Source organism: Callionymus lyra, chromosome 13, assembly GCF_982586985.1.
Source record: "Callionymus lyra chromosome 13, fCalLyr1.hap1.1, whole genome shotgun sequence".
Lineage (NCBI taxonomy): Eukaryota > Metazoa > Chordata > Actinopteri > Syngnathiformes > Callionymidae > Callionymus > Callionymus lyra.
The window spans coordinates 17329933-17884953 of record NC_141830.1 but is presented as its reverse complement, the minus strand read 5'-3'; the positions used below and the strand labels follow the sequence as shown (position 1 = coordinate 17884953).

General features: G+C 37.0%; 20 protein-coding genes and 1 long non-coding RNA gene across 32 annotated transcripts; 12 read left to right on the top strand and 9 right to left on the bottom strand.

Annotated features, from left to right (window-relative positions):
* The first annotated feature begins 5360 nt into the window (after window positions 1-5360).
* Window positions 5361-13291, top strand: LOC148067600 (cytochrome P450 4B1-like). Its single transcript, XM_087805580.1, has 12 exons — window positions 5361-5505; window positions 5972-6116; window positions 6277-6321; window positions 6380-6507; window positions 9732-9856; window positions 9975-10129; window positions 10194-10300; window positions 10771-10961; window positions 11154-11287; window positions 11435-11499; window positions 12050-12132; window positions 12289-13291. Exons 1-12 carry the CDS (start codon window positions 5443-5445, stop codon window positions 12467-12469), a joined length of 1422 nt encoding a protein of 473 aa, XP_087661706.1. The 5' UTR covers window positions 5361-5442; the 3' UTR covers window positions 12470-13291.
* A 137-nt stretch (window positions 13292-13428) lies between these two features.
* ppp1r8b (protein phosphatase 1, regulatory subunit 8b) lies at window positions 13429-17492 on the bottom strand. The gene is made up of 7 exons (XM_087805581.1): window positions 17429-17492; window positions 16757-16817; window positions 16374-16527; window positions 16040-16257; window positions 15675-15819; window positions 14306-14370; window positions 13429-14230 (listed from the first exon to the last, which is right to left on the bottom strand). The coding sequence occupies exons 1-7, from the start codon at window positions 17479-17481 to the stop codon at window positions 13877-13879; spliced, it is 1050 nt and encodes a 349-aa protein (XP_087661707.1). The 5' UTR covers window positions 17482-17492; the 3' UTR covers window positions 13429-13876.
* A 975-nt stretch (window positions 17493-18467) lies between these two features.
* themis2 (thymocyte selection associated family member 2) lies at window positions 18468-27572 on the top strand. The gene is made up of 7 exons (XM_087806102.1): window positions 18468-18577; window positions 20166-20306; window positions 20371-20796; window positions 22206-23371; window positions 24324-24432; window positions 24797-24894; window positions 27444-27572. The coding sequence occupies exons 1-6, from the start codon at window positions 18475-18477 to the stop codon at window positions 24859-24861; spliced, it is 2010 nt and encodes a 669-aa protein (XP_087662228.1). The 5' UTR covers window positions 18468-18474; the 3' UTR covers window positions 24862-24894; window positions 27444-27572.
* On the bottom strand, window positions 24958-30908 carry rpa2 (replication protein A2). The gene is made up of 9 exons (XM_087806103.1): window positions 30803-30908; window positions 30568-30653; window positions 30363-30467; window positions 29037-29150; window positions 28895-28969; window positions 27519-27635; window positions 26755-26868; window positions 26518-26612; window positions 24958-25262 (listed from the first exon to the last, which is right to left on the bottom strand). Exons 1-9 carry the CDS (start codon window positions 30813-30815, stop codon window positions 25175-25177), a joined length of 807 nt encoding a protein of 268 aa, XP_087662229.1. The 5' UTR covers window positions 30816-30908; the 3' UTR covers window positions 24958-25174.
* Window positions 30909-31840: 932 nt separating this feature from the next.
* On the top strand, window positions 31841-34498 carry smpdl3b (sphingomyelin phosphodiesterase acid like 3B). Its single transcript, XM_087806402.1, has 8 exons — window positions 31841-31901; window positions 31976-32189; window positions 32273-32370; window positions 32433-32576; window positions 32646-32815; window positions 33623-33803; window positions 33915-34048; window positions 34124-34498. The coding sequence occupies exons 1-8, from the start codon at window positions 31841-31843 to the stop codon at window positions 34496-34498; spliced, it is 1377 nt and encodes a 458-aa protein (XP_087662528.1).
* An 801-nt stretch (window positions 34499-35299) lies between these two features.
* Window positions 35300-38912, bottom strand: mecr (mitochondrial trans-2-enoyl-CoA reductase). Its single transcript, XM_087805618.1, has 10 exons — window positions 38608-38912; window positions 38365-38462; window positions 38152-38283; window positions 37708-37851; window positions 37362-37464; window positions 36308-36410; window positions 36108-36181; window positions 35990-36050; window positions 35853-35925; window positions 35300-35700 (listed from the first exon to the last, which is right to left on the bottom strand). Exons 1-10 carry the CDS (start codon window positions 38799-38801, stop codon window positions 35534-35536), a joined length of 1149 nt encoding a protein of 382 aa, XP_087661744.1. The 5' UTR covers window positions 38802-38912; the 3' UTR covers window positions 35300-35533.
* A 3180-nt stretch (window positions 38913-42092) lies between these two features.
* On the bottom strand, window positions 42093-49440 carry lin28aa (lin-28 homolog Aa). The gene is made up of 5 exons (XM_087806401.1): window positions 49423-49440; window positions 49309-49370; window positions 48561-48852; window positions 45011-45195; window positions 42093-42383 (listed from the first exon to the last, which is right to left on the bottom strand). Exons 1-5 carry the CDS (start codon window positions 49438-49440, stop codon window positions 42158-42160), a joined length of 783 nt encoding a protein of 260 aa, XP_087662527.1. The 3' UTR covers window positions 42093-42157.
* Window positions 49441-52952: 3512 nt separating this feature from the next.
* LOC148067593 (glycoprotein endo-alpha-1,2-mannosidase-like protein) lies at window positions 52953-67065 on the top strand. Its single transcript, XM_087806470.1, has 4 exons — window positions 52953-53516; window positions 55052-55161; window positions 63461-63537; window positions 65567-67065. The coding sequence occupies exons 1-4, from the start codon at window positions 53015-53017 to the stop codon at window positions 66201-66203; spliced, it is 1326 nt and encodes a 441-aa protein (XP_087662596.1). The 5' UTR covers window positions 52953-53014; the 3' UTR covers window positions 66204-67065.
* A 38-nt stretch (window positions 67066-67103) lies between these two features.
* yrdc (yrdC N(6)-threonylcarbamoyltransferase domain containing) lies at window positions 67104-71420 on the bottom strand. The gene is made up of 6 exons (XM_087805551.1): window positions 71193-71420; window positions 69192-69387; window positions 69018-69132; window positions 68838-68957; window positions 68000-68130; window positions 67104-67649 (listed from the first exon to the last, which is right to left on the bottom strand). Exons 1-6 carry the CDS (start codon window positions 71362-71364, stop codon window positions 67580-67582), a joined length of 804 nt encoding a protein of 267 aa, XP_087661677.1. The 5' UTR covers window positions 71365-71420; the 3' UTR covers window positions 67104-67579.
* Window positions 71421-72787: 1367 nt separating this feature from the next.
* Window positions 72788-86370, bottom strand: mtf1 (metal-regulatory transcription factor 1). Of its 6 annotated transcripts, XR_015713251.1 has the most exons (13): window positions 86177-86369; window positions 82833-83356; window positions 80163-80401; window positions 79664-79795; window positions 79476-79549; window positions 79066-79199; window positions 78727-78804; window positions 78563-78665; window positions 77108-77640; window positions 76716-76785; window positions 75563-76090; window positions 75402-75460; window positions 72788-72995 (listed from the first exon to the last, which is right to left on the bottom strand). XR_015713251.1 is itself a non-coding variant. In XM_087806589.1 (11 exons), the coding sequence occupies exons 1-11, from the start codon at window positions 86247-86249 to the stop codon at window positions 75633-75635; spliced, it is 2415 nt and encodes an 804-aa protein (XP_087662715.1). In that variant the 5' UTR covers window positions 86250-86370; the 3' UTR covers window positions 72788-75632. The 6 variants fall into 6 exon arrangements, 3 of the variants coding, with proteins under 3 accessions (XP_087662715.1, XP_087662714.1, XP_087662717.1); XR_015713250.1 differs by having other exon boundaries at window positions 75402-76090; XR_015713249.1 differs by having other exon boundaries at window positions 72788-75460.
* A 42-nt stretch (window positions 86371-86412) lies between these two features.
* On the bottom strand, window positions 86413-98530 carry inpp5b (inositol polyphosphate-5-phosphatase B). Of its 3 annotated transcripts, XM_087806585.1 has the most exons (22): window positions 98457-98530; window positions 98242-98339; window positions 98144-98173; window positions 97973-98083; window positions 96773-96916; window positions 93755-93818; window positions 92175-92345; window positions 91079-91180; window positions 90885-90999; window positions 90337-90453; window positions 89896-90083; window positions 89645-89756; window positions 89452-89561; window positions 88903-89038; window positions 88715-88825; window positions 88475-88640; window positions 87841-88076; window positions 87644-87748; window positions 87468-87552; window positions 87088-87215; window positions 86902-87013; window positions 86413-86804 (listed from the first exon to the last, which is right to left on the bottom strand). In XM_087806585.1, the coding sequence occupies exons 1-22, from the start codon at window positions 98519-98521 to the stop codon at window positions 86680-86682; spliced, it is 2631 nt and encodes an 876-aa protein (XP_087662711.1). In that variant the 5' UTR covers window positions 98522-98530; the 3' UTR covers window positions 86413-86679. The 3 variants fall into 3 exon arrangements, with proteins under 3 accessions (XP_087662711.1, XP_087662712.1, XP_087662713.1); XM_087806586.1 differs by lacking the exons at window positions 97973-98083; window positions 98144-98173; window positions 98242-98339; window positions 98457-98530 and adding an exon at window positions 97017-97276; XM_087806587.1 differs by lacking the exons at window positions 96773-96916; window positions 97973-98083; window positions 98144-98173; window positions 98242-98339; window positions 98457-98530 and adding an exon at window positions 95705-95824 and having other exon boundaries at window positions 86414-86804.
* Window positions 98531-101033: 2503 nt separating this feature from the next.
* Window positions 101034-107165, bottom strand: LOC148067589 (uncharacterized). Its single transcript, XM_087805829.1, has 10 exons — window positions 107080-107165; window positions 105758-105806; window positions 104765-104956; window positions 104551-104691; window positions 104381-104409; window positions 104194-104286; window positions 102817-102970; window positions 102567-102646; window positions 102383-102478; window positions 101034-101820 (listed from the first exon to the last, which is right to left on the bottom strand). The coding sequence occupies exons 2-10, from the start codon at window positions 105780-105782 to the stop codon at window positions 101572-101574; spliced, it is 1059 nt and encodes a 352-aa protein (XP_087661955.1). The 5' UTR covers window positions 105783-105806; window positions 107080-107165; the 3' UTR covers window positions 101034-101571.
* A 3296-nt stretch (window positions 107166-110461) lies between these two features.
* LOC148067588 (uncharacterized) lies at window positions 110462-114227 on the top strand. The gene is made up of 7 exons (XM_087805944.1): window positions 110462-110542; window positions 110877-110942; window positions 111433-111630; window positions 111686-111749; window positions 111821-111959; window positions 112441-112683; window positions 114061-114227. The coding sequence occupies exons 1-7, from the start codon at window positions 110471-110473 to the stop codon at window positions 114116-114118; spliced, it is 840 nt and encodes a 279-aa protein (XP_087662070.1). The 5' UTR covers window positions 110462-110470; the 3' UTR covers window positions 114119-114227.
* Window positions 114228-116215: 1988 nt separating this feature from the next.
* zc3h12aa (zinc finger CCCH-type containing 12Aa) lies at window positions 116216-122892 on the bottom strand. Of its 3 annotated transcripts, none has more exons than XM_087806030.1 (6): window positions 122762-122892; window positions 121130-121513; window positions 120764-120903; window positions 118485-118719; window positions 118300-118406; window positions 116216-117930 (listed from the first exon to the last, which is right to left on the bottom strand). In XM_087806030.1, exons 2-6 carry the CDS (start codon window positions 121465-121467, stop codon window positions 117158-117160), a joined length of 1593 nt encoding a protein of 530 aa, XP_087662156.1. In that variant the 5' UTR covers window positions 121468-121513; window positions 122762-122892; the 3' UTR covers window positions 116216-117157. The 3 variants fall into 3 exon arrangements, with proteins under 3 accessions (XP_087662156.1, XP_087662157.1, XP_087662159.1); XM_087806031.1 differs by having other exon boundaries at window positions 122832-122864; XM_087806033.1 differs by having other exon boundaries at window positions 121130-121507; window positions 122832-122848.
* Window positions 122893-186031: 63139 nt separating this feature from the next.
* On the top strand, window positions 186032-460471 carry LOC148067585 (uncharacterized). Its single transcript, XR_015713241.1, has 2 exons — window positions 186032-186160; window positions 460442-460471. It is a non-coding gene; the product is annotated as an uncharacterized LOC148067585 (long non-coding RNA).
* On the top strand, window positions 243086-329527 carry grik3 (glutamate ionotropic receptor kainate type subunit 3). Its single transcript, XM_087806469.1, has 16 exons — window positions 243086-243802; window positions 290078-290251; window positions 291521-291778; window positions 293094-293275; window positions 295055-295108; window positions 298499-298669; window positions 298755-298898; window positions 302270-302377; window positions 305100-305213; window positions 308326-308529; window positions 314726-314949; window positions 316433-316551; window positions 324578-324795; window positions 327499-327724; window positions 327895-328145; window positions 329192-329527. The coding sequence occupies exons 1-16, from the start codon at window positions 243688-243690 to the stop codon at window positions 329381-329383; spliced, it is 2754 nt and encodes a 917-aa protein (XP_087662595.1). The 5' UTR covers window positions 243086-243687; the 3' UTR covers window positions 329384-329527.
* A 44374-nt stretch (window positions 460472-504845) lies between the features above and the next one.
* csf3r (colony stimulating factor 3 receptor) lies at window positions 504846-518545 on the top strand. The gene is made up of 16 exons (XM_087805802.1): window positions 504846-505038; window positions 508377-508439; window positions 508507-508815; window positions 509411-509540; window positions 509600-509766; window positions 510515-510684; window positions 510765-510915; window positions 511176-511258; window positions 511371-511575; window positions 512470-512658; window positions 512733-512834; window positions 514130-514276; window positions 514343-514483; window positions 514562-514658; window positions 515282-515360; window positions 515749-518545. The coding sequence occupies exons 2-16, from the start codon at window positions 508382-508384 to the stop codon at window positions 516211-516213; spliced, it is 2493 nt and encodes an 830-aa protein (XP_087661928.1). The 5' UTR covers window positions 504846-505038; window positions 508377-508381; the 3' UTR covers window positions 516214-518545.
* Window positions 518546-518878: 333 nt separating this feature from the next.
* On the top strand, window positions 518879-523072 carry mrps15 (mitochondrial ribosomal protein S15). Its single transcript, XM_087805627.1, has 8 exons — window positions 518879-519108; window positions 520558-520623; window positions 520700-520775; window positions 520848-520896; window positions 522111-522195; window positions 522267-522325; window positions 522585-522776; window positions 522870-523072. Exons 1-8 carry the CDS (start codon window positions 518985-518987, stop codon window positions 522972-522974), a joined length of 756 nt encoding a protein of 251 aa, XP_087661753.1. The 5' UTR covers window positions 518879-518984; the 3' UTR covers window positions 522975-523072.
* A 1312-nt stretch (window positions 523073-524384) lies between these two features.
* Window positions 524385-525491, top strand: LOC148067582 (cornifelin-like). Of its 2 annotated transcripts, none has more exons than XM_087806472.1 (4): window positions 524385-524427; window positions 524763-524895; window positions 524980-525116; window positions 525233-525491. In XM_087806472.1, exons 2-4 carry the CDS (start codon window positions 524784-524786, stop codon window positions 525329-525331), a joined length of 348 nt encoding a protein of 115 aa, XP_087662598.1. In that variant the 5' UTR covers window positions 524385-524427; window positions 524763-524783; the 3' UTR covers window positions 525332-525491. The 2 variants fall into 2 exon arrangements, with proteins under 2 accessions (XP_087662598.1, XP_087662597.1); XM_087806471.1 differs by having other exon boundaries at window positions 524389-524427; window positions 524766-524895.
* Window positions 525492-526542: 1051 nt separating this feature from the next.
* Window positions 526543-530985, top strand: oscp1b (organic solute carrier partner 1b). 2 transcript variants are annotated; one of them, XM_087805477.1, is made up of 11 exons: window positions 526543-526750; window positions 526998-527039; window positions 528097-528251; window positions 528312-528479; window positions 529169-529249; window positions 529350-529453; window positions 529733-529861; window positions 529986-530055; window positions 530141-530280; window positions 530351-530414; window positions 530478-530985. In XM_087805477.1, the coding sequence occupies exons 1-11, from the start codon at window positions 526639-526641 to the stop codon at window positions 530595-530597; spliced, it is 1185 nt and encodes a 394-aa protein (XP_087661603.1). In that variant the 5' UTR covers window positions 526543-526638; the 3' UTR covers window positions 530598-530985. The 2 variants fall into 2 exon arrangements, with proteins under 2 accessions (XP_087661603.1, XP_087661602.1); XM_087805476.1 differs by lacking the exon at window positions 526998-527039 and having other exon boundaries at window positions 530478-530981.
* A 1200-nt stretch (window positions 530986-532185) lies between these two features.
* stk40 (serine/threonine kinase 40) lies at window positions 532186-546057 on the top strand. Its single transcript, XM_087805936.1, has 11 exons — window positions 532186-532389; window positions 536003-536127; window positions 536848-536933; window positions 537443-537586; window positions 537705-537929; window positions 538353-538405; window positions 540904-541019; window positions 542157-542301; window positions 542415-542534; window positions 542637-542721; window positions 543631-546057. Exons 2-11 carry the CDS (start codon window positions 536010-536012, stop codon window positions 543847-543849), a joined length of 1311 nt encoding a protein of 436 aa, XP_087662062.1. The 5' UTR covers window positions 532186-532389; window positions 536003-536009; the 3' UTR covers window positions 543850-546057.
* The last annotated feature ends 8964 nt before the right edge of the window (window positions 546058-555021 follow it).

Below are 555021 nucleotides of genomic sequence, written 5' to 3'. Positions count from 1 at the left end.
TCAAACAGGACGTCACTTCCGTCCCGGGTCTTATACTTCGCTTTGTGGAGAAAGATGAACAATCCAGAGTGTGTAACGGGTCGTTTATTCGCCGCTTCAAGTCAAAGAAAATACAAGCTTTCAATTACGATCGACAGGACCTACGATCTCACAGCAAACTGGTCCCGATCTGTAGAAACATTGCTATATTTAAGGCAAATTTCCCGCTTTCCGGGGGGTCATCCTTTCCGGCCAAATTGTTCTTTCAAGTTCCCTGTGTCACCGACCCGCATTGAGAGACGTCTTAATTTGTCTTCCTGTAATCAAATTATTCAAATGTTTTCGGGCAGGGGTCACTTTCTCTTCCGTCTTTCGCTCCCCCTTCTTGCTTCGTTCTTTGTTCTTACAATTTAAGGTGTGATTTGCAGATAAACAGATGTCTTAAATTACTGGTGTCGTATCTCTAACTCTGATCCAAGCTTGCCTCGAACCAGTGTGAATCAATCTGAATGGAATGTTGATTTTGAATGTGTAGTCAAACGTTCCCGCTCTTAGATCAAGCGAGTAATTTATACTTTAGATTTTGATTATCTTTTAGGATTCATTTAAGTATGGCGTGTACATATAAAATAATTTTAATCTAAAATTTGCTAATTAGGTATGCTAAGCAAAGCTAAGCTAACAAGTATAATCAAGGTTAGGCACCTAAACTCGAAAAAAGTCTCATTTTAAATTTAGACAATATTAATTAATTATTAAACGATTAACAAACTGTCCTTTGCACCAGACATCAGAGATATTTTCTACACACTCATAACAATCAGACACAAAGAAACTGCAAAAAAACTTTTTATTTTTAAATTGTAAATTTAACTTAAGATGTAATTCAGTATGTGTTATGACACTTAAAGAATCAGTGTCTTTGTAATAGATAGATAGATAGAAGTTACAAGATAACAAAGTTATCTCAAGACACTACAGTTTGAGTAAGACTGTATCGGAGAAAAATAAAAACAAATCCATGCAGCTCATGTTAGGATTAGATCTGTGATGTATATTGGCGCTAGACCATGTAAAGCTTTGTAGGTTAAAAGAAGATTTTAAATTGTATTCTAAATTCTAGAAGTCAAGCCAATGTAAAGAGGACAGCACAGGAGGAATGTGATCGCGCCACTTCGTCTTAGTCAGGATAAGAGCTCCAGAGTTCTGAATGAGCTGAAGAGTAACTTTTTTGAGCATGAGATGCGCAGCAGCGATCGCTCAAACGATGTTTGATCAGCATTCCTCTCTGCAAGTCTTCTGAATGCTCGCTCCATTACAAATAAATCCTTTTCTCTGAATGATCTCTTCCCAAGAGAAAAGTTGGATTTATTGTGTCTGTCTGAGATTTGGCAGAGAGAACAAAGAGTTTATTCATCTAAATGAACTCTGTCCAGTAGGGAGCGCTGTCCTAGGGAAGCCTTGCCTCTCTGGTCGTGGGGGTGGTCTTGCTACAGTTTATAGAGAGAGTTGTTTTTGCAAAGTGATTCAGACACAGGAATTCACTTCTTTTGTGTCTCAGATGATCTTGGCTGGTTCTACAACACCTTTATATTGTGTGTCAATCAACCGTCCGCCCGGTCCTGCGGCGGTGTTCTTGAAAGACTTTAGTGAGTTCTTATCTTCCGTTATTCAAATGGAATCTGTTCTTATTCTTGGAGACTTTAATCTCCATTTTGAGTTTTTGAGTTAAGTGTTACAATGTTATGTCATTTGACTAATAAAATGTTAAACATGTTGTTCTGTTACTACCCGTTATTGTATGAAACACATTTGTGAGAACTTTTTCTGCAATTCAGTGAAGACCACTTATGGTGGGACATCACAGGATAAACTGATTAAGACCATGTTTGTGATGTGACACATAATATGAAAAGTTTCAAATGGACAGGTACGTTTGTTATGTGGGATTGTGCTTGTGCTACAGTGTCAAAATAAAGTTAATATGTGCATAAGAAAACTGTGTGTATTGTGTTAATGTTAATGCTTGTGCAACACCAAATTTTTATTTAAAAATAAAATCTGCTCAATTGTGCTTGGCTTTAATCGGCATCTTCATTGGCGGACGACCTCACCAGCCTTCAAAAAGATCCTCTGGCAGGGGACTGAGGTTGCGGGTGTGCAAAGATATTGCATTGACTTATTAGGACCCAACGGGCCCTCGCCTGGGCAGCATTTTGTCCTTCAGATATCTCTAAAGAAATAATATGCAAGCTGATTATTAATTCAGTAAGATATTAATACAAAATAGAAAAGTACATTTTTAGTTTTACCTGCGGACTTCTGCAATTGCATTTGCAGTACAATTTGATGGACGCTATGCTTCTACATGGCTGTCCAGTAGGTCCCAGAGGCTGCTGCTCTGGGAAGGGGATGGACCCTGTGCAGGTGGCAGTGGCACAGCTGGTTCAGGCATTATATTGGCACATTCTCTTGTTAGTCTTTCCACAGCTGCCTGACAGACTTGGTGTGCTGCAGAAGCCCATTTCTTTAAATCTGGGATCTAATAATGTTGTCAGCGTTAATAATGTTGTCCAGAATGGCAAGTTTTTCCTGCGGGTTAATATTTTTGAAGCAGATCTGTACCATGGGTATCACCTTTGATCCCGACACCCTCCTTTCTGTTGACATCTCCTCAGTGGCCTGGTGGAAGGTAGAGAGGACTAAGATGCAGTGATTTATGGTTTCATATTCCTCAGCAGAAAATGGCAGGAGGGTAGTGTTAAGACTGCTGAGGGCTGCTCCCAGGGGTTCCCTCTGCTTGTATCGCCGCCGGAGCATTGAGAAGGTGCTATTCCAGCGGGTGTCCACGTCTTGCACAAATTTGTGCCAATGACTTTTGTACAGTTTTGCTCTGGACCTCTTCGGTGATGAAGTGCCCAGTGCCTGCCAAGTAGGCAGCCATGTTAATGGAGGTCCAGATGTCCGCTGTTAAGCAGATAGAAGAAGCCTTTGCAACTTCCCTTGCAGCCTGTTCTTTGGTGGTCTTGTATTTCTACTCCAACATCTTTTTCGGGGCCTTCTTTCCTGGGATCATGTATGTTGGATCCAGGAGGTGAACAAAGGCCCTAAAGCCATCATTCTCCACCACAGACAATGGCTGTGTATTCATCAAAACAAGGTTCAGCAAGGCCTTATCCAGCTGTTGCTTCCTGGACACTGGTAAAACAAAGTTATAAGGTAACATGTGTGCAAAAATAAAACTTTATTTGGATTCAACTAAAGAAGAGGTTGTATTGAATAGATATAATACCAGAAGGGTCCGCAGGGTACGCTGCCGCTGAGGTGCTCAGCAGGTGCTGTATTCTCATGCTCTCGTGAGCATATAAGGCACTGAACCTAAATGAGAAAAAATACATTAAAAAATGTATTTAAATACAATAGTGATAATATAATATATATAGAATCTGCTGATAGTTCCTCGCACACAGTTCAGGACCAGAGGAGAGAAATCCTTCGAGGCTGTTGCTCCTAAGCTTTGGAACGATCTTCTTCTCTCTGTGTTTGATGATCTACTGACTCCTTTAAGAAACATCTCAAGACATTTTTATTTGTGCAGGGTTTTCCTTGATCTTCTGAGAATCCTGTGTTGGTCTCTGTGTTATCTTGATCTGTTTGAGTATATATTTTATTGGGTTTTGTTTTGATTGTTTAAGCGCTTTGTGACCCTGGTTTGGAAAAGTGCTCAACAAATATAATTTACTTACTTACTTACTTAAACTGGGAATGAATGATGAAGAAGTACAGAAAGTAATTGTTAGTTCGCTGCCAGAAACATCTCAAAATGATCAGGTTTATAGTTTCACTATTTAAAATGGGCCGTATAAATATAAGTGCTGCACAGGTGTAATCAAAAGTGATGATGCAGCTCTTAAAAATTGATTAGCGTCGTTACCTCAGAGAAAGTCGTAATACTGCTATCATAGGCAGAGGTCAGCAGAAGGAACATTGTCATGTGAAACCAGACGGTTCAGTTGTAACCTTGTCAGTGTTACATGACTCCGGCTGAACACAGTCCTCAATAGAACACACTGTTGGTTCAGTTACTTCTTTTTGAGCACTGCAAGAGAATCCGTCTTTATAACTTTAGTTTAGTTTTAGTTCATTATAAATATCACTGCCGCCACAGGGTTGTGTTGTGCTACTAGTGTATTTCAAAGTGAGGTCCAGGCATGGAAGTATATCAGTGCCATTAGAATATTGATTAAACATTTTAAATGTTAAAACTTTAATTTTTTTAAGAATATGTTTTATTGAACAATCTCTTTTAAATCATTATTAAAATGTTGGTATCATAGTATCAACATTTATATTGAATTTAAAAGGCTCCAGACTAAAAATGTATATAATTTAGAATTCACTTTTGAATTATTGGAATCGTAATATTAAACCTTTGAATAAAACGTTTCCTTTTGCGGTCTCTGGGTCAAGGTAAATAACATTTGAATTAGAATAGTTTCAACATTTTTAATGTTTATTATGGCACTGATGTGCTTCTCAGGGACCAAAACATACTTTGTAAAAATATTGAGGAATTGTACAACAATTGTATTTTGTTACCTTTTTTGATATCCATAAGTACTAAGACATTTTCAGAGTGTTTTTTTTGAAGAATTGGAAATTACTTTTTTATTTTTTTCAAATATTTCCTCCACAGGTCTGTTGTATGGTCATGTATTTGTGATTAACAGAAAAATCAACAAAATGAATGACTGGATGATGTTACACCTGCAGCATTCAACCTTGGTTTCTACAACTAGAATGTTTGGACAGCAGGTGGCAGCAAAGGACTGCTTTTACACTTGTCCTAAATTTGGTTTATTTTTTTAATCATTGACGACAATTCTACGCTGTACAGATCTGATGCATTCACCCCCTTAAACGTGTAAAAATAAAATGATTAGACAAGTGATCGTTTTGGTGAATAATTGTTTTATTATCTAAAATAAAAAATACAAAAACTGGTCATGTCAAAAGTTTCAAATCTCTAACCACCAATTATTTTCTTGTTTTTCAATATCTATTATTCTTTAAATTCTCAATATAGCATTCTCGTCAAGACTAAATGTTTAATCTTATCCAAATAATAAATCATTATTCTTTTTTCCATCTTTATTGTTTTTAAATATTATTATTGTTGGCCCCTATAAATAACTTCCAAAGCAAACCAAATGCACTGCAAAATAAACTTACCTGAAATACTCACTCCGGTAACACACCAGCTGGCCCCGCCCCCAATACCCTCGTCTCTTCTCGCTATTTCATTCACAAAGTTTTTTGTACACAGATCCGAAAGACACGGACACTTCAATGGCAGCAATGGAATTTCTAGACAATATCCATGTGTATCAGGTCGCGGCTCTCGTTTGTCTGACAGCGATTCTTTATAAGCTGGTCGTGGTCGTTCAGCAGAGGAGAGAAACCATGAGGTATGTGGAGCAGTTCCCAGCTCCAGCGACTCACTGGCTCTTCGGGCATATTCGTGAGGTCAGTACTTCAAATTATATTTATCTTCTCTAGCGGAAGAGAAAACAGATTATACAGGAAATGTAGATATTTGCACCTTAAATTAATGCAATATTTCTGATTCAAAATGTGTAATGACAATAATAAATACAATAATAAAACGACAATAATATAATAATATTATGTTGGGGGGTTGCTCCTTTTTTCTTAAACTTTGCATTTTAATGGCCATTGTTGAATTGATTATTTTTCTTCACATATTATTGAGACTGTATCTCATAGATCTCCCTGCTAAACACATACATCTGGTACATATATAGGAAAAATATCAGCTACACATGTGACACAATAAACTTCCATCCATCCACCAATGCTTATTCATAATATTTTGTCATCAAATAGATTAAGAATTTAATTATTAAAAAAAAGAATAAATGGTATTAAAGTGCATTGGTCTAACCCTTTTAATTGCGTTTCTCCTTTAAAGTTGTACAAAGATGGAGATGAGTTGTCCAAATATTTACAATGGCAAGAGCAGTATCCATATGCCATACCACTTTGGGTCGGTCCTGGTATGGTTTTCCTCAACTTGCACCATCCAGATTATGTGAAGACACTACTGGCTACAACGGGTGAGAATGAACATGATTCTTACATTTATTTCTATAATTCAATGTCTAAAGATGTTTTACATGAACCTTAAAAACACATTTGCATTTTCCCCACATACTACAATGAGCAGACAAACATGGGATGTTTAAGATTGTTTTCTGGGCCTCATTTGTTCCACAGAGCCAAAAGATAATGCAGTGTACCCTTTTTTTAAACCATGGATTGGTAAGTTGTGATTGTTTTTCACAGTAAATATAAACATCCTTAACATTCTTGTCTTCAGGAGAAGGTTTGTTGTTGCTCCGCGGTCAGAAATGGTTCCGTCACAGGAGGCTGTTGACACGTGGCTTTCACTATGACGTGTTAAAACCGTACATGAAACTGATGTCCGATTCAGTCAAAACAATGTTGGTAAGTCCAATGATTAGGTCCATCATAGACCCAAACTGTAGGGTTTAAACTAAGGCTTCTGGCTCCCATTAGTGTCAGAATAAGTTAACTGCAATGTAGTGTCTTGATATTGTGTACTTAAGAAACCAGAATTTTAAAGTTGATCCTGAAAGAAACTGGAAGCCAGTGAAGAGATTTAAGGACTGGGGAAATGTGAGTTCTTCTACTAGAGCGGGTCAGAATTCTCGCTGCAGAGTTCTGAATCAACTGCAGGCGAGACAGATCCTTCTTGTTTGGACACGAAAACAAACTTTTGCAATAGTCCAGGCGAGAAGATACAAACGCATGGATTATAAGATCCACATCATGTTGTGACAACATTTTCCTAAATTTAGAGATTTTTCTCATTTTAAGGAAACAGTTTCTGGTCAGTTTTCTGCAGTGTTGAACTAGAGACAGGTCTTTGTCAAATACAACACCCAGGTTTCTCAGGCTCAGTTTGACAGACTGACTTAAGTCACCCAAGTACTGACTCAACCCTGGAATCTTATCATCAGGAGCAATAACCAGAGTTTCAGTTTTGTCCACATTTAGCTGCAAAGTGTTTTCACTCATTGTTTGATTTCTAGCAAACAATTGACTAAGCTGTTCAGTCTCTGGGGCTCAGTTTGATCAAAAGAGCAGTAGAGCTGGATGTCATCAGCAAAAATGCGATAAGAAACATCAGGAAATCTCTGAAAGATTTTACCCAGGGGAATCAAGTACCGCAAAAACAATAAAGGACCCAGAACAGAACCTTGAGGGACTCCACACAACAGAGCCGCTGTTTTAGACCTCATTTGATACACTGGAACTGCGCCCAGAAAGGTATGATGAGAACCGTTGTAACACAGACCCAGACATTCCCACTTCATCCCTCAGTCTTCTCAGCAGGATCTGGAGATCAACTTTGTCAAAGGCTGACAACAGATCCAAGAGAACCAGAACAGTGTCTTGACCCGTTTCAGCCGATATAATGATGTCACTGGACACTTTCAGTAAGGCTGTCTCCATAGAGTGATGTTTACGGAAGCCAGACTGAAACTTCTTATGGATGTCGCCCTGATCCAGGAACAACGACAGCTGCTCAGACTCCAACTTCTCTAAGATCTTGGACAAGACAGGGAGCTTAAAAATAGGCCGGAAATTACTGAGGTCAGTTGAGGCAAGGACACCTTAAGAGTCAATATTAATCATCATTTTAATGTTATCATTACTAAGTAGGTAACAGTTATTTGTAAAGCACCTTTCTAGACCAGGTCAACAGTCCCAGAATATTAGGAAAAAGACTGCAAAAATAAAAAGGTTTTTTGAACAAGTCAGTAGACTCCATCAAACTCAGAGGAAGATTGTTCCAAAGCTGGAAGGTTCTCCCACTAGAGCAGGTCAGAATTCTTGCTGCAGTATTAATGCAGGCGAGACAGCTCCTTCTTGATTAGACAGGAAAATAAACAATTGTGTATGACTATTGTAATTTATGTTACAATAGTCTAAACGAGAAGACACTTACGCATGGATTGTAAGCTCCAGATCGTGTTGTGACACCATTTTCCTAAGTTTAGAGATTTTTCCAAAGTTTAGAGATCTTGCAATCATAATATATTATGGTGCATTTATGAAATATAAATTACTTACTTACTTTGTAGAGGAAGTTGAATGTGATTATTATCATATACAGTCCTGTAAATTGTGGAATTGCATTATAAAACGACGTTCATATAGTTTTAATTAATGCTTTTAAAATAGCTAAACTTAATTTAAGACTATTATATTATTACAAATAACACTGTTTTCGGTTAATTCAGGTTTGTTTGGACATCAATGTATTTTTTATTTTACTATTATTATTTAATTTTTCAGCTGTTAAGATATAAAATGGAAAAAACATTTTCAGCCACAAACGTTAATCCTGCTTCATGGTTAAGTTTATAATTTGTCTTTGATCTAATTGGGTCAAGCAAATAAATGTGGTGACTGGGCTGAACTTTGACTAGACCAGGCCTGTCATTTATTTACAAAGTATCACTAGTTACTGCACTCCAGTCATACCTTACTACTGCAGGAGTTGGCAAATGATTTTCCAAAGTGGGTCACTTTAAAAAGTGTGTCAAGAGGGACATCAAGCGTGAAGTTAATACACCCTGAAGTCATGAAAAAAGACAATTGTCAGTTGATTAGCTTTTGGTTATTTTTATGTACTTGGGCTGAACATGTGCATTGTTTGAACAAAGAACCCTTACAAGTTATTTTCAGAATTAAAATAGTAATAAATAAGGTGTTTACAAAAAAAACATAATACAGTAAATACTAAAACGATCATAACACGTCCGTTCCGTCGCTCCAACACGACGTCACTTCCCGTCCCGGTCCTTATGCTTCGCTTCGTGGAGAAAGATGGACAATCAAGAGTGTGTCACGGGTCGTTTATTCGCCGCTCCAAGTCAAACAAAACACAAGCTTTACGATCGCGATGGACACACTTTGTCCTGGCGACTGTACAGGTCAATAGTCTCGGGAGAAAAGGCCCGATCTGTAGAAACATCGCTATATTTAAGGCAAATTTCCGGTCCGGGAGGTCGTCTCTTTCCGGCCAAATGGTTCTTTCAAGTTCCCTGTGTCCCGATCCCCCGTAGAGAGACATCCTGATTTGTTTTCTTGTAATCTAATCATTCAAATGTTCTCGGGTGGGGGTTTCCGTCTTTTAGCCCCCCTTTCCCGGGTGTGTCTTGCTTCGTTCTTTGATCTACGATTTAAGGTGTGATTTGCAGATAAACAGATGTTTTAAATTACCGATGTCGTATCTATAATTCTGATCCAAGCTTGCTTCAAAACAGTGTGAATCAGTCTGGAGTGGAATGTTGATTGTGAATGTGTAGTCAAGCGTTTAAGCTCTTAAATCAAGCCAGTAAGTTATAATTTATATTTTGATTATCTTTTAGCATTAATTAAAGTATGGCGTATATGTATAGTGTATAATAATTTTAATCCAACAATACAGTCAATCGGCCAATTGTAACCCACGGGCTGATGTGTATGATATATATAACAAATTTGTTTATAATAAAGTCTAATGTCCCTCACCAGTTACAACATTTAAACCCATGACGCCCCCAGTCACTTACAGTACATACTGATAGCATGCAACCTAATGCATTTGAACAGACTTTCTGTTTTTTAGCTAATGTTGCTCTTCTTGTCCATTTCAGGACAAATGGGAAAGTTATGCACACAGTGGAAAATGCTTTGAACTGTTTGAACATGTGAGTCTGATGACTTTGGACAGTCTTTTGAAATGTGCCTTCAGCTACTACAGCAACTGTCAAACTGAGAGGTTAGTTGACACAAACCAGAATGTAACAAATGGTGTCAAAAGTAGTATGTTTAGCGTTATAAGTTCTGTCACCACATGTTGACTATCCCCATGACTGATGAAATGTTTGTGTTCCCAGTGGGACCAATGCGTACGTGAAAGCAGTGTTCGACCTCACCGATCTGATCAACAGGCGATTTCAGACGTTTCCCTACTACAGCGATCTGATCTTCCAACTCAGTCCGCATGGATTTCGATTCAGGGAAGCGTGCAAGATCGCTCACACTCACACAGGTACTGTAGCTGTGTTGTGTCTTAGTGTGAACACATGTGTAACATTGTGTGTTTCGCTCTGAAGAGAAACTCATACGGGCGAGAAAAGAGGAGCTGGAACGAGAGCAGGAGATGGACAGAGTGCAGAACAAGAGATATCTGGACTTTCTGGACATCCTGCTGCTGGCAAGAGTAGGTCATCTGATGAGTGGTTTGACACTACTAACTGTCCCATTATTATATGAGATGATTGAGGGCTAAAAGATGGCCACGACTTTTAAAAGGCTGGAACTTTCTTAATCATTTACTTCAAACCCTTCCTTAGAATGAGACTAAGAAAATGAGACTATTTACACTATGTAGCAATAAATAAAATGGAGTAGTTAGCGCCTGACTGTTTTTGACCTTTTGTCCTTTGTGGACGAATAAGTTCAGAAACTAAAATAATCTATAGTGCAGTCAAAGAGTAGGTCATTTTGGTCATTTTGAGGCCAAGTAGAGCTTCATTGGACCCGTGTAGCACTTGTAAGAGGGTTACCAGGCTGACTCAAGTGCAATTTATAGTTATAAATATGTAGGAAATGATCACATAATATAGATCAAATGGATAAAGGACAATCAAAAATGAGGTCTGAGTTCTGTATTTGTTGCCGTGTCTGCAGGACGAAGACCAGCAGGGACTAACCGAAGAAGAAATCAGGGCAGAGGCGGACACCTTCTTGTTCGAGGGACACGACACCACGGCCAGTGGCATCTCCTTCATCCTCTACAGTTTGGCATGTAACCCCGAACATCAGAAGCTTTGCAGAGAGGAGGTGATGGAAGCTCTGCAAGGAAAAGAAACTTTTGAAATGTAAGTAGCAGGTTTAAAAAAAAGATTCGACCTCACTGAGCAGACACGCGTCTTTTCTTTAAATCTTAGATAGATACAACTTTATTAATCCCTCTGGATATCTCCTTCGGGAAATTGTTTAAATCCTAAAACATAAAAATGTAGAAAATAGATATAAAATAAATGCCTTAATTAAACATGTTCTGGTTTTAGGGAGGATCTTGGTAAAATCCCTTTCACCACCATGTGCATCAAAGAATCACTCCGTCTCTACCCTCCTGTACCGGGAATTTCCAGAGTTCTGACCAAACCTATGACCTTTGTCGACGGAAGGAGTTTGCCTGCAGGTCAGCTGCCGTGTAACTCTGGAGATTATTATTTGCTTTTCCTCGTTGTGTTCTGTTGGCAGTCGATCCCTGATGAAGTAAATTGGCATAACCGCTGCTTTTCAAATATCTGTTGAATACTGACTGACAATATTCCACATTAAACAGGTTTCCGGGTTGGAGTAGGAATTTTTGCAATGCAGAGGAACGCTTCTGTCTGGGAGAACCCGTCTGTAAGTTACCTGAGAGATAATGGCAAGGTTTAGATTAAAACTTTAACAAATAAAATATAATACAGCGTATGTAAATACTACACTTTCTTTTGTATTTTGAAAGTTTTTCCTCAAAATGTTGTCATAAACACAGAAAAATCAGCTTCCCGCATCAACAAATGTATTATTTTAATATTTATTAGTTTCAAACAAAAAAAAGAAATAAAAAAAAGTAATACAAAATAATAATAAATATATATCCTATAGCCATGTTCAATTTTTGGAAAGGTTTTTTTAAATCCTTTTTGGGGGTATTTTTTTCACCATCTGATCCACACATTTTTTTGAAGGTTTAATTAATCTGATGCACAGTCCAGGAAAAAGGAAAATAGTCCAGAGACGGCCATCTAGTCCGAAACGAATGACACTGCTTCATGAAATTTTGTTAAACTATCACTACTTTAAACTAGTGATGGTCTGATGAAGCTTCATGAAGCTTCATTTAACTATCTGTCAATACTCCATCAATGAGTGAAAAGAAGATTCGATTTAAATCCATTTTTCCTTCAAGGTCTTTGATCCTCTTCGCTTCCTGCCTGAGAATGTTGCCAAGAGATCGCCACATGCGTTTGTTCCCTTCGCTGCTGGTCCCAGGTTTGTCAACAACTCTGTAGGATCCCAAATCTAACTTCCCGTTGCCTTGTGGTTTTTGAGTTAAAAACAGTTGTATAATATGTAGCCATTTTTGTACCGTGTAAGACTTAAGCTTATTTCAATTGTCAACGATTTATCTCAAACCCCTTTTTCCAGGAACTGCATTGGTCAGAACTTTGCCATGAACGAGCTGAAAGTGGTCGTCGCGGAGACACTGAGGAGATACCAGCTGATGGAGGAGCCTAACTTTAAACCCCAGGTCGTTCCTCGCGTGGTTCTTCGCTCTCTCAACGGCCTCTACATTAAAATCCAGCCTGTGGATCATAACAATTCATAAGAACAATGTACGAAAACATTGAGCTCTTCAACAAAATGTGTCAAAAATATTAATTTAAATATTAATTTAAAAGTTAATGTTAAAATGCTATGAATGAAATAATGTCATTATTCATGTAGATTGACACTTTTTATTCATTATTACAAAATAGACCATTTCTTTAAGCCTTGAAAGGCCTACACAGGATTCACATTTCACTCAAAAATGTTTATCTTTCCAAATTTTCATTCATTTCATATTTTGTACAATTTTGTAATTAAATTAAAAAAATGTTTTAATAACGTTTCATTTTTTTGTGGGAAAAAAAGGAATAAATCATGATTTATACATTAAAATATGACCTTGAATCGCTATTACAAAGACACGGTTTCTTAAAGTGACATAGACATGTCACCGAAAAGATAAAAGTGAAAAACAGGCAAGTTTTTGTGTTTTTCTAATAATTAAAAAGCGTCTGTTAGCTTAACCTCAATTTTAAATGCTAACATTACGACTGGCGTTTTGTGTCGAGCTGAACCACCAATGCCATGCTAAGAGAACAGAACAACCATCAGTACTAAACTTTTTTTTTTTTTTTTTTAAATCGCTGTTCATTTCGACTGCGCATTTGCATAAGAACTGACGTTTGTGTCATTGATTGCTTATCACGCCCTCTGGTGACTATTTAGTGAACGTCATCACTTCAAGAAATACGATTTAAAAAAAACAGCCTTTTTTTTTTAAGTCACAATTTTTTATTTTTTTCTCCTAAAAAAACAAACTCTGTATAAACACGATGTTAACTCAATTTAATATGTGATGATTTTAGGTTTCATATTTTTGTGTACAAATATGAAATATTTATAGCTGATGATGAAATAAACCATGTATTTTTATAGTTAACGTTTGTAAGTAAAAAAAAAAAATACAACAAATATATCCGGACAGCTTTCGTTTGTAGGAGCATTACCACATTTAGGTTGAACAAGAAGAATATGTTTTTATTTTTCAATATATGGAGTCACTTTCTTATTTACGTTTAAACAGCACCAGGCTTCCATTTACAAAGAAGTCGGAATGAAGTAGAAACGTCATCGAATCAGGTTATTAAAATATCAGCAACTGACGTCTCACAATTTATTTTAAACAGATTTACTTGTATTTAATAGAAAAGGAAGTTGTGGAAAATGTTTAATAATAAAAGAAGCCACCTTCTGATTTGTGCCGAAGTAACATTTGATGCCCCTTTTTAAGAGTAATTTGCGAAATGGACGTGTTCGTTAATAAAAAGGACAGAAGATCGGGGGTGAACAATACAAGTAACAAACAAGCAAAAAACAAATGTAAAAAAAACAAAACACAGTGTCTCCACCTCTGCCAGGCCACAGTCCCTGATGGAAACCCGAGTCAGAAGTTTCGACGACCTTGTTAGAGGAGTAGTGAAGGGGTGGGCTTCTTTCCTGGCCACGCCTCTTTGGCGTATTTCTTTTTGCGGGGCTCGTTGTGGTTCTCCGGTAAATACGGGGCGGTGACGGGAGTCGGGTTGAGGGTGACGGGAGGTTGCGGCGCCTCCGGTGCCAAGTCCACTTCCGGGGCAGGGTTGGGGAAAGGAAGCGGGAGGCCGCCCTGCATGGAGGCCCCTCCTGGAGCCCCGGTGGGCTGATTCTCGTGGCTGGTGGGGGGCAGGTCTCCGTATAGACCACCGCTGTAACCGTAGCCGTGCACGCGCTTGGACATCACGTCGTCCAGGCCGAGGGTGTTGTGACCGTCAGACCTTCGTTTCTGAAACACGAGAAAGCTTTTATCTTCAGATCCTTTTACAAATGATGAGTTAGGGTTAGTTTTATGAAGAATTACCTTCATTGGAACGACAGCTGTCTGCACCATGTTTCTGAATCGGCCCACAGACGGGTCGATGTCCTCTGAGGACAACAGGAGCGACAAAATGATGAGTCAAAACATACCTGAACATCAAGTTGGTTCACATTGAAGTTAGATTATATTTGCCTTCAATTCCTACATGAAACTTTCATCTATGACCAAAAATACTTCTGACTTTTTGAATGGATTTGATTTAGTTAAATCTTGCAACCTTGGTTAGCAAAAGCAAATTCAATTCCATACTAGTTTAAATAGCTTCAAAAAGAGTTTTGTGTCGACATCTACTTTGATCCATCAAAGTAGATCAAAAGGACATATTTAATAATAAGATCATATTAGAAACAGTTGAAATGACATGTTAAATAGTTAGAGAGAGCATCTATAGTTCTTTGTTTCCATTGGTTTCTAGGATGAGGCCAAATAATGTAGTTTTATGCTGGGAAGCATTCACACAATTGAATTCCTGTTTCTCTTTATTCTACTTTTCCTCTTACTTCTTTTGACCTAAACTTTGTTCCGCTTCTACTTCCACAAATCCGATTTGAACTGTTCAAACTTTTATCAATTCAGCTCGTTCCCATCTTTCAGGCTATGTTCTAGCTCTCTTTTATCTCTTCCATTCTTTATTTTATTCCTCTTTTTCTATCCTTTTCCCCCCGTTCATTTCAATGGGGAAACTCTTCAACTCAACTTTCAACTCCTTCCACTGTAACCTACTACTACTTCCACTACTACTACTTCCACTACTACTTCGACTACTACTAGTTCCACTACTACTAATTTCCACTACTACTTCCACTACTACTACTTCCACTACTACTACCACTACTACTTCCACTACTACTACATTCACTACTACATTCACTACTACTCCCACAACTACTAATTCCACTACTACTTCCACAACTACCAATTTTATTCTACTACTTCCACTATTACTACTAATTCCACAACTACTTCCACTAATACTTCCAATACTACTAATTCCACTACTACTACTTCCACTTCTACCAATTCCACTACTACTTCCACTTCTACCAATTCCACTACTACTTCCACTTCTACCAATTCCACTACTAATTCACCTACTACTACTTCTGGTACTACCAATTGTACACTGCATTTTCGTCCGGAAATGCACTCTTTTATAGTTAAAAAGGTAATATTTAGATTAGGAATCCCATTTTTCTTAAGATAATGTAAATGATTTTATGATCGTATTAGACAGAGCATGAAATGTTTTAACCCAAGTGGACTTCAACTTGATAAAGCTTATAAATTAAATCTCTACTTATCTCTGTATTTTTTTATATTGTGTGTCGTTCAGTGCCTCTTTGGGTGTTACCTGGGTTTATAATACAGTCGTCCTCATTAAAAGTGACTCTGGAGCTTCTTCGTTTCCTCTTCGGCCTCTGGATCTCCAGGTTACCCTCCTCAATGGTGAGCAGGGAGATGCGTTTGTTGTGAGCGGTGTTGAATTCTGTAAGGTTCTGCAAGACATCAAAACAACACCATTCTGAAACCACAACTTTAAATAAAACAAAATTAAATGTACAATTCATTACATTACAATAAAATAAAATACTAAATCTAATCTACTTTTTATATAAAAAGTGACAAATCATCCGAAATATTATGATCCCCGTTTTAAAATTAGATCCATTAATATTTGTGCATTATCTTGACATTAAAGGGAAGGCATTCATTTACCTCCAGCTCCGTCTCCTCCTCTGGAAGTCCCAGCAGTCCTTTCATGTCCTCATCATCTCCAGCCTTGTTCTCGCCAGTGCCAGCGGCTCCTTGTGCTTGAGGTTTTTCTCTGATGGTGTAGGTCCGCGTAGAAGCACCGAATGATATTGTGGAGTCTATAGGGACCTGCTGAGGTTTGTGAGCTTCCAGGCGGATGTGGCCGAGAAAAGTCCCATGTGCTGAATTAAGACACAGATGCATCAGTTCCAATTAGACCTATTCTAATTCGGACTTAATTTTAACGACACAAATGCAAAATGGATTCAATATATCGATGAAGGTCAAAACTACTTACTGCTGTTGAGATCTATGAGAAAGACTCTTTTTAGGTGTTTATGATAAACCAAAGCAGAGTGGACACGGGAACACGACTGATGGTCGATGGTGAAGTCGCACCAATCTGGATTCCTCCCGAACAGATAATACTTCTTTTCATCTATGATCAGTTTCTGCACAACAAGAAGAAGAAAAAAACGACGATGGATCATTATTTGACGTTACAGGAGCCGATCTTTGTGCCTCTGAGCCATAACTCGCCGGTGCCGCTCTTCACGGACGAGCTTAAATTTCAGGGCTGAAGTTGATGTCGCACCATTTAAAAGCCACAAAGTCACAGAGACAGTCAGGCTTGTATCTGGTGCAGTTTTGCAAGTTATGGTGATACAGTGAATCCCATACCTCGACAAGTTTGTCTCCCTTCATCACGTCTAGATGGAGCCCCGCCGGTGGCTTCCCTGCCCTGGCGGGAGAATCACACGTAAACACAAGATAAGCAGATTCATTTGGCATCTCTATTTTTGCAGCATCCTAGATATCTGCAGTAACCTGCAAGTGTGTTTCAGATTTAATCGTGCAATAAATCTAAATAACAACACTATATTCTGATAAAAGATAGACACCAGTGTAATTTAAATCTATTTATCTTGAAAATTGTACACAAATATCTACATTAATGGATCTGTAACCATTACAAACCCTCCAATATGTAGCTCAGGTTCTTATAGAAACACGTCATTCAAAGTTATTCAGGTCAAACCACAATGCAATGCACATTAAAACTGCAACAATTGGTCCCGGGTGGTATAAAAAAAATATTCACTTTACACTTTAAGTGTCTCGCAAAAGTGAATGTGAATAAAAATGTATCTATGAATATAGTGACAACATGAGCGGTTAGCCTGCCTGCTGACGAGCATGATGCTAAGAGAAGCAGCACAACGTTACATACACACAACATTAGCATCTTCTTCGATTGTTCTGCACAAACCAAACCCCTTCGCACTTCCAGAGGTTGCAAATAAAGGAGCGATGAGAGCTTGTGGAAGTACTTTGAATGAAGTTTTCACCCACCACGATGGACAATCAAAAGGAGGAGCGCTCTCTTTGCTTGTTTTAGTCGCCATTTTTCCATCGTCGGTCCTGCGCCGCGGTGCTTGCTGGGAAAAGTGGGTTATCTTTCCTGGGAATTGTAGTTTTTTCACTGAGAGCTCTGAGAGTGAAATAAATGAAATTGTTGTCATTACTATGCTATAAACCTGCATTAGTTGTTTAAGTACATGTGTCATTTACTGGATTAAAAAATATATATATATATTATTATTAAAATGTATTTAAAATGAACTCAAAACCCACATGTTGCACTTTGTTTTATTATGTTATTTTAATCCTCCACCTCCTGGTTTTATTGTATTGTGTGATTTTATTGTATTATGTGATTTTGCTGTGAAGCGACTTTGAGTCTCTTGAAAGGTGCTTTTAAATAACATTTATTATTATAACAATTAAATGGAAGTGCAGCGGTTACTTTTTAAAAGCAGGTGATCCCAATGTTTTTATTTTACCCTTGAGTTATCTCAGTGTCAAGGTGACCCTGAGGCCATAAAAAAAATGTGTTTGTGGTATCACTTGTGTTGTCTCTGGGTGAAAAATGTATATATTTAAAAAAAATAACTAAAATTTAAATCAAAAAGCTTGTGTATCGAACAACTAGCAAATAACTGTCAAAAATACACCACAGGGTTAAAGACAAGGCAGTAAGTTTTATTATGTTTTTTCTTCTATGGCCAGAAGGTTGGTGTTTGTTTCAATGATTTCCCTGCTCTCTGTTCATATTTCATCTATATGAAAATTAAAATATGCTCACTTGACAAATTTCAATATGTTACCATTTATTATATGTTACTCAAGCATAGACATTTAGACATAGACATTTCTATATGAAAATTAAAATATGCTCACTTGACAAATTTCAATATGTTACCATTTATTATATGTTACTCAAGCATAGACATTTTGACACTTTTTCTTACTTCCTCTTTCTGTTGATGTGGTTTCTCGCTCGGCTCCTTCATGCATCATCGACTTCAGTTTAGTTTGAGAGCATTCTCACAGTAGCGATGGCGTCTCTGACATCTCTGCCGCTGCAACAATTTGTAGCTTTTTTAGACAAAAGCAGTTTGCCAAAAATTCTCAAAGTTTGCTCTGGAGTCTATTTCCAAGGTAGGACAAATCCTTTTAAAATCAAAACATCACATTAAGTAATTAAATCTATGGGCAAATATGTTAATAATTAGACGGTATAAAAGTGGAATTAATAGAAGTAAACAAAAAAGCTATTTACAGTTAAACAAATGTCAAAGAAAAAAAAGGTAAGATGAACGCTTCAACGTAAAAAAAATGAAGTTATAAAAATAAAACGTTTTCTTTGGATAAACAGGCACTAAGTACAAAAGATTACTCGCTTCTAAAGGGAATAGATGTTAAACGTACAAAAATGTACCTGTCTACTCCACTAAAGGCAAAGTTGTTGGGGGAAAAATTTAAAATATAGTAAATTAATTAAAATCAAATTTTGAGGAGCCATGTAGTATAGTGCAAAAAAGGGACAAAATCTCAATGTAGATGCTTTTTTTTCCAATATAACAAAATAAAACATTTTAAGATTTGAATCGGGTTGATGGACTTGTAAAAATAAAAGGTAGTTCAGATTAAATATATTTAAACTTTATTGGTTATTAGGGTAATTGAAGAATTGTTTTGTTTCATCAAACAACAGAATTTCTATCCATTTAAAAAAATATATATATTTAATTTAGAAAGTCATAGATGGTCAATTTATTTATACATTGAAAGAATCGGGTTCTTAAAAGTGAATTGAGAATGAAATAAATGAATTATTTTAATTTTTTAGAAGTAAAGAAAATGATTGTAAACCATTTGTGTGGCATACACAAGTAAGTAAGTAAGTAAGTAATTTTTATTTGTATAGCGCTTTTCCAGACCAGGGTCTCAAAGCGCTTAAACAATCAAAACAATATTCAATAAAGTATATACTTTAAAATGCAAGATAAAGCTGATAACATAACAGGAGTTTGTGATACATTGAAAAGAAAAGGAGAGCAATAAATTAAAACATAAACATAAAAACAGAGATAGTAGTCATAAGAAGCATTACTAAATAACATTGCAGTAAAAATAAAATAAAATGAGAAAAAAAAAAACTATATTAAATCCCCTTCCGTTTAAACAGAACCTTCAAAATACTTTTGTTTATATAAATCCATGAATAAATAGTGACACCAAAACACACTAACACTGGGCTGAAGCTGGACTCATTCAGGCATTGCTGGACTCATACATGACTTATAGACATGAAATTAAAGACAGAATAATATAAAACGTTGCTTTAGATCAGATAGTGAGGAAAATAATATGGATTTATATTAGCTTGAGCTTCTCAAAGTAAGTAAGTAAGTAAATAATTAGTATTTTTTTTAGCACATTTCCAGACCAGGGTCACAAAGCACTTAAACAATCAAAACAATACCCAATAAAATATATACTTAAAAGGTCAAGATAACACAGAGAACAACACAGGATTCCCAAAGAATCAAGGAAAAGCCTGAACAAATAAAAATGTCTTGAGATGTTTCTTGACAGTATATGTGTCTCCAGATCTTTGTACATTTTACTAGAGAGCCACAAACTGACCAAGGCTCAAGCAAAAATATCCATCTTTTCAGTATATGTAAATACAACACGAGAAATCACGTTAAAATAAGAGCTTTCCCATCGCTCTTGTCTGCAGGGTCGGTCTATGAGCTATCTGGGAGTGAAGTCTGCTTCTCCACCGGCGATTTGTTCAAGATCACTAACTTAGAGCTGTTGTCAGTTTGCTGTGAGGACATCAGCAGCCATGAGAAGTTCGAGCTGCAGATCAACCACAAAGGTTTGTGTCACATGATTTGGGTCAGAGAAGTTCATATTGTAGATGTATAATTCTTCGTCGTCAGGTTTGTTTAAAGTCATACCAGAAGACATGGCTTACAGCAGCATCGAGGAGATGGTTAGGATGAGGCCCGTGTGCCTGGACTCCTCCCTCCCCTTCACTTTCACCCTCCAAGCCAAGTTGACCCTTGGTACCCTCACGCTGGGAGCCGGCAGAGCCTTGACCATGATCTGCGTGGAGTCGCGGGAGGGCGAGGAGGACCACCTCCGCTGCCACATTCAAGGTACCCTGGAGGCCTCGGCTGAAGTCTGCCTCCCCCTGTCCACCCGCGGGGAGTTCCACGTGCAGGAGGGCCAGGAGTGTTTCACGCTGATGGAGATCGTGTCGTCTCCGCATCTGTGCTGTCAGAGGTTTCGCTTCATCAACACCAGCATGTGCGACCGCTGCGTGATTCTCAGTCCCATATACGAGATCCACGCCATCATGGACAGTAAGCGATCGCTGTCTTATAATATTTAACTTAAAAAGCCACGGTGTGTTTTTTTCAAGTACAGCAATACTTCCTTTTTTTGTTTCTCATCACACTAACCACAGTTTTAGAATGAATTCAGACATTTTGGTTTTCAATGTAACTTGAGGGGAAACTGACTAACATTTGATGAATAAAACGTCCATACACTCCCCCGCCGCCACTGAATAATAAATCTTCCAGAACTTTCTTAATAATTTTAAAAACTGTATAGAAACTTGCACACTTAAGTTTTGATTGATGTCATCCTGTATCTTTGTTAAGCCAGAACAGGAAGGATGTTCATCGATGATGAATCTTTTATAAGAAATGAAACGTAACCTTCAAAAAAACAGATAGTATAGTGATGTGCTGTGTCTCAAATTGCATACTTGCGTACTCAAAGTTAGTATTTTTAGTGCGTAAGTGCGTCTCAATTCTTAGTATGCGGAATTTAGTGCGCCATGCACACTAAATTGGTGTACTGAAAGGCCCACAAAACTGAGTATGGTTCGATGGACACTAACCACCCTAAACAGCTCCAGCTTAGTGACGTTGTAAACGGAAGTTACGTCATATATATACATATATATATATATATGCATATACTTACAGGTGCATTTTTAGCAGCAGTAGAAGGATGAGACGTCTTCAGTGCTGATACCGGCATAAATATCTTGCGAATATTTAGATTATCATATTTTTTTCTTTATTTCTTTTTCCAAACTTACCAAACGTGCTGCCAGCAGGTGTCGCTACTGTTCCAACAGCTGGTTGCAACCATCGTTAAATAGAAGTAGAAGAAGAAGCTTTCGCGTCATTTCCTGTTAGTGTGTAGCAGCAGAGTTTGATTTGAGACATACTATCTGTGGAGAATTTGCGTACTAGTTAGTATGTACACTATCCTGATGCATAATAACTTCTAGTATACTAAGAGAAGTAAGTAAGTAAGTAAGTAATTTTTATTTGTATAGCGCTTTTCCAGACCAGGGTCACAAAGTGCTTAAACAATCAAAACAATATTCAATAAAGTATATACTTTAAAGGGCAAGATAAAACTGATTACACAACAGGAGTTCCAGTAAATCAAGTATGCGATTTGAGACACAGCAATGGTCTAATGAAGCTTCATGAATTAGTGTAATGTTGTTTAGAGGTCAGTAGGTGGCGCCATCACTATAAAAAAAATGACGGGTTTCACTAACAGTTCAAAACAAAGGAAAACAGTGCAGGGACCGCCATCTAGTGGGCTCTGAAAATAATGACACTGCTTCATGAAGGTTCATCACCCCATACAAGAGTATCTAATAATAATAAAATGAATTAGGATTTTGGGACGTTTGAAACATTTAAAACTATGTTCATAACACTTGTCCGTCTTCCCTATTCAGTGAGAAAAGACATCATGAAGTTTTGTTCCAACCTCGATGTGGATGTGATTGACGTCACCAACGTCTCCAAAGATTTGAAGTTCGAAGTTCCGCTCAGTCTCACCGACATGTGGTCTCAACCGGGCGAGTGCTTCCCTGCAGTGGTGATGATCCTGGACAAGATCTGTCTCTGCCCTTTGCTCAAGAGCACCTGGCTGCCTCTGCTGAAGAAGCCTCAGCAGCTGGTTTTCCACGAGAAAGGAATCTCACAGATGGTTCTGATGTCCACCGTGAAGAGCCGGAGGACGAAGTACTTCCTCGTCTCTCAGCACTATGGTGGAAAGTTCCGAAGAAGGCCGAGGGAGTTTAGGTCGGTGTTCGAGGTATACGCTGCCTCCTACCAAGTGGCAGGCCTGAGAGTCAGTGTGACGGGTAACCAGGAGGAGGAGCAGGATGAAGGTCTACCTGCTCTGACTGTCGGTGAGGAGTTGGAGGTCGTTGGTCGCAGAACTGTAGAGCTTCCTTCCGGTCATGATCCAGCAGCGAAACAACTAGTTTCGGTTCTGGCCTGTCGTCGCCTTCAAGGGGATGGAGATGATGATGATGATGATGAAGATGAACCCGGAGGTCTGAGCCAGGAAGTTCTTCTGCCGTTGTCGATGCAGGGACATTTTGTGGAGCTGCTGAGAGACAATAAGAAGTACAGCCTCAAAGATTTGGGCATGCAATTTTCTGCACCTATAGACCTGAAAGTGGTGACTCGTGATGCTAAACAGAAAGAAGATCCGCTAACTGTGGGCTCGCTTATTAGAGTAGAAGGTGCACTCCTGGAGCCCACGATCAAGGCCAGTTTTCTACACACACCAGAGAATAGATTTGAAATCCCAGTCCAGAGGCTCTCGCTGTCCTGTTCCCTCACGAATCTCCCGCTGCCGTCGCCGCGTGAAGGCCTGCAACAGCACCAGGTGGACACGGTCACCGAGGTCACTGAGGCCTTCGTCTCCGAGTTCAACAAACAGAAAGGCGTGGAGAACCCTCCTCCACCTCGACCGCCGAAGAGATCAACTCGCAAAACACTTCCGACGAATAAGAGCTTGACGAAGGTGGATGGAAGCAAAGACAAATCAGAGAGCCTCCCCACCCCGGAGATCCAGTTTCTGAACATAAACTCTGATGAATCACCCCTGGTAAGCAAACAGAATTCTCGCAAAAAAATGTATCACAGACCTGCCATTTTCTTCAGCAGGCATGTTCAAATTCTGACCCAGGGGCCATTGTTGGACCAAGGCCCTGGTCATAGAGCCATCATTTGAAAAATGTCACCCATTTTCTACTCACCCTTATGTCGATTTAGGATTATTATTATTTTCAGAATAATCTGTTCATAGACATTAATGTATTTCCATCTTAATGAAGCGACTGGAGCTAAATTGTCTTCATCTTCGTCCAAAATTATATCCTAAGAACTCCATGGTCTTTTGGTATTAAAGCCTCGACATGAGGAATTTCCAGAAAAAAACTTAAATACGTTTTTTTTTTTAGCGCAAGCTCAGAGTCTCTCAGCTCTATCTTAAAGCGATTCCTTATTTAAAGTGGATGCCCAAGATTTACAATGACGGCGTCCGCTTAATAAAAACTCGCACTTCCTCGCACTTCCTGCTAGAGCGTGCACTTGAAAAAGATCTGAAGAAGAGCCCCATCATTGTATTAAACAAATAGTCCAGAAATCATTTTTATACATTTGAACTGTGAGTCAAAAATTAATATATGTCAGGAATTGCTGATAACAACATGAACATGTGATTTATTTTGGTGTTTCTTGTTGATCCATCTGGATTTAGAAAAGTACTCATTTACACACCCATTCCAAAGTCATTTGGACAATAATGTATAGAAACACATTTTGGAGAGATTTTAAATTTCTTTGCTAGTTAACACTGACAAGACAACATCTGTTCACCTAATGCAGGAACATTTGATTTTTTAAACTTTTTTTAAACTAGCATAAAAAGCTAACAAAACTAGAGCCTACTATGATAACAGGATCTTTTATAATCAAGCCCATAGATGTAAACCACCAGTGTAACAGCTCGTATTATACACTTCGCCAGCAGTTAACCAGTGAAGTCTGCTTTTCAGGATGTGGAGAAAAGACAACCTCCGGTCCCTCGTAGGAAATCGAGACCACAGATCGACAAAGCTCAGCCAAACATGGATGTGCAAAAGATCAATTTCAGTTCAAAACCAGGTGAGACTTTCCCCCTTGAAATATTATTACGTGTGCTCAATATTACTAGTATTTATTATTATACTTATCGTTTTCAGGGTTTAATCTATTATTTTTTATATGTATTCTCTCATTAAATATAGTATATTTTAGACCCGGTGTGTATTTAACTCAAGCTGAACAAAAGGAATGTCACTTTTAAAGTCCACTTGGCAAATATAAAGTTTTAATTGTGACCAAAAGTGTTGAAAGCTTTTGGCCTCATGTTTGGTTGAAGTCGACACAATTTGTCTGAACACGAACACACTATCGAACACGTGCCAATTTAAAGAACCTGGTTTTAACTAGTCAGTGTATAGTCACGTCAGTGTCGTCTTCTGTGCAGCGCCACCGCCACCTTCTGATGAGGACAACGACCATGATTATGAAACGGTGGATGAAGTCGTGTGATGATGAGACGTCGATGCACCATCCAGCATGAATGTATGATAAACTTTAACCTTGTCCTTTCAATAAAGGTTAAAAAAATACAATTTGAGACAAATGTTAGATGTATTTTTCGGTTTATTTCCAAAGACAGACAAACAATTAAGTTGAATAGTTATGCTGAATAATAAGAGCGGATGTAAGAAGAAAAAAAAACAGAAGTCACTGATGAATATTTTGGGCACCTTTATGGGAACTAAATGTGTCACAATTCAACAAAGATTTTAGTGCCTTTTATAGTCAGAATTTTAGTCGATACCAGAAAGACAGTCGACATTTAATCGTCACCATCTGTAGACTTGAAGTGGTCTTCGTCGATGGTGGAAAAGATGTGGCCTTCGTTGCTCAGAAACTCCACTGCTTGTCTGGGAGAGAAAAAGATTAGATTAGTCATCGGTAATAAAAGTAAACAAGTGGCGTTTTATTACTTCTACTGTTAAATTTAAAAATTAGAATAACTGTTTTTTTTGGTCAGGTTTCCTCCTACAGTCCAAATACATACAGATGTTGGCTGAGAACGACAGACTAGCGACCTACTCAGGCTGTCCCCGCCTCTCACTGGAGGACGCTCAAACTCCCCCCCTCACCCATAGGGGTGTCATTGGCAGAAAATTAAACAATTAATTAGAATAAACAATCTTTTTTTTAGTAAAGTAAAACAATATCAACAATTCACTACTTTCTATCTTTTCACTTCCGATTCTTTCTCACTTAAAACCATTATTCAAAAGTTATGTATCATAAGTTGTTTGGGGGGAAAAGTCCCTAAAAATTATAAAGAAATAAATTCACCCGATTTTTGTGAAACGAGTTTCATGAAAAAGTGGAAGTTAGCGTCTAGACAATTCCTAGAAAAAAAGACATACATTTGTCGATGACGTGGAAGTGCTAACAGATGCAGAAGATTGTGAAGGTAAAAAAGGGGAACTTAAGTTGCTTAATAGTCACAGATTTAGACGTTTCAAAAAGCCTTTCTTGAAATATTTAATTAATGAAGGGCTTAATAAAAAAGCAGTAAATAAACATTTCACTTATGACACAGTTTGTTAAATATTCAAATTATTATTTTTGAGGAGAAAATATTTTTTAATAACAGACATGCAGTAGTGCCATGTCAGGGTTTAAAAAAAAAAAAAAAAAATCAAAAAGTCAAGTGGAATTATAACTGTGATCTGATGTGTCCCGTAACAACTGCAATAGAGACAAAACTGTCACTTTGTCACAAGAAACTAAAGGGACAGGGGAGTGTATTGCCATTTAAGCCGCTAAATTAAAAAAAATTGTCAAATTGTACATGAATTTGTGTTCATGATTCATAAAACCAATTTAAATACATTTGTAAATCTAAGAAGAAATTACTCAATAGTATAAGTACATAAATATTAGCTGAGTTACTCTCTTCTCTGAAGAGAAAGGAATTTATGGAACTCATCCTCATTCAATAAATATTACATATAGTTTAATTGAAATTGGACCCAATTTATCCCCTAAAACCTTTGAGGTCAATAGACTATACATGTACATTTTCAAGGCATTTCGTTGTGTGGTTTAAGAGTCTTTAAGACAATAAGTCGGTGAAACATCAGCTCAAGCTATTATGAGCGAAAGTGAAAGACTCACTTGATCACAGGCATGCTCATCGCACCGAGCCGCTGCTTCAGCTCCTGGATGCTGATGCCTCGAGCATCCGGACACGCCCGTATCAAGCTCAACACCTTCAGCAGAAGATAATAAATGGTAACACATGATCAACAAGTGTCTAGATGTCCTGAAGGACCAGAATCCATCCATTTTGACAAAAACGTAGATGAGTAAATTAGACCGTTTCCTCCTGAGAATTTAAGATTAGAACCATACCTGGTTCTGATTTGCGCTCAAGCCATTGTTCGTCATGTCACTCGCGCCCGAGTAGCCTTTGTCCACCCCAGGCCGCGTCATGATGCTGCTGTTCATTCCTCCTCCTGCTGAAGTCTGAAAGAAACAACATGAACCCTCATGATCCTCGTTCATCTTAGTTTCATCGTGAATGAAAAGCTAGCCAGACACCAATATATCTGCAAATATCCATTTTCATTAACTTATAAGAAATCATCAGTTGTATGAGGCCCGTCATCCCAACTAAACTCATTCAAATTTGGGTCATAAATATATTAATGGTAGTTGGAGAAAGAAAAATTAAATGCGACACTAATTGATTTCATGATGCATTCATATCCGAGGGTTTATTCAAGAAGATCTAGATCTACAGTATATTCTAACACATGATTGGTGCTTGTGGCACCGTTTCCTTAAGTCCTGATCACTTCTATGATGATAAATTATGAAACTAACAAGGTGTTCAAATATAAAATATACAAGTCTTTGTTGAGCACCCGTTTCGACAGAAGCTCAGCTTCGTTTAATTCACTCTATGACTCATTTCTGTCCTTGAATAGTGTGAATACAAATTTCTAGTCTGGAAAAAAATAAACCTCCTCTGCAAACGGAACAAACTATGAAAACCTATTAGGGACTGAAAAGATTCATTTGCAATTTCTTCTGCACAGGAAGTGCTGAATCTTCCCCACTTCCTGCCATTGAGATCAGCACCTGTCAGTACCCGAGAAGAAACTCTTGCTTACCATGGTTTGTGTTTTGCCGAGTGCCATGTGGGCCTGGACCACCTCCAACATGTGCGAGGTGATTTCATTCATGTCTTCGAGAGGACGAATGCTGAACGCCACCACAGACCTGTGATTCTGCAGGAGCGGAAAAATAAAAAACAATTCTCATCTCGGTTTTTCAAATGGAACTTTAGACTAAAATATAGACACTGGAGTTTTCTGTTTAATTACAGTGATACAAGTTTTAAGCACGACATTTTGGTGAGCAATTCATTTCTCTCAGGGGCAAACATGATATAATTTGACGCGTGAAGGGCCGTCGCTAAAAATAAAAGAGCCTGAATATGGGAAACAAGAAAAAGGTTTTTTTCCAATGACAAAAGCTTGTCTTGAAGAAAGCTGTCTTCATTTTTGTTTTTTAATTTATTTTTCTTAATTTTAAATACATTCGTTTATAAGATTTCATAAATGATGGTCACATATGTGCTTTGTTTTTGTTTTATTAAACTTTGGACTTTATTTAGGTACAAGTACGTTTATTTTGCTGGGTTTATCCTGTGCAGTGTTGGGCAAGTGTTGTTACTTAAGTTAGTTAACAGTTACTTCTTTCAAAAGTGAATAAATTACGGGTACTTTAAGTTACTCGTAACATACAGGGTCTAAAGTGTTTATTAATTACAAAACATATATTTATAGTTATAGTTTACCAACATTTTGACAGATGTACAAGAATACAGACTTAATTTTAAATGCACACTGTCAAGTTTTGAGAAAATGTAAGGATTTCAAGTTTGCTGTATTGTCCCAAAAACATTAAATTAAGTTTTGTCATAAATGCTGGCTATAATTAATTAACTATTTGATATAGGCCTACAAGAATACTTTTGGAGGAGCTGGAAGGAATAAGGGTCAGAGGTATTTGAAATGAGACAGCGCCCTCTAGCGGTTAGATGACGCAACTGCGATAGAAAGAAGGCACATGGGAGAAAATAAATATCCTTTTTTTATCCGGTTAACCGCCTTTTTTGAAGCTTCGGATACACGTGTAGCATCAATTGTAACGTTTGACACATGGTTTTAAAAGGAGATATAACATTCAGTCATATCAATTGATCATCATGTAAGAATATGAATAGCACATAATTAAAATATATAAACCAGAGGATTTGTGTTTCGAAGCATGTTGCTTTGCCAAGTGAGCTAATTGAATTTAATCACAGCAATGATAAACACGTTAAGGTTTTTGAAAAAGTAATTAGTTACAGCACTTGTTACCACATGAATTAATACGTTTCTGTAACTCCAAACCTACTGTGCAGAACTCAATTATATAGTTTTCACTAAATATAAATGCAGTTTTGGCTTTTATTGTCCAAATAAATCATCTCTCTTACCTGAAATGATCGCAGGTTGCCAGCGACTTTCACATAAGTGCCTGGAGGCAAGACGATATTGTCGAAGTTGGGTTCCTGTGCAAACCAGGGTCAAAGTCAGAACCAAAACTTTCTGTCACAAAAACGACTACAAAGAACTGACCTCCGAATCCACCCACAACTTAACATCCATGGGTGCACACGTCATGTCATCCACTTTGTACTGGATGTTGGTCATGGATTTATCTGTACTCCTGATTATTCCAACAAGCGTTACCTGAAAGTCAAGTTCATATTTTATTACAGATGTATTAGAAAATGACGCAAGCTAGAAAATCTGAAGGAACAAATTGTAATTCTGGGTCGAGACAAGATGACACATGTCGTGAATGTTTACAAACCGAAGCACTGTTTGAAACACGAAGGAGGATTTGATCTAAAACATAAACGCCCATCAGTTGAAATTGAAGTGCAGGTAAGTAAGGAGTAAAGAGAATCTACTTGGCAAAGTTTCCAATGGAATATCCGTCTTGGCTGAAGATAAATGTTTTGCTGGACAACTAGACAAGTAAGTAAGTAAGTAATTTTTATTTATATAGCGCTTTTCCAGACCATGGTCACAAAGCGCTTAAACAATCAAAACAATATACAATAAAGTTTATACTTTAAAGGTAAAGATAAAACTGATAACACAACAGGAGTTCCAGAAAATCAAGGAAAAGCCTGAACAAATAAAAACGTCTTAAGATGTTTCTTGAAGGAGTCAGTAGACTCCATCAAGCGCAAAGAGAGAGGAAGATCGTTCCAAAGCTTAGGAGCAACAGCCTGAAAAGATTTATCTCCTCTGGTCCTGAGCCGTGTGCGAGGAACCATCAGTAGATTCTGATCCACAGACCGAGCTGGGGTGTAAGTCTGGATCAGATCACTGATGGAAGGTCTGAAAATGAATAGATCTGAAAGTAAGAACCAGAATTTTAGAGTTGATCCTGAAAGAAACTGGAAGCCAGTGAAGAGTTTTAAGGATTGGAGAAATGTGAGTTCTTCTACTGGAGCGGGTCAGAATTCTCGCTGCAGAGTTCTGAATCAACTGCAGGCGAGACAGATCCTTCTTGTTAAGACATGAAAACAAACTGTTGCAATAGTCCAGACGAGAAGACACAAACGCATGGATTACAAGCTCCAGATCATGTTCCGACAACATTTTCCTAAGTTTAGAGATTTTTCTCAGTTGAAGGAAACAGTTTCTGGTCATCAGATAAACGCCCATCAGTTGAAAAAATGCAGGCAAGTAAGGAGTAAAGACAATCTACTTGAGAAAAATGGAAAAGTTTCAAATGGAATATCCGTCTTGGTTGAAGATGAATGTCTTGCTGGACAACTAGACAAAGGAAACACGATGGATCTGGGCAGCTACACATGTACTATTGTTGTGTTTTCTCCTAAAGGTTTTCTCTTGTACCTGCATCTCCATTTACTTTCACTTACTCACCTGAGAAACTTCCACATCTGCCACTTTGAAAGTTTCATCAGCATGTACTGCAGTCATCAACTGTGAAACCGTGCACGGGATGATCTGCGTCGCTCTGGTCCTTTGCTACAAAAAGAAAAGTGAGCACAAATACGGATATGAGATTTAAGATATAATCCAAAAAACAAAACGTGACACAAACGAGTGTGTTACTTTTCATACAGACCCCTTTCTTTTCCGTTTGAGACATGGCAGGTGACGCGAAGCCTCCTCCAGGGGACTGAGTGTAACCTCCTGCCATACTGTTTTCACCTATTCAATTTAAAATAGTAAAACACGTTTAGAAAGAGATATAAATACGTTTTCATCAGCGACTGTACGAGATAAATCAAAGCTATGTCTAAACACGTGCTCACGTTAGACACTCTTAAACCGTGTCGATAAACTGTTCATATTCTCACCCTGATTCCACATTTTGTTGCAGAAAGTGTTTAAAATGCTTTAAACAACGAGCTGAAGTTTTGTTGACAGCAACTCAAACAACGCTTCCTTGTGTACAACTCCCGCGCTCTGTACCAAGCAAGTGCGCATGCGTTACCGAGAAGTCCCGCGAAAGCTGATGTAAATGTGCCTATTTTTACCTCTCGTTTGCCTTGCAGGGTTGCTGTCTTTCGATTGGAGCCTGGAAGTCAAAAGTATAATGACTGTTTCGTTGAATATATTGTTTGTGATTAAGACTGAGCTCGAATGGTGCCGAGTAATTAAATATTTGTGTATTTCAATAGTACCTGAAAGTCAAAACGGGGGGGAAATAATATAGCATGTGCGTCACAGGAAACACGTAATTTGTATATTTGCGGAAACGTTAAAATCCAAATAACGATAATAATAAAACAAAAACATTTATTATAATAATAATAATAATAAGGTTATAATAATAATAAATATTTCTTAAATTGAAGCTGTAATTTAAAAAATAATAATATTGATTAAAGCCGCTATAACCCATGATAATAACAATATTGATAATAACAAAAGTAATAATCATAATTATAATAGTACATTTTATATTTCTTAAATTGAAGCTATCGTTATAAAAGGAAATTCGTTTTTTACCAAAATAATTTATTACACTGACCGGTTACGTTCGTTATATACACATTATTGCATTCCTGTTTTTACATTGATGCTTAAAAAAATTGTATGTAAAAATTCAATTACTATGACAATCACTTATTTTGTATTTAAAATTAGAAGTTTGTATTTCAAAGATGGTTTTCAAATTTGAAGCATGTCTTCTTTTTTTAAATTATTTTATTTACAAAATAAAAATGTACCTTAATCCAACCATCACTCCTAAAGCTAACTATGTCATAATAGTAGAATGTCTTAAACCTCAGAACTAAAAGTCTGTTTTGACAACAACGACTCGTCTTATCTTATGAAGCCATCTTAACCTTTAGACTTCTTAGTTTGACATCAGCAAACTCTTCTTCAACATGTCGGCAGTGAAGCTCGCTCTCTTTTACCTGCTTTTCAAGAGCGTTTCTGGCCTTTCGGGTAAGTCGAGCATTGATGTCACCATTCCCTCAGTTCTTACGTTTTAAAAGACCAAACACTTTTCTTTTCTTCAGGAAATTTCTGGCATGTCACGGATCTGCATTGGGATCCAAGCTACAGACTGACTGATGACCCTGAACAGGTGTGTGCATCCAGCGGATCTATACCTGCTAACGGTGCTGGAAACTATGGAGACTATGTGTGCGACTCGCCGTTGCACCTTATCAACTCATCAATACTCGCCATGAAGAAAATTCTCCCAGATCCAGATTTTATTGTGTGGACAGGGTATGAAATTATTGCTAAATATCCATTATGAGTCGTTTGTGAGAGAGTAAAATAAATACAAAAAATCTTGGTATTTGCATCAGTGATGACACCCCACATGTGCCTGATGAAGATCTGGGGGAAGATGCTGTGCTCGATATTATCAGGAAACTCACTCAAATCATCAAAACTGTCTTTCCAAGTGAGTTCAAGATACTTTCTTTTTTTTTTCTTCATGGTGTAACCAATCCTTCTCCTTCTCAGCGACCAAAGTGTATACAGCGCTGGGAAATCACGACTACCATCCCAAAAATCAGCTTCCAGAAAATGCGAATAACCTCTACTCTAAAATAAGTGAGATGTGGGAAGATTGGTTGGAGCCAGAGTCACGGAAAACCTTCAGACTAAGTAAACATTCTTATTTTTTCTTTAACCATTTCATGATCTAATATCCAATGTTTTTTTCCTCTGCTACAGGTGGTTATTACAGTGAGAAGCTGCTAAACCAAACCGGCTTCAGGATCATGGTTCTGAACACAAACCTCTACTATGACCAGAATAAGACGCCGATGAATACTGATGACCCTGGCGGCCAGTTCCAGTGGGCGGACAACATCCTCACGGAGGCTTCTAAGAACCAAGAGAAGGCAAGTGCATGTGTTTAATTTAAAAAATATTAAAAACCTGGAACATCCTGGTGGAACTCGGCCTTGGAGCTCCAAACCTTAATGTTTTACGTCTCAAGCTCTTGATGAAGATGTAACAATTGTAATAACCTTTTGGGACAAATATCTTTAGGGTTAACATAGTAGTCATAATGATGAAATACTGGAGGAAACATGATATTTGTGTATAAGGATAAAAATGTATAAATAAAAAAATGTAAAGTAAAAAAATTAAACGTTTTTTTTCAGTTTAATTGTTCTTTTATGTTTGTATTTTTTTCCATTTTGAATGTTTTAATAAATTTAAATTATTGTTTTGGTTGGTAATGGTTTTTGAATTTTGAATATGTTTTGTGAAAGAATTGACATGACAAAAGAAGAATAAGAATAAGAATTTCTTACTTACATTGGCTGATCAAAAAGATATATTCTGTATTTACCAATCCATTATGCATATTAAATATGTATATTTTTGCAGGAAATTGTGGAAGAAAATCATGAAAAAAAGTAAAAATGTGAATAAAAATAAACAATGATGTAAAGTAAGTTGATCATTTACTTCAGAAAGTAACCCACAGATTATAGATAATAAGCAGAAAAATAAAAATGTTTTACATTTAAACCTCAAATTCTCATTTAATATTGAATTATTTTGTTAAACAGAATTGTTCGAAGGTTTTACCTACATTTTTCTATCGTCTCAATGTAGTCTATGAAACGTATTCTAAAAACATGCTGCATTTTCACTTTTAGTTGATCAATCTGTCTTCTTTCTAAACCATCTTTCAGGTGTACATCATCGGACATGTTCCCCCCGGTTTCTTCGAGAAGAAGAGAAGTAAAGCCTGGTTCCGGTCACATTTCAACGAACGGTATCTACAGCTGATCCAGAAGCACCATCCTGTGATCCTCGGACAGTTCTTTGGTCACCATCACACAGACTCCTTCCGCATGTTCTACGACACTCAAGGTACATATTGACCTTGAAAGTGCCAGGTTACTGGAATTTTACCCAGTGCTCATGAAGCCAAAGGGCCATGTTTGCACATTAACTTTAAATAATGTTTTATTTTAATCACAGGAAAGCCCATCAGCACCATGTTCCTCAGTCCAGGCGTCACACCTTGGATGACGACCCTCCCAGGAGTGGTGGACGGAGCAAACAACCCCGGCATTCGCATCTTTGAATACAACACAGAAACTCTTCTTGTTAAAGTATAACCTCAATTATAGCTTGTCGCATTGAAACTTCCATTAATGTTTGGGGTTTTTGTTTTCACTCAAATCCAGGATGTGGTGACCTACTACCTCAACCTGACTCATGCAAATAGGGCAACGGAACGTTGGGAGAAGGAGTACAGGCTGACGGAGAGCTTCAACGTAAATCTTGCTTCGCCTTCCTCCATGCACAGGGTTCTGGAGAGAATAGCCAGCGAGCCCTTATACCTGCAGAAGTACTACGAGTTTAATTCGGTCAACTACGACCGGAGGGTGTGCGACGAAGACTGTAGGGTGGACCACGTGTGTGCGGCCAGAGAGGTGGACTTTGAGAGGTACGAACGCTGTCTGGTAGAAGAAGGAGCTGCATCTTTACAAGCAAGTCTGCTGCAAATCCTCTTTGTGGCCACCGCCCTTACTCTTACTGGAAATTATGGGCTGTTGTGACCACGCTGTTGACGCACAAATGAATCACTCAAACTAATTTGTAAAGACATTATCTTCTTTTAGTAATTGATTTTTGAAGTAAAAAACGAAAGAGTATTACTGATCAGTTTACCCAGCTGTCCAAAACCTTATTGATGTGCTCTGCTATATATCTATCAAGGGTGGACCTGCCCCTCGCCCTATGTAGCTGGGATAAGCTTCTGTTAAAAGCAATAAGAGGAACATAATGCGCAAGCTCTTCCAATGCATTGTGGGTATAAAGCAAGTTCAATTGTAGATTATTTTTTAGACGTTTTACTTAAAGGCCCAGTCTGTAATATTTAAAATAGTGTTTCTGGCTCCCCCTAGTGTAACTGCAATGTTGTAAATTCTCTTTTTCACTTTTGCCAATTTTCAGTGTGAAACATTTATTATATACAAAACAAGATGAGTATTTAGTTGTGACATATTTGAACCTTCAAAGTTACATAATGAAGAACATTGTTAAAAATCAGGTGATTTTCTACTAAATGAGTGATTTAACCAATCATTATATAGTGTATGAAAAATGAAAATGTTGCTCACAGTAATTAAAATATTACCTGCATAAATAATTATTGTTCCAGTTTTTTGTGGTTACCAGTTTGCTTCCAGCTTGTTGGGAGTATTACTCCGAGTAAGTGGTTGATAGAGAACTATAAATAGGTGTTTGTGCATGAATGGTTGTGCATCTCTGTTACAAAATGACACTTTTATCCTTCTTTGGAAGTCATTACCTTTCTCCAGTTATGACAGCAAAATGATGGAAATAAGTTGATTGCATTGTGTGGTTTTATGTATTTATTGAACATACTTTGGACTTTACAATCAGTTGTAATTAGAGTTAAACGCAATTACAAGATTGATACGAGAAATGATTAAGCGTGTGATCCGTTACTGGAAGGTCTGATCAGGTCTGACAATCTTGACTGTGATGATGCTGATAACCAGGGCGGATGATAAAACTTGACTTTCACGTGGAAACTCATTGTCAGAATTAGCGCTGGAGTCAAGAGCTCATGACATGATCAGTACTTGTTTAGAGGAAATAAAAGGCTTCATGGCAGCATCAAGAGCTTTACGGTAACTGTGGAGTGAAACCTCAGTGCAGGCAGGAGCTGTGAGCTTCCCCTGACGCAAGAGAGAGCAAAGTTCGTCCAGCATGGCCCTGAATGCTCCTTCATCTGCAGAGAAAACACCTTTTATTCACCTTCACATTTGAATTAAAGAGGGCAAAATATACTTTTATTTGAAATGTAACTTGAATGTCACTGAATGACAAGGATTTATTTAATTTTTTCTCAAAATAAAAATATGGAAGAATGAACCAACCCACCGTGAGCATGATCCCTTTTCCATCCTGTGACCCAGAAGCCTCGAACCTTCACATCCTTGAAGATGAGAGCACTCTGGAAGAAGAAAAAAAAGGTATTAAAAAAAAAGCATAATTGAAAGCCATCTGATGGATCTCACCACAGGGACAGTGACGGGTTGTTTGGACATCCCTCCATAAGTCACCATGGTTCCTCCAACCCTGAGAGAAAGATCTTATTCCTGTTTCTTAACTCATTAAACATCAAGAGATTCTCACTTTAAATGACGCAGCAGTTCTGTTGCACTTTTGCCTCCAACTCCGTTCAAGGCCAACGTCGGCTTTGGACAGATCTTAGAATATATAAAAAAGATGGTGAGATATATATATATATATATATATATATATATATATATATATATATATATATATATATATATATAAAGTGTGCTGGCAATAAGTAAACAAACTCTGCAGACCTTGAAGAGTTCCTTCATTTCAGGTCGTCTGAGTTCTTCTTCTCTGATCACATGACTGGCTCCCATGGCTTTCAGCCTATCCCACAGCTGCGAGAAATCTGGTCTGTGGTAACAAGAAGCAGAACATTACACAACAACGGAAATTGTTTTGCATTTTATTTCATTAAACATAACTCAATGAGGATTCTTAAGCAAGTTTTCTTTATTTTTTTATCATAAGAATCCTTCTTTTAACCCCCAATATCTTAGAACCGGTCTGGAATTGTATTCATGACATTAACATCCACAACCTTTACACCATTATTTTCTAGTCAGAATGCTTAAAGAACCTTTTAAAAAAAGGTTCTTTAATGAAAAGCTGGTGGCAGGAAAAAACTAAAAAACAGGCGTTAATTTGTCAGTAACTATGTAACCAGATTTTCTTGTGGGTATTGATTTCTTTTTTAAATTAAATTAATTAAATGTACAGATTTTAAAATACACGTATTTATTTTTAACATCTCTGATTATTTGTAAGATATTTTAAGGATATATTTTAACCCTTTTGTTGTCTTAGGGTCAAGGTGACCCGAAGGCCCCAAAACAAATCTTTTATGGTATCCCTTATGTTGTCTCACGGTGAAGATGAACGACCTCCCTGGCTTCCAGACATAAATATTCAGTAGTGACCGTCGTTAACCTTGACCTAAGAACAACACAAGATAAAGACACTTGTTTTCGGGCCTTTCTGTCACCTTGACCCTGAGATAACACAGGGGTTAACATCTGTATATTTTAACACCTTTGAATTTTTTAACATGTTTTTAATATATATTTTAATATCTGTATATATAATTTAAATATTTTTAAATATATATTTATTTTAACGGCTGTGTACATTTCAAAAATGTACATTTCAACATGTGTATTTTATAACATATTTTTATGGGTATGTTTTAACAACGTTGAATATATTGATTTCAATAAAATATATTTACATAATTTAACACATATGTTCAAGACCGTAGACGGAGGACTTGGATAAGCCACCATTCGTCTGCTCACGTGGATCTACCTGTCTCGGACGATGTTAATTGTGTTTATTCCTCTGGCTGCTGCAATCTGAATGACAGCCTGACCCACTCCACTGTTGGCCGAGTTTTGGATGATAGTGTCTCCTGGAGCACAGACAAGAAAGGGCGTTTAAATTAACATAATTGTTATCATTTTGCAAATCAACATCACATTTATTCAATTAACGAACATTTATGTTTGATTTGCACAAATGCACTGTGCCCATCATGTTGATCAAAATCCGATTTTAATTAAGTAAAAAAATAAAATTCTATATATATACGTATATACTGTAGGCGCTCTGCGGGAGCATAACTGGCAAACATAAATTCACACAACCAACTAACCAGGCTTCAAGTTTTCGAAGTCGGAAAGCATCCTAAAGGCCGTGCAAGGGTTCACCCCAAGTGTTGCTGCTGCTAACAAAGGAATGTCATTGGGCAGCGAGATGAGGTCGTCCTCCGCAAGCACAGCGTGTGTCCTCCATGTTCCTGCGTTAAGACAATGATCAATCAAATGCAGTTGTGTAGATAGAGAAGCTCACTGTGGAGCCGCTTTAAGACTAAAGTAAGGGAGGCCAGATGGTGGGCACACGTGGAAAAGAGACACACAATTGTGACCAAAGAAGAAAAAGAGGAAGACAACCAGTGATATGTAAATATAGATGATGCACAAGATAGGTTAAGATGGTGGTGCAGACTTGCTGTGGTAATCCTTTATGGAAAATGCAGAAAGATAGGGAGAAGGAAATGCGTGTATAAACATTAATTTGAAAAAAAGCTCTCACTTACCAAGACCAGCATCTCTAGGAATGACCCAGTCTCCTGTTTTGAGTGTCTTCACCTGACTGCCAACCTCCATCACCTCAGCAACGCCTTCGTTGCCGCCGACCGCAGGAAGCTCAGGTAGAATAGCATAAGTCCCTTTTACACAAACCCATGATGTTTAATGTGTCATATATACATGGATTACAATGATGAATGAACAAAGGCTCCAGGAAATACCTTGTATCATGTTCATGTCAGACGGGTTGATGGGAGCTGCAAGGATTTTAACTAAAACATCATTTTTCTTGACTCCTGGCAGAACAACATCTTCCATCCTGTGCATAGAAAACGCCTTAAAAATCCACACCAGTCAACCATGAATGCAAGAATATCAATTTCATAAAATGCAAGGTGTTTTTGTTTAATCTCCAAAGCTCCAGCTCTTCCAAAATATTTAAAATCATATTGGTTGAGTGTTACCTGACTACTTGAGTTGGGTCTCCGTGGTTTGTGTACTGGAGGGACTGACATGTTTGTGCTGAGAGTCCAGCAGACTGACTGAAGTGACACACGTTAACATCACGAAGCCCGAATAGTTTCACGAACACAGCGGCGCTACTTTGTCTAAAGGCTCTCTGACTTCTCCAACACAGCTTATGTAGTGGCAACAACATAGCGACGCGCGCAGCAACGTTGACACTGGAAAGGAAACGCTGCGTTAGACAGAAACGTTGTATTTTGTGTTTAGCATTGCTAACATGCTATGAGGTGGGCGGCCATGTTGGATCGTCGTACGAGGTCATAAGGATGTAAACAAACAGCGCCCCCAGTGGCTACACGTGTTAGTGATCGTAATGCATTCGTTTAACGTATGTATTTATTCAGAGTTAAATACATCAAACAAAGGAATATATTTTTCATTAAAATTAAAAGACTAGATCCACATTGGTCGTAATTCTATTTAAAACATTTTACTGGATACAATGTATGTGTAAAAACATTTTTGTCATATGCCTTAACTTCTCTAATGATTTAAAATATTTGAAATGTTTTTAGATGAATATTTACATCTTTATATATATATATTATTTGCCAAATAACATAGTACAAATACTCATGAAAATAAGAATACAATTAATATATGGGGCAGCATTAAGATGATTTTCTAAAGATAGATTCACCAAATAGGTAAACATGGTTTAAAAGGGGGTTAGCGTAAATATTAAGAATTATTTAATTAGTTTTGAAAAATATATATATATATATGGGGACCATTTATTTGCCATTTATTTATTTATGTTAAGGGATTAAGACAGCTTTAACCTTCATTTTGATATGTTCATTTATCTAATTGTTTAATTAATTTGTCAAAATCTGAATAAAAAAAAACAACCAATATTAACATCAGAAGTGAACACGAGAAGTGAATTCTGACCCATATCATTTTGCCAAAACATAACTACTTAAAAAAAGAGTTGAACAGAAACGTGTTGATTGGATGCTGTAAAAAGACGACACCAGGACACGCGTGATATTGACAGATTTATTAGGAAATGGAGCAGAGCTTTTACACATAGTAGCATAACCACAGTCAATACTTAAAGTTCACATGCTGCTCATTTTTGACAAACTAGCCAATAATCACCTGAGAAAGCCATTATGGTTCTGCGATAGGATACATTCATCAGTTATAAATGCACATATTTTGGGAGGGAGCCATTTACTGGAATACATACATCACAACAAAATGTAAATGGCTGATGGTCAAAAAGATGCACCATGAAAAAGACATGGCAAGGGAATTATTCATAAACAGCATATGCTATAATCACTACCCTGAGAACATCATCCTCTCCAGACTTTTCAAGGGGAAGCTAAGCCATCTAACACCTGACAAATCACAATAAACAGAGTTTTAATTCAATCCTTTTCAGGCCGATACATGACCAACTTGAGGCATTTGAAGGGAGAAACATAAATCGAGCGTTTAAATGAAAAGAAAAGAATCCTGTGAAGACATTTTTGTCACAAGCATTGATAGTCTGACACACCGAGCATGTATTGAGACGAGACAACTTCACAGAATATTCTACGAAACTCCTTTTACGATATCCTACTACATCCCAATCTACAACGATTAAACATGGGGAAAAAACAAAACAATAATAGAAGATTTCTTCATTTCATGGCATGTTGCAACTTAAGCAAATGATAGTGGAGTCATATGAGAGAATTTCTAATCCTTTTTTTTAACCTTCTCCTACAGATTATTGATTTATAAAAAAAACTAATTTAAATAATTTACCTACTGAAAAAGAAAAAATCCCTGAGTTTTCAGATTTGGTATTTTCCTTAGCTGAGCCAGATCTATTTCTTGTAATGAAGCAGCTGCGTATTAAAGTTAAAAAAACAAAAACATTTTAAAGACATGCCTTTAAAGAAAGACGCTTTAAAAAAAAAAGATTTCAATCAATACAGAAAAAATAATGCATCTCACACATGATTAGTGCAGAGTAACATTGCATTGGTCTTGGCATAGATTAAAAAAAAGTTCACACAAAAAAAAAAACTAAATCACAGTTTCAGTCGTCATGACACAATGTACCTTCACACTGTGTTATGGTTGCGTTTGTGTTGCAATATATTATTTTAAGACTGTATTTCTACTGCATCGACTTGCTTTGTTGTGAGGCTTCAACCGGCGCACGAGGAGAAGCTGCAGCACTCTTGGATGAAAATAAATAAAGTAGCATGATTCCTTTTCTCTTTTAAAAAAAGAAAAAAAAAGATAACTTTTACATATATTAAATGGAAGTCTCATCAGCCTCTCCTGTAAAACGGGAGTAAAAGAAAACAAAAAAGCTGATTAAGCTAGCTACTTCTACAGGCTCCTCAGTGCACGCTCGGTGTTTCTGAGCTAAAACCCCACACGAAAAGGGTTAAAAAGAAGGAGGTGATGTCCTAAATATCTACCGACATGACGTTCATTTCAGATAGACGAAGAGAAAAACCATCTCATTTTCTGTATTCAAGTAAGAGGAGAGCTTGTCGGACGTCCTCAGTAACCCAGTCAAGTATTCTCAACTACATTCACATTACAAGGCTTAGAATGAATATTTCCTCTGAGATTGACCAGAACATTAGAACCACTTGCCTCACAGCGTTTGTTTGCATGTACCAAATTAAAAAAGCTATTCATTTTCATGATATGTCTAAACGGCACGATAAGGCTTGTAACGTAAATGCAGCCGTGGCAGCAGTGACGACGGACACATCCAGCAATTGCAGTCCATTCCAAGTCGAGGTATTTCAAAAGTAGTAGTATTCACACACAGCAGTTACGGTATTGACATTTTTTTTTAAGCATTAATACTGTAGCACACAAGCTATCTAATCCATATCCCTAAACTGGTTCCTGAGAAGAATATATAGCATACAATCAGTGGCTTCCATCAGAGACCAAAAAACCATCTCTAAAAATTAATGTTTTTTTATGAAAGAAAAGTACCCAAAAGCTGAAAAATACTTCTGGTCTGACATTCATCTGGCCCCAGGAAAACTGGATGGTCAATTGCAATATTGGCATGAGCCAATACATGGCCTAAAACTACCCCTCCCCCCCAACGATATCCCTGATATTTTGCTTAAAGAGAGGTGTAACAGTCAGGAAGAAGACAAGCAGGTAAGGCAGCGTATGTAGAAACACAACGATTATTACCGTAAATGGAAGAAAGGAGTGGGAAAAACCAAAGCAGACGGAACTTAAATCACTTGCTACTCGTCAGCAGTGTGTCTAACATTAAAAATGAGTGCAATAAATCAGCAGTATTCCTGAGTGTTTCACCAACAAAAAACTAAACTTTAGAAACATTCTTTGTGTGTATTTTTTTTTTTTTTTTTTAAACCTGAGGTAGATCCGAGAAAAGGAAGGGGTGGGGGGGGGGGGGGGGGGGGGGATCCTTCATCCCACTGCTCCATCGATGCCACTTTGATTGGCCTCTGTGCTTCCACCTCCAATGTTTTCCCTGGTTTAATCGGAGCTTTCTGGAGGCGGTGCCAAGTAGCTGTGCTCCTCCTCGTCGTCGTCTCCTTTGACGGGCGACGGATTTCCCTGAGAACCCGGTGAGGACTGCTGTGCTTTGATTGGGCAGTGGGCGACCATGTGCTCGATGCTCTGGCAGAAATGGCACTTCTTGGGCTGGGGTGGCAACTTGCACTCTTTGGCGTGGTGGTCCAGCCCTCCACAGTTGTAGCACCTGAGAGCAGAGATCATCACAGACCTATTAGATTAGAAACAGGAGGACTTTTTGGTTCTACAGCATGTGTAATGTGTTTAAAGGATCACAACTGTTCACTAAAAAGGGTTGGAGGTATGCAATTTTTGTAAATATCTATTTTTTTTAAAGGACAAAGTCATTTCAGAACCTTTTATTTATTTAATAACTTTGATTAAGCCCTTAAAAAAACAAATCCCAATAATTTGTGCAGTTTTACACAACACCCTATTAGATAGAACTTTATTGATCCCTCAGGAGGTCTCCTTGTTTAATCATGTTCTGGCTTTTATAATGAAATGTTTTTTCAAATGAAAAAAAATCCCCGTTTTACCTCTACTTAATGTAAAATGATACTTCTAATAAGGCGTTTTTCTCTACAAAATAGTATTAGTAGCAAACTACTAAAATTGTAGTTACACATTTTAGCCAATAGGGGGTAGCATTTGCTCTAGAGTTTCGTTTTTGTCGTTGACCGCGTAAAAGGGCATTTCAGGTCACACAGTCAGAAGTGCACGACCAAAAACGCACTGCGATATGTAGTACAATGGTTGGACAATAAACACGTCATAAGCAACAGTATATAAGCCGACCAACTTACATAGTTTTACCTAAAATATTGATATAGAAATACATTTCTTTCATGAATATTCAGGAGAAAAGTCGGATTGTGAAGAAAGCAACATTATCGTTAAATAAATAAATAAAAAATGACCCGCTAATCAATTAATATTAAAACAACTATTGATTTCCATATGTAGATTAAAAGGAAAACCAAAAATGGACATTCATTGGGAGGACCGGTGAATAGTCCGTTTTTGGCCCTCAAGCTGTTCATGAAAGAAAAACTCGCCGTCTGCGCCGAACAGCTGCACAGATGCAAGACTGTCGCTTTTGTCACCATTGAACTAGACTAGTGATGGACACGCGTGGTCATATAAGGAGCCACCTTTAGAACGGCCACGCGCTCCGTGGTTGAAGACAGATGTGTGGTGGGCGTAGGGCGGTCAACGGGCTTTGTGGCACTAATGTCAAAGTCTATACCATCACATGGCCGAGCCTCCCTTATATGAGCATCCATCAGGAGGCAAGTGGAGGGACTGGGAAGTGGTCCTTTGTCTTGGAAAAGCTGCAGTAATGACCTCTGAACCCTGACCCCCCTCCCTTCCTCCCGCCTTCTCCTCAGTTCTTTAACCCTAGAGTCCAATCCCCAGCCCACCCCCCCTTCCTCTTACATTTACTCATACACTGTTGCTATGACAACAGTGACCTTTCACCCGCTTGCCTGGGCTCTTGCATCTGTTATCAATTAAATGGACAGAAGTTGCCTTTTTTTTTTTTTACACTTCATTCAGAAATATTCACCCAACGTAAGAAAATGTTGCCACTTGTGGACCCCCCCGCAGTTAGAACCGGCCCTCCTCTCACACGCCGCCACACTCTCCCCGTTCCAGGGTCCGTACGATCCCCAAAGCAAGTGTGAGCGGCGGAACAACATGATGAAATATGCCAGAGGGGAGTGATATCTTATCCGTGGATCAGTGTGGTCTGTGAGATTTATTGAGCCACTGCAGGCCTCTCAGGACTCTTTGAAGCGGTAATGATCCCTGTTCTCACACCGACTACTCCCTGGCTCTAATCACAACTGACAGTATGGTGAAGTTGACTCCCCCAACCCTGAAGACCATTCAAAGATTGACCCCCAAAAAAGAATAAGAGTAATTTTTTTTCAAGAAAAATTCTATTTTCAATCACATATTGAGGAAACATCCTTTACGTCACCAACATCCTCACATCAGTTAAGTTCCTCCTGTTTCAGATTAAGAGTTATTATAATAAGTGGACTTTATTATGGTTTCAGAGTTGACTCTGATTGGTAGATGAGATTTAGAGAGGGCAGTTGGGTGTGAATTCACCAGGGGCCAGCAGATTTAAACAGTTATTGATCCAGGTCACACGTCAACCCTGCTGGTGTGACCCTTGCCAGAAATGGAGTTGGGGGTTGGTAGAGTAGGAAGAGGAAGGAGAATTAAAAAGGGAAGCTGTTTTGGATATTGGACTCAAACGGGTCACAACAATGGGGTGTTTAGCAAATTAGACTCTAGAACTAATAAAGTAATATGAAATATTGTTTTTATAGCATAATTTAAAATATAATCAACTTGGTATGACAGTTAAAAGCAAAAGAAACTGATTGTATCACGAAACTTCAACCACGGTTTCATCAATGTTCTTTGTTTTCAAAGATGCCATCTTTGGCTCTTAACCACCATTTTGAAACAGTGCCCTAAATGATTACAATGAATCCTAAAACCTTATCAGCGATTTCATGCACCAAACACTAGTGTATTGGTGAAAAACCCATTCGGGGCTACCCTTGGAATCAAAGAAGGATTTTTGATTGATTATTTTGTACTTATTCGATCCAATTTGGTCATTGGTGGATGCAGGCATTTTCTCATCGCGTTTCTTAATGTTTCTTCTCTGACTTGAGAATTTTTTTGTTCACCTCTGAACCATAAGCAGGTTCAGGACAACCTGCCTCTTTGATGGCGGAGGGAAAAGTTACTACATTTATTTGTGGACATTTTTCCCCCACAACTCCTTACCTATCGCCTTTGGATCGTCGTTTCTGGACTTTCTTGCCTTTCGGTCGCCGCTCGCTCCCCAGACAGTGGATGCCCCCGGGTCCCGTCACTTTCTGCGACTCCAGACCCTTCGACGACTTCTTGAAGGTGAACTCGACGGCCTCGCCCTCCTTCAGGCTGCGGAAGCCATCCATGTGCAACTTGCTCTGAAAAAAACCCAAAACATCAAAACTTTTATTAAGCGTTTCGGAGAAAACTTTGGCAAATCTGGAAGTGGTCGGTAATCTCTCGGCATCACTTAATGCTTCTTTGTCCCTCCATGTTTGCGTGGCAAACCTGTCGAGGATAACCTTCAACCCCTCCCCCGCTGGAGGAACAGCATTCCACACTCCTGCCCCCAACCACATCACAAAGCTCCACTAACACACTGACCACCAGCACTAGCCCTCAACCGCAGGATGCAAGGGTTAGCGGCAGGGGTAGGGGGGTGGGGTGAGAAATCAGCATGGGGAGGTTCGGGGATCAGGATGACATTCCTCGGATGGTTGTTTGGCAGAGAAGACACACGATGATAACGTTTTTTTACGAGGATGACTGGCACCTTGAGATGATCTCGTTCGGGGGGCCGATGGAAAGCAGAAGCTTAATGATTATGAGAAACGTCAACAGCGGTCGACTCACCTTATCGATGGAATAACAATGGATCCACAGGATTGTAAACAAAAGCTCATGCTCACCCACGGCTTTTTTTCATCAAGTTATTCAAAGAAAATCATCTTAAAAATGTCTGATGATTGGGTTTAATTGTCCTCACCAGAGATAAGGAAACTTTAGTGAGTAGATTCGATCACAATCATGAATCAATCAGAGTCTCGTCTTAGTCAATCTATGGGTTAAGAAAGGAGAGACTTCCTCAGGATTTGACAAATCCTAAATGTTAAAATAAATGAGGAGCTAATTCTTTAGTTGAGCTCGCCATAGTTCAAAAGTATTTTATACAATATAAATTATAGTCGAGCATTTTCACGATGAGATCTGGACAGGGAGGATGGTTGGCTAGCAGACTGTTACAACAATACTTTCAAACAACTTTCCAAGTACTCTGTTTATCATCCGACATGTATGACGATGAGCCCTGTCGCCCAACATGCATGTCCAGAGCGTCTCCGCCCAATCAGGCCCCTTCAGCCGTTAACCCACTTCCTCTTCCATGTGTGACCCAGGGCCCCCTCTAAACCCCCCACAATGGTCCCCACTCCCCAAAACATAAAGTTCAGTTATTTCCACAGACAGGTAGGTCAGCCCGGCGAGGCCCCCGACATGAAGGGGGCCTGATGTTAAGGCATGTTTTTTTGGAGGGCCAGTGCGAGGAGGAGGGGTCCACTGTAAATTATGGTCAAAATGTGTCTGCAAACTCTGCCACATAAAAGAAGACATCAGAGCTGCGAGGGACAAAAGCCGGGATGGCCGCAGAGACAAAGAGGGACTCTGTCACGGTTGAGGAGGGCTCTTTTCAGATGCGGGGTCCATTGTCCACCTGCACAAAGGGCCTTAGGATCCTGGGAGTTTATTTCCCTTGACACGCGGCCGCTAATTTTAGGGTTGAGGCCGGCTATATTTCCATAACTCCTTACAATCCATCAGCGACACGCGCTGTCCTTTTTTTGTCACAAACGGTAGAAGAATAAGTTGTTATACCTGACAGTTATTAAGTTTGGAACGATATATATATATATATACACACACATCTTTGATCAAACATTTTTAGAGTAAAAACTCAACGCTAGATTTAAAAATTAAACCAGACAGATTATTTAACAAAATAAAGAAGCACACCATCTGCTTCTCATCACTTTTTTTTAGTTACCTGAATTGTTTTAATATGAAAAGTGTGTGAGTATTAACCTTGTATTTTCATTAAATTAATTCATGCATTTTATTGTTGTCGAAGGTTGTCTGAAAGGATTTAGTTATTGTTTAATCAAACATATGACACAACTTTAACATTTATCAATGTTGAAATGTATATACATGCATATATATATATATATATACATACACACACATATATATATATATATATATATATATATATAACCTTTGTAGAGGCCACATTTTGTTTGTGGTTCAGAAGCATCCATCTTTTAGGATGCCAGAGGAAAAGAAAATATCAAAAATCTACACAGAAATATCATAAGAGATGAAAACCCTGGTTAATGGTTTAACAACAGATTGTCTTTATGTTATTAGCGGCTTCATTAATGCAAGATGCTAGTTGCTAACATTACCAGAACGTTGGCATCATAAAAAATATTTTATATTTGCACTATAATTCAACCAACTTGCTCAGTTTGTGTGGCAAAAAAAGTTACGTCTATTTTTAAGAAAAGTTTTCTCATGCAAATATGTGATTTGATTTCAAAAGCATTAAAAACAAATAGTTAAGCTTCTTTATAGTGTGATTTTAATAATTTAATCAAAGCGCTAAAGTTGATTAGAACTGTAGTTGCATTTTAACAATAACACAGAAACACAAAGAGAATCACACTTTGGTAAGCTAATGCCCCCCACCAGGGGGTCTTGCATTGAAATAAACCTTGTAATTTCCCTTCCAATAAGATGCCGTAGACCATTACCACACAGGCAGACCGGAGGGGGGCCACAAGCCCGGCTGGGCAAATCTTTAATCATTTATGACAGCAACCTTGAGGTGAAGTGGAGGCTCACGCCGAGGTTTTTTTTTCTTTTCTTATCAGACAGCAGCGTGGAGAGGGAAAAGTTTAACCCCTTCATGTTAACTTTAAACTTGTAGACCCATTAAAAAACTTCCACCAATAATCTATACATGGATTTATATTATTCTTGAAATAACACTTAACAATAACAAAGCTTTTTCGTTAGTTTTAATCAAGCCCTTTCGATTGTAATGTTCCCAATGTTGAGTGACTTATCAAATATGCCCTGACACAGTTTTTCTTAAAATTTATTGTATTATTTAAAGATAAATAATAGAAATAATCAATTAACTCTGGTGTATGTTATGTTTTGCTCTTAACATGTGATATTGTTGAGAATTTTTAATATAAAATTAATTCCACCTTAATAAAAAATGTCATTAGAAAATGTTTGAGCCAAATATCCACTTTATTCACCCATTCAAGTGTACCTGTGATCCTGAATATCTAAAATAAGGATTGATAAAATAAGCTTTAGACACACCCGATAATCATCCTTAGATTAGATCAATATAACAGAAATAGTGATTTAGATAGATAGATTTGGGGGCACATAAGCTCAGCATGTAGGTGAGCATCTCAACCACGAGGAGGCCTCGTCCACTCAAACACATGTCCCCCCCACACTCATGATCAAACACCCACCTACAGAAAAACGTGGATCGATCGATTCGATTTCAACACAAAAGAAAAACAATATAAGGCCAAAAAACAAAAACTTTTGGAACACCTGAGTTGGCTTTTACCCGAGACAATGAACCGGGACCAGGTGAGAGGACTTTGGATTAATTGGCCACGATTAATTAATCGCGATGAACCTCGTGTTTTTTTCCTACCTGATGAACGAATACATCCACCGGTTCGTCCAGGGGGACCCCCTCTCTGTTGGTCATGGACAGGAAACCGAAGCCCATGCGGACGTTGAACCATTTACACAAGCCGAGTCCGTGGAACGACTGCGAGTCCTCCTCGGTGCTCGGACCCTCGTCCTCGTCGGTCCTACAAACCCCTAAAAAAAAAAAAAAAAAAATCACAAATTCAAGACAGAATCCATTTGTGAAAATTGCATGATTAAAATGATACGTATGTTTCCAATTAAAATCGAAGGGAGGTTTAGGCCAAACACATTGTTAAGTTGGGTTTAATAAAAAAAAACCTATCACGGTTCAATTCATTGATCAACTATTTTCGTTTACTCCACCTGGGAATTCCTGGTTGGACACAGATCCCATGTCTTCGGCTTTGCCTTGAGTCAAAATAAGCACCCAAGATTCTCCAAAAATGTCAGCCCACACGCCGGGTTAAATCCACGCAGATTGCCACTTTCATGCAAAATGCAGTGAGAGGGAAAGGACGTAAACAAATGGGGGCTGGCGAACCCTATTCCCCCCTAAACAATGTGGGGTGTGTGTGAGAGAAGGAGGGGGTGGGTGGTCATCAGGCCAGAATCTGTTGAAGAATCCCCCTCTCCTCCCCAAAAAATGTAAAGACAATGCAAAGGAAACCCAGCCACCCCCCACCACACACCCCCTTTTCTTGGATAATTCCCTCCCCTTGAAAAAAATAAAACTTAACCCAACTTACCTTCTGCCATGTTCCCGAGTTTCTTCCTCTTTTCCCGTGGAGGCTCCACCACTCTCCTCTTGCTGTGGTCACTTACAAATGACCATTTCTCGTCAATAAACCCCCTCGACTCACACTCTCTCCCTCGGTCATGTCCACGTGATTCCCAATTAAAATTCCCAAAGGAGAGGGTCGAGATGTGATGGGAAAAGTAGGATCAATGAACACATGATTTTGATATCAAGTCAGTTGATCAGGGAAACTTATCACACACACACACATATATATATATATATATATATATATATATATATATATATACTGATGTAAATGTTTGAAACTAGATTTCAAAAAATAAAATAAAAGTATATGAACACATTCAAATCGATCATCATATAATGCGAAATTTGGATCGATCAAAAGTAAGAGAGAGGGTTTATTGCAAAGAAGAAAAAAAAAGGTAGGCAAAGGTGTTGCACAAACTAAACAAAAATGATCCAAACATCAGGCCAGTTGATGAAAAGAAAAGAGGAAAACAAGCCGAGCTGGTCAAACAGATCAATGAAAGATCGATATTGATTGATCACGTTAAGATGTTGACTTTTGTCCTTGTTGGATGATGGATGGATCAAAAACAGGAGGAAGGATCTGTGAACACACGCGTCGTTTGCTAGGAATTTAACTAAAATGATAAAAACGTTGTATATATATATCTATATATATCTGTCTCTCTCTCTATATAAGTACGTTAAATTCACCAACATACAGTAGAATGCTTTACACAGTTTACCGAATATGAAAACGATATATATGTTATGATTAAATACTTTATGGTTCATGGTTCGATTTTATTATAATTAGTATTAGTATTCAATCTGCTGTTGGATGTTTTTCTTCTGTCCCACTAACTACCACAACGACCCCTTGTGGACGTCACCAAGACTAGTTACGGTTCAAAGGAGATATAAAAACGTAAAGTGCAATATAAATAAAATCTGTCAATGTTATTATTATTAAATAATCGATTTTAAATAATATATAATAAATATCATAGTTAAAAAATAAATAGATATCCATTATTCAAAATATTCCTTATATATAAAAGTTTGGCTTGAACACGATAATATTTTATATATATATATAGTTCAACCTTATATATATATATATATATATATATATATATATATATATATATACGATAATATTATATAATATTATATATATAACTTTTTTTAAGTTGCAACTATTTTAGGTACTTAAAGCATTTATTTCTGATTAAGTTAAAAAAAAGTTTAGAAATAAACAAATACAAAATATATAAACAATAATTGAAAGTCGAAATTCAGGCGGAAAATTATTTTTTATTTATAACTATTCTGTGATGTTTTGCACATAAAAATGTTCCGTTTTTGTATATTGGTATATCTATATATTTTATATTGTAGTTTCACATTACACATTTACTGCGGTCCCTGAACGCCGCTTGGTTTGTTTTCTGTGGAAATTATCAAACAATAGAAGCCTGGTCAGATTAATTCACGTATCAAATTATGTTCGCCGTCAGGGTCATAATAATGGTGACAACTATCCAACGGGTGTGAAGGAGTCTCCTGCAGAGGGGTCAGAACCTCTCTCTTGGACGCCTGCTCGTGTTGGCCGGAAGCCAATCTTTCTGGATATCAGCCAAAAAAAACAACTACAGTATTGCAAGAAGCCGAAGACCCCCCCCCCCCCCCCCCACATCATATTCGTTCACGTAACATTAGATAGTATTGTATTGAATAATAAATCGTTTTTTTTACCAAGAGATTCTGCATCACCACAACATTTTCTTTGATAAAAATGAAAAGAAAAGAATTCCTATTTTGTTTTATGACAGCCTGCAATGACTTGTACTATTAAGAAAACAATTTATTATGTATTTTACCTTTTTTAGAATCACAATATTTTTTAAGTAGCCTAATGTGTAAAAACAAAAACAGGAATTGTATGTTGTGGTGAAGTGAAAAAACAAAACAACACATGACTTAGGCATCCATGTGCGGGGCCAGTGTGAAGATGTTACAGTAATTCTGCAGAACTCAAGAGCCAGATGATCTATTTTCATTGATGTTTCAAGCTTTTATTTGTTCTTTTTTAAACAAATTTAATTGATAAAGCAACAGTTAGATTACACAACAGTCATATCAATGTGGCTATATTTTTCTTTTTCCTTCGAATAACGAGCAAAAATAAAACCCCTTCCCATAACCATTTCTTCTCATCTTTTTCTCTACAAATAAACACTTAATGTTGAAACACTTTTGTCAGTGTTACACATATTTCAAGAAAAACATTCCAAGAACCAGCCGAGGTTGAGAATCAAGAGTCAATATGACTCTTTATCAAATGAGGGCTAAGGTGGCAGACAGGCTTTTTATTTGTTCTTTAAAAAAAAAAGATTCGGGGGCCACATGCCTGAATGTATGCTGCTCTCATGAGTTTAGATAGATTAAGACCATGAAAAAAAATGTAATTTTTAAAACAGTATTACTAGTTCAACCTTAAATATGGTTTATTAAAGTTATTTTTAAGGACTTAATTTACTTTTTTTCCATTTGTTATTTTTGAGAGAATTACGTGCCCGTACAAGTAAAGTCCTTTTTTTTAAAATATTTATTTTGTCAACCGTTATTCAAAGATGTATTGATCGGCATAAAACGAAATAATACCCAATGAAATTTATGAATATTTCTGGATTACATTTTAAACAATTTTTACATTTTTATAGAATTTACTTATTTTAATATTTAATATTACCACAAACCTTACATGTGTTGTTTTCACACTGGCAATATAAAGTTTCTAATTCTGATATTTTAAGTATATATTTTATCGGGTATTGTTTTGATTGTTTAAGCGCTTTGTGACCCTGGTCTAGAAAAGCTCTCTACAAATATGACTAACTTATTTACTTACTTATTTACTTATATACTCTTCTTTCATGCTATGAAGAAATCCAATTGATTTCCCTTTTTAATTCCCGATTCAATACATATTAATAATAAATATGTCCGTCGTCACAAGGGCATTATAAAAACGAGCAACTGGTTTTAAAAGTCTCTGTGATAAAACAAAACAAGTAATTGTAAGGATGAACTGACAACCTCAGCAGTATTTTCTATTGCAACAAAATAACACGAGAGGTCAGTATTGCTTCTAAGTTTCTTTACACGCTCTTTAAAGTATATACTTTATTGAATATTGTTTTGATTGTTTAAGCGCTTTGTGACCCTGGTCTGGAAAAGCGCTATACAAATAAAAAACACTTACTTACTTACTTACTTACAACCTCAGCAGTATTTTATATTACACCAAAATAACACTAGAGGTCAGTATTGCTTCGAATTTTTCTCTACACGCCAACTTTGTAAGAAATATCTCTCTTGACAAATCGATATTTCGGAACCAACTGCCCTAAATATATACATCAATGGGTTAGAGGAGCGAAATTGTGAAATTAAAACACTTTCATCGGTGTATTTCCATGTGTCCCGCCTCTGTGGTTCTGACCCAGCCAACCACAGAGATGAGAAAAGTCGCTGCCCCGTCCAAGCGTCAAGGAAACATCTGAGGAGCGACTGTGTCAGGATCCTGTCCACATGTAGACGCATCCAAAACTTTGGAGGACATCATCGTAGCCAGGGGGGGTTCGGATCCAGAGAAGGTTCCTTTAACGTCTGGGAACATGGCCCGGCTCAGGAGGAGAGCTTGCGTCGCTCTCGTTCTCTTCGCCCTCTTCATCCTCGGAACCATGATGGGACTTCGGACCTTGAAACACAAGGATGGATTCTCTAGTCTGGGGTCAGGTTTGCAGGTTCTTCCGCTCAACGCGGGGCAAATGGACCGGCGCTCCGTGTCCCGAGAATCCTCCACGCCCCCGAACCAAGCCGGTACCAACACCCAGCAACTCAACTCAAACTCCGGACCCCAGGGGACCATATTCTACGACGTCCATATCTTCTACTACGCGTGGTACGGAACCCCGCACATGGACGGGAAATACATCCACTGGGACCACATCCTGGTTCCGCACTGGGACCCTAAAATCGCCTCCAGTTACCCGAGAGGGCGACACATGCCGCCCGAGGATATCGGATCTAGTTTCTACCCAGAGCTGAACCCGTACAGCTCCAGAGATCCGGACGTGTTGGAGTCCCACATGGAGCAGATTGGAGCGTCTGCTGCAGGTCCAACAACGAACCTTCTGGGTTTTGTTTTTACAGTAACGACGGAAAGTTTCATGCGTGAAGATCAGCACCACGAGTTGGTGGACAGCTCCGCGTGACAACCCAAAACAAAGATATCATTTAATTTTTTAAATCTTTATTTAGAAAAAGCATCAGCACATATATACATATATATATATCGGGACTTTTGTTTCACAGATTAGTCCAGGATGATGTCTAAACTTTTCGATGGGACTCTCACCTGAAACATCTTAAGATTGTTTTTATTTGTTCAGGCATTTCCTTGATTTTCTGGAACTCCTGTTGTGTTATCAGTTTTATCTTGACCTTTAAAGTATATACTTTATTGAGTATTGTTTTGATTGTTTAAGCGCCTTGTGACCCTGGTCTGGAAAAGCGCTATACAAATAAAAATTACTTACTTACTGTCTGCATTAAAGCAGGCAACAACCCTGAATTAACGTGTTGGTCCTCCTAACTTAAACCAACCATCCGATGTATCAGAGGAGTCTGTTTGCACTCTGGTGTCAAGTGTCAGTCAGGACGTCATCTTAAACCGCATGGAAATGACCGAGAGGATCAGCCATGCCTCTAGAGTGGAGCCACCATGACAGATGGATCACAGGGGAGCGAGCGCACAACGTGTACTTAAAAGCAATCCATTTAATTAGGCTGTGCTCACTGCCAGGCACTTGACTGATTCCCTTTCACGTAAATTCACCGGCTGCTATTCATCTTGCTCCGGGTTGCGGTCAGTTTCATATTGTTTGGTTACGAGAGCTCCCTTTAGAAGAAGTGACCGCAAAGAAGATGAATTACGCTGCTGTTTTGAAGCCAAACAGAATCAGAATAATGACACAAACAAGCCTTTTTTAAGGGATTTACTGTACCATTAAAATGACAAATTAATTTTGGCTTCTTTTATTTATAGAAAATGACGGGTGGGGGGGTTGTTGTTGAGTTTACCCAGGTGGTCACAGTAGTTTAAAGTTTGATTGATTGATTCGTAATAGTAGTGTAAGCGGAGTCTGAGGGCCACGTGAAGAAGAGGCTGAACTATGGAAGGGGAACTCCACGGAATAAAAAAAAACAAACAATCGTAAATTAAAGGGAATAAAAAAACGCCCGCAGATTAACAATGTTCACTATTCGTCGTTTCCAGAGATCTTAAATGTCCACAATAAATATTGAAACTAAAAAGTCTATTCAATAATGTTTATTTTTATTTGCTCCTAAAAAAGTAAGCATTTAGACTTCATGCTAATCTGCCACTTGTGTGCTTGAGTTGAATGACACCCCAGTTGTTGATCAAAATCCAACACCAATATAGACCACAAAATGTTCACAAGGTTGTCATTTTTAATATTGCACTTTAAAGAAAAAACCCGTAACATTCAGAGTTTCGTTTTTGGCGCCCCCATATGTCAGAAAAATGTAATGGCAGCGCCAAAACATCACCCGTGTTCGATTGCCATATACAACATGTGCTTTTAGTGTCCTGATCAACTTACTCACTTGTTTTATTTTAATTCCAGGGGTCCTGGTGCTTTCCTGGTATCCACCGGGTCTGGCTGATGATAACGGGGAACCCACGGAGGATTTGGTGCCAGCTGTGCTGGATGCTGCGTACAGACACAACCTCAAGGTAACGTTGGAAAACAAAACAAAAGGCATTTTTCTGAACCAGCTATTTTTATCATTGTTTTTTCGACAACAGCTACGAGAAGATAAATGCTTTAAATTGAATTTATTTAATGATGAGAAAGGTTTTTCAAATCATTACTGCCAAATACAAGTGAAGATGGAACAGACATTAATAATCAATGAGAACATGCAGAGAATATACATTTTCATCAATTCTGAATGCTTATGCACATTTCAAGTCACTTCATTTATTCATGCTTCACAATGTTGTTGAAACATCTTAGCAGGTAAAAGGCAAAGGACCGCCCCTCCCCCCAATCACTTCATATTTCAACATTTGTAGGAATTTCAATTTAAATATGAACATAAATATGATTTTTCCATGTTGTTGTGGTTTATGACGGTTTGTACTGTACATGCACCTGTGTTTTTCTCTGCTGTTGTGGTGTATTAGTGTATGTACATGTGTGTATTTGTGTTGTTGTGGTGTATGAGTATATGAGCGTGTACATGTGTGGTTTTATTTTTATTTTTTGGTGTTGTGGTGTATGAGAGTGTGTACATAGACATGTGTGTATCTGTGTTGTTTTAGTGTGCGTCTACTTATTTATTTTGTGATGTTGAGGTTTATGAGTTTGTGTACCTGTACATGTGTCTTTTTCTGTGTAAGTGGGGTGTATCAGTGTTTAAATGTACATGTATGCTTGTGTTGTTGTGGTTTAGGAGTTTGCATAACTGTAAATGTGTAAACGTCGTTGTGGTGTATTAGTCTGTGTTTCTGAGTTGAGGTGTATTAGTGTGTACGTGTATGTTTCTGTGTTGTTGTGATTTATAGGCTTGTGTACCTGTACATGTGTGTTTTTGTAGTTTATGAGTGTGTGTATGTGTATGTGTATGTGTGTGTTTCCGAGTTGTAGCGTTATATTTTGTGTGTTACCATACCATTTTACTGTGAAGTAAGTAAGTAAGTCATTTGTATTTATAGAGCGCTTTTCCAGACCAGGGTCACAAATCGCTTAAACAATCAAAACAATACTCAATAAAAGATATACTTAAAAGGTCAAGATAACACTGAGAACAACACAGGAGTCTCAGAAAATCACGGAAAAGCCTACACAAATAAAAATGTCTTAAGATGTTTCTTGAAGGAGTCAGTAGATCCATCAAGCTCAAAGAGAGAGGAAGATCGTTCCATTAACATGCAAATATTCACAGCGTTTGTTCATTCTTCTGTTGAGATTGAACTGCCGGCCAATTGATGGCAGCAGTCATTATGTCCTCTGCAGCTAAATGAACATTGAAATCCTGGCGAAGACTGATGATAAGAGGATACAGTCAACTTCAGCAGCTTTTAAAGCTGATGTTTAGACGTACATTTTGTTTTAAATCAGTAATTACAACTTTATCTAGAGTCATGCAGTCTGTAGATTCTGGCAATACTACAAACATATCCTTGTTTGTACGGCATTACAATATATTGCAATATATTATTTTGTTGTCCCTGTTTCTGGATACGTATCGTATCTCCAGATTCTTGCCAATACACAGGACTGCGTTAAGGACTACTAGAATTGTTGACTGAGACCCTCAAGACTACTTGGCTAGGAGTTCTCTCAGTCTCACCCAGTCTTAGGTGGACATAGCGGCCCCCAAGAAAACAAACGGTTTGATGAAGCTTCATGAAGCATCTTTTTTATATTCAGAGCTCACTAGATGGCACTCTTTCCTGTATAATCTATTCCATTTATAAGCTATTCTACTGAGATCATTTTTAAACTAAGGAAGCCCCGGACTCTTTAAAAAAAATTACACTGTTTCATGAAGCTTCATCAACCCATCACTAGTATCTAAGTACCCTGTTAGCTCATAGTATTTATAAAAGAGACCGTTGCAAAAAATCATGGATATTTTTTTTTTGTCCTTGATAAATCTGCAAAAACATTCAGTAATGCAACTAAAAGTTCAACTTCCTTCTGGTCCCGAGGGTCTTGTGCCGGTCTCAACAATCCGGGGTCTTGAAGTCGACAATCCATTACTTAACACCTTTGCTGTGGTCTGACTTGTTGGTGGAGTAGGTCAGGTAAGCAAAATAACTTTAATGTTCTTGAAATCAGTGGACGCTGAACTCACTCCTCAGAATACATAAATGCTGCGGTTGCTACTCAGGGACCGAGTTGCTGCTCTGACAATTTCACCATTAGAGAAAAAAAAAACGGGTCAAAAGAGCCGGCGCTGCTGAATCGGTGGTTCAGGTGGGACTGAGTGAGTTCAGCAGCACATCAGCATATAGCGGAGCAGACGAGGGGGGGAGGAAAAGAAACACACGATTGCCAATTAGGTCGGAAAATGGCGCTTTGGAGGGAATAAGTGCGCGACATGCTGGTGTGTCCGCTGGCCGTGGATGGATGGAGGGATGATGAATGTTTCACAAGGAGAGGTGATGGTTAAACTCTCAGCAGGGGCGTAAACGAGTCGAGACCCTCTCTGAAGGTTGAAGCTCCACAAGAGCAGAAATAAATACATTTTTTTTATAGTAGAGGGAATCAAAATAGGTATTGGTATCAATATAAGCAGCTCTTAATCGATGTATAGTTACACTGAGATCAAAGCAAGTGTGTGTTAGTGGATTTAATATTTGATTGTTTGTGTGCGTTTGCCTGTATTTGTGTTAGATCATGTGTTTTTGTGTTTATGTGTTTGTGTGTATGTGTGTGTCTGTATTGCTGTAGTGTACTAGCATTTGTACATGTGTGTTTCTGTGTAGTTTTGGTGCATCAGTGTGTGTACATGCATGTGTGTATCTCTGTGTGGTTTATGAGAGTGTGTTCATGTATATGTCTGTTTATATGTGTTTTGGTGTATGAGTGTGTCGACATGTACATGTGTGTTTCTGTTTTGTTGTTGTGTATTTATGTGTGTACATGTATGCATGTTTATCTGTGTTGCTTTGGTGTGTTTGTACATGTTATTTCCATGTTTTTGTGGTTTATGACGGTTTGTACTGTACATGTACATGTGTTTTTCTATGCTGTTGTGGTGTATTAGTGTATGTACATGTGTGTTTTTGTGTTGTTGTGGTGAATGAGTATATGAACATGTGTACTGGTACATGTGTGTTTTTTTGTTTTGCTGTTGTGGTGTATGTGTGTACATAGACATGTGTGTATCTGTGTTGTTTTGGTGTGTGTTCTTGTTTATGTTATGATGTTGAGAATTATGAGTTTGTGTACCTGTACATGTGTTTTTTTTTCTGTGTAAGTGGGGTGCATTAGTGTTTAAATGTACACGTATGCTTGTGTTGTTGTTGTTTAGGAGTTTGACTTTAAATGAGCGTTTTTGTGTCGTTGTGGTGTATTAGTGTGTGTAAATGTGTGTTTCTGAGTTGAAGGTTTATTAGTGTGTACATGTGTGTTTCTGTGTTGTTGTGGTTTATGGGCTTGTGTACCTGTACATGTGTGTTTCTGTGGTGTGTGAGTGTGGATTTTGTGGTTCAATATGTATAATCTAATGTTTGTGTCTCAATAAGTGTTTTGGTGTGTATCATGTAGTGTTTGGGAAACATTTGATCAGATTAGTCTCACATTTTAATCTCATATGAAATTAAAAATCCATTACGTTTTTAAAGGTGAAAATAGTTTTTTCACTCCAAGAGTGATTGAAGAGCGATATTTACAAGGAGACTAATGTACTGAAGTAGTTTCATCATGATCTTCCTAGTAGTCGAGGAACAGTTGCTCGAACAGTCTGGCGGACGTTTTGCTGCAGGCGCAGAGAAAATGAGTCTGTGGTGAGCTCGCCAGCGTGAGACATGCACGGCTGGCTTAACAAGGTTGTTAAACTTAACGCTGTCAAGAAACGGCAATATCGAGTCGAACGCCAGAACATCTGCGACGCCCTGAGCGTGACACTATTACATTAATTAAAGCCGACCTAGGACTCCTTCTGTGTCGAATAGAATTGTGAGTATAACATAAATAATGTTGTCCATATCACTCATGTATAAGGGCCAGTAGGCTATAACTGTACATTATTGATCGGCTGGTGAAGCTTCATAAGGCAGTGTCATGTTGTTAAGAGGTCAGTAGCTGGCGCCATCACATGTTTCATTAGAACGTTTCGTTAGCTGAAGCCATTTACACTATTGAGACCCACTTTTGCTCTTCTGACCTAAACTTTGCACCACATCTCCTCCTACAAATTTTATCCAATTTGAACCATTCAAACTTTTATCAATTCGGCTCATTCCCAAAATGCGGGCTTTGTTCTACCTTTCTTTTATGTCATCTACTCTTTCTTCTATTTCTCTTTTACTACCCTTTTTTCCCCCATTCACGATGAATGGAAAAATTCTACAACTCATGTTTCAACTCCTTCCACTTTGACCTTCAGGTACATCATCTACTCACACCTAGAAACTTGAATGAATGAATAAATATTGTTTATTTCGGGCATTGAACTTCATTCAACTTTTGTCTACACCTTTGTCTACTTACTACTACTACTACTACACTACTACTTCTTCTCCTACTTCTACTAGTTCTACTCCTACTACTTCTTCTACTTACTACTACTACGTCTACTACACATTTTACTACTTCTTCTACTTCTACTACAAATTCTACTATAAAATTCTACTCTTACCACACATTCTACTACTTCTATAACTAATTATAGTACTTGGACTACTTATTTTACTTATACTACAAATGCTACTACTTCTTCTACTTCTACTACACATTCTACTACTTCTTCTATCTCACCACACATTCTACTGCTTCTAAAACTAATTCTACTACTTCTTCTACTACTTTTTTCTCTTTCTTCTTTTTCTTCTTCTCCTTCTTTGTCTTCTTCCTTTTCTTCATTTTATTGTTCTTCCAAACCCTTGTCAGTTTATTTCATCGTTTTAACATCTTTCGTGTTCATGCCATCAGTTCAACTAATTCATTTTACTTTGAACACTAATAAAATATTGTCTAGCATCTCAGTGGACAAATTCATCAGCATTCACACAGCATTTTCTTATGGAAATGCAATTCTTCTAGTTTATATCTGTGCATATGGAGTTGATATAAAAAGTCAAACCTCCATCCACAGTTGAAACACACACTCTTCTTTAGTAAAGGCTAAAAAAGAAACCTAAGTCCCTTTTCTTTTATTATATAAGTTGAGTATCGTTTCTCCCACTCGCTCGCGTATCACAGCAGAAGAGGTTGAGAGCCGAGCTGAAGCCAAAATAACCCTTTAGCTCTCAGGAGGGCGGGGACTTGAAGCAGAGGGGAGACGTACATCCTGGGTCTGATGGAGCTCCTCTGAACGCCCCGGAGGAGATGTCCGCCTCCTGCAGTCAGAGGAGCCCATCGTGGGGATGTGACCGTCGGAGCCCACTAATAGCATCAGCTCTACTTGTTCTTGCGACTGCTTACACACACACACACAAAAAAATCCCTTTTATTTTTCTTATAGGCTCGTCGTCAATGCCTTTGGCTAAGAAGCACAGACAGATGGTCTATAAGTTGATGGAAAAATGGTGACAGAAGGAGAAGAAAAACAGATGATTGATGATGCTCATTTTCTGAAATGATTGACCCTTAAAAAGAAGAAGTAGTAAGCTCATATTTTGGAGTGCATTATGGGATTTGTAGAAGATGTGATGATGCTTCTGCAGGCTTTCATTAATTAACCCTTGTGTTATCCCAGGGTCAAGGTGACCCAAAGGTAAAAAAAAATGTGGTTGTGGTATCCATTGTGTTGTCTCTGGGTCAAGGTGACTTGTATACCTGAAAACAAATGTGTTTGGGGTATCTCTTGTATTAGCTCTGGGTCAAAGGATACCAAAACACATTTGTTTTTGGACCTTAGGGCCACCTTGACCCTAAGATAACACCAGGGATAATATTTAAGTACCAATATATCAAATGATAACAAAACAAATTCATAGCCAATTTAGGACTTGCTCAGTATGAACTTTTCTCCGAGAAAAAACACAAGAACTGCTTTTCAAATTCCAAATGACCCAGAACTAAAGGGGCAGTTAGCAGAGGAATGTACTGAAGGTCTTCTTTCAGTCATCGATAATAAATCATCATTTATTTATTTTTAAAATTTGTTTTAACATAGACACACATGCAGGTGAATGTTTATGTTAGACATGTATTTAAATAGTTTAAGTCGACACCGTTCTGTATTTGGGTTGGAGAAGAATACTAATTCAAAATATTACATTTAGAAAATGTAGATTGGATTATGACATTTATAATTGTGATCAGTTTATTTTGGTTCAATATATTTATCATAATGAAAAAATACAATTACATATATCATTATTATATAAAAATACATAAAAGAAAAAACATTTAAAATGCGTTCAATTATTTAGAAGAATAAAAAAAACCACTATAACAAGTATGTACTATATACTATTAATTAATACAACTGCTTAACAATTTGTGGCAAAGACAATCATGTGACAAATAGTTGCTCTCTAATTGGCCTCTTGACAACCAATTAAATTAAGATATGTAGAGATAAGTAACATCGTCATTTATATTAATATAATTAATAGTCAAGTTCAATTGAGGTCGATCGGACAAAGGGTACCAGTAGTGTTCCAGAACTCACCTGCACAACACACACTTGACAAAGAGGCAGTGGAGCCTGAGCTACAGCTGTGCCACTTCAGAGAGAAGCACATCCTTCAAAAGATCAGAGGATCCAGATGGTAATCTTTCATTAGTTTTCTCTTCACTTTGACAAACATGGAAATACAGACAATCACGCAACGCCTCCTGCACGAGTTTGATCCTGAGAACTAAAAGCTTCAGCAGCATTCAGACTAGAAAGAAGAGTAAAACAAGTGACATCCAACATGTATTTTCTTTAAAGTCCACTTGCTTTTTCTTGTGAAAGCCATTTCCATCACATTGTCTCGTCGCCTCGCTGTGCTCCAGCACTACTCCTGTATTATTCACAGTCGCTCAACTATGGCTGTCCCTTGAAAAACATTCAACCGAGGAAACTTTTTGGAGCGTGTGTCACTTTGGATTTCATGTAACTCTGTCGCTTTTGTTATTCCCTGCAAAAAATTATACAGCGCCATCAAGCATGTCTCCAAAGTGGCACCACTTAGAATCTCCAGCAGCGCCTGTGTGACGGGATTTGTCACAACAGAAAAAAAAACACAGCGAGTGGCTTTTCTGTCACTTTCTGTCTGGAATAATCTGATTGATTCTCCCTTTGAGGAAGTTCATCTTTTTGAGTTTGATGTATTCAAACTAGAAAATAGATTACATTTGTTTCCTTTTTATTTCATTAGACCAGATATTGGTGGTCCATAAAAATCCTTTAGTCAAATTGTTTTTTTCTATTGATCCTACTTGAAAAAAAGATTCCATTATGTTTGTCATGTAAAAATAAATCTTAAGTGCTTTATTTATTCCCCCAATTTAGTTTTGTAATTTACAAAATAAAATTTCAATTTTGTTTGATTTAAAATAAATTTCCAATTATGCAAATCAGCTCCTCTAAATCTGAGACCATGGTGCTCAGCCGGGAAAAGGGTAGACTGTAGTGATGGTCTGATGAGGCTTCATGAAGCAGTGTCATTATTTTCAGAGACCACTAGATGGCGGTGTCTGCACTATTTTCCTTTGTTTTGAACAACTGTTCTAATGAAACATCACATCATTTTTACAAATGGCGCCACCTACTGACCTCTAAACAGCATGACACTGCTTCATGAAGCTTCATCAGACCATCCCTAGTGGAATGTCCTATCCAAGTTAAAGGAAAGATGACAACAGACAGAGGTCTCTATATCGGTCTGTTGTGGAAAGAGCTGAGCCAAAAGACAAAACTCTTGATCTACCCGTCCACCTATGCTCCTTGTGTCATCTATCGTCACCAGAGTCGAAGAACAAGTTTGTGGACACAAGCAAATGAGTTTTCTCTGCAGGTTATTTCTGTAGCTCAGTCATTCTGAAGAGACTCGGAGTAGAGCAGCTGTTCCTCCACATGGAGAGATCAAACTGGGCACCTTTTTTAGGATGACTTCTTTTGGATGAAAGTTCATCGATTAATAAATGTGTTCACGATGCGTCTCCATGGTATATAGAAAGTTATTACTGAGTTTTATTGACTATAAACCACCTGCGTGTCTTGAATCCTGATAATTCTGCATCATATTTCATAACAACTCAACGTGCACGCTCGCGCACGGAGCTTCGCACAGCAGTGACAGTAATGATGAATGACAGCCATTAAACTTGTGCTCCTTCTTCTCTCTCCGCTTGTGTGTCAAGGTTTCGTTTCATATCCAGTCGTATCGAGGGAGAAACGACCAGAGCATGCACGACAACGTTAAGTACATCATCGACAGGTAAGAGCTCCTGACAGCCGGACTGGATGACCGAGTCAAGCGAGTAGTGTTAAGATGTTTACTTCAGCAGTGAGAGACTATGAGCAGGTCTGACTTGAGGCGTAACCTCAGCTTTCCATCACTTACTGTTTGTATCTTTTTTAATCACGCGAGCTCCACATTAATAGATAAATAGCTGTACTACTCCCCTCACTTAATTTAATATTAGTTTTTCCTATTTATTGATGTAAATGTAAATCATGTTAATTTTTCAAGGGTATTTATTTTATATCACGAAATAAATGCATTGAATTGTTTTTTCCAAGGCAGTCTTTTACTTAGTTTTAACTCGTTTAATTTAATTTTATCAAGCCATGAATTATCTAAACTTTTAAAAAGGAAAATTATTCATTTAGCTTTGAATACTTTTTAACAATAGAATCGAATTGTGTTTTTATACCTCTAAATGAACATTTAGTGTTTATTTAATTATTGTGTATTGTTTTTCGTTTGTTAGTTTTTTTTACTTACATTTTTAAACTCTATTAAACATATACAATGCGTTCAGAATTATAAAGCAAGTCAGTATTTTGACGGCTCTGCCTTTGTATATATATTTTCCAGCTCTGATCTGTATAAACTTGAATGCCAATAGGATTGAAGCAAACCAGGTAAAGTGCATTTGTATAATAAAAGCAGGTGTGGCCTAAGAAGACCAACATCAGGTGTGGACAATTTCCGCTTCTTCCCTTGGGCAAAATACACCTGAAGAAACCTCTCACAGACTCTTGAAATCTCCAAGATATTGAGCCGTAATCACAGAACCATCAAACGCTTCGTTGCAAATTCTCAACAAGGACGAAAGAAACGTGTTGAGAAAAAAAAAAGACGCAAAGTTACTGCAAAAGATGTGAATGAGAATCAGGCGAGATGAAGCTTCAAGACTGGGCCAAGAAATATCTGAAGACAGATTTTCAAAGTTTTTATGGACTGATGGACCGGATGGATGGGCCCGTGGTTGGATATTGGTCACTGATGTTCTGTTGTTATGCTCAGAAATTTATTTATACATTTTGAGTTTTTTTTTTATTAACACTTAAGCAGATGACAATGAATAAGTGAGTTAAGATAAGTTTGATTTTTATTGAGCTTAAAAAAAAATTCTGCACAATAATAATAATTGTGCACACACACCTCATTTTTACTTCTTTAAATATCTAAGTTTGAGATTTATTAACATTTTGGATTGATCAGCAGCACCGTTGTTGTGCAATAATGAAATGAATCCCCCAAAATACAACTTGCCCAATAATTCTGCACACAGTATACAGTGGGGTGCAAAAGTGCGGACCACCAAAACATAAACTGTTGTTTTCATCCAAGTTTCCCATTTTTACTGAATTTTCTAAAGCTCATTCACGTAAGCAACATATTTAAAGGTTAAATTTAAGTATCTTTTCGGTCAGTAATGTAACCTGGCAACATCAAAACAGATCACCTAAAATGTGACATATTACAGAAGCATCCAAGGATGGATCTCACAGGTTTCATTTACTGTGAAAAGCATCGCCAGCAAGAAAATATGTGACGGACCAAGAACATATGAGCAACATTAGATCTAACAGTATCCACACACCATCAGCATAATAACTCCGGGAAGATCTTGCATGGCTCAGCTGTCGGAGCGAGACTGAATAAGAAGACCTTTCTTCGTCCTCGTCACAAACACGCTGATCTGACGTGTGACAAAACACATGTGGATGAACCAGAGTCAGCCTGGAATGAAGTGTTCCGGACAGTCGGCACCGCCACAGGAGCTGACATGGCACGAGAAGAACACAGCATGTCACGAGAGGAACGGCTCTTCTGTGAGGTCTGGAGGAGAGTCTGTTATGTGCCGAGCAATTTTCTCTCTCGTGTAGTAATTATGGTCTTTATCCGTTCACATCCACGACACTTCCATTCGGATTGAAGAAAATATCTTGAATTCTGTTGGTTGTAAGATGCCATACAAACAATAATAATCAATGTTTCTGTCGTTCCTCCAAAGATATGCAGACCACGGGGCCTTCTACAAGTTCACCACCAGCAACGGGAAGAGTCTTCCATTATTCTACGTCTACGACTCGTACCTGATCCCCCCGGAGTCCTGGTCCGAGTTCCTGACCCCCTCGGGCTCCCACAGCGTGCGCGACTCGGCCTACGACTCGGTGTTCATCGGCCTGATCGTGGAGGAGCGGCACAAGCACGACATCCTGGCCGGCGGCTTCGACGGCATGTACACCTACTTCGCCTCTAACGGCTTCTCCTACGGCGCCTCCCACCAGAACTGGAAGGGCCTGAAGGCCTTCTGCGACGGCAACAACCTGCTCTTCATCCCCAGCGTCGGGCCGGGATACGCCGACACCAGCATCCGCCCGTGGAACAACCACAACACCCGGAACCGGGTCAACGGGCGATATTTCGAGACGGCCCTGCAGGCGGCGCAGAACATGAGGCCGGAGATGGTCAGCATCACGTCCTTCAACGAGTGGCACGAGGGGACGCAGATCGAGAGGGCGATGCCTAAAAAGACCCTCAGCAGAGTTTACATGGACTATCAACCGCACGGGCCGGAGCACTACCTGGAGCTGACCCGAAACTGGGCCGAGCAGTTCAACAAGGAGAAGCAGCAGTGGCTCGTGTGAGCTTCAAAGACTCAGCCATGAAAGACACTGGACAAAAAAAATCTCAATTTCAGGAGACGCCGGCATAGAAATTAAGTTTTCATCTTTATCCGAATAATCGAAGGGTCTTTTTTTTTTTTAACTCTAACAAGACCCTGTTAACTAGTGATGGTCTGATGAAGCTTCATGAAGCAGTGTCATTATTTTCAGAGTCCACTAGATGGCGGTCTCTGCACTACTTTCCTTTGTTTTGAACAACTGTTCTAATGAAACGTCACATTATTTAAACTGGTGGCACCACCTACTGACCTCTAGACAACATGACACTGTTTCATGAAGCTTCATCAGACCATCACTGTTAATGTTCCACTTCCTATAGCAAGTTTTGGCAAACAATAAGTCCAGATGACACAAAATGCTAACAAGAACAGAGACGTATTTAAAAAAAACATGACAGTAGCACTTCTGATAATAATCGATCAAAAGACTAAAAAAGAAGAATCTGAATACAGATAACATGGTTTATCATAGCAGATTTTTTGTTTAACACAAAATCTCAGGGCCAAAATATTTTATAGTACAAGTACAAAGAACAGTCAAAAATCTGAACTATTGGAGACTAATTTGAGTCAAGTTTGGACCTCTATGCTGCCACCACAGCCCAACCCGGGGTGAATGGTGGATATTAATGCCATTAATTGCTTTCAATAAAACAGCTGCACAGTGGAAACTTAAATCTTGTCATTTTCATCAAGTTCATTTTGAACAACATGCAATTAAAAGGTGATTTTTTTCTAGGTGCACCAAGTAATACATTTGAGTTTGACGTTGATTGGTGGACCATGAATGGGAACTGGACCACAAGTTTGATGTAAAATTTAGAAAAAATCCATTTGTGAGACATGTGAAGGAAACAGAGAATGAGAATTAAAAATATCAAGTTTATTGAATGAACATGGTAAAAATATTCTCATCAATGTTTTATTCCCTCGCTTATTGCAAAAAATATAACTTATACACCAGTGAAAACTATACACAAACACCTTTTTGTAAAACGGACTTTAATTTAAAAAGGTCATGAAAAACAAGTCAAACTTTGTTTGATAATCAAAGTTAATTGTTAAATGTCACCATTTAAAGCAAACATGATGTTGCTCAGTAAGTTAAGTGATACTTAAAATGCAAACCAGCCGACCCGTGTTCGCTCGCATGAAAAGAAAGAATGAAAAAGGAAACTGCACTTGATCCAGAGACAGTCTCATTTAAATAAAGAAGAAGAAGCCAGTTCACACGAGGTCATTGATGCGGGACATCAGCGGGAGTTTCATCCCTCCAGATTTCTGCCAACTCAACCATCCAGGACTCTCTGGCTGCAGAGTTTGTGAACTGGTCAGAGGTCAGTTTCCTCCAGAATCCTCTGACAGTCCGTATTTGTGTTCCAGCACATCAACCGTGGAGGAGAAGGCACTGGAAGGAGTCGCTTGTCAGTACACAGAGTCCAATTAAATGTGAGCCAGAGATTAAAGCGACACAAACAAATATCTGCTCAAGAGTTAGAATCCCTGACAGAGAAGATGGATTCACACATCAATGAGGAGAGATCTTTGTGCACAAACTGTGGACAATAATGATACATTTACATAAAGGGACTTAAGATAAGTCAACATGGAGGTTAAAAATTAAAATGTAAAGATCGGAAAGTCTCTCTATTGTGTATGAATTTCCAGTAGCCCAAACTCATTTTACAATGAGGAGAGTATGAACCCATTTGCGCGATAATATTTCAATGCACCCTCTAGTGGTTGGTAGTGACTCACCATCCTGGCCTGATGATGCGGTACTTGCTGGGAACTGATAAGTCCACAACTGTCGACCCCAGGCGGCTCAGATCTCCTATAGGTCCACCATCCACCACCACTGCTAGTTTAGGCCACAGGTCCTGAAACTCCTGCATTTAAAACATACTTTATTAACATCCGGAACACCTGTGAGGACTTTAATTTTCGGTCTTTTAGCAGCAGACTCACAAAAATTTCAGCGAAAATACGATGTTAGGATGTCAGCAAAAGACTACTAAAGCAACTCGTTGATGGAGAAAGTCAATTGAAAATGTCTCTCATTTTATACGATTTAACAATTTGAGAGGTTATAAGAATACAGAAGTTATTATGCGGACATTTGTCCTAACTGTCGGCTAAAAATATTTTTTTCCATTTCTGTTAAAAGAAATAATTGAAAACCAACTAAATAAACTTTAATATGATAAAAATAGAATAAAAAACCCCGATAATTATAAAATATATAAAATAGAAATGTGAAATAAAATATAATTTTAATTTGATTGTATCGTTTTAAACTGAACAATAAAACAACTTTGTTCAAACCTCCATGACAGACATATTTCAAAGTGTTTTAACCTTCAGTGACAAAACATACATAAAGAATATTTAAATATCCATTTGTTAGTTAGCCGTTATAAACATTTTTACATGATCAGTTCTATGGTTAAATTCTGAGCTCATACCTAAAGTTTAAAGAAACCATTGGTTCAAATGATAATTGAAAAGATAAGAAAAAAAGATTTAGGCTGAACAGCTCAAACGCTCAAGACTCTGCAATTAAAAGTATCAAAGTCTAGCAGCTCCTCGCACTTACGTTCACCTCCACCGTGCTGGTCTGCGAGCTGACGTTGGCGCTGGTGAGGGCGAGCGGCTCCTCGCACATCTGGCAGAGACGCCTCATGAAAGGGTGATCTGGGATTCGCACGCCTACGAGCTGAAGACAAACTTGTCATAAAAACAAAACATCTGACGCGACACCTTTTGAAAGACTCACTTTAGTGAACGGGTTGAGATCTTTGTTCAGAACTTCGGCTCGTTCGAAAACCAGCGTGACCGGTCCCGGCAGCAGCTCTTCCAGCAGCCCCTTCTCCACCCTCACCTCGCAGTATCTGCTCACAATCCATATTTAACCCGACATTGCTTGAGCACTTGACGTTCCGTCACTCACTTGTAGATGTCCTGAATCTCTCCCACGCAAATGGCGAGGGGCTTCTGCTGGTTTCTGGCTTTGATGTTGTAGACCTTTTCGACGGCGTCACGGTTTTGAGCCAGACACGCCAGACCGTAGATGGTGTCCGTCGGCACGCCGACGACGTGGCCTTCCTTCAGTGCCTTCGCCGTGTAGCTCAGGACATCTGAGGAATCTGCGATTGTGGGAAGACATCAAGTCTCGTTTTTTTTTTGAGAGCGTTTCACTTCTTCACACTCGCCAGGTGGAACGTGGGTAACATCAGTACTTGCAGCGGAGCCAGAATCTTAAATGCATGTTTCCCAGGAAACACCAAATCACATTCACTCCGCTTGTGTCGTCCTTGTGTGTTAAGCTTTTTCTTAAGAAAGAAAGTTGTGCGTCGCTACAGATGCTTCTCACATTAAAGGACTAACATTGCTCATCCATCTTCTACCACTAAGGTCGTTGGGGCAGCAGCCAGGGCAAAGAGCTCCAGACTTTTCTTTCCCCACAAACCTCTTCCAGCTTTTGTAGAACAATACTGAAGTATTCCGCCGACAATGTAGGAGTAATTGATTCTCAATGTGTCCTGGGTCTGCCCGAGTTCTCCTCCTAGTTCAACACTGCAGAAAACTGACCAAAAGCTGTTTCCTTCAACTGAGAAAAATCTCTAAATTTAGGAAAATGTTGTCGCAACATGATCTGGAGTTTGTAATCCATGCGTTTGTGTCTTCTCGCCTGGACTATTGTAACAGTTTGTTTTCATGTCTTAACAACAGAGATCTGTCTCGCCTGCAGTTGATACAAAACTCTGCAGCGAGAATTCTGACCCGCTCAAGTAGAAGAACTCACATTCGATCCTTAAAACTCTTCACTGGCTTCCAGTTTCTTTCACGGTCAACTTTAAAATTCTGGTTCTTACTTTCAGATCTATTCATGGACAGACTCCTCCTTACATCACTGGTCTGATCCAGCCTTACACACCAGCTCGGGCTCTGAGGTCTGTGGATCAGAATCTACCGATGGTTCCTCGCACACAGTTCAGGACCGGAGGAGAGAAATCCTTCCAGACTGTTGCTCCTAAGCTTTGGAACGAGCTTCCTCTCTCTTTGCGCTTGATGGATCTACTGACTCCTTCAAGAAACATCTTAAGACGTTTTTATATGTTCAGGCTTTTCCTTGATTTTCTGGAACTCCTGTTTTGTTATCAGTTTTATCTTGACCTTTAAAGTATGTACTTTATTGAGTATTGTTTTGATTGTTTAAGCGCTTTGTGACCCTGGTCTGGAAAAACGCTAAAAATTACTTACTTACTTACTAGTTGGACATGATCAGAACACCTCCCTGGGGAAGCGACCAGGAGGCCTTTTAAAAAGGGGTCCGTCTCTTTCTTTGATTACAAAACTGTTGATCTCGAAATCAAAATAATATCTCAGTCACTTGCATCTGTGACCGTGGACTAGAAATGGAAAAGATACATCGATCTGTGAGCTGAGAGCTTTTGCCTCCTGGCTCAGCTCTTTCTTCACAATGGAAAAAAAAGAAGCCACATTTGACTCCGTTTTGAACCCCCATCCTAAGAAATTATAAACTATATTCACACAGTCAATGACCATTTAAACAAGAGTTAAATACGTCATTATTTCCATGTACTAAAACGAATAACAAATTATCGAATAAGAAGATAAAGGTTTCTGACAAGGCTACCCAGTATGTTACGACCGAGCTCAACTTAAAAGCCTTAATAATCGCAGACATATTGCACAAGTCAGGCAGCAAATACTGTTGAATCAACAAAGTTAATATGAATTAAAAACATTAATTTCACCAACACGTGGGCACTAGGGCGGATTCAAGGAACGCAGGAAATCTGACGTAACACACTGTCATGTTTGCGTGATCTAGCGAACCACGTCCATATTTAGCTTCCTAAAGTAGATTGATCCACAAAATAAGAGTTTTAGCAAACGTAAGAGAGGGTTACATGAAACGTCTCACCTGTTTGGGTCTCCTTTGGGGCGACGAGTCCATTACAGCCAGCCGGCAGTAAACGCAACACTTTGGTTTTCAGCTCTTTGCACATTTCGCCACCGGGTCGTTGGAACTGAACAGAACCGCGACCCAGGCTGGATTTGACTAACGTGAGCCCGACGTTAAAAACAAACTTCATAAAACACTAGGCTGGGTTACATTTTTTTTTTTGAAAACATACAGCCGACTCAAGAACACACGACTTCCGGGTTACGCCCACAAACAATGACGTAGGCCTTCTTAAAGAGACAGTACTGATTGATTCAAACCACAAGTAAGTAAGTATTTTTTATTTATAGAGCGCTTTTCCAGACCAGGGTCACAAAGTGCTTAAACAATCAAAACAATACTCAATAAAATATATACTTTAAAGATCAAGATAAAACTGATAACACAACAGGAGTTCCAGAAAATCAAGGAAAAGCCTGAACAAATAAAAATGTCTTAAGATGTTTCTTGAAGGAGTCAGTAGATCCATCAAACACAGAGATCGTTCCAAAAGCTTAGGAGCAACAGCCTGGAAGGATTTCTCTCCTCTGGTCCTGAACCGTGCGCCAGGAACCATCAGTAGATTCTGATTCACAGACCTCAGAGCCCGAGCTGGGGTGTAAGTCTGGATCAGATCAGTGATGTAAGGAGGAGCCTGACCATGAATTGATCTGAAAGTAAGAACCAGAATTTTAAAGTTGATCCTGAAAGAAACTGGAAGCCAGTGAAGAGTTTCAAGGATCGGAGAAATGTGAGTTCTTCTACTTGAGCGGGTCAGAATTCTCACTGCAGAGTTCTTCTTGTTAAGACATGAAAATTAACTTTTGCAGTATCGACTCGAACGCAAGAGATATTTGTCTTTTAAGTGAAAGGTTATAACGGTACGTGGGAAACCACAATGAAAGAACAGTTTAGGATCACTGGGCCGGTTTTAGATCTGTGATGGGAAATATTTAGCCCACCCACATCACGACAGGTGACACAACCCACTCGTTAGAAGCTTTAAAATCACCTGTTTGCACTTCAAGTAAAAAAAGAAAAAACTTTTTTCAGGATCAGTTTGCGTTTGGAAATGTCATCTGATGCAGGTAAGGTTTTCTTTTACTCGCATATGTGCTTTAACTTCCACGGTGATCTTTCAAACCAGGCTCAGATTGTGAAGAAGACCAAAAGCTTCTGCAAGACGATGAAGGTTTTCAGGAAGGACAGGTGCTTTAACCGCCATTTTTGTTTGACCCTTTAGACCAGACGCTCAAATAATACATTTGAGTTTAATGTGTTGCAGTCACTGGGTGAACTTGATGAGAAACTGTCCCTGCTGTCGGACAAATTATTGCTGAGCAAAAAAATCCTGGATGACCTGAACAGCCTGGAGGTTATAATGGTGAGTAACCTCTTTAATTGATCCGTTTAAAAAAAAATCTCTTTAACCCTTTTTAAAATCTCGTTTCAGAAAAGAGCTCTGCAGAATATGACCTCTTCAAAGAAATAATTCTGTTTCAAATCCATTAATAAAATGCATTCATGCACATTCTTGATTGAGCTCCAGAGACGTTTCATTGAAGTATTACGTTTTTATTAGTATTATATTGCTCTCAGTTCAGAAAGTATTTCTTATATTACTTGATACAAATAATAACAGGCAAACGTATACATTCTTAAAAAAATACTAAACAATTCCTCGCTCTTTGGGTGACTTGACATCTCTTTTAGAAGCACTCTGTTAAATAATTTCATTTTGCTTCCAAATTGACATCGCCTTCATCTCACCAGTTTCAGATCCTGAAGTAAAAACAAAATCATACCGACAATTACAACACATTTCTGCAGCGACGAAATCCGAACAGAAAGGCTTTAACCACAAGATTGCGTATGGAGTGAGCTCAGTTCTGAAAGAACGCTTGAAAAAGCTGCGTACAGTTGACCAAAAGTAATTCTTAAAACAGAATTGAAAACGCGTTCATCAAATGAAAGTCCAGTTGGTTTAAAACCAGTAACCTCGGAGGCAAAGACGGCGTGTACAAAAGGAACGGACACGTGCACCACTTCAAACGTGAAACAGAGCTGAGGTGAATATTAAAAAGCATGCACAACAACGATGCATTGGAAAAGGCAAGGGCTGCCAGGGAACCTCCGCATGTAAAGCATAATCGTTTGAATATTTTAATTTCTTTTGGACCCACTTCTGAATGCAAGTTGCATAGTTATGGTGTGAATGAAGTTGTATCGGTGACGCAAACTTCAAGGTGTACAATTGGAATGATCAAATGGAACAACATTCTGAATTTGGCGATTGGTATTTAACTTTGAGGACGGATTTTTTTTTCCTATAATTGTAATTATAAGCCGATACAGAGCTGGACATTGATTTAACTTAAGCAGGTGCAATGATGTTTTGATATGGAATCAACTTGACAGAATTTTTCTTTTGACCAGCTCTTTTTATATCTTGCTGATTTGTTGGATTAACTTGGATACATTTACCTAGCTTGCCGGGAATACCCTTATCCCATGTTTAGCCTTTTTAATTTTTTTGCTCAACTATAAACAATTTGTATCATGAAAAAGGTTCGAAGGCCAAGTAACCAACATGTGTTCCTGTCCTGTCATTGCATTGTGTCCCATGTGAAGGAATACTGTTTATTAAATATATATATATTTATAGATGGATATATTCTGGGGTCGGTGAAGAAATCTAGCTGCTGGTCAAAACAAACTGCATAAAGGTGAATGCAACGATAGGGAGTACACATCAACTCCAAACTCTCTGCAAGTTCCAAAAAATTCTATACAAAAATACAAATTCTAGAATACTCTACACTCAAATGTACTGTATTTACACTGTCGCCAGGACACCGTCTAGGTAAATGCTACTTTACAGCAGGTTTTGTACAAAACAAGTAGTGGTGCTGCACCTCAGCTGACGAGCTCGAGTTCTTGCGTGTGCAATAAAGAGGGAAGAGCGCAGCAAAACGAAGGGCTACTGCAAGTGCGGGGTGGTCAGGAAGCCATACCAGTAACAAATTCAAACATCTGGGGTCAGTCGTGACTTGATGCATCCCTGAGAGGGTCACAACCCTGAAAACATGGGATGACAGAAATGTACTGTTTGGAAGGTTTTGTTCTCATTACAAGATCAGCCACAACTTGTCACTGTCCAATTAAGATTTTGATGCCATCAAGATGCCATTTGTTTTGCTTAAATACAATTAGGTTGCATTTGGTCATTTGCTGACGAGTTATTTATTTCACCTCAACTAAAATTCTGGTAATGGGAACAAAACCATTGCGGACCTTTGCAAACTGGATTCTTCCAGCAGAATGACTTTTTTTTTTTAAACATGAATAAACCCCATGAAAAAGGAAAAATTCAGTAACAAGATAGGTAAATAAAAAAATCAGAATAAATTAATAAACTATTGTTCTGTCATAGCACAATTACCAAGATATTCAAAGGAATCGACTATATAAATAAATTAAAATGTACAGACATTAAATTAGCTTAAGTTAAACGATTATTTGAAGATGAAAGGCAAATGTCATCAGACGTTCTCCATCAATATTTGCCAACAAGTTCCTCAGACATTTTGAAAAATCACACAACTAGACAAGAAAGCTGAGCGAGAGAGTAGTGGGAAGCAAAACTCCCTTAAATTTCCGCTGCAAGTACAGTGCATTCTGGTCGTCACTTGTCAGCATTTTGTTGCTTGGTTCGGGAATACAGTACAATGATACCATTAATCTAGTTTAACCCCTCACGAGTGCCATTTTAATCCAACATATTTGAACCAAAAGCAAGGTCTGACCAATGGGTTCTTTTGTTGGTCTCAAACTCCTATTAGAGTGTATGTATTAAAGGGGACACATTTTTTAGAAAGGGTCCAATATCTTGTTGCTTGTTTATTCAGTACATGATAGTAGCAAATGAGCTATAAAACCATTTTTGTTGTGCATTTTAGGAAAGGGAATTTGTGAAATAAAAGTCATAAAATACGTTAACACAGGAAAGACAGCAATTAAAAATACTTAAAACTACCTCAAGTGTGATGCCTTGAAAAAACAAGCAATAAAACATTGGACCTAACTAAAGTAAATGGGTCTCTAGACACCTAAATCTCCGTCTTATTTCCTCCTTCAGAGTCTTAGATCATTAGGTTAAAAACTTTGTAAGTTGTGAACGTGAGATACCTCCTTAACGTCTTTGATTAACCTTCATGGCCTTCTTGCTTATCATGCTTCTGCAACTACTGTGAAGAGAAGAACCAGCAAACAGATTTGCTAAGTGCATATACTTTTCCACTAGAAACAGAAGTACACAACTTTCAAAGTGTGGACGAGGAGTTACTGACTGGAGAGGTGGGTGGACTTGATGCTTCAACAGACGATCACGAGACTCCATGTGCGGCTCGGAAGGCAGCTCTAAGAATGACCGTCCGTGGACATGCTGAAGTCCTCAGAGACGAGCAGCAGGGCTTCGATGTTGGCGGCTGTTTCGGGACTCTGCAGGGAGAGAAAGTCAGAGACGTCCATGTTGGCGAGGGAGGGGGGGTTGGTGGAGGTGTTGCTGTCTATTCGGGAGAACGTCTGAGCCGAGGAGGCAGGCCCGGCCTCCAGGCTCGCTTTATCTCCTTCCGAGGAAGATTCTGGGAGACAGCACGAGGACGATGAGGCATTGGGAGGATAGTGAGGCTCCGTGGGTAGAGACGGGGGCGGCGGTGGTGGAGGAGCTTCTGGTGGTGGGGGCTGATTCGAGGAGCTGACAGAGGAGGCACTCTTGTCTTTAGCGGAGTCCTTGCAGGCACACTGGCACTGGCAGGACTCCTCCTGTTTGATTATGATGACTGGCAGACTGAGCCCGATCTGCTGCACAGAATTTCCTAGAACACGCAAATTTTATTAGACTTGTGGCAGTGACACGTGTGTACACACTCAGGGCTATTGATGAAAGAACCACAGTGGTATTATAATTAAAAACATGAACAATGTATAGTCATCAGCTCTTGAAAGCCATGTTTTTTTTATTGTACATATCAGTCCAGACTCATCATTACGGATTATTCTTACTCTGGAGTTGATGACTTTTACCACCAACACTTGCAATGTCTCAAATCGCATACTTCTCTAAGTATACTAGAAGTTAGTATGCATCAGGATAGTGTACGTACTAACTAGTACGCAAATTCTCCACAGATAGTATCTTAGTGACGTTTTAAACGGAAGTTACGTCATATATATATATATATATATATATGACGTAACTTCCGTTTAAAACGTCACTAAGATGGAGCCGTTTAGGGTGGTTAGTGTCCATAGAACCATACTCAGTTTTGTGGGCATTTTAGTACACCAATTTAGTGTGCATGGCGCACTAAATTTCGCATACTAAGAATTGAGACGCACTAATGCACTAAAAATACTAACTTTGAGTACGCTAGTATGCGAACTAAAACATTTTTGGTTACCTCTTGTATCTATTTCACTTTAATCCGAAGCATATCTTACCAGGATTTGCTCCCACTGGAATGGCTGTCGTGAAGAAAACCTTTTCCACTTTTGGAGCACTTTGATGAGTCTGTCATGAAAACATCAAAAGTGAGTTCAGTATTCTGACATCCTGTAATTAGGTGGGCTTAATCAAGGGCTGTGACAAGTTTTCAGATGACTTCACCGTTCCCATTTAAAAATATATATTTTTAAATACCACAATATGTACGGTCATTTTTTTGTTGCAGCTGCAACTGAAGCAGAAATATTCAGATTATTAAATAAAAATTAAACAAAATATTGCTGAATAAATCAAAAGACCCACATTAGCATTAAAATGTTAATACTTTTATAGTCGATTCTACGTTTCAATAATCACAACATTATGATAAACAAAAAAAACAACCTACTCCTTGATCTGGATTTTGCTGGCTGTTGGCAGCGCTGCTGAGGATCCATTGAAGGTTCTGGTCCGACATGACGAGACTGGGCTGTAGCAGATTCTGGGTTTGTGCTATGGTGATAGTAGCAGGAGCCGGTGTCAGCCCAGACGCAGAAATGGCAACTGGATTGTTGACCACCGCTTGTGCCAAAGCATCGGTTGTTGCAGCCACAGCAGCAGCAGTGGTGGTTCCTGTTGGCGTGGGGGTCAGTGTGGCTGCAGCTAAGGAAGGGGGAGCAGCAGCGATGGAGGCAGGTAGAGGATTGGACTGTGGGGTGCTTTCAGGCTGAATAAAAGTGGAAGGCATTGTTATGAAATGTGGAGGATGGTTAGCAGTTTTGACAAGCGCTTGAGCAGGCTCATCCGAGCTTTGATGAGGCCCTGTCGGAGGCATGAAAGCTGGAGTTTTCTCAGAAGAGGTTGCAACAGTAACTGGAGCAGGACCGGAGGCGTCAGGAGAGCAGCAGTTCCGGGGGTGAGACGACGTGTCAATCACTACTGCTGCGAAGGAATAGAAGAGAAAATAAAATTGTGCAGTTTTGGTGGATTTTTTTTTTTGTAAAGCCAAACTGTCATTGCTCTCTTACACTTATCATAAGATAACACTGTAAAAATGTTTTCATTGATGGTTCATTATCGAACGTTTACTTAATGAAAAATGTCAATTCCAAACTAAGAAGGCAACATTAAAAAATAATCATTAGAGGGGATATATACAAATCATTATTTATAATACTAAGATTCTAATATATAATGTAAGGAAATGACAACTTTACTGTAATCAATCATCTAGATTTAACACACATTTCAAATAGTCACTTGATTTACTGATAATCTTCCATATTTAATTCATATTAAATAATCCTATTCTTGCATTGGATTCACTGACTGCAACACAAGGCCGAGGTCACAAAGCCTTGCACACACAGAAAGATTAAACAATCCCAGATTCCAGGAAGTCTGGACACCTGTTTGAGAATTCACACTGAAGGACACAAGTAGCTGGGAACAAACTCTCTCTAGAAGTCAACAACTTTCGGTAAGTTTCCACTACGATCACGTGCGACGGCCATCTTAGAATCAAGTGTTTACAGTTACTGACCAATCCTACGTTCACATTTGACTAGAGGTGTTAACCTGAATATTCTACTATAAAGATCCACCATTTTGTCTGATCTTTGCGTTCTGGCATTCGAAGACATCTGCGATAGATCTCTCTGCTTGCTAGCGCCCGTGTTCACGTAAGTTTGTCTCTGACTTTTGCATAATTCAATAAACGAGCATTTTTCTTAAACTCATCCATGGGTCTGTCCTTCATTCCATCACCATGTACGAGGCTGGGGAGGGGTCGGTTCATCGGAACACAAAATCCCCACAATAAAATTGATTTAACAACAGCAAATTTGGTTTGAAATTTGAATACCGTGGTGATGAGCCTCGTCCTGGCTGATGCTGTTGTCAGGACTCTGGAACATGAGCTCAAAAATCCTGATAGGCGTCACATTGTTGAGGTCCAAATTCTGTGCCTGTGGTATATGAAAAAGAACTTACTATAGAAAAACATAACAAAGATTAGCATTGACTTACATTATTTATGTTTTCCCGGATTTCAGAGTCTGTGGAGATTAGGCTCAGGTCACTGAGGCAAAAAGAATGATTTGCGTCCTGTAGCAGAGAAACAAAAAATGTGTTTCATTTAACAACTTAACCTGGAAAACCGAAAGTTTTTTCTTAAAATGCATAATGGGTTTGTTTAAAAACAAGCAAGTACAAGCAGATCTCATGCAGAGAGAAGCACTAAATCAGGTTCTAAAAGTGAAATTCCAGCTGACATGGCAAAGAACAAGTTGTGACACTCTGAAAAAAAAAAAAACCTTTTCCCAGAGATGCAGAGAAATGTGTTGAGAGTGCTGAACCGTGACTCACTTCAGACAGCGGGTGGCTGAGAGTGACGCTGAAGGGCTGCCCTTTGTCGTGGCCTCTGATGTGACTCTTTAGACTGTATTGGCTGCTGAAAGTCTTCTCACAGCCATTACTCGGACAGTTGAAAGGCTTTTCGCCTAGAATACAAAAAAGTGTTCGACACCATAACATGAAAGTAATAAACAAATGGAATTTAAAAGCGCCTTTCAAAGCACTCGAGGTCACTTTACAAATACAAAATCTGATAATACAATAAAATCCCCAAATACAATAAAACTGCACAACAAACGTCAGCAGCATAAAGTAAAATGAAAAGAGCTAATGAGGGGTTATGAGTTACGTTTAGGTTTTGACAAAATGTTAGCTAGTCTTTTGGTAATCTAATTCAAAAGAAATCACTTTGTGATACACACCTGTGTGGGTCCGTACATGTGTCTTCAGGTGATGACTCGCAGCGAAAGCTTTACCACACCCATCATGGTCACACCTGAAGTAAACGCAAAACAGCTAGTTAGCATGTCAAATCAGAGGGAATATTCAACCTCAAACAGCTCGGGTAAAAAAAAAAAGACAAATCAAAGACGGCAGGAGAGATTCTCACCGGAATGGTTTCTCTCCGGTGTGAGTGCGAATGTGCTTCCTCAGATCGCTCAGTGTGGTGAAGTACTTTGTACAACCCTCGGTCTCACAATTGAATGTTTTGCCTGTGTGGATTCTCTGGTGTGCTTTTAGCCTGGAAAAAACAATGAAATGCATATTGATGAAACAATATTGGGCCTTTGAGGATAAACCCAGTTTCATAAACATCCTAATTAGTTTCTCCACATTTTAAAGTTCCAGTGATATGCAACTACAATTTGAGCCACTCATAACAATGTTTTTATGCTAAATGGAATGTCAAATATGTAGTTGAAAAGTTAACATAAGAGTCACCGAGAAGCAGTATTGCAACATTGCAGGTTAAGCAATAGGTTAAAATGCATGCACGCAGAACCCTATAGTAAATAAGAGAAACAAAACAGTAAAAAGTGCAGTTTCTCACGTAACCAAACCAGGCATCATCTGATCACAACTACACAACAAATGAGTGAGCTGCTCACCGGTACAGTGTGTTGAAGGCCTTCTCACAGCCCTGCACGTCGCATTCAAATGGCTTCTCCTTAGTGTGGACGCGCACGTGGATCTTGAGGCTGTACGAGGTCAGAAAAGCCTTTCCACAGCCTTGCTGATTACACACAAACGTGTACTCGCCCCGGTGGGTCTTCTGGTGTGTTCGCAGGTTTCCTGCCGTGCTGTAAGTCCTTGTGCAGCCTTCAAACATACACTGGTAACGCTTCACCTGATCGGAGGACATCACGCACAGATGGTGAAGGGTTTAATACAGGGAACACAACAGAACACAATCATAATTCTGAAACCTGACAAACACTTTCACTTTTCAGCCAAGCAAGAGACTCAGCTCGAAACAGAAAGACTGTTTTAGCATAACCTTTCAGAGTTGACTTCATCTTTGTGCCTCAGCCCCTCCAATCAGCACAAAGATGAACAACATTTAGAGCACCAGGGACCACACAGTATAAGGCAAGTGCACCACATCCTTTTAATGTTATGTTCGACCAATGTTTACCAGAAAGCAGAGAGCCCTGGAGGGATGTGCGTAAAAGCAAGTCATTTATCTCCGCAGGAGTCCATTCTTTCTGAACAAATAGCTAAGATGAAGGTTGCCCTGGGTTGATTCCCAACTTAAGACTGCTTTTACTTTATCTGTAAGTTCACTGAAGCAAGAAGAGTTAAAAAAAAAAGAGTTACTCTCATTATTGGAAGGAGAATGTTAGGTAGTATTGCAAATACTACCAGTACATAAACATATATTTCATTTACAATTTGGTGTACTAACACTTAAATTATTTGATTGCATTTTGCCATTTGTTTCACTACTATCAACACTTAAAAGAATGTACCAACCACCAATGTGCACGTTATAGTGTTTCGCATGATACTTGCCTTTGCAACACAGAAGCAAGAATGACATAAGAATTGTAGTCATACAAAGTTATCTTGAAGAAACAAACTTTCTAAAGACTATTCCTCATACGATACTTTTAATCAAAGAAACAAGTTGAAAAAGATTTCAGCCGGTTTCAAACTGAGTCATGAACAATAACAATCACAGTATGACTAAGGCAAACAAACTGCACTCAATCATCAACAACACAACCTACACGCGCACATCAGGGACAAGGTTTACACAGGTATGCTTGGGCCTGACAGCTCGATATTGAATGCCTCAAGGTGCAATGCTTCACCCACTAGACCTTCTGTCAACCAGCGATTAATGAAAAGAGGATATTACCATCCCCTGTTTATGATGACTCACACACCAAGAACATTTTTTCTAACACTTCTTCCTCTCACTAGTTCTACCCATGGTGAACACTTTAATAACACCTTTTCACAGTATAAATTATGTTTGTGTTATTTGCTTAAGTCTATAAGGAGATGTCCAGAGGGATTCATAAAGTCCATTTAATCTAATATTTATTTATTATTAGTATTTGCAAAAATAATTTAACATTTGATTAATTTAATATTTTGAAAATTATGTATACCAGCAATAGAAATAAAAATGTTTTACCATTTTTTGGAAATACTACTAAATCTATCTACCATCGTTCATAATTAATATTCATTTGCATTTACAATACTCATACTTGTGTAGCTCTTTGCACACTGGCAAAAAGGGTGTCTAAATTGAATATGTGTGTATTTTACAAGTAGATCTTAACATCCAATATAAAAGGAAATGATTGAAGATCAAAATTAAGTTAAAGATTTAGTTACATCTTCATGAAGCCATAAATAAGGTTATTTGAACAGCAACCGAGACTGATAGAATACCAATAGAATTTAATAACGTGTTCAAAGAACAGATTTTAAGACCTTTTCTTGACTTTTGAATTAGGAATACTTCCAGTATTCTTAAGATTGACTATAAAAACCGTAATATTAAAAACTCATAAGATGCCAACAGAATGTTCTTCCAATAGCCTAATCAACCTAATGGGGTCCAATGCCAAAATCATTTGCAAAGCACCGTCTAAAAGGCTTGAAAAATATCTTCCTCGATTGGTTAACAATGATCAACATGGTTTTATTCAGCAGAGTTATCACAATATAAGAGAATATGTAAACCTTTTATATGAGAAGAAGCATGTTTTAAAGCTCAAACAGCATCAGAGCAAGAAGTGATTGATGAGAACCCTCATCACTCCTATAACACATGTCTAACAATAGTCCTGATACCTGTTCAAAATGTCTTGGGGAAAGGGTATTATGGGAATACCAAAAGATTGAATCACTTTGGAAAAAGGTGATGAAAGCTTTATCCAATCCGTTTAACATAAATGTTTGTCTACTTGGTGTTAACACAAACAAGTTTGCAACCGCAATTCCCCAATAATGGCTAATCGGACGACATAATCACTAAAATGTAATGCTTTGGAGAAAGTAACTAATACATTGAAGGGCAAGGAAATGGAATTACAAAATCTTTGGAACTCATATATAGACATTTTTGGAGGAGCGTTTCTGACATTGCAGGTGTGCGTATGAGTGAGTGGATCTATGCCCATTTTCTTTTGTAATGTATGATCATTATTTTGTTATTAATATTTTATGACTTTGTCTAGTTTTATCAGTAATGTGTATCGTTTTTTTTTTTATTTTGCAGTAAAACAATCATATATAAAAAAAATGTGGTATATTCTTACCTCTCTCTGTTTGGTCTCTGGACACTCAGAATGCAGGGTCAGTGTTGCACCCTCTATGTTGCGTGGCATAGGTGTAGAACCTGGATTGATGGTGAACTGAATCTGGTCTGGAGAAATGGTATGGTGCACATAACCCTGAGACATTGCGTCAGGATCTGACATGAATGCCAAGGAGCCATCCTCTTCATCTCCCTCCACTTCCGTTAAAAAGTGGACCCCATCATCATCTCCTCCACAGTGACCTTCTTCTTCACCCTCCTCATCCAAGCGGATGGGGTCTCGCTCGATGAGAACCGTGGTGCGGTCATAAACACGACCGGACGAGGATGACGGCTCATTGATATGGTCATCTTTGTCATAGTGGAGTTTATCGTCGTCTTCTTCGTCGTCCTCCCGCTCCAGTTGTTCCACCTCCACCTCAAAGTACATAGTCGTCTCCGTATGAGGGCCATTTACACTCATGGTCCCTGGAGCCACGCCTTTCCCAGTGAGCTGGACTGCACACTCACTGGTATTGGTGGAAACTAAGTAATTAAATGAGAACAATGTTAATCACTTTTGGCAACAACAGTTGGCACTCTTTAATGTTAAGTTCACAAAAAAATCCAAATTTACTAATCGACTAAGGGTTGGGATTTATTTTCAGAGTTAAAAATGTATGTTCATTTGATGAAGCGCCTGGGGCTTGGTTGTCTTCGTCTTGGTCAAAAAGACACACTTAAAAACATCAAAATACCTCCGTGGTGCTCGTCTATAATGTCCATCTTGTATCTAGTGAGGGGCTGATGAAGCTTCATGTAGCAGTGTCATGTTGTTTAGAGGTTAGTAGTTGGCGCCATCACTTAACAAAAATGATGTGATTTTTCCATTAAAAAAAGTTGTTCAAAACAAAGAAAAATGGGATTAGACACGACCATCTAGTGGACTTCATGAAGCTTCATCAGACTATTTTACTTGTATCGAATCTCAACATTACAAATTGTTTCAAAAAAAATGTTACAATTCTACATTTAAGCTTTTTGTAAGCGGAAGCTGTTAGGGCCAAATCTTGTGCACCGACACAATGTGTTTCAATGAGAAAAGACTTCAGGCAGCAACTAAAAGACTGTGATCCTCTTCTACAAAACAAACTTAAAACAACAGGCTTATTGTTTCCAGAACGATTCCTCACGTTGAGGCTTCAATACAAGATGGACATTACAGTCAAGCAGTATGGAGGTATTTGGATGTTTTCAAGTGCATCCTTCGGACGAAGATGAAGACAACTCAGCTTCAGCCGCTACATTTAAATGGACTTACAATTTGTCTATAACTCCAAAAAGAACAGATTACTTTGGAAATTAAATCAACCCTTAGTCAACATAAAAGTGAGTAGAAAATAAGCGAACTTTGAATTTGGGGCGGAATATCACTTTAACAAATACATAGTACTTTACACCAGTTCAGAAAACTACTTCCCTAACTCCATGAAAATAAAGTCTGGGTCTCAAATAATTAACTTGACTCTGTTAACTTAAGACTCGAATGAGATGCTATAGGGAGACTATTTCTCCTTCAACAATATCCACGTGGATATTAAAAGGATGCAAACATTGTTAAACTTAAACGCCATTGTATAGTGACTAAAACATACAAAGCAGACTAAAATAGAAGCATAAACAATGATAACAACTGGCCAGATCTGTTTATAGTAAAGTATTAACCACATACATGCACAAAGGGGTTACATATATCTATTATGACAACCATAAACTATAATAAAAAACATTGCGATAGCTTTTTATTTTCTGGTCACACATTTTATCATCGCCGTTATCTTTCGATTCGGAATTCAATAGAATGTGTGCACAAGAGACTGAATGATAACATTGTGTTCTGGAACTTTCTGACAATGACATGACAATATCTTCAATTGAATAAACTACTAGACTTCACTCGTAACGTTAGTTAGTAGTAGTAGTTAGTGTAGATTTTTTCCGGAACGATTCCTCACGTTGAGGCTTTAATACAAGATGGACATTACAGTCAAGCAGTATGGAGGTATTGGGATGTTTTCAAGTGCATCGTTGTGACGAAGATGAAGACGAAGACAACTGAAGTTCAGTCGCTACATTTAAATGTACTCACATTTTTGTCTATAACTCCAAAAAGAACAGAATACTCTGGAAATAAAATCAACATAAAGGTGAGTAGAAAATAAGTGAACTTGGAATTTGGGGCTGAACATCACTTTAACAAATACATAGTACTATACACCAGTTCAGAAAACTACTCCTTTACTCCATGAAAATAAAGTCTGGGTCTCAAATAATTAACTTCACTCTGTTAACTTAAGACTCGAATGAGATGCTATAGAGAGACTATTTCTCCTTTAACAATATCCACGTGGATATTAAAAGGATGCAAACATTGTTAAACTTAAACGCCATTGTATAGTGACTAAAACATACAAAGCGGACTAAAATAGAAGCATAAATAAATGATAACAACTGGCCAGATCTGTTTATAGTAAAGTAATAAACCACATACATGCACAAAGGGGTTCCATATATATATATTATGACAACCATAAACTATAATAAAAAACATTGCGATAGCTTTTTATTTACTGGTCACACATTTTATCATCGCCGTTATCTTTCGATTCGGAATTTAATAGAACGTGTGCACAGGAGACTGAATGATAACATTGCGTTCTGGAACTTTCTGACAATGACATGGCAATATCGTCAATTAAATAAACTACTAGACTTTTAACTCGTAAGGTTAGTTAGTCAGTAGTATTATTTAGTGTATATGATACACGTCATGTGACAATCACGATCGTGACACGATATTTATCGCAAAAACGACACCAGCATTGATACGAACAGCACGACTTGGAAAAACGTGTGTGAAGGCTTCGTAGAAATAGAAAAACGTTTGTTTTTCATTAAACCACAGAAGGTTAGTCGTTAGCTGACAACTGCTAACCAACATGTTTTAAGCTAACATCACATCGATTCCGTACCGAAAATCAAACATTATGTTACAGCAATAATATCCTTCCGCACTTCGATCTTTTAAGACTCGTCGTCATGTTAACACTTTGCCCCGCAAAGACTAAAAGTCTCAATTGTCTTCATGACTTGATGTGAAAAATATTGATATTAATTGCTAAAATTGAGATTTAGCTGGTTAGCTGTTAGCCATGTCAACTTATTTTGAAAAAAGCTTCGCGACCCAAAACGTTTAAGCACGTAGCTTTAGGCAAATGCATGACAAGGTAAAGATAGTCTATATTTAAAAATGAACAAAAATATGAGAATTATGTGTTAAAAAAAATAGGAGAAATGATTAATTACCAGATTGTGTCTGATTCTTGTGGATGTTTAGCACTCTCCAAACTAGCCCCTCCCCAGCTGGCGAGAATGTCATACGTCACAGCCGCCCCGTTGAATTATGGGTAAATGTTTGTAACCTTCCCCGCGGAATAAAAAAAAAAAGATCCAGACTTTATATTATTTCTATATAAATCTGGATCGAAACGAACATAAAGAATAAAACATTTAAAAACCACCACGCAGACCTGATGTTCGCAATAACTTTATATACAAAACGACATGCTTTTCAGTTCGAAACATCAAAATACATTTATTTTAAATAAAATATAGAAAAAATATATATATATGTACACATTGAAATTCCTATTGATTCCGTGTGAAATATCAACTGTGCATTGACCAGTCACAAACATTGTATGGATATAGTTTAGATAACAATATACAGTGAAAAACTAATCACATTTCTTTTTTTACTCAACGTGTCTAAAAACAATTATTTTTTAATTCTCCACTATATATCTCACTTAGGGTTCCTCTGATAGGGATGAGCTGGTGATCAAGAAGTGATGGAAGAACTCCCGTGCTTTTCTTTTTTCAGCCAGGTCTTGCTTAGTGGGTGATCTCAGTACCAAGGAGGCGAAGATTGTGGCTGCATGGATGACATTTTTTGAATTGAATTTGAATATCATTTTAAAAACACATTTTCAATTTCTACGGAAAAACCTCCTGGCGTATTCCTGCCTTACCCAGGATGTTGACGTCTAATCTGTTAGTTGCGGAATTCTTCAACAGCTCACGAAGAAAGGCAGCTACATAGTTGAAGACATTTCTATGGCTCTGAGGTAGCATGGAGACGACCTTTAAAAAAAGAGATCGCAACATCATCATAACAGATTTTTACTACATATTAATTGGGGCCAGTTTTGAATTACCTTCTCACACAGGCTAGGGCTGGAGGAGCCGTCTAGAGACTGCTGGTAAAGGGAGAAAGGAATCACAGGTTCCGGGAGGGCGTCCAAGAATAGGAGCAAGGCCTCGGCAACGGAGTGGTTGCTGCCAGCTTCAGCGTGGGTCAAGGAGAATTCTGAATTGTGCCTCTTCTACATAAGTTGTACACAGCTTGAAATCCCTTTAAATAGGCCAACATCTTACTCATAAACATTTTAAAAACAAATCTCAAGAAATTAACAATTTCAAAATAATTAATTTGAGTTGGCTTCTGAATGACCATAACAAATTGACAATAGCTGAAATAGAAAGAAAAAAAAATCTAAAAATAACGAATAATATCTTCATTAAATTCAAAGAATACGAAGAGAATCTGGCATGCCGGTGTCAAGGCAATCCCTTATCTCTGAAAATTCACAACGGAGTCCAGGTTGCTGAAATATGTCTTCCTGTAAACAGAAGAATATTAATATGATTAGGTTAAAATAAAAATGGAATGGGGACATATAAAATATTAATAAACACAATATATTTGCCAACCTGTTTAAGTGCATTTCTAAACAAATGGTCCACCATCATCCACAGCTCCTTTGGAATATCGAGAGCTTTTTCAGTGCTAGAAATCTCACTTCCACCCTTTTCAATCTGTTGTGAGGAAAATACATTTTTTTAAAAATCTTAATTTAAATTGATAAAAGCAGTCTGATGATGCATGACTCAAAAAAAAGGCTCCACACCAGCTCACGAAGAGTCTCTCGTGGCATGTCTCGAACGGGCTCCCGGAGCCGACACAACGACTGGATGGAGGTTCCGTAGCAGCTGGGCAGGTAGTTTCCTGTCACCGAGATGAAGTAGTCCTTGCCACGCTCCAGGTGAAGCACTAGAATGTCTTCAATCTGCTGTTGGCCTGAATTCAGCTCAGGTGCAGTTGAGCGATTCACAAAGAGTTCCAGCTCAATGACCATAGAAACGCCTGTATAGATGTGCATGAAATACAGAAATGTTACGACTTCTGTGCGTTTTTAACAATTTGTTTCAAATTCATCTTGTCCTTAACATCAGTTTCAGTTACCTTGTGCGTTTTTAAACAACCTCCAGTCGCAAACATCTTTTCTTTGTATAGACAATTTAAGAATTTTCAAGTACAATCAGACGTAAGTCAAGTTTTGTATACATCACTTAAAAGTTGTGTATGATTAGAAGTTTTACTATGACAGAAATGCACTCACACAGTAATTAGTAAAACATTTTGACCTTCCAAAATACCAAAAATACCACTCTAAAAGATTTTTATACATTGCCGTATCCAATAAGTCGTTCCAATTTCATGGAAATTGCAATTCTGGTAATAAGACCCTACTTTTCACTAACCCTGAGCAATGAATCCCTTTTGTGGATTTGCAGTGAGCCAGGCTTTGCAGTATGTGGACTCATTTGGCTTCTGAATGAACTCAAACTGGCATGGAACCTGCCCGTCGTTGAAGAGGCTTAATCTCTGTGCTTGGTGCTCCATGAACTTCACATCGTTAAAGTGGAACTGAAGCACGGGAAACATAAATCAGAAAAGGCAATACAAATGTAAAAGTATATAGAAAAAAGATAAAAAGTCACCTCTCGCTGAGACAAAGTAACGGACGGAATACACTCGTTCTCCATTTTGTCAATATTTCGGACAATGTCTTCCAGTGTCTTTTTGTAGGCTTCAGAGTTGACTCTCTTTATCTTCAAGGTCACACACACACAATAGTTAGACTGAATGGCTGCTTCAAAAGTTCAGATTTTCTTTTTGCATCTCTTACCCCAATATCCAGCAGAGAGCTAACTGGCTTGTGGTCGCTCGTCTTCAGATCCATGTGACTCAGGTAGTGCTGTTGCGTGATATTCTTTCCCCTCCAAAGAATACGATCACACCACGCAGGCACACGGCATTTCTCACTGAATGCAGAGGACACGGATATGCAAGTTAATCACAACATTACGATTAACTTAATATCTGACCTGGAGTTTATCAACTTGGTAAGTAAAAAAGGTCACAACAAAAGTTGGCAAACTTTTATGATGAAACTTACCTAGCTTAAATGTTATTTAGATAGTATTTAACAAAATAAGTAAAACAATTTGCAAAATCTTAAGTAAAGTCCCTCTCCATATCCAAATTCACCTTCTCCTGTCTTGCTGTTTTTGATCAGTACTGCATATCTAAACATATCGTAGTGTTCCTGACTAACTAGACTACGTTACAGTCACTGTTCACGTCTCAAGCTGTTCAACAAAAACTCGTCTTCCAGAACCAATGTCTTTTTTTTCCAGAACAGAACAGAAATGTGTTTAAAAGCTTCTAAAGTTACCTTGTATCCCACATGTCAGAGCCGGTGTCATACTTGTAGGTAGGCTGAAAATCAATGACACCCTCTACAAAGCCCACAAACACAGCCTCCTCGTCGATCTGCCTCTTGAGCTGTGGAGAAGATGCAGCTGGTGAGACTCAAAAGGACAGCTTTACTTCCAGTTTCAGGAAGCGAGAGACTTCATGTGTGCTACCTGATCATAACTGTGCAGGTTTTCAAATTCCTTCTTGCTGATTAGCTCCTTCACATTGTCCACGTGCAGGTCACATATTCTGTAGTTTAGGTCACCAATCCATAAAACTACACTGTGGAAGGAGGCAGAGTCATGTTCAGCTACAACTTACTTACAATATTTTGAAGCAGGACATTTGTTTTGGAGAAGCTTCGAAGATACAAAAATAGACAATGAGCTGCAGATTATCTATATTTATAAAGGTTTCATACTCATGCTTAAGAATAGTCATTGGGGGCTGGGACGGGTCGTGCTGGCGAAACTGCATTCGACTACAAATATCTTTGTAGTCTTGATTGCGTCGCTCGTATTCTTCAATGTGGGCAGCAAGATGAGAGTTGACTACACAGATCTCAGAGTTGTGGAAGCGGAAACGGATGGCCACAGCTCCTTTATTCCCCTGTCAATCAAGAGCAGTTAGAGTTATATCAGAATCAAAAACTTTTATTTGTTGTGCTGGCATATTCTTATCGACATGTGCAAAAATACTGGGACTTGATATTTAAAAAAATATGAATCACGGTTAAAGACCATATTAAAGTAATGCATATTTTTCACAGACTAAAACCCTAAAAAAAAAATGTCAATGAAATAATCAAAACGTACAAATGTTTTGTAGGTCAAGTGAAAAAAGCATTTCCACACAAACTTACCATCCTTCCCATGATGCCAGTGCCCACATGCTCAGCCTCCACATCTGAGATGAACTCTGCGTGTTCCTTCTTCACATAAAAGACAAGCATAATGCCCACCAGACGGACCAGTTTCACCTGAAACAAAGTACATTAATTCACTACACTAGCATGACACTTACTCATATAAATACTTTTTAGTAAGAAAAGGAAACCATAAAAGAGGGCACATTTTTCAATAAGTGACACTTAACTGATCCTTAAGTTCAAAGGTAACTTTAAACAAATCAATAAATCGGACCACTTTTCCTTTGACTGTAAATAGTGCACTTTAAAATTACAAAAAAATCTTTATTTGTTCATAATAAGAGCCAACGCTAAAAACTAATTTTACATTTTTAAATGTTCATTGTAGTTGAAAGCCTGTGTTGCAATCCCTAAAGGGGGGAAGTATAATGCTAATCAGCTTTGTCATGAGTATATTCATGTTGAAAGAAACGAGGGAAAAAGGAAGCAGAGTCTGCAGAAGCCGAGGAAACAAGCAAGTTAATAAACATGTTAACACTTACTAGGGCATAGTTGGCTTCAGGATGTAATGCTTCAGTCACAGCCTTCAACCACTCCACCTCTTTAGGTGTGTCATTGAAGAAAAAGGCCTCTTTACTTAGATCAAGCTCCTGGAATCTGCAGATAGACAAAAAGACTTATTTAAACTAAATTACAAAGATGAGAAGATTGACATCTGCGTCCGTGTGTAACGTACCCAACACAATACAAGTCTGGAGGTTTCGATGTGAAGCTCAGCCAAGGACAGAGGCTTTCTTTTGGTGTCTGACCATTCACGTTGTAAGTGCCAAGAAAGAAGCTGTGAGAGGATCAGAGAGGAAAAGCAATTAGGCACTGAAGCAGAAAAAGCATAGATGGACCAAGACTGCTCAATTATCATTTTAATTGTTAAATTGTAATTTGAACAGTTGCAACTCATGTATAATTGATAATTTAAAGGCATTGAACAACAACATAAAATCAAAGTCTACCCTTAGTCTTGGTGTCTTGGCTTTAAGAAGTATCACTTCCCACATTAGCCTCACTCAAGCTGTTAAAAACTTGGGAAGGCTCTACTGCTACTTACTTACATGTGAAATAGTTCACTTCATTAACACCCTCCTTCTGGGACTGGAGAGCAAATGTGACTTACTTTCTTCTGGCCTAACTCCATCACAAGCAACCCAATTTAATCAATGTCGTAAATGACGGTTGCTGTCTCATGTTAAATTATTTGTTTGACAATAAAATAAAATTAAGTTACTCTTTATAACATTTTACGAATACATTTATTAAAGAGGGTCAATACATCCTGAATTAATTAAAAAAAAAAAAAAATTTCAAGATGCATCGCAAAGTTAAAGTACCAAGACCAGTCAGCAGGTGGCAGTGTGGTCTAATAATCAAGTAGGACTAAAATCAACTTAGACAATCATAGTTTTTGGCATAAAATACAAATTCCCTACAATTGCAAATGCAAGAAAATGACAAAAACACAATAACTTACATGTTCATCATCCCTGACCCAAGTAAACTAAACAAATATAATACATTAAAAAGTAATCAAAATAAACGACAGATGGTTTGATACATATGAACTAGTGTGATTTAACAAATGGGTATGTGCAAGAGTTGGTAGTGTTTCCGTTTCCTTATGATGAAGCCCCTTAAATGTTTCAACAATCCTAATGGCTTTTTAAAAAAGAATGAATTTTGAAACTGGTAAATAAATTAAGAATAGTTCTAATAAAAAATAATATAAACCTGAAAGTGAAACATTTAAATGAATTGATTGAATGATTAAACGATCCTACCTGAAGTCTTCTCTGTAGGTGTAAAGGTCTTCAGTCTTGAGCAGCTCACACCTGATAAGGTTATCTCGTAAGCCGAACTGAGGCATGGCCAGTATCTGAGCTTTGTTAGATGTTGAATGAATGGAGGAGCGCACCAGGTCATCCCGGCCCTCCCGACTCAAGTCGTTCTGGCTGCACACAGGAGGAACAATTTGACAGTTAGGCGAGTAAATGAGTGTAAGCATCCCAGATTATACTGTAAACTAACACAGACGTGTGAAATGAGAGGGTAGGTGTGTGCAAAATGCTGACGGCAGACCATAGAAATATTTATTAATATTGGAAGGATGAGAGTTACAGGTCAAACTAAGTCATTCATTCTTTATTTTGTCAAAGACACAATTTCGTAGGTGCAGACAAAATATATTAGTTTATTTTCTTTAGAGAAAACCCCAGAATTTTGAAGAAGATGTTAACTTGAAAAAAGACAAAGGTTTTATACATTTTATCTGTGTTATTTAAAATAAAATGATACGTAAAAATGTAAAACAAAGTGGACGTCTTTTATCGCACAATTCATCAAAACACTGAGCTGTATTTCGGAACCAATAATATTTTCCTGCATTCAAAATAATAATGATAAAATAACCAACAGCTCCTTTACAGTCTGTCTATGGAAAATAAAGAATGAAATTAAAACAGACAATAATGTAACATTACTATTTCACTTGCAAACAAATACATATACATAAATTGAACACATAAACTAAACAAATTTACAGTAGAAACTGTCATTAAACATATTACATTTAAGAAAATGTAATACTGAAAATGACATCATCAATATTGATTTTACATTACCTGATGCCAATAATGATATCGTATGATGATGTAAAATAAACAATGAATTGGTCACAGTAAAAAAGTGCAAATAGTCCATGTAGACAGTTTAAACAATTAAATATATGCTAAATGCTGATTGGCCCTTTAAAATTCAGGCGGTACACTTGTGAGTAATGCTTGGAGTAAACAAAGAGTTTGCTGACAACTAAACACATCCATGGTGTTCGACTAAAACCAGTTTCCATGCCGAGGATCAACATAAGAGTGTATGTCTTCTTAAGGGCAAACATGAAGAAGCCTCGTTTTGTTTGTGCTTTAAAATTGAGCAAAGTAAGTTATTGGTTGTGTACATTAGCTGTTGCTAACAACAGTCCTTCATGTTTACATGGACACATTCACATCTGTCTGGATTGCTCCTGTAAAAGGAGTTCCACAATTTGCTGAATGAAAAGGACTGAAACTAAAGCCACAAAAAATAATTGAGTAAAATAAATAAATAATTGGATCGTAATAGCTTGAACAACAAATGTGTTAGAATCATAAACATCTATGCAAAAGCTAAACCCCTGCAAGGATGGACAGAAAACGCATTTTAAATAAAAGGTTATATGAATTTGCATCCATCAAAAGAAAACATAGGCATCCTTCCATAAGGCAACGCGCAAGCTTTTATAATAATATTTGCAGGATTAGAATGTAAATGGTAAGTATATTATTTAGTTAATCTAAAGCGGACGTTGCTAAAGACAGTGTCTCACCCATCTGGGCTTGATTTGGACGTTTTCTCTTCAACTGAACTTGTCCTTTTGTCGGACGATTTATCTGTTGGGAGAAAAAAAAAGGCAGATAAATAACAAAACAAGGCAAAACCTCACATCTAAATGTTAAGAATTTTGTAAAATACAAACTGCTTTATAAACAAGTAGAGAAAAGTGAAACAAGCATTGAAATGTTGTTGCAATTAGAGTTGAACCTCCTCTGCTGTGTTCTGAATTCAGAAGAGCTGGACTTAATGAGTGAAGTCAGTACGAGCTTTTCTCTGCGGCAGTTTGGCAGTGAATACAGAATGGCCTTCTGGAAGTTGGAGCCAGCTGCTTTAGGCAGGAAATTAATTCAAAGATGGGAAGCCAAGTTAGCCATGGAAACAGAAAAGCCAAACTTCAGAATGGTAGCTATAAAATGAGTGAGATTCCCCTTAAAGAACATACACAAATCTCACGGCTCATCAAAACATTTATCATTAAAATTAAACATCAAATCGTTCAAAATTGATGCATTCAAGGTTTAAATTCATGCACTATAAATTAATAACATGCATTTCAGGTTCATGCAAAGATTATAACAATGATAAAGAAAGCTATTAACGTCTTTTACATTTTATTGTGCAAAAACTTTAAAACAAAGCTAATTTCTAGAGAATAAGGCGATTTAAAATGATACAATCGGGCAAAGAGGAAATAAGGTTTAAATGTGACAACAGCAAGCTTCCGTTTGTCAGTGAAAGTTTAGGTTTAGGTGTGAAAATAACTAAAGAAGTTAATAAAGATAGTTCAGTCTAACTGGATTTATACACTTGCTTAATCATTTCAAAGTGCCCGATATGCACACAGCAGGGTATTTATTATCCATCCTTTAAAAGACTGTGGTTACATAAGAAAATTATAAATCATGAGACTGATAATCTGTTTGTTCAGTTGGTATCTGTTAATTCAATATTTTCGGATTCTTTTCTACTTTTAGCTCCAGGTTTTAAAACCTCCAATATTCTCACTGAAACTTGTGAAACAGAACCCACGGTCAACTTTAAACGGACTGAGCAGCGACTTGCATGAGTACTTTTTTTAGATTTAAGCAGAAACTAAAATTATTATTTTTCTAGTCTGAAGCATCCACATGTTCATCATGTGCGACATGTTCACACGATCTGTGGTACACCTCACTATCTTCTGCTGAGACACTTCCTTATTACTGGAGCTTTATCTGCAAACTGACAAAGTTCAACAGCTCCCACAATGAGTATTTCAAAAATGCTAAGCTCAGAAGTCATGGCAAGAAAACTAGTCAAGATCATACAAGTGGTCCCAGAACACACCAATCCATGTCCCATCGTACCAACTTGCCAAACACAATACTTTTTTTTTTGTATATATTTTTTTTAAATATTTGCTTACAAAAGAGGGTGTATAATAAGATTTTTAACTAACAATAGAATCAATGATTCACTGGAATAGACATTTTAAAAACATAAGCTGTAGTTGTGTCAGATTGGCAGTAAAAGCAGTTCAATTCATGATAAGACAAGAATAAAAGTTACAACCTTGTGTTCCAGTTACGACAACAGCCATTAAAGAACAAAATGGCAGTGAATTACAGTGTTTAAACACGTTATTACATCACAACAATAGCAACAGGTGTGTGATTTTTTCCCCCTGCATTTCGATCTCAACATCACTGGATGCTAAGCTAATCGAAACTGCATCTTATTCATTAAATCACGACATGTACACGCCAAACAAAGACACTCATATTACGGATATTTGTCATAGATTAAACAACATTCCACTGACATGAACTGAGTGGGCATTTTAAGCTAAGGCTAGCTTCCTGGTTAGCTTTAGCCATGAAGGAGCTAGCTGTCAAACGCGCGCCGGTGAGCTTGAATAATGAAACAAAAATGAAAGATATGTGGGGAAAAAACCTGACATTACCAGAGTCTCTCATCACCCTGGACATCTCTGAGCACGGCTGCCAAGCATTCTGTAGAATGTGGGCAACGACCAGAGAGTAGTAGGACAGACAGACCTGCCCAATGCTAGCCAGGCAGAGGGAGGAGTTTCCTTCCTGCGGCAGTTACTTTGTTTTCTGTCATTCACAAGTTGGATTTTTATTTATTTTCATTTTTTTTACATCTGTTTATGATATAAAATGATTTTCAATAGTTCTTAATGAATATATTATGTTATGTATTTATACATTTTTTTTGTATTATTTATAATTATTTCATGATCATCTTTCATAAGAACAGCTTGCTTTATTGTCGGAAATAAAAATAATGACACAACGTAGAATTAATGGATTCAAAATAAGTAACACGAATATTATTGTAGTGCAAGTGCTACAATGAAATTGTATTAGGCAACATCTTGTTGCAGCAGCTGCAATGTCCTGGTTATAAAATACAACGTTACGCAATATAAATAGTAAAAACAAGTTAGATAAATAGTTAATATTTTCAACAGTCGAAAGTGCAATGGACGATTAAATGTTGCTTTATTTTTTATGCATTTCTTACACATGGTTAAAATAATTATTGTCAGAAAAGAAATGGATAGAAAGTAACTTATTTATATTGTATATCTATCTATCTATCTATCTATCTATCTATCTATCTATCTATCTATCTATCTATCTATCTATCTAAATATATATCAAAATTTTTAGATATAAAATAGTAACGAAAGAAAAGAAAAATAGACAGTTAAATTCAAAACAACTTTTACAAATTGTACTTAAAACTAGCAATGATAAATAAGAAAAAAAAACAATATATATTTGTGGTTGCATAAACGCACATAGAGGCCGCCTTTGGCCCCTGGTTCTGCTCAAAATGATAATCTGGAACACAAGCTCCCATTTATAGCAATAAATGATGATTAAGTTGAAATAAGTTATTTTGCTGACAGACAGGTAAAAACTTCTGTCGTGCCATAACCCCCATTATAGTCACAGGTTCAAGGCACACAGGACTAAACATACAAACGAAAAGAACAACACACCTGTTTTACGCTGCTGGTTGAGCTTAGTGAGAGTCGACCCGAGGGGGGCGAGGGCCTGTTTGACGACTCCGTGTCCTTTGGATCCCTTTTGGTACTTGTTGATCCACTCCAACTTGGGTTCTTCTGCCGGAGACTTGCACACATCTAGGAGTAAGATTGCGTCGCATCACATCAAGACTCACACTGACCATGTGTTAGCATTCAGACTTCATAGCCGATTACCTTTTCTTTTTTTTTTACTTACCTTTGTTTTTCAAAGTCTTCCTCGTAACCACTGGTGCAACCCCGTTAAAACTTTCCATTACTGCGATTACTGATTAAAAGCCTGCGTGGCTCATCTTAAAAAATACAATCCATCTTGGACGTCAGCTTAATGTAAATCATAGTAGCAAGCTGGCCAAACAAGAAGCTCCTCACCACTGTTTGTTGAAACTCTTTTTGGTAGACAAGATACTAAAAGTCAAAGGCAGACGAGTTTTGAAGAGGAAGTGGCAGAACCTTCAAACAATATGTTCATACCATCAGTCCTTAAATGCTGACAGCCAAAGACAAGACACGGAAATTAAAGCTCCACCCCTAACCGGCTCGTCTTGAGTTCAACACCCACTGACTCATGAAACTACTAAGTGTTTGCATATGTAAATATATCTCCCTGGAAACAAACATCCCACAAGAACTGTACATTTGATTAGTGAAATAGCTTATAAGATCAACTTGAAAGTTAAAAAGGACTCATTTCCAAGTCGGAGTTGGTGTTTAGTTTTAGTGAAACTGGCTAGACAGGATTCCACGGCATGCAATTGTCAGTCGGTGAAAAACTCTTCTCGACAAAACTAATTGATGTAATGTATTTACACAACCACTTGTAATAATAAAATAAATGATGTCATAAGTAAATGTTTTGGCAATTTTTTTAATATAATTTCATGTTAGGATTTTGGTAATGTAAAAAAAAGTTTAGATTAGATTAGATGGATTAATAACTTCATTAACTCTTATTCAAAGAGTTGCATTAGTTTGCAAATGTCAAGATAAATTTACTACTGCAGAAGCACCATGTTTACAGTTAAATGGTAGTAAATTCCTCTAGATGATGATTTCCATGAACTTTTTAGGACGTCCAGTAATTAGAAAAAGTCAAGTCAAATCCCGATGAAAACGCCAGGAGAGTCAATATATGGTTAAAGGCAACTCACGCACCACTCCAGGCTCTGTTCACCTCCGTGAGGAAAAGTCTCGAGTGCGATCCGAATGGAAGTTTGAGGTCCAAACTTTCTTCTTGGTAGATGATTCTGACCCTGGTGTCAGCACCTGGTTATGATAAAGAGAAAGTATTATCGGATCATTTAAGGCCTTTTGATGCAAACTTACCGACGACCGCAAGTTCTTCAGGTGAGGAAACTACAATAGAAAACATTGTTATTGTTCATCACAAGCGATCTTAAGCAAGTTCAATGACTGATGCTCACCCTCCACAATGATGAACTCAAGAGAGATGGGAATGATGCCTTCGAGGGAAACATCCTCAGCCGTGATTGCCATTCTTCGATGAGCATAGATAAAAATTCTACAAAATAAATTGAAAACATCTCATTTCATCCTGAGCACATTATAAATTATCAATTATAGTCATTTCTTCTTCAAATTAACTATGGATTACATGTATATGTGCTACAATACTCACGCATATTCCTTTGATGATTCCACCAGTCCAAGCAGTCTGCTTTCTGTGACGTCATCAAAAACCATATCACTCTGAACAGCATGTTTACAGATTCGTTGAGGAAACTTCTCATCAGGGATGTTGCGCAACACTAATCTCACGATATCATTCCATACGCTTTTATACATTTCGTGACAGCCGGTGATTGGTTCAACTCTATTTTGCTTGAATTAATAGAACTGAAAACCAAAATATGGATGTGGTGGGGATGTCACTTTTCTTTTATCTAAGAAGGAAATGACTAGTGCCATCTAGCTGCCGGAAGTTTAATTGCAACTCCTAAATAAACAAACCGAGTATTAGCATATTCATTCTAAAAATAAAATCGAATTCTTTTATTTTACTGACACTTTATATTATATAAATAAACCAAGAAAATACCTATGATAAAAATAATATATGATATGAAAGCATAAAACAGATCAATAAGAAATTAACATTTCTATCAATGCAATTAGCTATTTTGAATTGTGAATAAAATATAAATCTAAAACAGATTATCAATTTGTTAGGGATTACATCCGGGGGCTGATTCTTCATACTGAAAAAGGGGCGAGACTTGCACCTTGCTTAGAAAAATCACAATAATCTTGTTTTATTGTGATGTAATATTGGTATTTTAATAGTTATTATTGAAAATATTTGCCATCGAGAACTATTCATATTATCTGTCATTGTTTTAGTATTTAAAATTACATATTATAATCCAAAAAACAGTTGAATTGCGAATTTTATGCAGACAACGTCATCATTTGAATCGAATAAAATGGCTAGACTGTCCTTCACAGCTTGCAATGTCGCCATCTAGTGGCCAGCAGGTGGAGTTGTACATTTTTGAGGTCACGCCCGAGCGTTCAAGTTACGAACTTCTTGTTCAGCGATCGAATGAGTTTGGTTTGGACGCACAGATTTAAGTTAAAACAGTACACGCTCACCCAAGTGGTCGATCCAGAGGAAATTCCTCTTCATCTCCTAGTTCTAAAGTTATAAACGTGTCAACCAAATCCTCCTGGTGCGACACACCGTGTTTGTGAAGACAAACGCGTGAAAAAGGATACTATGATGCAGGTTTCTTCTCCCTCCAGAGAGTCTTGAATCGCGATGGATTGATCCATAACTTCTCTGTCAGTCACTTCACAAAAAATACCCTGCGTCCGACGTCACCACGCAAAGAAACGCTTCGAGTTAGTTCCACTTATTCCAAACTGTCACCTCGAAACCTCCTCAAAGGAAAGAAAGAAACGGATTTTTCTAATGAAACATGTTTTAAAAAATAAATAAAGAAAATGCTTTCTTCTCTGTGGGCTTACACTGCCACGCACTGATTCAGACGTATAACGCCCCCTGTGACGTCACCGCGTGGGTGACAGCTCCAGTTGGTGTGAGTTATGAAGCTTGTAGGCATTTTCTTGAGAGATGCTTGTGAAGGAAAAATAAAAAAAGAGAAAACTTGGACAAAAGTAGTTTAGTCTGGTTTACCATAAATCTTATTTTATAATAAAATGAACGCAATATAATTGGCTTCTTTGTTTTTGTTGTTGTTTTAGATGATTTCCATTCTAATATAATGAATAACACTTGGTTTATACAGGAATTTATCAAGAAAAGCCTGAGAAACCTGGGTGTTGTATTTGACAAAGACATGTCTCTAGTTCAACACTGCAGAAAACTGACCAGAAACTGTTTCCTTCAACTGAGAAAAATCTCTAAACTTAGGAAAATGTTGTCACAACATGATCTGGAGCTTGTAATCCATGCGTTTGTGTCTTCTCGCCTGGACTATTGTAACAGTTTATTTTCATGTCTTAACAAAAAGGATCTGTTTCGCCTGTTGATCCAGAACTCTGCAGCGAGAATTCTGACCCGCTCAAGTAGAAGAACTCACATTTCTCCGATACTTAAAACTCTTCAATGCCTTCCAGTTTCGTTCAGGATCAACTTTAAAATTCTGGTTCTTACTTTCAGATCTATTCATGGTCAGGCTCCTCCTTACATCACTGATCTGATCCAGCCTTACACCCCAGCTCGGGCTCTGAGGTCTGTGGATCAGAATCTACTGATGGTTCCTCGCACACAGTTCAGGACCAGAGGAGAGAAATCCTTCCAGGCTGTTGCTCCTAAGCTTTGGAACGATCTTCCTCTCTCTTTGCGCTTGATGGATCTACTGACTCCTTCAAGAAACATCTTAAGATGTTTTTATTTGTTCAGGCTTCTCCTTGATTTTCTGGAACTCCTGTTTTGTTCTGAGTTTTATCTTGACCTTTAAAGTATATACTTTATTGAATATTGTTTTGATTGTTTAAGCGCTTTGTGACCCTGGTCTGGAGAAGCGCTATATAAATAAAAATTACTTACTTACTTACTTACAATAAGATTTAGACATATAAATTCTAATAAAAACACTTGTTTATACTGTATATATATATATATCAGACATTAAGAGCAGGCGTATGGACACACATGCAGACAGACAAACTATTTATGTATATTTCTACAAAGTATAGTAACAAATGGTTACATAAATGAATGTGACACATATTTTAAATTGTATTTATTATTTTATTTATTATTTTAAAAACCTATGATAGAGAAGACAATCTTTTGTAAATCAGTTTAATTCGCTGTGTTGAACATGTTATTTTTTTCTTACCCAACCCCATTGACAGCATGAACCGACACGTTAAAATAAAAGTCCTGCATATTCAATGATACACATCTAATAAAAAGTCTTCCTCGCAGCATCGCCTCCATTAGCTCATCTGTGTCGCGTAAAGTGCATGTGATCAAAGCTGCTTATGATGGCTTTAAGTGTTGTTGGAATGAAGATACACATGAAATTACAATTAAAGATTTAAAGCTAAAACATGTAAAGTCAGTGCAAGTCAGCGATAAAGAAAACGTTAATATTTACATTATGGATCAACAAAAAAAAGAACATATTGAGGTGGATTTTTTAAGTCCGCTCACAATGAAATTAATGAAATCCACGTTAAATAATTGCATGATATGAAAGTATGAGAAAATTGTTTGAAAACCTGGTTCCATAAAACGTCATTTAGCCCGAAAACCTGTGGTCTTACAGCAGGAGACTAATGGCGAACAGGAGTGAGGAGGCGATGAGTTCCACACGGACATAAAGCCCACGTGGTGCGAATGACGGGACGTTCAATGTGCCATTGAGGAACAAACAGGAACTCATGGTGGCTGTGCAGCACTCCAGCTGACATGGAGGTACCGTGGATGATTCACATGCTGTTTGAGTCGAGCAGTTGGTGGTGCAGCCCGCAGTCCACTGCAGACCATCGGTTGTAGTTTGCTTTTTCAGCTGTGAAACCCCAAGAAACACTTTAAATTTCAGAAGCAAAAAGTCTATTTACTAAGTCATGTCTACTACTTTTGAGCAAAAACACTGCACCTTTATAGAAACACAACTCCAGTACATTAAGCAATGTCACAAATATGACAATGGTTTGTATTTCTTTTTCAAAACTAAGAAAACAAGAAAACAACAAACAATTTTTTTTCAATTTTAAAACCCAAGGAATGTTGATTTTAAAATCAAAGGTGACTCAAAACCTCTTCAATTTAGGTGCACCCATATTGACGTCTATCAAAAAGTCATTGTTTTTTTTTGTCTCCTTCTTTTCTTTTTTTAAATGCAGAAACCCAAATCAATATAATACACATTTTTAAGATTTTTCTGAATCAGAGAAAAAAGAACGGACCATACATGATTTGTGAATGTGAGTTATAGTACATAAATGTGATATTATATCTCATATATATATATATATATATATATATATATATATATATACATATATATATTAAACAAAAATTAACAAATATTAAACAAAAATTGTGTGAAAGTTAACGGCGATTCTCACCTGACAATGGGTCTGTGTGGAGGAGCATTTCTGCACCGTTTGAAAGGTGGTGTAGCAAGTACTGCCTACACATGTTGCCCCGTGACATTTGTTTTGCTGAAAACAACAAGTTTCAAAGTTTACTATAAAGTCTTAATTAGTCCAGAGTATCCAGCGGATGTTAACAACAACATGCTGCTCTTACTTTATCAGCAGCCGTTTGAGGCCTAATTGTTACCATGGAGGTTGTCGCAGCTTGGGTCTCTGGTGCTGCCATTGTTGCAGCTGAAAGAATACAAAAGATTAATTTCTGTTTTTTATTATAATACTTTTGCTGATTTAGATGAGTGGCCATTTAAAATGTATTTATTATAAATCTGTTATTCAACGCAAATATATAATTACAAATGTTTAATATTCACTCAAGTGACACAGTCGAAAGAAGAGGTTTTTACTTGTCATCATGATCATGGATGCGAAGGTTTCATTCAGGCAGTTGGTTGTATTGCAGCAGCTCATGGAACAGTTGGTTTGAGAAGAGTTGGTGCAGGTTTCTGCGCAGGAGGCGCTGCAGCTGACTGTGTAGCACATGTTCATCAGTCTGAGGAGCTGAGATATAAAAAAAAAAAATCACAAGTTACTGCCATACATTTCAAATAAAATGTATGGATTTTCATCACCGCTACATTTAGTTCTGCATCCCAAAAACCAAAATAGATTCTCAAGATAATATATTTCTGGTTGTCTGTTGTGCAATGGGGGAAGCACAACATTGCATTTTTACTGTTCTGACACTAGGGGAGCCAGAACAATATTTAGAATCATACATATTGCTACTTTGAGCGCAAACTAGCAATATAAGGACTCCTTAATGCACCAAAGCAGGAATAACTTATTTGCACTGAATCAGCAAAGATCCTGGTATGGTTTTCCACAACAAGATGTTCCCATTAGAGTTGGTGTTTTACTCATATTTGCTGGTTTACTAGCTTAATTTCTTATTAAATGATTTTAAAAGTGGGTTACCTTTCAGGAGTATTAAGCTAATGTTACATCTGAGAAATTTTGGTCCGTTTTCAAAATAAAATTATAACTCTCAGGCAATAATAAAAAAATAAATATTCACAATAATACATTAATAATATTACTTAATTACATATTATTGTTTTTCTGAGTGGCCCAGTAAATGCCTCACGAAACAGTACTGTCTTGTTCCAGTGATTGGGGAACACTGGAGTAGAGGCAACTGTCACTGGTAGTGATGGTCTGATGAAGCTTCATTGTCCACTAGATGGCGGTCATTGCACTATTTTTCTTTTGTTTTTTGTACAGCTGTTCTAAAGAAACATCACATCATTTTTAAAGTGATAGCGCCACCTACTGACCTCTAAACAACATGACACTGCTTCATGAAGCGTCATCAGACCATCACTTGTCACTGGTTCCTCAATTTCAGCTAAATTTTCACCATCAGTGGACACAACTCCTGAATATTCTATAAAGTCTGGTAGTATTGCTGGTTGGTATGCTTTCAATTTATTACTATTTAAATGTGGTCTTCTCCTGCTTTACTGCATGTTTTAATGAACGACTCCGACATTCCACTTAAAGCAAAAATAGTAGTGTTTTCATTGGGTTGTTTCTTGCCTGTATTGTGAAAAAAAGTGTAATTCCAATGCTGTAAAATAAAGCTTTAATAAAGGAATATCTTATCTTGTCTTTTAAGGCAGGTAAAATAGAGATTGCATAGATTTGTGTCTGCACTAATGTAATTTCACTTTTTTAAAATTTCATCAATTAAACTCAAACATCTCATTGACTTTACCTCTTACCTGACAATATCCATCAGAACAGGTCGTCTGATTTTGACTTGTGTACATCATGTTGCAGTCTGAGTAATTACAGGTAAATGATGGACAGCTTATCTATATTTAGAAGAAAAAAAACATGGTTATTGTTGAAATATATAGTGAAAGAAAAAAAAAGGAACCAAACAGACGATTCATATATTGAACTTGCCATGGTGCCATTGGAGGAGTTGGTGGTGTCTGTAAGATAAATCAACATAAGAAGCTTTTCCATTAAGTAACTAGTTAAAGATTTCCTTCTTAAAATCCGCACTTAAAAGAAAAGAAACTTAAAAATGAAATGAAAAAAAAAAAAAAATTGATTTCCTTCAAAAGACTCACTTTGATATAAAGCCTGAGTTGTCATCATTTGAGTTTGGGAGCTCATGGAGGCTGAAGCTCCGGAGCTCATGGAGGCTGAAGCTCCGGAGCTCATGGAGGCTGAGCTCATGTAGGCTGAAGCTCCAGAGCTCATGGACGTGGCTGAGGAGCAGAGCAAGCTTGAGGATTCATTTGTTCTTCTTATATAATTGTTGAAGTGCTCAAGCATCTTTACCTGAAGCAGCAGTGGATCCTCCAGTCTGAGTGCCACCGACCGTGCTGCCAGGCGAGCTCGACCCCCCAGTCGTTCCGGCCATGGTTGCAGTCATGCTTTTTGCAGTTGTAGGGTTTGCTGTTGTACCTGCAGCAGTAGTCGTTTGACCTGACACTAATACTGTTGGTAAAAGTACCAGGAAAAGCATGATGTCTGCGGGAACACATTTTTGAGAATTTTTTTTAATGGTCAGATATTCATTCATTTTATTTGCACATTAAATGTTCTTACTTGTCAAAATATGTGATTAATTATGATTTATTAATTAGTGCTTTACTTAGTTAAAAATCACATTATTCCTCATCATTTTATTGTGGACTTTTTCTAAAACTTTATCTTCCGGGTAAAAACAAGGGTCATTTGTTGTGGTGTCTGGTATAATACTTATTTTTCAGCTATATAGTTTGTTAAAATATAGATGTTTACTTGAGAAGTAAAGTATATATATTATGTTGAGCATGGTGTTATTATTATGTTCTGCTCTTATAATTGCAAGAGGACTTAAAGGCCACAGACGCTCGCGGATTCATTTTCTGATTCTTATTTTGATTCTGACATATAGTAAGAAATGTATTTACTGTATTAACAATTACCTTTCACTGAATTAATCATTTTCGCACAATTGGGTCGGTGCAGTGATTTCATTAGTTTAATCAAGCCATCTTTAAAAAAAAAAGCAGATAAGCTATTTAATGAATGGATAATAGGCTTTTTCTTTTTTGAATCATGTGATCGTTGTGATCGTCTGATCTATGTTATCCATCTTTTTCGCTCACCATTCTTTGCTTGTCGTATCATTTAATAATTGGTTCAAGATTAACAACTGATAACAAGGATTATTTGTTGATGATATCAAGTCAGAATCAGCCTTTAAATTAGGGAAGAAGCTTTTATTTGAGGGCTTTAAGTTTGTTCACCTCCCCTGAGTTATACACCTTGTATGGACACACATACCTGTTTTCAAAGCACTGGAAGCCATTTCCACTCAATATATTTGTCCAGCCTGTAAAGACATTATTATTTTTAAAACCCCAACTGCAAAAGGATCAATAGAAACTGTTGATAAAACAATTGTCCTCAATACTGAGTATTGAATAACGCCGTCTTTGACATATCGCTGTATCGTGTACTCAGGACAGATAGATCTGAACATGCTGTGTTTGTTCGTTGTGTTTCACCTGCGTATTCCTTTTTAATCCATCAGTGCCAAGTCATCTGTGCGTTTCTCTCTTCACAATTGTCTGATTGTGTCGATGAAACTGATATCTTAATTGTTTGTTTCGTCTCTATAGACGCTGGGAAAACTAGCAACTGACATTATGTCCAGATTTATTTTTTCAACCGTCAGTCAAGTGGCAAACATTTGGATTTTAAATACATTTTTTGTTTTGCGAGTGCAATTAAAATCTGTTTGTTCCACAATGATCCCCCGTGGGAGAAAAGCTAAGCAGCAGGACTTGTTTTGTTCCTCTTTTCCCCCAGAGACCCAAGCATGGAGTCCTACATTCTGCACGCTCTGGCAACTGCAATATTGCTAAATGTCGTCACTTCTTTCTCATAAGAAAAACAAAAAGTTTCCAAGAGAGTCAGCATGACAATCCCATCCATCTCACAATAATAACACAAACAAATAATAATTGAGATTATTTTATCTCTTTTTAGCTACTCTTCACTTTAGTTTTGTAGCTTAATGGGGGGAAGTTAGGTATTTAATAAAATAAAAGTCTTTATTTCTTAACATGTAATTCCTATTCATTTACATTGAATACACACTTGACTATTTAGAATATATTATAACAAAACCATTAACCTACTAATACAAAAAGAAGCATATATATTCCGTAAAGATTCAACATAATTGCTTATTTATTTTCTATAAATTTTACTCTATTCGTGTCTCTCCACAATCATAACTACCTTGTTATTACATTATATGTCTAATAATCATTATTAATATCGCTGTTTGAAAAAAAACAAACAATTTTTTACAGTCTGTGTAAAAATAAAAAAGAATAAATCTCTTGAAAAAATTATATTTTTCGACAATTATCAATAGAAAAAAAACATTTTCTTGTTGCATATTTCGTTAGCAAAAAGAAAAAATAAATCACTTCTAAATTACGCATGTGGATCATTATACTGTATGTTCTTTCTTTTAATAAAACAACATTTAAATTCTCTCTCAGGAGTCCCCATATAGGTCCACTTAAAAACAAAATTATCTCAAAACATTCCCTACAGTCGACAGCTATTTTGAGGTTTGGAGAAGTACTCACCAGTGCAGGTTAGATGTGTTCACCGCTGGTTCAAACGAATATCTTTCCTTTTCTAGTCTCTGTCGTTTCCTTTACCGCCGTCACTTTCCACACAATAAGAGGAAACTCTCCCCTGTTGTTCTGGAGGAGGAGGAGGAGACAAAAAAACCTGCTGTTGCTGGGTGGGTCTCCTGATGCACGACTCTATGTGACACAAACGTTCAGACCGAAAATACGATACATTATAACAAAGTGTGCTCATGGTTCTGACTATCCAGATACATTTTGTAACGTAGATCGTGTCAATGTGATTGGAGTTACCCCAAAATATTTTCATCTCTCTATCAATGTTTTTCAATAAACATGTAATAAGTAAACAAACCTCCCCGTTCGATTATTGAGGATGGCACCTCGATGACTGGCCGGGAGGAGATGAATAGAAGTTGTTGGTTTCATGACACCGGGGTGAGTGAAATCAGAGCCTCTCTCTCCTCGGGGCTACAAAGCCCCCATAGACTACAATTACTTCATTGTGGCAGCGAGCAACATAGAATTCTTTGGACGCGACATAAAAGACAAATCAGGTGACAATGGTTGTTCTATTTCCATGGAAACCTGCAATGTATACTGATGTGTTCTGGTTTTGAATCATAAAGAACGAAAAATGAATATCAAGATCCATATCACAAAATAAGACCAAAGAGTTGTGTTCTTCTTTTAAAGTGATACTGCATTTCAAAGCAACGTACATTGATTTCTTGTGAACTTTAAATAGCGAATAAATGAATGAATGCTTCTCTGGTCGCTGGATTTGATTTTGGGATTTTGAACCGTTTTCTGGATTGACTCAAACAAGTAAGTAAGTAAGTAAGTAATTTGTATTTATATAACGCTTTTCCAGACCAGGGTCACAAAGCGCTTAAAGAAACAAAACAATATTCAATAAAGTATATACTTTAAAGGGCAAGATAACACTGAGAACAACACAGGAGTTCCAGAAAATCAAGGAAAAGCCTGAACAAATAAAAACGTCTTAAGATACAAGACCAACGTTTATTCAATAACACGATCATTACTTTACTTCTAGTTTACTTCCTTTAATTTCTTATGCTTTGTCATTCATTTTTTTGGTACACAAGTAGAATAAATTAGCATCAAACTTCATTAAAAGGGAGAAGAAAGATTCTGCCAATTATACACCAAACATAATCTTTGTTTATTATATTTATATGTAATTCAAAATTTCTAATTATACATTCCTCGTGACAGTTGGCCACATCGCTATTTTACTCCCTGTTTGCGAATAAAAGTTACATTCTTCCTAATCACACGGTGATTAAACATTTGTGTGTGGTTTATTTCTTCGCCTACAATATTCAACAAAAACATTTATGAAACACCTATGTCCTCATAAGGCGATGCCCTGCACTTCTAACAAAACTTTGCATCAATGGCTTCTTTTAGGAAATACTGTATATGAGGAAATTGACGATAAAAAATACTGAAAAATTGGTATATTTATATTCACATTGAAATGTTTATTATGTAACACACAACTCTTGTATTAGCATGTTTTGTCCTTTTGAATACAACTTGACAAAGCCCATGAAATGTGCCGAACAATAGAGGAACCAGTTTTGTAAAACTACCCTCATGACATTTACTCTGATCATTTATAGGAAATCTTTGCTCTAAAGTAAAGTATCCAGGCAAGATAAATTTTTTAAATTGCCTCAGGGTCAGTCAGTTGTTACATGTCTGTTGATAGCGAAGTTCCACTTTTTAGCTGGAACTGGAACTTAAAATGGAAATATATTGAATATAAATGTAGTTTATTCTAATGCCTCTTCTTTTATGTTCCTCTTCTATTTTAAGTTTTATGTCACATTTAATTTGTTATATTCTCTTACCCGATCAGATCTCCCATAATTCAATACAAATTATCCATTTAAACTCAGTGGTTACAGCTCATGCTTTGCGTACTGACAAGAGAGTGCAGTGCAGTGATTTATTTCTAAGGTTTGCATTCAGTGTCTCCCAGTTACCACAACTAATGACGATATTTAAAACCAACACAGCCAACGATCTAGTGTATTTGCTTGTTGGCTTATGTTTCACTAAGGGTTGATAAAGGATGTACAGGAAGTACTGTTTGCTCAGGTGATGGTGATGATAAACAATTTTATTGTTTATCAGTGATGCTTATATTTGTATGACATTTTTTTGTTTTTGCAACAGTTCCAAACTTTCTATATGTCACATGAGTGAAGACTCGAAACTGTCCGCGGTGAACGATTGTGAGTTTCTGTTTTGAGCCAAGAGTGTCATAAGGTGTACTAGAAACTCACATAATAAAGAAATTCTACATGAATAATGGATGTTCAAAATTAAAGCAACCATTTTATAGACAAAATATTACATTTTGTTGTTGTTTCATCAACTTTACGTTTTTTCCAAGATTGTGCGGTTTATTGCCAGTTATACACTTATGATGTGTCAAATAAAAAGGTTTTCAGGTCCAGAAAAGAAGGAGATAATTGTTTGTGTTGACTGGTAGGATATTATTTCCAATGATTTCTGAGAAAACTTAAATAAAACCAAAGACTGTTATCGTTGTACTATTTGATATTATTCGCATTTATACTAATATTAAAAAATGTTGCTTTATAGAAATAAATGATGAATCAATAGTTGCACCTTTCAATAACCATAGGTTCAAATTGATTATAATAAATACAATACATTAGACATAATAAAATTAAGGACTATTGAAATAAACAAATACATGTATAAGGTATTATTATAGTCTGCTCCAACAGTAAGTTGTTAGTCATTAAAATCACACTTCATTTAATCGCACCACTTCGCTTGGTTTTGGGGAATATTTTTCACCATTTTCTTTGTAATTGTCTTATTTTTTTCAAGAGACCACTTCTGGTTGGCTAATGGGCAACATGTGGAGACTCGAATGAGCTCCATCTACGAAGATTCAAGCCGCTGGTCGTGCTGTGAGCTCAAAAAGCTTCGCGGATCCATTCAGGTGCTGCAAATGTAAATAAATCATCTACTTCAATAGCTGTCAACATGTATAGACAACGGAAATGATTATACCTACTGGGCTCAGTCCGCTAAATCCAGCTACCTGGATGCAACTAGACCATGTCCCTCGGTGAGTAAGAAGATTAGAGCAGATTTACTCACACAGCAGTTGCCATTAGCACCGATCACACCGGCCTCAGAGCAGCGGGTCAGCTTTTCGTGCACCATTTCAGATGGACCGAGACCTCATTGGTAAGCATTTCTCACTGATCTTTGATTGGTTGTTGGCAATATTTCCATATCTTATGTTGCTATGTTTACAAGTGACTTCTTGTGTTCAGATTAAAGATACCGTGAGACATGAGTCTGTATCATGCCAAACACCCTGTGGACCGTCTTTACGTGGACTTTACAGGGGATTTTGTGCACGTGCAGATTCCTTTGGGTAAGAATTTGACTAGTCTATGACCCTTCAAGAGGTTTAGATCATTTTCTCTATATCATTGATCGGTTTAATCTCCTTGTATTTTAAACAGATGACTTGAGGAGATCAAATGATAACCAGTTTATATAGTGACAATTTTTTAAAAAAAACTTTTATCTTTCTTAAGGGATTTCATTAATTCCCAAACCTCTTTTAAAAACACCATACAAATATTTCCCTGGCAACTATGCATATATATAAAAAAAAGTATTTTTCTAGAGTGAATATGAAACACTATTATCTTGCAATATAATTTTCCTTACTGTACATTTATCTACTTTCTCTATGATTTTAGGTGTGTCCATACAACGCGGTCAGATTCTTGCCGAGGAAAAAGGTTTACAGAAGCAGACAGAAGAAACCGATAAGTAAATCATCTCTGTTTCTACAAGATATTGATTTCTAATAAAAGTTGTGGTAAAAATAGTAGATAATAGACTCAACATTCTACATGATCAGTTTGCATCACCATTTGAACCCTCATCTGGAGGTGAAGAAGAGAGTGCAGGCAGGGTGGAGAGGTGGAAACGACTGATCTGTGATTGCAGCAGGACGGAAAGAGAACATTTATAAGACAGTTGTAAGATCTGTGCTCTGGCTCAGGAGCACCCATGACCCTTTGACTGTATTTATGAAGCCCCTATAAGAGAACAGATCAAAACTATATAAATTATCACATAGAAATGTTTTCAAAAAACACTATCTGTGTTGCTCAATGTGTTTAAAACCTTTAAATATACATATAAAAATATATATATATTTTACATTTCAATTGTTAAGCTTTGTTTAATTTTGTTTCTTTTATTCTTTTTAAGTTTAACCTTCTTTATTGTCCCCTCTCTTTTTTTGGTCGTTACCCATCAGGCCCGGAGAGCAAACCGATCGCAGCGATCCCGGGGAGCCCTGACCGTTCAGCCGACCTTCACAAAAGACTCACCAAAACCGAGAGAGACATCCTGTCGCTCAGGGCCAAGATCGCGTGCGAGAAAGCGTCATGGGACAGACGTTTTGAGGAACTAAAGAAAAGACAGGAAGAGATTTTCCATCAGGTGTGTTTGTGCTGCAAGTTTTTGCAAGAGAGACATATTAACATCCTCTTCACAGCTTCATGTTGATGTAAGAGGTGAAGAAGACTCAGAAGTTGAAAATGGATATCAAGCGCTCTCAGGTACAGAATATGTTTGACACATTTCATGAGTACTCAGGCTTAACAAACCCCCCAAAAAACGTGTTTTTTAGGGTGTAGTTTGTCACAAGAAATGCAGCGTTGTCGACCGTCCGAGTCGCCCCGCAGAAGATTCTCATGTGGCCAGGTTTCCACATCATCGGGTCAAAGCTCGAGGAACACCTCATCGTCAGCTTCAGCCAGCACCAGCAGGTAAAAATGATGAAATTAATTTTAAAAATGATTTAAATATTTACATGTAAATATACGTCAGAATTAGAACACTTTTATTGCCAGTGTTGTAATCACAAAAATTGGAATGTGTTGTCGTGGCATTACAGAATATTACAATGAAATAATATGAATGAAATAAAAAGGGGTTTATAAAATAAAAGACAATAAATAAAAGAAACATAAAATGAGAATTAATTATAATTTAAAAAAAAATCAGATATATAATATATAGACAGAAGGAAATTGTACAAAAATAAAGATGGTTTCAAACTGTCAAAGTGTTCAAAAGTTTAAAGGTTTTAAATCCTTAAAATTGTATTAATTTTGCGCCAGCATGAGATGAAAAAGATGCACAAGGACAACATTTAAGGATAATAAATATATATCAATAACATTAATTTAGACTCTGAAATGTTATCCTTTTTTTTTTAAATTCATGTAGATAACTTCTTCCTCTCAGTGTGCGCTCATGGAAGACAACGTCTCAGGGGCCTCACCGAGTGTTCGTGCCACACTCCCCCATGGACCTGCAGCTGGGTCACCGGGTCAGAGTCCTGCTGCCCTCGGGTCGCATCAGCACAGGAACTGTCCGTTTCATGGGTCGCCTGCAGGGGGAGCCAGACGTTCACCTCGGGGTGGAGCTGCAGAAACCGGATTCTGGTTTGAATGACGGCTGTCACGGGGGACACAACTACTTTGAATGGTAATTCAGGAAGATATATTTATTTTTGTTTATTAATATATGTCATTAAAAAAAACACTATAAATTAATTCTACTTTCACTTGAATTCTCCAAATGATGGTAGAACTTTATTTTTAGAAATTGTTTTTTGTAGTGTAGTGTAATGTAATGTAATGTAGTGACTGTTAGATGAAAATGTTGCTTTTGTATGGCTAGTTTTTAAGTCACAAATGTTTTGATAGGTGCATATTACTTTGAAGTAATTACGTCATAACGTCTTTGTATATATGTTCTGTAAAGTTTGGACTGAATTATCTTTTTGTTGATCGACTGATGTTTCTTAATGAATATATATATTTTTAAACAGAGTGCAAGAGCATAATCCATCTCGTAGTTGCTCTGAAAATACCTAAATTCTCCTCCTTTACCAGCTAGTTAAACTCATAAAACAAGACACTCGTCATTTCTAGGAGCTTGTTAATAGAAATTCATAAGTCAGTTTAAGGAAATAAATCTGTGGTGGACGCCCAGTGGTCATTTACTTTTTAGGGACCCTTTAAAATCTTGAAATGCATATGTGAATTACTAGTTTACTAGGTTTCTAATACTTTTTATTATGTTTAAAGCAAGTTTTTTACATTTAATATATAGATTTTAAGTTAAAATCTTGTTCCCTGCTCAGCATGTTGACCCCTCATTTTATGGATTATCAAACTTTTCAAACATTCTTTAACTACTCTCCTTATTTTAACCTCAGCTCTGTAAACCTCAAACAATCAAACTAGATCACAAGCTGCTACATGTAGTGATGGGCTGATGAAGCTTCATGAAGCAGTGTCATGTTGTTTAGAGGTCAGTAGGTGGCGTTGTCAGTTTGTAAATGATATAATGTTTTATCAGAACAGTTCATAATACGGAAAATAGTGCAGAGACCGCCATCTAGTGGGCTCTGAAAATAATGATATTATTCTAGAAGCCATCACTAGCTACATGTTGTCAGTAGTGATGGGTTGATAAAGCAGTGTTAGAATCAGAGCCCACTAGATGGCACAGTCTCCCGTATAATGTATTGCTTTTGAGCAACTTAAAATAAACAATAAAACTGCATCTGGGCCTGCAGTCCATTTTAACAATTAATGAATAGAACCTTTTTTTTTTACTGAGACGATGCAACCTGGTTAACATGCACAATAATAAACATTCAAATAACCAAGATATTTAAAATATAATTAGCCCAATAAAAGCCACTTTAAAATATTATAAAACATGTTGAGGAAGTGAAATATATGACTTGCAAATTGTAAACTGTATTAAGACTCAAACAACATGAAGAAAAAGTTTACCTTAATTTATTAACATAAATTATTAATTTTGCTTTTGTTTTGTGTCTCTTCACAGCAAGCATGGCTATGGTGCCTTTGTGCCGTTTCACAAACTACTGATGGCATGGGAATGACAGGAGATTGACTGCTTTTAAATCATCAACAGAACACACTTCTGTGACTCACCTGTTGTAAAACTTGCAAATTGTTATGATTGCATTCACTAAAATTTTATTGCAAAGCTCCAACTTCCTGTTAAGTTCATTTATTCCATTTTATTGCTCGGGTCAATGTAAAGTGTACACAACTGCTGTTCAAACAACTTCAGTCACATGTAAAACGTGTTTGGACTGGAAACATTCCTCTTTTATTGCCAAGCAAAATGAAAGGATGATTAAATATTAGAATTTGAACTTGCATAGATACAATACACAAAACTGATTTTTATTTTATTTTAAGTGACAAATCAAACATTCAATCATAATTCCAATCATAAATTCACTTTGTTATTATTTTTAATTGAAGGTTTACTGATATTAGATGTTCAAATACCTCTATTTCTAATCATTAAAGGGCAACTAATGTGAAAACCAAACGCTCCTGACTCACTCACATTCAGTTTTCCTCTCCAAGATTCAGTAAGTCCCTCATCATGACCATGTTACTTTATAAAGTTCTCCTCCCGTCTGAAATCTCAGCGAACGAGAGGTTATGAGAGTGAAGCCCATATGGAAATAAATGTGTGCCATCAGACTTTGAACATGAATTGCATACACTGAACTATTTATTTATATCATTTTTTTTATTTAATTTTACACAGAATATATTTATACATTGAAACAAGTACTACTATTTTTTCACCGTCTGTTTTATTTTCAAAGCATAAATAAATTGTGTAAAATATCCAGGGTAAAACATCGTCAAAATAAGATATAATACAATATTCAATGTAAAAAATGAAGTGTACGGATTTTAGGTGTGAATAATTCAGTGTTAACATTCGAGCAACCAAGAGGAAGTATGGAAGTAAATGTGTGCCATCAGACTTTGAATTTCTAGTACACATTTTTGCAACATAAAAATTTGACTTTAAATTTGAAAAACATAATTTGGACCACTAATTATATATTTCAGCTTTCTATTTTTTTCAAATGTATGAATAAATTCAGTGTACATTTTGAATGGTAAAATATTTAATGTAATAAAGGTCTTCTCTTCTCCACGAGCCAGCTGTAATCACGCCCTACTTTGTTTATAAAATGAGTCCCTTGAAAGATGGAGACTTCCGGGATTGATGACGTGCAGTGACAAACCCTGCTTCTTGACCAATCACAGCAGAGTGGATGTGGTTAAACAAGATCTTATCTCCAAGAAAACTATGTTCTTTCAGTGGGCGGGGCTTAAGTACATTTTCTATTGTAAATATTTTAATTAAAAAATAGTTTTGTACAAACAGACACATACTGATGAGTACAATAGAGTCCAACATCTATTTAAGACACACTTAAATCATCATATTAGCTGGCCTTTAGGTATGGTTGTCGGAAGAGTTAGCAGATCGTGAATAAAGCAGAATCTCATTTTTAGGCTCATTGCCACCTCCTAATCCTGCAGATTAGTTATGACATGGGAATGGATCTGTTCAAGCCTGTGGGGATAGTTGTTCCAACTTATGGCGTCAATGATTCACTGGTAATATGACACATCCTTATTTTACCTCTGTCAAACATAAAGAGGAATAAAGGTCAAATTATAATGGGATCAATGTTGCCCTTCCTTTAAAATATGGTGGTTTCACATGCTACTCAGACGTGCAGGGATTAAAATTGACGAGGAAGTTTATCTCAATCATAAAGCTGGACTAATGCCAGTAATAACATGAAAAAAAAAAATCCAAGATTTGTTTTCTGGCTGCGGCTTCACAAGTGTGGAGCAGATGTGTTCAAACTTGTCAAGAGCTGGGATGTGAGATTACAATTGTTGTATAATTTGGTGGCGGTAAAAGATGAGAAAATTCAAGCTTGAGTAATGATGTCAGAGACCAAACCCTTCTTATGTGTCTTGTGATTAAAAAGAAGGTCACATCATGAATTTAAAAATTCACAGTAGAGCCCCGGTGACACATCACCAGATAATAAAGTGAGTGTTGAAATAAAAAGTGTGTCAAACACTCTTACTCAATCCAGCTTGGAAAACCCAATTAAATCCGACACCTTTTAAAGTAAAGCAGCTGAGTTTAAGACTTTATTCTACAACAGGTTAGTAGAAAAGATTGACACAATGTGTATCAATGATCAAAGCTTTAGAGGCACTTTTTCTCTGGTCAACTTTTCTTGTGTTAAAGAATGTACAGAACTGAATAAATTCTCAGAATTCTATCTAAATAGTTTGAGAAAGAACATTTTACAATCCAAGATAATCATTACATGTCATAAGTACATCTTTATCTATCTGGACCAGTCACATTGTAACCTATGTAAATGGTTTATTGAAGAGAGTTGGCAGCATATACATCATGTACAATAAACAAGTAAAAAAAGTGCTGACATTTATAATGATCGTAAAATAATACTTTGAAGCTTATGTTGGATGTGAAATTTGTGGATTTTAAGAAATATGTAGAAACTTTAGCAACTAATCATAATGAAACCACAGAAGATGACACAGCTGCATCTTAGACTCTTCAAATGTGTTATACTTAAGGCACTTGTTAATGATAATAATAATAATAATAATAAACCCTCTGAAATTGACTGAATACAACATTTTTATTTTTTTTAATGAGATTGCTTTTAACGTTTGCACTTTGTTTTCCATTAATGTGTTGCTTACTGCATTTCACTTTCTTTTTAATGTTTAATTTCTATAGTTTATAGACATATACTGTATTTTCGACTTGTAAAATTATTTAAATAACTATTGGGAAAATTTATTTAAACTTTTATTGCTGGTATGTGCGGCAGAGTTTCTTATTGCCTATAATAATCAGTGAAAATCTCTTCATGAACACTATTACAAAAGCAGTTTTAACTAGTGAATTCATGAATTTATTTCTTATTTTTGACTCATCTGTTACCTATATAATGCTCTATTTATGCAACAAAAAAAAACATTTCCTGCTGAATAACCTTTCCACACAAGCTCTGTCATCGTCAGATCTGATCCAGAGATGATCAGTAAAAGCTTCCCTGAGCTTTCATGTTGAGAATCTCTGCAGCCAGTGTCTCCGCATCCGTCAAGTGAGGGAATATTTTCATGACGGCATCCACCTGACGAGGGTTGAAGATCGCGTAGAGTTTCTGGGAAAGCTCCGTCCTCTGCGGGTCCCGTGGCTGCTGAGTCCAGGACGGGAACGGTTGGTCGTCAGAGGAGCAGCAGAAGTCATAGAGCTCTGAAGCTTGAAGAGACGATCGGGAACTACGTGACGTTCCCTCGGGCCGTCCTTGCGAAGGGTTCGACCGATAATTCTGTTGATGTCCAGGTGTTTTGCTATGCTGGCTGGAAAGGCTCTGGCGATTCCATGACATGGTTGGGAATGTTCTGTTAGGTTGTGACTCAGGAAAGTAATTGAAAGCCATCGAAGCACTTAGACTTTCATAGGAACCGAGGCCAGAATCCAAATACTCGTGCGGAACCCACGCCTGGTTTACTGCCACAGAGCAACGTTTGGGATTTTCTCCAGGATCATCCCACCTGAGGAGGTTACTTTCACCGTCTTGAACGGGTAGTGAGGACCAAGTGTGCTTATTTGATTGTTGAGAAAAGGCTTGAGGGACAGTTTCGTTGAGAGAATGAGATTGTTTGTGTGTCAAATGTGGCTTTTTCGCTTCTCCCACTGTTGAAATGTGAGCCTTCTCTCTCAGCTCGTCAGCCAAAGAAACATAGGAGAGGTTGACCCGCTCTGGGTGGAAGAACTTACATTTGAGTCCGTAAGTACACTTCTTACCTGAGAGAGCAGACACAGAATTACAACAAGATCTCTAAAGCAGTCAGTCCACAGAATAGGCAATATAAATGATGAGTCATCGTTTTGAGATTTGCAAACGGGTTTTGAAAGACACAGTGAATACTCCCACTTCTCAACCGCTTCCTCTGGGTCTTTACATTTTCATTGAGGCTTTGCCAACATTACAAACACTATCTCTATAGTGCATAATTTCTATTCTATTCTATTTAGATTTTTTTCATTTTATTATTTTATTTCTGGGTGTTTTATTTGTGGTATATTGCTCTTACTGTTGTTTAAACTGAATTTCCCCTCGCGGGTCAAATAAAGGATTTCTGATTCTGATTTTGATTCTGATTCTGATCTCACCATATGGACAGAGCTGTTTCTTCTGCTCCATAGGCAGAGGCTTTTTCCTGAGAAAGTTGTCCAGACTGGGACCGTGGCGTCCAAGAGGATCATCTGGGGGCATGAACCTGGTGATTTCAATGACATTTAAATGAATACATTGAAGTATTACATACTTAAATGTTTTTCAGAGATTTTTTTTTTACTTATCGTTGACGAATGTGAACATAAGGAGCCTCTCCTCGATGCATTTCTTCCATTCAGGTCGTTCTCCTTGCAGGTCCCGGTACGTGTCATTGGACACGATCACACCGTCTGACTCATGCGCCAGTTTGACGATGAAGCGATCATCGTAGCAAACCACTCGCTTCCCGCCAACGTGTCGTGACGGAGTAAAAAACAACATCTTTTGTTTTTCCAGCTCCATTAGAATGTGTTGATCTGAAAGAGATACACGCTATGGTTAAAAGATACTTGAGTCTTAAGTTCCCAATCCCACCTTCTGCCCTGACAAGATTCAAGATTCAAAGTGTTTATTGTCATAGGTACTATGCACCAAGATACTATCTTTAGTGAACCATAATTCATATGGGACGTCTTGCTGAGGCAGCTAATTGTGGTAACAAGACGTATCTCTACTATGCTATTAAACAGGGTTCAACAACATATTTTGTCCAAGGACCCAAAAACTGTTGGGAACAGGGACAAATTGTTCTTGGATTTATCTTCCTGATTTTACAACTTAAGTTAATAGTGCGTTAATATATCAGCTCAATTTTAAAACTGTAGAAAAGAAGTGCTTAGGTTTAGGTTTAGGGCTGGGGTGTCAAAACGAGGAGGGCCGCATGGGGAAATAAAAAAGGGCAGAGGTCGGTTATCAACCAAGACATCTAACCAAGACTTATCTCACTCAGAGGTTCAAAATAAAAGCCTCTGTATCATCAACCCATTCAACACAAAACTTTTTCATGGAAATAAATAAGAATTTAGGAATAAACGTTGACACTAAGTATTGCTTTACTTTGTTTTTTTCCCATTTGACTTGTGTGGCATTTAATTTTTACAATTTTTGGAATGTCTCTGGTAGAATAATACAAAAAAATGTCAGCATAGAGCCAATTAACATGACATTTTATGACGTCTTAATAACAGCACAGGGTTCTCCTCCATTATTTTTATTGTTTGGCAGAGGATTTACTTTAAATGAAAAAAATCGATTTCATGTCAGGCATGAATTGCAACAGTGCTTTTGATGATTTTTCAACCGTAGTTTTAAGTCTCAAAGTTGTAAAAATGCTTATATGACAGTCAAATAACATTTAATTTTGATTTTATGTTTTGCTCTATAAGTTGTTATGAAGCTGATAAAGTTACTTTCAGCAGAAAATTCCTTGGTGGTTATCAGATATATGCATGACATGGCATCCATGTACGGTCCTGCTACTCTCCAAAGATCCTCACAATTGCAAAATATTAGATTAGATAAAACATTTCTTTGTACCACTTTTGGGAAATGTGTGTAGTCACCGCAGCAAGACTTAACACGACTGATATTTAGCAATGTTCTGTTTTGAGAATAAATAAATACAACTGCACTTCCTGATTGGGCTTTCACACCCTTGAGTGCTGGCTGGCATTTAACTTCCTTGTTTGTGTATTTAAAAGTGAACTATGAAATTACTCCAACCCCTCAAAACAAAATAACAAACAACTATTTGGTGACAGGTGACAATGTTTAAGCTCATTTTATTAAATATCTGCGATTGAAATAGCATGAACTACTGTCTTCAACACGCTTAAAGCAAGATGGAAGAGATATTTTTTATTGCTAAACTAGTTTTAGGCTGAGATGTTTTTAATCGCAACCAGGACTATAATAGTAACAGCTTCTTTTTATGGCCCTTTAACACTGATTTTTCAATGTTACAACATTACATGTTTGAGCTCAACCGCTTGTTTTGCATGTTATACTAAAATGATCAAAGTAGTAGTTATCTAATCAGCTATCAGTTATTGGTGCAATAATGTGTATTGAAAAAGTCATTAAAGGAATGTGTTTGGATTTCCTCCTGGCTTGTTATGATATTTCTAAAAGACGGAAGAGACTGACTCTGGCAAATAAGTACCATAGTTCCACATAAATAAAGGTGGAACTTTTTTCTCACCTTTGGACTCAACCCAATGTAAGGAATCAATGGCGGTGTTGTTAATGATTCTTCATGGACATCCAAAGACCAAAATCATCCTGAGATTTGAATATATGTGGACAAGTCTTGGTTTATATTCCACAAAATTCTCTGCACTATTTTCATTTGTTTTGAACAACTGTTCTAATGAAACATCACACCTTTTTTTAAACTGATGGCGCCACCTACTGACCTCTAAACAACATGACACTGCTTCATGAAGCTTCATCAACGCATCACTAGTTTACAAACCATATTATTGAATACACAGATATTCCATAATATGTACAATTTCATACCACATATTGGGGCGTCTGGTCTGGGCTGCTCCTTTCGCCATGTGGGGACAAAGACACTTATCCTTCTGTGACCTCTCTCAAGAAAGAAGTTGACTGCAAGCCGGATGCCTCGGCAGGAAAATATTTCCTTGTTTCCATGGCTGTAAAAAGGAAGGGTGATAAATATAAGTACAGCAAAATAAATAAGGAACTAAAGTCATATTTATTGAAACTGTCACCAAGTTTATGAATTAATGGGAGCAATTAGCCGGTCATTTCCTCATGCGACAGAGAGGAAAATACAAAATTTTCTACTGTTCAGTTCATTTATTCATTCATTTTTCAAATGTATTTTCATGTGTGATTCACAAATTTAAATAAACCTACCTCATAGCAACGTTGCTCCCATCTATAACAACTGGCCTCAAACCCGACTCCGCAGTCTTGCTATCTTGAGTTGAAGGTCTAAGTGGGTTTTGCGGAGGAGCTTCTTCGTACCGAACCAAGCTCTTCTTAGCAACGTTCCCACTGGACTCATGAGGCATGCTGGTCTGGACCAGTTCTCCAAGGACTGAGTTGGTGTCAGAGTTGAGGCCCAGTTTAGTCAGAGCAGCTTTCACCTGCGGTGTGGAGTATCCCAGTTTTCTGAAGAAGCCCACATGTTGCTGGAGTTCTTCGTGGTCCGGTTCGGAACCAGTGCTTTGATTCGACACCAACGAATCCATCTCGGAGGATCAGGGCAACTTCTGGAGATGTGCTTTACATCTGGTGCTTGAAGAAGAAATATATTATTTTTATTTCTATGTCATAGTATTTCTTTTTTTTCCAAATTATAGTTTATTCATTCATTTAATCAATTCTTTAAAGATTTATTTTTCCCAAACTCGTATTTAATATTTGATCTTAACATTCACCACTTGAGAAATAAATAATATTTCAACACAAGTTAAGGAAATTTTAGAATTAGTTTGTACTGACAAACACACGTTAAAATTAAATCAAATTCTGAGACTGTCTTTGACACACATGCTAGTTTTTTATTCAATTATTTTATTTGAATGTTTCAATTAGATGATCATATGGTGTCAGGATCATTTTAATTTTCTTGCTTCTCCTTTTTGCTTGTATTTTTCTTTTCACCCAATCAATCAGACTACACGTCAAAGTTAACACCTGTAAACTGTTTAAAAAACGTATATTTTTTTTATTGTTACTATTGATTATAACATTGTAAGGCACATATAGAAATATAATGTATATATTTGTGAAAAATAAATTTGAATTGGCAAATCAGAATCAGAAACTTTTATGCAGTGTTTTATTGGTTCTGTTCTTTTTTTATTACTTATTTTGTGTGTTATATTATTTAATTCATTTTTTTTGTACTGACACCACAAAAGAAAAATCCTATGTTGTGTTTACAACACTGAAAATAAAAGTTTCTGACTCTGGAACTCAACATAGGATTTTGGTGGCAGTATAGAATAAAAGAATGAAATAAGATAACACACAAAATAATAGAAAACAGAACCAAGCACCAATGATGTCAAACATAAACAAATAATCATATTTAAGGTGGGAAAAAAGTCTATCAGTGCCTTGAATGTAGCTTAACTATTGCTCCAGTTTCTCTGATCAAATTCACATCCTTTTTTTTTTTTTTTGTTTCTAAATCAAAATATATAAAAATACAAATATTAAACAACGAATAAAAGCTTTAAGAGAATTTTAAGAGTTTAAACTGCGGCTAAAATTAAACATTGACAGTTGAAATCCGAACAAGTACATCCACAAATATCACCTTTAAAGATGTACAGTTTACTTTCTCCTCACATATTACAGTGATATTCTCTTTATATATAAATATATATATATATAAACATATATATATATATATATATATATATATATATATATATATATATATATATATATATATATATATATATATATATATATATATAAAAAACATTACTAATACTCGTCTCAGCTAGAAGTTACTTTATAAACGGAACTCACCAGAATTAAAAACACTTGTAAACACTGCGGACGCGGCAAATATTGTTCATTCATTTAAAAGCGAGATCACCTCGTATTCGAGTTTTTGTCTCCTCTGGTTCCATTTGTGACGTGAAATCTGTTTTCCGAGGTAGTGTTCTTGTGTACCTGTGACCACGCCCCTCCCGGGCTTCCTCCTGCGTCACTGACGTGCGTGTGGGGCGTTTTCTATTGGGTGCTCGCCCACCAGGTGACGCCCGGATGACGACATTTCTTTCTTCAAATACTATAGAATCACCTCATGAATACACATCAAGACAACAATTAAATACAGGTAGTGTTTAAATTTTTATGGACATAAGATGAGTCAAATCTTTCAAGGAGCCGAGATCTCAAGCTGGCAATCATTTTTTTTAAAACTAATTTAGTGTAAATAACATTAGAACTTGGTCTACTAAATAATAAAACAACTTGCATAATTGTATAATTTGTAGATTGAATTCTATATGAGAATGTGTTAAAATATATGTACACTGTTAATAAACTATTTTTTGCTGATCGATATTTAATGAAATACATATTCAAATAAGGAGAGAAGAACTGTTATTTCTGCTTCTTAGTAATGCTTTACGTTATATTTGAATTAATGTAATTTAGTGAAATTCAATGTAACAACATGCTGACAAATACATTTCTTTCGATCATTAACACGTGTCATGTGTGCAGTTTACAGTATGTAATATAAATGTCATGTTATCATTCATGTGATCGTATAAGAAGGTCATGTGAACAGTAAGTACGTCATGGATTCCTCTTTTGTTTTATCTGTGTATATTTTATTCACATTACTTACTAGATTGAGATTTTCTCCCCTTTGTCTTGAACATTTTTTTGGTAGAATGACCCTGCTATGATGCGATTATGATGATTTTGACAATGCAACTGCTTTTATTGTGACAAGGTATGTTAGCTGCATGACTTTATACATTAAAGCAGGGGTCCCCAACATTTTTCGAACATCTGATCGGATAACTGTTAGGATTATATTCACGGCCCGATGTTCAGATAGAAAATGGTAAAAATACAATGCATGACCTGCAAAAAAACACAATTAAGAAAAAAAACATCTCACCAGAAAGCTGAATCAGCAAGAGCTCTTGACAGGTAACAAGATGTTTGTGTGTTTGCATCATTGTATATTTGATTGTATGTTGACAATGTTGTTCTGTATGTGTGTGTCTTCTAGCTTTTAAAGACTGTGTGCCAAAGTGTGAGCATGTTTGTGTTAAAGCATTAGTTATATGGAATGAGAATTTTTAAAGATACGTCTGTTTCTAAAAAGTGTGTGAGTTTGACTTGTTAGTCAAGAGTCAGTTAGTCAATATAATTTCTGAGAAATTACATTTTTATATTTATAAATGAAACACATTTTAGGCAGTTATAATAAAGCCTTTTTTTTATTTTATTTGTGTGCGGCTCGGGTACAGGGGGTTGAGAAACACTATATTAGAGGTTGTACATGTAGCGAGAATACTTTGGATTGGATCCTGTAAATATTGAACTTGAGTTATCATTACAGATACAGACACAGAGACATGGCTTTATTGAAATGCTCTCATTACAGCAACAATGATGATTGAGATAAATATAGGTCAAATTCTTGGCAAATTTTATACAAATAGCTATTCTATCACACACACATGCTTAGTTAATGTCCTTTCAATTGTCTACTTTTTGTTTTGCATCAAGGGTCTGAGAGGACTACAATTTAATCTATGCTGTATGTATTGCATACATTTACATTTGACAATAAAATAAGTTGAACTTGAACATGTATTTATTATTTTTTCTCCAAAATTAACAAAGTAAAACGATCACTTACAGGATATTAATTTAAACTAGAATAATATCATTTCCAGAAGACAATGCTGTGTGAATGCTGAATCTGCGGAATCTGTCCACTGAAATGCTACAAAGTATTGTATTAGTATTCAAAGTAAAATGAAAAATAGTTGATAATAACATCTGATGGCATGAAGGAGAAAGACTGATGTCAAAACGTTGAAATAAACTAAAAAGGGTTGCAAAGAAGAAAAAAAATAAGAAAAGGAAGAAGAAGACAAAGAAGGAGAAGAAGAAAAAGAAGAAAGAGAAAAAGTAGTAGAAGTTGTATTTTTAGTAGAAGTAGAAGAAGTAGTAGAATGAGTTGAAGAAGTAGTAGAAGTAGTAGAATTTGTAGTAGAAGTAAGTAAGTAAGTAAGTAATTAATTTATATTTATAGAGCGCTTTTCCAGACCAGGGTCACAAAGCGCTTAAACAATCAAAACAATACTCAATAAAATATATACTTCAAAGGTCAAGATAACACTGAGACAAACACAGGAGTCTCACAGAATCAAGTAAAACTTGCACAAATAAAAGTGTCTTGAGATGTTTCTTGAAAGAGTCAGTAGATCCATCAAGAGCAGAGAGAGAGGAAGATCGTTCCAAAGCTTAGGAGCAACAGCCTGGAAGGATTTCTCTCCTCTGGTCCTGAACTGTGTTCAGGAACCATCAGTAGATTCTGATCCACAGACCTCAGAGCCCGAAGTAGTAGTTGGAGTAAAATAAGTAATACAATGAGTTGTACAAGTAGTAGTAGAAGTAGTAGAAGTAGAAGTAGTAGAAGTGGAAGTAGAATACACAGTAAGAGTAGAAGACAGAGTTAGTAGTATTATTAGTAGTTAGTAGACAAAAGTGTTTTTAAAGTTAAATGAAGTTTCTAGGTGTGAGTAGATGAATGTACCTGAAGGTCAAAGTGGAAAGAGTTGAAACATAAGTTGAAGAGTTTCCCATTCAGCATTCACACAATAAAAAGGTAAGTTTGTAAGTAAGTAATGATAATTTCTAAAGTAATTAACTAATGTTGCATTTATATGCTTCTAGAAATAATAACATTTTTCAATTTTAAGTTTTTTCCAAAGTAATTTTCTCGCAATTAAACAAACTGAATTACGTGTGTGAATAGATTAATCTGGTTTAAAGTCCCTTATTTCTGTCCCTAATGGTAAATGTAAATATATATTTTTTTCAATTATTACAATTTTTATTTGTAATTCTGCTTTCCACTAGTATTATAATATATATAGTAACCTTGAGAATACTTTTAATCAAATTGAACTGGTGGAAAAGTCAGAACGAGCTGTTTCCAAAAGACGCCACTAGATGCCGCCAGATATCCATCTTAATCAGGCCAGCGACAGCTTTCTTGACTATTTCTTTAGTTTGGTAAACATTGTATTGTGTGGAGGTTTAAAATGCACGTGAGCGGTGTTCACGGTGCGTGATGCTGCCTGATGGTAAATACAGGGTTGAGTTCCGGCGAGTGGAGAAAGCAATCAGGGCCAGCCGGGTGACTCCTCCAAAGGGCCACACCTTTTGGTCCCAGGTGTCGTCGAGGCCTGATATTATTGCAGGGCAATGAGCTGCAGCCACACACACACACACACACACACACACACACACACACACACACACACACACACACACACACACACACACACACACACACACACACACACACACACACACACACAGGCTTCTCTTTTAGTACAGGCTGGAGGACAGACAATAACACATGCTCACAGAGTCACCTGGCTGGAGTGGATTATCCTCATCTTCATATTTAAAAAGGTTTTTTTGAGTGCATCAGCGCTCATCACACTCAGGACGACACAAGTTGTGATTCCAACCTGGCTGTGATGGACACATTTTTTGCAGTGGTTTGAGTGTTATTTGAATTGGGCGGTGTTGCTCGGTTTAAGCTCAGGATGTGGGGGATGAATTAAAAATGAATCAGATGGGACAGAGGGATGGAGGGTCAAAAGATATTTAAATTCAATTTTTTTTTTAGGGATTATCAGAATGCATCTCAGGCTTGTGAGGAGTTGATGAAAGAAGGACTTTAATTGATGTCTCTTTCTAACGAGATTTCTCAGGCTTGTTATTGTCACGTTTCAATATAAACAAATTATTCTCTTTGATTTCCCTCACCAACATTAAATATTTAGTCAAAATATATTGGTATTTGAACCTTTTGAGTTTTAATATAAATACAAAATGTTCACTTACACATCTGTTATTAAACATTATTAATAATGTCTCCTTTTTCATAAAAATCAAAGCAGTTGTTGCTCAATTAATTTCGATTAAAGCAACAATACACAAATAAATAAAGTGTTTTTTACGAGCCTGTCGTGTCCGAAAAGTGTAACTGCAAAGTAAATAAATAAATAATTACTTTCTGGTTTCCTGCTCAGTTGACAAAGTCTCTCAGTACTTCTTATGAAAACACAGTTTCTGACTCCCTGCTGTACAGACATTTTTTGACCACATGACACTCACAGAGGCAAGAAAGAAATGTGTTTGAAGTCAGGATGAACAACCAGAGAAGTTGTTCATCTTGACACAGAAACAACACAAGGGATACCAAAAAAAAAAAGTTTTCGGGCCCTAAGTGTTGATATAATCGACAGTTGTATTGTCAATAATTTACTTACATTTGCTAATATCCGTATGCATTTATACATCTTTAAATGCACTATTTTCAAAACAGAATGCCCTGAAATGGTTCAAGAAATGTAAACACAGAGTACAACAACTGTACAACAGTCCTTCACAAGTATTTCCGTATGATTTCCTGCAGCAATACCCACGTAGAAAGAAGGCGCTTATAACTAAAGCAATCCATCTTGTGTCATTGGTGTCAACGTGATTCACGATGTCCAATTTAACCCTCGTTTGAAACTTAAGTAAATTGGGCAGGACAGCTCCACCCTTTGTGTAGCCACACGACAAACGCTCGCTGACAAGCGCTTTCAAATGAACACTTTCACCGCATTCATCTTGCTCAGGTCTCACTTCAGACACACGGCTGCCTGTCTTACAGATCAGCAAGCAAAGAACTCCTGGCATTTTGAGCAAAGGAGGCGAGTGCTGGACCCGGAGAGGTGTGTGGCAGTGATGGACAATATGCTGGGAGGTTGGAGGGGAAACCTTCTAAAGCCAGGTTTAATTGAAGTCGCTCGACTAAAAAGATTCTTTTAACACTAAAATAGGCTGTTATCAGCTGTTGAAACTGGAACCTATTGGATGTTGGAATGGAGATCTGAATCACTGAAGGTGACAGAGATTAATGGACGTCCTTGTATGGTATATATATATAGTTCCTTTTTTATCCCAGTCAATTTTCATTGAGCTACAGTGATCTTAAAGGGATATATAAAAATGAAATAAAGTAAAATCTACATGTTTGCACCAGAACCTTTTACATTGACATGCAAATGTTTATTTACTTTTCTTTCCTATAAGTCCTTATATGTGGTTCGCAGTTATATGGGGGCCACATTAATACAGTGTTTTTAGGGGCCTTCATGCAAAAATAAAGGAGCGAACATTGTAAAATTGAGTATTAAGCTAAAAATGCTAAAATGTGTATTGTATTGTAGTTCATATGACTTAAAAAAGTAAATCTCACATGAAATATTTAGTTTTCACAAATATTATTATATTCACATAAATCTATTTTAGGGGCAATACATAGTGATGGTCTGATGAAGCTTCATGAAGCAGTGTCATTATTTTTTAGAGTCCACTAGATGGCGGTCTCTGCACTATTTTCCTCTGTTTTGAACAACTGTTACTAATGAAACATCACATCATTTTAAAAGGAATGGCGCCACCTACTGACCTCTAAATAAAATGACACTGCTTCATGAAGCCTCATCACTAGCAATTAATACTCACAACAATGCCAAAAAGGACACAAGTCCTAACACAAAAAAACCCTAATATTATATTTTGAGACTAGTAATGAATGTATTTACTAAATAAATGTATAGGTTCTACATGATCTCTTTACCTCATGAGGGCCTCATAAATACAGTCAAAGGGCCGCATGTACCACACTTTCCCCAGGTCTGTTTAAGGTAGAAATGGCAGTGTCATTATTTTCAGATCCCACTAGATGGCGGTCTCTGCACTATGTTCCTTTGTTTTGAACAACTGAAACGTAACGTCTCTTTTAAAGTGATGGCGCCACCTACTGAACTCTTTACGACATGACACTGCTTCATGAAGCTTCATCAGTAGTATTAGGGGTTCGTTAGTTTTATTATTTTTTCTTCAAATGGCATTTCTTTTTTTGCAATTTTTCTAAGGTTTTAGTCTTAAAATAGAGAAAGGAAAATCACTTTTTACCGCACAGTTAATTGCAAGTAAATTCTGCAAAATATATATATATGTATTTTCCTTGAAACAAATGTAGACCACAGATGATTAAAAGATCATCAGGGATAGTGCAGCTGTGGCCCCTGCGCAGGTGTAACCTCCGCTCGAGTCCTTGGACAAGACCAAAAGCAGCAAACCATGTTCTGATTAATTACCCCCGTCAGAGCAGGTCATTTACGCTTACCTGCTATTCTGCATGTGACTCATGCGTACCCCTCCGAGCATCACATGTGTTGGAGGATGTTGCTGCGAACACAGAGGACCACGCAGACAAAAAAAAAAAAAAACCCTGGTGTGTGAAAGCGATTCATGCTCAGGCAGGCAGGAAGGCAGGCAACGCTCCAAGCTATTCATTACTATTGATGTCAGAATCCACAACAAGAAGTGATGGCTGAACCTCCCGCAGCCTGTACTGGTTTAAGCCAAAGCTCTTCTCCCCCAGCTGTTGCTCTCTGTCTCCACGTTGGAGGAGAGACTTGTCATGATTAATGCACACTCTGCTGGGAATCTCCGGGAAGGGGAGAACCTGAAGTTTCTGCCGAGGAGCTTCGTTCAAATTGTAGTGAATCAGTCTCCGAGTAGAGGAAAAAAAAAAAAAAACTGCATCAGAATTGAAAATCAAGCATTCAGCCATGTGTGATGGCTCTGCTGCTGGAGATGAATCCGACGCCAACGTGCTGCTGCTGCTCCTGCGCCTCTCTGACAGTTTTTCAACTCTTATTAATCAACTCAGCCTTAAGCCTTGAAAGGGTTGGTTCATCCGAGAGACAAATAATAATTTAAGTCACATTCAATCCAGATTGAAAGGAAGTTAATGGAGGGGATTTTTTTTCTTTTGTTCTGAGTACACAGGTAACAGTGATTAATGACGTGACGGCTCGTCTCGTTCCATGTCGTCCCCCCGTCAGAGGCTTTTTGTTCTTTGCCGACGGTGTTCTGTGTTTAACTTGTATACTGATAACACCAAGTTGATTCGGCTTAGCGGCAGGGCTGGAGTGCGGGAGATATTGTTCATCTCGGAGAGCAGCTGTTTGCTCATTTCAAGGCTGCTCCCGAGGGTTTCGGATATAAGCCTTTGCAGCTTTGCAGTAAAATGTTAAATAACACTTTAATAGATTGTAATTACTTCTAATAGCCTACTTGGTGATTCGGGTGACATAGTAGTTGGCGGGGTTTGTCTTACTAGCTTATTTTAAAAAAACATTCTAAAAGGTTTATATTCAAGTAAGTAAGTAAGTAAGTAAGTAATTTTTATTTGTATAGCCTTTTCCAGACCAGGGTCACAAAGCGCTTAAACAATCAAAACAATATTCAATAAAGTATATACTTTAAAGATCAAGATAAAACTGATAACACAACAGGAGTTCCAGAAAATCAAGGAAAAGCCTGAACAAATAAAAACGTCTTAAACAGCAACATTTTTTGACTCATATTGTTGCTATTATTTTCTTTTTCTCCATCGTTATTATAACCTTTTTCTTCTTTGGGACTTTTTTGTTTTCGGCTTGAAGGCCCCTAAAAAAAAAAAATCGCTGCACAATGTGGCCCCCTTAGCAAATGACCTTCCTACTCTTGCTGTAAATGGTCCACAAGTGGTTGTCTGTTTACAAGCGCCCCGACCCTTTGTAGCTGGGACAAGCCTCGGCCCTCTAAGGAGGAGAAAAATTAATGACACAGTGGGAATTAAAAATGTAGTAACCATCGTTCGTCTTGTGTTTTTCATCCTGACAATGGAGTGAATTGAAAGCTGCCGGCTGTCTCTGGAGGTATGAAGGACAGTTGGAGAGTGGACGTCAGTTAAAAGGGACCATGATGAGTCAGACTTCCCAACGATCTATAAAAGTGTCTGAAATATTGGGTTCATACTTAATCTGCAACCCAAAGAATGTGGAAGTTCTTCCTCTTAAAGGAAGAAATATTGCACGTGCAGTGATGATTAATGAAGTTCTGTGGAATTGACAACCGACTCTGTAATAGCTCCATTAGGAACGCCCCCTAAAGATTGATACATCGCCCACCCCGCGCTGCAGCTTTTCAGTAAACGTGCTTTGGGGCTATATCACTTGGTTTTGATGAGCTCTAAATCACTCATATCTTCCACTGTGGGGAAGGCTTTGGCCACAAAGGAAGAGTGATGTCTTCCTTGTTTCATTTTATTCTCCCTCAACAGTTTATGGAGTTCTTAACCTCACAGCAGCCAGTGTTTTCCTCTTTGCAGCGACGTATAAAAGTGCAATTCTTCCTTATCATGACCCAAACGTGGAGCCATTCGTCCATGTTGCCAGTTTTTATTTGCTCGTGGCTCAGTTGTCAGAACTAATCTCGTTTTTCATATCTGTATCTTTTGTTCAATTTAAATTGTTTCAGGACTGTTTCTCATTATTAACATTATATATATATTTTATTATATATATTATTAATTAAACCTAGTAAATAATAATAAGACATATTCATCAGTAACTTTAATTAATGAATGTAAAACATATTTTAAATCTCACTCAAAGCTTATAAGAGCCCTCAACTTCAGTGCTTTTTATTTTCATTATTTATTGTTTCAGATCAAAAGATTTATATGTAATAAAAAAAAGGGTCACAAACTCACTCATGGATTTGAACAGACTTGAACAAATGCAATTCTTGAGACTTTAGCTGTTTCTGCAACCTTTAGTTTCTCCAGCAGGAGTGAATGTTGTTTTTTTTGTCTCATCAATGAACGTAAAAATAAAACATCAGGTCTGCATAAAGTGATGTAATTTAACACGTATTATCCCATTCATCGTCCACTTCAGGCTGTGAAATAAGCATCGTTACAAGTTAAGCACCAACATTTTAATGGCTAAAAAGACAACTTCCAAATATAAAAAGTTAAATGAGAGAAAACATGATTTACTTGATAAAGACACCCATATTGACTGTACTAAATGAATCACCCAATTGCATAATATAATAATAATCATGATAATAATTTAATTCAAGTATGATTTTTTGAGGATCTTCTGGTGATATTTTAATTAAATGACAAATATAATGTCGTCTTTTATCACCTAAACAATTGCAAATAATGGTTTGTGTATAAACTGTAGTGTTTTTTTTGTCTAAATTATAAGAAATTGAAAATCAGACTAAACCACAGGTTTTCACACCAAATGAACACAAAAAACGATTTTATTAAAAAACGAACTTGCAAAAGGTATCGTTGTTAACTGTTATAAATCAATCACAATTAATCTCATAATTAAACCTGTTGCTTTCATTTATTAAGGATGTTTCTTTTTAGAATGCAAAAAACTGCTGAGATAAACAAACACCAGCAGGGCGGTTGGATGAGCAACAGCAGTGCATGCAGGATACGATCCTGAATAATACATCATCAGGATTTTATCTGCAAATACATGAATGATGAAAATGAGAACAGTAACAATAAGCAGTCAAGGAGACATGAAGGGATTGTCAGTGTCCAGGAAAGCAAGGGGAGGAGGGGAGGGGACAGTCATTGTTTCAATTACACAATACATGGAAAGGGCATCTCCGCAGCAAGATTGATATGTCATTGTAACAATGTCCAATTAAAAATTGAGAATACCTCGATTACGCTTTTATTAGAATACCCACGCCTGAGACTGCATCGCAAGACATGCACCTACCAGTTAAAGGTGAGACCCAATCAGGTGTGAAATGACTACGGCAGACATGTCATCATTTATATTTCCCCATAGTCGCAGTATAATTTAGCTCCGCAGTAATTGCCTCTGTGTATCAGCGGGTGCTTGCCACGGAAACACACAACTGTATTTTAAATATTCTTTCTTTTCTGTATGATTGAGGTCATGAAGGTCGGATTTATGAGCCTTAATGGACATAGACTGTAAACGCTGACACACTTGGTGAGAGTTTATATTTGAGGTATTTGTTTAAGTGACTAATAAGAAAATTGGATGGATAAATGAACGATACTAGAAGTAGAACATTTGGAGCTCAAGATCTTTGCCTGGATTTATTTGGACATTCAGTCATGCGTTCATTTTTGAGTTGCAAAAAAAGAAGATTCCAGGGTCATTGGGCACGGAGATATAGAGAATATATAGAGAGAATTTTTTTTCGTGTCTTTAATCTGAGAAAAAGCATGTGTGTGTGCATGTGTGTGTTTCTGGGAAGGTTCAGTTGTAGGCATTTTCCCCGTTAACTTGTTCATTTTTGTCATTCTTGTGGTATTATACAAGCATTTAAATATTATTTTGTAAGATGGTTCTGTGAATGTCATTTGCTATGGAAGTAAATGTGTGCTTTCTAACACAAAATTCGAACAGCATCAAAATCATACTTTAAAGGGAAAAAAAAACAAGAACTTTATGTATTTCTATTCAATGAAAACAACAAATAAATGTAAGATTTTTTCAAAATGCAGTGTGATTTATTTGGTGTAAAAAATAGTAGCTCTAAATAGTGCTTAGGTGAGTCTGTTTATTTGTGTTAGAAGCATCACTTGTGTTGGTTGCCATGGTTCTCTCCTACTTCCTGTTGACCTTTGCATGAGGTCGTAGCGTAGCCTGGTGTCAGGGATTGGTTTCTTTTAAATGATTGCTCGGGTGTTAACGATGTTCTTCTTACACTGAATTTATTTACTTCAAACATTTTTTGGCTTGAATGTTTACATACAATTTTAACATACAATTTTTTTATCCAATGAATTTTATACTGAATGTATTCTTGCATTTGAAAAATGAAATTTGATGTTTTTTTTTTTCAAAGTTCAAGTTCATGCTGTAAAAATGGCAAAATAGTGTTGAGATTCAAAGTCTGAGAGCACAAATCTACTTCCATTATTTGTTTTCTTTTTGTTGTGTGAGATCACAAATTTGCACAATTTTTAGAAATGTATTGTAAATACACTTATTGTGTCATGTGTTAACACAATAATATAACACACTGCAAACACAGTGTAGCCTCTGGAATGATGAGGCTCTGCAGAGGGGCATCAGGTCACAGGCAAAAAACCCACTGTTCCAGTATCTGGTCTGAAACTGGCACGAGCACAGAGAAAAACTAATGCAGATAAGGCCCCTGAGGGCCAGTACAGTAGCATATCTGGAGGACTTCTTTTCTGTTTTTTTACTGCAGTTTACAGTGGAACCGGAAGAATATCATCCTGCCCTGACTCTTGAATCAATAGCAATGAATATTTGCCAGACAAAACTGAAAGAAACGGGTAGAGCACTTTGTTAGTTCCCCTGTGACTGCACCGGAGAGTAGCTCGAGTGCTTAACAGTATGTTGAAAAAAAGAGAGAAAAAGCCAGATGATTGAATCCATGCACTCACTTCCCTCCTTCCACATACCACACGGAGCTAATTATCCAGTGTAAGCAGCGGCCTGGGGATGAGCGGCATCTGAACACCACAAACTGTCATTTCCAGCTCACTATTTAAACCTGTGTAACACTGGTTATCATCATCTTCTGCAGCTCCAAGCCCCCAATTTCCATTTCCCGTAATTGTCTTGATACGCTCGTCACGTACCGCCGCAAATGTTGAATCCCTCTTAATTATCTTCCCCAGGGGTCATCGTGGCGACTTCTGCAAATGTAAATAATGCAACTAGTAGGGCCTTGAAGCGCTAGTTACCTGCTGTGCAATTTCAAGTCCCTCACAAATGATTCTCTCTCTATAGCAGTAATGATACACTCCAACTTGTCATATTGCAACGGTCTAGGTGAGAAACATGTTTTCACCTTCATCTCCTAGACAAGCCTGCACTATTCTTACCACAATCCTGTGAGCTTGACACTTATTGTATCCCTGTGGTAAGTCAGTGACAAAAATAAAATATATCTCTTATGCTAAATATCCAGGATCTTATGTTATTGGTCGATACCCTTAATGATGGTGGTACTTTAGCCTCAACTACGTAGGAAAGGACAAGTTCTGTGAATGTGCTATTATTATGATTCCATCGACAACAAATCATTTCAAGGTTTATGTTTTGTGGTAGAGAGCAATTATTTTTATGGCGATGTTACTGAATTGTTATTGTACTCTGTAGGTTTAGGAATAATGCAATTCTCTTCAATATTAGTTTTGCTTCAATATTTTTCAATTCTTTGTTTAATCCATTATCATTGTAACAATATACATTGAAAACATGTTAAGCAATTTTAATATAATGTATTGAAAATAGTTAAATTACTTTTTTCACAATCTGTTTTCTCCCAACTAATTCAGAACGGAATTAAAGCGATGTTGTGGAAACCCTGTTGCGCAGTTGCCACATGTGCATTCTTTCTTTCGAGTAGAATAAGACTTACTTTATTGTCCTTCAAGTATCCACACAGTGCATACAGAATGACATTTCATCGCATATTGCAAAGTGCAACGATTTAAAGATATACGTGCATATATACATGTGCACTGGAAACAATAAAGTGCAGAAAGCAGGTTAAAAATAAAAGAAGTGATGCTAACAATTAAAATTGTACTAGAAATAATAAATACATAATAAACACATAACATATATTTTTAATTAAATTAAAAGTGTATATATGACCAATATAGTCATGACTTTTCAAAATTAAAACAATAGGAAATATAAGAGAAAATGTTATGTGGTGCTTCTTTAATAATTGTGAAAAACCTTGTTTTCACCACAAGAATAAAAAGAGCAGTTATGGGTAAAGTATCCCTGATTGATACTGAAAGGCAGAACTCTCTGCTTTCTGACTCCCTCCAGATTGAGCACATCTGCATGACTTGTATTGCCGAGACAAGGTCACAGGAAGCACTAGAGGCACAAGAAGCGAAGGAGACAATGTAACAGACCCCACCTGCTGTCTGCCGCTACTTCCAAGTGAGGAGGGAAAAAGAACATGGATGGCCCTGAGACTGAGGGTCCGCCTCTGTGAAGCCAGGCTGATTTCACGCTTGATGGCCCTCATAGAAGACGGAGAGAGACGTGGCCTGTCTGCCTGCTGTTTTATCCAACACCATCAGGGGTCACTCTGTGCTTGACAAAAACACATCGGGGAAAAAAAAGGAGAAAACAAGATCCAGTAGCAGGATGCGGGGAGAGACGCTCACCGGCTGGTCAGGAGGGAAATGACAGAAGATGGGAAGAGTGCTCTTTTTGGCAGGTTGATTGACACAAATTATCCAAACAACAGTCACATCGTCATGGTGCAGAAAGACAGACGGATGGATGGACAGCGAGGGCAACCTCGAGGAGTCCAGAGATGGAAAAACAAACGAGATTTTCAAAACGAATGAGAGTTCGATTTGGCATCCTCAACCCCGCGTCTTACAATCTCTTCCAGTGAAAAGTTCCAGAATTTCCGGCATCACATCAGCGTCCGGGATGATCTGATCCGGAGGGACGAAGCAGGATGGATTAGTCCATTTTTATTGCTTGGCAAACACGGCCAACAGCTCCGACTTCTCATCAATCATTCACTGTTCACTCTTATTCCCCAGTAAGTTGCCCCAGCGTCCTCCATTTTCTCCTTCCAAATCCTCTCTTCAACCTTCCCTCATTCCGTCCTTCTTTTATTCTCTCTGTTCTTCCCTGTCAGTCCTCGTAGCCTCAGAGCACGAGTTGAGATATATTAAAGATGAATGGGCCCGATGATTGATGTTTTAACTTTGACTGTTTAATATTCCCATTCTTGGACTCCGGTTGATGACTAAGTGTAGAATAGAATTCAAAACATTACAATATAATGACATAATGTAATTAACCAGACTGTAAGATTAAGGAAAGGCGCTAACATTCATTGGTCCTGCTGAAATAGATTTAGCAATATAGCTTTTTTTTGTAGTTATTTCTTTCTTTCTTCCTCATGCTTTCCTTTGAATGAAGTAAAATGTAATATTATAAAGCTTTCCCTGCCTGCCTCACAAATTGTGCGCTGCAGCTGTAAAGCTTCCTGCCTGCAAACAAAACATCACCATTTATGATCTTATGAGATTTGAAGTTCAAATATTTGATATTTTTATGAACCACTTGAGTGCACTCAGGCAGCAATAAGCCCCCCATTCGATGTTCCTCAGCCATGAGATACATATATCCCGCTGATGAAATGGCTTTATTTGCGGTAGTTTTATTCGGAGTCCCTTTTTCATTTTATCATCTTCTTCTTTCAGTTAGAATGTAACACAATATAAAAGTTTAGTTTTGGAAGTTATTTGTTTCTTTACGTTCTGGATTTAGTGATGACGGAAGCATGTATAAAGGCTTTATCCTTCTATGAGCGTCAGGGTTTATTGAACAGCTATTCTATTGAAATCTCACGTTAGTTTTTAATTTAGGGCGCCACTTAGTGACCCAGATTTTTCTGCATCATGAAGCTTCATTAACCAATCACAACGAACCAGCAAATGTATAAATAAGCACTAAGAGTTTAAGGTATTCTCTGGAGGAATTCATTGATTTTGTTGAGTTTAAAATTTTCATTGTCTTACATAAATATAAATAAGGAAAGTCTACTTTTTGCACCAATCTACAGTATGTTTGTGTGAATTTAAATAACATATACAAGCTTTTTTAACTGTTTTTGGGGCAAGTGACTTCATATTTAAAAGGTCAGTTCACCCAAAATTCAAACTTCACTCAGGTTTGGGATTATTTTCAGAGTAATCCAGTCTTTTTAAAAGTTAAAGGAAAAAATGTATGTTCAATTTAATGTACCGACTGGAGCTCAGGTTCATCTTCGGCCAAAATGACGCCCTTAAAAACATCCAAATATCTCAGTGCTGCTGATCTGTGCCTCAACATTTGGAGTTGTTCCCGAAAAACTTAAACATGTTTGTATTTTATATATATTTTTTTAGGCTAACATTCTACACAAACAGGAAATAGTCTGGGCAAATATCACGAGCACTTTGTGTGAGAAAGAGGATTGGAGATGTCTTTGTCTCAGGAACTACCTGCTCTGTGCTTCGGAAAGAATTCAGAAAGACATGTAAACTGTTCTACTTTCTTACTTGTGTACAAGTAAAATGTGTCTTTTTAAACCCCACTTATTTCTATTCTTTGTTTAATTTAACTGTAATTCAGATTCCTAACCTCGCACAAGTCCTACTCAAATACTATTTATTTGGCTGATTCCTCCCGTGAGCACAATTTAGCCACGAGAGGGCTCAGTGTCAATATTAGTGTTTACATTCAAACTGGACTGTTACTCTGTTTGGAACCCAAGTGCATAGATGCCTAATCTCTCTTCATGTCCCTCTTAATGTCTCCGGCAAATGGCTGGATTTACTGACTAATAACTCCCCAGACTAGTTAAGCTACAATTAATTATCCGGCATGTTTGTGAAGCAAGTCTGTTCCTTGGAAGTATTTTGTGCCGTGATGAGTGTTTGTTTCAGTTTGCGTTTACAGCTTCATTAGCTTCTTGTTTTGTGTTCTGACCTATTAAGTGTTTCTGTTACGGTAATCTAGCTAATGAGCGTTTGCTCTTTTGTGAACCGAAGAGAACATATGATGGTTGTAAAATACAGTTGACCATGAAATATTCTCGAATCTATTTAAAATGCTAACTGGGCAGACAATAGGATTTTCCGGTTTTGAATAGCTTTCTATAAGATTTCCACCTCGCTTGAATGATTCACCTCAACCTTTTTTACACTTCATACTTCATTTAGGCTGTCAAACAACTTTGCTTTTTCTTCAAGAGAAAATGTACACATGCAGAAAAGCAAGTTATTTTAAACTGTGCTTGAAGTGAAAAAATATTTATATTAATTTGATATTATAAAGGCCATGGGTGTCAAAATCAAGTCAACAGTCATTCTAAATTTTCAGAAGTCACAGTCAGAAAAATAAATAAATATATCAACCAAACTGGCCGTGACAGGAAGTGTGAGTCTGATTGTTATATTGTCTATTTGGGGCTTGATAAAGTTCTTTCCATCTATCTATATAGCAGTGATCTCTTTGTTTGTTCTCTAATCAAATTCTTGTTATTTTACATTCATTTCCTTTATTGTCTGTGTATTATTGCTGACCTTTGGTCAAAATATCAACATGAAAATTGATTTCCTTTGATTTGAAATTATCCTCCGGTGGTCCTTCTAAAAATTACTTTGTGTGTCAAATTTGGCAACAGAAGATGTTTTGTCTGTGCACTAAATAAGTTGTAAAGTACGACAGCGTTTAAGGGCCATGCAAAATCAAATCAAATCACATACAATTGTCACCAGGCAACCAGATATTGTCAATAATACAATATGTACAACAACATGGCTGTATTTCACATTAGAACAGCATCCTGGAGATTCATATCAACATTCTTGCTCTTGTTTCTTTTCCTCTCTATAAACTAACAAACAAAAATAATAATATATATATTAAGATGCACATATGTATTCACCATCTTACGTCTTTCGAACTACATTTATTTTATATGACTTTAACCTTGTAATAAAATGTAAAAAATAACAAGTAGGAAATAGTATTTTAAGTAACTAGAGTATTAGGAGTATGTGTATCCTTTTCTGCTTATATTCATCACCTGTGCAGTTTAAACCCACACTTTTCTTCTCTCCCGGAGCTCGAGGGCTTCACCTCCTCCACCATGTTAACAGATCCAGATTCCTCTCCTGCACCCTCCATGGACTCGTCTGCCCTACTCTATACTCTCCTCTTTTTTCTCACTGTATTCTCCCTCAGTCTTTTTTCCATCCATCTGTCTACCCCCCCATCCACCCTCCCAGCCAGTCGCAGCAGGAGGCCGTCAACAATGAGTCTGGTACCGCTCAAGGTTTCTGCCTTCTAAAAGGAAGTTTTTCCCTCACCACTGCCGTGTAGTGATTCACTCATTGTTGAGTTGCTGGTATCTGTTTTTCTTTTCTCCAAAATAGTCTTTCTTAAAGTGTCTTGAGATAACTTTATGATACAATTGAATTATATGTATAGATATAATAGACATTTTAGCTTTATTCTTCTAACATGATTTCATTATTTATTCACACAAAATAGACAAAGTTAAGTTAAATAAACCCTTATTATGCCAAGGGATTTATTTACTTGTTTGTTTTACAACTTCTACTCTTGAATACAAATGAATAAATCAATATCTAATATTTACTCCTCCCTAAATGATGGTAAATTTCACCTTCAAATCTACAAAATGCAAATGGAAAATGTGATCAGTTAAATAAGGCAGTTCTACGTCCAAAGTTGTGCTGATTACAAAAGAGAAATATTTATGATATATGTATAGTAAAGTTGACCTTATACTATTAATTGTAAAGAATTGTTACCACGTTTGTAGTACATTTTTCTTTCTTAGCTTTTTGTTTCAGCGGATGCCATAGTAACCAATGATGATGGTGACCAGTACCAAAAGTATGTTTAAATACTGCAGGTGATTCTATTTTCCCAGGCCCTTAAGCAAGGCACACAGATGTTACAGTTAAACGCCAGCAAAAAAGTTTCGGGTGATTACCATTTCAAGGACCGCCTTAAATGTTTGTTCAATCTGTGTTGGGTAAATTGAGATAAAATATCCAGGATTGTGCTGTGTTTGCTGTACTGACACATGGTGAGTGTGTGTGGCTGAGTGTCTCTTCTTCAGGATTTAATTGTGTTGCTTGCTAATCTCAGTTTTGAGTTGGCTTTGGAGATAAATGGAGATTGGGCTTGTGCTACATCAAAGCATGAAAGCAGACTGAGATGCAGATGGACTTTGAGTCCCTTCATTACACATGCACCGAGCCTCTTGGCTGTGATTTCACTTACCACTGCTGGAGGGATCTGTGGACACTTAACCAGCTGTAGCCGCAGCCTGTTGTGGTCAAACGTGTTATTTTCTCTCGATCGATATCGCTGACGTTACCTCCGCATCAGTAAACAGTCTTTATAGAACCTCATTTCCTGTGTCAGATTTTTCTTCCCCCTTTTTCTTTCCGTCTGTCTCCTTGCTTCCCCTCTGACACACACGTGCACGCACACACACACGTACATCTGTAAGGACGGATGAGAACCGGGTGCCATGACAACAGGGAACATCAAAATCCAATTAAATCCAACTTCCTCTCACTTCAGCAGACCGACAAATAACTTCCTCCTTCCATTTTCGCATTAATATTACTTTAGGATGTTAAAGTTACCACGAGCCAACATGGGGATCGGATCAGTGTGTCGATTAAAAAAGAATAATGACAAGCGAGATAAATAACTAGTAGTTATTTGATTTAGTTTCTTCTTAATGGAGGACGGTTTAGATCGGGTCAAACTCAATCGAAGACAAAGACGCATGTTTTTTTTAATAGTAAAAACAAGTCTGATTATTATTATTCTTTAAGTTTCTTAATAATTGCTGAGATTTATATTCCTTTATCTTTACCTGAAACACTGGCAAGGGCCAATTGAAATGACTTGACTGCTCCATCTGGCCCTCGGGCTTTAAGATTTGCACATTTAGTTTAGATGTTTTTTGTCCTTCAAATACTGTCACTTCTCAGCCTCTTTAAGAAGAAATAAAAAATAAAAAATGAGTTACGAAATATTGCATACAATGGAATGAAATAAGGTGATTCCAAAAACTTAAGTTTAACCAATTTTCTCCTCACCCTCAATGTCTATTTAGGGTTCAAGTCTACTCCATACACACTCAAAATGTTCACCAGTCTATGTTGCATGTTAGCCATTTAGCTTTGGCTGCAAACAAACATATATACAGTATATAGACTTGTTAACGTTTTTTTTACAGAAGAGTTTCTAATATTGAGACTTCAATTCATAGAGGGACTCCACAGACGTACTGCTGGACGAAGATGAAGAGGAAGTCACTATGTTAAAATGGACAATTTGGCATATAAGTAAGTAAGTAAGTAATTTTTATTTGTATAGCGCTTTTCCAGACCAGGGTCACAAAGCGCTGAAACAATCAAAACAATATTCAATAAAGTATATACTTTAAAGGTCAAGATAAAACTGATAACACAACAGGAGTTCCAGAAAATCAAGTAAAAGCCTGAACAAATAAAAAAGTCTTAAGATGTTTCTTAAAGGAGTCAGTAGATCATCACCTTTAGTCGACATGAGGGTAGGTAAAAAATGAGTGAAATTTTGGTGAACTATCATTTTTAATGAAATCACTTTTTCACATCAAAAATTATACTTATTTAGATTCTACACTGGTTCCCGTCATTGTGTTCTGTTGTAAAAATGATATAACGATGAACAACTTTATGACTCACATAACGTTGTGTGTCATTAAACTGATTTTTCCCCGAAGAAAAGTGTGTTTCTAATCCGAATGATATCAGATGTAACAAGATTTCCGTGTTGAAGTAGACGTGGAAAGACATCAACAGTATGTGGTGAACTTGTTAGCTAAAACAGTGTGAAAAAATTGACTTCCACAGAACCTGACTGTGTTGCTTCGGCGCCGAGGCGTACATCTGTAGATTCCCATCTGCCGCTGGGTTACGACAGTGTGTTAAACGAGGTGGGCACCATCAATCACTGACACCCCCACACGGGCACTGCCAAGCCTGAGAGGAAGATGCAAGAGTCAGGCACAGACACAGCACCCTGCCTCCGGAGAAAAGACGCTTCCAGATCACACCTCCAAGAGGGCTGGTCCGGTAATGTCCCTCAAGAGCCTGCCTTCACGCTGCGATCCGTGGCTGCTGGGAGGCGGACGGCTGCTGCGGGGCTTAACGCATGAGACCGAACATCACATTAACACAGCTGCGCTTTGTGAGGCCTGCCATCGCTGATGGAGAGGACGAGCCCACCACCGCAATTAAAAAAAGAAAATGATCAACAATTAGCCGGCGAGTGACAAATAAAAAAGAACTTTCCCGCCGTCGTTGACCCATTTTTTTGTTACCGAGGAACACATGTATTCTGTTGAAGATAGTGAAGAGCACTTCATGTGCGGATGAGTGTTTGTAGCCCACAGGGCCCGGCTGGGTTTGTGCCTCCTACACCATTCAGCCCAAACCCACACACTCCACTCGTCTGAACATAGCAAACGGTCATGTGATTAGTTTGCCTCTTACTGTTGGCCTCACCACCAAACAATTTCTGCATTCACCAGATACATTGAATTTTTTTTGCCTTATTATAGATAATTATTCGTAACACTTGGAGATGGTGGAGACACTTGTTCTGTTACATTGTTTTTAAAACCAATTGAAACAATTGACAGGCCAACATATACTATATAGAAATACTTTTTTGTTTTTTGTTTAAGATTATATATTTGAAACCAAAGGACCAGATATTAACGTACCAAACTTGTCCTTTGGACATTTTAAATATTCAAAAGAACAATATCTTCCTCCAGACAAACACTGTACCTCGGTGATCTATTATGCCGCTAAACTAAAATAGCACTCAATAGTTTCTAATCAGAAAAGAAAAGCAAGGTTATCTTTTCATAAACAACATATTCCACACACTGCTGATGCTATTGGTTATTTTCCATATCTTAGAAAGATTTAACTGCTGACACAAAGAATAGCAAGAGGAGACAATGTTGCTGCTAAATTGTCGGTTACACTTAATTGTTTGTTTAGCACTATAGGCGCCTGTGACAAAAAAAAAAGTTCAATAGTTCAATTTACAAACATGGCTGTGATATATTCAGTTGAATTTCACATTTATTTCAAGTTAAAAAAAGAAAAACCTAGATTAGTCACTGCAATCATTTTGATTAATCATGACATTCATTTTAAGGAATAAATTTATTTTTTATTAAACACAAATTACAAAGCTTCTCTAAACAAAAAAAGCTAAGATTTTCTTGTAGCTGTTCCTCCTTTTCTAAAACTCTAATTAAGAGAAACTTACTTGTTGACACCATCCAAAAGCAGTGCAGATCAACTTCTATTAAGAATAAGGAAACACCATCTTTTCATTATTTATGGGAAAAAAACAGTTACATTAGAATATAATAAAATATGTTAAATGTTCAAACGTTGTATTAGTTTTTGACTTCAATAGTTTCTATATTTAAAGGTAAATATACAGTTATATTTGTTTAATAATTGTATTCAATTATTTGTATATTGAAAGGTTGATTTTTATTAATTTGAAAAATGAAATTTGTTGTTTTTTAAAAAAAAAAAAGTTTTAGACTTAGAGATTGATTCCAATAATTTATAAATATTGTTTTTCAGTCTTTTTTTAATTTCCTAAATTCTATATTAAATATCGGTACAAAAGCGCCACCAGAGTTCCGAGCTAGTTAACCTTTCACCCAATCATACGACTCATAGACGATCAGGTGACATGAGTCATCTCTCTCTTGACTTCGAAGCCTTCCAATTGACAAACATTGAATTCAATAAAAAAATACTGTTATTATATTTGGAATTACAATATCCAACATTATGTGTAAAATAAAAAAAAAAAAGCATTTGCAATGCAATTCATTTGAAAAACAATGTTTATTTATTTTTCAATTATCCAATAAATACAAATATGACCTCTCAATATTTGAATTATTGAATTGAATTATTACAATGATTGTAAAGTTCACAAAAGTTAACACCCTGCTTTTAAATAAATGTTTGTTCAGCGCTTCATCAGCTTACATCTTTTCAAACTGGTCATAAACCACATTTCATACTGTAACAATTTAATTTGCACAGAGCATATCCTTCGACATAAAAAACAGGATTTTTAGTAAAGCAGTCACTTTGAAAAGAAGCAAGGAAAGCTGTATAAATAAATAAAGAGAATTGTTATTAGAATTGTAATTAAATCTCATCACAATGAGACAAGTAACAATATTAGGCTGCAAGTGAACAACCAGGAGTACTTAGCTACAACTGAAGGTTGGAAATGTAGATGTAAATAAAAGGTAGCGATGTGGTATTCTTGTCTGGTCTTGGTCTCAAGGATAATCTCAAGAACGCCTTTTTTTCAAATTATAAAATGAAAGAAGGTTTGTTTTTTTTTCCATTACGTTCAAGAGTTGAGGAGCAAGGGCTGGAATTTAAATGAGAGAAAGAATGTTTTTCAGCAACAATGATGAACTGCTTTTTAAAAAAAATACACTACTTTCTATATCATTCTGCCAATAGTTGCAAAACACAGGCAAGACACAGACATGAATTATTATGAAAGTGATGCAATAATGCTGAGGATATTCATCCTCATTATGTAACTTAAGCAAATAAACATCCGTTTACAAACATCTTGACATCCTCCTCAGGCTTAAGTCCACAAGTTTTAAGCACACACCATTAGCAGCGTCTACTGTTTCCAATTACCTCCACCAGCAGATTCATTATGAATGTAGTATAAATGAGTGAAACTTGTGTTTGTATATGAAAAGTCCCTGTATATGAATAACTTATAACATTTTGCCGCGCCTGAGAAACAGGCCATGAATATTCACGGCGTTAAAATCCAGGAGTCTACCTCACTGTTTGGGAATTTTTATCCAAGTGTTAAGAAGCGCACTGTGAGCTCACCAGGGAACCTTCTGGAGCGACGAGTTTTATTTTCTGAAGATAAAGAGACCAGCAGTAAAAATTTGGCATCGGTCTCACATCTGCCGCCGCAGGGGGTCGCACGACGAGGAGGAGGGGAAATAGTCACTGTTACGAAACTGATTAAAAACCTTTTACATATGTTGATGTTGATGTGAGCCTTTTGAATGTGCAGTACTTGTTTTTTTGTTTCTATTCTGTCGTGCAAACTTTAGAACTATATACATGAAGAGAAGTTAGAATTTTTTTTTTAGTGATTTAATCTTTTTTGTTTTGTTTGTATTGATGATCATGTGCAACAATCAAAACAACTATCATCCACTAGATACTATTTTCCTTTGTTTTGAACAACTAATGATAAACTATTGAAACATCATTTTTAAACTGATGGCGCCACCTACTGACCTCTAAACAACATGGCACTGCTTCATGAAGCTTCATCAACCAATCTCGCCTACTAGTAGTTGGTCTATCTGTCTGTTTTCGGGATCGTCTACCAGATCTAAGACCCTGTTCAAAAAAAACGTTGATTTCCGTACTAGGCTTATTTCAACCGGTTAAGCAGCTCTAGTCTATTCAACCGGTCACGATAGGCTTAGTATGAACGGGTTATAGACTCTCAAACTGCTCAACAAAATGGCTTTAAAATGAGAATGTAGACTACTGTCCAACTGACATTGAAGAAAACCCCCCACGGAAATTCCAATTTTAATGACATTTAAACCTTATGAATCATATTCTTAGTAATGGAATTCCACTTGGTTCCCTAACATTTTTACAGTCCTGTAAGAGCGCTCTACATTTTTATAGAATTAGGTTGTGTTTCCTGAAGTAGAGTTGAAGCCTCCTCAGTGGGAGAGTTTTCTGATCTCATGAAAATGCCCTGCATTATTTGTAGTTGAAGACTTTAGTTTATTGAGTTTTCTATCAATATGAAAAATAAAGGCAGAAGATATTCAGATGTCTTGCTCACCGAGATTGCATCTTAGCTTTAGAAAAAGTGATCAATTCACACAGGTTTTACTGATGTTTCAACCTTTTGAAAGGCTGTTTGTAAGTCTTGAAAAGGTCAGTGGAAAAGTAAGGTGAAGTGAGAGAGTGAAATGTTTAAAAATACAAAGAGAAAAACCAAAAGCAACAATAACAAACAATAAATATATCTTTAATAAGGACATAAATACCATGACAAACAACGCCATTTAAAAATGGTCGAAACCCTGCAAAATGCCTCAGTTTTCTTCCTCTATTTAAAGTGTGTTTTCTCTTTGAGCTGCTGCGATTTCTCTTCCTTCATCCATCTGTCAAGACGGAGTTGCAGCATGTCGACGGTGCACTCACCGCCTTTGTCTTGTAAATTCCTCTTCTGACATCAACGTAACTGCAGAGGGTTGTCGCTTGACAGAAATAGACTGGTGTTTTGTATTTTTCCCTTTTTTCTACTTTTCAACAACAAAGAAGCTCTGATTTAAAAATGGGTGTAGCTTGAAGTCAAAGCTGTATACAGAAAATCAAGTAAGTCAGCCGTGATTTAACATCGTGCAGCCTGTTGCTTGGAACTTTGAATGGACATGGAAGAATATTTAAGCCAGTGTTGTCTAGTAAAGAGACTAAAATATATGTTTTGCCTTCAAACAAAATTCAGAATTCTCGTACATTATAACTGTCATAAAAAATAATAATAAAAATTGTTATTATTGTATATTAGACTTTCTTTTATTGTCAGTGCACAGAAAACGAAGGCAACCGTTAAAAACACAGCAGAGAGATGTATGTATAAAAAGTATAAATATAAATATTAATAAGTTAAAAAAAGTGCAATATATAAACAGAATAAACAGAATAAATAAATAACATTATAAATATTGCATATAATAATTAATGTATATAAAGTATAAATACAAATAAGTTAACAATAGTCCTGTTATAAATATAATAAATATATTATATTATATATATAATACATATAATATAATATATATATCACAGCTTAACCGATTAAGGCCATGAAAGTAACCTTAAAACAAACAAACAACAAAAGTGAATTTTAGTTTGTGAAGCCAACACTTTAACAAGATTTCACTAAAATAGAAGTTATGGTCTGATGAAGCTTCATGAAGCAGCGTCATGTTGTTTAGAGGTCGCTAGATGACGTTATCACTTTAAAAGTGATCTGAGGATTTACTAGTACAGTTGACACTGCTTAATGAAAATTCTTCAGACCATCACTACAAAAAAGCTGTTCAGTACAGTATATTATACAGGAGAGACTGCCATCTAGTGGCTCGGAAAACAAGGACACTGCTTCATAAACCCAATAAAACTGATATGCATCTAACGAAAAACGTCTTCTCTCGATTATGGGAGAATAATACTGCCTTTATCTCTCCAGTATGTCCTCGGTCAGCCCCAGGGTCTCCGTCCAGTTTCTTATTTACCCAGGAAACACTGCTTGTTCCTCGGATCTTGTTCTTTGGGTCGCAGCATAAGGCTTGTGTTCATCGACGAGTGTTAATGGAGTGGTGATTTTAAGAGATTTTTCTTACGAGATTGATTCTCTTCTTAAAAGCCCTCCTGTGTGTGAACGACCAAGCTGTAGTAGTGGAGGGATTTAATGATCCCAATATTACATACAGGGTGGATCAATGTTCTCCAGTGTCCAGATATAGAGCTCCACCTATGAAAATGATCATGGCAGATCACCAAGGTTCAACCTTGAGCAACATTTGAAGGAGACACTGTTAATAATAATCTGCCGTCTTGAGCGACAGATAATCGTGTCCTAGGTCTGCCTCTAAAATGGAAGTACACAATTGAATTTCAAGTCAAAAGAAAGAAAATAAATCCTTAAAATGAAAAAAATAAATAAAATAAGCTCAAGGACACCATTTAATTCTTTTTTTTTACGTTTTAAGGTTTATACAAGCCATAAAATCATAAACATAAGGTTTGTTTAAAGGAAAATAGAAACCCTATAATAACTCATTTAAAGTGAAGGTCTGATGAAGCTTCATTAAGCAGCGTCATTATTTTCAGAGTTCACTAGATAGCGGTCTCGGCACTATTTAGTTTGTTTTGAACCGGTCTAATGAAACATGTCATCATTTTTAAACTTGATGGCGCCACCTACTGACCTCTGAACAGCATCACACAGCTTCATGAGGCTTCATCAGACCATCACTACTTTACATCACGACCCCTAACACACCCTCCTTTGTTATGGACAAATCTTCTGGGGTCCGATAATCGTCCTCTTCTTCACACTTCCCAAGAATATAATGGTTGCAATTACATAAAAAAAGAAAGAAAAGTGCCAGTCAAGCAATTGAGGTGTCTATGATTTTGAAATCATTTTCAGGCTGAAAATGGCTTTCCAACTTCTTTTGTGTGTTTTGAATGAAATGAAAAGTTTTTTAAAATCAATACATAATAGCCTGAGATTTGAAAATACTGTGCTGGTACGCTGCACAGCGTGATGCACGATCAATAGAGAAATGCATCTGGTTCACAGCAAGAGAGACGGAACGCAGATCAATAATAAGCAAATTTCCAGGAATGGCAAGAGTTATCGACTATTTAATTAGCCATTTCTCTCAAAAGGTGCGAGCAAGACTCATGGCGGAGAAACGGTAATAGACCTCGGAGAAACTTACAACACTAAGATGACTGAATGCTGGATAAAAGCCTAGCAAAGTAGCAGTTACGCGTGAAAAAACAAATCATCTTCAGTTTGGAGGAGAAGAGAAAACTTTTAAAGTGCCTGGAGAAGCAGCAGAGTTTTGGTTCAATAGAGGTTTCACAAAAACAGGTTGAGGAGATTTTTTTTTACGACCTACATTTTGGTCCTTTTTTTGGTTCAAAATAATACTTTATATAGTGTTGGGTTGTTTTCATGGAGCTTTACATTATATCTGAATATTGGTGTATTTTTGTATTTTTTAGCCGCCCCCACTAGGCTGAAATTTGGGCGTGGTTATGGGTAGAGATAGGCTGATGACACTTCATGAAGCAGTGTCATGATGTTTAGAGGTCAGTAGGTGGCGCCAGTATTTTTAAAAGTATGTGATGTGCTATTAGTACAGTATTATGAGAGTTGTTTAAAACAATTAAAAATAGTGAAGAGACCCCCATCTAGTTGCCTGTGAAAATAATGACAATGCTTCATGAAGCTTCATTAGACCATCACTAGTAATGGGTGACAGGTGAAGTTGCTAGCGCCATCTCATTGACTTTCTCTGAATGTACAGTCAAATAAATATATGCCTAGATATGTAAGTAAGTAAGTAAGTAATTTTTATTTGCATAACGCTTTTCCAGACTAGGGTCACAAAGCGCTTAAACAATCAAAACAATATTCAATAAAGTATATACTTTAAAGGTCAAGATAAAACTGATAACACAACAGGAGTTCCAGAAAATCAAGGAAAAGCCTGAACAAATAAAAACATCTTAAGATGTTTCTTAAAGTTTGTATGTATAGATATGTATAAAATGATTGTTGCAATGAACAGAAAAAATGCTTTAATCAACTTCAGGGTAATATCAAAATGGAGGTCGTAGCTGCGATTTTCTATAAGTACAGCGGAGATGATAGCGGAAGTAACAGATCTGTCACGTGGAAAAACAGCATGGATCTGCTGATGAAACATAAACAAACGATACAGAATGAAACTTACTTCGGCTCCGGCTTCTAATATCATGACTGCACTCACATCAGTGAGCGAAATTAGAATTTTCGGTTAACTTTAATGAGGATGACTCTATTTTACTCTAGGCTTTGGGATTAAAAGGAAGTTATTTCTGTTGAAAGAATCTGAGCTTTAAATAAAGATTAAAGACACTGTTGTTGCCATCAATATTTATATTTCTTGTATACAGTTATAGATTCTGTACATATAAAAATACAATTAAATCAAATAAATAAATGTTATAAAAATAAATAAATAAAAAGTTTCAAGTTTTTTGTTTCAGGCTTGTTTCCACAAATATTGGAATAGTTTATTTTATATGTGTAGTTTTTCATTTTCAATGTGTACAATTGTGTACAATTGGCTGGCGACCTGTTTAGGTTGTCCCTTTTGCCTCTCAGCCCATCAAGGAATTAGTGGAAGTAAATGAACAAACCAACGCAGAATGTCACCAGCAGGAGACTTTTAACTGTGCAATATGCTTTAAACATATGTCATCATTCTCATCAGCAATCTGCAAAAAAGATGTGAATCTGGCCTGAGGCGGAGAAATTTAAACAGATAAGATTACACTTTCAGCACGGAGATGAATAGAGACGACGTCCTGATGATAGCAATAAACATTAACAACTTAAACATATTAAAATAATGGATGAGAAGCTGTTAGAACGCATCGCGGAGCAGATTTAATTCCAGCTTCTTCCTAAAGCATCTGCAGTAACGCTTTTTTTTTTTTCTTCTCCCCCTCACATTTTTCCAAGACAGACATTCTGTTTTTTGATGGAGCCTGCTGGCGGTTGGTTTGTGAATATTCATTATCCACACTTTTTTTTCAATACAGTACAAACACTGGAGATGATTTTGTTGAGAACCTACAGTAGATCGCCTGCAACAAACATCAAGTGAAAAAAAAACAGATGAATCATCACAAACCGAAAGAGAGCTGTGAGGAAAAAACCCCCCGATAGATGCTTTTGTGAGGAAACCAGAAAACTGCTGAGGCCGAGTGACGCTTATGGGCATTGGAGTTTTTCTTGTGATGACTTGTCTCATGATTTATGTAGGTAGAGACGTCTCCTCTGACCTTGGGAGCGGCTTCGCTTTGTGCTGATGTGCGGGTTAACTGGGGATTGTGGGAATAGAAGGTCCCTCCATGGGATTGTCAGTGTATTTTTTTTTCATTTTCCTGGACCGCACACAGATTTCAGTGTGTGCTTTCATGATCAATATATATGCTGCGCACTTCATGTGGGTTTCTCTCATGGATACAAGCAGCCGATGATGGATTGAGGGACTGGGATGGCTTCAAATCTAGTATTCCGGGATAGTGTAGGTGTTGTACCATCTTTTTGTGTTACATAAACTTTCTAGTCTTCTTTTTCTTTTCAAACAATACCAGAACAAATCCAGCATTTTTTTGTATCTACATTTAAGTCATCCTTTCGGGGATCATTTATAGAAGACATGGAAATATGAACCTTCCTTTTTTTTTTAGATATCTATTGTCATTTAATTTATTATATATGTTTTTGTGTGTTTTGTTTTGTTTTGCTTTCCTTTTTGAATTCCACTTCTACCCTCCTACCTATTACCCTAGTTTAAAATATATTTAACCAGATAGGAGTCGTTTAGAATTACGATTCGAGTTTTTGTCCGATTCAAACCAAGGTAGGTAGGTAGGTAGAACTTTATGATCCCTCAGGAGGTCTCCTTCGGGAAATTGTTTTTTCCCAAATTATCCACAGCAAATACAGCAATTTCTCATAACAAATAATCAAAATAAAATAAGAACAAAATATAATAAGTCGAGCTTTCATGTATATAATTATTTACAGGTATATGGATGAGCATACATATTTTAGGTAATAATCAGTCATTAAACCTTGTGTTATCTCTGAGTCAAAGTGACCTGGTTTCCTGAAAACAAATGTGTTTTTGATATCTCTTGGGTTTTCTCTGGGTCAAGGTGAACAACCTTCCTGGCTTCCAGAAATACAGATGCGGTGGTAGAGGTTGTTCACCCATTGAGGTCTTTTAAACAGAGGAGTTAAAGCCCAGAACTCAAGGAGGTCTTTCGGGACAGCTGTCTATTAGGAGAAGAAATAAAATCTAATCTATATATGTTTTATTTATCAAGTCAAGTCTTTCAGATCTTAGACGGCTGGAAGAAAAACATGGAGGACAGTGATACATAAAGTAATGTACACAGTGGGTATTTAAGAGCTGTGAAAGAACATTATTTAAATAAAACATTGCGATTTTTTTACTAGTCTTTTGCCAAAAAATTAAATACTTTGGTTTGCTCCTAATTAACCGGCACATTTGGAAGTATTTTGGCGCACAGTTAGCATTTCTTGGCACTGAATGATGACTAGGTTTTGCATATAAGATATTACTGTCAAGTTAAGATTGTTATTTTGAGTATGTTATATGTTAAAGGAGGAAAATAATCAGTTTAATGAGAAAGACTTGATGCACATTGTGTTTTCAACTTAAGTCCATGTACATAACAATTACCTGCTTATTACTTTGGGTTTTGATTTAAATTGTCCATTTATTATGAGTTAAAGTATTTATTGTAAGTAAGTAAGTAAGTAAGTATTTTTTATTTGTATAGCGCTTTTCCAGACCAGGGTCACAAAGCGCTTAAACAATCAAAACAATATTCAATAAAGTATATACTTTAAAGGTCAAGATAAAACTGATAACACAACAGGAGTTCCAGAAAATCAAGGAAAAGCCTGAACAAATACGCAGGTGTCGTGATGTGCATCATATTTCGAGGTTCTTGCTAAGACCAAACCCTGGCAAATTACCTGAGTTTGTACCATGGTCATGCAGAGGGAAAAAAGAGTTTTCAAAATAATAAATGATACAGGTGAGACTGACATCTAGTGGGCTCAGAAAAGAAGTACACTGCTTTATGGAGCTTCATCAACCAATCACTAGTAAGTGGTAAAAAATACAATAAAAAAAGCAATATGAAATAGACAAAATCATGGGTTTTGAATTCTTCCAAATTTAATTTATTCTTTTAAGAGCACAAATTGAACAATTCAAAACTTAAAAAAATAAATGAGTTCAAACTCTACATCACTTGTAAATCATATCCTTAACCATAAATTGATCTCCAAAAGATTTTGTGCAATTTCATGCTTTCAGCTCAACACAACATCCATTCTTATCTATCCCATCGTGTTTCTTATTTTCATTCAAGACAAATTTTCTGCAATTTCCCAGATTACCGTCCATCATCTGCGAGTGACTTTCAGAAACTCCTGATTACCCCTTGGGGGGATGTTCAAAGCCCCTAAATCAGTGCATTCGTCCAAAGATTTAAAATATTCAGATGAGTCCTGGGGGCTCGGATGCAATAAAAGCTTATTTACCGGGACACGTCGAACGTTTCTTGCATCCTAATGCGACGACAGAGAGAGGAGATGAATTGCCACGTTACGTCTGTATCATGTTCACTGTTCACGGTAGATCAATCTGTCACTCGGCTGTGGTCGCTTATTCAATATTGTCCTTGGCCTTAAACTCCACCGAGGAGATAAGTAACACCAGGGTGACCTTGAGGAACAACAGACTGAGTCAAGAGCTGTGAAGGTTTCCCATCTGAATTCATTGAGGACACTTGCGTCCTATTTCCTGTAGTTGCGTCGGTGAGTAGTGAGATTAAATTTCTTAAAGGTGTTCAATATAATTATTGTGATGAATGTGAATTTAAGATAGTAGATAATAAACATGGCAACAGTATATCTACGAAAAATGATTGAAGTGATCACAAAGTGTTGAATAAAACATGTTTTAAGAATGTGTTGTATAAAGAAAAAGATGACTTAGACTGTGTGTGAAGAATCATCAACAAACCAAATTTTCAATTTAAATACTCTAAATTAAATTAAACCAATAGCTTTTACATTTTTTTTATTAAAAAAACGCTACATTTCATGTCAATAAGTTATCATTTTTAATCTATTAGTAATAACAAGTGCGTCTAATAAATAAATCTAGTCCTGTGCTGACCTGAGGGTGAGTAGAAAATGAGTGGAATTTTAATTTTGGGTTAACTAACCCTTAATCTGGGGAGTGAAACAAAGACAGGAAGTTTCTAAACAACCACAAAACATTAACCAATCACTAAACAAGTCGTTACATTTTCTGCTTAAAAAAGGGCAGATGGAAACAAATGGATGCAACGTCTGAAACGTTTGTAAACCAAAATAATTAAAAAGCTAGAATTAATATCTAGATTATGTACATCAATATTTTGAAGTACTCAAAAGTTACGTTATTATTTTTATATATTAATAACAATTGTGATGTATAAAGAAGCAAAGCAAAACCCTCTGATTTTTTCTGTTTAACTACATATTTCTTTGGCTAGTAAAGGTACAAATTGAGTTGATAGTTCAACAGATGAACATATTTTCCAGCTCCTCTCACAGGACTTCTCTGTTTACTTCTTCTGTTTACCACGCAAACTTTCAGCTGCCAGATCGATCATTAACAAAAGAATTCATTGATGGAATTAAAAGTTAGGCGAGTTCAACTCGACCTGCGGCCCTTTTACCGACGCTGGTGAAAGTTCTTGTTTAAGAGGCGTTTAAGGTTAAACTCTGTGTGACCATCACTATTCCCTCAAACATCTCCACTTACAAACCCACACGTTTTTCTCCTCATGCTCCTGATAGATGGTGTCGGTGGAGGTGACGCTGCGGGTCGAGTCCGGGGATGGAAAGGTGACGACAATATGAGCCGATCTCCGGGGTCAACTTTAAATTAATTTGGCTTTTTTTTATAAGCTGCTGTTTGCAGAGATTCAAATGTTTTCTCCCACAGCTGTGTGGCTAGTGAATTCTGCTCATCATGTGGCCGACGCCGACAAGCACTGATGTCTCTATGCACATTCATATTTTCATCACATTAAACAATTCCCTCTGTGAAAGCTATGACTATTACAACATCATCAAGCTTGAGCAGACCGGTAAAAAAGAAGCCGTTGACCAAGTCTAGCCTCGGGCTTCTGTCATTTCCTTGCCAGACAAAGAGCAGAAGTAATATAGTTTAGCTGTAATTACTGCTTGTGCATTATAGTTTGAACTCCCAAATCCCAGCACGGTTATTGAATTAAATGAAAAGAGTCTCAATTGACCGACATATTCACCTCAAGCTTGAAGGAAGAGAATCTCTTGTGGTTTTCTCTTTTTTTCCTGTGTGATCGCCGTTTAATGTTGAGCGACTGAGAATTTCAGATCCACAGTGAGCTGTAATGTGACATAATGAAGTTGTATTTTATCAATTAGAATAATTAGGAGGCAGATACAATTTAATTAAAGTGTTGAAAATGCACAGTGTAGCAGATACACATGACTGTGCTTGTTTGAGTTCAGCCTTTTTTTTTCTATTACTGCAGACTTGCTTTGACTCATGCGTTAAGCTGCTGGAAATCAAGTTTTAAGTAGTTTATTCTTTAACTTTCTATAATATAATATATAATAACTTTGTTTAAAGGGAAAATGATGTGAAACACTCCTGACTTTGTCACATGTTTCAAATGTAGAAGTCTTCATCTCCAAGATGCAGTAAGTCCCTCATCCTGATGATGTTTTGAAGCTATTACTTTATAAAGTTCTCCTCTGTCTGAAACCTCCGAGTTCTGTTGTTCTATTTCTTATTTTGTGTGTTATCTTATTTCATTCTTATACTTTATACTGCCAGCACCCAAAAATTCGATGTTTTCTTTACAACAAATGCTATAAAAGTTTCTAATTCTGAGAGGTTACGAGAGCGGAGAATATTATGACATAATAATGGGTTTCATTCCTCCTACAGCAGCGAGTAATCCCCTGCTTCTTTATTGATAGAAGTCCATTGGAGGTGGAGACTTCAGACATTGATGACGTTGTGTGACAAACCTTGATGCTTGAACAATCGATGCTTATCGTATCCTTGTCTTTGTCTTTTTCTATATCTTTGTCTATTTCTATGTCTTTTTCTTTGTCATTGTCATTGTCATTGTCATTGTCATTGTCATTGTCATTGTCTATGTCTATGTCTATTTCTTTGTCTTTGTCTTTGTCTATGTCTATGTCTATGTCTATGTCTATGTCTATGTCTATGTCTATGTCTATGTCTATGTCTATGTCTTTGTCTTTGTCTTTATCTTTGTCTTTGTCTTTGTCTTTGTCTATGTCTATGTCTATGTCTATGTCTATGTCTATGTCTATTTCTTTGTCTTTGTCTTTGTCTTTTTCTTTGTCTATGTTTATGTTTATGTTTATGTTTATGTTTATGTTTATGTCTATGTCTATGTCTATGTCTATGTCTATGTCTATTTATTTGTCTTTGTCTTTGTCTTTGTCTCTGTCTCTGTCTCTGTCTATGTCTATGTCTATGTCTATGTCTATGTCTATGTCTATGTCTCTGTCTATGTCTATTTATTTGTCTTTGTGTTTGTTTATGTTTATGTTTATGTCTATATCTATATCTATATCTATGTCTATGTCTATGTCTATATCTATGTCTATGTCTATGTCTATGTCTATGTCTTTGTATTTGTTTTTGTCTTTGTCTTTGTCTTTGTCTATGTCTATGTCTATGTCTATGTCTATGTCTTTGTATTTGTTTTTGTCTTTGTCTTTGTCTTTGTCTTTGTCTTTGTCTTTGTCTTTGTCTATGTCTATGTCTATGTCTTTGTATTTGTTTTTGTCTTTGTCTTTGTCTTTGTCTTTGTCTTTGTCTATGTCTATGTCTATGTCTATGTCTATGTCTAGCTCTATGTCTATGTCTATGTCTGTCTATGTCTTTGTCTATATATATATCTGTACTTTTATACTTCATAGGTTTTAAGATACAGGGATTGTGGAGTGGAACAAAAGTCAAAATGGGTAAAACTGATGATCATTACAACGGGTTAGAACTACCATGCTGGGGCTTTTAACCTCAATACTTACTAAAGAACCATCTGTCTCTGAGATCAGTATGATCCCATCAGCGATGCATCTTTAAAAGTCAAATAGTTTGAATAAACGCTGGTTACCGAGGAGAAGAAATGGTGTCAGCAGCAGATCGAAGGAGTGGCGTGAAGAGAGGAACACAACGTCTGTTCTGGCCTCTCTGGCTGCCTGCGATAACATCATGAGTCTCAAGGATCCCTCTTCACCTGCACGCCTTATCTCTGTGTCGCACACTCATACTGCAGATTAACTTTCATAATTTGGTGTTACATCTGGTGCCAAAAATGCTTTCACACAGACGTTCCTGAGCAAAGGAGGAAGATTGCATTTCCCCCCCTCTTTCATCGCTTCATCTCCTACTCCTGTTTTCAACCTTATTTTTCTCTGCTCTGTCCTGCTTTTCTCTCCTACACGGCCGGTCTCTTGCCCACCCCAGTAAGTTGAAGCCTCCTACAATGACAAACGGTCATTTAAAAAGGCCAATCTGTCAGACAGCCAGCACGGCTGAAGGCGCTGCTGAGACAGATGAAGGGAAAATATACTCAAGGTAAAGGAGACAAATGATTCGGGAGAGCTGAACGGGAAAGGATCAAGATGAAGCGAGAGCAGATGAAGATTCCTTGGAGGAAAGAGACTGAAGGTTTTTGAGTCATCTCTCCGATGTGCTGCGTCTTTGTGTTTAGAGGATGCTCATTTCTGCCGGAACAATTGTTCAATTTGATTTCCGAGAGCTTTTCTCCATGAATTATTGACAGGAAAATGGTGCAGAATATTGTCCTTAAATATTCAACTGAATAATTCACTCTGTCATCATTTCTTACATTGAAGTGACACACACACACACACACACACACACACACACACACACACACACACACACACGCACACACACACACACACACACACACACACACACACACACACACACACACACACACGCACACACACACACACACACACACACACACACACACACACACACACACACACACACGCACACACACACACACACACACACACACACACACACACACACACACACACACACACACACACACACACACACACACACACGTCCTTTTTTAGTCGATTGTATTTTTGGACATCCAGGAGAGGAGCTGTCTTCATTAAACGTTTCTCCAACACGTCAATGAATGGATTTTCCTTTTCGTGGATCTGTTGGGATAGGCAAGAGACAAAGGTATTCACGTCCCAAGAACGACTTGCTATATTTATACGTTTCCTGTGAAACTATTTAACTGACCATGTAAAAAAAAATTATTCACTTGTGTTCTGACATAGTCTACCTTTTAAAATGTTTTAAAATATATTCAAAACTGATAGTTTTGTGTCCTGTGTTTGTTTTTTTATTTGAATAATAATTAATAAATAATAATTGATTTTTTGTTAAAATAACAAAGCGTGTGTGTTTTTTACAGAACAGTGAAATACTTAATATATTAAACCTTCATATTCAACTATTTGTACAAACACTAATTTGAATTCATCCCTTTCTTCTGTCCTTAAAAACATATTTTTGACTTTGTTTATTCTGTATATAATGTTATCTAAAATCCATTTTTTCCTCTTGTTGATATATATATAATTGAAAGTATTCACTGTGTCTTGTTGAGCATCATTTTTCTCTTCTCTGCGTTCGTGAGGTTAATGGTGGAAAAAACTGGTGATCTGTTTGTTACAGCCCAGTTCAAGAGGTCAGCGGGCAGGAAGCAATTACACTGATGAGGGAAAATCAGCAGAAAAGGAGTGGATTACGTGTTGCTCCAGCATTTCTCAGGATGGAATTTAAATGACTATATGAGATTGAAAAGAAAAAGTAAATGTCCAAAGATCAAACCCTTGTTTTGAGTGACTGTTCTAATGAAACATCACATCATTTTTAAAGTAATGGCGCCACCTACTGACCTCTAAACTACAAGACACTGATTCATGAAGCGTCATCAGCACATCACTTCCCCCTCCAAATAAATAAACTCTATAATCTGTTATTAACGGACTTGTAAAAGCCACCACACGAAGAAAGAAGTATCAAATTTGTCCAGGGATTCATTCAATCCACCGCCGTCTAAGGCGCAGAGAATATGACGTTTAATCATTGGTTTCCCAAAATCTTCACTTTAGTTTGAGTTTTCCAAGAGCTCCGTTTTTTTAATCACGTAATCGTGCAAGAAGCCCCCCAGAGAGCTATCACGGTTCGTCTGGAAGAAGCCTCTTTGAATCCCTAAAGGAAGCTGAAAGAAGCTACTTTGAAAAGATACAGGAATGATTAAACGATGATCTTTTTGAATGTACTACGAAATAACTTTATTCCCTTTCATCTGATTAAAACATGAATTTCTACCCCTTCATCTGAACTGCATTTAAATGAAACTAAAAGCACTTTTCATAAATTCTCTTTCTAACTTTAAATTGACACCGTGTTTCTCATTTAAAAGTTTCAAGGTCCTTTTTCCCCCCCTCCCGGCCGTGAAGTCATGGCTAAACTTTCCCCACATTTCTGAAATGCATTTACATCCACCTGTAATGCAAGACCTTCACATTACATCCTAGTCACACAATGCAAGCGGGGCTTCACCATATGAATTCAATTTTCATTACCCCTTGTAATAAATACAGCGTGAATCCAGGGAGGCCGTGGCAGCAAAAAATAAATCTGATACATGAATAAGCGATGTCCCCTGGGACGCCAGTCTCCTCCTTTGTGCAGGAGATTGACTTTCCCCAGACGGGACACATCAGCCACAAGTAACAGAAATAGAAAATTGCCGACAGACTTTCCGTACAATCTCCAAACCAATTCGAGAGTTGTGTGTGATTATTATATTAAACATTCTATGCACCGCGGACCATTAAATCCGGACATGAATCTTCTCTTTAGTCATTTAAATACAGATCGAATGTATTCAAACTTTTGGTATCTAAACTTCTTTTTTCTTCAGTTTTTGTCGATTCCTCGAGAAGTTTGCAGGATGTTTTGTGAGGTCTTCTCACTTTCTAAAACGTACACCAGGGAATAAAAATGTTTTTTTTTTGGCGCAGAAGCACTTTGTAGAATTGTTTCGGAATTATGGTTTTCTCAAGTGGCCGAGTTATATAACGTCGCACCAAGAGTTTCTGAAAGATTCATAGTCCGCAAAAAAATGGGAAAATAACTTGAACTTACTTACAGGAATATCCTTTTATATACTATAATAAACCAAGATATATGTTATCAGAAAACGACGACAACCACCACAGTTTCAACAGCCCTAGACTAAACCAAGAAAAGGTGCAGCACAGGGGCCACAAGCGGCCTTTTGACTGTGTCACGGTCCTCACGATGAAGAGTAAATTTACCTGATAGGTAACTAACCTTTTTTTTATTTATTTCAACATATAACAATACTATTACTTATTTCTTTGTTATGGGCCTTTTCCTCTCTTTTCAAATGAGTCCTTTTTGTGAGTAAATTGACAAAAAGTTTTGAGAAAACATCCTATTATATATTTTATTTTATTAAAAAAAAAAGCTTATTAACCTCATTTATAAAATGTGATTGGATAATGACATTGTTTTTGTTTTTGTTTTGTTCCTTCTTTCTTTTGGCTTGACGGCCCCTTTACAAAAGTCACAGTATATAATATAATATTTATATTTATTTATATTATACATATATATTTATATGTTAATATATATATATTTTTAGGCTGTTCTGGGAAGTAGAGAGCGCAACCTACAACACTTACTTCCCAGGAATATCCTCTTTGTGTCCTATCTCCCCCAAAAAACATATTTTCAATTTGTAGATCTCCAAGAGATCAAATGCTTAATTTACAAATCGGTTGATGTCACTGTGGCGAATCTCACTGAGGCCCATTAGTGCGGCCGGTGAATTCAACCTTCCACCAGCCCCAGTCTGGCGTCACAACAGATGGATGGAGGTCTGTGATCTGTTGAGGCAATTTTGTGCATGGCTGCCGTAGCCTGTCCTGGTGTGACATCTCCTGCTGTTAGTCCAGTTCTACATTGACCTTCACACCGGGCTGGGGTACAGCTGTCTGGCTAAGAAACCCACTTTCACCCCAACTTGTACACACACACACTCATGCGAGTTATCCCAGAGGTGAAGACAGAGAGCGAGAGAGAGAAGAAAAAACAAATGTTGCGAGTGGTTGTGGTGTTATGTGTTGTACGGCTGCTCGTAGGCGACGACCTGGCAGGCAAAAGAACAAATTGTCAAATGTAGCTCAAGAAAATTGGTGCTCATTCCAATTTCGTTGCCGGGAGTATTAGTTTTCTCGCCCTGGTTTGGATTTAGATTTTAGATACCGCAACATTTTTTTATCTGTCATGATGGATACAATAATTGGAGCATAGAGTCAAAAATACTACAGACGACTATTACTACTACAATAATAAATTCCCCTTAAAAAATATTGTTAATGATTTCATAATATTTATTGTTTTTATATACTTTATTCTTATGCACTGTAAGTTTGATCTCATATGTGTTTAAGTTTCTCTCTGTTTCCACTGTGAACTTGCTGCTGTGTCTATCTTTTTTTAATTTTTTTATCTTTTGACTATTCTTATTTTATTTTATCTTTTTCGACTGATGGTGGCATTGTCGAACTGCAGACTGGCTCTCTGACTACCCGGTCTACTCATTTTTGACACTCAAGAAGAAATCATTTTTACATCCTAATAATGATTAAAAATGCTTAACCTTAAATATATTCTTATTTTAGTACATTCTCAAAAATGACTTTCCAATTTATAATCGAGTACTTAGTACTTGAGTAATAAAATAAACTTAAATAACAGAATACAACGCAAAATACAAAGGCATACAACAATAGCAACAGACCCTTTTATTATTCTTTTTTAAAATCATAAGAAATATACAGATAGGGCCTGATGAGATTTACGTATTGTTTGGCTAAGGTTAATACCTCAAGGTAGATACAAAAAATAATATGAAAACATAATCTACTAAAAACAGGTGATCAAGATAGTGATGAAACTTCATGAAGTATTTTCATTATTTTCGGAGTCCACTAGATGGCGGTCTCTGCACGATTTTCCTTTGCTTTAAACAACTGTTCTAATGAAATATCCCATCATTTTTAAACTGATGTCGCCCCCTACTGACCTCTAGTAAACATGACACTGTTTCATGAAGCTTCGTCACTAGATTAAGATTATTTTATTGTTAAATGCACAACAGCTTCTGACCTCTGTCATCGGCATCTAACACACACAAGCTCACACATACAGCAAACACATGCTTCGGCCCTTGCACTCGCTGTTTGTCGGGTCAGGGCGTGAGTACACAACGTAAACCCGAAGAGACACTTCCACCATGGGGAGAGATCTCCTCTCATTACTAGGAGGATTGACACTGGGCCTGGCCTGTCCAGAGGGAGGTCTAAACCAATAAGAGAGTAATTGAAAGAGGCGCTTGACTTCCCGTCTGTAACAGCTTACAGAACCGGTCTGATGTGCCTGAAGGAGCGAGGCATTTAGACACCAGATGTGCAAAGACACCCGGCATTGAAATTGCTGCTTTGTTAAACACGGGAAAAAAAGTAGGAGAGGAAACTTGTGCATTTTCACAGCTGGAGATCTGAGATGTTTCTCTCCGACAGTCGTTTTTTTTTTTACAATCTTCATTTTCTTTTTCGTTTATAAACAAGTTGCCAATTTTGAACAACTCTTTTTAGTCTTACTTAAATACAATATTATGTATCTACTCATGAAATACATGCAATATAACCTTTTTTCCATTTGATTTTACCTAAAAGATACAATTTTGAAATCCTGATGCATTGTAGTTTTAAATTCATAAATGAAATTTAGTTAAAAGCGGTTTATGAATAAAAGTTAACTTTCACACTCAAATTTTACAACTTTTATGATTAACTCATTCAAGGATTCCTTCAATATAAAAGTAGCAACATGTAAATCTGAGGCCTGGAAATTATAACAATTCACAAGTCCTCTGTTTACATAAAAATCAAAATATTATGTCAACTTCTCAGAGACAATGCATAGATACGCAAAGAAAGTTAAATAAAAAAAAAAGTTTTCAAAGCTTTAATCTTATTACTAAAAGAAACATTATGAAACACGTATTCATTTTTAATTTGTAATTTGATCATTTGCAGTGTTTTATAAAGTCAAGTTTGTTTTTCTGGGGTTAATATTGTAATATAATGTATAAAATATTCTTACGGATATGGAACACTACCAAAATCGGAGGTTATTTATTTCATTTTGTTGGTTATTTATTTTTATTTATTTTCTTTAATGTCTTAAATAAAGTCCTTTCAACCGTCTTCATGTTTTGCATCGTAGGTCTGAGAGGACCACAAGTTCATTCATGCTGTAAGTCTTGATACATGCTTATGACAATAAAAGAACTTGAACTTGAAAATCTTCATGTGTTGTTAGTGTTTTTTTATTCATGCAGTTTGCAAACAAACAAAGATATATTCCAGGTATTAAAGTAGGTATGTATCATAAAAATCAAGGCTTTTAATTAAACGTTAAGTTTCATATTTTTCGTTCACCTCATATCATTTTTATTTCTTGCTTCAGGTTGATTACGCGTAATAACACTTTGTAAGTAAAAAAGAAAAAAAAGATTAAAGCTTTCAATTTTCCCCTTGAGGCTTTAGCCTAAGTGTCAACTTCTGGAATGTTGAGTTACTCACTACAGCATCTCTTCTCGCTGGGCCGTGTGTGTGTGTCGAGTCCCGGCGGCTAGACTTGTTACAGAGATGACAGCATGTTTTGTTTCACTACACAGCTCTCGCACTGACAGTCTGAAAGCCTGCAGCCAAATAAACAGAGGCAGCACTGATGCCAGGTATCTCCAGATCTCCCTCTCTCTCCCTTGCACTCTTGCACTCTCGCTCACAAGCAGTGTTGAAGTTTCACACACACGCTACTGCGTTGTAACACACGCGGTGTTCACATTTCAACAGGAACAACGATGACCGACACGAAACCTTCCGCTGAAATTAAACCTGTACTTGATTAACTTCTCACTACTTCTTACACGTAAATAACAATTGAACCGCTGATCTGTGTCTCCATCAATAATTCACGCGGGGACTCGTACCCTCAGGTGTAAGGAACAAGCCGCGAAACATTGCAAGAGAAAGTGCTGTTCTCTGCAGATTGATGCAACATTCAACATGATCAAGAGCGCGAGCTGACAGAGTGAACTAGTTTCTTCTAAACAACAACAAAATATTAATGTACGACTTGTAACCCAGAAGCTGCTTACACAGTGTTCTGCAGTTGTTGCCGCAGCCGAGTTGAAAATGAAAAAAAATTGTGGATCACGATCGACGGTAAATAGATTGAGGTAAATTAAAACTCTCACATCAGCACTGGAGTGAACATATTGGAAAAATTAAGCAATAAAATAATGCCAGCATATGAATAACCGTAATAAAGAGAAGGAAAATAAATGACATATCGATATAAAAAAACTTCATGGTTAGATGGCTAACAGGGTCATTATTTTATTTTAAGTTTAGTGAAATGATGAAAATAATGTGACGTTTCATTAGAACAGTTGTTCAAAACAAAGGAAAATAGTGCAGAGGCTGCCATCTAGTGGACTCTGAAAATAATGACACTGCTTCATGAAGCTTCATCAGACCATCACTTAAACGTTATATTTGAGAGAGTGCCATCTAGTGGGAAAATAAAGACACATAAAGCTTCATCACTACTTACAATCATTTAAAACTAATAATAAAACACAGAAATGCAAATAACTGACAACAATTCCCCATGAGTTTTGAAAAAAGAAATTGAATCAAACAACTTATTGATCTTATTTGAAATAAATTCAATTTGATTTGATATTATCAATTATTTATCTTGGGTTCACAATGAAGACAATGAGGGAATTATCTACTAAAAGCAACTACTTCCAGAGTCAATTTTCCATTAGTTCTGTTTTCAACACTTCTTTTTCATAGTTTACAGACCATGAATACAAAACAGAGACTGACTTCAAATTTCTATAATTGAGTATTAATGATGATCTTAGTCTTCCAAGACTAAAATCGTGAAGTAGAGACTTGTTTTTAATTTGTCAAGACAAGGCTTTAATGTGTTGATATATGATTTTTTTGTCAAGTTTCCATTTAAAAAGATGCATTTTTACAAATGCTACAGTCTATTATAACATTTAAACAATAGTGTCCATTCTTGCCAATAATGTTTGAATCTGGCATTTAAGAATTTAGCAAAACTGATGCAAATTCACATCCGTCTTTAAACTTGGAATTTCCAAAGTACTCCAGCGGGGATTGGTGCAGCCCTTGAGTCGACATAGTGAGGCCTGTAGCCTCCGCTGTATTATTCAAACAGAGAACCTAAAATACATGAGCATTTTCAAATTGTATCAATAAATATTTTTAAATATCAAACAAGCTTTTTGTTTTAAAACTGTCTGTGTTAATGTAATTGATTTTGTGTTAAACTGGTTGAAGATACAGCAAAATATTTATATTTTGAATGAATTATATGCCACTGTACTGATTTTGCCCCAGTTGAAGATAAATCCCTCTCCCTGAAAAAAGCTTGGACACGCCTCAAACCAACTCACATGCACGGGGAAATTTGACGCCAACTTTAAGTATGTGAAAAGTAAAAGTTTTGAGAGTGGAGGTTCAGAGTTATACTTAATGATCTGGTTAAAAGAATCTTCCAAAGTGAAAGAGAAAGAAAGATGAGGTGCACAACGCTGCTGGGAAATGGGAGGGGCCTTATTTAGCAACTTCTATTTCCACATTTGCACTGAAAACAAAGGCAAGAACAAAAGAAAAGAACCTCTTGAATTACTGGGGGAGCTGGCACACTTGTTTTCTGTGCTGTGTGTTGGAATAAAAGATTTGTCGGAGAATAATTTATTCCAGTACTCCCTTTGCCGTTTCCCTTTTCCTTCCCCATGCGATCCACAGAGGCTTTAGTGGTTGAATTGAGAATGATAAATACTGCGCATTTAAAAAAAAAAGTTGAGAGAGGAGATTTTAGAACACAAGAATATTAAACTGCATCAGCCTTATGCTTTATTCACGTCCCAGTGGGAGCCAAAGTATCCTGGGAAATGTTATGTAAAACTGGTCAGAGCCATGCTAATGTGAATTTGAATGTGCAACTTCATCATTGGTGCCACATGTATAACCGCTCCTGTTGCACTCGTGTATGTCACAATGAGCCAAAGCACTTCGAATAATAAATACATATTAAACAATTTATCCCATTAAAGAGCAATAATAGTTTAAGGAAAACAACTAAAAAGAACTCCCTTGGACTGGCCTTTGAAAGATGGTTATCTTAAATTTGACTGATATACTATGTCGACTGGTGCCCTTTCACTCTACCCCCTCGACTTTGCATGCATATATTGGGCGTAAATTCATAGACTCATGCCCCTTTGACTGACCTTTTTTGTACTTACTTTTTGTAAGTATTTATTTTTGTATCTCCGTACTGCTCCCTGTTAAGACAGAACAGAGATACCACTTTTTCTTCCACCACCTGGGTTACCTCATGTGATCTTTTCTCATCCGTGAAAGGCAGCAACAAACATGGCTCCTGCCTCAGTCGGCCGGCTCCTGTTATGACAATAAAGTGGTTTAGAGATCTAAAAAATATGACACTGCTTCATGAAGCTTCAACAACACATCCCTCAATATACAAAAACTGTTGGGTCTCCAGCTTCAACGTCTACTTATTCACGTCCTTTTGTAAGTACTGAAAGCCGGTTTCCTGTTTTTTCATCCTGCGAGCTCCAGAACACACTCTCTGTATTAAAAGTCACTGGACGCAGCCATTTGCAATAATGATGCCCATATATTTTTATTCCTCTCGTATCTTTTAACAGCCTGGATCTTTTTTTCAACTCAAGTATATGTTGGATGATGCTTTTGGGAATGCTCTTGTCACTGAAGGCGATGCTGCTGAAGTGATGCATGTGGGTGTGCATGTGTTGTACTGCTGTTATCGCCTGAAGAGATGGGACTATAAAAGGAAAGACTCTCAATATTCTGTTTTGTGTGCAAGCGGCATCAGAAGAAAGAAATTAGGGGTGACTCTTTTAGCTGCTGAACTTTATGATTCTTGTTTTTAACGACACAAAATGAAGAAAGAAACACCATATAGATCAGTTCTATCACAGAAAACAGTCTCAATACAGTTATGATCCACCTCATGATGCCGCCGAAGCTCACATTTGCAAAGAATGTAAGTTTATGAAGCGTCCCTTCCCGCCTTGACGAAACAGTGGTAAAATACAAGGCTGCTCACAAGCGCTGAGAGCATAATAGTCTGTTAAACAAGCAGTGACATCAAGTGAAGCATTGGGTAAGATAGATGTCAGACAATCGAGATTTAGGTGACAGGCCTCAATATGACTCTATTGTCCTCCAGAGAAATTTGCTACAGAGACGTCCCTCGCCATCTTTCTGTCAATTTTCCCGTCTGCTACCTCTGCCTTTGTGTGGGTGATAAAATCACCTTGTGTCACAGTTATAGCTCTCCGTGAGGATTGCTGTAATTTAATATCAAATAACAACAATTAATGGAGAAAGAAAAAAAAGGCTATATATAGTGTATTTTTCTCTTCATTTTATTCTCTTACACACACTTTTTTGTGTAGGCTGGACACCAATTTTTCTTACAGTGCGACTGAAGGAATTGATGGCAAGAACAACGATTTAGTTCTGAAAGGATAAGCATGAATGACTAAATTAAATAAATTACATCATGTTTTCGCTCCTGATATGCTCAGAAGATGGAGTCTGTTCATGCTTTAACATTTACTCTAGCCGAAAACATGAATCTGGTTCCAAGCAATTACAAATAAAGAAAAAAAATGATATTATAAAACAGTTATTTTGGATGAAACATAAATATATACTTAAAGTTGGTCTTGTCAGTAGGATATCATTTTGATGAAACAGGTAATTTTCATGGGATTGTTACTGTTGTAAACAGAAATCTTTATTTACTAAGAATATTTATATTTTACCTAGTTTTTGTTTTTTTAATACGCAACAAAAACTACTATAAAACCAAAACAGGTCAGGTTTGACGCTGTCCATGGTGCTGAATTGAAAAAAAAAACACTTCTTCGGAAATCATCATAATTTCATTTTACTTTGATTTCATTATGTTTTACTACTGCCTGATTCTACACCACAATTCAGTCAAGTTGCTTTGATCTACAAATAAAATAGATTAACTAGTTGCCAAGGATGGCTGTGAAGCTGAATACAACACAATGAACACGAATGGTCATAGCCTCACTTTGTTCTCTTGAGTTGATGTTTTCTCTCTTCGTGGTTTGTTAAAATAAAAAATGTCATTAACCTTTTTTTTTCTTTCCGTTTTTGTGCTTCCTCTGGTGTTTGTGAATACCTGGACAAAATTGAACTAATCATTCACTTTTATTGTTATTATTTGTACTATAATTAATAAACCTTTGTTGAACTTTACATTCTAAACTGAATTTTGGTTTCACCGCTGACTAATTTGTTAAGATAGCAAACAAAGGTGATTCATCATCATCTCATAAAAGTTGTTGTAACGAAAGTACTTGAGTTAATGTTGGACAAAGAATTTAGAATTAGAAACAAACAGGAAGAGAAAAAATGGGATTCATGGTTGGACTAAATCAGGTAGTGAGAAGAATTGCGATTGAGTTTTAGGGAGGAAATACCACATAGTTAATGTTGTTCTACTTTCTACTTTTTGTTTCTACTTCCTTGGTGTAAGATTTATTATCATACTTGGGGTATAATAGTAACTAATGAAAAGAGGAGACACATCAGAAGTAAACAGGGTGAGTGAGGTTGATTCTTCTATACCTAACAAACAAAATATCATGTTATAATGTAGTGGAAACCCTGACAGTGCATAGTTAAAGGTGAATAAATGATGAATAAATTCAATCCGAAGAGCATTCAGCTGAAAGTTCTTACAACAGGGATGCATTTCGCTAAATAGGCCAATTGAGAAGAAACTGAATTTTGGGTGGATAAAGTAGAGCATTGATGGAAAAGTTTAGTTGGTGTAACTTTGATGTCACCTGCCACACCTTTCAACTCCTCATCTCTCGGCTCAATGTTAATTATTCATAACTCAAGCCCTTTGTCGCAAAACATCAGGAAATCCCGGGTGAATGCGACGTCTTTTTGTTCTCTGTGCTGTGCAGATACATCACGTCCCTTGGTATTTATGAATATGTTTGTTTCTCTGTCAAACTTTTCACTCCTGATTCTATCATTGTCGTTGAACCAAGAATCAGGACTCTGTTTGATGACTTGTATGTTCATTTACTTCATTATTTTATGTTTTGACGACCCGGTTACTAGAGGAAACCAGCTACTGGATGATCTATGGCTATAGTTATTATAATTATTATTATTATTATTATTATTTTTGTATATCTTTATTATATAAGGTTGCTGGTTCCAGGCCGAGCCAATTTGTTACCTTTCTGTGTGGAGCTTGTGCATTCTCCACATGTTGTGTGGGTTTAATCCGGGCACTCCGGTTTCCTCCCACAGTCCAAAAACATACAGAGGTTGATTGAGAACTTGTGGAAATTGTCCATAGGTATGAGTTTGTAAATGGTTGTCTGTACTTGTGTGGCAACCTGTCCAGGGTGTCCACTGCCTATCACCCAATGGAACTGGAATAGACTCCAGTCTCCCTGTGACCCCAATAAGGGATAAAGCGGTAGAAAATAAATGAATAAATCTTTATTATATTTAAGTTAAGAGCATTTTCAATAAACAGCAGGATATAGTAATGGTCTGATGAAGCTTCATTAAACAGTGTGAGGTCAGTAGATAGCGCAATCAGTTATTATTGTTATTATTTATAGCAGTGTGCTATAGACATTCTGCTTTGAAAGGACTTCAAAACTCTTATTAAGAGACAGTGGTGGGCATTTACATTACCTCAGAGATCACATTGTATACCCTATTGTTGTGATGGGCTGTCAAGCCACAAAAATGCAGCAAAGAGCCTAAATATCATAGGAAAACTTTATATTTTAAAATAGTTTGTATACTATTGTATCCTTCAAACCTTTTTTATTGAAAATGTTTATTATTAATAATTATTTTAGCTTCACCTTTAAGTAATTTAAAGGGGGAAGACTCAGAAAACGGACAAAAATAATCATTCTTATTTGAAAAGCATATTAAAACAAACAAAAAAAATAGATGCGGACTGCCAATATGCATAATTCCTGCTCACTGTCTGTGTTTTAAACAAAGCAATACTTTTCATGAGGGCACTGAAGGTAATATCGGCGAGGCTGTTTGCTGGGATTCAATCAGCCTCTCCATTCTTCTCTACAATTTTCAGTTTGAGCTTTTAAAAAGATAATTGCCACCTGGTTTAAAACACTATTTTTCTATTCCTGGCTATTGTTATGTTGTCAGTTAAGCAAGTGTGCGGTAATTATACTGAGGTGACAGTGTCAGGTGACAACAACGAAAAAATCATTTAGGTGATGCTACGAATATTTTCCCAATTCATGGTTTACAGATACAAAACAGAATCAGCTATCAACATCGCTCTTTTCTCCGTCTCTCCGGGATCTAGGTTTTGATTCTAGCCTAAAACTTGTAATGTGGATTTATAAGAGACTTTTTTTTTCTTCTTTGTTATTTTACCATTCTCCACTGGACTCCTCAAGCAGCTTTTCTTGCTGCAGTGAGGAGAGACTGATGAGAATGCAGCTGCCGTCTTCACCACCCGGCCACATTTACTCATCTTGATGGAATCCGTTGTGCGCTCTCGGCTTTCCCAGTTCCTTTCACCCCGTCTCTGTTTTCATTTCACAGGTGGGCTCCCATACAGCGGGGGCTGTGTTTGTTTTATATGAACTCACTGCTGACCCTGCAGGCCACCAATCGTGTTGGGAGAGAAGTGAGTAAGTTGAACAAACCTTTATTCCGAAGGAGAGGTGAAGCACCTTTTAAGATCCATCGGAGCCGTCGCTAATCTGGGTGATCCATCCAGGGCTTTCAAAATGTCACGCCGAAGCCTCGTTCATTTACATAAACGGAGAGAGAGTGTTCTGCATTGATTTAGTCAATGACTTGGGAGATGCCTTCGCATGTTGACACAGTCATCTCAGTGAGCGTAGCACTCCTTAATCCACTCAACTGTGTGTCAGCAAAGTACTCAGCCGCAGTTCCGGAGCCAAAACATGAGTCACTCCCGTACTGGCCCCGATCTGCTGACTGCTCCTGGGTAAATATCATTGATATTTGAAAAACGATGAATATGACTGGTGATCGCGCCACGAAAGGGAATAGAGTTCAAGTTTAAGTGATGCTGGGAGTGTCGTTCAGCATAAGAAGAAGAGTAAAATTAAACTATAACAGAGCTTCACAGCCCGGGGTGACTAAGTGTCAGGAATGAAAATATGCACCTCCAATTCTGAGTCCATGGTTCTCAGTTGGAATGAGTTTGTGAGATCCTAAAGTGAAGAAGTTTAAGTAAATATGTCATTCTACTACTTTAAGGGCAACTAATGTGTTGAATTAAGTGTGTCTTAAATAGATCATGTACTCTATTGTACTCATCAGTATTTGTCTGTTTGTACAAAACTCTATTTTCATTGCAATATTTACGTTAGAAAATGTGCTTAAACCCCGCCCACTGAAAATAATTTTCTGGAGATTAAATAGTGTTTACTATAACCACACCCACTCTACTGTGATTGGTCAAGCATCAAGGTTTGTCACCGTGTGTCATCAATCCTAGAAGTGCCCACCTCCAAGGGACTCGCTGTATAAACAAAGCAGGGTGTGATTACAAGTGGCTGGAGGAGGAGTGAAGCCAATTATTACATCATAAAATTGAATATTGTTTTGATTGTTTAAGCGCTTTGTGAACCTGGTCTGGAAAAGCGCTATACAAATGGAAATTACTTACTTACTTAGTAAGTGAGTTTTTGGACAGGGGGAAACCTGTACGCATTAATAACTTTTTTCACAATTTTAAAGAAGAATACTTCATATTTTAAACATGTGAGTAAGTCAGGAGAATTGTTTTATAATTAGTGTAGGCAAAAGGCACTGACAAAAAAAAGGCAAAAAACATTGGCTAACTAACATGAACAAATCCTATTCTTGAACAAAACATTTACAACAGAAGTTTGACGTCACGACAGAGACTGACAGACAAAGCAGGGTTTTAAACAATCAACAATCGAGGGGTACAGGGAGCAGGTTAGTCGAAGGCACCAGTGACATGTATCAGGGCAATCAGATCAGGAGCACAAGAGGAAGTAAACAAGACAACAACAAAATATATATAACTTATGAAAAAAGGGAATATAAATGACAGGACATGACAGTATATACTGTGTGAATGTGTACTAATATTTATCGTTGATATATTTATCATTATTTTATTTACTATTGTGTTTGTTCTGTTTACTTATAATTTCTCATTTGTTTAGTATATACTGTAGATTTTCTGTACCTTCTGTGTACGTATGTATGCAATCGTTTTTGTAAAGGTGAATCTGATCTTATCTTATCCCAGGGTCTTGTTCATAAGTGAGGTTAGAATGTAGCTGGAGATTAGGGCGGCATCAGCAGGCTGATCTGTGCCGGTAGAAAGAGAATCAAGCCAAAAGACAAAACTCTCCACCCTCCCCTATGGTCATGATCTTAGATTAGTTTTCTATTTAAGGTGGCCGGAATCTGCCTAAGATAGAGGGCCCCCTTCTCCCTCAGCCGTGCTGGGAATGCCTCATGGTCTCCTTGAAAGATTTGAACAATGTGGCTGGGGAGAGGACATTTTTTTGAATAATGAAATGATTCTCACTCAAACTTCGTCAACAGAACACAGATCTGTCACAAAATCAACGACAGATGATTGATTGACAGGTGCTGAACGCAGGGAAATGCACCAGTCGAGAGTTTTTGTTTAAATCAAAGTCACGATTCTTTAAAAATCAGAAAGTCGACCGACCGAGACGAATCATCGTCTCTGGTTTGTTTCGAATGTGCAGTAGATTGATCAAAGCCGATGCAGGGGAAAGACAAATGGTTGAATCAAAGATGTTGAAATGACAAACTGAAAAATCACTCGCTGACTCAGGATTTGTTTTGTTGAATAAATAAAACGTTCACAAACAAACAGCATTTCAAAAGCTTGCATATATTGGATTACTATTAGAGGAAATTAATGGTAAACATTCAACATTTAAATGTAATTTGAACTATTGATGGTCTGATGAAGCCTCATGAAGCAGTGTCATTTTTTTCAGAGTCCACTAGATGGCGCTCTCTGCACTATTTTCCTTTCTATTACTGTTGGAATGAAACACCTCATTATGTTTAAACTGATGATGCCCCCTACTGACCTCTAAACAACATGACACTGTTTCATGAAGCTTTATCACTCCCTACAGTTTTCTCCTGTGTTATATTACTTGTCCTTCTCTCACTATATTTCTAGTGTCAATCACCTTCTTCTTCATATCATCTGGCAGATGTCCCATCAGGGGTTGAAACAGCTACTCCGCTTCCCCAACCTTCACCTATTATATCTACCAATCTTACCTGCATCCATGAAGCTTCATGAAGCAGTGACATGTCCTGTAGAGATCAGTAGGTGGCGCTGTTAGTTTAAAACTTATGTGAGTGTCACATCCCCCTTCCGGGGATGTGTACTTTATATTGGTGTTTCCAGTCCCTGTCCTTCTCTCCCTCTCTCCTTTCACATTTCCCTGGGCTGCGCTCTGCATGATCCACAGCTGCTGACAATCAGACAATCAACCACCAGGGATAAAGGACAGAAAGACCCGACAGTCAGCGTCAACAGGTTGATTCCGATACCCTGGTAAATCTTGCTCCTGCCTCGATTGTTTTCCTGATTACTTTTTGAGTCAGCGTTTTTTGTTCTCCTCGGTGAGTCGCCTTCTAATTTTTGTTTCTCCTCTCCCAGAGTGGATCCTCGTGCTATGCAGCCACGCAAGCCCTGAACTGTCTTTCATTCTTTTGGACGAGAAGGAGTCAGTAGACTCAGTAGCAGAGAGAGAGAGAGGGGAAGATCGTTCCAAAGCTTAGGATCAACAGCCTGGAAGGGTTTCTCTCCTCTGGTCCTGAACCGTGCGCACGGAACCATAAGTAGATTCTGATCCACAGACCTAAGAGCCCGAGCTGGGGTGTAAGGCTGGATCAGATCAGTGATGGAAGGAGGAGCCTGACCATGAATAGATCTGAAAGTAAGAACCAGAATTTTAAAGTTGATCCTGAAAGAAACTGGAAGCCAGTGAAGAGATTTAAGGATCGGCGAAATGTGAGTTCTTCTACTAGAGCAGTTTAGAATTCTTGCTGCAGAGTTCTGAATCAACTGCAGGCGAGACAGATCCTTCTTGTTAAGACATGTAAACAAACTGTTGCAATAGTCCAGAATAGAAGACACAAACGCATGGATTACAAGCTCCAGATCATGTTGTGACAACATTTTCTTAAATTTACAGTATACAGTTTCCGGTCGGATTTCTTCAGTGTTGAACAAGAGACATGTCTTTGTCAAATACAACAGCCAGGTTTCTGAGGCTCAGTTTGACAGACTTAGTCACTCAAGTACTGACTCAACCTTGTAATCTTATCAGGCGCAATAACTCAAGTTTCAGTTTTGTCCACATTTAGCTGCAAAGTGTTTTCACTCAGCCATTGTTTGCATCAAGGACGCATCGTGAGCATATAATTAATGGGTATACATCATTATTCAGTCTGATATACTGGTATTATTGCAATTATACCTGCTGTGAACTTTGAACTCAGGATGCTCAATATCTCATAATAAACTGTGACAACATTTTATCACAACACTACAAAAGTATTCACTTACTCAACTATGAAAACAAATAAATACCTATAGGTTCTACCTCGTACACACCATTAGCATGCGTGATGCATTATACATAAACTAAAACAATACTGTATTTCATGCTCCGGGCACTGAATCAATTGGGAGTTGCAACATCAGCCAGAGTGTGTGTGTGTGTGTGTTTGTGTGAAGAGAATGATTCATTGGGGAAAGGGCTTGAGGGCAGAGGTTTACGAACGATGATGAAAATCGATAAAGAATAATAAATGAGAAACAACTGGGTAGATTACGGAGGTTATTAGGACATGGAAAAAGAGCGGCTTCATTCTTTCTATTCACATGGGAGACGGCTGCATAGGAAAATGGAAAACACCTTCATGTGCTAATGCTGGAGCTTCATTCGCGGTACATACAGCTGCTCTCTGCCCTGTCTTGTAAAAAAGAAGTGGCAGAGCAGCCTCAAGGTTAGCTCGGTAAGACTGTGAACCGAAGGTCAGCGGATTGAGCAGAGAGCAAATCATCTTCAACCCTCAGTAATAACTAATTAGCTGCCCTTGAGCAAAGCTTAAAACCCCCCACACCGCTCCAAATTAATGTGTTTCTCCCCCAATCTTAAATAAAGATTAAACTTACACGAAACATTAGTTGAAGTTTTCAGACAGACAAAATAAAACAAATTCACAGGAAGATCATGATGAATTGAAGAGTGACATTTTTATGGCTTTCTTTTTAAGGGAGTTGGGTACATTAGTAACACCAATGATTGTATTGTGATAGGTGGCACCATTTTTTTTAACAATGATTTGGTGTTTCATTAGAACAGTTGTTGAAAACAAAGGAAAATAGTGCAGAGACCGCCATCTAGTGGGCTCTGAAAATAATGACACTGCTTCGTGAAGCTTCATCAACACATCACTACCATCTAGTGGACTCTGAAAATAATGAAACTGCTTCATGAAGCTTCATCAGACCATCTCTATTTGTGGTCATGGATTTTTTTGGGGGGTATTTTTGTGTGTAGATTACTCATGGACTATTGAGACCCAATTGTAGAATCATACAATAGTACAAAACATATATCCAATACAAAAAAATGATTGTTTTACAAGAAGAATAGCAAAAATAACAGATTTGTTCAAGACTAAAAAAGTTGTATTTGCTCTCGAACCAATACAACTGATTGCTCGAATAATCTTTGTCCCTTTTCATTAATCCACTCCGAAAGAACACCCTCCTTCACTCCACTTGCTTTTGATAGAATTACCATTTGCTTTGATGAAATTGCAGAAGTTGGGCACAGCTGCCTGTATCCCAGGTGATATGGCTGGCGAGGATAAAGGAGGTGAGGGTGGGATGGTTGAAGCAAGGGACACACTTCAGAGAGGTCCATCTGTTCCCTCCGTCCAGTGCTGATGGGTGGCTTTCCCTGTGCCAGGATCCTGCTGGCTGCCTCTCATGTTGAAGAGCATAGCCACTCTTGCACGCACATGCATAGAGATGTGCGCCACGGACTCACACACGAGCTGCAAAACAAAATTGCTCCCAGGATGCCATTTATTTACATTATGTATATACACATTTCAGTAACCCTTTAGAATAGGAAACACATTGACTATCAATAAGATACTTTTTGATATATGTATTAACAACAGTATAAAGTACTAACTCACACCTTTTTCATTGTGACTATCTACCCTTAATAGTATAATATTAAACAGTGTTTACGCTGTACTACACCTTAATTAATGTTTATTACCAGGAAATGCAAAATTTTCTTTTTTAATTTCAAAGATTAACTTTGGTTATAACAAACTTCTCTCTATTTACCAAAGTATCCAATTATAATGAGAGAAGTTATTCACTATTAATAATAATTAAACATATACTAGTATTAATATCATCCTAATCATGCAAATAGAGTATTTGAACAATTGTTAGGATGCTGGTAATACTTAGTGTTTCAAGTGTTATTTCCAAGTAGAACATGAAGTGTGAAACATTTTTGACATAACTGCCAAACATTTTTAAATAATAGAGTTTCAAAAGTATTAATATTCTACTACTTAAACTAAGGGAACATATTCTAAATTACAAATATTTTTTGAGTAATTAGATGCTATTAATACTAGAATATATATATATACAGTATATATATATATATATATATATATATATATATATATATATATATATTTTACTTAAAAAGAGACAGTATCTCATGGTAGCAGTTTTCAGCTGTAATCATATTTAACAATTTGTTTATTTCCTGTTAATAATCAGTCATTGTGATGTTGTTCAGAGTAAACACCTTGATATCATACTATTAAGTAGAGTGGAGTAGAATATAGTCACAATGAACAAGGTGTGAGTCAGTACTTTATAATGGTTAATAAGAGGATCATTTGCTGTCAATACACATACGAATAAGTATCTTATTATCGTAAATATACTGTTTCCCATTCTAAAGTGTAACCAACATTTAATTTCTGCTTCAACAGACCGATGAGGTACCCCTATAAAAAGTATAGGTTGTGAGACCTCAACATGCCTCTAAGGATCAACGTGTTAATGCAGATAAACTTATTCTGCATTTCAAAATAAACAAAGAACTTACTCTAGAAATCTGGATTCAAGCCAGGGCCGCCTAGGAGTCATGGTTGTGTCTGCTGCTTTAAATGCTAATCGATGTGTGAGCAAGTTTGAACCGATTCACAGGCGACACGTGGAACGGTGTTTGTCATCTCTCGTGCGGGGAGCAGTGTTTCAATCTCATCTTTAGTTGGTAAGAGGATTTGTCTCAGTGAGGTGCCTCTGCTGTCAGGTTTAAATAACTGTCGACAACAGAGTTTCCGCTCAGATTAGATCTCCAGTTTCATTACGGCGGGACTCGATAGCATCTTACACGGAAATGATTGAGGATGGCTTATTATTAAATATCAAAAATGTTCTCCGCGGCCAGGCTGAACTTTTACTTCAATGTAGGACAGAGCTTAAGATTCCTATTCAAGATTTAAGGACTCATACAAGGAAAGAAGCGAAAACAATTTCAGCAAACAATGAAAAACAAAAGCAAAAACCCGGAATTGAAAGGTTATAGCCCAGAAAGTAGGCTTCAGTCTGCACAGAAGAGCCGTCGGCTTTTCATATGGAGGACTTAATCCAGCATGTTGTTATTCAACCACTTTTAGCTGCATTTAGCTTCCTTTGCAAGATGGTATTCTTGCTAGTGTTGTGTCTGTGTGTTGTGTCTCTGTTGCCTTTCCGGTTTCTTTGACATTTGTCTTTAAACTTAAAAAATATGTAAGTCACTTTAACGAGTGTTGAGAAAGTTAAAAATGGTAATGCATGATTACTTACATATTACTCCTATTTCAAAGTAAAAAGCTACATTAAAATAATAATTTATTCATATCATATGGTGTTAGGATTGCATTACTTTTACAAAAATATTGTCTTGGTGTTTTCAATACAGCAATATAATGGCTCAGGACACCATGATTGTGTCATAGATACTGTAACTTTCATTTTTTTATTCATTTAAAAACATGTACAAATACATTGCACCACAAACTAGTTATTTTTGACTTGAATTGGAGGAGAGGTGTGAATGTGGTAGCTAAAATTTATACCTAAGAAAATACACAACCCTTTTTACATTTCTACTTTTTTCTTCACAGAAAGAGTTCGACACAAAATATCGGTGCTTCATCAAAAATTAAAGATGAATTCTTAGTTTCAGAGACAAAGTGAAACTACAGACCAAACAAAGACTTTTTGCCATATTTTAATAAGACAAACATGGATATGCAGTGCTTTGAATTATCATAATGCATTTCTTAACAACAAGTTACTTTTCCAACACTGATGGTGCACAACCTAACGAAAAACGTGTAATTTACACTTAAAAAACATAATTCTAATTTTTTTTTCACTATTTCTAAAAGGCGCAGGATGCATGAAAAATCTGCAAGCAAAAGTCAAACAAATCAAAGTCTCCAAAATATTCCATCCTTAATACACATTTTCCATTTTTGTTTGCAAATTGAATGATTCAAAAACATCCTTCAGCTGTCTCTTGCCAGAGTTACAAAGATTATTGGTCTGGATGGTACTACAGAAGATCCAATGACCAATTAATTTATTCATCTACCACTTTTTCCCTTATTGGGTTTGTTGGCATCTGGAGCCTATAGTAGCTGCTTTGGGCGAGATGCAACCAAGCTGGTACAGGAGCCGCAGAGACAAACACACAAACTCACCGATAATTTACTCAAACAACCTCTGTATGATTTTGTACTTTGGCAGGAAATGGGGGAGTCCTTGAGTCTCTTACTTTAACTCCTAATTTGAGGGTGTCCTCCTGGCTGTGAGGTCCACACAGCAACTTTCTCAGGAAATCAGGACGTGTATGTTTAATAAAGCTTTAACCATTTTGTCATTACGAACCATTTGTCATTAGGAATCTCGGTTGTGGGCAGAAACAGCAGGGCGATCATGTGTGACAGGGAGCTGACTATAATTAGAAGACATCCCTGGTTAACGTTTCATTAGGAGCGTTGCAGGGGTGTCCAGGATTACCTAGTGTTACGTTCCATCCCCTCTCCACACAGATCACACTGACTCATGGCACGGCTAGAAGGGAGGAGGTATAATGATGCAAGTTGTTCCAGAAAGAAAGAGATAATCTGAGTAAGCATCCCAACTCCTCACTGGATATTACAGAAAAGTGTTTAAATGCCCAAGCAGAAGACAATCAAAACAGTGCTGTGGGTAAATACACACCTGCATTCTGTTAGTGAATGATATAGACTTGATGGAGATTCTTTATTTTCAAATCCTTCCCAATAGCTTAATGGATGAGTCAAAATGAGTTGAGCTTTCTCAATAATTGAATGGAAAGTACAATAATATGTGTTGGTCGAATGAATCTTTTAAAAATGGTTATATGAATAGTTTTTGGATAGAATACTTTTTGGGGTTTGAAGCAACAAAAAAAAAAGCAAATTAATCGTTTCTATTTCATGGTTATTATTTAGGGAAGATATTTAAAGATAAAACAATTATGATATAGAGCTTATATAATATTTATGTTACTTAAAAATCCAATATTCTGTAAGAACAAATGTTTTTTTTTATCTTCATAGTCAAATGAAAACGAAAAAAAAAACTGGCAAAACAATCTCCTAATCTTCCGAATACATTGGATATAGTTTTCTAATTACAAAATGTTAATCCCTGAAAAAGCCTTTTATCTATCCAATTAATATCGGCAATGGTCCATTGTTGCCAAGCATTGTTTCCATTATCTACAAAATAACTTTTTAAAATCAAATATACTTTTTAAAATGCAAACAGGAACACAGGATGTAATCATTTTCCGGCACTTATATTTTACTTCCAACATCTGCTTGAAAATTCATAAGGAAAACGGTTTGATAAAAAACTTTGCTAAACCTCATCTTGTCAAAAGTGCTTCCATTATTCTTGACATTCTGTAGAATCTGTCTTCAGAGATGGCCCATTTAAACCGTGACATGTTTGAAATATCAAAGCAGAGCTATATAGAAACTTTCTAAATGTCATTGTGGGGGATCTTCCAATGGTTTGATGTTTTATTTCACGTGGAAGACTAATGGCAGGTCGGAAGGTGTTTTCATGAGGCACATCACTGCACGGGCGCTGCTCTTGAGTCAGTGTTCCCTCTGATTGAATACTCACTTTGAGGATGGGAACATGAATTGAACGGTGTATCATTTCTATCAGCCTGCACATCTTTTATCTTTTGAATAATGTAATATCGTGGTTTGCAGGGTAATTGCGGTTGTCATTTACCTGAATTTTCCAAGGCTCCTTTTTTCAGGCGTCGTCAGATCGGAGCATTGTGAAGAAATTCATGTATTTCAATCATTCCTAAAGGAAATGGTCCTTTTAAACACAATCACGTCGGTCGTCTTGCAATCTCATACGTTCTTTTAAAGCAACACATCGTAACTGCTACCAAAACTTGTTATTCGAGCTGGGTTAGGAAAGTTTGCTTCTCTTAATCGGCTATACCATTCATTCCTATTCTGAACTTATCCATTGCACAGCCCAGAATGTCTAATGAGCGTTAATTAAGTTGATCAAACCTCGCGGCTCTTCTCTTCCCCCCGAGGCGACAGACAAAGGCACACAGATGAAAATAAGAGGCTGATTGTTATTCTCACATTGTGTGCAATGATTTGGCAACTAGATAATTACTCCATCTTTGCTGGAAATGAGTGGTGTCAAAGTAAAAAAAAAAACTTTTGGGGTAAGAAATCTATGGAACAATTTCACTTCTTCTAACTAGTATGTTTTAAAAATGATTGCCTTTAAATGGAAATCTTGAAGGAACTTTCCTGACTCACTCACATGTTTGAAATGTTGAAGTCTTCCTCTCCAAGATGTAGTAAGTCACTCAATATCATGATGTTTTTGAAGTTATTACTTTATAATATGAATTCTCAGCAAACAAGAGGTTACAAGAGCATAGTCCATTATGACGAAATAATGGTCTTCATGCCTCCTCCAGCTGACTGTAATCACGCCCCGCTTTGTTTATACAATGTGTCCCTTGTAAGGACTTATGTCCTCACCTCAATACCACCTATGATGTCGAAGTAAATTTGGTTCTTTAGGGTTCAAAATAACTGGTATATAACTTTAGTTATTAAAATTTTGTATGCCAACTTTGATGTAAGGGTCAGTTATTTCATAGTGTTTTTTTCATCTCATTTTACTTATACTTATTTTGTTTGTATAGTTTCTGATATGATGATGAAATCTGATGAATCTACTTTTAATGTTAGAACAGATATAATAATTTAGCTATATATATATATATAAATATATATATATATATACACCAAGTCTTGGTCTCAACCTCACAATAAGTCAGGGAAATTCCCTCTGCTATGAGCATTAACATCATCATTGGTGTGCACCAACGTGTCCACCACTAGTATTCATCATCATAAGCAAATCTGTCAAAAACACTGGTTCATATAATCCAATATGGCTGGGGGGGAGATTCTTGAGGTAAATTCTAGTCAGGGTTGGAGGATCTGTTAACTTAGATACTTAGATAGTATAGTTGTGTATAGGTTACTGTATATTTTTTTATTAAGAACAATTCCACATGAATGTTTCTATTATTATTATTATTATTATTATTATTATTATTATTATCTATTATTATTTGGTTTCCTGTTGTATGGAGAAGTTCCACTTAAATTTAATCAAAGTATATATTTAATAGAGGTAATACATTTCACCTTAGAATGACCGTTAGCGCTGTTAATGACTAGCTAAGCTAGCTGGTTTTTCAATTTGTATAAAATGCATTTTAATTCATTACAAATACAAACAACAACAACAAAAAAAAAAAAACTGAGTGAATCCAATCAAAAAGAACAAATGCATCATATACATTTTTGGTTTTCTCTTTCAAGGGTTGGGTGACCAAAAGAAGCAGTGTCTTTGTAATAGCCAATACTGTTACTAGATGTTATCATTCAAGACAGTAGTAAATCAACACCAAGATTGAAATAATAATAACAATATAAAAAGTACATGCTAGAAGTTAATTCAATTTGGAGAAAAAGTTCATCTTCTTGGTTAAAATGACAAAACACATAGATTTATATTAACAATGAAAATAAAAAAAGGAAAGACACCATTTCCCCTTAAAGTTGTTATCCTTCGAAATTCTTTGTGAGCTCATGAAATGAAAAGAGCCCCAGTGACCAGGGGCCAATGTGCACCATGCAAACATGTTCAGTTGGATGAAATGACAAAGCAGAAGACATCAGTTCACTTCCAACACTGTTAAGTCAACTTGGTGCTGCACTGCGCTTAAGTGTCTCCACGTTAATCTTAAATTCAGTATTATCCCCTTTGCTTCTGACCCCTGACCCCCTTATATTATTCTTCCAGAATGTGAAATGGTTGTGGCCCAGGTGAGCCCCAGGAGAAGATCTGTGCTATGCTCCCCAAATCCATCAATATTTTATTTTCGAACGCGAAGTCTAGTTCTGTATGGGGTTTTCTTCTCCTCATTTTATTTATTTATACAATTCTGCTCTCTGTATCGATTAGAGCAGCAGCAGAAAGTGTGCCTTATAGATTATCTTTAGCTACTCAACAACAAACTTCCAGAGTCTTTAAAAAAGATTGAGTAAAACTTATGATGAATTGTTAAATGAAATCACATTTTCTGAACTTCAATCAGGGGTAACTTGGGGTTCCTAGGAACAGTTCTAACTAGTGGCCAGTCCAGGAATGTCTCTGATTCTCATTCCTCACTTCAATCTGAACTCCAAACTTCTTCACAACCATAAAAATAAATGCAAAAAGACACTTTTTTTTCCAGGTGTCCAACTTGTCTCTTTTAAGAATCTGTCCGTGTTGTGAGTAAACATTACGTTGATGTTAAGTGGAGCGGCCAACCATTGAAGGCACCAGGCAATATAAACCAACCAGAAGCAACAAAAGGCGGGTCTTGGTCTTTTATCACAGCACCACTAAGCGCAACACAGAGGTTTTACTCATCATAATTTACAGGGCAACTCATGTGAAAACCAACTAAGCGTCTGAAATATCAGCGAACGAGGGGTTACGAGAGCAGAGCCCATTGTGATGTAATAATGGCTCCTCCTGCAGCTGCAAATAATGCCCTGCTCCTTTCTTATTACCCCAGGGTTGATGATAGATCACGCTGCGTGACAAACATCGATGTTTGACAAATCACAGCAGAGTGGATGTGGTTATGGCAAACTTATTTTTCTCCAGGAAAAGGGACGGGGCTTGAGCACATTTTCTAATGTAAATATTTCAATGAAAAGAGAGTTTTTTACAAACAGACACATACTGATGAGTGCAATAGAGGTCCAACATATATTTAAGTGAAACTTAAACAAATTTAGTTGGCGAAGTTGAACAGAAGCTCTGATGATCTTCTTTTCTGCTCAATCACTCGGATGGAACATATGGTTACGGATCTCAAGCGTGTTTCCCCTCCCCAAGTTAATAAAACCTCCTTCTACTTATTATCTTAAATTCAGCCAAATTCCCAGGACACCTTTGTAACGGCGTATGTGCTACTCTCGGCGCGGTTGATGTTGTCGACTTCAAGAGACTCCTCTGAACTCCTTAGCTCCTCAGAGCCGAAGCCGTGTAGCGTTGGAACCATCAGAAAACAAAAGGAGTGAGAGAGTACTGGCTTCCATTTTTTTCAGAGCAAGTTAAAAGCGGCTCAGCTCCGTCTAATGCTCAGAGGCCTATTTTAGATATAGCAGGCTTTTAATGTCTAATGCACACTGCTGGGCTCGCTGACAATATCAATGGTGAAAGTTGGGCTTTAAAAAAGCAACAACACAGAATGTTCCAGACTTTCAGGAAGAACAGTTTGCTCCCTGCTGAAAGAGAGATGTAAATTAAGTAAGAAAAGTGAAAATAGTAACTTAAATTAAATGTATAACAAAAGGGTGTTTCCACTTGTCGACCAGTACTTCAGAGATCCATGATAGAAGTCGTGAATCGGGAGCTAAACGTGTTGATTAACCACAACTTCTACCACTGACCTTTTAATCTTACAATATAAACGCAGCAACCCAGAGGAAGTATTGTGGCACTACAGCAGTGATGTGATTGTTTTTTAGCCTTTTTAATTTGCATCTCAATTTGAATGTAAATGGAAAATCCCCAGAGTTAAATCTGACCACTATAAAACAGAATTAAAATAAAATGTTCTCCCCGTGTCCATAGGTATGAGAGTGTGTGTGAATGGTTGTCTATCTTTGTGTGGCCTGCGACAGACTGGCACCCTGTCCAGGGTGTCCCCTGTCTCTCGCCCTATGATCCTGGGATAGGCTCCAGTCTCCCCGCAACCCTGGTAAGGGACAAAGCGGTAGAAAATGAAAGAACGGTGAAAGGAGATGTGTATTTGTTTGAGGTTTAGCTATTTAAAAATTCAAGATAATGCTGCTGACTCAAGAGGGCCGATGCATGTTTATAAGCATTTTTTTTTTACAATATTTTTGGTTCTGATCTTATTCCCTGAAACTTGGGAGTGGTTTTTAATTAATTTATGTTGGATGTGTTTGACTACATCTAATTTAAACCATTATACAAACCATCATTGGTTTATTCCAGATCATTATACTATTTAAGAATTATGTGACTATTTTCAAAACCACATGACCAAGTGATACCAGTGGGAATTGACTAAGGGGTAGGATGGGATTAGTGATCCGCACCAATTAAAAGATATTTATAAAAAGACAGAATAAATACATTTTATAAAAAGAGTCTTCTCTGACCTGCCATTCATCTCAACCAACAGGAAAACAATTTTAAACGTAATCACTTGGGGTACAGGGAAACAGACGTCAGAGATAAATTATCATCTCAAATTCCAGGCAAAATTCATCCAGTGTCCTCTTGAGGCTGGCTGCAGATAGAACGGAAGTCAGAAGATGTACATCACCACCCAAAAAACACTTTTACAGTAAAATTATATACACATAGATACAAAAAAAAACATATACACACATACAACATATATAATCTTTAACGTAAATGATAAATATAATTTTTATTAGGAATAATCCTTTTTCAATTTCTCAGCCTGGATTATTGTGGATTAAGTATGAACAACTATGATGCATTTTAGTATCTTTGTCATCTGTAAGTAGCAATATAAAAAAATAAAAACACGTGTAAAACAACAACTCTATCCGTCCGAGATGTTGCACGAGCTGCCACAATCAATTTCAATCACGGTCACGTTAATTAATCTGAGATTTCTATCCTCTTTTTTTTTTATCGAAACAGGCAGACAGTTTCTCTACTCGAAGAATTCCAGGCATTAACACCCTGGTCTGGTTCTCTGACTGCTGTTGAATATTTCAATATAGCCCTGCTTATCTGGCAGCCTCTATGACCTGCCTGGATGAGCGAGGGAGAGGCAAAGATTCGCATGGTGAGCTGTGGAATGGATACTATACACAGTGATATATAAGTGAAGAACTTGCCTGGAGGTGAGCATATGAATACCAGATCTCTCTCCGTCTGCTCTCATTTGTGTGGACAGGCACCGAACTATACACATGGGGAAATCTAATCTTTTTCAAGAAGGTCGAAAAAACCCCCGACTTGTATTTGATTTTAAGTCAACATTTTTAAGCCCAAAAGACAATTCATTTGTTGAGCCAGATTCTTTATTTTAGGCGCAATGCATCATTCTTTTGCTAGGAAATACAAGGATGCAATTTTCAATAATAAGCATCGATCTGTGACTGCTCTCCAGCCTTTCTCTCCTTTGCAGCCTCATCCTCTTCTCTTTTCCTTCTAGTCTATGAAGATGGACTGATTATCTTCACCGTGGTGGGTCCACCGACATCCATCGTGGATTCTATTTAATTTTCTTGCTTGGATGTTAAGTTAAAAAAAAAGGGTTGTTTAAAGACATCCCTTCAAGTGTTTTATCGAGCAGGAGCCCTTTTCCAATGTACAACAAAGAGTCCAGGAGCTCATTCCACACTGATGTCCCAGTGTTATCGGAGCTCTTCTACTCATATTGTCCATTGTAAATAAGTCACGGGTTCTACAAAACCTAATTTCTTCTGGAAATTTATGTTCATGTCTTTGTTGTAACTGCAAAGTCTTTGATGTGAGAGTAATTGGTTGCGTTTGTTATTCAGACTTTAAACACCAGTTGAAGCATGTGTGGCTGATGCTTATTACAGCTACTTGGGGTTGGAGGCAACGGATTCCCTGGACAGATCCCTAGGCCACTGCAGGGCAAAGGTCAACAGTACAACAAACACACTCTCTTTCTCTTGAGTGATTAAAAAGCAAATCGTTTATGAAGGCATATAACATATTTTTCCAGTGATGGACAAATTCACTAAATGAATGCAGCTGAAGCGATGCATTCACTGAGAGGGAGCTGGGCAAAGTTCCTTCTTGGAAAAAGGGAAATAATCAACTACATTTTAAAAAACAAATCTACAGTAATGAGATATAATAAAAAGGCAGGTCACATTTATTGAATTGTATTAATACAATCATTAAAGAGAGATTTTTGAAGTGTGAAATACAGAGTTAATTATTCTTGGTCGTTTCCATGTGCCAGATTATTCTTTAAATATGCGTAAAGAAAACACATTATTATTATCATGTTTTCTTGCACATGCACATTCATCTGCAAAATCAATCCTGTTTTTCAAGGCCTGAGCAACTGTCCTTCGGACTGCATTGAACCACAATCTATTACCATTTGAGTGGTGATTTCATATATGTAGTTTCTGCATCTCAAGCACACTCTGCCGTGTGTGTGTGTGTCCTTGAGTGGAGACTACATGTTTCTGGAATGCTCAATGAGACTGGGGAATTCTCCGGCCATCTAATCTCCAGCAAAACGATCACAACTCCTCCTCAATGAAGCATTTGACTGCTTAGATAGTAAATTGGATATGCGTGCGACTTCCCTGTGATGATGTCTTAAGAAAAACAATGAGTAAAAAGTGTTTTCAGGGGTTTCAGTGAGGCCACTGGGGGCCTCTGAAGAGAATGTGAAGCAGGGCATTTCCTTCCCGATCAAGTGTTATGCCGGTGGGTCACTGCTTGGGGAGAGATTTGACTTTGACCAGTGGAGAGGTCTTAAAGGATCATGGGTTAGAAGTGTGAGGGGAACCAGACGGGGTGAACGACTCTATACCACCTCTAATTGGTTTCTCTTTCGTTTGCTCCCTTTCTTTTGGAGAGGCGCTGTGCTCACAGAGCCACAACTGAGAAGCCAGAAAGCCTATTTGGATTTGACAGGGATCTGTATCTTAAAGGGGTGTTGCACCGCTGGCGGGGGGCTATCACAATCAATAATTCATAAGGCCTTCTCTTATTAGGGCTTCTTCTGGCTTGGCTGCTGGTTTTTATGCCCTGCACTGAGTTGGCTGAGAAGCTTTTTGGACAGCAAAAGATCCAAAAGATTAGGAGTCCGCCCTTGCTTTCCACATCTCAACAACCCACTCGTGGTTTCTCAAATACTCAGTCCTTAAGCATTACAGCAAGAATGCCATGGGACACTAAAAGTAAACTTACACTCTGTAAAGTCACACACATGTTCTGTAGTACAATTGTAGCTGATTAAACCCTAAATATTGACTTCTTAGACAAATCCAAGACTAAGTTTATATTTTGAAAAATGGGATGCAATTATCGTGTTTGTTCTGGACACAGAATTCATGAGTAGAAGACAAATTATGAATATAGAACATAAACACATGATATTAACACACACACACAAGAGTGGGGATCTGTAGTGATGGTCTGATGAAGCTTCAGGAAGTAGTGATTTGAACAACTGTTCTAATGAAAAATTACATCATTTTTAAACTGATGGCGCCACCTACTGACCTCTAAACAACACAACACTGCTTCATGAAGCTTCATCAAAACATCACTAGGGATCTGTGGTCAAACAGTCTTCCAAACTTTGCATATATATATATATATACTGTATATAAATATAAAAAACATTTTTTTTCCAATTTATCTTTTCAGCTATGTGGCTTTGCCAAGTTAGTTTAAGATGATTCTGTTTTTTAAATGCATGTTGAATATGATCTCTTTTTTAAATTGTATTTTGAATCTTTTATATTTTTTAGTTACCACCCTTTTAGTAATCAATTTTAGTCAAGAGTGGTTTAAAACAAAAAGCCAATTCCAGCCATTTTGTGTTCTTGTATGGCTCTAATATGAAATATCTATTTCTACAATGTTCACATATATACACCAAGACTCAAACACTAGCTTCTAAGTGTTGTTTTTGTTTTAGATTATCCAATGTAATTTTTGGTTAAATGTACCACTTTTAATTAGCTGGAATACCTCACCAGATTCTTATTTCACATTTCACTCCCTGTATTATGTTTTATTATTATTATATGGGATAATTCATGAATTACAATAGACAGAAGTGTGAACAATACAATACATTGGGTAGAAGTTATAATATTGTTACAAGGTTCACAGAAAAATGGAGGTTGGGAAACTATTATATATTTTTTATAAATCATTTTGGGCGAAAATACTTAAGAAAGATGGAAGATTTTGATGTTTTTTAAGGGTTCTTTTAGCATGGGGACTTATATTAACTTTGATTTTTTAGACGGTCAATCACATGTAGATTGGGAAGACAAGAGTAAAGCATACTTGTAATACCTTTCTGCTCCTTAGATTTCCCCAAGACTTGTAGCCTAACATAGTCTAATAGGGGTCTACTTTGTAAGTGACTGCATGAAAATTTAATTGAAAGCTATAGTGACAGATGCTAGAATATGTTTATGTCAGGGGTTTCAAACTCAACTTGCTGGGTGGACACTATACGAAGATTCTCTGATGGACTTTGGTTTCACAGACATGACACAGTAGATTCCGACCATTTTTAACCAAACAAAATCTTATTAGTTTTTTCTGCCCCATCTTACCTGTATAGTCAAATATATATCACTGCTTACATTTGAAATAATAATCTTTTTTTACCTTAACCCTCTTACATGTTGAAAGATAGTGTCCCTTGCCCAGCTCTCACTCATGAAACCTCTGCTTCAAGTTGCATATTATATTTGTGTATTCACTTTAGACTGGGGACCAATCCTGAGTTGAGAAGTGTTTAACACAATCATCAATTTGTATTTAATGAAATTATGACTAACCATAGGAAAATGGAGACTATTTTGAGAGAAGATACTTCACTGCGCCTCACTGCCTCACATGTGCAGGTGACTGATGATGTCGGGAGTCATGTGAGCCCATGGCCAGGTCTTCTCTCTTGGCTTCTCTCATTAGAGCTGCAGCTGCAGCACATTAACAGAAAATTCATTACTCACCTGCTAGTCTCAACCAAGCTCACTTCCTTACACAAAGATAGGCAGAAACCACCAACCTTAGTTGCTCCTAAAACATATTATCAGGGGACTCTGGGACGTTAACTTTGTCCAAATGTTCACTTGACTATTTTTTTCCCTGAGATATATGTGAACAACTTGCTAAGATAAATCTGTTCCTGAATATATGTCTGTTAAAGTCGGAGAAGGATAGAGTGAGGGGTGATATTCCCAAGCTCAGTGAACTCACTTAATGTCACTTAAAGTGACTGCTGTGCAGGCTGGAGCTACAAAGTGAAACAGATAAACAGTGATTAGTTTCATCATGATAAATGAAAGGGCACCGCGCCAATGCGTGGAGTTTTACTCGCCATAGATCACAATTTGTGTTTGCTGCTTACTGCTGATGCTACATTGAAGAGGAAGGCTTTGTTTTGCCATTACATCAACGAGGTTTCATGTCATTTCTCTTGAATAAACAGCGGGAACTTGATATACCAAACATTCAGCTTGATAGCTAGAAATAGATTAGTTGATATTGAATCTATTGGTGGTTCAAAAGGTGTCTTTTTGAATTCTTGATTTAATACAACCGACTCAAAATACAATCACTAAGGAACATTAATACTTTATGTTGAAAGAGGAAAATGTTCTGGATTTGCAAGACAACCTAATTTTGATTTGGACCAACACAAGTTCGGTGCCATGGTACCCAAAACCATCATTTTCAAGACATAGTGAATTGTCAATCATCTGGGGAAATTTTCCCCTGAACATTTTTACCAATAAAAAGGTCCCTGTAAAGATTACGGACACGGCACATTCACAAACCCAAGTCCCCGTTCTCTTTTGCTAAAACTAATCCAAAACAACTTTGTCAAGCAAGTTTAGAAATTCTCCAAAAACACATTAACATCCTCTGTAATAAAAACCTTTGCATCTTAATGGGAACCAATAAATTAATAGATACGAACCAAATAAAAAAAAAGGAACAAATAAGAAAAATAATTTTGAAAAGAAAAAATTGAACAAAGAGCAAAGCTGAGCTAGACTATAGTTTGTATCGTGGAAACATTTTTGGTCAACTGAAGAAACTGAAACGGCTTTCTATTTGCCATTAATTTAATATACCATTGAATACACTTAAACAACAGATAGCAATACTAGTGATACTAAACTAAATTCAATGATGTGGCTGTATCACTTAAGGATTTATTTCTCTCTGCTATTTATTTGGTTTGTTACGAGGGAATATCTTGGTATCCATTACTTCACCGCCAATTCTGTGTATCAACTGTTCTTTGTTGATGGTCGAAACAGCAGTTACTGAAAGAACAGGACTGTGGTGTTGACGACATACTCATCAATGGTTGTTATCGCTGCATATCATCCCACTATAAATGCTGAACTTTTATTGTCTTGATTTATTGTGAGTTGTTACGCAAAACACAACAGCTGAAGGAACGGATGAGGGGGACACAGCGTTAGTTGTTCTTTTACTAGTATAAGATATTATAATGGAATTGTTCCACAAAATAACAAACCATAACACTAAGACTTGCAGTGCAATACAGTGTGCATATGTACAGCCACTGCAATTTTCTATGCATAATCACATATCTTTCCATTCCAAGAATATATCCATTTATGAGTGAGCTATAAAATAACCTATAAAATACCCATGCACAATAACAGAGTGAAAAGGACCATTTACTGACATGACCAGGCTGCTCTCCATTTGAGCGTTTACGAGGCACAGTGGAGGCAATGAAGTGGAAGTGGCGACAATGTTTTTGAGTCCCATATTTTTCTGCAAGGAGCTAATCCTGATTGACACGTTGAATGATGGAAGTAATGTTTTTTTTTTTTGTTATTGAAAACCAACAAATATGGCAATTATATTGTTGCCGCTCAGGCAGAGGAAAGCAAAAGAAACGCTCAGTTTATGTTTTCATTATTGTAAAATAATAACATGTGAAATCCCTTAAGGAATGCCATGTTCATAATGACTCTAGATATTATCCAGTTTTTATAGCACAATTTCCACATTCCATTTAGTCAGAGATTTGCCTCCCACAAATTAAGACGATTAAGACAATGTCTAAAAACAAAATAAATACTATACTTTAATTGAAACTGTATCACACAACCCCCAACAGTGTGAAAGTGTGGAATATAAATCTATTTTTGGAAGGGGGCAACCAAGCTATGCATGTCAGAAAATGAAGTTGTTATACTACACACATACTTCAAAGACCTACTGATGAAGTGGAAATAGAGTTTTGCCTCAAAACTAAGCTCCACATTGGATCTGTTAGTGACCCAGACTTTGATGGCAAAGGTGTTGTAAGCAGAATTCAACTTTCCCAATTGAGTTGATTTAGGTTATTATAGCGTCTTTGATTTATCTTTTGTCAGTCACTCCTCTGAACTTGGTGCTTTTTCCTAATTTGCTCCCTTGTTCACTAAAATATACTTTCTTTCTTAAGTCACTTTTGACTAGGTTTATCATACACACCCACATGGTTTATTTTTACTTATTTTAATATTTTACTTAATATTTCAATTTTTTCTGAGTATTTTCTAGTGTTTACTCTCCTGTTTATTTTAGTTAGATGTATACAATTCCAGAATAATTTTCTCAGTATGTTTTGCATCTTACTCGTATTTGGAAAACAGGTTCTACCAACCAGAATCTCCTTTTGGGTATAAACTAGTTAACATACCTAGTAGTGTACACAATAATAAATACATTTCATTTATTATAACCACCTAGTCTCATTGTCCCCGGTGCTTTTGCAGTTTGGCAGACTTAGGAGCCATTAAAAAATCAAAATGGAAATGATCCTTATTTCATGTTTTCAATATGACTTAGATTTTATGAAATTATACATTTTCATATGGTTCCCCCCCCACACTTATATAATCTGCCCCTTGACATGATTGTGCTAACCTTCCCCAAAAAACCTTTACCGATCAGTAGTAGTACATGTTAAGACCGACAGATATACTATTTTGAATCTATATATAAATCATATAAATAAAACATGTGTGAAGTGAACTAAATATGACGTTTGACTTGGACCTTTGTCTTTCAAACACAATAAAAGAGGTTTTCTAATAATTGGAAGTGAACAATTCAAATAGATGAATGCTCTGATGATTTAACCACCGAAGGTCACTCTTTGTATTATCCTAATGGGAGGACAGAGGTGTCGCTCCGTTTGTTCTACTCCACCGTTTCTCAAACACTCATTCATTTATTCCCTGCCATGCACTTCTTAAGGAACTTTTAATGAGTAGAAGTGAAGGTGTGCAGTGATGAAACAGAAGTACTCTTTTAGTGGATCAGGTATCTTAAACCTTTGAGTTGGTATTTTTTGGTATTTTTTAGATCAGTAACTTGATATTGTTCTCCTACAAATGACCAAACGTTTTAAAAGCACAACCTATTTCTTCTTTGGTTATATATACGTGAAATATTTAATCTCGCAACTGACTCTTAACCCGTGTTGCATTAGAAAGCTTGAAACTTTCTGCGGTGTAGAATAAACAGCTTTTGTTCAGGAAGGATAGGAACCATTACACAAATGACATTGGTGAAATGAATCAGACTATGTGTATCAAACATCTTAATGTATTATTCCCTTCGAAATAATGAACTGCATCAAGATGAAAACAAGCTAATTTCTTAATCCATTTGCACTGCACTATTACCCAAGAAGCTCAACATGATTTTCATTATTGTTTTTCCCTCAACAGCAAAAGGAAAAGGAAAACAAGAAACAAACAGAAAAAAGAGTCTAGATTACGTTGAGGTTTATTTGTCAAGATTTCCCAGTAAAATATTGTTGGCTAGTTAGAATAGGCGACAAAATATCATCGTTAAACGCGTACAAAATATTGTCAATATAAATGTGAGATGTGGAAAATTGCAGCTTAATACATGCCTGAACTTCCTCCTCTTGCTCTTCAAGATAAAGTTGTTTACACTTTAAAAAAAAATTAATGTTGGCCCTTTTGTCCCTTACATTTGTATCCTATATATTTGGGTGTGTGTTTGTTCCCCCATTATAAATTGTTTGTTGACACTATTCTTGAGCGATGCATGAAGGATAAAGCTCAGTTCCGTTGAAAGCTGAATTTATTTTGTGGAAGTGGACTCTTCATATTCACTTAATGTGTTGTCAGAGCAGTTTGTTTTGTTTCCTTTCTCATGTCAGAACCTTTAGTTTTCCGCCGGCCTCATCCCCGTAGTGTCACCTGATTGTTGGGGGTGGGTCGGGGAGTTTGGTCGATATAAATAGACCCACTTTCTGCCGCTGTGAGTATTGTTAGTCAGTGTTGCTGTCAGAGGCTGTTTACGCCGCAAACAGCCTTCTCCTAAGGTCTGCGGTCCTCATACTGTCACATGTGATCGGCCGTCTGCTGCTCGATGGGCCATTCTGCCAACATGCTGCAGAGGGAGAGAGGCGTTGTCAGAGACCCAGAAGCACCAGCAGTCACTGTCATCTCTGGGCAAGCCCTGACTTTGAGCTCAGCAAATAGACCAAGGTAAAGATTGATGGATGACATGAACAGAATGTTGTCGGGGAGATGGGGGTTCGCTGACAGAATATGCTTCAGATTGGTAAGGTCCTGAGAGGGCTTGCTTGACTGCAAACACACATGACTAACTGCCCCGAAGGCAGGTAGAGAAAAGGCCTTGTCATAGTCTATTACTATATCTCCGCTCTCCAGGCAACACAACAGCTACACTGCGAAATGCATCTGTGCCTGATGCATTCGGTATATGACAATTTGTAGAATGAGCGCGGGCTAAAATAAAACATGTGCCTCTGTTTTGTTTTAATGCAACACGTGCAATAGTTGTGTTCATCTCTGGTCACTGGAGACACATTTATATTACATTCTTCTTTTCTTATTAGGATGAGGAAGATATGTGCTCACATCATTTCATGATAATCCGCCTATTCAAGTAAGAAGATATGGAAGAAGAAAGCCGCTCCATGAAATTGCAATCTTTACCAAATACACATCTTCCTGCTGCAAGTTGCATCAGCAGCAACACAGCCTCAGCAGCGAGTGTAAATATTGCTGCAAGGTGCATGCGTAATCATGTTGGCCACAGCATCGGTCGCATCGTGTTTGTTGCCGAATGAGTGGATACAGACATGTTGGAAGCCATTATTCATAAGTGTCTCGGTATAAACATAGTAGCAGCAAAATGTAGGATTAACTTTCGATCAGCATTATACTGTAAATACAGAGTGAACCTAATAGTTCTGAGGTTGTTTTGTCTACACAGGACTTTCTCTTACAATTGTTAGACACTGATTCACCTATTTTGAACTTGGATTAAGTTTTGGAAAAAAAAATCTATCGTTAAAGAGCATCTTAACTTTGTAACTTTACTAATACAAAACTGGACAAGCAGATCGATTTTACTGAATTATGACATGCAACATATAATATTGTCTTAACAAGAAGGAGCTGTCTCGTCTGCAGTTTATACAAAACTCTGCAGCGACAAATATGCTCTAGTAGAAGAACTCACATTTCCACGATCCTTATAACTCTTCACTGGCTGCCAGTTTCTTTCAGGGTCAATTTTAAAATTCTGGTTTTTACTTTCAGATCTATTCATGGTCAGACTCCTCCTTACATCAGTGATCTGATCCAGCCTTACACCTCAGCTCGGGCTCTGAGATCCGTGGATGGTTCCACGCACACGGTTCAGGACCAGAGGAGAGAAATCCTTCCAGGCTGTTGCTCCTAAGCTTTGGAATGATCTTCCTCTCGCTCTGTGTTTGATGATCTACTGACTCGTTCAAGAAACATATTAAGACATTTTTATTTGTGCTTTTCCCTCATTTTCTTGGACCCCGTTGCTTGTCTAATGTGTATTCGCCTTTTATAGTATATATTGTAACTGTGTTTGGTCTTTGATTGTTAAAGCACTTTGTGACCCTGGTCTAGAAAGGTGGTTTACAAATAACCATTAGTTACTTACTAACTTACTAATGTATTTTACAAGTAAATAATTATTTATTTTTGTTTTTTTTTGCAAAAGCATAGAACCATTGAACCGTTAAATTTTAAATTCAAACGCCCAAATTAGTTTGAATACATGTTTAGCCTGTAGAAATTCTCCAGGCATCAGAGGAAGCTCAAAAATCCATGTGAGATCAAAACACATTATGTCTTAAGCCGCTGTAAAGCGGATGAATAAATCTAGAATGAAATGAAATTATAAAGTCACACGTGAGCATCGTTTCAGGGCCAGTTGGCTGCTGCAGGGTTCGGCCTCAGGTACAGCCGGCTTCTGAATGAATATGAAGACGTTCCTGATGCTCAGTCCGTCAGACTGCTGTTTCAAGTAAACTCTGATCCACTGTCTTGTCAAGCAGAATGGAGATAAGGAAAACAAAACAGTTGCGTAAAAACCCTGCGTCGGCTGGTGGAAGCATTTGTGCTGCACAGCTTGAAATGGAAAAAATAACACACATCATTACATTCGGCTGCTGAGTTAATCCAAACACAACACATTAATATTTCCATTTTCACATATGCTTGTAATCGCAGATTAAAGGAGATAATAACATGAGCGGATGGAATTTCCTGGTGTCATAAAATCCTTAAACCACATTGTTAAGTTGAGCTGTATTTCCAGCCATGAAAAGGGGAAATGAACAGTTTTAGTACAAATAAAACCAGCACAAAATGAAAATGTTATTTTATACATTGAACATAATGCAATGGTGGAAGATTTTTATATATTTAATACATTTATAATCTTTAAATTGTTTTAATGCAATTATTATATTTATAGTCCCAAATATTGAATTCTATCAAAATCAAAAACAAAACAATACATGTCCAAGTGAAGATGGTGTAGTGTGACAGAAAAGATACCCAGGCTTCCTATTCTCCACACAATATCTTCCTCTCTTTTCAGAAACTCATTTAAACACAGGCTCATTTTTTTTTTGTCCACACTTGATTCTAACCTTGCACAAGGTGTTCTTCTAGACGCTGTCGTGAATCATGAGGATGCTGCCTCATGTAAGATTATGGCTCTAATAGCCCTCAACAGATGCCCCATTATCGATTCTCACATCGAGAAAGAAGTCAGCTTAATGTACCCAGCCAGTGGAGCACGACTGACATCATCCAGCCGTGGTCCTGCTCAGTGTGGCTCTGGCCAGAGAATGAACTGTTTTCTTTTCCTCCCGCTGCCTAAACAATGCATCTTAACAGAGACACATTCTTCTGACTTTTTAAGATTACAGTTTAAATTGTGCTTTACAAAAGGTGTTTGCTTTAGCCTTAGTGGCCGTAGGTTTTGGTTCCAACTCTTGAACTCACGTTCATCTCTCTCAGAAGAAGGTCAGTGACTGGTTCCAAAATATCATCTTATTTATGAAAAGAGATAAATCCTTTTCTTGGTCCATCAAAACTGACACCTTATTCTCATTACTTATTTCCGTCTTAGCTGTAAGTTTGTATACAACATTTCACATTTATATTCAAAGGTCAGTATCTATGTATGAGCTATAGTCAAATATATCCGTTGGGTAACCCTAAACCAGATGAGAAAGTCAGGTGAACATCTTGTCAAGAACATGTCAGGCAGTCACAATGAGAGACTCATGCTGATGCATATTCATATGTATCCAAAGGGCATCACTAGTGGTCTTGTTTAATGGTAATGTTGTATGTATACTAAAGTGAAATGTCCACTTCAGGGATTTAATCTTTTTTATTGTCATTCCCTTCACTTACGAATGGAGTGAAAATAGTTTCCGAGACCCGTTGAACCCTTCCTTTCTGCTTCTTAGCAGAGATGCACACAGAGATGCAGGAGCTAAGAACACTAGCTGTGGTGAACTACAAACTATGTGTGGCTTAGGGCGCCTTAAACATAGAATATTCTCATTTTTCTCTTCACCTTATTTTCTCTGCTTTACCACTCCAGGTGTGCCACTCTCTGTCTGTATCCAGTCTCATTGTCGTAATGGGAGCATTGCACCACCGCTGTGCGGTCTCAAACTTTACAAAATGACAGCTCAAGTTTTTAGGGAAACAGTCCTATGTCAGCGGGGTGAACAGGAGGGGGCAAAGCATTCAGCCCAGAAGAGAGCCAGTTCTGAGTGGAGGATAAAAAAAGAGTAAAAGCTTAAAGCTTTAAAGCTTAATTGAACAAAAATTCAAGTTAAATACAACTAAATAAAAACTAATACCTGAATATAAAAATGTCATTACAATATTATCAAAATATTTACAATAGCTGTGGAGAATAAACACATAAATGGGAAAGAATATTACGGATAACATAATCAATTTAGTCCTACCTTTGTACCTCATTGGATATTTGAACACAGTTTAGAAAAAATATACTTGAATACAATGCAGTTTTAGGACCTTCATGATGTGAACTTGGAATTCTATCGGTGAAAATGAAAAAAAAAAACCTGGAAGTAAATCCAACATATGCTGTGCAGTGCAAAATCACCACAGGGGTGTTGGATGAGGACAAAAAGACACTTTAGTGTTTATTCAGAGAAGAATGTGACTCTGATCTGCTCATAACACACTGAAGGACAAATTGGTTCTCCACAGGCTCATTTTTCACATAAAAGACCAGTGTTTTGAAGGGAAAAGAGCCGGACCACGTGAGAACAGCAAAATATAGAGAGCATCAGCGTCGGGTGAGATTGTGTGTGATTCCCATCCTGGAAAATTGTTATTTTGGAACTGTGACTGCACTACAAGGCTGCTTTTGTATGAGGAGATACTGCAAGCAAAAAACACTAGTGCTGTTTATTAATTGACATAGATGAACAACTATTATGTAATCTGAGATTAATTACGATTAATAGCAACATTTAAAGTGTTGAGATTTACACAATTACTTTTTGAAATATTGAAAAGGTGAATTGTGTTAGTATTGTAAAATAAGTTTATATGTAGGCCAAATAAAAGTTTATTTTTTAAATAACACAGTTTATTCATCAATATTTTATACATACACGGTATTGCTCTTGATGGTTGCTTGTCAAATTGCTTCTCAGATACCTGTATCCATAAACCACTTTACTTACACTTAGTAATCCCAAATAGGTTTGTTTCTCATGTGTTGTTCATTGTTCAAAACGACAAAACACTTACTTACGAACAGTAATCAGTGTTTTCTTCTCATCTGGAAATGATTTTTGGGCTCAAAATAATGTGAGTTCATGTTTTGGTGTCAGGAAACAACGGAAGGACATATGTTGTACATGTGTCTAAAAAAAGGTGTTGAACAACAACTACCTGTTCTGATGAAGCTTCATGAAGCAGTGTGATTATTTTCAGAGTCCACTAGATGGCGGCCTCTGCACCATTTTCCTTTGTTTTCAACAACTTTTCTAATGAAACATCAGATCATTTTTAAACCAATGGCGCCGCCTACTGACCTTTAAACGACATGACCCTGCTTCATGAAGCTTCATCAACCCATCACTGGTGGAAATGTGTCCAAGAGGAGTGTCAACAGGTTGATCAGGAGGGCCTGTGGTTGGAATGAAGCTGGACTCACTGGTGACAGTTGCTGAGAAGAGATCTCTGGACAAACTACTGTCCATCATGGATGATGACAGTCATCATCTGAACACTGTCATCAGTGAGCAGAGAAGCAGAAAGAGTGCACGAATGCTCCTTCCCAGGTGCAAAACAAATAGACTCAAGGACTCATTCATTCCTCGGGCTTTTCAATTTTACAATTCTGAGTTCGGGGGCAGGAGTGGAGTGAGAGTATCTGGATGTTCTGTTCTATTTTAGTCTTTGTATCCTTTGTCATTGTTGTTTTTCTTTGATCTATGTTCTTTGTCTTTATCTTTAGACTTTGTTGTGTCATCCTGTTCTTTCTCTTTATGTTCTTGTTCTTATTTTAATTTGATTTATTTTTTACTTTTCATGAAAAAAATTGCTGTATTTTCTGTGGCTATTGGAAAAAAACAATTTCCCAAAAGAGACCTCCTGAGGGATCAATAAAGTTTTACCTTACCTTACCTGTGACATCATTTGCCATCAAATGTTGAGGTAAAGGAATTGTAAATTTTTTACAAATCTCATTGACGAGCCCAGAGCTCCTCCATTCTCACCGTTCCACTCGTCTCCAGGCCAACCTGTAGGTGCACGACTTAATCCTCTCTCTAGCCGCCCTAGGTGATATCACCCAGTTTGATAAATGCTGCGTTCCTGAAGGAAGCCTCCAGTCAGTCAGCGGGCAGAAAATGGCTCACAGCTCGCGTGATGAATGGGAAGAGACCCACACACTTCATCTGACCTGAGGAAAGACAGACAGTTTGTTTTGTTTTTATTTTCCCAGCATCTTTTTTTAAAGACCGTGCTCATCCGTCAGAATGGCTAACAGTTACTGTGTCCACCCACGCAAATGACTACATTTTAAGGGGGCAGATTTAATTCCGTTAACATGAGCCGGGATTGATTGTTGGTTCCGAAATCATTAGTTAAAGCTTGTGGACATTTCCTGGCAAGCTGCTCTTTTGACGGAGGGCAGGTCATTAGTGCGAGTCGGGGTCCTTTTAATACACTCTTTCGACAGTCGGCAATTCAGCTGTGACTTGAGTAGGAGGTCCGAAACTGCAAATCATCCTTGTTGACCCACAATTTGCAGCGTATTGGAAATAATCCACACTAAGAATAGACAGACATTTTTTGCGGCTAAAGCTGATTGGAACAACTACACAGAACAAAAAAAATGAAAATAAATAAAATCAAAAAAGGACTCTTTTTTTTCTCCTTTAAAACTTGTGTTATCTCAGGGTCAATATGACCCGAAAGCCCAAGACATTTTTCCTTGTGTTGCCTCTGTTACTGTTTCTGTAAGTTACAGTTATTTAAGATTCCCCTATACGTCTACAGGGCAAATAATGAGGAGATAAAATTATATATATTATAAATAATATTTGGCAGTGAAAAGAACAAAGGTAAAAATAAGTTTGACCTTTTTTAACATAGGCAGAAATACATTTCTATTTCTGATGACCCTAACAATCATGTCTAAAGAAACCAATTGTTCCTGCATCAACATTTCTCTTTTTATTTCTCATTTAACTCATTTATTTCAGCTGTATTTGGTCTTTTTCTTTTTATTACCATGAGTGAAACGAATGTGCCCTCAATACTACTTATCACCCGTACTGTAACCGATTATTCTCCACTTGTAGGTTTTGACAGTTTAATAGATCTCTGGGTATGTAATTAAATGGAGTGTAATGATTTTCCTCATTTACTTACTCATACTTTTAAAGCCTTCTTCCTGGCACAATCAGAGAGATGAAGAATTCCCCGTGCAGACCTTGAGCCCACAAAATGATAAGCTAGTAAGATGTCACATTAAAGTTAGTGTCCCTGCACATAACACATTGTAAAAAGCTAGTGACCTTTATAACACGGCACCACTCGGTCCATTGGCTGCGATGGCAGATTGATAGAGAAAATGACATGGTTGCCAAGAGGAAAGAAAAAAAAAGGTTTTCCATCAGTAAGGTTGCCTCTCTCTTAAGGTGATATTTCTGTAGTGCAAACACTCAATGATGGAAGGTCCCTCATGTCCTCGAAACCCTGAGAATCAAAGATTCTGCAGGTCACAAATCAAATAGAGCTAGGGTTGCATCTTCAACTAACATTGATTTCTCAGGTCAAGCGATTACCACAATTCAATGTTTGGCCCAGATTAAACATTGTCTACTTGTTCGAGAAAGTAGAAGGTTATCCTTTTTTTTCCTTTACCACTGGGATTCCCGGGAATCTGGTTCAGTTTTGTAAGCAGCAACGGTTTCCTCTTCTATCAGGAGGAGGAAACATCATCGAGCTACATTGATTTGTAATCAGGGCAAGTATTGATTGATAGATTGATATGTAATTATGGGATGAGGAGGTTGATTGTGCGAGTAGAGAGCAACATTATGAAAGACAGTTGTAATCACAGCCTTATCCTATCCTGACTTTAACAAATATTTAAGGTAAGGTAAGGTAAGGTAAAACTTTATTGATTTTTGAAATTGTTTTTTACCAATAGCCAGCAATTTTTCATAAACAATAAAAAATAATACATAAAAAATAAAATAAGAAGAAGAACATAAAGAGGAAGAACAAGATGACACAATACATAATATATTATATGAATAAAATATATATATAAATATATATATATATATTTACATAATTATATTTATTTTTAATTGCACTCTAAGAGGCATCTTTTAGAAAGTGGATTTCTAAATTATTATAGGTTTTTTACTTTACTTAGAAATTGACTGCAAATATACCAAACGTATTAGAATTAGCAGTCTTGAACTGGCACCATATCTACTTAGTAAAAGTAAGACAATGGAAAATGAAAGTAGCTACTTTTTCTATTTCTCTTGGAAATCTAATCTGTTTGATTTGCCAAACATTTTATGGAATCACCATAAAGAAACAAAGCCTCAATATTAATAATTTATTTTTAAACCCTTGTGTTGTCTTTTGGTCAAAGGGAACGACCTCCCTGGCCTCCAGGAATGCATGTGCAGTGGCGGAGGTCGTACACCTTGACCCAGAGACAACACAAGGGTTCAAGATATTTGGTTATTCTCGCACCTGAGTAAAAAAAATCCAGAATGCAGATAACTTTACTTTATGTGAAATATTTACATTAAAAAATGTGCTTAAGCCCACTAGAAAATTATTTGTTTTTTGGGAGATTAGATCTTCTTTACCAAAACCACACCCACTCTGTTGTGATTGGTCAAGGTTTGTCACCGCGCATCATGAATCACAGAAGTCTCCAGATCAAAGGGACTCGTCGTATAGACAAAGCGGGGCGTGATTACAGCTCGTAACCTCTCGTTTGCAGGGATTTCAGTCGGAGAAGTTTATAAAGAAATAACTTTAAAACAACATCATGAATGGGGACTTACTGCATCTTGGAGAGGAAGACTTCAGCATTTGAAACGTATGGGTGACTCAGGAAAGTCAGATATAGTTGTTGGATTGGTTGCTCCAACTACAGACCTGGATATATGGATGACTAAATCAACCACTTATATATATAAAGACCTCACAGTGTCATTGAGAAACCAAAAGAAACAGAATTACATATGCAGTACTGGCAAACGCACTTTGCAGTTACACTATTCTTACAATGGGGGAAGCAGAAACAATATTTGTTATAAATATTGCTTTTAAAACTGTTGCTTGGTTTTTGGACGGCAACACATTTTTAGTTTATTTGAGTTAATGAAGTTCACCAATCTACTGACCTTCCATCATGGAAAATAGGTCACTTGGGTTCTCAATCACTACAAGTATGATGGTGTTTTATCTTCCAGCCAAAATAAATTCAATGAAACCTGTAAAGGAAAGAGAGAAAAAAAATCTTTCTTCTCAGCTTCGGGACTTCTAAAAAAACAAAATTGGCAGGAAGCATTGGCTCGAAATCAACCCGAAATTAAAGGCTGTTTGAGATCAGACTCAGTGATTCCCTGGAAATGCCAAGTCCAACAAGATTTTCAACAGAATCAAGATAACTTAACATGTCTGAAGTTTCCACAAAACCTGACCAAAAGAAGAGAGCATGCTAACTCCATTTCATGTTCCTCAGCTCTACCAGCTCACCATAATTATCTGGCAACTCTGCTGAACATCCAGTGAAAATGTGGAGTAAGGAGTTTTTCCCTCCAAGGAGGATGTTAACGGATGGGGTGCTCTGCAAGAGTGGATTTGGGGGAGCCAGTCGAGGCTGACTAATCAGAGGGTGCTTGGGAGAGCACTAAGACAGACGTGTGGAGGGGAAATGTGACACCTGGAAATTACACAATGTAATGGAACCAGCCAAGTGGTAAATGTAGCTTTTAAATAGGTTTTGTGTTCCCCATTAACTTCCCAGACACTGATCGGTCGTGACAGTATGGGAAAGTGACGGTCAGCATGTTGCCCCCCATTTCCAGACAACTTTTTTCTCATCTGTGACTCAAAGCTACAAACTCTTAAATCTATAAAATGGGTCTTCCACTGCTATTTAACTCTTCTGAATAACTTCCTATTCAATTTCAATTTGTCTTGCAGTACACAATATTTTGCAACACAGATCCCATATCCCCGGTATACGCTGACACATTTCCAGCAGCCTTCATTCAGTGACCTGAAAAGCATCTTCAACCCAAGTATTAGTATGCAATACATCACCATTTCTTCTCTCACTCAATTATCCATCGTAACGTTTACTGTTAACCCTGGCAGGTACTTTAAACTTTGCACTAATTTGGCTATATATATAGCTTAATAAATGATTTCTTAAGATCAAATGGGATTGAAAAAAGATGACTAACTTTTTTCGGAGTCTAATCACAGTTATCTCAAGACAGGTCACAGTTAAAATATTACTTACATAAGAAAAGGGATTTTATCATTTATATTTGAGCACATGTTTATTTTAGACCAACAGGATCCCTTCTTATACGGCAGTCTTTCCATAGACCAGTGTCAGCTCGTTTACATTTCTGCCTAGTATGATGTTGACTTAACCTCGTTTGTGTTTTGACCTTCTGGATTTATTAATTTAGACACTTCAGAGATTTCTGTTCATTTGTTTTTGGACTCAAGTTTGTCTGAAGAAATAAATTGTACCTACAACTAACATTGATTTACTACCTACTATTTAGCTTGTGTCTCTTGCATTGTCTTCCCCTCCTGGTTCTCCTTGATAATCTCTTATCGTGTTATTGATAAAACTAAAATAAGACATTTATATTGTATCAGTTTATTTGATAGGGATATTCTGTTTGTAAAATTACAGCTTGGCAAGTATGAGCAAGTCCAACAAAATGTCACTCACAGCTCTCCAACAACACGTCGGCAACTAAACAGAGGCCCCACATGGTGCTGTGAGGCTCTGGTGCCGCAGCCTTCAAGTGAACAATGCTGTCCTCTCCATTCAAATGAGGAAGAAACGCTTAGCTGTGCTTGTTCGCGATCTGCCTCCACAATTTTGCATTTCAAATGAATACATGATAAAGGCTCACTTTTTAGTCTTTTGGTGGGTTTGCTCTCCATCTCTCTGTCAGTCCCTTTTCACTGACTGAGCTCAATCACTTTTCTCATCCCCCTTTCAATCACGAGTTGACTGTGACTTTCCGGTGACTGTGTGGTTGCCATCCCTCTGAATCCAAGGTTGCTTTTGCACACTTTGTATTAAAAGTCTAATCTGGATGATATTTTTTCACCTTAATGTAATGCATTCATGTGTGAGCATTATGCGGATTAATGGGAAAACCCAACTTTCTTGACTCACTCACATTTTTCCAATGTTAAAGTTTTCCTCTACAAGACGACGATGTTTCTAACTTATTGCTTTAGAAAGCTCTCCCCTGTCTGAAATCTCTCTCCTCCAGCCAGCTGTAATCCCGCCCACATTGTTTATGCAACGAGTCCCTTGTAGGGGGAGACTTCCGGGATTGATAACACGTGGTGACGAACCTTGATGTTTGACCAATCACAGCAGAGTGGGTGTCGTTATGATAAACACAATTTAATCTACAGAAAAACTGCTTAAATACATTTTCTAATGTAAATATTTAAATGAAAAGAGAGTTTATTACAAACAGACACTTACTGATGAGTACAATAAAGGTCCAAGATTAATTTAAGACCAACTCAAATCAACATATTAGTTGCTTTTTAAAGATAAGCAGATGTAAATTAAGAAAAGTTGAGTCAGTGTAACCAACAGGGTTTAAAGAAGTGTACTTTATATATTTTTGGCCTGCTGCAGGTCTCTTATGGTGGACAAATGCAATACTCCCTCTAAAGAGGTTGAAATCTGTTCACTTGTTCTACAGCTGACGGCAAAATTACTTCTTGCGTTTTTAGAAGGGACTTTCGAGAGGTGGAACACTGGTGAAAGATTGAGAGTAAAACTGTGGTGTGACTCCTGGGATGTATGGGGGTGGAGAATACTATGTTCAAGTCAAACGCCTATTAATATATACCAACTGAACTCTGATGAGAGCTTTCAGATATATACCATGCTGTAGTCATTTGTATTCATCCACTAGATGGCGGTCTCTGCAATACTTTTCATTTGTTTTAAACAACTGTTCTAATGAAACATCACATCATTTTTACCGCTAAACAAAATAACACCGCTTCATCAGCACATCACTAATATCTGGGTCACACACCGATGCGTCACATAGTGTCGGAACAGCTATGGTGCATTCACAAGCATAGGACCAATGAAACTCACAGAAAAGTTACTGAATGAAATGTTACTAAACTAATCACTACATTACAGAAAACATGTAAAGAGAGAACATGACATCCTCTAACCTCTTTTCGGGAGACCCGAGCATGTACAAGGAAAACACATTGTTGCCTCAAACTAAATTTGAACTCACAACATATATGTTTGCTTCAATGTAACTATCTTGTTATCATGTCAACATGTGTTGCAGTGCAATGATTTAGTACTTCAGAATAGAATCCCGACAAAATGAAATGTTAAATTTTGTTTCTGGCACAAGATGTTTAATTTGAGCCGCAGTCTAGTTTGCACACTGGAAATCTGGGACAAAATCATTCATTATTAATCTGGCTTTTATTTTCACACTTTCACATTTGATTATCTGTGTTCCGAGAAGGCAGCACTCATTTGCCTACACGTGTTAATAATTCAGCACTTGTAGTGCTCAGACACAGATACTAGTACTACTGTGGAGTTGTGTAGCAGCACCTCAGCTTCATAGTCACTGTGTGTGGCCAAACCTCTACTGCCAGATCTCTGAGCAACTTCTTTATATTTTATCGTTTGCAGTTATTTATATTTGCGCAGATGGGTTGTGGCAAAATATTTATGGATGACTCACTTTTGTTTAGTCTTGCTGAGTAAATGCAAATGTTTCAGGATTTACAATTTAAACAGTAGACGATACTGTGTACATTTTTATGCAGCTTATTGATTTTGAATATTTCACGTTCTTTTAACTTTGAAAATGTGAAAATAAGCATGATACAAAAATATTATTTTTACAATAAGATCATTTTTTTTGATCAATTACTTCTGAAAAGTAAACATTTTCAAAGTCTAGACTGTAACTAGTGATGGGTTACTTGATGGCACTCTGGACAGAATAATCAAAAGTAATTGTGACCAATTGAGGCCGGCGGCTACTAATCTCTAAAAGAAGGACACTGCTTCATGATGTGTGTATGAAGCTTCATGAAGCAGTGTCATCTTTTTTTTAATCATCGCACATTTACATCCGTTGTCATTGCTGACTTTCCATAGTAGTTCTTCACAAATTAAAACTGATCGAAAGTTTTGGGGGAATACTAGTGATGAATAACCTCCCTGGCTTCCAGGAATATATATGCATTGGTGGAGGTTGTTCACCTTGAACCAAAAGCAGCACAAGGGATAAAACAATTACATTTGTTTTCGCGCTTTTTTGTAACTCAGCTAGTCCAGGTTCTGTATTAATTTATTGTCTTGACTACTTAAAAATGTTTTTGGTTTCGTCAAAAACAAGTTTAATTGAAAACAGAAAGAAATTGAAGCGTCAACATCTTCTGCTTCTTCACCTCTAAGTTAAACTTAGTCAAACCATTTTCTAAATTAACCTGACTTAATCAGGCCTCTTGGAGAACAAAGTTCTGTTTATAAACGGGTTAATGTCGGGTCACCGTTACTGGAAGTTTAATCGTGAGGGATGGCTCCTCACATGCAAATTGGAGTAACAAGACATAATAATTGGTGGGACTGAAGACTAGTGATGAGCTGATGAAGCTTCATGAAGCAGTGTCATGTTGTTTAGAGGTTGGTAGGTGGCGCCATCAGTTTAAAAATGAATTGATGTTTCATTCAGAACATTTGTTCAAAACAAAATCACTGAGAACTGCGTGACCATAAAAAATATTTCTGATCCAGATGGTAATTTGTAACACGGCCCAAGGTTAATCAAACTTAATCAATTCTTGCCCAATTTTCCAATTTATTTGTCAAGATCTGTTCATATGTATGTTTTCCCATAGACAAACTATATATTATTATTTTCAAAGAATACAGAACTTTTTAAGGACAATGACATATGATCTTATTTCTCATCCAAATACAAACACATTAAATAACTGTGGCCTCAGTTTCAACTGGCTGCTCATTGCCCTTGAGATTTAGTCCTTGGTCAAAATCGTATTTAGCTCAACATTTACTGCATTAAATATAACAAGATATCCGTCTTTTTTTTAAACCACGTTTGCCTTTTTCTAAGCGTCAGTCAGAATCGGTTTGTGAGAAATCTGAAGCTGTGATGCGAGACGAGCCTTATCTGGGAAGACAGATGGGATTGTCGATAGTTGACAGACATGCTGATAAAAGATTTAGGTTTTTATCTCCAATCACTTCATTGGGTGAAGAGCCTGACAGTCTGCATCTTCAAAGCTACAAAAGGCCAGCGACACACCGTGTTCTGACAGATGGTAGGGCTGCGGTTTTTTAACAACCTCAGTAAGTCCAGATATCATGCAGTGTTCTGTTCCTATGAAGGTCTGCTGTCGGCCTCTTTTCTTCTAAACTCAATAACATAAAACATTTATTTTGCAAAATTGACTTTTTGCTTTAAAGTGTTAATTTATTCCCAATTCATCATTTAAAAGATTTGTTCTTGTACTCACTTCACTTTCATTTGAGGATTTTAAACCAGCAATTAAACGCCATCTTCCTGGAGGCTAAATAGTGAACTCGACTTTTTGATGTGTTTTTTGTTTGTGTATAAACTCATTCGCATGCAACTGCCTGCAAGTAAACAGTGTCAAGTCAAAGCGGTTTATCTTAAGTGGCGAAGCTCAATCCATGTGACATCTCCACTGCTTCTCCCAGAGTGACATTCACCAAAGCCTTAACCGTCTGTGTGACAGGGGCGGTAAGAGCCGCGACTGACCGCGGAGTGCTAATGTGAACTGATGTCGTCTGCGAACGCCACACTGATTTCTAATGTCAACAGTCATGCCCATATTTTATTAGCTTCATGATTCGCTGCCAGAGCGCATCATTCGGTGGCTCTAATGACTCACTTCTGAGTAGGTTAGCTAGCATTCACTCAAACCACATGTGATGGGCTGAGATGACATCGCTTGAAACATGAAACAGGAGCAATTATGTGTTACGGTGGAAAAATCTAAATAAGAAGCTACAATGTTCCTGATTAAATGTTTTCACGTTTGCAAGAATTTCATTAATCTGATGAGTCGAGAAAACTCTGGCAACATATGACAAACAAATAAAAAATAGATCAGGAATTAATCACGTTTCCGATAGTTTCATATTCTGACAGTTATATATTCAGATCATGTGACGGGGCCGTCAAGCCAAGATTTAGACGGGACAAAAAAAGTGTGTATGGAAATGTATTGTAGTGTAGTAATTGGATGAAGATGATATCTTCTTTAAAAGAAGAAAAAATGAGGAACCCTTCTGAAAGGGAAAAGAGGTATTAGGTTGAAGGTCATCAAAGGCATTCATTTAACACTAAAAACTTCAACAAGACTCCAGAGAAGTAAAAATGAATTTAAAGATCATTCATTTGGAAATATACTGTACGTAAGGGACAACATGTATTCACAAATGGTTGAAAATATACAAAACAACACCTGAAGCATTGAATTATTAATCCTTTGCAAGAAAACAAATGTTTTGTGGTATCCCTTTTGTTGTTTCTCGGTCAAGGTGAACAACCTCAACCACTGCATTTGTATTTGTGGAAGCCAGGGAGGTCGTTCACCTTGACCCAGAAACAACAAAAGGGATAATAACATAAACACAATTAAGTAACACTTTAAACTACATGACACTTTTAACTACTTTTAACATGAAACCCGTAATGATCACATGACATACATACTGTTCACATGACACATAAATAATTAAATGTCATAGATAACAACAACATAATTTGATAGTAACAACAAAATATCATGAATTCCATAATAAGGTTAATTTAAATTTCGTGATCTAGAAATATATAAATAAGGGTCAGAAATGATGCAAAAAATTCATCTCTCTGCTCTATTCATCTCTTAGATATATTGTCTGATCAGCTGAAAATTGTTTGATTACAGGGAAAATATTTTGAACATATACTGTAATTATGATAATATTATAATTAGGATAGTATTGATTCGCATGGTTTTTTAGAAAACAAAAATGTATTTGGCTTCAAGTGTACTTTTGTTAGAAAACTTAAATCAAAAAACTTATCTAGAGGACAAGATGAGATTGAAAATAATAATAATTAAAAAACAAAAACATTAGAGTATATACAGCCAAACTCCTTTGCCAAGAACAATTTTTATTTTAACAATGAACTTATAAGTAAAATAAAGTAAAATAGATACAAAGGACATCACCCCAAAAAATATTAAAAAATTAATATCTGAAGAACATTGTTGTAATTGTTTTGGCTTTTTTAGTCCAGCTGTAAATATTGTGTGATTCAACATCAGTGCAGTCATTCCAGCTCTCCGGAATCCTGGAACGGCGACAGGTCTGTTAGCTCAATTGTTTTGACTGAGCTCCCATTACCATAAATCACAGCAGAGAACAGTTGTAAGATCTGCCCCCCCAAAATATCAGCAGACTGTTGACGAGCGGCGGTGGAACCTCGGGCTGAATCTATGCACATCTGTCAGGTAGACTCCAAGTCTGCTGCATTATTAATTAGGTGCCGCTTCTGGCTGAGCTGGAGGCCAAGCCTAGGGAAGACATCTGTCAAAGGCAAGAATGTCTGTGTCTCCGTTTTGGGAAAAAAGTCCGAAGTGGCAGCAATGCCATCTGAGATAAAAGGGTTTCCCTCTGGAATTCTATGAATTGCCATTTTTTTTTCTTTCCTATCGTCTCTTTGTCAGACAACACACTTGAGGCTCATAACTCATTAATTTAATTGGCAGTAAAGTGCAACTATTGTACAGCTTTAGATTTCCTTCCCAGCTGCTGATACACAGCTGGACTTGATAGTTAAAATAAATAAAAAGTTTACCATAATTTCACCAGCTTTCATTTGTATGTAGCTGCATGGCTCGCTAATAATTACTACTGAGAGAAGTTGGGAAGGAAAGTAACCTAATCTTCTTAGTCTTGTTGCAGCAAAGCAGTCAATTCCTTTCCCTTGACTTTATAATGATGCATTCGCTGGCTAGTCTGCAGCTTTCCATGACTCAATAAATAATGGATAAATAAATAATGAGCTGATTTAAAGGCATTTGGTTAACATTCGAGATCCAGCTTCTCTTCTTACATCAAACCACTTGCAATTCGCTGCTGGTATGCATAATTCATACATGTAGAGAATTCAAGCATGCATTTGAAAATCATAGTTGTACATATGGATAAATTATGTAGCTAAAGTTTTGTTTATGAGACAAGCTGGAGTGTATTTCAGCGCACTGGCCTTTGTTATACATGTCAATTAAAAGTGTGAATGATAGTATCAGGTATTCTAACAAAATATGACTAAATACCGAAATGGTTTATATACTAGACTAGAAGATTATCTTTATTTTAGGAACCTATTATTGTTATTATCAATATCATTTTGGGTTGGTGTCGTTAACAGACTTTCTTTCAAGCAGCACTCTTAAAGCTATGTAACATTTCAACATTTTTTACATATGAATCACAGACCTTTTGAAGTAGATGAATCCAGAAACTGGGAAAACAAAAACCTTTATCGTGTTTTGTAAACAAATGTTCAAGCAGAAAATTGGCTATGGCGAAACACAGAATAAAACTGATCGAGAGTTTTTTTTATTCAATCAGGGACTTCCCTCCATCACTGGACAACAGGATGTTGTATTTCTTTAAATTCACATAATATCACATACGTATGAAAGGGGATGGAGCAAGGGCTAGACATAATGTTACGGCCATTAACTAGCTGCTTGTTTTTTAAACCAATTACATGTTTTTGTTCATTTATTTGTACGTTTTCTGTCATGGACAGGTTACCAGTGACTCCAATGTCTATTTCTTTAGAAATAACAGCCAGATCATCGGCTTAATGCACTGATTAAATATTTATAAATGAAACAAAAATGACTCACTTCAACATAAAAAATGTAGACTGTGCAGCTCTGGTTCTATCAGGTCCAATATTTAATGAACCAAAAAAACAACTAAGCTTAAATTAGCTATTTATGAAAAACAGTTGGATGAATCTATTATCTGTCTGTTTGCTTACTGGTGAAGGTATGTTAATAAAAAAAAAAAAAATTACATTTTTAAAAGAAGTAAAACTGATCTCTATACCTGAATAAACTCCAAATTAGAAGTTCAAATAAAAATACAAAATAGTAATGTCTAAAAAAGACAAGACTGGGTAAAAGACTATAAAGTTTGAACATGTAGCTAACTAAATTAATACTAATGCATATAGTTTAGGTTTTAAAACAAAAGGAAAGCCACACAGGTACAGATAATTTACATTCAAACCTCCAATCAACAATTAATCAAAACAATTTTGAGGAAGTCAGCAGGTAACTTTTCGTACCATTTATTTTGAGTCTGTAAACTCATGGTTAGCCTTCAGGCACATCATCTTTTTTTATTGACACTTTAAATGTTACAAGCTAATGCGATAATCTATTTATGTTGGAAATTGACAAATGTATCCTCAAAATGAAGTGCTCCATTTAGGTGAAATATATTAGATTTATTTGAATACTGTGTTTATAAAAGATCATCGCTCCAATGTTTGAGCAATTCTCCTGATCGCCGTGCGTTTCACACACACGAGCATCTACATGTGATCCCGCCTCACCTCCTACCTCCATCAATGCGTAAGTACATGTGAGACCTCGGACAAAAGAGTAATTGATTCAGAGAATCCTCGAATCAATTCTTGGACAGCTGTGGCCGAGGAGATTAGAAGTGAACCACAGCAGTCGACAGTGCAGTCAGACGGCCCCCAGTGCAAACAGTAATCTCAGGATTATAGACCTCTGGGAGATGTACCTGTTTTCTCTCATTTCCTTGCTCCTTGCTCTTCTCGCATTGACAGTCCATCCACCACAAACCATTCCCCCCCCACCACCAATTGCTCCAATCTGTGAAGCCTCTAAATAAAAGGACGGACCAAAAGCTCTTTCTTGCTAAAAAGAGCCTCTTATTATTAAGAAGACTGCTAGCATATGCTATTATCATAAAAGAGAGAAATTATAGAGCTCGTTGTACTTTTCTTTCGATTGCTTTCTTCGCACGATCACCAAGAAAATTGGTTCACGACCATTAGTTAAGTATATTCAATACAATTGGATTTTATTAAAAGTTTCAAATCATTACAGACCCTACGCTTTAATAAGAGAAGAGAAAAACAGGTACCAGTGAATAAGTGTTTAGCGAAATAGGCCATTTTCTATTCTCTATTAAAAGTGTGTATTTTTTAATTTAATAATGGCTTGAAGGGGTGTTAGTAGCATCTTAGATAATTCTGTGAAGGACCAGGTTGGGCTCCAGGGGCGCAAACAACTAACTCACACTGGAGTCAAATATAACAGTTCTTTTAAAAACAAAAGTAGACAGCACAACCGAAAAGCAATTATATTTCAGGACCTTATTTCGGAGCAAATGGCGGGGGACACCCTGGACGGGACGCCAGTCTGTCACAGGGCACACAAAGAAATACCACCATTCACACACACACACACACACACACACACACACACACACACACACACACACACACACACACACACACACACACACACACACACACACACACACACACACACACACACACACACACACACACACACACACACTGTTTCCTATGGTCAATTTCCCCAAGTTCCCAATCAACCTCTGTATGTTATTGAACTGTGACAGGAAACCAGAGTGCTGGGGAACAAACCCACGCAACTCAGGGAGAACATACCCTCCTGACATGGAAGCAAACCGTCAACCTTCTGGCGATCACGCAGACCGCTGTGCGCCCCAAACACCCAACTATAATTTGAAGATACGTATAGACGACATTGATCATTGATAATCCAATGAGTTGATTAGTTTCCTTCAAATTTATAACCAAGGAAGAAGCTAGGAATGGCTGAATTACCACCATTTCCAGCAGACGATCTAAGAAGATAAATCTACAAAAACAAGGATAAAAATACCCTTGAAATTAAACAAATGGGCGCCAAAAGAAAAGAAAAAAAAATCACAGGGTTGTAGAAAATGGGGGAATAGAACAAGCTAAGAAGTGGGAGAAAAACGAAATCAAAGAACATGTAAAAAAGCTCAAAGGTAAGAAGAAACCCAAAGTTACATACACAGAAGGCCAAGACTGCATGCGAGCAAGAGACATTCCAGGAGGGAGAATAGTGATTGGTGCTCTTGGATAACCATATGTCAGATTATGTTCTACACCTACCAGTTTATTGGGAAGACTAAAGCTTAATGAACAGTCCAGACAAAAAAAAAACCACCAATTTTATAGACATATAATGCATATAATATTTGTTGTAACTCGGATGATCTTGTCGGTCAGGACAGTACATTCAATTAATATAATTTTCTAAATGCTTTTAAATGAGTTTGGATTTCTGTATTTCGTTTACCAAGAGTTCAATAGATGTAACAGTTTTCCTGGAGGATTGCATTCCAATTCATCCTGCTGACGTCAATAATAAGCATTGATGGATGATATAAAGGCTGATCCGTCATGCTTTCCACTGTAACATTCTGGCCAAAAATACTACCCAAGGTAATAACAGTAATAATAGAATGACCGATTCACTGTCCTTCAGGAAATTCAATACATACAAATGAAAAGAAAAGTAATATTAAATATAAACATGTAATTAATTGATCTGCCTTTTTTGTTTTAATAAAGCTGATTGGAAAAGCAAGTCAGAGTCCAGATTGTTCCACTCAGAGGAACCACTTAACCTAATGAGGTAAATAAGTAAATGTGTCCAGAGGTCATTTGCGTAATTGTTTTAGTTGGACTGAGTGCAAGGGCAAACGATGCAGACCTTTGTCCCTTGGCTGGAATATATCTCATTGCCCTTTCCCCATAGATTGAATTAAATCAAGCGAGTAAATCTGTCAGCGTAATGGTAGAAAAATTGGCCGTAGAAGGAGGTAAGGAAGAGTAATTTTGAAAAGAGCTTGGTAGAAGACAGGGGCACGGCAAAGGCTGACACCAAATAAACTCCTATAACTGCCTGGAAGTACCATATTTGCAGTTTGACTTCTTTCTGTTTTTCTCTTTCCAGTGGAAAAACCCCAGCGGAACATAAACCCTAATTAAGTAAAGCTGGTATGTCCATTGAAAGAATAAGTGTGTCTCCCTATGTGACTGGAAGGAAAATCTGAATCCATTAAAGCGTCTGCAGGATTTTCCATCATTTTAATTGTTTCTCGGGGGATTTTAATGAGTCACAGATAAGCATAGGTTAGCAAAGACTAGACGACTCGAGTATCCCCCACCCAGGGTTGAACAACAAAAAAACATATTTCTTGTTATGAAAAAGGTTGTAAATCTTGAAGGTTTTCTGTGAATTTGTACATAATGAAGGGATTAAATCAGTTGAGTCAAAAAATATTTTGAAAGTGGTCCACATTTGATGAAGAGAAAATAAGTGGTGACAATCTCTATATGGACTGCACAATAAAAGCTCCTATGTCCTCAGCTCAGCAATTGAAAAACATTTATATTAGTATTTAAAGAATTAACTTCAACACTTCCCTTTCTAGTGTTTTCACTTTACTCATCGAAACTTTAAATAAATCTTGTATAACATTCAAAACATGATATTTTAATGGTTAAAAAATACTGTTGTCGTTGACAGATATTGTTCAACCAAATTCAAATTCTGCTACATTATTTCCTTTTTATATTTATCCATTCATTCTGACCCTTATATTTACCTTATGTAAGTCAACCTAAATGTCAGAAGTCCGACCATTCGCCTTGGATCTATTTTCCCATCTGCTTGCCAGAGCCTATTGGCTCAGCAGCATGACATAAAAAAAGCTGACCATGTGTTCTTAATAATGCATTTTATCACTGTGTAAAACCTCTGTTTTACATCTGAGTCCTTCACTCGTTTGATGGTCCGTGACAAAAGAACATGACAATAACTGACATGATGGTCTTTTGCTTAAAACCAACTGTTTATCTGTTACTTTCAGAGTTTTTCTTGGCGTGCATAGAAACTTTCTCAAAAGCAGCAACTATCATTCTGTCCGAGCATGTTTGTACAGGAGGAATGAATCCCTCCATCAGCACATTCTTAACCTGCAACGGAGTAAGACTTCATCCTGCCCCCGTAGTCACATTGATGAGAATGTTGGCTCCCAAAACGGCCTCGTCAAGGGCATGACAGGTACTCGAGATGATTGCTGGCCTATTAGCATTACTGTAATCACCGGATGATCCGTGGTATGGGGGTGATTGTTGCTCCAGTTTATGACCCGGGTTGAAGCATCACTCCTTGTCAGTGCGGTAGTCTAACCACGATCCATTCAGTTCAATACGAAATTAGTGTTGGAATTGAAACGACTCCACGATTTAGTATTATTAAAATGGTTGATTATTGCTGGGTCACGTAACCATGATGATCTGTTTATTCTTTAATCGCTCCACTGATCCACTGCTTAATTGTACCAAAAAAGCCTGATATATATTTTTTTCTAAATTGTAATAGAATATTTTACACCAAGAAAGTGTAAGATCGATCTCTCTCATTCTTTGGCGACTAAAGACTGATTGTCACGTCAAGCAAATCTATATCCTCCACTTTCCCAAATAATAAAACGCTCAATTAAAAAAATGTTTTAATTACAAATGTTTAGCTTTTTAAAAACACATCTGCATATATGATACTTCTAAGACTAATAATTCAACATCAAATCACATCTGTGAGTCCATTCAATTAGTAAAATAACTTTTAACTAAACCTTTTACATTTATGTATCGCATTTAAAAAAAGATATATGAATAAAAGAAAAACATGCCTCAACTTTTGCTGCAGTGATCCTCATACATGAATGATGCATTTAAAGCCGTAGGAATTTTATAACAAAATGAGAAAACACTTAAGGGTCCTGACTCCACAAACAATACAAAAAATGTATAATGTATGGGCTTTCTTACAACTAGACACAAAAAACATCAAAAACCTTCACAGATATCAAGAAAATCCAAAGTTATAGAAGGCAGCCAGTGTACACCTTACAGTATAAGGGCGTTGCCAAAGCCCACTAAGATCTTCTAATGAAGCATCTAAGGTTCTCCTAAGAAGGCAGTTAAGAATGCATGTGGGAAACGCCCTTATCTTAGCACTCCTTCTTAGCCGAACCCTTCCTATGAGCCTTCCTATGTACTTAAGAAAGATCGAATTTTGAAAACGTACACATTCTGTATAAAACTATCTGAAATACCTGTTGTTACCAGTTGGCCATACAAATACTGGAAGGGCTTCATATTTTCTTATCTGAGAAAAACTCTAAACTTAGGAAATTGTTGTCACAACATGATCTGGAGTTTATAATCCGTGAGTTTGTGTCTTCTCGTCTGGACTATTGTAACAGCTTGTTTGCAAGTCTAAACAAGATCTGTCTCGTCTGCAACTCTGCAGTGAAAATTCTGCCCTGCTTCTAGTAGAAGAACTCACATTTCTCCGATCGTTAAAACTCTTCACTGGCTTCCAGTTTCTTTCAGGATCAACTTTAAAATTCTGGTTCTTACTTTCAGATCTATTCATGGTCAGGCTCCTCCTTACATCAGTGATCTGATCCAGCCTTACACCCCAGCTCAGGCTCTGAGGTCTGTGGATCAGAAACTACTGATGGTTCCTCGCACACGGCTCAGGACCAGAGGAGAGAAATCCTTCCAGGCTGTTGCTCCTAAGCTTTGGAACGATCTTCCTCTCGCTCTACGCTTAATGGCGTCTACTGACTCCTTCAAGAAACATCTTAATACGTTCTTATTTGTGCAGGCTTTTCCTTGATTTTTCCTGTGTTGTTATTAGTGTTATCTTGACCTTTTTAATTTATATTTTATTGAGTATTGTTTTGATTGTTTAGTCGCTTTGTGACCCTGGTCATTTACATATATTATATTAATTGTTACTGTATTAAAGGTGTTTTGTTTTGAAACAAGTTTGTATTTTCTCTGAAGAGAGGTTAGCATGTGACTATTGACACGTAAAGATGCCCGTTCCAGTATATAATGCCCACATTAAACCGGTGCTGGGTGCAAAAAAGGGTCGGGGAACCCTGGTCTAGATGCTTAGTTTTAACTGTAAGAAATATACACTAAAAAATGTAAACGTATAGATTAAAGCGAAACTAATGGCAAGTGGAAACTAGCAGCAGATATGGAAGCATGAATACATTATACATGAAGAAAAAAACAACTCTAAATGTAACGAGTGCAATGCTCTGACAGAGCAATTTTAACACTTGTCAGTATAAATCACAGATTTTGCACAGGCTTAGAGTCAAGGCTCGCGGGAAACTCATCAACACACAGTTTTTAGTCATTGTAGGGCATCTTAAACATAAATTTGAAAAGACACTGTCTCTCCTGAGAGCTTTTCTTCAAACTCTTTGAGCAACATTCGCTAGGAAAAGAAATCCTGCTTCACTCTCATCCCGGTGCTCGCGGCAGTCGATGTGAACTCCAAAATAATGCAACTCACCCTCCAAACACTCTGTTGATCACTGCCCCTGTCAACCATGACTTATGCGCGAATAAACATTCCTGGTCAAACTGGCAAAAGTGAACACGGTGGACACTTAAATAACAATGTTTCAATCTATTGTCGAAATGGTGGATCTGGAAAAAATAACCTTGAACAGATTAATGAAGAATTTGTATCCAAACAAACTCATTTATTTTGTTGACATTAAAACATTTTAATAGCTGATCCACTCAAAAGCTAGTAATAGAAAAAACAAAAAGAGAGAGGCTAATGGGACAATGGGAATAATGGAATAATGGGACAGGAGATTGAAAATGCAAACTATGGTTGCAATTTAACATATAATCCTAATTTGTGAATTTGTCATATAAAATGCATTTCTTGAAAGGGTAACAGAGCCTACCAATATTTTAAGACTCTCTATCTGTACAAGGGAGTTATGTTACATACTACTGTTTAAAATTCTGTAAAAATATATATACTGTAAATGTCCATCACATGATTGAAACTCATGACTCTCCTGCCTGATTAATAAATGCAGTTTAATGATAATGTAAGTGTGGTGATTTATAAAGATAACAGTGTTTAAAATAAGACAAAGATTATGGATGTCAACAATACGAGTTAAAATAGATTTTGTTTGTTGAAGAAGAACAAATACTTAGGCAATAAATTGAGTCTCAAATATTTAAAAGACATTATCAAAATACTTCTACGTCATTTTACTACATACTACATTTTGTTTGGCCTGAAACTTGGACTGCTTTAATATTTTGTTGCCATGTGTGATTGAGATGGAAAACCCTTACCTACTGTAGGATATACTTTAATCCAATATTTAGTAAACTTCAATTTGTTCTTTGATCTGCCATCATGCTCATCAAACAACGGTTTTAACCATCATGATCTTATATGGTACATATATAAAATATCATAACACAAATACTGGAAAGTCTATTTTGCTTAATACATGTATTTTGATACATTTCAAGGAAAAAAGCACAAGCGGTAATTGTTAAAACATCACTTCAATTCTCTTACAGACATACATTGCATGACCAAATGTAAATTAATTACTGAATCGAAAATACGACGAAGTCGGAGAAAGTTGAATTCCACATTTCTTATGAGATTCATTTACTATGTAGATCTGTGTCAATGCTATGTAACAATCAACAACAAGAGATATTGACTACAGCAATATATCACCAGCTCCTGAAACGACTGCTCCATGGGAAAACAGCCATTGGCAGCTTCTCACAGCTGAATCGTTTCCATCACGTTTTAAGAAATCCATATTTTTCATCCCCTGGTTCACATTAGCATGATTAGCAGGTGGCCCCAAATGGTGATTAATGTGATTTGAAGCAGATAAATAATTCTGCCTAGCGCCCAATATTTAGCTGATCCAAAAGACAGCGGACATTAATTATCATCATTACTAATGCTTCTGGCAACCCGTGTGCTCATTGCATATTCCTGTCTACTGGAATGGAAGACGGGAGAAAAGAGCGGAGGTTTAAACTAGTTTCAGGCGAGAGAATGAGGGGCCTCCAGATGGAACCTGAGATTTATGTCGGTCAGTTTTCTTTTTGTGCAACAAATCTTTCAGCATTAACTTTTCTTTACTTCTAGCTTGTTCCAAAAAGTAAGAACGACCTTTCAAATGGTAATCAATATAAAAAAGGAAGCTTATTTAGAATCTTTCTCAACCTTAAAGTGAAGGTGAAGTAATTTATTTCCAACTACTTTCTAGATCACTTTTTCGTTTAAATAAATATTTATTTTGATTTTCTTGTGTTATTTTAATGGAACTTTACGTTTATATCTGAATTTTGGAGGTATTTCTTCAGTCGACCCCTATCTGACAGAAAAATGGGCTTGAATCTGAGTCATTCTTCACTTAGTATGAGTTGAAAATGTGATGATGATCAGAGAAATTAGCATCTGAATTTAATTTAATCCAATATGGATAATACTCAATCGACATGTCCACTTATGTGGCATATCAAAACTAGCTTTTTAATGGTCTAAAAGGATGTGGCGACACATTTAGATAATTTTTAATACAACTTATTGAAGCTTAGCTTAAAGTATTTGTATTTGCTTTATTTGAATTTTTTTGGTATAGTGTGCAAAATCAAACACGAGGACAAATGAAACATTAATACAAGTGTAGTTTTTATTTACATAGTGCAGATTACAATTTTAAAAAGCGTGGACGGTTACGATGTGCTGGTGAAGCTTCATGAAGCAGTGTCATGTTGTTTAGAGGTCAGTAGGTGGCGCCATTACATAATAAAAATGATGTGATGTTTCATTAGAACAGTTGTTCATAACAAAGTAAAACCTTTCAGAGACCCTGGGCCCTGAACATAATGAGGCTTCATGAAGCTTCATCAGACCATCACTAGTTACAATAAGGTTCTGGTCCTTGTTGACTGTAGCCTCCTGCCTGAGGGTAAAAAAATATTCTGATTCTGATGTAGAGGACCATTATACAAATATAGGTTGATAATAAATTAAAGAAAATGTCAGATCAATTACAAAATATAATAGCAAATAAACAGACAAAATAAGAAGCTTATATAACTGTGTATAAATGCTTAGTTAACACAAGAGCAGTGAACAAAGAAGGTTTCAACAAACTAGGTAATATTAAAGAAGGGATATAGAGGGATTATAAGGTAGAGGTAAAAGACATGGTTTCCAATCAGTATGTGTGAATGGCTGTCAAAAGCACTACCGAATTTCCCCTCGCGGGACTAATAAGGGATTCTTAAAAAAAAAAAAACACAACAAGTGCAGTGGCAAATAAGCCAAGTACGTACATCACTGAAGCGCGAGGGATTCTTTCATATGTCATAGGTCTCTTTAAAGTATCATCCTATGTTCATTTCCTCGTGTTATCCAGTGATAAATAACCAGCTTCCCTCTTTCTGCTAGAGACTTCCACAGTCCTTGAGAGAAGTCCTTCTCCTGCTAACGCTTCCTCTTACATTTGAGGGTTTGAATGAGCTTCAATAAAAGAAACACAACACAAAACAAATAACTCTCGACATCATTTTTATAAGGGAATATTTCATAATCATGATAATAATAACAGGGAAGTGAAGCAAGATGAAGTCTAGAAGAAGAAGAAAATTGTGTTTTGGTCAGTTCATGTTGTAATTCATGTTGACACACACCCACGAGGCATTTTGTTGAAGTTGTTTGGTTTTTGAACAGTATATAATCAGGAAGATCTTCTTGAAAATGAGTGCTTAACAGCTGTGCTTGGAGATATCTTCACGCCGGCCGTCCAAATCAAGATAAATCCCAAGAGACGGGGCTTAGAGCGAGCAAAAAAAAAGAAAACAGCCATTTATTAATTCATTAAAGATTGAAGATGATTGCAATTAAAACAAATACACAACCTTGATGGAATTATTTTAACCAATTATTTGGCTAAAAGTTGTATTTACCACTTTACCCACATATAACACATCACCATATAATAAAGACAAAAAAGTTTTGGCACATTAAAGCATGACAGAAAGGGAGGTCTCACTGCCTCACTCTAAAACCTCAATTCTCAGTAATAGCCAGAAAATCATTGGAATCAGCAACCGTTTGAGGACATACTTTGAATCCATAATCCAAGGCCCTTCTTTTTTGTTCTGTTGAAGTGAAATAACTGATCCTTAGGCAGTGCTTAGAATCTATTTCTCCTTGAGATGATAGAAGACGCGCACAATGGCTGTTTACCCAACATTCAATGGGAAAACAATGAGCGAGCCTGAGGGAGACAGATAGATTGATAGGCGTGCGGGTCTGATCACTCAACCAGAAGCTCGCTTTATCGGTTCTCTGCTTTATGCACGTTTGTGTTTATGAAATTGCAATTGATTGTTTCAATTACACGCGTGGTTGGATCATAGCATCCACAGAACTGACGTGCCAATCTGAGTCAACCTTGGAGGAAAACAGGTCTAAACATTTTTATTTTCTTCTTAAAGTTGTTTTTCTGTAGGGGTTCAAAACACCCTTTTACTGTGTATGTTCATGTTTTTTTCTTAACAGAGTTAGTCTGATGAAACAATTGTAACAAAATACCTTAAACCTACGGAGCCCCGGTAACATGTATGATTTTTTTATTAATTTATTCATCGTATTTTGTAGTATCTTGAGATATTCGTATCTCATGACATCATTATTTTGACGCACCAGTTCATGATACTTAAGCTGAAAAGGACCAGTTATTATCCAGTAGTTATTGTGGAGCAGTTCCTTTTTCATGACTTTGTTTTCACCAAAATGAACAATTCTGAATCACTAATAAATGTTAAGAATATCTTGAGATAAGAGTATGACAATATTTAAAAAAAATATATATTCTGTGTCACCTCCGGAGCTCCGTATAAACCATAACACTACAGAAGATAATAAATATTTATTACTATTCTAAGTGTGTCTTGTTAAACTAAACACAGCAGAAAGGAAGCAATTTCTCAATTGAAACATGCTTTGGCAAAGTGCATCAAATAAACTGTGTTTACCTTAATATGGGAAATCTGTCAACACATGCTCTCATGCTGTTGCCCCCTGCAGTTATCAAGGGAGAACTGCAAGAAGAGGCTAGTCATTTCTTTTCTCTATTGTTTATAATGAAAAGCATTTGCTGGCCTTAAATTGTTTTTTTTCTGATTCATGTAAAACAATCTTGCTCACCACCCTTGACCCATCATTTTATTTATGGTCTGTAGCCCGGTTAAACCAGGTCTATTATTCATGCTTGGCATTACACTAGTTAGTTGATATAATATATATTCCTAAATACAATAGCAGCTTTTTTTATTAATTATTTAAACTTTGTATTATTATATTATATTATATGTAGCATTTTTTTCTATGCTTTCTCTTCGCTTTTTGTTGTGAAATAATTTATTATTTGAGCAAACGATCTTGTAAAACTGCGTAATTTTAAACAAAAGAGAATTCCCTGATAGCAGCATATTGTTTAAATGATCTTAATCTATTTTACAACCTTCTTTTAATCCTCTTCTTTCCATCCATCCATCCATCCATCCATCCATCCATCCATCCATCCATCCATCCATCCATCCATCCATCCATCCATCCATCCATCCATCCATCCATCCATTCATCCATCCATCCATCCATCCATCCATCCATCCATCCATCCATCCATCCATCCATCCATCCATCCATCCATCCATCCATCCATCCATCCATCCATCCCTCCCTCCCTCCATCCCTCCCTCCATCCCTCCATCCATCCATCCATCCATCCATCCATCCATCTGTCTATATTTTAATAACACAGACATGAGATGAAGAGCAGTTACTGGAATACCGATTTCAAAAGTTTCAGTTTTGACAAGGACAGAAAATATTTGAGGACATTTTATTTGACGCGCAGCTTGTCAGCAGATCCGCTGTTAATTATTACGACTCGAGCAACTTTGTTTGATCAATGTCTCCTGTAGACGTTTCCAAAGTTTGCATATAGACTGTCAAAGAGTATCCAGATAATAAGCTGGTAATTAAACCAGCAGGTTGTTGAATGAAATGCAAGATGGAACACAGCTCCACACATTTATTGCAGCCTTAGCTGTTTTTACAGTTTTTCTCAGTTGCTTTGGTGCTTTTATCACATCACTATTAACATTTGCACAGCAGTTACACATTGCTTTAGTTAGGAGAGTAAATTAGTACAAGACGCTGAACACGTATGTTTCACATTTTTACGCTCTTTACAATTCTTCAGCATTGTGCAAAAGAAAAATACACTTCAGTCACTTGTTTAGAACAAACATAAAAAAACACCCTTCTTGGTAGAGCTGTGCACAAATGTGAACAATATAACAAGACATATTGTAACTGAACATATATAGGTTAATCATTCTGGCACATCCAGACGTTCCTGTAAAATGACAGTAATGTACAGTAAACATGATATATTATGAGATGTTGGATTACTTTATTATGTTGCATTATTTTAACAAGAAGGATCTGTCTCGTCTGCAGTTGATTCAGAACTCTGCAGCAAGAATTCTGACCTGCTCAAGTAGAAGAACTCACATTTCTCCGGTCCTTAAAACTCTTCACTGGCTTCCAGTTTCTTTCAGGATCAACTTTAAAATTCTGGTTCTTACTTTCAGATCTATTCATGGTCAGGCTCCTCCTTACATCACTGATCTGATCCAGCCTTACACCCCAGCTCGGGCTCTGAGGTCAGAATCTACTTATGGTTCCACGCACACGGCTCAGGACCAGAGGAGAGAAATCCTTCCAGGCTGTTCCTAAGCTTTGGAACGATCTTCCTCTCCCTCTGCGCTTGATGGATCTACTGACTCCTTTAAGAAACATCTTAAGACGTTTCTATTTGTTCAGGCTTTTCCTTGAATTTATCGAACTCCTGTGTTGTTCTCAGTATTATCTTGATCTTTAAAGTATGTACTTTTTTGAGTATTGTTTTGATTGTTTAAGCGCTTTGTGACCCTGGTCTCAAAAAGTGCTATATAAATAAATATTACTTACTTACTTACTTACTTACTGTCCAATATTATACATACCGATTCTCCCTACGAAATGTTGGAATGATTGAATTCACAGTGGTTCTTCCAACATTTGGTTTCACCCTCCGACCAGCCTCAGCCATTGTGAGGCCATGATTGACAACATGGTCCACAATTCTAGCCCTAATTTCATTAGTAATCTGCCTATGTATTTGGAATCTTCTCCCTCTTCCCCTGTTTTGTCCCCTTCCACTTTCTCCCTGCATCCTCAATCCTCTTCTATGATGCCGACCTTCCATTTCTGTGTCACAGAATTGTAGAAATGGTACACGCTATGTCCTGCTCAGTTCATAAATGCTCGTGAGGGTTCATGGGATTCATCCCTGAGTGACTGTGAACAAGAGGCTTGTCATTGGTTACAACTAATACTTCACCTCCTCGTGAGTGAAAGCTGAAGTCCACCTGAGAGCAATTTAGGAGACATTTCCAGGAAAAAATGAAAGAAAGGTTTAAAAATTGCTTGACAGAATTTGATAAATAGTTCAACAATTTTGTATATAATGACTCGAGCAATGAAATGAAGACTATTAGCTTTATTGGGACTATTCAGCATCCATAAGTATAGTTAATTTTGACTGACATGACATGAGCAAATGACAATGTTATAAAACAGCAAAGAATTGTATGAAAGGAAAGGTTACATGTCTAAAAGCATTTGCAATTTGTTCAGAGGAAGGAGAAATTGCTGCTATGATGTGCTCAAATGAATAAATGTTGCGGAGGTTGAACTCATAGTTAGGAGAATTTTCATTCTGATCTGAGAAAAGCACCAAAGCGACTGAGAAGCAACTGTAATACAATTTACAACCTTTTTGATCAATTGTAAAGACAATAGTCTATAATAAAGATGTAAACCTTAAAAAACAATTCAATAGTATTAAAGTATTAAAATAACGTTTAATCCCTGATATGCCAAATTACAAAATGGTGCCCTTTATGTGAATACGTAGAGTTGCATACATTTTCAAAGTGTTCATTTGGTATCTATTTGAATAATTAAGATACTCTAAATATCCTTTCAAAAGATTTCCAGCAATATATTTGGAAGGTGCTTCAGCATCTGCCCCAGTGAAATTGCAACACATCTAACTGGGAGAAAATATATTTCCTTCGTATCTTCATAGCTTTAAGCCAACATTTCTCATGTCACGTTTTCTACAACCAACTGATACAGTCTAGACAAATTGGGTTCATTCTGAGTAAGTTGACCATGAACTATTCATTTTCTAGTAATACAATGATTACAATTCAAATATCTATCCATTTTTAAGTATAAATTATGTTTATGATTTGACCTAGAAAACGTCAAAGTAATCACGCCCTCAAGAGATTCCAAGATACATTATCTCATGAAGCTATTAATAAGAGTGTGGTTATGGACACGGCATGAGAGAATTCAAAGACAAACAAGCTGAACCTTCCAAACACATGAACATCACATATAATGGCAGCCCACAGACATTAAAAAAAGAAAAAAAAAAGGAAATAATGTTGTTTATTCTGGGCAGTGCATCTCAAGTTAATTTAACTATTACTTAACTTATCCTGTTATGTAATGGACATTACTACTCTTCATGTTTATCTTCAACTAATGGCTGTCATTATTTTTTTTTTTTTTCTGAGCCCAGGCATCATTATGTTGTCTCCGAGGATACTTTTTGGAAATTCTACTTCAGGGAAAATCAACTGAACACTGCTCCATTAAAATGCCATTTGAGGCCATTCATCTTTGAGCTGTTGAGATTCTTTGTTTTCTTATTATGCAAAATAAAGTACGACTTAAACATATACTGAGGGAGTTGATATCGTATGGTGCGACAACAATGCTGTTGATGGAAATTACACCTGATATTGTCAAATCCCAGCCCTTGTATCCACATTATTCCAGTAACTTATGGTGATATTAACCACTGGCTGCCTGCTGAATATAAATCCTTTCAAATTTAATTTTTCAAAGCGTAGTTAATTGTTGAATCATGGATTTTTTTCTGATGGGGAAAACTGAATAGTACACACAGGAAACATGCACATTTTTTCTTGACACTGTAATGTGAAGCTACAGTGTACAATAGAAGCAGACTTTAGCGTCCTCCCTGTGGTGAAACACTTAACTCCTATTATATATACTTTAACTCATACATCCGTTGGTCTTAATGAATAAAGCACATCTGTCGCAGTCCTGTAAATTATTATCACAGACCATCCGGGTTATGATCCGGGAATGCATGCGTGATGGCCTGTTTTCGTTTTTATAGCAAATTGATTCCGAGCAAATACAAAGAATGTTAACAGTGTCACTGCAGGATATGGAAAACCGTAAGCAATCCACTTATATGCATGTTTGTTGAATTCAAAAGCATGATTGTATTTATATAATTGTCCCTTTGACTACGAAGCATTGATTTTATGATAGATGAAGAGGAAAATTATAAGTTGAAACATGACACAATTATTTACCCTGTGATAAACTGAGGGCTTCCAAATAGAACCACCGTTTGGCCAAACAAGCTATTTATTACGATCAGTGACACAAACAAATGAAGTAGTGTTTTCCTCAAAACTTATACTGACAAAAACATTCTCTGGAAAAGTGTTAATTTTTATCTTGATTGTAGCCACAAGATGGTATAGACGCAATTCATTATTTTCGTCTTTATTTTTCATAAAAATCCTTGTTTGAGACTCAGAGACCCTATATTCAGAGCATAGAGCTGATGTGCCTCTTCTATCCATGGGGCATTTTTCCAGTTTGGTGGCAAGTTTTGCAAACGCTAGTCTGTCTTTTTTATGATTTGTTTTTAATAATGGTCCTGCTTGGTCACCTCCCATGAAGTCCAATTTGGCTCAAACAACAAGTTGTGGCAATGTAAATCTGATGTATCTTGGAGTTCAACTTCAATTTATTTGGAGTTCTGGGATGTTTCATTTGTATAATCTTTATCTTTAATTTCTAGTTATTTAATCTAGTTATTATGCAACCAGGGCCATGGATGTTGGCTAGAGACCCAAGGATCTTTTTTCTGAACAAGATGTGCAACTGTAGTCAGAGGAACATTAATCTGCTTGGAAATGGTCTTATATCCTTATACCTTTAACAAGCTTGTCTGTCATGTTCTTTCTAATCTCCTGAGAGAACTCTCTCCATCTCTTCCTCTGGTTTAGTGTGATACACACAATGTCACAAAACAGAACGGAGACTGTTTAAAACCTTATAAACAATCTAGCATTAGTTGCCATTTAACGATCCAAGGAAGTGGTCTGGCTTGTGCTTGAGCCCAAAATTAGATTTTCTGATCCATCACACATCCTTCTTGGGGATTGTAATTAACTTCATTGGTCAATTATTTGTCGAAATCTAACAACAGTTCTTGCAATCATTTGATCGGATAAAGCTGGAATATGCACAGTGAACTTAAAGGTTGAATAAAGGTGATTAATATTAACATTGTATGGCATTGACCAAAAAAGTCTACAACTAAAATATTCCCCCTATTAATTATCTCACATTATTCCCTATACAAGGTTGTGGTTGGACTTGAGCCAAATCCTAGCTACGGTGACTTAGCTGGCCAGGGAACACATAAGTTTTGATTTTTGATCATTTAATTGTTCATTTATAATGTGAAGGTCAATTAGTTTTCGCATAAACAGCAAAAGGTCTTTATAATAGGGCACTATATCACTTAACCAATAGCCAACATCCACCCATTGGGTATGCAACAAACGTTATCAAATGTAAATGTATCAAAGTCAGTCCCTTTTATTGACCATAAGCAAAATGCTTCATTCGATCAATGTGGGTTAATACACCATCTGGTTTTGGATGACCCTCTCCAGAGTAATTACACACCACATCAGCATCAGGACGTCATGTTGAAAATGCTGAGGAGTTTAATTCTGGGGAATAAGTAGCGCACTGATGATCCTTCAACACATGCATTTTGTTTTTATTAAACATGTGTTTATGTCAGGTCCTACTATAACAGTCCTCACTGCTTCTCCCTCAGGTCCTTGAACGCACAGGGCTGTTCTGCAAGCTCTCTTTCAGAGGGTGAGATTTAGGGGTACGAGGGTCATCATGGTGGTGCCGGATGTCTCCTGTAGCCTGTGATTTATTGGCATGGCGGCAGCACTACTTTTCATCCAACATGCTGCATATTTTAATTGTACTCATCTCTTTTCATTGCGTGACATCTTCCCATTCTTACCTCTACACTTCAAGGTTTCAACTTATAATTGTTTCCTCTAATTATGTCTTGTCATTATCGTTTGACCTTGTTATGGTAAAAGAAAATCTTAAAATAAAGTCTCAATTTATGAGACAAAAAGTCAAAAAGTAGTCATCATACGTCAAAGAGCTGAATAATTATGGTAACTAATGAAATAAATGCATTTTCTCTCTTACTTATCTTACTCCTTTCTTTAATCATGTCACAAGACTTTATGTCTAAAATAGTCCAGGAAAAGTAACCGTGATGCGATAACGTACAAATGTGTGTTATAAAAGAAAGAAACATGTCAGCCTACTTAATTCATTCACAGAATATTGTCACTGCCACAAATAATAGCAGAAAATGTTTATCTGCCTGAGCTGTACTAAGCCAACAATCAATTCTGGACTCCACTAAATCAAAGCGGATTTGTTGTCAGCCATCATTGATGTGTGTATTCTAAAGCTTTTGATGTTTTCCGGTACATATTGATAACATCGCACACAGTGATCTCACGGATACAGTCTGTACAAGACTGACTCCTGTGGCTCAATAAATGCAAATGTAAGCTCGGAGCCGCTGTGTTGTAGCTATTATCCTCGTACACGATCTTTGATTAAGCTAGTACTAAACGCTGTGTATATTGATTAAAAGATCATGATCCTAAACGACCCCTTTCAGTTTCCTTTACCTAAACCAGCCTCTGATACATTCCTGCGGTTTCACAATACATGCAAACATTAATAACACAACACCTTGTGCTGCTTTAGGAATAATTGATGAAAACACTAAAATAATGTAAATCTTAATAGATTTGGGATTTTCCGAAAATAAATCTAGAAGGGACACAAAATAAATGTAGACACCACATTCATTCTCGTTAAATTATGTTTTCGCTGCCGAAGTTTGACAACTCCTTTTCATCTGGATAGTAATTTCTCGATCCGTGATGGATTCAGATTATATTACTCATATTATTGTTGAAAAATACTTGTGGAGATGATAAGATAATAGTGTCTCTGGAATCCTCTAAGTTCTTGCTCAGGAAAAGAATATATAAAAAAAAAATATATGTAGATTTTACTGGAGAGAGTGACATGTAAGAATACTGTTACAGATTCTTAAGGCAACTTTTAAACCACTCAGTACCACTCGGTTTATTGGTATACCTCAGAACTAATGATTAGTGATGGGTTGATGAAGCTTCATGGAGTGCTATATTTCTAAAGCAAAAAAGATGTCAGGTTTCAATACAATAGCTGTTAAAAAATACATATTATACAGTAGAGTTTCATCTAGAACAAGAACACTGTTTCATGATGCTTCATGATCCACTGTCTCATCATTGAGCTAAGAAGGTGGCGGAAAATGATGTGAGGGGTCAAAAGAATAACTATTCAAAACAATAGATTCTACAGGAGAGAGTGTTGTCTAATGGGCTCTGAAAATAAGAACACTGTTTCATGAAGCTTCATCAATCCAACACTACTGAAAATATTCAGGGAATTTAAACACTGAGAACATGGCTCATGATTGAATGACATCCAATCATAAATGAAAGTCATGTAGATAAATTAGTGGTAAACAAAATAAACAATACAATACAAGACAATATATTTACAAGATACGTGGGTTCCTACGATACACTATTTTATATTCTAATCCTTAAGGAATAGTTTAGACAAAATTCAAATTTTACTCATTTTTTACTTACTCTGATGTTGTCTATGGGATACGACTATAATCCCTGTAGTCAAAAAAATGATTTTCTTTTTAATATGATTGATGCTCAGTTTTTCTTAATCTTCGTCATCTTCATTCAAAATGATACACTTATAAACATCCAAATACCTCGATGGTGCTCGTCTGTAAACTCCTTCTTAAAGCCTCCACTTGAGGAGTTTGTCTTAATTTGATCTTGGACCGCTATTGTACTCATCAGTGTGTGTCTGTTTGTACGAAACTCTCTTATCTTTAAAATATATACATTAAAAAATGATCTTAAGCCCTGCCAACTGAAAACACCCACAATGAAATCTTGTTTACCATAACCACGCCCACTCTGCTGTGCCTGGTCGAGCATTTTGGTATTTTACCGCACGTCATCAATCCTGTTAATATCCACCTCCAAGGGATTCGTTGTTTAAACAAAGCCCGGCATGATTACAGCTGGCTGGAGGAGGAGTGAAGCCATTATTACGTCACAATGTATTCCGCTCTCGTAACCTCTCATTTGCCCATATTTCCTGCAATGAGTACTTAATAAAGAAATAACATCGTAATGATAAGGAACTTAATTCGTCTTGGATAGGAAGACTTCAACACACACAAGCTTAAATTAATTTGAATAATTCCTCATGTCGAGGCTTCAATACAAGAGGTGCAGACGAGCACCATGGAGGTATTTAGATTTGTTGAGTATGTAATACTACTGACAACTTAACACCAGTCGCTTCATTAAAATGGATTTACATCTTTGCTTACAAGTCTAAAAAGGATCAGATTGCTCTGAAAATAATGGCGACATGAGGGTGAGTAAATAAAGAGTAAAAGAGAAAATATTGGGTGAACTATTATTGTAAATAAACATTTGAACTTACGCTCTGAAGAAGGCATTGAAACACAAAGAAAAACTAGCAGTGGTCAGACGTAAAGATCAATAATGGAGGTAAATCAATCCTGTCTGTCGAGTCATGTATGACAAGATTGTCTTGCCCAGCATGAAACGCTGAGTGACATGCTGCTGTTCAGTATATGCTTCGCTTCACACTCATTTGCTGCTATGATGATGGACAGCGCACACACACATTCATCTCCACAGGGAGATAAGTTCCAGACAGAGGCCGTACAAGACATAAATGATCCAGAGCGCCCAAGGAGTGTGTCGCACAAGGTTCTTTCATTCATATTGTCATCACTCCAGCGATGACTTATTCCCCCACTAAAAAAATACACGTGTGACTGAAACATTTCAAACACATGACACGCTGCCATCTACAAATATTTTTGCAAGGAGGCAAACATTTAATTTTATTACTCTTATCCATCATAGTTCCTCCTCGCAGTACAGCCGACTGAGTGTAATCGTTCCAGACTTTCGTGGAGACATTAATGCAGAAGAGCGTGTGCACTTTGTAACATAATTAAAAGTTGTCGGCGGGCAGGGACTGCTGCGGGCTGCAATTACTCATAACTGCCAATGTGATAACATGAAAGTGTGCGCATCACTGTTCTGTGCATAAATTCTTACACGTTTTTTTTAAAACCGCCGAGACACTTTCTTTCACTGGTTGTCTAACTGTGTGTGTGCATCTGTCAACGGGAGATGTTACCGAAACACACAAACAAACAAAAACAAACAAAAACAGTTTTGTTCAAAGAATGATGTCAAGCAGCTCTAATATCTTTGTACTGCTCTTCATCTTTTTTTTATATTCATTACACGATTCTGGGATCTGGATTCAAAGTTCATTTTATCTAATTTCCAATGAAACAATTTATAAAATTGCTCGTTTGTTCCTCAATGACTTGCATAAGATGCCTGAATAAGACGACCATTCACAACAAATAATGAATCATAGACTTTTAATCTGACAGATTTTAATAGTTATTTAATGGTTATTTGTAAAGGACCTTTCTAGAACAGGGTCACAAAGCGCTTTAACAATAAAAAAAACAATACACAGTTAAAATATATACTTTTAATGGCCAAGACACATAAGACAAGCACAGGAGTTGCACAAATAAGAATGTCTTAAGATGTTTCTTGACAGAGTCAGTAGATCATCAAACACAGAGGGAGAGGAAGATCATTCCAAAGCTTAGGAGCAACAGTCTGGAAGGATTTCTCTCCTCTGGTCCTGAACCGTGCGCGAGGAACCATCAGTAGATTCTGATCCACAGACCTCAGAGCCCGAGTTGGGGTGTAAGGCTGGATCAGATCAGTGATGTAAGGAGGAGCCTGACCATGAATAGATCCTGAAAGTACCAGAATTTAAAAATTAATCCTGAAAGAAACTGTCAACCAGTGAAGAGATTTAAGGATCCGGGTAATGTGAGTTCTTCTACTAGAGCAGGTCAGAATTCTCGCTGCAGAGTTTTGTTTTTAACTACAGGCGAGACAGCTCTTTCTTGTTTAGGAACGAAAATAAACTGTGTCCAAACGAGAAGACACAAACACATGGATAATAAGCTGCAGATTGATCATTTTCCTAAATTAAGAGATTTTACTCTGTTTAAAAAGATTTTGAGAGAAGCATGTTAAATGTACCAATATAAAAAAATATCAAACCTTAAATTTTCTCTCTATTTTTTCTTTGAAATTATAACAATAACATTAGGTTTGTTTTATTTGGTTCATTTTTAGACTTTTTTACTTTTGATATGATTGTCATATGAAAGTTATACAGATTTCTTATTGTATAATGTGATTTCTAATAGTGATGGGATGTTGAAGCTTTCTCAGTATCTGGCGCCCTCAGTTTAAAAAAAACGATGTTTCGATAGAAAAGCTTTTCATTACATTATAAAGAAGAGAATGCCATCTAGTGGGCTATGAAAATAAGGACACTGTTTGAGGGGGCTTCATTGATACACTACTACATTTTAATTGTTGATTCAAACCTGCTTTTGCAAATCTAGTATACAAATGAAAACTTTAAGGCAACACAAGTCCGTTTATTTATCTATTTTTGCAGTATAAGTATCTACATAAATTATTTAGATCATACATTTTTTTTGTCAAAAGACATAATTCCCTTTAAACACATTTTGGGAAATACTGTTCTTATTTTGGTATATCTATAAGTTGTATTTGTATTCATTATAAACCCAACAAAACACCTTCCAATAACACAAATAACTCATTTTAGTTATTTATTTATTTTTGGCATATATCAGGATCACTCCTAAGCAAAATACAGGAAGCGAAGATGCAGTGAATTCATTTATATTAATGATATAATTTTGAATTTGAACGTTTAGTGCCGTGCATTACTAATTTATCATTGTTTGTGTTCGACGGAGTCGTCGAGGTTAATTGAGTCTCGCTTTAGAATTCTGGCCATGATCCACAAGTGCAGACTTCACTGTATATTCTCTCTAATTAATGTAAAAAGAGTCGACAGCCAAGTCTGCCAAGCCTAATGACAGGAAAACACAGTGTAAACAACAACAACGCCTGGCCTTGTTCGACTGCCGGCACAATATTAGCCGACAAATCATACTGTAGCCGTCACCCCTGCTTTCCCTCCGTCACTGATAGAATACACAGCGAAACGGTATATTCACTGTGAAACTATATCCTCGAAGCAAAGCCTTTTGATTATTGGCTGTTAGAATATATGCTTAAATGAGCCTTTAGTCTCACTTAAGTTTCAAATTCTCTATTTCCAGTTCATAAATACACTCATAGGACGTTCTGCTGCCGACCTTCTCTGAACTCTGAACTCAAAATCCATAAACCGTAGTGTTTGTTTTTCGTTCAGCAATTCCAATTCCCAAGCTAATTTCTTTTACAAATAAATTGTGTATGCAATCTGAACCTTTATATAGTAATATCTTACACTCTTGCTTTCATGATATTTAATTTGTTATTATTATTAACAGGAGACATTAAAACGTTTTTATTTAATTAACTTTGAACTGATATGAATTGATTCGGTTAATCTCTTCCCATATCCCATCTTAAAATAGCTGAGCAAAGGTCCTTTTTCCATTTAAATTTATGATAGTGTCAGTAAAAAGGTTGACGTGTAATGAAAGAAGTGTTGGTTCTTAAAGTAATTTACTTGAAAGATGCAGTTCTAATCATTTACTTTCTGCTGTTTTTTTTTTTGTCTACATCAGCGGACTGCAAACCTTACCACTCAGAAGAAAAACACGTTTGGCTTTTAAAATGAAATATAATTCCATATATGTCTACTTTATTCGATTTTTTTCCTTCAAGCTATATATAAACGAATGATGATTAAAACATTAAGAATTTATATTTATCATAGAAATGTTTTGTACTGTATTTTTACCATCTTATCACATTGAACTGAACCATGTTTGTTATTAACTCTCTCCTCGTGTGAAGCACTTTCTGACTTCTGGTTAAATAAATTAAGATTAACATATCATAATAATAAAATGATCATTATATCTATAATTATCATCTGATCGATGCAGAATACTAAACAAAAGGGAATTAAAAACTAAATTATTTGTGATTTCTTAATTTAAAATAATATACAGTTCTTATAAATACTGAAAAATATTACTGTATTTTGTATGTAAGATCAAACTTTTTTTTTTAGGTCTGCCCAAATTAATAAATGAATCTTTTAATTAACTTAAAGTAATAAAATTAATGTGTGTTAAAATTATAATTGTATTCGTTTTTTACCGACCTTTATGTCGGTTAAGGGTTGGGATTATTTTCAGAGTAATCTGTTCCATTTTAGAGTTTTAGATAAAAATGTATGTTCATTTTTACATAGTGACTGAAGCTCTTGTCGTTGTTTTCACCTTCGTCCAAAGAGTCATCATCAAAATACCTCCATAATGCTCATCCGTATCTTCTGTATTGAAGCCAAAAACTCCAGCATAAACAACCACCAAAAAAGGATTTAACAAAAAAAAACTTGCAAAATAGAAACAATAGTTTAAAAGTTACTTATTTTGAGCACTTTAAAAAGAAGATGAATGCAATTATGAAAACAAAACAAATGTGACTGTAATAAATGCAAATAATAGCAAAATGAGACGATCCTAACATATGTAGATTCCTGAACAGGTTGTAGATTTTTACAGAAACACCAAACATTTCACGAAACAGTGTATTTTTAGAGCCCACTAGATGGCAGTCTCTGCACTATTTTCTCTTTTTTTTTGAACAACTGTTCTAATGAAACATTGTATCATATTTAAAGTGATGGCGCCACCTACTGACCTCTTAACAACATGACACTGCTTCGTGAAACTTCATCAGCACATCCCTGATACATTGAGTGCAAACGCAGGGAAAACATACAAACTCCACAAAGAACAGCGACACATTGCCCTCGGTTGGAAGCGAACCAGCAACCTTCAGGCTGTCAGGCATCAATTCTTCTCTTGCTCACTTTGTGAAAAAAACCCACAGTTTGAGAAGAGATAACTAAATATTTTATGCAAACCACCTGACCCCAACAAACAAAGAAGCATGGTAGACCAGATGGCTGTGATAAGAGTGTGAGTGCGGGTCAGGAACACTGATGCATGCAGTGCACGGTGGGTCAAGTATAATCACACAGAGGTTTGCCAGAATATTAATCACTCCTTGATTGCACTCAGTTGGGTCTCTGCAGAGAGTGTTGGTGTGATACAGACACTCCAGCTTCCTCCTTGACCTGAGTCATCAGTCTGTACACCTAAAACAAAAAACTTTCTGATTCTGATTCTGATAAACAGTGCTCCGCATAAATGAGTACACCCCCTTTCGAAAAGTACCATTTTAAACAATATCTCAATGCACAAAAAAAGATTCCCAGTTTTATTTAACATCTTTTTAACGTATAACATGAGAGTAAGATGAATAGTATAACTTAGAGGACAACATTTTTGGGTTATCTCAAATTAGGGTGATGCGAAAATGACTACACGCCACTGAAAGTCTTTTGAGCCAGGCTAAATTTTATACGACAAATGTGCAATTTTACAATAATCGACCACAATTATTCATCACACAGGTGTCCAGAAGAAAGGTGAATATGAAAGGGTGTAGAAAATCCGTTCCCTTTTTATCTTGTTAGCAATGGCACGATAAGGAAGAGAAATGTCTTAAGACCTGAGAAAGAAAATTATTTATTTACACTGCAAAAGTGAAGGCTAAAGTCGTCCAGTTAAGTGAAAACCTCGACAGGAAAGTCTCCTGATGAGAAGGGCCGAAGAAAATCAGCATGCATGCATCTAAGAAAGTAGAAAGCCAATCTGGGGTGACTATTTCCTGTGACACAATACGGCAGAAGCCTATCCTAAACCAAGTCACATATAAGCCCGTCTAGAGTTTGCCAGGGCCTGTGCTACCATCACTCTGTGTCCTTGGTTGTCGTGCACTTTTCCAACATGACAATGATCCTCAACACACATCTAGGGCCACTGATGGATTTCTGAAGAAGAACAGAGTAAACGTGATTCAGTACGTCTCCTGATCTGAACCCAATTCAACACCTATGGGGGATTCTGAAGAGACGAGTTAAGGATCACTCTCCATCCAGCATCCAGTCTCTAAAAGAGATCATTCTTGTAGAATGGAAAAAAGATTTATACAGGAAAATGTTTTCAACTTGTTCATTTCATGCCCTAAGACTTGGTGTAGTCATTAAAAATAATGGAGGCCATACAAAGTACCTGATTTATTTGCTTTTGTTGTGGGGTGTACTCATTTTTGCGTCACCCTCATTTGAGTAAACCTTAAAAATTCTTCTAAGTTATATTAATAACCTTACTTTCATGTTATAAGCTAAACAACAAAGCTTCATTTTGGAAACGTTTGGTGTGCATTGAGATATTCTTTAAAATTATACTTTTCGAAGGGCGTGTACTCATTTATGTTGAGCACTGTAAATACCCATCTGCTTGAAGATTCATAGTTTTATATCATCTTGGAATTTAAGTTCACTTCTCTCCCACATTTTCCTCCTTGGTCTCACGTTTGAGCTCCTCCCACTCATAACTACACTTGAGCCCAAAACCTTTTCATGTTATTTACCCTCCGTGGATCTCTTTTATCTTTCACTTAAACCTCTGTGCCCTCTTTGCTCATGTTTTGAAATAGATACGCGATAACGCTGACAGAAATATTAGCTGTCGTTTTGCAGCACCGCTGAGTGCATTCACTTGCTTCAATTACAGGACATTTTCGAGCCGTGCAACCATCCGTGATGTCCTCTTTTTATACCTCAATGACAACCATGTTTGCCATCAAAATCTATTGTCTTGGACTTTTATTGCTATAAACAAATGAAGATCATTTATAACAAAATGTTGGCGGAACTTAGACTTTAATTATTTATTTTCGACTACGTATTCCCAGGTGACAGGCCTTTGGGGGTTAAGGCTATCCCAGCTACAAAGGGTCAGAGGTCACCAGTACAACAGGGACCATGAAAGGATATACACATTCACACTGGGTCCAATTTAGAGTCACCAGGAAACCTCTATCTGATTAGATTGTTGTGAGAGGGACACAAAATATCTTGAAATGTTCCAGGTATAAGTTTTTCCACCAAATGCTTTCAGGGATTAAAAAATATTATTTAATTTATTTTCTACTCACCCTCAAGTTGAAGGGGTGAGATTATAAGAGAGTTAAAGGCAAACATGTAAGTCCATTTAAAAGTAGCATCTGGCGCTAATTTGTCTTCGTTCAAAAAGACGCAGTATCAAGGTAAACAATGTTTTTAGGTGCTGCCTATAACTCTAAAAAAGAATAGATTACTCGGAAATTAATCCCAAACTTTAGTCGACAAAAGGGTGAGTAGGAAATGAGTGAATTTACAATTTTGGTTAAACTAACCCTTTAATAATAAGAAATAAAGTTTGTTGATAATCCAGAAAGACTGGAATCTGTTATTAGGATTATTGTGGTTCATAAAAATTGCGGCCTCCCCCACATCTCCGTCTCCAATGTTAGCCTCAGCACACACATCTTAAGTGGACCTCTAACTCAGCACTATCGACAAACACAGCACGAGGACGTGCCTCTTCAATCAGTGAGGTTTACTTATTTTAGTGATACAAAAACACATTGATTATTGAAGGGTATTCTGTTCTGGACTTGCTGTACTGTTCTCATGAGGTTCACATGTTAAAGGGTAAAACAAAATAAGGGTCAGAAGATCCAAATGAAAATTGAAATACATCCAATTACAATAAAATTTAAACCTTATGTTTAATACATTTTACTGTTCTCTCTTGTCTCCCTTCCATCCGGTCACAGCAAAAGACTGTTGACACTGAGTTTGTGTCTTCTTGAGGTAAACAAAACATTTTTCTCAACACTTGTGATTCTCAGGGAGCAACGACATTCAAAAATGTCAATTTTCATGAAATCAATTCCAAATTTAAGTCATATCATTAATATAAGTACATGGATTCTAAATATAAAGGTGACTACCATCATCTTATGCCCATAGTCAGGGCATACTCCCTTCTCTTCATTATTGTTTTGGGTTTTTTGGTTTGAAATTATTCTTTTTTACCTGGGAAACGCTGGTTATTAAGGATAAATATTTCTTAAAGATAGCATTTTTTTTACTCTGAAATGTCTATGTTTTCAAAGCAAAACATTTTTTTTTCTGTTCTCTTAACAAAGGTTTGATCTACTTGATACTTTGCAAGAAACATTAATAAGAAAAAAGGAACGGGTTAAATATAGAAGAGAAAACATAATAAAAATTAATTTTCTACTACTTGTTTTTCATAGAGTTGTACAATTGATTGTTTGGATTTGATTTTAATTGGATTAGCAGCAGTACCTGAAGCCTGAAGTCATAGTTCTTTGTATTTCTGTATAGAAGACGAGTCAATAAAAGAATATTTTTAAGAAACTGTCCCCAACAATCCAGAGTAATTATGGACAATCTCACAACTTGAATTGCACGTCTCTCAGCCAATGACGAGAAAGCAAGTGCTGAAAGGCACTGCAGACATTGATTGGGTTCCTTTTTCTTCTCTCACAATCCTAAAAAATAAACAAAATGTGCTGATCAATCCAGTCAACTAAGTACACCTTTTGTCAATGTGTCCAGCTTCACAATGGAGACTTGATGTTTCTGTGGCCATTAGTTATGAGCTACTTGCCAGCAAAGGCATCGATCGCCGGTCCGTTGTAAATGCAACAGCCATCATTTCTTTCACAGGGTGAGAAATAGGACTGACAGAGTTGTAATCTCTTCTAGAAGTGTAGAAACTGCAAATAAAAAAACTCCCAGTGAAGTACTGAATGAATACAATAAAATAAAAGCATTTTATTTCATTCAAGTTCACAAAGTGTTTTTAAGGTAAATCCTACAGAATAAAAAAAGGTTTCTACATTGAGTTGAGCATTGATTACAATTTAGAGCTGCATACAAATCAACAATTTCATAGGAATTATCAAGACAGAAAAACAAACATAGTTGCTCTCAACTCCTTATTCTTTTTTATTTTTGTTTGTCTAAACCATTTTACTGTTTAATATCCAAGATGTTTTGTTGAGCCACCTGGTTTATTAACTTCATGTACCGTCACATGGGTGACTTCATCTCACTCTTTCCTATCTGTGCAGATGTTTCAAAAGGTTAAATAAAAGTTCTATATCACATTTTAGGAAAATAATAGTATATACTTTAAATAGTATTTTGACTCTGGAAGAGAGTGTCAGAAAAAATGAAAAAAGACAAAGAAAAAAATGTTCAGGCTGGACTCAAAATTCCAACATTCTGGCTCCAGGAGTAATAAAATGTAAGATTTTTTTCTTCTGTTAAAAAAAATATAAATGACCAGTCTACAATTTCTCCTGACAGGTAATCTCAAACGACACTTAAAAAGAATGTGACCCTCGTTTTTTATGTATTGCCCTCTATTAGGGCTGACGTTAGAGGTACAAAAAGTCAAACTAAACGGAATTAAGACAAGTTGAAGTCACTTCACATTTACTCCAGCGTGTGTCACAGCGGGGTCTGTGGTCTCCCTCCAGTAGGCTGAAGGAGTGATCGAGAGCAGGGACCCACATCACTCTATAGAGGGCACCCACACACCCTGAAATGTCTTGTTTGCCGAGGCTGTGTACATTTTGAATTTGAAAGAGCAGCAAGTCAATGAATCTCGATAATGCGAGAGCCGGGCCACATAACTCACATTGATAGTCCTTACATTGTGCCAGCAGGCGATAAATCTGCTGTGGGAGACATGAATATGCAGCAGCATTCAGTCTGGCTTGTTCTTGCCTTCTCGCTCTCTAATGCACGCTTTGGGTTTCTCCCTCATTCAGAGAAGATCCCACAATAATAATAAAACGGATGTGCCATTACATTTTCTTACTGACAACGTTAAGAATGAACACATCTAACATTTAACATTTATAACGATACAGAAAAAATGCTATGGCTAATTATTATATTCTATATATTTTCTAATGTAATATGAATTAAAAAATATATATATAAACAATCGAGCTATTTATTTATCTGTTAAGGTTACAATAAAAAAAAAGAAGATATATTTAAATTATGTAAAATGATATATCTGTGAAACTTAACATGAAATTAAATTTAAAAGAAAATGTATTTCTAAATCAAAAACAACATCCATAGTAGAAACTAAAAAACACAAAGGAATCCAAAATATAAATCTAAATTTATTATAATCGAAAATATTGCACATTCCTTTAATGATTTAACCCATATTAATGATGATAAAATTTAGTATTTTGGCAAAATATAATCATATAATCAATATAGAGGGAGAAATAAGAGACACAGTTTCATTTTATGCATCTAAATTATGACTAGTTGGTTACAGTTGAGAAAAAAAAGTTATAATTTAATGAAGAGTAGCAATAACAGATAACACAATGGACTACAAAGAAAAGAAGGTAAATATGGATAATATTAGTGAGAACTAAAATAGATTATTTAATGCATTGTTTCCTCTTATATTATACTATAATATTAAATATGTCGAATAGGTACATAAATATGCTCTTTCTCATATATATATATATAATTGTGCTTATATATGTACTTATTCAACATATAATGCTAAGGATCGTTTGGTTCTTTCCAGGTATAGATATGATTCCTAATTAATAAAATATATAATATAATATGAATAATGAAAAGGGTGTTGAGGGACATTGTTGAAAATGATTATTTTATTCTCTCAATGTTTGTACAAATTATGTATTCAAGCAACTTTTATTTTGCTAGTTGGAATCCTGTGACACATTCATAAAACCCATTTTTGTATAGATAAAAAAGGTATACAATAAGGTCTGACGATGCAGCTGAACTGTCAGAACCAGTGCCACTTATTCATGAACAAAAACACCCCCCTTCCCCCTTGAAAATGATCTTTCTTCAGAGGCAACTCTATCCCGAGAATCTTGAGAGTTTTCGCCATGAGCAAATAATTTCACACTTTCAGCTCGACTCTTCTCCACTGCAGTGATGGGAGCTATATGAGACCCCCGCCCTCCCCCTGCCCCCCTTTCTCCCTTTTTTTCTAAAGCATGAAAAATGGCTTGGCAGATAGGCATCAACCAGTTAGGGGGCTTTAATGTGCTCATTGACACACACTGGAGGTCTTAAATAACAGAGATAAGGAACCCTTGCTTTGCCAATGGCCCAAATCCTCAGATGACACGAGTTCCCGTTTATGCAAATAACTCATCCTGCGACCACGGAGCGCGGGGTTCCCTGGAATATATCCCACAATTAAATCAAATATAAATCAATTAAAACGACTCTCCAATAAGGGAAGGATTAAAAAAAAAGAAGATAGAATTGTATTTATTTTATTCAACTTGCTCTCATCCTCCTCATCCTCAACAGTCCTTTCGTGCGTAACGACGCGTGCTTCTCGTGGCACCGTCGAAGAGGAGGGTTTTGTCAGACGCACGCACTTTTCTGCTCCCACCTGTCCATCCAGGACAAACCAGATCCACCACTTGAGCATGAAACACAGTCGCTTTTTTCCCACAAACACCACCGAGGTTCCTGAGCGTCAGTGCGCAGCCGGATCATCTCCATGCGGCTTATAGAAAGTACAATCTTGTTTTAAAAAGAGCCATTGGATTGTATTCTTTTTTTCTTGGTGTTTTTCTTTTTTTCTTTTTTTTTGTTCAATCCCCTCAGTGACAACGGATTGTTCGTGTAAAACTTCCGCAGGCGCAGCTTGTTCCAGGCGGGTGTGGGGAGTCCATCCAGCTCGGTCCACTCGCTAGCTGACTGCGCTCATCGACGCTTGGGAGGGAGAGACACGCAGACAGTCAGGTACTTCTGCGAGAGACTGGTGCGGCTGGACTTGCGCGTAACTCCACATCCTTTTCTTCTTTTTTTTTACAAGAATGTTGCGCCGTAGAGAATGAGACACCATTGTCGCAAACCAGCGAATCCACGTGTGTGTGTGTGTTTCCAACGCTGCGCGCTCGGACTCTCAATGAGCACATTTTATTTTGGAATTTGAAAATCTTAAAGGATCCGGCGACTTTAAAAAAAAAAACCAGCATGCAATATACTTGGCTGTCACCCCGGAGCTCGATGTGGGAATACTGGACGTCCCTGATCCCGTGCCTCCTTTGGATTCAATACTGTTTTGGGATGCCTCATGTCATCCGGATTGGTAAGTTGCGCGTAATTTTTCCATTTGCAGTGTATTAACCTTGAAAGTTGCGCCCCTGAGATCGTCTTTTGGTTGCGTTCATTCCCGGATTTCTTAGTTTAAACGATGGACCCTGTTTAAAAAATGCTTAATTTAACTTAAAACTGCAGAAGGGACTTTAATCTTTTAATACATTTTTGATGCTTCTTGGCTATATTTTGCAGCCAGAGTCATTGTTCAAATATAAAGTAATTTCCGAAACCACTATAGGCTTGAATACACATTATTAACGTCATTAGCTATTAATATTGTAATGTTTTGTATTCCTCCTCCATCTATTTGAGGTGAAAAATTAAACGATGTAAAGCCTTGTGACTTTAAGAAGAATGTATATTATATATTTTTAAGTTATCATGAATATTTTTTAAACTCAAATATAGAATACATATTCTGCAACCTCCTTTTTTAAGTCACCTATTTTATTATGTTATCCTATTGTATTAGAGGCCATACATATTGTCTGAAGGAAGGTGGAATTAAAAACCAACACGCCTTCAACACGCTTGTCCATATGAGCATATCATGATAATATTTGAACTCTTTAGCACAATATTATCATTGAATACAATATCATTGTCTAACTTAACTGGACAAATATTCAGACAGCTTCGGTGAGACCCAAATTAATCACATTTAATAGAATAACCCAAATTATCTAATAATGTATTACGTTCAAATTGTTAAATCGTTCACTTACATTCAGTAGTCAGTGGAAAAAATATGATAATATAGACAGAAGTTGATTTTTCTTTACTCTCAAATAACCAAAATGAACTTGTAGAGAGTAGTTTGTTTTATTAGTTACATATTAAGCGCTAAATGCAGCAGCCCTCAAACTAAACATACGTTGTGGAGGAGTTGTTAACTTGTCACTCACAGACGACGCAAGGAAACCAGACCAGAACCAATAAAATGAGCTACATTGGCTACAAGCGCTACATATGTAAGCAAGACTTAAAAAGTCAACTGCATTCACCCGTTCATGTCTAACATTGTCAGTGTAATTACCAAGAAGCTCAAGAACGAGGCGGCCATCAATGTTTTTTCACTCACTTTTGTCACTTTTATCAAGCTCAAGCATTACAATTACTTAGGCGGATGGATAGTAAACATTGTCTTTAACAAACGGGGGACAATGTTTACTGCTGAACATCATATACAGCTGTCACACAGGCCCACAGTGTGTCTATGATTGACTGCAAAACCCCGAGGAGTTGTGACATCTCTGACATTGCCGAGTACGGACTTTACTTGACATTGTGTCGAAATAGAAACAAACAAAAAAAAAAAACACTTCTTAAAGCCCTCTTTCATCTGATCCGAACTGAAATCATCTGGTCAAAGGGACACTTTTGTTCTTCTTTTGTGGCAGGCGCTCAAATGAAGACCTGAAGAAGGCTTGACAGGCTTTGTTTTGAAATGTAAAGTTACAAAAAATAAAAAAAGCAGATGTCAAATTACCGAGACAAATTTACCTTGAAATGTGCCCTGAGTGCTCTTTTTATAGACCATATTGTTGTTTAGAGTTAATTTAGTTATTTGTTTATTTAGTTTACAAATAAAAATCATGAAAGTATGACAAGCGTTTGTAGCATTGTTTCTATTAGACCATGTTTTGCTGCTCTTTGCTACTCAGAATGCAAGTGTGCGTGTGTGTCACCATCATCGTAACCAATAGAGGGCTCCCTTATAGTTGTCCACAGCGCTGATTGTAAAATCTCAAAACCTTTACTTTATTTCATTTTTTCGATGGCGATACGTCTTAATCTTTTGATCTGAAGAAGGTTTTTTTTTGGTCTGGCATTGATTAATATTCCTTCTGGGGGGTTCAATGATGGCCCTAAGCAGCTTTTCATTACCAATAATGGGGCCCAGAGGAAGGTTTGGAACTCTGTCTTATTGAATCTTGAGTGGGACAAGAGTTTATTTAGAGTCGTTGTGCCAATTTTTGGGGTCTCTCCCAGACCTGAAAATGAGAGAAAGAAAAGGTGTGTGCACAAGCGTGTGTGTGTCATCATGGCGTAAACCTCCCATCCCAAAATTAGTTGACCTTGAATCAGTAATGCTCTGGATTAATTTCACCAAAATAGACATAGAATGTGAGTAGACATTTTGAAATATGTGAGATTAAAACCTTGATAAAATTAAGACGTATCAAAATACAGTGTCTATTTGCGGTTCTCTCCTGCGTCATATATCTACACACTGCGGGCACAATTTTTTGAATTCCTCAGACCTTGGAAATAAACAAGTCAAGGTTATAGAACAGAAAAAAATAAATCAAATGTAAAGTTTCCCACTAATCTACTTTGTATATCCTATGACACTAATCTCAGTTGACCTAAATGACGCTTTGAAAAAGAAGTGTTAGCAACATCATTTCTAGTTGTACTTCCGTAATAGATAACGCACACCGTGTTAGCAAAATGTCCTTGGGCAATCTCATGATGCACAAACCACCAATTAAAAACTATCCTCAACATTAATTGGTGTTCAATATCCTTCTGCACATGGTTAGCTGGTCCATGTTGTTTACCACAATCTGGGTAATGGTGGGCAACCAACGTTCGGTTGTTGGCATTGATTTTGTGCATTGATCTGGTCTTCTGCTACTGGCTTGGTTCAAACGTGGTCACCCCGTATAACGCACTCAGCGACTCAATGACAGGAGTACAAGCTTTAAATATTTGGTTTGTACTTTCTCTTCAGTAAGGAAGCGTCATGTTGGATATTCCTTAAAGTGATAGTTCACCCAAAAATAAAACTTCAATGACATTCTACTCTGCTTCATGGCGACTAAGGGTTAGGATTATTTACAGAGTAATCTGTCCCTTTTCGGAGGTAAAGACAAAATGAATATCCATTTTACTGAAGCAACAGGAGCACAGGGACGAACGTCCTCTAAAAAGATAACATACACCTCCATACTGTCTGTCTGTAATGTCAATCTTATATTGAAGTTTCAAGAAGAGGAATTGTTCCTGTGGCAGCCGTTTAAAGAATAACAGCGCTAAACTGGAAGTACTCCAAAAGTACTCCATGTAAATATAGCGACCACTTTCAGAGCGCACACAGTCTAATGTCTGCCCTGGAAGTGTTAGTTGGAAAGTTACCCGGAGTACTTCTGAATGGATGTTTTTAAGCGTATTTTTGGAGGACGTCAGTTGCTTCAATAAAATGGACATACATTTTTGCCTATATACCCTTAAGAGGAACTAATTACTTTGCAAATAATCCCAACTCTTAATCGACATAAGGGTAGGTAGAAAATAAGTGAAATTAGAATTTTGGGTGAACACTTTCAGTTATAAAGCCCTTGTTGGCCATTTCATTCAAAAAGAAAACCCAGCATCATTATTTGGCTACATGATATTGAATGATTAACAATGTTATAATATTCACAGTGATTTTCATCTGATGATTGATTGAACAAATTCATCATTTGTTGTCCCTTTTCTTAGGTGCCGATGTTATTCACTGCCTGACAAGGATTTATTGAATAATCAATTACTTTATCTAGCTAATACTTAAAGCACTTAATCAGTGCCAGTTAATCAATCTCCCACATGATTTCATGTTCATTTCATTTCCTTAAAGTTCTCCCTCGCAGAACACTTGGTCATTTTCATCGGCGCCTAGATAGAAAAAAAAAGAAAAGAGCTGGGCTTCAGTGCCACCATGTCTGGAGAGGTTTAAAAGTGAAAACTGGTGTTTTATCCAGAGGTTGATGCAGTGTGTCCACTCAGCTTCAACGGGATAAAGAGGGTTTGTTGTCGGTACTACGGTTTAGTAGTCTCCAAACCACTAAAGAGACTTCCATCTTCCCCAGTGAGATGATTTATTACATGTTATTTTGCACCTGCACAAATACTGGTTTTAGCTGATTTTCATTTTCTCACAACGTTTTTAAAATTTTTTAACAAACAGAGCCGAGATAGAATCCTCCTGATGTACAGTCACCTATTGATACCACAAATCCCTCGGCTAGTAATGCGTTGACGAAGCTTCATGAAGATGAGTCTCAGCTTGATGTCACTCTCTCCTTTAAAATGTATTCCTTAAAACAGCTATTTTTTTTGAAACTACACTATTCTTCAACTGAGGGCGCCACCTACTGACCTTTTTAAAAAAAGGTAACACTGCTTCATGAAGCTTCATTAGGTCCCTACTTGTCCAACTCTAGGACCACATCTCATATTGGTCATTTGTTCAATTCGTCCTCTGGCCCTCATGTATTTCTCTGGTCATCTAATGTGTATAAGAGGTCAAGAGGTCAGTAGGTGGCGCCATCAATTTATCTACAATAACGTTTGAATTTTAGACTACTTTTATAATATGATTTTTAATGTTTGTTTGGCTCGATCTCCCCTCACAACTGTTTGCAGTAAACATGTCTGGATGATTTCTTTTATTGTATTAGAATTGAAAAACTGCAGTTTAAAGATGAGGATTTACAAACAAGGGAATCGCAGTAATGTCAGATACATTACGAAATGAACAAAAGACCGGAAAGGTGGGTTCTTCAAAACCTTTCCTGCTCTCAGGTAATTTCCATCATCGTCTTGCACTCACTCAAGCCACGTTCTCAGTCCACATATCCGAAAACATATGTCTAGTCTCAGCGGGCCTCTTACACACAATCCAATTCCATTCCCTCTGTCAGCATACTCGCGCTCGTCATTAGCTTCAATCCCGCTGATGAGACGCAGCAGATGTTCATTTTAGCGAGCCGGGGTCCGGCGTACTCAGGCCTTTCTTCTCCACTGGTCTTTGTGGATATAAAAAAAAAAAAGAAACAACACGTTTGTACCTCAATGATGCTGACTCTGGTCAATTCGAAAATATGTATTTTATTTTAAGGTGATTATTCATAACCAGCAGATACACATTTAATGAGGGTCTGCATCAGATGATGTTATTTTTTCCACATTATTCCCCACATGTGCTTACAGAAAAGAGGCATTTACTTTTACGGTAGTTGATTTAAAGGCATTAGTATCCAAAGTGGGCTTACTGTTTTTTCAATAGGGGTCAATAAATTCTCGCTTCAACCCACTCCTATATTTTTCACAGAGATGGCGCTAGAGACCTCTTTAAATCACGGACTATAAAATGACCTAATAGCATTAGGGAAGCAGGCACATAGCTTCCTGTTCAGCCACACGTAATGATGATCATCCTATAATCCGAACCACTGGGGGCTAATAGAGAGGATGTAAAGAGCAGTAAGATAATCCAGTGACACAGCGGGGCCACCGTGGAGCCCCAGCTAACTTAGCTTAGCCACAGCTCACACACCAGATGGTGTTTTCATATCATACTACAAAGTCGGTGCGCTGCAGGGAAAGGTCTATGACAAGCATATGCTTCAATGTATTTCCGATTATTTAAGGCAGCGAGCTCATTGTGGCCCTGAGTTTTGAAACCGTTCTAAAGCTGCAGTTGTTGCGATAAATATCATAAACATGAATTATTGATTATTTTGATAAAAGAATCTGCTACAAATGTATTTAATTGTGATTCTTTTTTAAATTTCCTGATTATTTAGAAAAATAAAATTTAGTAATGACTAAAAGCAGGTGAGGATAATGGGTGTCTCTTATGTTTCCTTTCAACTCTATATTATTTTTTTCACGCATTTTCTTTTCTTGACAATTAAAATGCTCTGGAGATAATGTGAGTGACGTCGACCGCTACACCCAGTTATGCATATTCCACTTTTCAGCAGCGCATCAAGCCGACTCCTATTGTTAGACCATATCATTTCTAGAGACGGCAGTGATCTCGGTGAGCCCGTGAGATCTGAAGGATGGTATCTGAAGAGATCTTTTTGATGAAATTGCTGAGCCACAGACATTGCAGGCATTTAAAGGCTGAAAGACGAATCTCTTAAGATCAGCCAGAGAAGACAGATGATATCCAAGAACCTTCAGAAAATAAACCAGAATTATCTGCCTTTGCTCAAGTCAGAGGGAAGCGACAACTGTGATGAGACGATCGTTTGAATAAAAATATTCTCTGTCATCCGGTGTACGTCTCTGGAATTAGGGTTGGCAACTGGAACTGTTTAAGCTTAATAAGAAAGACCTTGTCAATTTTAACTCTTATTTCTTTTTAAATGCAAAAAATGCAACATGTAAGATGAAGTTCAATCAAATATATAAAGCAGAAATTTAAAATGTCACACATTTTGCAGCACGGTTTGCATTTAGGTTATTGTGGCATCAATAATTGACGTCATAACTTCATTAAAACAATTTAAAAATGCACACATTTAATCAAGACAGTAATTTAATCTCATTATAGGCTATTTTTAAGTATACATTTTTTTTGTAAAACTGCTGTCGTGCTGATGTTCCCTGAGAATATTTCTGTGCCCAGGCGATGAATCAAATTTCATGCTTGAGCCATTTGTCTTTATTATGAGTCCTTTTCATTTAACTCTCCAATTTCAGCCTCTCTCTGGGGTTTTGCAGGAACTATAGAGCAGTTTTCAGTGGATCACACAGTGTTCCCTGTTCCCAGTATTGTCCTCACAGTTTGTAGTAAAAAACTCATTAGAATGATCTTGTTGGAGGTAATTTGGTCATTATTTCTTAATGTTTCATTTCAGAAAAGGGGTAGAAATAATTTGTACACACGTGCACCGCAGCAACAAAAGAACGAGGAGGCTTGTTACGTAGCTGAAGCTCGGGGGCTCTTATTTAGCTTGTTAATTAGCTTAAACCTTTTGATCCCACTTTTCAAACCCACCACGTTGCAATGCTGGTGCCTTTGTCTGTTGCCCCCGAGCCAGATAAAAAAAAAAAAAAAAAAAAGGAGCTCTATTCCTGCTCTTTTCAAAGATTCACTGAAGCCAGATGAGCTGTGCTATCCACCTCGCCATGTTAGCACTGCTCTTATCTCTCCCCAGACGCTCTGTGTAAACTTGGTCTCACCTTCGACTCAGCGGTTGCATACGGCTACGGACGTGTATTACAATAGCGTCCGGGATTTGACACACAGCCCGGTTCTGAAAGCGGTATCTACCTTTGCACAAAAGGTCCTGTTTGACTTAAGACAATAGGTTGAAGGAGATTTATTTTTGCCCTTTTAATCAAGCTTTTATTGTTTAAAGAATGTCAGGTCCTGCTTGCTTGTCTGAGCTCCTCAACTCGCCATGACTGTAGGGAGATGTGCTTGGGAGGCAGAGTGAGAGGGGAAAAATGGGGGGAAGTGTGTGTGTGCATGACAAGGGGATGTATAAAAGGAGCTGGCAGAGAATCCCTGGAGCGCAGTGGTAGAACAGGAGTTACTAATCAACTGTGAGAGAGAAGGCTAGAAAAGACTCACCCTTGATTTCCCCCTCGGAGGAAAAGAGAAAGAACAGATAAGACAAACCTCTTCAGGCCAGAGCCACTAGAAATGAATGGCTATCACTAAAAAATATCAGAGGCGGACAGAGATTCTTTTCTTCCACATTCTTCAGCACACATCTGTTCCTTCTCTCCTCCCATCCTTTCAGCCGTCGGTTGCTAATGCCAGATTAACCGCAGGACCTGAAGGGTGACTTTCATTTTTAACTCCTAACAAAAAATATGATCAATACGATGAAGTTAAAATCAAGATGCTTGCTATAATTTTTTGTTGTTAGATTCCGAGAGTTGACAGATACAGTATATAACGTCAGGATCTTTTGTAGTTAGAGACCAGTTTACAGCTTCTCTAATTTTAGCTGGCAAAGTCTTTCCTCCGCAAACGTTTTACTGGCTGCCGATCTGCTGTTCAGGTCGCCCCCCGGCGAACAGCGCAGTTAACCGCCAAATGTTCCCCTGTGACTCATCCGACGACAGCTTGTCTGCATGTGACCAGCAACAGATATGTGGAACAAGACCGAGATTACCGTTGACAGGGAAGAGGAGGCGGAGGAAGAGAAGGAAGAGCGGTGGGCGGTTCTGGGCTGGCAGCACATTTTGGTAAAGCTATTAGAAACGCTTGTATGAATTTTGTGCCTTTAATGTAAAGCCAGAAAGGGTAGGGAATGTCCTGCAGGTGCTTTTGAGTTAAACAATCTGTCATGTTGGGGATAAGGTACGGAAACAGCACATCCATGGTTGTGAGGAGGCCATCTTGTCTAGGATAGACATGCTTTTTTGCTAATATTATCTGTGCATTTAAGTGTTAAGATACACTGAAATGTTCCAAAGAACTCAAAAGTTGATTCATACATTGGACTTTTCCATACTTTACATTAGGATATTTGGGATAATGATCTTTAGGTGGGGCTCAGTTTTAAGAAGGGGGCAAAGGGAGACAGAAGACTAGGGCTGTGTATCGGCAAGAATCTTACAATACGATACGTATCACGATACAAGGGCAAAGATACATTGCGATACTGTAGGAACGTTGATATACGATGAAATGCAATGACCTCTTGACGAGGTGGGAACTGCACCAATTTGTTTTAAAACCAGAATGTGTCCAAACATCAGCTTTGCAAGCTGCTTTTATATGCACTGTATCCTTTTGTCCTTAGTCATCGCCAAACTCTCGCGAGATTTCAATGTTCGTTTTATTATTTAATTTCAAGCACACATTATTGAACTACAAACCATAACATAACTATGGTAACACATATGATTTGCAAGCGAAAAATGATAATAATAATCAATAATATTTGTCTAACAACTATTTTCAAAGTTGACTGGACACTGACCATCAAAAGTTTTTTTTTTATTTGGCACAAGGTGGCTTATAAATAATAAATATATGTTTTCATAAGTAAGGAACATTTCCAGAAAAATCACCTTTATTAATTTTAAGTGGGGTATTTTATGTAAGAAAAGAACTCCCTAATAATTGCAATAGTTATTTTGCATATTTTATTACCTAATTAACATATGAAAGTATGCAGAGGAAAGTGTCAGAAATGTACTAATTTAAACAGTTATTTTATGTTAAGATTGAACTATTTTTTTTACTTTGAAAATGCATTCAAAACCTACTGCAGGTCACTTCAGATCGGTTCCTTTTGAGGGCAACAATAGTGAAATCAAACCTGACTCTGGCAAAAGCAGCAAAGAGCTATTATTATCTGGTTGATGAAAAGGACCAACTAATACAACTCTTTAATCGGATGCAAATTTATCGAGACATTTGAGAACTAATGCCTTTCATAATTTAGCAAACGATGCATTCACTGAGGCTTGGAAAATAGCTTTAGCAATTTAAAAAGAAAATACATTGATAAATAACAAATGATTAAACATTACTTTTATTTTGATCCATAAATATCTAATCATCTTTCCTTTAAATGTAATGTTTGCATATAAACCAATGTATATACATAAACTAAAACCAACCCCAATCATTTCGAAACAAGATTTATATTCCTTAAAACTCCATAAAAATGGTCACATCATTCACTTCATCATCCGCTGGTTTTGTCAAATTCACACTCGTTTGGAATATTGACCAAATGATGTCATCTCAGCATCTCACAATTAATGCAGCGTTAATGTTCTGTTCTGCGTCTGCCCACATTGTTCACATATGGATCGTCTCTCTGTCATTAGGGATAATTGCTTTGAATGTGGGCTGAAACGTTTTGCCGTGTAGAGGTGACGGGAAAAAATACGCTGGATGAAAAGACACTTAATTAAGCAGTTTGAAATCATTCTGAAACAATTTGCCATTGAATGTGTAAATCAATCCACCTGCGTGGTAATTTGTTGCTTTAAAAAAAGTAACAATGTATCTTATTACGACTGTTACAGTGATGATAATCAGTGGTTCCAGCATTCTCAGTGGCTCCTATGATTCTCTTTAACTAGCTTAAAGACGATCTGATCTCTTGAATATCTTCTTTGTTATCATGTATTTTCAGCCGGGCACACATGTGTGGCTGTGTATATGATCAGGCTGTACTTTTAATTCAAACACGGCAGATCATGACCGTATATCTGAACCATCTCTAGTGTTTGAAAGTCTCAATCCCATCAATTATCACAGTACTAATCTGGAAAAGTAAACATTAAAATATATAAAAATCAAAAATTTAAAACATATACATTTAAAAAACAAGTCATTATTTTACTACTCTCTGCTTAAATCTAATGGAAATTTGAGCCATATTACTCACAATAGCCAGCTAGCCAAGGCTAATCACGAAAAACAACTATGTGTATTTGAACAGAAAACTGAAGCAGCTAGTGCAGACAATTCATTCTAAAGGCTGTTTAAAACTTTCAGTTTGGGGTTTGAATCATGTTCAAAACATGAAGCATGGAGTCAGCACTTCATAAAGACCCAATGTTTTATTTTTAATTTCTAATGATGGATGGCAAAGAACAATTGAACTTTCAAATACAGCAGAATGTCAATGACTAGAACCGCACATGTTCAAGTCTTATCAAAACAATAAATTAATTGACACTTTTTTTTAATATATAAATCTTTTTATCTCACACTGATTATTTTATGTCTCGACGAGAGGGATCTTCTCAATAATTTTTTGGTGAGATTAACTAATACAGACAAATAATAACAGATCATAGTTAATTCATCTTTTTTTTTTACCGTAGTAACTATTGTAAAATGCACAAATTAAAAACCCAAATTTCCATTTCTCAATTGACTCAAAAAGTGTCAGACTACCATTATGTCTTTGATATAACAGGGAAGAAAATGAGTGTATTTTGATCAACATTCAGAGGAGAATACAAGATGACAGGAGGTTCCTGGTGTGTTTTGAGAAGATCCATTTCCAGCCAAGTCAGCCCCAGTGTTGAGTCACCACAAGGGCTGTTGGTTTTTAAGATTATCTTTAAACTGTGTGTGACTGTACATCTTAAAAACGTCCTTTCACTTGATCACATCGCCCCCCGTGGAGTGCTCATTATTAAGCATTTTTAGTTCCGTGTTACAACAGTAATTGATTGTTTGGTTAACGATTCCTCTCTGTGACTGAGTTCTAACTAATTCAGGCGAGAAATCACTACAACATGTGCTCTGAAAGAACGGTGTGGTTAATCCCCTGACCTGTGCCAACGTGTCTAGATGTCACAAGGTCTCCACACTTCTACAAGCTTATTCACAGTCGCTAGCATGTTTTATTAAAGCCCCCCTATAACCTGTAAATCCACCCATAGAATTCAGAAACGGTTTAATTTTCACAGCCCAATCACAGCTGCTGAATGAAAGGCAATCGAGTCGTATTCAGTCTTCTCCCCCTCACGATTCCAATCCCGTTGATGACTATTTAAAGACACTAAAGAGTCTGATCACATCGCTCGCGGAACACAATTTGAATTATTCCCCCTTCTTTTTTTTTTTGTCTATACACCTCATTTGATTACAAGGTCTACATCCAGCTCGCGCTCACTTCTCTGTGCACCTTGATTTGAGAGTTAAAGCCACGAGGGGAAGTCAGTGGGGAGCATGTGCGATAAGTAGCACATGGAAATGGGCCCTTGATTGCCTTCCTCTCTAGGTGTTGGTGATGGAGGTCTTGAGTGATGGCGGGCACTATAGACCCCTCCTTGGAGGTTGATTAGCTATGGAACCCTGGAGCTCCAGAGTGACAAGTCTGCTCATCAGACTCCATTCAGGCTGTCAAGGACCTCCTTGATTGCACTGTGCCTTATAATTGTAGCCCATCCTGAGTGTCCGGAGAGCTGCGGGCTCCGTTTGAAATTGGAATGTTGAGCGTCAAAGTTTTCCTCTGAAGTCACTTTGGCTTCACTTTTATGATAAAGGTATTCAATATCTATGTCGGAACTTGCTGAAAGTTGTTGCAGCTATCGCTCTACTTTATACTGGTGATGAGGCTAATGAAGCTTCATGAAGCAGTGTCTTATTTATTAATCTCAAGGTGGCTAAATCAGATTAAAATATGATGTTGGCTTTAGTTCGAAGTATTATATTGTAAAGAAAAAAAGTGGGCTCTGAAAATAAGGGCACTGTTTCGTGAAGCTTCATTGACACACCACTATTTAATAATACATAGGTAAATGCTTTACAAAACATAATGCAGGCACAGGTAGATTATAAGAAATGAAAAAAAAAATGTAATTATTTGAAAGGGCAAAGAAAAACAGTTATATTTTTTTGGAACAGCAAAAGAAACATGTCACCATGATTAAAGCTTAGTAGTAGACCTGCTTCATAAAGCAGTGTCATTATTTTCAGAGTCCACTAGATGGCGATCTCTGCGCTATTTTCCTTTGTTTTGAACAACTGTTCAAATGAAACATAATTTTAAAACTGATGACGCCACCTACTGACCTCTAAACAACATGACACTGCTTAGTAAATCTTCATCAGACCATCACTAGAACTGAGTATTAACTACATTAAGTTCTTGATTCAACTTGACTTGACGCAGGGATTGGTTGTGAGGTGGTTTCTGTTCCAATTGTTTTTTAAGTTGAAAAGAGCATTTAAACTTAACAAGTTGCCTTATAATTCCATTATTACAATACAGAACATTGTGTTTTCATTCAAGCTCATAAAGCAAAGTCTTCTGTTCTTGATTTGTTTATTTTTTTGGATTTCAATTCAATTTTATTTAGTGTCAAACCAGTTATCTGAAGACTCTTCACAATTTAATCAACACTTTATAATAGAAGTTAAAAAATAGGTCCCCGCCAATCACAATAAGCGATTTGGCAACAACCTATTTTTTAATCATGTAAAACATGTCTATTCTTTTTTTTATGTTGTGCCTCCTGTTGTCTTTTCCTTTGGCTCTTACAATTATTCCTCATCATTTTCCTTGAAAAAGGTACAATTAAACTAGGCCAATATGGTCTCATCATCATAAGGTAAACACTGATATACAAAAAGGATATTTTATTTTATTTTATTGACCACCTTAGTTCCCCTTCTTTGTCATTGTGATTATTACTGAATACAATACAACAATCCTATTTAGAATTCATCAAAAGTCATTTCAATACATTTTTTTATATATGGTAAAAAATACATCATGTATACACTAATACTACTAATAATGAAAGTTATCATAATCAAATTAAAATGGCTTCAGCGAGAGTAGTATTCAAGCATTCAATTTCACGTCCCAGTTGGGTTATACCCAGAAGCCATTTTAAATGCCATTACACTTGTTAAAACGACATTTATTCGAAGTCATTTTACAAAGAGACCTACTGTAGAAAGATAAATGCTGACAAAAACATACGCTTCTTGGCGTAGGTGTTTATTGTTAGTTGACTTCTGTGAACTTTCACGTCTCGAAGTAGAAGCAAAAAACTGGAGTCTGAAAAGTCTGTATAAAGGTGAGCTGTATTTGTTCCAACTTTCTTAAACTAGATCATGATCTGAGGTGGTGATGCTTTACTGCTTGTTTTACCTTCTTGTTTTGAAGTCACTGACTTCACCTGCATGTGGTTACGAGGCAAAAAACGCACCAAAGATCAATCTTTATTCTTTGCTTCAATAGAGTCATGCCAGCAAATAAAATAAGACTTGGTGTCAACCTTGTACCGGGTGATATATCTCACGGCGCTGCAGGAGCCTTGTATTGGAAAGTAAATCCACTGTCATCTTCAGCTCAAGCATTTACATAAGTCAAGCACCGCATCAGATCAGCCGCTTGTTGTGATATTACACATTTGTTCCGAGACAACGTGAGCCAAAGGGGTTCGCCGTGTGTCAGAGGGAAAGCCTCAGAGAAAATATTGGTTTTGTCAAGGGTCTCACAAGAATCCTTGTGCAAATGACATTTGGGTTGATAAAGCACTTCTCTCTGGCTGAACACACCACACAACTTGTATGAGAAGCGGTGTGTTGAAAATTGCTTTACAATTCACAATTATACTGCCCTTAACATTAGAAAAGATATATCTCTGAAAGGCTAAAATGTTGATGATTGCATCTTGTAGTTTTAGTTCAACTGTATCTACCAACTGATACTATTGACCATAAAAACACAACTGAGATACATATTTGAGTGTTATTCATTGATCTTTTTAAACATTATATTTTTTTGTCTGGTTCTGAAAAAATGATATTTTGATATCATTTTTCATTTCTTAAGAATTTTTATTAGATATGTTTTGTAAAAAAAAACTTGACCAAAATGTCTATTGAGTAAGTATTTGAAATAATAATAATTAAAAGGTTAAGGCCACTGCCCCAAGCCCTACATATAGAAATAAAAATGATAAAAAAAAAATGAAAAACCTGCTCCTCCTGAAGGTCACAAAAAAACACACAACCCTGAATCAAACAAATTGTAGTACAGTTATCTGTCCTTAGTATAATGAGGCTACACACATCATCAGCTTCATCACAGATATCCTTGTGAATGTCTGATGTCATACATGGTTGTACTGTTTCAACAATATTTGTTAATTTTGGACTTTGTTCTGCTCTTTCCTTTATGTTATTTTGAATTAACATAAAACATATATACAAATACATTTTCGCTTCACAGTCTTGGTATATTGAAGAGAAGGTGAAAGAGGTTTAATTGGAACAGAATCAGCATTTAAAACGTTTTCTAAAATTGCAGGATCAAAATAAATACAATGTTCTGATAGCATCAGACCAGAATGTGCGATGGCCCAGCGATTAGATCCGCTCTTTATGGCGAGCCTCTCTGCCCCATCTTGACCAGCATCAAGATTTATCTGGAAAATAATTAACTCAATCCTACTTTAAAGGTTCAGTAGTCTGGCCCCTAAGCTGAGATGGCACTGACTCAGTGTGAGCACTCGGATTGACTTGCATTAATTTTATCGGTTGCTCGGATTGACTTTTCTTTGTCTGTATTCAAGATCTTTCAGGGGAAAAACGTGAATTGAAAGGAAAAATACATTATGACAAAGGTCCAATCAGTGACCAATAGTGTCAACACAGTTAAAATGTACTTACATTAATACAGTTAAATGCCAAAATCAAAGAGAAATTGACAAAATCCTATATTTTATACAAATAATGTAAGTAAGACTGGCTTTTAGACCACAACTCCTGCAACTAATAGTACCAGGCAGGTATTTGGACATCATTGATATTATTAGATTGTACTGTGTTTTTGTATATTATTGTGTTTTTGCTATATTTGATGTATTATGTAAACTGTCTGCATCTTTGTTGAGGACTACAGATAGAAAGTAGCATTGTGCTAAATCTGGTGCAGCATCTTATTAATGTAACTGCACATTGTCCTTTTAAATAAACTGAAATTGAAGTGAACTAATGATGTAGAGTGTAGGGATGATGTATTCTATTCTATGTTAATCTTTGTATCCTTTTAAATTATTTTTGTTTTTCTACTTTGATATATGCTCTTTGCACTTTGTTATCTTTTTGCACAGTTATTTTTTATTCGAACTTTGTTCGTGTTCTTGCGTTCATGAAACTTTTGTACCTTCTATTGTCCGCTGTGAACCGGGAACCTAATTTATCGAAGGAGATCTCAAGAGGGATTAACAAAGTCAATCTTATCTAATTTAGAGGGCTGGGTAGCTCACATCGTTTTTTAGTGGCACTGATAGAAATGCTTCAAAAGTAGTACCTACCGAATGCCTCGTCTTTTAGTCTAGGTTTCAGTACCCATGTGTGATCAAAACTTGATAATGCATAGTTTTCTTTTAAGAAAAAAATATAATAATAAAGCCATCAAACATCAGATTATTTTGTCACTGACTTTGTCCAATGTCATGTCTCTTTTGTTAGAATTGATCTCATAAAATTGGTATTGAAAAATATAGCTTGGTTTGGAGCCAGTCAATACACTTGTCTGGAGACCATAGATAAAACACATTGAAGCAGTGTACTAACTGTGGGTCAGGGAGATTGTGAAACCATTTGTTTTGGAGTCAGTTTCAGGATGAGGAAGAGCGTGGAACGAATACTGGTTATTAACTCTTGTTGTGATTCTGCATTTTCCCATTTTCTGCTCTTTGTTGCCTCTTTCACTTTAAACCTCCTGGGTACTTTGTCATTTTCATTCAGTGTAAACACTATTGCCGGAGCCAGAGTGCTTCCACTCACTGGGACAATTTGAAAAAGTGACCTTCACTTTAATATCTGCCAAGGTTGTGTTGTGTTACTTGAGTCCAATTTGAGCCCAGTTTCCTGTACAAAAGGCATTTTGGAGATCATGTCTGATATAGTTTCCTAAACAACAAATCAACGTATTTGATGCTAGGTCTGTCTGCTATCCATTGTAAGTTATTTAAGATTTTTTTTATTTTTTTTATTAAAGATGTGCTGATGAGATTGGATTGGTTTTTTGAAGAGTGACCTTATTTGAAATTATGTTACATATCAAGAAAATTGTATTGGAATGCCAATGTCAGAGTAAGTTATTGAATTTAAGCTGTGAACTTAAAGAATAGACATCATAGATAAGAATTGGATCAAAGCTGCGATAATTTGTACAAGGAGAGTAATACAAAGGCTTATCGAAGACTGTCTGATTTCACTTTGAAGTAAGAAGTGTTTCAGTGGCATCTTTATACTGCATCATATGTTATTGATTATCCAAGAGACAAGTACAAATTTCAGAACTGGAAAAACATAGACTACAATCAACAGATGGTCTTGAAAGAAGCAAATAAAGGTAATTATAAACCCATTACGTGTCTTTTTGAGTCATTCCTTTCCCATCTCAGACCAAGCAAAGCTTTATTCTGTTTTATTCTCAAATATGGAAAAATGCTTCATTTCATGTCTCAATTTTTATATTTTGTTTCTTATTTTGCTTTCATGAAATATGTGTGAGTGTTAATCCCATTTCACATCATTACATCTCTTATAGGCTACAGCTTCATTTCAATTTCTTATCTTTCTTTGGCCAATATTAAATTAATTTCTTCCATCTAAAAATCTGAATATTAAATAAGGAAATATATACAAAAATTGGATGGATTTCAACTAGAAATTGTCTCCTACAAAAAAAATATTTACAAAATGTGTTAACCAGTGCTGACCAATGGACAAATGAAGGAGGAAAACAGCTTTAGAATGGTAGTCACCCTATTAAAGCAACATGTTTTTCAGTGTTTTAAATTTAAAAGCCCATTTGAATTGCCCCACTTTACAACTACATAACCTCGTATTTATATGTCAACAGAATGTTAATAGGAAGTCCAGTGAGAAAAGCCAAAAAAAAGTCATTTGATTTCCATCACCCCATACTAATTTAGGTTTTAATACCCTGGAAATGTGAGTCAAACTGGAGTTCTATTTCCACCCCTGCAGCCCTGAAACACAATTATATTTTTTTTAACAGTGTGTTGCCTGTTTAATGATGAATATGCTTTTTTTTGTATGGATGTGAAAGTTGGAGGGAAAAAGCGGGCGACAGAGGATAGTGAAGTGCAAATGGTCTCGCAATGACTCCCAGCAGGACCGCTCCTTGTGTCTTTTATGAGCAGCGAATAAAAGCATGCATCATTATTCAGTGCCCATCTGAATTCCACCAGCAGCATGATGCTCAGCGAAAAGAATCCCCTCCTGGCAAATCGGGTGTAATGGGACACATTAGTGTATCGTTAGTCTGTTAGCATGCCTGGAGGTCAGACTCTGGCTGCCAAATTCCTGCTGCTGTAAGAAAAAAAAAAAGAACTGTCTGTTTTGCTCATTTGCGAATAGATAACTCAGCGGTGTCGTAGCATCTGTTCAAGATTTGTAAATCTCATTTACCACAACATGAAAGTCAGATAAATATTATTCCCAATTAGTTTGTTGATATAATATTTAACATAACATTATTTGATTCGAAAAAATCGACCCTTTCTCATCTTCCTATAGGGGTCAGCTCCCTATTGTTAATTCCGACATCACTCCTCAGCCATCAGCGCTCTCATTGGGTAATATCTTATCTGTTTGAGTGACAGCTGTTCATTGAGAACAAGTCATGTGGTTGACTGGTAATGAAAAGCCGGAAAGAATTTGGTATGTGTTTCCAGTGTGTACGATTATGTAGTGGAGGTTTCCTACACGTAAAAAAATGAACAATAATAGTTGGATAGATTTCTGGCGTATGTATTGTTTGTCTGTGTAACTACGACAAGTGATGGGCTGTTGAAGTGTTAGTGTCATGTTATTTAGAGGTCAGTAGGTGGCGCCATCAGTTTTTAAAAGATTTGTTGTTTCATTAGAACAGTTGTTCAAAATAAAAGAAAATAATGCAGAGACCGCCATCTAGTGGACTCTGAAAATAATGACACTGCTTCATGAAGCTTCATCAGACCATCACTAGTTAACCAGGCATCCTATCTATCCTATTATCTGAAGCATTGAACTATATAATTACCTGCCAAAATGATATCTCCTTAACAAAATTATGGTGTGCAATAGTTCTGTGTAAATAATGCTGATTATAAATCAAATACAATCTAATATCTCTCTTCTAGTCTAACAAATCATAGAAATACTACTACTTGACTTACAAAATATGAATAAGAAAACTCTGTCATTAGAATTTCTTTCTTGTGTTGCTGTATGTAAAACAGTGGTCAGATGAACAATGTCAGTGGTTGGGTAGATTCGGAGAAGCTCCAATTTGCATGGAACAAACGTGTATCATTTTAACGCATGACTGCAATCTACTCGGGGGTAAAAGGGTTTCGGAGTTGGTAATAATGGGGCTAACAAGTCCAAGGACTAGTCAGCAAATAACGGGAAAGTCATGTGAGAGATGACTATCAATTAAAGGCACTTAAGGCGCTAATGATCGGCAAAAGGATCCGTAATGAGGATATGTGAAGGTGGGATCACATCTCTGGAAGTCAAGTGCAGCGTTAAGATACCAGCAGAATGCTAAAAGGCATGAATGCACACGGGGCCCACTCATCACACTATCAAGGTCATTAGAGGGTGTTATCAAATTGTGTTTGAAGGGGGAAACAAAATGGATTCTCTTAAAAGCAAAACACCTTGTGATTTTTCCTGGCACGTGAGAACTCTAATAAATAGGTTCTGTTAGAGAGTAGGTGAAGTGGTTAATAGATCCATCCATCCATCCATCCATCCATCCATCCATCCATCCATCCATCCATCCATCCATCCATCCATCTTTTCCTGAGAAATTAAAAAGATTTGACAAATTGCTGCCACACACCTCGTAACCAATATGAAAAGACCAGAAATATAGCTGTTGGTTCCAAATAAAATCAATAATAGACTGTGGGGTTTATTGTACTTTCTTGATTTCACACTGCTTGCACTGATCTTATCACCATTTTGAAATATTCACTGAATCAAATTATGACCAAAACCCCCCAAGAGGAAGCGGCAGGAAGGGACTGTACAGAGAATACAGTAACCTCAAAAGCCATGGATTTTTCAACCAAAATCCATTCTTTTCTTACTCCCGCTCATGTCGATGCTCAGAGTTATTTTCAGAGTACTCCGTTCATTTTAAGAGTTATAGGCAAGAAAGTATGTCCATTTTAATGTATCATCGGGTGATCAGTTGACATCTTCGTCCAAATTTACGCACTTAAAAACATGCATATACCTCTGTGCTGCTCATCTGTAACGTCAGACATTAGGAGTTGTTTTGGAAAAACTTAAATAAGTCAATATTTTAAGATGTTTTTAGTGAATGCTGCTAAGCCAACATGCTACAAAGACAGGAAGTACTCTGGGTACAAGTACAAGTGCTATCAGTGTAGATAGTAGACTGAGTTTTTGCGTGAACTACCCCTTTAAATTTCCACCAGAAGCACAGTGAGCTGGTTATTTATCCTTGTACAGGATAATGCGAGGATAAGTACGACGGACGATACCGTAATGAGAAAACTTCCATGACACTAGATGTCAGATGCAAGAGTGCCTTCAGTGGGAGACGCTGTCATTTTGCTTTGTTATTTTATTTGCTTTGATAATCACCCTGAAGTTCAGTGAAACCTTCTCTGTTCCCTATGTTAAACTTTCCTCTAGCTTTAATACACACATCATTCCATACATAATTGTCATTTTAGCACAGGCGATGATTATTTGCAACTTAATTCATACTGTATTTGCCATATGCTAATGACGCTCTGATGAGACAAATACTTAACCCTGAGTTCTAATGTCAAGCATTTGTTATCAGCATATATTTATAAATGAATCATCTAAATGCAAATCATATCGTAGGACTGAAAATAGATAGAGCAAAAAAAAATTGCATCAGATTCTGGTCTAGATTCTCATCTATGTTCATAGTAGTTGGATGATTATAAAGTTTTGCTTTACCTTTCTCAATGGTGCTTGCGATGGCACTGGAAACCATACACATAACCATGCCATTTTTCTAACAGAACACAAGGGTGCAATATTAATATAATATTAAATACTTTTTTGTTCAAAGAAAATCACTTCAATTACACCTTTAAAAGCTGCCCACTGCTCAGATTACCATCGATAGATGGTTTAAAAAATATTGGCTGTCACACTGAAGCTTATCTTTTGACTCATAATAGAGAATTGGGCACATCCTTCTTTGGTGCTAATTCCCTTTAGCTGATCCAACTTTGAAGGATTTAAAATAACAGCTCAGATAATTGGGTCTTTGATGGCACTCTACAAAATGTACAGGGAATTCAGATGTTTAGGAATAGTTATATAACAATTCTATGGCCCATTTTCTCTTGCTTTGATGGAGTTGTATTGAAGAAATTTTGATGGAAATATATTGCCAAGTGTTCATCAGAGACATTTTCACAGCTTTATCTAAGTGATCGTAATATTCAAAGCTTTTCACTTTCATTCGTTGTTGTATTTAATGTAAATCCAGTTCACATCTGTGTGATGTTTCCCAAATCTCCCAACTACAATTGGAAAAGCTCCAGCTAGTGATGGTCTGATGAAGCTTATGAAGGAGTGTAATTTTTTCAGAGCCCTATAGATGGCGACCTCTGCACTATTTTCCTTTGTTTTTAACTGTTTTAATGAAACATAACACCGTTTTTAAACTAATGGCGCCACCTACTGACCTCTTAACAACATGACACTGCTTCTTGAAGCTTTATCAGACCATCACTAACTTGAAACTTCAAGAACCAGTATAATTTCTTTAGAGCTAACTGAGGTTTCAACAGAAAACCTATTCAATACATTTGACAGGAGAGAAGGCGTAATCTTAAAATTGAAACTTGGAATCATAATGATGCCATCATTTTAAAAAGGAAAACAAAAACTATGCCTGATTAAAATTACAACACAAAAAGAAGTGGAAAAAAGAACAACACTGTTAGCATATAGATGAACAGGTTATCATGATTTCAATCCCTTCATTTATTAGATTTAAATGAAATGCTGTTCGTTGACACATATAAAATCTTACCCTGATGTTATTGGGATTGATACGGGAAATAAAACAACAGTGTTTCAAAAAAAAAATGTCGAAACATGATCCTTTAACCCTTCAGCATCCCAGTGTTTGATTATCGCCTAGCAACCAGCACACTGGTGACCCCCATTTCATTCAGAACACTCGGGTCAGGAGCTTATTGTATCAGATAAAATGTGTTTGAGATCGTCAGGAAGCAGAAGGCCACAGGAAAGGTTTGACAGATTTGTAGAAGGTCCTCGACAACAATGAAACCATATGTAACAACAATGAAACCATATGTAACATCGTGCAGCTGGTTTAGTCGAGTGTACGTTTCCCTTTTTTTCTGCAGGTAAGGAAAAAAAATCATTGTTATCATCAATGTGAAAATGCAATATATCTTCACATGCGGTTTATATAAAGCTTTAAATACTTAACAAGATAATTAAAAAAGGAACGTCGTGGTCTAGTTGTCATGGTAAATTTATGAACATCTCATTTGTGTAACTAGATTATCTTAAGGATAAATGTTTATTGAGCGCCATCTCTTTGCTTAAAGCTTAGCTTTTGCCCTTAAGTCATCCCACTTTTAAACATCCTTATCCGAACCACGTATTGTTTTGTTGTCAGGAACAACTTCCACCATCTTCTCATCTTAAAATCTCCCGGCGTAAATGGAGGCTCCTGCTGTTGTTGTCATCCTAATTGTGTCAGAATCAATCGTGCTTTTGCTTTTAGAGTCGCGACACTCGTGGAAATGTTTCTCATTTTCATGACGCCTTAAAATAAAAACAGCATGTACCAACGTAACTTTTGGTTTCAAATAACTCTATGATATTCAAGCAGGTTTTTTGTTAGCATGTGTAAAGCAGTGTCAGTCAGTCTGTTCTTGTTTTTGCTTTTATGAAACCTCTGTACCTTCTATTGTCTGCTGTGAACTTTCTAAAGGAAAGGAAATCTCCAGAGGGATTATTAAACTCTATCTAATCTAATCTAATATAATCTAATCTATTTTTTTGTTTTATCGATGCCAAATGTTCTTTGTTTATTGATACTTTGATTCTGAGCTGAGGAAGAATGTTGGGAAAGAAGTTCCATTTAATAGCAACAGTGATAACCTAGTTATGACAAAATGATATGATCTCCTATAAATCCAGGCATACACTTACATACTATCTAACCTCTTACTCACAGTTGATAGTAATACTGTATAGTATTTGTTATTTATAAAAAAAAAAAAAAAAAACAACAACATATGTTGGCTTAAATAACCAAAATCCTTATCTTTTTTTTTACTGAGGACTACCTCCACTATTATTAATTAAGCAGTGTCAATGTTATTTGTGTTACAATTTACTTATTAATCATGAAAATATTCTAAATAAGAACTAACCTATTTCTTAATCCATCATTATAAATGTATTTGGCTACACATCCATCTATAGAGATTCTATTAGTTTTTATGTTATCAATAATTGGATTAATCAACAGAATAATTGAAGGAAACGCTGCAGTTGATGATCTGGAGTTGTGTCGTGTTCTGGTAAAGCAGCGTCTGCCACCGACGAGACCTTTCTTTTCTCGCCACTCCTCTTCCAGTCCCAGCAGTAGCCGAACAGGCGGTAATTAATTTCCTCGTTTTAACTGGGAGGCAAAATGCAAGTGTGCAGGGAGCGAAGTATGTGCCACCGTTCTCCTCGCTGGATTCAGGGAATTAGGATAATTAGCCCCCGGAAGGATGAGCAGACAGATGGGGAAAAGAGATGGTGACACTCTGGGACCATGATTCCTCCTCTTTTCTTTTTTTCTACTTCCCCATTACCATGTCTTCAAGAAAATGTAGAGAACATATAATCAGAATGCTGTATGGAAAAACTTCAACCTAATATTCTATTAATACTTGGATATGTTTGTTTCTTTGTAAAATCAATGTATGACTAGTAAAGCACTGGTTGACCGCAGCCCTCAGCCAAGCAGCTCATTTACATATATGAGACTGTACTTGTTGTTGTTTTATTCTTGAAAGGCCACTGAGACCAAAGGTTGCAGTAATGTTGCTCCCTTTGTCCGTTACGAATCCTTCAAATGATTCCTGGATCCTCATGGTAATCTGGAATGCCCATAATCTGGGTCCCCAGAGATAACACAAGGGTTAAATCATCTGTAGATTACACTGGAATTTGCGTGTCCTGAATGATTCAAGTCCACTCATACTTTTGTAATGTAATTTTGCTTAAAAAAAAAGCGGATAAATGCCAGAACAATGATAACCTCCTTGGCACATGTAACTATTTTTATAAAGCTCTGATTCCTTTTGCATCGAAGTAAACGTCGAGGAGGAAATGAAGCTTTTTGATAACTTTTTGACAAATACAAATTACATTTCTTCTTTTATTATAAATAGAATGTAGGGATTTGTAGTCAATTTGTTTATTGCCACATAACTACCCCCACATTTTTACAATTGTAACAATTCGGGAAAGAAAAACCACCTTTTTTTAATTTATGGAATAATAAGAAATGTATATAAGAAAATCAATATGGAAAAGACAAGCCAAATCCAAATAAACATAAGAAACATAAATCAAAAACACCTCAACATTTTACTAGTTCACTCTGTGCTTGTTGCATCTATTTGCTGTTGATTTGACCTTCTCTACCTGCCCGGGCGTCTCTGTAAACATCAGCTAAGGGCAAGCGCCATTTGTGTTCATGAGAAAGTAAACCTTTGTGCCCTTTATCTTCTTCTCAATAAAGTATATATGTTCTGTGGATCATTATGCGATATATTGTGGCAAGAGTGGAGCTGGATGTAGATTTAGGGAATAGCAGACGGGTGGTGTATAAACAGAACAGGAGTGGGTTGCATGACACAAACAACACAGCCTTGTTGCGGCGAAAGTGAAATAAACTGCGAGCAGGTGCTATTCTGTGGGCTCACCAACACAGGTGTTAACTTCCACTGACATTTTGTTTGCTGGCGGGATAAAAATAGTTCCAGTTCTAACAGTCAAGTATCACCCTTTTGTAAAGTATCCTTTAAATGTAACACTTTGTCTCTTTGCAGATGTGAGGCGCAATTAAACAATATCTGCAGCACAGAGCTATTCCTTCACCATTATGTTGCTATGTTAGTCCTGAGTCTCCATCTTAAGGCTCTTATGCCTCTAATGAATCTGCCTCTGAGGGTGATGTTGAATCTGAACTGTGAAACTGAAAATAATACATGCAGAAGGAAAGGCACCCAGTGAGTATCACTAATGGTATTTTTTAACAAATACCATTATAGGTTGATTCGCTGTGGCGACCCCTGAAGGGAGCAGCCGAAAGGAAAAGAAGAAGAAGATTCATTCACTAGGGATGTGCTGATGAAGCGTCATGAAGCAGTGTCATGTTGTTAAAAGTCAGTAGGTGGCGCCATCAGTTTACAAATTATGTGATGTTTCATTAGAACAGTTGTGCAAGCAAAGGAAAACAGTTCAGAGACCGCCATTTAGTGGATGACACTGCTTCATGAATCTTCATCAGACCATCACTAAAATCAAGACGTATTGTTGAATTATGTATAATAATAATTCTGTTAAAATAATGATTGTAGATAAAATGATAGATAATAGATACAATGAAAAATGTAAATGCTAAATGTTTCAATTATACTTTGTTTATATATATGATGAAGTCAAACAACAACATGATATTTTATCCTTAAAGTCAAAAGGGTTCTGTTCCCGATATTGAATTTGATAATTTAAGAAACATATCATTTCTCTTTTTCCTCCCAAAAATACCCAACTTTCCTGACATGATCTCTGCAAGGTATTTATTCTTAGTACGGCAACATCAGTTTCAGTGTTTCATGCTGAGAAACACAGATTCAACCATTATCTCATTTTACAAAATTAAATACAGCTTTAACCCGTTATGTGTAGAATTCAGCATCAAATAGTTGGTCATTCTGTAAACCTTCACGGTCTTCCTTTGTTTTTCCCCTGCAGATTACATGTCAGGACTTCTAGTCACTCAAGAAATAAATCATTCCATAACTTTCTCCTCCAGCGACATGATTTGTTAGATTTTGAGTTGCACTTTAAAATGTCACTGTGCGTGTTGTTTTCATAATTCCCTCCATCTATCAAATGTTTGTGGGAAAGAAGTTGTGTGTGTGGAATTGAGGCTGGTGAGGTATGACTGTTTCCATTCTCCAGACTCGTGTAATTAAAGTTCACGCCGGGGTTTAACAGCCAAACCTGAATTAATTCTTGTCCATTTTTACTTTCCCAATCAATTGACCTTCAGTTAGAAATGCGTTTACAAGAACTGCTGCCGCTTGAGGCCAAAACAAAAGTCGAGCACCGTTATAATCTGCTCGAGACCATGTAAAGCTGCCTTTTTCCTCAGGATTCATGAAGGTCAACTTCAGATTAGTAGATTATGAAATCAATAACATTAATATATATATATATATATATATATATATATATCACCGAAAGAAAACATATGTTTTCCACCAAATTTTCGTTTAAGTAAGCTTGTTTTTTAGACAACCATTTAACTATGTGCGAGGATCACCAAGTGAGCACATTAAGAATATCCAAATGAATAAAAAGGCGACTTACCACATTCGTATGTAGTATGAGAATCAGTATTTACCATATTTCTGAATACTGAATTCTATTCAGGAACTGACCTTTGGATAAAATAACACAACCACAAATAAGAGCATGAAAATACATGTCCCCATAAAGCTGAATGACTCTTGGCTACTTTCTCTGCAACAAGATTGTCACTAATAATCAGCAGAGCAAAGAATCAATTGCCCGTATTTTAGTACTAAATCCCCCTTTTTATTATAGTGTCTTGTAAAAATGAGGCATTGAACGCATTTATTGTAGAAACGTTTACATCATAGAACCTAGAACAAAGTAGGAATAAATCTGGGGCCTTGTGTACGAAGAAGTGCGTGAACTTCGTACTAAAATCGGGCGTACCCTTTATTCCAGAAAGTGGTGCACGCCAAAAATAACTCAGATGTATGAATCTGTGCGCACAGATCCAAGCACTTTTTATTTGTTCATCATCACTCGTCTTTCCATGCTTCAATTGAAAAATGTAAATCATATTTAAGTAAACCAGAATATGGGATTCCCATCTGTGCAATCAGGGAAAAAAACAAGATAAAAACATGAATTTTGAACTCAATTTAAAGTCTATATTTGTTCACTTCAAACACTACAGGCATGCATCACAAATGAAACCAGCGCAGACGAGCTCCGGTGAAAATGTTTCACGTTCACATATCTGTCAGTATCTTTGTCAAATATATTTTCTGTGAGCCAAAAATGTAGTCAATATGTAGAAACATCAAACTATTTATCTTTAAAAGTAATTGAAAAGTATATAAAAGTTAAAAATAAGTATATAATAGGATTAAAATATGAGACAGTAATGTTGTATCATAAATCATTACTTTGAAATTATAGTAATGAATACTAATAATACTATTTAATTTTATTTAATTAAAGTAACATACCGACCACTGATTCTGGATTCTGGATTTTAAAGAATTTTTCAGAAAAACAGCAGATAGAAAAACTCCTTTTACGTTTGTACTGATTGTCATGCTTGTAAGAAGAATAATTAAGTCCAAATTACCTGGTAAGCAATCAATTCATTATGCTTGTCACATCGAATAAGGATTAATTTGCAGGCAAATGTTACACAGTGAATTATTGAATAACTCATCTCCCAGGGCAAATTAATCTTGAGGATTGATGGTGTGGATGTAACCTGTGATCGGAGAAACGTATTTTACGAGTCGTTGGTAGCGTGCGATCATGGGGAGAATTGCCAAGTGATGACTTGGTTTCTTCTGGCAGTCCTCAATTGATCCCTTGTTTATACAAACAAGCCGGGACTAGCTCATGAGCGAACCAAATGAAGTTTTCTAAGTCTCTCATATTTTGTAATCAAGTCTCTACAAATAAAAGGATAAATAATATATTTCAGGCGACACTCAAGGATTAAAAAAAGGCTTCTGCTTTATTTTTTTCTGTTAAACTAAAGTGTGATTACCTAAAAGTCAACACTGTGTTCTCTTATTATCCTGATTATGTCACTCTGTCGGAACACTTATATGATTTTCTGAAAATTGGCCAAATTTCTTTTTCAATGTGGTGGTTTATTTAAAGTTGTTTATTTTCTAAAATGAACAACTGCCCTTCATTTTACACATCTTATTCTCGTTTTAGTGACACACAAGAACAGAACATATAAACACACACACCGCAGGTGTCAATAGACTGGTAGCATAACCATTAAATCAGTCGTTTTCATTTTGGCAAATCGTTTTCAAATAAGTGTAAGTGCCTTAAACATTTTACTTATTGTCATTGTATTATTTAAGTTGTTATTTGTTATACTGGTTTAAAATGTTAACGTTAAAGAGTGTGCGACAATGTTTCCAAGTTCAACAGCCGTTGATCGTTCTGAAGCAAAGACTTATGGGAAGAAAGATGATACTAGACACACTATTATGACCATATCATTTTCAAATGCCTTCAACAATTTTTTTAAAAAGTAAAGCCAACGAGCAAAGAGTAAAAAGCTGCAATTCTTCGAACCATAAGTAATATACACACCAAGACAAACATCTTAAACGTCTTAAACACTTATTTTACTATGAACAGACACTATATGGTGGTGATCTTTTGCCCCTTTTGATAATATATTTGAAAAATATGGGGCATGGTTGACTTGAAAGACGATTGAGAATGTATTAGCTAGTGATGTGCCAATGAAGCTTCATGAAGCAGTGTCATGTTGTTTAGAGGTCAGTAGGTGGTGCCATCACTTAAAAATGATGTGATGTTTCATTAGAACAGTTGTTTAAAACAAAGACAAATAGTGCAGAGACCACCATCTAGTGGGCTCTGAAAATAATGACACTGCGTCAAAAAGCTTCATCAGACCATCACTAGTGTTAGCCATTGATCAGCCTCAACCAAATAACCATGATTATATCACTTCATCTTTATTTAGCGCTCCTGAAACATTTGTGGCTGGTTTTCCCTTATTTATCTGTGTGTTCATCATTCAAAACACATGTATTTACTAGTCTCTGAATAAAGCTTCCATAATCTCTGTTCCTTATCTTATCTTAAAGGGCAACTATTGTGTTGATTTAAGTGTGTTGTTAAATTGATCTTGTACTCATCAGTATGTGTCTGTTTTTACAAAACTCTCTTTTCATTGAAATATTTACATTAGAAAATTAGCCCCGACCTACTGATTAAAACTTGTTTACAATAACCACGCCCACTTTGCTTTGTTTGGTGGAGCATCAAGGTTTGTCACCATACGTCAATAATCCCGGAAGTCTCCACCTCCAAGGGACTAGTTAGATTTTTAGATTTGTATAGAATCTGACATTAAATTTCCCTTTAAACATTAGCATATTTAATACAATCACTCTAAAATCAATCTGAGACCACTGGTCTCTTCTCCACTTAATATGCTGATATTGCAGAAATGTAGGACACTCAAACTTGGATATAAAATAGTCATTAAGTCCTCACTTATCAGCTTTTTTATGTTTCTACACTAGCAAGAGTAGATCTCTCTCCACCACTCGCGAGAAGCCTGATTTTGAATTCCATCTAATCTGTCGTAACCACTCAAATGTCTCCCTCTCTGATCCATCAAACAGCATTTTGTATGAACTAGAGATGTCACTGACTGTTTGCTTGAATAATAGAACTCCATGCTTAGTTTGGAAACCAGCTGCGGGTATAGGGAGAAGGGAAATGAAGACTTAACACGTGACCTTTAGCTGACCTTTATCCTGCAGCTCCTGTTGTTGGGGCTATAAATAAGTAGAAAAGTGCAACGGTCCTAAGGAAAACGTGCATAAGAAAATGTTTGCCAGGTGCTGGACTGGCTAATGAAGTTGTCAGACTTTATTTTGATATCCAGTTCAACCTCTCGCCTGCTGCTCTGTCAAGTCCCGCTGTTTCTCTGCACCAGCAACACATTTGAGCTTCTCCCATTGGACCCGTCCGATACATCTAGTGAATTTGCCTCTTGTTCACAAATAAATCATCTGCTACCATAATGTTTCTGCCGTGCATATGCAGCAATGCTAACAACGCTGTGGCGGTGGGAATTTCTTTTGTTTTCGCTGAAGCGCTTCGGTGTTATTAGCCGTGGCAGATAAAAGCAGAGAGACTTGACGGCACTGAGAGGCGAGTGTCGGGTGTGAATCTGCCATTTCATCAGCCGGGCGAGCAGTACCTTAGTTGTTGAGAGCAACCTGCACAAAAAAGGATTCGTTCCTGGCAGAATTTTCGTTTTTTCATCTTGTTTAGTTTGAATGTTGTTACAATAATGTATGGTACGAGCCACATTGCTAGATAATCATAGAGAAAAAGACATAATTAATATAATTACATAATTAAGAAAAGCAACATAAAAATGTGAAAAATACAATTTAGAAGACGATTTTAGAGGTTAAGACAGAGGTAGCAAGGTTAGGCTGCAGTTCAATTCTCGTCTTAGCCCTCGATATCAGCCCTACCCCTCAGTTGCCAGCGTGCCTGTTAGATGCAGGGGTTTCCCAATTCCAAATTGGATAAATGGGGAGGGGTAAGATAAAGGGCCAGCTAGTGCTCGAAAACGAGGGAGGTCAGAGGCACACTTGAAACAGAGGGGTATGATGCATTTATCCAAAATTGTGCGAATTTGCGACCATGGTGAAGCAAGTGAGCAACAAAGAGCATAAATGTGGTAGTGCTGTCCCAAATAACCCTTGACACTCCGTTTTTAAGGAAAGGGCTAAGGGGTAGGCGAAGGGTAGGGTGAAGGGGTAGGGCTAAGATGGAGAATTGGAACTCAGCCTTAAAGTAGTAGTTCACCCAACAATCACATTTAATTTTCTCATGTTGACTAAGGGTTGTGATTATTCTCACAGTAATCAATTCTTTTTTGAGTTTTAGACAAAAATGAATGTAGCGTCTGGAGCGCCGTTTTCATCTTCATTTTCATCCAAAAAGACACTTCAAAACATAAAAATGCCTTCATACTGCTCGTTTGAAATGTCCATCTTGTATTGAGTCCTCATCATGAGCCATCATCATTCTAAAATAATTTAATAAATCAGTATATTTTAAGATTATTTTAGTGGATGCTCCTAGTCTCTCAGCACCAGGTTCAAGTTTATCCCCAATTAGTTTATTTTAATTGTCCTTACAAGGTATTTGTAAGTTTAATACAACATTTTTAATAATACACAATTTAAGGTTACATTATACACGCACAAAGATCCAAGCCAACATTTTCAACTCTTTAACTATATTTCTACTACAATATAAGAATTGTGGGTTATATTATATATGATATTGAGAATACGATTGAGAATGTATTAGCTAGTGATGTGCCAATGAAGCTTCATGAAGCAGTGTCATGTTGTTTAGAGGTCAGTAGGTGGCGCCATCACTTAAAAATGATGTGATGTTTAATTAGAACAGTTGTTTAAAACAAAGACAAATAGTGCAGAGACCACCATCTAGTGGGCTCTGAAAATAATGACACTGCGTCAAAAAGCTTCATCAGACCATTACTAGTGTCAGCCATTGATCAGCCTCAACCAAATAACCATGATTATATCACTTCATCTTTATTTAGCGCTCCTGAAACATTTGTGGCTGGTTTTCCCTTATTTATCTGTGTGTTCATCATTCAAAACACATGTATTTACTAGTCTCTGAATAAAGCTTCCATAATCTCTGTTCGTAGTATATTTCTACTACAATATAAGAATTGTGGGTTATAATATATAGGATATATTATATATTATATATTATATATTATATATTATATATTATATATTATATATTATATATTATATATTATATATTATATACTTAAACAACATGGGATCAGTAATATTTGTAAGTATTTTCTTGACAGAGCTCTGAAGATTACATCATTATTAAATTTCCATTTTCTTTCCAATTGTCTATTTTTCCATGGCATGTTCTGACTGATTAAAAGCGTTACCCAGGCTGAAGCCTAAGTCTTTCATGAGACGTACACATGCTCTATCCACAACAAAGTGGCGTCTGCTTCACCGGTACTCCACATGGACCAGCTGGAAGCCGTGTTCATGTCAGGGATCAAAGATGATGACGAATACCATTTATACTGCGCAGACTGTGTGACCATCATTGGCAAGAGCTATGGTCGAAAGTGATTTAAGAAAACATTTTCGTCTGAGAGCACAATGGCTGCCACATAAATCTCTTCTCTTTTTCCGTCAGGCACCCTTGTGTGTGATTTTAAACATTAGCTGAAATAACTGCTCTCTACCATCAAAATCAATTTCCCTTCACACCATAAGTAATACAATTGTATAGATTATTTTTTGTTGTTGTTGGCAGAGGTAGTTTACAATAATTAAAAGGTTACACCATGCAGACCTCCAAACTTGAACATCTATGAACACAATCTTGCAATTATTTATTGATTGAATAATTGCAAGATTATTGCGATCAATGAACACTCATGTGCACAGTTTAGCCCTTTCTTCAATACCAGCATTTGTTAGTGTGGTTTAAAAAACAAACAAAAAAAATACTATTTATTGCTTTAGTGGGAAATTTTGGTTTCTCTCTTCATATCTCGGGTTGATTTTCTTGTATTTATGGTAGAGATCATCAGGAGGGCTCACAAGTTTAATAAATACATTTTACAACGTTACGTTTTTTTATTTTTTTCTCCTCTAATACACAAGAAAGATACACAAATTATTACCCATTTCTACAGTAGTTTAAAGTTTTTAGTACTTGCGTGGCTTCACAAGTCAACATTTGTCCCAATGTTGGTGTTTTAAATCCCTATAAATCCCTATAATAACATTAGCAATTGTTATTATGAAACACATTTATTCATCCAATACTTAACATTTTACTGGATCATTTTAAAATGTGAGGGTTTCAAACATATTTAACCTAATAGTTTATATTTAAACTTTTTATTTCATTTTGAGTGTTATTTCTTTGTCAAGGACGTCGGCCTCATTACGAGAATCCAAGCTGATGTTTGCAATGAGTGGTGGCTTTTTGACTCACCAGTGATTCTTTGATTTTGATTTCACCGGGATCGGTAAGAGCAGAGGGGACTTGGCAGGATGAACAAAGATCGCTGCTGAGACTCATTGCACCTGTCAGAGTTGACCAGATCAGGTAATGAGGAAAGTCCCACCGGATGTTAACAAAGCCATTAAGCACTCGTGTGCTGTATGTGTGTGTGTGTGTGTGTGTGTGTTGGCTTGTTAAATCGTAGCGTGCCAAATTAAAATTCACTACACATGGCAGGGGAATGTAAATATCCTGTCTTTGCTAGGATGAGCTTGCTTCCTTCTCTGAGCTCTAATCGGCTTTGAAAAGACGGTGCTTAGGAATGACGCTTGTGCTTTGTGATAAAACAGGCGGCTTTTATTATAAACCTACAATGGTTGAACCGTGTTTGAATAAGAAATCAAACATAAGCTCTGAGCACTGTACAATACGATACATGTATTTAATTCTTGTAAGGTATTTTGGAAACATATGCAGCTTTTTTCTCTACAAATAGAGGCTTTAAATACATATATGAAAACATAGAAATGTATATTTTTAACTGAAGATGAAGAAGTGCGTTCTATGAGATTGTTGTCAAACATGTGCAGAGATTATTCTTTCATGCTTTCTACAAAGTAAGGACACGTGGAATCATACTGAAAAACACGTTTAAATTTGATACTTCTCTGATTTTCTTTCAATTGAGCTTTTTATGTTTGTTTTCTGATCGACGACACACACATAACAGATGTGTTTTTGATAAATATTTTTACATGATTTAATTGTTTACCATAAGTAATGCAAAAGAATATTCCTAAAAAAAACATCTTAAACCTTGATCTATCTTATCTATCATCATTGGAAACTAATAATCATGTAAGTAAGTAAGAAAAGGTTATTTGTAAAGCGCCTTTCCAGACCAGGGTCACAAAGCACTTTAACAATCAAAAACAATACGCAGTTCAAATATAAACTTTAAAAGGCCAAGACACATAAGACAAACACAGGAGTCCCAGAAAAATAGGGAAAAGCCTGCACAAACAAAAATGTCTTAAGATGTTTCTTAAAGAAGTCAGTAGATCCATCAAACACAAAGAGAGAGGAAGATCTTTCCAAAGCTTAAGAGCAACAATAGCCTGGAAGGATTTCTCTTCCAGAAGCATGTTCAGGAACCATCAGTAGATTCTGATCCACATACCTCAGAGCCCGAGCTGGGGTGTAAGGCTGGATCAGATCACTGATGTGACCATGAATAGCTCTGTAAGAAACTGGCAGCCAATGCAGAGTTTTAAGGATCTGGGAACTGTAAGTTCTCCTGCTATAGCAGGTTAGAATTCTCTCTGCAGCTCTTTCTTGTTTAGACATAAATATAAACTTTTACTATAGTCTAAAGGAGAAGACAAAAACACATGGATAACATGATCCAGATCGTGTTGTGACACCATTTTCCTAAGTTTAGAGATTTTTCTCAGTTGAAGGAAACAGTTTCTGGTCAGTTGTCTTCAGTGTTGAACAAGAAACATGTCTTTGTCAAATAAAACACCCAGATTACTCAGGCTCAGTTTGACAGACTAACCTTAGTCACCCAAGTACTGACTCAACCCTGGAGACTTATCATCACGAGCAATAACTCAAGTTTCAGTTTTGTCCACATTTAGCTGCAAAGTTTTTTTTACTCAGTTATTGTTTGATAAACAAAGATTTTATATTTATAAATGTAATAAATCAACAGAAAGTTTTACCTTACCTTACCTTACCTTAAATCAACAGAATTTCAACATTCTGTAAATGTACCTGCTATCTGTGTCATGATCATGAGTGTCCAAACCTTTTATTAAAAAGGTTACTTTTTATTGAGTAAAAACATGCAAGGAAGCTAAATATGAGTCATGATATGATGTGGTAAGTTATCTCATTCAGAGGTTCAGTCTGTTCAACACAAATATAGAATTATTCACAGACAGAAGAATAATTTGAAATATAGCATCCACACTTAGCAGCTCCACTTTGTGGCATATTTATTTATTTGATTATGGGAATCTATTCAAAACATTTTAGAGTAACATCTAGGTTTTATTTTTATAGTCTAAAAATAGTGGAATCATTTTGACATCCCTGCTTCACTACTGTACTGTCATTAGTATCAACTTGAAATGCTCTGAATCATTTATGAATGCAGCAGCGAAACCTACATTTTAAATTCCAAAAGTCATTAAAAACGCAAATATTTGTCTGGGGTGGGAAAATAGTGTGAAAACAATGTTTCTTTTTTTTTTTTGGTAACATCTTTAGGGGGACTATGTTTAATAGTGTGACTTCACAGCAGGTTGTTAAAATGTTAAACGTCCACCTGGTTCTCTAAATGTCAGAGTTTGTTCTGGGGGTATCAGCTAATGTTCTTTGCTTGACTGGTCCTTCACATTCGTTGCACCTGCTCGGTCCTAATCCTCCCTTGTACACGGCCCCTTCACGGCCCTGGGGGCATAATCTCCCTCCTCCAACCAGCAGAAGGTTTAATGTGAAAATAAATAAAATAAATTAGAGCCTTGGGCTTCAATTCAAATGTGTTCAGATTGGTTCGCAGGAACTGAACACTTATGCAGACGCAGGTGAGTGAATTTACCTTTGAGTGCTTCACGTCCCAGAAAACTAGCGAGAGGGGTCCCGTGAGCTGTCCTGCACATCCCCCCTCATTTGTCCACATTAACTTTGCATGTGTGGTCGGTCCAGTAATAAGTGGGGCAGATTTAAATTTAGCAGCGCTCAAGATGACTTTGAAGTACAGGGTGACTCTTGTCTTCAGACCCCTGTCAACCCCTTTGTTCCTGCCTTCGTTTTCAGAACATGCATCAAGGCAGCATTTTTAGCGTGCATCATAATATTGTCATGATTTAGGCTACAAGATATTTGAATACCTTTGTAGAGAAAATTGTTTATATTAATCTGTGCACACGACTCGTTGCTGCAATACTTTATTTTACTTGTTAAGGCTATTAAACATAATTTTTTTAAATGACTAGACTTAGTTTTCCAGTGGAAAAAAAAATATATATACAACTGATATCTAGAAACAAAATGAACATGTCTTTCTTGAAAACTGTTTTTTTTATTTTTATTAAAGGGAAGTTAGTCCCTCATCATGACAATTATGTAAAGTTATTACTTATATATATATAAAGTTATTACTTATATATATAAAGTGATATCTCAGCGAACAAAAGGTTACAAGAGCAGAGTCCATTATAACATAATGGTCTTCACTCCTACACCAGCCAGCTGTAATCATACCTGCTTTGTTTATACAACCATTAGACATAATAATAAGGCCATTAAACATAATATTTAAAACATAAAAATACAAAACTTCCATCTACTGTACATAGTGTAAACATATATGAAAGAACTGAAATGTAAATAATTGTAATGACTTACTTACTTACACTTCTGTAGAAGTGCTTTTCCTTGTATTTTTACCACTGAAAACGATGTTCACCAACTCACCTGTTAACCATACCCTCGATCGCTGAATCTGGCGCAATATGTACTTCTGACTGAGAACAAAATGTTGAGCTTGAAGAGTCTGAGTTGAAGAGGTTTTTGAAGTGAGATAGAATCAGAATGGCTAGAGAAGAGAGCAAGTGGACATCAGATGTGACTAGAAAGGACGTCGAATATAAATTTTAATCTCACATATACTACAGATATGTTTTATTTTATTTATTTTAAAACAGGACAATATCTACTATATTAATAGTCAGTTGAATGCATTAAATTCCAAGATTGTATGGCTATATATTTTCGCTGTTTTTCATGTTGAGCTGCAAAAACACAATCACTTAAAGAATAACATTTCAATGAGATATAAAAACTTCATTTAAAAGGTCTTTTTTAAATATAAGTTCTATTTGATGTTTCAAAAGGTTTTTAAGATGCAGTGTGGTTGTTGTAAAAGACAAATGATTTTGTTTCAAAAAAATATAGTATATATAGTACTTTATTCAAAACTACAGGCAAACTTCCCAACATATTGCATTTTAATGACACTTATTGTGACAAACCCTTATTTCCCTACAATTATTTTTGTTATTCAAAATATTTTCAGATTTTCTTATTTTTAAACTGTAGTTTTCATGTCCCGGCTACTTCAATTAGAACCTTGAACTCTCAGACCAATTGTTGCAGAGGCACTCCTAAATTTTATAGACTACAAATAAGAAAACTTAAAAAAACAACTAAACAAACAATCAGATGATCTAAATTCTATGTTGTTTCCATCCGAGGCCGCACCTTGCTAAGATGGAGTGGTCAAATCAATGTCAATTACACTGCAATTTCTTTTCCAGTTATCTAAGCTGTCTTCTTTAGAGACCATACATCCAACTGAAGCGCTTCAACCTTGCGGAAGACTCTATTTGGCAAAAAGGTTTGTGACCGTAAAAATTAAAAGGTCCACTAAAGAGCCGTTAATGAAAATTAAGCCCAGGAGCCCCCGAGTGACCCATCACACAGAATATGAGCATAAAACTCCTCTGTGATGTCTCGAGGGTGGAAGTCTATTAAATTCAGTTCAGAGTTCTCATCACTTCAGTCCCTGTGGACTGAAACAGTTTTTTTCCCTCACACACACACACACACACACACACACACACACACACAGGGCTGTTTTGAGAATGTAAGTGCCAAGTTCTAGTGATAGGCTTTTTACAAAATATTTTTGAGATCACTTAGTATTTATACGAACCTAGTGATAGAAACTGTGCAAATTGTTAAACACATGAAACACTCTTTGAGTACAAGATGTTGATAGTAATAATGCATTTTTAAGCTTCACAGAGAAGCATGATGCAGGATATGAAGATGTCAATAAAAATAAATATATACAAAAAGCTGTATAACAAAAGGAGCAAGCTGAAGTGAAGAGGGCAGATGATGGGATGCTGGCGAGAATGACCTGCTGTCTGGTTGAGAGACTGCAAGAGGTGGCAGAGATGAAGAAGGCAATGATGGACATGATCAGAGAGGAACAAATCAGTGGTACAGCACAGGTCAGACATTTGGTAGATGAAGTGAGGGCGGCGAATTATGACGGAATAGATGTGTGACGGGGAGGAAGCGATGATTTATATATAATAGTAAGAGGGTGTTTGAGATGGACCTGCAGGGAGGAAATGGGATAGAACAAATAGGAGGTTCTCAAACATGGTTAAGAAGCAGGGGATGATGACGATATGGAGAGAGAAGAAAAAGACTATAAGGAAGAAGTGATATGTGTCTTTTATATGCAACAATTTGTCTTCATACCAGAATTCAGTCCCAAACTTTTCTTTTAATTCGGAAATTCTGAACATTTTATGGGTAATAGTCGAGATATGAGATACGTTTGATAGAAGAACTTTCATATGATTCAACAAAGTTGAGCTAGAATAATAAAAGTAAATGAGGAAGAAAACCCAAAAAACTACAGTTGTATAGTAAGTAAGAAAGTAAGTAATTTATATTTATAGAGTGCTTTTCCAGACCAAGGTCACAAAGCGCTTTAACAATCAAACAATACTCAATAAAAGATACTGTATACTTAAAAGGTCAAGAAAACACAGAGAACCACACAGGAGTTCCATATCCAGGCCTCAGAAACTAATTCCGCCCTTTTCGTGTTGACTGAAAATGACAGAATCCTTGATAGCAAAACACCTCTTCAAAATGATAACATTACTTGTTTTGGATGTCATAGACAATGCTGAACCCTCCGCTTGAACCCCATTTGCTTCTGGTTATTATTTTTTTAAATATGAGACAACAAACACAATCATGGAATGGAAGAAAAGCTGTTATGTGGTGATCGTTTGATAAAGCTTCATGAAGCAGTGTCATTATTTTCAGAGCCCACTAGATTTGAACAACTGTTCTAATGAAACATCACATCATTTTCAAAGTGATGGCGCCACCTACTGACCTCTGAACAACATGACACTGCTTCATGAAGCTTCAACAGACCATCACTATGGCTATGTATGTATTGTATGATTTTCCTGCATTTAAATGGTCCAAATGTGGTTTCTTCATGCTCAATAGAAAAGAATATGGGAAAGGATGATCCAGATTTTAGTTTCCATTGAACTATTCGCATGAAATATTGTTTATAATTTTGCACAGATTTTTGTTTTTTTAAATCTACACTTTCTTGGAGGACAATCATTTTAGCTTGGCACCTGCACACAATGTGCCTCTTTTGTCCTGCTGTTGGGCAGGCTTTAGTCTTCAGTGACAAAGTGCTTAGGATGCCGCTCTGTATGATTCTGCATCAGGACCAAGGACAAAGAAATCATGGCAGCCAGCTAAGAGATGGATGGCAATGTTGTGGTGATGAGAACAGGTAACTTGGCATGAGCCTAAAGCCCCTCCTGCACCTGATGTTGCCTACTATTGTCTCGCTCGCATTTTCCTGGCGTTACTTTTGATTGAACTGGCACCAGGAGGAGCTGGCGTAAGGCAGGTGTGTGTGTGTGTGTGTCTTTTTTTTACCTGAGTGATAACAATGGACCACAAATGAGAATGGTGGCTGTTTTGAAAGGTGCATTCTCACAAAGGATTGCCTAATGGAGGTATTGTGCAGCGGTTCTGGGAGAGGATTTGCGGTTTGTAAAGGGCATCTGAATCCAGCTGCTCTGTTTGGCTAATCAATTCGGTCCCCGTGCTGAGTTGTTCCACCATTGTCCACATACAGTCCGAGGCACTTTTTTCCTTTTCCGAGAAATCTAATTGACACAGTCAAGATTTCCGCTCGCGTAGCCAGCGAAGGTTTTACTACTTTCCACTTGTTTTAGAGAAAAGAAATCCATTTTCATTGCGAGCACGGCCAACAGCCCTAATCATGACCGGGGTGCCCGGCACGCTGCAGAGCACTGGCTCCCGCCCTGACAGATTATCCGGTGTGAATGTTTGGGAATGATAATGAGATCAAAACACCTCACTAAGCTGGGAAGAGAGGGTGGAGACTGGAGTGAGGAAGCGGGCGAAGGAGAGCGAGCAGGAGAGGCTGAGCGATAGCTGCGATAAATTGCAGGAGCAGAACCACTTGAGCATAAAATTAGATTTTACAAATGTGTTGTTACCTGACAGTCCTCTGACAGAGGAGATATCACAACATTATAGGGCTGCATGAGTACTACTAATCGTGTCATATAAATACAAATTCTTCTCCAACACTAAAAGGCTTGATGGAAGATATTGGATGTGGACTGTAAGTCAGAGGAAGATGGAACATAATTAATATGTCCTTATCTCATTATAGCAAACATTAGACGACTAAATTCAATTTATATGATAATATATCACTATTTGAAGAAGCTACTCACATTATGACACACGTGGTTAAATGTTTTGACACAGGAAAAATACGGATTTAGATTCGATTACCTTTCGATGTTTGCTATTCTAGTGTCATTTATGCATTTCAATGACATGTGATGGTTACTTTACTTAACCTTTAAAAGTTACCCAGTTTAATTAAAAATGCTTCAATGAACTGATATTATTATGAGAAAATTAGACCACCTCTCTGATACTTTTGTATGAACTGATGTATTATTTAGTATAACAATACCAGATAATTTTTTATCGTATTTTGTTATTTTTACTCGAGGCTAAATCAAATAACAAGAGAAAAACATTTAATAATGAAACATATTTCATGAAAACTGGACAGCCAAGACATGTGTAACTATTGGAAATAGTCTGGATAGTTGTTTTAAAATATTAAATTAAATTATTACACAAGATGCTGGACAAAAAGACCTCTTCAACAACCTGAATTGCATCTATGTGTTTTTTATTGACAGTTAAATACACTTTTCTTTTATTTGATACACAATATAAGAAGAATCAGAATCAGAAACTATTATTGTCAGTGTTGTAAACAAGTAATGATATTTTGTGGTGGCAGAACAGAATAAAAGCATACTAAACATTATAATATAAAAGCATGCATAGTTACTCTTAGCAAGAATTTCAGATGTAAAATCACAAACAAAAGATTAAAAGCACAAAAATGGTACAATATCCAGAATTCCTTTTAGGACACATTTTTGTATTTTAGAAACATGGTTTAAATTAGGAATGTCACACTTTTAAATATATATTTATATTCACAAAGATTGTTACTCACAAGATAAGTGTGATAAGATTGCAGCCAATTTTTAAGTGTTTTGCTTTTCTTCTCTTTCTTTTCATGCCGTCTGGCATATATCTGATGTCCAGCTGGAAAGGAATACTCCCCCGTCGCGAAACAACTGTTGTCTTTTCTGTTACTCTAATAGAATCACTCAACACATCCCTGTCATCAACTAGATCCACCAATGTGCAATCTTAAAATATATTTAGATTACATGTATATTTCCCTTGTTAATGGACTTGGAAGTAATTTATTTTATTTTTTTCGTGAATTCCCTTTGATTTAGCAGTTCTGGTCAATCACCTCTGAAGATGATTCATTGTCTTTTTTTTTGTTGTAATCCAATGTCATACCTATTGAGCAGTTCTGCATTATAAATGTTTGTATTTCTAATGTTTAAAGATGAGAAAATGGTAAAAATATGGTGTCCTCGCTCAAAGCATAAAAAAAGCAATCAGGGAGACACAATTGTCAACTCTGCATGTTCCTGATGATCTTTCAAGCTGTTGCAAATTTCTAGAAGCCCCTGGATTAGTGTCCCTGTTTCAACTTTAGATTAGCTTGAACTGAAATGCTAAAAGGTTCCGATCCAGATTGAACATGACATGACATTGCAAAAATGACTTTCACTCGACTTCACTCATCTTTTACTGGAAAGATATTTCCATGAAGTCCATCAGCGCAGCGGTGAAGTTATCCAGGATGCTGTGTTAACTATCCCATGATCCTTTGCACAAGTAACATGAATGTCCTTTGACATCACCAATAATTTAGTCTAGATTTTTTTTTTAAATGCATGACTATCATCCTTAACATTCCAGATCCATTTAAAGGGGATGTTCTCCTTATAGTGATAGTCAATTCAAAATTCACTAAATTTCTAATGTCTTCTAATGGTATTGTATTGAGTAATTGGTTCCTTTTTAGAGTTTAAGGAACAAAAAGTATCTTGGGTAAATATCCTGAGTGCTCCTAGTGTAGACTGTACACTGGAAGTGCTTGCGATATTTTCCCGGAGTACTTCCTGTCTGTGTAGCATGTTCGCCTTTAAGCTTGTGCTACAAACAAGCTTGAAGCTTGAAATATAAAGTTGTTTAAGGTATTCCTGAACAATTCCTCATGTCGATGCTTCAATAAAAGATGTGCGTTACAGACGATACTTCATATTTCACTTTCCCTTGGACATCTACATTAAAGGGTTACTACAAACCTAAAATTTACAAATGTTTTTACTTTTACTTTTACTTCAATACAAGATGAACGTTACAGACAAGGACCATGGCGGTATTCGGATGTTTTTAGGTGTCTTATTGGACGGAAGATGAAGACAACTGAGCTCCAGCCGCTACATTAAAAGGAATATACATTTTTGTCTATAACTCTAAAAAGAAAAAGATTACTCTGAAAATAATCCCATCCCTTGGTTGACATGAGGGTGAGTAGAAAATGAGTTTGAATGTGTCATCTTGGGTAAACTATCCCTAGAACAGGTCTTGCTATCCCTGCTGAGACAAAGCACTCTATCAGCAGCAAGATGTTCCTTTGCAGTGCATGAAAATACATTTTCTTTTAACGACATGCATTTGCACATGAAGGGATATAGAAGGCCAGGCTTAACCATCAGACCTTGAATTTGACATATGTGAAATGGATGATTGATTTAAGAAAATAAAAGATATGTTGCTTTCAATAATTTCTTTAATGAACGATAGCAATGTTTGGCTTTTCTTAAATCAAGCCAAACAAGTCAGGAATTCATAGTAAGGCTTGAAAAAAAAAAAAATTACAATTACAACTTTATATTATTGGCTTTATTTGACTGACAGGTTTAGAGAGTGGGAGTAAACAAGAGTTCACCGATAAAACTCAAGCGAGCGTTGCGAGAAAGACCAAGGCCATGCTCAAGGTTACTCTGCAGACTAATGAGCCAACATGCTGCCTTGGCACCTTCACTTAACCACGACTGTTAATTTACTTTCAAGCTCATAAGCATTAGTTAAGCGTAGTAACTCATGGTCCTTCAGTGTTGCTGTTTTTTTTTCTTAACTTCATGCTTGTATTGGCATTGCTTCACAACCCTTTTGTTGTGTTGTAATTATGAGGGGGGGAAAAAGACTGAATAAAACTGGCTGCATTTTCCCATTCTTCACACTGATTTGTCTGAGCATTGTTTAGAACGGTTGTTCGCTGCCATTATTGTCTAGAGAGAGTCGCATCAATGGGGGCAGGAAGCTATTCACACCAGGAATCCCAGCGAAAAGGAAGAGGAAACATTTGGATGTCTGAGATGAGCAAGCTGTTTTGTTGGAGTCTGTAATGTCCATCTTGTTTTGAAGCCACAACAAGAGGAAATAAAAAGTAAAAACATCTGTATATTTTAGGTTTGCAGTTCAATTGGATCTACAGTAACCCTTCAAGTCAATTCAATTCAATTCAATTTTATTGAAAGTCTCATATCATAACAAAGTTATCTCAAGACACTTTACAGTTGAAGTAATACTATAGTGAAGAAAGGAGAATTTAATGTAGATGTCCAAGGGAAAGCGAGATATGTTTAACCCTTTTTATAACTTATTCATTTCTTTCTTTAGAGACAAGTTTTGTTTATTTCAAAGCTAATCTTCCAAAAGTCAGTGAATAAACAAACGTCATTTTGCAAAGACATCAAATTCACCGACAACAGAGATCAAACCGAAAAGCAACAACATGAACAATAACAACCCCCGGCGACTTCTATTTTAATGTTCCTTTGTTTCAACACACTTGTCACTCGATCACGTTACTTTGAGTTAGACGACTATTAAAAATATATTTTAAAGTACTTTAATGACGCCTCTGGTCATTTGCCATGACATACTTTATGAAAACATACATACAGTAAGTATGTATATATTCTGATTATTCTATCACATCATTTTGGAAGGGGGATCACAAAAATGGCATCTGGTTGTCACTTGCATGAAATTTTCATATTTTTATATCCTTTTTTGAACACTAATGCCGGTAAGATTGCAGTAAAGTGTTCTGGTGGCTAGACAAAAAAAAAGTAAATGCCTACCGGAATAATCTTTCCGTCATCTGCTATTATTACCTTTGATTCAGTTGGTTCTTCATGCTGCCGTCTCCAACCTCTTACAATCTATTCATACAGATCAATCATCTTTAACTTAACAATAGAGCGCTTCCTGGAAGCCATTTATCTATAAAAATCAATAGATTGGATTGTTAAAGATGCTTAAGTGTGTTAGAAAAAGTAACCACTCATAGTCAAGAGATTAGAACACTTTCTTTATCTGCACCATTGCTTACGACAGAAGGGATTACGCAGGATTTATAATATTTCTTTTTTTTTGACGAAATCATGATCCACTGCAAATTGTTAAGGCTATTTTCTAACCATTAAAAGTAATCAGTTTAAAAATAATGTTATGTTTCATTAGAACAGTTGTTCAAAACAAAGTCAAATAGTGCAGAGACCACCATCTAGTGGACTCTGAAAATAATGACACTGCTTCATGAAGCTTCATCACTACTGAAAAGTGTTCTTCCCGTTAAAACATTGTTGTCTTCAATATATGTCCTTCAGATTAGTTTTGACATGAAAAATATTAATTTTTGATGATTCTTTCAATTTGCATTTTTGCACAATTGTACAGTACGTTAAAGTCTGAACACTATCCGTTGTTTTCTCACATAATTCCGAACATTTTCATTTGAGTGTCCCCACTTTGATAGTTTGTATCAACATTAATGTAGAGAAACCTAATTGGTAATTAGAAAAAAATGAGAAATGATACATAATTAGTTCAGGAAACAACATTAACAATGAATGCCTCTGGGTGTTATTAACATCATTTTAAACCTTATAGTCTTTACGTATGGGAATGATACTCTTAGTAATACAATATTTTAATGAGATACATTTGCTAAATTCAAACACCAATAAAAGATAAGCCTGCCTATTTTCCTGTTTTTGTTTTTTTCTCTATTAACTAAGTGTTAGGAGTATAGCTCTTTTTTCATTGGGACAGTGCCTGGCTAAATAACTGCATTTGAGTGTTTAAGTGGCTTTTTGTAACTGATGTGAACAATTATGATCAGATCTCGATGCTGGTTGTGAATAATTATTTCTATTCACTAATTGAAAAGCATCTGATGGAAACGTCCTCAAAGGACAGATTATGGAAGTGGATTGCAATTAGTAGCTGATTTATACATTGTCACCGGACCTTGGAGTGTAATTAAAGGTCTTCATTCCTCTTCCTCTTTTTTTTAAAGCTTTTTGAAATATATTGCAAACCTCAAATGCCTGGGAGCGTTGCTATTGAATCGGAAGATGTTTTGTTTATATAGAATCATACAAATATCTAAGAAAAATAAGCAAAGTGTTTCGATGCCTTGACTTAGAAGGATGTTTCCCGTGTGTTGCATTTCTCACAAAGGATTTGTCTTCTGAGTAGCAGTTTTCCTCTCGCTTATCAAATTTGTTTAAGTGCTTCGCAGCAATGTGCATTTTATCCTCTTAACAGTCAGATTACTACATACTCCAGCAATTACTTAATGTACTCTAATGAGATTTCCCCATGAAATAGAAGGATTCATTTGTTTTAATGTGACATGTTCCACCGGGTGGTTTATGCATTACGATCCAGAGAGGCTTTGAGTCATAAACAGCGAGATGAGCAATACTTCCTCTAATGATCTGCAAACCCAAGTAGATGATAAACAATGTGAAATTACTTTTCTTAAAATAAATACTTACAGCTAATGTGACCAGTACTACTACTACTAAGTACCACTACCTACCTACACACCCACCCAACCCATCCATCCATCCATCCATCCATCCATCCATCCATCCATCCATCCATGCATCCATCCATCCATCCATCCATCCATCCATCCATCACCTCTAGTTTATGCAATAAGACAAAATATTTGAAATGCAAAAGCGTTAAAGTAGTTTAATTGACAGCCACTGAAATCCCTTAGATGTGCGATGCAAGTGCAACCTTGCCTGTAGCCTCTTCTTCACCTCTCTTAATCACTGTCCATTCCTCTGGTAGGCAATATTTATAGTGAGTTGCATCACTTAATTTTGTTGATGTATTGTCATTTTGCTAAAAATGTCTTGGTGATGTGTATGGTCGCTTAACAATATTCGTGTAATGATCAATTTCATTTGAACTTTTGAACTTGAGCTTTTTAATACAAATACATTCAAATAAAGTTTGTGTCAGGTCGAGTTTTATTCAACTGTGAAAGAGAGTAACGGGCTGAATAAAACGTTATCAGGGAAAGTGTTTCCACTGGTTTTCTGTGAAATGTTATGCACTTTGATGTCCACGTTGATGTGTGTTTCGAGCAACAGTCCACTACTTCTAAAAATGGAAAGCATTTCCTTTGAATTCCATGTAAAAAGGAACGGACTGTCCAGTTATCAGCTTTACCAACGTGGCTTTCTGCTGATAAAAAAGGGCAATGGAATAGAGAGACAAACACGCGAGACATATTCCGCTGCCTTGATGTAACAGAAAGAGTCTATAAGTCCATTAAGGCTTTAGACTTCAAAGATGATATTGGAGTGCGACTATAGCTGAATACATTTGCTGGGTGCAGATGCCGTTATTGCTCGGGAAGACGCTAATAGGCCATATGTCTTTCTCTTTGTCTTTCAGGAGGGATTTTTGAGCAAACAGATGGACCTGTTTCCCTCGTCAGCTCCGAGGAACTCGCCTTTAAATTTGCTGTCAATAACATAAACAGAAACAGAACTTTGTTGCCGAACACAACACTAACATATGACATACAAAGGATTAACATCTACGACAGCTTTGAGGCGTCTCGGAAAGGTGAGTCCCTCTTTTTCTACCGCTTTAATAAATATAAGCTGACAAAACAAAAAACAAAAAAGACCAACTTGGTGGTTGTTTAAAAGATTGTATAAATTACTTGAACATTTGAGGAACACACACTGAAAAAGCTCCTGATACTCCTGAGACTGATATGATTTCATGGACAAAAAAAGGAGCATTGAAGGACTATTACAAAACATTTGTAGCACATAATTATTATAAAACTACGTCTTTGGGTCATTTATTTATCGTAAATGTTTTAGATCTTTTCAAAAAAATGTGTGTTTTTATTTACATTATTTATTTAGGGCTTAAATTACATTTTTTTTTGTTGCAATATTCTGTTTATGATATTTTGAGTGAACAGGGCAAGTGTTTTCTAGAACTGATGGTCTGATGAAGCTTCATGAAGCAGTGTCATTATTTTCAGAGTCCACAAGATGGCGGTCTCTGCACTATTTTCCTTTGTTTTGAACAACTGTTCTAATGAAACATCACATCATTTTTAAAAGTGATGGCGCCACCTACTGACCTCTAAACAACATGACACTGCTTCATGAAGCTTCATCAGACCATCACTATTTTTTTGTCAGCAAGGGGCAACTAAGTTAAGCCAAAGTGCAAAAAAATATTGAATATAGAATGTGGTTTACTTGACTGACAAGTGAACCTTTTAATCACCTTTGCACCTTTGGACCTACACTACATTGAAGACGCTTCTATTGACTCATCAGAAATGAAATGAATGAATCTCAAAACATCAATGTTTTATAAAAGTTACAAAGCCAGACAGATAAAGCCAACAATATGTGATTGCTCTTTGAGCTTTTGAGCTTTACTTCAAAATCAAAAAGAGAAATTCAAAGATATTTTCTTGACCTCAACCACATGTCCATGATATATTGCTAGTCTACTAAGCACATTTTCATACAAACCAATAAAAAATCACCTCATATAGCTACGATAAGTGTCTTCTGAATCACAACTAGTGATGGTCTGATGAAACTTCATGACGCAGTGTCATGTTGTTTGGAGGTCAATAGGTGGCGCCATTAATTTTAAAATAATGAGATTTTTCATTAGAACAGTTGCTCAAAACTAAGGAAAATAGTTCAGTGAACGCCATCTAGTGGACTAAAAAATAATGAAAAATAATGACACTGCTTCATGAAGCTTCATCAGACCATCACTAATCACAACCACTGTATATTTCCTTGTACTCAAGATGAACTCATTGAGATGTTGGTTTTTTTTGTGTCTCTGCAGCATGTGACCAGCTGTCTTTAGGTGTCGTTGCAATATTTGGGCCGTCACACAGCTCTTCGTCGAACGCTGTGCAATCTATTTGCAATGCGTTAGAGGTGCCGCACATCCAGGTGCGATGGAAACATCACCCGATGGACAACAGAGACACCTTTTACGCAAATCTATACCCTGATTATTCCTCGCTAAGTTATGCCATCCTGGATCTGGTGCAGTACCTGAAATGGAAAACAGCCACAGTTGTATATGATGACAGCACAGGTGAGAAGACTTTGATCTGCCGATCTTTTTCTTCTTTGCATATACATTTGGAAAAAAAAAAAGTTTTTAATATATAAATATATATATATATATTGCTTTTTTAGATAGAGACCCAAGTGATACGTTTTACCATTGGTAACAGGCAATATTCACCTCTATTTGCAAAAATAATCAATAGTAATAGTCTAAAATGTCCTATTTGATTTGTATTATTGTTAATTATTTGGAGGTTTAGAATCTAATATTTCAATTAAACAAAGATAAAGAGTGTTACAGTGCAGTTAATTAAAGCTAGTCTCAAAGGTATACTATATAATTTAAAGTCATTTTTTTTTACATTATCATTTATCATTTAGGTATTTGTTTGTTTGTTATAATCTAACCTGTCCTTTATACACTATCGTATACATTTAATCATACCCCTTTTTTCGTATTTATTACAAATTAATATATTCGTCTAGAAACATAAAAAAATAAAACATTTTCCCCATCCAGTATTAAGTCAGTTATTGAACTAACAGAGTATATAAATTGTAAGGTATTTTGCCTGCCGTGAACCTTGGCTCCAACAAATCTTTTAAACATTTTAGGAATTAAAAATAATAATGAAGGAAAGTATTTCTGGAACCCTTTAATGAAATATAACGTGGCTTGGTTCTGTAACCATAAAATAAAATATTTTTTCTTTATTTTCCAATAAACATTATATATTTTTGGAGGATTACATTTTACACTGGATACAGAAAGGGTTTCGAAGAAATACCAACCTGACCTTATACGGGGACCCTTTGGTTAGACAGCCTCGGAATGATTCCTGGAATGCATCTAAGGATAATACAGATTCTAATCTTACATAGCGGGGAAAAATAAATCAATGTTGATCATATTATAGAACACATCTTCAATTTACAAATAGTGCACTTCAACATTGAGGTCAAATTTTAAAGGCAACAACAGAACTGGATTAGTTCCTGAAGTCAGTTTGTATTCAAGAACCTGACATCATAACCGCAATATCTACGGAGCGCTGACAGGTTTGAAATCAAATTTCGGTCTGCCGAAGACGTCGGTCCGGGCCGCAAGGATTCCTTATAAATGGATTTCATCAGAATGAGACCACAGTAGCAATGAGTGACTTCAAAATTGATTCATTTGAAAAACCAGCAGTGGCACATGGTCCTAGTGGGCGTAAAAATACAGGTTATAAAAGTAGCTGAGTGTGCAAGTATTCGCTTATTTGTCAAATTCTAAGAAAGAAATACTGTGCAGAAATGTATCTCTTCTGACCTAATGTTGATTTTAACACATTTTATAGGACTTATAAGACTACAGGAGCTGATTATGGCCCCATCTAGATATAACATCCGACTAAAGATCCGTCAGCTCCCCATCGACACGCAAGATGTTCGACCACTTCTCAAAGAGATGAAAAGAAGTCGGGAGTTCCGCATCATCTTCGACTGTAGCCATCACATGGCAGCACAGGTTCTTAAGCAGGTAAGTGTGAACAAACATCATATTGCATCTACATAAAGGCGTGTTCTCCCTCAGTCTAATGCTGCAACTCTTAATATTCCTAAAGCTGAATCATGTGTACTTCATGTGTGTCTCTGTTTTTATTGTGATGAAAAACTGTCAGGGGAAACAAAGATCCTTCACTGCGACGCCGGGAGTTCAGTGTGCGTGTGGGGGCGTTTTGATGCTTTATGGATGTCAGGATTCACTTTGCTGTCACTTTTGTTATCGCGCTCAGTAAACGTTTCATCCCCCTCCCAAATTAAAGTAATAATTCCGAGTCAAAGAGATCTTAGGTGACACAAATCTGCCTTTAGCCAGTCATCTTGAAAAATAAATGCTTTTGACAGGGAAAGTTTGGGATCAGCTGAAGTGAGACAAACATATTTGATCATTGTTTATTTTTTCTTTTAAACCATTTAAGGTATACATTTGCTGTGGTTTATTAGAACAAGTAAACAAGTCAATTCTATAAGGGAAAATATTGCTATTCATGCTACTGTCGTTCTGAAATAAAAACAACCACTTGATATGATACGCCCAAAAAGTTGAATTTAAAGTAATTCTGTACTAAATAATAATTTTATTAGAAAGAAGTTATGAGACAAGTCTATTAGAAGACCTCGGTGAGGTCTGCTCTGTGTGACAAAAAAACACAATCGTTCACAAGCACCCTAGGGCTTCATTGTTCCCCTGAAACACTTTTCTTGTCATGTTGCGATCGCAAAACTTACATTGTGTCCGCTGACTTACTCGGTTGCTCGCAGCGCCCGTCCGCAAGCGTTCCGTGTTGGATTGCCGGAGAATGAAATGAATAGTGTGTCCCTGGAGTTTTATGCTTCCATGCCAGCGCCGGTCTTTGCCAGAGGCGGACTGATTTCAGGTTGCCCCACCGTCCGTCTGTCCTATTCTCCGGGATGTGATATATCTGGGAAGGCTTGAGGGAATTTCATCCAATTTGGCACAGATAACTGCGTGAATGCAGGAACGGAAGGATTGACCACACAAAGGTCAAGGTTAACTTGACTTAAGAGAGCTATCAGATTATGATGGGAAAATGTTTGATGTATGTTTTCCAACTCTTTGCGGGTAATTCCGGGTACTCTAATTTACTTCCACATTCCCAAAAACAGAGTTTAACTAATTCCTGATAATTGAGTTTAAGTCTAATCAATAAAATCTATTGATGGTCTAATGAAGCTTTATGAATCAGTAGCATTATTTTCAGAGTCCACTAGATGGCAGTCTCATCGTAATATTTTTAAAGTGATGGCGCCACCTACTGACCTCTAAACAATATGACACTGCTTCATGAAGCTTCATCACTAATTAAAAAACAAAGACTAAGGCTAGTGAGATGTTGAACTGGACAGAACTGACACAATATTTTGTTGTCCCTCAGACTGATACTTATTTTGAGAGAACGTGTCTATCTTATCATATTGTATTAAGTGAGATTTTTGTGTTTTGAACACAATAAATAATTTCAATCTCATCTACCAGTGAAATCTCTTGGAAAATATAAAATCTCAGCACTCCTGGCTTCTGAAGCAGATGGCTTAAAGAATGAGAATTGTTTTATTTGATGTTTCCCAATATACACTCATAGGGTAACAGTAGGTTTTGCTACATCATCTTGTATTAAATAGAAAACCGGACTATTAGAACTGAACTCAAGTCACCTTAAGTTGATATTGTTTGAAAGAACCGGCCAACAAATACGTTAACAACTTCTCTTTTTCCTCCTTTGTGTACCTTCAGGCTCAAACCATGGGGATGATGACAGAGTACTACCACTATATCTTCACCACTTTGGTAATGTACCCTGTTTGTTAAAGCTAATGCTGTCATTTGTTCCCATTTCCTAACAGCTTGGCTATTTGATAAATAGCAAATAACTAACAGAATTTGGAACGAGAAAAAAATAAAAATAAAAATAATATATATATATATATATATATATATACATATCTACAGACATGCAAAAAAAAGCAAGCAGCAGTCAATTCCGTTGGCGGTTATGTGACAAACAGACTGAACATAAATAAATAGTAGCATGTTCTATGTTGTCGCACTCACTCTGTGTTAATGTCTCTGCATCTGTCTTCCTCGAAGCGAAAGCTTTAAGACACACACACACACACACACACACACACACAGACACACACACACACACACACACACACACACACACACACACAAACACTAAGAACCCTGTTCGCCTGTGTGGCCAGTCTGTGGTGATAATGCGATATGACATCGAAGCCCCGGCATGACGTGTGTCATCTTTCACGCGTAACGGTGTGGCAAATGACATTGTTTTGCCATGCGTCATGTTGTTGTACTGAGTCTATTGCTTTAACCCATAAAATCAAAAAGGTATTTTGCTGCTAGGGAATTGGTTTATGTGTTGCTCGGATTCGCAAAAAATCGAATTCAGCTTGAACTTATGTTTGTTGCTTTTTTACCACGGAATAATTTCTCACATGAAAGGAATGGAATCTTTTTTGGCTCCAGACTGTGGTATCTATCCCGAGCTACACTACACTGTCATTTTGATAGACATGCCATTAAGTAGATTATACCTGGCGGATTGATTTGATCTAAAATGATGAATCTTTCCATGGGATATATGGCAATACAATCTACCTTCACTAGATTCCACCGATGTCTGTGTTTTATCTTCCGAAGTGAAGGAAATATAGACTTATTAGAGCGTGCAGCAACAACACAGGACTGGTAAAAGACGATAAATATCTCCTGTTTGAAAATGAATCCACTCCTCTTCAAAAATATTATATCTAGAGGATTTGGCAAATCCTTTTTTCACACTTGCAGGAAGATAAATTCCCTGTCACTACTCATATAAAATATACATTTTAATTAGGATCTCCTTTATTATAAAATCGAGCTTGTTTTTACAATCATATTTCACAATGATAGTATACCTTTGCAAGCCATTGTCTTAAAAGACTGAATGACTTCAAAAATGAATGACTTCAGAAGGTATCATTTCTCAAATGTTGGAGAAAGTAAAGCCTATTTTACATCCCTTTCAGGAAATATTGAAGAAAATGAATAAATACATTAAAAAATAATGTATTTTATTTTTGTGTGTTTTTTTATAATGGTTTTGAAAAGTTTTATAATGGATAATGGTTTATAATGGTCTTAGCTCCCTCCTAATCACTATATACTGTATTGATGCAGGCTTTTACAAAAGTATATGAATACATCTTTATATTTTACTTTATCTGGGGATAAGATGAGCAATTTAGAAGATACTCAAGAACAACTACTCCTTCTGTTGGAGAAAAGCATGTGGACAAGACTTTGGCACTTTTATATGCCTCCTAGAAAGTTGTCCAATTAGCCTGGGAACAATGCTCTGTTTACCAAAAAGAACTGGAAGAGGTACCTCTAGTCTAGTGGATGTATAAATGAGTGGATGGGCAGATGGTTGAATAAAGGATGGATGGATGATGGACAGATGGATGGACAAATAAATGGGTAGATTTATCAATGATGGACATTTGGGTGTATGTATAGATGGATGTACGGGCAGATAGATGGACAGATGGTAAAATGGAGGATTGTTAGTTGGATGGGAGAACGAATGTGTGATGGATGGATGAATGTATAATGGATGGTAGATGGATGGATAACGGAATAATAAATGGATGGATGAATGAATGATTGAGACATGTTTGGATTGATGATAGACATATTAGGGCATATATAAATTGATACATGGATGGACGGGCAGATAGATGGAAGAATATAGAATGGATGGTTGGATGGAAAAATAATGGATGATGAACAGATGGATTGTTGTATGGATGGATTCTTTGATGAACTAATGGAAAGATGAATGGATGGATGTATAAATGGATAGATGATAGATGATGGACGGATGGGGGCACAACTGTATAGATGAATTGGTGGATAGATGAAGGATGGATGGATAAAAAGAAGATGGAGATATGGGTTTGGATGGAAACTATAAAGGCATTGATGATGATCATCAAATAAAATGTGCTGAGATGTAAAGATGTGATTCCACCATGGAACTGACAAGTTATATTGCGTGAATTTTTACAACCTTAAATTTATATTGTGCTGATTTATACTATAATTGGAACAAGTCGCTTTTTCGACACTCATAACATGCTAGAAACAAGGATGTCACGGCAGATAAATTGTATTTCTGCAAACAATTCTGTCCCAGTTAGTTTGTATTCTTAGCATCAAAGCAGCGAGACTTGTAACCTGATCTACTTACCGAACATCTCTGTGTGTCACATGGAACAATCCTGATTCACTTTGATCTGGGTTCTTGAGAGATAACTGTACTGCAAAGTGTGAGAAGAGAGAGAGGAGACTAAAACGGAATAGATTGAAAAACATGAAGAAATGTTTGCGTGTGTGCTGACGACATGCGAACCTCTCACATGCTCTTGTTGCTGCACCATGGGGTGGTAATGAAATATATATGTTCACTGGAGAAAAAAAAAAGGCTTTTCTCTGGAGACGTGTGGCCCCTTTTGACATGACATGTGTCAACATGTGACTTCACACTCGCCAGCACAAGAAATAAGAGAGACAGAAATTGAATCACATCTTTGCCTGGATTTTTATGAATAATGAATGGACGTTGATGAATAATTAACACAATCAGTGTGTTTCCTTGTGTGTTCAATTGCTTCGCTTGAACAGCAGCATGCGCACTTGTGTTATTTAATATTCGGGCACAACACTAATGGTAGGTTTTCCCCCTACATTCCAAATAAAACAGCAATGTAATGATCATTCATTTGAATTGTAAAAATTAAATGTATAGTAGTGATGATCTGATGAAGCTTCATGAAGCAGTGTCATGTTGTTCAGATAGGTCAGTAAATGATGTGATTTTCAGTTGTTCAAAAAATAGGTAAATAGTGCAGAGACCACCATCTAGTGGGCTATTATAATAATGACACTGCTTCATGAAGCTTCATTAAACCATCTCTCATTTATAGCACACCGTTTCTAAATAATCCCAAAACAATCAGTGCAACAAGTTAATTAATTGCTTGTATTTATTTTCAATTGTGAGAAATATATCCTATAATAATAAATATAGTATAATTTGAATTTGAATTTGTTGAAAATACTTCTGGAAGTCATTATGCAGATTATTCTCTAATCCCTGTTTTCTCTCAAAAGGACCTGATGGTGATAGACTTGGAACCGTATCGCTTTTGTGGCGTCAACATGACCGGCTTTCGCATTCTCAATGTGGATAACCCTCAGGTGGCTACGATCGTAGATAAATGGTCAATGGAGAGACAGATTCCACCGAAGCCTGACTCGGGTCTTCTGGAGGGCATCATGACGGTAAGTCTTATTCACAGTGTACTTTATTTAGATCTTAGCAAAATGCAATGACTTTAGTTAAAATAACGACCAACCCTCATTCCAGACAGACGCAGCTCTGACCTATGATGCGGTCCACATCGTTTCCGTGTCCTACCAGCACGCTCCACAAATGACTGTTAACTCGCTACAGTGCCACCGCCACAAGCCGTGGAGATTCGGAGGGCGCTTTATGAGTTTCATCAAGGAGGTAACGGCTGTACTTTTGTCATTAGATTTAAAGTGCAAGTTGCATTACAGAATCAGCCGGACCGAATGCTATCATTTGGTACTCAGATGTTTAGCCCAATCCAAACACAAACAGTGCTGATAGACACTTCAAAGGCGCGTGATTGTTGCCTTCACGAATCTGCTTGTTTTTTTTCCCCCACAGAAGCTTGTTTGTTACCTTTTTTTTCAAAGCAAAACTTGTGCAATGTGATTTTGTTTTATCAAATGCACGCCTGACAGCGCGTTAGACGCCTTCACAGAATGAAAGATGAAAGGTTCGCAGCGAAGCAACTATTTGTATCGAGATTTGTTGAAACAACAAGACAATTTGTTTTTGTCAGAGGTTCGAACAAGAAATGTTTACCATCCAAGAAGTCCATCATTGCTATAAATATGTTAAAAGAAACAAAATCAATTTACAATGCAAATAAGATTTACATTTTTAATTAATATGAAATGAGGTATATTTTTACCCCATTGAGAGTGTCTGGTATTATTAGTATTTAAATATATTAAATAATACAATGTTTATAATGTGTATCATTTACAGTACATAAAATGCATTAAATAATGAAATGTATAAAAATACAATGCCTATAATAGAAAAAATACTAATAATGTTGATTTATTTTGGTTGTTAGTGTTGGTAAAGTTTTGTTTGATTTTAGATAAAGGAAACCATTAAAAAAAACAAAATTATTTACTCTTTCTAAATCTGAAATTGTAATGTGTTACTTCACACAATAGAAAACAGCACATATTTGTAACAGAGCTTAGATGGGGGGTTTGTCTACAAATTTTTTTTTATCACTACACTGTTTTTTTTTGTTGTTAAAATGTTCCCTGGCCTTTTAAGTCCTGAGAATTGACCAGCAGCAATCATGATGAAGGTCAGTGAAATCTGATCACATTGTTGTCCTTTCATAAACAATCTGCGGTGCTAGGTTGTAAAAACACTTCCACAGGTCTGATTTACACTTGCTCGGAGACAAGTGTCCGACGTGCTCTGAAGGTCGACTCTGCCCTTCGGCTGAGATGTTGCTGAGGAATTTATGTCACTCTGTGAATCAGCGCTGTTTGAACATGCCACCCACTTCGGTGGCGCTAGGCCAGATGGAATGAGGCATGAAGGGGGTTTTGGGAAAGCTGAGTGACACATATTTCTCCTTGAAGCTCATGACGACTTCTGGCAAGCAGCAGGGAAGGCGGCGGAGAGCGATAGCATGCTAGCTTGACATTATTTGCTTTTTAAATATGAGAGAAGGCAGTTGCCTGACACACTCTGATGCATTGTCGTATTGTCGGGGAGATCCAGGTGCCGGGTCAAAACAGGCTGAACGTAAACGGTGCAGACATACTGGAAAATGTGTTCTGCAAATACATATAATTCAACATGAAAGGTGAATTAATGACACTAAAGGCTATTTGGCAAAGCCTCGTATTGATGTATTGAGAAAAACAGTAGCTGAAGCAAAGTGCCGTCTGGGCATCTGTCCATTTCCTTCTTTTCATCAGAGGTTAGCTACCAGGAACAATCCCAAACTTCCCTCTATCCTGAAAATGAGTGCTCTTGGGGAATACCAAGGACAAACAGGAGTTATAATCTCCATCCTGCAGCGGGTATGCCGATGGCCTCCTTCCAGATGTTTGTGTCTGGAGAGCCTTGCTGCGAAGGCATACAAGAGGCAAATGCTCATTAGACACATGATCTTACTTTTTGTATGGACAGTGGTGTAACTTCGAGCTACAGAGTCTCTGTGGAGAAAATGAAAATAAACTTCCCATTGGGACATCTCTATGGGTGGTAGTGTTGCCCTGTATGACACATCCTCATTTGTGTAGCCCAGGGTCTAAGGTTGTTTTGGCTTTCGTCCACGAGTCACGTTCATCTAAGGCGTGCCAACCACTGGCGGATGAGACCTGGGAGGGTGTAGCGCTGATGGCTCTAGATGTCCCCACAAATAGTCTCTTTCCCCTTCAGCCACAGCCGATGACTGCTTCTTACTGCTATAGCTTCAAGCCTTTCCAAAATGTTCCGTTGGTGCTGTCCTCTGATTCCAACCTCCTTCAGTAATCTAATAGTGGAACTTGCTACAAAGACCCTGCGGATCCACATATGCCAGACTCACAAACACTTTCGAGCTTCCTCTGCTTTTTATCTGGCCTTTTTCTTTTGTTTGCCGCATCGAAGGCCTTTTTTTTTTCCAATGGGACTGTCCACTCTATGATGGACCAGAAGCCTGGTCTGGTCACAGATTGGCTGCGCCTTCAAATTGAGTCAACCCAAATCTCCTTGTCTCAGGCCACATTTAGTGGGAAAGAGTCTGAAGGAGCTAGTTTGACCATGTTCTCCTCCCCCTCTTGGACAAATGATGCTGGTTGCCAAGCAGTTGTGTTGCATTCTCGGTGCTTGGTGTTTGTAGTTATACACATCTTGCTGTGCTGTTGCTGCTGGAATAAGATTTGTATAACCACAGCCATCCCCATGATTAGTCACACAACGCCACAGTGACATGGATAGAACAGGATTCAGCCCACCAACCTCATAATTATTCAACACTCCAGCACATGCAGCAACTGCTCATTTAAGCACCACACAATCACAAGTTGTTAAAGGGATAGTTAACCCACCCTCATGTTGGCTAAGGGTTAAGATTATTTTAAGAGTGTTTGTTCTGTTATAGGCAAAATATTATCTGTTTTAATGTAGCGATGTAGAGTTTAATAGTCTTCGTCTTCACCTTCCTCCAAAATGATGCACTTGTTGTATCGGCCATCTTGTTTTGACTTCAGGTATTGTTCTGATAAAACTTAAACAAAACTGTATATTTTTTGGAGCAGAAGCTCTCTAATCTCTCACTTTCTGCCTCAAGTTTTAATCTTAAAAAAAAGCTTAAAATACATTTTTTTATGAAAAAAACCTAATGTCAAGGTTTAGATAAAAGATGGACGTTATATACTAGAATCACAGATGTATTTGTTTGATGTTTTGAGGTGAGTCATTTTGGACCCGTCGTCGAAATGAGGGTGAGTAGGAAAAGACTGAAATTTGAATTTTGGGCGAGTTAACCATTCCGATCCAATGACAGAACACTGAGATGGTTAGAACTTCGAATGGCTCACCCAAATTCTCGGGACTGTTATTATAGATCGTTATAGGGATTTCGATATATTTGCCGACGACAAAAAAGAAGCAACAGCAAAACATTGTGTGATCAGTTTTGAAATACAGAGGTTATAGCACACTCCCATGTTTTAGGATTAACAGGGTTTTTCTGAGCTCTTGCTGTTATCAAACATTTGAACAATTTACCATCTGACTCTTAACAATGACATATGTGTGTGTTCCAGTCCCACTGGGATGGATTAACAGGACGGTTGTCCTTCAACAAGACAACTGGCCTGCGTACAGATTTCGACCTGGATCTCATCAGCCTGAAGGAAGACGGGCTTGAAAAGGTATGCTCAAATTATTGAATGGATTAATACTGATGCAGGCATCATACACAAGGGCACACACCTACACACACGCACACACACACACCAGTGACTAATCTCTTGGACGTTCCTGCGATGATGCCATTAGATTTTAATGGATTATCGATCGGCGTGATACATTTTCTCTTTTGGTGCAGAACAGATAATGCAAATTTGACAGAATCATTTACCCCCTAACAAGGAAGCAAATTGGCTGTTTCAACGTGAGCATAAGTTAGTGGATCATAAAGCAAATTGGATTAGGCTACACAATAGGGTGTTAATTGTGGATTCTCGTAATGATAATTTAAGGTGATGCCCAAAATGCTCTTTGGCAGTAATGAGCTTTTTGAACACGTTTTACAGAAAAAAAAACAGATAGGAGAATGAATAAAAAGAATGATGATGGATATGGAATTGCATTTTTTATTGCATTAGAAGGTAAAGTAGCCCCTGGACTATAACAAGCTTTTTTCCGCTGGAGGGCTTTCATGCATTATGGATATATCAAATAGGGATAATTCCCATTATGTCTTTTTCAACTACTCCCCTAAGGCTCAAGGCGATATATTAGCTGAGAGTTTCCATCTTGTAACCCTGGTGAACAAGAATGTCTGCTTTGAACTGAATCTTACCATTCTTTTTGCTGTGTTGTTATGTTTATTCGTTCATTTAGGTTTTTTATTTTGCAAATTTGAAAATAAAAAGGTTACCATGGAGGTTATAATTTCGATTCCATGTGTGGTGTTCAATAAAATAATTGTTTTAAAGAAATATATGATACCAGTGATGGTTTGTTGAAGCTTCATGAAGGAGTGTTATGTTGTTTAGAATGTCATATTTCATTAGAACAGTTGATCAAAACAAAGGAAAATAGTGCAGAGACCGCCATCTAGTGGACTCTTAAAATGAGGAAACTGCTTCATGAAGCTTCATCAGACCATCACTATATGATTCAGAAGATAGTGCCATCTAGTGGACTTCTTGCATAAGGACACTCCTTATTGAATCTTCATCAATTTTCCACTTGTTTGGGTTTCTCCTGGGAACCCACAGTCTACAGGCAGTGTTGGATAATTAAGAATTGTATTTTGCCTAATGATAAGTGGGTGACATGTTCAGGGTATAACATATATATATATATATATATATATATATATGTTATAGGCTTTAGCCCCAAGCAAGCCTATTAGGGGATTAAGCTGACAGAAATGAATTAATTAAAATGAAGCAATTATATACTAGTTATTTATTTTCTTGTCCTGATCCAAAGGAAGAAAGTGTTGTTGTTGTTGTTTTTATTATAATTTATATCTTTTATAATGTTCACATTACAAAGACTTCCTAAATACAATCCATTGATTAATCAGTGAATTGTATTTTAAAAAAAGAGTTGATGCTTGTTTAAATAGATTTATTATATATAAATTGTTATAACCTTCACAAGTGATTCTGTTTATCTTTACTGCTATAATTCTTCTTCTTTTTTTTGCTGTGTTACACCCGTGCAATCGGATTTAACTATTAGAGCTCGCTAAGATGGGCTAATATTCAATTACAATGGATTAACTGAGAAAAGACGTCCCCTATTTGAAGCGTGTGCTGGATTTCTGAAAAAAGGTCCTCGAAGCTTGGCTTTCACTCTGTGCCAGGATGTTGGAAAATGCGAGCTACATGTAATTCCCCTCGTGTTGTTGAGTCATGAGTTGAACTTCTGACAAACATATTTCCATTAATCTCTCTGCTGATTTTATCCCTTAGGAAATACGTTATGCAATTCTTATTAGATCAAGTGATATTATTAATACACTTTGTGATAATTAGAACTCCTAATTAGAAAACTAGTTAGGCTACTAGCTAATGTCATTATTTTATTATTATTATTATTTCTTTATAGAGAGTAACTTTCTACTTGTGGTGGTCTGATAAAGCTTCATGAAGCATTTTAATTATTTTCAGAGTCCACTAGATGTCGGTCTCTGCACTATTTTCTTTAGTTTGGAACTACTTTTCTAATAAAACTTCACATCATTTTTTAACCGATGGCGCCACACACTGACCTCTAAGCAACATGACACTGTTTCATGAAGCTTCATTAACTCATCACTACGTTCTACAGATATTATTTTTTGTTATTCTACTCATATGTTCAATTTAAATGTAATACAACACAGTCACTGGTTTGATTGTTGGAAGGATTTAAAAATATATCGTCATTTACACTGTTTATCATCGACACATTTTTTTTTAAAATCCTGTCTTTCATCAATTCTTCAAAATAAGCATGTAACCATTTTTTTTAACTGACCATGTTTATTCAAGAGTAAATAAAATATAATTAGTAGTGATGTGCTGATGAAGCTTCATGAAACAGTGTCATGTTGTTTAATGGTCAGTAGGTGGCGCCATCACTTCTAAAATAATGTGATGTTACATTAGAACAGTTGTTCAAAACAAAGGAAAATAGTGGAGATACTGCCATCTAGTGGACTCTAAAAATAATGACACTGCTTCATGAAGCTTCATCACACCATCACTAGTAATTAAAATTAACCGACACATGCTTTCAGTTAGACAAGTTGAATAAAATGGCTTAAAACTATGCATTACGTGTCAGAGCTAGTTTTTTTTTTAGTGCAGTTTTTGAAAGCATATGTGATTTTTTTTCTTTTACGTGAATATTGTGCTTTCCCGTCTTCCACAGGTGGGGAAGTGGAGTGCATCCGGAGGCCTTAACATAACTGAAGTGCCAAAACGTAAAGGAATGAACATCACAGACTCCTTGGCTAACCGCTCCCTCGTCATTACCACTATCCTCGTGAGTTTCCTTCATTTATACAAACTCTCTCTATATATATATAGTAGGCTACATTTATCACATTTGCTTCACCTTTTTAGGTGCATATATATATATATGTATTTTTTTTCAGGAAATTTCTCAAGGTATGTGTGGACGTGTCTAGCCTCTGGAAATACAAATATAATGCATTAAATACAATTGAGTTTGTCATTCTCTGACCATTTATTTAACTTGAATTAGTAAAATATATGTCTGGTGATAAAAAAAAAAGTGTGATGTTTTGTTCATTAGAATAACGAGTCATATTTTGTTTTAGTCCTTTTCATACTTTATATGTATATATATAATATATATATAAATAATAATATTTACATTATTTGTCATAATTAATATGAATTATTCTAAATCTTGCAGATTTACCTCTTTATGCTTATGAAGCTTGAGCTTTAATTTAATTGTATCAAAATAATGACCTTGAATGCTGCGACTAAAGCAGTACAATAGACAATTTAACGTGATTCGTAAGTGCTTTCCATCACTTTTTTGTGCATTGGATAGGTTAAAAGCTTCAACTTTATGTTGCTATTGTGTAGATAATTGACAGAAAGAAACAAAAAACACTGCTCGGTTTGCAGAAGAATCCCTACTATCTGAAAAAAAGGAGACTCAAACTTAACAGCAAACTATGTTAATTACATATTTCTAGACACTTAGGTTGCATTCTCCAAATGCACTTTTGAAAATGTCACAAGTTTCCGTGTGTTATTCTCTGAGTTGAATCTCTTTGCGACCGGAATTCATCATGAAACATGATTATTATCATAGTTTAGCCACAGAACATTGTAATTATACAAAGACAGGATTTAATTTTTGCCTCAGAAGCAGGAACATCTCTCATTATGTTGCTTGTTTTTGTTCTAATAAAGCCAAAGGTCTGCCTGTTGGAAATGTTTTTATCAAAACACTTGATTTGCTTTTTTTTCTTGTCAGGACTCATTAGTTTTGTGTCGTAGGAGACGCCACTTTCATGGAAGTGAATTTCAACTTTAATATCAATATACCCTCTTAGTGTAATGGCTCTGCTTTGAACTGATTTCAGCGATGCATGAACTAGACGTCTGACAGCTTTATAGCCATAACTTTGTCAAAGAGATTAAGGAAGTTAATGTGTTTTCCCCCCTTACATTAATTGTTTGCACTCCATTGCCTGTAATGTCTCCACACAAGCCCACCTCCCTTCTCCCTCTATTTTGCACACCCATGCTGCGTTTCCAAGGCTAGAAACTGGTATAAATGCTTTGATTTGAGTCCAAAACCTTGGGGAATAGCATGCAATGGAGGGCTGGAAACAGATGGTAATGGCTTTTTCCTTTAACGTGCAAACTTTTTGATCAGGCTAATTGGACAACTTGAGGAAAGTTTGCAGATAAGCGCTTTCTTCTTGAATGCAATGTCATCAAATATTCATAATTCAGGGGCTGTTGAAGTGTTTGAAGTGAACGATAGAAAGCTACGTCTATTAGCAGGTTTTGTTTTGAGGGCAAGTTATGTGAGGAAACACTTCTTTATGTGTTAGCATAGTATACTACATATTGATATATGTTAGTTGTTTAAAATATTGATTAATAAAGAATATTTTCTAAATGTTATTTTATTCAAAGAATAAACCTTTTAGTTTAACAATTGGTCGCAACATTATACAAAGTACAATAAAGTAACGTTTAAATATATATATATATATATATATATATATATATATATACTGTATATATACACAATTATTTAACAAAGGGGTTAAAAAACATTTTGAAATATATTCACAACTTTTAATATATTTCAAAATGTTAAAAACATACATTGATGTTTTCAGAATCAGAATCCTTTATTATTTTATTTATTATGTTGTTAACACAACAATGGATTTTTTTTGATGACAGTACAGAATAATACACAATATATTAGAAAATATGTTAAAATATGTCTTTCAAATTATCTTTAAAAAAAATTCACAGATTTAAAAATAGGCAGTGAAAAAAAGAAAAAAAGATAAAATACATATTTAAAAAAATTACACAAAAATAAATAAAATACAATATCTCAACACATACATAGGTAAATGTTTTTATTAGTTTAAAAGTATTTTAATTTTTAGCATTCAAACATGTTACAGACATTTCTTTACTAAGAAATAATGATGTTGAAAACACATCTTTTTTTAAAAACCTTTTAATGTCTGTCTTACCTCCTGCACAATAACAATAATAATAATAAAAACTACTCGAAAAACAACAATAATAACAAAAATAATAAGGAAAGGCTGACGATTTCGCACTTTGAAAACACCTGATCTATACAGTTTTTCCTAGAGATAACTATAGTTGCAGGTATTTTATTGACTTTCAGTGTTCTGTGTAATAGCACAGTAAAAGCAAAAACAGGAGGTCACCTTCACCAAACAATCAATTACTCCGCCTCTCGCTTCTGTTTGTGTTATACATCTGGCTATTAGACGCACTATATTTCTGTAACAGCCTTTGCATAAAATGAGCAGCCTGGTTTGAAATCCACAGCGGGGTACACAGGTCCATCTCACCGGGAATTGGTGCTTAAGAAAGGGAATTATATTTCTTTTCAGCCCCAAGTTAGTCATTGTCACTCCAGGACCTGGCTCTGCTGGAGACTGGTTAGGAAAGCAAAGGCCACATGATGGGCGTGTTTCATTTTACAGCAGCATTCTGTTCCTAATCAAGTTCAATATAACCCAGATTATGAGCAGCCAGGCAGGATATTATTGGCCAGTTAGGACTTTTCACCACCTGACCATGAAATGAACCCACCTGTGTGAGTTATTTAGGTCAGTGCACAGCGGTGTCAGAAAGCACAGCAGGTTTATTTAGCTTACAGCAACAGCTAAAAAGATTGTTGTATATGTTCAGAACAGACCTTCTGCAGTAGCACAAAGGTAAAGGTTTTCCCAAAGTAGTCCCTTTAAAAGAGGCCACATATGTTGAAGAACTAAAATAATGGGTCATCAGTTTACACCATGTCGCGTGATTTAGTTGTACTTTCTGACACACGAAGTCAACCTCACCATTCCTGTGTATTTTCTCATTGTTTGGCTGGTTTGCAGGAGGAGCCATACGTCATGCTTAAGAAGTCTGACAAGGCACTAGTCGGGAACGACCGCTTCGAAGGATTCTGCATCGACTTGCTCAGGGAGCTGTCCATGATCCTGGGATTCACCTACGAAATCCGACTGGTGCCAGATGGGAAATATGGCTCCCAGGATGATAAGGGCCAGTGGAATGGAATGATCAGGGAACTCATCGAGCATGTAAGTGTATATTGTCGAGCTTTCAACATTTGACAAATTACACTGGTCCCCCAGTGTGTCTCTTTGACTGAATCTGCCCGGCAACCACAAGCATAAAACAGTTTCAGTGGAGCAATCTTTGTTATACACCTCAATTATTTAAACCGTACATCTCTAAATAATAACATTTAATGCCCCAAAATACTGCTCATATATTAATATAGTGTTTAAGCTAACGATTCCAACTTGCATACACACTTCGCCTTTTTTTTTTTTTTAAGTTTATCTGCTTTATTAGAAAACAAAGCACTTATTTGTTTATGTATTGATAATTAAAACGTAATTTCACAAAACATGCCAGTTATACTTGCAATTCTTTTTTTAAATAATCAATAACAAGCCATTTTTAAAGAATGTATACAGGAGCGATATGACCTGCCTAACCTTAAACACATATTGATTATTTTATTTTATTTAAACAAGGATTTTTTTTACCACCCTGCAAAACTCATTGCATTTTCTGGCAAATTTCATAAAATATTCTTGTCATAAAAAAAACATACTAATCGGATATACAAGTAATAGGTTTGTGATTTTATTGGCAAAGTAAAAATAAATAATTTTTTTTTACAAATATTCAACAACACGATATGTTCCAGTTCAACACTTCCTTAAGTACAGAAAGATATTCAATTTTCAAACAAATTTTGTTTATGTTTACATTCCCCGATTTATTATGTGTAATGGCCCAAATCTAGCTACAAGATAAGCTATTATTTGTATCAAACTGTGCGGAAATTTGCCTACTCCAGACCTTGGCTCATGTAAGGGCTTTGAGTGAAGTAATTTGCGTTATAGGGTTGTAAAGGGAGGTATGCAAATCTGCTCATTTTTATGAGTTCCATTTAAAATTAAATTTAGACATACAAAACTTTAGTTTTGATTGATTTTAAATACATTTTGACACCTTAACAAAAAGTGATGCCAATGCTAAAGTGCAAAAAGCTGCAGTTTCTCAAGTGTCCACTTGATGCTGGCTGAAAGAAGGCTGTCTTACAACTGGAACTTGGCTGAACCAGAACGCTGCATTTTCAAGATGGCTTTCAAAACCGCAAATAAGCTTCATAACTGCAGAGTGACAACACAGATACTATGTTTCATATGATATATGATGATATATAATCTATGAATCTCCCATACATGATAAAACTGGAAATTAATATTTGTAAATGACTGTGGCCATTACCTAATCTCCAATTTAGTTTTTTAACAAAATAATTTCCATATGTATTCCAATACAATTTAATCCAACATCCAACAGTGACTTCCTTTAACTGTATTTCTATCCATTTTACGTGGCTCAGTGCTAAAATTATGGGCACAAACTTGTGCCATTGCACACCTCAAAGAGCAGCGCAAGGACAGTCTGTGATCATTGTGCTGAGACACGGTGAGCAGCCGCGAACTTCCGTGTCAAACCTGAGCACCCACGAAACATCCCCACGTTGGAATGATGGTGGCAATTCTGTGCTGGCATTTAAGTGTCTCTGTCAGTGCTCCCTTTTTGTCCTCAGCCCCGTCGGGTCAGGCTGTTACTCAGCTGAAAACTTGTAATAGCGCAAATGGCATTTGGTGCAGGGAATCGCATGGCAAGAGTCAATGGATTGGTGCTGAAAGGGTTAGAAGAGGTGGGCTTCCACTGCAGCACTTTATCTCCCCACCACGGCGTTTTCCTTGTATCCATGTTGATAACAATAACCTTGAGGGGAACAAATGGATTACTGAAGGCAGCAGATGCTGGCATGAAATGAAGAAGCAGGGCTCCATCATTAAACAGCACAAACACACACTGACAATATTAATCTGTTCTCTTGCTTAAAGGGAGAACAACCCGCTTGAGTTTGTTCATTATCTCCCAGCGAAATAGAAAACTATTATTGGTGATTTATATGTTTTCATGAAGTTGCTGCTTCTGGTGATTGTGCGTCAGAGCCCGACACACACACAAACACATCCAAAGCCATTTGCACTAAAATTGTCTTACTTGTTCTACCTTTTGAAGAGACACTCGATCTTTGAAGAAGCATTGCAATAGTGACGCACTATTTGTACCTTAACATGTATAGGTAATGTGGTGACATATTAGTCAACCAAAATGGTTTAGGCAAAATACATCTTGTTTAACATTGCCAAAGCCCTTGTTTCACACTTCAGTCATCTAAACGTATTAGCCAAAAATGTATTTAGAGGGCAACTAATGTGAAAACCCATCTCTCCTGACTCACTCACATGTTTCAAATTTCAAAGTTTGACTCTCCAAGATGCAGCAAGTCCCTCATCATGACCAGGTTTTGAAGTTATTACGTGATAAAGTTCCCCCCCGTCTGATTTCTTAGCGTAGATTTTTAGATACATTTATATTGTGAACCTATGCAAGCCTTGAAGTATTGTACGTAGCTTTTCTTGGAATAAATGTTTCATGAAATTCAGATAAAGCTGGTGAACATGGTGTGGAAAGTGTTAAGAATAACCAGTATAAAATGAAAGGGGAAATACTAGGAACAACTTTTTTGGCAATAGAAAACTTTAGTACGACATGGAGTTAAAAATGACACCGTAGACCAAACTGAAGAACCAGTGGCCCTAGTTTAGAGGTGCCAAGCGATGCAAGCATCGATTTTAATGTCATTTAGTCAAAGAAATCACTCCAAACGTGATACTTGCTAAGTGGTCAATTTGATTCAATTATTAGTCACTTCTAGACATAATTTGTCAGCAGAACAATGCATTGGCTGTTGTGTATATGCATAGACACTTTTAAGGTGACCAACATATTTTTCCACTAATTGGCAGCAGCTTGTGTGTGAGCGAGCATTTCAGTGTTAGTTTGATTGTAATAGAAGGCAGCAGGTTGACCTGTTGGTGAAAGGGAATTGCCTTTAGCCAAAAAGGGGAAGAGTTCAACTGTCACAACTGGAGATGTGCCTGCTTTCTCAAGCAATGGTGAGTAAATCAGTGTTTCAGTCGACCAAGCTCAGACTGTGAGTCAATCAAACCATCAAGAAATATTAGGGTGATATTTACTGCATTTGGAAATCCACTTTTTAAGAATTTAAATGTGACATTTTGATCTTTATATTTCTGCTAATTGGCACAGGGTGGATGGTTTTAAGATAAACAATTAACAAAAATAACATCTGATATCAGAATGCATACAGACTTATACACTTTTCAATCTGTGAAAATCTCACACATATATTGATCAGTAGTAGTGATGGGCTGAAGGAGCTTCAACTAACATATTATATGGTAGAGAGAGAAACATCTAGTGAGCTTGGAAAACTGATTGTACCCTGTATGTTAAGAATGAATCAAAGAAAGACATTGAAGCTGTAAACGTTTTTTTTATAGATACTATTCTATGCTATCCAATTGCATCGCCTATTACTGTATTCAGATCCCAACTGTTAAATGATGTCTCTGCCCTGTGATGGAAGATTTGCACCCCAAGCCAGAATGAAATTGGGGGCCAAATTCTACAGCAATAAGAAGCTAAAGCTAAAAGGTTTTTTTTATGGGTATATGACTTACAAATGCTCTTAAACACATAGCAAACAATCAAATCAATAACCTTAATGTTTTAATAATTATATTGTAAATGCACACACAACTATATATGTATAATAACTTAAGGGCAAATCATTTGTTTATTTTAGTGTGTCTTGAATTGATATTGGACCTCTATTGTACTCATCATTATTTATCTGTTAGTACAAAACTCTCTTTTCAATTAAATATTTACATTAAAAAATGTGCTTAAGATATTGAATATTATTTACCAAAATCACACTCACTCTGCTGTGATTGGTCAATTATTAGGGTTTGCACTGCCTGTCATCAATCCTGTAAGTCTCCAAATCCGAGGGACAAAGCGGGGCCTTATTACAGCTGGCTGGAGAAAGAGTGAAGCACATTATTATTTTATAATGGACTCCGCTCTCGTTCGTCGAGATTTCAGACGGGAGAGAACTTTATAAAGGAATAAATCCAAATGTTTTCCTGATGAGAAACTTACTGCATCTTGGGGAGAAAGACTTCAACATTTGAAAGAAGTGGGTAAGTCAGGGGAGTTCGGTTTTTTATATTAGTTGCCCTTTAAATTCTAAACCTTCTAAAAATGACCAACTCACTAGTCCCACTAGTTCATTCTGGACAGACAGACACGGACATATGGAAATGTGCAAATGAAAAGCTTACTTTCAAAATATATATAGAATACAGTATATAATGATAAATGGTCATGTTTGGAAAAAGAAACACGAAAGCTTGGAGAGGGACTGAACATGTCCGCCATCTGCTCTCCCAGATAAGACTTGTTCATGTGGCACTCAGCAGGCCACCATCAGGTGATTTTGCTTTTGCCCCAGTGTTGAACACAGACATGAAGCGTGTATATTAGCGCACCATAGGGATCTCTGCTATCGCATGCTGGTTGATCTTCCGGCTGAGTGGCAGTTTGGTTCAAAGCGCCATTTGGCAGCAGAGGAACTGAGGGACCGGTGTGATCTATAAACCTCAATAGTTAGAGGCGGACAGCAGACGCACTGTGGGGAGCACCTGCTGTCCAATCTTTGTTCATCTTTAGAGGCCAAAATGCGGGTCGTAGTCTTGTGTGGTTACGACCGCACAAATTGTGTCCTGAGTGTATTTATATCACAAGCAAACATTATAAATAGCCAGTCACACTGTCATCATGAAAGTGGTATGTGTCAATATAAATAAAACAAATATTGTTGTTTTCTGACTGCAACTGCTCAGTAGAAACAACTCCTCATGCCACTTTTCTCCAACAGAGGGAGTGTGTTGTGAGGTCTAGGTGAAGCAGTTGGTTTCTCTAACCTTCTAGCCAGTGAGTTGCTGGATCTTTGAAAAAAAACAAACAAAAAAAACTTGCATTTTTTCTTGTTTTGTTTTCTGGTATTTATAAAACCAGGTCAGCTGAGAGACGTAGTGGTTGGTGCTACAAGCTCTCAGCGAGGTTGCAGTTATGAATCCAACTGCACGCTGATGTAAATCTAACCTGGGCACCATCATTTTAGCATGGGTTTCATCCCCAAAGTCCTAAATAATTATTACGTCAATTGATGACTCTTTACCACTGATTAGAAACACCGTTCTGCATAAGAAATCATGATATATAATAAGGTGTGCTGTGGAAATTTTTCATAATTTATCTGATACTATACTGGTACTTTAAGAGTCCTTTTTTTGGTGCTTATTCTGACTATTTCCACTTTTCGTAGTGATGCGTTTATGAAGCTTCATGAAGCAGTGCCATGTGGTTTAGAGATCAGTAGGTGGCACCATCAGTTTAAAAAAGTGATGTTTCATTAGAACAGTTACCTGGTCTAGAAAGGCGATTAACAAATAATGTTTACCTACTTACTTACTTACAGTAGTGATGGTCTGCTGAAGCTTCATGAAGCAGTGTCATTATTTTTAGAGTCCACCAGATGGCGATCTTTTTTTTAAACAACTGTTCTAATCATTAATCATCAAGTGATGGCGCCACCTACTGACCTCTAAACAACATGACACTGCTTCATGAAGCTTCATCTACACATCACTAGTGAACAGAACTGCCATCTAGTGGTCTCTGAAAATAATGACATTGCTTCATGAAGCTTCATCAGACCATCACTTAACTTTCAGGGGGGTTTGCATGTGGTACGACACCACAATGCATGTGCGTCTGATACATTAAAATAACTTTTAATCAAAATAGCCTTTTACCTTTGTTTTATTTACCTATTTAGACTCGAGAAATTGATGCAGTATAATTGATTTAATGACCGGAAATCTGAACTGAGAAACGTTTTACACAACAACCATATATTGCAAATGGATGATTGAAAACTGAGCCTATTTACTTGATGCTACATTGACTTTTTTGTTATCAACTTTTGAGATTAATGTGCACTAAATGCAGCTTGCAAGAATCAGCGAAAAAACCCTTTTACTAACATAAAATATGTGCTGTTATTCATAGAGGTTGGGAAATATTGATACATACTAACATGTAAGTGTCAAAAGATTCAATCATAGCTTGGTTTCAACTAGTCTTGGAGCGGCTCAAATTTTAAACATACCCATAAATGCATCTGTTGATCTGTTGTCAAAAAAGTGTTCATAGACTCTATATGTATTTGGATTTCAGAGAGCAGACCTTGCTTTGGCTCCTCTCACCATCACCTACATGCGGGAGAAGGTGGTAGATTTCACCAAACCATTCATGAACGTCGGCATCAGCATCCTCTACCGCAAACCTAACACCACCAAGAACGGCTTCTTCTCCTTCCTGAACCCGATGACTCCTGACATTTGGGTCTACATACTCCTCGCCTACCTTGGTGTCAGCTGTGTCCTTTTTGTCATCGCAAGGTGAGTAAGACTTCCCACGACGACTTTCTTTATTTCTTCATAGTTACATTATTTTGATTGAGAAAACACCTGGTACAATCTTGGGAATCACTTCTTAGTCAATATGACGAGCTAAAGCAGAAAAACAGAATTTTTGCCCACAAATGTGCTGCTGAGAGCCATTCTTGGCATTTCCTGTCGCTTCCCATGTAAAGAGGTACTTCAGAAAGTTTTAGAAAAGCGGCTATTGAAAGACGATTGAGAGCAAACAGCTGCACTCTGCTGTGCGAATAGAAATATTCCAAAGTTGATTCCGAAAGGGTAAAACGATCTTGCTGGGAATGCTGATGTTAATCAGATTAAATTGAGCTGCTATGTTGCGTTAGTTCATCTTGTCTACTGACATCAATTCCATTTTACTTAATTTAAAAAACAAACTAACAATTTAGATAATCAATTTTTAATATTACTTTGCATGTAAACAATATCAACAGCTGGTCTTTTTTCCAAACATTTTTAATCTCCTCTAAGTCCTTTATATTCCTTTTGCTTTATCAACTGCACATTCTTTCCCACTATTTGACCATTTATTAACAATATAAAGCATTAAATGCTGTCACACTAGTAATAAGGTTATTAGAAAGAAAGTTTTGCTATGATATTTCGTGATAGCCGTCATTCGAAAACAAAAATTGCCATGAACTCATCTTGAGAGAATATTGTGCATATATTCCTATATATCGCCCAAATTATTAACCATTATATCTGAAATACCCTGGACTGATTGTCAGTGTATCACAGTGTTGACAAAGATAAATACTAACATGTATCCATAAATACATGAATGAATAAGTGTCCATTCAATTAGGATGAATTCCCTTCTTGAAATGAGGGATTTAATGAAGAGATTAATCCTTCATGTTGAACCGCTAAAAGGGAGAGTTTATGCGACACATTCGTCAAAATGACATTTTATTTCCTGAGCACAATATCTTTCTCATCATCTCAGGCTCGCCTTCAACTACAAATACCTGAGACTGTTTCGAGAAGGGGATTAAAAAGCCGCTATGGGGTCATTTAGGTTTGACATTTGATCATGCCGATAACAATATATATATATATATGGAAAAATAAGGACAAAGCCAAGTGTATAATGTCAAATATCATTGGGAAACTTTAACTGATATTATCAGCACATCATGTTGAAAAATTTCTTGTTATTTACACCCAAAACTTTTTCTCAGCACATTCTCAATCCTCTTACTTTGTGCACGTATTGTAATTTATACTCAGTGTATATTTCAGAACTCATATCTATTTTTTCTCATGTGCTTTTTGAATTATAAAAAGATCTGAATAAATTTGTCAAATGATTTATAAAAGCAACTATAAAATCTCAATTTCATCATAACCAGACGGATATTGTTTGCCTTAGACTGATGTTGAGAATCACAAAGTACATTTTTTCGAATGCCTGTATTTTTTTTTTGTCTCTTCTCTCTAGATTTAGTCCGTATGAATGGTACGACGCTCATCCGTGTAATCCTGGATCGGATGTGGTGGAAAACAACTTCACTCTCCTCAACAGCTTCTGGTTCGGAGTCGGCTCCTTAATGCAGCAGGGTAAGAAACAGACGCAGCACCTCGAACGTCAAAAACATCTTTTTTTTGTTTCTCGTCTTAGCTCCGACTCCCTGCTTTTTATAACGACTTCCACTTTGAGATTGTTTTGGGAGACATTTACCTGTCAAGCAGAGCCTCGGTGCTCAGTCTTACGTGACAAAGGAAGGGTGTTGTCACCTACACGCTGGGTAAAAAGGGAACGAGTGGGTGCCAGGCACTTGTCACGCGCTGGCAGCTGACGATGGAACATGTTGATGCATATACTTCGTCATTTCACACTTGGGGTCTGGTTTAAGCTTTTTGGGCTAAAAGAAGGTGGATCGAGAAACTTGGCTGACAAGTAGCAGCTGTCATTTATTTAGGATCTGCAGGAATGTATGGACCAACCAGCAAAATGTACACTTTAACGATTAACTTTAGCTGATTTCTAATGTACATGATGAATCAAAATTGAATCTGTATAATCCCTAACACAGATTTTGTAAAAGGAATAAACTAAATAACTGAAAATGTTTTTACAATTTTACTAAATGTATTTGATTAAAAAAACGAAATAAAGGATGTAAAAAAAAAACACAAAGAGAGGACAGTAATAAAGTGTTTAACCTCACAGTAACGAGACAAATCAAGAAGGCATAGCCAGGGCCGACAATGGATCTCTGCCCGTAAGGACAGCAAACACATTCAGCAATTCATTAGGCACACAAGCTCGGCTCCGCGCCTGCGAAGCTGCAATGCAGCTCTGCCAATTTGCCGGTTCAGGCGAAAGGATACGAGTGCAGCCACAGTGAGATGGAATCAAAATGAGCTTGTTAGTCGGTGATTATCAAACTAAACTAAGCATTCTTCGTTATAATTTAAACTGCATGCATGCTTACAGTTAATTTTCCAATCAATGTTACTTTGTGCATCCCTTTAAAGAAGCTACTGTTTTAACTGTTTTGTTTAAATCGTTATTTCTTATTTATTAATTATTTGTTTTTGTTATGGTTGTTACTATGATTATTATTTTTGTTATTGCTGGATTTGTCATTAATTGTTCTGCTTTTATTGTGTTTTTAAATGTGTAATTCTGACGTAAGAGAAAAGGAGTTGAGCAAACTTGTTGAAGGATTAGAGCAACATGATTGTATCAACAACTAACACACAAGCACACACTTCCACTCCCGGGCATGCGAGGAAACACTACTCCCGAGAGTGGGATCAAATTAAGCAGCATGTTGAGTAATAAAGAGAGATACTAGTCTAGTCTGCAGCCCTGACCCCACCACTAGACCCACAATAACCTTCAATGCCCCAATTTTCTTTTAGCTAGGATGACACACCGAGATAAACAAAAGGATGAATTAAAGCTATTATGTAGTTAACAGACATTTCTGAATATTCTGAATTAATTAATTTCTGGTTTTGGAAGAGAACCAGGGGGAACTAAACTAGGGGACCTTTTGGGTGTGATTGGTGGCATGTTCCATTTGGACCTGGGAGTTTTATGGGTGATCGTCAATGATGTTCTTTGTTCCCCACGTGATTTGGTTTGGTTGTATTTTCTATTTTAAAAGGGCACCTAATGTGTTGATTTAAGTGTCTCTTAAATTGTTCTATGACATCTATTATACTCATCAGTATGTTTCTTTTTGCACAAAACTCTCATTTAATAAAGATATGTATATAAGAAAATATGCTTAAACCTCGCCCACTTAAAATTATGTCAAGGTCAACATTTAGAACCTGTGAATAAGTCAAGAGAGTTGGGTTTTCATATTAGGTGCCATTTAAGCTATTGCCTAGTGTTTATTTGCTTATCTATATTTCTCATTTGTGTGAAAAAACAATTTTTTTGGTGAATTAATTCATTATAGCCGTTTTCTCTTTGGCTGAGGCTACAACCTTCGTCTTTTAGGAGAGAGTGGAGCACAGTTTACAAGTGTCAACTTCTGTGCTGGAATGTTCTGTCTGGATTTAATTGAAATTTTGCCTGGTGAACATTTTTATTATATTTAGATTTATTGATCGTGGAATAGTGACTTTTTAAAACTTTTTAACGGTTTTCAGAAAATAGAAAAGAAAATACTAAAACAAATAAACAGGATTTATTTCGTAAACTCTCGTCGGCCTCATCCGTCGACTCCAACGCTGACTGTCTTGACACAATAATAATCAAGGAAAAATGTTTAAAACATTAGGTTCAGCTATCTCTTTTATTGCTTTAATAGATACTCGGTCCATTCTTCTTCTTCTATTGTTTTTTTTTTTTTGTTAATTGTCAAAGTGTTTTTGTCTCCGTCACTACTTTGGTCGTTGTGGTTAAATATGTCAGCCGTTGTCAAGCACTGGTAGCATCAGCGCGGCAGCACATTACTATTCTGTCCGGAGGGTCGTGCAGACGTGCGTGCATGTGTAAGCAGCAATTCAACTCAGTTCACCCTGGGCGTGATGTGACGTCACCATGGAGATGTTTTTTCCACCAAGCGCTTGAATAAGTAATGCTCTGGTTAAAGGTTTACCAGACCACATATAGAGGCTTCTCTGCATTGACCACAGCTAATATCCTTTCAAAATTTCTCGATGAAATTTATTATTGCACATTATCATCCGTTATTCTTTTTATTTTACCTTAAAATATACTTATCGTTGCAGCATTTTACTATTGGAAGGAACATAGTCATTGACTTTGTTGTTGTTGTACTATGGTAACGTTATCGCAGTACTTAAACATTGTGTTAGTAGAGTTCACCGGTAATATTTCTCTCATCACCGTGTGATCGTGTTCTGGTTTTACCTCTCCCGCTGAATCTTGTAGCACATGCTGCAAGGTGGCGTTCGCAGCGAGCTACATTTTGTCGGTGTCAAGTAAACAGACAGGAAATGCTCGAGTGCCAACGCGGTGACAGCAACTGAGACGAAAGCCATTTTCTTGACGTGTTTAAAATGCAAATAGATGTGTTTGAAGGGGATGTATAAAAAATAAAAAAATAGCAGCTTGTCTGTGGGAGGAAGGTGTCAGAGACTACATAAAGAACACAAGCTATCAAGAGGTGCAAAAGCAAACACTTCAAATTCCTTCCTGGGGGTCTGTGACGCTTCTTGCTCGCAGCATATGCACCATAATTTGCTCTAAATTGGTTTCCCCATTTAAGATTTGTATTTTTCCCCCAACATGACGTTGTACCTGAAGGAGGATCACTTTTGAACAATTCGTCTGGTGATATGTGATGTGAATATTCCCCGTATGAATATACACACATGATTGATCTTCAACTTCAAACGGGTGAATAAGACACTAATGAAAATGAATGAATAAAAAATGCTTTTCTTAAAATATTTTCATATTAAAACCGGTTATACCACTTTTGGTCTTGCTTTAAGGCAACCTTGCATTAGGGTCAGATCTACTATAAATGTCACGGTACGAGTACAGGGCTAACTCAAGTGCAGTTGCGATGAACCAGCAGGTTCTCGTGACTCGAAACAAAAAACAAAACACCCACCGAACCTGTTAATAAAGAAAAACAAAATCCGGGATGAAAGCAGACAACATGGATGACAAAATACTCGAGGACAACAAGAAACTAAAACACTCGGGCACTGAGACATAACAATGTTAAATGTATAAAAAAAAAAAAGTAGTCCAGCTCAGGGAAATGAAAAGTGAGAGACAGGAAGTGAAGGAACAAAATAAAAGTGGAACTTAACAGTTGGTATCTTACTATGTAGTGCATGTGATGTTTTCTCTTAATGCTTCCTGTGTAGTAGTTTCAGCTCAAAAGGAAGTACTGAGAATAAGTTAAGACACGAGTTATGCATTGTATGTACAATCAAAAAAGGGTTCTGAACTTGAGATTCTGCCAGCAAATAAAAATGGGCCTTAGTGCCAAAGTGCAACCAGAGATCAACCCTTTAGGACACGGGTGTGACACTCAATCATGCAAAGGGCCAACATCTTTAAGGAGTCCAAGTCGCTGGCCAAACAATTTTTATATTTACTTAACAGGAACTAGCTGATTTTCATACTGTCTTTTAATTTTTTCGGTCTCTATTCATCTTAATTAACGCTGTATTTGTCCTGTCTCTCCGGCACATTTCTTTTAACATCAGATTTTACTCTTATTGTTGACATCCAAAATCTTTGTACCTTATCACATTATAAATTATTTCTGTCTGTTTATAGAATATAAAATATAATATTTTCTTCAAAGTAAAATTAGCTTGTGGCACTTCAAGACGCTTCAGTAATTTGTCAAGTGAGTATTTTTTAAAAACAAACCTGAAAATGAGTAACACACAAACTCTATCTATACAATTTATTTTTTACTATTTTTACAGTTTTGTCCGTTAATATAATGCCGACATAATTCCGGTACTAGGTGCAAAAAAAAACATTGCCATCTTAATAGGTCACTACCATGTTATACACTTTGATTTTAAGAAAACTGTCTGGTTTTCCACTTAAAATGACTTGCTTTGATGAATTTCAATAACCCTGATAAACCTTCCCAATTAATGCAACAGCACTTATGATAAACAGAGAATCTTATATGAATTGGAAAGGCCCAAAAAAACTAAACGGCAACATGACAAAAAAATCTTTACAATTCTCGATCTATTCTTTATCACTTCCGCCGTCATCTTGAATTCCAGGTCCAACAGTCACCAGATGACGGGCACACGTGAATTGAATCAAAAATGATCGAGCCCATAAATCTTCTCACTATCACATTATTTTTTTTCAAGAAGTCAAGAAGGGTCTCAATGCTTTCAACTTCTGAAAAGCAGCATGGAGCCGGAGGTGACAGTAAACAGGGGCACGTACGTCTCGGCTAACATGCAATTGCAATACATTCATGTTGTCATGAGGCAGACACAAACACAAAAAGACAGTCCACCAGACACAGCACAGATACAGCAGTGTATGTCACTGTCTCTCATACACACACAGATGACAAGGTGTACTATATTATCACTTTTCTCAGGTTTACTCCGGGTACTCTGGTTTTTAGGTTCCCCTTTGTGTGCCCTGTGACTGGCTTGCAACCTTTTCAGGGTGTCCCCCGCCTCTCACCCAAAGTAGCTGGGTCGACCCCCTTAATGAATGAATGGTTCTTGTTCACATATTTTAAAAACAAATATGACAAATATACTCCACTTTTGTTGTTAATACAGCTTAATGTGCACATTTACACACTTGCACAGGTTGGATTTACTGTTGATGCTTGTTTCTGTTTGAATGTCCTTTCTGACTTGTAATTCAAGACAAGTTCATACCTTTTTTTTTATCATTTCACTGAAAGCTTCTAGAAATGCAGGGAAAACAAGCAAATGATCCCTTGTTTAATGCAGTGTTTTATAGAGGAATTAAACATACATTTCTTTCATTAATAAAACATAAAGACAGTCATTCAATGTGTGCTGAATAAATGAACACATATGGCCTCTCAGGGAAGTTTTGGAGATTTGGATCGAAAAACAGAAGGTCTTATAAGTTTTTACCTTGATATATTAATAATAAGGCTGCATGGGAAAATAAATCCAACTTACGTCAATATGCTGCGGCAATGTTGCTGAGATAGAAGGCAGATCTTCAAAGATCCCGATACTTGAGTCAGAAGCTGGTGAGGCTTGTATAAACTACTTTAAAAGAAGAAATAAATACAAAAAAGGAGGATATGATAGTTATTGGTTACATGGGATTCTAGTGGTAGTGATGGTCTCATAAAGCTTCATGAAGCAGTGTCATGTTGTTTAGAGGTCAGTAGGTGGCGCCATCAGTTTAAAAATGATGTGATGTTTCATTATAGCAGTTGTTCAAAACAAAGGAAAATAATGCAGAGACCGCCATCTAGTGGACTGAAAAAAATGACACTGCTTCATGAAGCTTCATCAGATCATCACGATCTAGTAGCACACAACAACCACATCTCAAACAAACACACACACAAAAAAATATATATCTGTCGTACATTGCAAAAGTAACAGTGTAATAACTTTTTTGTGAAACCTCATAGTTTAGACTATGTGACAGAAACATGGATATTTGACAAGCATGTTTAAATAAAATAAACCTTGATCAACCTTTCAAACCGTAACAATAATTCTCAGTCATTTTATTTCTAGTAGAATAAAATTCTTTAAATTACATTACAGATTTTTATTCAACAGCGGGGACGCACTTTATGTCGCCACAGTTGTTCCATCATCGGTTCATCTGGTTACCTACGAACATAAGATGTAATGAAGCCGCCATCAGACATATCACAACACACAAGCTTAATACATTTCCCGGAAAGCTTTTAGTCATTCCGTCATTGAGCCATTGCTGTTTAATATCTGATCGATAGATAGAATGAAAGAAAGAAACCGTCAGTAGCACAGTTTTCCTGACAGACGGTAATACCTCAAAATCACACTGTAGTTATCCCATCATGGACCTCATGATAACATAACTGAAGAATGACGGTGATTCAGTTTAGATGGTACACATGAATAAATGAATACAGAGAAAAATGGCCCAAATTTGCAATGAAACAAACATCCAACAACAAAATTGGAAAACAAATAAATAAATATATTTTTGATTTCTACAATGAAAAACTGAAAGATCATTTGAGAAAAGAAAACAACATTCCAAAATAAAATTAATAAAAAGTTAAATTTGAGGCAAATTTTGATTTAAGACCCATCCATTTTGACATGAGCTTTAATTGTTGCAGTGCATTATGGTGTTCTTGGCATGAGTGGTGGAAATGCTTGTAGTACTTTTGTAGTAGATTGTTTCACAGCTCTATTGCTTTTGAGAAGAGTTTGACTTTAATGGTTGTAACTGCATATTTAATTAGCATATAAAAGACATTCTGTTACCAAAACTAATTTAAAGTATGAAGTCACTTCTTTCCCATATGCTTCTTACTATACACTGTAAAGCTCTCATACTGCAATTACTCTTGCTCTGCTTTAGATTTGTAAGAAGGACCTGGTGGTACATTCAATGACCTTGTAATTGTAAAAGTGACAAACTATCACAAACATTACGACGAAATATAACAGACTCAGAAAAGATAATATTGTTTACACCTTTATATCTGTGAACACCTCCACACCAGATTTATAGACCTCGAATGCATTTTTCAAAATGTCTAGTAAACAACACAGCCGTGCTATTTATAACAATGTGTGTCGTAGCAGCCGGTGCTACTCGTATTTCCAAAGAAAGCCCAACTTCTCTGTGTGTAATGTTGACACCCGTGTATTTCCCTGGCACCATGACAGGTCGACTTTTTTGTATTTATTAGAGTGTTGTGATGCAGTGCCATATGCTGCTCCCTGCTGACAACAGCACTTTACAGCGTGGAATTCATTTGCGTTACCCATGGCTTGCAGTCATTTTTAGTGCAAGAACACAATGCATCTGGATCGTCCCTCTCCCAAGTCACAGCGAATTACAGAACACTGCCATCTTCCCTTGTTTGTAACCATGTAGAGTCTTTGTCAAACCACAAAGGACGAACGCAATCAAATTTGGTAGAAGAGGTTAAAGAGCTGACCACTCTGCCCTCCTCCCCTCCCTTCTGCAGGCTTGTTACTCTTCAGAATTGCCCTCATAAATCTTCCCAGTAACGTAGGCGAGTGCACAATGTACAAGGGTATTTTAAAGGTTGTCAGAGATGAGAGATAAAGTAACTTCAACGTCGCTGAGTGAGATGTTGTCAACACCAAAGTATTCAGCCGTCAAGGAGTCTTTATTCTTCCTTTTTAGCATTTTTTGAGTTTCCGCAACAGAAAAAAAAAAAAAGTCACATATCTAGTGATGGTCTGATGAAGCTTCATGAAACAGTCATGTTGTGGCGCCATTCTTTTAAAAATTATGTGATGTTTCATTAGAACAGGTGTTTAAAACAAAGGAAAATAATGCAGAGGCCGCCTTCTAGTGGACTCTGAAAATAATCACACTGCTTCATGAAGTTTCATCAGACCATCACTACTCTTATCCACCAATATTCTCAAACTAACGTTTGTCTTATTTCGTGTGCAGGCTCTGAACTGATGCCCAAGGCCCTGTCAACAAGGATCATCGGCGGCATCTGGTGGTTCTTCACTCTCATCATCATTTCGTCTTACACGGCTAATTTAGCAGCATTTCTTACCGTGGAGAGAATGGATTCCCCCATGGACTCGGCTGATGACATCGCTAAACAGACCAAAATCGAGTACGGAGTGGTCAAAGACGGCGCCACCATGACCTTTTTTAAGGTAAAAAGTGACAAAGTCAGAATGAAAATAACTATGAAAATAACTATGAAATGTGATCAACTAATTACTAATTTACCAGAAAGAGTTTGTTTGTTCTCCCGGTGAACACATGGATATCCTCATGCTGGAAAAAAAAGAGAATTGTGCTGTCAAATAATCGTAAAACATAATATCAACTAATCAAAAAGCATTTTCTATTGAATATGCAGTATATATAGCCTTCTAATAAAAATACGATACAATAAATATGAAAACTACGAAGAATGAAACTTTATCTCAAACAAAAAGATAGAATAACTATAATAACTATAAATGTATATTCTACCTTTGAGTTATTTTAATAAATATCAGTAGATTTAAAGCATAAAAATTAAGAAAAGGTTAAAAATAAAAAAAACATGTTAAGCAAACATACAATTTAATATTAATTTAATCATGTAATTCAAAATAAATTCAATAAAAAAGGTAAAAGATTAAATTATAGCTAAAAGTATAGATAACGGAAAGGTAATAGTAAATGTGTTTTGATTGACTTTGCCAATAAACATGAAAAAAAGATCCAAAAGCCATATCTTATATATATAATACTTATATAATATAACAGCAGAAAAGTAATGGTGGTTAAATGAATTAAGGGGCTATCTAGCTAAGATTGTAAAAATGCTGAAGTGCCTAGAAAGAAAAAAAAAAAGATCTAGGTCTGTGCTACTACAATTATAGCAACATTTAAAACCAGACAGTTGTGTGTTTGAATCTCTTGAGCGCTCAGGTGACTGACAAATGCTCCGTAAGCTTATTTTTTTGTTTATCATTACTATTTTTTCAGATGGCCTTTTTGCACCGATAAAGTTCCAGATTCAAGAAGTGACCATGTAAGAGGAAACAGGTGTTTAATTACTTAATCGGGGTCTAAGAAGTCAGGTCCTTCTGCTGCTCCGTGCACTCGGGGGAGAGTCTAATGATGTGAACTTAATCAGCTGAAGACGCCTCATAAATACTGAGGAGGTCAGGGAAGCATTCCGGCTCATCAGACGCAGATAACATCTGTGTCCAGGAAAGTTTTTACTTTTGGCATCTGCTTGAACGGGAGGATATTTACGAATATACAGGTTTACGCAAACAAAATGTAAATCAACTTTTCCTCAAGTTACAATTTCGTTTTCACACATTGTCCAAGTTTGACTGACATATCCTGCATTTTTAGAAAATCTATTCCTATTACCATACATGAAGTGAAACTGAGTCGTGCGGTCTAAGGCAGCGCTTATGGCTGCTGGAATGAATATAAAGCATTTTCCTGGGCAGCGTAAAGACGGTGCATGATGGCTTTTGCATGGGTCTGCGGGACTATGATTATGAGCATGAAAGTGCTCTCCATCTGTCTCGGCTCATCATGGACAGGCTGGGAGGAGTTTCCCAGAATGGTCATAATTTTTTATCTTTTCAGCCCCAACATACGCATAAATTGGTGGGATATTGCAAGCAGGTGGTGTGAAGAAATGTCCATGTAGTCAAAACCAATATTGAACGATGAGTGTTTGCACACACTCAAATATAGTGAGACACTGTCTATAAGGAGGAACCTAAACATGCTTCCATTTTAACAAGGGTTCACTTGGTGGGGTTTTTTTCCCCTCAATTTGAAATGGCTTATTGTCTTTAGAGTAGTCATTATCTTGGATTGGACATGGTTTAAACGTGACCCAATAGGACGGTGAGCAAAATCGCACACAGCTTGATGCAAGACTAATGAAGAAGAAAATACATGATGTAGTTCAGAAGTACTTGGGAGAGGAGATGATTATAAGACTGCAGCTCACTAACCTTTATGTGCGTAATGATGGCGGTTCGCTTCACGCCGTCGTGATGGTTTGGCCCTCTTTTTATCTCGATAACATACATTAGAAATTGTTTTTATGAGTCAATTCACATATAAATGAAGAATTAAAATGTCATGAAAAATTGCTGATTCCCCTTCTAATCTTTTTCCTCTTCCAAAATTGTACACGGTGGTTCACGGTTGTTATGTAAAGTGCTTGCAGGGTTTTTCTCAGTCTGGAGGTGTGTGTCTTGATTGACCTTTAACTTCTGCCAGAGGGCAATCATTGAAGCAGGTGTCGGCTGGGGAGACGAGTTCTAGTTGCTCTCCTTAGGGAGCATTAGATGCCCCCCGGAGATGGAGAAGTCTGCGTTCTTTAGCATCCTCTGGAGCGGTTCTGGTCCCGAGTAAATCGGCTCCCACACTATGGCTGCATACAACACACTTTACTACACACTTTAGTTGTATCACATCATTTATAAGTGATGGCGCCACCTACTGACCTCTAAACAACATGACACTGCTTCATGAAGCTTCACCACCACATCACTACCAAATACACCATTAAAATGCAGTAAATCCAATTTTAGGATGCATTATTAAATCTTGTTTCAAATCTTCGAAACATATACAGCATATGTTTTTTTTTATTATTCTTGGGTGCAAAAACATACGCAGAAATAAGGGTCAGCCCCCCCAAAGGTCACACTTTAACATCATTGTGATACAAATATATTTAAGTAATACAACATCCTGGTGATAAGACATTAACCAAGAATCATTCTCAGACGTAGTTGCAAAAATGCCTTATATCATTGCACTATGACAACATTGTGGTATTCTGTTTGTTTGACTTCATTGCAATTCCATCTTTTTTCATACAGCGATCCAAGGTTTCGACTTTTGAGAAGATGTGGGCTTTTATGAGCAGCAGGCCGAGCACTTCATTCGTGAAGTCTATCGGGGATGGAATTCAGAGGGTGCTCAAGTCTGACTACGCCTTCATTACCGAGTCCAGCACTATTGATTACATCACCAAGCGGAACTGCAACCTGACTCAGGTGGGAGGAATCATCGACAGCAAAGGCTATGGAATCGGCACTCCTTTAGGTAAGACAGCAAAATACATGAGTGTAATATGAGGTTTGACTTTACTTAGTTGCCATCCAGGGTTTTTTGCTACTAGCTACAACTGAGGCACGGCATGTTCATGAACCTCGTTATCGCAGAAAGCAGCTGGTGCCGCTGTCAAAATAAAGCAGACATTATGTTGCTTTCAGGCTCCCCATACAGGGACAAAATCACCATAGCAATCCTGAACATCCTGGAGGATGGGCGCCTACACATGCTGAAGGAGAAATGGTGGAGTGGGATCAGCTGTTTGGATGAAGAGCGACGGGAAACGGGCCCCATGGGCATCCAAAAACTGGGTGGTATTTTCATTGTGCTGGCGTCGGGCCTGGTGGTGTCTGTTTTCGTGGCCATCGCAGAGTTCATCTACAAACTGAGGAAGACGGCTGAACGTGAGCAGGTACATGTCCCTGTGACTCCTTTGCTAGTTCAATTATGTAAAGGTCGCCTGAGTTTATTTACATTTTATGGCTTTTATGTTTGGATTTCAGTGAGAATTAATCCTAAAGATCTGAAATAACACCTTCCAGCTTGCCTGCTAATTCTAATGTTTGCTTGGTTTCCAAAACAGCTCTTTCTTCGTCTCACTCCATCTTAGTTAACTCAGTGCTTCACGTTTTTACTGTCAATATACAAATGCATGCTATATATCAGTGAAAATATTTTCTGCATTTAATCACATCATTCAATATAGGTAATTATTCATTCACGAGATTGTTATCCAAAGGGTTACAAAGGCATAGCAACTAGAGTTTTTAGGAAGCTCTACTTGGTCCAGTTGCTTTACTTTGGAACCCTTTGGATGGTTCAGAAGTTATTGCACCACAGAGTCTGAGTAGCTTAAAGTGAGAGTTCTCCTTAAATTCAAATTTCACTTTTCTACTCCCTCAATGACTAAGGGTTGGGATTCTTTTCAGAGTAATCTGTTCGGTTTTAGAGTTGTAGGCAAAAATGTAATTACATTTTTAATGTAGTGCAATGACTGATGCTCAGCTGTTGTCTTCGTCCAACAAGACACACTAAAAAACATCCAAATACCTGAGTGGTGCTCGTCTGTAATGTCCATCTTGTATTGAGGCCTCGACATGTGGAATTGTTCCAAAAAATCTGAAAAAGAGGTTAATAATCATAGACTCGTTTCATTTTTGTCGGATCAAATCCTAATGTCGAGATGTTTAGAACATTTTGGGTGAACTCTCCCTTTGATATGCAAACACTGTTGGGGTCTCGGAGTGATATTTCTTAAAGCCGACATGATCTTAACGATTCAGATTAAAAACAATTTGCCATTTAATATTTTACAAATGCAAGCCTTTCAATCCCTGTGTGCTCATTACCAGCAAACATATTTGAAACATCTTTGATTATAAATATCTAAGGCATTTATACCCCCCTCCCTTTCCCCTCTTCCCCTTTCTTTCCTGTCCGTTCACCCTTTGTGCCCAGAGGTCTTTGTGCAGTGCCATGGTGGACGAGATCAGACTGTCGTTCACCTGCGAGAGGCGAGTGAAACACAAACCTCAGCCTCCAGCCATGGTGAAGACGGATGCAGTGATAAACATGCATGCATACAACGACCGACGACTCCCGGGAAAGGACATGAGCTGCAACACTGGGATGACCCCCGTGTTTCCATGACATTGTGCTCCCCCTCGGCCAAGACCCTACTGAGCAACGTGTCGGGGGCGATCCCAGAGACCAGAGACAACGGCATAGACGGGATCCTGAGATTCAGTTTAAACCACAGTGACATGGGGACACTTACAAAACATGGGCATCTCAAAATGGCAGCATCAGCCACACAGGTATAATAACTGTCATGAAAAAGATGAAAAACATGTTAAAGGATCTATCTCTTTTCTTTTTTTTCTTTTTTGATTAACTCACCATTAAAGGAAAAGTTTGCTAAATAACTGTTCGACAAAAACAAGAATCATCAAGAAGAGATGAGAGTAGCAATATTCTCATTTGTCTTTGTTCTCATTTTGAGTGGACAACCGAACGTCTCTGTCAACTGAATGAAACGTTACCTCAAACACGTTGACAGTCGGAACTCATACTCTTGAGTCGCCCACAGAAGAAAATAACACACGGTTCTTGAAGACAGGATTCACACGGACATTGTGTCGAAAACACAAGAGATACGTCTTGCAATGGTCCTACTACTGTTTTCTTTGTCCATTTTTATTTCCACAAGATGACACGTTAAACAAGCTGTGATGGAAAATAATCATTTAATGTCAGAATTATTTTGTGCATGGTTGAGTTTCAATCTGAGTATTTATTGCCAAAGATGTGACCTTTGTGTGGAATTGTGTTCGAAATTCGGCTTGAGCTGCTCATCTTGTGGTCAATGTAGAGTCATTTTAAAATAATAAAATAGGGTGACTAAGGGATTTTTTTTGGGATAAGGATGGAAAAGGTTTTAATTCCAACCAAGCAGCCTGAGATGGGCAAACAAATGTATTTACCACTGAACTGTTGCTTCATTACAGATTAACTATAATGTAAAACAATCAGATACAGATAAAGGTTTTGCGGTATGTGCAGTATGATAAAGTTTCTGTCAATTAACCTAATCTCAAAACAGCCGCCAGAAGGGAGCAGACATTTAGCAAACAATTTCAATGACAAGCAAAAAAAGGAAATGATAAATGTGTTAGAATTAAGGCCAGCAGAGCATTTCCTACCAATAAATGTGTAATAATTAAACTCCCTCTCTCCCTGACCCACCTCCACATATCCTGAAGATGATACTACTCTAGTCGAGACCTTAAGAGAACAGTTAGATTCTTATTGTTTGAATACAAAATTATAAAATGACCATGTCAATGACCCAACATTAGTTCAACTTTTTTTTTTTCCCATCATTCAATACGAATGTTGATAATATGCTAGTGACACCCAGTTATTACAGCAAGATAAGGGAAGTAAAGACAAAACAATACATAAGCGAAATAATAATGAAGCAACGATGCTCATTAACCTCCTTAGAAGAGGTGAAACCATGTACAACAGTAATTAATCATTTGCCTACAGAGCAGGATTATTGTTCAGCAGCAGACGGCTGAGGCAAAGAAGTTGTTTCAGGTCTACTCTGGATAATCTTGAAACATTTTCTCAATTAGTGTTGGGAAAATGGCGGAAGTTGGTTCCTATACCCCAAACACTGTACCTTCAATTTTGTATTTGTTTGAATCCACATCTCGCTGTACTCAAGTCCAATAGTAAGAAAATAACCATCATTAGACACTGTTTAAAGTTGTGTGCCAAATGGCTAACTTGTGCACTTACACTTAATATTTTGAGTACACAAGTGCGTTCACACTGACATTTTAGACAATGGCAAAAGACATTTAGACGCTGCACGGAAGCTACGTCACCGACGACACGTCTTTCGTAGCAGATTCCAACGTAAATGTCTCAAGAAAATACTTATTTTTATCAGAAAACAACACAACAATAACACAATGAAACAACTTAATACTTGTTTCGATCAGTGAAAATCGCTGCCAAGTGTTGGTGATAGATTTCAAACTTCCGGTTGCAATCAGCGTTAAAAAGTAATAGAAGAAGAAGCTGTTGAGTCATTTCCGGTAGGTGCACAGCGGCAGTGTTTGATTTGAGAAAGTACTACCTGTCAAAATTTGCACACTAGGCAAGTAAGTGCTCTGTCTTACAGTGTACTGTAAAGCAGTGCACTTAGAGAAGTGCGCGATTTGAGACACAGCATTGGATTTAATAAGCAGATCCATCAACAAATGTAGCTATGGTTACAAGTTCGTAAAAATGATGCCTTGTCCAGGTTGGTAAAGAGATCCTTCCCCCACGAGAATGTGGTTAGGTTGAGATGGTCTGATGAAGCGTCATGAAGAAGTGTCACTATTTTCAGAGCTCACTAGATGGCGGTATCTGCACTATTTTCCTTTGTTTAAGAAACTGCTCCAATCACTTTAACCCGATGGCGCCACCTCCTGACCTCTAAACTCATGAACCATGGACCTTCACTAAGGTTAGGTATCTTGGGATCTGAGCCAAGAGGTAATTCTCTGGATCCCATGGTCAAGTTTCTTCTCACCCTCAGTCAATATACTATTGGTAGCTCCCAGCTAAAAGGTATGGCTTATTAAACTAAAGTCACTAAGAACATTTTTTTATGTTCATGTCAAAATTACTGGACCCAGTGATCCGCTGTGTTAAAGTTGAACCTGCTGCTAAACTGAGCCTTGCCTTCTATTAACTGGTTATGATATGATAATGAAATACAATTTTCATCCTTAATATGACTTTTGAATTAAACCATAGGGGAAAAAAAATAGTTTATTTGATTTATGTAGTCATGCGTTTTATTGTACCCAGTGATATCTTGACTGTTGCCGAGTCTGGAATGGCAGATAATGAAAAACAGTAATACAACAACATTAGTAGCTCTTGATGCACATATCTTTGATTGAGAAGTGAATTTTGTAGAACATTCATTTAAAGGTTTGATTTGTTATTTATTTGGAAATTTTACTACTTGCTTATTCTACAGACAAGCGATTACGAGTAAATCAATTAAAGTATCTTGAAAAGGCCCTCAATGTAATGCATCTTGTGATGGTGATTGTTTTACATTATCAGTTGTGCATAGAAAACCGTGTTTAAAAAAAAACTTGTCTACATTTTTTTTTTCAATACATTCTCGGACCTGGAAGACAATATGTGAAAAGTAGACTCGGATGGACAATAACTCTGTGTTTTTTAGAAAGTTTATCTTCAGTAGACATCACGTTGTGGAAAGACTTGAGGAGTCTGTTAAAAAAAACAAAAAAAACTGTCGTCCTCTAAGCAAAGAGAAAACCTCTGTGAGGTTCAAGTCCGTAGAAAATCCTGAAATAAAAGAAAAGCGTCTGTTCAAGTTCTCAATTGTTGAGTAGAGATCCATTCAGTGTATGATTGTTTAAGGGTCTACTTCTGCTCGCTAGTATATGTAGATAAGATCAGCAGAAGGAAATGTATTTTGCTAAATTTATACAGTGGAAATTTATTTTAATTCAAAGTCAAATATGTGCTAGATGCAATTTATGTCATTAGAGAAGTCACTTTACTCCACCAGAGATCGACAGTCCACGACATTATATGTATTTAATGGAAAGGAATTATAATACTTTTTTTTAATGAGATGTAAGGGAAAATGTATGTAAATCTCTTTTTATGACGGTTATTAGATTTTAAAATGGTTAACACAAAAAGCTTCCCTGAGGTTGATCTCAAGGGACAGACCGTATAGAATTGGGTCAAAACTGTCTAGACTCAGATGTGATCAGACTTTCACACGTGTGTATTGTAGCTAATCATGAAGAGTTTGTTTGGAACCAGTTTGTTTTTCTACGGTATGACTCGATCGAAGCAATTCTGAAAAGTTACAAAAAAAAATGTCTTTAGGATGCTGTGTTAGTATGACCAAGAAGCAGCCACCTGTGACAGGTTTTAGTCGATGCTTTTATTTTCATTTTATTTTCCTTTTATAAACCGGTGTTGGTTATAATTACGGTTTTACATATAGAAATTTTATAAGACGTGTAAAGAAAATAATACAAACTGTAAACTACATAATCTGTGCTCCATACAAGTTTGCAATTGAAATTGCTTAGCCAGATTCTTTTTATTTTCAACTTCTTATCATTGGACAAAAATGTGTCAAACAATAAATATTGGTGCCAACCAGGGTTTTCTTTGTGGACATGGAGAATTTCTATGAATATAGTTTTTTGTAACGTTTTGCAATAAAACAAAAAGAAATGTCAACAAAAAAAAAAGTTCATGATGGAAAAAAAAGATTTTTCTTTTTTCCATCTATGTGTTAAGACAAGATGAGTAGAAAAGAAAGAATGACCAGGAAATTAAACACACTACTATGGACAGTTATGAATTACTTTTTGGTTTGTTTTTTGTTTTTAACACTGTGAAATAATTCAATTGTACAGTTTGCTGTATGGGTTATATGAATTTTAAATAAAAAAAAGAATTACAAGCCATGTACAGGACCACTTTATTTTATCAGATTTCCTGCACCAAGATGATTCCTCTCTCCTCTATGGTGTCCTCCCACAATATAAACACAAAAGAGGAAGTATGTCTACTGTCCCTCGCCTCGCTGAAGAATGTCCGTATTTACAGGCAGGACGGGTTTATGTCTACACAATAGTTTTGATTTATGAGAGCTTGTTGCACATGGATTGCATGAAGCTCTTTGCATTATATGAACAGAAACCAACCACATTTTGTATCGGTAACAAGTTATTACATTGGGTTTTTTTTATCCATAAATCACATATATATATATATATATATATATATACAGTATATATTTATAGTTATAGAAGAGAAAAAAAAGGTATTAGGATATGTTGTAATAAGTGAAATACTCAAGGGGAATTTAAAGATCCTTGTATTAATGGGGATCTCATGAGGTCAGAGTAAAACAGTAAAACTGATGCTTTAGAAACCATTAGCAGCTACTAACATCCTAGGAGTTTAAAATGATTGTTTTTAAAAAATGTTTTAGATTCAGATTGCTGAATATTTTTGGGGGGAAATTTATGTCATAGATTTAAAAAAAAAAAACATTATTACAGAGAAGAATATGTTACGAGCAATGTTTATGTCCCTGCTATACACACACATAAACATGCACCTTAGGTTTGGTTTTCTGACCTGGATTTCTTAATTAAGATAATGATATGACCTCACTGAGTCAACTACTGGTTGATTACTATGTGAGATTGTGTCTCATTCAGACAACACAAATGCATCCGCTTATTTTACCAAGGAAACAAAACCTTAAATCGATTTGAGCCTTTGGTGCTTGGAACTTCTGCCTGTTGCAGTTAAATTCATAAAAAAAAATCATTACATGGAAAATGGTGTCATAGTTGGCTGGCAAGCCACACCGAAGTTAACATCGACAGATATGTATACAGCTTTCACAGTCATGCAAAGGGACTAAACATGTATTCGTGAAAAAGGTGATTATGCATGAACAAGTGTGTCAAGACACGAAGTAGCCAATTCGTGGTGATAAGGAGAGATTAACCTTGCCGGAGTGGAGATGGCAGGCGTGCGTGATAAAAATGCAGGGAAACCCCGGGTCGTGGCATTGAGGAGCAGCAGGCACATAATGAGCGATGGGTAGAGGCCTTGCGCCTAATGGGAAGATTTATTATCTTTCACTATCAATTAATCCCTTTGGACAGACTTGGGCTCGCAGAAGTGCACCAGGAGTGTGTAAAAAAAAACAAGAGGAGGGAAGTCAGAGGATGAGTAGGGACGGGAGAAGTACTCGTTTAAATGGAAAATAAGGAGGTGCGTATAGGAAGAAGCTAGAGAACGAGGACACGATTTGAAACTAATACCCCAAGAGATCTGAGAAATCTGTATAGGAGACGACATGGTTTGTAGAAAAAAAGGAAAAAAAAGAGAAAAGGGGTAAAGAACTTTTTTGCCACTTTTATTTATTTATTTTAAGAATGAGATACATAATAAAAATAATAGTCCATACTGGATAAAAAGACTGACACCATCAAGGCTCTGGGAACATAAAACAGAATTTGGAAGAAAGAATCGACACTGAAGTACTTCATGTGGATGCACTTAAAGATCGTCTGTATGTTCGGCTGGAAAACAGGCAGGACCGCCGCCGCACTGGCAATGATCAAATAAATTCAACTTGTAAGAAATGGGATTTTGGAGGAATAAGGTTCTTGAATAGTTAATAGGATGAATATAATGATTGTTTTTAGAAGCAGAGAGCATTAACTGTAGTCATTTGGTTCAAAAATTGCATTCAATTATGATGTTTATCAATAAAAACTAAAAGCGGATTCAGTCACTTATTGAAAGCAAAAATTCAAATTGTATATTCTTTTGAAATCATGAAATCACATATAAAATGTGCTACTAATTACTTCATGCAGTTAAAGTTTGAGAGCTCAGTAGTGCAAAACAAAATGTTAAACTTGTGGAAATAAAACTACTTTTAAAGTAGTGATGGTCTGATGAAGCTTCATGAAGCAGTGTCACTATTTTCAGCGTCCACTAGATGGCGGCCTCTGCACTATTTTTCTTTGTTTTGAACAACAGCTCTAATCAGTGACGGGCCGTCAGGCGTCTTTCCTCTTCATTTCAAGTTGCACACTGCTTCCAGGATTTTACGTTCATGTGAGAGCCTTCATCCAATCTTATTTAAGTAGCCGGTCATGTGTTACCCAAGGCCTTCAGTCGCTTCAGAGGTGGCTCTTGCCCATTGAAATCAACAGCAGCCAAAGGATTGTGTTAACCAATCAGAGTAGGCGACACAACGTCAGCCCTTTAGAGCCACCCATGTCACAGCTTCCACGACGCTGGACGCGTTGAGCACGTTGAACACATGACACGTTCATGTCCTCTGATTGGATAACACTGACACTTGTCACATGGAGCTGAAACATTGATTTGAGTTAATTTAACTGTTTGTTTTTCAACACAATGGCTGAAGAGCTTAATCTAATCGGGAATATATTTGCAAAGCCATTTTCAAGAAAAGCTTGACGTTAAGAAAGTTATGCTAACTCAGGGACGAGTCTTTCACATGCCTCAAATGATTTGTTTATTTCCTCCATGAACTACTTGAGTAAGTGCATTTTTTTCTCAATAATGTTGTGCTTTATGAGATCAATAGTGGTGCTTGTGTCTGTGTGTGTGTGTTTTTTGGGGGGGCGATGCAGAGCGGAGTGGAAGTGATATTTTGATATAATGCACTGATGTTCATTTGATGATAAAATGTTATTGACCTATAACAGTACACGGTCAGATCCCTGTGGTTTATAAAGAACCTTAAAGTAGTTATTGAGAGGTGGATTAATTGAAGGCCTATGTGTGAAATAGTATCACTACTTTCATTTTTTTAATTAGTTGGTACATTTGTTTTACTATTGGTAAGGTGACAGTTGACCCAGATTCAGAATGAATGCTTTATTTTAGAAAAAGTCTTTAATAAAATATCCATAAATAATTGAACGCAAAATCATCCAGGAGATGTGAATTTAGAACATTGTTAAACTGAAATAATATCCAAACAAGAAAGAAAACCAAAAGGGGTTGTAGTGTAGGGTTGCAGGGTGTGGACATTAGATAAAGAGAGAGCAAAGAGAAACAGAATAAATAAATGATAGCTTGTCCTTACAACACCAGCAGTGTCTTCATTATTAAACGAGTATATCCGCAACAGTTTCAAAACGAGAGCAGAATGAACGGCCATCACCAGGTTCGAAGACTGCCTTATGAAGTTTTGAAGGCCCTCCTCGTCAAAGTCCTTGATGAGCGACAGATCGAAAATGAGGTATTTGGAGAACAACAAACTCTCTTCGGACCGAATCCATTCCAGTCCAGGTAGTGTTGGCTGAGACCACAGGAGGAAGACATTGGAAGTTGCAAAATTAGCAAGGCAGGTAATGGCAGCCCGATGGCAGAGATGTTCATTATTTTATTGATCTCAAATAGGTTGATGCATGCAATGTTAAACAGGATGCTGTGTAGTCTGAATGCTTGATTGTCCACGAGAAGGCAGCATAGGGATAGGAACAAAGTGAACTCTCATTGAGAATCTTACCACAGCGGTGAGTATAACTGGTATCCCTGAGATGAAGTCCAACTAGCGATATGACCAAGGACAACAGGGAACAGGGAGTGGAGGATAAGATCGGAGGACTTCACTCTGGAGCACACAAAGCAGGAAGTCACAAAGTCCTTAAGGTTCATCTCAGACCACCGGAACCACTGTGTGAGTAAGCTCAGAGTGCAAAAAAAGGCATTTGCAAAGCTTTGCGTGTCCATCAAGTAGGATAGGTTCTTATGATCCGTTCCGAACGGCATTTCTGATACCTCCAGCCAGAGTCTCAACTCCTGAAGAGCATCCAGGACCCCCAGGAATTCTCTGATGCAGATGTTATAATTGTGCCCCAACGCTATCAGTGAACTGGAGTAGAAGGCACAGGGGGAAGGATCCCCCTTATTATTCGTCTGGATACCTCTGGTATAGAGTCCGACCTAGTGAGGTTTCTGGATGACGAAGAAATGGAACCGAGTACAAGAGATGTTGTAGGTGGTTGAAGGAAGAGTCGGGCTTGGGTATCCATGCGGTACGGTCGCTTTGTAGAGGTTAGCTGTGTTAGGGGAGCACAGACATAACTGTATCCTCTAATAAATCTTCTGTAGGCTTCTTCCTCTATCTCAGAGGGATCCGGCTGAAGCTGACCCTGTCCTAAAATAAAGCCCAAGAAGCTAACTGAACTGATACTAAACTCACTTTTCTCAACTTTAACAAAGTGTCGGTTTTCAAACAAGCACTGTGGGACTAGTCGGACGTTCTTCATTGGACCAGCAGTATATGAAAATATCATCAAGGTATATATAGACAAAGGTATTGATAAAATGATTATTTAGGGCTCTGAACATAGTGGAGCATGAGTTAGTCCATCCTCCAATATACAAAATGACCTACATACTTCTACCTTCCGGATAAGTAGAAGGTTGTAATGTTTTGTAAGAAGCCTGCCCTGAGCTGAGAAGAAGAAGGTCTAATAAACTAGCTCAGATAATGACTCACAGGTATAGGTTTCCATTGCCTCCCTCTCAGGAGCTAGATTAAAAGGATGGCTACTAGGATGAGTAGAACCTGAAATTAAATCAATGGCACAGTTTTAAGAGCGATGTGGAGGAAAGGGAAGCGTTTCTAAAGACCTCGTCAAGGTCATAATACTCTGGAGGAAAGGAAAAGAGATCAGGAGGAGACATTGTAGGAGACAGAGTAGGTGAAGGATACATGGACAGAACTGAAACAGTGAGAGATATCGAGACAGCCTGATGAGTTAAGCTGGGCAATGAGCTACTGCCCATAGCATTGATCAATCTAGGAGTGTCAAGCTATATAAGAAAGTATGCGTCCCTAAGTGAGTCACCTCGAGGAAGGTGGTGGGAAGACTATCTGGAACATAAAGGGGCAGAGAAGTAGTCCTTAGCTTTCAAACTATCTCAAAGCAGATTGTCCACCCTAAGAGACAAATTTATTAATTTTCCCACAGTGTCCGGCTAATCACGGACAGCTTTCCGATCACAGAATTCATCCCTTAACCCCTGAACATATGCTGACTTGAGCAGGCCCATTGCAACCACTCTCAGAAACTAAGACACCAAAATTAACAAAATATGTGCCGACTGAGTTTGAGCCCTAGGGGAATTAACAATTTTCTCCGAAATGAAGCAACAGAGAAAGAATGCCAATCTTATACTGAAGGCATCTCTTCAGTAGAGGCCTGATTGGAAGCCTGTACAGGCGAGTGAGATTAGTGTAAAACCTCTTAACTGATTCATTAAATTATCCAACCTTCATTTATCAGAAGAGTAGGAATGATGCTGTTGGCCAATCACGGAATCAGTTACTTAAGAAAAAACTCAAGTCTTCAATAAAAAGACATTTTCCAAATCCAAGTGTACTAAAACGGGAATAGAGGAAACCAAAATGTATAACTTACAACTTCAAGCACTGGCAACACCAGGAGTGTCCAATGATTTAAACAAGAAGTATATCAACTATTGTTCCAAAACGAGAATAGTTTCAATTGTTTATAAACACTTTTCAGTACATTTATTTATTTAGTTTTTGAAATTTGGATTATCCTCTTGTCCAGTATGGGCTCAGGACCTCAGCTGGTATCGTAAACAAAATAAAATATTTCCTACAATGGCTGGGTGTTCGAGAAAACATTTCTTTCATATTCAAAATATCAAAAAAAAAAAAAAAAAAAAAAAAAACGTGATTGAAAAAAAAGAAAAACATTTTGTTATAACAAAATGTAACCCTGTTATAGTAATTGACTATTTAATTATAGTTTGAAATCAGCACAGGGAATGCTCCAATAATATTTAAAATGATGAACAATTATCACATGTGTAATTACTGTACAGCGTACTGCTCTAATGAAGTGTTTCCACTGAGGGAATACTGGTGTATATTATTCTCTACTAATGAGCTTATTCACACTGAGGTTATACAGGGAGAGAACATATGCCAGAACGTTCAAGAACATTTTTTATTTGCCACTGCTGAGCAAGCCTCATGTATACACTGTAGAAAATGGATTATTTAATCAACAGAAAGTGGTTATTTCATTGTTTGAGATTCTGATGTTAAGCAGAAGTTATTTCAGAGTAGTTTTGTGTAGAGTAAATGTTTAGACATTTTTGGATAATACAGTCACTATTTTCTGTCGCTATTTTTTCATGTAGCACTTATGACATTTAAAAAAAAAAGTTAATTCTCTCTGTCTTTACTTTTGTAAGATTCTATGCATTTCTCCAAGGTTGCCTGCTGCCTAGAGCCAAGCGTTTTGATCTTGACCCGGGAACAGGCTGCTTAGCGTTCCAGAGGGGGATGGAGTTTGCCAGCTCATCATTTATTATTCTCTGTTAAAATTTACACCCTAATTTGACTTTCTTTTTAAGAAATGGTACATCAATAGTTGATTTAATGCTGCAGACGTACTGCCCTTCCCGGAGGTTTTTATAGTTCAGATATATGTTTTCCAATTTAATGGAGTGGCAATTTTTGGTTTTTAACTTCTCTAGGCTCTCGCTCAAACCCGACTAGTGATGGTCTGATGAAGCTTCATGAAGCACTGTCATTATTTTCAGAGTCCACAAGAGGGCGGTCTCTGTACTATTCTACTTGTATTTGTTGTTTTGAACAACTGTCCTAATGAAACATCACATTTTTTTAAACTGATGGCGCCACCTACTGACCTTTTAACAACATGACAATGCTTCATGAATGTTTTGTAAGTCAATTTAATATTTTATTGTGTTAATATACTTATGGTTCACACAGAAAACGAAGTATGTGACGATCCATCTGATTGAACAAGACCTCTACTTGTTAGAAAACCCAACTATTGACCACTTTCTTTGTCATAAGGTCATTGGATCGGCCAGTCGTCAATTAAAACAGTGTTTGCAGGGCCTTATTAAAATAATGAAATGTTGCGATTTTCACCTATCGATGGTTAACTTTAATGAATCGTTAATGTACAGTCATCATACTATTGTTTTAAAGAAAAATGTTCTCCCTAGTCTACCTCTAATATCTATTAAATTACTTGGTATTTAATCAAATACTTCATTTCATTCTAAAAGACTTCTTTATTAACACAAGATTTATTAAATATACCTTGAATTATCCCCTGACTTCAAAAATCAAAAGACTTGCTATACTTTGGTGTAAAATGCTCAGATGATTACAACCCAGCATGGTTCATCAATCCACATCTCTCGCTGCCTCCTTAAGAAAACACAGAAACTCATGACTGCAATCATCGCGGCCAGTCAAGTGAGCGCCACTTCATCTCATGTGTGTCTTCGATAAGAGAACATTTCAGGGGGAAGGTGCTGCTAGGTGCTCAGTCGTCTGGAGAAAACTTTACAGTCTATGAAGGCCAATTTGAGCAAGTTCAGAAAAAAAATCCCCAACTTTAAACTTGAGACTTTATCGAAAGAAATAAAGAATCAGTTTTAAAAAGGACTTTAATAGATTCTAATTTGAGTTGGTTATTGACAGATATTCTTGGAATTTAATTTTGGTACCTAAAGGAGTGAAATGACTCGCACATGGTGACTTCATTTTTTGCTCATCAGTTTTAATGCATATTAATTACTATTGGTTTTCTTTTCTATTTCATTGCTCTTTTAATAATTGAGAATCTCAGTCGACTTATGAATTAAACTTAATTTTATTTCAATGATGAAGCGATATATACCCATTTCTGGGATTTTCATTAATTACAGCATTGGAAAGTATACATTTTATTTATGAATATGTAAGGAAAAAACGCAAAAGGCATGCTTTTAATACACAAACTCTACCTACTTTGGGTGTCAAGTAAGATTATTGCACCAATTGCAACCGACATTTTTTTTAAACTTCCTTGTCAAAAAAGACCGTTAGGAAATGATGCTTGGCATCAAGACGATAGCGCTGGTTCCAATGGCGGTTTGGGCCATTATATACGACAAGTCCTTCAAAGTCAGCCGACGAGCTGCAGGCGGCATTCTAATGAGATCATCAATAACTTGCAACAGCTGCTTGCAGAGAAAGGCCTCATCTGTTGAGCTCCAGCCACCGACGACTGCTCTAACTGAACAAGTCTCGCCGATATAATGAGATGTGTTGTTGTAGCACATGCAACAGTGCGCCAGTTGAGACCGTTAATTGCTGAATAAGTCATTTCTCTTGCTTAAAAAAAAAAAAAAATTCAAGTCTCATAATCAAGGCTCAACTACTACAATTATTTTGTGTTTAAATCAACTTTGCTATCAATATAAGGATAAAAAAAGCAAATGATTTAAAAGGTCAGTGAAGTTAAAATCCTGTACGGTGGGTGTTTTCAATTCCTTTTATACTTGTAAATAATTGTAATTATTGTCATACTTTTTGCTGAGAGTATTCCCATCTTAAAACTGAATGAAATATTAATAAATGTATTTTTAGGCAGTGTAAATGTCAATTATAACTTTCCTTGTGACTGAATACACTCAATCAATATAACACCATGTCTTGAGAATCATTCATAATCTCAGAGGCCAGCAGTCTTGATTCTACTGGACCACCATGAGATGTATTCTGGCAATCGTCTTGATGCCAAGCATCATTTCTTAACGGTCTATTTTGACAAGTAAAATAAAAAATAAATGTAATTGCAATTGTTGCAACCGCCCAACTTGACATCACATGTAGATGTGATATCACTGAGCTGAATATGATTGGATAAAAAATATGATCATATTTGACACCGGTAACAGTGCCCCCAAGTCGATATGATTTAACAAAAGCTACAACTTACATTTACTTTTCTGAGTATGTTTAGGCCAACAGAGAATCCCTTGATAATCCGCCATTGCTGGATACATTACATCTCTTATTTGACCCGTGAATTCTTTGGTATTACAAAAAAAAAAAAAAAGATTAAGTTTCTGGGATTGCCTATATGTAGTGATGGTCTGATGAAGCGTAATGAAGCAGGGTCATTATTTTCAGAGTCCACTTTATGGCGGTCTTTGCACTATTTCTCAGTGTTAATGAAACATTGCATTGTTTTTAGCGTGATGCCGCCACCTACTGACCTCTAAACAACATGACACTGCTTCACGAAGCTCATCTCTACCTATAAACTCATAGAATATACAATGATTTTTTTCTCTTCTTCTCATTAGGGTTTGTCCAGCAAATTAGACCTATAGCATTTAAAAGATTTTGTGTATTCTCTCTAGCGACACTGCCTGAATCCAAATTGGGCCCCTTTTCTCTACAACTATCTTGTCCCTAAGATTTTCTCATGATCTGTCCCTTCCTAAACTAACTTCTAGTCACTTCCGATGACAACCTGCAATTTTAACATCCTGTCTTCATCTTTCTTGATGTCTACATTTTGAGAGGAAAACCTGACCACTTGGGACACTGGATCGAGCCTTTGACACAAGGAAGGAAAAATAAGATCCATTAGGTTTTACTGGAAGCTAAAGAATGATTTTCATTTTGGAGGGAAATTAGTAAAAATAACTTTAATCCTAGCCTTTTTTTTCATTTATGATGGTCTTAAATTGACTCACTCTTTTCTTTTTTTTTTTTATTAAATAAACAAAACAATATATGAATTTATGTATCACCAGATATGTTTTGCATTGTTCCAAAATATCACCCAAAAGCCTTTCTCCCTTCTAGGTCATTGTTTGACTCCATGTGTGTTTAAAATTCATGACACCAATGCCATTGCACATTTGTCTCTTTTAATCCAAAGATCTGAGTTTCGGATAAGAGATTTATCCTTCACTTGCTGGTCGGCATCACTCAGACTCTCACACTGGCACAATAAATGAAATGTCTGATAAGCTCTTTTAATATTATTTTTCATTTTCTTTGTAGTTCTGCCAAGGTCGCTCACATGCTGAGTGAAGTCAGGAGGTGGTGGAAGGATTAGGGAAAGGTTATTTCAGGGCCCCGCGGGCAATGTGGAAGAGTGAAAGGTAGAGGAGGGCTAGTGTATATATATGTATGTGTATATATATATATATATATATATAAATATATATATATATATAAATATATATAAAAGTTTAAAAACAGAGTATTGTGCAAAAAAGTACAGTGTTTGTTTTTTGCACGTAGCCCCTGTTTCTGCAGTGAAATGGTAACAAAATTCAAATGTGTTGACGGAATGTTGGAGGAAGGATAAATGATGTCAATTTGTGGATTGGATGAGTAGGACAAGATGGAATTTAATGGAACAACCGTTATCTCCGGGTCAAGGTGGCCCACATTTCTTTAAACACATTTTTTGGGGCTTTCGGGTCACTTTGACCCCGAGATAAGACAAGGGTTTACAATGGTGACTACAAGTTAGCCTAAATGCCTGGGTTAATCTTCTTCAGACCTTTTAAGCTAAAGAAAGAATTTATTATGCAATTATTTATTAACAATTTATTTCACAACTTGATACCACTAATCATTTTATCATTTCATCCTTATATGCATGTATTGTATTTATTTATTTTAATGTTTATTTACTACCTTCATGTGTCTTACTGAACATATATATACAGTATATGTTTTGAATTTATTTGATTTTATGATAGTCATTTATTTAGCTTAACTTGCCACGTACACTCCTATTATTAACAGCATTTTCATGTTTACAGTTCTAATGCATTGCAAAAGTTAAGCATCTTGTACAAGGTTATTGTCGAAATGCTACTAAGTTTTTACATTTTCTGACATATTACCACTTTGATTATTTATTTATTAGCCTAATGGATCCTACTCAGTCCTGCTATTGCTCTTCAAGATTATTAATTGCTTTATATTGACAAACTGATTTATGCCAACCACTTATTTAATCTTACTCTTTAATTTAATCTTCCCTCATATTGATCTATTTTGAGTGTAATCTCACTCTTAAATGATCTTTACATCCAGACACTCATCTGTCGCACATCAGACCTCACCGTGATCAGATGTTTTTTAGGTCAATGGTGTACAAATTGCTTTTCATTATTGTGTTCATTTATTTTGTGTCACTCTAATCGATCAAATTCTATAGCATAGTTTCAATGGCTGTGTTCAAGCACAGTCTAGAACAAGGTCAGTAGCCTGAAAACCCATTCATTTAGCTTGGAGATGTTAATTTTACATACATTTAAAATGTATATTGATGTACAACTTCAGTATATCGTCAATAGTTAGTGACAACTACGCGAACAGCTACCTGGCTAAGGAGGACCATTCGTAGACATGCACACTTTTCTATTATGATTCGTAATATAGGTGTTTTTAGGACAGTATTTACCATTTACCTTAGACACAGAGATGTGTCGATTTCTGCCTGCAAAATAAAGGTGATATACTTTGGTTTATTTTCATATAGGTTTTGGGACATTGCCATTTCTATTATTGACATTTCAACAAGTTAACAACAACAATTTCTCTTAAAAGGTAGGAAAAAAAGACCTTGCGAAAAAGTGTCTTGATTTTAATCCAGTGTAATTATGCAAAATTGTCAACAAAATGAAACGTTTTTCTTTTCATTGAAGTCAGATGATGCAATTTTGCAACCGGACCTGAGTAGGCAAAAGAAAGTTAATGTAACATGCAGTCTGACCTCCCCTCGTCCTCCCTGGGACTTCAGCTATAGTTAACATCATAATGCAGCTATTTATGGCACCTGTTAAATAAGGCAATATCTCAAGATCGATTTTACTGCAGCTCGCTCTCCCCTTTGGCACTCTCTTCCAACACACGTAGGATTTGATAACTCAAGCTCTATTGATTTTTCTATAAGCAAAAATAGTCTGCACACAGAGGCATAAACAAAACATATTTATAGGACCCAAAAAGCGGTTTTATACAAATAATTTTAATATTGTTTAGTGTCATTCGGAAAGATAAGCTGGGAGAAAAGACGAAAGGGATGGAATGATCCTGGCATACAACACTAAACAGTGTTATTAAATTATGCATTTAATGGAAACAGGCAACATATATTTAAAAGTGAAACTAGTTTATTTTCTGTCCAATACATTTATTGAAACTGCAAAATAATGTTAAAGTTTACTAATGCCCATGTAGCTAACTACATGTAGTGGACTAACACTCGGCTGGTTCCAACATAAATATTCAATATCAAATGTTCTTTCCCGCCTGTCAAACTTGATTTTGTAGAATATAGAAATAATCTTGTACATGGTTTGACATGTAACAGGACACAAAGAAACCCATAAACAATCGAACAACAACAACAAAACAAATCTGTCAGGAAAATATAACGGTTGCTTACATATTTTCTGATATAAGTCTATTGTTAAAGTATGTTCTTATATTTCATAAAATCATTTTATCAACATTTATCATGTTGAAATCACGTATATTTCGATTAAGCTGGGCTTAGGAGCCAGTATATAGTGTATACAGTGAGGGTCATCGACCCTCACCAGGCGTCAGCCCATTAATGGGTTTCTACCAACCTGCCAGGCAAATCACTTTGATGGGTTTCAGTCCATGCATTGATCCACACCCTTCCCGGTTGTTCTCTGCGAAACGTCTTCCTAGAAACTCTACACATTCCATTTGACTCGCTTTTTTGTTTTTCGACAAACATGAACATAATCTGCATCTTAACCCTGCTTTTTGCCAATAAGTTTGATTCCAGGCCGAGGCAACCTTTCTGTGTGGAGTTTGTATGTTCTCCCTGTGTTGTGTGGGTTTACTCCTGGCACTCCGGTTTCCTCCCGCAGTCAAAAAAAACAGTAAGTATGAGTATGAGAATGGTTGTCTGTCTTGGTGTGCCCTGCAACAGACTGGTGTCTTGTCCAGGGTGTCCCCTGCCTCTCGCCCTATGATTCTGGGATAGGCTCCAGTCCCCCGGCGGCCCCGACCCCAAGATAAAGCAGTTGTCAATGAATTAATGTTTTTTTTTGGTGAATCTCTATTTGGGTGCGGTGTGTATCTGCAGCCAGCCTCAAGTGGACACTTGATGAACTGCAATTATTCACACAACTCCACTGGGTTCACTTTTTAAAGAGAGATGTTGACTACACATTAAATCACTTCAATGATGTACAGTTATTATTTGTTTTGTATTCAATTCTAAATAAGTGAAAACTCAAAAAAACATTTAAGCTTGAGCTCCTGATGCAACTATTATGGTGAACCGACCTGAACACTTGAGATGGTCTGATGAAGCTTCATGAAGCAGTGTCATGTTGTTTCAAGGTCAGTAGGTGGCACCAACACTTTAAAAAGGATGTTTCATTAGAACAGTGGTTCAAAACAAAGGAAAATAGTGAAGAGACCGCCATCTAGTGGACTCTAAAAATAATGACACCGTTTCATGAAGCTTCATCAGACCATCAATACTGAACACATTGTAATTGATCAAACCATACACGCGCTGGAACCTAATAATGGAATAACCATTAGTCCAAAGTGTTAATATAAATGAAGTGGACATGATGAAGTGAAAGAATAAATTACGTGGTGCCCTTTGAAAGCAGTAGTACGGAGTAAAATGGAGGCAGAAGGGCCCAAAATACAAATGGAAGATTGTGATCTGGTTTTCTGAGTTGGGGAATAAGTGACAAGAGACTTAATGGATTTCTGTGCCTGGTGTGATTAAGAGGCTGCACTAAACCTGAGATAATGTGCTGATATCTCCCGGCTGCTGCTTGACGCGAGCTGATCACTATCAGCAGACCCCGAATCGGTGTTGAAGTCGTTCACCTTTCCTTGCCGATCGGCTAGGCCCACCTGTCAAACCCGGACGTGTCTCAGGAAAGACTAACCTCATGTACACAATCTATGGCTGGTAATAATAAAGAAGGTCTTATCAATGGCCAGGCTTGATACAAGTGTTCTGCAGATCTAATAAAGCGAGACCAAAAACATGTTTTTCTAAGCGATGAAGATCAAAAGCCCAAATTGAAATCAATCAAACATTTAATTATATATATACTTCTTTTATGCATGTTGAAAAAGCATTAAGCCTCTTTAGGCATTGTTAAATTTAAATTTTCTTCAATTTTTTAGGGTTTATTTGATTTTTTTAAATGTATTTGTCAATACCCTGGCGATGCTAACTATGCTATTTCTACTTTGATTTTCTGTCCCTGAAAATAACCAGTGATGAGCGGATGAAACTTCATGAAGGCCTCCGTTTAAAAATGATGTTAGGTTTCAGTAGAATAGCTGTTTAAAGCAATAGATCATTGACGACAGAGTGACATCTAGTGGACTCCGTGGAGAACATTGCTTCACGAAGCTTCATCAACACATCACTTAAAACACGTTGGCTTTTTCAAGTTCATGAGATTTATCATTTGTGATCAGGGAAAAACAACTGCTAGGGTTTAAAAACAAAAAATAGAAAAAAAACATGAAGTGATGTTTGTCCAAGGTGGGAAAAGTAAATATATATTTTCATTTGTTTTATTTTATCTTTGTCTCAAATGGCAAAGATAGCAAATGGTAAGTGTTAGATACTTCATAGTTAATGTTGTATCCTTGAGTACCACCAATGAGATTTTAACATAATGTGGTTTAATAATATTGTGTAAAAACATAATGAAGGCGTCAAAAAGAGAAGAAGCAACGAAAATTACAAGTTAAGTTTGTGTGACTCAAATGAGCCTGTGCACCATAGGTGCATTAAATATTGCTGATATTCTTATACAAAGTTCTTGAGCTCCACTAGACTATTTAATTTTTAATCTTAATCAATGTTGAGCTCTAATGAGAACACAGATTTGGTCAACAAGATCAGAAAGTACTCACGGTGATGGGTTTTAATGAGCTCGCAAAGCTTTAACATAACACTGCAGCACTTTTTTTTAAAGGACAAGATACATGATGATGTATATTAATTTTAAAAGGCCAAAGAGCGGCATCTGTGAAAGTATGCCTCTTTTCAATTCATTCTACACTGTCATTACCACTGAAGTGCTCTTCTGGGATTCTCTTATTGCAAAATAACAAGTCCCTGGTTTACAGCAACCATATGCCCAGGCTTTCCCGAGAGAGCGACGCCTCCAGCTGTACCAATATTTTTTTTTGTTTCTGTCAAATTTTGTCCAAATGAGCCTGACAGCTACGTCTTGTCAATAAGATGATCAGGACATGACGTCTTAACTTCTAATTGTCTCTGTGAAAGTTGAACAAAACTAGTCAAACTTCTTCTTGTTGCAAGTTCAACCTAGAAAAACAATCTACAACCCAGGATATGCTGGAGACCATATTAGAATGGTAAATTAAAAAACAATCATAATAATTGAAAAAAGTAGGGCGTTTATATTGGCTTATCCAAAAATATAAAGTAGCTTCTCTGCTGTTAAGTAGCATGATTGACGACACAAATGTGTTATAAATGATTGATAAGACTGTTTGAGTGTAATGAGAATGAATGATCATGTTTTTTATCATATTGGAAAAAGGAAAAACTGAGTGGACAGAAAAGCAAGTTTTACACATTAGCTAACGTCTGTTGAATCTTTTACTTTTCTACTCACGAATAAGCCATCCATCCTGTACATAATGTGATGGAAACCTTGAGATGTTCTTGGTGCAAATATTGTTACAGCAGTCTTATCAGCTGTAGAAGAATCAAGAATGAGTTGGAGGTCATTGGAGCTGATTTGTAATATTCAATATTTAAAAGTGTTCGTCAAACCCTTCCTGGTTCTAGCATCTTTGATACTGTCAAATAGTAAAATTGATGAATTATCCATTTCAAAGGGAGAATTAATGTTGGATGAAACGTACCATTGTATCATATGAGCACCACTTGAACCTTCCAAACAAATTTATTACTAAATGATGGGGATAGTTTTAATGCATGTAAAACAAAATCCAACGTAGCTATGAATGCAACAATATTATCTGAAATTGGGTAACAAGTGTGTTCTTTTCAATTCCTTAAATGTAATTTCCATTTTTTTCTGTTTTCTAATTAGGTATAAAGGCAATTAAATTAAACATATACCCTCATTATTCACATTAAATTAATGAAAATGTACGTGTATTATCAGAGTTTTGCAAATTATTATGACTAAAATGGCCAGTTATTAGGATTAAAGCACATAAGGGTTTTAAAATACCCAATATATAATAAGGCATCATAGTCAGGAAACTTACTTCACATTTTAAATTAAAGAAATGTAAGGTAAATCTATCGTATATTGGTAAAAAGAAAATACAATATATATTTTTTCAATTAGTTATTTAAAATTATAGCTTCAAAATATTTGCATTCACAGTTATTCCCAAAGTGATTTTCTTTCATCAAATAATTAATTTTATTAATATTGTTGTGTTACTTTTACATGACACTATTATAACATGGCGATTAAAGGTTACAGTCTTCCTACAAAAGGTGTGTATTGACCTTGTTCCTAGAAATATCATTGGGCACGCCAGATAAAATGCAGGTCTCCTTTTTTATCAAGCACAAGACAGTGGTGGATAATAAAGCTCTTGTGGAACAATGTGAGAGAGGAGTGGAACATCCATTTGCGATAATAAAAAGCAAACCCAAGAAGCCACTTCTTAATGGAACTCCAAACTGTATCGCTCATTGCTCCGCAACCCCCAAGGCTTAGCAAGATTGAACACACCATATGTTTATCCGGAGCTTTTCCCCAGTAAGTGGCACTGACGCCATGGTTTTGGCACTACCTCTATGCATCAATTCAAAAGCTCATTTAAGCCTCCGCCTCCCTGACTCATATTTGGTTGCCGCAGCTCATGTTTTTTTGTGTGGTTAAATTTTATTTTTTTTATATACAAGTATGTAGTCGTTACCACATTCGATGTGGTATTAACATACAAAATTATAAGCGACTTAAAATGACAAACTGAATTATTATCCAGCTTTTATACTTTCTCTTCAGGCTCACATAGATTTGTGAGTGGGAATGTCTTCTAGGTGTTTTGCCTTAGTGTGGGATTAAGTTAACAGGAATGGCGTGTTTGCCTGCATTCTAAGGTATCACAATGCCCATGCGTCGCTCTTTTCAAAATGCTTGTACTTTCTCCTCAAAAAGGGCCACTAAGGGTATCCACTTGTAACTAGGCCTTTGTTAATGTGGGTATGTTCTTCTACCTTGCCTTTCTTTCTTGTGGAGACGCTCGTATCTCGAGGGTGAAGGGTTATGTTTACGCCAAGTTTGTGCTTCAATTGGTGTTAGGAATCACTAAATAAGTGTTGATCTTTATGTCTGGGTTGTATGTAAACTCCTACATTTAAGCACTCTCCTATTATGCCTCCAAGTGTACTGCAAAATCTAGAATCGCAAGATGTCGTCCTTGACATTTTCACGAATTAAACCCATATACAGATTAACTACAGTGTATGTAATTATGTAACACGGAACAAGAAACACGGTAATCCATGGCACATCCATGTTTCTCTCAGTAGGAGGGTTCTTCGAACTAGAAATATGATATTCTGGGGCTTAGATCCAGCAACGGTTGGTTCAGGCCACCACGGTACTGTCCCTGTTTCTAAGCTCTTAGATGGTATCTGTTGTAAAGTTCTTGATGTTTTCACTCCTCATGATCAGTCTCAGAGGAGCGCCTTCCTTATATATTTTTGTTAGGGCATAAATCCTACAGTCTTTAAAATACTGATCTGTCAATCATTTTTTCTCGTTTTGAAGAGGTTTGATAACGTTCTTCTTGCAAATATCCCATTTTAGTGAGTCTCGTAAGTGGCAATTTCTCTGCTGAAGCTTTTAACCTTTCCACGGTAATCCCAAGTGTTGAGTAGCAAAGTGCAGCTCCCATTATTACAATAGTGCAGCCACTTTTTGCTTGTTTTATAGTCCAGTTACTGATTTGTGTCACCAGTTGTGTTTTATCGTTGAGAAATACACAATTGTTCTGATTTGATGTAATGGGTCTCCTTTTTTTGGGAAATTCTAATGCTAAAGGTCTTGCATGCTTTTAACCGTGCTGGACGAAGTTTTATTAAAAAAAACAATTATATTGGATTATTAGAAAACCCACCTACATTTCTATCATGTGCATGTCAGAAAGGAAAATATGAAGGAGAAGAACATGACTGCGATGTACAAACCAGGTTACAAACTACCACCAAATGTCTTATTATTTTTTTAAATTCTTTAAAAAATATATAGTGGAGATGCGGGTGGAACCCCTAAGAGTCGATTTGTGAAATGAACATTTTTCAAATTTCCAAAATACTTTGTTTTAAAAACGTTTACAATTATTTGCTTCACTGTACACTTGAGTTTTTCTGAAAATTAGCCACAGCTTCTTTGTGTTGCTACGCTAACTGTTTTAACTGTCCAATAAACATGAATGATTGAGTGATAATGATGAAGGTTGTCCTGTCTGGCACAATATAGGCCAGTTCAATTCACGCCTCGAGCTACAAATGAAATTATCAATTCCTTTGTTATATCTCATCTCACCTTGTAATGATATTCACTGCCTCCGCCTCAGAGGATCTCCCTCCCTTCCTGTTACCGGGTGTCTGCTTGTACGGCCATTTTTAGCCCCATAATTTCCTTGGCAGTAAGCCCCTGATGAGGTTGGTCAGGGATGAAGACTTCTATTAACTCAAATGTTGTACATGAAGGGAATTGCGGACCCATAAAGCAAGGTCTTGTCAGTCTCCCAGGTGATCTCTACCATGAAGAGCAAAACCCCACTCTCCTCCCACATGCAGACTTGCTGAAAAATAAGTTTAAGCCTGCGGGTAAAAACTTTGAGCTTATATTCACCGGCTTGCCAATATTCCTGTGGACTTTAAGTTCCTGAATGACTGTAATATAACAACTTCGTGAACATTTAAGTTTTCCTTCTTAATTGAATTTTTGTACTTTAAATAGTTGACATTTGAAATATTTTGTCTTTTTTTATGAGACAAAGCATTAAATTGAGTTCAGCTATTCTGTCTATTGTGAAAATAATTTCCAAATCACTGAAAACCTTCATTATGCACTGCGTTAAAAGGGTACATTTTCATAATGACCTCACCTTTTCAAGCGAATGTTTCTGTGTGAGATGTACACGTTAATTGTCCTCACATTCACTCACAGTCTTGGACCGAGCTCAAAACTTCCTGCATCTATTTCTTTTTCCTTTGCCGCATAAATTGTTATTTTCTGAGTAGTGCAATGGTCTGTTGTCCTGTGAAATCAGTAGATAATTGTATGAAAACAAATAGAGGACGTTTTGTGGGCACTTGTTTCACTGATTATCTTTTCTATTAAAAGTTTTTGTTTGCCAAAAACTTTAGTCTACTGCTAAGTTAAATAGAGAACAGGCTAGAATAACACCACATATAGCACTCGTGAGGGGTTTATTAAGCTCCATGAAGCATATGAGCTCACTAGGTTGCGCTCTCCTATTTTTTCTATTTTCTTTTGAAGGTTTTTTTTTAACCAAGGACGTCACCTACTGAGATGAAAAAGATTCAACAATGTTTCAAAAATCTTCATCGGTCCAACAATATCTATCACAACTCCCAGTACTCTAATATATTTACATATCTTGGAAATATACAAATCATTCATGATTTTTTTTAACTTGACTGAAGCTGTATGCAGCATTTGTTTATTCCTCCCACATTTTGTCATGGAACTAATTGAGCAGATAACCCCCAATAGTGTGTCAAGAGTAAAACATTTCAGAGGTAGAATGTGTCGTAAACAAGCATTGTTAAAGCCTGTTATCTGTCATGACTTCTGACACTAGTGTATATATATATGATGCTAGGTTAAGAACACACTGGCTGTCTGGTAATAAATCCTACCCAGATCCAACCGCATTTAAAATGTAGCCTTCAGTGACAGAGGAGTTTATCACGGCTGGTCACAGCAGCTTTGGCATGATGTCCTTTTCTACCCCTAGAACCATTAGTGTTCTATAAGGCCTTTCCAGAGCGGCATGGTATTCATATGGTATATATTTATTCACTACATTTTACTTACATTTTCCCTTAAAGGCACTGCTTCATCAGCACGTGACTAGATTATACAGCACCAATTAACGCTTTAACCATAAAGCGTTAATTGTTACTGTTTTTTTTTAACAGGTTTATTACGTGATAATTCATTTCTCTATCATTTCAATTAGGTCCGCAGCAGAGCAACAGATTATTATACGAAGGATCGAGACCCATGTCAGCTGAACTGTATCATCTTTATTCATATGTGATAATAAATAGATAGACCTTTATGTTATAAAATAATAAAATAATTTAACGTCTGTTGACTTTCTTTGCACTTTCTTAACACAATGATGCAGAATTACAGAAGGGATTGCTATGGTGCGTTTAAGATTCTATGATATTTGAAAACTAAATCCAAAACACTATATCACTTCAATAAAAAACAATAAACCTACTAAAAACACAGACATGTCTGTCAGCCGATAAGGCAGAAATGCTAATCTTTGTGTTTTTTTACAGTGTTGTCAAGTTGTTTAATTTTTATCTAATATGTTTGTTTAAACAATAGTTAAATAAAAAGGTGAGTTTTATGTATGTTTAAGTTCCAAGAAGAAATAAAATAGGTAAAAATCAGTATCAGCAATCTGTATTGGTCGACCCCTGCACCCCTAATTTATTTATTGTTTTTGTTCATTTCATTTATTGTAATTTGCCTGCCTTGGCGGTCTCTGCACTATTTTCCTAATCATCAGACCATCACTATTCAAACCCCTCGACCATGGTATGGTATAGTTTGTGGGGGGAGGTGAAGGTTTTCGCTTGCTTTTTCCCCGCAGTTAAATTAATTGACATGCTGGATAATATGCTAGACACCATGTTAATTTGGATTAGAAGAAATGTGAAATGTATTCTATGCCTTCACCTATTTTAAACATTTCTAAAACATTGGATCACTGGATGTGTTGTGCACCATTAAACAATATTCAGTCAGAAAGATGCACTCTTCTCGTCAGCCTCTCGAAAAGAAGGTGTCTGCCGGCATTGTAATGAGAGTCAGGGGTAATGGACTGTTTAATCTGGCCTCTGAGCTGCGATGAATATTATGATTAAGAATATGACAGTGCCACTTCCACACCTTAAGAAAGTGATGGCTTTACATGTGTTGGCTGTCGTTTCATGTTAAACAGCGGTTTCATCACTGTCAGCGACAGATGCGGCAAACGCCGTGCTGAGCGTCTGCGTAAGAGCCCATCACAACAAACCTGTTCCATTCTTCAGTCTGCATTAGTCTGTGAAAAGCAGGGATCCGGTGATGTGTTTACTCAGAACACGGACCTTTTGAACGACAAATATGTCGCTCTTGGAAAGGAGAGTCATTTACTACCTATCCCCAGTTGGAGATGGAATACTTGCAGCAATTCATCACCTGTTTGAAGGGAGGTGCACTGTTGGCTGCCATTAGCATCACTAGGGGTTTGACCACAGCTCTGCCTTGAGTTGTGCTCATAAGCTCACGACACTATAATCTTGATGATCTGACGGAGCCGGTTGAGCGCTCGGAGTTCTCCAAGTCTGCCAGCATTTGATCATTTGGACGTCAAGCTGTTCAGGAACCATATAAGTAGAGAATGTTCACCTCTTGCTAGGGGCCAAAATCCATAACCTAAATGAGTCTCGGCTTAATATATCACCACTGCTTTTGTTGGACAAAGATAAAGAGAGCAGGTTAACAAAGAAAAGTCAACACAAAGAAAGAAGTTTAATGCGAGAACACCTCAAAGTCAAACTTTTTTCAACTTCCTATTGGAGACTACCATAATTTTAGATAAGGTCTATAAGCTGCTACTTATTTTCCCCAAACACATTTATAGATTTTTAGTGACCAACGGCCACCAGTGGCACTTAATAGCACTAAATGTTAATGCCTTACATACAGTATGTGGGAGAATAATATGCTCTGAAGAAGACACTAGGTTATATTTTGAGCGGTTCTATTGCACATCATACACAACCTCATCATGGAAAACATGCGCAGAGATACATATGCTGATGCTTTAAAGCGAAGAGCAACTTTTACTAAAATCTGCAAGTGGATCCTGACACCAATGGGCTGAACTGGTGCATGATGAATATATTGTGCCTCAAGATGTGTTTACATCTCATTTATTTTCTTCGTTGTGAGCAGACAAAAGTGAGCAGCAGTGAAGTTGAGCGTGTGTATGACAGCTAGAGCGCTCGTGTATGACATGTTGAATGCATGTGTATGACTGGTTGAGCGCACAGCAGGGTGATTTTGAGTGTACAACAACGAAGACACACTCGATCAAACTGGTGGCAGTAATATCACTCCATAGCCGTGCGTCGTTAATCCCACCCTGTGATGACGCAATGACGCGAGTATATAAAGTGCTCCGGATTTTTTAAAAATTAAAGGCTTTTAAGTGCGCTTTATAGTGCGGAAAATGCGGTATTTATTTTCTTCCACTTACGCTGTGACATCAAAAGCATGAGGAGGTAATAAAATCTACTTGTGGCAAGAAGCAGGTGACATGTAAGACAAGCCACTAGTGTACCCCTAGTCGCAAAAATGAATCGCACACAGTTTAGAGAAATCACTGTGCATTTTTTGGGACCAAGAGGAAACCAGAGTCACGATGAAAATATCTGTACCAAGGAAATATATACTCTGGTTGTCACGTATCCTTGATTGTGTTCTTAAGGTCTTGTTCCAGACAATGATACACCTTTTTGTAAAATATATCTTACGCTTTATTTCCCTCCAGCTTTCATCACAATGTTGTGGCAATGAATAGTTTTTCTTGCTGTAGCTATAAGATGTTAAAACCATTCGGAGCAGAAAATGCAGAGAGTAAACTGAGATTTGAAAATAAACAGGACCTGGTTGTTCAAGATACTGAACCCTCAGTGAGCACTGACACGATGATGGAGGGAGTCCGGATGAATTCTTGTCAGTGGGCCATCAAACAAATCTCCCATTCGGCACAGGGCATCACCAGAGATTGAAGGGGTTGGTGGTCTGTCTGCATATATTCCAAAAGGAGTTGGACTTAAGCTATCTTGTCTCGAATCACGAGAGAGAAGAAGCACAAGTCTCAGATTCAGAGGGGAAAAAAAAAGAAACAGACAGAACAGGCGGTCAATGAAGCACTGTCAATCTGCCAGCTTGGGTCATTAACATTTGAACTGTGGCGCATCAGAAGCCCCCGTGGGATGAATGGTCATTCAGTCGCCCTCATTAGGGGACGCGTATTCAAGGATGCTAGAAAAGAATTGCCAAGCCCAACCGTCAACGGTTGCCAGTGAATGAAAACTACTACAAAAGCAAACAGCCATGTCTCCTTGTTCTGCTGAAATCCACTAGTAAACAACATTTCGAGCCAAGATCAGCAATGAGCCTCTTAAACTGATGGAGTGTGTGATAATCATAACCTGTGTGGCTCCGTGCTAAATTGCTCGAATGCGATCACCTCCACAGAGTAAATAACTTCATAGGCAGCTTGGTGGCCAATCAACCAGCAAGTAAGCTGCAGATACACACAAGCTGAAACATTTTTCTCACATTATTCACAGTTCCAGAGCATCACGTCTGTTTATTTATACCCATCATGACTTGTTTTTTTGCCAAAGTCTCATGAATAAATACAGAAAATATGACAAGTTTCCTCGAATAAGAAGATTCTTTAATAACATTTTACAAAATCACATAATTCATGAATTTATTTTGCGGGTCACTGGGGTCTCAAACATGTTGCCCACAGGCCATTTGCGACCTAAGAGTAAATATTCTGTAGCCATATTTGTGTAATGTCAGATAGTTAGGCAGCAAAGATCATCATATGCATATATGCAATCATTTATCTTGGGTTATATGGTGAAGATTCGATTATAAAGTTATATTATAACAAAATATGAAACAAACTCTTTGGTCCTCCAGACACATGAGTTTGGGACCCCCACTATAAAGTCACTTATACATATAAGTCACATATTTTAAATCAATGACACTACACCATTTCTTACAGATCTTTTCACAGCCTCTCTGATGAAACCTCTGACTCGTTCACCTGAGAGCATCACTGCTACTGCTAAGTATCATAATATTATTAGATACTGAAGTGTCAAAATTTTGTTAATAGTGTTAAATATTACATGATATTGAAGAATCACGTATTACATGTTATTTAACTATTATGTTATTATATGATACTGAAGTATCACAATTTTTATAATAGTGTTAAATATTGCATGATATTGAAGTATCACGTATTTGTGTTATTTAAGGATTATTTTATTATATGACACTGAAGTATCACAACATAACATGATACTTCATTATCATATTATTGTATGATACTGAAGTTTCACGTTTTTTATAATACTGTTAAATACATGGTTTTTATTTGTGTGTCCATGCTTTGCTAAAGATTTTTTCTTAGTTTGCCAATAATTATGAACAGTGATTTTAATTACTATGTGTGCAGAACTCTTCACACTGAAAAACTACATTTTAGTTTATAGTTTTGGTTTGTGAAGACATATCCTGTTTTCCTGGGGCTCTGGAAATATTGCCCTGGTAATTACAAGGTCTGATCAGTATACAGAATGTAACCACGGAGATCAGCTGCCCATTAAGTTAATTGTGGGACTTCAACCATTCCCTAATTCACTTCAATCTCTATTAATATATCCTTTCAGAAGCAGAAGGTTGACGTCTGTGTACACTTTCATACAGATGTGCAGGGATGTTAACATGAGTTTTAATTAAATGTTAAGTGTTTGCAGTTGAATATTTAATAATCATTCATTCTTTTTTGTCATCACCATCACTAAATTGGCTGTTTCTTTTACTGGTATAAGCAGGGAAAAAGTTCTGACACAAAGAGCTCCACCTAGAATATTTTTCACCAGCCGCCACTGCTCTCCCAGCAGAGAACAAATAATGTTTAAATTTTAAATATTTTTTTTATTTTATATATTTCTTTCCTTGTCGTTCAGTTGTCTTGAGCATGTTACCAGTTATTGCAGGATACTAACTCTAAAGGCACTCAACTTTGTCTGTTCTCCAGACATGGATCTAATCTTACACCTCTGGAATCATCATGTATGGCTTTTTAGTTAAAAAAAATAATATTAAATTGAATAGGATGAATCTTAATTCAAGATTCATTTGGTACCAACTTACATCGAGTGAGGTATAAAGTTTTGTATCTGTATAATATTTGCTTCGTGCATAAATGAAAAATATAGAGTAGTTTGATTTGAGACAAAAGTGATTCACTAAACCTTTCTTCTTTCTTTTAGCAGTGATTTGAGATGAAAAGTTTTTATTCCAAGTCCTTTAATTATTTTGGCGAAACATGTTTTCAATATTTTAACTACCCACGTTCTATCATCATTTCTCGATTCTTTTAAAGTAAAAACCAATAGAATAAATACATTGTCATCTTTGATAGACATGTTTACACAGGCTTTGGGTGGAATTCATTAGCAACAATTAAACATTTACTTGATCAGCAGGATTACAAAAAAAAGGTTTGTGTGAAGTCAGATTAAAGAGTTTCGAATGAAACCAATGAAGAGATTATCAAGCATTGCCAGACAAGCAGACTGGCTTTGGAGTTGGACTGTTTCAGATTAATATCTCATTCGTTTCTTCTTCAAGCTAGCACATATTAAAACCTGATTTCAAACACATTCTTCACAGCTGTCTAGGAAAGAATATTTTTGTTGGGGTGGGGGAGTGTAGGGGGATGTTTGTTTTTTCATTACAAGATGACAAATAAATCCTTCCTTGAATCTACGCAGAAGAACCAGAAAACTATGGTCGATGGGTTACAATGAAATACTGGTGATGGTTCTGATAATTATTTATTTACATGAGATTCTGATGCAGTTGAATAAATCAATTCGCTACAGCTAAGACGTCATAAGGTAAGAACAATCATTGATATGCTAGCTTTGTATCTGAATTGTGTTGACCTTTAAAAGATGGTGGCTAATCAGCAGAACAACATTATCTGCTTTCTCTCATCAAATAATTCTTTGTTTGCTGCTTGACAAAGTCTGACCTTCGTATATTATTATTCAGGGTTTGCCAAAAGAATGCCTACCGTTGCAGGTGATGGGCTTTAGGCCACTATTTCGATATTGAGTGGAGGTAGCAATATTATAAGAATCAATGATTCATTGATGCTACTGGACCATGTGAATAAAATTTCAAACCACTCCACCAACCTTGGCCACAAGAGCTTTCGATGCATAAATGTGGGAGTATAGTAAATTCCTGAGTTCACAAAGTTCAAACTGTACTGTAGGAAAGATGCCTTCTTACATGCAGAAGTTACTAATTCTGTACATCTTAAGTACATGCATCATTGGTACTGTTTTTATAAACAAACCAAAGCATGTTTTGGTACCGTTTCTGAGCTGTACTCATTTTTCACAATCAAATTCTCTCGCTAGAGGAACACAATTGTCCTATCATTGATTCTTGTTACATAGAGTGGCCTGTAAACATTGTGTTTAGACTTGCAACTTAGATTGTGTTTTGAAATGTAGGCCCCGTGGGTGATTGAGTTTGTCACAGCTTGCTTGGTTGAATATCAACTACGGGACCAACGGCAAGACTTTCCCTATAATAACAGAGAGGGTTCAGATAGTCCACCGTTTTTCTATCTAGAGTAAAAAAAAATATCTTCAGCCTTTGATTCAAAATCATGCTTTAATAATCAAGCTGCAGTAGGTGTTTCACCAGCCTTCATTCAGAGGATATAAAGGGCAACATATATGTAGATTTGTGTGTCTCTTAAATTGTTCTTGGACCTCTAATGTATCATCAGTATTAATCTGTTTGTACAAAACTCTTTTCATTAAAATATTTACTTTAATGAAAATGTGAAAATGTGCTTAGGGCAGGACGCCCAATGAAAACGCCCCATTTTTCTGGAGATAAAATCTTGTTTACCATAACCACAGCCACTCTCCTGTGATTGGTCAGGCATTGAGGTTTGTCACCTCATGTCATCCTTCCCAGAATGTGTTGTGCAGGAGGGAGTCGACTCGGACAAATGAGCAGTCACAAGGTCATCGTGATGTCAATACTGTCCGAATCCCAATAGTGCAGCGCCTCCTAAGACTCGTTTTCCTGAAAGTGACTCGTTGTATAAACAAGGCGGGATGTGATTACAGCTGGCGGGAGGAGGAGTGAAGCCATTATTACGTCATAATGGACTCTCATAACCTCTCGTTCGCCCAGATTTCAGACTGGGGAATAACTTTATAAGGTGGAAAAAAGAACTTAGACACATTAAGTGTTTAACTGGTAATTAACATCAGAAACGTTAAAAAATGGAATCGTTTGACATTACATTACACCAGTCTTAAAGATTTACTCGAAAAAATATGATCAAAGGCCAGACAGTGTGTCATAAATTGCAAAAAAAATAAGAGGCCACTAAAATGTAACAATTAGAAGCTTCCAGAGTTGACACGGTGAAAGTCGCATCCTGCAATTAAGTTGGACGAGTAAACATGAGTGGGAGTTAAATCTGCTCAAGCAAGAAACAACAGATTCCTTTGACACATCCTCTGTATCTCACTTTGACTTCCCTGCAAACACATCAAACGGTTGAATAAATTATGGAATCTTCGCTTCTTGTCGCCCTAACAGCCGCAGCATGATTGTCTGAAATGTTGTTGATGAAATGGAATCACGTCACCCTTGTACGTTGAATTACATGCCAGCAAAATAGGGTGTTTGGTGGTTGTTTTTTTGTGTTGTTTCATACCGAAAACAGCTTTACATCTTTTTATTTTTGGAAGTATATATTGACGTATGTGGCAACAAAAAAAGGTAAGATATTGACCCAAAGAGTTTAGAATAGTTATGAAATAGAAATAAAATAATCAGCCTTTACATGAGTATTACTACCCATGCGTCAATCTGTTAAAGTACTTACAAATTAGCTAGTGGATGTGTTTCCCGTGTCTTTTGTTTCCTGGCTGAATATTTCCATATGCCGATGCAGCTGATGACAAGCTGGGGAGAATTACAGATGTCACAGCAAATAAAAACATTTAAGACTGACAATGTGACTGAAATATAGGAGTGCAGATTGATGTATTTTATGGTGATACCTTTTCTTTCACAGACTAGTTTATGCATTTATTATCACGGTCTTTCATTAGCCATACCTCACCGGATGAACATGAACAGGGGGTTGTTCAGAAAAGTAATATGAAGATGATAACTCTAAATTATACGACCGTGAATGATTTTATTTAAGAGGCAATCACAAATCATCTTTAATCCGGTCATGTCTTCAAGCAGAGATTTAAACCAGACAGCTAAAAAGTCATACGGCACAGTTTTTTTTTTTTTAAAGTAAAGTCATATTTGCAATAAAACTAGCAGATCGACGTTCTGCTGAGCAGTTCTGCTTGCTTCACAGAAAAGGGGAGCCGCTTCACCTTACTAAAGGTAAATAAAAAGTGCTTCTTCTGCAGGTTTTCAGAGTGATATTTCACTCAGCCTGCTTGTCATTATGTTACCAACAGGCAAACAAAATTGAATTTTCCCATTTTATTGTTTGTAAAAATTAAGTTATTCTTTCGCCGGGCAAATACAACAAATAGGATCCTGCTTCCGTACAGTCAGCAAAGGCAGATTATGCAGCATTAAATCTTTATTGCTGCAGGGATACATGTCATATTAAGTTAGGTGGCAAAAGGAAATGCGTGGCTCGGGGTTTTCAGGCTTCAGAAACATTTCATTCATTCTCTGTGTGTGCAGAAACATGATGGGGGGACTCAAGAGAGCATGCTGCCCTTCCATCCACCCCCGAGGCCCAGGGCCTGTCACTTTCACTCTCAACCAAAATTTTCGTCTTCAGTTTGAGTTGTTTTTCACATGTTCGTTCACATCTTTGCACGCCATCACTACATTATATATATTTTTTAATTTCAGTTATTAACTAGAAAAGCACTGAGACAATGCATACCTCGGCCAAGGAGCTCCATTAAGAATTTGTGAGAAAAAAAAAACACAGTAAAGAATAACTCTACAAAAACAATTATAATAATTTGTTGAAAAAGAATGGAATCTGAAAAGGGATGAAGCAACCATGAAATAAGCACGAACAGCAACTACACATTTTGTCACTATTTATGTATGCAAGTTGATTATATATATTTATTCTATTTTCTGTGATTGTTGTTCCGAAATCTACAGCATTTACATTTAGAAGCCAGACATGTGAATGACGGATATTTTAAAACCAATAATTCCAAAGTCAAGGTTATAAGGTTATCTTACACATGGCAGAGAGATAATCACAGATGATCATGTAATATCCTTGGCAGAGGTAATTAAAATCTAAGAACATTTTCTACACTAGCTCTTAAATTATTTGTAAGGCGCGATGCTTTGGGATAAAAGGGAATGCTATGAAATGTTTACCAGCTGAATTTTTAAATATCACCTTTGACCATTTTTAAGACATTCACTTCAAGCCACATGACTGCAAAAAATGTATCAACTAGCTATAACAATTTGACAACGGTGGAGCATCACTAGATTAGTTTGTGTATATTTTGAAACAAAACACATTAGAAGCCCATTCAAATGCAATAATGCTTTTATTATTTTATATATCAACTGAGCAGAAGAATTATCTTCTTTACTCCTCCTGGTCTACAGAGTTTTTCGGCTTGTTTTGTTTTCAAATTTCTTGCTTGACAACAGAATACTATATAATTCATTAAGTATTCTATAAAGCTTAATAAATGCATTGCAATGAAGTATTACTGTGTCCGTAATGGATCTTCGTCAAAATAATTACCATATTCTTTCATATTTTCTGTGATAATTAGTGATTGGTGGATAAAGCTTCATGAAGCAGTGTCATGTTGTTTAGAGGTCAGTAGGTGGCGCCATCTAGTAGACTCGTGACGATGGGTTCAATTTTTAAAAGTCTTGACAGAAGTACTCTTTGCTTGCTCTGAAAATGTCCTTAATTCATGTTTCAATATACCAAGCGTTACCCAGCTACCTGGGGATATGGACAAAGAACATACAAGACACGTTGCCAGTTTATTACAAGACAGAACTATTTAGATATCTGCTGAGACACCTACTCACATCGGGGGGGGATCCAGTTTTGTATCAACGCTGCCTTAAGTCAGACTTAAAATGAGACCCCCTGTTGTTAAGCAGCAGCAATATTAAAGTAAATTACTGAAATGTTAATAACTTTTTTTTAAAAGAACGGCAAAATGGAAAACCTTTATATTCTGAGTAGATTGAAATTTGTTGATTTTTAATTTGCCACAGCCAGTATTTATCTCGGTTGCATCTCTGAGGTCATTCAAAGGACAACTTTGGCTAATAACAAAATGTGCCTCGATGGAATTACTTCTGCCTTAGTGGTTAATGATACTGCTAAGTTTGGAAGCCCCCGAAGCTAAGAAATGCACATTTATGGGATGTTCACAGCGCAGTACAACACAAGTTAAATTAACGTTGAAATCACATATCACTAATGCTTATGAGTCTGTCCTCCTCTGGGCTTCCCTAACCGTTTCCTTCCACAAAACGGATACAAGTGTGCCGGCGTGGGTGAGAATTAGTCCGACATCTGCAGCGTCAGCGAACTTCCACTGCCATTAAACGAAGATGCAGACATCATGCCAACTCAGATCAACAAGGTGGACGTTGAACGTTGTGTCTCTAAAGGTCAGGTTGTTTCGGTCAAAAGGTAACGACTGTGCAACCTCCATCAAGTCCAGTTGCTCTTGAGCCTTTATTGCCCACTCAGACTTCACAGCTCAGTCTCCCTGTGGGGGGTCATGCCCAGTGTCAGGTGTCAGGTAGAATTATTCAGGCATTAGATGTAGGATTGCGACGTCCCTGAACTTCCTCTTCATTGTCCAACTATACATCTCGCTGATGCATTGACTTCCTGCTCATCTATCCAATTTTCCTTAATTTACAGTAATACATCTACAAACTATTATTTTGATATCAATATTTATGAACAATGCTATGCTTTTTTTTGTTTATTTTCAATGACCAAACCCTCAGGCAAGGGATACATAATGTGGTATCAGTTCGCAACAGCTCGGCTGAAACGCATTTATAGTAAAAAGGTAGAGCCAGAAGGAAGAATGAAGCCTTCGTATAATGCAGGCAAGTCTGGATGATGATTCTGTCACTTTTATTTTTATTTATTTTTATTTTGAGACGGGATGAAGTGACCCAAACATATTGAGCACTTAACATTTAGATGACCCCACGACTGCACATCTACCACCAATCCATAGCAGCAGAGTAAAGAGAAAAACACACCATCATTTTCGCCTTCAGAGTGAGTCCGTATAGCATTTGAGTTGCTGCGGCGAGATAACTTGAATTGAATAATGATAAAGTTAAGTGTTTGTTTTTGAATTCAGACAGTTACCTTGGATTTCACAGTGTTACAGGCATGTGGCGACTCACTCCAAAAGCTATTATTGTCGAAAAATCTTGTATAAAAATTCAAATTTTTGTCTGTTGACATTTGATTTTGGTATTTTTGCAGCCAATATAATTAAACTTACAACTTTATTGACACTACGCAGTCCCGGAAAACAATGCAGGTGAAGATTCAGCATCGATTAGACTAGACCTTTACTAGTTAGGCAATGGATCAATCCGACGCTTTTAATTTGTCATAAGGTCCGCCCATTGAGTCCATTGAAACAGCGAGCCGTCAGTTATAATAGCTGATCTGGCGTTTTCGAAGATTGCTGGATTAAGCTAACGTAATATTTTGATTGATCGACCTAAATGTGCGACGACTCACAGGACATTACCCTGTACTCATGATCACCAGTCTAGTCTAACACAATTAGGGATTCTGGACTTTAAAATTGAAGCTTTCTTCATCCGTGGGGTCAAGTAAGAAAAGCAGGACTCTCTTCTTTGATGACGTGTGCAGTTATGACGCAAGGTAATCAATTACAATCGATTTTACGTCTGCAAATAGTGTTTTATTGTGTTAATTCACTGAAGGCTGTCACGGCTGTTATGCCCTGTACCCCAGTGTCGTGTGTCAATTATCAGAATCTGAAGCGTTTATTGCCAGTGTTGTAAACACAACAAAGGATATTTTGTGGTGTCAATACATTTTAAAAGAAGGAAATAAGATAAAACACAAAATCAGATATAGAAAAACAGAACCAAGCACCAACGGAGCCATTCTGTGGCACCATTTAAGCAAATAGATATTTTAATTCTGATTTGGTCCCGCCTGGTCTTCCACTATATGGATCCACCATCCTAATCCTGCTGACCTCAGACGCACAAATCAGCTGTTTATAGTTACTGTGGTTGCTGCCATTTGGTGTAAGCGTTCGACCCCCTAATCTCCTGGCTTTGAACAGCCATCAATCGTCGTTAAGGGATAAGAAGTTCAATTGCTTGTTGTCATTGGGTGACGAAATTACTCTTTCTATTTTGCCATTGAAACAGAAGGAGTTTTTATCGTGCGGAAACTAATTTTATTTATTCCATCTGCGTGTCCTTTTCGCTGCCAGTATTGCATTTCTTGTTATGACTGCTGGCAGTTGTGATCAATTTCACTCACTGCTTAATTATTAGCATGTCGTCGACTGACCTCCCGTTGATGGTTTTAGAATGAAGGACAACTTGATGGTCAAGCACAAAGGGCAGAAGACCCCCATGAAGTTTGAACAGTATACAATTCAAATATGTCTCAACTTTCAACCTCCTTAGCGACCAAATACTTAGTGATCAAGCCGCATCAGGGAAATGTATATCATAAAATTTTCCAATTAATAAAAAATGTTAAGATGTGCCAATAGCTGCAGACCACTGAGGCTAATAGTAAATTTAAAATTTTCACTTTTTTAAAGTGAAAAAATAAACGTTTTATTCAATTACACATTTACGTTTTTCACACAGATTTTTATATATGAGGTTTTAGACGACTATGACTAAACCGTAAAACATTAAATAATATTTTTCAGTCTAATTGAACCAACTACTCAATTAGAAAAAGAACATTCAATTCACCTTTTTGTATTCACGCACCGCAATATCTCAACATACATGCTTTCCAGACTTGAAGAAACACTCTCTAAACTTCTATGCCGATCGTCATAAGAGGCATTCAAGGGCGTAGGAATTTAAATATAAATTTGAATAAAGAAAATGCACTTACTGTTTTCACTTTAATAAACAAATTAAAAAATGTAAAATGGGATTTCTAACAACTACATATGAGACAAACAATCCTGTGGTATTTCTCAGATATCAATCAAAAGGTTTGTCACCACAAGTCATTAATCTGTGTCCATGTTAATGGGACTCGTTGTATAAACAAAGTGAAAACAGTATGTGATTACAGCTGGCTGGAAGAGGACCATTATTACACTCATGAAAACTCAAAAAGTGCTATAATTTATTTTTGTTTTCCATTCCGATAAGGAATGTATTAAATCAGTGAGTAGTTCATGTGTGAATAAAAGAGAAATAATCTGGTGTTTGACCTTAAATTGCTCTATTAATCATCTGTGTGAAAGACAGGCGAGCAGATCTCTCATTGTCAGTGCCTTCTGGTGTTTACAGAGGGGATGCGAAGACTAATGAATCAGCAAGTCGGGAGTTGATAAGTAATTAACAAATGATGCTTTCGAGAGAAATGCAAGGTCTTGGTGTGACGCTCCCTCATAACTGTCTGGCCTCTCAAAATGATCCAGCTTAATGATGTTAGATGAATTGACTGCGACTTGGCAGGAGGACCCAATGGTACTTTCAAAATACACCCTCGTTGACACGGGCACGTCAGAGCTTGTAACCGCGCAGATGTAAGCAAATGCAGAGCGACACAAACACATCATTCTCTCAGCAGTCGTTTACAGCTGCAAGGTGAAACAGAGAAAGAGGGAGGTCGTTGTACCCTCAGACAGATCACTAGAAGAGATTTTTTTTCCTGCCTTTAATGAAACTTTTGTGTCCTCTCTAGCATGCGACGTGCATGGTCCCTTTGCAGCAACGCTAAGCACGGCTTGGCTCAGTTGTTGACTTTGAGATGTCATTTCTCTCTGCTCCTAAGATCTAATTCACTGCCAGAGAAATGTAGAATAAGGTTATAACCTCGACTTCAAATTGGGAAAGAAACTGACATCAATGGGTCTTGCGTTTGTCTAGCCTGCCACACCTGACAACTTAAATATAGGAAATAAAAATATCCTTTTACAAAAGCGAACCTGGCCTACATTCATTACTCATATGTCATGTTCTAAAATAGTTCAATGCATAAACAACTTAAAAAGTGGGAAACTGACACATTCTTAGCGTGAACTGACGATGGTCCCTGCTCTTTGACATAAAAAGTAAAGTACCGTCAAATAGTGATGGTCTGATGGAGCGTCAAGAAGAGTAATTATTTTTCAGTGTCCACTAGATGGCGGTCTCTGCACTATTTCACTTTGTTTTTGAACAACTGTTCAAATCAATCATCACTACTCACAACCCCTAGCGATTCGGTCTCCAAAAGTCTTCGAATTCGAAATTGCGGGTTTATTTTACAAACACCATACATTGAATTAAGTTTACATTAGATAGATACTTTATTTCTATTTTAAGTAATTAAGTTAGTAATATTTGTACAGCGCTTTTCTAGACCAGGGTCACAAAGCGCTTTAACAATCAAAACAATACTCAATAAAATATATACTTAAAAGGTCAAGATAACACTGAGACCAACACAGGAGTCTCAAAAATCAGGGAAAAGCCTGAACAAATAAAAATGTCTTGAGATGGTTCTTGAACAAGTCAGTAGATCCATCAAACGCAGAAAGAGATGAAGATCGTTCCAAAGCTTAGGAGCAACAGCCTGGAAGGATTTCTCTCCTCTGGTCCTGAACCGTGTGCAAGGAACCTTCAGTAGATTCTGATCCACAGACCTCAGAGCCCAAACTGGGATGTAAGGCTGGATCAGATCAGTTATGCAAGGAGGAGCCTGACCATGAATAGATCTGAAAGTAAGAACCAGAATTTTAAAGTTGATCCTGAAAGAAACTGGAAGCTAGTAAAGAGTTTTAATGATCGGAGAAATGTAAGTTCTTCTACGAGAGCGGGTCAGAATTCTCGCTGCAGAGTTCTGAATCAACTGCAGGTGAGACAGATCCTTCTTGTTTAGACATGAAAACAAACTGTTACAATAGTCCAGACGAGAAGACACAAAGGCATGGATTAAAAGCTCCAGATCATGTTGTGACAAAAGATTAGAGATTTTTATTTTAACAGCAGCTAGCAAATACCAGAACTTAAAAGCCTTTATTAGGTGTCTCTCAACCTTTTTTTTTTTGCACAACAATCGTTTAATGTGCTGTATTTGTTTGCATCATTTCCATGGTCCGGCCTTCAATGCTTGCCAAATAAATACTATTAAAATAACATAAAAACAAATGTATGTAAGCAACCAATTAAGTTTTATGTATGCAGGGAAATGAAAACACTGTCATGCTGAATCAGTAGGAGGCGTTGGCCTTTTTCTCCGAAATTCTTTTTAGGTATTATCAAACATACTCTTGTATTATTAGATATTTTTTGCTTGTTTGCAGGTACTTTTTTTTTTTTTACTATTGAATCATATGACCGAGAAAAGTGTTTCGTGGAAGGTGGTCTAGGAGAGTTTTAAGTGGGTACAAATCCAGTCGGTGTGAGAGTCACTTGATGGTTCAACCGAGACAGTTTGTTGATAGCAACAGCCTGACTATCTTTACATTCACCAGCACTAATTCAACATGACATTTACTACAGAATGGAGTATAATTAATTATTTAAGTGTTGTATAAGCCAAAAGAAGGAATGTGTCCATAACAATAAAAATAATTTGTTTCACTATCCATCAAGTTTTTACCCGTTCTCAACCTAATGTTAACAATGTCGCTCCTTTTGTGTACATCAGAGATCGTATGGCACTAAACTGCAGCGTGACCTGGGATGTGATCTATTCTACACAACATCATGACAAGTAGCGTCAAAAGGGAAATTTCAGAATAAATTAACATAAGAATTTCCCCCGGGGGCTCTTCTAATCAGAGTACACTTGCGTTTTCTGCGCGTGCTTAATGAATCATAGGAATTATAGTTATGTTATAAATGGAAAGTCTTTGCAGGGCTATTAGTTTGTTTCTTTAGGGGTCTAATAGAAGACATGCTTCATTTAGGACCCTGCAGTGTCCTGCAGCAACAGGGAATGAATTGCATTATTTCCAACAGCTGCCATTTCCCAATGATCTTATCAGGGGCGCACTAACATAATGTGGCAGAGGAAGTTATTATTCCACACCAAGCGTCTCACTCTCAGCCATAATAGGATTCATCTCTGTGAGCAGGCCTTTCAATTCTCGCTCTCCTTCCTTCTCACGCGCTTCCCTCTCTCACATTCTCTCTTAATTACAAAAGATTGATGTCATCAGCAGATACATTTCCGGTGAAAATGTGTAAGTTTGACTTGAAGTTGTAGTTCAGGGTCAACTCAGCTTAAGGTAGAACCCTTTGTTATTTTTTTTACTCCATCACAGCTTATATCAATAGACTGTATACGATAAGGACCTGGTATCTGTGACCTCTTCGTATGTTACTAAAACAATCTGCAGTTGCATCCATCTTGGAAATGCAGTCTTCTAGTTTAGCCAATAGGTGGAAATGAGGACAGCATTTTGATTTGTTGGTGTAACGGTTCCCATTTAGCTCAAGTTCCAAGTTGTTTGTTTGTTGTAAGCATTTAAAGTTAGATGATTAATGCCTTGTGAGACTAGAATGGATGGAGATATAGCAGTGAACTAACAACTCTATGCTTCAACAAGGATTCAGACGGATATGAAAACTCTGTTCTACTTTCTCACTTGTATATAAGTAATATGTGTGTCTTTAAACGAGATCTGTTTTATCTTTATTGTGCAAGTCAGATTCCTAACCTGACAGTAAATAAGTCGTTTTTAATGCAGCAAAAGTTTTGTTTGTTTGTTTTGTTTGGCTGTTTTGAACTTGACTTGCACTCTGTATGCGGCCAGCCTCAAGTAGACACTCAATGAACTGCGGATTTTATTATTATGTTTATATAAGAATTAAAAAACACTTTAGTTGACACAGGCAAATGTTTCCGAGAAGTTGGTGAATGGATGATTTTAGTTTTTCTGAAATCGTGACGCTATTATCATGTTATACAGGACTCTCGTAACCTCTCGTTCGTGAGATTCCAGATGGGGGAGAACTTTATAAGGTAATAACTTCAAAACATTGTCATTTGAGTGACTTACGACATCTTAGAGAAGACTTGAACATTTTAAATTCGGGAAAGTTGGGTTTTCACATTAGTTGCCCTTTAAGTGCTAAGTAAAATCATAACTTAACCATTTTTACGTTTTTATGTGTAACATATTATACACTTTATAATCCAATTGAAACAATCTCAAAATGCTTTGAACATTTTTAACATGGTTAAAAAAACATTTTAGTCAAATTTAAGGGAAAATGAATAACAGTGAAAAAACAGTCAGGTCATGAAATGTCAGTGTCTTGTGCAAGCTACCCCAGTTGCTTCTAAAAAATGTCACTAGTTGTTCTTTGTGTCAATCAACTGACCCATAGATGCTGCTGGATGTGGACAGGGTGTTGCTCTGGGGAACATTGGCCCGGTCATCTAACCGCACTGTCTTTGTGACAAAAGAGGTCATTGGGTAGATTCTGTAACCTCCTTTCTGCACTATAAATCACCCTTCTGTTTCCTGATTAGCATTTTTTTTCGTTATTCGATAGAGAAATTGTATTTTCCTTAAATTCCCCAATGTAAATGTTGTTCAATCCATGCGGGTAATAAATTGATTATATTACATATTTTGGCAACCTATCCCACCTAGTAATTTTTATTAATATAGCGCTTTTCCAGACCAGGGTCACAAAGCGCTTAAACAATCAAAACAATATTCAATAAAGTATATATTTTAAAGATCAAGATAAAACTGATAACACAACAGGAGTTCCAGAAAATCAAGAAAAGCCTGAACAAATAAAAACGTCTTAAGATGTTTCTTGAAATAGTCAGTATAAAAAAATGTCTGCATATGCGACAGCTATTGTAGTTAATCAATTAACACTGGAGAATACTATTTTTTAATATTTATTATTTGAAGCGCTGACAGTTTCTAATTTCGACTGATGAAAAATGCGGGTCACACTTAAAAAGGGTTCCTGTCTTGGTACGTAAAAACATGTTGCGCCCATTTCTCCATGTTTTCCTCAAACTACTGCTGCTTCTTTGTTTTCCTGGCACACATTTCAGATTCAAGTCAGATCAAAAAGACAAATATTTGTTTATTTGTTAGATGGCTAAGTGTTTCCTTAAGAGCTGCTGTTAAGAAACATGTCAAGATAACTGTCTGTTATTATTTTTTTCATCGCAGAAAAAGGTTTTTTTTTTTTTTTTTTTTAGACAATATCAGAGTCACCGACGCCTGCAATCAATATTTTAGCCGCACAAATAGGATATTTGTAGAGCGAACAGGAGCACTCTGATCTGTGAAAACCAAAATCTGCAGTTTCTAATTAAGCCTGCAGAGGTTTTTTAACAATGTTTTTTTCTAGATAGCCTTTTGAATAGGAACATGTATCAAATACATGTATTCAAGATGGTCAACACAGTTTTTTCTAAACAAGGAATTAAAAAAAAAAAAAAAAAACAGTTTACCAATTTATTTTAATCTCAATTTTTTCTTTACATTTGTTTTCAGTACATTTCTTTTACACCACCGTACACTTTGAGTAAAAATTGTAAACGTAACATACGTCATACAAGTACAATCAATGAACAATTTACCCTTATTCATTTCCATTTCAGAGAACAGAATATTATTTCATATTCATTTTATGTTGTTTCTGTTTATTAACTATGTCACACAATGAAGACTTTATGTCCTTTGATTATCTATGCACCACGTGAACATATGTTTTTTCATGCCATCATGACAATAATGCTGATTTCATTCATAAGAATCAGAATCTTTTATTGCCAGTGTTGTAAACACAAAATAGAAATCATTGTGTTGGCAGTATGTTGTCTCTTAATCTGATATTTTATGAAGACAAAAAACTAAAAGAACTAAAAATACAACAATGATGAAGTTACTTTATTCACTATCCCCTTAGAGACGACAATACAGTAAACCATTATGGTCGTAAATAAAAGTAAAAATCAGCTGTGAGAAATAAACCTCCCCCGACTATTGTACCGACTCCTGATTCTTCAGAACTAAACAGTCAAAAAAGTGACAACACGCTGGCTTTAGTCTGTCATTACTGCTGTGGCTGTGAAGAAAGAGTAACTTTCGCCTACAGCCAACTTAAAAATACTTGGATTAAACCACAATTTCAAACTGTACATTGTAGTTATGTATTCGCCTGCAGCGATAACAGGAGGCAAAGGTGACTGAGGTCGTGGTAGGGCCATTCTAGACAACCAGGCATACCCAGGGACATGTCAGAGTAAGAGCATATTTGAGAGCGGTGAGATATTTATCAATGGTACAGCTTTAGAATACTAGGCAGTAAAAAAGTGCTATGATGCACCATATGGCCATTACATTGCAGCATAATTCAAAATCATTGGGTTACTCATTTAATAGTTTTCTATCACTCTTTTATATTGACAAAACTGTTTGCTATATTATATTAAAAGTAAAATGGAGTCCAAAAGGTAATGTAGTTTTTTTCTGTTTATACCATTTTTCCTGAATATGTTTTATAAGAAGCATAGTTGACTTCACATACAAGTTTTACCACCCAATCATAATTAATGTCATACTTCACCTCTTGATCAGAGTCTGGCTAAACTGGAAGACTTTCCAGATTTTTTCCAAGATGGCCACAATTAGATTGGCTTTAAAACGGCAATGCATAAACACTCCTTAAATTTGCGTCAAGATAAAACTTTTTTCGTATGTTTAATTTCAAATTAAACCCTATAGTATAAACTATTGGCGGCTACCATGAGTCTAGCTTGTGCCAAACATAAGTTAGCTTATACACATACAAAAATATCTCAAGTTCGATTAAGGAAAAATAAGTAAATGGACATTATCGTTTGAACCTCGCTGCTTTACATTACAGTTCTCACCAAGCCCCTTGCCTTGAGACCCATAATTCTTGCTTGTTTGTAGTTGCACCTTTCTACAAATAATTTATTTCAAAATAACATTTTGTTTCTTACAGTTGTAGTGTTTGAATAATAATCATATAAGACGTCTTTTTTTTAATAGGACAACCTGCAGAATCATGGGCTGTCAAATACTGTTTCCCCACCTTAGAGAAAAAAATGACCTATTGACTTATCCAAAAGGAGATGGGAATAAAAAATTGATGCAGGTGTGTGAATATGTGAAACTGATATGCATGGTCGGGTCTCTGAATGGGACGCTTTTGACTTCATTCTGAGCATAACATAACGTGATAATAATGACTCATTGTGTTAGAATAATATTCTCAAACTGCATATTTGTACGTTCACAATATGTCTTACACAACACTGGTATTTTAATTAAAATCAGGGTTTTAAGGGCTTTAATTACCTCAAATATTAAAGTGGACTTCCTGCCTGCCGCATTGTTTAAAAGCTGCTGTTGTTCCGCGATAAAGAAAAAGAGTAAATTAAGAAAAATGTTTCTTATTGTAAGACGAAATTGAAGACAGAATTGACTGGCTCAGAATCTAGCTTGGTGTAAAGGAAACGTTTATACGGAAAGAATAGCGATGGATACGTGCCATCGTGCTTTTCCTGCCCGACTCTTGTCTGAGGCAAGTCAATCATCAGATTCACCGTCATTTAAACAACAACAGCCTGTGATGGTTTTTCATGTGACATGCCACAGGGAGGTGAACTGGGCAAGACAGAAACCAAATCCTTACATGTTAAAGTATATGTTGTTGCCAGTTGCTTTAAGCGATCAAAGTTATAGAAAACAATAGTCCCAATTTTAATAAGATTTCTGTCATTGTTAGACATGATTATGAGTTGATTCTTGACTTAAAACATATTTTTAAGTGAACGCCAATAACGTGGAAAGCCATTTTAAAGATAGGATTGTCCGCATTATTGTGTTCTGCGAGCAATATAGGAGTGGGCCAGATACGCTGTGTGCCTGGAGGTGAGTCTTAACCCTTGCACCTATCAGATGTTGATACTGTGACATTCAATTTACTGGCCGTGTTGTTACACGGTGGAAAGAAGCCGCTTGTCATGACAGCCGTGTACACAGTTGTAGAGCTGAGTTAGCTTCTCTTGTCCCTCAAGGATCTCTAGAGGCGGGGTCAGTGTTGTCGGATTGTCAGATGGTTCTCGCAGAGCGTCGAGGATTAAATGAGTTTGACACACTAACCCGGTATCGCAGAGGGCTCAGGTACTTAATTAAATCCTTATACTTCACATCAATTCAATGGAATGTTCTTTAAAGTGTCAAATTATAACAGAGTTATCTGAAGACACAAGATCATCACATCACAAATAAAGAGTGTTTGACTTCTGATCTCAATATGTAGTTTTCTCACCATTTTAAAGATCATCAGACCCACCTTTAATTTAAACCAGACCAAACATCAACATGTAACGTGACATTGATCGTTTGCTGTATTAAAATATTTTTTTACACAAGTGTAATGCATTGGTTTGTCTATTTCGTCGTGAGATATCTTGCTTTTTTCGAGACAAGAACTTTTATCAGATTTTTTCCCACACATTTTCATGTTTGTAACTTGCATAGCTTTCTTGACAGTAATTTGGTTGATCACTTCATAGCCCTTTATATAATTTAATAATAATAATAATAATAAGTCAAATCATAAACTCAAGACACTTTACTGTTTAATAAAGTTAAGAACCCTGGCTGAAATTAACTCTCAGATGACTCTAAAACATGTTGAGTAAGCTTTAATGGTAGGAATATGCTGGTAATTTTGGCAGAATTAGAATTAACAGAACTAATTTGATAATAATTGGGTACATTGGCAGCAGGGTTTGAAGGACGCAACCTCTTTTACTACTTTATCCAAGATATACACTTTTAATCAGACTACATGTTTATAGCAAAATAATGGTATTTTTATTATTTTTTAATTAAAGTATTAAACTGAAACTATCAATTTCCTCAAGCCTCAGATTTAGCCTTATTACATTATGCTTAAGTGGCTCTTGGTGCTTAGATGCATTACAAATAGCTGTTTTCCCTGATAAATCTATATCAATGAGCAACACTTTCTGTACTTTCAATTTATTCTAAATCATGTGTTCTAAAGGAGAGTGATGGACATACTGAGGCAAAACACCACGATAGTTGTTATAGTGGAGTAAATTGAAAGGTTCCATTAAATAGCAGGCGCCTCATCAGGTCTGAATAATAATGACATCGGTATCCATCTCATAATAAGTCTTGGCTTTATGTGGCAGACAGCTTGAGCGGCCTGAGCTGAAATTGAATTTGGTTCATTTGCTTTGACGGTTTAATTCTTTTGTGCCCGTCTACTTTGCTTTTGCGTCGATTGTTATTCACGATACAAGGTGCACCAGGGCTAGTTTCCATCTATGAGTGTGAAGGCACGGGTGGGATAAACGCCTCACCGTCTTTATACGGTTATATACGTTTTTTATTAGGATTGATTGTGTATAAGTGGAATTAAGAATCCCATCAACATGACAAGCTACTGAGATTAGTGGCAATAGTAGTTATATTAAATAATAATAGTATAATAATGATCACATGCTTACACCTTTTTTGCACTGTGGGGGCATTATATTCACAGACCGACCTTCGTATCAAAACACCTTCCACTAGTTTACAGGTTCATTTTTTTTTCAAAAGTAAACTTGACTGAAACCATGTGTCAAGAGTCACTGGATAATGACACATCAGAGACAATACCATATTTTTTTCATACCAAAACACCGTAAGACAGTTATAATTATTAGAACAGAAATCATATATATTGTATTTTCCTTCTGTGCGGGCAGGTAACAAATGCCTCACGTACCAAGGTATGAGGACCTTAAATACATAAGCGTGGCCTTGTTGCCAGGGAACGACCATGCAATTGTAAAATATCAAATTAAACTTTGTTTCTGTAGTATTTTTATTTCTGTTTCAACATAAACTAACAACATTATTACACTATATATAATTTCAACTGCAGTATGGTGTGCACTCATCAAATACCGAAATTGTAAAAGACGGAATTTTGATTTCCAAGAGCCACACCAGCCATACTAAAGAATCATGAAAGGTCCTCAAGAGCACCACTGCACTTTGGCCTGCCTCATAGACTGGCGTAAAATAACTGGATGTCCTCTTGCAAAGTCACTTGGGAAGCAGTGAAACATATTTGAGAGTGGGGACATTGTCAAATTGCGTTTAAGAGCCTTTGGAATGCCTGAACTATTGCTCCGAAACCTTCCTCTGATTATTCAATCTCACCGGCCTGTTGCCAGCTCAAGATAAGATGGAGAGTCCGTGCCAGGGAGGCTTATCTCAAGTTAGCACACTCTCCAAGGAGTATGGGATTTATCCACAAATTCCTTCAGCATTCGAGCTGCGACCCAATTAACGGATGCATTTGCTACTTTTTCCTTTCAAACGCGAGTGAATTGATAACTGATAAATATGGTCGGTGAAGAGTGAAAATAACAGGATAACTGTCTTTGGCACAACTTACTTCAGAAAAAGTACTTTCTAATTCACTTAATAGCATTTAAAAAAATGTTGATTTGTTTTGTGACTTTGACTGACAAAGAGATGTCAAAAATGATAATTGTGTGTCCACATTCATGGGTTGATCCTAATAGCTGTATGACAACTTGACCATTGTCTATGTGGTCCTAGATATTTTTTTCTGTTTGTATGCAGGTACGCATGTGTGTGTGCGAGTGGTCACTATTGACATACGCACTAATCAGGGACAAATGCAGGACCAGCTGTCTTGGGAATAAAGGAAAGAGGAAACAAATCACTGGCTCAGATCGAGACTCAAGGGTTGAATGAGAGTTGAACTTGGACCCAGGCGCCAACAATTAACTAAAATCTATTCTCGCTGCAGGCATAGCTTGAATTAATAATTCTCTTTGGGTTTTCTCTCAAGGATAAACTAAGATGAAAATAACGTTGCAGACCTCCACCGATATTCATTTTTTTCTGTTTTTAGATGGCCTGGGTTGTTAAATAACATCATGTGCTTCTATATGAGAAATAGTCAATTGTTCTTAACATGTTTACTGAAGCAGTACAGGTAATTAAAAACAAGGATTTTTTTAAAGGTGGGTTTTTGAAATTATTAAAATAAAACCACGACTTAAATTTGACTTAAACGATCTGATTGTTGTTGTTTTTTCGATTTATATCTAACTTCACATTACGTAACATCCACGACTATTTTTTTTTATTGATTTGAGATCAATGTGGAAATTTATTTTTATCCCATGGACCTTGATTGATAAAACTCTCCAGGGGGTGAGAGCATTTAAAGTATACTGGTTTGTTGGTTAAGAGTCATGCATTCGATTAACACAATATTTTCATTTAAGGATCACAGAGGGCTGGAGCTACTTATGGGAGGGGCCAGGGGGCACCATAGAAAGGTCAACAGTCTATCACCGGACACACAGAGAAAAACAACCACACACACACACCGAATGACAATATAGAGAACACAATCATCCTCTGTATGTTTTTAGACTGTGGGAGGAAACTACCCTAAGCCACCACATCCTCGCCCGGTGGTTATTATTTGTCTGTGTGTGAATGGGTTTGTGTTTATGTGTGGTAGCATTGTGGCAAAATAATAGATGTTTACAGCAAGGCTGCAGTCTTGGACCTCTTTATATTCAAATCACAAAATCACTATGCACAAAAAAAACTCCACAAGCTCTAATGTAAACAAAAAAAACAAAACAATCATAGACTCCCTTATCATAGCTACTGATTTATCTACCCATCCATCATTTTCTGCGTATCCAAGGTCCTGTCATGGAGGCAGCAGGGATGATAAAGACTTATGGTTTATTCTAGATCACAAATGATTGGTTCTCAGATACTTAATGATGACCCAGCTACCATTGCAGGTTAGCTGTAATAACAAACCCCAGATTGGAGGTGTAGGAGTGTAGTTTTTGAGGAGGAAAACAGTTTTTCTCAAAGGAGTGGTTGCTTCCAGCTCCATACTCTTTGGCAGGTGTAGTGGCAGCTCACTCACATCTCCCGTCGACCACCCACTGCCAAATCTGATTTAGTGCAGGGAAATATTTTCTTGACAAGACCCTGCCTTCAGTTTAGAAGGCCAGGCCACATGTTGTGAAATGAAGTAGGTCACCAAACTAAACGGGTTGTCATTTTCCCAACACTGCGTAGCTATTGATTTACTGCTTCCTGCCTCTGGTTTCCCTACAAGGGACTGCTAGTCTTAAAAGAAAAAAAAATGTGTTCCAGACTGGACTCTGCTTGAAGCGCCACTATTGTGAGGGAGTTGAGTCGATCGTCTGCTGGGAGTCATGTGATGCTGAATACTTAATTGGTCCCATTTATCATGCTAGATTAGTTTGGATGGTCACATTATACAAATTGATTTTATTGTAACTGAAAATATAAACATGAGGTGACGTTGAGCCTATGCCTTGTAGTGAAGACCATTTCAGCCGAGACCAAGTCTCTACCAAGACTGGAGATTGTAGAGACCAAGACACTACCAAGAAAGTCTCAAGACCTAGACACTATTGGGACCTGATAGTATCCAGACCAAGACACTATTGAAACCAGACAATGTCGGGACCAAGACAATACCGAGACCGGAGAGTGTTGAGACAAAGCCACAACCAACAACGGACAGTGTCAAGACCGAGCCACTACCAAGAACTCTTAGTGTCTAGACCAGGGGTGGGCAAACTCGGTCCTCAAGGGCCGCAGTAGGTGCAGGTTTTTGTTCCAACTTATCCAGAATACACCTTTTGACCAATTAGGAGTCTTAGGAGTGTAATCAGTTGATTGTCAGTCTGGTATTGCTTGTTTTAGCTGAAACCTCATTGGTTAAACTGTACATGCTCGATCGGTTTGAACAAAAACCTGCACCACCCTTTGAGGACCGGTTTGCCCACCCCTGATTGGGACCAAGACACTATAGAGACCGGACAATGTCGGGGCCAAGACAATACCAAGACCGGAGAGTGTCAGGGCCAAGACATTACAAAGACCGGAGACACAAAAATGCTGAGCAAAAATGTTACACTTCAATTTAATCTTCATCCAGATTAATCAAAAACATTTAACTCTTTTTTTCTTCTAAAATAAAGTGAAATAAAAAGTGTTTTGTTTAGCAAGAACACAGAGAAAATACACACAAAACTCTAAATAATTAACAATTTGTTCTTATCTGCAGATAGACCTAGGAGTTAATCGGCTGCCATGGTTTAAGTGGTACGTGAGAGATAAACACAACACAGAGGATCAGATGATTGCTTAGTTAATTAAAGATTGCACAGCTTCTACATGCAGTTGACACTATATATAAATCTTATCGCCTCTAACTTGTTAACCCTTTGCTCTTCTCTTGAAGACAAGTTGATTAGGGTTTACAACTTCTTCACTATTTAATATATAAAAAGGAAAGATTTAAAAGTGATGCAGACAAAATAAAGGCAATTTACAGGCAGATGCTGTTCAATTATTTTCGATCGCAACCACAACATTATTGCAATCTGTGGGTAGGGTTGGATCTGCGCTGGTGGTGCAGACGAGCTCTAACTCTATGTACGATCAAGCTATCATACGCTGCCAAGGTTGTTTATGGAAATAGACTCATAATAGTGCTACCTGATGCTGCCGCCCACTGAGACAGAGGGTGAAATCACATCCATTTACCAGCCTCCAATTAGTGCTGAGCCGGCATCATCATCAATTCACATACTAATTGTCCTGTGAGGCTTCAGATAGTATACCACCATCTGTGCATGTCTCCAAATTATTGTGCAGGTTGTTATATTAATAGGACTTAAAAGAAAACGTTGGTTCTTGTTGGACACTTTGAAGTGGATTTGCTTGCCTATAATGGCCTCTTAATGTTGTCTATGTTTTCATCTTATTCCTCATTAGTCAACATGACTGACTCGATCAATCCACGTGCAAGTGAATCACAATTACAGTGTACCATTAAATGTGTTGTTAAGGGGTCGGGATTTACCATACAAGGGTGTTTGTGTTACCCTAAAATACATACAAAAGACAGTGGTGTGTTTCTGAGTGCCATTTAGCACTTTGTTTCCTCGTCTTCTTCCGCTTAATGGTTTGGTTGGGGGAGGCAGCTTCAGCAGAGAGGATCAGACTATATCATCTAGCTTTTCCTGGGGACCCCAAGGCATTCCAAAGACCAGCTATAGTCTCTCTAGCATGTCCTGGTTCCCATGGTCTTTTACAAGTGGAACAAGCCCTGAACATCTCACCAGCACTGCGTCCTGGATGCATCCTAATCAGATGCCCAAGCTACCTCAACTGACTCCTCTCAAGCAGCGGTTCTACTCCAAGCCTCTTAAGGATGACCTTGCTTCTCAACCTATCTATAAGAGAGCCCAGCCACCCTATGGAGAAAACTAATTGTTTGTTTGTACCTGCGATCTTGTTCTTTTGGTACCCAGCATTCAAGACCATAGGTGTCGGTAGGAACGTATATTGACCGGTATACAGAGAGCTTTGCCTTTTGGCTTATCCCTTTCTTTACCACCACAGACAACGCATAGTCTGCATAGCTGCTGAAACGCTTCAAATCCTAGTTATTCCAGTCCATGGTGTCAGATTGCCCTCATTCTAATGCTGGTTAACAATGACGTTCCTATAGTTCTCCAATTATTCTTGTGTGTTCTCCTTGATGTTAATGAGCTTTTCTAGTGAATGAATCTCTTGTGCATGAATTAAAAGCCAACCAGTTTTCTGATCCTCCACATATGAATTCCAGGCAGACAAATAAAAAAACCAGACTATTTTATTTATTTAGAAGATCCGTTGATCATGAATTTTCATTATACGATTAAATGCTGCTTTTAAAGATATTTATGGATACTTTATCTCCAGAGTCATTCTTCTCAAAGAGCATTTGCATTCTGCATTTGCATTTCATACGTTTTCATCTACAAGTTCTACAAAAAAAGGCCTACAGCAATAATACAATATGGCGGGATTGATACATTGTATACTGATTTAAACAATCAGGGACTCTTTCTCCAGGGAGTCTCAACTCTTTGCTTGAAGTTCTAGTAATGTTTCTGGTTCATATCCACGATCATGTTTGACATTATCTCATACCTTGATGTAGAACTAACAGATCATAGGGTTGTATTGTACTTTGATTCAACTGTAGTCAGTAATAGGAACTCAAGACAAAGTGATAAGGCAAAGTAACTTTAATTCAAAATTGAATCAATTTTGAAATAAAAGCTATAAAGTAATATACTGTATAGCATTCAAGTCAATCTCAGAGTTGTTACCAAACTAATCATCAATCTCCTGATGTATGCAAAAGCTAAACAACTTAATTGTTTTATAAGAAATATCAAATGCTTCAAATAAAGTCATTCAAATGTTCAGTTTAATTTTTGGAAAAATAAAAATAATTCAGTGTTATTTATTGGACAAACAGGACCACTCATTCACTTTTTTTTTTTTTTTTTAATAATAATCATGATTCCCAATTATATCTTATATCAATTATCGCAGCCATTCCACCATCTTCAGACATCAATGAAGGCATCAGGTTTGCAGCTCCATCCAGATTCAAAGAGTGAGGTCTCCTTTGTAGCTCCTATTCTGTGAGAATGATCAAAAGTCCTAGATTGAAAACTCCATCATAGAAAAGGTCAATCTTCTTCACAACTACAGAGCCAACCGAGCAGAACCACAAGCCACAAGCTCCAAGTTGACTTTGATATTATAAAAACTTTTCAAAAGTAAGCGTGCAATAAATTCTCTGACAGTGCGACATCAATACAGACTGATGCCTGAATGTGAGATAATGATGCAGAGAATGAAAGTGATAAGCAAATGAAGACCCATCTATACCCTGTCTATTTCCATACATACATGGTGGTCAAAAAGTTTTTGTAAGCTCCAAATGAGAAAAAAAAAAAGCACAATATAAATATTTTTGAATCTTAATTAATGATTGGCATAAAGTTAAGGTGATGTAAGATACTTGGACATCGAACTAGAAAGGCCTTTAACCTATGCCATTTGGTTAAAATAACTATAATAAAATAGCATTAAAAATCTAAATACTTGACCTGTTCCCTTTCAACACTCTTGGGATTTTTCCCATTTAAATCTAATCGTCTTTTAAGAGTTTAAATTAATTCCATCTGGATCTGTTTTGAAGGATTTAAAATGGTCCTGATTGATTTTGAACATTAAATTACTTTTTAGTTTTTGGTCTTATACACTAATAACATTTTAGTCTCTGAACTATATGCTTAAACTAATGTTTTGATTTGTCTCTTAAATTGTTCTTAGACCTCTATAGTACTTTGCGTCTCCACAAAACTCTTTTAATTGAAATTTTGACATTAGAAAATCTGACCAAGCCAGACTAGATGTTAGGAACAGTTTCTGCAGGTCATCATCTTAATAAAACTCAATACTTTCCCTTTTTTCCTTTTACATGATGTTGATCTTTTAGCCACCATCCAAAAATAAAAAAAAATATTGACGAACAAAGATCCTATGTTTCTCACCATTCCTTCCAAAATTTTTGAACTTTGAACCTTCAACCCGGACTACACAATACAGAAAAGGGGTATTTCTGGATTACAGATATGTAAAATTCTGGTTTTGAAACCTTATCACAGCGTTGAGTATTAGCTCTTTCTTTTCTTCACTTAAAACTTCATGGTCAGCCACGCAAGGTCTGTTCACCCAATTTCGAGAGCTCACGCGTTATCTACACCACCTTTTTTTTGTTCCTTCAGCCTTTCTTTTCAAAGATTGAAGAAGCTCAACACTGGGGATTTCACTGTAACACAAAAGGGAAGAAATCCTTCACCACGATAAAGGTCCACATTGTGTGAGAGATTATTCTCAATAATGACAAGGCATTGTTAGAAGAGGATAGTTGTTTCAGGACATTGCTCTCCGAGTCACTGCACATGCTGAATCAACTTTGTTCAGACTATCGGAGCCATGATTCATCCGTCACTGGATGCATTACGAAGACATATAGGAAACGCCTCACATTTCCTCTTCATGAGTTTGAACTATTAGGGTATTAGAGGGAAGAGGTGGACAATAAAAACGGACATTAAAAATGTCATCCTCCACTCTGCCTCCACTGACAAAGCATTAGACCAATAAGCACAAATGTCTAAAGGATACTGCTCACATTAAGTCTTGATTCACTGTCCTCATCCAGAGCCCCGTGAAACAATGTGAATATTGTCCTCTTTGGATTAAATCTGCTTCAAAAGACTTATTTTTGTAAGACATAGATCACTAAACAGAAGCAGCTTAAGATTGTTTTTCTTTATTCAAACTCTTCTAATGTTACCAGTATGCATAATTGGATTAACCTTTCTTCACTCGTCTTGTACATCCATTGATTTTTTAGCTCCAGTTTGACAAAAGTGCAGACTGAAGACATGACTGTGTTCGTGTTGTTCATCACTGCTCAAAGACAATTATGAAGTGAGAACTTAAGGCTAGCAGAGGGTAATCCTTTTACCGGGCTGCCTCGGTGCTTTCCAGTGGGTCGCTTGATTCAGGATATTGACTTCATCTACTCGTGTCTGGCCTTGAAATTACCTATCGATTTAACCTTTTGACGGTTGTTAGATGGAAACTTAATCAAAGCAACATATTTATTTTTATACAATGTTTGTGTTGTTCGGTATAAGGCACTGGTTCAACATCAATGTCAGGGTTGTGTCTTTTCTGACCCAGTCAAGAAAATGGAGTAGGAACAACATTGTTTTGTTTTAGAAACTATTATGGATGCAGGGGTAACAGTGTTTTTCCATATTTAAAAAGACACTTGTAAATGGTAACTTAAGGTTTCTGAAAAAGACAATGCAGTTTATTTCTGAATTCAGAATTGTAGCATGTATTTTAAAAACTGCAATTGCCAAGTTAAGTCCATGAAAAAAAATGTACAGTGCTGCATTAGAAAGTCATCGTTAAAAAGAATGACTCAAAAACAATTGAGCAGAAATGCTATTAAAGATTGAATTCTGCAGGGTTTTTTGAAATGAGATTTGGAGTGATGGTAGTGGTAGATGTTCTAGTTAGGGATAGGTATACACAGTATTAAAAATTAATACATGATCTGTGAAGGGAATCTTTGATATTCCTTTGAAATATTAATTAACCGAGCATCTGTGTACAGATAGTTGAAAAACACGAGAGTATGAACACATATTTCTGAAGTGAGAAATCGTTCCTTCCAAGGGTCGTAAAATATTGATATTGTTTATCTGTTTCTTTGGTTCCGCGATGCCACACAGTGAGCTTGGAAATGCACTTTTCCATTTTTTTCTCCCTATATCCATTACTGTAGGCACTAATGGTATGTTCAAATATTGTTTAGCATAATACCAGTAAACTGTTCATTATTTACTCCGACAGAACACTATTAGGCTGAAGTAAAAAGCAGAGTCAAGCATTTATAACACGCTGGTGAATAAAAGGATTGAAATAATAGAACTACTGCGAGAAATAATTCATCATCCCAGCTCTTCTTTCAGAGGATAAAAACGCTGAAGTACTTAAATAGTATTTACTGGTTGTGATTGATCAGATTAAATTACCCTCTAAAGTAGTGATGGTCTGATGAAGCTTCATGAAGCAGTGCCATTATTTCATTTTCATAAAATGAAACATTACATTTTTAAACTGATGGCACCACCTACTCACCTCAAAACAATATGACACTGCTTCATGGAGTTTCATGAGTCACTGTAGAGGTGACTTTAAAAAGCTTAGATCTTTACAGATGTATTTTTTAATGGGTGATGCAAGTTTTGATTAAATACATTACCTGATGAAGGACTGATGCACTTAGAACACTGAGCTAATTCTATCGTACAACAAAATCTTAACACAAAAATACTGGTGATGGGCTTGTGAAGCTTAATGAAGCAGTGTCATGTTGTTTAGAGGTCAGTAGGTGGCGCCATCAGTTTAATAATAATGTGATGTTAGATTGTTAAAGCGCTTTGTGACCCTGGTCTCGAAGAGCGCTATATAAATATATATTACTTACTTACTTACTTACTTAGCACAGTTGTTCAAAACAAAGGAAAATAATGCAGAGACCGCCATCTAGTGGACTCTTAAAATAATTGAGACCAAATACTGTTAACTATATATATGTATGTGTGTGGCTTTAGCTTAAAGGTGTTTGTGATGCTTTGAAGGATGTACCGTATATTGAATATTTAGACCCGGATACTTCAATAAAAAACTATATGGTTTATTATATTTTATAACATCGAAAACAGGATCTAATATTGGTGAATCTTATGTGCTTAACGTGCAAAAAGCACAATTTTGAACCAAGAAATGTTGTGATTTTTTTTAAACCCAGCCAAGATTTTTGTTTAAATTCCCATTAATCTTGTTCATTTGCTCTATTGTGTGTTAGCCATGGAAGCAAAAGAGCTGGAAGTCCTCACTTTGTCAGAGAACTGCAACTGAAAAAAAGGAAAGTACTTTTTTGTAGTTTTTAAACTTCTGTGAGTTGTGTGTCATAACTATGCATTAAATTGAACTTGTGCTTTTTGACATTGAACCATAAATATTGTTATTAAAGCTTCATCTGAATAATAGGCAACTCTTATGTATCTATGACATATTCATTTTAAATCTCGATAATGTTCTCGTTTATGGTCACTTTAGTTTCATGTATACAATCAAAAATATTTGTAGATTAAAGCTAACATGGCTGCACAAAACAAACAGACTTAAATCTTCCTTCCCTTCACAGACTTGTTGCTTCATCTCATGTGGAACAAATCAAGTGCTTTGGTCTGTGACACCGAAATGAGTCAACAAGTTGTCACAGCTGGAGATGTACACTATCACTAATGCAGGCATAATCGGAATTGCCATGTTAAGTAAATAATAAAAGACCATTTCTACACTCTGGCTGCATGTCCTTAGAAAAAGATGCACACAAACGTCATGCATCATTAAGTATCTCAAAAAGTATCGTGACTCCTCCACATGACGTCTCATCAAAGGAAGGGACTGAAAGCTCTGGAGAGAAATACGATGCATCACTTTACATATTTCTATCACTTACACGTGTCGAGAGCCACAGTATTTTTAGAAGCTCTCAACTGATGTTTTTTTCCATACTATATGACGACAAATAACAACCAAAACAGTTAAAAAAGAAAACAAACAGTGGATTAGATGAGTGACTCATTCATTCCTCGGGCTATTAAATTGTACAATTCTGAGTTTGGGGGCAGGAGTGGAGTTAAAGTATCATGATTTTCTATTCCATGTTAATCTTGTATCCTTTTTTTTGATCTATGTTCTTTATCTTTAGAGTTAGATTGTATCATCTTGTTCTTTCTCTTTATTTCTCTTTGTCCTTGTTCTTATTTTATTTTTATGAAAAATTTCTGTATTCCTGTGGCTTATTGGAAAAAAAAAAATTCCCGAAGGGGACCTCCTGAGGGATCAATAAAGTTCTACCTAACCCAAAAAAAAATGTCACCATTTTAATTATATTCCAATCACATGTTATTTACATCAGTTAAAAGTAGATTAAAAGGTTTAAAGTGAATCATACTTTTAAAAAACTTGAACAAAATATAAGTACGATCGTAGAATTCTTAACTGTAATCAAATAAAGTATTTTATTTTTTTAATTGTTTGAGTAAAATGTTGGACTAAACATTTAACAATACGACTACAACAAATGAACCCTCCAAGCCAGCGACGCTGATGTGATGTGACTGTTACACCGCAGCGTCGCAGGAACTGTAGTGAGCCTGCAGCCTTCCGTCTGAATCAGAGGTAATATGGGTCGCCGCTTTAACGGCCTATTTTTGACATTTCTCCAGGCGAAGATTGCCTACCACAACATGCTCATACTACAACGAGAGAAACCTTAAAATACAAGAGGAATTACTCAAACCCACTTCTGATGTGAGAACAAAAGAGACACACAGATATTGGTTTGGCTAAAAAAAAATGAGACACAACATCATTGCTGACGGTATATATCTTACTATTTAAACATGAAATTACACGAAGGCCGTGTGTCTGCAGAACAAAAGAAGCTGAGGTGACATTCAGATAACTTGGCAACATCCCATTATTGCAGGCTTTTATGAGAGAACAAATCTTCCTTGAAGGATGCTTTCAGGTCAGGAGGGGGAGCCAACGTGGGAAGTGGGCGGGAAGTGTTTGTTCAAAATGTCATTAGACTGCATAGCTCATGACAAACAGGGGTTATCGGTTTAAAACTTGGGACGTCAATTATGGGGACGAGGGGGCTCTCTCCTGAAGACATGAGCGTCATTATAGTTGAGGGTCAACAACTTCCTCAAGCTAGTCACTTTCCAATCAATTATTTAGCAGCATTTATTGTTAAATAGTTGCCAAGGGCAGTTCGATATTTATGTCACTTACACTTACTGTGCTGGAGGATGCACCTTAGCCTTCACCGACTGACTTTAATTGAAGGTGTTCATGATCTACTGATTACTAAAATTCTGCATAATTGATTTCTGGTAACATGAATGAAAATGCTGGTAATATTTTCTTCTCTCGGGACAGTTTAAACTTTGTAAGATTGACGTTCCCTACAGTAATGTTGCTAGAGTGAAGTCACAGCATTATGATCTATTAGATTTGTGTTTAGCTTAAATAAAAAAAATGAAAAAAGGTGTTTTTGAATATTGCCGAGTTTGTGATGAAATGGCTAAATTATGAGATGCACAACTAGCAACAGTTTGTATGTTTTTTCCATCCCTGTATTCCAATGTTGATTCTGAGAACTCAAGATGTGGAAATGAGCTGCTTGACAGAGGGCTGCAATCTCAGAGATGCATTTATAGAGAACACGTATACACACAAACTTTTAATAAAATGTGAGATGTATAATGATAACCACTGCGTGTTGACGAAATACTCCCAGAATCCCAAAGGATAGTTGATACTTTAGAGAGGATACAAAGATGGGTTCTTAGAGCTGCCATAGAACTAATTACAATTATCTTCTGCTCCCAATAGTGATGGTCGGATGAAGCTTCATGAAAGTGTCATTATTTTCAGAGTCCACTAGATGGCAGGTGTCTTCACCATTTTCCTTTGTTCTCATGAAACTATTATTTTTTTAAGCAATGGCGCCACCTACTGACGACTAAAAACATGACACTGCTTCATAAAAGCTTCATGTAATTTTCATTAACTCCCAAATAAGAATTAAATTAAATTCATTTTAAAAAGTCGTTCCCTTACTGTACTCTTACTTATCAAGAATAAATTCGGGCAGAAGTTTCTGTACTTTCATTTGATGTCACAGCCTTGTCTACCCATTGTTTGCGCCTCAGCATCAAAAGCCTCTGAAGGAATGATAGATGCTGAGAGAGTGTGATTCCAACATTGCCAATGTTGCAATTGTCTTGGGCTTAATGTTCAATTTGCACTTACCTCTGTCAGATGTATTGTGTATTCATTTTAATATATGGTTTCTATCCCAATAGGAACGTGTCAGGACCCGGGGCAGGAAACTCAAACGCAGAGGCAGGAAACCGGTATGGTGAACAAACTACTTTATCAACAAAAAGCCTAACAAAAAGAGAAAAGGCAAACAAAAAGGCACAAAACATTGGCCAACTGAACTGAACAAATCCTATAATTGAGCAAAACATGTACAACAGAAGTTTGACAAAAGAGACTGACAGGGAAAGGAGGGTTTTAAATAATCAACAATCAAGGGGAACAGGTGAGACAAAGGCACAGGTGACATGTATCAGGGCAATCAGATCAGGAGCACAAGAGGAAGTAAACCACACAGGGAGCTGGACTTCACAATAAAACCAGGAAATGAGACGAAAGGGAATATAAATGACTGGACTTGACAGAATGGGGTTAAAAGCAAAATATTAAAATGTTATATGATATAAACCCCCCTAGAAATGACAAGTGGATACCATGACACATCAAAGTGGCGAAGCAGGTAAGCCGTATCATTAGATAAGGCAGATTTATGGCTCTATGAAACTTGTTATTACCTGTGGCGCGCTCCACTGATGTTTAGCGCGATGGCTTTATGTGGCGGCCGTTGTTCACCTTGCCCTGACAGACACCGTGATGGCTAGAACAGGCAGTAAAAGTGTTATATTTAACGGTTTCATTTTAGCCCAAATGAAGCATTACAAATATTGTCAATGTCGGATCTGAGGACAAAATTGTGACAATAGTATTGGCTGGGCTGGTAACTTTAGTGTATAAAAAAAAGTATATAGATGGCAATAATGCTGAGCACAATTGGTTACTATTTAAAGCACTTCAAAATGTAACTAGAACCCACAACAGTAAATGTTTTTTTTAAATGATTTTAGCTAGTGATGGTTGGATGAAGCTTCATGAAGCTGTGTCATGTTGTTTAGAAGTCAGTAAGTGGCGTCATCAGTTTAAAAATTATCCAGAAAAAACTTGATCTGATTTTTCTGTGGTTTTGTATTCATTCCAAGATTATTTGATAGAAATCTGTTGTTTTGTTTGTGAAGACAGTCATTGTCTGTCTAACCACCAATATGTCAGGTGATCTACTAAATACTGCGTTAGCTGACTGCAAATCATTTCGTCATGAAAAGAAAATCACTGTTCCACACTATTTTTCCACAACTCATCTGAGGTCAGGTCACAAGGGAAGGGATGAAATGGTGAATCTAAGATGTCTGAAACTTCAGTGGGCTGTAATCTCTCCAGGGTGTCCGGGGTCAGTGCTGGGGTCTTCTTTGTGTTGGACCAACAACTGATGTGAGTGAGCGAATTATTGCAAAGAAAGAGTGCAGTTTGTATTTTGTTGCTTCAGTCCCTATTTGTCTTTCGACTTAACGTTGAATATTAAAGTGATAATTTACCCAAAATCCCTCATGTCGACTAAGGGTTGGGATTATTTTGTTCCTTTTTAGAGTTATAGCTAAAAATGTAAGTCAATTTTAATTAATCGATTGGAGCTCAATTGTCGCCATCTTCATCTTCAGCCAAAATCCTGAAGTGAAAAAAGTCTTTAGTGTTTTTTTCTTGTATTGAAGCCTCGGCAAGGAATCAAAACTCAAGAGTCTATATTTCATTTTTTTTTTATAAGTACGTACGTAAAGGTTATTTGTAAAGCACCTTTCTAGACCAGGGTCACAAAGTGCTTTAACAATTAAAAACAATATACAGCTAAAATACATGCTTTAAAAGTCCAAGACACATAAGACAAACACAGGAGTCCCAAAGAATCAGGGATACAGCCTGCACAAATAAAAATGTCTTAAGATGTTTCTTGAAGAAGTCAGTAGCAGAGGGAGAGGAAGATCGTTCCTAAGCTTAGCACATGAAGATCCCAGTCCTTCAGCTACTCCCTGAAGTCTTCCCTCATTGAAACACCTCGCAAGTGTCGATTGAGGCCCATCGCTTATGCAAAAAACAAGGCTAAAATATTGACTAATTACATTTTTTATCAAACAATTCCTCATTTCAAGGTTTCAACAAAATGGAAACATTAAAAACGAGCAGTATGGAAGTATTTTGATGTTTTTAAGCGTCCTTTTGGACGGAGGTGAAGACATTAAAAGGGATGTACATTATCTCCTTTAACTCTAAAAAGGAACGGATTAGTCTGAAAATAATTCCAACCCTTAGTCGAAATGAGGGTGAATAAAAAATGGATTGAAATTTAAAATTTGGGTGAACCAACCCTTTAAAATCCATCCTAAATAGACGATGAATAAATGATTACAATATTACAACAATAGCAGTGTTTTTAAAATAATTACTAACCAAAGCGGTCAGCTGGTTTGGACTCGCATTTTTACGTCGATGTCCGTTATAGCAGTTTCGAGTCGCACAGCTAGTAAATCCATTAGCTTTTCAAGCCTCCATTTTTTTTTCTCCTAACAATAGCTTGACGGAAGGATCATTGAAGCTTAATTTACCACAGCAAACAATGTAAACAGTCACAAATAACAGCGTCCGTCATAGGCTTATCAGCCTTAGCGGGGATTACAAGGGGAGGGAATCATTAGCACCATTGCCACTTGAATGCCGCTAAAGCATGATTGGCAGGTAGAATGCTGGTGTTAGAAGGGGGGAAGTGAATGGGAGGAACCTTCACGTCAAGAGACAATAGCCTCATGATACACAGCCAAGCATGCTGAAAGCAAGGGAATAAAATAAACTATCCTGAAAGTGGCCTCTACTGCCTTATTTCCCTGTTTGCCTTCTTGGGTATTAACTGCTCAGAGATATGCAGAGAGGAAAGTGCAGTGCCCTGCGCTCACGTCTCTCAATATGACACCAGGTAGATTTTTAATGGCTTTAAGGAAAATGGTGAGATGCCACGCTGGTGAAGGGGATTCTGGGTCATGGAGGGATTTGTTAAGTTATTACAGTGTCTGGAGCAAGGCCCTTATCGGCACCTGCCAAGTCTTTGGCCGACCCGTTGGGATTGCACTGACCCTGGTGGAAGTAATGGATATTAGAAAATCTTCCCACTGTGAGGGGGTAGTAGGACAGTGGGTGACAGAGCGAAAAAAAAAGGAGGCACAGGAGGTGAAACGGATAGACCCTCAAGGACACAAACATGCACTACGATTGTACTATAAGAGACAATGACAATACTGAATTACTTTTCTCTGTCTTTCATAAGATAAAGAGTATATTCACTGCTTGTAATTTTTGCCATTATGTTTTAGTTTATTTTTTTCATGGGATGAATGGAAATTTCTAAGCACGGGGCTACCATGGTAGGCAGTTGTGTATATCTTAACTGATCTTGAATCCCCCTCTGTTTTCTTATCTCGCAAATCTATAAATATCTTGTCTTTCTCTCTTTCCCTGATGTCTTCTGTCGAAGATCATCGATCAGTCATCTCCACCCTGTCACTCTCTTCAAGCCCCTCTCCAGCTCGGTAAAATACTAAAACTCTCCTGTTTTTTACTACATTTAGTTTCTCCATTAAAGGGTTAATTCACCCCAAATTCCAACTTTGAAGATAATTCAAACCCTTAGTCAACATGAGGGTGAGTAGACAATGAGTGATTTTTGAATTTGGGGTGAATTAACCCTTTAATGGAGAAACCAAATTTAGTAAAAAACAGGAGAGTTTAAGTATTTTACCGAGCTGGAGAGGGGCTTGAAGAGAGTAACAGGGTGGAGATGACTGATCGATGATTAATGAACGATGATTGGTGAACAAACTATAACAGATTGAAATTCAACACAGTTGAAGTGATGGTAGAAAGTTATTAGATTTCTTTATCTTGGATTATGGTTCATTAATATAGATCAAATGTCATTTTTTAGTCACATGTAAATCTTGTTAAAATGTATTTTAAGGTAATTTAAGACCCATCAAGTCAGCTTAAAATATAGATTTCAAACTTTAAATGCATCTAAAATCCTAAAATAAAGCTTGCTACTGACCAGGTCTTACGATGCAGCCATCCGGCGTTAATGAAGACAGAATGTTGATGGTGATGCTGCACACAACTCGCATGAACCGCCACTCACAGAGGGACTGGCATTCTGACAAGTGCTTTATTATCCCTGGTTCACCTTCACAAGGGCATATCCACGAACAGTGAAAACTCATTTGCTCTCAAATGCACCTCAGATAGCTTTCTTGTGCATATAACAGTGTGTCGTACATTCAATTTAGTGTTTGCTTGTTTGTTTTAAATGTCGTTTATTATGGAAAATGCATCTTTATCCTGGCTAAATAACGAACAAAAACAAATAAGTGCTGCTGAATTATATAGAAAAAAATGTTTTTAAATAATTATCTCAGTGTCTATTTCTAAATTCTCACAGTTATTTTCAACTGGTAATGTTGCAAATTTGTCTTGATATAAAAAGCACTTTATAACTTTTTTCTGAAGTTTTTACTTCAAGTACTTTAAAAGAAAAGTAAGAAAGTTTTGTTTTGGAAACTTTTGAGGATATTTCTTTTTACTCTCTGCACTTTCTTGTAAGGCACGGAAAAAAAATGTACCCGGCAGTAAATAGATGGTTGCGATAAGGGAGCCTAAATATAAGTCTTATCTCTCCCCTCAATTTGAAACATCCTGAGAAGAAATAGGCCAAGTCACTACTTTGGCTTTTAATTAAAATTGCGGGGACAAGTGCATGTTCCCTCTGAAGACATCAGTCTACGGTCATGATGAAATGGTTGATGCCGCCTTATAAACAAAATAAAATGAAAAATGAATTTCTAGATGTAGAAATAGTTGGTACTAGTACTAATAGTACTATTAGTAGTACTAATAGTACTATTAGTACTAGTACTAATAGTACTATTCATTAGAACAGTTGTTCAAAACAAAGGAAAATAGTTTGTACTAATAGTACTATTAGTACAAACGAAAAGTTTTAATAACAAATATAAGTAAAAATGATTAAAAATAATATTAAGTAAACAGTTACTAAATAACTTTAGTTTTTATTCCTGTACCAATCTGAAGGAAATACTTTTGTCCAGGTATTCTATCTAACTAGCTGAAGTAGATTAGTTTAGTAGTAGACCAATTCCTGTGTACTTTAATTTTGTCCTGTTTAATTTCCATTTCCTGAGCTCGATTTCCGAGCTACAGAAGCCATTCGGGATCAGCAAGCGTCTTGTTTTGTCTGTACCTTGTTCATACACAGCAACCGGTGATTGTTTTTTCTCCTTTGTAGATCCTTTGGTTACTTCTCTGTACTGTGGATCGCTGACGTTGCCTCATTTCGTAATGTAGATTTTTTTTTATTGTTCAAAATGTTCAATGTCCTAACGCCTCATCGTGTATATTTCCCCTCCTATGTCTCCTGTCTGTTCAGGTTTTAATAAAATAGTGCCTAAAAATATTGATGGTCTGATGAAGCTTCATGAAGCAGTGTCATTATTCCAATAGAGTCCAATAGATGGCGTTCTCTGCACTATTTTATTTGTTTTGAACAACTGTTCTAATGAATCATCACATCATTTTTAAACTGATGGCGCCACCTACTGACCTCTAAACAACATGCTTCATGAAGATTCATCAGACCATCACTACAAACAGCAATACATTATACAGAAGAGAGTGCCATCTTGTGATCGCCTCTCCGAGTGCACTGGTTTATAGTACATATTGAGATAGGGCAGGTACTTGGCCAGTGCGCAAATTCTCGTGTACAGTGTGGTACTGTCTCAAATCAAACACTGCCGCAACACACACACCGGAAATGACTCAACAGCTGATTCTTCTACTACTTGTTAACGCTGATTGCAACCGGAAGTTTGAACCCTAACGCCGACACTTGACAGCGCTTTTCGCCAATTGAAACAAGTTTTTAAGTTGTGTTTCATTTTGTTATTACTGCTCTGTTTTTTTTGTGGTAAAATTTGTGTTTTCTCAAACATTTACGCCGGTATCTGCTCCGAAGACGCGTCATCAGTGATGTAGCTTCAGTTTAGCGTCATAAGATTGCGGCTGTTACGGGTGAAAAGTGTCCATCGATCCAGACTCGATTTTCTGGCTGTTTGAGTGCGCCAGTTGAGTGCTCATTTTCGCACCCTGCTAATTGGGATGCACTTGTGCACTCAAAATACTGAGTGTAAGTGCAGCAGTGCGCAATTTGGGACACGGCCTGTGTTTCTTAAAGCTTCATGTCAACCCCTCACTACAAAAGGTTAAACAAACAGATTCTCCTTTACAATAAAACCCTGAAAAAAAAAGAAAAAAACACATTGATAAAAAAATGAACATCTAAATAACCTATAAACAGTTTATGAAGTTGAACAGTATATGTAATTGATAAATTGAGGCAAAAACAAAGAATAGATGGAAACATTGACAAATGATGCTGTTTTTCAAACCTGAGGTCATTTGTGACATTTGACTACTACTACTACTGAAACATATATTAGAATAAACTGATGAATTAAAAAAATGATGATGATGTCAGATAGTGATGTGCTAATGAAGCTTCATGAAACAGTGTTATGTTGTTTAGAAGTCCGATCTAGTGAGCTGTTAAAATATTGGCACTGCTTCAAAAAACTTTTAAATTAAAATGTAGTTTACACCAACACGTTTTTCCAAGTTTACCTAGCTACTCTGGATTATTGTTGATTTAAATTCTCAGTTAATGCTCAAATTGCCCGGCAATACCGCAAGCTAGTAGTAGAACACCAGAATGAGAGACAGCGAGGTCATGTGACCCCTGCACTATTAATCAGCAGCGAAGAAGATAAGAACCTCCTGTTGTCACACTGGTAGAAGAAATGGTCGCAAAGCCCCCTTTTGCCAGATAGTGGCTTGTCCGAACGGGAAGATTGGAGCTGACAAAGATGTATACAAGGCTGGGGAACAGGAAGACACTGTCAGACTTTGAATGATAACAGCTTGAGTCAGAAGAGTGCAAGTGAAAGTCGAATCAGGCAGATAACACAGTGGCCTAAATGTGATTATGGCTCATCATCAGTCCGGGAGTGCTCTGCTAAGTATTGACTAATGCTGTCCTCAAAGCAAGAATACTGTCTAGAGAAGGTAAAGATTTAATTGAACTTAAAGTGTCTCTCCCTCTCAGTCATGAGTCGGAGCAGGTGTCTGCTGTAACAAAAGTCACAGAAGGAGGAAAGATGCTGAAGGGAAGGGATACAAAGAGATGACAAAATGGGTAATCAATAATTTCTTAAAGCTTATTTTAACTAGGGTTTAGAAAAGCAAGAACATTATAGATTGATGTTATATGTTATGTAAATGTTAAAACAACAAAAAAAAAAGAAAGAAACGCATCATGTTAATTTTATAATTGACATTTTAAATATGTAGTTGATTGAAATACGCAGTCCACCAGTGATTAAATAGATAAGATAACAAATTAAATGCGAAGTAAGGTAAAAAAGAAGAAACCTTTGAACAACATAATGAAAGTGTTTTCATATGTATTGAGCGACTTTTCAACAAGAGCCTTGATTCTGATTTGTAATCTTATGTGCATGCTGGATATGGCAATGGCGCATCAGATTTCAGGACGTTGCATTTACACTTATATGGCACAAAGAGAGATTTAACTCTTTTCTTTCCCGCATAATTGCACAGTTTTCTACATCAGTTCACATGTGCACATGTTTGGAGAAACATTGAAAGGCTTTTGGGTTGTTTTTTTTTCATGAACACCTTAAAAACGGCTCCCAGTACTTCATGACAAAAACGAATGCAACCAAATGCAACTATTGTCTTTGACCAAATCCTGTTAAGCTAGTCGTGATCCAATGTTTAGTGTGTCATAATTGGCAAAATATTCCTGATTATAAAGGACAGTGCTACTTCAATGGTCCATCTTAGTGAGATACAATGAGTGCATGGAAGCCGTCACTGAATAAATAATAGAAAACTTACATCAGACTACAACAAATAAAATCATGATCTTGGAAAGGAAGGCGTTGTTAGTTGCGAGACAAACGCTTCTCCTTGGTCTTCAAAGTATCTGGAAATAATGTGTGATACATTTCCAAGTGTATTTCAATACCATTGCATCACCAATTCAAACATCAAAACTTTGCCGGGTGAGGAAACGTGTCACTTTAAGAGTCATCTCATTTTCCCTTAAAGATAACTCCAGAGATCTAAAAGGCCTTAATCTTAAGTCAAGGAGCAGCTGCTCGCTCCGTTTCAATTACAGCCTTTAGCAAGAGAATTCTTCAGTGACGTGACGGTGTATGTTTTTAGTGAACCCCTTGAGAAATGCTTTAAAGAAAAACGGCAATCGAAGAGAGGGCACTTGAATGGAAAAAGGGTACGCTTGATTTATACACCTCAGACAGACTTACAGCTCATGTTAAGCTGCTCCTCTGTTGTCTTTAATCTGAGTAATTAAACAAGATTTAAAGTCACATCCAGGAGGTGAATACATGACATTGCATAATTTCTTTCAAGTCTAATTTTAAAGCAAGTGACCAGTCTGACACCCTCGTTCATATTCCTGGTCACTTGGTATGCCAGAGCCGCAGTTTATGACTGAAGGTGCTGCTGGAAATTACCTTCTTGATTATTACCTTGCAGGAAACACCGCGTGGAAGAATGTGAATCGACGGTCTAGTGCCTAATGTGTGAAAGTAATGGGTCAAAGGTTTCCCTTCATTACAGTAATCACGCTGCTTCTGCTCTCTACTTTACTGCAGCCAGAACCTTATATTTCACAAAATGACGGGACTTCTTCACCTTGACGGGGACAAGCTCAGCTAATCATCCCTTGAGTGTGGTTGGAGGTGATTCTGACTCAACTAAACACATTTCTTATTTTACTTTCATACTATTTATCTTCATTAAAAGCTGAATAGTAATGCATGCATAAATATCTTAATTGTATTTATATGAAGCTAATGGTCATCTTGAATATATGTATTTTATTTTTATCAGTGTAATGTATTTCATTAACTTATATAAAAGGTATTAACACTTGTTTTATCTCTGGGTCAAGATGACCCAGAGGCCTGAAAACAAATTGTTGTATCACTTGTGTTATCTCTGTGTGAAGGTAAACAACCTCCCTGGCTTCCATAAATGCATATGCAGTGGTGGATACCTCAAACAGATTTGTTTTCGGACCACCTTGACCCAGAGACAACACAAGGGTTGAATCCATTTTTATTTTTTATGTTTTCCTTTTTTTGGAATATACATTCAATATATTTTTGGTCAATTCATGTTTTCTTTTTTGTTTCTTGACTGGGTTGGTTTGATTATGGCTGGGAACTATACCATCAGTTGCTGCTTATCTCTATTAAATAGTAGTGATGGGCTAATGAAGCCATCTAGTGGACTCTGAAAATAATGACACTGCTTCATGAAGTTTCAACAGCTCATCACTACTAAATAGTGATAAATAGATGGTTTATGTATCATAATTGTTATACCCCACATGGCAGTCTGTCTGTTTAATCTATTGCATCAAACAGATGTTCTATTGAAATGTTGGAATGTGTTTTAAAGTGAGGACCTCACCTACAAAGCTCTAATAAATATGACTGAATCACTCACTCACAGTCCTGTCAAAGTTGGACTTACAGGCTACAAAAAACAGCTAACATCATGAATCGACTTTCACTTGGTGAGGTCAGAGTCTGTGAGTGGTTTCTTTCAAGTGTTCTGAAGACATAATAAACAGATACAATCTAGTTCCTTCTACTGTCCTTAATTTCAACCGCTGAATGTCCTTGCAAGTTTCTCCTGAACTGCTGCATCCTGGTTCTCTAGTGCTACCGAAGACATTCTTTACCGACCAGTGTAACCTGGCAAGGGTTGACGGAACCCTAACAGCAGTCAAGGTAAAAATGTTTTCAAATCAATCTGATATTGTGTTTCTAAAACTCAAATGCATGATTTATAATGTACATTCTAAACTGAATTAGCTTTCATAGTGAGTATAATGATTGGTTAACATAAAATCAAAGTTAATTATATAGTTAATTATTCACAAGAAAAAAGGCCCATACCGCACTACTGTATATATAAGAAGAAACTGCTATTACTTTATGCTTATCCCGCTGTCTGATTCACAATGTTTGTCGCTAGATCTGACACAGGCTGTGATATTAGGTTTTGCTTTAACACCCTCGGATTCCCCTGTAATTTTCTCATCATAACAAAAGGTGTCTCGGGCGGCTTTTATCCCTCCATTTACCATCTGATCAACTGAGCAAAACCCCATTGTTTTAATTTCATGCAAGATGTGGTTCAATGTTTTGGATAAAGCGGAGATGTATCCAAATGTAGGAGCAGCAGGGAATCGACTTTTTTATGTAAATCACAGACACTTGGGTTCACATGCGTGCTTGTGTGTGAGTGCGACACTTAAGTACTACAATGTGGTCAGGATATGGTAAGTAAAGGTTATATCAATCTTAATAGTTGTCTAGAATGCTCAAATGATTCAATGATAAAAGCTAATGGAGGATTGATAAAAAAACTCAAGTAAATGTAAGTTATCCCGGTGTATAAGTCGCTCTAAGTTAAGAAGAAACAATGTCTCTAAAAGTAATAAACGGAAATCGCATTTTTGGGGGGAAAATGTATTTCATAAAACAGAACAAATATGTAATCTTGAAAGGCAAGTTTATAGTTATAAGAATAGAATAAGAAACTACGGGCTGATTCGCTGATTGTACTGATGTGTTGATGAAGCCTCATGAAACAGTTTCATGTTTTTTAGAGGCCAGTAGGTGGCGCCACCAGTTAAAATATAATGTGATGTTTCATTAGAACAGTTGTTCAAAGAAAAGGAAAATAGTGCAGTGACCAGACTCTGAAAATAATGACACTGCTTCATGAAGCTTCAACAGACCATAACTTTTTTATAGTAGTGATCAGTAGTGATGATCCGGTGAATCTCAGAGTCCACTAGATGGCGATCTTTGCACTATTTTCCTTTGTTTTGAACAACTGTTCTAATGAAAAATCACATCATTTTTAAACTAATGGCACTAAAAAAGAAGAGTTTCATCAGAATGGACACTTGATCTTGAAAGGCAATTATAGTCATAATAACAACCTGAACAGGTGCCTGGTATGTTAACCAAACGTAATAATAACAATGATTCTATAGCATTAAAAAAAAAAAATAGTTTACTTAACTCATAAATCTCACTCTAAATAACTAAATCCATTCAATTCTGCCTCCACTGTGTCACTTCTGAGCAATCCCGCCAACTCGAGAGATACACGAACTGACGCTTCTTCTCCTGCGTATTAGTAGTAGCAGCTAGTGGCATACAAGCCTAGAGCGCCCTCTTGTGGCTCTCAGTGTGGAAAAAAAAGAAGAATAAATGACTGTGTATTTTATGCTCAAATTATATTTATAAGTAAAGCTTGAAAGGATACTCTATTCCTGTTGTAGAGTTTTTCTAATCTGCTGCCTTTCTTTCTATTGCGGGGCTTAAAAGCAACTGATGCTGAGATCAATACAGTATAATAGGGCTGGGAATGAAATGATGCCAAAGTGTCCCTCGTCAATGAATCTGCTTATCTCTGTCTGCCAAACAGCTCTCGAGTAGCAATGGATTACCCACCTGTAGATTAGAAATACTGAGCAGCTGTATATTTCTCAACACTAAATAAGGCTACTGGACTATCTGGAGACTTGTGGGAATGTCTCCCTCCAACACCAAGAAAAGATGCATAGCCCAAATGGTTAAGACATTGAAGTAAATTTATAAATGCTATTTTAATTATATACTTTGTGTTGTGTCAGGGTGAGAGAATTCTATTTATGAAGTACCCAATTATTAATTAACAAATTGCATGTATTTGTAAATTCATCCATGTCTTGTTGTTGTCACCATTATTAATTTAAAAAATGGTGAATAAATAAAACTAAAGAAAAAAACTACAACAGGGAAACTAGTTTCAACACCATGCATTAGGATGTTGGTTAATAATGTTTTGCCAGGAAGTTTACAATCACAATAAGACAGAAACTGAGAAGTATATTTTTAAAATAAAAATCAACCTATAAAGTGCCCTGGAACTGCAATAATAATAACAATAAAAATACTTAATTCCAACCCTTTAAAAAAATGTTAAAGCAATTTTAGATAATAGATAATCAATTGAAATTCAGGAATAGTTTTTTTGTTTTTCAATAAAACTATTCCTGAATTTCAATTGATTATCTATCTATCTATTATTTGTTTTTCTGGAAATTAAATCTGGTTTTACCATAACCGGATACATTCTCCTGTGATTGATCACAATTTTGATTTTGTCATTGTGCATTATCAGTTCCTTGTTTTATAAACAAAGCAGGTCATGATTACAGCTATTAAAAAGTACTGAACAGTATTGACGGGCTGATGAAGCTTCATGAAACAGTGTCATGTTGTTTAGAGGTCAGTAGGTGGCGCCAGCAGTTTAAAAATTATGTGATGTTTCATTAGAACTGTAGTGCAGAGACCGCCATCTAGTGGACTCTGAAAATAATGACACTGCTTCATGAAGCTTCATCAGACCATCACTACTGAACAGTATGTTTTAAAAATATTGAATAAAAAAAAAAAACTACCATTTAGCTTTTATATCTAAATCGCAATGTTGTAGCTTACATGAGTCTACAGCATGCTTTTGAATCATTGCTAGATGTATATCTGTAGCTTTGTATTATATATTTTATATATGATCTCAACATTGGCTACAGTGCAACAGTAGAAATCTATAGATAAGCTGCACTCGTAAGCGGTTCATAGTCCAGAAATTATAGTAAATATATACATGTATGTTTTCCCTTTTAAGTGAAATTAACCATAACAGCAAATATGGTTGGCTCCATCTAAAGCAAATTTACTTTAAGGTTTGTTGAATTTCTTGGTAAAAACGTATAACTTTAACGGTCAAACTGAGTAAAGCATCTTTCTGCCTGGATATTGCTAAACAAAACCAATATGAAACAAATATTTTACACTGTAGGTGTTTTCAGACCATTTGTGTCAGATAGATAGTGGCAGCAGATTTGTTAAGTGTGGAAAGTTGCTTAGTTTATTTAACTATGTTGTTTGTTTTTTGTAGAACGAACTGATTTGAGCATCATCTTTAAACACAGCAGGCAAGCAGTCTATTGGTATTATTATTGGAATGCTAATAATAGCTGATGAATCCAAACACGTCCTGAAGTGTTATTCAGCCGGGTTGACCTAATTTATGTGAACGCAACATAGAGACGTGTTTTGTGCTCCTCAATTGATTGTTTATCGAAAGGACTTTCTACTTTTTCTGCCACTTTTTGTTATAATTTAGGCTGTTCATCTCCCGCCGAGCACCACTCCAATGACTAATGACTCCGAAATGGTTGCTTTCATTTTGTTTCGGAAACGAGATATCCCGTTTTCATTGCATCACTCTTCTCGTGCCTGCCAGCATGCAAGTACAACAATTGCATCTTAGAGGTCACAATATTGTGGAAAAAAGGAAGCACGACGCTCCTGGCGTATTATGATAAGGTGCGTGAACATGCACCCTGCTATTCTCTTATCTTGCTGACAAGCTCAAAACGCCCCCGCACCAGTGCAGAGCATGACACGTGCAGCCCGGCGCTATAAATGAGAGAGTAATGGCTTTTTTTTTTTTCTTTTCTTTTGCATTTTATTCAAGTGTGTGAATAAAATGGGTAAAAAGGCTTCCCGAGTGAGCTTTTGTCGTCACCAAGTTTTACCTTCTTGGAGCGAAGCTTGGGTCCATCTCCGTAAAAAAAAAAAAAAAATAGCGCCCAATGACGAAGGAGCAAGGCAAATGTAAAATTGAGTGACAGGTTAACCGCCGTCTGACGCCTGGAAGGAGCAGGTGCTGATCTCCTGGCCTGTTTCGTTTGACAAGTCATGATGCTGATGGAGAGTGCTGGAGCCTGACTTGAACTGATTGGCTCTGATGTAACCAAAGCTGCGAGTTGGAAAACACCGGCATATATTTACATATTCGAGGTCTTTAAATTGCACTGTGGCATCATTCTTGTTATGCTACATGTGAAAACTATCATCCTACTATTTGTTATGTTTTTTAACAAATTTTTAAACGGCATATTGCTATTTACTTGAGGTTTTTCTTAAAAGCTGAATCTCCCACTTGTCCAGAAAAGCGGCTACAGATTCTTCCCAGCAAACTGCTTACAGAGGCATTTCCAGGTCAAGCGGGAGACATAGTTTCCACAGCATGTCCTTGGATTTGCCTGGAGGACTCTTCCCAGATAGCTGTTGATCGTTTTTTTTTTAAAACATCATACTCAAAAAGTTGGAAAGTAAATACATTTTTAGTGTTGGTTCAGGGGGCTAACTGAGAACAGAGTAGAACTTCCACAGTTGTACGTCATCAGGGTGAACAGGAGGGGGCTCATCATAAAGCCTTTAAGTGAGCCATTTATGAGTGTGGTGGGGTCTAATGATCCTGAAAGTTGGCTCTCTGTTGGTCAGACAGTTAAGGCTATTAGGTCAGGTTCTCTAGTGGTGTTTTGGGATGTCTGCACCTGTTTGTTTGGGACGATGGTGTTGAAAGCAGTTGTATTTATTATATGGGTGAGGGCTATGTCGACCAGTGTAGAGGGGGAATCGGTGACAATCAGGTTGATATTCAATTTGCAACATAACCGAGGAGATCTAGAGTTGATGGTTGAGGACTGCAAGCAGGATGTCAGCTCAGACAGCTCGGCAGCACGTTGTTAGGGCCTGAAGCTTTTTGAGGTTATATTCCTCAGGAACTTTTCCACCACAGCAGGCGTCAACCCACAGGGTCTCCCCATCTGATGGTGTTGCAAGGTTGGTGCATGAAGATGTGGAAGCTATTAAGTGCATCTGTGAGGTCAGGGTCCCTGGAGCTCTGTGCACCTCTCTGTTCATAATCTCTGATGCACGTTATGCCTTTCCACTAGCTCTGAGGGTATTGGTGGAGCAATGACCTTGAATTCTCAGAGCCTAAGTGCTCTCTGTCCTCTTAATGTCTACAGTCAGCTTTTTTTTCTGGTCACACCAAACCTGGGGCATCCCTAACCCTCAGTAGATTTCTGACCTCCTTTTCTAAAGTGATTGTTCACCCAAAATTCCGACTTTACTCATTTTCTATAAATTTTAAATTTTTCAATAAAGGGTTGGAATAATTTTCAGAGTTATCTGTTCCTTTTTAGAGTTATAGTCAAAAGTGTCCGTCAATTTTAATGTGGGACAGATTATAAACATCCATATACCTCCATACTGCTCGTATGTAATGTTTGGTCCTACATTAAAATGAACATACATTATTACCTATAAATTTAAAAAGAAATGGATTACACTGAAAACAATCCCAACCCTTTTTCGACATGAGCTTGAGGAGAAAGTTTGAAGTTTTGAATTTTGGGTGAACTATTTCGGTCAGTGTGGGGGAAACTGGTGTTGATGCCGGAGATATAATAGTAAAGAGACTCAAGCTAAAAATAATTTTGAGTGCAAATTCAATGAAAGGCATCGACCATAACATGTCATATGTTTCTAAGTTTCCATTGAGTTTACTTCTGTTGAGGTTTTCCTTTTTCTGCTCAAGTGCTACTTACTTTAAGTGTTTTCAAACTAGCTTCACTTGTCCTTGGCCTCACGCTTGACAAATAAATGTCGACTTAGGATATTACAACAGAACGGCAAGCTGCCAGATGTGTTATATTCAGACGGTGAATCCCAGCCTTTTATTGTCATGAATTGCTCTCCAGCAGTTTTTAGTGGGTTCGCCACAACCAAGTATTGACCTTGAAAAGCACTTGTGGACATTAAGTCCAATTGACTGTGTTTTTGAATGTTTTCTTTTCCACAGTCTGACTTGAGTTTATCAGTAAGAAACGTCTGCGAGAATGAAATCAAAAGTCCGATGGTATCATGGTGGACGTCAGTTAATACAGGATCAATATTCATACAACAGAAAAGCCTTCATTTGTTACAATGAGATATTCAGGGATTTATCATCGGTGTGAGGAGTTTTTTTTGGAATCCAGAGAGGATAAGCGGATTTATAAAAAGGATTTAAGTGACAAAAGATGAGGGAAGAATAATACAACCTCATGTATTACAATCTTTTTATTATTATTATGAAAATACGGGGAGATAATGAAATTGTGGTTTTAAGCTTATTCTTTAGCATATAAATGACCAGTGTAGACTGAAGTAGTTATCCATTGAATGTCTAGGAATACTTATTTACCTTCCACTGCAATCTATACCCAGCTAGCGTGAGTTTTTAATATATACTGTATGTATACAGTATGATATTTAAATCATTCTCAAAGAAAATGTTATCTTGAAATAACACATTTGCAAGGTCTTGAATGCTGCCGTTAATTGTGCCTTTCATTGAAAAAGCATGTTTTAATACCTAAATATTGACAAAATGCCAACTGTAATCCTTGATAAATCACTATTTATTCATCAGGAAATTAGAGAAACACACAGTGTTAGAAAACGATTATTATTCTTATTGATTCCATTTCTTTGCAGGAAGTAACGAGAATCGCAGTCTAGCTCGTTGAATAATGTGTGCTGACAAGTCGGATCTGACTGGACAAAGAAACGAAAAAATGTGCATTTAGGCCTCTGTCGGCACTTTTCACAATAACTGTGTCTGTTGTTGGAATCATGGATTAAATCTGCAGTTTTTACTTCCTTAAGAGTTTCATGCAGAGATATTATGAATCTGACTTGTTTTATATTGTATAAAATTGCAGACAATGTCTCAATAGTAAACAAGTTACCTAAACAACCATGTTTAATTAAAGTAACCTGGATCTTGAATCACAATATCCTATATAGTAAAAGGATCTGAGATCAGAGATTTGCTTGGCTTTCATTAAATAAGTCAGAGTTCTCCTACAACACAGATTATCGGTTAATTAAAGTGATAGTTCACCCAAAATTCAAATTTCACTTATTTTCTACTCATCCCCGTGTCGATTTAGGGTTGGGATTATTTGGGAGTAATCTGTTCTTTTTCAGAGTTACAGAGTAGAATATATGCCCATTTTAGACAGGAACTACTTTGGGTAAATATTGAGATATTAAACTGCCTATTTCCTCTCTGTATCACTTCTGTTTTTTTAAACTTCTGCTCCAAATGAGATGAAAATATAGACTTATTTTAGCTTTTCCAGGGAAAATTCCTCCCTTCGAGGCTTCAGTACAAGTTGTACATTAAAGACCAGCACCATAGAAGTATTCATATGTTTTTAAGTACGTTAAAATGAACATACATTGTTGCCTATAACTCTTAAGAGAAACATTACTCTGAAAATAATCCAAATCCTTAGTCCTAATAGAAAATAAGTCAAATTTAAATTTTTGGTGTCTAACCCTAAAAGCAACACTGACGTAACGTTCCAGTAAATCATATCATCAGGATAATTGTATAGACATGTACAGTGGGCTGTCTCTTGGAGGTGATTCTTAAAAAAAGTAACATGATTTCCATGAAATCAAGGGCTATCTCAAGTCACGTCATAGAACCATGTAAACGGCCCCATGGTGTACTAAACTCTGGACTTGATCCGCTCCCCGGAGACAGTAGATAGCAGTCTTTCTTTTTCTAGGCCGTTCTTTCGTCGACTCCTCAGCTCAGCTTGTACATGAGGAGGGATATTGTATAGTGTGTATGTGGTTCATATACATATATTATTTCCTTGACGTTGTTTAGATAAATATTGATAATGTTGCTATGATAGTGTTAATACCCGACGCAGTGTGTGGTTGATTTCAACTAAAAACAACAAAATAGATTTTCAGTTTCCTGTTGATGGATGAGTCCGTGGGCCCGTGACTACTGCCCTTGGTCTTTTGTCGCCTGGACGGTGCACCTGGCCCACCTTATCCCTCCATGTTGCCCTGGATTCCATGCCTGACGTAGACAGTCCGACAGTCTAAGGCTCCAATAAGAATTTTGGTCTTTATTCTGTCTATTCATATTTGTATTAAAGTGTTAAATTTTATTCAAGTTACATAAAGTGACTGATGTCCAATGTCCTACCCTCTAACACGCACATAAACAAACACAGTGCCCCCTGCAGTCACCAGTGTCATACAAACATGCACAAACAAGCAACTTTAAGGTTATTTAAAGGACAGTGATCAATAATGCTCCTGTAACTCCTACTTAATCTTCATAATGAGCCTCATAGCTGCAATTAATCATGTGTGAGCAGCCTGTGCCCAGCGTCCCAGAAGAGTTCTGCCGGGATAAAGGCCCACTCTGTAACACTCCCACAGCCAAGACATCCAAGAATCAGACCTCTCGTGTTGATCGCTCTTTGATTCTTTTGCATATTGACAATGGGTCGTTTATCATCCTTGTGTTCATAAAACATTACAGTTATAGTAAACATTAAAGCAATGGGGCTTTTTCATCCGAGGTCACAACTGTCTGTTTCATTTTAAGACCAATAATTGATGAGCAGGAACTGCATGGATGGGAATATAAACAAATTCTTAACAAACTGAAGCGTTTCGTAAATAAGCCATTAAAGTTAATTTGTTGCTTCTTGGGCTTATTCCATAGCTTTGGCTCAGACATTTATTCCCCCTTAATTACAGATAAATGGACTTAATTGAAGATTTATTTGACTTAATGTCAACACAGTTTGTTTTTTAAGGAACAGTTAAAACAGAACTCACAACTAACTGTCTATTTATGATACGTTAACATCTGTGAATTCAGTTTTATTTGTTTAAATTATACTTGTTTTTCTCACTTAGTCTCATTAAGAAAAACATCCACAAATTCGTCCTTTTACTTTCTCGGTCCTCTGTTTCATTAAACACATTTTCGTTTTCCAGATAACAAATAAAATGAAGCCAATAACTGTCACTCTAATTCCTGCCGCCCAAACCCTCATTTATGCCATTATTACTTCCACTTTCAACTACTGCCAGCTTAAGCTCCTAAAGACAGCTTAAACTGTGTCTTTACTGTATCCCTCGTGTCTTTCAAAACTAGTTTGTAAACCCCACAAAGGATCAACTAGTCAACTTTTTGACAGCTGCCGTTTACTTTGACTCACCTGTTTTGTTTTTACAAACATTTTTCACTAATTGTACCAGCGCCGGACAATCTCCTCCAGGTATGTTGGTTGTGGAAAACACCTGTGAGCGATGGCACCCATAAATGAAGTCCTTATTTATGGTTACCAGATGTTCCAAAAACAGACCTAACTTTACAGAAACGAAAAGCAACTCTGTGATAATTTGTTCAAACTCGACTGTGTGGCATGTAGTCAGGTCAGTAGGTGGCGCAATGACTTTAATAATTATGTGATGTTTTAATTAAACAGTTGTTTAAGAAAAAAAAAGAAAATAGTGCAGAGACCGCCATCTAGTGGACTCTGAAAACAATGACACTGCTTCATGACGCTTCATCAGAACATCACTACTGTATAACAACCACTTTCCTTTGTTTTATTTCTGCTTGAAGACAATCAATAGTAATATATATACTGTATATATAAATATATTACCTGTACCATATCATCAATACTGCTGTCGTGCTATCCACTCTTCAGGCTTTCAAATTAAGTTTCCGTCTGCCTTCTTTATCATGGTGAGTCTCTGTAATGTTTTTTTTTTATTATCATTAATTTTTGCCATATCTATTGATTGTTTAAAACCTATTCAAATTGCCACAAAATGAATAGGTTTAAAATGATTTAAAATGGCTGGTTTAGGATTGAAAAAAATACAATTTACCTATAATTCACCTGTAGAGATTGATCATTTAAACATAGTATTTTGGCTTTGACTCATAAATGTCATTGTCAAAGATGTCAGGTTTATGAAGCGGCAAATCAATAATCATCCCAAGTTACAATCATTCAGGTTATTCAAGTTATTTCAATTCGGATTGCTGTAGACAACATATGTTGTTTTTTTTTTTTCTTCAGGCCTTATGTGTCAATATATGCTAATATGTATTTTCTTATATCAGGTGGTGGTTTCACAGGTAGTCAATTCTGAATGTGATGAGGGAAAAAAGTGACAGTAGATGGGGTTCAAGGCACAAGGCGTCTCATAATGAATGATTCAACTGCATCTGGAAAAGTATCGATTCTGTCTTTGGCCTAATAGAAGGTGATGATGGCGTGAAGGTGAATCCATTACTGAGAGGGAAGAAGTGAGAGCAACACAGAGGGCTAATGTGTGTCCTTTTCCATTTGTCATCGGCAGCATAAACCAGAGGAGGAGCACGCCAGTGTGGCCCGGCTCTGTGATCTTGTCCTCTACGCAGAGGTGCGGACGCGTCGCGCCGTCGATTAATCTCGGCAATGACTATGAAAACAGACAAAACGATAGCTCATCTATGGCAAACAGGGCAGGCCGTGGACAGAGACAATGACCACACAATCAATATGCCATCAATGGGTCTAAAAGTGATATCGGTTGAATACACCCACCAAGTAATGGTGTTTATTCATTCGTAAATTTTCCAATACAGGATGCCTGGGTCAACATCCAACACCGAGATTTGAGAAATTATATTTATTAAATTTAAGCTACACTGTTTCAGTGAGATGAAGCCACAATATTGAATAAAAATGTCTTCTTTTATTTTCAATTTAAATATACGGTTTATGACATTGGTTTAACAGGATTCGATGTAGGTGTTGAAGCTACAGGAAAGCATGTGACCGGACAAGTCTTTATTTGGTGTCATAGAATTTCACGAAAGGCAAATGATTGATTATTATATGATACCATGGCTTTCAAAATAATTAAAATAACGGAAATTATTTGAAGCCTGTTTTAGCTTCAACTGAAAATGACTTACTTATACCACATGAAAATAATCTAAACTGAACTGCAAAATAAAACACGGAAAAACTGAACTTTGCCCTAAACCACTGAATTCCATGATGAAAGAAACATAATAAAAATGTTAAACAAAAAGAAGGTGAGAAAGAATCAACACTGTCAGTCTGTTACGTGACAATTTCCACGTGGTTGGAGTTGTTCGTATCTAAGAAACATCAAAGGCATACATCAGTTTGTTGCGATTCGACAAGTTGCTTTGTTCTCTCTCTCAGTCCAACAATCAATCAACTTAACAAGATGACTTGAGTGTGTAAGTGGATAGGATCCAATAAAACCTAGCCCACCTTTAATTTAAAATTTGAGAAATGTAAAAAGGTGGCCCCATTAGTGTTAATGAAATTAAAATCCTTCTCTATTTAAGCAGCTATAGCTTCCCTAAAACAAATGTCATATCTATATTGTTCAAGTGGTACACTCCCAATGTTCATTAGAACAGTTGTTCAAAACAAAGGAAAATAGAGACCGCCATCTAGTGGACTCTGAAAATAATGACACTGCTTTATGAAGCTTCATCAGACCATCACTACTGGAGAGAGTAGATTGTACATTTTTAAAATCAAGCAACATTTGTTCAAGAAATCAACAACTCTCCAGCTCGAATGCTCAGGCCAATGTTGAGAAAACTCTCTCGGTTTGTTTGTGAAAGCTGCTGCCTTGATAGTGAAATTGTGAGTGGGCGATGGCGTCTTTGGAATGGATGCTGAAGAGGGAAGTTACGTTTTGACAAGTAAAAAAATAAAGCCAAAATATCAAATGTAAAAGAATGTCGCAAAACCAATGTTCATGATCCCACGGACTATCTGAACACTAATAAATGTCCCCTATGTTTAGAAAATAAGATCTACCGAAGTTTTTCATTGGAAAAAAATAAAAAATGCCCCAAAATGAACTCTTAAATCAACCACAAAGTGGATGAAAAGATTAGCAAAAACAAAGTCCATGATCCCACCAACTATTTGAACACATAAATTATGCGGAAATGTGATTTACTGAAGTCTAAAAAAATGAATATAAAACAAAAACTAATAAAACTAATCGTTTTCTCGTATGACAGGTTACCAACATCCTGCTCAAAGTGGCAGTGACACGGACCACCTCAGGCAATGATAGAGGTGTCCTTCAACTAGTCGATCATCAGAAAAGTTGTGAAAATATTTTGTGACAGTTAAAAAAGTTGTTTTGCTGTTCATTGTGCTCATTTTGATTAAAGAGTTTTTGAGCTTAAACTTCCAAGTATGTTTCATCAGGTCAGTCACATTAAGTTATACATTATATTTATTTTCCATTCAAAATAATTAATAGAAGTGAAGAAGATTTCATTTTATTTCCTGTGGCATTGCTCTACCTTCTTTCCTCCCTCCATGAAGGTCTTGTGACATTTGATTAGAAAGCCTTTTGGGACTTCCTTCATGCTTTTTGCTCCATCGTTTGAAGTGCTTACAGCATGTGGAAATGTGTCAACTATGGCTGTGAAACCTCGGAGGCATCTTTTCCTTTGCAAACCAAAAAGGTGGTGTCGTTCCATCATGAAATGTTTCGATTCACCTTTTACCAAAAGAAAATGAACCGATGATTTTTGTAGCTTACCATAAGTATTCGCCGGTATATCTTCTTCAACGACCTTTAGATATTACTCATCAGATATTATACCCACATTTTTAGAGCTATTCTTGACGTCACACATTTATTCTTTCTTCTGTATGTTTTCAAAACATTATAAAATAGCTGTATTACATTGCTTTCTCTCCTATGATCATACTGCTGTAGTTCACTTGCATTCACTTCATGCATAAAACTCAGACGAATAAAAAAAATAATACAGCGCTTATTTACCACCACCTCATCATCCAAGTGTCAAAAGGCATATTTTCGCCGACTAAACCTTTTCACATATCTGTGCACTCATAATTGATTCTCTGTTATATCAGCAGGAAAATACCACTACGATAACAAAGTGCTGCTGAATTTATGGGTTTTAAAAAAACAAAACAAATGCAGGTTTGAATGGCTGTCACATCTTATCGCAAATTTGAATACCAGGAGAGGGGGAAGGGGTTGAATGTCCTCTTAATGTTGAAGCCTCAAGGGGCCTCTGTGCGGGACATTTTTTGGGCTCTCGAAAATGTGTTTTGAGACCTGAGCTGAAACAGATTCTGCACAATAAAGGTTTTCCATCTAGAACAATTCGTCCAAACCATAGGTGTCAAACTGTGGTCTTGGTCCAAATATCGGCTGCAGTGTAATAATATTTTTCTCACCACTTAACTTTAACTTTAAGTAATCGCGGTGTTAAGTTATATTTTCAGAGTGGAAAATATTGTGCAATAAGCGGTGTAAAATAAAACACTGTTCAACAGCCAGTGATCTGACTTTAAGTAGATGAGATTGTAGAAATATCTATTTAAATCAAGTTTTTATTGTATCATATTTTTAAGGTCAATTTTTTAAAGATACAAATCAGCGTTTGCCTTGGAATTTTTACCTAGTTTTAAATGTTGGCCCAAATTAGAAATAAAAAGGGTTTGCTCCAGAACACAGTTAGAAAGTGCTTAAAATGCATTAGCAAGCTAGCTTTTTTCTTGCTAGCTGTACCAGTGATGCAAAATGATAAATTACAAATAAACTCAAATGGAAACATCAAAACCCAATATCTTCTTTTTGTGTTTTTTTTTGTAATTTCTTTCTTGTCATTTATTGTAGTTAGATATTACAAAACCAAAAGATCTGTATCAGTATTATAAGTTAACTTCTAAATTGGACACAATAAAGCACTGTCTGTGATGAAATATCAAGTAGATTGAACAAAAGCATAAGGTTGAGCATATGTGCCAGCAAAGTAAGATCATTCGAAGATCAAAGCCATATTTAGATTTTTATTTAGCAAGAGTTTTATGTCATTAATCAAACTTTATGAATGCATAACATGTGCAGTAAAAGCAATTTGCTTTAACCGGCCCATAGTTCTATTCTTTTTTAACATCCATCTATATTAATACGTCCTTGAAGCCCATTTTCTTGTTTGTGTTTCTGCCAAAACAAAGTGTTCTGAGTGAAACCAAAATTGACATTCAACCTTGACAGTTTGGCTTTGATGCAATCTGCTTATTCATAAGTGCTCGAAATGTACCAGCATGCCTAATGATTCGTTAAAACATAGGATAAAAATAAGTCAACCATGGGAAGAGGCTTTTGATGTTAGAAACTTTCAAAACATGAAAAAAATGTTGACAGTGTTAGCATTCGGCCTCCTGCTGTGCCCAGGCTGAGAAAACAACCTCATACAAAGAGTGTCCTCACTTAAACCTACACAGTCCTGCAGCCATCACTCCCCCCCCCCCCCATGTGGCTACTTTGAACACAAGCTGTAGAACTCAAAAGTCCCAAAAGTCACTGAAACCTGCAATCGTCTACTGCCACATGACACATTTAAGCAGAAACGTGACTGAGTCCTACCCGTCCCCACAGTCTTGTACTTGTTATGATTTACCAAACAAAAGACCCAAGTGCTGAAGAAAATAAAGAACAACGGCAATGGTGACAATAAATACACAGTTTAATCCAACACTAAGTGCACAACAACAATTGTCCCCAAGATAAGGTAGTGCTCTAGAGTCTGTTTTCTCAATACAATATTACATTCATTTTCTTGACCTTTTAAGTGTATATTTTATTGAATATTGTTTTGGCAAGGGCAGTGTTGTGTAGGGTGAAGCGGCACAGAGTTTGTCTGGCTTGCCTCCAAACAGACGAATGTGAGCCAGAACGGAGGGCATGGCTGCATCACGCTCCTGGGAATGGAAGCGAGAAGGCTGATAGCCGTTAGCCACCATGAATGGAGACATACCCAAAGAGGAAGACGTGAGGGAGTTGTGGTAGCCGGAAGAAAGGCTAGAGGTAGTTACGATGGCCTTGCAGAAGGCTTGCCAGACCTGTGGGGTGAACTTCGACCCCCCAAAATGTCACTTGGTATTCCGTGCAGGCGGAAGACGTTGTTGATCATGAGGTTGGCAGTCTCTAGCGCAGAAGGGAATTACAAAGCGGAAAAAAGTGGACCATCTTAAAAAACCTGTGAACTATGTTTAGAATGGTGGTTGGAATGGGGTGATGTGAGACCAAGGGCAACTGGGGATATGGAGAGTTTGGAGCAGACGGGACAGTCACCCTTCCGTAAATGCTCAAGGTCGTAAGCGTTGCGTAGAGTGTTTAAACTCGTATTTAAAGTGGCCCTTTTATTAAGAAAGAAAGTGTATGAATTTTATTTTAAGTGAGTCCGGGAAAAGTGTTCTGCTGTTGTCCAGTAGATGGCGGTCTCTGCAATATTTTCCTTTGCTTCGAACAAATGTTCTAATGTAGTGAATCCCCACCTTTCGATAAGGTATTGCAAGGGGGCCGCAAAATCGTTTCCAAAATGGTATAATTTTTTTGAGGGAGGGTGGATGTAATTATATAAAAATAAAAATACACCTAATACTTTTTTTAACTCGTTAAGTTTAAAAGGTTATTAAACATTTTTCAAATATTGTATTCATTATTTTGTTTTTCCTTCAAGTATTATACATGTGACAAGGAAATGAGAACGCATTATAATGCCTTCGTATTTACAGGGTTCGGGATGGCCCGCAAAGATTTTTGAGACTAAAAAGTGGGCCCTGAGTTGGAAAAGGTTGGGGACCACTGTTATAATGAAACATCACATCATTTCTAAACTAATGGCGCCACCTACTGAACTCTAGACAACATTACACTGCTTCATGAAGCTTCGCCAGACCATCACTAATTATATATATCTATAAATATATAGATATATATATATATATTTGTATTCATGTTTTGTTCAATTGTTTAAAAATGTTTTGACGTAAAAAGTTTACATTTCCAATATATATTTTCAGTTTATGTAATGTTTTTCAATCATTAATCAAGTTGGAATCATTTAAAGTCGAAAATAACTAAAAATTACACGCCTACGTTCAAATCTTTGAGGTCAAGGACTTGAGAAATGAGCAGGAAAATGTCAAGGACCTTCTTGAAAGCAAGGAGAATAAAGCCTTCACTGACAAACACAATTACTGAGTAAAGTTTCTCTGGTTTCTTTGAGAGCTACAGGAAGCTAATCAATGGTGCAGTTTAACTTGTTGAGAGTGAACTTCCACGGGTTGCGCCTATTATTCTCTGCATGAATTGACAGAGCTAATGAGGAAATTAGGTTTTTATTAATTCACCCGGAGGAAGCGGTGTGTTTTTGAGCCAAAGGGGTGGAAGAGAGGTGGGCGTTCCAGCTTTGATTTAAAGGTTGATTTGTGGACGAGGATACCAGGAACGTCGAAAGTGGTCCTGACAATAGTTGGATGTCGCTGGATGTCAGCCAGATATCTTGCGTCGGATGCAAACAAGCAGAGCGAGGTACAGACTAGAGGACTAGATGGATTGGTGGCCGGGTTCAGGTCATTTCAGGAATCCCGCTGAGGCAATTAGAAGTGTTAGCTTCATCAGTAATGCCAGCGGCCACATGTAGCACCGGCGAGGGCTTGGGGCAATGCACACGCTGCGATTCGGGGCATTAGCGGCTCAGCACTTGACTTTGACAAGGTCAGGCTGGAGGAGCAGCAGGTGGATTGGCTTGGTGCTGAAGACCTTCCGCCGTCATGCTGGTGACCTTCCCGCGCTCAGCACTGCCTTCCTCGCAGAAACAGATAATGATCACTTCCTAAATTCTCCATATTTCCTCGCTGCACTTCTCTGCCTCACTGCTCTTCAATTTTGGAGATTAAAGAGGGCATCGGTGTTATTTACTCTGCCGAGGTGTGTGTGAGGGGACGGACGTCCTTATCTGCTGGAGGACACATGACTAAAACTTGAACGAAAGCAGTAAACGCAGCTCAGGATTGTTGTGAGCTGTTTTATGAAAGCTTAAAAAAAAGGATGTATTATTTAAGAAAAAATGTTGATGTACGACAATAACATTTATTTAGAAAAAGGTGCTCGATGAGCTTTTTTAGCCTTTAATGATGCTATTTATTTAAAAAAGGAATACAACTATTTATTTTATATTAGTAAAAAAAAGCTCTGTCTTGGCTTTATTTGGAATCACATTTATTTTTGCAATGCTAGGATTTCTAGTTTGGCTTCCAGACAAAGACTCCTGACATCTTCAGGGGTATCATGTAACATTTGGGTGATATCTATGGGGGATTGCAGGAGTGCAACTTAAAAAATACATCCCTCTTTGGCTTATTTACAAGTTTGTTAGCCAAGTTTTGGTTTCTTAAAGACCTCAGGAAATGCAACTGTTGAGAAATGCCAGCCAGAAACATGTTGAGGCACACAACAGTTTTAGAAAAAAGAGCAGTTTACAACATGTTCAGGAGGAGATACTCCATAGTGTTACTCTTTTTAACACCACCTTAGTCATGCAGGGTCAGAGATTAAGAGCTCTGAACTATGCGTTTTGAAGGTGAATCATTTTAGATAACTTGTATAGACATAATTCAAATTATTATAATAATTTGAATTATTATTCTTATTAGTATGCACCATAGGATACACTAGTAAACACAGCTACACACTTGTAGTAACAGATTTGATCCTCAGAGAGAAATATTTATTGTTTTATTAACAGTTGTTTAACTTAAATTTAAAGGTTTATTCAAGGTACTCCATATAGATTATAAATAGATTCAAAATGTTTTCCAAGGCACCCAGACTCCCTGGAGAGAGAAAAACAAAACAAAACAAAATAATGTATATAGATTAAAAGCCAACCAGCTTGATTTACTGAAACCTTATCCTTCTTGAGGGGAATAAAAACGAGGCACACTTATGTATCTTGTAAATAAATTGAAAATGTGATGGCTATCTTTGTGAAATGACTTATGTGAAATTGTAACTCTAAGCTACACAGGCTCATTTAATTAGTCATCCGAATAAGTTGCCTCTCAAAAGCAGTCAGTACAAGCCTGCAGTGATGCTGCTTGATGTATGGCACACCTTCATCGCGATAGGCACGTCAGCCCGTCTTTAATCTTGTCTGGAGAAACAGCCGTTTGAATATCTACATCCCCGGAGTGTATCATAGAGACTAGCAGGTTAGGATGATTCCCAGACGTGTGTTTGGAGATTTCGAGAAGGATTTATCACTTAATGTTTGATTTAATCAGCGACTGCATATTACAACGTGGCGGAGAAATAAATACAATCTGACACGATGCGATGTTTGTCAAAGTCCCAGTGCTCGGTTCATAGTGAGCATCACACAATAAAAAGTATTAACCTGTTTACCCTCCACTCTATGAACTCCTTACATTTATTTTTTTATTACTTGATAAATATTGGACTTATCACAACTAATAGTGGTAAAATTGAAAATATTATTAGTGTTTATTAATACATATGTTTTGGTTTATGTACATATACATTGAATATAAATGTTTGAGAAGGGATTAAATTATGATGTAATGACGGTCTTCACTCCTTCTTCATCCAACTGTAATCACGCCCTGCTTTGTTTATACAAAGAGTCCGTAGAGGTGGGGACTTCAACGATTGATGATGCGAGGTGACAAACCTTTAAGTTTGACCTATAACAACAGAGTGGATGTGATATCGTAAACAAGATGTAATCTCCAGATTACATCACATATGATGTAGACAAAACAAAAATGTGTATTAAACTTAAAATATTACGGAACTAATGTATAGCACAAGATGAGATCTTGCTCTCTGAATTAACTTTATTTTACAGGTTAGTAATTATTTTAAATTGCTACTGTTAAATGTGTAAGCTTCTTATAGCTTCTGTCAGAGTAGAGTACAGAGTAGTAGGGTCTTTAGGACCCAGTGTTGTACATCTCAGGTGACAATCAATATAATTGAAGTAACCTTGATAATAGTATTTTATTGTGACTTAGATTGATATTGTGGGCAAAGGACAGGTAAAAGCACTGAATGTAAATTGTCTAAAAGATATATGAGGAGCATGAAAACGAGTGTAAAGCTCTCAGACTAGATTTTATTTTACCCCCCAAAGAGAATATTGTCTACATGGTCGACTCTTGGGATCTTTAATATAATCAATCTTAATTTAATGTCAAACTCAATAGTTCTTAGATACTCAAAGTTATTGGTTAATCAGTTTGAAGAATCTTGAACAACTTGAGGATGACTGTGATTATTTTCACCATCCATCTAGATTAGTTCAATCATTAAACACCCCAAAGGATTTGATTGAAGAGAGCTTCAACTGATCATTAGTAATCCAAATAAAATATATTTATCAAGAGAAACAACAACATGAGCAGACATTTTAAATAAAATAATAAATGTGTAGTGCATTAATCATTGTAATTATTATTGTTATTATACAGTATAATATAATACCCAATTCTCTCCACATGCTCAAGTAAGTAAGTAAGTAATAGTTATTTGTAGAGCACCTTTCTAGACGAGGGTCACAAAGTGCTTGAACAATCAAAAGCAATACAGTTAAAAGTACATACAGATTAAAAAACTCTAATAAGCCAAGATAACATGTAGACAAACACAGGAGGCCCAGAAAATTAGGAAAAAGCCTGCACAAATATAAATGTCCTAAGATTTTTGTTGAAGGAGTCGGAGCAACTGCCTGGAAGGATTTCTCTCCTCTGGTCCAGAAGCGTGTTCAGGAACCATCAGTAGATTCTGATCCACAGACCTCAGAGCCCGAGCTGGGGTGTTGATGCTTGAATTGATGCTGAAAGAAACTGGCAGCTAGTGAGGGTTTTGAGGATATGGAAAATGTAAGTTCTCCTACTATAGCATGGCAGAATTCTCTCTGCAGAGTTTTGTATCAACTGCAGGCGAGACAGCTCCTTCTTGTTTAGACACAAAAATAAACTTTTACAATAGTCTTAACGAGAAGACAGACCAGGGATTATAAGCTCCAAATGTGTTGTGACACCAGTTTTTTACATTAAGATTTTTTTTCAGTTGAAGGAAACAGTCAATGACTAGAGAACATTTGGGAAATTACGACAAAAAAAATGACACAATAGTTAAAAGTGATTTCAGATTTAAACTGATCAATATTCATACAACGTCAGAGCCCACAAAAACACATTTAATTAGCTCAAATTTCATATGAATTATAAAATATATATACATTTTTACCTCACATAAATGACATTACCTAGAAAGCGTGCATCCATGCACTGAATTGGATTTTACTTAATATCGTCAAATCTGCTGGAAGTTGTTGAAAAAACCCTGGTAGAATAAACAAACCTTGCCTCTGAGAAATACTGCTGGGGATACGTCTTTACAATTTTATGATACACAGAGTCTACTGTTAATGTATACACCTTTAATGATGGCTTTGAAGGCTTGCCCAGAATACACTGACATGGAAAACGTCGATAAATAAACCATTGGGGTTATTATCCCTCGTCCATGTGTCTCTTTAGTTCTTGCCTCGTCCAACTTCATCAAAATGTGGTTGTCTCTTTTTCACTCATGGAAGGTAATAAATCCAAAAGCAGAGGTGAAAACACACAAAGCTTCCTGTGGTACAGGAGTCCCAGAGGGGCAGTGGAGTCTCCACCTCCGCCTTGCAGGAGTTACATTACAATCAAGAAGTCAATTTATTCTCAAACTGACATAACGACTGACCAGGGAATTCTACCTGCACACGCTACAACCTTGTAACCGTGAGCCGGAATTAATAACTCCAGCTTGTTGGTATTGTGTCAGGAAATGGAGTTGACGTATGTGTGTGTTTTATGAGGGAAGAATTATTGTTAGCCATTGTTTAATCTGCCTTTCTTTAAAGATGAACGCTTCTTTGACATGCTGTCTCTGTCTTAGCCCATGATAACCCACACAGACCAGAATCACCTTTGGTAATCTTGAATCTGATTTACATATAAGAGGTTATGCATTTTTCATGCAGAGTTGGTGCTGATCAGGAACCACTAGGCTGTGGTTAAACACTGCCATCTAAGGATCTACATGTATCTTTGTAGCATGTAACTCAATCCCAACACCGTTTCTTTTTCTACATATTCCTACATTTTTTATGACAATTCTAGTTTCTACTTATTATTCATTCCATCGTAGTCGCTCCATTTCAGATGCAACATATAAATCCAAGCCAAAAGGTACATCAGAAATTTATGACATACCATAGCGATAGAGATATTGTCATCAGCCTGTGAGCTTAAAAATTATGGCAGCTGCTTGTTGGACAAGATTTTGTCCTTCTCGCAGTGCTGATCCAGCAAAAACAAAAGAGCAGGTAAATGTGCCAGAGTATCCGCAGACATTCCCTGCAATCTACACACCAGTCCTCCAACCAGGCTGTCTCCCAGGAGAGTGATTGACGGAGGCTTTACTGAGGCCATTTCCCCACAAAATCCTTCATCTGTCACCATCCGTGGAATTCTGTGCGGTTCCCAGCATCTTGAGGGCTGATTTTTATGGACCAACATTTGCATTCTCGGCCAGGATTTTCCTTATGTGGACCATGTGTTTCCTCAGAGGCTTTGAATTGAATTGTGGATTGGTTTTTGCCTTTTAATTATGATTTTATGCACATTCAGATCAAATATTAATATCATTTTAGCAGAGATTGAACTCTATTTTGGGAGTATTGGGTAGATATGGGATGTATTGCATTAATAAAGACATTATGTGTATTTTTATAGGTGAGCTCAATAACGGATATAGCCATCTATATTCTATCAATTAACATTACATACAGTACATGTCCCTTAACTACAAAGTATTTTATAAATGTATTAATTGTACTTATACCATTAATAATCACACTTACACCCATGCTTGTCTTTAAAATATAGCCATGTACATTGGCGAAAACATTAAAAACTATAGTTTGCTTTTCTTCAAGTGGTACATTTACATAATCTTCTCGTTCCTTTTCGACTTTGACTCCTTGTTGTATTTGCTTGACTATATTTTATTTTTATTCACGTTCCTTTTTAGGCAGAAAATTGTACATTTACAAAATAAAAATACTTCACCTCAATTGGTCCTGTGGTTAAAATGGTGATGCAAATGGAAAACTTTAAACTGGAAAAGGATTGCTGCATCAGACAAAATAAGATACAATTGTGCAGGTCTATAGCTCAGATGTTTTCTTGCCAAAAGGTTGGCTATAAAGGCCTCAACATATGGGTGTGACGTACCTTGTTGTTAAGTGATTCCCATTTTCATTGAACAAAGAATACTGCACTTGTTGGTAAGGTTACGTTCCTCAATCACATCATATCGAACATCACCAGCTTGGCTTCATTGGTCCACCTTACCATAACTCTTGGCTTCTTTTTCTTCTTCTTGCATTCCAATGTAGCGTCATGTGGTTGACTTTGGCCAGAGGACGTAGACGGTTGACAGACAACAAGAGTCATGTGGTCACTGTGCTTGACCTTTTGGAAATCTGTCACGACAAATGCTGGGCAAAAATTGAGCTGCTGTTGTGTAATCAAAACGTTTGACAAGTCAACATCTTCCCCCCCAACCTTGTTAGCTCCTTCTGCTGTTGACAATCAGTGTTAAGGCTGTAACTTTTTCATGATTGAAAATCAAAATTATTATCACTTAGCACGCTCGGAATAATGTCAAGTGCCACGTAATCCCTGATTGAAGATCGTCTCCGAGGTGTTTGCTGTGGCTCTATGGTGGCGTAATGAGTGGCGGTGCCCCTCAAGCTCAGGTGCTGCCGCTCTAATCTTCACAGTAAACACTCGTCGTGAATCCACCATTGATTAGGATGTGACTCTCATCAATCACCAGAGGCCCCTCTGAACACATTAATAATTGTGACATCTGCGCTCAGTCGAGAGCCTTGATTAGAGCATAATAGTGTGTGGAGCAGCGAAGTGTTAAGGAACTTCTCGGAGTCATCTGGTTCATTTAGTGATCAGTGTGGGCTCACGGGTTCTGTTGACATTTCTATCAGCTCAATTTAGCGATGCAGTTGGTGGCGAAGGAAGCTCTTTCTTCGTCTTTGAGTAAACTAAAACTTAGGAGGATATTTTTCACCATTTTAGAATTAATTGGTGAACCAACGTTTCATCTCATGGATCCGTCAACTCGGCTCAGTCGGTAGTTTGATCAGCAGTGTTTGTCTTCATGTGTTCCTTAAGGAAGACACTCAACCCCTCGATGTTTCTGATGGTTCAGACGCTGAACTGCAGTTTATGGCCACCATTTACCAAACAGTAAAACTCTGGTTTGCGTTTAGGAGGTGTAGCCCTAAGTTGAGCTGCTGCTTTCAAATAAGATGACTATTTGATTGTTATTCTTTGCTTCTCCCAAGTTTACAGTTAACACATTCCAGTATTCTGTTGTGTAAATTATCTCCTTGTTATTTTCTGTTTATTTTTAAGCTTAAAGATATAATTGAGTTAACACAACGTTACATAACTTCTCTGCTAGTATTTGCACAACTTATGTTATGCTCTTGTTTGGGATAAATATCAATATATACTGTATATATATATATACAGTATATATATATTACATTGGTCTGGGATAGAAAAAACAGCATTGAAAGAAAATGCGTTTTCTTTTGTGTCAGTCCATTTCGCCTGTTCTTAAATATATATAAACATATCAATGAATTGAAATATTAAGCAATATATTGGAAGGGTTGTGTGTTGCGATGATGTTCATGGCCGTTGAGACACATTTACAATTGTAATAGGTGAAAAGAGAATCTTTACTATTCATCCTGTAAAGCAAACCTTCAATGACACATACACCAACACAAACAACAGAACATATTTATCCTAAAGAGGTTTATTTTATACAAATGAATGAATAACCTTTTTTTGTTGTATACATTATCTATATTTATATATATTTACTGTAAACACATTTAAGTAGCGAAGTGAGCAGCACAAATTTAAGTTTGACCTACAGTATAAATGTATTTTTTCCAAACTGCTAAATGACTAAAATCTGGCCACCAGTCACAGTCTTTTCATTTCTACAACTCTGTTTGAAAGCAACAATTCTTCCTTCTTTCTTTTTTTAAAGCAATTCAGCTAGAGAGAACCTGTCACTGCCTCACCGGCACTAGATCCCTGCGGTTTATTGAGCGATCAGCACAAACGATTCTCCCGCAAAATAAATGAACTTCAGACATTACACAGGCTGTAGTGAGTCGTGTTGTATAACAAATATTTTTTCAGTATATATTTTCAACTATAAGTTGATATTAGTGATATGCTGAGGAACAGTAACGGACACAAAATGTTAAATAATTATGGAATCATACTGAATATAGATCTTTAATAGAGATCAGTGTAAAATATTAACATTAATGTTTTATCTTCCTTATAATCTTTTCTTTTTCTTTTTTATGATGGCATCACATATTTACCATTATGCCTTCACGATCTGGATAGCAGGTGACACTTCAACTCTCAAGAAGTCCCTCATAATCTGGTTATATTTATTTCCTTGTTTTGATAGATTGATAGTGTCCCTTACACTAAACCTTGCAAATGACAATTTGAACCTTTTACTTTCTAGCTCAGCTTCGCTAGCTGCAAATGTATCTTCCTGTAACACTGTGTATCTTATTTGGAAGACTTAAATCTAAAATTAAAATCTAAATTCGGGGCTAAATGTCTCTAATGGTCTAATCAGATCTATTGCATTTTCCTGAGAAATGGTAGAAACCTTGCCTTTTCTCAAAGAAGGCCATCAAGCACACTTATCTAGCTAATATTAAAAATAGATTAAGGGGCCATTGGGAGGTAAGTGGTTCCATAAGCAGAATTTATGGTTCTAAGGAGTACCATGAAGACTGCCTACATCACCTTGAGGGTCTCATCCACTTAATGATACCATGTGCCGCATGCTTTCCATCTGAGGAATGGACACCATCTTGCTATGGGCTCTGACACTCCACTTAAACTGCTATTGCAGGCATTTAACGGGAGCAGCAGGGCCCACCTAGCCGACAGCTGGAAGATGGACAACAGGGGGTAATATTGCCGAAGACTGAAAATGCTTACACTATCAGGAATGCTTGAAGAAAATGAAGAACCTTCGTCCTCCTGGAGTAATGTTCTCGTATCAAATGTATGTCACAATATTGTCCATTATGACATTATACAAAGTATCAAGTGAAATTAATACAAATAATCAAGATTAACAAGAAAAAAGTCAACATTGACTCCAGGAAGTCTCTAATTTTCGAATTATTCTGAAGCTAATGGAGCTTTTACTCGTATCATGCCTAAAGTCAGTTCGTGAAGAAATGGTCACATTTTTTCCTTTATTGGTATTAGCAAAAAATACTTTTAATCCGTGTTTTATTGATTTGTTAGTTAGTAGCCAGGTTAATTTACGAGTCGATTAAGTACAGAGTTATTGACTTGTGTTTACATTTATACCAAATGTTGTGTAGTAGGTATGTAGTAATGGTCTGATGAAGCTTCATGAAACAGTGTTGTGTTGTTTAGAGGTCAGTAGGTGGCGCCATCAGATTAAAAATGATGTGATGTTTATTTGAATAGTTGTTTAAAACAAAGGAAAATAGTGCAGAGACCGCCATCTAGTGGACTCTGAAAATAATGGCACCGCTTCATGAAGCTTCATCATCGACTAGTGCAATTATAGACAAAAGTTTGTTCTAAAAATGTCTGAAACACATCTTTAGTTTAAGTTACAACCAAAATATGTCTTTCTTTAGCAAAGTAATTTAGCAATGAACATAATAATGTTATCAGAAAATGTCGTTAATGGGAAACAGAACAGAACATGTTGATGCTTTTCTGGATTAACATTTGGATCCTTGCAAAGTCACTTTTTATGTGGTTGTGCAACAACACCCTGTTAAGTTATTTTTCACTCACTATTGTTTTTAAGTGTGCAGCTCTTGCTAGATAAAAGGATGTATGAAAGTCAAACTTCAGGGGAAGTTTGCAGAAACCCCTGGCTCGTGACTCCAGCTGGATTTTCATTTGAGCCATGCACTCCCCTAAGCCAGCTCAAGATAAAAGTGTGGACAGCTGCCAATTCCACAGAGTTTAGAGATGCCTCGTGCAATTAAGCTCCTCTACTGTAAAAAGACAGCCAAGAAGGGGCTGCCAGCAACGCCAGGACGCGGTCTCATCGTCCCAGCCAGCCTGTCAGCAAAGGGTTTGAAAGGTGCCATTTGACCATGGAGGAGGGGGCTTCCTCCTTTGCCAGCAGGCTTCTGAGCCGATTTGAAGGTGTGCATCCCTGGACTGGAAAATCTTCCCTATCCGAAAAGTCGATTAAAGCCGGCAGCTGTGTTTCAGGCCCTGCCAGGTAAACCCAACTGACACATGCAGGCTTTGACATGAGGTGTTTGCTGAATACTCACGCCTGGCTCCATATCAAGCGTAACTTTTGGTTAATAAACGTGTTCATTTTTTGTTGATCGCCTAGAAGATTAAACTACAAACTTGAACTTGAAATTAATTATAATTTCTAAAATCGTCCATCAGCAATATGATATTTTGGCAAACTCTGTGTATTTGTGCTGTTTTACACTTATTTAAACTTAATTAATTATAAAATGTGTTTAACTTGTAAATTACTTAATGTGTCCACATATTCCAGAGTTCAATGTAAATCTATGAAAGTGTCAATGTAATTGCTGTAATACTTAGTCCTTCTATTATTATAATTTATGTTATTTTCTTGTTTGTTTTCGTTCATATTTAGTTACGTACTTATTGATTATTACAATTTTTCTCTATGTTTTTACATTAAAATGTTTTTTTTGCAACTCTTAACAATAATATTACCATCCATGAACTCAATAAATCTTTTTTTAATGTGAAATAAATCAAGGGTTTTCAACAAAAATACCCTGAAAATAATTGAGAATAAAATAAATCATGTAAATGATTCTCTTTAAAATGTTGTTGTTTTTTTAAACCAATTTTACCATGATTTTAATGTTTGACTTTTGCAGAGAAAAACTCTCCAAGAGCATGTTTGGCTCTTTAGATAATTCGCTAAACTGAGTTAAGCATTGGCAGCAGCCACCAAATAAATTTCTAACCACCGAGAAGGGAAATCAATGGCTCCATTCTGCCTCTTTTAGGTTTCTCGTGTACTCTCTCCGGTGATTTAAAAAGTATGTTAATGTAATTTATCGAACCTCTTTGCCTAATCACACACATTGCTTGTAATTACATACCATGACGGTTGCAGGACTTCTAATTGCAAATGCTTTTTCCTGGAATTTGCCCTCTTCCCAAAAGTAATGACTCTTAAAAGAGGTAAAGTGCTTCTGTGCTGCTTTGGCCTTTTTCTCTCTTTAGTAAACATCAATCAGATTGGGAGGGTAGAAGTGTGTTCCGTTTTTACTGACATTATGCATTTTAAAGTTGATGATAATACTGTGTGTTCATGTGTGTGTAATAGCTTTTGTTGTTTGGTGTTTTTTTCATGTGATTTCTATAACCAACCATCATCTAATCAAAAATCTAACAGTTCTTAAGATATCAAACTCAACTCATTCAATTACTTAAGTTTAATGCTAGGTAAAAGGTATATAGAGTATAATAATAGCAAACTCCATATTAATACTTGGTAAGATGAACACTATGCGATACCTTTTCAGTTTAATACACTGAAGTGATGATGTTCCTGAGCTTTACTAAACTGTGATAACGTCAAATCCTGCCGTTACAATTTGATTTTTAAAAGCTTTTTAATCTGTAAATAAAACCTTAAATTTGATTAAACTTTTGTGTTTAACCACCTGAAAAATCTATATGAAAAAAATAACAACATTGGTCAATTTTATCATGATTGTCTGAACCGTAGTCCATGAAGCCATGTTACCAAACCTTTTAAATAGAGATTATATTAAATATTTGTGTGGATTTGGAATTCAAACCTTCACTGTTAACTAATCAGGCATCAGGCATCTATCTATTGTTTAGATCACTGTGGTACAGTGACTGTTACAGCAAGTGATAGAAACGGAAGGAAGCTGATTTTTCTGTCAATATAGTCAACATGTCCTGTGTGTTTTTGAGTATCTGTTGGTGTATGTACAGTATGTACTCTATGTCATTTCCTTTTTGTTCTCTGTTGTTAAGTGTCTTTGGGAACCTTAAAAAGCCCTATATAGTACCTATGTGTTCATGATTATATTTAATAAAAGTTATTACGTTAAAAATGTCTCATGAAGGCAACTCTTAATTTCAACTCAAAATATGTGTTCACCAGTGGCGGGCCGTCAGGCTAGCATGAAGGCCTATGTGTGAAATGCACAGCCCGTCATTTATTTCTAGTCAAATGTAAAAGTACATAATTTATAGATTTTTCAGCAAAATCAGGAATCCATGAACTTGAGCAAATTAATTTGTAAAACCTTGTAGAAGAAAAGAAAAGAACATGTCAAATATCTAAATAAATTAAACATTTAATTAATTATTCAATTAATGAAATAACACAAATTGTAATTGAATAGACTGAATGGATGAAATGAATGAAACAAATTCAACTATAAGGATTGTCCATGTTATAAAACAACTTCAAATTATATGGTTGTCTTTTTTTTTCTCTTTTACCCTTAAAAATAGAATTCGTAGGAGGCATCTTCCTCTTAAAACGTTTCTTCCCCTCAGTTCACTCACCCATGCTGAGAGGCTAATGTCTTCCTCTCTTTCTCTTCAGCTTTCCAAGTCTGGTCTCCCTATGTGGCCTCAACTGATCCAGCAACAGAATGACAGTGATGCCATATGAGAAACAAAAGGCTCGGCCCGCCCCCAACCTGTTATTTTCACTTTAACACCATCCTCGCGAGCCTCGACACTTTCATTTGGATGTATTCTTGGAATCCATGCTTTTGTAGAGTTAAGAAGGAACAAAACACATTTGTAATCCGTAAATAATTATCCAATAGAGATCAAAGATTATACAATTTAAAAGAAAGATCCTGACAGTCTGCATGGTTCTTTCTTGACAGTGGGATTTAATCACCATTAAAATGTATATGTTTCGTGAAGCACATGAGATTGCCAGTTGGGGGGCCCTTTCTAAGATGCCTGAGACATATTATATATTAATAGATACAATTATTTTGTCTGTTGATGGGCAGGGATGCTTTTAAAATGTATTTATTTCATCTACCATATTGTATTTATTTTTCTTCTTGTATTGGTTTGAATTGAAATCACATTTTAAAGAGATTTAAGATAATTTGGGTGGAACTAGATTACACCTGCACTGCCTTTTGGTTTGTCGAATGATTTGACCCTGATTTGTCGCCACGGCGATATGTTGTCTGCTACATTGAAGGCCTAACTGGTCCTCAAAGATCACCAGTGTATGGTACTAGGGGTCTCTTAAGGGATAAGAGACCCCCAGTCTCGGTAACACCACCAATAATATTCTGGGGTTCCCATTATCCAAATTTAATTGTGATATGAAGTCAAATAATCATAAGTTAGGGTTCTCTTATAAGAGGGGTATCCCTGTGTTTACTCTAGGTACTCCAGTTTTCTCGCAACTTCCAAAAAATTACAGACGTTTACTGGGAACTTGGGAAAGTTTCAGTAGGTATGAGTGTGTTTTTGAATTGGTTGTATGTCTCCATGTGGCCTGGCATCAGACTGGCATCCTGTTCAGGGTGTCCCCTGCCTCTGGCTGAAGAAACTGGTATAAACCAGCCCCCCCAAGACTAAGTCAAGCGACAGAAAATGATTTAATGTTTGACCAATGCTATGTTATTACGATGGAATGATTCTATGCTAAACCTTGCATTCATTTGATTAAATATCTTAATAATTTGACATAAAAATGTCAAAACCACTTGTAAGATGAAGTAGTACGAGTGTCATTGAATCTTTGCAACGTCCTTCCATTACCCTTCAAACAGAGGAACTGGGCTCTAAAGGGCTGAATGATGGTCTTTGCTAAGTGATTCTCCCTGGCTCCCTAAGGTGGTAAAGTGCACTTTGAAGACACCGCAGAGAATTTCGCCAAAAATGCGCTGCAATTCACAACCCCTGTTATGATGCTCCGATCCTTTTTTCTTCTTCAAATACTGAGAAACTCTTTTTTTTCTTTTTAATGGACCCAACACCACTACCTTTGAAACCTACAAGCCCCACGGGACCACCAAATGAGCCTTCTGCAATACTGTTGTGGGAAGTAAATGTCACAAAATGTAATTTCACCTCTCATGTGAAGGGTTCTCTCGGCTCCTACTGTCGATACTCGACGCCATGTTTATTCCTACAAGAGTAGTTCCATACACATTCTTGAAAAATGCCCAGTCTATTAGATTTGCACCAGTACATTAAACTGATCAAGTGTAAAATAGCTCAATACAATAATCCTTTGGGGTAAGGAGAGGTTGCAACATTTTTTTCTGTATTTTCTAAAGCAACAATATGTGGTTTGAGGAATACAGTTTAGTGTTTACATGTAATCAGTTAAATTAAAATTATTAATTTAATTAATTTAAAAATATTTAAAAAAACACAGAAAGATGTAAAGAGCCTCGTGATGGGCTGATGAAGCTTCATGAAGCAGTGTCATGTTGTTTAGAAGTCAGTAGGTGGCGCCATCAGTTTACATATGATGAGATGTTTCATTGGAAAAGTTGTTCGAAACAAAGGAAAATACTGCAGAGACCGCCATCTAATGGACTCTGAATGTAATGACAAGGCTCCATGAAGCTTCATCAACACATCACTAAGAATGTACCATCAAAGTATTTTAACGTATTCTTCCCTTTTCTACCTTCAATTATTCTCCACAATTTTCGTTCATGTTCAACACATGCAATAAAATCTTATAAAATCAGGAATTACGGAATGATTTAAAATTGAAATAATTTTTCTTACAGCAATACGCTTTCTATTGGGCATTGTTTAAAAAAAACTTTTTTGTTTGTAAAAGATGTACAGTTATTTCTGCTCTTTTTCATCACACAGAATTGTATTTAGTGTTACTATGGGGTTTTCTTTGGTGCAGTTGGAGTTTGTGTAAAAAGAAAAAGCAAATGGAAAAATATAATTTGAATTTGATGAAAACATGTTTTGATCTATGTTTGATATTAAAAAATAAATAAAAGAGGACACAAAATATTTCACCCACTGACATCACGTAGATCAGGGTGTTACACTCAAGAAGACAGAATATTTGATCAATGGAATTTTGAGGGTCGAAAACTGCAACAGGAAGTAGGAAGAAGATGATTATTTTTATTATTGAAGGCTTGGTCTTTCTTAGTTTCCTTGGTTCATAAAAAATGAAAAAAAAATACAAAATTGATACCCTTAAACATTGGTTCAACTGTTAATAGTGATGTGCTCATGTTGTCATGTTGTTTAGAGGTCAGTAGGTGGCGCTATCAATTTAAAAATGACGACAAAAACAAAGAAAAATAGTGTGGACACCGCCATCTAGTGGGCTCTGAGAATAATGACACTGCTTCATGAAGCTTCATCAGACTATCTCTTGTAATCACTGACAGAAAATTAAGATTTACACCCATAAAGCAAATAAAGAGGCGGAAACTATGAAACATGCTGCTCATACTAATACACGTATATAGTAGCAACACATTAGCATGCAGAGAGCTATCAGATCCTTTTCTGCCAGAGTACACTCACAGGTGGAACAGCAGTTTTTATCTTCCTCCGCGTTATTAGAATACAGCATAGGTCAGTCCTGATAAAGCCTGAACCAAGCTAATCTATAATTATCAACCCCACTGCAAGCGCTGTCTGAACAGAAGAGCCATTATTGTTCGCAAATGCATCAAAGAGGTTAAACAGAAGGAGCAAGAAGGAAAATTTGTATTGCTTCAAATTGATTTTGTTCTTTTGTATGAATATCAACGTCTTTCCCGTGGCAGAGTGTATTCATGGGGACTACTGTTCCGAACAGATAAACAGGTTTTTACTTGTTTATTTCTTTCTTTTTTTTTTGTTTATGGCAATTATTGCCTGCGGGTTTGTTACGACTGTGACTTGATTGTCAATGAGGAAGGAGGGAGGGGGTTGAAAGAAGGTGACGCCGAAGCTCAAGGGAACATCTGCCAGAAATGGCTGCGATGTGATTTTGTTTTTGTTTTTTTGCATCGTGCAGGAGTTTCCACTTCAAATGTTTGTTGTTTTTTTCTCCAATGCATCAATGCATCTTGTGTTGATAGTGATTAACCTTCGAACTGCAAATTCCGATACAATTTGAGGAACTTTTTTACTTCTTGAAATTACCCAGAAATTAACAAAATGTTTTGGTAATTGTAATGTTCCGTTCTGAGATGTCCTTTAAAATATAATCTTAATGGTTTTTAAGTGTTTTGGAGGTATCAAGGTCCTGGTGCCGCAAAGGCTATTTCTAGTACTTCTCAAAACGTTAAAAACACTATAATTATAGTCAAGTATATTGTCTCCTTTTATAAAATCAGTCCCATCAAGACTTATTCAGTTGTGTATTTCAAAAAGGCAACACTAGGCATGAGATGGAGTCATTCCTCAGCTCCGTCGGACATGAATTAAAAGGTCCTCGAGGGGAATTAAAGTGCATGACAGAGAATCACAACAAGGCGAGGAAGTAATTCTCGTCACCAAACAGTAATTGACAAGGAAAAGGCATGATTAAGTCTGTGTTTTTGTCCTCTGACATTTGTCAACCTGTCAGGACACAGCAAGTGCAGTTGCAGCATGCATAATGTAGAAGCCCCAAACCTGCACTGACATGTATAAAAACAACACAACGAGCAGGGAAGAGCTGTCGTTTTTTTTTAAGAGTTTAAAGCTCGTGATGGGTTGATGAAGCATCATGAAGCAGTGTCATGTTGTTTAGAGGTCAGTAGGTGGTGCCATCAGTTTAAAAATGATGTTTCATTAGAGTAGTTGTTTAAAACAAAGTAAATCTAGTGGGCTCTGAAAATAATGACAGCTTCATCAGACTAGTTAAAGCAACAATATAAAAATAAAAAAATGTTCTTTTGGAAACCCCCCCCCCCCCCCCCCGCTGAAGTCTTGGTGTCCAAAACTAGTGATGGCCTCATGAAGCTTCATGAAGCAGTGTCACGCTGTTTAGAGGTCAGTAGGTGGCGCCATCAGTTGTTTAAAAAAAAGTAAAATAGTGCAGAGACCGCTATCTTGTGGCCTCTGAAAATAATGACATGAAGCTTCATCAGTCCATCACTACCAAATACAGCATGTCATTTTTTCTTTATTTTCTTTTTACAAAATAAAGACTTTTGCTATGCAAGTTTCTGATTTATTTATTTCAGGTAAGTTTTCTCAGTTTGAGTCCATGTTGACCATCAAAAAAATGCCATTTTGGATGTAATGAAGAATGTGGTTACAATAATTGACAGTTATTGAAAAAATATTAAACCAATCATTACAGTAATGCTTGAAAAGAACAAAATGTATGTATTAAAAAAACAATCTAAAGACTGGGACACACAAAAACAGACATATTTCGATACTTCTGAATACTATTGAATATTAATGGATCAAATTACGAATTATATATTAAATTTGTTTTACTTGTAGGACTGACATTTGTCATTATAATGTTTTCTACAAACTAAAATAATGTTATTAAAATCACATTTTTAATAATTAACCTTTACCCACTCAAACAAACACTATGTTCTTGTAGGCCGACAAAATAAAATGATCAAAACAAAGAGATGATGTTTGTGCTGTTGGCTTCTATACCTAATATGTGAGCTTCTTCTTCACCTCTGACCGGGTTCTCTGAATCGATCCAGCCGAGTTTTATAATGCCGTCCAAACCCAGTCACGGTCACGAGGATCCAAATATACCTCAGTGGGCTTCTCCTTTAAATAAGTGGACTGTCTCTAACACCACTCCGAAGACGGTTTGGCGCTACGATTAAGGGAATAACATTAAATCACGTTGAGAGGTTCTTCAGAGACCAAGAAAACTAAAATCCACTTTCGTGCAATTTTCAGTTGAACATTTTCTGCGGCTGCATTTTCGTGTTAGAGTCCCAACTAAACCACATGGGTGCTTCATGCTTCTGTGACACATGTGCAAAAAGAAAACACAAGAAAAGAAAAGGTTCGCCCAAAGGTGCATTCAATTCTAGTCAGAGCACTTAATCGCTTCGATTCCCTCTCCCCGCTGTGTTGGTAAAAAGTATCAGCACCACCACACATGACTGACTGTAGCTGTAGCAAAAAAAACAAAAAAAACAGGAAAGATTTGATAAAAGACTGGGATCTAAACAACGTGGAAATAAAAGCAGTAAATTAAAACACGCCTGAAGCACCGACTGCTTCTCACGTCGAATCCTTAATGAGGTCAACACAGCTGCAATTGAACTCACAATTAATTCTTGAAAAGTTGACTTTGAAACTGATTGGCCTTAATAATGTCACATTAATAACGTGACATTTAATCAATTTTTTGCAGCGGAAAATAATAATAAAATGGTGAAGGTGGAAAATGTCAAGTTACACAATGTTTTGGCTCTTGCTACTAACATGCCTCCGTGTTCCTGACAAACACCTGTTTCCATTGGCCAGAGTAAATAACGTTATTTTTTCTCACGCCGAATCCTCTGGGATGATTTGTAAGGCTTTGTTGCCCTAATGCCGGGAAGCTGGATATGATGCTGCAGCGCTCGCCACCGGTGGCATTTCATTGTAAGCCGGAGGAAGTCCGTGGGCTTTCCTTGGGGGATTTGCACCCGCAAGATTGAGTCACGCTGGTGTGTTTGCCCTGGTGGTGGCAGTAGAACAGAGGAGAATCGAGGTGACTGAGACATGCATCGCCTCCTATTCGTCACGTATGTTCCTACAGATGTGTGAAATTTCACCCTCTAAGATTTATGCCGAGTCTTCATCATACATCAGCGACCTGAATATATTCTGCTACAAGTAGATACATTGAGTTGGAGGCGCACGCCTAACAAAAGACCAAACCTTTTTTGTCTATAGTATAGTTGTATATAGTTAAAGTTTCAATAATTAATCTTGTCATTGGCAGACACATTACTATAGGTATAATTGTTTAAAAATCATTTTTTTCAAAAGAAAAAAAAGGGATCATATGTGACTAAACGAACTGGTGAATGAATAGATATTAAAAAATTATTAGTAGAATATAATTACTACTAATTCTAGTGATGGGCTTATGAAGCTTAGAGGTCAGTAGGTGGCGCCATCAGTTAAAAATTGATGTGATTTTCATTAGAGTGGTTGGTTCAAATCCAAGGAAAACGGTGCAGAAACAGCCATCTAGTGGACTCTGAAAACAATGACAGTGCTCCATGAGGCTTCATCAGCACTTATACTAGTGATTATCTGATGAAGCTTCATGAAGCAGTGTCATTATTTTCAGAGTCCACTAGATGTCACTCTCTACTGTATAATATATATTGCTGTTAATAATTTTATTGATACCTCACCTAATGATTAAACTAAAGACGCAACCTACCGACCTCTTGAAAAAATTGGCACTGTTTCATGAAGCTTCATCAACCCATCATGATAACACAGGGTATTTCAGTAGATTAAAATATAGAAAGTAAAAGTATATTTAGTCATAAAATTACCTTTTTTCTTATCCAAAAGAAAATGTCAGTTGACCTTTGCATTAGGAGTTTTTTACATTTGCAAAGTAGCAGTATTTTACCATGTGGCCTCATCTCGGTGGTGAATAAAGCTTTATGAAACAGTGTCCAATAGGTGGCGCCCTCAGTTTAAAAATAATGTAAGAGTTTCAAGAGTTTTGGTATTTAGTAGTTATGATCTGATGAAGTGTCATTATTTTCAGAGTCCACTAGATGTCAGTCTCTGCACTATTTTCCTTTGTTTTCAACAACTGTTCTAATGAAACATCACATCATTTTTAAGCTGATGGCGCCACCTACTGACCTCTAGTGAACGTGACACTGCTTCATGAAGCTTCATCAGACCATCGCTAGTATTTTGCATTCTGACAATTCTATTCCATTCCTATCGTATTCTGTTTTCTACTCTTACACATGCTGTTCATTTCTTACACGCTCTTATTTCTTACACTTGTTTATTTTCAGCATGAGATCAGAATCAGTATTTCGAAACCAATACATGGACGGTGTCGCGCGCCCGCAGTTGTTGACATTTGGCAGGCAACACGTCCTTTAATTGCCTGTGTGTGTAATGACAGCGGCAATATCAACATCGGGATGCTGATGTTGTCTTGCGTCCATCGCCACAGGAGGAGGGATGTGATATATCACCACAAGACAGGCCCGACTCACAGCTGCTGAGCTGCCCAGATTGCATCGCCGTAGCGCGGACTAAATCCTATCAGACAAGTCAGTGGAGGGAGAGGAGTCCGCCATCACACTGCTGCGGGAAGGGAAAGTGAAAGCTAATGAACAGGAATCGGGTCACAATGGAGCCGAGACAATTTATGTGCTGAGGAAAAGTCAGAGAAAAGGTGAGAGATAGAGGAAAGTCAGCGCGGAAAGGTCACTGGCTTGAAGTCATTGCAAACATGGATCCGGTGCTGACTTCCTGTCCGCGCTGTGTGCACAATGTTGTAATTGGTCTTCGCTTCAGTGATGAACATACAACACACGTGCGACTTTCACAAACAATTGTCTGCTGTGGCACATTGTTTGTCTAAAAGGCCAACGTTTTTCAAATGTTAAAAGTGCCTCATTAGATATTGTCCCATGTCTCCTTGAGCACTTATTCCCAGTGATGGTCTGATGAAGCCTCATGAAGCAGTGTCATTATTTTTAGAGTCCACTAGATGGCGGCCTCTGGGCTATTTTCCTTTGTTTTGAACAACTTTTCAAATGAAACATATCATCATTTTTAAACTGATGGCACCACCTACTAACCTCTAAACAACATGACACTGTTTCATGAAGCTTCATCAGACCATCACTACATATTCCCTTCTTGGACATTTTGGGATTATTGGTGGGAATGAATGGAAATAAAACAGGAGTATCAAGATTAATGAAGTGAAGACCATTATAACATCATAATAAACCTCACTCTCGTAACCTCTCTTTTGCTGAGATTTCAGACGGGGGAGAAATTTATAAAGTAATTACCGTATTTTCCGGACTATAAGTCGCAGTTTTTTTCATAGTTTGGCCGGGGGTGCGACTTGTACTCTGGAGCGACTTCTGTGTGAAATTATTAACACATTATTACCGGTATATCATTTCACATGTTATTTTCACATGAACCGCAAGAGGGCGCTCTAGGCCTGTGTTGATCATTTTGACGTAGAAGAGGAGTTCTACCTCCGGAGTTAGCGGAGTTGTTTAAAAGTGACACCGAGGATGAAGATTTCATTGGATTTTAGTTATTTGGAGTTACACGGATGGTTTGGTAAACTTCTTAGCATGTTATTTATGCTATAGTTATCTGAATAACTCTTAATATGTTATGTTAACATACCAGGCACGTTCTCAGTTGTGTCATGTAAAGTAAGCATACCGTACAATTATTCAGCCTGTTGTTGCCTCAATTCTATTTTTATTTTAAATTGCCTTTCAAGATGACATGTCTGTTCTTGGTGTTGGATTTTATCAAATAAATTTCCCCCAAAAATGCGACTTATACTCCAATGCAACTATATATGTTTTTTCCTTCTTTATTATGCATTTTATGGCTGGAGCGACTTGTACTCCGGAGCCACTTATAGTCCGGAAAATACGGTAAGTTCAAAACATCGTCATGATGAGAGACTTATTGCCTCTTGGAGAGGAAGACTGGTGAAGCACCTGGTGTTTTTGTTATCTCTCTAAAATCTTACATCAGCATTTTGGCTAAGAACAAAACTTCAGATTGAAGTGTGTATAAAAAGTGTTTGGTGCAAATTTCAGATGAAACCGCCAGATTGAGTGCTGTGTTTTTAATTATAGCTAATCAATGCTCGAATTGTCCGTCAATGAGACGCGAGCAGAAGCACCTTCTTCCAGGTTTCAACGGTGGGCACTTCAGTGGAGGCCAGGCCAATTAAAACTGTTGAGGTTAATGAACCCCATTGATCAAACGAGGACTTCTAACACACGTCCACACCTGCTTATGATGTCAGAGAGCGGAAGAAGAAAGCACAAACATCTTCGTAAATCACATGAATTGTGTCTCGCTGCGGGGTCTCCTGCCAGAGCTGAATCGTGGTTAATTTCCGGCACAGCGAGACCCCTTAAAAAAAACACAGTAAAAATGTACTTCTGGTTGAGATCGGTTCATTAAGATTAAAAAGAAAAAAGTTCAATGATGCAAGTTGCTGACATTCTCTTACATCATGGCTGACTGTTTCATCCAACAAGCTTTTAAAAAATGTTTTTGTGGGGATATGGAAAATGGAAATTATACTTCAAAGCCTGGCGTTTTACTTGGAAATCTGGTTTTAAATATGCAGCATTTAAGGCTATGACGTTGTTTTATGCAAACTGGAATGAAAGACTAAATCTTGTTTGCTTGTTTTAACAAGAAAGTGCTGTCTAAATAATGCATCTCACTTGTATACGTACAACATTCTGGAAGTAAATATGCCTTCAGATTCAATCCTTGATCATTTTAATTGATCAAAAAATTGTAACCTAACATTAAGTTTTAATTAAAAAACAGTTGATTTTAAGTCACAAAAAAATATATATATATATCATGCATAATTTTGGTTCACTGCAGTTTTTTTGAAAAATATTTATTTATTTTGATCAAAAGTAAACTAAAATATATAATTACATTACACTCTAACTCATTAAATACTGTATCTTTGTCATTGTATTATTTTTATTTCAAAATATACGTTCATACTCTTACTTTAGATTTAGTTTTGACATTGATGGTCATTATGATGCAACTCTGAAACCCTTTTTTTTTGCAAAATATTTGTAATTTCTTCTTGAAAAAAATTAGCTCTTACTCTGTAAGTTAAGTCCTTGAAATGCGTATGTTATTGAAGAAACAGTATTCTTTGTGACACATAATTTAACTTTATTATTTTACTGTAAAGGGGTTTAAAAATATATGTAAACAATATGTTTTGATATTTGACTGAAATGAATGTGTTCAGGTTGTTTTCTTATTTGTATAGCAACTGTGTTTGTGTGCATTATTTATAATATTAACAAATGACTATTGATCATTCACAGCTTTTCCTTGTATGTATTTAAAGTGTGGCGTTTTGTATTTCATTTTGGAGTCACACAGTTATAATTGTGTTTCAATGGTTGATTCACATTGTGGTTTGTTGCATGCAAAGCAAATGCTTTTTAGTTGTTAGCATGTTTTTGACTTCTCATTCTTGACACTGCATGTGCTTGTTTTGTGTTGCTGCACCACACCTGCGGTTTTCCAGATCTCATTGTCAGCATGAGTCAACCATGCTGACACAAACACACACCGTGACGGGGTTTGAACCTGAGTGCATTTTCTTTGCAAATCCTTCTCTACATCCCACTGTTTTACAAATTACCCTGTTTATTGAATTGGTTATTTCTTCCATGGGTTTACAAAAGTTTCTTCACAGGTGATCACGATTATCTTTGAGCATTTGATATAAAATCATTTGCATCATTTTTTGGTTGCAAAATAGCCCGCTGACAATGAACATTACTTTTTTTTCCCCTTTTTAAATTTAGTTTTGCTGATAATACTAGATGCATGCTGAAATCGCTGCAGGTTTCATAATCGATTTGAGAATAATCCACCATCCTGTGAAATTAGAAATGATTTTTATCAGAGCTCACAGGCAGGGAGGCTTTAATTGATCTCAGATTCGAGAAGCTCACCTCCGTCTCTCCCTCTGCTCAGACTCACTCATGTGTTTAGGAAGAAATTGTTGGAATACTAGAGAAGAAATTGCTCCTTTGTTTCTGTCTAATAGTTTGTGCTTTATGAATTATAGTTTAAAAGACAAATACTTTAATCTCAAGACAAAATGACACACTTTAATAGAATAAATAATAATTTGTTTATCCTATATATAGGAAGATATCTTTTTTTGGTATTTTCTTCCCAAATAGTACGATAAGTAGATACAATTAAATAATACCCAGTCTACTAGATGAGTCATTGTTAAGTTCAGGACATCAGCTTTAATATCTGACAGCTTTTCTTATCCGTTTGCATTTATTCATTTATGTTACGCTGCCGTCGCCAACTACCATACATTAATTGATGATTCGTTTAAATGCAGCATTTCTTAAAGGCAGCATCCTATATATGCACGCTCATATGGTCTGGCTGAAATATCTTGTGTATGTTCTTGTGTATGTACGTTTGCATGCCGAAGTAATACGTGTGGATTAATTTGGTTATGATACAAAAAAACAACCGCTTATATTGAATTGTCACCCAATTTTATCCTCCTATATTCAGTTATTCTGTATATTTTATGTATTTTAAATTATAACTAACATCACTGTTGGTTACGATGGGACAATAGGGGGAGGTTTCAGAACTATCTATAGTAGATCATCCAAAATATTACCTACATTTTAATCATATGTTTCAAGATTCCCGGACACTTGAATTAAAAAATGTTTAGATTCAATTTTCTGATGAACGCTGTACAGATTTTGTACATGATTATATACTGTATATATTTATATATTTACAGATGATAGTTTTAAATCACATATTGGCTGGTCAAAAGTCATTTCTTCATTCAAAATAAATGCTCTAAAATCATACATATAAATTGACAAAAAAAAAAAACGCTGGTAGATAAGCGCTTGATAGATCTTCCTGAATGTGAGCTGAACCGAGCGTCTTGTCATTTTCACCTGGAGAGTTGAGGATTCAATACAAAGAAAAAATGTGCCGGGAGTTTTTCTGGCAACCTTTCGCTTATTAAAATGCCTCAGCCTGTCCTCCCCACTCTAGATAATGACAAGTTGAAATACTTTATTCTCTACCATTATTATTCTAAGAATTTTGAAATACATTTTCCTAAAAATATATTTCTGATAGCACCATAGCAACCTTAAATCATTCATAGAGTATATTGCTCAAAACAGGTTGTTTTTTTTGAGTAACCTCACTCGCTTTGTGTATGTGATGTATGTTTGTACTGCAGTCCAGATAATGACGGGTGCTTTTCTTCAGCACTTCTCCAGCAGCACAGAAAGCCCTGATGGGAAACCTCAGCCTACCAAGCCAACGAAAAGAGCAAAATCAATAATCTATTTTATTTAATGGGCTGGAGTGTCACGGTAACAGGATCAGAGTGGATGAGGCGCATCGTCCATTGCCAAATCGTAACAGAAAGTTGCACACCAGAAATTTCTCTCGTCCGTTCCACTATTCTGCATCTGTCTTTCCCTGTTGTGTACACAGTTTCACCCGTGACACACACATTTTCATCCTCCACAAACCGGACACACGACGATGGAAAACAATTTACTACCAATCTTTTTGTGTATGATTTTGGATTCTTCTTCTATAACAAATTATAATTTACAATTATACTACATTGTTTATATCATTCAGATCAAAGGGGGTAGATTACTCATATTATCAAAAAAGTGTGCATCCATGTTGTAGTCTTTTAGGCTCTATATGATCTTAGTTGCAAGCAGCCGCAGGAATGACAGGAGACCGGAACTTAGTTGAACAGCTGTTTAGTGCAGCGTCATTCATTCAATGCTGTCACCACATACAATACAGGGCTTTAAATACGGTATCTCATTAGGGACAAAAACTGCAATACACTACATATTCCTCCCCTTTAACTTCCCTTATGAAAACAAAACAATAATATATCAAATCCTTCCTGACTTCAGTGAACTGTGATCCCCATCCACCAAATATTAATCAAACAGATATAAGTGTATATATATATATATATATATATATATATATACAAACCTACCACTACAGAAAAAGCGTGGACTACCTCAATCTGGACTGAACCCAAGGGGATTATTCTGCCCCAGAGTAATGGGTTAGTCACTACCTTAAAATGTCAGTCGATCAGGAGGGCGTCTCTTCCTTCTTGGATGATCGCGACATGCAGATGACCCATTTGGAGTGTCCTTTGGTGAAGATGGCTGTAGTCCGGGGATGGAAGTCACATCAGGAGCGGACACCTGAGTTGAGGGAGGTGTACTTGGAACACTGGACATTTCAGCAGACTTCTCTTGGACAACCTCTGATGGATAAGGCTCACAGCGGATCTCCGGCTCGATAACTGGTGAAGAAAATGGTGTCGTCACTGAACCCAGTGAGAGTGAAGAAGTTGATCGACGCGTCTTTTCCAGATGAGATGGTCACTGGTTTCAAGTACGAAACAGGGCCAGTCTTTGCAAGAACGGTGGCTGGTTTCCACTTAACACCTCCAGTATAGTTCCGGGCAAGCACTTTCTCACCAGATGTAAATGTTCGGAACTTTGCTCTGGCTCTTCTTTCCATCTGAGATCGTTGTTGAAGATGGACGATTTCTTTGGTCTTTTGAGGTCTCAGTAAGTCTAGTCGAGTGCGTAGTTGTCTCATGAACATAGCAGCGGCTGGAGAAATTGTTGTTGTTGCGTGAGGAGTGTTTCTATACGACAGTAGAAAAGCACTAAGACGTTGATTCAGAGACTTTTTACTGTTGGATGCCTTGAGTGCATGCTATTTAACTCATGTTACCAAGTTCACCCCCAAATACTTTGGGATGCTTTCTCAAAACTTCCTGTAGAGAACCCGTTTCTCCCTCGCTCACAATAAATACTCCTCGCCAGTCCAGCTTAATCTTTTGTAACCATCTGCGACCTAGTAAAGCTTGGCGGTCTCCTGCAAAGATGTACAGTGGGAGTGTGTATCTTTGTTTGTTGTACTCTACCATTACATTCACAGCTCCTAACACTGGAACAGTCTCACCACTGTATGTTCTCAACTTGAGCTTGGTCCCACGGAGAGGAGGGTGCTGTAGCTTCTTCTTGTAAACCGTTTCTGATACCATAGGAACATGTGTACCTGTGTCCACCTGCATACGAACTGGTTTGTTCTCTAGTAGTGGTGTGACCCAGTATCCTTCATCATCACTGTTCATGAAAGATAAAATGTACACAGTATCATCATATGACTCATATTAATCACATTCAATTTCTACAGTCCAAGTCTTTACACCAACACTCTGATACCTGATGTCCTGATTTTCCTAAGCTGTAACATGGCTGACCAGGTGCCATTTTTTGTGTGAGTCTTGTGTAAACTTGTGTATTTGGATGGATGAACTTAGCTGATGAGCTTCTCTTGCAGCCATTTCCATTGACGTACTGATCTCAATAGCTTTCTCTCCAATGTCAAGTTAGCTTTAGTCAACAACCTCTTTTGAATGGCCTCGCAGCGTGGAAACACACCAGGCGGTTCCGGATGGTATCATTGAGTGAAAGTCCAAACTCCCAATGCTCTGATAAACGTTTCAGCACTGCAACAAACTGTGAAACAGTTCTTGATTTCTTTTAAGAAATGTGAAGCTCTCTGCTATAATCAGTGGTTTAGGTGAATAGTGATTACTCCATACTGCCACAATTTCTTTGTAAGACTTCTCCCCCGGTTTATTTGGTTGTATCAGACTTCTCAATAAGTGGAAAGTTTTTGCTCCCATGTCACTCAAAAATGTTGGCACTAAAACAGTACTGGAAAACAGCATTAAAGAATTAATGCTGTTTTCCAGGGCAAAGTTCTCAAATCTTTCGTTTTATGAACTCCATTGTTCGTTATTTTCTTCATATGGTCCCACGTTTCCGACCAGCGAGATCATTTTCACAATTTTCAAAAATGATATTGTAACTTTTGCCCACTTATCTCTTTATTCCAGCTCTCTGAAGTTTTCTTCATCTGTCGTCCTTAATTCCAGCTTTCCGTTGGAACAAAGTTTCTTTTCAATTCCTTCCACCGAAGCCAGTCCGTGACGTCACTTTGTTGAACAGCTGTTTAGTGCAGCTTCATTCATTCAATGCCGTCAACACATACCATACAGAGCTTTAAATATGGTAGCTCATTAGGGACAAAAACTGCAGTACACAACACATGTGCACAACCAATCCGATCCAGGCGCCATAATTTGTGTCACCAAACGTGATATCCCACCAGCATTCTCCTTCTAAATTTTCAACTACTGGGCTCAGGAGTTTGGTGCATGAAGGTATAAAACTTTTCCATCAAATGGTCCAATAACATGTGTCTCTGCAACTGGACAAACAGGTTCAACATTTGATTTGTTTTAACAATAACAGAACTGAGCTGTAAACGACATTAAAGTCATATTGTTTTGTATTTTCACCAACGATCCAAGAGAACCAAAGAACTGAAGAGGCCTCTTGGATTAGAGCGAAAATGTATTCCTCAAACTCGATACGGTCTAGTTGACTTTCTTTGAATCCTCTGTATTGCAGGGAGAATCTTTTTTTTCTTTTTTGCTATACTACTTTCATTCAGTTGGGCGACACTGTGAATGTCGAAGTAGTTTGGTTCTGATTTCATGATAAATGCATGAGCATGCAAATCCTAGATGGATCGTATATATTAGTGTCAAGTAGACAGAGAAGACTTAATCTCGGATCAGTTTAATCTCAAATTTTAAAAAAATGAGTTAGCATGCAGGCCGGCATTTCACAACAAAAAGGCACTAAGTTGTCAAATTGAGTGAAGACACTGGGTACAAATCTAAACTCCTGAAAAAGTTTGTAAGGGTGGCAGAGGCTGTATGTTCCAATTTATTACGGGTGTTGCTGTTTTTTCTGTTGCTATTGTAGCCTTGATACTGACTCATTGTCCTGACATTGAAGCAAAATATTCGGAACATGTTGGTATATATCCAAGAAGGAAATAAGTGCTGATGTTGGACCAAAACACTGACTGAATGAGAGTCTAAAAGTTTAAATCTTTAATTACAAGTGCAAAAATAATGAGATCCAACATGGAATTGTCCAAAAAGTTAAAACTCTAATGCATAGTCATTCAGATGAATGATTCAACAGGTATCAGAAAATGAAATATAAGAACAGAGAAGGGGTGCTACCCATATTGGCACCACCCTTTGCTTTAAAGCAAAACTATAGAAGTGCTGAGTGAATGGTTGAGGACTGCAGATCTGGACACCCATGACCTCTCCTCCACACCTTCAACAAGATACTTAAGGCCATAGCTGTGGTGACTAACATCCAGAATCTTCCTGACCTTGAACGCAGAATGTTTTTCAAAAAGTGTGTGTGGGGGTGACTTGTCTCAGGAGAGAGACATGGAAGGTCGAGTGCACCGTGTGCGAGGCAAAGGGCATGATTACTCTCTCAACCTCACATGGACCTATGAACCTATGGACACGTATTCTAAATTTGATTTGAAAAGGGCAATCTTTGGTTGAAAGTCAGACCCTCTGACCCGGAAAGTACTGATTGAACAGCAACTTCTCTCTCCAGGTATGATAACGGTGGAGGCTGGTATGCATAAGCTACCATAAACATGGACATACCCATGGCAGAAGAGGTGGGAACCAGTGGAGGCTTCAGGAGGCAGGATTACAAGCTGACAAGCAGCGGAGTGTAGCCTCCGGGTCCTGGTTCAGCCTCTCAGAGTGCCCATTGGACTGCAGGTAATAGCCACTGTGTAATATGAAAATGTGGTTGACCAGCAGGTCAGCGGAATCTAGGGATTAAGGCAGTTTGGGAAACGCAGTGAAAAATCTTGAAAATTACGGCAGACGGAGGTGAACCCATGATGAATGTCCAATGAAAGGACGGCTGGGAATAGGGACTGGTAGGAGGAAGATCAGCTGAAGAACGATCAGAGGATTTACCTCTGGAACACAAAGCAGGCAGCCACAAAGTCCTTCACGTCTCTGGCCATCTCCGACCACCAGAATCTTTGCTTGAGGAAGCTCAGCGAGTTACACCTGGATGTTAGGTTACCAGTGGCCCCACTGGAGTACCTCCGAACAAGCAGGATCAGGGATTAACAACAACCCATTAGATGGTGTGCTGTAAGGTGCCAGGTGGGCCTTCTGAGCCACTGAACCACCTGTTTGTTGTCTGATACTGCTGCTCATATAAAACATCCATTGGGGTGGAAGTTCTCTGTCTCCACAGTCTGTACTGGAGTTTCAAACTGACAAGAAAAGACAAGACTGTCAAGTGCGTCTATCCTCACCCAATATTTACTAGGATTAGTAGCACCAGGGATTACATACATGGTGCAGTTGTAAGAGCGATGAGTAGGTAGGGAGAGCACCAGATCTTCGCTAAATTTTTTATTTGTTCAGGCTTTTCCTTGATTTTCTGGAACTCCTGTGTTGTTCTCAGTTTTATCTTAACCTTTAAAGTATATTTTTTAGTGAGTATTGTTTTGATTGTTTAAGCGCTTTGTGAGCCTGGTCTGGAAAAGCGCTCTATAAATATAAGTTACCTACTTACTTACTTACTAAAAATTTCCCCAAGGACATGATAGGTGGAACAGCGGATAGATCAGGAGGAGACATTGAAGGACGAACAAGAACTAGAAGGAGCAACAGCAAACTGAAGGCAGTGGGAGTGACCAAAAAAGTGTCCAGGGGCCTCATGTACTAAGAGGTCATAGGTACAAAAAGTGCAGACCTACTTTTCCACGTCAAAAAAGTCAATATTTATCAATAAGGAAAACAGTGTTAAAAAGGTTGCACTTTCCGACACGTTTGTAGGACGTACGTCCTATTTACTACTCAGATGCATGTCAGCCTCACTAGTCATGTTGAGATGTTCACAACAGAGTTAAATTAACGATTAATATTGATCAAAATTCAAGAATTTTAGAAAAAATGTAAATAAATTAAAGGCTTGTTTTTATAATATAACGAATCAGCGATTCGGATCATTTCAAGTCTACGAGAGTCAGAGATGTTCTTGTAAAAACAACATTACGACTGAATTCACAAAGCGAAGCTGCAGAATGAAAGCAGCTAAAGCCGGTTTACCTCATATGATCACGTGATCGGATCTCTTTGAAAAACACACTTATAAGCTCAGACCATCTTCACAACAACATCACTACTCAGCATTTTCTTTTACTGATTTACTGTTTTATTCTTGTATTTATTTGAGGTTTCAAACAAGCCACTGGTGTCTCGTTTAATAAAGTATTCACGCGATTAACCCTGAATGTAAAATATAAACATTTACACCGGAGCTCATCTGCACTAATTTAGATTTAGGTATATGATCAGAAATGTTTAAAATGAACGAAAATAAACTGTGAATCCAGTTAAAATTCATTTTTTCATTTGTTTTTTCTGATCGCGGAGAGAAAAATCAATTGACTCTGGTTCTTTTAAATATGATTTAAATATGTAAATGAGGGCGTGGAAAGGGACGAACAAGGCTGCGATTAATTCTACGTTGATTTGGATGTACAAAGGAAATGTACTTTTATTTGTGTGTACGTGCAGATTCATACATCTGAATATTTCTACATGTCATGACATTACATGTCTCATTTTCTAGTTTTGGGTGTTTTATATTTATATTAGTAGAAGATCCACAAACTTATTAGTACATGAGGCCCCGGGAAGAAGAAGGGGGAATTTTTACCGATGAAGTTGCCGATTTATGGAACAAAGCCATGGCAGGCCCACAATGTATGGGGCTATTTCTGTTGCTAAAGCTTTGTAAATGCGTGAAAGGATTTGCAAATATATGCGTGTATCTGTACAGTGATCCACAAACGCATTTACAAACTGACAAGTCAAGCATCACAAACTTCAACACAAGTTCCAAAAAAAACGAAAAACCTGCTCTTTTTGCGCCTGTGACCTTTGCAACAGTCCTGCCGCGGTTCACAATCCGCAAATGTGTTAAAACAGTATTTGTATACAAATGCCTCAGCTGCGATGACACCGTCCCGCCCGGATCTAGTGGTATCACGAATAAATTAATTCTTAAAAAAATGAAAAGCCAGTTTAGCCCTCGCTACACTATACAGCATTTCACCTCAAGATCCTGGGTTGAAGGCCTGTCTAGTTCTTGTCATTTTTGATGAACCCAATGATTACATAAAATATTAAATGATAATAATAAAATCAAAATGTAACTTAATGTTGCTCTAACACAATGTGTTGTGTTGACCAGAAGTTGGAATAAAAGAAGACAACGCAGATTATAAAGGGAGTTAAGAAAGAGGTTAAAGAAGAAAAATATTACACAACTGTTTCATCAGTAACGGATCCTGTCGCGTTGACATAATTATGTCCCAGTTTAAAAAGCGAGGAGAAAGACTTTAGACCAATAGCTTGTTGTCAATGCCCAACCAACCCCTCCACATATTACAAAGACAAATTTAATTGATTTAAATAAATGGCAAAGTAGCATGAAGTCTCAACATTTTCTAAATCTTACTTCAACTTTTAACAAGAAGTTTAAACCCAAAAGAATCCCATCACGCTTTCCAATATCCATCCTCCATGCAGAAGTCAAATCTGTGCCTGCTAGCACAATCCGTGGGCACAGTAAACACGATGGTTGACTTCAGACGGACATCGATTTCACAAAGCATTTGGAAAACAGTGCTTAAGTAAAGCAGAACATGGATTCCTGCTATTTATTTGTCGACCCATGCCTGGGTTCGGATGACGCAGAAAGAAAAGTGGGTCAATTATTTGGGAGTCACTATAAAAAGTCAGTCCTAAAAAAGACTAAACTCATATCCATGTAACGACTTGTGTATAACAAAATACTAGACGATAATAGATTTGTGTTAACATTGTGGTATATGGAAATAAAATATGTTTACACTGATTAATATTAACTGAAAAACCAAAAAATCAAGTGAACAAAAAAGGGCCGAGATCGATAAGTAAACCTTTAGAATGAATAAATTAATTGAAAATGTGTTTTTCACTTTCTAACAAATGCGACTGTTACTCATTTGCAGAGGAATAAAATAGTAAATATGTCACTTTTTACACCTTTGTTAAATTGGCTCTTTTCGATTGACCATATTTTCTTAAATTACTTAATGAAGCTTGTTCCTAAATCGTTTGGGTTTTTTCATGTAACTTTGAAACAAACAAAAAACTAAAAAACAAATGTTCTTGTAAAATTGTTAAATTAGTCAAATACATGAAATCTACGACTACTACATGCAATCTTTTATGGCTCTCGTCGCCAGCTTGTGGCCTTTTCCAGACTGTTGGTTGTTATTAGCTCTTAAATGAGTCCAGGACATGGTCAGTGAGAGGATCTTAGTAATAGAGCCTGGTCTGGAGCATTTTTATTTTTGTTTCATATGCATGAGCAACTTGTCGCAGGGCAGAGGGCAGACACCTCCAGCTGGCTGGGATCTGAACACCAAGGGGCTGAATGTTCAGCGCAGTAAAGAGGAAATCAGAACATTTAATCAAACGATCAGTGACTTGAATGGCCTGTAATAAAGGCTGTATGCAGTCGACATTTCATTTGCTGCTATTCATTTCTGACAAAAGCGTGTTCTTCCATTTCTCAAACTGTGAGCCTTCCACGGTTGCATTTATCTTGATTTTTTTATGGCGGAAATCAGTTTTCAGAAACCCACATTTTAACAGAGTTTCTGTACCAGAAAACCTCAGACGGTATACAAGAGTTAAACAATTACAGTTTCAGTTTTACTTTACACAGGTAACTTTCATTAATTAATTCATAATATACCTATTTTTTTTTTCCAATGTTGGGCGTGGTGAAGCCTATTCCGGTAGTTTAAGGTTAGAGTCATGGGACTCCATGAACAGTTCGTCAATAATATTAACCCGTTTAAGATGGTTTGCTAAATAAACTGTTTGTTTGGGCCAACACTACGACAGCGAGAGAGATTTGAGCCGCTTGTGGTTATTGAGCTTGACACTCGTGGTCGATGGTAATGACTTTTGAAAAGTGTTGTTCGAAGCCAAGTGAGGCCTGTTATTTATTTAGCATGAACAAATAAATCATATATGTATTCCTTTTTAATAAGAGAAAAATCCCATTGAAGGTTTTTTTTTAAAGAAATGAAAATATAAAGTGTCACATCTTGTTATATTACATAGCTTTTCGTTTTTTTTTCTATTAGTTTTTCTTTTTTATAGAATTTCTAGTCCATTAAAATACAAGGGAAGGTATTAAAAATCAAATATTTTTTATTATACATTGTACATCTATTGTTAAAATGTCTATTGTTGATACTTATTTGTATGATGTAATAAAATCGTCGATAAACCTATGTTTTTGGAATGTAAGAAGGAAAAGAAAAGTGAAGTAAACCGAGGGAAACAATCAACATCCCGCTAACCACTCAACCGTGTGCCCTAATATCACTTAATTTAAAATAGAATTCTGTGGCTTTGCTAAGAAAAAAAAAAGAACAAACCAAACAGTAAGTTTCTACCAATGCGGGCTTGGAAGGGCAAATGGAGAAAAGGCACAGCAATCTGCCCGAAAGCTGGCTATGAATGGGATATAATCAGACTTTTTTCAATTATGTTGCACCTTAATCGCATCATTTGATAAAAGAAGAGGAGAAAAGGAGGGCACTCAGTCCCCTCACAGAACGTTCTGCTCAGTGATAGGGACTCGATGCGACCTCCAATCCATCTGCAGATGTCTGAGCTCGCCACTCTGTGATAGAGAGTCGCTGTAGCGTGAAGGAGCAGCGGTGATACGGAGGAAACTAATTTCAGCAGCTTGTATAACTGATCTCACTCTATCGGTCACTGCCTGAGTACTGTGACCATCGGTGACAATTACGATGTAAATCATCTAGTAATCTGTCAGATTTAGCTACGTGAGCTGGACACAAAAAGAAAAGCCTGCTTTTGAGTTTATAGCAGGGGTTTGGCAATTACATTTCCTAAGGGGCAACATGTTATACTCTGACTGTTGTGATGGACCTTCATCCGAAAAAGAAGGACAGAGAAAAGCGGCTTTAATACAAAGAAAATAAGTAGATATATATGGGAAACAAGGAAAATAAACTCAGAAAGGATCATTTTAAGGAAAGAGGTATTTATTTCATCATTAAAATGAAGTATCAACAATGGACAATAGATGTTAAATATATAAAGTATGCGTTATTTCCATTTATTTTTACAAGACATTCTAATGAAAGAGACAACCTAAAGAAGAAAAATAAATAAAAATTAAGTAGCATTACGATTTAGCACTTTATGTTTTATATGAATTATTGATTACAAAATAAAGTTGCTTTAAATAAGATTTCAATTGGATTTTATTTTCTTGTTTTAAAAAAAATAATAATTATTTATTTATTTATTTCTGCTAAATAAATAACAGGCTTCCCTTGCCCCCCGAAAATCACTTTTCAAAAGTTCATACCATTAAACAGTTGTGTCAAACTCAATCACCACAAAAAGCTAAAGTATTTTAGCCGTGATGGTTGCAAGCAAAACACAAATGGTTATTTAGCAAACTGTCTTTAACAGGAAGTACTATATTGATTGCTTTTATATTTTTTGGTGATTCCATCTCTATTATTATTTTTTTTCTCTTCTTCTACCAAACATTATTGTCAAATTACTTTCCTTTGACATCAGAAAACTGTTATTTGATGTCTGTGTATTAGAGATGTGGAGATTCACCGATTCACATCGATGCAAATGTGTCAGATGCAGCTCCGTCGGTAGATTCAAAGTGCATAAGATTTAATTTGTAAATTAACGATACGTCTGCTCTTGCGTTTTTGCATTGCCAAATGCAATGCTAACATCTATTTACGAGGCACCCTAAACGCACCATCATCCAGAGTGATTAATAAAGTCAATCTAATCTAATAGAATATAATGTCCTTAAGCACAAATGCAGAAGTGCTTGAACAAAGATATATGCACGAAAAATGAGATATTCGATGCACCTTAAAAGAAACAAAGTTCATTATTTTGTAAATCAACAACCAGGTTGTAAATATTTTTTTACTTTTGACACAGTGTGTACGTGATTTCCTGTTCCTCAGGAAATCTTAATTTTCTTCTCTTTTTAAAACTTCTATACTCATTTAAAAATATGTTTTACTTTTTGGAGTTAGTTTTTTGTCTTTCAACCAATGCATCTTTAACACTTGTTGCTCAAAATCAAACATTTGTTTCGACCCCATGAAGAAAGTATCAAGCGTTGACATGCTGCTTACTCTTCCAAGGTGTAGTCGTTAATCACTATTGATTCTTCATGGACTGCTGGCAGTGCTTGAACTGTAACTACTTGTTCTCATTGATGAGCAAATATAATTTGTCTGGGAAATATTTGACGGAGCATCTGTTGCCTACCGGGGACACAATTAGGAGTCTATCTATCAAGTCGGTCTCAAAGCAGATCTGCCAACAAGAATGAGCATCAACAAGGAGCGTATAGCGGCCAAGTCCGAACTGCTTTCTGGCTCGCTGGGAAGATAATGAACGTTTCAGCGGTGTAATTGATTGCATGATTAATCATCACTGATTGATGTCTATCGCAGAATTGTAGCGGGACTTAACTTGCTAAGCTCTTGATTATAATCGATAAACTATACGACGATATCGATAAAACCAGTTAAATTCCATCAAGGTTGCATTCGTTTTTCTGTCCACAATTTTAAAAACGGTTATTCACAGGCCAAGAACATGCGGGTTTGGTGCATATAATTATTGCGTTCTAAGTAATTATGCTGACTTCAGGTGATACAACCTTAAATTATGCCAAGAAAAAAAATCCACTTCCACCTTAGTAAATCTGCTCCTGACTTTTAAGACAGTTTGTATGAAATTAAATTTAAGTAAATACCTGTGGTCTGGTGCATTTGTAGATGTCAATTTTGCTGATCTGTTGACAGGAACCAACAAGACTTCTGGAAAAAATACCCACATTCCCCATCATTTTTAAAGTAATTTAGAATATTCATGCATGGATTTGTTAACTTGGAAAGCGGGTGTCCTTTTCCAAATATGGTCCAAATGTAATTGTCTTGAGAAATCATAAACTGCGTCATACTAGTGGATTCTACGTTACATTATACACATACAAACTGAAGGTATTGAATTATCAGTGTATTTACATACTTTTAGACGTACTTTGATGCCACTAGTATGACTTGGAATAGAGCCACAATTACATCTAACTTCCATCCAACATCTACCACCTACTAAATCTACTAGTGCAGCACAAGCCCTTTTTAGAAACCTCTAAGAAAGGTTTTCAAAGAGCCAAGCGAATAATATAGTATCTATTTGTGCAGGATTTTTCTTGATTCCTGTGTTTGTCTTGGTGTTATCTTGATCTTTTAAGTATATATTTTATTGGATATTCTTTTGATTGTTTAAGTGCTTTGTGACCCTGGTCTAGAAAAGCACTCTACAAATATAAATTACTTACTTACTTACATCGTGTTCTGGGTCTGCCCAAGGTCTCCTCCCATAAGTGTTACTTCCGAAAAAGGTGCAAAAGCCTAAAATGTGGAAGCAGTGCTTCTCATTTATCTTGTAACTCTTAGGCTAGACAACCTACAAAGAAAACTCATTTAGGGCATCACTAACCTTTGGTTTCTAGTTTTGGAGATCATACATGAGGGTAGGGACATAGATCGGCTGATAAATCAAGTGCCTTTTGCCGTGCTCTTTATTAAAAAGAACAGACGATACCTCATGACTGAGGACACTGAACTGATCTACCTGTTTATCTTTCCCTCACTCTTGACAAGACCCCAAGATAGATCACACCCTTTTTTCCACTGCGCACCATGGTCTTAGATTTAGAGTAACATATTTTGGTTAAACTTTATTCGTGTTTGTTTGTTTGTTTGTTTGATCTCAGTTGCTGCCAAAAATAGCCACTTAAAAAAAAAACTCACAATCCCATCATAAGAGAAGGTCATGAAGCCTGTTTGGCTCAGAAAGAGGAAGCTCATCCTGCATGTTGGGATTCAGCTGTGATAAGATTGATCAGGGATGGAGTTTCTCAACATAAAGAGATCCGCTCCAGGTCTGGCTCAGGTTTTCTAATATATATAGCACATTAGTGTTGAGGGGAAATGGGAAAGCTTGTCACTTTCTGTTTGTTTTGTCACTGTGAAATTGCATTTTTTTTTTCCCTGTGTGTTTGCGAAAGCATATTCCACTATACAAATCTCGAGCAGCTCAATAGCGGTCAGACTTGATTTATTCCCTGCTGAGTCGACAATTTCAGCTCTGTGGATGTTGTGGGAACTCTTTGAATTTGTTTTCAGAGGTGTCAGCGGAAGACAAAATGACAATTGTTTTACAGTTTGTTTTGTTGATTTGTTTAACCTGTAGCATTGGAGTTATCATTCTTCAATACTTTCTTTGGAATTTGAGATTACTTACACAAACAACTGTACACACTGAACAAAACTACTTAAAGATGAACTGATGTCGAATACCAGCTCCCATTACTCACTCACATGTTTCAAAAGCTGAAGTTTTTACCTTATAAAGTTGTCCTGTCTGAAATCTTGGTGAACAAGAGGTTATGAGAGCGGAGTCCATTATGATGTAATAATGGGCTTCACTCCTCCTCCTTCAGCCATCTGTAATATGCAGTGCTTTTTTTATAGAATGAGTCCTTGGGAGGTAGGGACTACCAGGATTGATGACGTGCAGTGACAAACTTTGATGCTTGACCAATCACAGTAAAGTGGGCGTGGTTATGGCAAACAAGATTTAATCCCAGAAAATTCCAGTTCCAGTTCCAATTCTTTGGGCAAGGACATTTTCTATTGTAAATATTTCAATGAAAAGAGAGTTTTGTACAAACAAACACATACTGATGAGTACAATAGAGGTTCACGATCTATTTAAGAGACACTAAAATAAACACATCATTTTCCCTTTAAAGTGAACCAGTCTGCTCTCCAACACATTTATAGTATCAATTTTAAAAACTAACAATTGTTTTTTCAAGTGCCTACATGGGAAAGATTGATGAAGTTAATCATCAGGAGTTCATTTTCCAGGTACGCAGGAGTGTTTGGACATTGCTATTTGGAAAGCAATACCTCTATTTGAGAACATGATGAAAGTATTTTTTACAGCAGCAGCTACTTGCTGCCAAAAATGGGTTTTCTTTTCCTTCAGTCTGACATTACTTGATTTTCATTCTTTTTGAATCATCTCCAGTCATTCACTGAAATCTTGTCTTGCTTTTACACCTTATTGTTATCGTGCTTTCAAAATGGTTTAACATATTCTTACATGATAACAGGAATAATTATTTGTCATTTAAATCCAGTAATAATTAACTCATCGTATCATGAGCTGGATTAATTGCTTTGTAAGTGTATCAAAATTAAATCGCATTTTTGGCAGTGCATGGAGCATCAAATGTGTATATTGAATCAACCTCAGTGGTGGAGATATACATCTCTACTCCACATGTATAATTCAATGCTGATATATCTTTCATTTCTTTGCCACCTCAACTTTTTAAAATCACTCTTTTTCACCTGGCAAATTACTTCCATCACTTGCACTTAAGTGACATTTACAAATGAGGGTAAAATCAGGGAGGCAGTGGATCTCAAATTGGAAAATGCAGTGAACTGAAGATAATGCCACAGGCCCCATAATATGAGACTAAATGATATGAAATGTCAAACGATGTGAAATTGTTGCAAGCTCAGATTTTGTGCCATACTCATTCGTAAAACAGTTTCCACAGGGGGCTGGAAGTGGGGCGGGAAAAAAAGCCAAACTAGATTGTAATCATTATGAACATGATGTTTTCAGGAAAGTCACAATTGTCATTTGAATGTTACACGTTTGAATCCTTGGCTTGTCCTCTATGTACATGCACTACATTAACAGCAATCAGCTCAAAAATGAACCAACATTATAGTACACATGCTCGGATATGTTCACTTATGAAAAGAAAGAAATAAAACATATTAATATTTTCATTTATATATGCGGTATCATGAAATACTAGAAATACTGTATATGGTATGCATTGTTCTGTTTATTTTTTGGTTTAAAAAAATAGTTATTTTATGTACCATAATCTGGAACTAGTTTTTGTAGTTGATCCCATGGATTGGTAATGCGTGTGTGTTGTCCTTTATGAGGTCAGATTAATATAAAAACGCTGTTTAATTTTAATTGTTTAAAATGTTTTAATTCCATAATTTATTGAATACGTTTAATAAAGTTTTTCACTCTTATTTGTTGTTTAAATTTAGTGATATTAACATCACCCACAGTTGTCAACATTTTTATGAAATTGTATTCTCTCTTGGCCCCCCCAAAATAAAATAAATAATTTAAAATTATTCTAATGTCTAGCTTGAACAGCCCTGCATAAAGTCACTCCCCTGGTCCCTGTCCACAAGCTTTATTTTGTACAATAACTTCACCTGCTCTTCTAGACAAAAGAGGACAACTTCATCAGGTCAAGGTGAATGGAGCAGAAAAAAACTGTAATAATTCAAATATGTCAAATTTAAGAGACAAAATTGGCTGCAGACTCACCAATCTCTAATTGATGGTTTAGGGGGGAGGACAGGGGGTAGAAAGGGTATCACCCTACAACCCTATTCAAATTAAAATAGGTCAAATTTTGATGAAATGTATATCATATATAATACATATAAGTAAGTAAGTAAGTAATTTTTATTTGTATAGCACTTTTCCAGACCAGGGTCACAAAGCGCTTAAACAATCAAAACAATATTCAATAAAGTATATACTTTAAAGGTCAAGATAAAACTGATAACACAACAGGAGTTCCAGAAAATCAAGGAAAAGCCTGAACAAATAAAAACGTCTTAAGATGTTTCTTAAAGGAGTAAGAATATAAGATAAGGATGATTGGTGATGGACGATTTGTTTAATTTCAGCTCCCTTGGCATATGATTTGCTTGAATTTATGCCCCCCTCCTCTCTTTTTTATTTGGGTTTAAAAAAAAAAAGAATGTTATCTAGTACAGAATGAAATGCTCTCCCTTTTGTAGTTACTGTTGTTTCAGCATTGGGTCGAGCACAATTTGGGTTAATGTGTGAATGTGAGCGGAGAATCAAAGGGCTGGGTCATTGTTTAATGAGAGCAGTCAATTACGCCGGCGCTAATGAGATCAAACTGATGTATGCCGTCAAGAGCGACACGAAGCCTTATAAACTTGCAGATTAATTGAGCCATGAATGTTTCCAATCAGATTAAATGTGGTTTTCGAGCAACAAAAAGGTCATATCTATTGACCCTTAATGTGTTGTTGTGGATTAATGATCCGGAGAACAGTGCGGCTATCACTCACCAGCAGTAAAACATACAGACGTTTTATCCGGCCTAAAGTCCTGACCTTGTAGCTTCTCATGTAGAAATTGATGAAGAGGAATTATCTTCCTCGTGGAGTATTCCACACCTCTACTGTTGAACTCGTGGCCATTTACATTTGATTTCGAAATCCATCCACGGTCCTGCTTCTCCCATTTTTCCCATGGGATTATCAACAGCCCGCTTGGGTTTCTTCTAATCCATCTCCTTGTCATTCATGAGCAGAAGACTTACGCATAATTATGTTTCTATCGTCCTCGTAGATCTGCCTGAGAATGTTTCACATTTTACACTAAGGTGGATTATTTTAAGTTTAATACTCGACTTTCAGGGTCGTGTATTTCAAGTCACTTGGAGTGCGTCCCAGATGTGCAGCTCTGGAGGAGGTTTCGGTCTGCAGTAAGAAGAGCTGTGAAGGCGGCTCGTGCTTATAGCATAGCAATGATGTACTTATACATGTATGTGACCCTGAGGCAAATGAACAGATGCTACGTTGCGTTCTCTGTGTGTTGTCGGTGTAACAACAACACATGGATGTGGGAAAACAGGCTTGCTGACGGCACGAGGGACAAGAGAAACATGGTGAACACAGATGTGTGCAATCCGTGGCAGAAGTGGGGCGGTGGATATGAGTGCTTTTGCTGAATGAAAGGAGAAATTGATCGATTGATTTTATATGGGGCAGTGTGACTCTAAAGCCTAGCACGGATTAGCAAAGCCAGCTTGTATTGGTTTTTGTTAAGGAACTCCTCTCAAATACTCTTATTGAATCTACTTGTTAACGATGTGTTTCTCTACCGGTGCGACCTGAAGCCACCTTCAGTGGGACATGCAAAGATTATGGTTGCAGCGAGTCATGTACCGTATTTTCCGCAGTATACGGTGCACTTAAAAGCTTTTAAATTTCTCAAAAAACGACAGTGAGCCTTATAATCCGGAGTGCCTTATATGAACATTACCTGGTGGGTGACTTGTTTTCAAACACTTTCATGACTCTGCGCTGACCGAGCACACCGTGGGTGGGATGGCGTCATTGCATCATCACGGGGTAGGATTTAGGACGCTCATCCCATCATGGCGGAAGTCTATGGAGTAAGATTACTGCCGCCGATTTGAGCGAGTGTGTCTTGGTTGTTGTACATTTTTTTGCGCAAAATCACTCTGCTGCGGGCTCAACCAGTCATACATGTGCGTTCAACATGTCATACACGTGCGCTCTAGTTGTCATACACCTGCTCAACTTCTCTGCTGCGCACTCAACATTTGTCTGCTAACAACATCATTCTCACGCGCTGCTGCTTGAAGCCTTTTTAACATTATTTGAACTTCGTTAAAACAAGCATTGGCCAAAACACCTGATTTCGAGACTGCTCCGATGACGTACAAACAATTAGCATCTCTTGACTTGACTTGGTGTCAAGTGAGTGAAATCAAAATCTCCTCCGAAAGGAATGAGTGGGTATTGATGTTGCAGATGTAAAAAGAAAATAAATGTCATTGGTTTAAATTTCTAAATTTGCTGGATAACTGATTTTTTGCATGAAAGATGTTCACCTCCAACTTAACACGGAACTGCAAACTCAAATAAATAAGATAAAATTGAATCAATCTTAATTTAGCAGAACTGTAATCTGGTTTGAGAACTGTACCACTCTACTGTAAAACTGTACCAATGAGATTCAATCAGATTTGGTTCAAGCCATGGTTCTTATATTGATACATATATGATAAAAATGCTCTATACTTTAGATTGACAATACCATCACTTTTTTATAATCACTGCATGCACTCTTGAACTTTCAGACCTCTGCCATAGAAGTACATGGGTAAAGTTTATCTGAATAATAATTCATCCCTCAGGTGCAGAGTGTATCACTGGTTGAACACCTATTATGAGAACGAAGATTCAGGTTTTCTTCCTTTGGGAGGCTGTTTTTGACCTTGCATAACCCCTAACATCTACTAGATGCCAAGAAACTTTGCATTCACGCTCATTACAATCCATCTTCGAATGGTAACATGAACTATTGAACTCTTGTCTGATGCATGGGTTTGACATATGTATCTTTGTGTACACTGTATAACACAATTGACATCCAATTGTACATGTGTGCCTGTGTTTCTTTTACAATAAAATACATCACATATTAAAATCTATATTAAAGCTTGTGTGACTCGTGTAACATTCAGTTTAGTCTCATATGGAGCTAGTCTTGAACTTGTCCTGTTTTGTTTAGCTTACAGTCACACTGTGTTGTGTTCTTCGTCCCTCACACTGCTATGTATCCCAACCCTGATCCCTGTGTCCCTTGGGAGTGTCTTTGACCTTGAACAATGTGTTGCATAGTGCTGTATTGTGGGTTCCCGATTTTTACCCATCGCTGAATTCATCATGAGGCTTCCAGGAACAAGGTCATAATGTAAATACTTGTAGTAATTTGTGCATATATACTGTATATGTGTGTATGTATATATATATATATACATATATATGATCAAACAACAGGAAAAACGATTATTTGATTTGGGTTTTTTATGTGAATCACAAACTTAAACTCACGGTGGAAAATACACAGAGATATTCTGATGATGCAACTTTAAAGTTAAAGAAGATCGATCTGACTTTTGAAAAAAGAAGCGGAGATGCTGCATGTAGACTTTCCATCAATTAAATTGACTCAATGCTAGAAAACCAAAATAAGTTTTACAGGAAATACACAATTAGCAGATTGCACAAACTTGACAATGACTTTTTTTTTTTTATCTTTTATTACTTAGTGATGGTCGGAGGAAGCTTCATAAAGCAGTGTCATGTTTTTTAGAGGTCAGTAGGTGGCGCCATCAGTTTAAAAATGATGTTTCATTAGAACAGTTGTTCAAAACAAAGGAAAATATTGCAGAGACCGCCATCTATGAATGATTGTATGTCTTTGTGTGCCCTGCAACTGACTGACGTCCTGTCCAGGGTGTCCCCCTGCCTACTGTCATTTTGGAAGAAGGCGAATACAATGAAAATTGAGCTTCAGTTGCTAAATTTCCAAATTACATCTTTGCCACTGCTTCATGAAGCTTCATCAGACCATCACTAGTTTTACTGCCTTGATAATGGGGTGAAAGAAACAACAACAATCATTTAATTAAAAAAAAAGATTCTACTGTCTTTCTATTAACATCTTATGTGAAACATGGACACATTTGGCTTAGAGAGAGGTCCAAAGATGTTCAAATTATTTAATTGGTGCATATTATATTCAGGTCAGGTGCGTTTACAAGTCCGGAAATTACATTTTCAGATATTTATCCATTTAAATATACAAATATACATATATATATATATATATATATATATATATATATATATATATATATATATATATATATATATATATATATATATATATATATATATATAAAATAACAATAATATTAATACTAACTATTTAGTGATAGAAATGGCAATTCAAACCAGAAACAACCTGTCCGTAAATTGCAGCTCAGTAGAAAAACTGTTACTATATTTAAGGTTTATCATGACCCCTTCAGGAACAGATATAATATCTTTTCTTATGGGAAACAAATGGGTTTACAATCTCAAATTAAAAACAAAATAAAAAATTAGGCTAACTCACTTCTTGTTATGTTCAGACAGCTTAAGTTTTTATTAGCTTCGCTCTTCTGTCAGTTTGCATTAACCCCAGAGGCACATGCCGACTGAGTGCTTTCACCTCACCCGCCTTATTATTTTGCTAACTGTGCTGTAAGCAGTTGCTCTTTGAACCCAAAGTCCAAAGAAATCTCTTCCCCAAAGGAATCAGGATGGACTCCAAGGGAACCTGAGGGCAGACTTTAAAAAAAAAAAAAAATCAAATGTGCTTTAAAATCCAGACGCAGAAACTAAGACCTCAAAGGGCATTTTTATTAGACAGAGAGGAGGATGTGATGAATGGCATGCGGTGTAAACTTTTTCACAGGGGAGCACTATTAATGGAGGAGCTTGTGACACTGGGAATTCAGAGGGCGTTGTAGCTATATATAAATATATATTTTTTTATCATTATTGTTTATTTATTTTTTTAATCTTTTTTCCTTTTTAGTTGAAAGTTGTTGTTATTTTCCAAGCTTTTGAAGGTGCAGAGTCAGCGTACCTTCAGAGCTTTTTGCTTACAGTGCCAGAGAGAGCGGGGTCAATGGTTAGGTCAGAGTAACGCACAGATCTCCTCGGTTGCATAGTAAAGCTGTTCAATGTCATCCTGGTGCTTTTGGGAACTCAACCTTGTAAACAGGACTCTTTGGTGATCACCATGGGATATATTTAATTTGTTTAACTCATCCAGAGGGGATTTGGAGTGACTGACAATGCATGTTGAATCAGATATGGATTAAAAGAAGCGGTGATTTTACTTTGCTTAGGCTCTGTTGTTGTCTGAGCTTAGTCCTTCTCCCGTCACTGCATTGTTCTTTAACCATGTTGGCTGTATAGAAAAAATTATAGACATCAGTGTTTCTTTCTTCCATTCTTGTTGCTTTACGTCTTTCTCCGCTATCATTGTGACACATGCTTGGCCTTATTCAGCTTAGCAATCTACAAGCGTTGGATAAGCAAATGGATTGAAAGAAAAATGAATCAATTTCATCGTATTAAATATAAAAATGTATTAAACATTTGATAGTACATGAGTTGAAGCAACTAAACAAGTGGAGACCTCCACCAAGCACCTAATTTAAACCTGTACCATGATATTTATTCATTTTTATTTTTCCAATAGTCTAGTGCCCTTTTTTATGTATATACTGAAATGTTCTGATGGTGGGATGAAGCTTTATGAAGCCCTATCATTATTTTCAGAGCCCACTGGATGGCGGTCTCTGCACTATTTTCCTTCGTTTTAAACAGCTGTTCTAAAGAACCATCACGTTGTTTTTAAACTGATGGCGCCACCTACTGACCTCTAAACAACAGGACACTGCTTCATGAAGCTTCATCGGACCAGCACTACTAAAATGGTACCTTTTGAACAGTTTTTCTTTTGAAAGTGTTTTGTTCTCCTAGAAAATCCCGTTAGTATCCCGTTTCTTATCTCCGAACAAGAAGGTCTTAGGTACCAAAAAGATTTCAGCAACTCCCAGAGTTATCCATGGTTATTGTGTGTAGTGCGTGTTCTTTCGGACCTTCAGTTTCTATAGTTTTGTTTGTTGTATACATTTTTACCTAAGTAACAGTTTGTATATTTGTTGGTATTTGCATGGCTTAAAACTGTACGAATCCCTGCATATAATATGAAGGTGGCTCATCCGCTACTTTTTGTCTCCAAAATCTGTGTGAATATAGAATGATATGGTTTCCCTAGATGAAAAAATAAACACCAATGAAGCCTCGTTTTCTTCATTTGAGGTTGCAGTAAATCATAGTAGTAAACCCAACGTGGTTACATGTCATGTAAATATTATCTTCTCCATTTATTCACAACAACATCTCATTTTAAAGGCATGGAAATGGAACACGGGTATGTGGTATTTTTTTTCTTATTTACACTGATGTACTCGGAGACATGACAACAGGATGATGGAGGAATTTCAATTTGAGGGTGCAGTTGTTTCGATGTACGGCAGCTTCTTCACCACAGGGGAAAGTGCAGATTCAATTACCTGTTTGGATCCAGCATTCCAGCCAATCCACACAATCTAAATGGTAATTGTGAGCGTGTTTATCTTTCACTGTATAGTACCAGAATGTTGATGCTGTCATTAAGAAGCATTTTCATGACCTCATTGGTGTGGGCCATCGTTGCTCTGCCTCATCGAAGTGATCATCTGTTTAGACATTTTTAAAATGCACCCGTCATAGCTACAAACTTCCCATTGTCAAGAGTCGATTTTCCCAGCATTCACAGGTGACTCTAATATTGACAATTGGTTGAAGTGTTTGTTTGGCCCTCAATATCATCTTGCCTGGCTGAATACACCGACGGCATTGTTTTGATTATAGCTCCACCGTACACCCCGCATCAGATTGTCTACGGAGGAGGGAGAGAAAACAACCACACTCGGTCCTGCAATCTTTGCCCAGCTGAAGTAAATTGCTTTCATTTTGTCCAAGCTCCTCTTTGTTATAATGTGACAAGGCTACTGATTAGACGAGAGGTGGATCAATAATCTGTCAAGCTTGTGGCTCAAAAGCAGCTCAGGGGAATCAGGAGCAAGGCTTTCTTCACTCTGTCACTAGCAACAGTCCCTAAGTTTGAGGCGTTAGCACCAACAATTTAATTGACAGTAGAAGCTTTTTTACAACGTCAGCAACTGTTTAACTCCAGATGATGCTGTATTTCTAAGGACTTAGAGTGATCGTTCAGCTGAAATTTCACAAATTTGTCACCCTCATGTTGAATAAGGGTTAGGATTTTTTGGAATAATCTGTTCATTTTTCCAGTTATAGACAAAAATATAAGTCTATTTCAATGAAGGGACTGGAGCTCAGTTGTCTTCGTCTTCATGTTCGTTTAACATTTAAAAACATACAAATAGTAGTCATGGGCTGATGAAGCTTCATGAAGCAGTGTAATGTTGTTTAGAGGTCAGTAGTTGGCATCATCACTTTTAAAAAGATGTGATGTTTCATTTGAACAGTTGTTCAAAAACAAAGGAAAATAGTGCAGAGACCGCCATCTAGTGGAGACTGGAAATAATGAAGCGTCATCAGACCATCACTAACAAATATCTCCATGCTGCTCTGCTGTAACGTCCATCTTTTATCGAAGCCTCAATATTGGAAATTGTTTCTAAAAAAGTAAGTAAGTAATTTATATCTATAGAGCACATTTCCAGACCAGGGTCACAAAGCGCTTAAACAATCAAAACAATACTCATTACCCAATAAAATATAGACTTAAAAGCTCAAGACAACACGGAGACAAACACAGGAGTCTCAGAAAATCAAGGAAAAGTCAGCACGAATAAAAATGTCTCGAGATTTTTCTTGAAGGAGTCAGTAGATTTGTTAAACGCAGATGGAGAGGAAGATCGTTCGAAAGCTTAGGACCAACAGCCTGGAAGGATTTCTCTCCTCTGGTCCGAAAGCGTGTGCGAGGAACCATCAGTAGATTCTGACCCACAGACCTCAGAGCCTGAGCTGGGATGTAAGGCTGGATCAGATCAGTGATGAAAGGAGGAGCCTGACCATGAATAGATCTGAAAGTAAGAACTAGAATTCTACTATAGCGGGTCCGAATTCTCGCTGCAGAGTTCTGTATCAACCGCAGGTGAGACAGCTCCTTCTTGTTAAGACATCTAGAGACATGTCTTTGTCAAATACAACACCCAGGTTTCTCAGGCTCAGTTTGACAGACTGACCTAAGTCACCCAAGTACTGACTCAACCCTGGAACCTTATCATCAGGCGCAATAACCAAAGTTTCAGTTTTGTCCACATTTAGCCGCAAAGTGTTTTCAATCAGCCATTGTTTGATTTCTAGCAAACAATTGACTAAGCTGTTCAGCCTCTGGAGCTCAGTTGGATCAAAAGAGCAGTAGAGCTGGATGTCATCAGCAAAAATGTGGTAAGAAACATTAGGAAATCTCTGAATGATTTTACCCAGGGGATTCAAGTATACAGAAAAAACAACAAAGGAACCAGAACGGAACCTTGAGGGACTCCAGACAACAGATCCCCTGATTCAGACCTCATTTGATGGTCAGATATATTATATATTATATATTATATATTATATATAAAAATTATAAATTGCCTCGCTATCTGCGCTGTTTTCAATGAGAAGCTGAGAGAGTGCACGGTGGAGCATCTGTTATTGCAATCGCCTCACAGCGAGAAGGTTGCAGGTTCAGGTATGTACGAGTGTGCATGTGGATGATTGTATGTCTTTGTGTGCCCTGCAACTGACTGACGTCCTGTCCAGGGTGTCCCCCTGCCTACTGTCATTTTGGAAGAAGGTGAATACAATGAAAATTGAGCTCCAGTCGCTAAATTTCCAACTTACATCTTTGCCTTTAACACCGAAAATGAACAAATTACTATGGACATAATCACAATAGTCCACATGAGGGTGAGTAAAAAAAACGAGTGAAGCGAATTTTGGGTGAACCAACACTTTAAGACTACCCTAATGTTGTTTTTGTCACCATGGTGTCGGTATTATTCACTGAAAGTGGCCTAAAGAGGCAGTTGTCCTCAACATTGTGTTTAACTAGTCATATTGCATGGAAACAGCAATCACAAAGGATAATAGCTTTTATCTCGGGCCCGGTTGTCATGAAGGCGGAATGAACAGAAAGCCCATGAATGACATGCACAGCGGAGACAGATTTGTGCCCACCACTGTTTGAAGATTGTTCTTATCCGAGGTGGCAAATGAGGCAGCGGCTTGGCCATTTGCCATCTAATTAGGATCGTTCACCTGAAAACTGTTTGAAAAACATTTCCAATACACTTGTTTAATGACTCAGATGGGGCGATAATAAATGAAGACCCTCCAGGAGGCTCTCGCCAATCACTCGCTCTGATCCATTTATCTATTAATGAGCAGATACGAGTCTCTGTGTTGCCGCGACTCCACCATGAACTAATATTTTCTTCCTAAAAGCTCCCTGCGGCATGAGGAGTAACGAAATATGATTTTTTTTACACTGTAAAAATATCTTTAAAAGGGCAGCAGCTGCGTATGTGACAGTGTGTAGTATAATAATATATATATATATATATATATATATATATATATAAGATTAGTATTGCTTGTGCTTTCACACTGTGTAATAAAATGTTCCAAAGGCGCCGTGTTCTACAAAGCAAATTGCACTCTTTAATTCTGTCTCCGGGAAATAACACTACAATGGTGAGTCGGCCGCACATAACGCACACCTCCTCGGATAATCCCCTGTGAGACTCAAAGAGTTGTTGATGGAAAGCCCGGGGGGCAGAAGACACAGTCACTCCACTTTCACGCTGACAGAAAGATGGCTGCCTCCCAAAAATATCTTCTCCTCCTAACTTGACCCACTTGTTTGCTCTTATCTTGGCTGTGTTGAGGGGGAGTGAAATGACATGCTGCAGCTTCACAAGAATTGATCCTGATTTTTTTTTTTTTTTTCTGTACAATTTTCTTTAAGTGAAACATGATACTACTCATCTCAAGTGACTAATGTGGTTTAAGTGCTTATAAAAAAAAATAAGGTAATGAGAACAAGTGTTGATGAAGCTGCGTTATTGGACAACATTCCTCAAGCCACATAGCTTTTCCCTCCCTTTAGCATGTCCAGCAGTTCAAAAACTATATAAAATTAAGTGGGCTGATTCATATATTGGGTTTTTGACATAAAATAGTAGATATTCGTAGAAATTAAATATTGTATTGGTTGGGTTAACAGTTGTGTTAGTTTAAGTTTAGGGGTTAAGTCGGTCTGTGAAGGTGTCATGAGCCACTGACCTATAAGTAGAGTGAGAAGAAGTGTGTCTTTAGGAGATTTGTTGTTTTTGTTGTTGTTGTTGTTGTTGTTGAGAAGCGCGAGATGTGAACAGCTTGTCTGTTTAGCTCTACAGCGATCAACAGCAGCTTGTGTATCAGCAACCAAACTTAGTTATGGAAACTACAGACCGCCTGGAACACTACAATATGTGCTGTATTGTAACAGTACAATAATAATCTGCTGAATAAAAGCGAGACCACAGATGGTGAAATGCTACATGACGATCATACAGATTTTACACTTTGCGGTGATTAATTTGTCTGAGTGAGATATTACTTAAATATTACTGAAAGAGTAAGGGGGAACTTAAATAATAGCTTCCCTGAGGTTGTGACAAAAATGGGCCGAAGCACAAAACCAAGTTTCGAAATCCATCTTTTTTTTATTTATAAAGCTCTTTCCATGCATGAGATGCAGCCAACAGTTATTTCCCAAAATAAAAGATGAGAAATCTAATAAATAAATCTACTAAAGACCTAATTCCATTATAAAAATGGAACACAGTGACAAGTCTTTTTCAAGGCCTCATTATGGAAATTGATGATTTTGTTCAATTGGGCTTTTGACTTTGAAACAAGTCAAATATGTATATAATAATGGGATTTAATACAGTATATATACAGTATGTGTGTCAGAGGTATCCTGAAATATAGAGGAACTTAACCTTGAAAACTTGGCCAGGCTGTAATGTCCGTTAGATTTCTTTATTGTTATTCGACGAAACTTAAGCACTACGACTGTCAGAACCAGAAACAAGAGAACGCAAACATGCCAAGAAACGTGCAAACACTAGCAGAAAATAAAATGGCAGCAGACCTGGTCTCTGGTGTTTGCTCCCCCCATCTTTGTCACTGTCACCCCCCCACCTGCATTGCTCCCCCCCCCAGAGCTGACTCTGAACCCCCCAGTGGGCTTAATGATCCGTTTCTCTGTCTGTAAAATCCCAAACGACAACATTATCACTCCTACTTGATTTACTTGTTTAGCGTTAAAAACAGCTTTTCTAATATGACTATTCCCCCCCACCCCCGTCTCATGTTGACGCTGCTATCAGCAGAAGCAGAAACTGTTCTTCATGATCTCTGATAATTAATTTTCCCAATGAGCCTTTGAAGAAAAGAAAAAAAAAACACTTAGAGACATCGCTGAAATATAAAGGAAAAAAGAGAACGCACTCCTCCCACGTCTCACAAGCCCACCCTTTCTGTTTTTAAAATATTTGTCAAAGTAGTTCTCTTTATGCCAGTAATGACTGGATCTTCTTAAATTCTTTAATCATAATATTAATTTAAAAAGTGTTTAGTTTTTGTTTGGATTTCTACCCAAGCATCGAAGTAAGGGACTGAACAAGGACTGTGCCAGCAAGATAAGGTGTAGACTCTCCTCTGCCGCCTTATCAGTATCCTCTGCAGTCTTTGCGCAGCCACAGCTCCAGTGGGGATTGACAATAACAGCCGAAATAATTTTTTTTCACCCTCACTCTCTCTTTCACTTTCTTGCTTTTGCTGCAGATGGATTTGCCGAATCTTAAAGTATGAAAGCTGTCGCCAATTCAGAGTATTAAACACTATCTGCCGTCATTTACTCAAATATATATTTACTCAACCAGTACCTGTGATAAAACCGTCGGTCGTATTATACTTTTTCAGTTTGTTGCCTCGAGGAATGTCATTCGAAATCCAAAAAGGACATAAATGTGTTTTTTTTGGTCTAATCGTAACTGTATTCAGTATATCCTTTCCTTTTATTGGAATATAGACGTTTAAAACACTTAGGTGTGTTTGTGCTGGCTGGATTTTGAAGAAGCTTACGAACATCTTGTGGAAACTTTTTTTGCACCACACACCAGTTTAATGTTTACATGAGGCCTTCAGGAAAAAATAAAATAGCTTTACCAGCAACATTTTCCAAGAAAAAAAAGATGCATCTCACCATTATGCTGAATAAGCATTATTTTTTAACATACCTTCACCAGTTACAAACAGATAAGCAAAAAATAACTGTCACAGGGTATAACAGTATGTGTTTATCCAGTTTTTCATAAATAGCAAATTTAAGCTTAGTTGTTGTTTTGGTTCATTAAATATTGGACCTGATAGAAGCAGAGCTGCTCAGTCTACATGTATATGTGTTAAAGTGAGTAATCTTTGTATTATTTACAAGATTTAACATGTGGATTCATGGTTTATTATTTACATTGTTAGTTTAAACCTGCCCTGTGCTACCAGTGCAGCTCTAGTTCCCTGCCCTACGATAACAACATCAGAAATCTCTTTCAAACAACTTAATGAAACATACTGTCCAAGTCAGTGGTCTCAAACTAGGGGCCACCAGAGGGACATTTTTATTTTAGAATGGGCCACACTGACATGATGAGCCGATAAAGCTTCTTCCTCAATTTAGGAGCCCACTAAATGGCACTATTTCCTCTATAATTATAGTGGTAACAAAAACCTTCCAGCATTTTGTATCTGAGAGCACCACCTGCTGAGCTCATAAAATAATTCCATTGTTTCATGAAGCTTCACCAAAGCATAACTACCACAGGCTGGGAGGAATTCCGGCGGTTTCATTCTGCATGTTTTTGGATTTATTCATCGCAGTGCATTATTAGACCTGTATCAATGTTCATTGGAAATATCATGAAAAGTGTAGGATTCACCTCTGACATCCCTGATCTATATCACCTAAGCAAATATTTGCAAATGTATTACATATCAATGATGAAAAAGTAAATATAGATCGTAAATAAATATCAAGAAGAGCAGAGATATTTCAAAAATATCCAGAAGGCGGTTCTGCCTCCAGTATGGTTTGTCACAGTGAAATCCAATATGTTTATTTAAAATGCTAATAGAGAGTGATGCCAGCTGTCTTTTATTAATCTGTCACCAAAATTAAATCCATATATTATAGCTGTGTATCTCAACTACTGCTGTAGCAGATGTATTGACAGAATTTTTTTCTAAAATCAATTGGTTTGTCAATAGATACGATGATGTATAGGACTTTTAACTGCTATAACACTACTAATACTGTCTCATTTTATCTGCTGCTTCTGCAGCTTCTCTTTGTCCTCTGTATGAAATATAGAGCAGGACAGTCCGGGGGCGCCGAGAGGTGACTAATGCATCCAGGTGGGTCACATCTAGCCGCTCATGTAATAAGCAGAATGGGATCAAATTCTGAAAGTGGGACCGGTTCAGAAGAGGACTCTCTCTTGTCTTTGGTGAGTAATGCCGGGACCGTGGTCACACTTGGAGCTCGGAAATAGTTGTTCGTGCGTAGCAGCTTCATCGAGGAAAATGAGCTCAAGCTTAATATGGATTTACATTTGTTAAGGGAAAATTTAAGTGAATGAAAATCAATCTTGAAAGACCATAACATGATGACTCTATTAGACTAATTATCTAAAACTTAACTACTCCATTCAAGGATTGTACTTTTTTTATTACATAAACATCATCCTCCTATTCAGATATAATTCCTGTTTCTGCCTCTGCCTCTATCCTTAAAGGAAATTGGCCTGGATGCCTGAAACGGCCCTTTGAAATAATTTGTTTAGAGTGAAACTGTTATTCAACTTTAGAACTATTGCTCTTATTCCATTCAACTGTGAATCATATTTTTAAATTTCCTTTATTAGGCATTAATTCCTTCTTTTTAACTGGTTTTCATGTGTCATATATTTATTTATTTTCCTTTAAAATATACTGGAGGAAAAAAGAAAATAAATAAAACAAAAATAACACTTAAAGGACACCTAATGTAAAAACCATCCTGACTTATTCACATGTTGTAAATGTTGAAGTCGTCTTCTTCAAAATGCAGTAGTTCACTCATCATGACGTTGCTCTGTTTTGAAGTTATCCCTTGATAAAGTTCTACCCCGTCTGAAATCTTGCAAAACTGACATCACACTGGTGGAAATTTCCTCCCCTAGAAGCCCTAAATTGGTTAATTACCTACATGTTAATTGTGAAACAAAATAAATATTTATTTAAACATGGTGAGAGTTACTTCTGCCTTGAGGTGTTTTTGTACTGTTTACATTAAGCAGCAAACCTTATTTTTATTATTCGATTTAAATGTACAAAATAGGAGTTTCAGGGGTGAGTTTGAAATTTAAAAGAGTCCTTGAATGCAACTTGTGTTTTTGTGACCAATCAGAGCAGAGTGGGCGTGGTTGCTCAGAAGAGACTTGTGCTGTGTCTCAAATCGCGTACTTAAAGTTAATATTTTTTAGTGCGTAAGTGCGTCTCAATTCTTAGTATGCAAAATTTAGTGCGCCATGCACACTAAATTGTCACTAAAACGCCCACAAAACTGAGTATGGTTCGATGGAAACTTTCTACCCTAAACGGCTCAATCTTAGTGACGTTGTAAAAGGAAGTTACGTCATATATATATACATATACTTACAGGAGCATTTTCCGCAGCAGTAGAAGGATGACACATCTTCGCTGCTGATACCACCTTAAATATCTCACAAATTTTTTCGATACTCATATTTTTTCTTTATTTCTTTTTCCAAACTTGCAAAACGTGCTGCCAGCAGGTGGCGATAGCGTTCAAACAGCTGGTTGCAACCATCGTTAAATAGAAGTAGAAGAAGAAGCTGTCGCGTCATTTCCGGTTAGTGCGAACCGGCAGTGTTTGATTTGAGACATACTAACTGTCGAGAATTTGCGTACTAGTTAGTATGTACCCTAACCTGAGCATACTAACTTCTAGTATACAAACATGAGTATGTGATTTGAGACACAGCATCAGTCTCAGCTGAAACAGAGCATTTTAAGTGGGCGGGGCTTAAGCCTATTTTCTAAAATAAATATTTTTCTTAAATGTGAGTTTTGTGCAAAAAGAAACATACTGAGTATAATAGAGCTCCTAGAACAATTTAAGAGACACTTAAATCAGCACATTAGGTGCCCTCTCATCAGCTTTATTTTAGTTGTTCCATCATATTTAGGCTTTTTTTCTTTTTCCATTACTTTTCTTGGCTTGGCAGCCGCTCAGTAGGTAATATCTCCTCCTGAGCAAGGACTGTGTGGTGATTAAAAAAAGATATAAAAATGTGCTATATAATGTCATACAAGCTGTTTATGACAAGATTTCATGAGTCGATTAAAACATCACAAAGTGAAGCAACTAATTGTTTGAGGGCTTCGAACAGTGTTAGCTTGAATTGGAATTAAAAATAAAAAATATTGGTGGATAAAACCATATTGGAGTAGAAAATAAAAGTTGGAAAAATGAGCAGCGAAAAAGTAAAAGTCATTCATCAAATAAATGTATTTAAGTTACGGTCTAATGTTGCTTTGACATCCAATAATATTTTTAGCAAATTTCTTATTTAGAAAGATTGATTGATAGATAATGTATTGATCCCTTTGGAGAAATGTTTCAATGCGCAAGTTTTATTCGAGATGGCACTGTTTTCATCAGTGCCAACACAGTGGTTTGTACATGTGAACCAAGGGGGAAAAAAAAGGTTTTGAAGTCCACCTCAACACTTTTGTTGTGGATTGGAAGGTAGTCTCTGCTCTCAGTGACAGAACTGTTTGTCAATATGCAAGTTAAATACTGATCCAGTATCCTCCTATCACTGCCCTTTACACTTAATTAATTAATTAACTTAAAGCTGAATAGAAAAAAAATTGGGGGAAAAAAGGGCTATAAAAAAAAAATGGTAACTTACTTTTTCAAACTTAAGTAGGAAAACCACATAACAATGAAAAAATGAATACAATAAAAAGTTTAAGAAGAATATTTTGTGTGTGTGAATGTTAACTCATTATTCAATTATAATATTGTTGTTACTGTTTTAAGCCCATAATTCTGGATGCTTATTCCTTAATGGTAAAAATTGTTTTGTTTTTTCCGCCCAGTCTGAGAAGGATTATTCCTTTTGGGTTGAACTGATCATGATATAAAAGCTTTTATTTTTTTCATCACGATTGGTTTGTTGTCGCGGTTCATGTTTGGCCTCTGATGTTTTCACTTTTTAAAATGTGGGCCTCATTACTTGTCTTGTAAAGTTATACCTTCCAGTCATCCACCCTACCTACACTTTCTTCTTCACCTCCATTGATCTCTGTCACAAATGCATTCTCTCTTATTTGAAATGTTTATATGTCCATGTTTATTTAGTATGACAGCAAATAATACTTTGCTATTCTAAAATTATGTTTGAGATTTGACTTTTGACAATGGTACCTTACTCATAACAAGGTGCTACAATGTTACATAATGCATAAATCAAATTATTTGAAACCGAATGAAAATATATACATCGTGAGTTTACAAAATGTAAACCCTCTTAACTGCTTTACACTGTGCAGTCATTTTCACCTACAAGTCATAGACTTTTGGGTCAAAAAATTGTTGTGACCCCAAAGTATTGTTGTTGGCAAGTAAAACAAATAAATATATACATTTTTAAAATCTCAATTATAAAATAAATCATGGGCACACTATCAAACTATTCAAGCAGTAGATTCCCACGATACATTTTTGACTCTAACACTGACCACTCTGGCTTTATTAACAACTGCATTGAGCTCTTAAAATATATAATAAAAAAAAGCCAAATAGTGGGAGATTGAAATGATGAACTGAGTTGCTGGTTGAAGCTGCAGCAGAGGCCTGGTCCCGCCCGGAGATTCGATCAGGGTTTTTAAGATTCCACAAACAGCTGCACAGTGCCATCTAGAGGCGCAGGGGCCAACAGTAGCTAATACAAAAGCAAAAGTCGGTGCAGATGTCAGCCGAATTTCTGCAGGTGTGTATTCCTAGCATCACCGAGCCCCTGTATCAGTCAGCACGTGCCCAGATCCCCTCCAGGTGACACCGCAACCGCATGCCGCCGTGGCTGCTGATGCTGTTTCCATCTCCGCTAATCCTTCTCTTGATCCTATTTAGAGGTGACGCTATCGTAACTGGAGCAGAAAATGTTTTCAAATGAAGGGTGTTTGGAAGAAGGAAAATCTCCAGAGAGTGCTGAAGCCGTAGAAGACATTTGGAAGTCAATTTTTTATGATGAGTGCAAAACAGGTGCAGCAAAGTCTTTATCTGAACAAATTCCCAGTTCCTGAGCAGCAACTGCTTCATCAGAAAGTTGTTTTTTTAAATCTAAACATTCATATTTTTAGATGAGGTGCAGCACAGGGAAGAAAAAGTTCTGCATCATAAGAGGGTAATCGATGAATCTGAAGCTGGTTTTATCCCGCCGTAAGAACAAACATCAGACAGATACCATCACTCCTTTTACCCTTTTCAGGATCAAACAACGAGGCCCGGCTGGCGAAGAGAGACTCGGCATTGCAAGAGCAGCGAGGATGAAAGTAGACCCTAAAGTCTGATTGTAGTTTCAGAGCACAATTATACTGTGTAGCGTCAGCAACGCACACAAATATATCATGTGCCGCCGTGATGTAGGAAATTTAAGCCTTTGATTTTTAATTTGGCTCGGTGAGGGACAGATGTTGCCTGATGCTGCTTGTCAGACACACAGATGTTAGTCAGCCAGTGATGAAGTTCACAAGCGTCTGCTAAATACTGGAGGTTTATTTATATCAAGGGACTCAAAGTGAATTGACCAACACGCCATTGATCGATTTGACTTGGTTTTCTTTCATGGGTTGTTGAGTTAATGTAAATTAACCAATATTTACAACACTCACTGTTGTTGGACCATTTTCCGTCTGATTTATTTTAATGTTCTTACCAAATACATTTTTATTATTTAGTGATGATTTTTATTTTTCAGAATCAAGCACGATACAAATATCTCTAAACATCTATAGAAAAAATATCTTCATATTTTAAGAATTTATCTTGATTTTTGATTTGATTGCATGTGTGTATCGGTGGTGATATTTTTACTTTTTGACTTCTTTTTACGGTTTAACTGTGAATACATTTGAGTGGGATCACATTTTCAATGCACTCTATAAAAAGTAAATGTTCTGAATACAGAAAAAAGACATGTCTATATTTTATCTTGTAGAATTTTACTCATAAGCGGTGATTGGACAACTTATTGATTAATGAAAAAAGAGAAGAAGAAAAAGAAGAAATAGAAAGTTTAAATGTGGCTGATGTCTAAAACATCTTCTAAAAATCTTTTAAAACTCTACTATGTTACATTGCTAAATCTGAAAAATGTGTACCTTTTCCCTCCAGCCAGCTTGACAAACTATTACTACTACTACTCTCCAATTATCTTAAGAGGCTTTTTCCACTATTTTGCTACTTCAAAATCCATATTCTCAAGTGTATTTTTATGTGTTTCGGGGTAAACAGTTCTTACAGAATAGGTATTTTATGTTTAAATGTCACGAATCAACTCTGAAATAGTGACAATTACTCCATCTAGAGTTAACTTGAAGGGCAACTAATATGAAAACCCGACTTTCCTGACTCACTCACATGTTTCAAATGATGAAGTCTCTTCTGTCAGAGATGCAGTAAGTCCCTCATCATGATGATGTTTTGAAAGTATTACCTAATGTTCTTCTCCAACTGAAATCCCGGTGAACAAGAGGTTATAAAAGCAGATGATGGCATAAAAATGGGCTTCACTCCTCCCCCAGCCAGCTGAAATCACACCCCGCTTTATTTATACAACAAGTCCCTTGGAGGTGGAGACTTCCGTAACTGATAACGCACTGTGACAAACATTGATGTTGGACCAATCACAGCAGAGTGGGTGTGGTTATGGTATAGAATATTTTGTCTCCAGAAAACCAGTGTTTTCAGTGGGAGGGGCTTAAGCACGTTTTCTAATGTAAATATTTAAATGAAAAAGAGAGTTTTGTAAAAAACAGACACGTACTGATGAGTACAATATAGGTCCAAGATCTATTTAAGAAACACTTAAATCAACACATAAGTTGCTCTTTAAGTATGTTGGGATTTCATGTCATGTGAATTGCTAGAAAATAACAACATGTACAATGGGTTCCGTCTGAATTAATCACAGCTGAGGCGAACACGACCTCATTTCCAACAACAGTCGATACCAGAGGTCAGCGCTCCAGGAATTTCTGTCCTTAATTTGAGTAAAAGAGTGTGACTTTTACCAAAGTCACACTGTAAAGTCTCCAGATTACCTCTCCGACATTTGCATCTGTTCCGAGCTAATTATGTATGCATGTAGCAATGTTTTTGAGGGGGCTTACACCCATTTCTGTCGTCCATTATCTCTGAAATATCACTGCAATTATTTGCTGAGTGCCAGCCAATATCCATAGACGGTAATTTGGAAAATCATAATAATAAATGTGAATTACTGTTCACTTGTAAAATCTGACAGGTCGTTAAATGCACGATGTATTTCTCGCTATAAGCTTTTTGATTAGTCACAGCAGGAGATGCACAGGTGTGTGTTTCACGACCATGCTGGGGAGCTTGCTGTTTTCCCGATTTCTTAACTAGAGGATGAATGGAAACGTTGAGGTCTTAAGTCGTGCGCATTGGTGGTCAAGTGAAGACTTTTTGTCTATCGTTGCAAAGCTTCTTAAAGCCGGAGATGATGGCGGAGATGCTTGTATCCGGGTTGACGGAAGGTTTAAAGGAATAGACATTTTGCTTCATTAATAAACAAATAAGGCGTTAATATTAAAATAAGATGAAAATACCTTCAAAAGATTCATCTATTTTCCACTGCTGGTCACAGGGCACAAATGTTGACCCATTCTTTTGACAATTGGGGTGTTCCCAGGTCATTCCCAAGGCCTCCTCCCACAGATACACCGAGAAGAATACTGAACATTTTTAATAGTGATGTGCTGATGAAGCTTCATGAAGCAGTGTCATGTTGTTTAGAGGTCAGTAGGTGGCGCCATCACTTTAAAAATTATGTGATGTTTCATTAGAACAGTTTTTCAAAACAAAGGAAAATAGAGCAGAGATGCCATCAACTGGACTCTGAAAGTAATGACACTGCTTCACGAAGCTTCATCAGACCCTAACTAAATAGTAAGAGGAAACGTTTTTGGGAGAGTGACTTTTTAAAACAAAGGGTCTAAAACTTGCGGTCACCTGGCTATTGCTTCACATGGGCTACTGTAATATCTTTACTTCCTCTTTGTGCAATGTCAGATGCAAAGTAATAAAAATCATCACTACATTTTTTACTGAAGGTGAAACAACTTTCTATAAATTAAAAAACATATCATTATAGACAGTGATGGGCAAATCTTTATCATGTGTATTATTTGTTAATTCTAATAATTCAGTGACACAACAAAATATAAGTGAAATTATGATTATTGAAAAGCACTGAGACTGCATACTTCTGCCAGGAAACTCATTTTCTATGACTTAAAAACACAGAATACAAATAAATACATAATAATTACATTGTCTTAATGACAAGTTTGGAATCCAATTTAATTAAACAAATAAAAGGAATGAGATCTGGTTTAAAGACACACATTTAACTTGTATACAAGTCTCAAAGTTTACGTGTCTTTTTGAATCATTTCTGTTGCACAGAGCTGTTAGTTCGCTGTTTGTCACAGTTTCACGAAGATTTGGAGGTGGTGTTTACTCCTTCAGCGACAACTTCCTGACACGAAGACAACTCTAATCCTCACTTTACTTTCCCTCACAAGCAGCGATAAAAAATAAAAGAATAAAACAGCTGAACAACTAAAATAATATTATATGTTATTAAGTAGAGTTGAGTTTATTGCAGTAGCTTTATTAGCTATGAATCTAAAAAAGTTTAATGATTTTTTTCCACATTTTCATTGATTCTAAATAGAGCTGAAGGCATGAGCAGCAGCGGCGAGTGGCCATACAAGTGATATATGAGTACATAACCTTCAGTACTTTTATTTGAATATCTGAAAAAGTATTAACACGTACTTTTATTTTCATTTAACATGAAAAGCCTCTGAGTGAATTCAGCAGCTTTGTTTTTTTTTTCTGTGCCAGACTCCCAGTCACTGCCAGAGTAAGTTCGACTTCTGAGAATAACTGCTTCTAACGCTTCCGGAGACCAGAGTGGAATAGCAATCATGTTCACCCGCAGTGAGTGTTACGCTCTTTCAGCGCACTTTTTTGTGACTTTTTCACCTTTGTTTATTGTTTGATTATTTCGTCCAATCCATGTGAACACGAAAGCCTTCTATGACAGAATTTTATCTTATGTTAGTTGACGTTTAATTTGTCAAACCTGAAAAGAGACTTTAAACATTCATTCCAACACCAGGTGAGAAAAGCAAGCTATCTCTATTGGACGTCAATGCAGAGTGTGAGCCTGAACCAGGACCTGATTATGGACTGATTTGTGTTATCTTTTAGTCATGTTATCTTTCATTACAGCAGAACTACTTACACTGGTAGAGACAACAGGTCGAGTCATGTAGCTTAACAACATTTTAGCCGAACAGCGCTCACATCATACTGCTGTCAACCTAACCGTCGCTTAGATACTCCACACTTGAGCCTTAAATCTGGAATGTTCTCGTTACACTCTATGATAAATTCCTCAAAGCTATTTAATTTAAATAAATGTTCGGCTTTCAAATTAAAAGCATTGAATGATCTGCGTCTTCCTTGTAATCCTTTATTATTAATTCCATGTTTGCTTATCCTTTTTATTAGTTCATTCATTTTTTCTATATCTATTAATTGTTTTCAGCCAATTGAAAGGTCTCAGATATATAAAGATGGCAAGTTGAAGATTTTTAATAAGAGAAAATTTGACATCATTTGAATACAAAGTTTTAAATAAATGATAGTTAAAACATAATATTCAAGGTATAACTCTAATGTCAATGTCAAAGATGACATGTTTATGATGCTATAAATCAATATGTATACAAAATCAAATACTGCCATAGATCTAGAGGATGTTGACTAATATCCCACAAAATAACACACCAATTCAATAAAGTCTTCTCTATAAAATTCTCTATTATCTTGTTCCTTAAATGCTTGGTCAGATGTTGGTAGTTCAGGTCACGATCAAGAACAAAGAAAACTTCTTACTTTGCGATATGTTTACCTGAAGAAATCTTCTGTCAATTTTCCTGCAACCTGTCGAAACGAGAAAAGGAATGAATGGACTCAACCCTTTCAATGATGGCTCTAATTGGACCAATTCTTGTTGACATTTCAACTTCTTCAGAGAGACTGCTCTGTCTCTAATTGACATTGGCACCATGTAGGGCTTTCCTGACCTTTTCCTGCCCCTTTGAAGGGCTCAAGGTCACCTGAACACTGATGGGTATTTTCATTTTTGCTGGTGACAAGACACTGACGCAATTCGGTTGCAACATTTTAACGTCTGTTGAAGGAAACTAAAACTCTTGGAGAATCCAGGAAAGTCAGTTTAACTGGCTGTTTATAGTTGTACTCGTCAATTAAATTGTATTTATGAGTACTTGTCTTGTTTATTGTCTTGGTGATGGAATCCCCGTACAGGTGGCAAGGCTTTATTTTCATTCGACAGCTCAAACAACAACAAGTAGGCTCATTAAAAAATGGCATCACGCTGAATATTTGAATATGTCTCTCAGCCTCCAGTTTTCCTTGTAACAAAGACTTACATAGTGATCATGGAGACTTCAAAACATATTTCCGCTAAGATTGTGGTTCAATTATAGCTGAGTGTTTGGTGCGGAATGAGACAAGGATCCATCGGCAGCACGAACACACACTTTTTTACACACAAACCGATACACCCTTCAGGGAACAGCCTTGTTCTTTGTCTCACATGTCACATATTCAACTTGCTGGCGGCACATCGATCCCTCATGATGAAACTTCGCCCCCGGTGTGGAGTGCAGATGATTTTTGTAGTTTCCTCTTTTTTTCAACATGATCACTCATGGAGTATATAGTTGAATGTTCAGCCAGGTTATTTAATACAGCATATCATTTAGATCCGAAATTAGATTATCCAAAAAATAGTATTTATTATTTGTTTATGTGCCATATATCTGTTATCTTATTTTCACTTACTGCATTTTAGTCAATTAATCTTTTTATTCCATTCATATTGTTTCATTTTTATATTCTATAATCCCTCAACAAATTCCAGTGTTGTGTTTACAACGCTAACAAAGTTTTTCGATTCTCATTTTCTGATTCTGAATGTAATTTTACACCATTGTAAAATGCAAATATGTTTTTGTTTTTTTTAAAGGGCGTCTTGTTGGGTTTAGTGTTTCCCCTGGACAGAAGCAGGCAGGAGCTCTTATCTAGGAAGAAACCGCCAGTTTTCTTTATCTGGACTAGGAAACTGCAATGCATCCAGATCGCTCCCCCGTTCCTTGTTGCTCTGGATTTGTACCAAAACTGTTGAGGTTGTCATTTCATAAATTATTCCCATTAAAGTTCTACTAATGTGTTGATTTAAGTGTCTCTTGAATTGATCTTGCACTCATCAGTATGTGTCTGTTTGGAGATTAAATCATAATATTACCAAACCCACTCTGCTGTGATTTGTCAAGCCTTGAGGTTTGTCACCGCACGTCATAAATCCCGGAAGGCCCTACCTCCAAGGGAGTCATTGTATAAACAAAGCCGGGAATGATTACAGCTGGCTTGAGGAGAATAAAGCCATTATTACGTCATAATGGGCTCCGCACTCATAACGTCTTGTTCGCTGAGATTGCACCATGTTATGTCTTAGATCTGGGCTAAGTTGTACTTGAAAAAAGTTAAAATTGAGGTTTAATACTCCTACTTTCACAAGTTAAAGATGGAAACAGATTCATGTAATGTTATGTCATGCTCATACCAAGTGCTTATTTAATGATATGAAATAATAAACTATTTAGAATATGAATAATTTTGCTCCTTTCTTTCAAACTTTCAAGCGAGATACTTTCGACTTTCTTTTATTGTCATTGCACAGAAAACACAGCAGTGAAAATGGCAAAGAAACTTCGCTGCTTGGCAACCGTTAAAAAACCTAGCAGAGTGAATGTATATATAAAAATATTAATATTAATATTAATAAGTTAAAAATAGGGCAATATAGTATAAACAGAATAAATAAATAATTAGCTTTTTAAATATTGCATTTAATAATTATGTATATAAAAGTATAAATATAAATAAGTAAAAAATAGTTCAATATGTTATAAATAGAATAATTACATAATATATTAAAAATTGCATCGCTCAAGTTATATTGCATTCAGCAGTCTGATGGCCAGAGGAAAGAAGCTGTTTCTAAATCTTCCTGTTCTGCATACATACTCTAACATACTTTTATAAACATGATCTATGCAGGTTCAGAAGTAGGTACGCCATCTAGTGGATGAAAAATATTGACACTGCTTCATGAAGCTCCATCAACCCATCACTATTAATACAGAAAAAAAACATGTTGTTAAATGTTGCATTACATGCAGTCGTCTATGTAGGTAAACATCCTTGCATAGTTTAAAGTGTTATATTTTCTTCCAATGACATGTTTTTCTCACAGTAATGCGAGACGAAGGTTTGACAGCTGGGTGACCTGTGTAATCCAGCATTTCAACCCCTCGAGCTGGAAATGAGAAATATATGAACATCAATTAGCAAACGCTTCTGAATATTGTGACATACAGTTGAATCATTAATGTTTGTCGCTGAGCAACGGGCATGCTATGATGAAATCCTGGACAGTCATCAGCATTCATGGACCTGTAGATTTCCGGGGAAAAAAAGTGAGAGGGAGAACTGTCTCCTTGATAAGCCAGATGTTTCCTCGGGAGCTTCTCCAATGGCCTGAGGCGAAACAACAAAGAGACACTGAGAAGAAGTTCGTTGAATCATAATGAAGTCTCTTGGTCCGCTTTGTGATAACTTTTATTTCTTTTCTAACCGTCACACTTGATTCATCATTTGTCAAGTAGTATTTCCAAGAACAAATTGAGTGAGAAAGCTAATTGTATTGCTTTTTTCTCTGATGCATCCAGGTTTTAAGAAATTGTGTAAATAATTGCCCCAGTTATGTGTCAGATTAAAAGTTTACACCGTTGTTTCTTTCTGTTTTCTGGTTTGTTGACAGAGTGCAGGCAAAGAGACCCGAGGCCTTTTTCACTCCGCAGCTGTCTTCTAATAAATATAGCATCAATTGAAATCCTGTCTGGTGTTTTGGGGTGAGAAGAGTAGAGCATCAGCTACTGAAGTCTTGGTGATCTCGAGTGAATGCTGCGTGTTACTCAGGGAATTGGCAGGCCAGTGGAGGTGAGCTGGATGCGTGGCTGATAGTGAAAGCCGATTCCTTTCAGATTCCATCGCCTTCTAAGCGATTAACCCTCTGTCACCGTTCTTTTCATGAGAAAAGTCGGCCATGCAGAAGAGCCTGCAGAGGCTTTTGCGAACGTTCCGGGTGAACTATTAAACGTATTAAGTCATGCTACAATTTACTGTGATTACCGACTCTTATATGTGGATAAATATTTAATATACTTAAATAACACATTGTGAAAGTTGTGAAGAAAACAATTGTGAGGCATATCCATCCTTTCTTTAATATAAGCAAACGTCTTAACAGTGAGTTACCACATATCTCTTCAATCAATTCCTTCTGGAGGTATCTTTGAAACATTATCTGCCTCAGGGCCTCCTCCCACTTGTAATATCTGCAGAACACCTTGCTATATAGTACAAGTATTTATGCTTCAAGATACTACAACATTTTTATAAACAAAGTTTCAACATTTTAAATCAAAATTAAAAGTCTTTGCAGCTAAATGTGGAGAAAAATGAAACTGGTTATTGCTCATGATGATAAGGTTCCAGGGTTGAGTCAGTCCTTGGGTAACTTAGGCCAGTCTGTCAAACTGAGCCTGAGAAACCTTTGACAATTACTTCATGTACAACACTGTGTTACCAAAAATGTTTCCTTCAACTGACTATACTTGGGGAAATGATATCACAAGACGATCTAGAGCTTATAATCTGTGCGTTGGTTTTTGACTATTCTAATAGTTTATTTTTGTTTAAAAAAAAGAAGGATCTGTCTCGCCTGCAGTTAATACAAAACCCTGCAGCGAGAATTCTGAGCTGTTCTTGTAGAAGAACTCACATTTCTCCGATCCTTAAAACTCTTCACCGGCTTCCAGTTTCTTTCAGAATCAATTTTAAAATTCTGGTTCTTACTTTCAGAGCTATTCACGAATGGTTCTGCGCACACTCTTCCGGACCAGATGAGAGAAATCCTTCCAGGCTTTTGCTCCTAAGCTTTGGAACTATCTTCCTCTCCCTATGTGTTTGATGGAGTCTACCTTCCTTTTTATTTGTGCTGGCTTTTTCTTAATTTTCTTGGGGATGCTGTGTTCATCCAACACATTCTCACTGGTTGCAATGGCCTTTTAAACTGTAAAGTATGTTGTTCAAATGTTCAATATCTTGTTTTTTGCTTTGTCTTTGGCACTTTTGTTTTGCGTTAATAAAGTATTGTACTGTACAAAAGTATTGACACTGCGCGCTCAAGGAAGCGATATTTGCGAAGTTCCATAGGATACGGACAATTAGAAAGTACAGAAATAAAGTGAGAACTAAATCTCCAAAATAATATATTCATTTCCGGAGCAACATGGATAAATGTAACTTCTCTAAAAGAAACAACTGATTTTAAGAGTTTACTCAACCATTTAATAAGTCCACCAAAACATATGTGAGCTTTAACAAGTATGATAGATAAAACATCTAAATGAAACATGATTGGCTAAAACTCTCTCAGCCAAGAGGATATAATTTGAAATAACATACAACATACATTTACTTTTCTGGGTATCCCTGCTGGCCCCGGACAACATTCATTCTCCATCAACGCAGACAACTTTTTGGAATAACATTTGCTGAAGGCTGACAATCTCCTTTGAGATTTATTTTGGAATATGAACAGCTGGTCTAATCAATCTCCTGTCTGTTTACAGAGCTCCCAGATGTTCACTTCTGTGATCAAGTACAACCTAGCAAACTTATTATTAACACAATATTGTCTCTTGAAAAAATAATCCTGCCGTAAATTTTATTTTGCTGTTAATTTGTTGTATTAAATAGTTTATTTATCTGCATTTGCAAGATATGCTGCTAATGAGCTGATTATTATCTGACTTCATATCTAATTATATTTGTAATTTTATATTTAACCAATATAGCACTGTTTATTTGTTTCATGACTTTATAATTAAGTCTTTAGGGAACATTTTCAAAGGCCATTCTGCTAATGTTAGTGTTAAGAGATTAAAGCCAGTTTCATATTGTGTCCGTTTCAGTCTGTTTGATAAGATTTTATTATATTTTTGGACATAATATAATAAAATAAAAACATTATTACAACATGATGATAACTCACAATAAGAAGGAAATTGTTTTATATTTTTGCACATAATATAATGAAAATATTCACATTATTACAAAATGATGTTAACTCAGAACAAGAAGGAAATTGTTAGGGTGGCAGAGGGTTGATAGGAAATTTTTTAATGTATTTTTAAGTATTTAATTATTTTTAGTTTTTCAAAGATTTATCATGGGATTGTAGGCACCAGATTAGTTACGGTCTGATGAAGCTTCATGAAGCAGTGTCATTATTCCAGAGTCCACTAGACGGCGGTCTTTGCACTTTTTTCCTTTGTTGTGAACAGATGTTATAATAAAATCTCACATCCTTTTTTAAATCATGGCGCCACCTACTGACCTCTAAACACTAAGCACTGCTTCATGAAGCTTCATCAGCCTATAAAAAGACTCATTTGGATAATACATGAGAATACTATAAGATTATTTTATTTTGTTTTGTAAAAAAATCTGACATTTTTAAGTTTTTAAGTGATGACAGAAATTATAGAATAGATCAAAAAGTAAAGCAGGTACTGTCGCTGACATACAAACAAGAAAACACAAGTTATTCTGTCTTCAAAGACAAACTCCTTTTTCATCCCATGTTGAGGTTTCGTTGCATTATGCAGACCACTCTGTTCCCATTGGCAGTAATTTAATTACAGCGGACCTTGGCATGACCAGGCGTTGCCCACGCACCACGGTGCAGAATACCAGCCGGGAACATCCTGTCTAAGGCGACGGGAACATCAGACACGACAGATGGCTCATAAATCATGGAGGTGCGTGCACAGTGTCGATGGAAAGCCGTCCTCGTGAGACCACACTGTGAGCAGGTGGAGAGAAGAAGTGTCGTTTTAGCAGCGTAGGCCCTGGAAACATTCGCCCGTCGCAACTGCACGCCTGTGCCACAAAGGCAGGTGGAGAGCATCCTGTGCATAATGGGGCTCAGGAAGAAAGCAACCACTGAAAATGGTTTGAAATAACGTGTATGGAATTTCTACTTTATACAATCATTTAGATTAGAGATAGAATGCATTGAGTTAATCCATAACTCATGTCCTAAAAGTGATTCAGGATTCTACGTTTGAACTTGAGATGTCAACATCGATGCAAAGAAAAACCTCAGCAAAAAAGAGGCAATTTTCGAGAAGAAAACAATTCATAGATTATATTTAATCCTGGATAAAAGGAGATAATACAATTTAACCTGGTTCTTATTAACTGCCCAAAAAAGCGTGTCAGCTCAACCAGCCGTGTAACATCAAACCAAGGTTTTGACTAGTGATTTTGTCGTAAATTGTGTTTTTTTATGATATTAAAAAAGTACATTACATTCTGGTTGAAAGATACTTTGGGCTGTATGGAATCAATGCTCAAATGTGCAGATTTTGGCCAAGCCTAAGCTAATATAAACTATCCAAAGTGAATTACTGAAGAGCTATGAAATATCTGGCAAGAGTTTTGGGGGGTGTTTCGAAGCTGTCAAAATTGACACGTTAATGCATCGTAGATTCCAATTGTTCAACTCTACTGACTAAAAAGTGTTGCCAGAGACATATATTTTATAACAAACAATGATGCTTGCCATTGTTTTCAATCATAAACAACATTCATTCAGTGATCCCCAAACGTTTTTATATCGCTGACTGGTTTAATGTCAGATCTATATTATCAGACCAACCGTTGGATTAAAACAGTAAAAATAAATCAGAAATAGTTTGTTTTTCCAATAATTTTCCCTTGTTTACAGGTTTATTTTGTAAGTTAACGTGCCTGAAACAAGCGTTGGTAAACAATGCCTCGCAGTAGTGATGTGCTGATGAAGCTTCATGAAGCAGTGTCATGTTATTTAGAGGTCAGTTGCACCATCTAGTGGACCCCTGTTTTGGTTTTTATTTACTTAAAACATCAGTGGTAATAAAGTTGGTTGGTATGGTTTCATATTCCGCTCTTAATACAGCCTTCAGTACATCAGATTGTCGATCCATCACATTTATTCACTCCTCATCAGTCGGCAGTTAATTAATACTCGAGCATTAACTGATCCTGATATGCTTTTCATTCTTGGGGAAAGTAATTTCCTTTCTGATTGCTAACAGCCTTGGCTTCTAATCAACATTTAGCATCCACTCGAAGGCAACGATGCTGCTCTGATAGTCAGCCTATGTTAAAATCCTCATGAATAAATGTATACTAAAGCACATGTTTAATCCTACCTTTTTTATTTATATATTCCTAAATTACCTCTAAGTATTGAAAATATTCTTATATATTACTATCAGTTGACCATCAGTAATTAGACAAATATTCAAAATCCTAATTTTACTTTATTTTATTTTATTATACGGAGGAAAGGCGTGTGAGATACAGGGTGGTCATTTTAATTGAACGGAGAATGAATATCTTCTTGATTGTGCCTTTAAGCTAAAAGGGTTTAATGAAAATGGATGGTGCTTGGCGTGTTAATCACAGCTGGGTCACACACTATTTGCATGTTATTAGCGTTATTTAGCAAAGCCCAGGATGATTTTCTACATTAGAATCGTTTGTTTTGGCACTAAGGAAAGCATAAATAGAAAAAAGAAAAACAAACTTAGTTGATTCTGTATGGTAATGAGTGGAATTGATGATGATTTGAGTGATTTTTTTGTATTACTCGTTTTGCTGCAGTGGACTTTACCCAGTTTATTTTCTTATTGCTTAAATAAATATTACGTGTAATTATAATATTTTTTTAAATAGAGGATTGGCATATTTAAAAGGATAACTATGTGGTATTTATTCAGCAGTGTATAAAATATATTTGCTATTTCAGGGGAGTTCCTTAATAAATAGATAGATAGATAGATGGGTGGACGGTTGAATGGATGATGGATTGTTGGATGGATGGATAGGTAGATAGATAAAACTTTATTGATACTCTGCACCGTCACAATTCAGCCCTTTCATATTACTTACTTACTTACTTACTTTCTGGAACCCAGCAAACTGAAATGTATGTATGTTTCTCAGCATCTGTACCATTGCTTTGGTGCAAATGTGTGGAAACCATTGCAGCCTATATGTTGTGGCAGACAACAAACTATGTGATGTTGAAGCAAATGTTTCTTTTTTCTCTTGAATTTTAAAACACTGGCTGCTCATAAATGCTAATAATACCTTCGGAGAGGTCTTCCCTTCACCTTGTTATGGGGCTTGATCTACAGAAGAGGCCAACAGCAAGGAAAAATGAAATATTATGATTCATAAACATCTTGAACAAGCAGATGAAAAAACAGTCTGAAGGATGAGTTTTTTAATAATACAGTGACAGACTTCGAAAGTGAGATTGATGCCTTTAGGGATTAATACTTCCCTTTGACCCTGGTCTCGAAAAGCGCTATATAAATAAATATTACTTACTTACTTACTTTGATGAGAAGTAGTGATGCTCTGATGAAGTTTCATGAAGCAGTGTCATGTGGTTTAGAGGTCAGTAGGTGACGCCATCAGTTTAAAAGTGATTTTCATTAGAATAGTAGGCGATTTGGTCAATAAATTATATTTAACCAAAGTTATGGTTTTGTGTTGAGTTTAATTCTCAAAAGCCCTAAATTAATTTTCAGTACTTTGACACACAGCAGCTTTTGAGATAAGCCTGTGTCAAAAGACCTACTAATTTTAGGAAGAGTTTAATTCTGCCACATTCGCAAGACTGTCTCTTTCTTTCCCTGGGAGACGCAGGCCAATTAAAATGGCTGACTCTGTTGTTCAGCAAATGACTGTTGACTGCTGTGTGGAACGTATGAGAGAGTCAACTTCCTCTAAAAGGTTTAAGAGCTCAGATTCCAGATGGCTGGCGGTGCTGTGTTGTGATGCACCATTGGACAGGTTGAATGTGTTGCTACATCAAAGTGCTAGCGTCAGTGTTGCTATAAGCATGCGCCGAGTAAGAAGATAGTAAGAAGATATGACATTGTTGACACAAATCAAGATGGGTTTTAACAAACAAAAACAGCAAAAAGTACTAATTCAGAAACCCAACATTTCTGTCCTTCTACTTCTCTGATGTTCAGCTACTGATGGCTCTTGAAACAGTGTCATTATTTTGAGAGCCCACTAGATGGCACTCTGTCCTGAATAATCTATATTTTTTGCAGATATATTATATAAATCCTCACATTTTTAAAACCCAAGAAGGCACCTTCTAGCTCTGAGAATTAAACACAGATTTATGAAGCTTGAGCACTAGTAACTAGTGATGAGCTGATGAAGCTTCATGAAGCAGTGTCATGTTGTTAAGAGCTCAGTAGGTGGCACCATTGCTTTAAAAATTATATGATGCTTCATGGGAACACTTGTTAAAACAAAAATATTGCAGAGACTGCCATCTGGTGGACTGTGAAAATAATGACACTGCTTCATGAAGCTTCATCAGACCATCACCACGTTTGACTGTACTAATGCATCATATAATCATCATATAGAAATGTTTAAAGTGATTTGTTTTAGAGTGGAATTTTCTCTTCTTTCCTGTCCCTGAAAGTAAATAAGATATAACATTATAATCAATTATTACTGATTGTCTAATGAAGCTTCATGAAGCAGTGTCATGTTGTTTACAGGTCAGTAGGTGGCGCCAGTAGTTATATTGTTGCCGTCTAGTGGACTCTGAAAATTATGACACTGCATCATGAAGCTTCATCAGACCATCACTACTACTAACATCTTCCTGCATACGGAAACAGGTGACTTCAGGTATGTGATGATGTCTTATGGTCTATTCAAATAATAAAAAAAAGTTCAATTTTTTGGATTATTGTTTGCTCAAATTTACAATATATATGTTTGACTTTTGAAGGTTGCAGCTTTTATTTATTATATTATGGTTTTACAGTATTATTGAAAGTATTGTAGTAAATATTGAAGAAACTATTTAGAATGTGCTCCTATAGGATTAGTTCAGACATTCTTAAAGAAGACAGCATCAATGTGGATAAATATTATAGCTAAAAGAAACGTGATTAACCTTGATCAAAACTAGATGATATGACCAACTGCTTATTATCAATATTTGAAAATTACATTAAAAAAAAAATAAAAATAGAAAGTGTTAAAAAAAAAAAATTAAATAACAAATCTTACTAACATCGACAATGAACACTTTTATTAATGCTTACTTACTTTCTTACTTTTAGAGAAAATATTAAATAAACTACAGAGGTTTTACCATGTGGGCTCCTCTCTGTTTCATTAACCCACCACTGCCTCTCAGTTGTAAGGTCTTATCAAGGAAAGAGAACTAATAGAAGCATGTGCTATTCCAACCAAACACCACTACCTGGCTCTGATCTAATTTAACGTATTCAACCCTAAAAATGATTTTGTGTTGTAGCACTTGACGTTTTACAGATAAGAATCACATTTATCTTCCTAATAAAATGTAAAAAAAAAAGTATATTCCCGTTATAAAATATTGGTCCTCAATTACAAAAGAATTTTAAAACACATACCTGTATATATAATTTCAATGTCAAACCTGTGCTTGTAATCAAAAGGAAGCCGTAAATCAGCTCTTCAGCGCTCTGCTGCTTATTGGAAGTATCCTCTTTCATGGAGTCCCATGGGTAAAACACCTTGCCTTGCCAGCTCTGTGGGTTGACTGGCAGGTGGGTGCTACAAGAGACCACAGCGCACATATCAGGAACAGTGGGAAGGAGCCAAAACCTGCCAAGCAACACAGACACCAACAAGCCCCCAAATGATATGGCATATGGAGAACAGCTGAAGCGCCCCTCGTCCTCATCCCCCTTCTATCACCTCTTTAAAATAGCATTCACAGTGATTTTTTTTTTCTTGTCTCAGAGGACAAATGCGCGAATGGACCGACAGGTATACAGACAGAGAGACAGACGGACAGGCAGGTAGATGGGTAGGCAGGTAGGTAGGCAGGTAAACTCGTCAATCAAACGTCTGTCTCTTTGCATGTCGTGGAGAAAGTAAAATTAAAGTTGAAATCCCAAATGTCTCCTCCAGCCTGCACACAATGGCATCATCGACGTGGCTTCTGCTCGACGACTGCTGGTTACATCACATGGAGACTAATGAGAGAACATCCGTGGGAACCACTGAGGTCTGACACACCGGCAGCCACGTGCTTCCTGCTGTGGTTGGGCTTGTCAGAATCTGCCACTGATTGTCACTGGAATTATCGGGATACTTGAAAGCAGCAACTATGGATGACACCATTTTTTTTCTGATGAGTTGTGTTATTTTTTTTTTTACTCTGCTGCAAACGATGGAGGTAATTAATCCCTCACGCTAAACTCACGCAAAGGATCTGTTCCAAGACAGCATTGGGAAAGAAGGACCCACAACACAGCAATGAGGCCCGACAGGTAATGCCGTCCCCATTAGATGCAGGAATCTGTCACAAAGGGGCACTTTTGGGACGAGATCTCAAGTTCATATCAGCTGACAGGCTCTTTTTTCCTAATTGGACCGGAATCCAAATGAGACACCGTCTTAGTAAATTGTAAAAATCTGTCTCAGCAGAACTGCTGGTGGATTTTTTCCTGTTTTTGTTTGGTAATGATGATGAGTAACAAAACAAACTAAGGAAAAGGCTCGGATTAATTGTAGAAAACTGAAAGCGAAGCATTTTTTTGAGTGGGGTAGACACTAATGATGAATGTTGTGTTGGAACAGATCGCTGTTTGCTAATGTGGAAATAAGATACTTTTACGAAGGTGCCTCGGGAGGCCGCAACCTTTCCCAGCTACACAGGTTAAGAGGTGGGGGGTGGACCCGAAATACATATATAAATACAAATAGACACATTAGCTGCCTTCACCCTGTAACAACTGTTTTTCGAAGAAAAAAGGCAGGTGTTAAACAAAAATAAACACAATTCTGAGGGCAAATGTAATTCAAGACTCGAGATATTAAAGGTCAACTTTCCTAGTTGATGAGCTTCTTTTTACACTAATTCCTTACTCTAACTCTTTTACAGGCAACCAACAACATTGTTCACATTTTAATTGGGATCTAGAATATTTGCGATTGTTTTGTGTACATTCTCGCAAAAATACTTTCTCACAAATGAGTATGATGGACATTTTCTTCACCATACTTTCTTCAGCATATTTGATTTATTGGAAGACTCACATTTAGGGATGGACATCATCATGACAAACATTGAATGAACTATTAAGGTAGGAATCTTGGAGGATGAATTATTAAGTGAAGGTTGTTTGCTATTGTTAATTAAGTATATTTTTGGTTGAATAATACATTATTTAAGAAGCATAAAGTTGTGTCATAATTTTGTATTAATAAGCCAAAACTTGATTCACTCCATGATTTAATCCTGTTTTATTTATTGATCTGTGGTTCTGTTTTTTTATGTTAGATGTTTCTTATGGCTTTTAATAGTTATTTTTCTCTTCTTTGTTGATATACCTGTAGTATCGAGGATCCATTATTTCTCTGGGTGTTGGGTATTGATATTGGGTTTGAAAATGTATTAAAATGACAACCGTAACAAAGAAAAAGGTAAGGTATACTATCTAAAATCTCAAAGAATTTAAGAAAGACAAGAGCCTAGAGGGTTAATACAGCAAATCTTCATTATCAGAAAAATATTTAAAATAAATTAAATAAAATATAGTGATGAACTCAGGTCACAGCAAAAAGGTTTGCTTCCTGTTTGAAGCGACCTCTCTGTGTTACTCCAGGCACTCCGGTTTCCTCCAAGAGGTCAATTGAGGACACCAACAACCCTAAAAAGGGAATTAATGTAGCAAATTGTTTCATTATCCCATGTTTGGATTATTAAAGTAAATCATGCTCGATCACATATTTATGCTTTCCCTACTTTAGTGTGAGCCTCGATTCGAACGCTTTACTGCCTCTAAATATGTGCTCAACAGTGGTGAGAGGAGGAATAGAAATCAATCTCCGGGAGGAAGGATGTAAAGCAAAAAATAAGATAGAAATCCAGCTAAAACACCCACTCCAGCCGATTTATTCATCTAATTATTAATATTGCTTCCAGGAAAATAAAGGCTGCCAGAATTTATGTGCTCTCATGCTTTGAAAATATCATCTTGCCAGAGTCCATGTTTAACCTTGCCATGCTAAAATACTTTTTTTTATTTGGTCATGCACAGATTATCTTGTGCGGGGTTGATGGATATGAACAACTCAAAATAAGGGAAAGGTTCTGTACTTTTATTGCAGACCAATGGTTAAATGCAGTAAATAACTAGTATCCGAGAAAGATAACCAGAGACTGTATTAATAAAGAAAGTAACACTGCAGTGTTGCATATGCTTTCCCAGTTAATCACATTCTTAAACTGCAAATATACAACATGAGCCGACACACACACACACACACCACTGCTGGATAAGAAACTAACTGATATGTGGTTTTCAAGCGGAACGCTGAGCATTTCAATCTAAACAGTAAACACTCTTAATTGGATTGTGTGCTTAAGTGCTTTGATGTGAATCCTCCGAGGACTGGATATTATTAGAGCCTAATTGATTCTGATACATTTTTTTTTTATTACACCAGATTGGGAAATTAGTCCAAAACAAATCGCAGAGGTTGCATCATGAATCTAATAGCGATGAATTGGCTGAAACAACTGTGACTGGAACATCGCTTTGAAACTCAGATGAGCACAGGTTTGACGCAACTGGATGTTTCAACACACATCCTCATTTTTTTCCTTTTCATCGAGTCATTCGCCTCCTGAGAGTTTGAGAGAACATTTTTAATAGAATAAGTGTTGGCTGGGTTTTTTTTACGTGAAAGACAAAGCCATTTTACTTCACTGAACGTAAAGACGTGATTGAGCAGCCTTCCGCTTTATTTACCTAGAAGTTGTTGTTTTCATTTTTTGTATTCTTTTTATATTCTCTTGCAAATGTTCCTTTTAGAACTTGAGTCCCTTAGGACTGGATTTCTTTAATTGTATCTGTTAAACTCAAGACCTAGAGGCCAAACTTGCCTGAAATATATTTTTATTTTCGCTTTAAACACATACAGTAAACCCGATTAAACCTCACCTAAAAGTTTGTTACGATGAACCAAACCCTCGCCAGTATGGATGCATGGCGGTGGTTAAGAAGGACAAAGAGTCTAAGAGAAAATGCTTGTTAAGAGAAACAAACTTACATCATCACGGGCCCTTGAGCAAAGCAGAGATCTATAGTAGGAGACATCTCCAAGTGCCGTATTATTGGACAGGAACTCTATACAATAAGCTTCTAACATGGCGGTGCCACACGGAAGTCGTGAAAAGTTACAAAATAATATCTGTACTCCAGAGAAATACTGATGTTTAATTATTTGATATTTAATAAAGTTTATTTTCTGTGGCTCAAAACACAACAGCAGTTCTATTTTCTAACCACAGGACAATGATCAGGTTTATTACCAGAGAGTTTTAGCATTACTTATATGATATATGGACTCAGAATTTGAATTGTACTCATTTCCTCTATTCAAGAGTCAAATGGAAAATCTTGTCACGTTCCCCTTCCTTGGGCCTTTTATTTTGTATATTCTTTTCCTGGCTTCCTGTGTTTTCGTTGATGTCTTGACAGTCAGTGAGGGCCATGCTTGGCAAGATCCACGGCTGTCGACTATCTGCCAATCACTGTTGCTGCATAAAGAGTCTACTCCTGGCTTGAGTCTGCATCAGCACGTTTTCTCTGGACTACGGTAAACTTCTCAGTTGTTCGCAGGGTGAACCGACTTATACTTCTTGGACTTTAATCTTTTTTCCTGTCTGTGCTTTGTGTTCGTTTGGTGAGTGATTTATTTTTTGCCTTTTGTATTTTTTGTAGCGGAATTTGTGCCTTACAGCCATCCTTGCTTTTGTTTTCTTGGACTTTGTTTTTTAAGTTGTCTCATTAAGACTGAGATTTGGACTCTGAACCTTGGATCTTGTGGACGTTTTGTGTATTACATTGTATTTTTGTGTGACTATTAAATTGTTTTGTGAACCTCTGCCTGGTAACTTGTTATCCTCCGCTTCTGGGTTTTTTAGTTAAATGAACCAAAATGAAACACCTTCCAGGCAGTAACAATCAAGAGAACAGATCATTTGTTAAATTTTTTTGTTTTTCTCTACTGCCCGGTACCAAATGTTTCACGGACCAGGGAATGGAAACCACTCTTTATATGCCTTTGCTACATTTTTAAAATCGCAACTCAACACAATGTCTTCTGTTGTCCTTCTCCTCTTCGCAAAAAAAATACGCAATTACGGTGGATAAGAGCTTATTGTAGAAGCATATGACAGTGCTTTGTTTTCATTTATAATGAGCAGCAAACGCTCATCTTACACATGTTAAAGTATAAAAGTTAATATTTTGAGTTTCACAAATTTCAACCAAAGAAATACTTTTTCAACCCAGAAACATTCAAATAAGTCACTAGTCTATGTCCATTTTGCCACAGATCTGTCCCACGTCAGTTTCTTTGCCGTCTTCATTAATTTGTTGTCAAGTGTGACTATTACTTACGTTGACTGCAAATCCATCCTACAGCCCTCTGCGACTCTAAAGCTTCGCCAGGTGACCTCCCTTTCCTTCCTGACGGAATGCAACTAGCACCACACGGAGAGAAGAAAAAAAACGGGTCTCTTGTTTATACCAACAAGAGCACGAGCAGAATGTTCCGTCTGCAGGTTGATGGTGGGTGGCTGCGACTCTTTGGCATCACTTTACCCCGGAGACAAAGTGGCAGGGAAATAGCATGTGTTCTGTGGGCGAGCGAGCGCTCACATCTTTGCTTCTACATCACCTACAATTTGAATTCCATTACTTGCTGTGTCGTGCTTCAAATAAAGCCGGAGCCTATTAATTACCAAAGTATGAGTCCGGGGTAAAGGTGAATGTGCAATTACAGAATTAAATCAAGGCTCCGTTTAGCTTGTCAGCGGTGACAGAAATAATTTAGGTGAATTATTAAATGCTTCCTAAACTCTTGGCTGTTTCACTGCAGACTCGTAACGCCTGGATATCGTCTCTGTGTTAGAATAGACATGGGAATGGTTTTGTTACCTGTAAATTGTGCATGTGAATGCTGTCAAAGGTTCTCTGTGTTCTGTGGAGCGTTAAATCAAAGGGGTCAAGCTGAAAGCGGAACATAATCATGCAGAAGACTTCTAGTCATGGAAAGATGATGTTTTAATTAACTACCTGTTCAGATAATCTAACCTTCGGAGACGTCTAGATTAATCCATCAAGTGTTGGTGGATGAATTAATCACTCCTGCGTTTGTTTTCTGTTGCTTTCCTTAAACATTCATGCTGGAGGTAGATTATGTTCAATATTTGAGAATGTTTACTTTGTCTTTGTGGGTTTTTTGTATAACTGTCTAACCATAACTATCATTTAACATGAAGTACTAAAATAAATGTATACATTTTGAAACAAATTTACAAATTTTGAAAGTAATCTAAAATTATGAAACCATTTTTTTAAACAAATTCATAATACTGTCAATTGTGACCTTTCTTTGTCGAGTTTGTGTGTTCACCCTGTGTTAAGCGGGTTTACTCCGGGCACTCCAGTTTCCTCCCACAGTCCAAAATCCGCTACGAGTGTGTGTCTGTGTGAATGGTTGTATGTCTTGTGCACTGCTACAGACTAGCCATCCTGTCCAGGGTGTCTCCCGCCTCTTGCTCAATGAAACTGGGAAAGGCTCAGCCGCAACACAAAAAATGAATAAATAAAACAAATGTATTATGTTTTATTTAAAACTTATACTTATTCTAAACCCATTTACAAATATTGAAACAAATCTTCAAGCACATTTACAATTCTGAAACATATTTATATAAAATGATTATTTGACTGATTTTCCTGATGATTGTTTTGTGAAAATAAAGCTGCTTTTGTATTTTGGTGATATTTGGCTATGCCTATTCTAAAAACATATTTACGGAGCCACTGAGGTGCATGGACAAATATTTTTTTATCCAGTGATCCTCTAGCGTTGGTGACACGTCTAGTGTTATTTTGACACACCAGTTCACAATAGTTAAGCTAAAAGGGACCGTTTTTTATTAATTAATTTCTTTCCTTTTCAGGAAATTTTTAATACGGCACAAGGAAAAGATAACATTAGTTTCATTCGGATCCAGGACAATTTTATTTTTTGGAATCCTCAGTGGTTTCTGATAATGACGGTTTGATGAAGCTTCATGAAACAGTAGCTGTGTCTCAAATCGCATACTTGCGTACTTAAAACTTGGTATTTTTAGTGCATAAGTGCGTCTCAATTCTTAGTATGAGAAATGTAGTGCTCCATGCACACTAAATTGGTGTACTAAAACGCCCACAAAACTGAGAATGTATCGATGGACACTTTCTACCCTAAACAGCTGCCATTTTAGTGACATTGACGTTGTAAACGGAAGTTACATCATATAGATATGCATATACTCACAGGTGCATTTTCAGCAGCAGTAGGACACGTCTTCGATGCTGATACTGGTGTAAATATTTCGTTTCTCATATTTCTTGATCCAAACTTACAAAACGTGCTGCCAGCAGGTGTCGGCGATAGTGTTTCTACAGCTGGTTGAAATCATTGTTAAATAGAAGCTGTCGCATCATTTCCGGTTAGTGCGTAGCGGCAGTGTTTGATTTGAGACATACTATCTGTCAAGAATTTGCGTACTAGTTAGTACGTACACTATCCTGATGCATACTAACTGCCAGTGCACTAAGAGAAGTATGCGATTTGAGACACAGCAAGTGTCTTTATTTTCAGGACAAACTCATCACTCAGTATTATCTATTGCTTTCTACAGCTGTTTTATTAAAACCACACATATATGTTTAACACAGAATGACACCTACTGACTTCTTCGTTTCCCCCCCTTAGGCTAGAGGTAGACTATGAGCAGGACATTCAGGTTACGAAACACTACAAAAACCGAAGACAGCAGACTCTTGCTCACCTGGATTTGGTTGACCCTTATCCCCCAGTCCTTATCCAGTGACTGGCTGGGTCAATATATTTATAAAAGAGGGTTTATAGATTTAATTAAAAAAAGTTTTTTTATTTATACACATGATTTTTTGATAGAACCCAGAACACATTTTTCTTATTTGCTCATTTGGACTGTTCACCCTCCAACAAACATTAAAATGAAAAATGAGAAAAATAAGAATTATTTTGTTGTACGCTGCTGCAGGCAAGCTTTTTAAACTAATTGTCTGTAATGAGTAATTTGCCCGAGGCTGACTGATTTCAGTGGTTGGGTTTCCGTCTCTATGACAACCAGCTGTCGGTAATTAGTAAATCAAGGCAGGACGACTTTTGGGGCGACCAGGGGAAGTGAAGAGCGCCGGGTAATTGTGATTTTTGCAGGTTTCCCACTGACTCCACTGCAGGCATGAGTACACTGTTGCTGGTTTCTCTCTGGTAATAAACCTGATCATTGTCCTGTGGTTAGAAAATAGAACTGCTGTTGTGTTTTCTGATATTTAGCTTCAAGTGTTTGTTTTTTTTTTGTTTTTTTTTATCTCTAGTGCTGCTGCTGCGCTCCACTCTGTGTCAGCTGGTGGGGCCTATTGTGCAAAAACAGCAAGAGGTTTGTTGTGTACTTGAACGTCAATAACGAATACATTTTGTTTAATATGAAGACGAGCATTTAAGTGGACTGATGGTTAAAGGTTATTTTGTTTTCATGTGTGTTTGTGGATCATGAGGGTTGCTATAGATCAAACGCCTCCATCCACCACATATGAAGGCTGAGAAGAGAACAATTATTTTTACTCTTGTAAAAACTGTAAAATGCATTTTTAAAATGTTTAAACTGATTTAAAAACTTTCTGAAACATTTACAAATTCTGAAACACACTATTAAAATGTTTAAACCGATTTATAAACTTTCTGAAACATATTTACACACTCTGAAACACACTATTAAAATGTTTAAACCGATTTATAAACTTTCTGAAACATATTTACACACTCTGAAACACACTATTAAAATGTTTAAACCGATTTATAAACTTTCTGACACACACTATTAAAATGTTTAGACAGATTAATAAACTGTCTGAAACACATTTTTGTTAATGTTTTAACACATTTACAATCTGTAAAACACTTTTTAATGTTTAAATATATTCACAGACTCTGAAATCAATTGAAATTCTGAAATCATTTACAAACTTACAAACTCAAAATGCACTCATTGTCTACTCACCCTCATGTCTACTAAGGGTTGGGATTATTTCAGAGTAATCCATTCCTTTTTGGAGTTGTAGACAAAAATGAATGTTCATTTTAAAGTAGCGAACCAATGCTCAGCCTTGACATTAGGTTGTCCAGAAAAACAACTTAAATAGGTCTGTATAGTTTTGTAGTGGAAGCTACTAGCCCATCTGCGCAAATCTTCTGCAAGTGCACTGACATTTTGACACTAAGGAAGGATAAACTTTGAGACACATTAAGTCTCAATATAGTTGTTTTTTTTTGGAACAATTGTCATGTCAAGACTTCAATAGAAGATGGACATGATGAAGACGACACCTGAGTAACAACATTAAAATGAACATACATTTTTGCCTGCAATTCTAAAAGGGAACAGAATCCTCTGAAAATAATCCCAACTATTAGTCTACATGAGGGTGAGTAGAAAATGAGTGAAGTTTGAATTTTGGGTGATGATTCTGGGCTGGGAATCCAGGTGAAGTTTCTTAAATTTTTACAAAAATTGGTCCGAAAATTCATTCTTTATCAGTGTCATCTGTGCTTGATGCAAGTAGATTATACAGCTGTTGAATTTTTTTTTTTTCGGGTTTTGACATTTGTTTTTGCTTTAGCTCATGCACTTGCCTTAGGTCTGGATTTCCCCAGACTTCAAGACCTGTCCAGACCTGTTCACCATGAAGTGCGCCGCGGCCCTTTGTCTGCAAGCCGTCCCCTTTATAATGATGATCCAGAACTGGCCCACTTCAGGCCTCGCATGGCCCATTATAGACAGAAACAACCGGCATCCAGTTCTTTCAATGACAGGACACATAAACAAGCCCACCCCAGGGGTTCTGATTCTACCACACTCCGACTGAGACATGGCGTTTACAACCCACTTCAGACTGAACACAGCGCTGACCAATTGCGAAGCCTTCCCAGGGGACAGTCGGTTAACTCTGGCAGGTCCAATTTTGAGGAGGTCAAGCGTGTTGCCCCGCCTTCACTGGACGGCGCCTGGGGCTCATCTGACCTTGTGGATCTGACTCCTCGCGCTTTCAAAAAGTCACCCTTATTTGTCTACAGTCGGCATGACCTTGATGTTGATGAGGATGTCCCAAATAGACGTGGCATGTCCCCACGAGGTCTTTCTCTGGTTCAGAGTCGGGGTCATGCTGGTTATCGAGGAAAATCTGGCCTGACTTATAACGGTTTAGGAAAAGTGCCCGTCGTAGGTTCATCTCGTGTCCCCAGAGGTCGTACGCCAGGGAACAGAAATTCTGCCTCTGGAATGAGGAGAAAGATCTTCACGCTTCATCCCGACATTAAGAACTGATGTGAAATGATTGTGTCGACATGTGAACAAAGGAATAATTTCGGTCCAGTACGAGGAAAAATAAAATAATAAATGAAATGTTAATTTTCTAACAGTTGTTTTCTTAATAAATGAAACCTCGATTGAATCGACCACGATCAAGAATGAAGTAATTGTCTTACACATAACATTTTGGTATTTAACAGCCCCATCTAGTCTTTATATTTTAAGTGGCTTAAATGAGGTTGTTTGCAACATATTCCATACAGTCATATGTAGTTGTCTGAAGTAGGATGTTGATGTTTTGTTTTTTAAACATGGGGCTCAGACAAGTCTCGCCCTCTTCTGTACCATGGATGCATCGCTAAACACATTGTGTATTTCTATTTCAAATGTATTTTAAAATGCCCTTAATATAAAATGAAAATGTTGCAATAATTGGAGTTAATGTTCAAAAACAAAATCCAAAGATATGGAAGTGTGGAAATGTAGATCTGTAAAGGAAAAAAAAAACAAGTGACTTCATGAAAGGATGAGTGATAATCTTTATTTATTATTACCTTGTGATTGTTTTAATGTCTATGCATTTATTTGTCTTTATCTTTGGACGTGATGCTGCCGTTTCTTTTCTCTGACTCTCAGAATCTGTAGAAAGGACTTGGTCATTCTTGGAAGCAAACAAGTGGGCGTGGCCTGCTACTGTTTTTAACAGCAATGGATCCCGGCCTGCTATTTCTCTTTCAGCCTCAATGATGCTGTGCTGCTGCGTTTGTGTTTTGGCATCTTAGCTTCGGACAACATTCCTAGTTTGAGTACTACCTGTGAGGAAATTGATTTCAGTCGTGTTTGTGTGGCTCCTTGTGCTTTAGAATTTGTATGTCTTATTTCTCATTTTGACTGGTGCTGAAGCCCAAAAGCCCTACTTTAATTTATGATTACTTTTTGGTACATATCAGGAAATTTTCTTTTTTGTTGAAACATGTTTTGTTGCTGTTTTTTGCAGCATGGGATAAATGTTAAATTGTTAAACCTTCTTTAGAAATCTCTCTTCTCTTAAATTATCTTAAAAAGCTCTGTAAACTTTAACACAGTGATAAAGAACAGTATAATCGTCGAATTTCAAGTATTAAAACTAAAATATTTCTTAAAGACTATTTTAGATATTTACAAGTATGAGACTATAATACTATAGTACTGGGGGCCATGATCAGGGTCAGTGAAGATAAAATGATACAGACAATATCAAACTTGTACAGAATACTGATGGAACAGAAAAGGATAAATACACTGAACATTAAAGCAAAATGGGAGAGGGAAACGGTTATAAACATTAATGAGAAGGAATGGAGAAATCTATGTAAAGCCCAACAAACGACTACGTCCTCCCGCGCCTGGAGAGAGCATGGGTGGATGATGAAGAACATCATTGGATTTTCTGTCACACCAAAAATTAAAAAACATCAGTTGTCTATATCCCAACCCTACTGGCGAAACTGTGGAGGGGTTGGTGTCAACCATTCTCATGTTTTCTAGCTGTGTCCAAAGGTGACTGCATTCTGGGAGGAGCTTCACTCAGAAATTGTTGAAATGCTTGGCTATAATTCTCAATGTACTTTTTAGAATATGTATCTTTGGAATTTCTGTCCCAATGCTTTTTTGAAAGAGGACATTTATCTTGTTAAAGAGTAGATGAATAATATTTGGGATATTTACAAAATGCAATTACTTACCTACAGGATAAAAACAGAGGAAGAAGAATTCTATAAGAAATGGGGAAAGTGGACAAGTTTTTACATTTATACCAAAAATAAAGACTAAATGACTATTTTGACTGTTGAATATATTTTTGTAGGAAAGATCAGTCCAACCCATTCCATATTTTGTTGTATTTACATGTTACTTGTTTTTTCTTAATTTTTTTTGTTTTGTCTGCATTTACTTGTTGCTTTGTGTGTGTTGTTTGATTATGAAGATATATCAAATCTAAGTACAAATGCTCTGTAAATTCTTGAGACTAGGTAGAGAGCCGGAAAATGTTATTGTACCAGGCCCCCTAGACTTTTTGGGACATAACAAGCATCCACGTCCTACAAATGGATAACAGCAAAGCCTGCTGGAAACACGCAGAAACAAGAAGTGACTAAGTTATGTTGCCCTTTTAATAAAATGAACAATAAAAAGTGCAGACCAAGAATAGTTGAAGTGAACACATAACAACTGGAATAAAATAACTCCTGACTCTCCTTGTAAACCTGGTCACCCAAGAGAGTGCTTGTGAGCATTTTATCAACTCAAAACCTGACTAATAATATATATTTTTGAAACTTTAAATACATAGATAAATATATAGGCTGTTCATGACTTGTCTACTTTATATATTTAGCTTTTATGTATTTACATTTTTTAGTAATTCTTATTTCAGCCTTTTTTTTACAACCTTATTTATGGTTCAAACATCTACTCTAACACCCCGAATTTAAGGAAAACATTGGTCAACAATCAAAAGAACATGTGTGAATGAAAGAGAATGACTTGACATTGAACTCGAGTCATATAAAAATGCTGTTCAATCTTTACTGAAGTAAAAAATAAATAAATAAACTCATTTATTTTTTAAATCGAACAAGAAAATCATCATGCTTCATATTGTATTATCGCTGCAATGCTTATAAAACCGTGCGTTATTCTTACCGACCATATTTCTCCTCCTGCGTGAGAAAGGCTACTTGAATGTGGATGATACTAGAGTGCCATCTGTTGGCTTCAGTGGGATTGAAGATTCCATCCTTAATGTTATAACTCACATTATACTGTTTAACAGAAGGTCAGAGTTTGACTAACATCATATCCTATCCACAGTCTGTTGTTTGCAAATCCTTGCATCCACACATTTGCTCTAAATGTTTTTTTTTAAGTGGGAGTAATTAGTTTTTACTACCAAAATAAAATAATAAATTAAATATTTAATGGAATCAGCTGAACAGATCAATATGTGTACAATTTTTTATTTTCTTTTTTCCTTCATGGTTTATTTCTTTCTTTTAGTTAAAAAAAACATGAATGGAAACAAGGCTTCTTACTTTAAGACCTTCTTTCAGTAATGGCCATTGTTGCTAAACAGTGAGATTATCTTGTGTATTTGTTTGTGGAATATGTTGAGCTGTAATATCTCATTGGTAAAAAGTGATTCATAATTTAATATAGATTTAAAAGTGGTAATTCAAAATGTATTTTATCTCCACTGTTGTTATTTGACTTGGTTTTTTTTATTCCATCCATTTGTTTTATTTAGTCACTTCCTGGTTCTAGCCCAAATTATACTCTATATTTATATTCAACTCAATGACAGAAGGTGTAAATGTTGATATACAGAGTAAGTTTATAAGTTTTATAGCCACAAATGTGCTGTGTGATGTGTGTCCACGAAGGTGTGTGTGTGTGTGTGCTTTCATGTTTTCTGTGTGTATGTGTGTTGTAACTTCGGAGTGTTTCCTTTTGCTGTTCCTGTCTCAGTCTTCTTTTTGTCCCAGTTCTCAGTGAGGCGACTCTAACCCACCCGCTACACTGACCTGGAGTCCAGGGGAAATCAATAGTCAATTCCATTTTGCACAGCGAGTGTGACAGGTACTAGATAGGAGTGGATTGGGTGCATGTTAGGAGCAGCACCGTGAGTAGAAGCTCGACTGACCACCCCCTCCCTCTTCTCCTTCTTTCTTCTCTTTTCCGACTCTCTCAATCCATGGTCATGGTGGAATAGTAGTGGACCAAGCGAGTGGCCACTTTTGGTGCTGGACCACTGAGAGGAAACCACATTTAAATCTGTCGAGTGTGAACATTTTTCCTACGGATAATCAATTTGATTTAATGTGAAAGTGTTTTATGCTCAAGTGCACACCATTTTATATATATATATATATATATATCTATATCATTTGATGAATGTTGAATCACCACAATCCAATAGCATGTCTATGTTTGGCAAATAATTCAACACAATTCTGTATATTCATATAGCAGACTGGTTAAATATACAAAAGACTGATGAAAAACAGTCCTACCTTTCAGCACCATTACACAAAATAAAATGCTTGATTTTCTGGAACTCCTGTGTTGTTCTCAGTATTATCTTGACCTTAAAAGTATATATATTATTGAGTATTGTTTTGACCCTGGTCTGGAAAAGCGCGATATAAATACTAATTACTTACTTACTTATTTACACCGCAAACGATTAGCAATATGAAGATGTTTCCGCTCAACAAAAGTTTCACTCCATGTGAGACATTCATTTTGTTTTAATACAATATTCTTAATATTTAAAGAATTTCCTCCTCAAGATATAAATAATACAGGTTGTAAATTTCATTTTTACAATATCCAATAGTAAAAAAAATAACCATTTCCCTAGTTATAATAAGGTTATAGGTGTAAAATTAAGCTTGAAAAACTAACAAGAGAGAAAAGAGTTTATGCTTGAGACCTTGGCTCCTGTGTGATATCCTTACCTGTTTACGATCTTGCTTTAAAAAAGTTTATTCAAAACAGTGAAATGGTTATTATTTTTACAAGAAGAAAACTGTTTTTATACTATTATGGTCATAATTTAAATTAATTTATTAGTGAAATTGAGTATGAAACTTTTTTTAAATATTTTTTATTATCATGTGTGTTGCTATATGTGGGATCTTTGGAGCATCTTAGGCAAAAATGAAAAAAGATAGTTTATATTGAAAGTTGTTATTCACAACACTTCTATGGATAGTTTAAAACTTTATCAATATGTTTTTATGCTTTCACAAACACATGGAATTGAACAGTTTCATAGAATGACCAATTGATTATAACATGTTTTACATTTGTATTTGTACTTCAATACAACTGAAAAGAAAACATCATGCAAAAATGTTCATATTACATCCATCAAGAAATGTTTAAAGTTCTAGATTGGGTCCTTTTTCCAAAGTTGTACTATAGATCTGTGTTGTTCGTTAGAGTGTCTTCAGTGTGACGTAAGAACCCAAAGATGAGATTCAGATTCCGATCTGTGAGTTGCTAAACCAGTGATCACTGTGGCCATGATTGCGGTTAACAGCTTCGTGGAAGCTACAAGATACGAGAGACTAATGGTTAGGTTCGTCACATCTTAGATGTGAATAAGAATCTAGAGAGGAGACAACATTCTATTAAGCACAGAGTCGAAATTAAACTTAACGAAGCTTCAACAGTCGAACGTAGCTTCGGGGCTTTGAGCTAATTTCTCTGCTCACTGGAATGTAGCATATAATACCCAGTGGAAAGGGAAGTTCTTCTTCTATTGCTGCTGATTAGCGTCGAAAAAGATCAAGCTAAAAACGCCAACGCATGATCACCAGTTAATGTATTTTTAATTAGTCACTGATTCTTCTCCGGCCCGTTGACTCTTTTCACGTGAAAAAAGCCCAACACGGTGCATTGAATTATTCCTCCAGCGGCCTTTTGATTAACAGTTAGTTCCATTATGTGTTTGAAGATTGTAGGATGACCGAACATGGATACGGCTGTTAGATTAAAAGTTGAGTGGGCCACTTGCGCATCATTGGAGACGAGGCCCTGAGAAATCCATTCCTCCTTTTAATAATCTAATAAACGTTGTATAACAAGTACGTTCGAGTGCCCTTAAGGGGTCGAGGCGAAGCTTACAGTCGTGCTGAAATAATTGTACCAGGCTGACACCGACAAGTGCGGGAGATGATTGTGATGAAAAATGTTTCCTATGGTGAAATCACAAGTTTAACAGTCAATATATGTCAATTTATTATATATATGTAAGATTTACTTTGTTTTATTTCGTATTTTATTCATATTTTGATTTCTGCATCAAACGTTCTCCATTCTCTCTCTTCTACCGCCTCACGCCACCTTCCAAATACTTGGGCCCCATTAGTCATACTCTTCTTCCTGAAAAAACGGTTTCACAATTCACAACAAGGACGTTGCCTCGTCTGCTTGTTGTGCGGCTCCTTCTTCTTTTTGAACACGAGTCCAATCCTCCAATCTGAGCGTTTTTGAGCCTGTACATCAACACCCGCCGTCCTCAGGACTGATGCCAGTGTTTGTCGTCTCTCTGGGTCTGATGCAGCAGCTGTGGTGAGTCTGGTCTCTCTGCTTTATCTACAGGGTCTCTTACTCTGGTGCGTGTGTTTATCTGAGATGGGAAACTGTGTCGCCACCGTTCACATCCACTTATTAACATCTCCTCACGTTTTGTTTGTGACGTTTAAGCTGATTTTGTGGCCAAGTGAACGAGCAGGTTCTTCGACGGGCCAGAGTCATATTGAAGCCGTGATTGTTGTTCTGACCATTGGAAAAAGAGGATGTGAAACTGATGATCTACTACTTTTTGGCAAAGTCTCTAATCTAAAAAAAACTGTTTTTGCAACTGTCATTTAGTGTGAGATCGTAGCTATTGTAGGAGTAAAGATATCAATTATATATATTTTTTTTTAGGGGTAAACATTCAATTTCATAGTGACCTTAAAATCTATTGTTACCTTCAGGAGATTTTATAGTTAAAACTGAATGATCTGAAAAATGTTTATCAAATGTACCAAACCACAAATAACATTATTATTATATCTGTATTACTCCTGGTATTTTCATCAAGAAAGGAATTTGAGGGCTAGAGGTGGCTTCTCACCAAGAACCTTAATCCTTGTGTTATCTCAAGGTCAGGGTCAGGGTCAAGGTGACCCATAGGCCTGGAAACTGAGAGGCTTCCATAAATACATGTACGGAGTTCGTTCACTTTGACCCAGAGACAACACAAGGAATAAAACAAATACATTTGTTTGGGGCCTTAGGGTCACTTTGACCCTGAGATCACCTTTGGAGTAAGATTATTACTGGCTAATGAATCTGGGATGAAGATATAAAAGCAACGTATCCGATCTGTGCTTCAGAAGGGATTCAGACAAACTCTGTGTTGTTCTACTTTCTCACTTTTATATGTATATAAAATGTGTGTATTTGAAATATATCAGATTTATATTCTCAGACTCTAACCTGACACATCTTTATATATATATATATATAATTCAGTATACTTACGAACGAAATATGGATCCTGATTTAATAGTCTATATTCTAATAAAAAACATAATTACTCAGAGAAAAAAAATAACAAAATGAAGCAATACATATTTATAAGGTTACTAAATGTAAAAAGTTGCCTTGAAAATAAATAGAAGGTTTTCTCCTCTTTTGTTTGAATGAGGTACTTGTGTTTTCAAAATTAGACACGTATTGAAAGTATAACAATAAGAGCTTGAAAAGGAGAAATAGCGAGTCCTTGGTCTGAAGGACATTGTGAAACCCTGTAAGTGGCCGTTTTGTAACCCGCAGCAGCAACGGGAAAGGAAACATATGGTGGAACTCATTATGTCTCTCAGAACTGTGACTCAGAGACACGAAAATGTCTCTAAAACCAATTTATGCATCTGTTTATTTCTAGGATGATTGGTCCCAACACTGAGAGCCACCAGTTCTACTCTCACCAGATAAATATTTTTTTTGCAGATATTATTTTACTTGTTGACAAAATGCACTCAAAATTTAATTGCTTTTTTTTTCCGCTCCCTTCTGCTCCACTTCTTTCTTTTTCTTTTTTTCTAAAAACCCCTTTGTCCGAGCCACAAGCAATTACCTGTTAGCAGTAATCTCGGAATTCTATAAAGGAAAGCAGGGAAATGGAGGCCTTTATGCATGTGGCTGATAAGAAACTCCCATTTTTCTCACAGTTTTTAATTCAGCTCACACCCTATATTTGGCACCAAGTGCTACAATCTGATGTGAGTTTCAGTTGCTCTTTCTTATTATGCTTTCAACCATGGCTATGCAGACCAACTCTTCATTTCCTGCTCTCCCGTACTAATATTTGCTAGCCTGGGGGTTTATTTTTCTTAAGTGCCGTTTTACAGAAATAAATAAGGAGCACACTTAATTAATATTTTAGTGTTCCACTTTCTCGCTATTTCTAATTCCCAGTGCTTGGAGAATTTTAACAACGATGTTTCACTTTATGTCTTTAGTCACTGAGGTAGTAGTGGGTTGATGAAGTAGTGTCGACTAGATGTCACTTTCTTCTGTATAATCTATTGTTTTGAATGGATAATCGATTGAAACCTCACATCAATTTTAAACTGACGGCAGCACCTGCTGAGCTGTGAAACATGTGACACGGCATCATGAAGCTTCGTCGTCCCATTATTACCACAATGTAAAGTACCGGTTTGAAATAAACAATAGCAACCCTGACAAAAGGAAAGGATATGTTTGGTGCTTCAATCTGGCTTTGGTTTCATTTTTATTAATAGAAATCTATAATTCATCTAAAATACAAAAATGTTATCTTTCTGAACTAGACAATGTCTTTACTTTTAAAGATATAGTTCATCCAAATTTCTAATTTTACTTGTTTATTACTCACTCACATGTCGATTAGGATTTGGGATTATTTTGAGAGTAATCTGTTTCTTTTTGAGTTATAAGGTAAGGTAAGGTAAGGTAAAACTTTATTGATCCCTCAGGAGGTCTCCTTTGGGAAATTGTTTTTTTACAATAGCCAGCAATTTTTCATAAACAATAAAAAATAATACATAAAAAATAAAATAAGAAGAACATAAAGAGGAAGAACAAGATGACACAATCTAAGTCTAAAGACAAAGACAAAGAACATAGGTCAAGGAAAGAAAAACAACAAAGACAAAGATACAAAGACTAACATGGAACAGAACATCCAGATACTCTCACTCCACTCCTGCCCCCGAACTCAGAATTGTACAATTTAATAGCCCGAGGGATGAATGAGTCCCTGAGTCTATTTGTTTTGCACCTGGGTAGGAGCATTCGTGCACTCATTCTGCTTCTCTGCTCACTGATGACAGTGCTGAGAGGATGACTGTCATCACTATATATAGGCAAAGATGTACATCCATTTTTTTGTAGTGACTGATGCTCAGTTGTCTCCGTCTTACACTTAAAAACATCCAAATACCAGTCTACTGTCTACACTGGGAGGTCTCGTGATATTGACCCTGCGTGTTTTCCTGTCTGTGTATCATGTTATGTATCATGCCTTTAGGCTTCTGCTACAAACAATCTTGAAATATAGACCTGTTTTATTTTTATTCAGAAAAAAATCCTCTTGTGGAGACGTAACAACAAGAGGGGCGTTACAGACGAGTAGAATGGGGGTGTTTGGATGCTTATTGGTGTATCTTTTTGGACGAAGACGAAGACAACTGATCTCCAGTCGCTTCATGAAAAAGGAACTTACATTTTTGTCTTTATCTCCAAAAAGAAACGTATTACTATGAAAATAATCTCAACCCTTAGTCGAGGGTGATTAGAAAATTTGTGATATATGAATTTTGGGTGAACTATCCCTTATCAAAACTTTAATAAAGGGTTAACACATGTCTTGACAGGTACCATGAGGGCAGTATTGATGTTGTTCACTCTCATTTTGGGGGCGTGTGAAGCAGAAAAAGGTAAATTTTTGGAAAAAAATCAATTGAAATGTATTTTTTAACCTCTCAAATGTATCTATGTATCTAGAAAGAACGTCCGGTGACGCAATGGGACCATGCGCAAACGTTTGGACAAACGACTCCCTGGTTCCTCTGGGGTCTTCCGTCACTGCTACTTGTGAGATCAGAGCCGGCTGCCCCTTCAATGGACAAACTGGCCAGATACAGTGGCACCTTGGTCACCGCTTACTTCTCGAAAGCTCTGTGTGGACTGAGGCTGGAAGTAATGTTTCAGTGGTCAAAATACAGAGCTTTAATTACACCCGGGGGTTCCTCACCTGCAGTCTTCGAGCCTCAACCACACTGATACTGGGAGGAGTGGAGATCAGAGCTGGATGTAAGACCAAACATATATTGATATTGGTTGCCTTTCACTGCTTTGGTTAAGAAGCTCATTCTTCTCCGCATTTTAACAACGGTGTGAAAAAAGCATGCGTTTCCAGTTCTTAGCTTCAGAAGATCTTTCACTAGGAATGAAATGTACGATAAAGCCGCACGGGAAAATGTATACTCTCCACTTTTCCAAATAACAAAACAATGCTCATTAAAGAAAAATGTACATGTAAAACAAATGGGCTTTCCAACAACTATACATTAAAAACATAAACAACCATGTGGGATTTCACAGATATCAAAGAATAAGAGGTAATTGAATCAGATTTTAAAGCCGTTGCAAAAGCTCTATGACTTGATTTTTAATATTCTCCTAAGAAGGCAGTTAAGAACATGTCACATATCTTAGCGCTCCTTCTTAGCCGACACCTTCTTAAGAGCCTTCTCACGTCCTTAAGAACAAATCTGGGATACCCGGCAAATGTCATCGTCAATTACTAAATAGTATTAAAAAATATATATTTGATAGTTTTTGTAACTTCAAATCGATGTATCCCTTATCTTATATACCTTACCTTTTCTTGAATGAATGTCTTTAGATCCACCCTCTGCACCTCAGAACTTGAGCTGCCAAACAAATCTCACCGACCCTAATAAACTGACCTGTCGCTGGGATGAGGGTCAAGAGACCCACCTGCCCACCCAGTACTACCTCCACACACAGATAAGGTAAATGAAAGATTTTTGTCTTCTTCCCAACTGTCCCTTATACTATTGCCTCACCGCAGGGACTCCAACGAAAACTCCACTTACAAGCTTCCACTCGGGGTCCAGAGCTACATCATCCCCAGATCAGGGTTTGTGCTGTTCTCCGAAATCCAGGTCTATGTAATAGGCGTGAATGAACTGGGAGAGGCAAGGTCGGACTGCATATTTCTGGAGCCTGTCAGTGCAGGTAATTATCAAGTAAACATGGACATTCAAAGATGTTTTATTTTAACTTAGAGTGCTTTTTGGTTACCATGGTTTCTAAGAGCACATGCCTTCACGAAGCCTCAATTTACTCCTATAATAGGATTACTTAACATTACATATAGATAGATAGTGTCAGTGGGAAAGCAGCACAAACGATAAGGATAATCATCATTAATCATACTAATAATGTAACATATTCCTCCTAGCTTGCCGGGAGTGACAATACATGAAAAAAACTAGCCCACAATAACGTTCGACAGAGTTAGACCAATGCTCATAAGTCTGTCGTCTGAGGAAACGAATGTATTCCTTAAAGTCGTGAGCATTTCCCGCAGCCATCATTATTATATTAATATTTCCTTAAAATCAGTTTTGAGTTATGATAATAACATACAGGTATATTCTATGACAATCTTCTTATCTCCTTGGCTGAGGTAATAACTGGGACTTCTGAATTGTAATTCCATATTTATACACGGCAAGAAGGAAGTCTGTCTAATGGCTATTCGTGCTTTACTTTATCTTTTTAATTGTTGATGGACTGACACCTCAATAAAAACTCTGGACTGGTTATTAATGTTATAGATTACTTGTGTTGGCATATATTCTCGTAAAAGCCAAATCATGACACCAGTAAAAATAAATTATTTATAATATGTTTTTGGATTAATCTCTAGTTAATCTTGAATTTCTCTTCAATTGATATTTGATGTTGTTTTCTTATAAAGCCAAGTTCGACCAACCGACTATCTTAATGATCCATTCGATGCCTAAACGCTATGGATGCCTGAGGCTGAGCTGGGCTTTATCCACGCACCAGGCCTGGATGAGGGATTTCAGCCTGACCCTAGAGGTCAGAATGAAACCAGCTGACGGGAGCAACTGGATCCCGACACCAGTGAGAGAGAAAATTAACATTTCCAAATAGAATATATATGTATAACGCAGTTCCTTGTCTGGTCCAAAAACATCCCTCAGATGTTGGTGAGCAAAGCCAGGCCTAAAAAAAAGGTGGACCAGTGCCAACTAAAGCATGCTACTCAGTATTTTGCTCAGATCAGAGTCCGATACGAGCTCAGCCCATGGAGTGAATGGAGCAGCAGCCAATCCGGAGTCACCTTGGAAAGCGGTAGATCAATGCACGGACTCTACGATTTTCCAATCTATCACCTTTTCTTCCATTTGCAGAATCTTTCAATATATGCTGATGTCATGTTCAACATCTCCCATTACTTTGCTCCGGAGCACAAGATGAATTGATGTATTGAGTTTTTCTGCACTCTCCATCGACCTGCCTTGCAGAGGAAAAGTTAGACTTTTCTAAAGAGTGAAAAGAGAAAGAGCTTTTTGACGAGCGGCTGAGTTGACAGCTGTCTCTTTCTGTTTCAGCTCCCACTGGACACATTGACTCCTGGATGAGAGTATCAGGGGATCACATGCGCAAACAGCTCAACATACATTTGTTTTGGAAGGTACACACATCACACATGTGGCTTGACACCTGTCACAAGGTGATGCCGTTCCTGTTATCGGCTGTGGTTCTGTGTGAGGTTGTTTAAACGCTCGCGTCTCTTCTGTCTTCAGCCATCAAAACAATTCCGTGCCAATGGACGAAATGTGTCATATATTGTGTCACGACAAAAAGCTGTGAGCAAAAGGGGAAGGTTGTGCTTCACGAAGGAGAGACTTTGTGCCTTTAAACTTCCTGGTACGAGGAAAGTGTATCTGACTGCAGTGAACGCAGCGGGAAAATCCTCACCCATTGAAGTCCAGCTTTATCAACCGAAAGGTAAAACCTATATTAGCTTTAATATAATTTCTATAAAATATCTGGCCCCCATGAGCGCAGTTAGAAAAATTAAAAATGTGTCTGATTAATTCTATTGTAGATGTATTTGATTATTTTATTTTATCATTGTTATTAAATGTTAAAACATTGTAAAGCAAGTTCACCAATGTTAATCCTGATTGAAATTTAAATAATACTATGCATTTATATTTATCATTATCATTTCTATAAATAATTTCAGTATAAAAAGATATATAAAATGAATAACCAAAGGTGGTGAAACCTCTAAATAGTGACATGAAATTTGAGAGTAATAAAATAAAATAATATAACTATGAACATACAGTATATCCTATTTGTAAATGGTTGCAACACAAATCATTTGAGAATAAAAAAAACGGTAAAATATATATATATATATATATATATATATATATATATATATATATGTAATATGTAATATGTAATATATAATATATAATTTATTATGACTCTTTTTTTTATTTGTTTAAAACAATTACATAACACTAATATCACAGTTGTCTATCCCTCCAAACATTAGCAGTATCTTTGACTTGAAAACCGATTTGACTTGAAAACTGAATTGTCCACCTCTGATAGTCTCATAGAAAAGAAAATGAAAAAAGTACGTAATTTTTAATTGTTGCATCATACACAAAGCTTTAATCAAACTAAACTGACATTATAAAAATAATTTTAAAAATCTTAAGAGTAAAATCAAATAAACATTATGTCCACCTGGGCATACTTGATATACTTTGTAAAATAAAATGTAAATCAAATATGAGGATCATTTATAAATTCTTTAAATAATTCCTTAAATAATATTTAATATAAAAGTCAGTTTTGCTTTTGACTCTGTTTTTTTTTTAGCACCAGTGGTAATAGAGAATGTAAAGGCTTCTTCACATGATGACTCATCCATCCTGGTCCATTGGGAAAGCAAAGAGTTGTACACTCTTACTGGCTTTGTTTTAGAATGGAGGCCTTTGCTTGAGGACGACCTATCCTTCATTCGATTCGAAACTGCAGGCAGAAATACCTCAAGTCTCATCATAAAAGGTTGAGTGAATATTTTCCAACATTAAATGTATAGTTTCACTGGCACTTATACGCACCTACCCTTTCTCTCATAGGTGGTGTTGAGCCATACAAGCCCTACGGGATCGCTGTGTATCCTCGGTTTAAGAACGGGATCGGCCTTCCTCAGATAGTTAATGCCTACTCCCGACAAAAGGGTAAGTCGTAAAAGACACTTGGATGATCACACAGAGAGCAGGCCGGGTGTGGGAGTTGCCTTGCACCAGCTTTAGAACAATTGGATTTAAGGAAAAGATGGTTGGTGGTAAGATAGTGTCCTCTTGTGGACGCACAAAGAACTACTTGGGGTGCTTTTTCCAGCGTTAACATACTTTGTGTACCTTTCACATTTTTTTGGGCCCTTGCACCGATATGTCAAAACATTACGGTCATCATCCCAAGATGGTCGATTACTAAGAAGTGATTGATAAAATACAATAAAGATCCGGCAAAGTATTTATTTATTTTTACAATGCTCTTTACAGCAACACTTCTTTTCAGTGGGATGATGACACTGATGATAAGCTTGTCCACATGTTCAACAAGATCCCTTGCTTGTTTATTATTCGCTCTGAGCAATTTAAAATCAATCCAATGCCACCTCCCATTGTTAAACAGGATTTTAGCTATTTATAGCAAAGATATTTGCAACACAAGAACCTTTTTGGATAAGAACGTCTTCCCAAAACTCTACTCGGCCCAGTTTTCTCGACTTGAAGTTCTTTGGATACTGGGAGGACTCTTTGAAGTGACCAGGAATATAAAATGTAGCTGACAAAACCGAGATAAAGAGACTTAATCTCTCTTTATCTGGTATTTGGCAACAGCACAACCAATAATCCAGAATATTTTTTGTTACACTGTTCTGACACAGGGGGATCTAGAAAACAATTTGTTTTATCTTATATATCACTGCTTTAAGTTGCTCAAACATGTGAAAATGGATGACTCATGCACAGACATGTTTTTATTTACTCAGCAGTAAATCAGGTCTGTTTCCTAGCAGATCACCAAATTGTCCATTCCATGATAACATGGTCATAATGTGTTCATACTAAAGGTAATCATCAAAAAGTCTCCTGAGTAGATAATTCTATTTCCAGTCCTAATTAGTCCTGAATAGACTGCTCTTTACTAGTGATGGCCTGATGGAGCTTCATGAAGCAGTGTAATTTTTTTCAGTCCACTAGATGGCGGTCTCTGCACTATTTTCCTTTGTTTTGAACAATTGCTCTAATGAAACATCACATTTTTAAACTGATGGCGCCACCTACTGACCTCTAAACAACATGACACTGCTTCATGGAGCTTTTTCATCCCATCACTACTCTTTAGTCCATTTAAGAAAATGCAATACCATCACAATAAAGTTAAATAAATCACCAAACAAAGGCTAAAAAAATGTGTAGTTCTGTTATAATTGAAAGTCACATCAGTGTTTGTCCTTTTTAAGCTCCTTCTGCGGTTCCAAACATGAAAGTTAAAAGAAGGTGGGAGGCTCACGTTGAGCTCACATGGGACGAGTTGCCTATAGAGCAACAAAACGGTGTCATAAACAGCTACCAAGTGTTCTACTGGGACAAACAGGGATCCATTTTTTGTGAGTACAAAATGCAAATGAAATATTAAAAATAATGTTGTTTTAATTGGGTTTTTTGTGTTCTAGCTGTGAACACCGATGCAAGTGAGAGGAGGGTGGTCCTGAGAGGCCTGACCTCTGGATCGCTGTATGAGGCCTTTTTAATGGTCAGCACTCAGGGCGGGAGCCTGAACGGGTCAACCATTCATTTCCAAATTGAACCCTTTGGTTGGTATAAGCACTATCACCATTTCCTGGTCAATGAGTTACAGTTTACTTACACTCAGATGTCCATATGTGCAACAGATGCAGTAACCAAGGTGATAATCGCGTATATGTGTGGCCTGGGACTGGCATTAGCCGTTATATTTACCGTCTCAACTTGTTTGTCCAACCAGAAAAGGTAAAATTGTCCAAAAGCCTAATTTAAATCATTTTTATTATGTTGTTTTTAAAGTAATTGGTTGTGGTTAGTTCTATGTCAATGGATAATGATACTAGAATAATGTTTGACTTATGTTGTTGTTGTTGTTATTATTGATATTATTATAGTTTATAATTATATACATATATTTATTTGTGTGTAAAACTCAAGGCACGGGTACCCAGCCTGCCATGTCCGTTTATGTGGCTCTGTTAATGGAAAAAAAGAAGGAAAAAAAGGATATAAATGATCAAGTTGATATTGTGAGTTGTAAAGATATCAGTATTTAAGATAGATAACAGTGAAATTTATCTTTGATGGGAGTGTTTGCTAAAGAAGATCGAACATAGAGATATTTGGAATTGATTGAGCAGAAAATATTGATACCTGACTCTTGAATGACAGCGTCTTTCAAGAGGTATTCATAAAGACCATTTATCTTGTATTGCTTTTCTAATATGTCCCCACTTGGTTCCAATTTAGTTCCACGCCCCTGGATTTAGTTAAATTATACCAAAATGAAACTTTTGATTTAGTTTAAGGTCAAAGGTTTCATGTGATCAATCCATTATATTCTGAAGCGTTTATTGTGTTTTTTGCAGACTAAAAGTGGGTCTTTGGCCAGTGGTTCCGGATCCAGCTAACAGCAGCATCAAGAAATTGACATCGGGATCAATAGAGGTGACGCTGATTGAGTTAATTCTCATAATCATTATTTGTTTATATTATTTAATTGTTTCATTCATTATCATTATCAAATAAATCATTAAAATAATAATAATATATTAATTTTTGTTACATTTAAGACAACTGAAACAATCTTTCATGTACATGGATTTATGATTCACAGGCATAGTATGAACACAACATCCCTGAGTGGATATACTGTATATTGGACAATATATTGTTTATTACTATTGTTTTATAATGACAAATGAAGCAATCACAGTAATTGAGGGAAATAATTTATTTCAAAAGTTTAGGTAAAGTTGTTTCAGAGTTCAATATACTATAAATATGAGCATGTTTGTGGTATTGACCTGCAGCCTAACTTGATTTTCTGCCACAGAACATGCAGTCATTTAAAGACGTTCCAGAGCCAAACCCAGTTTACTTCTCCCATCTGAGCCTCATGGAGGTTCCAATGAAATCAGAGCACAAGGATGATGACGCCTGGTTGAATACTGCAGAGGCCACCAGTGATCTTGGAGAATCCATTTGTGGCTCACCATGTCTCCTCAACAGCGACTCAGTTACATATGCTACTGTTGTTTTTTCATGTCAGGGCACAGACGCGCCACAGGCACCCAGACCTCACGTCTACCTGCGCTCGGAGTCTACACGCCCCCTTTTAGCCTCAGAAGAATCTGGAAGTCCCACTTCTTTCCAAAATTTGGATTCTGATGGGGTGGAAGGTGAGCCATGTTTTTTTGGCTCCAACGCTGAAAGTGGATCTGAAGGGGACAGAGAAGATCTTTGGAAAGATTTTCCACTTCTACAAGCTTTAGCCTTGAATGAGAGTGAAAACCCCTGAGTTATCTTCATAATCTCTACGAATTGGTGCGAAGCCCTCTAACCGCTTCGCTATTGGCCCCGCCTCGTCTCTGAGAAAGCTTAATGAAATCGCCACCCAGCTGGGTGCAGTCCACTTCCTATAAAGGCGGGAAACACCCGCCGCACTTCCTCCAACTGAAAACTCAGCGAGAAAAGGCGGCTGCTGGGCGACGAGGTTAGAGGGCTTCGCACCAATTCGTAGAACCTGAGATTATGAAGATAACTCAGGGGTTCTACTTCATATTGGTGCTCCGCCCTCTAACCGCTTCGCTATTGGTTTAAACCCAAGGCGAAGCCCGACGGGATCAATGTACCCCCAGCTAGACGCCGCTCCTGACAGCAGCATCACTAGGGCCCCGCTGGCCGTGGATCCAAATCCATTGGGACCGCGGGCCTTGGGGGAATGGAATCGCTCAAAAAAAGTATGAGCTACTGATCCTGTCGCCATGTCGAGGAGAAAGGCTCTAGCTAAGGCTGAGGTGGACGCCCAAGAGGCTCCCAAGACAACACCCCGCGAAAGAGCCACTGAAGCTGCCACACCACGGGTGAAAAGTGCCCCAAATTCGCTAGGAGCAGATCCACCCGCTCAATGAGAGACCTCTGAGGGAAGACCGGCTCACCAGGCCAACATCTACCATGGCAAAAGAATAAGGCATCCGAGCGGACAAATGAGGCCAGGCACCGCAAAACAAAACCCGCACAGGACAACAGTTGAAGACGATCTTGATCCGGATCCAAGTGGGGCGGCGGTTGGAAGGCCCGCAGACGGAACGTTGGGATCGGACGCAATGACACTTATGACTCCTCGACTCAAGGAAGACATTCAGGGCTAATGGGGAGAGCACAAGCTCACTCGTTCTCTTCGTGGATGTCAGGTCCAGAAGGAGTGAAACCTTAAAAGCCAAAATGTCACTCATTTGCAGCAAGCCCAGCCGCACTGCCGAGTGAGCTGCTGCCACGAGCCCCAGGGGGGACACACAGCGCCTGCTGCCGTCCTTCTCTCTTCATGACGGCGAGCTTCCAGCAACTGTGTTGTCAGTCGGAGAATGGGCTGGATACTTGTGTCCGGGAGGCACGCATATCCTTCCTCCCTGTTCAGCAGTACCCCCAGGTAAACTAACTGCTGGACTGGAGTCAGAGTGCTCTTGCTGAGGTTCACCATCGTTTTACCGTCAACATACGATACGGGCGGCTATAAATCTGTTCAAATAGCTGACCAACTCCCTGTTCCGCCACTCGTGTCCAGAGACAAACACGGGGTTGACGGTCAACTGGAGCGCTTAGCCCCGCCTGATTACTTCCCTCTGCAATCTGGAATGAAGTAAAACCAGACTCCAAGTCGAATAATGTTCCGTCAGAACCGCCGCCATAACAAACTTTGGGTTGTCCTCTGGCCCGCCCCCACCATTGTCATAGGGTGGGCCATTGACGAGGGCATCACAAGAGACGCATCTCCATCTCCTGAACCAACAGCGCATGTACTCGAGCTGGATTCACTAGAACCCCCACTCTCGTATATAAAATCCAGCTCTGTGGGAGAAACTCGCGAGCGCGCATGAGAAAACCTCAGATGCCATGTGGCCTACAAGAGATACTTACCTGGATCGCTCTCGCATACCTCATGGCCGACTCCATGCAGCGAACCAGTCGTCCTCCTCGTCGCGGTCTGTTCACGATAGATGGACGACTCAGCTCGACTCATCAGGGCCCAACTACCTTTTTCTTCTCATCACGTTGGAACGTGAGCTTGTCGAGTGCACCGCACAGGACCCTGGTCTCGAAAAGCGCTTACTTACTTATGTTGTTTGTTTTTCTTAAACAACATTGCATTAACCTGTCTTGATCATAATCATGATCTCTGATGCGGCGTGGGTCGACAAGCCTCGAACGCTTCCCGTCACTGTCAAAAGCCATTGGAAGCCGAGTTCATTAAGCTTTCTCAGAGAAGAGGCGGGGCCTCGAGGATAAATCAATAGCAAAGCGGTTAGAGGGCGGAGCACCAATATGAAGTAGAACCTATTTCAAACTGTTTGATTGTACTTTTGTTTTGATTTTTACTTTGTATTGTTTAATGGCTAAATGAGACATCTGGAAATCAAATCATATGTGATGTTAAAAGGGAATAAATTGTTTTTAGATGTCAAATGATTTTATATGTACATATTTTTTTTTAAATATAAGAATTAAATCGTTAAAATTTAAATAGAAGTCTTCCAATCTTATAAGGTGCTTTTTTTTTAATCTTGCTTTTTAAATGTGCATTACGTTAGCATATTCCTCATTTTTCTATAATAAACATTAAGAAATGAAAACGTTTGTTTCTCAACTGCTTAAAATGTAATTAAGACACAAAACGTAAGTTTCACAAATACTTAAATTTAGAAAAATGCATAATTGTTTCAAATAATAAAATAAATTATTTCCGAGAACAAATAAATGAAAAAGTAATAATATATTATTCCATATCATATGCACATTGTGTGTCATATAATGCACATTTATATTATTGTTGTGACATATTAACTATTATAATGTATAACATATATACACCGATGTAGTGTTATGTTTTTGGCGCTGATCGCAGTCGATCGATGCGCTCTGCTATCTTTTGCTGTCCTAGCACGAATTAGCTTTTCGACACTCGACTAGTTCAGACTAGCAAGATGGCGACTCTGTCGTAGGGGTCGAGTGTGAATTTTCTTTCACAGTTTTTTACACTTTTCGGCGTTTAATTGTATCACTAGCTTAAAAATGTTTGCTCTACGGAAACTCGTGAAGCCATCGGCCAGCGTTCTGAAAGAAAGTGGAGCTCTGTGTTCTGCGGTTAAAGCCTGGACGTGTTCGTCTGTACAGTCAGGACACGCCGCTAGATGTGGTGAGTATTTCACCAGCAAATGTCACATTATTATTTACAATATTGTACAACCCAACCGTTGATCCAAGACGGATCGATCCATTATGGTAATCTTGATATATAGTTTGTTGATTTATGTTTGTTTGTGTACAAAAGACCTGGGGGAAAACAAGAATATGATATAATGTAATGTCGCTTGATTGACGTCACAATAAATGGACAAACCATTTATTTATTTACTATCTTAACTGACATCAGGGTTTACTGAACACAAGTAGAACCTTATTTTGAACAGAAATAATACAATTCCTGCATTCAAGCCAGGGCAATGCACTGTTTATTTTTGCTTTAAATCTTACTGTTTTTTTTTAATGTATCTGCTTTATGGGTGATTCTTCTGCTTTTTTTTCTACGTTTAAACCTGCTCCATTGAATAAAGATTGTGACAATTATCAATTAAGTTGTTTTATGAATTATTGCAGTTTGCCTCAGTTTCTGTTTCAGATGTAAGTAAGTAAGTAAGTAATTTTTATTTGTATAGCGCTTTTCCAGACCAGGCTCACAAAGCGCTTAAACAATCAAAACAATATTCAATAAAGCATATACTTTAAAGGTTAAGATAAAACTGATAACACAACAGGAGTTCCAGAAAATCAAGGAAAAGCCTGAACAAATTAAAACGTCTTAAGATGTTTCTTAAAGTAAGTAAGTAATTAATTTTTATTTGTATAGTGCTTTTCCAGACAAGGGTCACAAAGCGCTTAAACAATCAAAACAATATTCAATAAAGTATAAGGAGTCAGTAGATCCATCAAGCGCAAAGAGAGAGGACGATTGTTCCAAAGCTTAGGAGCAACAACAGCCTGAAAGGATTTCTCTCCCCTGGTCCTGAACCATGTGCGAGGAACCATCAGTAGATTATGATCCACAGACCTCATAGTTCTCTAACCGGCTCCTTTTACGGCATTGTGGATGTCATTATTTGTGAAAGCATAATGCTTCTTTCTGCATCTATTTTGTACACAAGTTTACATTGCTTTCCTTTGTAGGGTCCCGTTACAAAAATCTTGTTTAGAGAGTTACTTTTCCAGGTGTTGCAGGGGCAACTGGGACCTTTTGGTTTAATACACAATATACACGACGCCATAATAGCTTTGATAATATATATATTTCCTTGATTATATTTCTGGAATTAATCTGTAACTAATTACTGAGTAAATCCAGCTCGGACACTCAAGAAAATCATTAAATATTAAAATTTAAATATCATACCTTTCTGCATATGTGGTATTGTGGTCAATGATGTTTTCAAATATCACCACTTGTCTAATCCTCATATATTTATTATATATATATATATATATATATATATATATATATTACTAATACTACATATCTGGTCATTATATCAATCACTTTCTATAAATGTGGTTATATATTTTTTATATCCCTAATTTTCTTCCCACTCAGTTACAGGAATCTTGGCGGTCCAACCCCCTGTCAGACACTATGCTCGTGCTGTCAAAAAGGTTCAAGGTGCGTAAGTAACTAAAAGTCACTTCAGCATCACATGTTTAAAATCCGTTATTCACGCGTAACCTCCGTCCCTTAGCCCCTAAAACTCAGCTGAGTGACCTTGACCCCGCCATGCTGAAGTTGGATTATCAAGCAGTGCCTGTTGCTCAAACGTAAAACACACAGAATCTCACATTTTTCTAATGTGATTTCCACATATCCAAATATCTTCTCCTTTTTTGCAGAGCCGATGATCTTGTGAAGAGACTCCTTACATTGGAGTTGGCGAGCCATGTGAGTAATGACGGTCTCTCTTCTCTCTTCTGGCTTATCCAATCTCCATCTCAATGGAATGACAATGACAATGATGACAAACAAACTGGCTGGATTAAGGGAATCTTCTTCTTCTTCTTTTCGGCTGCACCCTTCAGGGGTCGCCACAGCAAAACAACCTCCTCCATCTGACCCTGTTCTCTGTATCGTCCTCTCTCACACCAACCAACTTCATGTCCTCTTTCACTACATCTTTAAACCTTCTCTCTGGTCTTCCTCTAGACCTCCTGCCTGGCAGTTCCAACCCCAGCATCCTTCTACCAATATACTCACTACCCCCCCTCTGTACATTACCAAACCATCTCATTCTGGCCTCTCTGACCATATCTCCAAAACATATACTATGATTGGTTAATTCCTGATTCTATCCATCTTCGTCACTCCTAAAGAGAACCCCAACATCTTCTTCTCTGCTACCTCCAGCTCTGCTTCCTGCCTTTTCCTCAGTGCCACTGTCTCTAGACCATACAGCATGGCTGGTCTCACCACTGTCTTGTATATCCATTTTATAAAGAAAACTGGGACCAAGTGAACTGATGACATCTAAGAAAATCAGTTGTCCAATGTCTTTGTCTGCATAAATGGCCCTTTATTTCTAAATCTGCATTCAAATGGTTGAATAAGAAAAGTTGTCTTCATGTACAAGGCTTTAGAAATGAATGGCATGTCATTACCATTAAAACCTGTTTCAGAAATGTGGATACATTCTTTTTAATCTTCAGATTATTTTTTTTTATTTAAAAGTATCTTAGAATGTATTGAAACACATTAAAAATGTATGAATTCGGAACACTTTTTTTATTGTCAATATTAGGTCGCAAAGGCTTTTGTTGAGGCAACAGGAACTTAAGACATTGTTTTGTATTAAAAAGTACAAAAAAATATGTCAACATAATCTATTGGTGCAGCCTATTTTATTTGGATATTTGGCCTTCATTTGTTATTTTTTCCAAATCCAGGTGTTTTTTGAATGGCCATGCTATTTAATGTTTTTATTTTTACAGTTCAAAAGATATTTATTTAAAACATATCAGTCAATTAATCTATTTTCATAATAACATGCAGGCCTGACCTACAGGGAAAAAGCTTTTTGATCACACTATAAAACAACCCAACTTGTTAAGGCCAACTGATAGAGATTTTTTTAACCACGTGGGTGTAATCTGTCTTCTCAGGGTGAGAAGCTGAAGTTGAAACAAGAGCAGATGATTGCTAAAGTCCAGAGAGACAAAAATGACCGTAAATCCGAGGAAGTAAGAGGTTGGTAACTTTGTTCATTACGAAAAACAAAATGTTTCTGTTTTCTCATCCTTTGCTCATCTCTTTCTTAGTGGCGATTATGACGGCCAGAATCAGAAACCTTCAGGATCACTTACAACTACATCGCAAGGTTCGTAAAGCTGAATTTATTATTCTTAATTTAAAGTTGAGAGACGTAAACATGATCATCTGTCATGTACTTCGTGTTCGAAACAACATGTGCGACAGGATTTCCTGTTTAGATAATTGTGTACATTGGTTGGAAATTTCCACTGGTAACATCTCACCAAGTCTTGTGGTTAGAACTGATAACACAATGTTGCAAAATCTATTTTCCCTTTTTAAAAGCATCTAAATCTTGCGATGCGGACTTTCTACTTCCCTTCTAGGACAAAGCAAATAAAAGACATATGCTAATGACGATTGACAAAAGGAAAAAGTTGTTAAAGAAGATGCGGATGGTTCGTTTCGACGCCTTTGAGAAAGTGTGCGAGCAGCTCGGCATCACCTACACGTTCCCTCCAGAGTATCACAGGAGAATTACCCGGCGCATGATTGTCAAGAAGGCCTTCCGCGCGAAGGTAAAACTCGGATTGATTGACGCACATTATCACTCGGATGTTTTTCGATGAGCTGCTCTGACGTTTTTGTGGTCGACTGTGTCATGTTCGCAGCTCTACCAGGAAATTAAGAAAAGGAGAGCAGAGGAGGAGGAGCAGCTGCAGAAGAAGAAGCGCACACGTTTTTCTGCTTCAACAGAGGCAGACAAGACAGATTAACCATTAATCCCATAATCATCATCTGATTGAGCTGATGTATTCTATTCACAACTTTACATCTCATCCTTCAGTGTGAAATAAACAGTATGTGAAGATAACCGTTTCATGTCCTTCATGTTTTTTGAAAACTTTGAGAAAGTAACTGGGACTAGGCATCATTTTTCAGGGGACAATTGGGCCAAAAGTAATTGAATTATTTTGATGTCTAAGTATAACTTCAATAAAAAAAATGTAGAATGCTTTATTGTATGCTAAAGTTGTATGCCTATTGTGTTCTGTTTTGCAATTGTTTTTCCTTTAAAATGATATATAAAAGATTTTCTTCCTTGTTTTCGCTTGGGCTGAAACATTCATACCTGTTCAGTAATGATAATAAAGTAAGGGTATCTTTCATCTAAGTAAATAATTAACTAGTAATGAAGAACACTAGTTAATAAAGTCAATGGTGAAAGGTAATGATGAACATCACATCTTTTTTTTAAACTGATGGCGCCACCTACTGACCTCTAAACAACATGACACTGCTTCATGAAGCTTCATAATTCCATAACTAGTGAAAAGGGGGAAATATTTAATAGTGGGTTCTATTACAAAACTTCATAAAACCCTTTACATAACATTGAATTATAATAGTTATCTTTATGTTCTAGTTAAAAATGAATATACAATTTTTATTACTTTTACTAAGGCACATAATACCTTCAGAAGACAGTAATTCCTGTTTGTTGTGAGTATAATGGGTGTATATTGATTTCACTAAATGCCAGATTAAAATACTTCACATGAACGCATTGTTTTGTCTAAGAACAAATTGAATGCAACCATCTATTATTTTTCTTTAATATTATCTGTCTCTTTACAGTAAGTTATATCAGTTTTGAAGGATTCATTTTTGGTTGAATTGACACTATAAAACATTAATAAGTAATAATTCCCTGGTAACTGTTTGCTATTAGCAGACTTAACAAACTGCTGGCTATCATGGATGAAGCCAGGATGCACCTGCACACCGTCACTGAAGTGGTGATGGAGAAATTGAGGCGACTTTGAATTTAGCTCTTCCTGTGAATAATCTAGACTCAATCGTAAACTGCACTTTTTCTTATTTATACTTGAATTCATATTCTTAAAGATACAGGTACGTATCTGCTTTTATGTTCTTCTGTTGGCTGCTGTGCAGATTTCTTATTCTTTTAAAGGAACCTTTTTAAGGGATTAATAAAGTACTATGTATGCATAATAATGTAACTATATCTTGCCTGACATCAAAGAAGTATCTGGTTAAAACTGGGCTGCAGTAAATGAAAATATATTAGTAGTGGAAGTTGCGTACTAATGAAAGTGTGACGCAGAGTTCTTGAGTAGAAAGAAAAAAACGCTGCACATCAGAAACTAGTAACAGCTTCCTGTTTGGTTCACAGTTTGTCACTATCATCACACCGACTCCTTTAAGGTGAGTTAACTCCACATTTAGTATATTTAATTTACCATAGTAAATGTTTATATGCGACAACATATACCTCTCCGCTGCACGTAACAATTTCTAACTATTTTGTATTTTCTAAACACACATTTGTGTCCTAATCTTAATTTTAAAAAAGGAAAAGAAAGGAAACTTTCCCAACTGTTTGTCGTGTAAAAACCTCAGATTAAAGAGCAATTAACAAAAATTAAAGAAAATATGCGTTTAAATTTTTTTTGATGGATTTTTAAATTGTAAGATTTTATTTAAAAAAAAAAAGTTTTTCTCTTTGTTCTGGCTTTTCTTAACATATTTCATGTTCATAGCAGCAAGAGGCAGAAGCGCTGATGTCAACCACAGTGGTAACAAATCCTCCGTGTGCAGGTGGATATGGAACTAATGTCCAGACTGGAAAGTGGAGTACCGGCCTGTGTGACTGCTTCAGTGATGGGTTCATTTGTGAGCTTTTTACGTTGATTTATTACATGAAGTGTATGCTACTTCAGCCATTTTTTATTGATTTATTCTATTTATTTGGTGTAGGTGTCCTTGGCTTATTCTGTCCAATCGCATTGGGCTGCTACACTGCAAGTAGGTATGGCGAGAACTGCTGTTTGAGCTGCGTGCCGGGCGGTCTGACAGCAATGAGGACCCACATGAGACTCACTTATGGCATTCAGGTTTGTGACGCTAACTTTTTGTGAATCTCTCACGATCAACAAGTTCACACGAATAGCTTTGTTTTCATTTCGAATGTGTTGTGGTTTTTCAATTTGAGTCAATCTTTTCACCACAGGGAACAATATGCCATGACGCCTTGATGGTATTCTGCTGCGGCCCGTGTGAAGTTTGTAGGATGGCCAGAGAAGTGCGTATTCAGGACGGAAGTGTTTAAGTGTCACCTTGGTAAAAAAAAAAGGGAAAGAGGTTAATCCACGTCAGTACATGGTGTTTTGTATTAAAATGTGAAAAGGCACAAGATTTAATTCATATGTCACTGTTCGTGTTAACAAACAGCATTTTTTACTTAAAAAATAAAACACAATTTAATGGAACACATATTTATATTCTTTGTGTCTTTTTCGTATTGAATTGTAGATCAATGGTTTCATTTGCAACGTAATAAACATGATTATATCATTATATATGTTATCAGTGGTAATGTACAGCACTTTTAAATAAATCATTTTAAACAATTTTACAATGTAAGTAAGTAGGTAAGTAATGGTTATTTCTAAAGTGCCTTTCTGGACCAGGGTCACAAAACTTTAACAATGAAGTACAATACACAGTTAGAATATATACTATAAACTATAAAAGGCACATAAGACAAACACAGGAGTCCCAATGTCAAAAAAATACAAGATAAATATAATCATTTGAAAAGTTTTTTTGTCATTACTGAGTCATCATACCTAAGATAGATTTTTCAAACACTAAAATATGTTATTTTACCCTCTTTTTTTGTTATACAGAAAGATAAAATATTTCTCAAAATTCTAAATATAATTTATTTATATTATTTCCTTTACATTTTAAGTTAAAGCGTCTATACATTTACAATTAAGAACTTCAAAGTCTACGAAGAGTTCTTAAAACTTTTTAAAAATGTTTTTCTATTATATTTCAATAAGCTTTCAACTTCTTTATAGAAAGTGACACTTCCTATGTAGTGACGTCACATCATGCAGTTGCGAACTGATTTCACTTTTTTTCATGAGTGAACGAAACTTAGAAAGAACGATTTCAAATGTATTTGTATCACGAATAAAATATATATAATAACAAAAAAAAAACGAGCCTTTTTTACTCGAAACACTTTTCTATTTTTGTACCATTTTGTCACTTCCTGGTCTGACGACGACGCTTTATGATTGGCTGACAAGGACCGTCAAGCCATCAATTATATAAAGGTTATATTATTGTTACTGTTTATATTTTAGGGTTATTCCTGTTAAAAACAAAATTATAATATAATATAATATAATTTTTGCTTTGTTATTAAAAAATAGAAAAATACACGCGATTTGTGGTTTATCTGACGTAGCATTCCCCGATTGGCTGTTCGTTTCGTGGCCTAGCAACCAGATGAGGCTTTAGCGATCATCCACACACACTAGCTTCACTGTTAGCACAGAAGCTAGCCGCCATCTCTAGCCAAGTTCACTTTCTCAGCAGGAAAAAACACGACTATATTTCACCATGTCTTCACGAACCCTGCCTATTCTCTTCATAAATCTCGGCGGAGAGATGCTTTATATTCTGGACCAGCGGCTCCGAGCCCAGAATATCCCTGCAGACAAAGCTAAGAAAGGTAACTTAGCTTAGCAACACAGACTATAGTGATGATACAGAAATGTGTAACCTTTTTTTTTTTATCATTCCAACTTCCAATTATTTATCCAGTTTATGAATAACTATAGTATATTGAGAGCGTTGTTTTGTTAGATACATGTGTGTATAGTTGCCCTTTATGATACATTTAATTGAAAAGTGCATCTTGTATCTCTATCAACAAGTGGGTATGTCATGAACTGTTAATTTAGTATTTTTTTATGAAGTATCCAATTCAGCTGGCTGGAAAGAGGATGACAGACAAAGAGGTATTCTTAGAATGTTCAGTAGAATTTAATTTTCGCTGCGCTTGGCTTGAGTGTTGACAAGGGAAAGTGGCTTATGTTTAGGTAGGTAGGTAGGTAAAACTTTATTGATCCCTCAGGAGGTCTCCTTTAGTATTTTAAAGACTTATTAAAATCACTGACAACATGCCTTAATCATGTACACATTATTGTGTCAAGAACCACACTTAAACCCATACAAATACATATTTTTTTGTGTGAAAACTATTATATTTGTATTTGCTAAAGGTACAGTAACCCTTTACACACATGCATCTAAAAGCTGTCGAATAAAATGCAATTGTCTTTAACATCTGAATTCGTTTTTTAGGATAAATTAAAACTTCATTTTTATTTAACCGCCATCATTCTTGACTGTTTTTGCCTCATCTTTCTCAATTAAACCTGATGAATATTTTTTGGTAAATCCCGAACATCTAATGAATTACAAACGTATGGAATAACAATACTTTGCAATAGTGTTTAGTGCAGTTTCTTTCAGTTTAGTCTGCTATTTAGTGGTTTGTTTTCATCCTGTGCTTTGCTTTTTTAGTTTGCATTTATTCAAATCATTTAAATCTAAGGCTAATCATTTATAATTGATGAACAATTATGACTTATTATTGACATTATTTTTGATAAATTTTCCCCCAATAATCTATCCAACAAAATACTTCCAAATAAAACGTAACTTTCTTCATATTTTACATTATGTTAATTAAAATATAGTTTATTAATGGAACACATCTAAAATAATTTAATCGGTGCTTGTATTTAAATGTTATATACAAAACAACTAATTGCATTGAACCATTATTAAAACGTATACATTTCAACAAGGACTGATGTCTTAATATCTAATCATAGCACTTTTTTAGTTTTTTATATATTATTTGTACATTACTGCTCTTACCGCTTTAGTGTAGTATTTTCTCTTACTAGCTCAGTCATGTATTCCTGCTGTGTTACTCACTTGGTTTCTACACACAATTTTGAACCTGAGTTCAGCTTCTATGGATGTTTCTCCTTTTTGACTGAACAGTTATGAATGACATCATTACCACGATGTTCAATAAAAAGTTCCTGGAGGAGCTCTTCAAGCCGCAGGAGTTGTATTCGAAGAAGGCCTTAAGAACAGTGTTTGATCGACTGGCCCACGCGTCTATAATGAGACTGAACCAAGCCAGCATGGACAAGGTAGAGTGCAGACTCATGACACCGCTGAAGCTCGACTTTACGCCCTTTTTCTCTCTACAGCTGTATGACTTGATGACCATGGCGTTCAAGTATCAGGTTCTCCTTTGTCCTCGTCCCAAGGATATCCTCCTGGTCTCATTCAACCACATGGATGCGATCAAGGACTTTGTTAAAGATACTCCAAACGTTCTCAGTCAAGTTGATGAAACTTATCACCAGCTGATCGAGGTTTGGTTTCTTTTTTTTGGTTTTCTTCGAAAAGCAATTGAACATTTGTATTTGTGTCTGAAAACAATTGTCTTCTTTAAAGTCTTAATTCACCTTTTTGTAATGTTAAACAGATGGGGAGACAACAGTAAACTAATTTAAATGAATTGTTAAATTGTTTTCCCTTTCAATATATGGAAGTGTATCGAAGCCGTTAGAATATTGAATGGTTGAATTTAAAATGTTGGAACTTTGCCTTTTCTATTGAAATGTTTGTTTTTCACTTTTGTTTTTAAGCACTTATTTATGTTTATAGAATCAAATTCAAAGATTTCTATATTGAATGGTTGCATTTTATTTTTATTGAACAATTGATTCCAATAGTTTGTATAATGAAATAAAAAACACTTTTTTTTATAGACATGTGGGTATAATTGTGCGAACATAATTCATATTGAATTTAAAAGACATTGTATTTTTTTTTTCATTTTAGAGTTTGCTATAGTAATTATATTAATTAGAAGATACAATTTATTCAAGTGTTCAATGTGTAACATTTTAAATAAAAAAGAAAACATTGTGATAATGTCTTTTTAATAATAAAAAAAAACAACTTTCAATTAAATGCTTAAAAAACGTTTTGATTAAAAAAATCTACATTTGAAAGTCATATGTTCCATGTTGTAATCACTTCTTTTTTTCCCCTTCAGATTTATACACCCTTATCGAGTGGTGAATTGCAGCTGATAAGACAAACACTTCTCATATTTTTTCAAGATATGCATATAAGGGTACGTTTTGCAACAGTTGGATTAACTTTTTAGAAACTGTTTAAATCATTTAATATTTGCTTGAATTCTGTACTGATTGCTTTCTCTTACATTTGCACAGGTTTCTATTTTTTTGAAGGACAAAGTCCAGAATTCGAATGGCCGCTTTGTGCACCCCATCAGTGGCCCAGTGCCCTCTGGGACACAAGTCCCTGGTTTGATAAGGTAATGATCCTCAAAAATTGCATCTCTGATTTGCTTAAAATAATCCCATGGTAAAATCTAATAAGGATTATATTGAGGAAAAAAAAGGTACCTTGTAGTGATTATTCGTCTCTTTTGTATTCTTATCCTATCTTAAATGGTTATCTGAGGCAGCTTGTGGTCATCTTAAGAGGTATTAAGTTGCTTATTTTAGCTCCCTGTTTCTCACTCTGGGTGACTAACCACACATAAAGCAAAAACAACTTTGAATGAGTGTGTATTTTTATCATTTTGTTTCAGGATGTTTAGCTGCACCGGAGAAGAGGTCAGTCGACTGCAGTTCAACAACGGGGGAAACTATGCAGGAGCTCTTCGAGAGGGTTCCTTTGACCTTTTTGGTGATAGAGTAACCAAACTGGGGACCAACATGTAGGAATCATGTATTCTTGAGCGAGATAATATATAAAATGGATTTAAATAACAGACAAATGAGAGTAGTGGCTTAAAATCAAACTACCCATAGTTATTATTTCTCTCTCTGTTCTTCTTGCAGGTACAGTGTGACTCGACCAGTAGAAACGCATATTTCAGGAACATCCAAAAATTCTGCACAGCACACGAAGGTGTGGAGCAGGTTTATAGTTGCTTTAGTACTTGTTGACCTGGCTGAAGAAACTAGCTAACAATGATAATACTTCATGTCAACAGGTGAACACCACCCCTAACCCGCTGGCCAAAGAAGAACTTAATCTGTTAGCTAAATTAATGGGTGGATTAGAGGGTGAGAAAACGGGTGTCGCCGACAATGGCTTCCGAGTGAACCTTTTTGCTACGGATGAGGAGGAAGAGTAGGTTTCATTTTACTCGCACCATTCAATTAATTACCTGTTTATTACTAATGTGAATCTTTTTTCATAGAGAGGCTTTAATATCGAGACCAGATGACCTTTCATATGGAGTCATTAACATCCAAGCAACAAAGGTAAATAACAGACGTTCCCATGCTTCCCTCCGTTGTTCTAATGCCTTCCAAATCGTTTCTCAGGACCAAAAAACCAACGCCGAGCTGGTCAAGATCATGGGCGACTTCAGTATGTCTCAAGATCCGTCTCCTAGTGTGAGCAATAAAGGTGATGACCTTCTGGCCATGATGGATGGCCTGTGAACTCACTCCTGACCGAGCTTGTTTCTGAAGTCTGCTCCTGCTGCTGCTCCAACGAATCAAGAGAAATGTTATTCTCAAATAAAAACTTAATATGTTGGTGTTAAACCAACCTAACGTCAACGATTAACACAAAATATTTTATTGGAAAATGTTAAAGAGAAAACTTATTTCTATCTACTTCACTGTCATTATATTACATATATGTAATATTTTGCTTCCAATATTGTGGCTCATATTGCGCCATCTGTTGTTATTACTTGCTGTATGTATCCAACACTTGCATTACAGTTGTAAATAGTTATAAAAAATATTGTTTGGAAATGTATTGGTCGTTTGTGAACGAATGAGTGCAATGTTAGCATATGTATTAATTTATGAGTTTGTATAGAAATGTTCGAATTGTTATAACGTGAATTATGTTGAACTTTTTATAGCTTAATAAATAAAGTCACATCATGAGCTCGATCCGTTTAAGTTTTGACGTTAGATACCTGGTAGAAGACTTTGTATGTAAGTGTGGACTGTCGTTGTAGTTGCAATGATCGAACACTAGGTGGAGCCGTGTCACTTTTATATTTGTAGAGCGCTTTTCTAGACCAGGGTCACAAAGCGATTAAAAAATTACGTAAATTCTAATTCAAAGTAGACTTATGATGATAAATGTATTTTAATTATATACGTTCTATTCCGGAATTTATATATACAGTATTTATAAATTGTGTTTCTAAAAAAGAATTCTGTCGAGGAATGGGGAATGTTACCTAAAATATTTAAATATTGGTTTTGGGGATAAAAATAGATTCAATGCCTTTTATTTTTCATTTACTCTATTTATTCTAGTCTTGATTTAATATGCATGTTTGAATTACGTTATCATTTCAAACACATTCTTTATTCGCTTCATCTAAAAACATGGAAATTATATTTTTCCCCTTGAATTATTTGACACTTTCCGCTTGGTAAGCGTTTTTATTTATGATTCAGTTTCCTGTCTGACAAGTGTGGGCGACACTGACATGCATTTGATGTGGCTGGAGTCATACAGCGATGTCTCAGATCAAAAGGGAAAAATAATTCTACTTAAAAGTATCGGAAACCTCGTTATGACTTTACCTGCCCACACCTGAAAGACAGGTGGTTACATTTTTATTTTTTTCAAATGATTGATGTTTTTGAATAATAATAATACATTTTAAAGAAAGACACCAACATAATTGCCGAAATGTTTCACTATTTCATCCTAATCCACGTGTTATAATAAACTTGATTTTCAGGAACTCCTGTTGTGTTCTCAGTTGTATCTTGATCTTTAAAGTATATACTTTATTGAATATTGTTTTGATTGTTTAAGCGCTTTGTGACCCTGGTCTGGAAAAGCGTTATATAAATAAAAAATACTTACTTACTTACTTGTTTATTTGAGAAGTATATGACGTCATCAGGTTTCAGTCAGAAATAGTTTCATCACCAGTTTAGAAATATTTACAAGAAGAAGAAGAAGAAAAAAAAAACAACCCTCTAGTCGTGTCCCCATTGGTTGACTCCACCTGTCAATCACAATAAATCCGTGCGTCACTTCCGTTGTCAGGTGGCGCTGTCGCTGTGGAAAGATGCGATTAGCGAAGAGCGGAGGCTTTTCCTTGATGGCTTCTCTCGGCAACACAAACTAGACCAACCCGGTAACAAAAAGCATCGATTTTTGGGGGGAATCTCCCGGTCCTGCAGCTGACCCAGAAATGCTCACGTTCTAGACCGACTAGGGCGGACTTTGAAGCGGTGGTTTTGGCTCGAGGTAAGCGACGAAAGCTGCTGCTGCTGCTAGCTTCGATGCTAGCCAGCTGTAATGTACTTTGTTTAAATGGCCTCTCCGGTACCGACGGGTCGCCTTGTCGTCGTAACCCATCGTAGAAAACCGCGGAGAAGTAAAACAACACAAGACGAACATGTAGAAGTCTTTAGTGTAAAACCCTTGTGTCGAGTGTGTGTCCCCTTTGTGTGTAGCTGTGTTTCTCGCGTGTGTAACTTTGTGGCTTTTAAATCAAACCTGCGAGTCGTGTTTAACTTCCTTTATGTTTTGTGACCGATCGAATATTCCGAGCTAGATCACGATGTGTGTCTTTGTTTTTTTTGTCCTGTATTGGCGACTCTTTAAATCGGCTACAACCGTGGTGGTTTTACATTTCACTGAAGAACATATCGATGAGACAAACATTTACACTTCAAAACCTCCCCCTTGAATAGTTGATCCAACACCAACTTACTATGGTATTGTTGTTGTTGTTGTTGTTGTCCCAAAGTTTGGATTTTTCAGGATCAGTTTGATTTTGTATAGCAGGGGGTGTCTAAAACTGTTTTGGCGAGGGCCACATTGGATAGATGGGAATTTGAGGGTCATAACAAGAGTTATCTTATTTAGAAGTTCCAAATATAACTATAGTACAATCGAAAAATAACTTCTTCACAAAGATAAGAATTTGCGTCAACACTTGCTTTGTATCGTTTAAAAAAATCTCACACAAGTTCCCATGTGTCAACGTAAAAGTTTAATTAAAAAACTCTCTAGTTTAATAATACAGTTTATAAAGGGCCGCACAACACCTTCTCAAAGGGTCGCAAATGGCCCCTGGGCTAGTTTACAAAATGTCTGATTTATAGTACTTTTGTTTCAAAAATATAGCAAAGCAACCGTTGTATTGACCGTTAGAAAGGGAACTTAAGTAAGTAAATGGTACTGTGTTGTAATCAAAACATGTTTGTGTAGTTTCAAAACAAGCAAGTAACTTATGGTCTAATGCTAAACCGTTTATATAACCGTATAACTCTTATTACTGTAGTCTCATGTTAGTATGTAAGCCTTGTTATTTGGTTTCACTTAAAATACACAATGCAAGTCTGTTTGAGTAGTACTGAAAAACCGACCTTAAAGTACATTAACATGTACTGATTTTGTAATAAAGAAAATGGTTCTACTACATCATGGGTATACATGCCATGGTATATTTAAACAGTCTCGTAAAATACTGTAACTAAATCTAAATTAAATTAGAGTTATTTGTATTTACTCTAAATTAAGGTCACTCTTTTTCAGGTTAAAGAGCTTGATGCAGCTCTGGATCAATGGGACTTTATTTTACCTTCTCTTTTGGATGTTTAATCATTTTTTAATACTTTCTGTGTAGGTTTGTTGTGGTCTAATTGGTCTTTAAAACCCCCTTATTCCCAGTGGATTCACTTGATTGTAAAGTTGTCCGGCTGTTCGCAACAGACGTGCAAAACTACTAATGCAACTAATAAATGCAACAACTGCTACTTATTTTGGTCTCGATTTTAAAGTGTTATTTTTACTGTTCCCATTACTGTCTTGTGTTATTTTTAGCTTCTCCCGAGCAGCCGGCTTGAGTTGAAGTGTAACAGGATATCAATCAATGATTACGGCTCTTCCTTATGGAGCTACTCCAACTTAACCAGTGGACTCTAGAGGTGGGCGGTTCTGGAGGACACCTATTTGTTCGGATCCTATTTAAGGAGCCCACATGTCTCGTGGGCACAGAAGTGTCTCTCCTTTTTATTTTTTTGTGTGATATGATTCAGAGACTGTATCTGTTCTCGTCCTCGCAGTGGTACAGTCAGAGGCAGCAAGATGGCTGGTTGAGCTGAGAGATGCAGCACTGTCAAAAAAAAAAGGGTAGTCGTGCACAGTCATTGTGCTGATGTCATAGAGGTCATGTGCATTAATTAGTTGGTTGCACCGACCTTTGCTTCTTTTTTTTGTTGTATTGAAGGGCAAAATACCTGCTATTCATATCACGCCTAATCTGAACTTGCAAAAAGTTTCCTTTAATGAACATTGACTTGTTATTGTCCAGGAAATTATTTATAATATGAACCGTATGTATTTAATGGATCGTTTAAAAAGAAAGTCGGCAGAGGTCACTTTGTTTTGACAGCTGGGCTGCAAATGTGTGGTTCGAAGAAAACGGATCGCAATATACTTTACGATATGCTTTGTATAGACATAAACCAAAAACATGACTGGACGACGACTGGTGTTTGCTCAGTATTCGAGATGTTATCATGATGTCGTTACGAACATTAACCTCCTCACCTTGCACTCGCATATCCTATAAGGCCCCCCCCCCCCAACTAAATGCTTGCTTACTATCTGCAACGTGACTCATGTCCAGCTTGTGCAACAAATGCTGTCAGACCCCCCACCCCTCGAGCTCATCCGTCGCAGCGAGCGATGACTAGTATCGCTGGAGACAGATGGGCAAGAGACAGTGATGATGACACTGTCTGCTGTCTGGGATCAGAAAAGCCTTGTGGAAGTGAAAATTCATACCAGCCTGTTCTGACTGCCAACTGTGCTAAAATGCCAACCGGCTGGTGGTAAATGATAAGATCACAAGCATGAATCACATCAGATCTTTGTTGGTTTTTTGTTGGCTGAGCAGAACAAATGTATTTAATTCATTGATTTGAAGCATTAAAAGTATCTCAATGGGGGGAAAAAATAGCACTGTGTTACTAAAGATTGTCAATTTCCAATGTTATGATTTCCTTCACTATTTGAAATGAAATGAACATTTGATAATTATAGTTGGTTCTTTCACCACAGTTTACTGTTGTAAATGTTAATAATTTGTTTATTGTCCACATATTCACTACAATCAATAGTTGTGTTCATGATGGCTCAGTTTGTTTATGTTGCATGAATTTATATTCTCAAAACTTAAAAAGAAATCTGTTGAACCAGAAACTCTTAAAAATTAGCTTCTTGTTGGAGTAGATTGTCTAGCGATGTGTCATGTACTCACCAGTTGTTTTTGCATGCCACCCTACTGCTTATCATAGTGCAAGGGCAAGACCTGTTTGTGTGACTAGATGTGTTGTTTGTTTGCGTGCGTGTGCTTCTTTCATATGGAGGTTATCAACAGATAAGCTGGTTGTTCAGATTTTCAGATCAAACGCGCAGATTAAGACCAGTGGGATTTTCTGAAAGCAGACTGCAGCGATGGGTAAAACTAAATTATTATTATAAATATACAGCAACTCGCAAGGATTCTCTGGATTGGATTGAAAAACAATGCGATGCATTTTAATGAAGTCTATTTAAATGTCTGGGTGCAGTAGACTTTGTGTTGTTGGGAGATGAAGGCTGAAGTGTTGCCAGTAACACCAATGGGCATTATTTGGAATGATTGAATGGTCTCACCTTGTCATGTAGGTGTTGGTGAAAGTGTGGGAGGGACATTTTATGTGTGAAGAGCTGCCCTGGAGGTAACCTCTAGTCCCTCTCTGTTACACCTCTTGGGAATCCTGTTTATGTTTTACCTGACTATTTCAAATGGAATTTGTTTTCAAGCATTCTCAAGTTTCACTCTCTGGTCTGCCTTCTTTCACAGCCTCAGCATGTCTAAACGGCGATCCTCGGACAGAGGTGCTGGAGAGACTACAGGCAGGGCCAACAAGCTGCAATGTCCTGGGATTTCCGGCAGCAACGCTAAAAGAGCCGGGCCGTACATCCTCGGTAAGGAAATGATGTGTAATCTCCTGGTCTTTGTGACTCAAACCCCATCTTCCTCCACACAGTGTCAACAAGTGAAGTCTGTGTACAGAAAGTCAGCAAGTCCTTTGTGTGTATGCAAGTGTGCAATTTGTGGTGTATATGTGTACGAGTCCTGCTGAGGCAAGAATTCTAAGAATGTTGCTGATCCCCTCGACTTCGGCCACAGTGGTCCGAGTTTATTAGTTGAATTTGAAAGATTGGACTGAAGTAGAAGCTGCTCATCCATGTTTTATATTGAACAGGTGTTTTTTTACTCAGTGCTTTGTCTGGGACAATATTCTTGTGTTAATTTGCGAAATAATATTTTATTATATCAATTATTGTCTTAACATGAGTAACAAAATGGTACTCATGGAAATGGTAACATGATGTACAAAGAAATTAACCATATTTGGAAAAAAAAAAAATGTTAAAGTATAATGTTGCCTAATTATCTACTTACTATTGCATGTTTTAACTGTCGTTTTAAAAAAAGATGTTTTTTTTGTTTGTCTATTTTTATCTTATGGAGAATTAAATTATTTTAGTTGGTTCCCAAAAATGCAGAAAAAAATGATACCACTTGCTTGACTTTAATGAAAACCTCACACTAGAAGTGTTGCAGCCCAGTGGGAAACGAAAGCAAAAAAGAAAAAGAGTCTCTGCCTTTTGGTCATGCAGCTGTTCTTTCTACATTTGCAGGGCCTCGTCTGGGCAACTCACCAGTCCAAAGTATAGTCCAGTGTCTGGCCAGGAAAGATGGTACAGATGATTTTTATCAGCTCAAAGTAAGTAAATTACTACTGTGTCATTTTTAAAGAGGTGTTCTATTGTGTATGAAACATTTTATTTACACCATTGGCTTCCCCTGTCAACATTGTATCAATCTCCTGTCCAACAAAAAAGAAAGCAGACAAAAAGAGAATATAATCTACATGTTTCAAGTGTGGCACAGTTTAAATGGTTACATTTCATTTTTATTTATCTTTAAGATTTTATTTTTTGTGTTTTTAGTGCTGCACAACCAAAGCCAAATTCCTATTGAAACCTTTCACTGACAATGGCAATGCAAATGATTCCGTGTCATCCAAATGATGACATTGGATTAGGATTCAAACCAGTTTGTTTGGTCATAGTGCTATAAGGAAATAAAAGTTGTTTATTTATAGCCTTGCTTCAGAAGGTTGTGTCTTCCCCTAGAGTGAATCTTATCCTGATCTTTGAGTACACCTGAATTTGTTTCGGTTGTACTGTTATGATTAAGTCGAAGTTATATAAAGCTAAACCTCTCCATTAGATCCTGACGCTAGAAGAACGGATGGATGCTGCCGGGGAGACGCAAGAAGAGCGACAGGGGAAGATGCTGCTACACACAGAGTACTCGCTTCTTTCTTTACTGCACAACCAGGATGGCGTGGTTCACCACCATGGCCTCTTCCAGGTAATTTGGGAGTTTTTCTTAACCTCTTTTTTTTAAATAAATGACCATCACCTTCTTTAAATGTATGGTTCCATCCTCTACGCCCACTCTAATCTGAAATAATTCTTCTGTTCTCAAGGATCGAGCTTACGAAATAGTTGAAGACATGGAAGCCAATAAGGTGCGAAAGATGAAGAAGCGGATCTGTCTGGTGCTAGACTGCCTTTGTGCTCACGACTTCAGCGACAAGACTGCAGACCTGATAAACCTCCAGCATTATGTTATCAAGGAAAAGCGCCTCAGCGAGCGCGAGGCCATCGTCATTTTCTACGATGTGGTGCGTGTGGTGGAAGCCCTTCACAAGGTGGGTCACATGTGTGTTTGGCCTTTTATGCAACATGCGTTTTGATTATAGATGAAACCATTTCCATTATAGAAATGAATGCAAACTATGTCTAAAGTTGTATTGGGAAGAGCATCCTTCACATGATCGTGTTGTGTACTACTGTGTAAATCACATTGTGTTGCTTTAATCTAAGACTTATTTATTTATTTTGAGTTTAAAAAAAGTTTTGTCTCAGTAGATTTTTAAATGTAAGGCCAAAAGTAGGCGATGTGACAAATGTTCTGAGACTATTGTAATTTTGTTCATAGGTTGTCTTTTTAATTATTTCCTTAGTTTTTGTGCGTACTCATTTCCCATCCCCGATGGCCCCACCCAGGAAAATATTATTGTTTTGAGACCCACACTGGACTCTGCTCATGATGTGTTTTCTTCTGTCCGCAGAAAAACATTGTGCACAGAGATCTAAAGCTGGGAAACATGGTGCTGAACAAACGGTAAGACCTGCGCAAAGTTCATGTGCTGGGAATGGTCAGCCACCCTGCTGACGAACCACTTCTCTATCTCATTAGACATGGTTAGTCATATCAGCTTGTCGGGAAACCCTTCTGCCTACGCTCTCGCGGCAGTGTGTATCTGATGTCCACTTGGCTTTGAACTCGAGTCGGGGTCACATTCTCAAACTGGACGTGTTTGGAGATCTAAAGCCGCTCTCTTTTGTGCACGCCTGTGTGACTTTACGCTGTGGATTGTGTAAAGTGCTGATTTTGCATTCCTCATGGTTGGTTTGGACTGGTGGGTTGTAAAGATAATATGGCTGGATAATGTGAATCAAGCAGGTCAACTGGCAAAGTTGTGGATGTTATTTATAGTTCATAATGCGTCAAACCCAGCTTCAATTTTATTTGATCTATTGACGTGACTGGATTTGCAATGTGAGCGGAAGCCACTGATGACTGACTTTACAAGTGTTAATGTTGTTAGTCGCTTTACTTTTGGTGTGTGTACATCCCACCTCATTCAACATATATCAAGCCACATAAATAAGCAGGTTTAAATTAATTTGATTTGATCGTTTTTTTTTTTAATTGACATTTTCAATGTATAAAATCTTACACAAAATCAAAAGCTATAGATGAAGTATCGCGGAAACCGTTTGAATTCTCAACACCAGCTGCGTGACAAGTATCAAGGCATCCAAACGGCATTTGAGTTCATCCATTCACATGTTCCCGCGTCTATTTATTTACTTTAAACCACATGCAAACCACAGTCTCATTCTTTCCGAGAGGCAGTGACCCGACCACAAGTCCACGAGTAGCAGTAGTTCTGTGGTGATGAAACAGTGTTTTGGTTCAGGAGAGGAGGAGCATTCGATGAGTGGAACAGTTCGTCCCAGCTGGAGACAAAGACCTGCCAAAGGCCCCATTGCTCAAAGCTGACTCACAACCCGATACACGTCACACACGGGCAATCGCACACTCCAGCTCCTCATTTACTTATCCTCGGTTTTCAACCTTTATTGCAAAATCCCACTTATCTTGCCACCTTTTAGGAATCAGTTTTAACATCCTTCCTTCTATTTCCTTTGTCTTCTTTATCAAATTATACCAAGCACATTTTTTTTAGATGTCATCCCATCCTGGGCATGGCATAAAGCACAGATTTAGCTTGTCTCAAAATAAAAATGTCAACGACACTCATGCTGTGATGCGATGGTCGCTTTTGCACAGCAATCACTTGTCTAAGTAGGATGTTGTAAATCAAACTGCAGCATCAATAACTCCGTGTTGGAAGTGCAATATCCTTCTCAAATACTCTGTTACTTCCGTTTCATAGCACTTAATAATGCATTAGGCTGCGTGTATACCAGTCTTATTTTAAATGTAGCCAAACAAATGTCTGGTCAGACCCGTTTTATTTTCTGTATCATACTTTACTTGGAACATGATCCAAATGGTAAAAACTATACTGTTGAAGTAGCAATGTAGTTATCGAAATCATGGACTTTTTCTAGATTAACGTGTGGTCTCATCCAGGGTTCCTTTTTTAATATGTTCACATTAGTCACAGCTCAACAGACTTTTCTTGTTCTTTAACCCAGCAATTAAAAACGATTACAATGTCACTCAAGTATTTCCTGCTATATGTGTATATATATGACTGTTTGAAACTTGTTGACAAACAACAAATGGCCTCTTAGCTAGTATTTGTGTAGAGCTTATCTAATGCTTTGATTTTCCAAGTAAACAAATATTTAAAACAATAAATGTCCAAATTTGAGTCTGCTCAATGATATTTTTCTGTCTTATACATCAGCTCGTGAAGTCTGAGCAGAATGTTGCGCCAAAAGGTTCACCAGGTCTCTGGTTTCCTGCCTGACTGGAATCACATGACCAGGAAGCAGGGACTGCAGTGTGATCGCTTCAGTCCTCAGGAAACCGTACCTCACGAGTCAAACATGCAATTTAATTTACCCAATCTCTGATGCTTGAGCAGCAGCATTGTGTCTTATTGAACTCGGGCAAAATTACTTTTCAAATGGTGTGTGTGCTCTCCTTTAAATATTTTTGTTTTAATAGTTTGAATAAATAAATAAATGTATTAAATTTCTTTTTGACCAAGACAGTGATTGGTATCAAACGTTGACTTTTAAGGCTGGTTTCTGCTCGGCTGTAAACCAAAGTAATACGATTAGTCACACAACCACATTGTTTCAAAAACAAATGTTGGACAAAGGTGATGCACGACTTGACTCATAGGGGAGTCAAAGTTCATTCCGCAATAACGCTTTGCTTTGGAGTTTTGCTTGTGCAAAGTCATCCTAACTGTAATTTTTGGAAAGAATCTTTCTGGTGGTTACACTTTTGAGCACATACGTTGAAAAACAAACATTATTCAATTTATATCACACACTCCACCCATCTTTATTTGCGTCTAATAAATAAAAATGTTTAAATGTTTATTGAAAAGTGCCACTCTTGTTTTTTTTAAGGACTCACCGGATCACCATCACCAACTTCTGCTTGGGAAAACACCTGGTGAGCGAAGACGACCTGCTGAAAGACCAGAGAGGAAGTCCTGCGTATATAAGCCCTGATGTATTAAGCGGTGAGTGCAACTGAAAGTATCTTTGGTCAAAATAAAACAATAACTTGACGTGTACGTAGCTTATGAAACCAACAAACTACTTCCTGGACATAGATTCCAGTACATGATTATAACCAGAACAGTTTCCTGTAACAAGAGCACCCCGGCAGATTCTTTTCTTTGAACTGGATTAGTTCCTGTTGCACATGTTGTTATGCAACACGTGGCTGTCAATCTTGTTTATGTGCGGGTATTGCACGGAAAAAGTAGGCCTGTCGCAATCTTGGACAAATGAAGAAATACACTTTCCTGTTTCTTACTTTCAATTTGAGTATCCAAGGTGGTTAAGCATTTTCTCACGGTTTTTGGGAAAGTGAAGCAACTTTTCCTTTTGATGAATGTTTTTGTTTTTCTGTGAAAGCAGAAGTGGGTTTTTAAGTCTCTTGGAAAATGGACTCTTGCATTGTATTTTTTTTTTCCTATCAATTCAGCGTTTCTCCTTAAGCATGTGTAAAGCAAGATATAGAGCATACTGTCCTCGCTCCTTCTTACGTGACAACCACACAATTTAAAGTCGGTGACTCACACGGTGATGAGTCATGCGAAGGGAACTGCTCCCGTCTACATCTTCTCTCCCATTCTGTGTGTGCGTGTCACAAGCTTTAACGTAATAATTGTCGGCCAGTGCCTCCCGCCTGACTCTCACCACAGTGCAGTCCCCGACAGCCTCAGTTCTCCTTTAGTCGCACCGTTTCATTGCTGCTGATTATGTAAAATAAATACTTCATGCTTCATGTCCGTCAGTCGTTGAGCACAAATGTTAACACATCTCTGATGTATTGGATAAATATTCATCAATGCGCTGCTTCCAATGGCAACCAGAATTCAACAATTGTGTTGTCAACAGTGCCTATGCGACTGTGGATTAATGATTACTGGCATTTCCAGTGATCGGGTCTAAATTCGACTGAAACCAGTGAGGCGTCCTTGTGGTGCAGCGAGGCATGAAGTGTCTTTTTGACTTGTCAACCAAATGCATTGTTCATAAAGTGTGATTGTTTTAATGATGGAGATGTATTCTTCTGGACTACACATGCTTATTAATAATAGAAACCTGTTATGAAACTGATTGGATGCTTATTTTTTTTTGGGGCTCAGGTCGACCGTACCGTGGCAAACCCAGCGACATGTGGGCTCTCGGCGTGGTCTTGTTCACCATGCTCTATGGCCAGTTTCCCTTTTATGACAGCATACCTCAAGAGCTCTTCCGAAAGATCAAAGCTGCTGAATACACCATCCCAGAGTGAGTGCTCATCTATCAGTCTGTAAACGACAACTCCTGGTCAATTTTTATGTGCATTTATAAAGTTCTAGACATCACTCTACACGGCTTAATATCTTCTTGCGTCCTGTCAGAGATGGCCGTGTGTCCGAGAACACTGTGTGCCTGATCCGGAAGCTGCTGGTACTGGATCCACAGCACAGGCTGACAGCAGGAGAAGTGCTGGAGTCCCTCAGTGCCATCATTGCTTCGTGGTAAGTGCGCCCCCTGCTGGATTTAACTAAACGATGCATATTGGTACTTGTTAAATAATTTGTTACATTTATTGACTTTTTGTTTCGTTTTTTCAACATCAGGCAGTCGGTTTCCTCCATGAGTGGCCCCTTACAGGTCGTTCCAGATATTGACGATCAAGTCAATCACCCCGAGCATCTACAAGAGGTATTTTTTCTTCTTTCTCTTTCAATCAGCACTAAAACATTACTATTGCTTTAAGCATAATCCCAAAATGTAGAAAAGACAGTCCCACATTTCAGTCATTGAGATGATTTAAAGATGTTTTTGATTTCACAAAACCTTATCATAAGCAATTGAAAACCAAAAATGACTTTTAAACCTTATCATCCAATCAATGAAATCACTGAAAGTCTCTGGAGTTTTGTTCAGGTTCCTCCAAATTAAACCAACATTTTCACACTGAGCTTATTGTGAGACTTAATCTGTGAATAAATATATGATTTAATTAAAATAAATGAATTTCAAATGTGTTTTTTAAAACTCTGAAGAAGTAATTTGAATGAAAATTGCTTCATTTAAAATATCCATTTTATTTCCAGTTTTCCTATTTTTTAATCTGTCAAAAGTGGCAAAAGAAATCGCGTCCTTCCTCGAACTTTAGAAACTAATTGATTCAACAAAAATACTTTGATGGTTAAGATGAATTTCTACAGCTACACCGTGGACTGTCCAGGGCTGGCGTGCAGTAACAAAGTCACGCTAAAGAACAGAGAGTCGCTAGCAGCTACAGATTTATTTTGACTCGTATGGCCTTCAAGCCTACAGTGAGACAGATGGTTCAGACATGTGGGGAGAAGACGGGGGACAAGTTGGAATGAACCGGAAAGGTGAAGACGGTTGATGGTTGATGGATGTAGCAACTATGGAAGATGAACAAGGATGATGAAGATGCTTTCAAATGTATTGATAGACTTTATTAATCCCTCTTGAGATTTCTTTTTAATAAAATAACCTGGCTGTGACCCCAACTCACCAGCTGTGACCTCCATTGATATCAATGTTGCTTTGGCGTCTGCGGTTGTTCTGGTCGCTCACTTGTTTTCCCTCCCGCAGGCCAAGGCGATCGAAGAGTCTTCGCAGTACGAGTTCGAGAACTACATGCGCCAGCAGTTGCTGCTCGCCGAGGAGAAGATCACTATCCACGAGGCCAAGAGCTTCCTCACCAAGCGCCAGTTTGGCAGCATCCCACCCGTGAGGCGACTGGGCCAAGACGCGCAGCCCGTCAGCCCCTTGGACGCCGCCATACTGGCTCAACGTTTCCTCCGCAAATGACCCTCCATCACGCGGCTGAAAGACGGGTGGGCGGAGTCTGTGTCAGGGGTGGGCCTCATTGAACTTCCAGGCCCCAGATGTGGGTGGGATTAAGGAGAAATAAACTGGCGTGAGGAGGACGAGGGGAACATTTAATTCAGTCAAACATTTCTAGAGGTGAATGTGAAACACACCTGTCACTGCGCGGCTTGTTCCACCTCCTCTTGATCTCCTGAATAATACAGGGTCATGTAGCAACCCCATCTCCTCTTCATGACATCATCAATGGTCCAGTCACCGATCTCACCCTCTCACTGGTCCCTCGACAGATCTGACCCCCCCCCCCCCCCATCAGGTCTGCAACATCAAATCTACCTCCTCCACGTCTCCATCGCTCGCGGTTCTCAGACTATGAACGCGGCACCATTACTGTTTCCTCTCTGGAGCGTTCCACTGGCTGCCCTACAACCGAATAAGCTTTTAAATTACAGTAGCATTTTTACCCTGACCTTTGACATTGAACGCGGTTGCTTTCGCTCGTTCCTGTGGACTATACTCTTAGCATCCAGGCAGCTACTGTGATGTACCTGGAAGACTCAAAGCCAAGACTCGAACTGTTCGATCCTCCACGCCACGGCATATTGATGGTAAATCTTCCAGAGTGCCATTTAATTTTGGCGCCGTCGTGTTCCTCAAGCCAAATCACGTCTTCATAGTAATTCACAGCCAAGGAGCCGGTCCTCGCCGTCGAGACCACAACAGCCTGCGGGCGATCCAACTTTCCTGTGAGCGCGAATGTGAATTCTTTGATACATTTCCATGAGTGTCTGACGAAGGCCTTTTCAAAAACCTATTTTACACTCTTCTGTTCTCTGACACACTTCCACCGCAAAGGCTACGAAAAACCAGAGCAAGCTCAGCCGAGACAGGGCTGGACTGAATGTTGTCGCTTTTGTGTGCAAACGTGTGTTTTGGTCGGGAAGGATTTGGACGAACGCTGAGCTTTTAAGTATGGAAGTCTAGAAGTCAGTTGCTGCAAATGTAAACTTGCAGTCACGTTGTTTTAGATGTTAACATAAATGAGCGTCGACCAACTTCGATTCATGTTTGACCTGCTTAACTGTCGAACCCTTCCTGCCTTCACTTGGGAAGAAAGTGCTATCAAGTGACTGTTCAATGCATCTACGCGTGTGTCGGCATCAGCTTTGGCATCTTCTTCACTTCCTCCATTTTTTTTCCTCCGTCATCGCCAACTGCACTGGAACCTCTTCATTTCTCAAACCCCAGTTATTTATTCTCACTGTTAACTTTATAACTGAAACCATTAGGGTTCAATCCCCCCCCCCCCCTTAACTTATGCTAGTAAGATTGTTTGCCCCCTTTTTTATTTGTGTGCAGCTCAAGAGTAGCAACTTTCTTTTGCAACCATGTCGCCACAGTCGGTGGTCAATTAAGCTACACTAATGACGAGACTGACTTTTGCATATTTGTACTTGGTCGTGGCATGTGTTGTTAGACATTTGTCATTTGATTATTATTTTTTTAAAGACACAGGCACACTCTGGTCAGTTTGTAAATAGAACACCACAACAACTGCACCAACACATGCAGGTTAGTCGTGAATTCGAGGCCATGTCAGAAAATATTCTCTCGCCTCAAGGTGAATTTTTGTGGCTCAAGAGCAGTATTGTAGTTCATCGGAAAAAGGTTGTGTCGTAGCTGTGAGTGGTTTCTGTGTCACGATTTGGCCCCCCCAAACATGCAGCTGGATAGATCTCAATGTCGTCATCCTTCGCCCTGTTCAAGTGTTTCACATTCTAGCTCGTGGATTGTTGCCACATTGATCGTCGGAGTCCGGAAGCATGAGCGTCACGTGAGGTGAAACTGTTGCATGATTGAAACACGATTTGGATATTGAATCCAAATATTTCTCCTTCTTACTTTTTATTTCAAAAAATGTCTCCTCCCTTCCTTCAACACCTTATTTTTTTTTTCTTCTCCCCCCCAAAAAAACCCTACTCTCCTCAGCATGTAAACCGATTGTCTCAGCCAGACACTCGGTGTAGGATCATGTGTTATTAAAGCTGCTCGATTAGACACGGGCGTCTAGATACATTTAAAAACTGCGTAATTGTACAGATAAACACGTTTGTATAAAAACATATTTTTGTACTTCATCAGATCTCTACATGCATGCCAGCAATAAACTTTGATATTAAAAAAAAAGAAGCTTGTTTGAGGCGTTACTCGTTGACACCAGTAGGGGGAGTACGTTTACCACCATGCATATGGAGTTCGTGGAGAAAGCAATACTCAGTGATGCACATTTGACTCAACTTTATCTTAAAATTAAATCGTTTAGTAAGTCAAAGATTTAATTGGAAAAGTATTTTATTTAAAGAAGAAAATCCAGAGTAATAAGCCATTAATACCTCTATGGTATTTGCACCTAATAAAGGGTTGTTGAGAAAAGCTAGTTGTCATTATAGTTAACCTCTTATTACTTCTTTATTCCTTGTTTTTAGTCATTAATTAAGGTGTTAAGAGTGAACTTTTAATGATCTATTAAGGGTATAATATCGTCACAATGAACTAGGTGTGAGTTTGTACTTTATAATGGTTAATAAGTGGCTAATTTGCTGTTAATACACATGTGAATAAGCATCTTATTAATAGTTAATATATGTTCCCCATTCTACAGTGTTACCGCTTTAATGTATTTTAATAATTCAGCATTCAAAGACACAAGTTTGTTTTTGTTCAGGCTTAAAAGGAAACTAAAGGAATTGTTTTGAACAGAAAAGGGGATATTACCGTTATCTGATGATCTACAGTCCATTTCAGAAGAGCATACCTGCACCATGAAGTCTAAGTAATTTGATATATTCTGTTAAGTAAATACAAGACGCTGAACTAAATAGATGATTTCACTTACTCCGGCATCTGCACATGGCAGCTGAGACTAATGTAGACCTCGTTCCACATAGCGTGGAGACAAATCCAAATATGTCAAAGGTCACACAGATGTTCTGTCTTCCTTAACTACCAGCAGCTGGCGTTAAGACCATCCGTCTTGGAAATCATGCGTCAAACAAATGCAAGTGTTGATTGAGAGCGATGTCGGACATCTGGGACGCCTCGAATGAATTTGGCTGCAGTGAGTGGAGACGAGCAGGATCAGTCCAGCTATAGACGATTGATGGTAAACAGATATGCTGCGTACCAGATGTGTGATGACTGTGTGTGTTTAACTGGTAGCTGCAGTGAGAAGTGTCTGAAAAAATGAATAGTCAAGATAATATTTTATTTTGTTCCGCATGCAGAAGGGGACCTTCTTTTACATGGAAACATCTGGCCATATTTGGCCCTATTTGCCTCTGTCCGGGGGCCACGAGCACAATACTAATGTATATTTTATTATTTTACACTATTACTGTGCAATTACATTTCGTCAGGGGCCACATTTTAGTGACTGACTGCTGTCAGAGGCCATCAAGCCAATAGAAAGAACTTGTCATCACTCATCATCATCATTTTATAACAAGCAAAATAAGCGTAATTTAAAAAAAAAATGATAAAATGTTTATTCGATTAAGTTAAATTACGTAAAATGATTTCGGGTAAAAATACACATACACAAAAGGACACATTTTTATGAAAAGAGAATGGTGGGGACAAAAAACTTATTGTTTTCATTTTGAAATAAATATAAAGTAAAATAGTTTGTTTTTCATTTCTTCAAGATCTTTGACCTCTGGGGGCCGCATATATACCATCAAATGGCTGCATGTTGGCCCCCGGGCTGCTATAGATAAAGTTATAAGGATTAATCAATCGTCCATCCACAGCAGTGGTCCCTAACTACCCCAGTCCCAGGACTGCTACCGTGAGGCATTTGTTAGGGGCCACACAGAAAGAGGTTTTGTATAATTTCTATTCTATTGATTATTTGTGTCTCAAAGGTGTTTAGTTTTTAAAATAAACATTTTCTCTGTAGTTACATTACACTGTGACTCTTGACGCTTGTTTCAGTCAAGTTGACTCTGACCTGAAAAAATTAACCTGTTAACTAGTGTGAAAAAGGTTTTTATATGAAGGTCAGTCTGTGAATATAATGCCCGCATTAAACTGGTCTGCATTGAAATAAGTTTTGGGGACCCCTGATCTACAGCACACATGGAAACATGGCTACCGTTTTTATTTTAAGCTTAGTATTTGATTAAGTCTAAATTAGTTTTTTTGTTCTTTTTGTGGATATTTCATGCCCCTCAAAATTAATAACAAATAATAAAATAATATTTTCTATTAGTTTCTTAAACTGAAGGTGTATAAATATACTATCGGCATATAGTGATGATCTGATGAAGCTTCATGAAGCAGTGTATTTTTTTCAGAGTCCACTAGATGGCGGTCTCTGCACCATTGTCCTTTGTTTACAATATATTTTGACTCTTCGCACCTCACAAAGCCACAGTATATAATGTGGAAATGTTATTGCCAATCCCTGATCTATAGTATGAACACCCACGAGGACATTCTGGACTTCATGGTAACTTTAATTTGAGGAGGAAATAGATTTATTTATTAAAGCCTCAACTAAAATGTAAAGTTTTGTGTGTGGACATGAACACAACAATGCTATCTAGCTCTCTTCTCTTTAGTAGTGATGGTCTGATGAAGCTTCATGAAGCAGTGTCATGTGGTTCATAGGTCAGTAGGTGGCGCCATCACTTTAAATATGATGTGATGTTTCATTAGAACAGTTGTTCAAAACGAAGGAAAATAGTGCAGAGACCGCCATCTAGTGGACTCTGAAAAATAATGACACTGCTTCATGAAGCTTCATCAGACCATCACAACACTTTAGGACATTTGCTGAATCATATAATCCATGTCTCGTGTGTTCAGCAGGTCACTGACGGGGGTTCCTACACTCACTTCTCATCTCCATGTAAGTGCAAAACTCCAGTGAGGGAAAAGTCCTGGATCTGTTCACAGTTGAGTGAAGCTCGTCAAGTTTTCCATCCTTGAGTTACGAAGATCATCAGACCCTGCATTGTGAGTACATGGATAATGACTCTTCTGTGTTGTATTTATTTCCATTGACACTTCTGTGAGTGGTCCTGGATCAATATAAAAAAAAAAGAAAAGTATTTCATTTTCATCTGCAGGGAATAAACACTTGAAAAAAAAATGGTTACAATTACAATTTAATGTACGTTTTCCAGGTATGACCTGTAGGAAGTGGCCATTAGTGGTTGTTTGATTTGAGTGCCACGGTGACATTAAAACAAAAACATGTCCAGCATCTGTTTGAGGGTTTACGCTGCATTAAAGTTGACGCTGTGTTTACGGCTCTCATACCATGAACCTAAAACCCTTCAATCAGGTCTTCCAGCCTCGGAGTCGTCAACAACTGTACAGCAATGTTCCTTTCGCCACATCACAGGTTTAGTGGAGAGATGTCGTCAAAGTGCCACCGACTCTATCAAGACTTTGTTGTGGCGCGACCACTCGGCGCCCCCTGCAGTTGAAATGGTTTCACGCAGAACGTCTCGCAGATTGTTTGTTGGGTTTGATTGCTATGAGGAAAAGCTTTGTGTCCTCCATGTGTAGGTGTGTTTGTGTTGATAACATGGGTTGATGAAGATAGTAAAAGTATAATTTAGTTAGTTTAATTGGATTTTTTTGTCATTCATTCCAATGGTATTGATTTTTATTGGCAACATTTGTACAGTGTCCACATATATAAGAGATTTTATCACATCCTGGATTTAAGGGAATTTCTGTAAAGGTTTGGGAAGGGTCTTAAAAATAATGACAGAACATCGATAAAAGAACACCCTCAGATCACGTGCTTGCCTGAAGATGAATCTCTGGATTATTAAACTACAAAGAATGCTGGAGTTTTGGTTTATATTCTCAAATCTTGATACAGACGTTATCATCTATTTTCATCTCTCCATCCATTTATCTATCATTGCATTCATAATTCCATTGATCCATCTATTTCTAGCCATCCATCCATCCATTTATCGCTGTCCATCTAACTGTTTTCATCCATCCATCTTTCCATCTATGATTCCATCTTTCCATCTATCTCCATCCATCTACCATTCCATTGATCCATCTATTTCCAGCCATCCATCCATCACCAGTCATCTATCATTCTATTGATCCTTTTATTTCAATCCATCCAACTATACATTTATTTCCATCCATCTATCCATCCATCTACCATTCCATTGATCCATCTATTTCCAGCCATCCATCCATCCATTTATCTCTGCCCATCTAACTGTTTTCATCCATCCATCTTTCCATCTATGATTCCATCTTTCCATCTATCTCCATCCATCTACCATTCCATTGATCCATCTATTTCCAGCCATCCATCCATCCATCTATCGCCAGTCATCTATCATTCTATTGACCCATGTATTTCCATACATCCTCCTATCAATTTAGTTTCATCCATCCATCCAGTTATCCATCCATCTACCATTCCATTGATCCATCTATTACCAGCCATCCATCCATCTATCGCCAGTCATCTATCATTCTATTGACCCATGTATTTCCATCCATCCACCTATCAATTTAGTTTCATCCATCCATCCAGTTATCCATCTATCTATTCCATACATCATTCCCTTGATCCATCTATTTCCATCCATCCATCCATCATCACCAGTCATCTATCATTCAATTGATCAATTTATTTCTATCTATCCACCTATCAATTTGTTTTCATCCATACATTCATCCAGCTATCCATCTATCTATCTTAAATTCCATTGTTTAAACTTTTCCCAGCCATCCTCCCATCAGTCACCATTCATCCAACTATCAATTAATTTTCATCCATCCATCCATCCATTCACCCATCAATCTCTGTCCATCTAGATATTTTCATCCATCAATCCAACTATCTCTATACATCTAACTATTTTTGTCCATCCAATTATCCTTTTCTATCTTTTCTTCTATTTCCATTAATCCATCCATTTATATATATACATCTATTTATTTCCATCCATCCATCTCTATGCATCCATTTCCATCCAGCCATCAATCCATCCATTCATACCTGACCCATTTTTTTCCAAACATCCATATATCCATTCATCTATTTCCATCCATCGTTCAATCTTCTACTGATTATCCAAGGCTGGGGGGACAAGCACACTATGGATGTCTCCAGAAACCTCTTCCAGAACTTCTAAGAGATCAACGTCTTCTGAAAGAGGAACAGTTTCATGTCTCTTCCATAGATGACATGCTTGTTCAAACCGCGTACAGTCTTTTTGGATTGACCTGCTGCTAGACGTGTACAGTTGTCTTCACCAAGGCTGTCTTAGCTGTTCCGTCACTACGACGTGAGACGCTTCAGACCAGTAGCTTCATTCAAATGACATATTGCTGTTGCGAGCTGCTTCCACTTTACCTTTCCTCCATCCATCAGCAGTAAATCTGAAACAGCCGCGGATTGAGTGCGTCATTTTTCAAACCGCCCGCTAACTCTGAACATCTGGCCCGACTGGGAGGAGGATTGACCCAGTCAATGGGAGTCCTTGTCCTTCCTTTCAACGCCTCCATACCGACTCGCCACGAGGTGAACAAGGAGGCGTGTGTTCTGGGACGACGAGGTCCAAACTTGACGAGAGATATTTAACTGCAGTTTATGGAAACGGAAGGAGCTTGTAAGGCAGTTTTAGAACTATCCAGGATGAGTTGAATTTGTAATCGGACAATCATTTAGTTAGTTTTTGAATGGATCTGTTGGGAGCCACTCTCTGTCGCGCCTCACTTCAGTCTGCAGAAAGATTCTGAAAAAGGTCTAACCTTTTAAAATCGCCAAAAATAAATATGACACACCTGCAGCAAATAGGGCTGTTTTTTAGGAATAAAGGCCTATATTTCTACCCCTCGAAGTGAATGAGAAAAGTAATTTCATTTTCGTGCAAAGCATTTTCCTCTCCTGTTGTTTAACCACTCTTGCACTTCCATCCCTAGAGAAGCCAATTCTGCAAAGGTGGTCATTATAGGTTTTCAATGTGACGCTTGGCTGATTCCTCGGGTCTATTCTGACTCACCCAAGTTGAAACGAGCATGCAGTGGTTTTCTCTCATCACTGGGTGACAAACATTCACTAGGGCTGTAATTCTTGTGGTTCTGCCTCCAAACCAAAAGAGCCATGGGTGGAGTGCCACTTACTAAAATCATAGCAGGATTTCTTCCCGCTGGTGCCAAACACTCTTGGAAAAAAAAAACGCGAACAAGCCTGGACCAAAGTGTGTACATGCTGGCCTGTGTCTAAATTCCTCTGTGGTTTGGTTCGGGAGCCGTCGTGTCCTGGCTTCTGGTCTGCTGGGTAGACTCGTGTGCAACTGTTGTCAGTTCACATTACGAACTGGCTCGGAGACGTTCTGTTGTACCTGTTACTCTCCAGTCTTTTGACGAAAAGCATGTACTTGTTTGTTTTGTCAAATTAGAATTGAAGGTATCTTGTCCCTTTTGATGAACATTTCTACTATTCTAATTGTATACCTTTTTTTTTTGTGCATATTAGTAAATATGAAAAGTTACTGTCATCTTTTTCGACGACTTAACTTCTACTAAATTGAAAATTAATAAAATTCTTTCCGTACCGCTTACCCTCTATTTATCATCACCTCAACAATAAAATCATATGACAAAACCTAAAGATAACATAACATTCAACTTCCACCAATAAAACAATCATTATTTTCATTGACATTTGCCTGTAAAATTGGGTTCAAAAATCAATCAAATTGTGTTGAGGTGAAAAGGAAAGTCTGCGCTTCCCCCTGCTGAAGCTGCTGTCCAAGAATCTTTCGAAAACTACGAAGAAACTACGACGACATTTGCCTGATTGTATCTTCTTCGAAGAGTTACGATGCAATGGTGTATCTTTAGTTTAGTATTTTGGTGACATAATTTCTTTCTTAGTGTTTTGAAGGTTTCAACCTTATGTAAAAGTACCTGTAATCTCTATGTATAGAATTGATTTTTGTTTCTTTAATGTATTACTATAACATGGCTCCGGCCACAGATACACGCCAAATTAGTACTGTAATAACACTTGAACGTTGTAGTAGAAGTAATCCTTTCACCAAGACACAGTTTTTCACTGAAAGCAAAGGATTATTCATAGGTCCACAGATTTAAAACTCTTACCACGACTCTCCACTCTCGGAAGAATTTAGCAGTGAAAAAAACTGTTTTAAAGTGACCAACTAACCTGCAGCCAGTTCAGTGCATCAAGCTGTGTTTATTGTTCCCGCCACACACTTGCATGCACAAGCGCTTTCTCCACCTGCCCCCCCCCCCCTCCTGCTTCCAGGGATTTTTGTGAGGCTGTAATGGTTTATTTTCTCCTCCTTTACGTCCTGTGGTGAACTCAGCACATTCATGTCTGGCCTTGCTGAGGCTGCAGGCGAACCCTCCACCCCCCATCTGTGATACCAAAGAATTGTTCCTCAAACCAGAGAAACTATGAAAGTTTAAGTTAATATCAATGAAATTAATCTAACTTTCCTTATTTGGATTCTAAACATGAAATTATTGCTCGAACAGAAACAGAATTGGATGATTATTCGCAGGTGTCATTTTGACTAAATGTTATATTCCCTTAGGTTTTCTTTAAACGTACTCCTAAGAGTTGATGCCAAGAATCCTTTCATTGTTTTGCGATGAATTGTGGTAGAAAGAACCGTTCTTCTAGTTTTATCAGAGGGAACCCCATGTTGCATGTTAAAGTCTGGACTTTCTGGCAACAATTACGCGCAATTCTACCCATTACATTTATTTTCACTTCTGATAATTCTTATCAACCCAAAAAAAGTTCAAGAAACAAAATAAGTTTTACTATTATAATTGTTTTAGCCTAATGAAAAAAAATCTTGACAAGCTAAACTTCATTTAAATATTCTTATATTAACAAAATATATTTTCCCATTTGATAAAGGCCTAATCTGTAGGATATTTAATTGTGATTGTGGTTCCTCCTATTGACGCAATACTGTAACTGCACTCTTCATTTCACTTTACTCGATTTTCTGCGTGTGCATTTGTTTACAAAACAGAACTTTTGTTGTGTCAACATCTCGAAAATCAATAAGAGATCATTTGAAGCAATAATATTAATTCCCAAATGTTTTTCATAGAAGTGTATATTTTCAACTTTATTACTTTTGTTTTGCTGTGTGTAATTTTGACATTTCCCAGGTAGCATTTGTTGGCTCAATATATTGTTGGTTTGTTCTGTTCATCGTCAGTGCTGAAGAAAAGTGTATGTCAGAGTCTGACGTGAGGCCGAAGCTATTTGCCTTTTTTTTTCCTCCTCAAATTGCAGGAAACTGAACTTTTTATCAGTGCCTGGTCATCAACGCGTGAAACCTCGGTTTAAACACTGGAGGCTCGAGCAGGAAACCTAGTGACGACTCGCTGCCCATCTTTGCTTCCAAGCATGCATCCTGAATGTAAACACCCCGACACTACAAACACCGATTACAAGAGCAGCAGATGTGTTCGACACGCAGGGAGTCGTGTTTTCAAATTCCCCTGTTACTGCCAAACACACGCAGGCAGTGCTGAGCACATTTTCTTTTTTTTTACTCACGAGATTACATTCCCGAGTGATTTTACTAAAATTGTTAAACACCTCATAATATTTTCTTCTTTTTTTTCTGTTCAGATGGTTTTAACTCCTTTAACTACTTTAAATTATTGTTCTTTTTTTATGTTAATTGTAGCTCAAGTCTTTAATTCTTGTCATGGTTTTTGTTTCTCAAAAAAGGCAGCTCCTTCGTAAACAAGCTTTTGTCAACTTTTTTAAAAATATGTATCTGATAATGTGATATTGGAATTGTTTCTTGGACACGCTTAATTAATGTAACAATTTAAAATCTGAAAATTATTTTTCATCAACCGAGTAGACCTTTCCTTGCTTACTTTTGACATGTTATTTACTCATTTAAAAAAGGAAATGTGACTATATTTGATCTTCTTTGATTTATTTATTTTTACTTCAAAAATAGAGACTCTAAGTTTGCACCAGTATTTGCCCTAAAATAATCCTGACAGAAAAGTAACCTTGTCTGTTACATTTTACTCAATTAAGCTCACAATTTTTCATTTAATTCTTGAAACCATGTTTCGGGCACAGTT

Bases quoted from the DNA above. Each gene is read 5' to 3' on its own strand.
- stk40 (XM_087805936.1), top strand. From the start codon at position 536,010: ATGTCTAAACGGCGATCCTCGGACAGAGGTGCTGGAGAGACTACAGGC. The intron at 542,302-542,414 runs GTGAGTGCTCAT...GCGTCCTGTCAG, and splicing joins GCTGAATACACCATCCCAGA to AGATGGCCGTGTGTCCGAGA. The intron at 542,535-542,636 runs GTAAGTGCGCCC...TTTCAACATCAG, and splicing joins AGTGCCATCATTGCTTCGTG to GCAGTCGGTTTCCTCCATGA.
- csf3r (XM_087805802.1), top strand. From the start codon at position 508,382: ATGAGGGCAGTATTGATGTTGTTCACTCTCATTTTGGGGGCGTGTGAA. The intron at 511,259-511,370 runs GTACACACATCA...TTCTGTCTTCAG, and splicing joins ACATACATTTGTTTTGGAAG to CCATCAAAACAATTCCGTGC. The intron at 512,835-514,129 runs GTAAGTCGTAAA...GTCCTTTTTAAG, and splicing joins TGCCTACTCCCGACAAAAGG to CTCCTTCTGCGGTTCCAAAC.
- yrdc (XM_087805551.1), bottom strand. From the start codon at position 71,364: ATGAAGTTTGTTTTTAACGTCGGGCTCACGTTAGTCAAATCCAGCCTG. The intron at 69,388-71,192 runs GTGAGACGTTTC...CCACAATCGCAG, and splicing joins CCCAAAGGAGACCCAAACAG to ATTCCTCAGATGTCCTGAGC. The intron at 69,133-69,191 runs GTGAGTGACGGA...GATTGTGAGCAG, and splicing joins GAGATTCAGGACATCTACAA to ATACTGCGAGGTGAGGGTGG.
- mrps15 (XM_087805627.1), top strand. From the start codon at position 518,985: ATGTTTGCTCTACGGAAACTCGTGAAGCCATCGGCCAGCGTTCTGAAA. The intron at 520,897-522,110 runs GTGAGTAATGAC...CTGTCTTCTCAG, and splicing joins CATTGGAGTTGGCGAGCCAT to GGTGAGAAGCTGAAGTTGAA. The intron at 522,196-522,266 runs GTTGGTAACTTT...TCTCTTTCTTAG, and splicing joins TAAATCCGAGGAAGTAAGAG to TGGCGATTATGACGGCCAGA.
- oscp1b (XM_087805477.1), top strand. From the start codon at position 526,639: ATGTCTTCACGAACCCTGCCTATTCTCTTCATAAATCTCGGCGGAGAG. The intron at 526,751-526,997 runs GTAACTTAGCTT...TTTTTTATGAAG, and splicing joins TGCAGACAAAGCTAAGAAAG to TATCCAATTCAGCTGGCTGG. The intron at 528,480-529,168 runs GTTTGGTTTCTT...TTTCCCCTTCAG, and splicing joins CTTATCACCAGCTGATCGAG to ATTTATACACCCTTATCGAG.
- smpdl3b (XM_087806402.1), top strand. From the start codon at position 31,841: ATGTCGGCAGTGAAGCTCGCTCTCTTTTACCTGCTTTTCAAGAGCGTT. The intron at 32,816-33,622 runs GCAAGTGCATGT...ACCATCTTTCAG, and splicing joins CTTCTAAGAACCAAGAGAAG to GTGTACATCATCGGACATGT. The intron at 34,049-34,123 runs GTATAACCTCAA...ACTCAAATCCAG, and splicing joins CAGAAACTCTTCTTGTTAAA to GATGTGGTGACCTACTACCT.
- zc3h12aa (XM_087806030.1), bottom strand. From the start codon at position 121,467: ATGGATTCGTTGGTGTCGAATCAAAGCACTGGTTCCGAACCGGACCAC. The intron at 118,407-118,484 runs GTAAAAAAAAAA...TGAAATCACCAG, and splicing joins TTCACATTCGTCAACGATAA to GTTCATGCCCCCAGATGATC. The intron at 117,931-118,299 runs GTGAGATCAGAA...CTGCTCTCTCAG, and splicing joins GAAACAGCTCTGTCCATATG to GTAAGAAGTGTACTTACGGA.
- mecr (XM_087805618.1), bottom strand. From the start codon at position 38,801: ATGTTGTTGCCACTACATAAGCTGTGTTGGAGAAGTCAGAGAGCCTTT. The intron at 37,465-37,707 runs GTTAGTTGGTTG...TCTGTGCTCCAG, and splicing joins CTTCGAAAACTTGAAGCCTG to GAGACACTATCATCCAAAAC. The intron at 35,926-35,989 runs GTGAGATCCATC...TTCTTCTTCCAG, and splicing joins AACCCGTCACTGTCCCTGTG to AGTGCTCTCATCTTCAAGGA.
- LOC148067600 (XM_087805580.1), top strand. From the start codon at position 5,443: ATGAGGTATGTGGAGCAGTTCCCAGCTCCAGCGACTCACTGGCTCTTC. The intron at 6,117-6,276 runs GTGAGAATGAAC...TTTGTTCCACAG, and splicing joins GACACTACTGGCTACAACGG to AGCCAAAAGATAATGCAGTG. The intron at 9,857-9,974 runs GTTAGTTGACAC...TTGTGTTCCCAG, and splicing joins AGCAACTGTCAAACTGAGAG to TGGGACCAATGCGTACGTGA.
- LOC148067593 (XM_087806470.1), top strand. From the start codon at position 53,015: ATGGCCCGGCTCAGGAGGAGAGCTTGCGTCGCTCTCGTTCTCTTCGCC. The intron at 53,517-55,051 runs GTCCAACAACGA...TTTTAATTCCAG, and splicing joins GATTGGAGCGTCTGCTGCAG to GGGTCCTGGTGCTTTCCTGG. The intron at 55,162-63,460 runs GTAACGTTGGAA...TTGTGTGTCAAG, and splicing joins CGTACAGACACAACCTCAAG to GTTTCGTTTCATATCCAGTC.
- LOC148067588 (XM_087805944.1), top strand. From the start codon at position 110,471: ATGCCAAACACCCTGTGGACCGTCTTTACGTGGACTTTACAGGGGATT. The intron at 111,631-111,685 runs GTGTGTTTGTGC...TCCTCTTCACAG, and splicing joins AGGAAGAGATTTTCCATCAG to CTTCATGTTGATGTAAGAGG. The intron at 112,684-114,060 runs GTAATTCAGGAA...GTCTCTTCACAG, and splicing joins GGACACAACTACTTTGAATG to CAAGCATGGCTATGGTGCCT.
- mtf1 (XM_087806588.1), bottom strand. From the start codon at position 86,249: ATGACATTCTCGCCAGCTGGGGAGGGGCTAGTTTGGAGAGTGCTAAAC. The intron at 79,796-80,162 runs GTGAGCAGCTCA...TGTTTTTTCCAG, and splicing joins GCCTTCAACACACTGTACCG to GCTAAAAGCACACCAGAGAA. The intron at 79,550-79,663 runs GTGAGAATCTCT...CGTTTACTTCAG, and splicing joins ACCGGAGAGAAACCATTCCG to GTGTGACCATGATGGGTGTG.
- grik3 (XM_087806469.1), top strand. From the start codon at position 243,688: ATGCAATATACTTGGCTGTCACCCCGGAGCTCGATGTGGGAATACTGG. The intron at 298,670-298,754 runs GTAAGTCTTATT...CCCTCATTCCAG, and splicing joins TTCTGGAGGGCATCATGACG to ACAGACGCAGCTCTGACCTA. The intron at 327,725-327,894 runs GTAAGACAGCAA...TGTTGCTTTCAG, and splicing joins TGGAATCGGCACTCCTTTAG to GCTCCCCATACAGGGACAAA.
- rpa2 (XM_087806103.1), bottom strand. The intron at 26,613-26,754 runs GTATGGTTCTAA...CTTCTGCTGAAG, and splicing joins TGAGCGCAAATCAGAACCAG to GTGTTGAGCTTGATACGGGC. The intron at 25,263-26,517 runs GTGAGTCTTTCA...TTTCTCTCCCAG, and splicing joins ATGAGCATGCCTGTGATCAA to ACAAGCAGTGGAGTTTCTGA.
- LOC148067582 (XM_087806472.1), top strand. From the start codon at position 524,784: ATGTCAACCACAGTGGTAACAAATCCTCCGTGTGCAGGTGGATATGGA. The intron at 524,896-524,979 runs GTGAGCTTTTTA...TATTTGGTGTAG, and splicing joins CTTCAGTGATGGGTTCATTT to GTGTCCTTGGCTTATTCTGT. The intron at 525,117-525,232 runs GTTTGTGACGCT...TTTTCACCACAG, and splicing joins GACTCACTTATGGCATTCAG to GGAACAATATGCCATGACGC.
- LOC148067589 (XM_087805829.1), bottom strand. From the start codon at position 105,782: ATGGCTTCCAGTGCTTTGAAAACAG. The intron at 104,410-104,550 runs GTGAGTCTTTTG...TTTATCTTACAG, and splicing joins AACTCAGGCTTTATATCAAA to ACACCACCAACTCCTCCAAT. The intron at 102,647-102,816 runs GTAAAAACCTCT...GTATTCTTTCAG, and splicing joins ATCCATGATCATGATGACAA to CTGCAACAATGGCAGCACCA.
- inpp5b (XM_087806585.1), bottom strand. From the start codon at position 98,521: ATGGTTTTTGATGACGTCACAGAAAGCAGACTGCTTGGACTGGTGGAA. The intron at 98,340-98,456 runs GTGAGTATTGTA...TTTATTTTGTAG, and splicing joins GAATCATCAAAGGAATATGC to AATTTTTATCTATGCTCATC. The intron at 89,757-89,895 runs GTATGAAACCTT...CTCCTTCCACAG, and splicing joins ATGACTATTCTTAAGCATGA to TGTAGTTTTATGGATTGGTG.
- ppp1r8b (XM_087805581.1), bottom strand. From the start codon at position 17,481: ATGGCGACTAAAACAAGCAAAGAGAGCGCTCCTCCTTTTGATTGTCCA. The intron at 16,258-16,373 runs GTAAGTAGTTTT...GTCTTAATTCAG, and splicing joins TCTCATAGATCTCAACAGCA to CACATGGGACTTTTCTCGGC. The intron at 14,371-15,674 runs GTAACACCCAAA...TGTTGTCCTCAG, and splicing joins CGACTGTATTATAAACCCAG to AGGACATCGACCCGTCTGTG.
- themis2 (XM_087806102.1), top strand. From the start codon at position 18,475: ATGGCGTCTCTGACATCTCTGCCGCTGCAACAATTTGTAGCTTTTTTA. The intron at 18,578-20,165 runs GTAGGACAAATC...TCTTGTCTGCAG, and splicing joins CTCTGGAGTCTATTTCCAAG to GGTCGGTCTATGAGCTATCT. The intron at 20,307-20,370 runs GTTTGTGTCACA...CTTCGTCGTCAG, and splicing joins GCTGCAGATCAACCACAAAG to GTTTGTTTAAAGTCATACCA.
- lin28aa (XM_087806401.1), bottom strand. The intron at 48,853-49,308 runs GTAAGTTGGGTT...CCCAACTTAACA, and splicing joins ACTCGGGAACATGGCAGAAG to ATGTGTTTGGCCTAAACCTC. The intron at 42,384-45,010 runs GTAAGGAGTTGT...CTCTGCTCTCAG, and splicing joins CGACGATCCAAAGGCGATAG to GTGCTACAACTGTGGAGGGC.